At 38.4% G+C, this 576,716-nt stretch overlaps 1 protein-coding gene across 2 annotated transcripts; it reads right to left on the reverse strand.

The window, feature by feature from the left end:
• Positions 1-21,692: 21,692 nt before the first annotated feature.
• ARID1B (AT-rich interaction domain 1B) lies at positions 21,693-444,562 on the reverse strand. 2 transcript variants are annotated; one of them, XM_063308100.1, is made up of 23 exons: positions 442,374-444,562; positions 406,281-406,475; positions 342,077-342,214; positions 317,580-317,690; positions 220,232-220,273; positions 156,880-157,123; positions 122,374-122,463; positions 100,672-100,851; positions 92,474-92,801; positions 90,646-90,774; positions 71,989-72,134; positions 56,896-57,002; positions 56,010-56,168; positions 48,024-48,233; positions 46,292-46,496; positions 39,624-39,762; positions 37,992-38,164; positions 35,555-35,705; positions 33,118-33,234; positions 30,696-30,792; positions 27,734-28,526; positions 26,037-26,167; positions 21,693-24,842 (listed from the first exon to the last, which is right to left on the reverse strand). In XM_063308100.1, exons 1-23 carry the CDS (start codon positions 444,105-444,107, stop codon positions 23,112-23,114), a joined length of 7,350 nt encoding a protein of 2,449 aa, XP_063164170.1. In that variant the 5' UTR covers positions 444,108-444,562; the 3' UTR covers positions 21,693-23,111. The 2 variants fall into 2 exon arrangements, with proteins under 2 accessions (XP_063164170.1, XP_063164180.1); XM_063308110.1 differs by lacking the exon at positions 90,646-90,774 and having other exon boundaries at positions 442,374-444,561.
• Positions 444,563-576,716: the final 132,154 nt, after the last annotated feature.

Consider the following 576,716-nt stretch of genomic DNA (forward strand, 5'->3'; position numbering starts at 1 on the left):
CAGAGCCATTAATTTAAGTATCAGCCTTGTCGGAATGGCCTGTTCTTCTCCAGTGCCAAGGATGTCCAGGCAGCCATTGATTTAGGAGACAATATCACTGGCTTCCAGGTTTATGAGGCAATAAACAGCTCCCGCATATTGATGACTGTGAAGGTGTTTGCTCAGCACATTTGTAGAAGCCGTTTATTACCAAGGGCTGTACTTTAAAAGCAAATGAAATCACAACTATTCTCCCTTTGGTTTCATGGGGTGGGGGGGAGAGAGAGATAGAGGAGGAAGGAAAATAAAACCTGTTGTTTTTAATTCATTCTTCCGCTTATCTTCCTCCTGCAAGTAATTAATATGATTGACGTTATCCCTCTGGTTTCTTGCCAGCAGAAGGATTGCAGAGAAGGCTTGGCTTTCTTCTGCTATTTGGGAAGAAAACACTTTAGCTGGAGAAATGGAACAGGTTTCGGTGCCCGCTACCTCTGGACTAACAAGAAGCTGCTGGCTTTGGCTCTGGACCCAAGCGACAAACATTTCAAATACCATTTTTAAAAAATAAGATGTTGTTTAGGATAGAATAATCTGACTGTTGTTACTATTTTTCCTACCATCCCTTCTCCAGCAGATGAAATAATAGCAACAACAACAACAACAACAACACATTTTTCAATTTTTATTTCTGCTTCCTCCTGGCTACTCTGTCAGGCAATGTTTACAGCAGAGGGTTGTTAGTGCTATGATGCCCCACTGAATAGCTTTGCAGCCAGAGAGATGAGAGGACTGGTAAACTGCAGGGGAGCTGATGGGAGGCCATCAAAACATTGGGGGGAATTCTGGTTTGGTTTGCATATGTACATTGCTAGGAAGAGGGGAGGTTGGACTAGAAAGAGATGGCATGGGGGAGATTAATTTCAGAGCAGTGTGCCAACAGTGCAGTTATGAGCATGCTAGCCAGGAAAACAACACTTGAAAAATGCATTATATTACCAAAGAACTGAAGAAAACCACCAAATTGATTTATGGTAATAGTAATCTTCTTCTCTCCTATGTTCCTTATTTCCATAATGGTGAGAGATCTGGACTTGCTTTTCCTCTGAGATAGTTGCTCTGATCCAGCTAAAATAACCTATTTCCAAAAAGAAGCCTCTGGGCTTGAGTGGCCATTCTGGAGCAGGAACAGTATATCTAAATCCCTGCGATCAGACTATGGAAAATTGCACTTCTGCTCCAGAATGAAGGCATTTGTTTACTGTTGCAAGGGAGGCTTTAGAGGCATGAATAGAAGGAGGAATCTGTGGACCTTCTGATATTTGCTGAACTACAACTCCCAGGAGCTCTAGACAGCTTGGACAATGATATGGAATGTGAAAGTTGTAGTTCAGCAACATCTGAAGGCCTATAGAATCCCCCTTCCTCTCCAGAAATCTCCCTTGCAACCTTAAATAATTAATTCATTCTGTATTCTGATCTAAAGCATATAGAATTGTTGCTATAGCTTAGCTTGTAGATAATGGTTTCCATCTTTCCTCTGTTTACTGTTTTCTCTATTTATTTGACAAGGAGTGCCTAACCACACACCCAATTTAACAGCACTCATACAGCAGTGGCCACCAGCCTGTTGCAGAATGCTGGGAAAGCCTTTAGCCCAGGAGAGATCAGAAAAGTCACACACCAGGCATTTCTATAAAAATAATTTATTTACAAAAAGCAAAACAAAAGCAAAACATATTTAAAGGACTTAGCTCTCATTGAGAGCTACATATCGGCAGAGAGAAAAAGAGGAAGTAAGAAACAAGTCCGGGCAGGATCCTCCCCCCAGGCGATTTGCATCAAGCATGTGAAAGGAGTCAATCAAATACAACCTCTTCACCCGGCCAAAATGATGAGGTACAATAGCAGTCTTAATTGTTAGTAGGAAAACCTCAACACAGCCAAGCCTTTATGCTGTTCCACAAATAAAGATGTTGCAAGATTTCTCAGACTCCTTTCCCTGAACTAGATTAGCACTCCTCCCTTTAGCGAGGTGAGAACTACTGTATCACCTGGGCATCCTGCACCGCCCCTCTCAGCCCAGTCTTTCTGAATCCCATTCTAAATCACAACTTGAAACTCAATGGCTGGATTGGCACTGGGCCCCAGAGAAAGAGGCACATGCCAACATTTCTTCCACTGCTGAAGCTGGGCCCTCACTTAGGGAGGAAGCAAGGTAGCATCTCTTGCCCTCTTCTGGCCCCCGATTCCATGTATATGGCTACTGAGGGCCATCGCTACATTAATCGAGTTACACTGGTGCTTGCACAGTCCTGGCCGCTGTCATATTCTTGCACAGTGTTGTGCTCTTCTCCAGCCCTAACTCCTTCCTCTTCCTTTCTGCTACAATGTCTCTTGGGATTTTCAGTACTACACCACGTATGGCATCCAGCTGTCACGGTCGCCCTGATAAATATTGCTCCACATTCTTTGACAAATGCTGAACCTTCATTAGGAAATGTGAGAATGAGATGGCAAAAGACCTTTCATAGTTCTTGCGTAGCCCTAGCTGCTGTTGCATGTCTGTACATTTGGGCAGTCATCCTGGTAAAGGTTATTAAATGGGCCAGGACTTACTTCTGAGTAGGGATATGCAGTGCGTTAGATTCAACTGGGAAGAGAAGATTTGAAAAGTATGGTGGCAAGAACGCAGCATCTGTCTGTGACTCATTCAAGCGACCGTATCTGTTTCTAGGATTGAGAAGCAGCAGTAGAAAATGGCCTTTTTGTGTGGCCAAAGATGATAGCATTGTCTGTTACTTTTTGAGGGAGTTTATTATTTATTTATAGGATATATCTCTACCTCAGTCCATTAATAGACTTTAGGTATCTGAGTTTTTTCAGCAACTAACACAGCAACCACACAATGCGACATGTGGATGGGGAGACAGGCATTGTCTTAATATGGATGAAGTTCTAACTGGTGCCTCAAACCTTCCATTCGTCCTCCATGAAAATCCCCCTCTTGATCACATGTGATCTTCCAATGCCAGCTGACAGATCTAAAGAAGGAGTGAGGAACTGTGGCCCTCTAAATGACACTGAACTACAACTCCCAGCAGCCCAAGCCAGCATGGGGATGGGTGCTGGGAATTATCGTTTAAAAGATATGATGGACCACAGCACACCCACACCCACACTGCCACAATTAAAGATGTTCTGTCTGCAATCTTTCTACTTCAGCCTTTCATCTACTGTGCTTTACACATAAAGTAGGAATTAATTAGCTTTCCTGCACTCTCTTCAGAGCTGGAAATGAACATTTCTGTTTTCCCCCTCACATAAATGGAAACAAGTTAATTATTTTCCAGTTAGTCCAAGATGTTTGAGAAGAGAAACCGTCTTTCCCACCAGTCTCCCAGCTTCTAAAGCACCATCACTGCCATACTGTTTCTTTTCCTTCATGCAAAACAAAGTAAGAGTGGCCAGCTGAGAGGAGTCAAAGGTGTCTTCCATGCCTCCCTTTCCCTCATCCCACCTTGTTCTTTCTTCTCTGGTGTTCTTTTGGTCATTCACGAAATTGTTCTTCAAGCTAGATATGGGTGAACTCTGATGACATTTCAGTCCAAAGAATCCGATGGCTAGAGGCTACTCCTCAGGTGTAAGTGCCAGGGAACAGTCTTCCAAAAACGTTACTCAAGGTAGATTGAACAGTTTGCAATGGAAACACACACACACACACAACCCTGTCAAATACTGTGTTCTAATTACTTCCCAATTTTAGCAAACTGTTTCATCAAGAAAATTTCACATCAGGATTAGACATTATTTCATGGCTTTTGTTATTTTAATCAAAAATTTGGGGAAGATATTACTGTATGCGGTGTGCGTCTTTGCAAAGGTAGGTGGTCCTCAAGTAACTGATTAAGCATTTAAAAATCTGCACAACCTACTCAATTTTTAATTAGTTTCATAAATTATCATGAGGTACCATAAATCCAGGGCTGTCTTTATTCTTTATTAGAATAATACATTGCTATTGAGCTTTTTTTTTTCATTTGTAAAGTATTTTAAGAGGCTCACTAAATAATCCTGTGGGGTAAGTAATTATCTCTATTTTGTAGAAGTAGAAACAAAGATCAAGACAAAATTACTTGTTCTTGTTCAAAACAGAGAGATTCAGAATGCACGAATTATTCCCTCCTGGTCAGGTTTTCTTATTGTTAAATCACTCTTCCTCCTCAAAATGTGTGACATGTGGTGGTCCCAAGATTCATTCCCTTTTTGCCAGACTGCCAAAGTCACAACATAATTCTGTTGCTCATATAGTATATTCATGATCCAGTTTGTGCCCATGGAATGGATTCACATGATTTTCCGTGGCGTTGTTAGCTACTCAGGGCTTAAGCACTGGTGAAGGGTGTAGTTACCGGAACCTAGAAATCAGGTGATGGTGGTGGAGAACTGCTTCTCCAATTCATGATCATGACTTACTGACATTCTCATAATACTGTTTTTTACACGATCTCCTGAAGGAGAAAAATTCCCCATGATCCAGTTTATGAGTGCAGACCACACAATCTGCTTGAGCCAAGTTTATCTGAACAGGGCTGAGGACAGACCAAAGCTTTTGCCCACTTAAGGAGGGTGCGAACAACCTTTATATAGCTGTATAACAAATGCTGACCGGTAAGGATGTCAAGTGCCAATCATAACATGGATTAGATTTTCTGCTTCTACTGAAATAAACAAAATAATAAAGTGGAGGTTGGCACGAGTCAGTTTTTGTGGTTAGTTACTTCCTACTTCCCATTTAAAAATACAAGTGCTGATTTGAGATAACCTAAGTCGGTGTTTCTCAACCTTGACAACTTTAAGATGTGTAGACTTCAGCTCCCAGAATTCCCCAGCCAGCTTGCTTTCACATCAGGATTAGACATTATTTCATGGCTTTTGTTATTTTAATCATAAATTTGGGGAAGATATTACTGTATGTGGTGTGTGTCTTTGCAAAGGTAGGTGGTCCTCAAGTAACTGATTAAGCATTTAAAAATCTGCACAACCTATTCAATTTTAATTAGTTTCATAAATTATCACAAGGAATTCTGGGAGTTGAAGTCCACACATCTTAAAGTTGCCACGGTTGAGAAACACTGACCTAAGCAAACTATTAAGGAGGCTTACTCAGGGGCCTTGGCTGTTTGGAGCTCTTGATTCAGATATTTGTTTACTCCTTCACTCCTCATCTCCTACCATTTACCTTAGCCATACATGGGAAGGGGACAAATTCCCACCTTTAGTGTTCTTCCTGGGACTCACAATACATGTTAGCATTAAGCAATGCTTTGTGAGTTATGCAGAAATATAACTTGAAATGCATTATTCTGGATTTTCATATGATGACTCCTCTCTCACAGCCATCATGCTGCCCTGTGAATACACAGACGCTTCCTGCATGTACACTGGGGAGTCACACAGGTAAAATAGGGAAATTTGTTTGCAAATGGCATTCAGCAGCAGCAGGATAAGATTGTGCTTAGTTTTGTGTCAGCTGTTTTTATTTTCTGATGCCATAAAAAATATAGTCCAGGGAGAGCTGTAAGAAAATCACATTTACAAATTTCTGTATGTGCACGCATGTGTATTTCTCTGATACATTTTCATAAATGCTGTTTTAAACAATCTCTGTAAAACATTGACTCAGTTTTTCATATATAAGATTATATTTCAAAGCCATTCCAGTGCTGTTTCATGATGACTACAATTTTAAAAGGCTCAAGAGCCTTAGGCTGTAAACTTTGGCCCATTTATTTCGGCATAAGCCCCACTGAACCCAGTGGGATTTATTCTGAGGGGATCTATATAGTATTGTGCTGGAAATCTCCTTGACTTCCAATGAGATCCCAACATTTTGGACTTTTTTTTTCAAGATACCACATCCTATGTTAGCCAGTGAAGCTGCTTTTTGTCCATAATTGGTCAAACAATTGTCCACCTGGCACCACAGGGACAGAACCTGTGACTTCTGCATGCAAAGCATGTGCTCTGTCATTGAGCTATAGCTTCTTCCATGGATAAGCAGATGTCTTAGTATAGGTCTGGTGCTTGTTCAGCTTCAACAATGATCTGCCATAATTTCATTTCATCCTATACTCATCTGCTTTTCAGCTCATATTCTTGGGGCAGTGTCAACCTTTGTGCTGTATTTAATACATAACAATCCACAAATACCTGATTTGCACATTGTATTAAGCCATGGTATGCTTAAACATTTTTGATGGGAGTCCATTTTGAATATTGTGTTCTGACCATCACACTTTAAGATGGATTCAGAGAAAGTAGAATAGCTTCATAGAAGGGCAACAAAGTCCAGTGAAGGGAGACTGAAGCTACTGGAAATATTTAGCCTTGAAAAGGCTGATGTGGGTTATGTTGGCTCTCTTCAAATATTTGAAAAATTAAGATCTGCTTTCTATCATTTCAGATGGCAGGGCATGAAATAGCGATTCAAGCTATAGGAGGGTATATTCTGATTGAATTATGGGAAAATACTCTTCCTTGGGTTTGCCTGGATCTCACTGATTTTGATGGGATCATGCCCATAATTGTCGGTTTTTCAGAATTATAAAGAGAAGAATGACACTAAAGTTTAATTATGCAAAAGTATTGTATTCCATTATAGTGTATTGTATTTATCTACTTGTATGCTACCTCTTCAGAAATTCTAGAAAATGTAAATCCATAACTCAATAAAGCCATACAATAAAATAACTTCTGTAAACAGTATCACCAGCCATGTTAATTTACCACTACCCCAATCCTATTGCTATTTGCTAGGCAGCTCCTTCTGTTCTGAAAACTCTGTGACAAAGCACAGTCTTTACAACTTTCCTGAATGGTAACAAGGAAGAGGCCATTCTGACCTCAAGGAGCAAGCTATTCCAGAGTGACCAAGAAAGCCAACCTCTGAACTCCCACTCCCTGGACATCCTAAGGGGGGGCTAACCTGCAGCATGCCTGCTTGGTCATCACCTGTCAGAGTGGCAAATTGTACCTGGAACAGATGGTCCCAGAGGTCCTCGGGCCCACTCCATAAAAAGCTTTATAGGTAACAACCAGCACCTTGACCTGGGCCTGGAAATCAAGCAGCAATCAGTGCAGCCTCTGCAATATAAATGTCACTGTACTGCACTGGCTTTCACTGGTCAAGAAGCATGTGGTTGACTTTTGTACCAGATGTAACTTCCAAGGGTATGGAATGACCTTCAAGGGTAGCCACATGTGGAATGAATTGCAAGTCTCAACAGAAAATGAAAATGAGTGTTAGTGACTATAATTAGTGACATTAGTGACTATAATCATCTTTTCCTGGTCCAAGAAAAGCTGCAGCTGGCAAGCCAGTGGTGCTGGCCAAAGGCTTTCCTGGCCACAGCAGGAGCCACGTGTCCACAAGACCTGCCAGATTATGCACCTGCTCCTTCAGGGATTCTGCCATACCATCTAGAGTTAAAGATGGAGCTGAACCAGAGGTTCCTGAAAGAACAGGAGCCACCTTGCTGGATTCATTCCAAGCCTTTTTTTAAAAATCCCATCTAGTCACTTAGAGCTTCCACTTGGTTAAGACATCCCCCATATTTCCTATTTGGCTTGGAGTGAAGATATACACTGATGATACCTCACTACGAACTGACTGATGACCTCTCCCAGTGGTTTCATGTAGAAGGTAGAAAGAATGGGAGAGAGGGCTGAGCCCCAAGGCACTCCACACCAGAGTACTCAGAGCGTGATCTCTCCTCTCCCACCAAGGTCAACTGGAACTGCCGATCCATTGCCCGATTTTAAGGAACTGTGCAGCATCTTATGATAAGTAGTTATTCTGTCTGAGGGTTTCTTTTATGATTTTGAACCATCTCAAGTTATAATATACTAATACTAAAGAGATACAGTATGTTTTGCAAAGAAAAGATATGAGAGCTATAATTCTATGCAGCAAGAAAGCAAATGCAGCCATGTTGACCACAAAGGAAAAAAATGAAATCCAGAATCATTAAGTCAATATCTTATTAGGCCAGCTCATGGTTTATAATATGAAGTATAGATTTTCAAGTGTTCAGGGACTCTTCATGAGGCAAGATAAGGGGTGTTATCTACAGTAGGTTCAGTTCAAGGTGTGTGGATCATTTGTTATTTTCTTACTCGTCTTCCATGGAAGAGAGATGCCCATTGGTTCAGGCTGAGCTGAGGGCTCACAACTTCCCACTCTTGTTGGCTGCACCAGCACTGTACAGCCATGCTCACCATTAGTACATGCATTGTTGCAGCTTGGGAATGAGGTTACTCTGAATCTCTGCTGGGCAGGATCCAGGATGACAGCCAGCCAAGCTGAAGGAGGAGGAAGAGGAACCATGGGAGGCAAAGGCTAATTGCCTTGAGACAAATCAGAAAGCACGGAAGTAGGACAGAGTGGGCGTGGGCGCAGGAGGCATGGGGAGGGCATAAGAAAAAAGCCAGCCTAAACCATCCAAACTTATTTAGGGGGAATTAGCACAACTGGATTTGGGGTTTACACAAATAGCTTTGTGCATTCTGTGAAGCCAGCCAAATGTGGTTTATTCAGTAAACAAGGGAAGGAAGGAAATGTGGCCAGCATTTAAATCACACACACACACTAGAATATAGTGTTAGATGAAATGTGAGAGTAGTCTACAGTCAAGTACACCCAGGTTAGAGAGGGTTAAGTTGCATTAAGGATTGTCCTGAAGTTTGCTGGAAGGACACCCCCCACCCAGGAATAATTGCCTTCATTTACAGAAATATAAATGCCAGTTTAGAGTGAGACACTCTGATTTAGAACATGGAATTCATAGGTAAAATCTGCTAACCAACCTTTATATTATGAAAGTTGGAAATAATTTAAGAAGATATAATAGATAAAAGAAACAATGAAAGCTAAATCGCATAGGATTATCTGGTGGAGGAATGTACCTTCAGAAAAATGAACTCCATCATATAGAGTATAAAATCCTCCATATCCTAAGTAGCATCTTACTACTGAGTAGCTACATCTGATGCTTCTAAGGGCTGAGCTAAGGTTTTGTTCTTGGATGGACTCCATGTCTCAGCCATGGAATACCCAACTCTGCATAGGAAAAAATTGGTACCACTAAATAACCTCTCAGCATAGAAAACACCTTTTCTCAAGAGCTGAGGGCAAACACTTAATACATAATACTTCAAAGTTTGTTAATTACGAAGGGAGAAATGTAATTAGTCATCATAATTTTAGAGTTCAGTTTATAGCCAGTCTTTTTCAATTAAAATTGCAATCTATAATTTTCCTGGAGGAGTAACATGGCTCAGATCTCAGCAGATTAAATTCAGTGTGTATTAAGAAAAGTTTCATAAAGGTTGCCATAGAGAAATGAGTTGGCACAGTTGGATATAAATGTTAGTTAGCTTACAATTGTTCTCTTCGAAAGCTAACTTTTGATATTTGTGTGGTTTGCAAAGCACAAGCCCCACTCAGCCTCACTGAAGTTTTAGAATAGTAACCAATATTGATTTTTGCCAACTTTATTTTTGGAAGATCTTTGGCTTACTCTTCCTGAATCTAGTCCACTTAAGCTTCTACGGAATCATGTTTGGGGACCAGGATTCCATAGAGAAGATCCCAAGTGGAAATGTTCCATCAACATCAGTTTCTGCAATCCATTCCATCTATCCATCCACCTATCCTTTTACAGAAGCTAGTTGGGACTTTTCAATAAAAGTAAACATGGGAGGGGAAAGACATCAGACCGCCACTGCTGCTATTATTAGAGTTGGGAGTGGTCACAAACCGAGCATACCTTCTTCTTTCTTGCTAAACATTTTTTTAAAGATAGATTGTCCTGACTGAGCCCCAATGTTCATCCCCACCCATACTTTACTATCAAGCAGGGAAAGAAAAAAGATGAAAAAAGAGATCCATTCCTACTTTTCTATTGTGCCATAAATGGTGGCAAGGCAGGCAGAGAAGTGCTATTGGACATGTTTCATGGAGATGAAAGAACTGCAGTGGCTACTGGATACTTCCCAGAGCCAATTCAAGGTGTTCATTCTGGTATAAAAAACCTAAATTGCATGGATGCCTACATGTACAGAGTCCACCCTGTAAGCTTTGCTCTTAACCAAGGTAGTTTTTTCAGGTCCTGCCTCAGATATGTCTAAATCAACATTTATTCTGCTTTTTTTGGGTGGGAAGATTATGCTATGGAACAAATCGATATTACAGTTTGGGAATAGCCTGAAACCATTACCTAACTTTTCATTTTAGAATTTTTTATGCTGCTGGCTTTAATTATTTTAGTTGTGACTTTGATTTTTAAATAGCTTGTTAGATGTTGTAAGCTGCCTAGACGCAGAGAATGGGGATGGGGCCATCTCTGTCTCTCACCCCTTGGAGTTCATGGTCTAAGAGAGGTCCTAATGCTTTAGGTTAGCTTATCGTCAACTAAGTTTTCAAACCATTTGAAGTACCACAAAAAGAATGTGTATTGGATATGAAACAGTGGAATAGTAATATATTCAATTAAAATATTTTTTGATTTCACACTTTGATCCAGATGCATTAGTAGCATCTAAAACTCGTGAATTTGTGTGGCTCCCACTCTGATAGCATTCCAGAAGGCCTTGAAAACCTGGCATGGGGTAGGGTGCATGTGGTCCCCCTTTTAGATGTGTGTTCCTGTATACAGTATCTTGCATGTTGTTTGGACTGATGCTGATCTTGTATACTTTATATTGTATTTTGTATTTTCTGTGTTGTTGCTTTATTTTGTCCCTGAGTTACCTTGTAATTGCGCAGCACCTAAATCTAATACAATGCAATTCAGTACAATTATTATTACTAGTATAGATGTGTTTTGGATGATTTCAAACCTATTTTTTCCTAGACAACTGAACTCATTAAGGTAGACATTGGTTATTTGCAAGAACTTTGGGATAAAGATTTGTAATATCTTATTAAATTATTAAAGAATGTCAGGTATGATATTTTCACATTTATTAGAGATTTTAGAACATGGTAGCTGATAATTTCATGATGCTGGAAATGTAAGACTGCAGAGAGGTCCATTTTTCACATGACATGGGCTTGTTCTGGCCCAGGATGTATAAGTCTGTTAATATGATTTTGAGAAGAGTAATAGCATTTAAAGATGTTAATCTCAGGTTGAATTGTGTGGTATATCGAACATTTGGAACTTATCAACAGATGAAGTGGATTTATTGAACCTGGGGAGAAGCGAGGAAGGTTATTTTCTTACAAAAGTGTTTGGGCTGGGGCTAGGGCTAGGGCTGGGGCTGGGGCTGGGGCTGGGGCTGGGGCTGGGGCTGGGGCTGGGGCTGGGGCTGGGGCTGGGTTAGGGTTGGGGCTAGGGTTAAGACAACGCTACTCCAGATTCAGAATCTTGGATTGCTGAGATGTGTTCACTCTCTGCTTATGAACTGTTTCTCTACTAATGTAATGGAAAGAGTTATCAATACTATTGCACATGGGCAAGGTTTAAAAGCAGAAGGTTTTTTTATTATTACGCTTCATAATATGTTTTGTTTTGTATTCTCTTTGTTTCTGGTTTTATCTTTTTCTTTTCCTTTTCTTGTTATATCTCAAAACAGTAAAAATAAAACAAATTCAAACAGTTCAAAAAGACCACATAACAACATGTATCTCTGTCCGCAAAGGGAAGTAAGTTCTGATCTTTCCATGAAACGGTATTTTGGATACCACCTACAAGCTACATGACATCCTGAAAAGTGGATCTGTGGAACGGCCAATGGGATGATGGCTCTGCACATATTTGGCCAAAGTCAACCTTGTATATAATATGTCACAACTGATTATCTGACCCAGCTGCATATTTACAGAGATTAACCAGTGTCTGGTTGTAGAGAGATAACTCCTGCTTATTTTGCAATTGCTGACATGAAGATAGTAGCCAATCTTTTAAAATACAATGTTATAGCTATTAACATATACATAAACTTGTAAAACACGTGGCCAATGTTTGATGACATCTCTGCATTCAAAAGGTGAGGTGACTGAACAATATTCTCTTTTAATACAGAAGGCTACTAAGCCTTATCCTTGTAAATATCAGAAAAAGAATATACTGTGCAAGTCATGCAAACAGATGCAGACTTGGGTGATGGTTGTTTCACAAGTCCCTTTACACAAATAGGCACTTCTTGGCAGAGACCTCAGTTCAGATGACAGAGCTGGAGATCTATTGGTAATGGTTATAAAGGTGTGCCCATATGATGGCCATGTATATTTATTTTGTAATTTAATTGTTTTTAATTGAAATTGTTTTAATTGTTTTATAGTTCTTATTGTTGTAAGCCACTGTGAGTCACCTGCTGAGAAGGGCAGCTATAGAAATCGAACAAACAAACAAACAAACAAACAAATAAATAATGTTACTGAAATACATATTTCTACTTGCAAACCAGCTATAGCAATGGTACTTCTGTTCTTATGGGTTCATTACTGGAGGCACCAATGGCTGTAATTAGCTGAGGCAACTGAGTCTGCAGGAAGCAATTTGTCTTAGATCATGGAGTGCAGGCGAGGGTGAATTAGCTGCGAGCTAGAAATTTGGAATCAAAAGGAAGTAGTCCTTTGGGAAGAAAGGCAGATCTAAATATAGAAAATTCTCCTAATACAGACCATGCTACCAAGGGAAGATAATATTTGTAGCTCAGGGTTGAACTGTGGAGGCCTTGGTGCTCTCTGAGCCTTGTTGTTTTCTTGCAGACGTTTCATTGCCAGACTAGGCAACATCTTCAGTGCAAAAAAAAAAAATTCACACTGAAAATGTTGCCTGGCAATCATCTGCAAGAAAACAGCCAGGTTCAGAGAGCACCAAGGACTCCACAGACCATGTTAATAAAGAATGTTGGGATGTCTGCTAGTTCACCTGTGCAGGAGGGAATCTGCCTTGCTCTCTCTAGAATGGGTCTGTGTTGTCTCTCAGTAGAAGTAGACTCTGGTGCATGGTTTTCCGAAGAAGTCTTTGCTGACCAAAAATACTACAATATACTGGCATTTTGTCTGGTAGTTTGAGAAAAGAATGGAGAGTTAAAGTAGCACATCCAAATTGCCCTTCAGATTGTATGTATGGCAAACCACCAGTATGCAAGGAGGAATTTTCTTAAGAGCTCTTTCAAGAAAACCCATCAGATTGGATGAGCTTGTATACTAAACCGTTGCTTCTGAAGATGAATTTGCAGCAGGGATGTAAGATAACATCATAGGGACTTTAGCTGGGAATGGCTTGGTTTTCTTTTGTTTCTTCCTGTCTTAAGTGGATCTGTAGCTAGCAGAAATGAAGTCCAGAGAGCTTTCAATTCTCCCTGAAAGAAACTTGTTCATTTCTGAAAATTAAGAGATTGTTGAAGCTCTTGGTCGTTTCTTTAGTTTCCCAGCAAAAGCATTCACCTAACTCTCTACTGCTTTTTCCAATTGCACATCCTATGGTTTGCTTTCCTGTTTCAAAAGTTAATACAATGATAAAAAGCAGAATATCATTCATGATGTTTGTGACAATGTTGTCCTGGAGAAGTCCATTTGTGTGCAGAAATTGCTTTCAGCAAATAGATAAGAGCTACAATTGGTTGTTCTGCTGGTGGAAATACTGCATCCAACACATGACAATCACCGGCAGAATGAGCCTACACAATGGTGTCATCTGTCGGTGTGTTATCAAAATGGTCAGTGCTGCCAGCCTCAGCTTGCTCTATTTTAGAGAACAAGGGAGAAATAGAATTACTTCAGTCCAGTCCTTCCATTTGTGCATCCTATTACTTTAAAGGTGATCAGTAATCCAACTTCAAATAATGTTAGCAATCTTTGAGATAGGGAGGATAATGTGAGGCTATGCATAGATACACCATTTTGAACTTTATTTATGATTTACTATATCTAAGTTTTTCAATACATATTAACCTTTATTCTGTCTAAGCTTATGCTTGGCTGATGCTTGAAGTGAAAGCGCCCATCCTAAAAAAATAGAGCAGCAGATTTATATCTGTCGATCGATGTCAGGATGAAGAATAGGGAAGTATTTATTCTATTTTCCCCACCCTCTGGGATACAGCCTGTCTTTCAGAAAGCACTGATCCACTAGAACAAGACATTACTAAAGAGGGATAAAGCAGTGTTTGTCACAGTGAGAGAAACCTTTCCCATGCCCAAACCAAGAAATAGATCCAAATAATGAGTGAGCAAACTGCTTTCCAATGTAATACAATTGTCATTCACCGCTGAGTAGAAAACCCAGAGAAAATTACTCTGTATTCACTACTCTGTCACTGGGTTGTTTAGATAGGACCAAGGCCCAGAGGAAGATATCAGTCTGCAGACTGAAAGAAAAGCAGCTACAACAAATGGATTGACAAGGTTCTTTGAAATGCTAGGATTTATAGAATAGCAGCTGATAGCAATTGCTAACAGCAAGTTGAATGTGCCTAGTGCCAGAAGGGAGAAAATGGAGACATGGAAAAACTAATTGCTTAAAGGAGAGATATGGAACTTTTTCTGGTTGAAAGATACTTTGGGCTACTGAGTGGTCTGTTAGTGTACCATGCTCTTAAAAGTGAAAGGGGCCAGGATGAAAATAAAAATGAAAATATAATTTAAATTTCATTTAATAAGCGACATTAATTAAATACTGTTAATATTCCCCATGTGCTCAATAATATTCTTCTTCCATCACATTAAAAATTGTAATTTGGCACTACTTTTGGAGAGCTCTGGGAGGCCCAGCCAAGTATTTAAGCAGACAGATGCATCCCTGGCATCTCATAAGCATTTTGGAGGAAATGAGGATGGAACAAATATGTGACTTAAAGTTGAAAAACTATCCTCTGTGCAGGTTTTGGGAAGGAAAGGAAGCAAAAGGTTACCTCTGCCCCTTTTCCTCTTTGTAGAACCCCCCTTGAAATACAGCAATAAATAGCTAAACCCTGAAGAGGCACATGGCACACTCTTCTTCAGATTCCCATTCTTATAAATCTAGGTCGGTGTTTCTCAACCTTGGCAATATTAAGATGTGTGGACTTCAACACCCAGAATTCTCCAGCTGGCTGGGGAGTTGAAGTCTACATATCTTAAAGTTGCCAAGGTTGAGAAAGACTGATCTAGATACTGTATGTCCACACACATCTATTGATAGACAGGTGTGCTGTCCAACCAGGTCATGCTTCTGAAGACCTTATCATTGGCCTTCCTGTTCATTCTTTCTCACAGGCATCTCTCTTATCCAGCAACTAGCATGAAGAAGGTTCTCATCAAGGACAGTGGAGGTGTTTCTCCTGCCATACGGTGGGGTTGGAATCTCGCTGAGATTCTGGCACAAGGAGAGGTGTAACCCTTCTTTTCTCAGCTCTTGTTTTGATGCAACTCAACAATCAAGTTGAAAAAAAGCCTCCCAATCAAGAGCCAATCTGAAGAAAAGTCCAGTTGCCCTACAGGGGGGGAAGAGGATGAGAATCTGTTGAAATCACAGATATTTACACCTTTCACAGGATTTATTTCCCCAGCTGACATCTTCATGAAGATTGTCCAGCTCCAGGGTAGCAGTAGGCTGAAAAAAGCCACACCTGGGGGGCTTAATTCTGACATCATGACCCCAAGGGGCAGGAGGGCTGGAGAAGACTGGGGGCTTCCGGGGACAATTCCAGTGGGCAGCTTCTTGCCCATGCAGTGCAGCAGAGCAGGGAAAAGGTTCAGCAGCACCTGCCTTGCTTAAGTAGAAATCTGTAGGTTGCTGTGCTAAGGGAGTTAACTGGATGGCTTTGGTCCAGCCTCTTTCTCTACTAGCCTACCTAACAGGGTTGGTGTTGTGGGCAAGACCTAGAAGGAGTGTTATAAAATCTAATAAATAACTGTATCCATCATAGGACTTAAATTCCCCCCTTTCCCTGGACTAAGTTGGCATATGACTCTTGGGCAATTTTCTTCAAGCTTTAATGGAAATTTTAACTTTTTTAGAGAGGCATGAAGGGTAAAGGAATTGTTATCCCCTTTCTTTATAGCAGTTGCTCATTTTTTCCCACCCCCCCGTGATTTTTTTCCCCAAGGTTTCTGGCAGGAATTTAGGTGGAGTGGCTGTGTGTGTGTGTGTGTGTGTTTTCAAAATAATGTAGCTGTAGCTGAAGTTTGGTGGGGAGGGTGGTTAAGGGGCATAGTAGCACCTGTTCCTCTTGTTCTTTCCTTCCAGAGCAATATTTCTCAACCTTGGCAACTTTAAGATGTGTGGACTTCAATTCCCAGAAATCCCCAGCCAGTCCACACTTCTTAAAGTTACCACAGTTGAGAAACACCGTTCCAGAGAATGGAAAGTGAGCTTGACTAAAAACTCACCTAGCAGGTCCACTGAACATGGTGCTCAGCGCTTCCTTTTTATCTTGAACATGCTGCAAGATGAAACGAATCTGGGTATCCGGCTGCATGGGAGGGACCTTCTAAGATGAGAATGAAGAGCCAAGAAACCTTGGCTGTGACCATGCTGGCCAGAAAGTATGGGGGTTCTAATCTAAGATTAGATCAGAGTACAGTCAACAGAGAAAGCTGATACACTCCTGTTGCCCCTTTTATTCTGCATTGCTACCACCTTTCTAGTTTAGAAGAGTTTTAGTCAAAAGGTACAACTATACAACTAAAGTGAAAACCGAGACCCAACATCCTAAAGTGTTAGCTTGGCTTGGAGAGAAATACAGTAGGTCAGAGTAGTTCCTTCCCCATGGAAGCTAAGTGACATTTCTCTCTAAGGAAATGCTGCCTCACAAGATTGTTGCTTGAAGGACAAATTGGAGGAGAGAGTATTTACCTTGAGCTTCTGAAGGTAAGTTCAGAATATTGACTGACTGAATAAGTAATTATTCACAATAATCTACATTACAATTGCATTATCTCCAATTCTGAGTGTAAATTGTAATTACCCTACAGCTCCAGATGGGTCTACAGCCTTCCCACAATTTGGTGTGATCCTATTGCTGCTGTGAGTGGAACAGGAGCAAGCGATGTGCCCATGTACTAAAAGCAGCTGTGTTTGGCCAAAGACAGCCAGGGAAGTGCTAAATTAAAAGATGGCACAGTCAATAATTATCCCTGGATCAAAAGCTGAACATATTTAGGTACTGCATGGGAGATGTCAGGATCCTGTGTTTTGCTGCAAAATGATTCAGAGGGAGCCAAAGCTTTCTGGAACAGGCGCGAGGAAAACAAAGCAAGCAGCAAATCATCCCTTTCATCTCTGCATTAAATAGTGTGCTAATATCAAGCCAGTGTCAGCTTTATTATTATTATTATTATTATTGTTGTTGTTGTTGTTGTTGTTGTTGTTGTTGTTGATTTAAATTTATTGGCCACCCAAGTCCAGTGGACTCCAGCATACAAAGCTAGACAGAACATAAAAACAACTAAAAACATTAAATCAAACAGACAGCCCAGACTAAAATAACCTAATAGTCATATCATAACCTTAATATTATATCAAGTGGAGATGGAACAGGAGAGGTGGCCAACCATTAAAAAGGTGAAATAGCCTGGCTTTTATTTCATAAGATTATATTCAAAATAGTTGCTGAGCATTTCAGAATTCTGCTGAAAAAAACTTAACCAAACTGTACGGAACTATGGAACAAAAAACAATTTAATGGCAAAATGACTTAAAGCAAATTGTTAGAGAATCATAAAGTTGGAGAAAGCCATTTATGGCTTAAGTCCAGCTCTCTGCTCAGGGCAGATATCCCTCAGAGATTGCTGCCAAGAATCTGACCATATCCAATGATTGGTTCCACTCTTAAATTGGTCTTACGGTTAGGATGTTTCTTCCTAGTATTTAGTCAGAATCCGCTTTCCTGTAACTTAAATCCATTATTTATGCTCTGCGTCCTGAAACTATAAAGATGCAGTATAAAATTTGCTACTGGGATACTTGTCAAAGCAACAAAAATAAACTTTGGGTCAAAGCTTATTTGGGTCAAAGCAACAAAAATAAGTTTCTACAGCTGAAGGCAACTCAAGCTGTTGTTTGTTGTGATTGTACTACTCCAGAGGCTTTTCGTTCTGCTACTTCTTTTATCTTCCCCTCCTTTCTTTCTGAAAGGGAAAGAAAAGGATACAAAGAGAAATTGATCCCTTTGTTCTTAATACATGAAAGCCACTGCAGGTACAAGCTAGTTAGTTTCAGTGCATGAGAAGTCCTTTGGCCTCCTTACTTTTTGCTGGTCTATGATGCCCGGGTTTGCAAATATTTTTTCTTTTCTATGAGTAAGTAGGAAATCAGAGATAGCTCAAATAACACAGCAATTTTATTCTACAAGAACAACACTCAGTTCAACTATAGAGTTGGCAGTGACCCTCTAGTCCTGTGTTCCTCAAGCCCAGCAACTTTTAGGGGTGTGGACTTCAACTCCCAGAATTCCCCAGCCAGCATGCTGGCTGGGGAATTCTGGGAGTTGAAGTCCACACCCCTTAAAGTTGCTGGGCTTGAGGAGCACTGTTCTAGTCCACCACCCACCTCTGTGCATGGTTCTCTAAAGCATCTCTGACAGGTGACCATCCAGCCTCTGGTTACAGATCTCACCATTTCATGTAGCAGCCTATTGCATGGCTAACAGCAGATAGGTTCCCGTTGACTGAATCTTCTTTGTTGTATCTTTAACCCATTGGTTCTGGTCCTGCCCCCTGGAGCAATGGAGAAGAACTTCACCCCTTCTTCTATGTATCAGCCTTTTAGTACCCTTTGGACATGATCATATCGTCCTTCAGTTCCCTCTTCTGTAGGCTAAGCATATCCAGAACCTCTAAGCATTCCCAAAAGAGCTTGGTTCCAGATCCTTCAGCCCCTTGATTGCTCTCCTCTGAAGTTACTCTTGTCACTAGCCTTTTTGAACTGTGAGGTCTAATCAGGGCAGAGTGGAGTGGAACAATTATTTCCCATGCCTTGAACTCTGTGCTTGTGAATGCAGCCAAATATAGCATTTGCCTTTTCTGTAGCTGCATCACACTGCTGGCTCATATTTACCCAGATCTCTCTCATACATGCCACTGCCAAGCCAGGTGTCCTCCATCCAACACTCATGCCTTTCCTTTTTCTTACCCAAATGCAGAACTTTACATTTCTGTTAAATTATATCCTATTTGTTTCAGCCCACTGCTGAAGCGTCTCTAGGTCTTTTTGAAACTTTCAAGTTGTTTGGGTCTTTTATCACCTCTTTTTCCCTTAAATATGGAGGATATCTGATTTTTTTCTCACTGGATTTAATTCTTGATACTATGTAAGAGAAACTCACCTTGATCTCATTTTACTGACCTCTCTGTACAATGTAGGCCATATGTATAGACAGTATACCTGCTTAAATCAGCAGAAAAAGTAATAACCAGAAACACCTTCTCGCCATTATTTCCAAGACATAGCTGGTAAAATTTCAACCAAGGAGCATGTTTAGTTGATAACATTCCAAAATATATCCTCCTTTATTTAGAGCATACTTTGCACAGCATTCTTTATACTAAATGATATCACAGTAAACTTTATTAGCTCAATAAAAACTTGAATGAATAAATCCTGAGAGGTCTGCTAGCAGAAGATCACCTGTGTCAAACTGCAGCCAGACATTGTGCTGATCCCAATGTATTATTGCTGTTAAACTTTGTTTTACTGTTTTTTAAAATAATTATTCTCATAACAGATCTACACAAGTTCAGTGTTAAATTATCTAGTCAGTGAACTTGCTCCATGTTTATTCTACTGAGGAACTGAAGTTGCTTCCTTCTTCATCCACATGAGCACTCGGCTTTTTTTAGCCAGGCTGGAGCTGAACTGAAAAAAATGGTCAGGTTAGGATTCTGAACGTAATTTTGGCAGCACCCTTCCCCAGTGTGATGCCTCTAGAGAAACTCAAGTTTTACAGTTCCCAGCCAGCATAGCCAAGACATCTGTAAGTTGTTGTATAACATAGTTAAGAATGAAAAGGACCCCAGAATGATATTATAGCTTCCTAAATCTGCATTTCATGAAGTGCAGTTACAAGTGGGCTATAATTTAACATAAATTTCTGAATACATTGTTAGGTGCAAGACAAAAAGATGAATGAGAATGCTACCAGTGTGATATGAGTGCACAGATTGTTAACAGGAAAGAGAGAGAAAGAAAACTGCAGAGGCAGGGGAACACAAGGGAGTCACATGATGAACTTAGATGAAAACAGTACATATTTTGCCTATGAAACTATCTTACATATTACGGTGCCAAACAATCAAGTTGTCTATTGGGGTGACATAAAAACCCAAAATGAGTAAAAAGCAAGAAAACTGTAATATACAGATAGCTCCTATTAGCAAGTAAGACAGAACAGCAACGTTTTGTTCTTGTACAATATTCAAATGAAATGGAGCAACAGCAAGAAGGAATTCTTACTAGTCAATTCTGCGGGCCTTGTCCAGTTAGATCCTAGGCCATTTCGGAGAGCTGCCTGGGCCAATACATACTCTTCCACAACATGAAAGCCTCTTGCATCTTCCTCTAGCAACAGATGGATAGCAGAACTACATCACGTTTCCTTTCTAGGGCGATTATACCAGCATAGAAAGGAACCCTATCTTTGGCCATGTCCCACAGATTCTTTGAAGTTTTTGTTTTTGGGTCAATGTGAAAAAAAATGCATTGAAAAGCACAGCTGCTGTAATGTTTGACTCGAACCCCATGATTATCAAGATTGGAGGTATAACACAGTTCAGCTAGAAGTACCCCACTCAAGAGATCTGCCTGCACATTTTGTGAGCAGGAGTTGTCCCATTCATTTGCACGAGGAGAATCAAAGTTGAACACACAGAAGTAAAAGTGTATGAGCCTATTTCCACCCATAAAAATGGATGCAATAGCCATTATGGTATTATCAGCAATGACCTTTTGTGACTAAAACATTCTGGATGCTTACAGTATTGTTACTAATTTCTCTAAACTTCCTAGCACTGCTTGGGAGTACAATACCTGAAGGAATGCCTCTTCTGCATAGTCCCATTCAAACTGAGGTTCCTCTCAAGTACTTTTGCATGTTGAGGTATGAGGAGTGGCTATACACTAGCCTTGCTAGGTAATTCCATTCCCAGACAGGTCCATCAGGAATCTTTTCTGTTATCTTTTCAGCACTGGCGAAAGAATCTTTAATTCTCCCAGCCCTTCTTGAAAAATAGCCCTTCTGTTGCTATGTGGTAACTTTAGCAGTTTTATTTCTTGTAGTTTTTAAATCTCTGCCACTTGTAGCCACTGTTTTGATTATTATTACATTTAATATTGTTTTTGTGTTTTACCCACATCCCCCTGACAGCTATTATTATTAATTTTATAAGTAAGTAAAAATAAATATACTGAATGTAACTCAGGCAAGCTGAAATATAAGCTAACCCAATCAAATTATGATTACCATTTTTTTACAGTTTTATTCAAACATATACCTTGAGTGCAGCAACTTTTGTAGACACAGTGAAAATTAGCAATCTCATCTTCTTCTATGGTCTTCTTTATTATAAATAATGATAGGAAAATGTAATGTTTTTGTTTGTTGCATTATCTGAACATTAGATGAACTCCAGGATCAGTAAGCAGAAGAATGTAACCTTCACCATCACTGACTGACATGGTTCAATTTCATGGTGAAATGAGAACATTATTCAAAAACACCCATCACAGTGCTTAACAAGATTTAATGTACATTTATTCTTAACATGTGGAACATATAAAGATTTTATACTGAATAAATGATATTCATTAAGCCAGAGGAAAAGGAGGAATTTACAACAAGTTTTTTTGTATTTTTTTAAACTACATTATTTTGAAATACAAATGTGTAGTCTTTGCACTGAAAAATCTTTGAAGTTGTGTTTTCTTTTTTTTCCCCCATATACGTATTTTTTTTTCTGTAGACTGGTAACCATTTTCTTAAATCAATCCATATGCAACCATTTCCACATCTTGATTTATAAAGTAAGTTGTGAGCAACTGCTCTCCCGAAATAGAGCATGACTTTATACATACAGAAACTTGTACATTACCCTCGTGGTGTTTTTTTCTTAGTTTTTGGAGTTATGGCCCAAAGAAAATAATAATAATAATAATAATAATAATAATAATAACAATAATAATAATAATAATAAAATTAAGTCTACTATCACTTTGTAGTTACCACATCATGAAAAAAATAAATCCTTGTACTTGTTTTTTTTTTTAAAAAAAGATGAGGGTATGTTCAATGTACAACTTCTATATACATCACTGCCTTTAGGCAATAAAAAATATTAAAAAATGATTAAAAGGAATTGTGATGAACTGTCATCGTGGAAGGTCAAACAATAGATACTGATGTGACAGTTCTGGTGAGGAAGCAATTTGTCTTGATCGTCTTCAGAGTTGTGTTTTTACTTTCCTAAAGAATTGGTTTTGCTCCTAGCTTAGTGTAACCATTCTCCTGCAGAGAAACCAAGAAAATGTTGTGGGCAGATGATGGACCGACCCCCTTCCTTGATCCGCTACACCTACATCACTATCATTCTATTGCACACAGCGCTTTGGGCAACGGCATTAAGAATGGTTGGACTTCCTTTTGTTCTTAAAAAATAAAAAGCACATTGACTCAGTGTATTTTTTCCACTTTTGCATTTAGAGTGGCAAGCCCTCTCCTCCCAACATCAAATCGTATTTTGCTATATTCTGACACCCCCAAACTCTAGGTTGCTTCCCCGCCCCGAAAAATATGATTCAAACATGGGAAAAACAAACAAAGAAACACTGACAAGGAGAGCGATGAAAAAGAAATGTGATCTTTGAATGTACTAGACAGAGACTTTGGTTAAAAAAATAAAATAAAAAGATGTACTTATACACATAGACAGCAAATATTAATTCCATAACTGTTCAAATGAATGTTTTGAAATTCCCAATTGGTAAATAGTGAATGGGGCAGAGGAGCAAAGATTCTTCTTCTTTTTCTTCTTCTTCTTCTTCTTATTTTCCCATTCTTCCTACACTGGATAAACAGGTACAGAAACCAGCCAGTTATATGTGACCCTCTAATCTCCACTCACACATGCTTGCTTCTCACTTGTGTCATAACTGCCCTATCTGAAAGAGTACATCACAGATGACAGATGCAACCAGAGAGTTCAGGACAGCTGATATTGAGATATCCAGCAAACGGCCCTCATGTAAAAGGAATTCAGAGCGATTCTCCTCCACCCGAGCCATGGCCAACAAGGCCTTGGCTGCCCTGCACATCATGTCCACGCTAGGGGGCTCCAGAGGTGGAGGCTGCATATGCATAAGGTTATGCTGGCTCTGCTGGTACTGGGCCATTGTGACCCCGTCCTCAAGGAAGCTGATCAAGTTTCCAATGCTCCCCTTCTGCATGGCTATTGCCCTTGCCGCTAACGTGTCCCCTCGGGCGAGATTGGATAAGAGCGCCATTGACATTTCTCGGCAGACAGGATTTTTGCGGTCCCCAACGTACCTAACTAAAGTAGCATAGAGTTTCTCCTGACGACTGAATGGGGGAGTGGCCAATATAAGGTCCACATTATTGTCTTGGATACTGAGTTTACACAGGGTTTCCAGTACAAGTCTCTGAGGCGATAGGACTGAGTTGGGCCCCACAGTTGGAAAAGGATCTTGTGCCTCTGCAGATGGGCACACCATCCAGTGCAGTAAGCCATCCAAAATTGGCAAACAGATGCTTTCTGTATAAGCAGATAAGTCTAGCTGCCCAGAAATGTTGGCTAATGTGACCAATGTATTATCCCTCAAGACCTCCAGGCAATCCCACCACCACTCATTCTTGCTGCAGGCCACCCCTTTGTCCACTTCTTCCTCTTTTTCATATGTCTGTGGTGCACGCTTTCTTTCTGGGTGCTCATGATGGAGAAGAATCAACTTTCCCAAGATTAGCACCAAACCTGGATGTTTTGACATTTCAACATCATTGCCAGGCACAAAAGATAAGCTGCGAACAATATTTGACACACAGATGCAACGCTTGGCCAAAGAATCTTGCCAGTGAGTAATGGTGCATAGAGGAGTCTCATCTCGACTCCGTGGCTCATCTTCCAGCAGCTTGATATTCCGATGACTTTTGACTTGATGGATCCCAAATGGAAATTTACTACTATCTGTCTGAGAATTAGAGTCTGAGTCTTCAGACAATGCTCCTGGACGAGCTGACAAGACATCATCAATAGTGGCTGATATGCTTTTGTCTTGCTGTTCCTCAGGTTCTCCTTTCCCCTCCACATTCTTCTTTTTACCTGAGGAGACTGACAGTGATGGCCGTCTGCGAGGAGGAATCTCCATCTTGCTCTCAAAGTGGGTCTGAATGTGTTCAGTTGTATCACCCCCACCAAGTTGCCAGTGAAGAAGCCCACTGTTGAATTCCTGAAGATGCCCCAGCCTGTCAGATCGGTCAACAACAAATAAGTTGTTTTTCTTTACAATTTTTATTGGCAACTTGTCAAACTTACTGGCTTGTTTTGGCCTCTCACTTGGATCAGCAATGGCACCAGGTGGAGCAACAACAGTGCTCTTCCCTTCTTCAGTGTTCTCATTTTCATCTTCTTCCTCTTCTTCCTCCTCATCTTCAAGGTCATCATAGTAATCGATACATTCATCATTGTTTTCTTCATCTTTTCTGACATCCTCTGTTGCAGACTGTCCATCGTCATTTCGACATAAATTATGATCTTGCAGTTTTGGTCCTGGATGTCCCACTTCATATTCCATAAGGATCCCAAAAATGTCAATCAGGCATTTTCTAAAATATTCCACCAACAGCTCAAGAAAACCAGATAACTGAGGAAACAAAGGAGGGAAAAACAGAAAAAATGGTAAAAGGAACATTTTAGTCTATTATAGAATTGCATTAGTAAGAAAGGATTAAAAAAAAAAGATTTTCAGTTCCCCTTTTCCAGGATCCAAAATGTTCAGCTAGTCCTTTCTTCCTGTCCACACATAAAACAAAATACTATTAATAAGATATTTTAAATACTTTTAATACAGATGTTCAGCAGTCTATAGATTAGGTTAGAATTAGGATTTAGTGGGTGCCCTAATTAAAAAAAAGTTAAGTATGAATTCCTTAACATTTTACTTTTTAGTAGCATTTTAGTCCATGCAATTGTAAAAGTGAATTGAGTTTTCTTTTCAAGGAAAACTCCCTACCTCCTCAAAGCATGGGAACCTTTACATGTGATGCTGCAGTTACAGTTACTCATGTAAACTGATTTCCTTGTTTTGAGATCTTTTCACCTTCTTGCAACTTCACAACCCCCTTTTCAGGCAACTGCAGAAATTCCCTGCATCTCGGAGTACTTGAGTGATGTTAGAGGAACAAGGAAGCCAGAAATGCAATGCCTTTTCGTTAAGTCAGACGGCATTAGGAGGCTTTAGAATGGCAGATTCGATTTACTGCTGAAGGTCCTAGTTCTATAGCAGAGACAGTGGGCAACTCCAGCAGCAAGTCTGGAAGATTCTGATGGTGCTTCTGGTGAGAGGAGATAGCTCCATCTCCAGTTCTGACCTTGCCTTGCCCTGGAGAGAATACACACCCACCAACCCCGCTATCCTCCACACAACCTGGAATCCCTCAACAGCCAGACCTGCCTTTCCTCCCTTTTCCATTTATTTTAGTTCTTTGCCATACCTTATTCTCCTTTAGCAGTTAGAACAAGAAGACCCATGGCCTTTACATTCACAGATTGCTGCAACAGCTGGGTACGAGCAAGAAAACCAGTCCCCAGTGGCTGTGCTCAATATGCAACCTTGCTTCCCCACTGCACTCCTCACAGGAGAACATTCCAGTTGTTGAGCCACCATCTATGAGCAGTACACCTTTTGTGGCCTCTGGAGGACTTGCCCTACTCCTAAGGGGAGTTTGATGGCTTAGACACTGGAAAGGATAATAGCAAGGAATGTGGACTCCCATTCCCCACCCACGCACCATAGAAGGAATGGTGGCACTGGGATGAAAAGTAACAACCGGCCTACCTGAGAGAGATTGAAAGTAGCAACTGTACTGTCATCATACAGAAGAATATTAATAGTGTCTAATGCCCAAGTACTTTCAGCAAGAAGGCCCGATTTAAGAGACATCATCACTCGCCAGGCCTCAGGAGTCACTGGAAACAAACAAACAAACAAATGAATAAAGCAAGGAAGCATGCATCAAGAAATCTGCAGGACAGATTTCAAATGATAAACAGATCCACTGTAAGTCTGAAAAAACAATTCCACTGTTTTAATGAGCATCCTCATTAAACCAACTCTTAAAGCAGCAGCACCTGAAGCCTGAAAAGAGGGTGTACTTATACAAGTTGCAAAGTACTTCCAAGTCATTTCTGATGCTTGTACAGCCCTACTATATATTCATATGAAAAGAGCTAGACTGTTATTTTGAAACTATTGTGAAACTTAAGATATGGCCCTCTCTAAAACCTGGGAAATTGAAAGAGATAGAAAGGGTGGTAGTTGTCTTTATCTCAGCTAATTCAGGAATATATATGTATATGTATATGTATATGTGTGTGTGTCATACATGCTTTGTGGTGCACAGTGAAAACTATTTGTATATATTCAGATGAAATGTTCAGCTTTAATTTTGTAAAACTTAGTTGATCTTCCTGTCCTTTAGAATAAGGGGATGTCGAGAAAAAGCAGTTTTATAACACCAGTGAAGGGGGTTGACAGGGGATACATCACCACTGCTGTATCATTAGTTTCTTCCTGTTCAGAAAAATAAAAATTATGTTTGCTTCTGCACTCTTACAATACCCACTTAAAGCATTCATTTATAAAGAACCAAAGTAGAATAGAATTTTAAAAAACCTGCTAGTATCTTTTCCTCCATAGGAAACTAATTCTCCTAGAATGTCTTGGGTTTCCTCTTAGGGAAGTAGTGGTGCCCATAGAAGAATACTATTTACAGCTTGAGTGATGTTCAAACATATCTGTGTATCTCTGCAACATGCAGCTAGATACTATGCATCAGCAACTCCAGTAAAGGGGGGCATGTATCAGTTCAATAAGACTATCTTTGCTATCTTTCAACAAGTAAGATGACTAATCAGCATGTCCAGAATCTCTCAATATCATTTAACTGATTCCTTTTGTTAACAGTTACTATTCCATTAACAACTTTCCTCCTATAGTATAGAGAGAGTTTTCAAGTTAAAATTTCAACAGTGTTTATTGTTTAGGAGTTACTAGATATAGGATGCATTGTACGGGAATTCAGACTTTTGGTCTGAGACCATGAGCAGAAAAGCAACCATTAATTATAAACAATGCAAAGTACTATGAAAGTATACAATAAGAACAATGTCATCTTAAAATAATACAGTCTATTGTGCCTTTTGCAGCACCAACATTAATCTCTCCATCTAGCTTGCTTGCTTATTTCGGGGAGGAACAAAACAGTAAAAGATTTGGAAGACTGCGCCTAACATAAGAGCTCTTATTTTGGTAACATAAAAGAAACAGTTATAAGAACTACTTCCCTAAATATTCAGTATTTATTTCTATTTTATTAACTGATGATACATAAATCATTATTCCTGCCATGAAACAACTCTGAGCTCAGCTTCAATTTAATAAAACTAATTTCTCAAATAAATTAATATAAATGCAAGCGCTACAAAATTATTGTTAAAAGTCTCTTCCTTTATAAGGACAATAGTAAGACTTACCAATATCTTTTGAGGTAATCTTTCGTCTTGGTTTTAAGACTGGTTGGGATGCTTCTACTGAACCTGGAGGAAAAGTGACTTCCCGCCTGATAGGTGGTGGTGGCTGTGTTGGAGGACCTGTGACCTGTGAGACTGGAAGAGTGGGCATAACTTTTGGCATCTTCATAGAGGATAGGAAAGGAGATTTACTGGGAGACATACGATTTTCATGAGAGCGTGGGAAAGATGCAGGGCTAGGAGCTCGAGATATGTGGTTTGGCATTGATGGTGGTGTCTGATAGGATGACTGAGGAGGTCGAGTGATAGGCTGCATGGAAGCAGAGGATGACATGTAAGAAGGCTGTCGCTGGTTGACATGAGAAGGCCACTGGCTTTCATGGTTTATTCTCTGGTCAGGTACCATCATATCTTCAGTACGGTTCATCCCTGGATAAGGCGGGGCCTGTGCAGGGCCCCCAGGGCCTTGCCTGTTCTGATATGGGTAAGACATATCATTTCTTGTGGGCCACATATTCTGCTGGGGGCTTTCATTGGAAGCTGATGACTGCATAGGGCCACCAATCATCTGAGGAGGTATTCCATGTTGTTGCATTTGTCCAGGACCCTGCATCCTCTCTCTATTATAAGGATATGGATACTGTCCCTGCATGGGTCTCCTGTCTGGTCCAGAGTAAGCACTGCTGTATTGGTTAAACATATCCTGCTGTTGGTTGCCATACTGCATGTTAAACATATCTCCATCATGACGTTTTGCTGGAGGCCCATACATGCCATCCATATGGCGTTTGTAGTTCTGAAAAAAAAAAGACACCCAAGGTTTAAAATAATATAAAATGTTTTTTTTAATATTCTTATGCATTGGTATGGTAGAATAATTATAATATACTTACTATAGAGATTTTAAATAGAAATGATCATCTTTACTGTACTTTCATTAGTGTTTTGATAGATGTACAATGACTTTTTAATTATTTGAATAAATATGCATAAAGTGATTGAAATTTTGTTCGTCTGTAGTATACAACGTTTAGAAAGAATAATGATTTTAGTCTCAGGCTATACGATTATGACTGTAGGTATAAAATGAGACACTTCCATTTTAGGAATTGTTTTGATGTAATTATTACACTATAATTAAATGTCTTAGTATTTCTTTTCCAGGTATTAATTTTGGAAGTGGGATCAGGAATTTTGATAAAAATGTATTTATTAGTTAAGATGTTTTTAGACTTCTGTTCAACATTCTGAATGCTGATTTTTTTTCTCTGTAACTATAAACTCATTATTCTGAGAACAGTAAATAAAAGTATATGTTCTTTCTTACATTTAAAAACACTTAGGTATTGGAAATAATATCCATATAAATGTATAACATAAATAAACATTTCATTGTTTGGGGATGAAAGGTTTATTTAAGAGACCCTAAAGTAAATCTAGAATCTTCTCTTTGATGATGTTAGGTCTTGATCAGTATCATTATCATTTTGCAATTTAAGAATAAAAGTACTAAGGATACTTCTGTGTGGCATTGATTATGATATGTGATTGCTGTTTTACATGGAGATGTGTTAGTGGATTGATTTAAATGTTTTGAAAGTGATATTAAAAAATAAACATTTTCATGTAATGATCCTTATGTGGCCAAATGTTGCCAATAACATTCTTTATTAATTTTGAAAACTACACAAAAATACAAACTCCCAACTTACTACAGGAAAATACCAAAACAAATAGAAAAAAGAGGAACATAATTACTAACATGCAGTAACAAGCAAAATGGAAAAAATGGAGAAATATGAACAATCTAGGCAAATCATTTGTATATCAAACATTAAACATGAACATTTGAGATTAGAAAGAAAAAAAACCCTCTATCATAAAATATTATGAAATCTGGTATGTTTCCCTTTGGCACACAGTTCATGAAATGTTGCCAATCACATACCAGAGGGCGCTATCAGCAGGTCCATGGAATCCTTCAGATAGCAGAAATACTTTTTTTTTTTTTAATAGAAAAGAAATCCTAAAGGGATGGCAAAACTCTGAAAAAGAGAGCATACTGTGTAGGTACGGAATGCCAACAGTCTGTTAGGATTGGAAATGATAAACCAGGAGGAGGAGGAATGAAGTGGAGAACTCTAGAGGAAGTATGGCTTGCCAGCTCAACGAAACCCGGAAGAAGAGAAATCCTCATTACAAAATTTTGTTGTAGGTTCCACTTATTTTTAATTACCAATAAGCTACTTTGGAATGTTATTAGATGAATCAAACAAACAAATAAGTAAACTCTGAATGCTGTGAAGCAAAAGCTACCTGAACAGTAATTGCTCTGTCCTATTATGGAGGAGAGGTGATGGCAACTCCTGCAGATTCACTTAGCTGCATTCCCTTCTCCCTAGTTAAAATACTGTTAAAAGTTTAAATAAGAAGGCAGATTTATCTTCCTTTCTGCTTTTATACATAGTGACACAGTCTCCCTATGAAGGCTGTGGGTCCTCCATGTCTGGAGATTTTTAAGAGGCTGATCAGTCATTTCTTATGGATGGTTTAATTGGCTTTCCTGGACACTGCAGAGAATTCAACTAGCTAATCCTTGTAGTCCCTTCCAACTCTACAATTTTATGGTCCTACAATCTTTTCCCTCTAAATTTAGTGCTAGCACAAATTTGGTCACTACATATAGATCTATTCAGGATACGTCTTATTAATTATCCATGCTTTCTCATTAACTTCTCAGTCAATAAAACAGCATTGTTTTATTGAATGTTCTGTATCATTCATAACATTAGCTAATTGCAGTTAAGAAACAGTCCATATAAAAGGATACAAATACATATTTCTAGTTAGTAGCAAACACTGTTGTCCACTGTTTACTCTTTTTGCCAGTGCCAAATTTCTAGAATGAATTTTGGATTTCTAGAATGAATTTTGCAAAAGGAATGCTATAACACTTGATGTTTACCTGCTGCTGTGGAAACATTCCTGGTTGGTGTCCTCCATAGGGTGGCTGTCCAGAAGGAGGAGCTTGCATTGGATACTGCTGTCCATATGGTTCATGCCTGCAGTGAAGTATAAGAGACATACGTTAGTGCTTATGATTTCCCAAATTCATCAAAATATTGAAACTTCATTGTCCCATTTAAAAAGTTTCTTTCTTTCATGAACCCTGGAAATCTCCAAACAGAATCCTCTTTTCATATCAAATGTCTAGGGCAAATGTAGTATGTTTTAAATGAAGCGGTTTTAATTTTGGATTACATTTAGAGTTCCACTCAGTTTTATTCAGCACAAATGTAGCAGAGTAAATCTGTGATCACTCTGTCTTAGAATCTTTTTCTACTCTCTTATGGGATAATAACATTCCAATATTGTTTAAAAAAACCAGTGACGTCTCTATTCTCAGGATTGAACGTGCCTACCATTTCAGATAAAAAATAACATGTGGCCTGGATACAGGCAGGTTTCTCATTTCTTCAGATGAATGAATCAGTAGTAGCAGTCTATGATCCCATGTCCTTGAATCTCACGTGGCAATGTCTGAATGAGCTTTAATACAAAAGCATCTGACCAACCTACAGTAACTGAAAAGAAATACAACTGACTGGTTGAAGCAGATTCTGTGCTTGATATTCAGAACGTTGGCAACAAGATATGATTACCTCATTTTGCCAGAGTGTTACAGTTTTAAAATGCTTTATGTATAAAGGAGTAATACATGACTGACTTAATAGCCATTCTAACATCAGATTTAAAAAAAGGTTAAAAATCTGAAGTGGATATATAATTGAACCAGAATACAAAGCAATAATGAAATATAAAGCAACAGTAACAATAATTGGATCGCAAACCTAACTAATAAAACCAGGTAAGAATCACTCTTCTAAACTGTTTACATAAGCTTATGATGTATTGGGCTCCAAACTCAGGATCTTTAGGTGCCGCTTCAAACTTACCTGGGACTGGAGTAAAGCACCATCTTAATATATTTTATCCAAATGGATAAAACTTTTACATTTGTTCTCACAATGTGGCATTTAAATAATCAAGTTCTCCCACACCGAAATGCATGATTTTAAGCAAATAAGCATTTAGCATTGGGTATAAGCACCATGAGCTCATCCAGGGCATCATATTTGTGCAATTGGCTAACTAATACTATGGTAACAGTGCAAATGCCATAATCAGAAATGTCACAACAGTACAGCCGAAAAATACATGGAACTGGGGCAAGGGAGAGTGAAGGGCTTTGGTTACACATGCCACTCTGTGTGTTACTCCTGAGACATATGCCTTTATATTTAAAAGATAAATTACCATGGTTGAAAAGGGAGAAAATTTCCCAATTTCATTTTCAGCATTTCTAATTAATCCAATGTTGAGTATAACAGACTTCTGTTGCCAATTACAGGTGACAGGTCTTCTCCTCTCCTTTCACCTCTTCACTTGTTTTGCATGGTGTACAGCTTATACCTAAGTACTTTAAATGAAGTACTTGGCACATGCTATGACATAACCTTTTCTTGCCCCCTCCCCATCTTTTCTTTTTCTCTCTGCTATTGTTATTATCTTCCATGCCTTCCTTGTGAGCTTTAGCAAGAAGCTCCTAGAAGGTCTGCTGGTTCTGATTCTGTAACTACGAGATACCATGAAACTAAGTGTTTGTATGTCTGAATACAGGCAATATTATCACAGAAACTGCATTGCTTAGATATAGTACATATATGGTTGTTTGATAATACCTCTATAAAAATCTATATTGCCCCAGTGGTCTATACTGGTGAAATCTGCTAAAAGTGAAAGAACTGAAATTCAAGAACTTCAGTGATCTACTTTGTCACTAAAAATATACATGGTTTAAATTAGGTTAGTTAAATTAGGCCAGGGAAACTGTGATGTTATAACTGCAGAGCAATATGTGAAACAAATTTGCTTTAGGGTTCTAGAAGAAACAGAAACCTGTATTTCAAGCACATGTTCAATTAATTTATCTATGAAGAGACATCAACAAAGAAACATCTGAGAACCTCACTGTTTTACAAGTGAATTTAAGGTAAAAGACTGAGAAAAGGATTCTATACCGAATGGTTTTATAATCTGTAAAAATGCTGTAATCTGAACTTCTCTACATGTCTGAAACGAACCCATTGCTAGAATCCAAAAATTAATTAAGCCAAAGTAAAGCATAAAACCATCTATCAAACACTACAGCCATGCAACCATCATTATTCTCAAGGAGCTTATGCCAGTGTCTTGCAGAAGATCCAAGAGCATGAAAAGTACAGTATAGCAATCCAGTATAGCAAATTGCACCTCCTATCCAGTAGCCCTTAAGATTTAAAATTATCTGGTTAACACAGGTATTTTAAACAGATTAAATTATTCACCTTTGTTGCCCAGGATAACAGTTAGGAGAGTACATGCTTGGGTCACTGTTTGAAGGCACCATGTTGCTTTGACCAGGTGCTCCCATACTGCCTTCAGGACCCAGCCCATGATCCGACCTAAAAATGACAAAGGAAACCTCACACTGTAAAAAGCACTTATTCTCCAATCTGGTGAATTAAAATAAAAGACTTCTGGAATAGCCAATTTCAATTCCAACACTTTCTCTGAGACTGAAATTTATAGGCCATTGCAGTCTGTCTTCTTGAGGAATAAAATTTTAGAGGTTATTTCATGCAACTTTTGTTTGTAAATTTAGCCTGATGGATAAAGAACTACGCAATTGCAAGTTTCATAACTATTTGTGAAACTTACTTATGATTCTATGTAATTAATAAGTAGTAAGTAATTGTAGAGAGTAAAGAAGATGACCTTGATGGAGATATGCAAGTCCCATTGCCAAGGTGACAAGGGGTCAAACGTATTTTAAGTCCAGAATGTCCAGATAATGTTCGTGAGTGGCTTGGACAGACACCTCTAATTCATTAAACTATAAGAAGGCGAGGAATAAAACACAATCAAACTTGCAAGATTCTGTTATTATAGCCAATCTCAGTAAAAGTGGTTTTAATCTTCCTGTGGAGTTGACTTCTTGGTCTAGTCTACCTAATGGGGTTGACCTCAATCTTGCAAGTCCCATTTTGTTACCTTCTCCCTTTCTTACAGTTCAGTGAATTAAGGAGGTGTCTGTTTGAGCTACTTCTGAATGTTATGAACTTAAAACATGTTTTACCCCTGGTTGCCTTGGCAATGGACCTTGTGTATCTCCCTCAACATCATCTTCCTTATTCTCTACAGTAATTCTCTTTCTTAAAATATTGTTTATTGTTTTTCCCAAAATCAAAACAGTCATATTAATGCATTATGGTCCCTAGAGGCTACATTTACATGACAAATTAAACTGTTTTGAAACTGACTTAATTTTAGGAACTTTTGCCTTAAAAACCCACTGGAATTTCTAATATTTCAAAAGAATTCAGTAACTTCTGGCCCTTCAAGACTTTTTTTGTGGGATCAGTTGTGGAAACTGAATTAAATTCACTATTTATATTTTTAGTAAAGTAATGTGACATAAAGCCTCCTCTATTGTTTTAGCTAATTTTATTGTTTATTGTGTATCTGCAATGGTCTTTTTTGCTGTCAATTTTCTTAGTAGCATTTTTCAAAAGTTTTGTTATCAGTAAGGAAGGAGGCATTTCAGCTACTGAGCCAAAATGACAACATATTGTCACTTTTCTAGCACATAGATACTGCTAAACCAGAAAGCTCACACTGCCAGGCTACAGAGAAAAGCAAATTCTACATGCCTTGTTTTTCTCAGAATACTGAAAAATAGCAGGGGGGTTACATTTACTGGTATAGCACTAATTTTTATGCAGTTGAACTTTACTATAAATGGTACATTTTGAAGAGAATAAAAAAGGTTTTGCTACTTTGTGCATTTTATCATGCTTCTGCAACCATTGTTCTCCAACCTCTTCCCCTTTAAGGGGGGAGCAATTTGCTTTTCCAAAAAACGATTTCCTCTCTACTGAATTCCAGCCTATCAGGTCTTCCCCTCCCTCCCTCCCTCCCTCCCTCCCTCCCTCCCTCCCTCTATCTGTCTGGATATGGCTTTGTGATGCTAGCACAGAACAAAGCTCTCCCATTGCCTTATCTTTGAATTGGGTGTGGAGTGGTATGGGGAGGAATATATCCCTGTTATATCTACCAGATGTACCCAGTTTTGCCCTTCTACATTGGTAAACACAAGATGTTTACTCCAATCACATGTAGTTATGTGTGTTGGGTCATAATGTGAATAAGGATACAGTATGTATCCAATGAAAGTCATGTTACAAGGGTGGATGATATCTATATTGGGATGGACACTGAACTATCTGAATGGGATATACAGTTGAATATATATCTACACATATATCCCCACCCTGCCCCAATTACTCAACAATGTGTGACTTTATTGAGGCTGGGGTGTATTAGATGACTATCCTGGAAATGAGGATTTGTTTGTTCACACAGATTTTTTTTTTACATACTCCTCTGCAAAGGACAGCACAAAACCATCAGAGAAAGGTGCAATTTCCCAGAGGCTGGTCCATTAAACATATATGCACACACACTCCATAGTAACGCTGAACTCTGATTAAGCAAAAGAGATATCAAATATAGCCCTCTATAGACAAGGTGACTCCTTATTCATCACACCCTCACTTATTAGTTCTTGCATAAAATAGACTCAGTCTCTATTAGTGGTTTTGATCTCACTGATTTTCTGAAAAGCATTAAATGGCTCAGCTAAATGGTCTGTTAAAAGAACAGCGACAATGCAGAATCTTATCACCATCAGTCTCTGCCTTTTGAAGCTGATGAAGGTCTCACCTCCGATCATAGCCACTTCCATAGGAAAACTGTTGGCGTTGGCCTATGCCCATGTTGGACATGGTTCCAGCGGGACTCTGGCTGTACATATCCTGCATGCCACTGTTGGGCATTTGTCCAGGGGCCATGAAAGGTTCACTAGTTCCAGGCACTACAGAAGGAAGGAAGGGAGGGAGGGAGGGAGGGAGGGAGGGAGACACACAGCTTAAATATGTTATTTGAGAGATGTATTATTAAGAAATATTAAATGCCATCTTATAACTGATGTTCAGAGAACTGAAGCAGAATGATCCAACAATGAGTATGAGAGCTGAGGAGATGCTTACTTCAGCAGCAGCACCATCAGAATGCCCCTGTGTGTATTTTACTGTGGTTTACAATAACTGGGACCACATCTATACTCTAAGCCAGACTTTTTCAAACTTTTGACCCTGAAGGAACCCTTGAAATATTCTTCAGGCCTTGGGGAACCTCTGCACATTCAGGCTCACACATAGGCCACAAGTTACAAAATTATTATGTTTGTTTCATGTGTAGGCCTGTAGATACAGTATATGCATTATCAGTGTTCTTAAACTAAAAATAAACTGAATTTGAAATAATATTTAAAATAAATTGTGATCTCCCAGGGAACCCCTAGTAACCTCTCACAGAACCTTAGGGTTCCATGGAACCATGGTTGAGAAACCCTGCTCTAAGCAGTGTATTTTATAATTTTAAACCTGAATAAAAATCTCAAGCAATTTTTGAGTTTTCTGCATCAGCTTTTTTTCTCAAGAAAGGAGTCTACTACTAATCTACAAATCCCTACAAATCCCCATTGGATTAAAACAGCAGCATTATGATCTCAGCTATCTTGGTTCTCTAAGATCAGCTTATACAAATGAAATATATATCTCCATACTTATCTGTGTAATGAATTTGAAAAGGAAGAGGTCTCAAGTGCTGGGTACCAGGTATTGGGTACTTTCTAAAATATCAATCTACCCATAAATAAGCTTTCCCCTCCCTCCCTCCCTCCCCCTTGGAGGTGAGATAAAACACAGATCTCTTCAGTTTTGGGATGTTGGCTTTGGAATGCTACATCCAGAAAAACTGTAAGTGACCAGGGTTGGTAAATGTGGGCACTAAATGAAAATGTTTTGCCCAAGTTCTTTACACCTTTTGATTTGTTCATTTTAAATTTCTGCTTTAATGCTGAAAATGTTGCTGTTCTTATTTTATTGATTTACTTGTTTTATTGCTCTATTATTTATTCCTGCTTTCAAATTTCTAACTGGAAGTCACTTTGGAAGTCTCCTTGGGACTTAAGAGTAATAAAGTAAATGATTTCAGAGTTACAGGATATTATCTAGTATAAATCATGACTCAGTCATTATCTCTCATCTTGAACTACCATTATCAGGTTCTTGTGAAAGTAAAATAGTTGTTGTAGCTGTCTACATAGATACCCACGTACATACATACATTGAATCTAGCCATGAAAGATACTCTAGAGAGGCTTTTTTTTTGGTTCAAGTTTTCTGAAATAATTGAATCCTGTTGGATTTTTTTAAAGTACAACATTGTTCCACAAATACTGCTAAAGCTTCAGTATGACTTTTATGTATTTTTAATGTATGTATTTTATATATGACTTTCACAGGGACTTGAATTTCATTAGCAGAAGTCATGATATAATTGATCTATTTAATTCAAATCTCTACACATTTTAGACATTGCTGAGACATTTGTCCAGAACTGAAAATCTAGAAAATGGAACAGGTCCCCATAATCTGGAACTGTTGCAAGAGATGCTAACTTCCTTGAGACAAAAGTTTTTCCCAAGAATGTTACAGGGCAAGGACACTTTTGAACCAATATGTAAACTCCTTTATAGCATGCTGGTTTATTCCAGTAACTACCTGTAGCAGTCCTATCTCGTATTAATGAAATAAGGCAATGGAAATTGGTGATTCCATTAAGATTTAGATTAAAAATACATGTCATAACACTGTATAGCTTATTAAACTGGCTTCTATATTGCGTAATCTGAGTTTACCAAATCCTGTTGCTTACAGAAAAGTAATTGGCCTAAGTTGAGAATATTGGTATGATTATAACAGTATAATTATAAAAACTGTTCCATATAATTTTTCTATCTTAAAAGCAAGTTCTTAAACTTATTGGCAAAAATTCTCTGCACTAATCTCTTAACTTCCAAAACAATAGCACAGTTACTTATGAAAGACAGAAAAAAGCAAAGTATCAAAAATATTTTTTACAACTCTGGAATACAAAGATGGAGAATCACATATATGAACTGATACACACATACACAGACACACATACTTATATAGAACATATATATGAACTGATAAACATAAAAATGCAGACATACTGGTAGAGGGTATATCAGTCTATGTCCCCCCCTCCCCCCAATAATGCCAGCAGATACCTTTTCTCATCCCACCAAAAGGGTCCTTGTTTGGCTCATAGGGCATCCTTCCCATCATATCTGGCATATTCATTGTTTGCTGATAGGGTGCATTTGGAGTCATGGAGTTCCGCTTTGGGTATGTGGAATCACTTACATCCAAAAAGGGATCATGTACGCTGACTGAACTATTTCTGAAGAGATAGAACAGAAGAAGGTATTCGAGTTATAGAGACACAGTTGTAGATGTGCAATACCTGATCAGATGGTGATCCATAGAGCTCAGAAAGTTAAGCTGTTCTGAAAATCACCATTGTTGCCTTAACAGTAAAGGCTACATAAGATATTCAAAATATACAGAACAAGTGTTCAGGTACCTCATTCTCTATCTGAGCCCAAAAGTGCAGAATGGCATATGAGAACACCTATTTGTCCAAGGCCAATGAAGTAAACTTCATGGCAGAGCTGGGATTGGAACTAAGGTTGCTTAATTTCAATCCAGCATTGTAACCATCCCAACATACTGCCCCTTCCCATCATTTATATGCATCACAGGCCAATTCTTGGTTTCAGAGCTTCTTAACAATTTATATCAAGGAGTATTATGCCTGATGAAAAGGCACTGTATGGATATTTTAATTGGTACCAATATTGGATCTATTGATATAAATAAATAACTTCTCAAATTTAGTTGGCAGATCACTGATCAAATCCATTTTCAATATTCCCCAAATATTATCTCCAAAGAAATACCCATATGTACGTATGGATATTGAAATAACACGCATGCACAACAATGGACACCTTTCCATCAATGTATGGGGTTGCACATGGATGTGCCTGTGTGTTGACAAATAGATAAGACAATTCAAGCTGTGCACAAATGATTATTTCTGAGAGTAGCTGAAGTTTAATCACTTCTGCTTTTTGAAGTCAGATGCTGCAGGAAATAATGGAGAAGAGGGGGGCACCATCCTTTTATAGAAAAATAGAAGTTTGTTCTATTTGCCAATTGGTTCCATACAACAGGATTAAGCCATGATAATGGCTTGCTTGGAATTGCTTGCTAATTTTCTCCCTTTTTCCCCTGGCTGTTTCTGCATGCACCTGGACACAGTTGCACATATGCGTGTAGATGCATACACACACACAAAGAGTTCTAGGATGAAAAAGTAGAAGTCTCATCCTGCAAACTCATATGAAATTAGTCTTAAGGCAAAGCCTTTTTTATAGTTTTATTTCGGTAATAAATGCAACTCTCTAAACAAAGACTGAAGAGTCTGTGTCTGTGTGTGTACAGAAGAAATTAATATTAAAAGCAACTTTCTCACACATCAGATTGAATCTCTGCAATTTCAGATCCCATACCTCTCCTTTCCTCATTGCTGGTCAGGGGGGTGAGATTGACAATATGGTGGCAAAGAAAGATGGGGGTAACTGCCACTCACCATCAATGATGTCATGGGCAGCATCCAAGAAATGCCCGTGACACTCATTTTCCAGATACCAATAATATTTCCCACAACATGTTGCATTTTGAGTCACAGGAAAATGCAACATCCCTGAAAGAGAGAGAAGGTGTCTGGATTTGGGGCAGTGACTGCACTTGCTAAAGCACAGATCCAATATCCCTAAAGGCTCTAAGGAAAGTACCTGCTGCCCTGTGTTGGTGTCATCTGTCCATGAGGTGTAGATGCTGGTGTTGGAGGCTTGAGGTCACTTGGCACTTCTGTCATAGAATTGCTCCCAGTAGACTGAGGGGTCTGTGGGCCCTGAAGAGAACCCGAGTTAGCTGGAAAATTTAAAAAAAAGGGGGCAGGGAGAGGAAAAAATATTAGGTGTGTACTCTCATATGTGTAGAAAGAAAACCAAGGCAAAGAAGCAGGAAACAGAGAGGTATTTGTGAAGATGTCTTATTTTATCTGAACTACACCTTGTAGATGAGATATGCTTTATCTTGTTAAATTCTGCTGTGGCTAAGAATTCATCATTAAATGCTACTTAAGCAAAGGCTGTCCAGGTCTGTTCAAGCTGATGACCAACAGGGTAGCTATAATGGAATTGGACAGGTTCCCTGCATCTGAAACTTCCAGTTTACTAAATTCCTTTCAAAAAATATTCAACCTGTAAGAGGAATAGTCTTGCCGCAAGACTCCCGGACCACAACAGAAAAGTCAGGAAACACCAAGTTTACGTTCTTGGATCATTTCCTCAGAAGGTGCTTCCAGAGTCTCAGCAGAACAAACAACCAGGCCTTATATTTACAGGGTCTTGTCAAGGAGAAACTTTGGCAAAGTTAGTGATTCCAATGCCTTGATGTGAGGAGATCCCAATACAGTTGATGTGGATTCATAAATATTTAGGATGTAAGATGATAGAGCAATCATCTGCCAGGCAATCTAATGTCTGAATTAACCCTTAAAATATGGGCTTTTCCCCCTCTGATGAGAGTGGCTTGTCCTGTTCATTAACTGCTTCCTAAAATATGGTGAAAACGGTAATTTTTGCTTCAACAGTTTAGAACAAAAAAGCTGTGAATCATATGCTGTCTGCCACAAAAGATCCATTATGTTACACACTTTCTATATGACAAGTTATTAAGCAAAGTTATTTATTTACTTTATGGTATTTATAACCTGTCCCAATTCTAAAGGTCTAAAGAAACAATACAAACGATAACAATTACAATAAATCATTCCAAACCTAAACATGATAGGCACCCATAGAACTAAACCAATCATCCCAGTGCTAGATGTCTGCTGAAATACAGTAGAACTGCTTTAGTTTGTTTATGAAATACTAGGAGGATTGCGGCTGTGGGTATCCTTGGGAGGAGGATGTGCCATAAAATGGGTCCCCTACTGAGAAGGGCTGCCATCTGGTCCATGCCCCAGGCCCTTCACCTCTCTCTGTGGGTGACCTGGCTAGATAGCAGAGTCAATTCTGGCAAGGGGTAGTCTGAGTTGTCCCCTGGGGTTGTGCTGTAAAGGCCTATAAAGGTAATGACCACAACTGTGAATTTGACTGGGAAGACTACTGATGAGGCTTGTGGCAGTTCCCTTTTGTTAAAGGACAGAGCAGCATATGCTGCAGAACCTGTCCTGGGCCCAAGGTTCACCTGTAGCCTCCAGTATAATGAAGAATACATAGTTTGCCAAGATTAACAGTTAGGGATAGATAGAATGAGATGAGGTTTTCTCAATAGACGAATATTAATTCTACGATATCTCAGAAGCATCAAAGTGGGCTTGTCTGGCTATGCCACTGTGCAGTTGTATGCTGCACCCTGAGGCTTGCACAGGATCCCCTGAAATTTACAAAGCATGGTTGTGCTAGAATGCATATCCTTTTTAAAACACTGTCTCAAATATCCAGTTGATAATACCAGAGAAGGAACAGCGGGGTAGGAGGAGTGAATGAAAGCTTTTCCACTGCCCAGCAATTCCCCCCTCCCCCCATGCCAGACTGGAAGAAACAAATAAATACATGAATGTAGCCTCTTGAAACTCTATTAATAGGAGGCCTAACATGCTCTCTAGGATATCCCTACCTTTTGCCAGAAGCTACAAATGTATAAGCTAAAGTAAACAATGGAAAGGTTACTGAAGGTTAAGTACATTCACATACTTCAGTCTTAACAGCCAGACACCATGCTGGGAAGATAATTTACACAGCATGAACTCAGTGCCCTAATTCTGACAAGGGGGGAGGGAGGGAAAAGCAGGGGGAGGTTTACTAGGAAACATCACATGTCCACAGTGAATGGAGGTCAATCAAAGGGCACCTTTGTTTATAACCCAACCCCTTTCCTCATTTATCTTCCACTGGGGATTCCCTAGTTGGCTGCCTGCCAGATTTTGTGACATCACCTGTCAGCTAATAATAGAAATTCAGTCAGCCACCTGCCAGTAAAGATAGATGAGTTTTTGGTTACAGACTTACTAATTAAAAGACTGCCTTGGCCCTCTGTGCTCTCCCCCCCCCCCAACCAGTTGTTTCTCTGCTGCCAAGGAAACCCTGTGCTCTCTGTAAACTAAGGCTCAAAGTTTCCAAGTTTCTTAAAATAAGCCTGCTGAGAACATTGGAATTACAGAAACTTAGGAAAAATTTGGCTCTTTTTATCCAGTCTGTTGAAATGCAAAAACAATCTGCCTGAGTTAAGAAGTGGGTTCAAGAGTGCTGGAACATCAAAGCATGGGAACATGTTTGCAAATATATTTGCGAGAAACCTGAACAACACTTTGGCCCAAAGAACACACATTCCTCCCACACTCTGAACGGTCTCCCTAATTGTTACCTTGTTTACCCAATGCTATGACCCTCCTTTATGGTTAAATCTCTCAGACCCTCTCCTTAAAAATAGCTGAAGTAGGACAGAGTCGGCCTGAGATGTTTCCCTTCCCTTCCTGCAGCTCAGTTTCAAACAAAAACATACACCTGACAGGAAAACACTGTGCAATATGGGAACACGTGTTTCAGGTGTTCATATTCTCCCTTCTTTATTTGCGTTCTGCTTGTTTCTTACAGGACCAAGAGATGACCAGGTGTGGGAAACAGACCTACTTTTCTCTTCCTCTTTTTTTTTAATCGTATGGCATAGCAGTTCGGTGTTCATGCTGCTTTTTTTTCTTGCTGGGAAATCCTTGTGAGGTCCAGCAGCCAGATGTGTAGACTATTTAGCTGTGACAAGTCACGTTGCCTGGGGTGACTAGGCAACGTGGAGGCTAGTCTACATCGCACTGAGTTGGGCTGAGAGAGAGGGACTGGCCCAAAGTCACCCAACTGGCTTTTATGCCTAAGGCAGGACTAGAACTCACAGACTCCTGGTTTCTAGCCCAGCACCTTAACCTCTAGACCAAACTGGCTCTCCTTCTCTTCCTCTGAAATAGTAGAGCAAAGTGTCTCCTTTGGCTTAAGTTGGTTTCCCACCTTGTCATGTTTGACATGGGCTGTAAAAATCCAAGCAATAAGCATGTATATGTTTAATATACTGTATAGTTATCTTTTTGAAACTGGAACTCCTGTTTGATTCCCAGTACTCTTTTGTGGGAGTGGGGTGTGGGGTGAAGAAATAAAAATGTAAAATACAGGGAAATATTATCTAAAGCAAAAGCTGTCAAGGGATACCCTTTGCTGGTCTGGTCCTTGTAGTGTGGCTATAGGAACTTCCCTTGATCCCAAGCTCTATGTCCATGTTCATTTTTTTTTTCAATCTGTCCCTAACTTTTTAAAAGGTTGCCAGAGTTATTCATAGAAAGTAAAATGATGGGTGGATGGGTGGAAGTCCAACACTTTTTCTGAAAAGTGGAGAGGAGATGCTGGGATGCTCTCAGCCCAACTCACCTCACAGGATGGATGTTGTGGGAAAAATAGGAGGAGGAAGGAGTATTAGGTATGTTCACCACCTTGAGTTATTTACAAAAATAATAAAGGCAGGATAAAAATAAAAATTAAAAAAAAAAAAAGGGAAGTGGTTTGCTTGGGCTCTGGGTGTATATTTATGTACACTTTTTGCTCAAGTTTTATTTGCATGTGGGATGTTTGTATGTTGGTGGGTGGTTTATGTTGCACTTGGAATTTTTTGGCAGTTGTGTTTGTTACCTAGGGCTTTTGTGAGGTGATATGTGCACTTTGCCTCAGTGTTTGTGATATTTGGGTGCTTTGTCTTTTATGCATGTTTCTCTAAAGATTCCCAGTTTGCCTTTGGTGAAATAGATATGGAGCAAAAAGGGAGTGTCAAAAGAGCGTGAAGCTTGTTCTCTACCACTGCCTTGTTATCTTGTTCATGAGAAAGTTTGTTTTCTTTGAGCAGGTATTTTGTGATTGGCCATGCCCACAATGGCAGGTATTTTATGAATGGGAAAGTCGTTCTCTACTCTCACTATGGCAGCTGTGTTGTGCTTTGATGCTTTTTTGGCATTCCAAATTAGCATGTAGGAAGGTGAAATTCAATTATAGATCCAGCAGTGAGTTTCCTAGGAAGAATATGGAGAGCATAATTTGGTAAACACACCCCTTTCTCCCATTCAGTATATACTGATGAGAATTCTGTTTGGTAATTGACTTTTTATGAATAAATTGTGATTCAAAGGACTGAAAGCAGCAACACTGGCAGCCTTCTATTTCCTGTCTTCAAGCACCATTATGCATTGTTAATTCTCTTCATATATTTTGCACAGTCAGTGTGTCCATAAATTGCTTGTAAAGAACAAATGTTGAAAATTAGGAGACTAATCCTTACATATTTTGTAAAGTCCATAACTCAGCAGTAAAATCTATGAATAACAACTCTTATTTCTGGTGAAATCCTTCCCAGATGTAATAACGTTTTTTATTTTGAAAAAGGAGTTTCCATTTGGCCCAAATATATCTTTCTGAACTAAATATAATGATACTGATAAGACCTTTAAATGTGGGTTAAATGTTTACAACCATGAACTCTGACATTTCTCTGCTTCACCAGTTATTCAAAAATAAAGCTAGATTTTCCATTTGAAATCTGTCTGTTTCATGCTGTTAAGAGGGTATCGAGGTGTAAACAGTTGTGATGAAAAGTAAATATTGGCACATTGGTTCAACTATATGGAAAAACATTCCTAACACCGATTCTTTTTATTTATGGAATATCCATCCAAACTAAACAGTTCCAGCACCATCACTGACACTATAGGGCTTTTAGAGATATTATGGCAATGGAGTTGCTATAATTCAATTTATCCCAGTATTTCAAGTTTGCCATTTCACTCCTCAGCATATTTCCTGTTGTTAGTTCCACTGCAACAAAAGGCAAGTAAACTACAACAAATGTTTTCCTAGTATTTCTGCTGGAAAAATAGCTCTCATCTCTGGAAAGTAATATTTTAAAGACTGATACCTTTATTATGACATAAACTTTCTTGGACTGAAGCCCACTTCATTATAGGAAATAAATATTGCCCTCAGTTGGCAAATATGTTTATAGGTGGGGGCATATGTACATGTAGAACATACTTAAATATTTTCTTAAGGCAAAACATCCACATTAATATTAACTCCAGGATGAATATAATCCTATTTTATGAATAACATTTTAGTCTGGGAATTTTCCACTACTGCCTCTAAGTGAAATATTTTTGTTAAAGTATGTTGACCTTGCCAGACAAAAGACCTAGGAGATCTAAACACTCTTCAGTTGGTTTCCCTGTGTTGAGATGTTTGCTGTGAGATATTTTCCCATTCTTTTAAAGGAAACTGACCTGTCTGCTCCTATGTAAAAGCAAGTGCTAGTATATATCATACTGGAGGAATAAATGAATGAGCCCTTGATGGCCACTGTGATTAATGTTATAATAGGACTAGCTATGGACAGACCCACCATTTAAATTTGTTCCATTAAACTTCTAGCATATGTTCTTTACAATATCCTACATCTTTGTGGCCTACCTGAAAATCTGATTTCTGTTGTTGCCTTGGTATGCTTCCTTCCCTTCCTCCTGTTCCTCACAGTCTTCTTGCAGCTATTAGCAACTTTCATTTCTTTCTCTCTTTCTTTCAATACATGCCTCTCAGTAGGTTACCCTGTCTGGAACATTCAGTGTTGCTATTTTGTAATATTCCACTTTTCCTCAGCTGTTTGTTCTTCCTATTTTGCTTCCTCTGCAATCTGCTGCCTCTGTTCTCTTGCCTTCATTTCTTTCTAATGCTACCTAACAGTTCTATCCCCAGGTTTCAATCACACCCAAAACAAAAACCTTGAGTGCTTTCCCAGCCTTCTGTGATATCAGAGCAGCTCAACAAATCACTGCCCCAAACTTCACCACTGACAGTACAAAATCCATTTGTCAACATCAAATACAGTATCAATGAAAATAAAATGTTATGAATAAGAAATGTAAAAACAGTAGAAGTCCACAGAAAGAATTCACTGTATGCTGTAAAGCATTTGTTCGGTGAAGCACAACTGGAACAATGCCATTAGAATTTTGCAGCTCTAAAAAATGGAAATACAGCCTGATTCTGCTTCAATAATGTGGAATTCATTTTACTTTCAACAGAAATTAGTAGTAAACATGTTTAATGGTTATTAATGGAGCTAAATTTAACATGCAGAATGTCAGTACAGATTTGACAGATATTTGCAAATGACAATATGAATATATGCAAATCCTTTAAAAGATCTGTTGATATAGGTAATCAAGAACCACTAATATGTCCCTCATTTATGAGCTTCAGAAATTAATTAGGAATATCTACATGTAGCAGATGTTTTCATGAGAGTTGTTTAGTAACTCCATCTCCTGTGCAGTTTTTAAAAGGATTGTTTCTGTAGTCCTTCCACTTACCAGGAGATGGCGGCTGAATCTTAGCTTGTTTCTTGGTATCTCCAGTGCTGAAGACTTCTGGAGGGGGATCCTCCCCTCGTTCAATCTTGCATTCAAAGGCAAAAAGGTATTGAATATATTGTTTTTTCAAGGAACTGGCTGCGCTGCTTGAAGTGCCAACATTTAGGTTGGTCGCTAGCTCACGCCACTTCTTATTTTTATTAACCTAGGAAATGAAGGAACAAAGAAACAAATAAATAAAATAGGAGGATGAGTGAATTGCACCAAATGGATTGATAAAAAACCTTAAGACAGAAAAGGGAAAAACCCACATGTAATGTGGTTAAAAAAAAAACCCCACTGCCCATTATTCCCACACTTAATAATGCATAAACAGCATCTGCACTTATCAAACCATTAAAGAACTTGCTTTAGCTATATAAAATGCTTTGCTAGTAGAACGTCCTTTACATCTCTGTTTTTTTATGCTTTCAGTGAGCTTGCGATGTGTAGTGTGAGCAAATTTATCTTCTTCCTAATGTGTACTTGGTTCCTCTGACACCTAAACATACATTCTGAGTCTATTTTTTTTCAATCAGCTTCTAAAAACAAACCTTAAATGGCAATAATAAGGATACCACGTTCATACTGAAGTGCTTTAACATTGACACAAAGAATGATTTTCTTCTTCAAAATAGCTGCTCCAAAAGCATTTCTGGTTCAGGTGCTAGAACTCCAGGCCCTTATAAGGGAGACAGCACTCAGTATGTAGAACAAAGGATGCACTATGAATTGCAACAAATTTTACACAAACAAGAGAAAATACTAATGAATGAAATGAATTCTGTCTGTAATGTATGGTGTCAAAATTCTGATTCTTAAGAGTTCCTTAGATACTAATTTGATTATGTATTATTGTAATATGCATTCCTTTATGGATGACCAGTGTAGCACATTATCTTTCAAATCTACAAAATATGTACCTATATATTTTTACCATTATAGTATATACAGCTATATGCTTTTCCTTCTGCATCTATATTTGAAATTGCATTTGTATGAATCAGTCATTATTTACAAGATGTTCCATGTTGGTGTATAAAATTATACTAAGCGATATTCATATAAGCTAGTCTCACTTCATTGAGTATGCATGAAGATGAAATTCATTCCCATCTTTATTTGCAGCAAAATTTCAATATGGAGAGCCAATTTGACATAGTGGTTTAAGGCACTGGCTAGAAACCAGGGGACCATGAGTTCTAGTCTCATCTTAGGCACAGAGCCAGCTTGGTGCCCTTGGGCCATTCTCTCTCAGCCCTAGGAAGGAGGCAAGGGCAAACCACTTCCAAAAAACCTTGCCACGAAAACTGCAGGGACTTGTCATCTTTTTTAGTATGAAAAAGAATTCAGTACCATCAGAACTCTTTCAGTGTTTTTTTTTGGGGGGGGGGTGGAGAGTTGGATTGGAAGAGTAAGAAACCCAATAAGGTAATCATACCCTTTTAACACCTTTCCTGAGATTCCACACTTTGGATTCTGAATGGACATTCTTGACATTCTGGATTCTGAGAGTCCCTGCGCTATGTTTAAATGTATATTCTTGTAACCAAAGGCACTCTGTCTTGAATCTCTTTGAAAACATCCAAGTCAGAATAATGTTAAGTGGCATTTCAAGGATATTTTCTACTTTTGCCTGCAAAGGTAAGATTTGACAATTTGACAAATTGTCCATTTGACAATCATTGCTCACCTGGGCTAAGCCTCCAATCTCCTTAACACAAACATAGAGCCTAAAAAGATCCAGCGGCTTCTTGCCAACAGCAGGGAGACCGGCCACAGGTGTTCCCCTCTCCTCCATGAAGTTGAGATACCGATCTACCCAAACTTTCCTTTCTGGTTCAGTTCCCAGCTCATACATTTTGGTGATCTTTTCTCCGGTTGTGTTGGAGGAACTTGATTTCTAAAGCAAATACATTTCAAAAAGAAAGTGGGGGAAGGGAGGGAGAAGGGAAACGGTAGTAAGAAACTAACACAACATAGATAAAGGAGGATGTTAAACTAAAGCTATCACACAACAGACAGGAATGAAGGCTACTAGTTCAGGCACAAACAATACAATCTGTCCACATGCTGCATATTATTTCATGTATAAAACAAAGGGCCCAAACTCCCCATTTTATTGTTCTCATATCAATTCAGATGAACTTTGGATCTCAGAAGGCAAGTTTCTGATGGTGCCTGAAGTTAGTGATAATTTAGCTCTATTAAACATGAAGCCTTGAAACATTCACATTCAAATCAGTCCTACTGGAACTAGACTTAGAATAGAAACCTAGACCTTCACACCAGTAGTGAAACAAACCAAGAAGCTACAATTAACAGTAGCTTCCTAATATTATTAACCATCATTCCTAATTCATATGTAAAAGAAATTGTATAGTTAAATACGCTTTCCTGATTTATTAACCCTGAATTTCATACCTGAACTAAACTTCATTGCACAATTTATTTTCCATATGCCTCTTTGCTCTACTTCCCTGTTATATCTATATGGTTAAAAACTTTTAAGAAATGTGGGCAACAGAATAGCTGTTTGCTATCTGAAAGCAATTGCCAAAGTTTCACAGTCATTGTATTTCCTCTTTATTGTATGATTTCTTTTTCTATCATCATCATCATCATCATCATCATCATCATCATCATGTAGGAGAATCTCTAAAATATATCCAGGTAACTTCATCTCAAAATGATTTTCTGTTTCTACTAATTTTAACTCCTTGGAAGAAGGAGTGCATCTGGCCTTGGAAACTAAACATATGGTATTCTTTTTCAGGAAGAATTAGCTTTTTAATGACTATTTTTAGACAACTATTTAAAGACTTGCAGACTAATAATCTAAAACTGTCCTGAGTGTGACAGTATAAAGAGTGACTTCTGTGCTACAGGTGGAGGCAAGGAGAAAAAGGGGACACTTATTAAATACATGAGGAATAATATAATCTATCTGTAATTAAAGCAACTGGATAATTGAATTTAAATCAAATTAGATCAACGTTAGTTTTTGCCTTCATCTTGCCTGCTTTTTTATCCTATCCTTGCTCACTTTTTGGAAGATAGTCACTCCACTCAAGACCTGTGCTGCTTTTGGCCTGAAAAGTACTGTACACCCCTACATTGATGGTGCATCAATGCTAGATTTGGGTTCACTATGAAGTCAGTAGTGGCAGAGTTCTTGATTCCTCAGTGTTCCATGGTGTAAGTGCTAAAAACAGGACTGAAGCATTGCATGATGATAAATGTAGGCTGCCATCCATATTAGGGACTAAAGCTTATTCTTACATCATTTGTTAAATATGTAATATCAGAAATAGGATTAGCTCTAGTCTTGTGCTCTATGGAATTTTGTTGGTATTTGAGGAAGAAGATGGAGTGGCTTGGAGTGGCTATCTTCTCCAACTCACCTATCTTCCAGGCTGTTCCAGTAAGAGAAAAAATCACCCTATTCTATTTCCTCCAATCCAAAATTTCTGTCCTAACAGTCAGAAATCACGCTGAGACGAGGAGTAGGTCTCTAGTGTTTATTACTGCTACATAAAACAGAATCCTAACAAACTGAAGAAGCGTGGGAAAAACCCAGACAGATAAACCCCGAAAGTTAAGGCGGGTCTGATCTGTGTCTCTTTGAATGGCTGCTTAATTCCTCAGTACTACGCATGCGTTTCCCCCCCTGGATAGGGGCCCCCTCCTGCTCGCCATCAGTACTCATGACAATTTCTCTTGGATCCAGTTCCTCCATGAATAGAAATTCTAAGTTTCCATTTCTATGCCTGGTATACTTATAATTGCAATCTGCTGATTGGCAGAAAATGAGTAATTACATGCCTCAAGCACATTTGTCTGTACATTCTAGCTTGTTGCAAAACTGGATTATCAATTTCATAAAGCTCCCAAATTTAGAATATCATCTGGCTGAAACATGAACACTTACTAGATAAGATCCAGAATTTTTATTTCAAATGATCACAGTATTTGGTAGGGCCAGCCAGAAGGCATTTCACATGAATAGCTTAAACTTCTAGCATCACCTAGCCATTATTTAAGTGATATAAAGCTTGTCCCCATTATTGTTATTTTGGCAGAATGATGGTTGGATGATTTAGAAGACACTATAAGCTGCTGGCAGGAAAATGAGCAGAGTCAAACATTTCTAGGTCACATTGATTTCACAGGAGATTTAAAATAAACTTAGAATTCTTCCACTGTAGTATAATGTCTTATTTTATGTAGACTGGGTCCATGGCATTTAATTAACTAAATCAGCCTGCCTCTAAAGCTTTTTACCTTACACACAAAATTCTAATTTATTCACTGTAATACTTCCTGGCTGTAACAGTGTCTATCACATTGTGAAATAAAGGACAATGTCAGATCTCCTTTTAGCATATTTAACCATGGGACAATTATTAATTAACACAACTGAGTTTGCTTTACTAGATGCAAATAAAGAACTGCAGTAGAAGAATGTCCTGACACAAAGCATGGCGTCATACAGTGTGGTTGCATTTCTTAATTCAGAACGATGCTATTCCTTCATATATGTCATTCAAAGCACTATGTAGCAAGCTGTTTTTTAGAAAACTTTCCTTCAAAAAGGAAACAAAAAGAGCTCTAGCTATGTCACAGATATTAAATGTTCTTTTGGAAAGGTCACTTTCGAGTTGGGATCTAGTTTTCACTTTGCTGCTTTGAACAATAATTCAGAAGGGAGCTGACAAAAATGTATAGCCTCCCGAACAACAAATTATTGCAGCTAATACCAGTGCTGTTAATTAGTTTTTGTATTTCCTCACTTGTGATATCACATGTTTAAAATGGCACAAATGTTATCAAAGTTTAATACAATCCTTAATAATTTTTCACTCTGCTCCTATATCAATTGCCTATTACAAGGAACATTCAGACTTAATGGCCAAATAGAGGTTTTCAATTTTACACAGTGAAATACTTCTTGTTACAACACTAAATCATCAAAGAATGGAAAGTAGTTTAAAATCTTTTCTTTGCTGGACATTTGTACTGTCTACCTATATAAAGAAAAGTCACTTTTCAATGAGATGGTGCAGGCCACAAAGTGACAACTTAATCTGAAAACATCACAATTTACAGAAGGTAAGAAGGACTTCTCACTGCAGGAGCTTTCAGGCTGTCAAGCACAGTGAAGTGGTGCAATTTTCTTTTAAAATGAAATATTAACTTTGAGAAGAAAAAGGGGGAAATCTTCCCATAAAAACTTGATTTTCTACTGCTTACGCCCTACAGCTAAAGACATTAAAATTTCACATTTTGCACATGCTACTGTTCAGTCAAGCACAAATTACAGTAGCTTAGTGTGGCCAGATTGAACTGAAAGTACATGTTCCCTAAAAGGGAAGTCTTATATCTTATAGGGTTTATTATACCCTAAAACTATTAAACTATAAACTAAATTCAGTTTAACAATCAGTGCAGAATTGAATATTTATTTTTATTTTATTTATTATTCACATTTCTATTACAGCCCATCTCCCCCTAAAATATTTATTTATTTATTCAATTTCCATAGCTGCCCATAAATAACAGGTGGGTTTATTTGATATATAGTGAATACTTTTAAGAGGAAAAAAAATATCCTGGTGCCTGATGCAAAATTATTAAGAGATTTTGACAGAAAATCAACACATCATATAGGGCTACATTCAATGCTGCACAATCAGATTTCCCTGCATGCCTCCTACATTTGCTCTGGAGGGCCGCCAGCTCCCCACAATGGATTTTGGCCTGCTTGGGCAAACACAGAGAAAGAGGGGATTCAGTTGTTACCACATGCCATTTCTTCAATGGATGAATACTATGGGACGTAATTTATAACTTCTGTATCTGATATATTTTAAATAGTATTTCTTAGAGCACTCAACACTACAAAACTATATTAATGGAGATGATAACATTTCTGTATCTGTTTATGTAACATAGTTTATATACTTGGGGGTTGCATTTACAGGTAGTTCTCATTTAGCAACTACCTTGTTTAGTGACCATTCAAGTTATGACGGTGATGAAAAAGTAACTTTGCAACCAATCCTCACATTTACCACCTTTGCAAGTCTATAAAGCAAAGGAAAGCTGAAGTAAGATCATACGCACAGTCGTGGTTTCACTTAGCAACTGTTTTGCTTAACAATCAAGTTGCTGGTCCCAATTGTGGTTGCTAAACAAGGACTACCTGTACTAGCCCAGGTTTGTCTATTCTCTCCATATAAGATGTTGCAAAGACATTGCAGTATGGTGCTTTTCATATGTAGATGCATTTCTGCTAAAGTATGTATTAACTTACATAAAGTATGTAAGTATGACATTTCTGCTAAAGTATGTATATTGCAACAACATGACATGTTGTCTCAGAAAAAATACAAGCAGTTATTAGAAAATGCACTTTTATGATCTTATTTTTATGTGTGAACATCCTGTTGTGAATACTGCATCTCCCTCGCTGTAAGAGCCATGATATTTTCCCATCATTCTGGAATTTGTATCTTTTATTGGGATTGCCCAAAGTGCAAACCTGATTGAATGCCAAACACAGCTGCTGATTATTCTGCACATCTCTTGTTACCCTAATGAGTATTTATAATTACTATTACATAACTGCAGACATTTACTATTCTCTCTATATATATTTTAGGTGTTCATAAGATAGGTGTGGGACTATAAACATTCATTGGTAATTGTAATTATTAACCTGCTAAGGATTTTATGTATTTACTTGTTGTATTAATCATGGGTCCTCATTGTGACCTACATATTTCATATTGTGAAAAAAATTATATGTGGTAATTGCCCCTGAGAGGAAACAGAAAGGCTCTTGGCATGAGAGTAAAGTAGGGTGTTTGGATATATTAATTATATATGCATCGTTGTATGTATTCTGTCAAATGTACAATTTATTATTAACCTATTCCCATAGATCCAGTTGAAATATAAGTAATGGCAAGACTGCAGATATCTAGTTGGAAACTCTCTGAAGAAAGAACTATGTCCTTTCTGGGACAGCTACCCTAAACCCCATATCCAATTGGTAATGGTAGAGTATGTGCATGAAGATGGAGTGGAGGTGACTTCCTGCCAGCATGTTATGGCAAATTTACTTAGAGGTGCCACTAATGCCTCATAAGCTCTATGGGAGCTACACCCTTCAAGCTACACCCTTCAAGCTACTCTGAAACTGTTAATGACTTTTTACAGTTACCAATGAAGGAAATTTTTAAAAAGATTTCGGAGAGACAAAAAGCATCCTCAAGACTTTCAGAACTCTCAAATCATTCATATTTTGTACCTCTACTTCCACCCTTATCCCTGGCCAGGATATCCTTTTGTAATTAAATCAGATAGTAAATACGATTTTTGGCATCCGTTTTCAGCCACTTGGTAGAAAAAGTATTAGGCTGCTACTCATAGGTGAGATCAGTGAAAGGTGACAATTAGTTTATTTAATAATACAAATATATCCAGTTATGTTCACATGACCACTCTGGCCTGAAACTCTGTTCAAATAATTTCCACTGAAATCAAAGGACAATTGTGGAAGATGGAGACCTGAGGGGTTTTTTTTCTACTTTCCTAAGTCCTTTCACAATGTTGTTTTCTGTTAAAAGTTTTGAATTAATTTCTAAACATTCTATCTGAATGTAAGAGTGTTTACTCCAATTGAAAATAGAAAGGTAATTCCTTCCATTTCCTCTTTTACAAAATCTGAAGTGGTTCTCTTTAATTATTGTAGAAACAGAATATGCATTTCTAATATTCTCCCTGGGGATATATAATAGCTAAAAAAGCTCATGGATGCATATTTTCTTCCCAAAGATCTTTTACATTTCCAGAAATGTTTTAAAGGATTGACATTCTATGCACTTAATGTATCCCCATCTAATATAACAACCCACAGTTTGTAGAGCCTGTATTTAGGCTTCTAGTCAGGAATAGCTACTTTTGAGCATAGAGGGAACATACACCAGCAGATGCCTTCTGAGACTCAAAGCCATTGTTCTGAGGGATTCAAAAGTTGCTAAGTGATTTCTATTCTTCTGTCTCTCCTCAGTTCCTTTCTATTACTGCTCATGTTTTCACACTAGATACAAAGGATTCTGAACATAGATGTAAAAAAATAATCTGATGGTCTTTTGCACTCGCCATTTTTATAGTATTTATATTATCCTTTGGAAAAAGCTTAGCAAGAGAAAGAGAGAGAGAGAGAGAGAGAGAGAGAGAGAGAGAGAGAGAGAGGGAGAGAGAAGATGACTGGGAGTACTGTTTCTAAGACACCAAGTTCCCCTAAGCTTCACCTGAAAAACTAGAAATTACAATAAACCTAGGGCTGTCAAGGAAACAGGTCTGGAAGAGAGAGTAGACCTCTCTGCCTCCATAACATTTAAGTAGCCTTTCCATAAACTAGTATGCTGAGACTGCAATTGCCAGAATTCCCAGTGAGAACGGTCATGGTGGAGAACTCCAGGAGTTGTAGCCTCAATACATCTGAGAACATTACAGTGGGAAGGCTAATCTAGTGTGCATGTCACCATGTCAGAATATTCCATGATTTTCTGCCAATGGTGAGCAATTATACGGAGTGGGTCACAGCATTTTTTTAGGATAAGGGTAAATCAGTTTTTAAAGATGGCAATGAGGCATGAGCTAGATACAGAATGCTGATTATTGATGCCTCAAAATACTTTTTTACTCACGCAACTATGAGGTGAAAGCATGTAGTTTTTTTAAAAAAGAAAATCCTGCAGATAAATATTTTTTTCTTTTATACTTTGGCTTTCATTCTTGTCTTTTCACACATTTTCATTAAATGTCATATAAAAATCAAGACATCACTGAAGGCACTCTACTGAACTTTGTAACAAATTAGTGATACCTTTCAGTATTCATGTTATCACACCGCAAAAATTTCTTAAAAGCAGAACTATTTTTCTTAATGTAACAATATAAATTGTAGTTGAGGAAAATTAGTTAAGCTTTGGTATCCGAAATATTTGTAGCAAATAATTTTCTTGTTAAAATGCTGTCTAAAGACCATATTTACATTTTTCAAGACTTCGCCCATTCCAAAAAATAACTTTCTATATAGATCTCCTGCCCAGTGTGGCAAGTATGTTTGACTGCTCAGAAATGATTATTTGCATTGATCTGTAATGCACACGGTAAGAACAATTTTTTTAAGCCAGAAGAAATGGATTTTTAGACTGCTATGCTAATAAACGCCCAAGTGAAAACCCCTTTAGTTTGCAGAGTTTGGACCCAGTAATTGAGACAGAACGTCCTGATCAACACAGAGAGCATGCTTTGTCAGCTGATGCATTATGAGAGAAAGATTTTCTTTGCAACATTGGCTATATTACAAAGTAAGGCAAACTTCTGTAATACATAGAAATGTCATCTTTTTTCTTCTTGTTGTTGCTCTTTTTTAATTGGGCTGGGCCAAATTTTGCCCTCAGTCAAGTAAGCTCAACTCCGAGCTAAATCTGAGCAAAGAAAGATGAGCTGCATGTAGAGAACTAAGAGCAGAATTTAGCCTCTGCTTACATTAAACAAACCCGGATAAATAATGAACAAAAGAATCTATAAAACAAACAAGCAAGCATTAAAATATAATAAATACCAAAAAACCCAAAAAACAAAAGCCAGAGCCACTTACAGGGCTTGATGGAGTCTTTGGCCAGCCTGGGCTGCCAATGCTATCACTTTCATCTCCATGAAATGAGGAGATGCTAGCAGAACTTGGGGACATTGGGGAAGGGACTGGCAGGTTGCCTGGGGTTGGGGGCTGAGAAATACCCTGAGAGCTGTAGCTATCCTGTGGTAGAGGAATAAAAAAAGGACAAAGGCAGGGCAAACTTCATTAAAAATGAAAAAAATACATCCAATTTAACAGACTGACCATTTTTTTAACTATATGAAATATAAACAGAGACACACAGAGAAAAACATACACATATAATATACATATGCCTTAAAACAACATTCATCATTTAATCTTGCAATTTTGCTGGATGCTTAGCTTAAGCTGCTATGCCACCATGCTTTCTTCAAGCTAAATGGAGCATCAAGCAGGGGTTTCCCCTCATGAGAGAAAGAGAGCAAGAAAGAGAAAGAAAGGGGGAGAAAAAAAAAGAAAGTACGCCGGTCACCTTATTTTTATCAAATAAGGAAAGAAAGCAAAGGATTAAAGTATGCTGCGGTTGTTGAAGCAGCCAGAACAGGAAGCTATAACTGAAGACAAAGGAAAGATGGCTGCCAAGTACCAAGGCTAAAGTAAGGTCCACTTTTTCCCATTCAGTGGATTAACTGAATCCCCATACTGAGCTTTATCTCCCCACCTCCCCGAGGTAATGCCATAAGAACTAGTAACTTTCAGATCCAGGTAAGGAAAGGAAAAGAATAAAGCTAATATAATTGATTGCACATGGATGGAAAAAAAGCATGCAGGAAAGAACTGAAAGGGACAAGCTCAAATCAGAGAATGAAGGACAACATAACAGACTTCTGCTGTGCCAAACCAAGAACACATGCAAGGGAAGTACCTTTTTGCTCTCAGGCTGGGGAGGTCCTTCTTCTTTTCCATCTGGTTTGAGAGGAACAGGCAATTTGGACTCGCCTTGAGTCATCAAATCTGCAAGACCCATAGGTGCTAATTGAAAACAGGAGACATGATTAAAGTAACTTCCTTCTGTCCCCAACTGATGGCAATAAGACAGGCAGAAGAGGTGCATGTTCTTTCTTTTATGGAAGCTCAGAAGAGTTTTTGTATCTCTGCAACTAGATTTTGAAAATGAGTCAAACACATTTTTAAGATCAGATTTGTGGGGAAGCTATTACACAACTCTTTACAGCAACACGTGCCATATTCATTCTGGAAAACGATGACCAACTTTATTAGGCCCATCTTTGATTGGTGAGCTGGCAAACACTGTTGAAGCTTTAGATGAGATCTCAAATATAAGTACGTTCAACATTCTGCGAGTTTTTGTCAGTTATGCTACTTTCACATGCAGAATTCAGTCACACATGATGGAACGTCACCACTACTGAAAAGCTCCTGTGATTAGATGCATTTACAGTAAATGTCACAATAGTGGATATTCTTTGAACAGAACAAAATGGTACACTAAAGAACCAGAGTCCAAGAAAGCTGGGACCATAATAAAGGAGAAATGGGTGATTTGTTTGAGGATTTAAGTGATTCTGATAATCCAACGATTTACTCCTTCCTAACCTTAAGACCTTTCTTGCAGGAAATCTGGGTATCTGTATCAAACTCCTGCATCCGTGGATCTCTCTACAGAAGAGACACTTCGGATACGACTTTACAAGGAGACACAGATACAAATCACTGTCACATCAGCTATTACAATTCATATATTAAGACACTGAATGGGAATTTGCAATGCATTACACTATCGGAAGTACAATGAAAGCCCTACAATTACATTAGTAAGTACTTTGTAATATTCTACCACCTTCTAGTTAACAAACGCATGGCCTGCAGCATACTTAACTGTGCTACATTCTTGAGCAGGTAAATTATTTCACAGAGCTCTCTGTGGCTGACATGAACATTCAGCTCTAAGGACGCCAGTTGGGAATATAGTGTGATATTGATAATTCTTGTTCAAGTAACACCTATGCAGCCACATCACAGAGGTATGCCACAGAAATGTTCATTTTCTTCCTAGTGTCGGAAGGATGTGAGAAGTTATAAGGTCATTGCTGCTCATCTCCTAAATTTCCTGTTTCAAACTTCAAGAGGAAAAGAAATATTTGAGTCAAAATTACATCTTGTGTTTCCTCTGATAGTACTGTATATTCACATATCTAAACAGCAGAATTGTTCTTAAATTATTCTACTGCTGAATATCCCTAGTCTAAAACTGCATTCCTGAATCAAACTTGTAATCCCATTTCCATTCTCTGTTCATGGCTCTTTTATCTTCACCTCTTTCTCCCATGGTTTTCCTACATTCTATTTTGGATTAGGGACAGGGACCAGTATGGCTGGCTGGCTGGCTGACACCCACCCACCCACAGACACAGAACTCTGTAAAATGCAAGATACATGGTGGTGACTATACGTACATCACCCTAAAGGCAAATATGACATAGCAGCTTCTCTTACATTTACATTTTCTAGAAATAGCTGTGACAAAATCATAGTGTATACGTGTAATTTATCTGGTGTATCTTATAATATGAAAGCCTCACAGCAAATGCTATTTAATTTTTTTCATTCCTTCTTGGACCTACAGTAGGAAGAGTCTCAAACAGGTCGTTTTGGTGACTATTTAAAATTCATATAAAAATCCTGAGTGGCAAAAGAAGGAAGAACTAGTGAAATATGATGACGATTTCAGACTTGTAAGCTCCAGCCTATGGTTGCTCGGCTGCTTTGCTTTTCTGCAACAGGGTAATGCAGCGTTCCAAGCAGCAGCCAACATGTGGGAGAACAAGCCAAAGGGGAAGGGGGAGCTTTAAAAACACTTCACAGATTGCCCACTACAAAATGATTATTGCACATATTCATGTATTACTATGTTTTAGAAAATAATTAGTTTTAATTACAGCAGTGAGAGAAGGAGCAAGACTCTGGCGGATAAGCTGGCAAGCTTCACGGTGCTAATTTGCTAATATTTTTAGCATCACTTCACTGCAGGTTGGGAGAATGGCTCTGCCAAAAAACCTATCCAGCATGGGCCACAGGAGTATACAGCTAACAATATATTGAATATGGATCTCTGAACTGCCAGCACCAGTGGGCCAAATAAGAGCAAACTAAAAGGGAGCAAAATTCAGAAATTATAGTACAGCTTTCCTACAGCTTTACAAATAGAACAAACTGTTCTTCCCAAATAATGGGATAGCAGAGATGGATCAGGTCAATGTCCCAGTGCATTTTTAAATGAAATGGATGGCAAAATGCCCTCCCAAAATTGAATGTGCTGACTCCAGATCAGAAGACCACCCTGAGTATGGCTGGCATCCCACCCACCCCCCACCCCCAATCAGACTGCCCTGGCAGTCTGAGTAGTTTGCCAATTCACCAGGTATTAGATGTGCATAAAGATGCTGCAAGCCTTCCAAAAGAGGCTTGGATGGTGAGTGACACAAGAGTGATAATTTCTGCTACTTCTAAATTACTTAGGTGGCCATTGGAATGACTGCAGAGGAGCAGAACAATCTGGATGGAAAAGAGTAATCTAAATCTTGGGGAAGAAGGAAGGTTATGGGAGAAGAATCACAAGCAATCTATATCCTCTGAAATAGGTTTATTTCTTGCCTCAGTCAGCAAGAGGGCTTATAAGACATCTGCCACTGTGAATTATGATGCACATCTGGATACATGAAAATTGCCATCTGTACTGTGATCCATTGTCCACAGCTACAACTACAGCAAAGCCACTGTCATCTTGAGAAAGAACGATTAGTGTGGTTTCTAAACAGATAATAAATTCTAGCTTTCTTGTGGCATCCATGAGCCTTTCTCCATCTTTTGCTGAAATGTTCTTTGTAAGGTCTCCTGAGTCCCTTTGCTTTCTAGTCCAATGACAAACTGAGGGCATCATTTTGACCCTGTTTCAAACAGTGAAAGAATGCAATTGTCACAGTTCTGGCAAACTCCAGTGCATATACATTAACAATCCAGCCCACAAAGTGCCAAAAGATGTAAAACATAAAAACTGAAGATAACTGTGACATCTATTACTGAAAAAGTATTGCTGTAGAGAGTGAATAGGCTCCAAGAAATAGCCTTGGGCTTTATTCTAAGCTGGGATAGTTTACAAAAGAAAATATGGGTCAAGGTCCTGAATGACCTACATCACACCAAACTTAGCACACTTAAAGGCAAATACAACATAATTTAAGCTGTCTGTTTCTTCCCTACCCTGATAAAGATATAGCTGTATCAGAAAATGTTCTCAATGCTAGTGGCAACTCAAACAACTTTGCTAGAAGCAATAAAAATTCCTAATTCATAAAAAATTGAATTGTGTGCATTAGATTTATATCCCACTTTTCCTTCTGGAATTCATGGTGGCTTACATGGGGACTTCCCTTCATTTTATCTTCACAGCTACAACTTCATAATGTGGGTTGGGCTGAGAAAGAAGAGCTCATAATCACCAGTGAGTTTTCATGGCTAAAGATGGACTTGAACTTGAGTCCCCCTGGTTAAAGAATAACACTTTAACTACTATGCCACACTTGTATATCCTTCTTTCTCCATATGTAACTATCTTATACTGAGTCAGGACACAAGTACATCCAGCCCATACTGACTGTTGAGACTGAGGAAGCACTTCTTTCTCCAGCCCAGCCTATAAAGAGCCTATTAATCCCTATTGTTTGAGATTAAACCTAACAAAAATGTCTGCATGTGTTACCTGCCCAAAATGGCTGGGTTTAAATATAGTTTTACTATTTGTAAACTTGTCAACTGAAGATGCTAGGGGCAAATCCTGAGAATTTTTACAAAACTGGTAGTCCTCAGAATATCAGTTGCATCTTATGTTCCATATTTTAGCTCTGAAATTAATATGAAAAAATATTCCTTATCCATTTAAAAAAAGATGGATTCCAAGGGTATCTGCCTTTTTGTTGTATTAAACTTTTGGGGGAAAAGAAGTAATAGTCTTCCCATTCCAGTTTTCATCCTTGGAACTGGAAAAGTGTTAATGTCAATTTTCTTGGATATACTGTGTAAATAGATACAGCGTGTGAAAAAAAAAGTCTGCACACTAGTGGTGTAAAACAGAGTGCAGAACAAATTAAAAAGCATGCACGTGCTATTTATGTGCCTCTGTGCACATTGTTTATGCATTGCAACTGTTCATTTATTTGTGTTGATTCTTCTTATTTATACAATGTTTGAAAATGGCTGAAGTAATGTGTGATAGCAGAGGAAAAGGAGGAGGACATAATCAAAGACTGATATGAGCAACAGGAGATACAGTAGCATGATATTGGATTGTATGTGACCTTGCCAGCTTGTCCTTTCTTGATCTTGAAAATGGGGGAATGGGCTATTCTGGATGGCGCTGCACTCCCTCTGAAGGAGCTAGAGCCTGGGCTAATGGCACTCCTAGAATCAATACTCCCAACATAGTACTCAGGGTTATCCATTGCATTTGATGTCTCTCTTTGTACCACAATGGCTCATAGTGCAGCTCAGGATGTTGTGACTGCACTGTAGTATCAGACCACAAATCCTTTACGCGGGCATTTTGCAAAGTGAAAAGGATGGTTGTAGGAAAAGATTGGTTCTGAGATCTAAATCCATGGTCTGTAGCTTGTATCACATTACATTACCACCCCATAGTTTTCGCTGCATTGGGGATTCACAAACTGCCTGTAGTCTCATAGCTAGAGTTCCTATATTCTCTGAAATGCCTGCACGCGTTTTGTGGATAGACAGATTCCTGGATCAAGGCAAATGACTACAGAAGTGACAGATGAGCTTTGCTTGGAACAGAACTGCTGAAGTGAGCAGCAGTAAAACTGTAAAGCCAAATATAATATTTTGTACCAATGTATTTAAGCAGAATAGAAGAAATACTGTTTGTGGCCAAGACAAAAATTAACTTAAAAATATAATTACATTAATGGCAAATTTATACAGACTCAGCAATATTATTACACAATACCATTTTTACTAAAACAAGCACAATGAAAATTTATCTCCAATAGTGAACCACAAGACCAAAAGATGGGAAAAGTAAAAGAAAAAAAGATATGGTCATAAAATAAAATCTTAATATATGCTTCCTCTTTTTCAAATAAATATTTCTAGTGCTTATGATGTTTTTCCCTTGGCATTACAACTGAAAAGATACTTATATACTTAGCCCATTTTGTTCCTATTTCAATAATTATTTAATTACTAAAGCCTATAACAATTCATCTCTGCTCAAGAGGTTACTTGAGATGCTTCCTATCTTCCAAAATCATCTAAGGGGCATTTTTTTTTTAAACCTTCCATGTTGCCTTAATGGAACAGAAAGATAGTTAAGAGTGCCAGTTATCTGAATTAATGTCTTTGGATAGTTCTGTTAAACTATCACTCACAGAACTACAATGCCCTTTTTTGAGGCAATATATATATGTTTCTGAAAATTCTTGCATGTGCTCAGAATCAGAGAGAAATAATGAAGCATACCTGGTATGTCTGGCTAAGGATTTCTGGCCAGTGCAAGTTCTTGAGCTACGATCATTTTCTGCTGCTGCTGTGGAGCAACAGCAATACAATAATCCTGTTTTGTTCACACAAGTTAAACTTGTTAAATTACTCAATTAGAGTAAATCAGAATCTAAAACTTTGCTTATATCAACTAAATCAATTCAAGGTATCATATACCGGTTATCACAGAACTGTTCTCACATCTCTTGCCAAAAGATACCATGATATAAGCCAGCCTGCTCCAACCTGATGCCCTCCAAATATGTGGACTTCAACTTTCAGAATGTCCAAGCGATCATGGCCATTGCTGGGAATTCTGGAGCTTGAATTCAGAATCAGATTTGCGGCACACAGATCTAGAGTGTACCAAAGCTGGGGAAGATTCATCTAAGTCAGTGTTTCTTAAACTTTTTTTCTCTTAGCACCTCTTCCTACTTTTAAAAATTATGGAGGACCCCAAAAGAGCTTTTGTTTGTATGGGTTCTATTTATTGATTATTTACCGTATTAAAAATTAAAATCGATGCATTCATTGCTGTGACCACTTCTCAAGACTGTTTGATGGGATTTTAATACTGTATTATTTTTCAACATAGGCTGGCAAATAATTTTGATTTTGTGGACCCCTGAGAGAGCCTTTGGGAACCACTGTGGGTCCTAGGACCACACTTTAAAAAACACTGATCTAAGTGGGAAAAAAGCCCACTCACACAACTATTTTCTACAAATTATCTGTTGTAGCTTCTAAAACACAATTTAAATAACATTTATGTACACTTCTGTGCAAAGTAATATTTTTCAATTGCTAATACTCAATCAACAGAGTATCTTGATCAATTTCCATCATGGTCAAGGAAAAAGAAATAACAGATCAACTTAAACTGAATTTTAGGAAAATTTTACTAAAGTTGCAAGTGACCTCCACAGTTCTGGATAAGTTAAACTACAATGTACTTTTTTGCTTGCGCCACTGGAGAGTGACTTCCCTTGGCACATGTTTCACAGATGACTAGTTCAGAGCATTGATATTCCTTTATGTGGATGAACCTTGATGAGTCTGAGTGAAATTTTCAGGTTGTACACTTCTCCTTTCTCTTCCTTCTTTGTGCAGGGAAAAAAATTGGCAGACTTTACTTTCCCTTTTGATTAAATAAATCAGATAAATATTCCCTGGTCATTCCAGTTCTTGTATAACATACTCAAAACATGGTTTTATAGTAGTGATCTGCAGCTGGAGGCTGCATGGAACCCAAAACTTTCTGAGGCCCTCAGAGCCCTTTCCAACCATAATTGATTTGCTTCATCATTTTGAAAGCGTTAATATACAAAACTCCTTTAGTGCAAACCCTAAAGTAGATTTAACATAGGTTACTCACTCTCTCACCCCCAAATGCAGGGAAAACCGGAAAATCCAGACCCTTTGCATTTGCAGAACAGTGCCCTGCCCACCATCTGCAACCCAGAAGAGAGCCCTGCCCACCAACAGCAAAATGCAAAACTGCATTTTATCTCCCAACAAAATGGATACCCACACAACTTTATCAAATAGCCTGACCACTCAACCCACTACAGCACAACCAACACAAGCTATGAAAAAGATAAGACTACCATACATCAAAATCATTTCAGGAACAACCAACAGATTATTACAACCACACGGTATCACCGTGGCACACAAACCAACTAAAGCCCTCCAAAATACCTGAAGTAAACCAAAATACCCAGTAGCCCAAGAAGAAAAAACAGGAGTCATCTAAAACATATAATATAAGGACTGGAACAGCCACTATGTAGGACAGACAGGCAGAAGGCTAGCAGAGCACATCCATGAACACAACTAGCAGTCAGAAGACATAATGAAAACTCCTTAATCTCATAACACATGGACAGACTCAACCATAGTTTCAACTGGGAAACTGTCAGCATCCTAGACCAAGCCAAATCCAAAAACGCTAGGGAATTCCTGGAAGCTTGGCATTCAGACAAATTGGCCATCAATAGACACATAGAGATAAACCACATTTACACACTATTCAAAATAGACAATAAAAAGCTAAAAAGGAAGCAAAAAGACCAGAACACATCCTCTCCAGCAGCCTACACCAAGATAAGCAGGGATTAACACCAGACAAACAATCAAGCAAACAGAAAACAATACCCTAATCAAGGAACTACGAAGGAGAAAACCACACACACCCCGACACTGGCAGGGCAGGCTACTGTATATAAACAGGGAGCAAAACTGCCCCCCCCCCCAGCACTGATGATGCTACCTAGTCGGGTAATGAAACAGCCAAGCTCAGAGAGCACCACGGACTCCAGTCCTGAGCTACATACATTCTCTTCTATGGTTAAATTACTTTAAAAACCCAATTTTTCAGGATGCATAATACAATAATAATACAATGACTACTGCATACAGAAGACTTATATGGTAAGTGGTTTTGTACTGAATAGATTTACACTGTATGAAATAATAGATGGCTGAATTATCTGAACAAAAAATCGCCTCTGTGTATCTTTCTTAAAACTGGTTATTCTTTTGCAATACATAAATCTTCTTAGGTAGGGCATTTTGCCATCTGTTTGCTTGTTGGTGATGTTTGCAGATCTAGGGGCCAGAGGAGTTTGGGCAAAAAATTACTGCTGCTAAGCAGAAAGCCAGAATTTATAGTGTAGTTTCAATGCTCAAAAGTAATTTTATTTCAGGCAGCCAGACAAAATAGGTAACTACATAACCCAAACACAGTAATACCTCGGACAGCTTTGGTGAGGAGAAAAGCAAATGATTATCTAATGGTTTGCTCAACAGACTTTTCCCTTTTCAACTGAAAATAAAAGTATGTTGCTTGTGCCTAATGCTAAAAGAAGCAATTTTATTTTACATTAAAAAAAAACCCTCCATGTCTGATTAACAGTTTTCATTCCTTTCCTAATCCTTGCTAAAAATACAGCATAAAACCATTATAAATAAGACCAGTGGGAATACCTCTGTTAAATAGTTGTCTAGAGGGTAAAAAAAAGCAGCCATAATGAGGCTGTAGGCCAATAATGTGTATTTTCAGCTCCCAGAAAAACACAGTAGATGACCAAAAGTATGCAAACAAAAACTTTAAAAGGTTATAGGAAGAGTAAAGAAGGAGGGGGACGTACAAATGTTTATGTCTGCCTGCGTGTTGGAAACTGCTCCACACAGTTCTGATTTTTGCTTGGATGTGGTCAGTGTTAATCTGCACATACTTGGTTTAAGCAACAGGTAAATCATCTGAAGTACAAGGGAAAGATGGAGGAGGAAGAATATCTAACAGCCTGTAAAATGTGGAATTAAAAGGAATCACTATAAAGAGCAAGACAAAACCAATCGGACCCATTATATTTTTAATATGGGGATACTTGTATTCACTTGATCCTCTACCTTTTAGGAACCTAGGAAAAGGCAAGAGATTCTCCCCCTTCCATACAATCAGAGGTGGAGTTACCTGTGAAAGTTTGTAGGAATGGCTTAACTGCTCACCTTGTCCTGTGCTCTAATGAGCACAAAGGTCCAAACCCATCACTATTTACCAATCTGTCATGCAAAGTGGCAAAGAAACCAGCATTTAAAAAATAACAGTATTTCTTTCACCCTTTGTCATGTTCACTGTTTCAATGTGCACTGTACATCGTAACATTTCACATGCCATGGTGCTGACGCGCGTTTCTGTTGGGAGGGAGCTGCTGTGAAACCTTGTGCCAAGCTCTGTATCTATGTTTGTTTCAATGGAATGTGTTTGGCTTATGTGCTCTGCTCAAGGACTTTTCCCGTGGACCAGCAGAGGCTGTTAGGAGCACCTGGGATTGTGAGCCTGGGAAGATTCTACGGGGGGGAGGGATCTCGTTTGTACCGAGGGTTTTTTAGTTTGCATTTGGCGCGCTTTTCCCATTCTCAGCTTTCCTGGTGAACCTGCATACTATTCTTTGATAAATCAGATATCTTTGTGATCCTGCTTATGAGTCTGATGGTGTTTAGAATAGGCAATCATTACATAAAGCTGAGAATCACCAAAGTTGTACCGTTAGCTCCTACCAAGATTAGTTTCTTGTGAGAGAAAACAGTTAACGATGGCCAAATCCAAATCCACGACTGGGAGACTTGAGGAGCCGACTGGCTTGATGCCCGAGTCAACGGTCAGGAGCAGAGAACTGAGCCTACCCCAGAACCTTCAGGTTTACGGCCGGATTCGAATTCCAGCCCTGAGGGAGAGGAATCCGAAGATGGGAGAGCACGAGAGCAACCAGCACCCAGCGAATCGCCCTCAGAGTTGATCACCTGGGATGAAATGGGAGAACCCCAGCCAGGGACGTCCCGGGCGTCCTGGAAGTATCAGGTCCCACTGACCCCTAATGTCACGGTATTAGAAGGGAGACAGCCTAATGCACGAGGGGGGCAGGAATCTCAAACCCCTGAAAGGCTAAGAGTGGTAGAGGCCAAATTAGAACTGATGGAATACATGCTAAAAGCCCTGTCTCTGTCATGTGGGGGGGCAGCCGAGGCGTGAAGGAGAGTCCAGCTCCACGCAATCATCCTCCATCCCCTCACCCGAACCACCGGCGGAGCGGGGCCGGAGACGAAGTCGGGATGACTCTCCACCCTGCAGAGCTAGTCCATCAGTGTCCTCACCCCGAGACAGGAGAAGTACTGTAACCTGGGGCCCAACCACTCAAGCAGCCGCTAATTCAGCTCCAACAGGAGTGGGGGTGAAAGACTTTTCTGTCAAGTTTGATGGGGATCCAACTAAGTTGTCTTTCTTTCTCACTAATGCAAAAAGTTATATGAAAGTTTGGACCATGCTTCCCTTCCGAAGAGGCTAAAATAACTGCCATTGCCACCAAGCTGAAGGGACGAGCGGCTGACTGGTATGTTCAATTAAGTGAGGCTAGCTCCCCTGAGCTTGAGGATTTCGAGGAATTCATGTGGGCGTTAAAGCTGCATTTTGAGGATCCTCTAGCCAAGGCAAGGGCTAAAAAGGCACTTAAGGATCTTACCCAGGGCCAACTGTCTGTAGCTGATTATGCCCTGGAGTTTAAGGCTTTAGCTGGGAAAATCCCTGACTGGTCTCAGTCAACCTTAACAGAATGATTTAAAGAGGGACTCAACAGGGACATCCTGCAGTGGGCGTTGTGTAGAGATGACCCAGAGACATTGTACGAATGGATCCGTCTGGCCGGCAAGGCTGAGCATGCCCAGCATACCTACATGCAAGCCAAATGACCTGAAAAGCAACCAGCCACCCTGAGGGGACCCCGAAGTGCTGCAACTGCTACCCGGCCAGGCTATAGAGCCTGGGAAGAGGAGAGAGATCGGTGCTATGCGAAGGGTCAGTGTCTCCGATGTGGAAAGGAAGGGCACCGAGCAGTTGATTGCCCAAAAGCCAAGGCTGGAGAACAAGCGGGCAAACTGCCGGCCAAATGGCCACCCTCATCGCGGTGGATGACGGCAGCCAAGGGGGCGGCCGACGCTGAAGAAGTACCCTACTTCTCGGGAGAGGCTGAAGACGACTCTAATGAGCCGGCGGGAAACGCCAGCCACCTGCCATGAAAAGCGCCTGCAGGCAGGTGAAGGAGGATGGGCGTGAAGATGCTATGGTGAGTGCTGACTGTCCCACTCTAGCCGTGAAAGTGAAATTGGGCTCCTGCACAAAGACTACAGAGGTCTGGGCTTTAGTTGACTCTGGGTGTTCCAGGTGTCTGATCCACCCTGATCTGGTTGCTGCTTTGGACCTGCCTAGCTTTCCCCTCCAGCAGCCTTTGATCTTCACACAGTTGGATGGTTCAACGGTGGGGGGGGGCAGCAACCCATTTCACTGGAACTGTCGCAATGCAAATGGGCAGCCACTGTGAGACTTTAAAATTTATAGTAGCACCCGTTGGCAACCCCTTAGTAATTCTGGGAATTCCCTGGTTGACTTATCGAAGCCCTCATATAAATTGGGAACACAGAACTCTGACTTTTAAGGATGGGTTTTACCAAGCCCCTACCGTGGAGAGGGCTTCAAGCGCGGGGGTTGGAAGGGCTGAAATTGCCACACCGCGCCCTAGCTTGGCATGTTTAGAGGGCTTGCCCGATCGATACCAAGATTTTGCAGACGTTTTTGGAGAAATGGAAGCAGATCAGCTACCCCCCCATCGGAAAACTGATTGTGCCATAGAGTTGGTTCCTAACGCTCAATTGCCCAAGCCATAAATTTATCCAATAACTCAGAAGGAGTTTGGGGCATTACGGAACTTTATCGACAAAAATCTGTCAAGAGGGTTTATTGAACCTGCAAATTCCCCAGTTGGGGCCCCTGTGCTATTCTGGGAAAAAAAAGATGGCACGCTTAGACTCTGTACGGACTATTGGGGGTTAAATTCTGTCTCGATCTGCAACAAATATCCTCTACCACTAATGAAAGACACGTTAGCCCATTTGTCAAAGGGCAAGATTTTCTTCAAGCTTGACCTTCGTGAAGCCTATTTTCGCATCCGCATACGAGCTGGAGACGAATGGAAAACTGCTTTTAATTGCCCATTGGGTTCATTTCAGTACAAAGTCCTCCCTTTTGGGTTAGCAGGGGTGCCCGGAGTCTTCATGCAATTGATTAATGAAGTATTACATGATCATTTGTTTAAAGGGGTCCTGGTTTATTTGGACGATGTGCTCATTTACACTGAATCCGAGGAGGAACACGAACGCCTCCTCAAACAGGTGTTAAGTAAGCTCACAGATGCCAAGCTTTATGCCAAGCCTTCCAAATGTGAATTTCACAAACCCCAACGTGATTATCTAGGCTATAGGGTATCTGACAAAGGCATTGAGATAGACCTTGAAAAAATTCAGGCGATTTTAAGTTGGGAACGTCCCCGTACCCAGAGGCAATTACAAAGTTTCCTAGGGTTCAGTAATTATTATCGGCAGTTTATCCAGGGATTTGCTGAGATTGCTTTGCCCCTTACTGACTTGCTATATACCAAGGGTTTGGGAGAGAGACCTCCCATTTGGCCACCGACTGCGGGACACAGTTCACTTCCCAGTTTTGGAAATCATTTTTAAAATTGATTGACACCAAACAGGTGTTGTCCACATCGTCGCATCCTGAGACTGACGGATTTACGGAGGTTTTGAACTCTGCCCTTGAACAATTCCTTAGAGCATACATAAATTACCATCGGGACAATTGGGTGGACTTGATGCCCTTTGCTGAGGTGGCTTACAACAATGCTGCCCATCAGAGCACCGGGCAAACCCCTTTTCATGTGGTTTCTGGTCACGACTTTGTTCCCATCCCTGAGCTGCCACAAACCCCTCCCCAGTCCTGTTCTGCCTCTGACTGGGCTGTTAAGCTGGCTGATTCCTGGCCGGTGATTCAACAGGCTTTGGCTGATGCTCAGGCTGCTTACAAGTTTCAAGCCGATAAACGTTCTTTGCAACACGATTTCAAAATTGGGGATCAGGTTTATCTTTCTACCAAGTTCATCAAGTCCCCACAGCCCTCGAAGAAGCTTGCTCCCAAGTTCATTGGTCCTTTCCCTATTGTTGGTCTTATCAATCCAGTTACTGTTAAGTTGGACCTGCCTCACAATTTGAAACGCTTGCACCCTGTTTCCCATTGCAGCCTGCTCAAGCCTGTCCACCACTCATCCCGTTGGCATCCCCAACCTCCTCCTCCTGCTCCAATCATGATTGACAGGCAACAGCACTTTGAAGTCAAGGAGGTCGTTGATTCTCGCAAGCTTTGAGGCACCCTCCAGTACCTGATCCGCTGGAAACACTTTCCTCATCCTGAATGGGTGCCTGCTCGCCACGTTAATGCTCCTGATTTAGTTAACCGTTTCCACTTAGCTTACCCTTTGAAGCCTGCCGCTTAGTGTTTTCTTTCTTTTGGGGGGGCAGTATGTCATGTTCACTGTTTCAATGTGCACTGTACATCGTAACGTTTCACATGCCATGGTCCTGACACGCGTTTCTGTTGGGAGGGAGCTGCTGTGAAACCTTGTGCCAAGCTCTGTATCTATGTTCATTTCAGTGGAATGTGTTTGGGTTATGTGCTCTGCTCAAGGACTTTTCCCGTGGACCATCAGAAGCCGTTAGGAGCACCTGGGATTGTGAGCCTGGGAAGATTCTACTGGGGGGAGGGATCTTGTTTGTACCGAGGGTTTTTTAGTTTGCATTTGGCGCGCTTTTCCCATTCTCAGCTTTCTTTGTGAACCTGCATACTATTCTTTGATAAATCAGATATCTTTGTGATCCTGCTTATGAGTCTGATGGTGTTTAGAATAGGCAATCATTACACCCTTGCAATGGGCTTCTCTCCTGAGTAGGCAGTAAAATGAAAAATGGTATTCTCTTAACCAAAGTAAAGCAACAAATCCTGCTGAAAATAACAGGTCCGTTTTTTTGTCCACTGTGGTTCCTTTATCACTTTCAAGAGCTTCGGGTAATGGGGTGGGGGAAGATGGATGGACAAGAATTTCTGCCAGCCTCTCTAGAAGTTTGCTGTCTTCTTCTATATTCTAAAATAGAATGAGCGGTATCAGAAGGCTGAATATACATATTTTTTGCAGTAAAATCATAGCATGTAAATGGATTGATAGACACAAAGTTACTTGTCCCTCCCCAACAATTTGAAGTTGGTCTCCAAACAAAGCAACATCCCACCATCCAAACTCTCCAGTAATTAGGGCATGTCTTCACCAGGTGCCCTTCTGTTCAACAGAAACAGACAGGTATACAGGCAATAAGAAATACATAGACAATACGTGACTAAATAGTCCTTTTTTACCTATAACTCAAGACAATATGGCTACCAAGTAGCTGCATTATGACAATGACTGTGTGAGGAAAGAAGATGAAATGAAATAGACAGTGTAAGCCTGAATATTACAGCAAATGAACATGAGTAACTGCACAATCTCACAGGGAACAAGATGCCTTGTAATGGTATCCCTGCAAACAAAAATAAATGCAAAATAATATTTCAGTTAATGTTATTGGACATATCCATTTTCTTTCTATTTAGCAGGCAAACAAACTACCTGGTTACACTTGATACAGGTAAGAGAATTCCAGGATCTTGATACCTAGGTATTTATTATGAGAGACTTTCAATTATTTTGATCAAAAATATTGTTTAACCATAGGAACACTAGTCTCAAGGTCCCTGCTACACTTTTAGCAAAAGTCTCCTTTTAGACCTGCCAACTTTCAAATGAACCATCTTCCTGTTTTCTAGAAACAACAGAAGAGAAAGCAGAGATGTGGCAGAAATATATCTTCTAGGAGTTGACAAAATGATTGGGAATTCTCAAATTCTTACAGCAGGATTTTGAGGCATGAAAATTCAATTGTACCGATGTCAGAGAGAAACATTTTAAGGGCTTCTACCTTTGAAAAAGCAGCCCGCTGCTCCTTGAAATTTTACCATTACCTGTGGAACTGTTCACCATGTTAGGTGCCATGTTGTAAGGAGGTGCTTGAGGGTTCATCAGGTTTGAATTGCTGTTCATTGGTTGGGTGTAGGGAGAGCTGGATCCCAAAATGCCACTCTGATTGATGACAGGAAAGCTGCCTTGCCTGAAGAAAGAGAAAGGACACACACACGTGCAAGCTTTTATTATGTTCCTTATTGTACCGGACACCTTGGTTAGTCACAGAATTCACATTTAAGTATTCACAGACACCTACAGAAGATGCAGCCAGTTAGTTTTTGCCTGCATAGGGAGCTTACTATTGGATTAGTAATTAATTCATTTTCAGGCCCATTCTAAAGTCATGTATCATGCAGATCCCTAAACAAAATAGATGTAATATAGGTTAATTTAAAATGGATAAAGCCTAACAGTACATAAAGAAGTTGAGATTGGACATGGCCAACACGGAGATAGTGATGAAAGCACCTAAGAGAGAATAGAGTGCTTACCATTGAAGTAAAAGAAGAACCCAGGGTAAATTAACTAAGTGTTTTTGATTCTACTTAGCTTATTATACTAACAAAAGGAGCTAAACAGAGTAAAACAAATACAAATAAAAAATAAAGCAACTCTCCCAAAGCAAAACAAAAATACATAAAAAGATTGAAACTATACGACTTAGATATGCAATTAAGAAATGGGCATTCATCATGTTTGTTTTAAAGCATTCATGATAATTGAGATTATTGTAATCACTAGATATAGCTATACTAATGGATTCCTGATAGCTCTGTGGTAGGCTAGTTTATAAAGGATTAAAAGAACTTTTGAGCAAAATTGAAGAAATATCTTTCTTTGTTTTTGCCTGGTGTAGTACATCTTAACAGAGCTAACTTGTATGGGGGAGTAAATACAGGTTTATGCTCTGTATGTGTTCATGGAAGAAGTCTCAAGTATGAAGGAAACTATAGTTGGTATCCAAGTGCTGGACAGAAATATTCGCTAGACACAGGATCAATTACAGAAATACCAGTCTTCTGATTCTTCATACCATATAATTATCCAGTTTATATGAGTCCTCAACCTTTTCCAAGTGATTTTAGTTAATTTTGTATATAAGAAAGCTTAAATTGATCATTTAAAAATATAAATGCTTAAGACAAATGTCATTCTTTCACTGGGATTGAATGTACAGAACGAACAAAGCCACAGTGTAGTTTGCTGCTTGTAGTTTAGAGTGATTTTTAAAACAAACCATTGGGGTTAATAAGTATGACTTATGACTTAGCCAACTGTGGTTTATTAAAAAAAATACTGGTGTAATGCAATGTGTGAATTTAGCCTGTATGTTTTCTAAATCAAGGAAAGTTTCTCTCAGGTGAATTAGATGTGTTAGGCAGTTCACAGCTGATAACTTAGTATTATTGAAGGGTGTTGTGTTTAACCTTCAGAAGCTTTCACCAACTCAGGAACTTGTATTTGGATTTTTGTTGCAGCTGAAGGATCAAAGAAAATAAGGATCAAGAAAACTGAAGGAACAAGGAAAATAGGAAAATAATATTTTTATTTTATTAGTTCAATCATTTTAATTTAAAGTATGGAAAAGGGACTAGTCAATACTAAATTTTTAAATCATTTTATTGAAACAAGTACAGAACATTTGGTATAATCAATGTTTTTTCCAAGTTGGTTTTGTCCTCTATTTCTGTAAAGAAGCAAAGGATTTCTTTTGATATGAAGGAGACAACTGACATACAATGTTATTCCCCTGATGCAAGTTCTGATGTTGTAGGGAAAAATACTTAAAACGTACAGCCATACAATTCTCCCCCCTCCACCCAAAAAGAGAAAAAAATGGAGCAGGAGCATTTGCAAAAACTTTGGAAGATATTACTGAAATAAATATTCTTTATGTACACATTGTCAATACCCTTTAAAAGTATTCTGAAAATACTGAAATTCTGAAAATGATTGAAGCCATTACACAGCACCTTAAATGGTACAATCTCTATCCTTCCTTGTAATAATATTCTTTATCAATTAGAAAGTGTAGAACAAGAAAATCTAAAAATGCAAAAATGTATATGGAAAATACATTCATATTCTGAAATATGAGCATCTCATTAACACTTACTGCCAGTTTCTCCTTTACATTCAGATCATTGTTATCATAGCTGGATCAGAGCAAGCCATTGTTCCATCAATTAAACAAACTAGCAAACTATGGTTTATTGAAAACCAGGACTGGTAATTACTAATAGCTACATTTGAATGTTTCCTTTGTGCTTGGGGCTACTTTGAACAGTCCCTTCGTAAATATTTTTTCTGAGATCACAGTGCTTTACAGGACTAATATGAATATAAGCATCTAAAAGAAAGATCTAGTGAAACTTTAGTTTGGATCATTTAAATAAATGCAAGAGGATCATATATATTAATGCAATTGTACTAATTCTATTTGACATCTTTTTAGAGTTTCTCTAGGGCTTTCCATGTACGCACACAAGTTGACACACTTGTATTTTAATTAATTAATTAGTTAATATTACTATTACTAATAATAATTAATATTAACTAAAAGGATGAAATGATAAAATGGAGATATTTCTAGAATATGAATAAAAATGTTAAAAAGAAGTGACAAGTGAAAGTATTACACAATGTTTAAATAAAATTTGAAACTACTTTTAGGCCATTAAGGCAATTCCATTTTGAGTCCTGTATCAGGTCTGAACAATCAACTCAAAACTATACCAAATTACCTTGTTAAATATATATTTATTTAAGTACACGATTTGAAAAATACAGTTTAAATTATAGTATGTCTCCTTAAAGTCAAAACCTGAGAGATGCTACTGAAATGCTGGCAAAAATAAATGCTTTGCCACTAGTTATTTTTTGGTTTGAATGAAACTAACCTCCAAGCATAACTATTTTAAGTAAAAATAACTTGCCAATCGAAAATTTTAGTCTTGACTCTTCTGGAGAATCAGCACATCACCAACATACCCCTTGCACTACAGTATCTGAGGACAAACTAAAAAAGAAAAGAAAAGAAAAAGAAAAGCACCCGCCTCAAAAAAAGTAGACAACCTGAACATTAGACACTTCGGTAGGTACAAAAACAACCCAAGGAACCACAAACAGCAACGGATGTCTGTTTTAATGCATCATCAAAACTTCAGTGTAATCAGTATGCCAACCACACAATATGATTTTTTGATTATAGCTTATTATCCTGAAACAAACCATGGTTTATTCACTGATACAATCAAATCAAGGAAATAATGCCTCTGAACATCTATAAATCAACACAGATCTGTTTTACATTTCTTAAGTAGGGTTACTATGGCAAACCTGTGTGCAAAATTATCGGGAGAAAATACTAAGATGTGCTTATAAAGCTCTGACTGTCTTGAAATCCAGGTTTGGGAAGCAACACTACTTATAACAATTAAGATGGTAACAATTAGAAAGAGGACTTTTTGGATGGATGCCCCTGGAAACTGTGTGCTTTTCAGGAAAGTTTGCTCATTGGAGCTCACTGGGTAACTTCAAGTTAGTCATTCTCTCCCAGTGCATCCTACCCCACTGAGAGAAAAAACAGGAGAAGAGAGCATTATGTAAACCACCTTGAATTCTGGGAGGCAGGGGTGGGGTGGGGTGGGGTGTCACAATATAAATCTAACAAATAGATTCTATTTTCATTATTGCCCTGATGCATGATCTCCTGGTATTTGTAAAGATAGAGGCAAAGGAGAAACAGAAGCCTGAATCATTACCACAAAGGAAAGGAAAGGTGATGAACCTAACATGGGATTGTAGCAACTCAGTGATAATATAACTTTTTAGAGCACTAATAAGTGAATGGAGTAATTCACTATTTCAATCCACTGCACCTGTAATCTTAACATATCTAGTTGAATTGGCACTATGACATTTCCACCTGACAAAAGAGAAGACACAGAAGAAATAAGTTAGTGGTCTACAAATGCCTAAGTTATAATGTGCAAAATGTGTCAGACATCTGTTGAAACCAAGAACAGGGCTAGGACCAACAGGTTGATATGAAAAAGCTATACATTAGGAATAATTTTTTGACTTAAAAATTGTGGGACAGTCTGTCTATAACAGTGGTGGACCCTCCTGGACTGGAAGGTTTCAAAATGTGTCTTTATCACCATTAAGCAGTAGTGGTTTGCACTGGGCAGTGGTTGGACTAGATGACCTATACATCCCTTCCAACTAATTTTTTGATTCTATGATTTCCAATTATTCAGGTATGTTTAATATGATTTATGTATTTTTGTGCACCTCTTATAAAAAATTATGCCCATCTTTATCATATAGTCAATGTATCTTTATATGTAAAATCATGTTTTTAAAATTGATGTGAACATTTGGTAGAAGATAAAGCTCTAGAAGACAGCTTCCAGAACTAATAGCTTAGAGAAATTTTATCTTTTCATTCTGATTCCACGGCATTCAGTCTTTAAGTTGAATGATAATTGAATGTGACAAACAGTGCTACATTCATTGTGCACTATGAAGTAGACTTGGTTAAGAACTACAGTAAGCTGAGATCATAAGGTTTATTCTGATTAACCTCTAGGCACTAACCAATAATAAATACCTTGCACAGCATCTGCTAAATATATTTATATATACTTGAAGTCATAGAATCATTTGTGGTTACAGAAGGAAGGAAGGAAGGAAGGAAGGAAGGAAGGAAGGAAGGAAGGAAGGAAGGAAGGAAGGAAGGAAGGAAGGAAGGAAGGAAGGAAATATGCTTCTGTCAGTACTGTTTTCACTGAAGAGCTATTTGATCTGCTGTAACGCATTTTCAGCTTTTCCCCTGCAACCTAAACTCCATTAAGGTGTGAGGCAAACTTAAAATTAGTTGTTGAAGTGTTTAAAACCAGTTTCCAAAACTGTTGTGGCATCTGCAGATGAAAACGTCAACTGTGGAACAAATTCAATGAGCTACAGGCAATACTTGGAAAGGTGTAAAATAATACCCTGGTTACATTTAAGCCAGTGGGAGTATTTTTAGTAGCTAAATCAAAATTTTGACTTTAGATTAGATAGTGCCAAAGCTTAGACTTAACATAAACACATGCAAAAAGTACTAGCTCTTTGAATAAATCATGGAATTCTTTCTATTTCAAATGCTGAGGGTATTTGAAATAATTGTGTCAGGGACACCACTGGAATTCTGCAATAATACCTGAACTGTACTGTTTTAATTAGTGTTTATTTAAACCAACCCCTGTGAACTGAAAAGTATTTTCTAAACTAGACATAATAAGATATCACTGTCACATTATTATTATGAAATCTCTTACTATACAGAATTTTCCCAAATTAGTAAAACTAAAGCGAGGGGAAAAGAGCTGTTTTAATATTATAAATTTTTATATCCGATCATTAATATTTATTTCCATTTCATGTCCTCTTTCATATCCTAGTAAGTGAATATCATTCCTGCAAAACAAAGGTTCATTTTGACTTGGGAAAACATCTACGTGCTGAAAATCCCTCTGGAGACATCTAATAGTAAAGGCAGCCCAAAAAGCTGGTTGCTCCCAGTCTTACCTGCTGAGGTGAAGAAATTGCATTTTAATATGCTTATGCTTGTACATGCGGTCTTGTCCTACATGGTCTTTTTAATTACTGTTTTCTCAAACATAAGCAATTTAAAAAAAAAAAATTATATGCATTTACACATAGTATATAATGAGTGTACGAACTCTGAAGTGATTGTTAATCTACATATTAAAACAAGAGAAGATGGACAGAGATTTAGCCATTCTTAAGAAATGTGATGCAGAAAATCTAAGGAAATCTCAGAAGGCCAAAATTAAAATGCAAGTGATCAACATTCAAAGTCTTACTCATTTAGTATGACCAATGTTGATATAACTGATCTTCAAACTTCTTGGAGGCTACCAAGTTGACTCCCACGACTGCAGCATTTTAAAATGACAATTTGAGTTAAAGATTTTAAGCAGGGGTATTTTGTAAAATACTGACAAACAACAAGCCTAGCTACTTGATTACCAACCATAAAAATGCCTGCTGGAGACGCACACAAATCAGCACGCTGACCAAATTGCCCTATGCTTTATCTATGCCATATCTGCCACATGACAATATTTCTCTTTCCTTTTAAATGTCAAAGTATGATTTGAAGGTTGTTATTTAAACACAGTGACCTGTACAATAACCAGATGCACTTTATTTAAATCTGTGTCGAGCAAGGTCTAGCAATAAAAAGCTTCTAATCTGTCATACCCTGACATCAAATGGGTTCTTATAATGAGAGTAATTCAGAGGTGAGATCTGAAAACATATTTTCCTGCTGGGGTTTTCTTACAGTCTCTCATACATATAATTTTGTTACAGCTTTTCTTCCCTGATACAATATGAATTTCCTAGGATCAGATTGCTACCAAGTAGTAGAGCACAACAGGTTGCAACTCTGTGTGTGTGTGTGTGTGTGTGTGTGTGTGTGTGTGTGTGAGAGAGAGAGAGAGAGAGAGAGAGAGAGAGACTGACAGAAAAAAGGGGTGGGGAGATGGAAAGAATATGCTTAATTTTGTTACCTCATTTTGTTATCTCATCAGAAAGTAATCTTTTTTAATGAAATCTCTGCAGTTAAAATACCAGTTAGATAAATGATGATGATGCTATCCATTCAATTGTGTCCAATTCTCGATGAGTTAGATAAATAGTAGAGTACACATACATGCAAAAACTGAAATTCTGAGCCAGAGCTTCCTATGAAATTTAATACAGAAAAAGCTATCTTAATATTGAGTCAAAGTGTAGGGTTACCAGATCTGGATTGCAAAAATCTGAATTGCCACTAGATGGCCACAAAGATATATCTCTGCTGTCATCTAGTGGGTGTCCAGATTTTAGAAGCCAGTTAGCTAGCTCAGTCAGAACCTGGAACTACCTTTTTCAATGATATTCTGTTGTTTGGCATCAGCTCTTGAGGCATGAGCCAAGGTTGTTTTTTTCTCCTATTAATGCCTTTAATTGGAGAAAGTGTGTGAGTAAATGAACACTTAGAACCTTATGAACATGAAATCAGTAGTCCTCCACATTTCTCTGTATAGTCTATTGTATATATAGAGTTCCCCAATGTACATATCCTGACAACAGAAAACTGTTTATGCACTTTGGATCCTGCTAGACTTTCAAGTGATCATGGCTACATTACTGCAAACATCCCTTGTTTGCCTGACAGAGGGTGTGAAGTATAGATAACACTATTGCGTTATGAAATACTAATGACTGCCACATTTAAGTCTTGATAGCACTGTAAACAGAATTAACCTGAAGCAGGTTGCTTAGTGACTGTGCATGAAGGACTCTGTAAAATGTGCACTAATTTGCTTTTATTATAATAAGAAACTAGTGCACAGCAGCTTCTCTTGACCTACTGCTGAGTAGTTAAAATATACTAGCTGTTAGCTTCTACGGCAAGAAGTGAGCAGTGGGGTATGTTTGTGTGTGTGTGTGTGTGTGTGTGTGTGCGCGTGTGCATGCGCATGTAAGGGAAGAGGGAATATGCTATCCAGAATCGATAGTAATATACCCTGAAAATACACTTGCTATTCAGAAAATGACACTGCATTCATATAGGATAGTTGACTTGACTCTAAATCATCTGGATTTTAAGAGGGAATAACAATGTTAATTTTTTGAATCAGTGGCATTAATTGTAATACAACAGATACTGGTCAAGAATGTTTGCTGTAAACGTTTCACCATTTTTCCCCCACAGAACTTTAAAAAAAGGAATTTCAATTTGGGTAACATTATGACTGAAACTTATGGGATATGTTCTATTGATATTAATGATCTATGCAATGCGAATCAATACATGCTTATTTCAAGCTTGTCCCATTGTGTTCACTGAGGCTTATTCTCTAGTAAATTATACTGAGAATTACAGCCCATTCTGGAGGAATACATTCACAGTTCATAATCAGACAGCACTTACAGAGTTGTTTTGTTTAAAAGGTTCCAGTTTAGCATAAAGACAGATGCTTCTCAGTCAAGGCTGACTTTAGCTTCCAGTTATTAATAGTTCTGATTAAAACTCAAATAATTTTTCCAAGTTCTTTTTTTGTCCTAATCAAGACACAGCTATATTTCTTTTCAGTTTTGGATCTAACACTAGATTGCATCCATTTATGTTCATCTGCCAATGGACTGAATTTTTCTTCTCTACCTGCAAGCCTCAATATGACCTCCATGTCAGCTCCTAAGGGATGAAAGGACAGGAGTAGAAGGGGAACTTTTTGTATGTGTGAGATTAAATTTGTTTAGAAAACATTGTATGTAGTCCTACTGTTATATCAACAATTTTGTCAGTTGGTTAACCTGTTTGTAACTGGACTCAGTATCAGGGCCAAGCTCTGCAGACACCATGATTTGTCCATGCTGGCATTTCAAGTACTGAAATTTTTAGAATAAACTCAGGTTGGCTGCTGGCTGTCAAGGTAGTAAAAACACAATAGAACCAATGCATCAATATTGGGGAGGGGGAATCTCTTAAAAGATGAAGCAATTATCAAAACAAGGCTTTAACTGTGTATTTTCTAAATTTAATCCTATTTACATCTTGGACTTCATTTTAAAAAATCCCACAGCAGATAACAAGTAAATTACAGTCAGCCAACTCAGAGGATATTAAACATAATAAAATACACTGCAGAGAGAAAAGAGTCTCAATGATAGATTCAAACTCTTTTACTACTATGGCCATTAAAAAAATACAGAATCTGGCAAGTCAAGCTTGATGCCTGCCAATTGCTTTCTTGGCAGTGTTACAGAAGTGGTTTGCCTTCCTATGGGATTCCCCCCCCCTTTTTAGTCTAGCCAATAGCCCTTCATAATTGCCCAACTAAGTCTTGCTAACTAAAACTAGGGTCCCTTCATAGAGACAATTGTCTAATGTCAGGCCTTTCATGAACGTCTCCTAAATGTTGGACAAGAGAAGCTCTTCACCACCCCACACTGGCACTTTTAGGTTACTCGATGTTACACTATGCTACTGTACCCTGTTCTGCTTGGCTCTATTTTATTTTTCACCTTTTTATCCCCCAATCCAAAAACTCTTGGTGGGTTACACAAAATAACAAACCAAACATCCATGGTACAACATTCATATGAACAGTAAAACAAACCACCCAAATATGATACTATGGTCAATAAAAACGGGAAGTAATCATGGTATGATAAATTCAAGGGAAGATTCTCTGAAATAATTCCATCTTTTAAGATTTCTGAAAATTAACAAAGAGGGGGTCAGCCTACTTTCTACCAGGAGCTTGTTTCTCACAATTAAGGACATTTTAGTCATAACTGTATAATAATTATACAACAGTAATCAAAAGTTTCAGTGGCATACAACACAACAAAAAAATATAAAACACGTGTGACATAGAAAAATAATAATAATCAGAAACAGAGAACATGTATTAAATTAACTGGAGCAACGTACAGGTTCAGTCAAGCAATGGTGTCAACTCCTGAAATAAAAGCTAAAAAGTGCTCTAATGGAGCTCTGTCTTAACCAGCTTTTGCAAAGCAATCAACATTGAAGCTAGTCTCCTCTCTAAGGAGAGGCTGTTCCTTAATATAGGGCCATGATAGAAAAACACTTCAGGGAAATGGGGGAAGACCAGCAATTTTTTGCAGAATGCATGTACCAGAAAAGTTGATTCCGACTGGAGAAGGTGGTTCTACAAGTATCTCAGCACTAAGCCATATAGGTCAAAACCAACACCAATGTACTGGCAGCCAATGCAGGTGTAATTTGCGTTGGGTGCCTAGTGTCATTAATACATGGGCTCTTACATTTTGCACCAACTGCAGTTTCTGAGTGGTCTTTAAAGGCAGTTCCATGCAGAGTGCATCACAGTTGTCCTACTAGGTAGTAATGAGAGCATGAATTATTAGTGAGAGATTCTCCTGCTCCAAGTACTGGTGCATCAGCTGGACAAAAGTACTCTTTGTCATGGCTTCCATCTGGCCGAGTAGTATCTATCCTGTTGTAGAAGGAGTTACGTAGCCCCTAGGGAAGAGGCACATAATCTGGGGTAGTTTGGGATCCAATATGGTCACTGAAGCCCCAAGTGGCCTTGGAATCTTATGTGCCTTTATCAGTTTAGACTACACTTAACAATTATAACTCTACACAGATAAAGATAACTTTTCAAGTTATTCACATTGAGCTAAACTCCCGTTTTGGATGTTAAACGAGGGGCTGCCTTTTAAATCAGAAACTTCAACAGGTCAGAAATATAGCAACTAGATTGCTAACTAGGATTGTCTGGTGTGGTCACATTATGTGAGAACTCTACCAACTGCTCTGGCTGCCAGTCTATTTCTGAGCCTAATTCAATGAGATGGTATTAACTTACAAAGCCCAAAAGGTTTGGGACAGGCTCTCTGATGGAGCATCTTCTTAAGATGTCCCCACACAATCAGACCAAGCAGGAGGTCACCAGGGAAAGGGAATTTTGACTAGACATGTTCTATCTGTAGAATGCTAGAATACAGCCCAATCAAAGAACTCCCAAGGAGAGAACAGCACCACCACCAACACAAGAAGTGCAAGCCACTGTATATAAACAGAGAGCAAACCCCACTCCTTTTTTGCACTGAAGATGTTGCCTAGTCTGGCAATGAAACATCTGCAAGAAAACAGCAAGGCTCAGAGAGCACCAAGGACTCCACAGAATGCTCTCCTCAGAAAGCTTGTCTAGTGCTTACATTACAGTATTTTCTGCACCAGATGGAGACTTTTTAATATTTTTCCCATACACATTAAGAACCTTTTTCATATTTTAAACCATTAGTATTTTACTGCTATATTGCTGTGATACTGTTTGTACTGGTGCCCTTCTTTTTGGTCTTATTTACTGTACAGTAATATTCTCTGTGCAGGTTTTATGTTGTTTGCTATGGTTTATGTTTCTATTTTTAAAAAATATGTTTCAATGATTGAACACTACTCTGGGAAATTGTTACTGGTTGGTATAAAAGTACACTGACTTGTCAATTGGCCCTATGAATTAAGAATAATAGCTTTATGGATAAATGGAGATGTTTCCCCCCCATTGGGTTTCCTAAAGCCAAACTAATATTCTAACCTGCTGTCACATGGCTATTATTACACATTACATAAATAATATATGTCCTTTTCTTAATACATTTAGTGTGTGTGTATGTGTATGTGTAGTGAAAAGTTCCCCCAGACATTACACAAAACAGAGCTAAAGCTGACATGTCAAAATAAGAAGCATCTTAGCATTTTCTGTGAAAACACCATCAGAATCAGATATATACATTTCTGGAAGCAAACTATAAGCAAAATGCCTTAGGTTGGCAGATTTGCTAATTTGTGAAATTATACTGTGATTCGAAGAAGGCAATCTAAACCAAAACTTAACTGTGATATATATTATATCTATCTATCTATCTATCTATCTATCTATCTATCTATCTATCTATGTATCTGCCGAAAAGGTGGCCCCAATTTTATCTAAACCCACAATTCTCACTTTATGAGGGCCTCAGGGAGTTGCAGGCCAGAGTAAGATGTTGAGATAGAAAGCAAAGACATGCGTTGCCCATTCCTTGTACAATCTTTCTTTAATCACCCATGCTGCTTCTTTAGCTCCATTAGTGCCTTGTTTTCAGTTTCCAACCACTTTTGTGAAATTAGTTCACTTTTGATACAGTACAATAGTTACACAGAGAACAAGAACCAGTATCGTTGGAATAAGTTCCTTTCTTACTGTATCTGTGGGCAAAGAATGTCTTTATACTTGCTTTATACCTGTTTTTTTTTTTTTTTTACAAAGCTATCATTTAATTGGTTATGGCACCTGCCTTCTGGAATGACATCCTCCCAGAGATCCATATTGCACCCACCTTAATGACTTTCTGAAACTATTAAAAACATGGTTCTCCCAGACCTTGGGACAGGAAGGTTGTGGAGCCCCTATGGCTTTGGTGGGTTTTTTTTTGGTGATACTGAGTTAGCCTTCTGGCTGGGTGTGGGTTTTGCTATATGCTGCTTTGTTTTTCTTTTTAATTGTAAGCTGCCCAGAGTTGTTCAGAAGCTGGATGGCCTCAACACTGAATGAATAATAAATAAAATTAGGACAATATGTAGAAGTCATTTATTTGATCTGCACAGTTAAAATGTGTCTAGGAGACTTCACCACTTCCTAAAACACCTGAATAAAAGATAACACCTGTGACTCTGAGAAGGCAGAGCCATATGTGTTTGTGTGTGTAATTTATAATACATACAGTATATGTAATATACTGTATTATGTAAAACACTACAGATACTCCTATTAAAAATGAAAGGAAAAGGTGAAAGGAAATGCTGGACCTCCCTCCCTCCCTTTTGGTTAAAAAATCCACTTGTATATCTGCTAAAAAACCAAATAGGAACAAGCATGTACATATTTTAATTTGAGAACCACTCTACAGCAGGAATCAATTCATCCATTAATGAACTGAAGCCAGTATTGAGGCAGAAAGCAGCAGCTGTTTAACAGCTCATACTAACACCATACAGTGATTTAGGCCAAGAAGCAAACTCTAAGTCATCCAACTGAGTCTTCAAGGGGATTTATTTTTGGAAGCCAAAATACAGCTGCTTTTATTGGAAGTTACTGCTTAGACAGCCAAGTAATACCAATGAGAAGAATTATAATTTTATTTACTAAGGTCCATTAGAATCTCAAATGTGGGAACTGCAGGATCAGGTTTCTGTGCATAGAAAGAGTTAATTTAGTATTACAGAAATTAGGATGCCACAATCATAGACTGACATAGTTGAAAAGAGCCATTTAGCCTATTGAGTCCAGCCACTTTCTCTATGCAAGAATCCCAATTAAAGCATCTATGATGGACTGCTGTCTAGCCTCTACCTGAGCACAATGCAAGGGAGTCCCATCTCTCTGAGACATTATTTCCTTTAGTAAATAAATAAATAAATTTAGAAATTTAAAATTTTATATTTAGGAAATCCATACTAATATTTAGTCAAACTCTGCCTCCAAATAACTTAAATTCATTATTGTATAATCTGCCCTGGAGATAATAAGGAAGAGTTCCTGGTTTTCTTTTATGTGACATATTTTCAGGTACCTGTAAAGTGCTATTGTATGTCATTCCAGTCTTCTCTAAGTTAAACATTCCCAATTCCTTTTCAAGGAACTTGGTTTCTAGAACCCTGATTTTCTTTCCTGTCCTTCTTTGAATCTGTTCTAGTTTGTCTCAATCCTTCTTAAAATGAGATCCATAGAACTGGACACAAAATGGAAGGCAAGCTCTGACCAATAACATCAGAATAATGTAAAACAGTTGTTTCCTATAATTTGGAAAATATATTTTTGCTAAGGCAGCAAAACAAATACATATGCCTTTTCTGCTGCTTCATATTTAGTTTGGAAGCAGCTCTTATTCCAAAATCTGTCTCACAAGTACTATTGCCAAACTAGATATCTCTTATTCTATACCCATGCATTTGATTTCTGTCCTTAAATAAACTGTGTCTTTGTTAAATTTCACTATTTTCAGCCAATTTTCTAACCTACCAGTATTGTTTTGAAATTTATTTGTGTCTTCTCTGACATTATTCTACCCAATTCTGTGTCTTGTCCAATTTAATAAGCCTTCCCTCCACCTAGTCATCAGTCATTAATCAAAATCAAAATTAATATAATGACTATGACTTGCTACACTACTAGAAATTCTTCCTCATCAGAAAATTCACTAAATTATTTATATAAATCAGGATGTTGGTTTAATGTGGGAATTCATTGTCCAGTTTTGCACCTACAAATAATTTTCTTGCTATATCACATAGGCATAAATATGCTAGGAATATTAAACTTCTTCTTATGGAGAATATTGGAAAATAAACTGTATTTTAACTAGTGCAGAAACTATAGCAACTGCAGACTTCACGTTGCAATGCTTCAGCCTCCTTTGCTGTATTAAAAGTGCATGCTATGAGTTGCTTTTAAAATTGTAATCTCAAATCAAGCGTCAAGATGAAATGGATCGCATATGCACATAGGTTTGTGTAAACCTATACATTCAGTAGGAAAAAAAAACAGCTTTATCAAATTTAATACAAGCATATTGCCTTCTAAAAGTTTTTGCTCTATTTCTTCTCTTTAACACTTAAATGTATTACGTCTGTTAACAATATTGTCCTGCCAATGGCTGTTGGTCCATCAGCAGTCTTACATGCTCAAGATTCTGGAGAAAATGTGGAAAAAGTGCTTTGCTAGCACCAGCAATATGAAATATGAATTACAAATAAAGACACAACACCAGATAATGCTGATAGAGGACTCAGCTGTGTATAAAATAATGTATGTGAATATTTGTATATGTATACAGTATATATACAAACACAGGGAGAGACTGAGACCCTGTTATATAAGTTTATAATGCAAAGAGAATTTATATTCTGAATTCATCTATACTAAGAGCCATCAGTTAGTTTGCATTTGTTGTTGTTGTTTATTCGTTTAGTCGCTTCCGACTCTTCGTGACTTCGTGGACCAGCCCACACCAGAGCTTCCTGTCGGTCGTCAACACCCCCAGCAACCCAGGGACGAGTTTGCATTTACAGTAGTTAAATCAGAATGAAAGAGCTATACAATTTTTAATTACCTGATTTGAATTTTAGCACCACATTGCAAATCACAGCTTTGCTATATTGCCTCCTCACTACCAATGAGGTCAACAGGCTGAGCAAAAGTGATTACATCCCTGGTTCTCCTGGTGTCTAGCACTGGCTATTGGTATGATAAAATAAATAATTATTTCCTCAAAATTCTTCAAATGCTTTAGCTGCCTGATGTAACAGTCATATTAAATCTCAGTCTCAAGTAGGCTTGGGTAGAACTGAAGTCTGAGAATGCAGGAGGCATTTATGTGACAGGGATAAGTTATGTACAGGAAAGGATCATGGGCCATGAGCATGATAAGTGTTCAGGCTACAATGAAATTCTAATGCTCAGGCAGCAGAGAAGTGCCAAGTTCCCTTGCTTGAGCACAGATTTTCATGTTTTCCTTTCCAGTGGCAGCCCCATCAATTTCTAGAAATTAGGAACCCTCCCAAGCAGCACTCTTCATGGGACCAGGAGCTGCAGCCAGCAGCAAAACCAGCCCAACTCCCACAAGGTCTCCAGAAACTTCTTGCAAGAAGAGGAGCCTGTGTAATCCTAACTTCCTAAAGTCTACAGTGCTCCTTTGTTTAACAGCATACAAGGGGCTTCACAGCCACATAAACAACCGTGACTTCTCACCATTTGTTGACATGATTTCAGGAAACACCTAAATCAGAATTTAATGGCAACCAAGATGAAGCAAGAATGGCATCACAAAAAGACTCTGTCCCTATCAGTGAAACTGCTTAGTAGCCATTGCAAAGCAGCTGAGAGGTTTATTTAAAAATAAAATTGCCACTTTTAATAGAATATTATAAGAATTCTGCTAGTGCTGTCTCAAGGCCTATGTACTCCCACATCCTTTTTTCCCATCATGGATGGATACTATCTGGATGCCAAATGTGAAATTCACAAGAAAGCTCTTGTTCATATTTACTGGTAACTGGAATACAGCAGCCTGGTTCAAACAACCTGTTAATAGACATAATGGTTTGTTGATCTGTGGCTGGTATTATACATGAACCCACCCACAATTCTTTCATCAATGAATTCTTACATCACAGGAAAAAAAAAAGTTTACTGTGGTATATGAGCCAAGTGCCTCTTGGATACTGCAAATAATATCCTACCATAATGTTTACTAGTCATTCATAGCCTTAACTTTTCGGAAGCTTCCAAATTGGTTGACATCACTGTATTTTACTTTGACTATGGGCTGTGTGAAGAAGTATTTCCTTTTATTTGTCTTGAATTTTCCATTGAACTTCATCAGAATCTACAATTTATTATTACAAGAAAGAAAACATTATCCATGTTCTCCACTATGCATAATTTGATACATCTTCATCACACATTTCCTTTCTAAGCTAGTGATCATTTATTTGCCATAGATAAGAACTATGACAATCTATACTAACAGATGCTATTCATGCTTTCTATTCAGCAAACAGTCCTGTGGTGGGAGGGAGGGGGAAAACAAGGGTATGTCTTTCATTGTTAAAGGACTTTATTAAATTCACAAAACCTAAGATGCTTCCTTTAGAAATGCTAAAAGCTACAATGTGTGTACTCAACATTGTCTATCTGAGACAGTGTGTCTCAACTTGGTTACTCATCAAGAGACATTCAAAATTGGAAAACCCTTAAAAATTTAATTCCAGGTTTATTTGTTGCCTTTATTACTTCTTCATATCCAAACAGTTGAGAAAGTCTAAGGCTCACTTCTTGTTGCCATCCTTCATTTTTATAGCGCACTCACTGTATCCTTCCAGGGTAATTGCAGAGATTTGTCACATGTGAGCATACTCTCCTTATCCATTATATACAGCTTCTGAATGTCTTTGTAGGGTGCGGGGGGGGGGGGAAGGAAAAAGGAAAGCAACTTAACTCTTTATGACACCTTGCTTTTTCAAGGTTATTTGCTGCTCCCCAAGAACAGACTTATTATTTGGAATAATGTTCCAAACACTGTAAAGAGAAGAAAATCTTTTAACTGAGCTGGTCTGTATTGTAGTTAAAGCAGTGCTTTGATTACATAACACCCATATTATTAAAACCAAATCCAAACAAAAAATTTAAATGACTGCATGGAACAAAATAAACTGCAAACAGCAATTCTGAATGGATTACTTTGAGTTTATTTATAAATGAAGCTGGAAGACTACATTTAGCATTTGCAAATTACAGTTCTTAAATCTTGTGACTCAAGGTGTTAAAAATAATCTATTTTTGGAGGGAAGGGGGAAAAATTGTCCAAACATGAAGTTTATGGTTGGGAGTTACACAACAGTGTCCAAAATGACACCCTGTATGTACAAAATAGCACCCAATAAACTAGGAGCCTACATATTTCAGGAACAAAAAATCATATTATCCCAGAAATAATACAGTAAGGTACAATGCTGAATAAATTGCTAATGCATCATATGTAGAAATGTCTGAACTGTCTTTGAAAAAAAATAGGTACAATCCTGTAGTCACTTGGTTGGGAATAAACTTCACTGAATACAGTGAGACTGATGACTATATGTATGAAATGCTATATGTTAAATCTTTGATTTTAATTAGAAGAGAAGCATTCTACATCAGGATAAAGGATATAACCATCTGAATCTCAGATCTTGATCATCCAAGTTCTGGTTAGCTAGCACTGATTTTCTGCCTCAGTAGAAGTGAGTTTGCTCTGATGCATACCATTTCAATTAATTTAACAAGGTTATTTAATGTGACTTGCCAAGAAAAAAAGGCAAAATTGCTTTCTGAGACTAAATGGGTCTCCTAACTTTGTGAGAGCCTGGATATTCCATCTTCTTTTAATCCCATAGCCAAATAAGAATGCTCACAGTTTTACTGCAAGTATCTCCACTAAATCTGAGCAAGTATCTTTAGTGCAAGTGTCATTTGAACATTATAGTTCTCTGCAGCACTAATGATTTACAAGTGGTTCATCCCTTATAGAACTTACCTCTTTTATTTATAAAATGATTTCATACCTTGTGGTATATGTAAACACATACCCACACTCACACTCCATTTTGAGTAAACTTCAAAAGCTCTCCGATATTATCCTAATAAAGAGGACTCTTGCCTGTTTGTCTGTGTATACACAGACACAGAAATACATTTCTACAGATGAAAAAGTTGTAAAGTTTGCCTTAATTTTGGGAGGTGTTGTTAGGAAAATCAGGATTAAAAAAATTGAGTTTTCCAGTGGCCAGTCCTTTAATCATGAAGTAAAACTCTGTGTTTTGAAACTAAGTTATAGGACCATTATGTTAGTGATGTGTTACAAAAGCAAAACCCACAAAAATCCTACAGTGAGAAACTTACGGGACAAAAAGGTAATAATTAAAAATAATGTCTTTACCTCGGTTAGATTCATGCTAGCAAATTCAAGTTACACTGTTTGGTGGAGGAATTAGTAAGCTGTCCCCACCCGCTTGACATAAACTGCCTAAATGTTGATATCATGGCACTCTGTGTAAGCCTTTTATTAACTTAGCTTCTGCAATATTCTTTTCCTGTCAAAAAGTAGAATGTTTTACTCCAGGGGAGAAGTGAAATGTGATGATTATCAACAATACAGTCATGGAAATATCAGTGTTTCATGGTATTGCTCCTAGACATCGATGAAAAAAAAAATGGAGGACAGGTAATGGTGCAGAAAAACGCAGAATTTAATTCCTTTTCAGCCGATGGAAATCTTCCCTTCCCTTTCAGGCATGAAGGGAAAAAGCCATGCCACAAGCCATGCAGTACAGGTGACATGCAGATTTTTAAAATCATATTTGACACAGTTAGTAAAAACAAAAACAAAACTGCTTTTCTGGTGCAAGTACTATATTTGCTCTTGGGTGCCTTCTGTAGCCAAATGGCAGCTAAATGGCGGTACAGAAAAAAACCTGTCAAGATTCCACAGCAAGTCCAGTTTATATGGCTACCTACCCGTACTGGTCAGGCTGATGCATCATGGGAGCCTGAGCGTTGCCATAGTTGGGATGCTGTGAAGAAAACATGGGGCGTCCGCCAGCCCCAGACTGGCTGGGATAAGCAGGCGACCGAATGTATGGTGGCCTAAAGTAGAACAAAAGAACAACTTCTTTGGATTTGTATTGGACCACAAGCATGAACCAGATGGTAGGGTTCTTCTTGTTTGGCAAACAGCTGTACTGCTTTCTATCACTCCCTGGAACTAAAAAGAAATATGCAGCACTTCCCAACTGTAAAATGGTAGGCTCATGTCACACTCCCTACAGATGTTTCCTTTTTCAATAAAGGTCCAATAATGACTCTGTCATTCTATAGATAAAAAGTATAACAGCGGTCGCTGAGAGATGGAAAAAGTATGAAGCACTGTACTTTGATCATAGAAAGTAGAAGTTGAAAAGCAAATTCTAAAAAATGGAGTTGCGAGATGCCTCGATTATGAAACTAAAATGTTACATATTCCTTATATTAATTATACTAATTTATATCACAACTGATGTTGTGAAATGCAACACTTGATTTTACTGAAAATGGCCCTCTTTTAAAATTAAGAGTTATTTTTGTTTTTACAACCAATTTTACTTCTGTAAAACATGGATTGTTCAAAGCAAAAAAAGAAAAAGTAGACCCACTGGCCTGCTAAATTGCACAGGCTTTAGGTTATTCTTTATGAAACTGTTGGTTTTACATATTAAGAGGACACATTAACAAAAACTAAATTGCTGTTTTATAAATTATGTTCCTCACAGTTCAAACAAGATATACATTCTGAAAGTAATAAAATAAAGGTCAAGCGATCTAATAAAATATTCTTACCCTTTCTGGTAGTAATGGGATTATCTGCATTTTGAGCACTGGTAATGTATATGTAATGCAACGAATGCTTTTTAAAAAAAATGAATATCCAATGTTTATACTTTCTGAAGTATTATAAATACGCATGTTGTTTTATATGCATACATTTAATATACAGATGCATATAAGAGTAACACTGTTTTGCAATGTAATCATGAAATTCCTTTTTCTCTTAATGAACTATCTACTCATTGTAACACACTGAAACCAAAGATACACGTGTCAAAAGAGCATGAGTACGTGTGTTTCCAAGAGGTGCCTATGGGGAAAGCATGGGCAGCACATGGAAAAAAACAGTCTTTGCATATTTTGTAGATCTTAACAAACTGCAATCCAGTCCAACCCATAGTTCAAAGGGTCTGGAGATATTATTCCAGAGGAAGGAGGCTGCGGTTATTGGGCCTGGCAGACAAACTCATGACCTGTCTGAGGAAGAGCTTTCTCATTCTAAAATGACTACAGAACCTGAGTATAGTAATCTAGACACAGGACCCACCTTGTTGTTCGGGATGGCAGATACAACTCAGATATTCTGGTTAATTTACAAAGGTTGGTTGCTACCCACAAGGCCTTAGGTTCCTTTGCCAATGGATTCAGATAAGTGTTCTGAAAGCCTTAGATGTCCAGCGATTAAGATTCCAGTAATGCTGCGTTTTCCTACAATTTATCTTATCACCTTATCACTTGCGTAGACTTAAATGTACCCTTTCAGAGTGGCACAGGTTAACTACAGATAGTTTATATTTTAAACTGTGGGATTTCCTTCTCTAAATATTGTTTCATGAGAGAAAAAGTGCTGTAAAACAGTCAACACGCACCCCTGTCATTTTGGATTGCTTCAACCCATTCTACTTTTCTCTTCTTTTTGCACACAAATCCTTTTTACTTAGCAATTGTCAATGCTTTCAGATTCTTCCCCTTGGAAGCATACCTGCTCTGTGCAGAGTTGGCAGCAGCTTGCATCACTGCTGCAGCTGCCTCCTGGGCCTTACGGTTCACAGTTGGCATGGGCGGTCCCATCCCAGGGCCTCCTTGCTGAGCCAAGCCTGGAGAACTGGGAGTCATACTGCTCATATTTCCAGGAAACGGTCTGCTCTGCATCCCAGTTGATGGCATTCGTCCCAAGGGAATGGTACCGCAAGGCTGGCCTGGACCCTGTCCATGCATCTGGTTGCTGGCATTTATACCCATACCAGGTCCTGGGCCACTGTAACTTGCGTTAGTCACTCCAGAGTATGTTGGCTGTCTGGAGTAGTTCCCTAAAGAAAACAATATAGAAGAGGAAAATAAAGTTACCAGTTTTGAATCTGTGGAAAGAGCTTGCTGGAAAAAGCTGTGCATTGAAATAATTTAGGCAGTGCAAAGTATGCCTATGGAATCCCTAGCTAGTATCCAATATCCGTTAGGCATTGGCATTGCTAGATCTATATCTCTGAAAATTATGTGTTTGCATCAATAGGGATGTATGGCAAACATATGGAAAGCCTGGTGGAGGAGTGTGAACAAAGACAGGCCATGGAGGAAATCATATTAATCATCTTGCAGCACCAGAGCCACAGAGTGGAAAATGCAGAAGTAGCAGCAGAATGACAAGAGGGAAGATATCACAATGATCTAGCTGGACTGGTAAAAAATGGCTACTCTTCCTTTTTGTTCTTTTCCTTTTAAAAAGGAAGCCTTTTTAAAGCCACAAAGATTATATCTCTTCACCCACATCCTATATAAGCTAAGGAACAGAAAGCAGAACAAATGTAGAATCCCATCTTACTATACAATTTTGTTTTGCTTTTTAATAAGAGATCTGGTCTGTTGGGTTGTCTGCTACACTGAATGTTATACAAGTGCTGTGATAATGGGACCAGAATGCCTCTTTCTTAACATTACTGCTCCCTTCTGCCCTTTAAAAATAAATCAAACAACACTATACATTGGTTTTAGAAGGCAAGGATATCTGGGTGATTAGCACATTGGGTTTTCACAACGGAAACACTTGTTTATGTATTTAAACTATAGACCACCTCATCCCAGATGAGTCTGGGCAGCTTTACAAAATTAAAACAGTAAACACAAAACAAGTCCCAGTGTCCATCTGGGGATCTCCAGATTATCTGTTTTTGAAATGTAAGATAAAGTTCTCTTGAGTGCTTGATTCCTGGTGACTACATGGGTTTGTCCATGATGTTCTTGGCAAGAGGCTTTCCACTCTGTTCTTCCAGGCATGTGATTTCCCAGTGTAGTCCTCAGCTTTAGGATTTTCTGGTGGTCTCCCAACCAAGCCTTAATTGGATTCAACCATCTTCTTCATCCAAACTTCCCACCAACTGATGCTCCTGCAAAGCCCTAGGTTGTCATTCAGATACAATGGATACACCATTCCTAGAAGACTTAGGTACTGATATTTTGCTCCCATCTAGCACTGTTTGATACCAATACAATCATGATTAACAGGATTAGTCTGCAGTTTACTATTTGCACCATATTTACAAGTGTCTATTAAGAATCAGGTTTTATTTTCTGCAACTGTATTTGCTGAAAGCAACGAAGAGCATTTCTATTCATATCAGAGGTAGAACAGAAAGCCATCACTGACATTTTTCTCGGTTGTTCCTGATTTGGCATTCACCTTAAGAATTTCCCACAAAACTGCAAAGTCACCCTATGACAGCAAGGAGGAAACTTGGGGAGTAGAGGGAAGAACACTGCAGACCAAACAGTTCTCATAAGCCTTTCATTACCTACTCCTGCTTTACATAAATTTTAACCAAATACTGCATTCAGAATGACATACTAATTAAAACAGAACTTCATCTGATATGATGGCAAATTTTGAGGCTGCAAGTATGCTTTTTAAACACAAAGGTTTTGTTAAATTGAAGCCAAGATGGCAATAATGAAATAATCTTTCAGAAGAAAAAGATGTATACTTCTCTCAACACCTAAATAAATACCAACAATAAATGAGATAGAAAGCCAAGAAAGAAAAGTACAAACTTATTTCCATGTTTCTCTAATAGATTCATAATTTGCTGGCAGTGGCTTTGACAGCAAGCAGATGGATGCACCATTAGATTCAATGAATGGAGCAGATGCTGAGCTAGTCCCCATCAGCTGGGATATCAGGCAGCCAAGTGCAAGAGCCCACACTTTTTAAGTGAGTACTCTTTGGCGCAGCTGCCTTGGACCATTAATAAACAGCCCATTCTTTCTTCAGCCAATGGAGTTCAAATTCCAGCTCATTTCAGCAAATTAGAATGAAATCCAGAAGCATCAGGGCCTCATATGGAGGAAGAAGCTAAGTTGCCAGTAATTTTTTGCTGTAAGACAGCAAAAAATATATGGAAGATAAGAAAAACATTAACATTCAAACTTTGTTTTTGGTAGCTGCTTGATATATTTATTCCTAGGTGGCTCAGTTTAATTGGCCTTGCAGAATTTTGTGCCAAAATTAAGAAAGTACCAAATTAAGAAACATATTGTAGCTCAAGTTTGATTTCAAGCAGGTTCAGCACCACAACCTCTTAAAAACCTTTCATTGCCTTTTACATGATTATATCTGACAAATAATTAGATATATTTAACATAATATGGGTTACCTAAATCTCTTTGCAAAATCTTTTTTCTTATCTCTGCAGTACCTACTTAATTTTGGGCACTAAAGAAATAATAAATATTCCCAGTATCAAACAAAGAAACAAATTAGAAAACTGACTTTAATTCTATAAAAGTTCTTCTATGCAGATTCTAGGTAACTTTCTTGTTATGAGCTGTATTATGTAACAGCTAATTACATACTTCATTTGCCAATGAACTTTCACCTTAGAAGTTAAAATTAAAAAAGCACCAACAGCTACCAGTTTTTTTGGTTAAAATGGATCTGTGCTATGCGTTACGCTGCATGTGCCACTTTAATAATATCTGGGCTTCAGGCAAGAATGGGAAATGTGAAAACATTAATTTCCGTGGTTTCAATTCATAACTTAAAGCATTGTTAACTTTAAAGGGTGGGTAAGAAGTGAACTACCACTTACATTAACATTGTTAATGTCACGTGGCAAACACAGTGTTTGTATAGTAGCCCCGTCATCAGTTAACATACAGTGTTCTGGATGTCAGGCTTTGGAAGTCCTGAGCAGATGGCAGACAAGAAATTCTCTGCAATTTTTACTAGGCGGGATTTTATTTTAAAAACAGTATACCTCACTTCTAAGTTCATATGTATATGAAAGTACTATTCAGTAAGGTTGAGCAAAGCCATCAGAAGGAGCACATCTTAAAATGAGTTAGCATGAGTGAAATATTAAAGCAAACACATCCTTTGGAGAGCTCACACAGCTCTCTCTAGCAGTCTGTGCAACCATGTGTTTGCACAACCACTTCTATTTGCTGGCAGTTCCAGCCAACGTGTGGTTTGAGCTGCACACACACGTAACAGGGGAATGCCTTCGAAGTCGCAAGCTTTCCAAAGGATGTGGCTGCCTTCACACTTTTGAGGAGGAAGGTGCTCTCCTTGTGCACGTATGCTTTGCAAAGTGCTCCTTTCAATTTTTTTTTGCACAGGCCTAGTGTTAGAATTACAGTTTTCTATTCATGAAAGATAAAATCATTTTTGGTTGATTCCAAATCAACCATGGGAACTAAATAACATGGATTTATATTGTGGAAAATTTTAAACACAAAGAAAAAGTAAACTGCACTATAAATCCATGTTATTTAGTTCCCATGGTTCCCTAAATGATTAGTTTCTAATTAAAATCCTGCCATGGAATATCTGTGGTGTGGTATTTCAGAATTTAAAACGACAACGGTATTACTTTAATATATCCAAAAAGACTTTTTAATCAATAAATTTAATTTATCCTGATTCGAATCTATACTTATGCAATTGAATCATACAACAGAATTTCCATAATTGCAATATTTTTGAAAGGCATACACTATTACAACATCATTCTGGGAAAAAGAACTTGGAAATGCAAACTAGCACAGTGAAAAAAATATTTTGACTGACAACGAACTTATAATTATGTTACATTCATAAGTACATATAAAATTTCATCTTATAACCAAATAAATGAAATGTTTATTTATTTATTTAAAAGATTTATATGGCCGCCCATCTTAAACAACTCTGGGTGGCTCAAAACAACTAGAAATAACTAAAACAATAAAACAAAATCCCTGTACCTTTACCGTCCCCTTGGGATGTCCCACAGCAAGCTCCAGTTGCCCTCGTTCCATACTTGCTATCTATTCCATCCTATCCCAGTGCCTCAGTAAAAAGCCAGGTCTTGATGGCCTTCTGAAAAGCTAAAAGGGTGGGGGCCTGCCAAATCGCCAGGGGGAGGATGTTCCAGAAGATAGGGGCAGCCACGGAAAAGGCACTTTTCTGAGGTCCCACTAGGTAGCAGGATTTCAAGGAAGGAACCTGCAGTGTGCCTACCTTATCTGATTTGTGGGATGGGCAGATATTCTTAGGGAGAGGTGGTCCGACAAATAACCAGGTCCCATGCCATGCAGGGCTTTAAAGGTGATAACCATCACCTTGAATTGCACCTGGAAGGAAACTGGAAGCCAGTGCAGCTCACACAATAAAGGTGTAACATGGACGAACCTATGAGCACCCAATACTGTGCGTGCTGCTGCACTTTGGACCAGTTATAACTTCCGAGTGGTCTTCGAGGGCAGCCCCATGTAGAGCACATGTTATCACAATGGAGGTGTTATTCATGTTATCATTCAAATGGGGGACAGAAAACAAAATGTTTAAAAGGATATCTGGATATGAAATTAAAATTAATTCAGACTCAGGAAATGGATAGTAAGTAATTACTATATAGCAATCACTTTGCAAAATTTATTGTCCATCAAGGTGAGATTTGGTTAATGTTATACACTTTATTGTAAATGGTTTCATTCAGATTTAACATTTTGGACACGCTTGAGAGGAACAAAAATCCATAGAGGGTGAGCCAATAAAAATCCAATTTGAAACACCACAAAAATGAAGGCTTCGTATCATCAAATATAGTTCTTCATTGTTCCTCTAAGGGCCAATTTATATATTGCAATCTTCATTCAGAGGCTGCAAAAAAGACTTCCTTTTGGATCATTCAGTCTTTCAGACTTAATATTTATTCATTTATATTCCATTATGTAAATTATATAATCCATTATATTCATTTATATTTTAGCAAACTTATAGTGGTCCATAATGCAACATCCTAAAAGTCTCTTTCTCCATACACTGGCTTAAGCCAGTGCACATTATCTCCTTGCCCCAGTACACAAGATGTTGGAACTTTCCAAGATCCTTTGCCTTAAACAATAAAAAGAGCTTTGGCCAACATATCATGCAAGGGATCTTGAAAAGTTCTGACAACTTGTGTAACTCTATCATTGAAGTGTTTTTGGTATTTATTTTGTTATAAACATTCTCACAAGAGGCTACAAATTGGCTCTGACTGCTATAAGATAGTGTGTGTTTCCATCAACAATTTGGAGCATGTCCACCCTTCCTTAATATTCAGCCATGAGCTATAAAACAACATAACCCAAAGACAGCTCCAGTTCCTTTTAAAGTGAATATTGCAATGTTCTTGTGACTCTTGTAAATAGCTGCAATGGTTGACTGTAACTTGCAAACAGTACTGTAGACTGTTGTGACTGAAGCTTTCGTGCTATTAATTTTATCCATATCTATATTCTTCCCATCAAGGGGAATGAAGATTACGAAATTCATCAGTATCATGTTTGGCTAATCTTACTTCTATAGAAAAGTACTAAAGCTTTCAGAAGGAATCCAATGATCTTTTTGTATTATTTTAAGATAAATGCTTCAGTAATTAGATAATGTATTATTGATTTTATTGTAGTTTCTTTCTTTGATTGTTGTGAGCTGCCCAGTGTTGTTGAGAGTTGGGTGGCATACAAGTTTAATAAATAACAATAACTGACTTTCTAATCTATTTGTTTAGATAATGCTCCTGATGTATGTAAGAGCTGCCTCCATCACAAACATGCATAAAATCATCACACCATTTCACTGAAATATGTCAGTCAATCTCTTTTGTATTACATATGCTAACAACAGAGAGCTGCTTATTCTAGTAAAGTTGATATGAAAATGTGGATACAGAAAACATATTTAAAGTTTGGCAGACAGCAACACAAAGTTGCAGGATGTAACATTCAACAATGGAACAGAAAAATGGTCAGCTGAGCACATGGCTGCTTCATCATATAACAGATTACTTACAATTTCAGGCAGCCCATACTCTTAGCTTTATGAGATTATGTTACAGTAATTGTTCAGAATATTCCATCATCTGCTAAGGTAAAAAGAAGCTGGTACAATGATCTAATTTATGATGGCGAGGTAAATGAAAGCTGCAGAATCACTGCAAGCCTCCTTCAAACTGAGCTTGATTCATGGTGACTTCATGGATATAGTCATCTATTTTCCCTTAACAATAATATAGAAGGGTTTGTCACTACCTTCTGGGATGCTTTTTCAGCTTCCTAGTCTAGCCTATAGCCTTGATATTCCCAAGAGATCTCTCTTCCAAATACTAATCGAGTCTGATCCTGATTGGTTTCCAAGCCCAAGTCAGCCAGGAGCTGCTTCTTGCTGAGAAGCCACAGCAATTTTTTTTTCCAATTGCCAATGAACTGAGTAAACTGAACCATCTGTGCTAGAAGTAAAAAAGAAAACTTCTTTCAAAAGGAAGGTCCTCATTCAGTTTGCTGTTTTTTACTGTGACATGGATCTATGCCAGGCCCATTTCTTAACTGCATTGGTGGCTGTTGCTCTTTAAGAAAAATCAGGCACATTTTGGAAGGTTTAGTTGTATCACTGCCAATTTTAGTACTCACACATTAAGAACTAAACTAACACTGATCATCCAATAACTTTCAAATATATGCATGATACAATCTATCTAAAAACATTAACACCCTTAACTTGATGAGTTCAAAGTAGTATCTTACAAACATAGCTGCAAAATGTGCAGTAATATAATGCAAACATTTTCCCCTAATTTCTTAGCTACTGAGGACAGGTCCATCGCAAGATATATACATGTTTTCTCCAGAAAAAAAATCTGATGCTATGTGAAAGCTACTTCTGATTGTGAAAAATTATTAAGAATTTATCAAAAAAGTATTCTGCATCTTCTATGTATATAGCAAACAAAAAGTTTTTCCAACAGGAATGATTTTACAAAAATCCTTCTGAAGAAAAATGGTATTAAGATTGAACAAACAGTTTTCGTTCTACTTGGTTTCATTTCTATGTCTGTCAAAGAAGCATTTTCTTTTCTGGACTAGGACCCGCTCTTGGGCTACACTCCTGTCACATTGGTGGAGCTACTGGTTGGAGCAACTGCAAGCTACCTGCACTGCAATTATCTATAATAACCTCAGTGGAACTCCAGGGCAGTGTCAAACAGCATGAAGTTGCAGCTACTCAGGGTAGAGTATAAAGGGAGTCAGGATCAAACTGGAGGTGCTGAGATCTTGAAAATGTCTGTGGTTGATGCCAAACCTGCCTGGAGCTATTCCTATATCTTACATTAGTCCATAAACATTAAAGTTAAGAATTACGGAAGAAGAAAGACTTATGAACTTGTTCTTTCCCTATCTCCTGGGGTTCTCATGTGAAAGACACTTAGGTTAGGTGACTCCATTAAGATAGGCAATTTTAGCTCTTACCACTTTTCCAAAAAAAGGAGAAGAAAATATTATACCCCAACCCAGAATATGCAATGTGGTATTTCCAATCAGCTTTTAACAAACAAAAGCTGGGATAGGAAGTATGTATTTCTATTCCTTTGTGCTAGCATTTTTAATTATGATATTGCAGGAAAAAATGGAAGGAAGGATATTTCTTAAAAATTACGCTTTATTGCATTTAGATGGGATTTTAAAGGGAAAAAAATGGAAAAGCTAAGCATGTTTTAAACAACTATTTTCCAACATGGTCAAAAATAAAAAGTTAGAATATATATATAAAAAGAAAATATGACCACCATCTTTTGCATATAACTCATTTTTCTGCAGAATAAGCAATCATGTACAAAACTGATCAAACATTGATTAAAGCCAGGTCATTTCCTATGTTAATTATTTTACCTTGTGGTCCATATTGGCTCATCTGAGTTCCATAGGTACCACTTGAATTACTCTGGGGAAAGCTCCCAATTCCAGAATGCATTTGACCTCCAGGTGAAGGATGTGGTGACATAGAAGGCCCAGTCTGCTGAGGTGCATATTGTGACAACTGAGGGTTTCTTTGAATGCCTGTCAGAAAACCTAAAGTTAAATAGACACGACAGAGGGAAAAATTAGAGACCTCCATATTAATAACTCGAGTTAAGGTTAATATTGAATGTTGTCAGTACTTTCTTTTGTATCACATGTCATTATCTACAAAAAGCTGCAGCATGAGTTATAGAAGTATTCAAACCCTGGAGTCCCAAGTAACTAACCAACCATGGCATTCTATCCAAAGTAATAATTATGTGGTTTGGACTTTATCACATCCACACAAATAAGGCAACACTATATGAAGATGATTAATAAATATTAGAATAAAAATAGATGAGAAGACAGGAAATTCCAATTATTCTTAATAGCAATTGCCCAAGCGTACTTTTTGCAAATCCCTTCTAACCTATATGAAGAACATAACAACCTTTCAGAACATAACACTATACACATGCCTATAATTCCTCCAGCATCTGTTGTTCATTTTCTGCCTCTGTAACACAAAAGACTGCCGTTATTGTCCTATTCTCTGTTTGAGGAGTTGTGTCTACTGCTATTACCAGAAAACACTTATCTGTTTCAGGAATGCTTTGGGGGTGATTAAAGGGGGAATCTAAACTGTGCATTAACAATTCATATTGAGAAGATCATGGGTTTACTACCTCTAATGGGTCAGTTAATCTGTGCATCATGTCACCACTACTAGCTCTGCCCACTTCTGGCCCCCACCATAACACAAAACCAGTGCAGACCCCGGGTCAAAAAAGATGCTCACCGCTGCTTTAAATGTAGTGCAGTTAGAAACAAAAAACATCCAAAGATCTTTGTTAAGAAATATGGACATTAATTTTACGTTTTAGTCAAATACTATAATTCACCACAGACAAAAATATACACACAGAGTTTACCTCATCTCTGAAGATACTTTTGGCCATGAGAGTTCATTCTCTCACCCACCAAATGCAGTGCACACAAACATCCTGGCCTGGCAGAGTCAAAACTTTAAAATATCACAGCACTTAAATAAGATACATTCTGGCTGCTATTTCTAATATCCCTTATGACTGGGGTGATATATTGTCAATAGCACCAAAATTTTGCATTTGGTCTTCTGCCTCTATCACAGTATTGATTTTATTTACTTTAGTACTGAATTTATACTCCACTTTTCTGTCTATCTGTACCCTCAAGGTGGCTTCCACAAATTTTAAAAAATATCACACATAAAACATAACTGTAAAAGCAATGTAATTGAAATCAAAAACAAAATTTAAAACCAACATCAATACAATAGCATTGAAATAAATAGCAATTAAAAGCTTCATGAAAGAGAGGTGCTGTTGCTACTTTCTTAAATACAGGGAAAGAAGGGGCCAAACAAACCTCCTGTGGGGAGTGTATTCAACAGCCTGAAGCCTTACAGGAGAAGCCATCTTCCATGTACCTGACAGATGAACTCTTGGCAGTGAAGTGTTCACCAAAAAGGTTCTGCTGCTCAAAGTAACCAATCATGTTCACGCTGGGAGAGACAGACCCTCAGGTAGTTGGATTCTAAGCCATTTAGGGCTTTAAAGATCAATACTAACACCTTAAATAATGCCTACAAGGTACCTGGCAGCCAGTGCAGATCTTTCAGTACAGGCATTGCACGAGGTACAGTATATGCATTGATTATCTGCCTCGCCTCCACACTTTGCAATAACTGTTTTTTTCAGAGAATTTTCAAGTACAGCCTCATTCATTCATTCATTCATTCATTCATTCATTCATTCATTTGTTTTCTATCCGGTCTTTATTATTTTTATAAATATCTCAAGGCGGTGAACACGCCTAATACTCCTTCCTCCTCCTATTTTCCCTAAACAACAACTCTGTGAGGTGAGTTGGGCCGAGAGAGAGGGACTGGCCCAAGGTCACCTAGCCGGCTTTCATGCCTAAGGCAGGACTAGAACTCTCAGTCTCCTGGTTTCTAGCCCGTTGCCTTAACCACTAGACCAAACTGGCTCTCCTATTATGCATGTTGCATTAGTCAAAACAGATTGTAAGCAAGGCATGGATAAATGTCACTAAACCTGAGTGACTCAAAAAGCATTTCAGTTCACCAGCCATAGTTTTGCAAACATGTTTATTTTATTTAATCAAACAATTTATCCAGCCACCCATCTCATGAATGTGACTCTGGCAGGCTAACAACTATAACAATACAAGAAAACAATACAAGAAAAAAAGTAGAAGAGGGTAAAAACCTACAATGGTCACAGAGGATAAACCTAGACAAAACAATTGACAAACACCTCCTAATCCCCAGGATCTGGAGCACATCCAGGTCCAACTCTTTATGAAAAGCCAGCAAGGTCGAGACCAATGTAATCTTGCACGGCATGGTGTTCCAGAGGGCAGGTTGTTCCTTGCCTGTAAATCCAGTAACAGATGGGGTCAAAAAGTGCTTCCAAACTGTGAACCTGGTCTTTCTGGAAAGTGTAATCCCATCCAAAACAGGTTTTAGTTCAAGTCTTACCAATATTATCTTTGCCTTGTCTATATTTAATTTCAGCTTCTTCTCCTTGATCCAGCCCACTGTAAGATTAGGCAACATTCAAGAATACTGATTACTTCCTTGGGGCTGGATGAAATAGACCTGTACAGTTGGGTGCCATCAGGATATTAATGCAATCCCATCCCAAAGCTCCAAATGAGCACCCTTAGCCATTTCATTAGATATTAAACATCATAGAAGAGAGAATCCTGTGGGATACCACACTTCAATGATATAAGTGTAAAACTATAGAGCACTAGAACCACTTTTTAGGTACATCTTGTAAGGAAGGACTAGAACCACTGGAAGAAGTGACTTCGGGCCCATCCCCACCAGATGGCTCAGAAAGGTATCATACTTGATGGTATTAAAAGCTACTGAGAGATCCTGGAGAGCTAGCAGAGCCATACTACCAAAATCTACATCAGGGTGTGACCAAAGCTGTCTCAGTACTAGGCACCACTTCACCATATCGAAGAATAGAATTATTTAAGACTGGTCAAGCAGGACTTTTTTTTTCTCTAAAGCAGAAATCTTTAACTTCCTTCTTTAAAGCAGGCAAGAACATATCCCACACTCAAGGAGACACTGAATACTTCCCTCAATGATGATGGGGTCAGTCTAAAACCTGGCCAGTTTAATCAATCTGGAAAGGCAAAGGCTGAGCAACCAGAAGGTGACCTTTTAGCTCACCACATATTCTGTCCATGTCCTCAAGAAATACAAGCTGAAAAGAATTCCATATGAACAGGATAAGCAGTTGTCAAGGTTATCACCTCATGATCTGCCTCAACACTAGAAACCAAATTGATGCAAATCTAATCAACTTTGTTTGCAAAGAATGATGAAAATTGCTCACAATGTATCTTCAACATTTCTGGATTCTGTTCTCCAATAATCTGATGGAGATGCCATACAGTATGAAAAAGCATCACTGTCCTGTTCACTGCAGACACAACAGAGATCAAGAAATTTGCCCTGTTTAACTGCTGTCACTGGTATTGAGTAGGATTTCAGATAAGCCATTTAAAATACCCCACTCCATGTTTGATTTAATCCCTCCTGAGAATTCCTCCACTTGCACTCCAGCCCTTTCCCTACCAATTTCATTGCTCTCAGCTTCCTGGTACATCAAGATGCCGCTTGAGTTCTGCTATAACTAGTTGTGCTTAGCTGCAATAGTGCCAACTGCTAGGGCCATCTCTGGTTCCACAGATTGGTTTGTTGTTCAACAGAACTGCTAACAGATGGGGGGGGGGAATTCCCCAAGCATATTCAGGAAACCATTTAAACAAACCATTTTCACTCTTCCTCCACCTATACAGAGGTTTATGCTAGTCTAAAACTGATCAGAAAGTTATCTATGACAATAAGGTTACAGAAAGCTCTTCCACTGTCAGATCATTAGTATAGAAGTTTCAATACTACCATCCTAATCCTGCTAGAACCATTGTGTCCAAAAGCAGGATTAACTTAATTAATGCTTCAGTAATATTGTGTTTTACCTAAATTGTGTTTCATCAGTTTTGTCACTATATATATTTAAGTCAGTTATGCATATATAACTTCTCTCAAAGTTCTAATAAGTGCTGAATTTATAAAACAATGGGAAAGAAGCATACGAGAAAGAAATGGAAAATGGGAGTAAAAATAAATCTGAATAATCAAGAGTTCTAATATTTCACATATACACATACACATTCCTTGCTAAGCAACATATTTGCAAGGAAGTATTTAAACATAAAAAGCTATTTTGATCTGCCAGCTACAGTCACAGCCTCTTACAAATATGACAATATTTAACATGTTTCAGTGACAACTTTTGTTTTCCTATTGAACCTGTTAGCACATGATGACAGTCCTTCTTGGACTAGCAAAATCAAACATGAGGTTGATAAATATATTCTAGCATGCACACTATTATTAAATGTACAGCCATTTGAATTAACAGTAACCAAATCTGAACAATCTGGTGAATGAGAAGATACTGATAATAGACACAGCATGCTTCAACAGCAATGAGCTTTCATGCAAAGGATCCATTAGGCTCAAATGCTGAAGGCCACTCTGATTATTTAACTAGCTGTCACAGGACAAAAGGCAATTCTAAATGCAAGTTCGGATTGATTGGCCACTTGTGAAATAGGCTCAAACTTTCAAAGGAGTTTATCTCCTCAGAATATAAGAAACATTAAATGATATTTATAGATGACAGAATAGATCATTAACAAAACACTATCTTTAAACATTTGCATTAGCAGAGCACTTGCCTCACTGGACAGGTAGAAGGTATTATAAAATCAATTGGAACAGAATCAAAGAAGCAGTGGAAAATGAAGTCAGGGTGCTCCTAATAACACACCATCAACAACTTCACAAAATGTCAAATTCTGAATTTTAAAACCAGGGAAGATGAGGCTTTAAATGTCTATGGGAAGAAAAACCATGTCAATGCAAACCCTAACTCATCCCTTTTAACTTTACAGACACCTCCCCCTGCTCCCCCCCACCTTTGCTTCCCAGTTATTTCATTTTTGCTGGTACAGCAGCCACAGAAATTAAGGATTTTTGGCAAGCAATTTTATTAGCTAACATAAACTTCAAGCTGTTCTAGTGGGCATTTTTGGGCAGTAGTAAACCAATAAAGATTCACTGGGCTACAATAACAAACTTTTTGTTTGGCACCCCAAACATTTAAATAATAATGGTTAACATTTGCATCTTGCTGACACAGCCTTTTGCATAAATTCAACTAAAGATGCTTTAAAGATGCTACTTTGGTGAAATAACTCTCATGCAGCTTGTCATCTTTGCACATTTGTCTTCTACTGAAAAGGCTGCTAAGGATGCCAAATTTCTTGAGAGTGGAGAGGTTTGTTTCACTGCTTATATATTTTAAAATCCTCTATTTTAATTCTGTATCCGGTCTTTGGTCTTTATTTGTTTATCCATTCCTCTTCACAAACTGAATTGCTTTGGTAAAGGCAGAAAATAATGACCCAACTAAAGCTTTAACCAAGACCCCCTGGTGTTCCACCAGCTGTGCTATTAAGTTAAGTGGCTGAATCTCTCAACCAATTCTCTTTCTGATAGGACAAAAACCTCATCTACATACGGCAGCAATGATGTTTAAATATATCCCCTCCTCTTCTTTATTCTCTTCCTGTCTAAGCCTCAAAATTAATATCATCTATCATTGATAAATTGGAATCGGGGGAAGGATTAGACAGATCACCCAGATGGTAGCCTGGGAAGAAAAATCCAACTTTCCTTTATACAAATCTTGCTTAATGCTGTCAAGTAAACTGTAAAGTGATGCATAAAAGAGTCCATATTCAAAAACATGAGTAGCATATAGTTAAACTGTGAACCCTTAATCTAGTATTTCATGATTGCTAAATTGATCCAAGGGTAAACTGTTTTTGGTAACAAAACTGCTAACTTCTGTTTCCCAACGATTTACTGGGTAAATTGATTACTTGTGCATTGCAGGTATTTAGAAAACATAGTTCAAAACACCTTCCCATTGAATATATTTCTTCAGCCTCTTCTGGTCTCTAGCAGAGTCCTAGCAAATGTCCAAGAAAACCATAATTGCTCTGAATGAGATATGATTATAGAAAACCATAAAGATCAGCAGTACCTTTGTATCGCTGAAGAGTTTCTGAAATCAGACCTAGAAAGAGCTCACCTTAACAATTGCAAGGGCCACTGGTTTTGTAGGACTTCTTGTTGCTGCTTTTCTAGGATTTCTTCTTTCTGTTCCCAATTACTGTTGCTTTTCTAATTATTTGTAATTAGAGATAGAGGAGGATACATCTTTCCAAACTGGCAACTCTCCATTCAGAGCCTACTCCAAGGATGTATGGCATTTCATTATACACATGACCACGTGATAATGCCTAACTGAAGTATCTGCTCTGTGATGTCAACGCCCATATTTCAGGGTTTCAGCTTGTATCAGCTTTATCATTAGTACTGTCTACCTGGTCTAGGTACACTGTCATGATCTACAAGGCAAACTGGTATATTATTTATAGCGAACCAGAGGGACAAGTACTCAGTTTGAGTTATCTTCCAACTTCCTAGCAACCATGCTAGAGAAGGATGAATGGATGGTTCCTTGTTAGGATCTCTCTAACTTACAAAGAATAGTGGTACTACAGATGTGGGTGACTGAAGGCAGTCAATTAAGAATAAAATGCATGGTAAACTGCCCATTAAATTTACCAAAGAGCCAGTCTGGTGTAGTGATTAAGGCATCAGGCTAGAAACTGGGAGACCAGAGTTCTAGTACTGTCTTTGTGCCTTAGGCACAAGGCCAGCTGGATGACACTGGGCCAGTCACTTTCTCTCAGCCCCAGGAAGGAGGCAAGGGCAAACCACTTCTGAAAAACCTTGCCAAGAAAACTGCAGGGACTTGTCCAGGCAGTCTCTGAGAATCAGACATGATTGAATGGATAAAAAAAAAATCACCAAAGAGTTGCGTAGAGTTGTTTGGAAAACTGAAGTGCCCTATAAACTGAACAAACAAACAAACAATGCCTATAGAATGGAAAGGAGAGACTTTAGTTCCCTCCTGAACCAAAACTCATTCAGAGCAAAGAAACTTTTGCTGACTTTTTGGCAGTCAGGAAGTTGAAGATACGTCTCTGTTTTCCGAGTACTTGCTAGCTAAGATGGCAGGGAGATTCTTGGCTCTTCCAAATAATCATCAACTTTGCTACATTTATTTCTGTCTATCCATAAAGACAGTAAGTTGAGAGAGAAACAGATTTATTCTGAATTCCAAATGAAGACAGATTAATTGACAAGACTGGTTCAAAGCAATTGAAATAGCAGGCTGCTGGCAGTAATTTGAATGCACAACTAATCCTGGGAACCAGAGAGTAAAAGCAAAATGCAAGGATTCATCATGAAGACAGTACGAGTGCAAGGGAGGGAGGGAGGAAGGAAGGAAGAGTAAGGAAGGAAGAAGAAAAGAAAGGAATTTAAATGTTTCTGGAGATGGGAAAGGATAAGTTAAAAGGCAATATCCAGATAATACGTCACAGACAGATTTAATAATAAATACCAGCTCTGTGTATACTTTGAATATACTGAGAAACCTGGGGAGAAAAATCACGTGAAAAACGAGGGCTTTCACTTGCATTGCCAATGAACTCAGTTGGGAGTGTGTGATAAGAGTTCTGAATAGTAATTCTGAAAGTGGCTGACAAGGAAATGGAATAATAGTATTTTGTGTTCTGTGAATAATTATTAAATCTACCTAGGCAGCACTGGAATGTATACAAGATGAGCTCATTTCCTACAGTAACTGCTTGGAATTTTTTTTTTAAAGGCTCATTTTGCCCTGAGAAAACCATAGGATATATTAGGCTCTGGAATGTGGTTGTTGTCCTTGGAACATGACTTGGAATGCAAGTATGGGGTATTGTCTGAAAATCTTCAGACATGTCCAGTATTAATAGGGACATTGAAGATGAAGCCATCAAATTTAAGGAAACAGGCAAAACATAGAAATAAGCCATGTTTTTTGGAACAGAAGCATCTGCCTTATGCCAACTCAGACCACCTTAGAATTATTTACATTAACTGGCAACAGCGCTTCAGAATTTTTACTGGAGGTTTTCTTCAAACCTTACTTTAGAAAAGATCAGAGATTGGATTGGGAGAACTTTGGAAACAAATCACGTGCTGTAATATTAAGTTACCATCTTACTGATGATTATTGTGTTCAAGACTAGTATTGTAACAAGGGGTAAAGGGGGTATGACTGATTCTTTTAAGTCTGCTGGTTGCCCTTTGGTCAAAAGGAATCTTCTTTATGTTCCAGTTCAAATGACTGTCAGGGACTGGCACTGCCTTTGTCATTGTGGCACTTTTTAAAAGAATTGTCCTAGGTACAAAAGGTTCAACAAGATCAACAGTCTGGTAAGAAAACAAAACACAAAAAGAATCCAAAACTGGGGAGAGAGAAATCTTAATCACCAAGTTAAATGAAGCAAATGTAATCTGAACATAATTGAATTGTTCCACAAAGTTGAAGAAGGGGAAGGTTACCAGTGATATTGCTCAGGATGCCCTGAGCCACACAGATATACAAGGGCACCCCTCTGGAGAATTAGGATTGCATACCAGTTTTTACTTTTTCTAACCTCTAGAAGTTTCTAATATATTATTCTGTACAGGAAAAGAACTGGGATAGCACAGGAATTACAGAAAATAATGGACATGATTTTGCATCAGTCTGAACTATTTCACAGCACTTTGCAAGTAGAGTTCCCTTCCTCATTGCCCTTAATATATAGTGTTGTTCATGCAGTTGTGCCCAGCCTTCCACAGAAGTGGCTGAAACCCACACAATTAAAGGATATGTATTATCCTTTAATGCTCTTTTAAAGTACAGATTAGTTTAAATTGATATTTTGTATATGGACATAAAGATAAATCAACGATTCTACACCTTAAATAAGCACTTCAATAGTTTTAAGTTTATGTAAGGATTTACCACTTTAAGTTAACAAGTTTACTAACCTAGAGAAACCCAGATTTCAAAACTAACAAGAAGGAAACTCACTAGGACAGAGATGAAATTCAACAGAAACTTTATTGCAAGCTTAACAAAAGTTTCACCTCATGTAAAATCTTTCAGCAAAGAATGGTTCTGATTTGTTTCTTATTAAAGTCTGGAGCTGAGGATTTAGCTATCAGTAGAAATGTTTCTACTGAGGTGACTTATTGTCAGCAATTGTACTAAAGCAGAATATAATCCAGTTGCTCCCCCTGCTCAACAACAATAACAAAAATATTGTTTCAGATGAAGTAAATGGAAATTCATCTGCAGGAAAATGGAACGGTTTACCAAAGGAAAGAGCCCAGTAACTAGCTGCTACATTTGTCTAGAGATTTGATTTTAGGTTTTTATTCTGTTGATATGATTATTTAGTTCAAGCTTGTCTTCTTCCTCCAAGCAGTTGATGAAGATGCTGCCTTTTATCTTTGCATACACCCTGCCTGTTCATTTTTCTATGAAAAAGCTTTTTTGCTGCACATTTAACAAATGCCAAAATTAATCAGCTGAGTCTCAAGATGCAGTTGGCTGGGAATGCGTATGGTGGTCAGATTCGCTTGAAGCTGACATCTATCAGGTGCTGAACTGGCACTGAGATTCTCCCAGAGTTGAGCTAGTTTGGTACTCTGATATTCCTTTTAAAATTGGTAGCAGCAGCAGCAGCAGCAGCAGCAGCAAACTAATCTTTTGTCCTTGACAAGCATTGGGTGTCACCAGATCAAAAATTATCATGGCAACCTTCTAAACCAGTGAACTAATTCCCAATACCGTATGTCCCTGAATCCTTGACAGGTTAAGAATCAAAAATTAAAAGACACTACCAGACTACAGCTGCTTTACGATGTTAGTCATGATGACTGCTCTCATCTCCCTTGGTTTTGTGAATGAAGCACTTGTTCGACTCTTCTTCACTACATTCTAATATACTACATGTGGTCTTGCTCTTGACAGCCCCTTAAGCTATATAGCATATTTCAAATTCTCCCTAACCCCACAAAACCTCATTAGTGGAAGTGCTGTTCTTCTCAGAGAGGAACTTCTGGCGAGCGAACAGGGCCTTTTTCACAGTTGGCCAAAAGCTGCTGAATTAACGATCTCTAGAAACGTCCATCGATTATCCCTGCAGGCTACATGATCACTGCACAAATGATTACATACCACTGGAGCACTTGGGTAACATCTATATAGTGGAAATTGCTTCTATCTCATACCAGTGTTAGTGGTAAGCAAATATACATTGCATGCATTTGCATACCATTACTTTGCTCCTTTCCCTGTGCAAATAAACCAGAAAAAGAAGCCAGAAGGTGCAATTGTGCATAGTGTCAGCAAATTGGGAACCCTGCTGGAGAGCTTTCAAACAAACCAGATTTAAAAGCAAAGTTTAAAATGATTTTCATGTTACTGTAGTTCTGCTTTGGATTAACCCCCCCCCCCCAAAGAATATAAAAATATGAAGTAACTGTATAAAAAATACAGAATAACAGTGTGAATAGGTTTATTATGCTCAGGATCAGTTGTAAATCCTCCTCAGAAGAAAAATGGAATAGAATATCCTCTTAAGATCAAAAACAGACCTACTCGAAAGTGCTTTTAGAGTTGCAATTTGATTAGGAGTTTTCTTCCTTTGCATCTCACTTAGAGATGGCAAATAGATGTCAGGAAAAAGAGACTTTTTATCAATGTCAGTACTAAATGATGATGGAATCTGAGTTGGGAATGTGAGGGAAAAATTCCCTAAGTTGTACATATGACTTCCATAAAGATAAATGTGTTTGTTTCATTAAATGAAAATAAATGCATGATGAAGTGACAGGACATAGATAATAGAAGTAAAGAATTTTAAAAGGAATAAGTAAATCAAGAGCTTGAAGCAACAAAAATTCAGTTTGCCACTGTGCATCCAAAAAGGCATAAAGAGAACATCAAAATGCCAGAGCACATCCTTTCTGTTTCTGCTTCTTCCTGGATAACAATCTCCACCCCACTGACATTTACTACATTGCAACTCTTGATAAATATCACGTCTGTGAAGATCTAAATAAGAACTTGATTTTGAGATAATGCTTACATGCAGGTGTGTCAAATAGATCAAGGTTTTCTTTGGCAACACCTGGATTCTATAAGGCTCCAATTTGTTACCCACTGTGATTCTTTGCAATCCACTTTTTTTCAAACACACTTATGGACCCCTTTCCTTCCTGTCCTTCCCCCATTTAAAAACCAATGGAAAAAAGCAAGATAAAACACTAACACTAGATGCAGCACATAAATGATAGGAAGGAAAAAAAAGAAAAGAAAAGGAAGAGCCCAGAGGAAGAAGAATGTAAAGCTGAATATTGGCAAAGGATGGCAAACACAAGGGTGTTTTTTTCCAGAAACTGTCATGATGGGTACCTTCCGTGCAGATCTGTCAGGCACAGAATGGTGCCATGAAACTGCCTCCAGCAATGGAATACATTTTCTAGCATATCACAGCATTTGAAATAACATCAGATCTACTTGCAGTCCATGTCCAAACAAGGGAAAAAAAAGTTCTCAGTAGTCCTATTTTAGTGCATCTCAAGGACTAATTAAATCCTCATTACTTTCTTCTAATTATTCCAGAGCTTTGGGATTTTCTGAGGAAATCTCTGATGGTGCATCAGATGAAAAGGGTTAAATAACCTGTGTTGATTTTGAAACTCCAGACCTTTAGCATATCATCAACATTATCATGAATATTTAACTATGTACCGCTGTGAAAATTATAAAGAGAAAACAATTAAAAGTTTTTTTAATTAATCCTGACCCATATATATTTTCCTTAATAAATAAAGGCTTATAAAGCATCCTCTTCATGAAAATGTATGCCAGAGTAACAGCATGAGACCATTTAATGTTTCCATTAGATTCTGTATTTTTAGCTGTTCCCTATGTACTATTTTAATCTAAGCATGATGAAACAGGGCATACTTATTTCAAACCAAGAAGAGCACCAAGGGTGCCAAACAAATGGTTTTTGCAGGAGTTCTCTAAGAATATAGGAATATAGTTAATCACTTTTCATTAATCCTTTAATAAAATGTCAGTTTTATATTTCATTCTTACTGAGAAATTACCTGTGTTAACCTGTACAAAAAATTGAAATAATATTTAACTATATTATATTCTAGTAATGATCTAGGATCCAGAACACAGATTTCATAATTTAAGCCCTATTTTGTGTCCATTTATTTTGCATATATCTGGCACATATATAGCTTTCCTTTATTTATTTTATTGTTCACATTTATAATAGCTGCCCAACTCCAATGGGCTCTGGGTGGTGTACAAAATGAGAAAAATCCATACAAACACATAAAACATACCACCACACAGACAGCCCAGACTAAAATGATCTAAAAACAACACAAATCAGACAAAACAGCCCCTCCCCCCAAAAACAAACAAGCAAAAATACATTAACCCCAGGTCTTGGACTGAAGCCAGGTTTTAAGAGCTTTACGGAATCCTAGGAGAGAGGGCACTGTCCTTATTTCTGGGTGAAGCTGTTCCAGAGGGTGGGGGCTGTGACAAATAAGGCATGCTTCCTTGGTCTGATGAGGTAACAGCTATTTAATAGAGGGGACTTGAAGCACACCCACTCTGCCAGAACGTACTGGGTGGGCAGAAACAATTGGAAACAAGCGGTCCCTCAGATATCTAGGCCCTTTGCAATACAGGGCTTTATAGGTAATAACCAGCACCTTAAGTTGCACTTAGAAGCTGACTGGCAACCAATGCAGCTCGTGTAGTAGTGGTGACACATGGGCATGCAGTCAGGCACCCATTACTACTTGCTCCACTGCAAATTGAACCAGCTGTAGCTTCTGGGTGGTCTTCAAGGGCAGCCCCATGTAAAGTGCATTGCAGTAATCCAGTTGTCAGGTGACCAGGGCACTGGTAACTGTCTGAAGGGCCTCCAGATTGAGGAAACTGCACAACTGGCACACCAGGTAAACATCCTGTACAAAGACCCTCCTGGCCATAGCTGCCACCTGCTGTTTGGGCAGTAGCTGCAAATCCAGAAGGACCCCTGCCCCAAGTTGCGCACCAGTCTTGAATGGGGAAGCGCAGCCCCATCCAAGACCAATGATGGTAACATCCCTGACCCGGTAGGCCAAGGCCAAACAGCCACAGCCACTTAGTCTTGTTAGGATTGAGCTGAAGTCTCTTCCACCCCATCCAGACCCAAACAGCCTAAAGGCACTGGGTCAATACATTGACAGCTTCACCTGTGCTGCTTGGGGTTGAGATGTAAAGCTGGGTATCATCGACATACTGATAATACAGAACGCCAAAATGGTTGACCTCACCCAATGGTTTCATATTGATGTTAAACAGGGAAAAATTCCCTAAGTATCAAGCCCTGAGGCACCCCACATGTGAGGGGCCGTGGACATGATCTCTCCCCCCGTTGTCAACACTGACTGGAACTGACCACTGAGGAAGGATGTGAACCACTGCAGCACCATGCCTCCCACTCCTAACGCCCACAACTGGTCCGGAAGGATACAGTGGTCAACAGTACTGAAAGCTGCTGAGACATCAAGGAGCACTAGAATGGATGCACCACCCCAATCCCAATGGAGCTGGCTTAAGAGAATTACCCAGAGGATTGTACCCTTATATTTTACTACATTTGTCTTGTCTTAGAATCAGTACTAAATAAGGCATAATTGCTCCCTCCTACCAGTAAAGATTTTGTTTTTTTGTGAACAAAGAATTTGTTCGAATGAAAGATACCTTACAAACGTAATGTGCTCTATAATTCTACTAATATTGTATGGCTGAATTTACCCTTACGCTTCTCCAGACTGGGCAACGTATAATCAAAGATAAAAGATCATTAATTAGATACAAAATATACGTAAAAGACCTGTGTGAGATGACCACTTAAATAGTTTAGTGACTATTAAAACTAAGAGAGAAAGCTAAATCCAATCCAGGTGGAAAATCAGGAACTGTCTACTGGAGCAATGGGCCAACTTAGTCTGCTAAACCATCTCCATGGAGTACACAATAAATATGTAGTTCAAGTGAAGCAAGAAATGTGTATTGTTAGAAACATCATCAATAAGCAAATTAGACAGGGAAGTCATTAAAAGGCACTAGCATTTATGGTCATTCATAATACTCAGTGATACGTAGAATTACTTAAGCTGAGAATTTACAAGAAATGTCTTTAGTCGGGGACTTCATATGATGCACTTTATTGCTGCTGATGCGTCTTGTGTGTCTACAGTTACTGTTTTACTTTTTTTAAACTATTGTTATTTTAAACATGTATTTCATTACACTGTCATTACGTCTTTTAAACTAACTTGCTAACTTGAATATAGACATGAGAAAAATATGATTTGTGCCAATTTGGGGGCGTGATTTGTGACTTGAACTATTGCTTTCTCCACAAATATCTTGAACTATCATTTAAACTCTCTAACCTATCAATGGGGCAATTAAACTAAAGTCAGAACTGGCTCAGAAAGAATGGTGACAGACTCAGAGAGGAAGTGACATGATTTTTATGAAGAGTCTTTTTATCATCAAAATGTTACAAAATAACAGTTTTACAATTAAATCCAAGGTTAAGTACCCTCCTTAACATTTTAACTTAAGATTTTATTCTAATTTATACACTTTGATTCTCATTATTGTTTTTATTATTGTTAGCTGCCCAGAGTTACTGGTTTGAGATGGGCGGCTATATAAATTGAATAAATAATCAGACTACTGTATTTCCCATTATCCATCTTATTCTGACGTACGACCCACTTTATTTTAATCTATCCTAGCTCTTAGTTCTATCTTTCCTATGATATTTTGGATGCATGCTACTCCTATATTTACAGTACCTCTACCACCATGGCCCCCAGTCATTCGTGCACCCAGCTTGTGTGGTGTTTCAGCACTTAAGACTTGTGGTTGGGCTGGTGTGTAGGCTTGTGGCTGAACAGAAGCATCGAGGAGCTGACAAATTCCTTTTTCCTGGGCTGCTGCTTCACCCATGGGCCTTATTTGGAAGCCTGTGGCCTTCAGCCACCCTTGCCAGAGCCCTAGACTTCTTTGGGATATCTACTAGCACTTTGGCCTCCAATGTAGCATAATCAGATTTCGGCTCTGGCGCAGCTTTCCTGGATGTCAGTCCACTGGGTCCTGCCCAACAGGTTTAACTGACATCTTCTCAGCTGTCTTTGATGCTCCTCGCTGTTGCTGCCCTTGTCTGGCCATCTTCACCAAATCCTGCCTTGCTCCTCTAGCTGTCCTGTCTCAGCTGCTCCACTGCTGCTGCTGTTGTGACCCACCTCTGATGGTATTCTGGGCTGCTACTGCTGGGCTTTTTGTTGCATTCTGCCGCTGTCAACAACCTCTGTGCTCCCTGGTGCAGATGTTTAAGATTGCCCAACTTCAGGCTCAGTATTTATCTTGCTTTCCTTTCTTGCTTTCCCCTCCCATTTTCTTTAAGGCTGACACCCTCTACATCAGTTGAGGTCTAATGATGACTCCCTTTTGGGGCAACCAAACTCATTCTTAAAGGACCACAGCTCCTCGTTTTCAGCAGGGTGAGGCCCTGAAAAGGTATAAATGGTAGAAAGGGCATATGTGTTTTTGCTGCACTGTTATCTGACTTCCTATAAATTGAATTCCATCAGGGATAGGGAGTAGTACCTACATGCCCAGTGGGGCCTTCAGCCTTAAAAAACAAAGAAACCTGGTTGTGGTCTGCTGGAGGACTGGCCTGAGCTCAAAGAGTAAGCTAGGCATTGCCTAGGGTGCAGAATGAGTGGACCCAGGCCAGCAGGCAGAAGCAGGATGCAGGTGAGCATGACAGAAAACCCCAGTGTACTAATTAGGATGAATATCCATGTCAGCAAAGAGCTACAGAAAAGTCTAAGTCTTTGGAAAAATCTTATGGCTGACCAGATTTTTGCAGCCCTGACTTGGTAGCCCTAGTACTGATGTACATTATCAATGCTGCTCTATCTTTGCTTCCCAGAGATTAATTCCTATAAATACTGCAGTACTGATTTCTCTGATGGCCAGCAAAGGAAATTCTGAAGGAACCAGTCTGACCAAATTTCCTGCTGATTAAGCTCAGGCAACATTTATATTACATACATATGCAAACAATGCAATTCAAAATATTTGTGGGGAAGTAATCTATTAGAATGTGGTACACAGTTATTTTTAGGCTTAGGATCATGAACTACCCAACTGAAAATTATAAGATAAAATGAGATTCCTTTGGATAAATAGAATTGTAATTTAATAGTTTGCTAATGTTTCTGATATTTATTTCTATTCATTTTATTTATTTTCAAGATTTACAAGACTGCCCAACTCAAACGATGTGACTCTGAGCAGTGTGCAGCATAAAAACAATAAATCAAAAAGGAGAAAAAAATCTCATATAACAATAAACATATACAATGTATAAATACAAAATATAAAATGGCTACCAGCACATAACAGAACAACCAAAAGGGGATGCTCACTCAATTGAGCCCTAATGCCTGGGGGAAGAGTCCAGTCTTAATGGCCTTCCTAAAGGTGAGAAGAGTTGGGGCCTGTCGTAGGGCTGCATATGTAAGAATGGTGAAAAATCTTATAGCATCAAAGCAAATTCCATAAAGAGTTTGATTTACATTGTACCACAGAGTACTGAGATGCTTTAAATGATTAGTGGTCTTTTGCTTGTGCACGCATTCTTTCAACATGGAGGAAAACGTTGCACATTTGCTAGAAGGAACACAAACACTGCCAGAAATTGGAGGGTCACTAAGTGTTTTCAGTTGGAAATGTTTAGATCAGTAAGTCAAGTGTTTAAATTACTGTAACAAATGCTTGCAGATTATGTGTCTTCAACAGGAATGATTTTCTGCTAGGGTTTTATCAATGATCGACAAGCCCCTTTCCTTTGAATCCTGGCATTTTCCCTCCCTTTTCTAAGTTTAGTGGAAAATGGTTCAAGCAAGTAAATGTAACAACTAACGTAAACGTCTTTTTAAAAAGGCAAAGTTTTCCATTTCAAAGAAGTCTCTAATCAATGGTACGGCACAAAAGGGAACTCAGGCTTGTTTATGTGCACGCTGCTCAGAACTTACTAAAGCTTTGGAGAAATGTGTTGGCAAAATCAATGTAACTTCACTGGTTACAAATTTTGTATTTGCTGCATGAAACAAATGGGCATTTTAAACAAGCTGGGTCACAAAAGATCAGCCATAGCATGGAAGGGGATTCAATAATATTCTGAATAAAAAGCCAGCTCTCTTGAAGATAAACATCAGGATAATGCTTTGGAAACAAAATGGCAGTAAAGCTTATGCCAGAAAAGCAATTTGAAGATTAAGGTCTGAATTTTCAAAGTGCAGGTTATGATAAATTATTCATAAAAAAAGCATTTCTATTTGGCCCTGCAATTCAGAGTTGGATGCTTCTCTCTACTGCGGTTCATCAGGTTGTCAGTCAGTGAAGATGCTGATGTTGGTCTCCAATCAATAACCTCAGCTGGAAGCATTCCCAAAGGTAGAGAAAAGTAGAGCACAGGGGATCATGGAAAACAGGATCTACCACTCTGTGCAAAAAGAACCAATCCCCCAATCCTCCCTCCTTCTTGCATTAAGACCTACATAGATCTCTGCCATGATTTAAGTGGCCACAAATGTCCCAGCAGAATTCAAAACAATAGTTAACAGGCAGTGGCCTTGGAGCTTCTTGCACCGGTAAGTGGATCTTTCAGGATATGATAGGCAACTTTTGCTGACTGATGAATCAATTCTGGGTATAATTTTCAAACTAAAAGTTTTCTTGAGCCCAGAACCAGACTCTGTTCGGTTCTCTGCCAATGAATCATAAGAGGATGGGAAAGAGATTGTTTACATTCAATAAAGCAATACAACATAATGGAAACACTACACCACTAAGTTTTCCAGTTAAAGAGAAGCCTTTGTGTGTTTGCAAGACATATAACCAAACAGGTCTGGAATCAGACACTTTGTAGTCAACAATGTTGTGAAGTAGAATATAATAACTGAGAACATGCTATATCAAATACATTGAATATATCCCCTAAATGCATTTTGGTAGTAATTACCACAGATGATGATGATGATGATATGTCCTTTAACATTATCCATGACCAAGCTTTTATTATATTTTATAGACTTTAATATATTTTGTGTGAAAGGTCCCCTGTGCAAGCACTGAGTCATGTTTGACCCTTTGGGGGGATGCCGCTTTTGTGACATTTTCTGGGAAGACTATAGCAGGGTGGTTTGCCATTGCCTTCCCCAGTAGTCACCTTCCCCAGAAAGCTGGGTACTCATTTTACCGACCTCAGAAGGATGGAAGGCTGAGTCGACCTGAGCCGGCTACCCGAGAATCCAGCTTCCGCTGGGATTGAACTCGGGTTGTGGGGAGAGTTTTTGGCTGCAATATTGCCACCTACCACTCTGCGCCACACGAGGCTCTTTATTGTTGATAGTCAGTCCTAAAAGGTAGAAGCTTTCTACCACTTCAGTGTCTTCACTGTCAATTCTACTTTGGTCTTTATATTTAATCTTAGTTCTATTTTTTCCTATGCTTCCTGACTTTCATTACTAGAGTTTGCAGATCAATTGCATTTTCAACTATCAGAGTAATGTCATCAATGGTTATTGATTTTTTCCTGCCAACCTTAAAACCATGCTTAACTTCTTCCAATTCAGCTTCCCTCGATATATATTCCACATATTTGTTGAATAAATAAAAGGAGAGTAAGCAGCTTTGTCTCACTCCTTTGCCAACCTGAAGCTGTTCTGGTTCACCATGTTCTACTGGACTGTGGCTTTCTGACCTGTGTATATTTTTGCATGAGGGCAATAAGATGTTCTGGAATTCCCATTTTTCTAAGCACAGCTTGACATGACTGACACAATCAAAGGCCTCTCTACAATCAATGAAGCACATATTGATTTCTTTTTTGTATTCTTTGGCTTTCTCAATTATCCTGCGTGCATCAGAAATAATGTCTCATGTTACTTGGCCTTTTCTAAAGACAGCTTGAACATCTGGCATCTCCTTTTCTATGTGGGGCTCTAATCTGTGTTGGATGATCCTAAACATTATTTTGATAGCATGTGAAATTAAGGATAAATATTGTACAATAGTTAAGTCTGTTAAGTCTCCTTTCTTTGGTATTGGTACAGTATGTATAGTGACTTCTTCCATCTGTTGGTCACTGTCTGGTTCTCCACATTTGCTGGAAGAGTTTGTTTAAAAACTTTATAGATTCTTCTTTGGTTGCTTTCTGCAGATATTCCATCAATTCCTGTAGCCTTCTGACTTGGTAATGATTGGAGTGCTGACCTAACTTCATCTTGTAATACTAGAGGTTCTTGTAAGGAATTATCTTCTAAATTATCTTGGATACTGACATATATAAAATTTTAGTATACTCCTTCAATCTTTGCTCTTCTTAGAATCAGTGACTATCTGTCCATTGGCATCCTTTAGCTTACCAATTCAAGGTTGGAACTTCCTTCTGAATTTGGAAGATTTTTCTTGTTTTCCCTTGTGTGTTTCCATCTTCAGTGTCTTCACTGACATTGTTGTAATACTACTTCTCATCGCAACTCTCTGAAATTCTCTAAGTTCCTTCCTGAGATCTTTGTCATTCTGGCTTTGGCTTCTCTTCTCTTCCATGGTTTGTTCTGACATCCAATTTGCTACCTTCTGTTTCTTGATCTTTGGCAGTTTCTTTTCACATTCATCCATAACAATATCTTTAAATTCATTCCACAGTTCTGCTGGCTCTCCATCAATAAAGTTCAGGACTTCAAAGCAATACCTGACGTTTTCTTTGGAAATGGGGAATGCATGCTCAAGATCGCATCATGGAAACTGGTTGGCTTTCTTCTTCTTTGGCTTAACTTGGAACTTGCACTTAAGAGATCATAATTCATTATCTCTTCTACACTCAGCCCCTGGCCACGTCTTTACTCTTATAAATGAGCTCTTCCACCTCTTCCTGTCAATAATATAGCCAATTTGATTTCTGTGTACTCCTTCTGGTGTTATCCATAAATATCGTAGTCATTTTGATTGTTTGAAAACTGTGTTAGCAATGAAAAAATCATTAGATTGGCAGAAATTGTTAAGTTGTTCTGCTTCATTTCTATTTCCTAGATAATACAGTCAAACTACATTTTCTTCCTTAATGTTTCCAACTTTGGCATTCCAATCTCCAACCACAAGCATCACATCTTGCTTGCATTTTCTGCTGATTTCAAATTGAACTTGAGCATAAAACTCATTAACCTCCTTTTCTTCTGCATCAGCAGTTGAAGCATAAACTTGTCCATGAAGTCTAATCAGTATTATTTGATCATTGATTGCAATGTAGCCAAGTACTGTTCTTGCTATACTCTTTTTAACTATGAAAGCAACACCGTTCCTTCTTTGTTTTTTAAGTCTTAAGTAGTAAACAGTATGATCTTCTGACTGAAAGTAACGAATCCTTAGTACTCCAAAAGATCCTCAGCTCTTCCTCAGTAGCATGTTGAGTGTTATCTGACATGTGGAGTCCATCATCCAGCACTATATTGTCAGTCATTTGATATTTCCTATCCATGTGATTTTCTTGGTAAAATAAAGGAGCGGTTTACCACTGCCTTCTCCCATGCAATCTGAAATGACACCTTTGCTGCTGTCACTAAAGTGATCCTCTGCCTCCAGCATCTTCCTAAATTGCTGCTGCCCAATATAGATGCCTGCTTGCTCTGCCTGGGCATCTTGGATGACCCTGCTGAGATTCTATATTTTTATCATACGTTCCCAGGATTTGCCACTCATCCTTCCCAGGGACACACATTCTACACCACAATGAGACAGCACAGCAGGACTATGATAATTTAGTGTGGTATTAAAAACCCTTATTCAGAAAAGATTATTCCTAGTGTATTTGAAATCTGATGAAATACAACATTGGCACCTTCTGAGAAGAGAAAAGCAAGAATGTTCATTTACAGCCTGTTAGCTCCATTCCTATTTCTTTTAGAAAAGATATTTAATGACCTATGCTCAAAAGCATAACGATACATCAATACTTTGAAAACTGTGGGAACCCTTGTTTGAAAATAAGCTAACATTTTTATCCCACAGAGACTAAATTCTAAGTCAGATATTTATAAATAATGTTTCCTAGATCCAGATTTTAAAATACCATAAACAGTCTACCAAGATCTTCTGATACAGTATGTTTTCAGAACATTAGGGTCTTTTTTAAAAACTGAGTTCTTGGAGATAACCTTTTTTAATTTACTCTTCCCTCAGGAAATTGTTCTTGCTGAGAAAAGATTACACAGAATTTCCTGGCTCTAATAGGCAGATCAACAAATTCTGCTCTTCAATTCTTAATGTTTTTAATGCTCCACAGTTATTATTTTTCAGCACAAACCTCGGTCCTGTGGCATTGGGGACTGGCTCAAGGCAGGATGGGAGCTAGATTCTGACTGGGTGCCAGGCGTCTGGGATGGCATCTGGCTACCTGCAACATACACAGAGACAGAAAATAAATCACTTGTTCCGAATAATGCAAAAGAGGTAATGACAATCATAGAAGTATTCTAAAAAGTGGTACACATAACTGTGCTAGATATAGTGAAAAATGTGGCATCTATTTCAAAAAGACATATTTTTCTTTTTTATAATCCATGGAGACAACATGCATAAACATACTTATCAAAAGCATCCTGAAATGCTTTATTTTGTACTGTTTTCCAACTTATTGACCTAATTCAATTTATAGCTCTTATTTTAGGAAGTAATTTACAAAATCCAAGGCGGCTGAACAATGGGATTCATCCTGTTGAGCTTGCACTGGCCTCCAGCCAGGAAAACATGGACAGCTGCCCACCTTAGAACCAAAGATAAATTCTATCTAGGCTGTTTGAAAAAAAAAAAATCTACTGAATCAATGGATTTAATGTTGGTGCCAAGGTATAACACAGCAATAAAACCAAGACATATCTAAAGCCTGTGGTGTGCACTCTGTTATCCAAATAAGAACTTAATTCATAATTTACATCTGGTAAAAAAACAAAACTAGCATGCAAATTGGAATAGGACAGAATCCAAGTCAGTGTTTAACTAAAGGGAACATGACTTCATAAATAGCAACACAAGCAGATTTACATCTTGACCTGAATATCTGCATAGCTGTGGGCAAAGTGCAGACAGAAAGCTTGGTTCAGCATCGTTGTATCTATGAGGCGATTTGGGTTTGCCTTCTTTTCTCCTCTTTTGTTTCCCTCTCTTACAATAGCCACCTAGGGAGGGATGGAGAATCCAGATCAGGGTTTTGTTTTTTATACTTTTGCTGTACTGTTTTCCTACTGAAAATCACTCCTGAACTGATTGGCCCCTGTAAGTTGGCTCCTTCCACCAAGGTAATGGGCCCTACCGGAATGAAGGCTGCCTCTACCTACAGCTCCTTGCTTGACTTCCAGATCTGTTCTGGAAGACCGAGAGACCTCTTAAAGCAGATTTAGGGGGCATGTGGAGGAGGGGGGATTGGAAGGAACAATCCTGCCAGTTAGAAGACTGCCCTATCACTGAATTTGGTCCTGAAGTTCTTAGAGCAGCAAAGAACTGCTTAACACAAATAGGAAAAGAACTCACCCAACTACACTGCCCCCCCACCAGCTGTGCTCAAAATATGACTCGGTGCATAATCGTTGCAAGGCCTGGTTAACAAGGCCAGCTGTGTGGAGCTTCTGCTGCAGCCACAAAATCCTGGCAATAGAAGCAACTGCTTTAGTAAGTCAGAGTCAGGTACTACATTCCAAAGCAGCTCTTCCATACTGCACTGTGCTGCCCCACTGTACATATTGTTAATGAGTCTTTGAATTAATATGCAGGTTTCAAAAATGCAAATGCCATTTAATTGGAATGGCTGATACTGATCAGGTCAAAGCAGGCATGGAGAGGAAATTTAACCACTTCCTCCACCACTAGGGCCCAGAGGAAAATCCCTCTTCCGAAGACCCTATTTCTATTGAAAGGCAGTCATCTGCCAGTCCCAACCACATTTTCTTCATGGCTCACAGCAGAGGAGGAAATTTATTTATTTATTTTTGATTTTATATCCTGCATCTCTATTTATACAACAAGGTGATTTATAGCAACTAAAAATGCAAATGATAAAATATAAAAGTAAAAAAATACAATCACAATCAAGGCAAAATAAAAACCAGCATCATTAAAATCAAAATAAATTCAACCAACAAAAGCTTGGTGAAAAAAAAAAGGGTTTTCCTTATTTCCCTAAATTGTGGGGAGGGGGGCACAGAGGAGAAGGCCCCCTCCCATACAGGGAGCAGGGGGATTCTTCAAAAGATCCTTTCCTGTTGATCTGAATAGTTGGGCAAGTTTGCAGTTAGAATTTAGTGGCACTTGTTTGCAGTGCTCCTAACAGTCCATTCTATTTGGTTGTACCCAGAAGGTGGTACTAAAAGACAAATGCTATATTGGGATATATTAACAGAAGTGTTGAATTCAGGTCATGGGAAGTAATTCTTTCATTTTACCCTCCCTGATCAGACACCATATGGAGTACTGAGTCTTTGGATTATACCTGGAAACATATTGGTGGCCAAGGCAATGCTCACAGTATGGATGTAACATGGCTAAAATGCCTCTCACCAACCAGCATGTGGACAGCTATATTTTGTACCAACTGAAGTTTCCAGGTGTTCTTCAAAACGTGTAGCACACTGCATTATCTATTCTGGTAGAGTTAATGGCATCAACCACTCCTTAATCCTCACCAGTAGAAGAGTGACACTGGTAGTATAAGTGCCTCAAAATGGAGTGAGATTTTCTATCTAGCACTGACTTTCAAAATTCAGATCCTAAGGACCCTTCAACCAGAAATGTATTTTAATGTGGCAATAAAGCCAGGGTTAAATATAATATCTTTCTTACATTTCAGCATTTATTTAATCTCTCACATTAATACATCATATGTCATTTGAAATATGAACAGAATGTTGTATTAGCAGCAGCCCTATAAGCAGGATAAATATTTTAATGGCCTAAAAAAGAACTCATGGTAACTTCTCAGAACATGGGAAACAGAGTGGTAGTTTACAAAATATTACAGGTTACATTTGCACATCTCTTTTATCAGGAAAATGAGTAGCCAACTTTCCACTGCATCAACAGGCTGTTGGTAAGAAGACTGAGGATTCTGAACTCTAACAAACTTAGAGATAAATGAGCTACTAAAATAAATGTACCCAGTTGCGAAGATTTCTACAACCTAACTTTTCCCTTTCAATAAATCTGGTTGATAAGACCCTGAGAATTTGCTTCCCAGGTTGTGAACAGCAGCTAAGAGCTTAACAGCAGGCCATCTTTATTAATGTGACAACACATTTAAATGATTCAATAAACAGGTAGTGTAATCTGGACAGTTCATGTTAGGTAGCAACACAGATGCAAATTTATTGTGTCACAATTCACCATGGAAAGTATTCCTTTAAAATGAAAGTATTGATTTGAAAGCTGAGGTTCTTAGGAATGTAATAAATATTTCAATACACCATGTCCTGATGGTGACCAAACAGCTAGGTTTTTGCAGGCTTATTTTAATATGAGAATATACTCATCTGAAGAGTGAAAGCCTGCTGGCTCTGAAAAATGCTGAGGGAGACTTAAATCTAAATACCATTAGAAGCATAAAAGTTTGCTCTTAAAATTCTGAATTCTGTATTTCCTCTTGAATTCTCCTTAGTGTTTCTTATTTGGGCTGGATTATTGACCACTAGAAGCCAAATGAAACAGGGGTATGGGCTATAATTTCATTTATTTAAGGCTAAGAAAATTCTGTATTTATTGAGAATTCTCTTATATAAATAAAGGTAGTCCTTGTTTAGTGACCACAACTGGGACTGGCAACTTGGTCATTAAGCGAAGCAGTTGCTAAGTGAAACCATGACTATGCTTATGATCTTACTTGAGCTTCCTTTGCTTTACAGACCTGCGAAGGTCATAAATGTAAAGATTGGTTGTAAAGTTACTTTTTTGATTACTGTCATAACTGCGAATGGTAGCTAAAAGAGGGAGTTACTAAACAGGGACTTCCTATATTATATACTTTGTTCAGTTCAGTCAAATGGAGGTTTAGGGAGACAAATCTTTCCTGAATTCAAGGAATAAATAATCTACTGAACATCTCATTCCAAACATCTTTAGTCTAAGCAGCTATTAAAACAGAACTGTAGTAGCATGGGAAAGTATTCTCAGTTATCTCATCAGGGGCTACTTTAGTTAGGCAAATATAAATACAGTAAAAATACAGTTTAACAGATCTCTGTAAAGTGGACCTCAGATACAATTTTTGATTCAGACTTATCTGTTAAATGATATTTACATCATTTATGTAAGTTACATAAATGCCATAAATTGATGCAAATGACATAATTTGAATTTAATAGATACTCCCTCTCCCTGGGTACTCCATTAAATCAAGTTTTGGTTGTCTTTGGAAATGTGCATCAAGCTCTTGCCAGCCCACAACAGAAAGTAGTATTCTCCCTGGCTTTCTTTGAACAAGAAGAGACTCAAGTTACAGAAATCTCAGCAACTGGATAACTTTCACTTTCACCAGTGAAAGTGCTGCAAGATTATTATATGCACAAAAATGGAAAGACTCTGAAATACCCACAATGGAGGAATGGCTGGTGAAAACTGATTTGCTTGATTAGACAAAGGATAATAACTACATTTATTAGTGACTGGAACCCCTTTATGGACTTTTTCGTGAAACAAGAAAAAATGAATTTGTGATTTAAGGGTTTGATGATTAGAAACTGTAGACTACGGAAAGAAGGAAATTATGTTGTAACCTCAGACAGAGGATAAAATATAAATGTACTTATAACTGCTATTAAGAAGATCGGAAGCTGCTTCTTTATAACCTTTCCTTTCCTTTTTCTCCTCTCTATTGCTTTATTTGCACTTTTTTCCACTTACTTACTACTTTTATTTTCCTTACCTTTTCTTCAAAATGTGTATTGTTTTTATTCTTTTAAAAATGTCTTTAATAAAAATTATATATAATACTAAAAAATACCAGCATACAGTCCTCTTGCACCAAATAGGCCTTGTTCCTGAGTAGGACTGCCATTTAAGCAACTAACTCCATTACTCAACTGCAGTCAGGTAGATATTTCCTTCTACATTAATCAAATTACCACCCCTCTGGAATTTTCAGTTTCCTATTAGGATATTTTTGTACAGATATTGTAATGTTACAAGAAGTTGCAATAAAATGCCTCAACTCTACATTCTGCAAGCTCTTGAGGTGAGGCAGAGATCATCATCAGACAGTAAGTACTGCTGTAAAATCTTTAATGCCCACTAACTTTTCTCATTTTTGATGAGATGAAGCAAGATGTTATTTTCTACATTACAATGAATGCAAGATGAATCCAGTGATTCTCAGCTGTAAGCGAACAGTAATTTCTGGTAAGAGATAATATGAAGATTCATCCTGAATATGCCTAAAATGTTGTTATCAGATCAGTATTTCAAGGAAATCTGAAAAAAGCTTCCACAAATAATCGTACCATACAGTACTAAGATGGGAAACTGTAAATATCTGCATTGGAGTATCTTAATTTATGATATTTAGTACCTCCAGCTTTCAGGAAATTTATGTTGGCTTAAACCTAAGTGCATAGGGACGCGGTGGCGCTGCGGGTTAAACCGCTGAGCTGTCGATCGGAAGGTCGGCGGTTCGAAACCGCGCGGCGGGGTGAGCTCCCGTTGTTAATCCCAGCTCCTGCACACCAAGCAGTTCGAAAACATGCAAATGTGAGTAGATTAATTGGTACCGCTTCGGCGGGAAGGTAACGGCGTTCCGTGAATCATGCTGGCCACATGACCCGGAAGTGTCCTATGGACAACGCCGGCTCCAAGGCTTAGAAACGGAGAAGAGCACCGCCCCCTAGAGTCGGACTCGACTGGACTTTACGTCAAGGGAAACCTTTACCTTTACTAAACCTAAGTGCACCAGCTTGCCTGAGACTCAGGTTGTAAAAATGGTAGACAGAAGACTATGAACTGAAATTCCCTAAGATTCAATACAACTGTTCCTCAGCACTGAATAGACTTAAGCAAATGTATAGTATTTTACTCCCTTAATCCTGTATGGAATTGGGGAGATTATAATGTGTGCAGACCTGTGTTGCACAGAAGTAGGTAACAAAATATCTCTAAATTTATATAATTACAAATCGCTAGCAAAATCTTATTAAGGGGTCAAAGAAGGGAGCGGAGGGTTAGTCAAATCTCCAGAATTGTTCACATGGGTTCATGTGATTTCTCCCCAATGCAAAAAAAAAAAGTAGTTTACAGCACTATGTAAAAACACTTATAACCATGAAGTGTTATGCTTATTTATAAAGGATTGGGAAAAAAATGTTTTACCTTTTTTATAAAAAATGTAGCCACATAGCCATTCTCAAGCATAAATGTGTGAATAAGTGCCTAAGTTACTAAGCTCAACAAAGAACTATGGAGGACGATTGCAACAAGCAAATATAATTATTACTATCATTATTTACAAGGGAAAAAAATCTACAAACAATCTGTAGATGCGATGAATATAATTTTTTACAGCACTAATTTTGCTCTTTCATTTTTGGAGGAAAAATCCATTTCAGCATTTAGTTCAACATTCATTTACTATTAATCACACAAACTGATGTTTCATTTAAATCCCATTACTATTTATCTGAACAAGCCAGAATCATAAACTATAATATTAAGCTCTTTTATAGAAACTATAGTTTTCCTGTTTGTAATTATATTTCTGATTATTTTAGATCTTATAGTTTTATTTTTATTATTGTTAGCCAGAATAAGCACAAAAGATAGGGTATAAGTTCAATAAAACAACACAGATTGCCTGACCATGTTGGAAGAAGAGGCAGGAAGTTTGTTAAGTAGTTTTAAAGCAGGTTTAATATTACAGTATAACCAAGTGTAACCATAATGATGAGACCGTACAAAATCAGACTTATTATCTCAACAATGGCTTTATGTTTTCTGAAGCAATATCAAAAACAGTACTTGATCAATTTCTGTAGGAATACCAGGTCTGGACTACAAATGCCCAGTTTACCATTAGATGTCAGCAAAAATGAAGCACTTTCTTTGCTGCTATCCATTTTTGCTGGTTTGTTTGCTTTGTGGCCCAGAGCTGGTAGCCCTAACTTGCAGAACTTACTGTAGTTAAAAGGTGCCTTCTGAGTTGCACTCAGTCGTGGTGACTCCATGGACATGTCCATGTAGGGTTTTTTGGCAAGAGCAAAAGCATGGCAGTTCACCATGCCTTCTTCAGGGTCTACTTCCCCATTTACTTTCTACAGCCCTGGCATTTCATGAAGGTCTTGTGCCCAGCAGTAACCATAATGGTTAGACCCTGTTTTAACTTATTTTAGGTCATCATCAAATGATGCAATGATGCTCATATACCTTTGAAATACCAGCATTTGTTTTTATTTCCACTAAATCAAGTATTGCAATTTTACCTTACAGAAGAAAACACCTTTGATCTAGAAGCTGAAAAACCCACTACAGCTGAATTAATGTTGGCAGCCAGCAAATTACTTTGGTTTATTTGTTAGCCTTTGTCTTAATTCAGCAGCACTCTTCTTATGTTCTTATCTATTGGTGGTTCTAGGCAAGGATTGCAGTCTATTGGCAATTATATTTATTGGCACTATTGCCACAGATCATAACAGAACCAGAAAACCTCAAAAGAACATAGTGCAAATTACATGGGCTGTTATATAAGTGAACAAATAGCTGTTAATTATAGGCAAGTTATATATACTTTTTATTGAATATACTTTAAAGGTTTCATTTTACTTTATTAGTTTATGCACTAACAGCTGATCAAATAAATTAAAAACATCAAATACAGTATTTAATACATACCATTTTAAAAAGATTTATTTTTTAAAGTAACTGGGACATTCATCACCCATTCTTAATTTTAGATGAAGACCAGTTCTTATTATAAATATTATAACTTAAAAGATGAATATAAGCAAAAAAAAGACAATTATCTGAAACTCAGAACTAGAGAAAAACGAGTATAAATGCACATTTGTTTTTAAAAAATCAGATTGTGTTTTGATTAAAACCTTCCATTTCACTGCAACTGTTGTTGGTCCCTGCCTTCTTCAGTTCTGTCAACAGCAAGCCATCCTATATAAGCCAGAGGGACAATCAGATCAGTAACTTCCTTAGACCGATTTCCCCTCACTTGGATATTCCTTCTAAACGTATCATGTTTTCACTTCTGACTGTAAGCTAAAGATCAGAATCCATTATTTCTAATTTTTGCATAGTGTCAGGCAATTTGAAGCACTCTTAAGATTCTGGAAAGTAGCTCAACAGCAGCAGTATTAACATGAAAAATATTATTTCCTTCATTACAATGATTTTCCCATGATCCTCAGTGTAAAAGGTTAACAGAATGTTCTTTAAAATATGTATTCAGATACATATCTCTTTATGTCAGGGAACTCTGTTGTTCTTTTTTTTAAGGACAGTTACTTCTGATTACTGGAAAATACCCAAAGGTAGTGCAAATATAAATGGAATAGATGCAGCTTCGTAAGAATTAGTGAGCCAAACATTTCCAACAAAATGTTATTGTGATAAACAGGAACATGAGAAACTAAAAAATCTAAAGGAAACTGTTATTTACCTTTATTATAATGTGAAACATAACACTGCTTGGTGTCTACCGGTGCTGATACAATCAGGTGTATCTGACAAGAGGGCAACTGCCTGAAGCGTTTACATTTTTCAGTCAGACATGTTCAAAACTTGCATTACAATAGGCAGATTCACAAGTAAGTGGAACCAAAGATGGAAATCATTTTCATCACTTTTGTGGAAATGCTATGGTACTTCTCAGTATCCACAATAGTCAAGAAATTAGTGCTGGATTGCCTTGATTTCAACTGAGTATCGCTTTATAGTCTGAGAATATATACTTTCATAATGACACAAGCAAGGTTAATAGCATACCAGTTTGTTCAGAAATGTCACTAACGTATTTCCATGAAAGATTTCAAATAAATATTATGTAAAGTTCTAGCTGTACAAAAACACTGAATCTGTCATTGCATTCTTGGCTAAGCCAAGTGAGAACATTCTATTTGTCAATGTCCAGGAGTCCAGCAACACTTTTATTTTCTGCCAGGTTTTGGAGTGCTAAAGGAAAATACTGCATTTTCTTTTTCAACAACTGCTGTACCAAAAAGCTAAGTTTTGATCTGAAAGTTTTCAATGCTCTATTCATGTTGGCAATCATCTTCCTTTTTACTTGCAATTCACAAGCAGGGTGTCCAATTTCACTGTCACATCTGTTAGAAATGCCAAATCAAGCAGACATACTGTTTGATAATTGGATAGTATCTCTGTTCCTTGACTCCATGAAAGCTTTGATTTCTGGCAAAAGTGAAAGAAATCAATGCATTATTTTTGCTGTATTAACCCACTGGATTTCAGTGTGCAGCAACAGATTGTTAGCATCAGGTGATAATTCATTGAGAACTGACTTAAAGCTTGGCTTTGCATAAACTGAATTTAAAATAATATTTCTAGCAAAAGACATAACAAAATAAAATGGCATTTTTTCTAACAAATTATCTATCGATGGATGATGCAACAGTAGTTCAAACAAGTAGAGAAATTTGGTATATGTTTTAGAGTGAAGTCACAATGATACTAAATAATTGCTGGTGTACTGTATCTAATGGTGCATTTTTGAGTACATGACATAATTCTTAACAAAAATTCTTCCTGAACAGAGAAGTCTTTAAAGTCCATTTGAAGTGGACATCATGGCTTGTATTAATACATTCATTAAGTAGCACTTACATAAAGTTAAATCCCTATCTAGCTGTTCAAGGATGTTGGCCAGTATGCAGACATCCTTTTTGCCATAGTGTTCACTTTCAACTGCATCTGAAACAGCAGAAATAGTTTCAAGACTGTTTCTGAAATCCTTGAATAAGAATTTAGATATCAGCATCACTGTACCCTTCTGAGTCTGTCTACTTTGCCTTGTTCTTGGTCAAAGAACGAGCAACCCTGAAAGATGTCATTATTCTCTCACCTGGTTGTGGGGAGAGAGAGAGAGAGAGAGAGAGAGAGAGAGAGAGAGAGAGGGAAGTGCTTTAGTTTGCCTTACTTTTCGTGAACACAATCTACAGGTGACTCGACTGTTAAGTGAAGCGGTCGCTAAGTGAAACTGTAAATATGCTCATGATCTTACTATAAAGCTTTCCTTTGCTTTGCAGACCTGCGAAGGTCATGGTCGCAAAGGTACTTTTTCATCACTGTCGTAACTTCAAACAGTCACTAAAAGAGGCAGTCACTAAATAAGGACTACCTGTACTTCCTTTTGGAAAATCCTTCCCACAATGAATGTGTAGTGTTGCACATTTTTCAGTGACACTGGTTCCCCTCCACCCCCCAGGCTGCAGTTTAAACGAACACTTCAGTTTGATGTTTGTAATTTAAAAAAATAAACTACATTCTTGATGGAAGTAGAATGACTTCTGCTTTTTTTTCCTTTGTACCAGCCTCTGCATCCATGATATCAATAAGATTCTTCCTCTTGCTATATATTAGCTATTGGAATTTTAACTTGACAGAGTCCCCTTTTTGGAAGAGATGGACGGTGAAAGAAATTTGGAAAATAAATAAATAAATAGTTATAAACAAGTCCTGAATATAATCTTCTCCAAATCCTTGCATCCTCCAAATGGTCTCAGTTTCACCAAGTTCCAAAAAGTCATCAGGGCAGATGTTAATCTGGCCTCAAGGGGGAAGATATTCCATAAAATAGGAGCTGCAATTGAGAAGCAGTCTTTAAAAGCCCCTGACCCCTTAATCTTCCCCCAAAGGGAGACCACTAACAATTTGTCAGGAAGCAAGCCCCAAATTATTGAATTCCACTTGGAGAAGTGGTACTGAAGATACCTAAGACCCCAACTATATAGCGCTTTATAGGTTATGAGCAGCATTCTGAATTGATATAAAGGTTGTCAGTGCAGAGCCCACAGCACAAGGGTCAGATGGCTATGGCAATTTTCATTCACCAGTAAGCTGACTACTGCATTCTTAACCAGCTGAAATGTTTGGGTGGTCTTCATCTGACTTAGCAACTGATGCTGATTCTATGTTACACTAGGTCTGAATCCAGACTTAAACAATCTGCTTCCCCAAGGGCACTGTGTAACTGACTTCCCACCACCTCATCAACTTTCCCCAAAAGGTTGAAGATTGGAGATAGGATAATTGTTGTTCAAAATAGCTGGGTTGAAGTGAAGCCTCTTGAGTAGGGGTGCCTCTCTCCAACATACTACTCAGTTGGATCTTGAGATACCAAGAGTGGAAGTCCACTCACAGGTTGTTCAGCTGCCGATTTTTCATACAATCCAAGACTTATTTTTTTCTTCTGGTAACTGATTTTAGTAAGCTATAAATTAGCTATTTCTTGATTAAGTCACAAATGTTCATAACTTTTGCTTTGACTTTTGCCTTCCTAGCTGATAGTATTAATATTATGTGCCCTATGTTCTTATTGGGCACAACTATGAAAACTGGGCATTATTTTAAGAATTTAAGTCTTGGAGTATGTATATCCAGAAAACACTGAAAAAAAATAGAAGAAAATTAGTGAGGAACAAGAGGAGGAGGAATGAATGCTGGCTTGAATGCACAGATTTGCATTTTGAACTGTGTTGCAGACATTACTGCATGAAAGCTCTGTCTTTTACCCTTCCTTTAATTCCTCTGCAGAGCTAAATGGATAGATTTTCCCTTGACAGTATTTTGCTGCTCACCTGGAACTAAGCCTGGGACCCTGATAATTGCAATGCATTACACACAGACTAAACAGCCTTCTAAAGGCCAGATTACACCTTGGCTGATTGGTGTCATAGCGACAATACAATGCTGTCATAAACTCTGTGAAATTGGCCATTTAAGCTGTGTTTATGGTTGCTTTGTGTGCTGATAAATCTAGAATAGAAGTGCCACATTTTCTGTGTAAAAACAATTGCTATATATAAAAAGATGCCTCAGGCAAGTTTCTTCCCATTGTTTGTACAGCATCTAGCACAATGTGACCTGATTCTGATTTTAAATTCTTGGTATTAACAAAATACACCAAGTTAAGTGATATTCCAAGGAATGTAAATTATTAATCCATTTCATATCCAAGCTACAGTTTCTCTCACAGTAGGAACGAGAAGTAGGCGCCTGAATTTTCTTACAGTATGCACTGTCTTCTAGAGCAGCTTTATACCTGTATCCCTGTTTTCGTTATAGGAAAGAATAAATTTTATTTATTTATTTATCAAATTTCTCTGCCACCCATCTCATACACAATGACTCTGGGCAGCTTACAGATAATAAAATACCAATCAGTAAAAACAGGACAATATAAAATCAATGCAATATAAATATACATAAATACAATAAAAATATAAAAATAACAGATATAAAATATAAAATTCCAGATGGCAATAGTTTTGTACTTGGCACGATCACAGTACCAGCCATCTCCAAGACTGGCTATCCCCCTTCTTGGGTAGGGCCAAAACTGTGCTAAATGTAACCATTTGCAGAAAACTGAGGTAGGTAAAGATAAGAAAATAGCACAGTAATGCACTGACAAAAAAGACTTTGATCTAGGAGCCTGGAAAATATCCTCAGATTTTTTCCATCCTGATGTATTCTTATATGCCACATTCTATGCTTCTCCAGAGGGAAGGTTCTATACAAGCAGGCTGAAGCAAGAAAGCTCCACTGTCTGGACATAGTTCATACAATATATTTGTTTTCCTAAAGCCATTGTTAAAGTGGTGCATCTAATTTTTACAACGGTGTGTCCTGCATTTATGCTGTCCGCACAATAACGTCAGAGTCAGATTCTAGCACTGCATGAATTCCTAGTGACCAACACTGGGTTGTCCCAGCACTTATTCACTGCCACAGCCAGTGAGGCCTACAGCAGATTTAGAGCCCTGTACAGAACTGGAAGCATATTTGTGCAGCTTTTTCTGTGCATGCATCTACTTAGAAGCAAGTTCCACATTCTTTAATAAGTCTCAACCCTGGGTATTCCAACTGCTGTAAGTATTTGAGCACCTTTTTGAATATGCTTCAATAAAAACACCAACTTTAAGCCACAATCTTATCCATGTTTACTCAAACCTGATTTGATTTCAGGGGAGTCAACTCCATTTAAGTATGCATAGGACTTTGAAACTGAACAAAATTAAAAACACATGTATGGCTTCCTATCACTCTAAATCTACCAACATAGTAACAGTAAAATTAAATGGGGAACTTCAGAGTAATTAACCATCAAGCAGTATTAAATAAAGTAATAGAATTCAAAGATAGTGCGAGAAAAAGCAATAAAAAATACAGGAAACTACTTTGTAGAAGGAAGGAAAATGAACAGGAGAGGAAGATAAGAAGACCTGAGACAGCTCTGGCATTTTCAAAAGGAGGAACAATCTCCTAACCCATCTCCTCTTTGTGACCCCTTTTTTCTTGTTCTGCTTTCAAACATACCCTCTGCTTCTCAGGTGCTTTCTGCAAAACCTTTGGCCTTCTCTTTGGAGCATGACAACATACGGCTGCAGAAGGAAGGACCAGAACACCTGTGCTTCAGCAAAGATGGTCCACAACCAAATGGGACCATATGGGACCAAAGCAAAGATGATCCCAAACCATAAAACAGTCCTCAGTAAAATGTCTGCAGAAATTTTATTAAATTTATAAATTTCACCCTCTGCTTATCGGTCACCCACATCAAGGTATCAAATACAGTGGTGTGATAATCAGATGTCTCCTTATTCTTCTCCTCAGGCTGCCATGTATGCTAGCAATGTCCTCTGCTGATATAGATCTGGAGGTCAGAATGCTGTCACACTAAGGGATACGTTGGAAAGTGTGGCACTTAACCATCTTGAATTTTATATTTTATATTTTGTATTTGTATTTATATTTATGGTTATATTGAATTGTTTTTAGCAATTGTCAATTTTATTATCTGTAAGCTGCCCAGAGTCGTTATATGTGAGATGGGTGGTAGAGAAATTTAATAATAAATAAATAAATAAATAAATAAATAAAAATAAAAATAAAAATAAAAATAAAAATAAAAATAAAAATAAAAATAAAAATAAAAATAAAAATAAAAATAAAAAGCAGAAAAAGAACCGGTCTTGTAAGATGTTAAAGCATGTGCATACTGCCAAACATTGCTCGTTTCAGAATTCTAACAAGATGCCAATTATTAGTGTCAATGTAGTTTCCCAGACAACTGACTAACAAAAAGAATTAGAGGAACATGTTGAAGTTTCCACATTTGAAAATTAAAGATAGTCGGAAAAAAGAGGTTGGTATTCCCTAACTTGCTACTCTCTAGACTGTTGGAATGATAACTGGAATTATTTTCCAAGCCAACATGGCCAGTTTCTGGCAAGCATCAGGTAGAGAAGACTGGCTTTAAACTAAGGGGTCACTAACAGAGCATACAACTGGAGAGTTTGTGGAATTGCCTCCCAATAGGGAAGTCTGGTCAGGAACACTTTTGTTACAGACAGTCTTTGAGCAGAACTTTGTGCTGTAAAATTTTATGATTCTGTATTTCTTTATCCAGGGAGTATTAATAAAAACAACATTGGCTTTCTCTTAACTGCTTGTCTATTATTCTTCCTCCCCACTATTTATTCCTTTAGCATTTTTTTTTGCCTGAAAAGCTTAATATTTGGCTGCCCTCTGAAGGAAACAGGCATAGTGACAGATAAAAGACTTTATTCATCATATAATTCAGAATATGGGGTGGGGCGGGGGAATGAATAGACTGCTGTGCATTTAAGATTCTAACAACCCTGCAATTTTGTGTAGCCATTTCCCCCCATCCCACCCCACCCCGTTCTTTCGAAGAAACTGCTTTTATTCTGCTAATAACTAACCACAGTTAGAGCAGCATGGATCCGATTAGTAGTTCTTATGGTACAAAGGGGGGGGGGGAGCTGCGAACACGGTTGCCAATTTGTCCACCTGGGTCTCTAGAAGAAAGATTAGATGAAAGCCTGCTCTTTTATTACCCACTTCATCTCTCCTCTATACTTAGGCATTTTCAGAGCTGAGGTACTGCTTTTTTAAAGGTCTAATTTGACCACCTCAAAAAGCTTTCCTTCGATTTACCTCCATGTCCCTGAGAAGCATACGGCATTTCAAATGAGGGGGAAAACCCCCCCAATGTCCAACACTTTTCATCACATTTCTACAGTAATTTTAAAGTGCCATCTTTTATTACTCAGTGGTGGTAACTGAGAGATTCAAATATGTGCCTTCTGTTTGTTTTCTTTCTGATCCAAAGAGACTGTCTTGCTTCTTACCTCAAGTTCCAATTTTTAAAACTGCTCAAGGTGGATGGACTCAAATACAGTGGCAATCGGTGCAATGGTGGAAGACCTGAAAGATCAGGTTAGGGCCAGATTTTCATGGAGAACATTTATCTACATGGTTACTAGGAGCTGAAAACAACTTGATGGCACGTAATCAATCAATCAATCCAAAAATAGCGGGTGGTCTACTGAGGAACCACTCGGTCAGAAAGTCAGCAACCCGGTATGTCCTTTTCTTAAGTGCTTTGTTGAACCCTGCCTGGTATGTTCAGAGATAGCCATGAAGATATAGTACATAGCATCAAAATTTGATAACTGGAAGACATCTGAAAATGAGAAAAATGAAAATGAGAAAACGAAATCTTGACATGTTTACTCGTATACTTTTCACAGAAACACAGAAGAATGTGATGCTATAGGTAATGGAGATGTATGAAAGAAGAGGGGAAATTATCTCTTCCATTTACACACACACACACACACACACACACACACACACAAGTGTTTGCCGGGTTCAGATCTTACTTAAGGTACATTAGCTAGAGGTTTGGGTAAATTCCTAAGGGAAGGTCAATTCCAGCTCTGAATTAAACTTTTAAAAAGTTATTTGCAATGCCTTTTAGGTAACAGTCATGATGGCTACATGCTCCCTTCAGGATCAGAAGCATGTTTCTGAATACTGCTGACTAGAGCACAGTATCAGAAGACTGTTGTTGCTTGTGGATTTTTGAGCAGGCAATTGGTTGGCTATATTCTGAAACAGGATGGTGGATTAGAGGCCTTTGTTCCAATTGACAGATTCTTCTTTTATTCTTATGTTTACCTGTATAAACTTCTAAATTAGCCTGATATGAAAACAGTATGTGCTACCGATCTAACCAATTTGAGTATTTCTTTTCATGTTTCACAGCTTCATGGCATTGTCATCTTTATTGCTATTGTTTCCAGCCTATATTGTAGTAAGAATGAGAGACAAATGGAGGAATTATGAGCAGTATGCATGTTATAGAATAAAGGCTACCTATAGTCCTTGCAGCACTCCACTGTATTTTTATAGATCTGACATTACTTTAAACCTTATACGTACAAGCAGATGTGATTTGACCATGGTATAAAGTATGAAATGGCCATGAGAAAATACAGCAGCTAGGCCCAAAATACAGCAGCTAGGCGCTTAAATGGCTCTAAAGGATCAGAACACAACAGATCACTTCACTTCCAGATCCAATTCAAAGTGCTCGTTATAACCTAAATGGGATTGGGACCAAAGTACTTAAAATCCAACCCCTCTTCTGAATCTGCTTGGGATGTAGGAACAGCTAGAGAGGCTTCCTTCTGAGTTTACCTCTTTCTGAAATCAGGCTCCTATATATATATGGAAGTGTTCCTCCCTGCCACCTCAGTGATTAATATAAGGGGTTATACCCAATGAATTCATCCAGTTTCTAAATGTTCTCCCTTACTTTCACCTACAGCAGAAAGATACATAACTTAATTATACTCTGATTTTTTTCCTGGCCTGTTATTGATTGCTCAAGTTCATAATCTCTTCTTCTCCCTTCTATTTCATGCTCCTGGTACAAGCCAAACCACTGTCTGTTGTAAACCATAAAATGGGAAGTTCTAGATGGCAAGCAGTACAGAGTGGATCAGTTGTATTGGCATACTGAGCTTGGACTCAGATCACAACACAAGCATGAGAGAGAGAAGGAGGGAGGGGGAAAAACATGAATCCTGGGCTCTCTTAAAACTTTAATTATGTCCCTTTGGAACATCTTGCCCCCAGAGGTGAGGCAGGCCCCTTCATTTCCAACCTTCAGGAGGGCCCTGAAAACTTGGTTCTGCCGTCTCGCATAGGGCGGGAAGGTGGGCAACCATTCATGGGGTTGGCTCACGCCTTAGAGCCCCTCCCACCTGATTAGAAGTTTTTAGCCTCTTAGATTTTACACTTATCTATATTGTATTTTAAATTTGTAAATTGCTTTATTTTTATAGGATTTTAATTGTTTACTGTTATAGTTTTAATTTTGTTGTAAATCGCCCAGAGTCCCTCTTTTGGGGGAGATGGGCGGTAGCAAAAAATTTGAATAATAAAATAATAATAACTTAGCATTATGGTACAGCAACATGATGTCTTACTGAAAAGTAAGGACATTCTTCTGATCCAAAATAGAGTCTTCAGGATGGACATGGGCCAGAAAACAGCATTTTCTCTCGTGGTCTCGACATAGGAATATATTGCTCTGGGAGATGTACTTGGCCCTCTTGCTCCTGCCTTTTAGGAAATTTTTCAAAACTTTATTTTTTAAAAGGCTTCCTTGATTACTATTGTCCTTCCATAAATTATTAAAGACACAGATTTTTGGAGGGCTCATGGGGAGTGAATGGTCCCCACTGAGCCTATTGTATTACAGTAGGTTTGTGCTTTGTTTTTGTTTTTAGGGTCTTTAAGATGTAAACTGCTGGGTTCAGCGGTATACAAACATAACAAACAACAAACAAACGTTTGATGCCAGGTGAAGAACTACCTTGTCTATTACTTATCCACCAGTGATTGCATGTGTATATTAGAAGACAGCTTTTATGTTAAAATTCATATGTGCAGTGTCCAGAGTCATTAGATTGGGGCATTAGAGAGAATTTTTGTTAATAAATGAATAAATGGAAGGGGAACCTCAGAAAGGTATGTAAAAGAACAGCACATGATATCCTAAAACTAGAGTATTATAGCTACATTCATAAAGAACAATTCTTTATGAAGTTTGGATCATCAGTTTAGACTTCTCTTCAAGGTCACATAAATATTTATCTATATTTCTGTAGTGTGGTTTGGAACTTCTCAACTGTTACGTCAGTTTCTGTTTGCAAGGGGGAGTAACAGCATTAACAACTCCTGGTTATATCATTTATAAACATGCAGATGTGGATTATTAAAGATTAATGCATTTCTGGATTGGTGTCGGCATTCCGTTTGTCTCATGCTGAAACTAATTCTATTTTTCATTAGTCAATGACAACCCACATTGCTCTGTTCTAGAAGAGAAATCAAAGGTACATGTGTGAATTTAGAATAAGCAGGGAAACTGATTACTAAGAAAGTTAACAGCTGTAATAAATCAACTCATCACAATAATTTGAATCCAGCACTATCTAGGGATAAGAAAGGAACAAATCCACTAGAAATTTTTCTTTTATTATTAGAGCATACACTTTTAAATGAGGTTACTAGTGACCACTAAGGGATTTTTAAAAAATTATTCTTAGTTATATATAAATATAACTAAAAAGGAAAAATTATTATGGTTTAGCATTCATTTCCAAAAAAGTTGCTTGTTCATATAAAATTATGGAGTGGGAAGGAAAATGGATGAGAATTAAATATTCATACAGATATTTACAATGACTGTCTAAACTGATGATTTATATGATATTTATCTAGAATAGATACCAATATTTACTAAACAACTTTCCTAAACTTTCATTGAAAGAGTAGTTCTTAAACTTTAATTGAAAAGGTTATAATAATATAGCAAGTGAAATTCAGTCCAGCACCCACAGTTGAGAAGCCTATACAGTTCAACAGGACTTGTTTCTCTCACATTTTATTAATATAAATATACATATGCATATGCATTCACAGTAGCAGCAGGAATTAGGACTATGGGCCTGTCCTTGCTCCCTTGACCTCTTGGTGGCCTTTGATACCATCGACCATGGTATTGTTCTGGACTGGCTCTGTAGATTGGGAGTGGGCAGCACAGTATTGGTTGGTTCTGTTCCCTCCTACAGGGCTGGTACCAGTCGGTGTGATTGGGAGTGAGAGGTCCTGCCTGTGGTCCCTACTATGTGGAGTGCTGCAGGGTTCGGTACTCTCTCGACTCCTATGTAACACCTACATGAAGCCACTGAGTTGATCATTCATTGCCATGGGGTGGTGTCATCAGTATACTGATGATACCCAAGTATACATGTCTGCCCCCAGTGAACGAAGTGATGCTGTTGATGTCTTGTCTTGGTGCCTGGGGGCTGCGGGGGTCTGGACGGAGAAAAATAGGCTTTAACTGAACCCTGGCAAGACTGAGCGGCTTTGGATTTTTGGGCCTTCTGGATCTGGGACTTTATCATCTTTGGTACTGGATGGGGTGGCACTACCCCAGACAGACCCGGTGTGCAATCTTGGGGTCCTTCTAGACTTATGACTCCTGCTCAAGAAGCAGGTGGCAGTTGTGGCTAGGAGGGCTTTTGCAGAGCTTTGTGTTGTGTGCCAGTTGTACCCTTTCCTGGATTATGAGGCTCTACTCACAGTCACTCATGCCCTGGTCACCTTCAGAGTGGATTACTGTAATGTGTTGTACATGGGGCTGCCCTTGGAGAGTATAAGAAAGCTTCAACTGGTGCAGAATGCGGCTGCATGGACAGTTATGTGTGCCCCTAGGATGGGACACGTTACACCTTGATTCTGGGAGCTGCAATGGCTGCTGGTCTGCTTCTGGGTGCAATTCAAGGTGCTGGTTTTGACCTTTAAAGCCCTACATGGCATGTGGCCAGGCTGTCTGAGGGACCACTTCTTCCTGATCACATCTACCCATACCATCAGATCCCGCAGAAGTAGTATATTGCAGGTCCCATCTGCTAAAGAGTTCCATCTGATGGGACCCAGATGGCATGCCCTTTCTGCTGTGGCTCCCACCCTCTGGAACATCATCCCCGCTGAGCTGAGGTTAATCCCATCCCTGTTAGCTTTTCGGAAGGCTCTGAAAACATGGTTTTTCCAGCCACCTTGGGGATCCCATGGGGAACTTGCATAATAGTTATACTGTGTTTAGATGAATATTCTTTTCCAGCAATCTTCTTTTACTTATTAAGTTTTTAATAGCTGTGGCACTGTTTTAATTATTAGTTATATGCCGCCCAGAGTCATGTTCAGTGAGATGGGCAGCCATATAACATTGTTAAATAAGATAAAACAAAACAATAAATATTGTACACAGCCTTTCTGTATACATCTGTCTCATGTATGCCTATGATAGAAAGGAACAGATATGATATGTTACAATAGCTCTACAGATCAAAACATCCTAGTTCAGCACTTTGTTTCTCACAAAGACCAATCAGTTATCACTGGGGTCCTTGCAAGCAGGTGACACATCCCTCTCCCATCATTGTTCCCTTGCAACTAGTGTCTGGAGGCATGCTGTCCCCAACTCAAAAGTAACAGTGAGTCCTGCAGACTGCAGCTGTTGGTAGATTTGTTCTTCATGAATGTATCCAACCCCCTTTTAAGACTATCCAAGGTAATGGCCATCACTACAACTTGTAATATTGAATTCCACAGGTTAATTATGCACTATATGAAGAATGCATTTGTCTGTTTCAAATGTTTTTCCCATCAGCTTCCCTGGATGATCCGCAGTCCCAGTGTTTTTAGAGAAGGAGAAAAAAAAATTCCCTGTTTAGTTTCTATATGCCATACAAGATTTTATACACCTTGATCATGTCCCCATTCAGTCTCCATTTTTTTAAGGTAAGGAGTCTGAAACTTTCTAGGCTTTTCTGATGAGGAAGATTTGAGACTTTTTGTTATTTTCATTGTCCTCTTCTGCATTTTTTCTAGTTCTGCTATATCCTTTTTCAATGTGGCAACCAAAACTGTATGTAGTATTCCAGAGGGAGATGTACTATAGGTTCATATGAGAACATTACAATGTTGGCAATTTTATTTCAATCTCTTTCCTAATGATACCTAGCATGAAATTTACCCTTTACATAATTACTCTACTCTGAGTTGATATCTTCATTGAACTATACACTAAGAATCCAGGATCCAGGATTCCTGGTTAGCTACAGTAGGTTAGATCCCATCAATGTTTGTATATGAATGTATGTATACAGTAAGAGTGTGTGTGTGTGTGTACACACACACATACACACTTACTTAAACTGAACCATGGGCGCTATTTGGTTGACCACTCAACCAGCTTAAACAAAACCTAGATTTCTTTTGGTTTCACCATACAGAATGGTTTGGTACTACCTACAAATCTGGCCAACTCACTGCTTACTCCTAAGTCAAGATCACCTATCAAAAAGTCAAGAAGCACTGATGCTATCACAAATCCTTGGGGACTCCATTCTTTCTTAACTGCACATTTATTCTTATTCTTTGCTTTATGTTTTCAACCACTTAGAAATTCATGAAATGGCAGATTTTCTTATCCCATGACTGCTAAATTTATTTAAGACCCTTACATCTCACAGAATATCTTATCTTGTTATTTCCATTTATTTTAGTTGTTCTGATTCTGTCCTTTTATCTTCTGTAGTAAATCAGATGCAAAGGATTCATTCAGTTTCACAACAATTCCTGTATCTTTCTTGAGCACTCTGTCACTTTTTTGTTGTGCAATGGCCTGATTCCCTGGCTGATTTTCTGCTTCAAATTTATTTTAATTCTTTATAATTTCTCTCGAAGTTTTTGCCATGTAATCTTGAAATTCACCTTTTTGCACCCCCCTATTAGAATTCTTCTGCCAAAGCATGCTTTTTTCTCTCTCTCTATTTCCTGAACAGCCTTTTTGGATCTTTGGTTCCTACTGGAATTAAAAGGCTCTTTCACCAATTTAATCACTAATCTATGTTAGAGTTATTGTACTTTTGTACAGAATTGGGTTTATAAGGTATCTTTATAAAAAATAAAGACCTACCAAATCAACAAAAAATAGCTAACACAGTGGGAGCAGACTAATTTAACTGTCATGTAAATACATCCATCATTTCTTAACATTACAATATTTTCCTATTTATGATGCAGTCACACAATTTTTTAAAATGAAAACACATAAAATGGAAAGAGGAGACTTTAAATTGTTTCCTCCAGAAGACCATAAGCTAGAGGTATATAAAACTCTTATTTTCATAATGCAATACTAAAAAAAATGCAATGATTTTTAAGTTATGGATGAGTGGATAAAAATACTACAAGAGAAAAGAAACATGTTTTAAATATTTAGTAGTTATGTAAACCATTGATAACGGATGTTTCAAAAAGCAGATTGGTTCAAGAGAAGCACCTTCCTCAGGGCATTAAAGTACTCCTCCCAATGGGAGGAGATGGGCGGGGACAAATTAAATAAATAAATAAAATAAACTTGTGTCCTCTGCAAGGCCTGGCACACTGGCTTTGAATATTCCCCTGGTTTATCTGTGCATGTGTGTCCCAATAGTTAGGAATCATGCTGAGATGAGGAATAAGTCTCCAGTGTTTTATTACTGCTACATTAGACAGAAAATCCTAACAAACTGAAGAAGCATGAGAAAACCTATACAGATAAACCCCAAAAGTCAAGGCGGGTCTGTTCTGTGTCTCTTTGAATGACTGCTCAACTCCTCACTACTACACATGTGTTTTCCCCCCTGGATAGGGGCCCCCTCCTGCTCACCCTCAGTGCTCATGACATCACCCTCCCTCCAGATTTACATTCCATTTCAGCCCGCTCCTCTCTAGAGTTCCTTCCTCCCTCCAAAGTCTCATGAGAGTCCATCTCCCCCTCCAAGCTCCCATGGGAACTGGGCAACAATGGAAATTCTTCAAAGGAAAACTCCTCCAAGGATGAATCACTGCTGCTCTCTAGGTCTGATAACGCTTCTGGCCCAGGTGGCTGCTTCTGGAAAATAGCTAGGTAATTAGAAGATTCTTCCCCCCTCCCCCTTGGGAAATGCAAGCCGGAGGTGGAGGGCTGCAGCTCCCCCTCCTCCTCTCTCTCTGGCCTCAGAGCTTCTGGCGGGGTGGAGGTTGCCAACTTACAAATTCCTCTGCTTGGGATTCCTCTGCTTGCTCAGTCAAGTGAGGAATCTCTGGTAGAGTGCGAGGCTTGGGTTTGTGAGGGAAAAGCTGATGGAATCGTTGAACCAGTGCTGGTGCATGCACATCTCTGGCATTTTCCCATGTGCGCTCTTCCTCAGGGTACCCTTTCCAGTGTATTAAATATTGGATGCCCCTTTCCCTCCTCCTAGAGTCCAAAATTTCCTCAACTTCGTATTTCTCCTCCCCATCCACAATTACTGGAGGTGGGGGGGGGGCAGTTGTGATCGTAAGGCACTTGAGGGAGGGTCTTTGGCTAGCAAGGCTCTGTGAAACACCGGATGGACTTTCATGGATGCTGGCAGCTGTAAACAATAAGTCACTGGATTTATCTGCTGCACCACAGTGAAAGGGCCCACAAACTTAGAGTCCAACTTCTTGGAAGGCCTGGTAGAGGTCAAAAACTTGGTAGAGAGCCACACTTTGTCTCCTACCGCAATTGCTGGCCCTCTTGTCTGTGAGCATCTGCAGCTCTCTTGTAAGCACTCTTTGCCCTGTTCAGCTGCTCCTTTAACAACTCTTGTGCGGCTTGTTGCTCTTTAAGATAATCAGCCGCCGCTGGAACAGTTCCCTGCTGGGAGGAGGTGGGCAACACCCGAGGGTTAACCCTGTAGAGTGCTTGGAAAGGAGTCATCTTGATAGAGGATTGCACAGAGTTGTTATAAGTAAATTCTGCCATGGGGAGCAGGGCCGGCCAATTGTCTTGCTGATAAGTGATGTAACACCTGAGATACTGCTGTAACCATTGGTTAATTTTCTCAGCTTGCCCATTACTAGCAGGATGATGCGATGATGATAGGTGGATCTGGACCCCTAATGACTGGAAAAGGGCCCTCCAGAACCTGGAAGTGAACTGAGGGCCTCTGTCACTCACCAAGTGATTTATCATGCCTCTATACCTAAAAACATGGTCCATAAACAACTGTGCTGTGGCTTGTGCAGATGGGAGGCCCTTGCAAGGAATAAAATGTGCCATTTTACTGAAAAGGCCCACCACCACTAGTACGGTAGTCAGCTTCTGGACCGGGGGTAAATCAGTGATGAAATCCATGGAAATTGTATCCCAAGGCCTATTGGGGGTGGGTAGTGGTTGCAAGAGTCCTGTGGGTTTCCCTGTGAGAGGCTTGGCTCGTCTACAGGTATGACAAGAAGCAATGTAACCCTTTATGTCTGCAGTCATCTTAGGCCACCAGTAGTCTCTCAGAGCTCTATGGAGAGTTTTGAAAACACCTCCGTGGCCTGCCGTTTCATGGTCATGGCAAAGTCTCAGTACTTCTTCCCTCAATGAGGGGGGAATGTATAATCACCCACTATGCCAGAGGATTCCTGCTTCCACATTAAATGGGGAGGCAGTGTCTTGCGGGCCCCTCTGGAGGTCATCCATTCTGGCCCTGGCATACGGGTTCTGTTGTTGCTGAGCTCTGACTCCTGCGAATAGGTCCTCTGCTTGTCTGCCTGCTGCTAAAATCTCTGTCTGGTTCCCCCTCATAGACTGATCAAAGTTGTGAGGTTGTAATATAGTAGCCTGGACTTCCTGGTGAGTAGCGGGGGCTGCCTGAATGGATCCAGACAAGGCATCTGCCAAACAGTTCTGCGCCCCAGGAACACAAGAAATAACAAAATTGAAACAGGAGAAAAACTGGCTCCATCTGATTTGGCATGGGGTGAGGGATCTGGTGTTTTGTAGAAGCTGTAAATTCTTGTGATCAGTGCAAACTTTCACAGGAAAGGTTGCACCTTCTAGCCAGTGCTTCCACTCTTGAAATGCTGCTTTAATTGCCAGCAACTCGTTAAAAACATCATAGTTTTTCTCTGCTGCCGAGAGCATGCGAGAGAAAAAGGCACAAGGAAGCAATGTCTTCCCTGCTTTGTCAGTATATTGCAATAAAACAGCAGCGATAGCAAAATTTGAAGCATCTGAATGCATTATGAATTGCTTCGTGGGATCAGGATGCTTTAAAAGCGGCTGGGATGCAAAGAGTTGGTTAAATTCTTGGAAGGCTGCTTGCTCCCTCTCTCCCCAAAGGAATTTTGATCCTTTCTTCAAAAGCTGTGTGAGGGGCTTGGCCCTGTCACTAAATTTATATATGAATTTTCTATAAAAATTGGCGAATCCTAGGAATTTTTGTACATCTTTCACATTTCGGGGGGGTTGCCAAGAGAGAATTGCCTGGACCTTTGAAGGATCCATGGATATGCCTTCTGTTGATATTCTATAGCCCAGGAAATGTAATTCAGTTAAATCGAAGGCACACTTCTCTAGCTTGGCAAACAGCTTGTTCTCTCTCAGTCTTTGTAAGACATTACGTACATGGGCTACATGAGTTGTAGCATCAGAGAATATTAATATGTCATCTAGATAAATGACCAGATACTTATCTAGTAAATCAGAGAAAATTTGATTCATAAATCGGGAAAATATGGCTCCTGCATTTGTCAAGCCAAACGGAAGAACAAGGTACTCAAATTTCCCATACCTGGTATTGAAGGCAGTCAGATATTCGTGCCCCTCTTTCATCTGGATCAGATTGTACGCATTCCTGAGGTCCAACCTAGTAAAAATGTGTGCTTTCTGTAAGCGATCCAGCAGGTCAGCTATTAAGGGGAGTGGGTGATTTTCTTTGACCATGACCTTATTGAGGGAGCTGAAATCATGAACAACTCTCATGGGTGCCTCCTGAGCTGCTGGTGCCAACGGGTCAGGCTTCTTTGGTACAAAGAATGTAGGAGCAGATGCTGGGGAAGTAGATGGTCGGATGAAACCCTTTTGGAGATTAGAATCCAAGTAATCCTTTAAGGTGGCTAGTTCCTTGGGGGACATGGGATATTGTTTCCTTGCTGGAATCTTGGCTCCTGGTATCAACTCAATAGTGCAATCAGAGTCCCTATGGGGGGGTAGTGCTGTGGCCTCTTGTTCGCTGAAAACGTCTGTAAAATCTGCATACTTGGCTGGCAACTGGACCCCCCCTGCTTCGGTGACTGCGTTGGTTGCTGGAGAGAGAAGAGCAACTTGAATCTTGTGGTGCTGGCATTCCTTAGCTGGGAAGGAGACTGCTCCCGTAGTCCAGTCCAACAATGGGTTGTGGATCTTCAGCCAAGGTGTGCCCAGGACTATAGGCACATTAAGTGATGCAGTAATGTAAAGTTGGATCCACTCAGTGTGGTCTCCTGTTGTTAGTTGCAAAGGTTCTGTGAAACTTCGAATCGGTCCTGCCTTGAGTGGCTGACCGTCAATGGTCTCAACTTCTATGGGATGTGGCAATTCCATGGTCGGGATGTTCAGGTCTTGTACAGTCTGTACATCAATAAAATTGGTGGAAGCTCCGGAATCCATGAGAGCCTCTAGCTTGACCTGGTGCTCTGGGTTGACGTGCATTATTACTGGTAAGTAGTAAAAGGATTGCCTGGAATCCTCGGAATAAGCCCTTCTTAATTGATTGTCTCCCTGCTGAGCTCTGTGGAGGGAGACCGACGGAGTTTCCCTGGTTGGAAGTAGAGGCAGAAGTGGCTCTTGGTTCTGCTGCTTGCCCTGGGGCTCTTACAGAACTTGCTTGGTTTCTCGCTGGGCAAGCTCTCACCATATGCCGCGGGGCTCCGCAGTAGAAACAGAGGGCTGTCTCTTTCCTTCTCTGTCTCTCAGCCTTGGAAGTAAGCCTCCTGCTCACCCCGATCTGCATTGGCTCCTCTGGTCCTGAGTAGAGAGATGCTGCAGAGAGAGCTGGAAATCCTGGAAGTGCTCTGAAGCCCCTGCCTCTCCCCAGCTGCATCTCTCTGAGCTCTTCTAGCCTGGCGTCTATGACCACAGACAGCTGATATAAACCTTCTAAAGTACCTGGTGTTCCCTGGCGCACTAATTCATTTTTTATTTCCTCATCCAGCCCCTGTTTGAATTGGTCTTTCAAAGCACTTTCATTCCAGTCCAGATCTCTTGCTAACAGCTTGAAATCAGCAATGTAAATCCCCACCCTCTTGTTGTCTTGCTTGAGTTTCCGAATTTCCTGGCTGGCAGTGACCTCTCTGATCGGGTTGTCAAAGTGTGCTCGGAACCCTGCCAGAAAATTCTGGTAGTCATTGAGAATTGGGTTGTTGTTCTCCACCATGAGAATAGCCCATTTGGCTGCTGGGCCCTTTAGCAGACTTAAAATAAAAGTGACTCTGGTTCAAAAACTGTTGATCTGTTGGGAACTCTGCCGGTCTGCTGTCGAAAAACATTGTGCACTGTGTAAGAAAGGTTCTCGACTGTCCTGCTTCTCCTCCAAACTTCTCTGGTAAACTGCCCTGGGATCTCAAGACTACTGGCAGAGCTGCTGCTGCTGCAGGCACCGGTTGTGGATTAATCGGAGCTGGTTGTTGTAACTGCTGTAGCATAGCTGCTTGTAATGTGCTGATCTGGAGATCTACTTGTTGCTGGTGTTGTTGCAAGGCAGCTGCCAGTTGTTGAATGGCTTGCCGAATTTCCTGGTTTTCCGAAGACATTTCCCCCCAGCCCCAATTTTTTTTTCTTTGCTCCCTCTTTCGATGGGAGTAGGAGTTCGTTAGGATTGATGTCCTAACAGTCAGGAACAACACTGAGACGAGGAACAGTCAGGAACAACGCTGAGACGAGGTCTCTAGTGTTTTATTACTGCTACATTAGACAGAAAATCCTAACAAACTGAAGAAGCGTGAGAAAACCTATACAGATAAACCCAAAGTCAAGATGGGTCTGTTCTGTGTCTCTTTGAATGACTGCTCAACTCCTCACTACTACGCATGCGTTTTCCCCCCTGGATAGGGGCCCCCTCCTGCTCACCATCAGTGCTCATGACAATGTGTATCAGTTGCAGAGCAAATTTGCTTTCTTGACAATTTCCAAAGCCCATGTGTTTTGTGAAGTACCTCTTTCAAATGCTTTGCATAACACTGATTTTTTAAAATAAAAATCTAACTGTTGATCTGAATTTAGTAGTTGCAGATAAATAAAATTTTAGTTGCAACTCATACTTATTCACCTGTAAATATGCCCCACTGAATACAATTAAGTCTGAACAGACATGCACAAAACTGCATTTTTCAGAGTCATTTGCGAAATAAAGAAATATTCACAAATCTTTAATTTTGGGCATCATTGTTTAACTATAGCTTCCGTTATAGAATTACTCTTTGGATATGAGTATTAGGAACTTTAAATGGGTTTGACATATTTGTGACAAATTATTTAACTAACCTATTATATTAATAGTAGGTTAAGAAACTAAAATTGAAACCATTTCAAAGCAGTAAATAGAAACCATGTCTGCCAGGTTCTTCCAGATGGCCACATTAAAGTGCTATCCACCAACCCATGGCCTGTCAGAAAAGTATACTGGCATAAATTGTGCTTCCCCCATTGCTGATCCTTTTTTTACAATAATGAGTCCAGCAAATCATGATGTCCTTACTGATTTAATACAGGCAATGTTAAGGAAAGAGATTGATGCAAATAAACTTTGGCTTCACTTCCCCTTCCACGAGACATCATTTGCCAATGGGAAAAACAGCCACCAATCATATCATGGAGCTGCCTGGCTATCTTCTTCATAAGGCAAAGTAAGCTGCACATCCACAGAGATGAACTTCCTAATCCTTGGGAAAGACATTTGAACATAATTTCACCAAGGCCAAATTAAAACATAGGTAAGTAATATAATCCCTAAAAGATTACCACAGATTTTCATAATGGAACAGCTATGTTAATAACTATTTATTTATTTTGCTTGTATGGTGTTCATTCCCAGATGCAATGTCAACATAAAATAAAGTAATACTCCAAACCCAAAGTAGACTTTTAAAATAGATTTAAAAACCTAGAAAAAGAAACTTCATGTCCCTGTGAACCCTACCTTTAATTATGACACATCACCCTCCTGTGCAAGACAGGCAGAAGACTGGGTTTTCTCACTATTTCATGTGTGTCATTCAACTTACAATGGCACAAATGCCATACCAGAAACCCCTTCCCCCCAATGTCCCCAAAACAATCAAATCTAAGCAACAATCCAACATTTCCTGCCTTTGCCTTTCTCACTACCATGTCCCTTCAGACAAGAGGGCTAAGAAATGCATATGACTGAGACCTTGGAGTTCTACTATCCTGTCTTTAGTTTCTTTTGATTCTTTCAAAAAGAAAAAAAAAGAATCTACTTGTGAGAAGAGATTCATAATTCATGTTCTTCATCTGTTGAAATATCTAGCACCAAAGGAATTTTATAAAGCTAGGTTTCTGTGCTCTGCAAAACATTTGCCTTAAATTGTATGGTTAATACAAATTAATACAGCTATATGTTGTTTATTCGTTTAGTCGCTTCCGACTCTTTGTGACATTATGGACCAGCCCACGCCAGAGCTTCCTGCCGGTCGTCAACACCCCCAGCTCCCCAGGGACGAGTCCGTCACCTCTAGAATATCATCTATCCATCTTGCCCTTGGTTGGCCCCTCTTCCTTTTGCCTTCCACTCTCCCTAGCATCAGCGTCTTCTCCAGGGTGTCCTGTCTTCTCATTATGTGGCCAAAGGATTTCAGTTTTGCCTTTAATATCATTCCCTCATGTGAGCAGTCTGGCTTTATTTCCTGGAGGATGGACTGGTTTGATCTTCTTGCAGTCCAAGGCACTCTCAGAATTTTCCTCCAACACCACAGTTCCAAAGCATTGATCTTCCTTTTCTCAGTCTTCCTTATGGTCCAGCTCTCGCAGCCATATGTTACTACTGGGAATACCACTGCTTTAGCTATGCGGACCTTTGTTGTCAATGTGACGTCTCTGCTCTTAACTATTTATCGAGATTTGTCATTGCTCTTCTCCCAAGGATTAAACGTCTTCTGATTTCCTGACTGCAGTCAGCATCTGCAGTAATCTTTGCACCTAGAAATACAAAGTCTTTCACTGCTTCTACATTTTCTCCCTCTATTTGCCAGTTATCAATCAAGCTGGTTGCCATAATCTTGGTTTTTTTGAGGTTTAGCTGCAAGCCAGCTTTTGCACTTTCTTCTTTCACCTTCATCATAAGGCTCCTCAGTTCCTCTTTGCTTTCAGCCATCAAAGTGGTTTCATCTGCATATCTGAGATTGTTAATGTTTCTTCCAGCGATTTTAACCCCAGCCTTGGATTCCTCAAGCCCAGCACGTCGCATGATGTGTTCTGTGTACAAGTTGAATAGGTAGGGTGAGAGTATACAATCCTGCCGTACTCCTTTCCCAATCTTAAACCAGTCCGTTGTTCCGTGGTCTGTTCTTACTGTTGCTACTTGGTCATTATACAGATTCCTCAGGAGGCAGACAAGATGACTTGGTATCCCCATACCACTAAGAACTTGCCACAATTATTTATTATTGTCCACACAGTCAAAGGCTTTAGAATAGTCAATAACACAGAAATAGATGTTTTTCTGAAACTCCCTGGCTTTTTCCATTATCCATTGGATATTGGCAATTTGGTCTCTAGTTCCTCTGCCTTTTCTAAACCCAGCTTGTACATCTGGCAATTCTTGCTCCATGAATTGAAGTCTACCTTGCAGGATCTTGAGCATTACCTTACTGGCATGTGAAATGAGTGCCACTGTTCGATAGTTTGTACATTCTTTAGTGTTTCCCTTTTTTGGTATGGGGATATAAGTTGACTTTTTCCAATCTGATGGCCATTCTTGTGTTTTCCAAATTTGCTGGCATATAGCATGCATTACCTTGACAGCACCATCTCGCAAGATTTTGAACAATTCAGCTGGGATACCGTCGTCTCCTGTTGCCTTGTTATTAGCAATGCTTCTTAAGGCCCATTCAACCTCACTCTTCAGGATGTCTGGCTCTAGCTCACTGACCACACTGTCAAAGCTATCCCCGATATTATTATCCTTCCTAGACAGATCTTCTGTATATTCTTGCCACCTTCTCTTGATCTCTTCTTCTTCTGTTAGGTCCTTGCCATCTTTGTTTTTGATCATGCCCATTTTTGCCTGGAATTTACCTCCGATGTTTCTAATTTTCTGGAAGAGGTCTCTTGTCCTTCCTATTCTATTGTCTTCTTCCACTTCCGCACATTGCTTGTTTAAAAATAATTCCTTATCTCTTCTGGCTAGCCTCTAGAATTTTGCATTTAATTGGGCATATCTTTTCAAGGCAAGAATACTGGTGTGGGTTGCTATTACCTTCCCCAGGGATTGCATTTAGTCTGACCTCTCTGTCATGACCTTCCCATCTTGGGTGGCCCTTCACGGTTTAGCTCATGGCATCATTGAGGTGCTCAAGCTCCAGCACCACGACAAGGTAACAATCCTTTGCTGAAGATACAACTTTATACTAACAGACAAATCACATAATACTAATAGAGACACCTCTAATACTGTAATAATACATTGATTACCCAAGTAATAATAAATTTAAAAATCAAAAACTAAAAACTATCATATAGATTTGTGATTTGTCTGTTAGTATACAGCTGTATTAATTTGTTTTACTGTTACTGTTTTTTTTTTAAAATTTGCTGGTCATTGACTGAATAAATACATACTACTGAGTCCCCTTGTTTTTTAGCTGTTGATTAAGCTTAAAATGCATATAGTTTTCACCTTTCAGACTCATCAGTGTTGACATTAGTTTTACTGCCTAGAAAGTGGTAGTTAAATAATTTCAATTTCTAGTCTTGCTCTGATAAGTCTATCTATGAAGTACAGTTTACCTATTTCTGTCCTTCATACTGCTCTTACAGTTGCTTTTAAATTTCTAATATGTGAAAGCAAACAAATGCATGCCTAATCCTGATTAAAACAAGGTAAGGAAAGCATGCAGAGCTTTCCAACCTCTTTACCAGCGGGAGGTATGTTTGTGGTGCGTGTGCACAGGGAATCATGAGATGGGTTGCATAAATTTGGGCTCATTTTGTTAAGTTTTCAGAGATTTATCACCCTCATGAATAGACAAATGGAGTCTTGGCTCTGTTTACATAATTTACCTCAAACATGCCAACAAACCATACCCCTAAGACTGAAGAGTTTTCCATTTTAAATTCAAATTATAACACCTTCATGATATAAGAATAAAATGTGCTGTTTTTTGCTGCCTTCATGCTAGAACACTCTTAACTGGAAATAATCACACTGCCGCTTCTCCTCCACCCTAAAGAGAGTATATATTTAAAGCATTTTTTAAAAGTAAGTTTCTCTTTTTAACTATACAGCACCTAATTCAGTGATACTTAAACTGTTTGTCTCAACAACCCCTTTTCCCAGTGTCAAATAATGTTCTTACCCCCACAAAAACAAACAAACCCAGACTGTGTTGTTTTATACAAGTGTCTTGACAGAGGCGGTCCCTAACTGGAACCTCGAATCACAAGCAAGCAATTACAAATTGCTCCATCACCCCAGGATATGCCCCAAAAGCCTCTAGCCTAAGACTCCCATCTCCTACCTACTGTAAACTCAGAAAAGACTGCTTCATCTATTTTCTGCTGTCCCGTTCCTTGCTACTTTCTAGGCATTCATTTGAGAGCAACTTGTATTGTAGGGCTCCAGATGTTGGCCCTGTCTCTATTATCAAAGGCTCCTTAAAGTTACATATTTGCATAATAGATTATTGCCCACAGTAAGCATATAGGATGTACTCTTATTTATTTATCTATCACTCACATTTCTTCACCGCCCATCTCGGCAAGCGACTCTGGGTGGTTTACAATCATACAAAAATCTTTTTTTTCATAATCATAGGGCTTCTGTGTAAAAGAACATGAATATGTCTCATGCAAGGGACAATGATCTGACACCTACACAATTGCTAAGTAATTACTGAATACAATATCAGTGATGAAAATCACACTATGTAAATGACATTTTTGCACACTTCCCTTCAAGACTGGAGACTCCAGAAAGAACCTCAGAGAGTAATGTTTAAAACAAGGGAGGAAGACTCAGAAGAGCAAATCCCCTCCATTTTATCAATACACATATTCTTTGTTATGTAAGAAAAAAATAAAAAAGAACATATACAATTTCTTTTTGTTTTTAAGGAAAAGAGAGCAATGTATAAATGATAGGTACGATTGAAATATATTCTTTAATACAGACTGCTTAGCTGCCTTACACTGCACATGAAGACTCATGAAACAGGGTGGGGGTTATTTTAGGCGATTTGTCCATATCATAATTAAACCTTGGAACAGAACATTTCTGTAGCTATTGGAGCATCTGGTAAAAACGTAATACTAGCCCATTAGAAACTGAGAGCTGGCCACAGAATGTTGCGATCCCAGCCTCCTGCTTTTTAACATTTTTGCTTTGTTAGTAAACTGAGACTCTGGGCCCAGGAAGCAAGCCAAACTAGCACTCACTAAATGTTCTGGCATCAGCAATGCATTTTGATGTAATACCATGTCAGCTTTCACTCCTCAGTTATCATTTTATTAAAGAGAGAGAGAGAGAGAGAGAGAGAGAGATCAGCTTTCTAAATGACAAGCATTTCCTTTTGCTAATATTGATTAACAATATACCGGTAAAAATGGAGTGATAAATGAGGAAGAAACTGTATAACACCTGTGATGTATAAAGTTCTGAAAGTATTTTAAATAATTTCCACACTTTATAATATGAATACATTTTACTTCCATGATAGAGAGGCTACAGTTCAGGGTGGTGAGAGAATTACACAGTATGGGAACCCACTCTCAGCTGTATGTGCCCAGGGTTTTTTTCGAAGGGGAAAGAAAGAAATAAGTTATGATAATGTATGTATTATGAACTTTCATTCTCACAAACATGATCAAGATGAATAAATAATAATAATAATAATGAGAAGGAGAGTGCTTAAACAATACATAGGATCAAATCAAGCATTTAGAAATTCAGTTGGGGTTATTCTTTATGTTCTTTTGATACTTCTTTAGGTGCCAATTTCTTCTTGGTTGACAAAGGTATGAGATAAAGGATGTTTTTACACCAGGAAGCCATGGGAACAGAACACCTTAATTTTAACAACCTCTTCAGGAAAAAACAACCGCCTGCTAAATTTTTGCATTGCTGACATAGTATCAGCAATACAACTGCTCCTTGTTTTGCCTTGCCAGAGGAAAAAAATGATTGGGGAAGCCAATCTATGACATATAGAGAAGTTTGAGGCAAGATTGAACAGGAGATCAGAAGTTGACTAAGATCCAGAAAGACAAACTAGGAGGGAGGCAGAAAGTGACAATCAAGATACAGCACAATCCTATACGCATGTTTATTCAGAAGCAGGACCCATTCTGAATTAAATGAAACTTACTTCTTGAGGTAACTATGCATAATATTGCAGTCTTATTTTTGTTCATTTTCAAAACAAACATCAGTGACCAATGTTTTTGAAAAGGGGGAAGATGTGAATTTAGGTTGTGTAACAATTTACAAAGTATGCTTCCTGAACAAGTTTAATTATTTCATTTTGTCCTTTAATCTGACTCCTTTAATTCAAATGATTGAGACATGCCTGGGATGAAAAAGTGAGAAGCACAAACACATACTGGTAAGAAACAAAGCAGACCACCACAGATTGCTGAATATATATAAATATATATTGAAAGCCCACCATTTACCTGGAATACTTGCAGGAGAAATGGGACCCGACCGTGACTGGTTGCTTCCAGCCGGAGAGCCCACGGGGGAAGGGGAAGGGCCCCCAGGGACGCTGGAGAGGTGTGGAGAGGCATGAGGGGAGAAAGGTGACTGTGCTGGGTTGCTCTGTTCCCCTTGACTGCTGGTAGAACCTGAAGCACTCACTGCTGAACTCAATGCTGCTTCAGTTCCAGTGGGCAGGTCATCGATGGAGCCTGATAAATCCTGAGAAGAAAGAGCAGGGGAAATCGATAAAAGAGTAGTTGCAACCAATATCCAAAATAAGGTACACAGAATATTGGAAGATGGTAGAACAAATCCCAGTTTGGGACAAATGTCATGAATACATTGCCCTGAATTAATAACAAGCAATTAAAATTGAAATGAAGGATTGGTATTTCCTCTTTCTTATATAAAAATGCACAAAATGCATAATAAACTTTCACTTGTATCAAAATTTTCCTGGATGTTCCTGGAATTAAAGGGACAATATACAGATTTTAATTCAGTTCTAATATAGTTATTAGAATATAATTATTGAAGTTGGACTAGTGAGGAATCTCTTCCATAGCTCATTCATGTTTCACTCGACATATTTTCCCAGATATGTTGACATTCTACAGGACTTCATTCATGCGTATTATTTATGCTCTCACTATTTAATTCTGTGGCTTTATTAGATGAATATCATGTAATGTTATTTATCCTATTAAGCATAACATGAGAGTTTTAAGATATACTACTGAACTACAGTATCTGCACTCACTTTGAAATCAGATAGAAGAAGCAATACCCTAATTCCACAGTTTCCAAACTATGCACTATTACGTCCTGGGGCACCAAAGCGAACTCACAGGGGTGCCATGGGGTATTTTACTACTTAATAAACAGTACTGTTAGTGAGTTTGCTGTGGTGACCTGGAATACCTTGGTGCATAGTTTGGGAACCCCTAGGGGCACCATAAACTGAGAAAGTTTGGGATGCTCTGCCCTAATGCTTTATCCTACTGGAGGTAGAAATATATTAATGCAGAGTTTGTTCTGGTGCACTGCTTATGCACACTGCAGAAAATACTGAACCCACTTAAAGTGCCCCTTGGGCTTCAAGGGTTATATTTTTATTTAATTATTTTCCCAAATGGCAAGTTAGGCTATTCAAGCAGATTGCTAAACCAAAACTGTTACAAGTAATGCAATATAATTAAATTTGATTTAGGCTCTTATAGATAGTATACAGTTGCACCAGGTATGTGCAACCACAATGCCAATAAGCCACTACTAACACAAAGGATACAAATGGATAGACTCAGAGACATGATGATGCTACAGCAGAAACTAGTAAGAATCTTAAGCAGGCTTAGAAGTTGGTCTTAACTTCAGCAAATAGATGGCATAAGAAAAATGCTCCAATAAGATGGAGAGCCAGAATTCTGATTAATTCAGAACCCATAAAGGATCCTCTTATAGACCTATTGTGCTTTCCTAGTGGTGCTTCTACAATGTAGTTGCTGTGACGATGTAGACAGAAAAAGTTTAAGTGTGAAGAAGTGAATGTGTTAGAAACACCTCTCTTTTTATGTACTGAAATGCAGTCACTTTTCCATAAAGAATTTTGCTTTTACTGTTGTCCTTGACAGAAAATCATAGCCTGTCTTTCTTTCTTTCTTTCTTTCTTTCTTTCTTTCTGATACATATGAATGCACGATAAAGCAATCCTACTTCTGGCTCTTCACAATGACATATGAGTCTCTTAATTAATTGCTTCCTGAATTTGTTAACTCCAAGAACATATTCTCCTCAGCATTTCTAAAAAGCAAATGAGCTATATAGCAAGAGAATTCAACGATTTCTTTTGATTTTTCTCTTTATAGTAGTTATATGAACACAATTCTGATGAAATGTGTAATTACTTTTTTTAAAAAAAATTGAGCTGCCAGCAATGAATGTTGTGAATCCCTGTGTATGGGAGCTGTATTGACAGTGATGCCAAGGTCTTCCAACAGCAAACATACTGCTGCTTCCAACAGCAAACAAATGCTCCCTGGCTAAAAAGCAACCACAGCAGGAAAACTTCTCTAAAAATGAACCCAACATCACCCACCTCTCAAGATCCATAAGATTCCAGAATCCACAAGATTCTGGAGAAGTGAATGGAAGAGAAATTCTCAATTCTGGAATAAGTGCAGTACAAATCTCCCAACATTTTGCAATAATACATAACTTATTGTTCAGAACTACTACATATACAACCTTATCCTGCAACAGAACGATGCGAAGTATAGTGAAAAAGGGAGTTAGGGAAGTATAAAAAGTGCTCTGCTTTATCATTAAAAAAAAAATGATCAAGAAATAACAGTAACATTAGGAAGGAGAGGAGAACATAGCAGAACGCATATCCAAAAAATAAAAATAGAGCAGTATCTGATATTGTATGGGAAATATGAAGAAACAAGTAACATAATGAAAATCTTCAATTAGATACAGGTCAGAATTCCAAATAAGATGATTATGCCCTTTGTTTAGTAACTTTTCCCCATTTGTTAAATTCAAAATAATAATTTGGTGGCAACTTTCAGAGGAGTTTTTGTAGGCTAATGTAGTATAGGGAATTGTCTGGAAAACACTAACACTTGAAAATTAGCTAGAGATTATATATGTGTCATTTAGGATTAAAAATTCACCCTTACAGTCAACATAAATCCCATTATTGGGAGGGGGAAAAGGCTGATTCTGGCATGACTGAAATCAAAGTACTGCAGGTATATCTCCAGCACAAAAATGCATGGGCATCACAAAATCTGCATGCGTTAGACAGATCATCATTTTTGTAAATAATGAATCTAAGCAAGAAACATGGGTTGTGGTTACATACACCTGCATAATTAACCTATATAAAATCCTACTTGAATTTATGGAACACAGGGTTCATCCAAGAGCTCCACAATGGATGTGCCTTGCCTGGGAGCAGCCCACATTGCAAGACAACATCAATGGGTAAGATAACATCCAATGACGACTACTTTTTCTCTCATATAAGGGTTACTGTAATCTCGGAATCTCTTGAACTGGGGGATCTATTTGTACAATACTTTTACTCTGTTAAATAAGTAGCAGACAGCAGAAGAGCTATTCAGGGCACATTTTGTGCAAATGACACCTTTAGTCCACTGCATGCTACAATGTCTAGAGGGTTTCCTTTCCCTGCATAATTCAGCTACTTTTATCAAATCTCCCTCTCCTTACAAGTTATGCACAACAGTAATTATGGCTCCCAACTCAGTTATCCAAGCTACATTCTCATCATTCATTGGGAAGCAATAATCATTACTAAAGAAAACTGAGCAACTCATTCCCTTTACAATGATACTGTTGAAATAATTCTTCCTTCAAAGCTAAAACACATTTGTTTATTAATTATTGTTTCTATGAAGAAATATTTTTCGTCACAGAACCCCAAGTTAGTCAAAATTAAACAAAATTTCTTACTGTTAGAACACAGTAAAACCAATGGCTAACAGAATTGATCATCTCATCAGAAAGCCTAATTAAAAACGTAGTTGTACAAATGGATTCCTTGCCATTGGTGACACCTGGAAATCCAGAAATAGGTGAAAATCAAGGATCACCTCCAAAGTAACTCTTTCGGATGGAGTGCAATCCCATACACAATAGACTGACCATGGCAGCATGCACAGCAAACCACAACACCACAATAACATCTGTGCAGTGATATCACCCAAATGCTGCCTCTAGTACTTGTGTCCCAATAACCAAGGCAACTATGTAAGTTGCAGTATTTATGTCAAGACATCAACACATATTCTTCATCCTTTGGCCCTCTATGCTTCCCTCCCCCACTATACAGACACCCATGATAAAACTGTACTATAACATCTTCCTCTTATCTAAATTTAATTTCATGCGCATTTAGCCTATTATTAAATGTAGGTAATTATTAAGGGGATTAACTGCTTCCTGGACTTAGTTGATAAGAAGAGCTAGATGACACCAGCACTCACTTTAATGTTCTGCATGACTTTTCACTGGTTTCATGTAGACATTAAATAGCATAGGGGACAAGAAGTAGCCAAGTACCATTAGTCTCCCAGCACTACTTTCTTGACGTGGTTGGATGTACAGGACCCAATCCACAGCAAAATTGTGCTCCCAAGGACTAACCTCAAGGTCCAAGAAGAATACCATAGCCAATGGTACTGAAAACACCAAGAGGCCTAAAAAAATTAGTAGGGCCATATGCCTGTATCCAGTTTCTATTGCAGGTAATTCACTAAAACAACTAAATTAGTCTCAGTTGCAATATATTGCTTAAAAGCCAGATTGAAATGGGTCCAGACAAACACTATTTTCCAGATGTGTCTGGATTTGCTAGGCCATCACATTTTAATCACCTTAGTCAGAAAAGGCACATTTGAGACTAGTTAATAATTTCCCAACTCCTCTAGGTCAAGTAACAGTTTTTTTAAAAAATAATAGCCTCCTTTAATTCTGAATGGCCGTACCACTAGCTATTCTAATGTTGACCAGGGAGTTCTCTGCTTTGAAAACAGAATTACACAGAGCTGCTTCATCACGACTGACTTAAGTTCCACTGATTTCCATCTGTCTGGCCTAAATATGATTAATTCTGGATCCATTCTGTTATTAATATGCCTCACTAGCAATGAAGTTCAAAAGAAAATAAAAGAAATGCTTTGCCATGTTTATGAAACGTATATAAATATTATCTGTCATGTATCCAGATGGAGTTCTGCTTAACAATAATACACTCTGCACAATTTACATTACAAAATTTATAAAAACAAGCAGCTTCATTTATAATGAGGAATATACATTTCCACCTTGCACATTTTTCTACTGAGTGTCTTTTTTAATCAAATTGTGTCCTGCTTTAAAACAAGAATAATTCTTGTTTTAATCCACAATATATTAAGACTTTTCAATGCTTGTACAATATATTATAAAAAGTAAGATATGTCAGGACCACTTCTATTTAGTTAAAAAAATGAGACTGTGAATTATTTTCATTAGAAAAACAACAAGTACAGCATCTAGTAAACGATGACATAACAAAGTTAATCTATTGGGGATATACAGACAGACATACCTGTTTTGTCTCTATTTTAAGAAATAAGCATTATTTTCTATCCATAAAATCAAGTTGGAAGAACTTAATCAGAGTAAATTCATTATACAGATATTTTTATACAACAAACTATGACACTCAGATAATAAAGCGGAGCCATGAATGAAGTCAAATGTCTATTAAATGCAGCAGAATAGCTGATAAAACAAACACTGGTGGCACAGAATACAATGAAATATGAAAACAACCTCCATCAAGATAGGTTCAGTTGTTTAAAATGAATACAATAAAAACAAAAGATGAAAGAACAAATAGAAATCATGTGCCCCCAAGGGAAACCTGTTACAATAATGTGCCCTGCTGCATTCAGGGCAGCCATGCCTTCCAGACAACAGCCAAGACACTGATAACATTTTTTGAACTGCAGGTAACCCGTTTTATAAGGCCAAGTAATACTTCAAAATGTTATTAAGTATGCAACATAGCGAAGGATAAAATGATTTGCAGTTCGGGGATCAAGAAAATACCCAAGAGTCCGCGGTAATGCAACAATTTATCTTTGGCTCACTCCGTGAACTATGAGAATGAAAGAGGAGTGGAGGGTGAAAGTATCTAGAGGGGTTTACTTACCCCTCCCTGCAAATCAGATCAAATTACGACTTTTCATTTTACTAATCCCCTCGGAAGTGAAGTGTGTGACAAATCTCAGGCATTCCCTCAAGTGTGTGCCTTCAAGGGATTTCCTCACAAATCTGACAAAGATCATTCATAAAATCAAAAGGGCTCCACGTGATGTAATTCTGTTTAAAGAATTGCATTTTATCCAAAAAAAAAAACCAAGTGGGAGGAGGAGGGGAAGAAAGAAGAAATGTAAGTAGAGCTTTCAAATGCTTTGTGTGTATTTTTTGCATTACCCCTACTGCATCTTTCCCTTGCCCCCAATTCACCTTTCTCGATTTCCTTAATAAAACAAAACTCAGCAGTATTTCTTTCTCATACTGCATAAAGCTACAAGGATATCTTGAAATGTATTTAGCTTCTCTATTCCGAAATTCTATATACGCAAACCTACTGAATTCAGTGAGAACTATTTCTAAATAGGCATGTACAGGACTGTATCATCAGTCACAAATATTTTTTACACAAAAATATGTTTTGCTAAATTACCAGCAAGGTACCAAAACTAAACCTGCTAGTTATTCCAATCAAATATGCAGTGGTCATACAAATGTGGTTTGCTACCTCACACAGATACAGAAGACATTTCTGTGTGAATTGTATATGCCTGTTAATATGATATATAGACTCATCTTTCTGCATACATACATGGCAAGAAATCACTAAAAATATGCAGGAGCAGAAGTTAATTACTAGGCACACCTGCATCATGCATAACCTATATAGAGGGTTTCCACAATAACCAACCTAGAAAGATAATTCTTCGTTGGAAATCTCATCTTGGGTAAAAATGTACTAACAAGTCAAATGCAGAAACAGTGACACTCTGGAAACAACAGAAAAATGTAACAATCAGCACTTTTAAAATGCTTTTTTAACCTTACCTTAGCAATCCCTTCATGTCCTTATTTAATTATTCAATTTGTATAGCTGCCCATATGTGACCCACAACAATGAAAACAACAAGAACAATTTTGCTTAAAGCTGTGCGCCATTTGAACTTAAGAAATATGGAAGCATAGAATACATAATTTACGCATGTACAAGTATATATATCTTCATCTTTATCAGCACAATTTTCTAAATCAATAGTATGGTTATTTGCCATAAACATATTTGAATATATCCAGTTGTAAAGTTACTGTTCAGAAAGATGCTAATAAAATAAGAGTTCCACAGTAGGTTAAACAGAGATCTTGTTTAAAAAAAGATGCTCTGTAACTGATACTTCTCCGGAGAATAATTTAGTCAGCAGGGCACCAACTTTGTCCTTTCAGAATGACAATCGGATCTACAATCCTTGTAAAGAACAAAGAGATCTTGTTGCATTTTATTCAAACTAAGAGAACTTTTCATCTTACAGAGTTTCCATTTATCTTTTTAACTGTTTATTTTTGGAAGGCTGGGAAGTTTGTAGGGATCCTTGTATGGAAAGGAAGTCCCCACGCAGATTCCAAAGGCCTGCTGGGGCAGGCATTTCATTAGTCTCAAAAGCTGGGGTTGTCATTTCCCTGGAAGTAAAAATAGGTAACATTAATGTTTCTCCCCATTAGATTTGTTTCATACACACAACACAGAATAATGTAACTTAAAAAAAGAGTCCAAAAATCATTGAAAATCAATATAATAGAACAGGGAGAGCTGTGAAAATGTGTTAGTGGGCTGGTGTCTCAGGCTCCTTCTACACACAACACATTATTTTGTTATTATTATAGTATCTAATTGAGAGCTAAGAATTTGGGTTACAAAAGAGGAAAAAGAATCCAGCTGTAATACTTTGCAGTTAATAGATTTATTCCAATATTAAGTCAACCAATGGATTATACTAGCTATTATATCTTGGTCAGTTCTTAAACTGTTTACAGATTAAAGCTTGACTGTAAGCAAGCCATCTTTGCTCAGGATTTAAACTTCTTAGAGTGATGTAATTTATGGTTATCTCCTCTCCACTGCTTCCATCCTTGCACAACTTTTCTTGTATCCATGTGACAGATACAACGGTAAAAAGAAGAGGATCATGTTGAGCTTAAGTTTATAATGGTATGCTTTCTTGGTGGCACAGGATCTTATCAGACTTCCAACAGGGAATCACTCTTGAAATAATTCAGAGATTTGCAATTTTAGCACAGTCAGCAAAGGAAGTTGTTGGCAGGAGTCTATGTACAAAGAAGCAGGAGCCAGTTTGGTCTAGTGGTTAAGGCAACGGGGCTAGAAACCAGGAGACTGAGAGTTCTAGTCCCACCTTAGGCATGAAAGCCAGCTGGGTGACCTTGGGCCAGTCCCTCTCTCTCAGCCCAACTCACCTCACAGGGTTGTTGTTGTGGGGAAAAGAGGAGGAGAAAAAAAATATTAGGTATGTTTTCTGCCTTGAGTTATTTATAAAAATAATAAAGGGATAGAAAATAAATAAAAATAAATAAAATAACAAAAATAAATCCAAGGCAACTCACCAATAAATTGGAGAAGGGATGGGATAAAGATACACTTTGATAGATAAATCAACACGCTCAAAGAACATTCCTAAAAATGCTCCTTGATTATATTTCACTGGTGATAACTTATTTCTAATGAAGCTAGGTAAATACAGCACCATTCTCTTTGCTGCAATATTTTAAGAAAACACACACACACACTGACACAATGAATCAGTTCATATTAAGCATAGAGGAAACACTTCAACGCTAAATGTTGGAGTTCTGTTTAAGAAAACATTCCACTGTACAACATTAAAAAGAAAACACAACATCCACCAGACATGAAAGATAAGACTGTAACTATAATTAGTTGGATAGCATTTGGTCACTTGTTGCTGAATATCAGTTTGTCTTCAGGCATTCATAATAGTTATCAGCTTCAATGTATAAAAATACCACAGCTAGGCAATAAATCAGGGTGGGTTTTTTATTTAAAAATCTCATGCTATGTGCCAAAGCTATTACTAAAGTCATTCTGAACTCATACTTTAACGTGAAGTATAAGTTCTGTCTGTTCTCTCTCTCTCCCTTTCTCTCTCTGCTGTCAATTCAAAAAATACACAAATTCTGGTGACTGGAAAATTTCAGGAAGCTTTCCATAGGAAACGTTCCTCAGTAAGTGGTCAAATGCTCTCTTATCTATCTATCTATCTATCTATCTATCTATCTATCTATCTATCTATCTATCTATCTATTTTCTATCCCACCTTTATTATTTTTATAAATAACTCAAGGCAGTGAACATACCTAATACTCTTTCCTCCTCCTATTTTCCCTACAACAACAACCCTGTGAGGTAGGTTGGGCTGAGAGAGAGGGACTGACTCAAGGTCACCCAGTTGGCTTTCATGCCTAAAGTGGGACTAGAACTCTCAGTCTCCTGGTTTCTAGCCCAGCACCTTAACCTCTAGACCAAACTGGCTTATTGGAAATACAGGAGAACATGGACAAAGTGACAATATCACAGAACATTTTATTTATTTCCTGCTTTGGAATCATGAACAGAATCATTGAAACTTTGCCTATCCTCTATACAATCCTGACACAGAAATTGTGCATATTAACCAAATAATGAAAGTTCTGTGATAAATTCATAGTCTCCAACATCTGGTGGCAATTATCCATATTGTGGACCTTCAATTTGTGTATTCTCTACATGTAAATATACAAAACAGCTAGTATTTATGCACATTCATCAGTCAATTCTTTTTTACTTTTGTACTGGGTCACTTAGACAGTAAGTAATTATTTCAAATTATTAGTTGAATGGTTTGGAAGAAAATGAAAAACACAGTAATTAAATAAACTTAATTATTTTTTCCAGTTGACAGGGTTGGCACTCTTACCAAGCCCTAGTCCCTCTGTGGAACAGTGAAATGGCTCCCAAATGTCCTTTCCAGCACTGTAAGCTCATCAGGGAATAAGGGAAACAAAAGAAAGATGATGATGGAAATGCATAAGGCACCAATCACATGGTCACACAACACACATAACCTGGGCATGGGGGGAGAGTAAGTGGGTTGTGTAAGTGCTAAAACTGAGTTAATTGAACTGGCTACTTATCCCAGAAAGGGTTAAATTTAGCCCCAAATAGACCTAGTCATTTCCGAGGGTAAATTTACATATATTATGTGGACTAGTTAATGTCTGTGATCCAGTTGTAATCCTAGAGAGGCCCCATGAAAACAGAGCTTTTTAAGGCATTCTTTGTAGAGTTCCCCTACTTCTGCAGTGACACAGGGGTCATAAATAGACACCTATAGAACCTATCCAGAGGGTAGGTTACCTTACCCAATCACACTACCACATTTTGTTTGCATTTTTTAAAATCCAGAATGGGGAGGAAACAAAGTACAGGAAATGGGGTAGGAAATGACAAGCTCCTAGCTTCCACTGCAGTACATGGAAAAACTGAAACCATGGTTGCAGGCAAACAAAGTCATCCAAGATGAAGTGTAGCCAGTGCCCAACATCAACTGACTAGTTCACAGAATATGACTAAACATACACAGGAGCATACACTGTAGCAGTGAGAGCAAAATGGAGAGCAAAATGTTTCTTCACCTCATTACATCTTTAGAACAGCAGGGGGTTTTGAGTGGTTAAGGAAATATTTGATTTGATTCTATTTATATTCTGCCCCAATTATAAGACTTTGGGGTGGGGCAAGCTGTTCCCTAAGAGTAGTGTAGCCACTGAACAGGCAAGCTTGCTGGTTCTTGCCTCTTAGCCACACTGGGTGTGACAATCCGCAGCATGCTTTCTACAACTTGAACATTGGACTGGCAGATTCTACTTGGAGAAGATGTTCCTGAAGATAATCAGGATCCAAGCCATAAAGAGTTTTGTAGGTAATAATGATCATTTTGAATTGTAGCTAGAAAAGTATAGCTAGTCAGCTCAGGGACCAAAGAAGAGGTGTTACTTTACCGAATCTTTTACCTACCAGCAAATGGCTTGCTACCAACTGCAGTTTCTGAATTGCTTTCAAATGAAGCTCCATGTAGAATGCACCACAGTAATCAGGCACAAGATGATAAGAGCATCAGTGACTGTCCTCAGGGCATTATGCTCCAAGAATGGCCACATCTGTAGAGCAAAGGATCTCTTGGACATAGCCTCCTTCTGTTCTTCCAGCAGGAGCTTCAAGTCCAAGAAAATCCCCAAATCATGGCCTTTTGATTGGGATATCTGGGCCCTTTGAAAATGATTTTAGTTTCCTAAACCTGATGTTACAATTTTATTAGATGCTTGGAAGATAAACCGGTTTATACCTACTCCGATAGGCATAATTACTGATATAGTTCCTGCACTTGATGTATACCTTAAATCAGTTTTTTTTTAATGGACAATAACATTGAGGAAGTTTATTCAACTGCTTTTGTTCTTGACCCTTATCCCTTTCTCATGATACTAAAGGATTCAGAAGATTTAATGTCTTAATGTCTTTGGTTTTAAAAATTGTTTTTATTGTAAATTGCAGAGCGACCTCAGTGGTCAGTGGCCTACTGAGTCAGATGGACGGATGGACATACAGACAGATTTATTAATAGTTCACTGAGAGTGGGAATATCACCTGATTAAAGGAAAACATAAAACTATACAAGTAAATAAAAAAAGATTACCCATATCCATACAGTTTATACGTCCATGTAAGTACATGGATGGCATATTCATGTAGAAACATCTATTCCAATAATCTTGGGAAAAGGTTAAAGAGACCACAAACATTCAGTTTAGTAAGTGACGTTTATTTAATTGTGGCAGTTTAGCCTGATAAGCAGTTATTCATATAGTGGGAAAAGCTACAAGGGATCAATTTAGATTCCTCAATGTTTCTAAGTTTTTCCTGAAAACCCACTTTTTCCTGCAAACCAGCAACTAACAGTGTATGTCAAGTACTCTTCAGAAATTTTGCTGGTCTCAGTGTCTACACAATAAGTGAACTAAAGTTTTAATCTCCTACATAACTGGGAAAAAATACAAAGGCACAGGAATCACAGAGGCCAATTCTAATGAAGAGCTATTTTCTTTCCAAATTTAGAGATATCTAAATCATGATCCTTGATCTATAATCTGAATAGGCACATGAGGAAAGCTGTATTAGCTGTACCTAGCTAATGTTTTTTTAAAAAAAAAACTTCACTGCTAATTTTCTAAAATATGAATCTACAGAGAGAGAACTTCAATCATAGATTCTAAAAGAGGCAAGATTTTAGAAAGGAAAATATGCCACAGTATACTTTGCAATTATAACATGATGGATTACCAATAATATGCACTGAAAATGACTTTTTTTTGGCCAATGACAAAGCCAAGAAGGTGGCATCATATTGCCAGCTTAAGGTTTGATCTGGATACGAAAGAAGAATAATGATGGATTTGAACCAAAATTATATAAATATAGAAAGGTACCACAGAATCTTTTTTTGTGTCAGAAGCATTCTTTATAAATGGTTCTTTTGGAGTCTATTTGAAGTATATAACAGAATTTGTAAGGATATGCTAAAAAGATTCATGCATACATGCATGCACAGACAAGTGCACACAAACATACACAGAAACACCCCAGTATTAGCATGCCATATATAACCACAACTTTGAATAATTTCCCAGATGCTCTCTTCCCCTAGGAAATAGATTCTAAAATTGATTTAGAACAATACTAAGATGACAACCAGTTCAAATTAACCTGTTACTTAATAGCTCATTGGTGTTATTCAGCCAGCTATTATATTCTGCCAAATTCTGCTACTTAAAAAGAATAAAACTTTGGAGAATTTGGATATATTAAAAAACAAAAACAAAACCCTGCCTTCCTCATACACAAATCAATCTTTACGGCCCAGAGATTTTTTATAAAGCGTAACAAGAAGTATAAATAGACCAGACAAAAGATTTCCTCAATACAATTATTTTTAAAAAATTAAAAGCATACAGAATATACTGCAAAACAAAGCAACAACTCAGTAACAAAGCAACAACTCAGTAGGGCACCAATTCTTAAAAATAGGAGCTCTTCATGTTTATGTGGAAATAGAGTATTTAAACATGTGCAGTTTCACAAATTAAAAAAAAAGTGAATAATTTTTTTTCGTCAGCATTGTAGTAATGAGAACTTCCATAAACACGTAGTTTATTAAAACTACATCAGCAGACTTTTAAAAAAATGTAATCCCTCCTTCCCAATTTCTATTTTGAGAAAAACTGTTTAAAAACATTTATTTTCCCTAATTTTCTAAGTATTATTCTCAGACTGACTCAGTTCAACAGGGCTAGGAGCTATAACAACTGGAAGAGAACCTCCATGTTGAAAAGCAGCACTTAGGTCTCTGGACATATAATGGAGGTTCTAACAAACAGGAACAGATGGTATCACAGTCCTGGCTTGCTTACTTACTTACTTGTTGCAGTTATACCCCACCTTTCCTCGGGGAGCACAAGACAGCATCCACAGCACTCTCTCATCCCATTTTTCCCCATAGCAACAACCCTATGAGGTAGGTTGAGTAGAGAGTGACTGGCCTAAGGCAGTAAGCCTCCGTGGCTGAGGGTACAACGAGTTTCCCCAGGCTGAGTCCAATGGCTTACCCACTACAATACCTTGGCTCACTTATGCGTTTCCTTGGACATTTAGCTTGTAACTGCCTACCTGCTTTTGTTTGAATTCACAGTGACATTACTCATTTATTCTAGGGTTCTCCAGTTCAACAATTCTCTACTAGTAGTACAAAATGAGGCAGAAGGAATCCAAATGAGACAGGCATACCTATACATTGTTCTGGTAATCCTGGTTTTCAGTAGCAGAAAGCCTTTTGCCTTTGTAAGAGGATAGCTCAAATGGGGAAGAGAACAGGGCCATGCACACAGCTCACCTCTCTGCTATCCAGCTTTCATGCATTCCTCCCTGTGTAAAGGCAGAGGGAGAGCCATTTTGGTGTAATGATTAAAGGGCCTGGTCTGGAAACTGGGAAGAGTTCTAGTCCTGCCTTTGCAATGTAGTGACTTTGGGCCAGTCACTCTCTCTCAGCCCTAGCAAGGCCAAGGCAACCCATATGCACTCAAAGGCACTTGGGAGAGTCCCCAGCCAGAACTCGGAGTGGGAGCCGGGGCAAAGGATTGTGGAGGGGGTTGGTTTTGGTGTTCTGTTGCTAGTCTGTCTCCCAAGAGACTTCTTATTTTCAGTTCCTTTAGGGCAGTGTTTCTCAAACTTGGCAACTTTAAGACATGCTGACTTCAACTCCAGCATGCTGCCTGGGGAATTGTGGGAGTTGAGGTCCACACATCTTAAAGGTGCCAAGCTTGAAAAACACTGCTTTATGGCTTGAGAGACAGCATGGGTACCAGGATGGGGGTTAGGCAAGAAGAGCATAAATATGTAAAGTGTTAGGTACTACCCTGTGCATAGCACATTCAATAGTGCGTTTAAACATAGAAATGTCCTTCTTGGAAAAAAATCAGCTATTGTTTCTATCAAGACTTTAGTAATACTGACTGGTTTTATTTCTATTTTAATTGAAGTTATTTTTATAATTGGCATTGTTTTCTTGTTTTTATGATCTGAGTGCTTATGTAAATACAATCAGTTTAGTAAGGAAAGTAAAATGATGGGACCCAGATTATTTGATACACTGATGGATTGGATATAAGATACAAAAGAAGAGAATGTTCTCTCAAAAAAAGCCGCTGTACTCTTTCCAGTCTTTAAATATTTTTCTCCTCTGGATCTTCTGGTAACCTCAGCATTACTGATTATTATGGACCTTCAGTTAAAGATTTAGAGAAGACTTAGTGACATAAACAGCAGCTAACATAGTCTGATTTAAATTATCCATCCAACTCTTTTGTTAAATCATCTTTTTAATAGACAATATTGGCCTTGAACAAACATGAAAGCTTCAGGTTCTGAAAAAGCAATAAACCAAAGGTTTACAAAAAGGTGCCTGAAGTCTCTTCCCACTTAAACTAAATTTCACTTTTTAAGTATGAAAAAAATGGCTAGCCATATATAATCAACAAATCTTGAGAGATTTCACACATTTTGCCCATGTTGTCATCATTTTTTATGTAAAATCTCAAGATGAGTTCACAAAACCTTGTGTGACTCATTTGGCAAGTGTGTTGTGGTAGTGGTGAGGGTACCTGCGTCATTATGTGACATGATACCCAAGGCCTGAAAAGATTACTGACCTGTGAAACAAATCATGTGATTTATGATTGACCAGCTATAGCTCCACCATAGCTGTAAATATGCTACAGAATGTAGGAAAATAAACTTATCAAAAATAGGTTCTTATTTTGTTTGTTTCATCTTGACAAATATTATATTCTGCGACAACAGTTCTTTCAATTTTTTTAAAAAAACTTGTCCACATGCTTTCTGGCAGTATGTTGGGAACAATGCCATACTTAAAGCACACTGTTACTTACAGGTGCCATAAATTGGATCTGTTATGCCATCTGGTAATGTAAATTTACAAACTTTTTCCTGTGTTGTATTGCTTGGTGTTCTTTAAAAGAATACATGGTGAAAGGGGAGAAAATACTCTGCTACTGCAGAAGATAGGGCTAGTGAATAAATTGCAACTAACAGTAACAGACTAATTGTAAGAGTTCAACAACTGTTGAAAACTTGACTATAAATCAAGTAATAGTTTGTGGAAGATTGAATTTTGGTGACTTTATATTGTTTATATTTCTTACCTGTTTTATTTATAAGTTGCTTAAATTTACTTGAAGGAAATGTTGTAAGAGTACAAACGAGCAAACAAAAACTGCTTTTAAGGATGATATGGTTTTCTTGCTTTAAGCTGACACAGAGGGCCAAAACTGCAGAGGGCCAAGGACTTGATTCTCAGTTATTTGTATATGTTTTAAGCGAGACTAGATTCAACCCAACACATTGATGCACATGTAAGATAACCTAACTATGCAGAATCTACTATGGTATCTATAGGTGCCACATTATATTGCCATATTCATGGAAATGGAATCTCAAGATTCAATGTATATACAGTATTTTGAATAAAATGTTCCACAACATCCACACTCTTCTGTTCAGAAGGCCCTCCAAGCATAGCAATACTGTATTATTATTAAAATCTCACAAATTAGGAGGTGGAAGTTTTCAAGAAAGAAGAAATGAAAGTATCATTTTTATGTTTCTTTATGGATCTCAAATCACACACTTTCTTTAGTTTGTGTAATTCCTAATCAGTGACTGGAATCAATGTTATGTCTTTGTGGCAATTTTCTCATCTTGCCTGACATAATCATTTTTACATGAAAAGGAATGATCAGAAGCCGCTCTCTGGGGAGGTTCCTTAATCTCTTGAGAGGTTAAGGTAGATTTTCTTTTTCAACCTAAGAAAAAAGTCTTGCTATAATTATTAAAAAGGCCATAGTAGGCCTTAATGTAGATTACAATTCCTTCTAGTTCCAACTATTAGGTTGCAATTGCTTATACATTAAAACAATACCATGCATGCACAAAAGGGAGGTTTTAGAAAGACTGGGAGAATGCAAAATGCTGACAAAGGCCTAACAATTCCCACAGTATATTCATCCTACCATCTGTGACCCCCAAATCTGTGACAGAGGGCCTGCCAATCGTCCAGAGTAGATATGGAAGGCAACCAATGGGTGAAAGGGAAAAGATGTAAACATCATTTTCTCAGCAAATGAACCCTCCTTGAATGCAACCCAAACAGCTCAGTGACATATGAAAAACTCATTGCCCAGAGGATGTTAATAAATAGAAAATGTCTCTCTTTCCCTCTCTTTGGGAACGTAGTGGCTTGAACAGGAATCAATCCACAGCACAAGGAAGGACAGCAACACAGTACAAGAAATGCAAATCAAAGCAGCATTAAGTCTATCACCAATTCATTTCAACCCATAATAAAGAATCCAAATATACAGTTTATTTTTATAACACTAATGCTTTTTCAGGAGAGATGGACGGTGATAGAAATTTGAAAAATAAATAAATAAATAACATTACAGACAGAATCATACACCAAAACTAATACACTATCTGCTATTACTTTAACCAAAAATACAAATAAAATTATATTATGTATCAATAAAGATTAAAAATGGAGGCACTTAAAAGGTATTAACAAGTATCAGCATAAAAGGGGAAAAATCCAGATTTTTACCTGTCTCCTGTTTCTGATATGCATTCATTTTTGTGGCAACAGTAACAAAGCAGTTTGCCTACTGTTCTCTTTCAAAGTATTTTTAACTTCCCAATTAACCCTACTACTCTAGTCTTTTCTGTAGGTCTCTTATCCAAGCATTAACCAAGCCTGACCCAACTTATCTTTTTGAGATCAGCCAAGGTCAGCTAGGTGCTGCCACCTACTGGGCATTTGAAGAGCTGACGTACACACATTCATTTGCTTAGGAAGTGTTGCCTCATATACTGTAGAACCATTACCACATTTTTCTTGACCCCTTGATGGCTCTTGCTAGCACTCACAATAAAGGAAGGTGTTATTGCTACTGTAGTCTTCCCCTTTTTTGATATAACATGCCCTGTGGCTTTATAAATTCTGGCTAAGGAAACCACAGATAGATATAAACACACACACTGCAGATAGCAAAATAAACACTATTTAATACAAAGTGGATTTAATAAATTCCTGATCATCTAACTATCCTGAGTAGTGTTTTTAAACTTAGGAAGTATTTTGAAATAACAAGCAATTAAACAATGAACAAAATAAACACAGAACAAAATTATAATGAAAAGCTATGTAAAATTGAAAGCAATCACACGTGTCTGCTAGGAGCTGAACCACTGCCAGTTAGTGGGCCTCAGGGCTCCATAGGATTTCTCAGCATTGTGCCAAACTGCAGCAATATTGTTACGGTTAGAGAAGAACCTCTCACAAGAACTAACAGAGGCAGAAGTCATAAATAAACACAGCAGGATTGCCTTGTCAGTTCTCATTATTAGCACTGCAGGCACTTGCTTTTCGATGCTTGCAGGTTCATTTAAGTGTAAGAGCTCCACCTCAGAATCTCACATGCTTATAAATAAAGAAAGCATTCCGTCAGCTGGGAAATGAAAGTGTGTGCCATGTGTGAAAGAGGGTGTGAACTCACCTTTGCAAACAAACACAAATATATGTATTCCAGACTAAACTGAATTTTAGGCAACGACTAAGAACAAATGTTAATGTTTGGTCCCTGTAGCCTTCTGTATAACTCGCCAGCCTCTGACAGACCTCAGCCCTAATTAACAAAAAGTTGTACTTTCGTACTATAATAATGGCCATCAGAATTGGCATCTGAGCAGAAAATGAAGCCGAGCTCCTAAACTGATCCTGACATCCCTTATATTACCAGGAAAGCACAGCTGTGTGACCATTACTTCAATTATAAAATGACATTTAATGTTAACTTACTGTTGTTGCAGAGAAAGAACTAAAAGATAATATATCGAAGGAGGAGATTATTTTATGGTGTTTGAAACAGTGCAAAATTCCAAAAGGGTCCCTCTGAACTGGGGGAGTTGGATTTAAAATAGTACTGCAGGTCAGCCCGTGCAGTGGTTCAAATCCTGCTTGCTGGAGAAACAACCTAAACTTCTCATATACAGCGAGGGAGTTCTAGATGACAATCCATGATCAATAAGAAGGACTTGGAGATGGTGTGACTGTGTGTGTGGGTTCTTAAGAAAAAGTTACCAAAGGGAAAGGAAAGGAATTCCACATTGGGGAACTCTTAAGAAATTATGAAACTCTCTGCATTATACAGTACTTTTATACAAATCTAAATTCAGTTGAAATGGTTCTGGTTATCACAGCTAATACTGTAGAATGGGCAAGGGGCACCCCAAAATGATCAAAAGTTAAACCAATTCAGTTACAAGGAATTGGTTAGGGCGTTTAGATTTTAGAAATTAAAAGTAATTAGCATAACTAGGTAAATATTTCCCCATCTGCAAAATCAGCAAATGTTCTGAGACTTGGCCTTGCACTGATGGCAAAGGAAAGTATAGGTTCCATGGTGGTGGCAGGGCTTATGTATTTGTGTATGATGCTGAGACATAATATTTCAGCCAAATCTAAACCTTACATAAAATAAGTACTGCAATTAGGGCAGAGTATTTCTCTGTAACACTGAAACACTGGTAGTGTGACTGTTATATAGCTTTTAAAAGAAAGCTTGTATTTTAAATAATTAGGAAAGGCAATGCATATGAGGAATCAGATCAAGTGCACTTTATAAAAATACTGTTTTTAAGTCTTTCCTTTTAAAAATATTAATTTTTAATTAATGTATTAGCTTAAAATGCACGTGCTGCTTGGAAACTGTTTAACTACTCCAGCTGCTGCTTTTATTATTTTAATGTCTCTTTTTAATTTTTGTGTTTAATTTTTTATTTTAATTCTGTAGGGTTTTGTCTGGTAATTTTAGTGTGTTCTAAGGATCGTTACCTTGTCGTGGCGCTGGAGCTTGAGCACCTCAATGATGCCATGAGCTAAACCGTGAAGGGCCACCCAAGATGGGAAGGTCGTGACAGAGAGGTCAGACGAAATGCGATCCCTGGGGAAGGTAATGGCAACCCACCCCAGTATTCTTGCCGTGAAAACTAGATGGATCAATACAACCAGAGATATGTCGGTATACCTTCGGAAGATGAGACCCCCAGGTCGGAAGATGGTCAAAATGCTACTGGGGAGGAACAGAGGATGAGCTCAACTAGCCCCAGACGTGATGACGCAGCTAGCTCAAAGCCGAGAGGACGGCTAGTGGCCGACGGTGCTGGTGGTGAACGGCGAATCCGATGTTCTAAGGATCAACACACCATTGGAACCTGGAATGTAAGATCTATGAGCCAGGGCAAATGGGATGTGGTTATTGGTGAGATGTTAAGATTAAAGATAGACATTTTGGGCGTCAGTGAACTGAAATGGACTGGAATGGGCCACTTCACATCAAATGACCACCAGATCTACTACTGTGGACAAGAGGACCACAGAAGAAATGGAGTAGCCTTCATAATTAATAGTAAAGTGGCTAAAACAGTGCTTGGATACAATCCAAAAAATGACAGAATGATCTCAATTTGAATTCAGGGCAAGCCATCTAACATCACAGTGATCCAAATATACGCCCCAACCACAGATGCTGAAGAAGCTGAAGTAGAGCAGTTCTATGAGGATCTGCAGCACCTACTGGACAACATGCCTAAAAGAGATGTTATTTTCATCACGGGAGACTGGAATGCTAAGGTGGGCAGTCAAATGACACCTGGAATTACAGGTAAGCATGGACTGGGAGAACAAAACGAAGCAGGACGTAGGCTGATAGAATTTTGCCAAGACAACTCAATGTGCATAACAAACATTCTCTTCCAGCAACCTAAGAGACGGCTTTATACATGGACTTCACCAGATGGACAACACCAAAATCAGATTGACTACATCCTTTGCAGCCAAAGGTGGCGGACATCGATACAGTCGGTAAAAACAAGACCTGGAGCTGACTGTAGTTCAGATCACAAACTTCTTCTTGCACAATTTAGGATCAGACTAAAGAGATTAGGGAAGTTCCACAGATCAGCTAGATATGAGCTCACTAATATCCCTAAGGAATATGCAGTGGAGGTGAAGAATCGATTTAAGGGACTGGACTTAGTAGATAGGGTCCTGGAAGAACTCTGGACAGAAGTTCGCAACATTCTTCATGAGGTGGCAACAAAATACATCCCAAAGAAAGAGAAAACCAAGAAGGCAAAATGGCTGTCTGCTGAGACACTAGAAGTAGCCCAAGAAAGAAGGAAAGCAAAAGGCAACAGTGATAGGGGGAGATCTGCCCAATTAAATGCAAAATTCCAGAGGTTAGCCAGAAGAGATAAGGAATTATTTTTAAACAAGCAATGCGTGGAAGTGGAAGAAGACAATAGAATAGGAAGGACAAGAGACCTCTTCCAGAAAATTAGAAACATCGGAGGTAAATTCCAGGCAAAAATGGGCATGATCAAAAACAAAGATGGCAAGGACCTAACAGAAGAAGAGATCAAGAGAAGCTGGCAAGAATATATAGAAGACCTGTATAGGAAGGATAACAATATCAGGGATAGCTTTGATGGTGTGGTCAGTGAGCTAGAGCCAGACATCCTGAAGAGTGAGGCTGAATGAATGGACCTTAAGAAGCACTGCTAATAACAAGGCAGCAGGAGACGATGGCATCCCAGCTGAACTGTTCAAAATCTTGCAAGATGATGCTGTCAAGGTAATGCATGCTATATGCAAGCAAATCTGGAAAACACAAGAATGGCCATCAGATTGGAAAAAATCAACTTATACCCTCATACCAAAAAAGGGAAACACTACAGAATGTTCAAACTATCGAACAGTGGCACTCATTTCACATGCCAGTAAGGGATTGCTCAAGATCCTGCAAAATAGACTTCAGCAATTCACGGAGCGAGAATTGCCAGATATACAAGCTGGGTTTAGAAAAGGCAGAGGAACAAGGGACCAAATTGCCAATATCTGCTGGATAATGGAAAAAGCCAGGGAGTTTCAGAAAAACATCTATTTCTGTTTTATTGACTATTCTAAAGCCTTTGACTGCGTGGACCATGACAAATTGTGGCAAGTTCTTAGTGGTATGGGGATACCAAGTCATCTTGTCTGCCTCCTGAGGAATCTGTATAATGACCAAGTAGCAACAGTAAGAACAGACCACGGAACAACAGACTGGTTTAAGATTGGGAAAGGAGTATGGCAGGGTTGTATCCTCTCACCCTACCTATTCAACTTGTACGCAGAACACATCATGCGACATGCTGGGCTTGAGGAATCCAAGGCTGGAGTTAAAATTGCTGGAAGAAACATTAACAATGTCAGATATGCAGATGATACCACTTTGATGGCTGAAAGCGAAGAGGAACTGAGGAGCCTTATGATGAAGGTAAAAGAAGAAAGTGCAAAAGCTGGCTTGCAGCTAAACCTGAAAAAAACCAAGATTATGGCAACCAGCTTGATTAATAACTGGCAAATAGAGGGAGAAAATGTAGAAGGTGTGAAAGACTGTATTTCTAGGTGCGAAGATTACTGCAGATGCTGACTGCAGTCAGGAAATCAGAAGACGCTTAATCCTTGGGAGAAGAGCAATGACAAATCTCGATAAAATAGTTAAGAGCAGAGACATCACGCTGACAACAAAGGTCCACATAGTTAAAGCAATGGTGTTCCCCGTAGTAACATATGGCTGCGAGAGCTGGACCATAAGGAAGGCTGAGAGAAGGAAGATCGATGCTTTGGAACTGTGGTGTTGGAGGAAAATTCTGAGAGTGACTTGGATTGAAAGAAGATCAAATCAGTCCATCCTCCAGGAAATAAAGCCAGACTGCTCACTTGAGGGAATGATATTCAAGGCAAAACTGAAATCCTTTGGCCACATAATGAGAAGACAGGACACCCTGGAGAAGATGCTGATGCTAGGGAGAGTGGAGGGCAAAAGGAAGAGGGGCCGACCAAGGGCAAGGTGGATGGATGATATTCTAGAGGTGACAGACTTGTCCCTGGGGAAGCTGGGGGTGTTGACGACCGACAGGAAGCTCTGGTGTGGGCTGGTCCATGAAGTCACAAAGAGTCAGAAGCGACTCAATGAATAAACAACAACAAAGCTATCCTAGGAAAATCTGGTTTTGAGGGATGACACACAAATCTAAATAAATATATACTTTTACTTTTTAAACTCTGTCTATAATAAAATTACCATGTAGGAAAAAAACCTTGAGAAATACCTTGAGGAAAGACAAATAATTTGAAGAAGGAACAAGTTCAGTGAGCAGTTCAAAAAATGAAACAGAAATTTACCACAATAGGTGTTCTAATCTTAAATGATTTGTCCTTTTTTGAAAATAAGTTTTACTTTTTCTGTATTAATTGTAATGGGAGCATATTCAATGATTGTATGCATGTGTGGTCTTTTACTTAGCATCATTATCATAAAAGAAAAAGTCTGGGAATTGAATGTAGATGAACTAGTACAAAGGTGGCACATTTCACTGATCTCTGAATGAAAAAAAAATCACACTGATTTCAGAAGTCCTTTAGCTTTAATCACATCCTAAGTGGGTGTCAGAACCCTGCATATACCCCTTAGTTGGTTGGGGGGCAGCAGACAACAGTAGTTTGGCTTGCAAGGTAGTCTCTAGGTTAGAGACTCTAGCTGGCATAGAATAGCATGGCCATACTTAAGATAAAACTGGGCTTATGGTATACTGGCCAAAGTCACTGATACTGTTGCATGAGCAATTTGTCCGGGAAAAGCTTAGAAATTAGTCTACACCTCCTCTATCTTATTAAAAATTATTATTATCTATCTTTTAAAAAGCATTATGTTTTTAAAAAGCATTATGTTTTATCATAACCAAAGCCATGATAAGCAGTGGAGGTCAATACATATGGGACCCTCTGATGATCACCATGGATATGGAAGATTGCTATTCGGAATGTAAGAGGAAGAAATGGGGAGGGAGGGAGGGAGGTTAGGTGTCTGTAAAACTAAGAGAAAGGGGAAGGACCCCTTGGAGTATAATTAATAACTACATGCAGGGAAATAAATGTGTAGGTTAAATTAAAAGTGTCAGAAATTATGAACTGATGTCATCTAGGTTACTGTGGTTGTTATGAAAGCAAGAACCCATAATGTGGTGATAACTCTATGCTACACTCTAGTGAATAGTGATAATGGAAGAATCAAAGTTGAGTTTTGGGGAAAATTGTGCAACATTCTGAATGAATGAGATCTAGAGAAAAAAATCACTTTGCTACAGTTGCATGCAAAAGTTTAGACATCCCTGTCCAAATTGTATGTTACAGTGAATCCATAATTGAACAGAAGTTGACACAAATTCTACGTGATACGTTAAACACAGAAACTTTCTGTAAAGTTGAATGCTTACTTACTCCACGCTATTTATGCACCATTGTTTACAAATTCAAAATAAGAAAATGGTGAATATGGCAGATGTAAATGTTTGGATACACTTTCAGTCAGTACTTTGTAGTATCTCCTTTACCAGAAATAACAGACAGTTAAGGGTCTATTCTTGCTTTTGGGTTTTTTTCCCCACTCTTAGATCTTTAGCTCAGAAATATTCTTATGTCTTCTTTTCTGTACTGCATATTTGAGAACCCCAAAGATTTTCAATAATATCCAAGTCTAGGGCCTGCAAAGGTCATTTTGAACTTTCCCTTTCTTTACTGTAAGCATTTTGTGACTGAACTGAAGGTATGTTTTGGACTGTTGTCTTGCTGAAACATTCAGACTTTTTTTCAATTTCATTGCTGAACAGTTCAATATTGGCCATGGTATAAACGAAAGATGTTAGGTTGCACCGTTAGTGGTTTCATGTATTTCTGGAGAAATTCATTTACTTTTTTGTCAGCTTATAATAGTTCTGGAAGAATATGGTTAAAATACAATAGGTTTAAAAATACAGAATAAAGAGCTGGAAACACTAACAATAGAACTGCTCTCACAACTTGCCACCCATAATCCCACAGCAAGAAAGTAATTTTACCATTTCTAATGATCCTAAATGTTCTCTGGAAAAGCCAGATCTTCAAGGTTCTTTGAAAACTTAATAAAGGACAATTCTTCTATTGCAAAGGAAGGCAGCTATCATCAAGATGCCTCAAGAGCAGGGACCCTGAGGAGAGCCATTCCTTCAGCAGTGGGATTCCAACACTAACCCTGATTTCAACAGGTGGACATTTTCCATTCAGAACAGGTGGTCTCAGAGATACCCAGACCCTGAGCCATGTAGAGCTTCAAATGAAAATTAGCACCTTGTACCCCAACTATCTGTCAGCCTCTCATTGTACAGCCATTACATGGCAAGCCTAGGTATGCCCATAATTACCCAAGCTACCATATGCTGAACCAACTGTAGCGTCTATGTGGTCATCAAGGGGTAGCCCTGTGTAAAGTAAATTGCAACAATGCAGTTATGAGGTGATGAGGCACGAGTGACTGTTAACAAACCTTTCAGTTCCAAGAATGGCCACAACTGACTCACAAGATGAAGCTGTGTCATGGCCATGGCCTTCATCTGCTGATCAAGCAGGAGCTGTGATTCAAAGAGATCTCCCAGTTTTGACTCTATTTTGTCCAGAGGGATGCAACACTATCTAGAACTAAAGACAGACTTTCTCTGGAATAAGTCAACTTCATTAGCTTCCAAAACCACAACCAGTTCATCTTGATGGGATTAAGCATTAAGATATAAGGAATACTTGTGGTGAGGTTATATTGGTTGATGATGCAGATGTACATGTATTTCTGAAGGCAGATAATGAACTTAGGGCAGATTGTATGATGCAGTTAAGAGTATGGATCTGAAAGTTAATATACTATATGAAAGATGAGGGTACTTCTGTTTGACAGGGAAATTGGTATGAACAACCACAACATTCACAGAAATGGTAAAAAACTAAAGCAAGTATATAAATTTGTGTATCTTGGCTTACTAACCAAGATGTTTACTAACACTGGGAAAATGGGTGAAAAATGTTTAAGTGCAAATATTGGTAGAAAGCTAATGGGTAGTATGAAGTCTGCTGTTAGGGATTAATGTTTGCTAAAAGAGGCAACAATGGCTGCATATAAGTGTGCTTCTGCACACTTTGTTATACAGAAGGGAGAGTTGAGTATCACAGGAGAAACTGAAATTGAATGCGCAAGAGGTGCTGTGCGGGTCAGGGAGGGTTGGGGAGGGTGCACGAGAGGTGCCGCATTGGTCAAGGAGGGTGCACAAGAATGTACAGGAGTGCGTGAGGAGCCATGCAGATTGGAGAGTGTGTGTGTGAGAGGTGCTGCATGGGTCGGGGAGGGTGGGGATGGTGTGCAAGTGGTACTGTGCAGGTTGGGGAGGGTGCGCAAGGGGGTGCGCAGGAGGTGTGGCGAGTCAGTGAGGGTGTGTGAGTGGCTGGTACGAGCACAGGGAGGATGGGGGAGGGTGCACAGGTGGGGGAGACTTACCCCAGCAACTTGCAAACTTCCCTGCCGGCTTCCGCACTGACTTTCTGGGGAAGCCAGCAGGAAAGGTTGCAAATGGTGATCATGTGATCGTGAGGCGCTTGGCAACTGGTCATAAGTGCAAACAGATTGCCAAGTTCCCAGATTGTGATCATGTGACTGTGGGGGTACTGGGATGGCCAGAACTCTTGAGGACAAGTCATACCCACCATTCATTCAGCGCCTGTTGTAACCTTGTACTCTCGCTGAACGAATGGTCGTAGGTCAAGGACTACCTGCATACAGAATGGCGTTGTTGTAAAGTAAATTTAGCAATATTTCCTTTTCTTATCTCATGGGTTTCTTTGTCCAACTATTTCTTTCTCCTTTTCTGCACTCTGTGTAATGTCACTTACACCAAAACGAAACAGCTTGATGTGTACCTATGAATATGTATGTATGCATGTATTTAAAAAGTGTTTTAAAATGTTAGCCATTTTAATAATTCTTATATATTTTTTCCAAATAAGAGTATGTTTAATTAAATGATCAAATGGAAAAAAACATGGCCAGCATAAAATCAGAACTGCATACTGTATTACACCTAAATTAAAAATTTTGCCACATGAACAAATTATTTGAAATTTGAACTTCATTTTAGAACATTTTTTAAATTAAAAATATATACAAAGAATTATGGTAAAGCTTAAAAACAATTAGGCAGTGCTTGAAGCAACATGCTTTGAAAGCTGTAATCCTAAATATACTTCCTAAGAAGTAAGCTTCAGTGAACACAAAACTAAATACAGCACAGCTTATGCTGGTTGAAGGTAACTGATGAGGTGTTAATTGATACTGTTATCCTACAGCACCATTTTTTTAAAAAAAAATTGCTTGCTTCCATGATACATAAATCATACATTTACTATCTTTAATTAAGATTGCAATATAATGTTTGATTGCAAAGTATTATTTTGTTCTTTCTGAATAAAGTTTTTGGATTTTCTGAATAAACTTCAATTTTTCTGAACATCGAATGAAAACATGAATGAACTAGGAATGGGGACAGGCTGTAGTGTGTGGACAGTGTAAAGGCACAATGGATGCATACTGGAAATTTAACAACTATTAGCTCTACCTCTCTGTCCTCAGACAGAATCAATAGTTATATGAACATGTTTTAGAATCCTATACACAGGCCAGTCAAACAACTTTTATTCAGTAAGAAGGTTTGCAAATATTTTATGTTGATGTTTCATGAACTGAAACATTTTTTCCATCTCAGCTCATTACAGTAACAAATGTGATTATTTTTATGATTTCATCACATGAAAAAAATTCAATTTTATAGTATCATAACATCAAAAAAATTGTATGATTTATTTTGTTGCTATTATTGATACTGTGATTGTTATCCTCCTTCACACTCAAGGTTAATCCTTTTCAGTAGTTAGGTTTTCAAAACATTGACAGACAAGGAAAAGAAATAGTAAATATTGCTATATTTTGAATATAGAGACTAGCTAAAATCAATTCACCTTCCTGGAATCTTATGTTGTTTATCTTTCAGTCAAGAAAATTATGCTACTAGTATATTTGTGTAACTGAGGACAGCATTCAAATAATTGTTTCTTCAGGCTCTGCAACTTCTATTACCCAATGCTCATTATTTTCTGTATCAGAAGATGAAGCACCATTTTCCAAGTGAAGATTCTCTATTTATTTGAAAGAGTGCAAAACGGGTCTACATAATCTCAAGAATTCAGAACAAGATTGTCCATTAGTAGTAACACTTCCAGAGGAAGAAAAAATTGCATTCTGAGTTGTAGATGTCCTGAAACAAGTGTTGTATATCAGTTACTGCCAAGGCAACATATACTTGGGAGGCTATACAATTCACAAACAGAAATAAAAGGAAGAAGGACAAAGTTGGCTTATTTGATTAAGGTTAAAATAGATACAGTATGTTGTTATCTCTGGTAACCCATAATGGACATTTGCTGACGTTCAGGACTGAAATGATGAGGCTTTATGGATTTGTTTATGGGTAAGAGATGAGATATCGGGAGAAGAAATGGTTTGTTGTATTTTAAGAGAAGATGATACATTACTAAAATTGTTTATACGCGTTGTGATGAAGGGAGAAGTCACTGCGTTATAGATTTCTTTTTCTTTATTCTTTTTTTTTTTCTTTTCTATTTCTATTTCTCTTTTTTCTTTTTTCCCTTTTCTGCACCTTTTATTTTTTTAGTTTGTATTAGTTTTTACGGCTGTAATTGTAATCTTTAACAAAATTACTATAAAAACAAGCAGATTAAGTTTTCGTAACAACAGTTTTCTTTACGTAGTGGCTGTAAAAGCTGTATACTTCTCAGTAAACTGCTGAAGAATAAATAAACCGTTGGTTTTAGTTGGCTTCTTTTGCTGTCCAGCTTTTGCAAAATCCGTGTGCAGACCAGTAAATCTGTAAATATTAAACCTTTGTTTTTATAAATAGAAATTAGTTTTTCAATTGTACTAGTTCATATTATTTAGTCTTTCTCCCACATTTATTTATCCCAGCTGCAAAACTTTACTGAGTGTTAGTTTCTATTTTTTTAAAGCTGGATAAAGTAATTGCAAATAATGTAGTCACCTCTGTCAGATTTCTAATTGTCTTCTGCTCTTTTAAGCAGGATTCCATCCTTCCTCACTAATCCTATAGATGTATGTGTTATTGTATCAGGAAAAGTGCATTGGGTCTTCAGCCAGATTGCATTGCCAAATAATTGGGAATGTTGCAAAAAGGATCGGAACAAGCAAATTATACTATTAGTAAAACTATGTATTTTGAAAATCGCTGTACTCATTTTTTTTTAAATGGCATGTTCCATCCCCTCAAAATATTCTAGTTTCCCATACACTGCATTACATCCCGATTTAAACAAACAAACAAACAAACAAACAGCACTGTAGGCACATTAGGCATTTTTGTTTTTGCATGCTAGAATATGATGATGAAGCTTCTGTTTTATTTTTTCTTTTTATGTATGTCACCCATTCCTGAAGACTTTGAGCAGTAAACAATCTCAGCATAAAATAAAAAGGAACATTCACAAAGAAAAATAATCCCCATATACATAGAATAACAAAATGTATTCAACGCCAAAATACAAAAGTCATAAACTTGTAAACCCCATCTTCTGTCATAACATATCATCCTTCTGGGCTAGACCAAACAGGTAGGTCTTGACTCTTAAAGCCTAGAAGGAACAGAGCTGACTGAATCTCCACAGGGAGGGAGTTCCAAAGTGTGGGGGCAGCTATTGAAAAAAGCTGTCAGATGAGATGGGATCTGAAAGGAGTTGATCTAATCAGACAGGCAGATGAATATGGGAGAAAATGGTTCCTTAAATAACCCTGTCCACAGACATGTGGGGCTTTAAATGAGATAATCAGTAACTTGAAATGCACCTAGAACCCAACCGATAACCAACACAGTTCCTGAAGTAGCAGGTTGACCCCAGTATATTGTGGTACAGCCATCATTGCCCAGGCCAACACATTCTGTATTAGCTATAGCTTCTAAATGTTCTCCAATGGCAGCCCCACATGGAATGTGTTGTAATAATCCAAATGGGAGGTGACTAAGGTGACTAGATGACCCAAATAATGCTCCAAAATTGAGAATTAGTTGGAATTTATCTACCCTCCTAAACCAATATAAGGAAATTTTGAAATTTTCCAAGTAAGGGTCTAGCTGATAATTGCTTGATATCTGTACTTGATATTCTTGTATATCTTCTGTAATAACATATCATCCAGGAGATATTCAGGAGAGCAAGGAGAAACAATGACCTCATAAATGCAGTAGGAGCCCACAGACTGCATGAAAAGAGATAAGAATAGTAACAGACCTGCATTTGTTATTCAAGATATTCAGTCCTGGCTTTTAAATACAGAGGTTGGGCTACAATTTTACAAATGATCTCACCACAATTATTAGAGACAGCCACACCTTCCTGATCTCTTGGACTAATTTGTGCATTGCCAATTGTGTTGTCCACCATTCTTCTGACTCAGGGATAACATCAACTGAGTTTAGACAGAAAGACAACTGCCACTGCAACCAACTAGCTAACCAACTGGTATTTACTTCTTCATTTTTTGCATTTACATCCTGATTTTTTTCTGAGACCACTTGTACATGGCACTATTTCCACTCCACTACAGTAACTAAAATTCCTGCAACCCTTACTCAGCACAAAAGGGAAAAAAGGTAATTAAAAAAGGTTCCTGCACTTCCCATGCCTGCTCATTTCCTGTGGAAGAGAAAGGGGAAACAGAGTTATTTTTAAACAAATTATATGATACCAATTAAGAGAAGAAAAAGTATATATGGAACTCAATTAAGAGTTCCATTTTTCCTTTTTACTATGGTGATTGTTCATTTTGATGTTCCAACAGACAGCTCTTACAATTTCTTTCCAGCTAAGTCAGGCAAAGGGTACACTTAAAAGATCTCTTGATGCAGTTAAAGTTCAGGAGCAAGAAGGGGGGATGAGGTAAGAGTTCCCTCCAATGTGAAAATGAACTGCCCACATTTTTACTACTGAGAAATAAAAGTTGCTTTAGCTGAGCCAGAAATAAATCAGCCATCATCATAGGAACAGAGATCTGGAGCTGCTCTTTAGCTGGCGAGGAATCCTCAGGTGGAAGTCAAAGTGCTGAAGGTGTAGATGGGGCCTCTCTTAATTTCATCACCCAAACAATAATCTTGTGAGATGAAGTGTGACTGGCCCAACTTCACTCTGTAGCCTCCAGAAGTGAGTAGAGAACTGAATTCACTTTCCCCAGTCCAAGCATGACACTGTAACCATTATATTATACTATATTATTAAGAATTCAAAATTCTGTAAGACCCTAACTATAAAAGTGGAAACTAAGCAAAAGGGTCAGCTGTTAGGTTCCTGAACTCTATAAGCTTTATTTTTACAGTTTATTTGCTGCTTACGTATAGGGAGTGGAAAGAGTGAAATAGAAGAGAACCATATAGTGCACAGGTGAAGTTATCTCGGTGACAATAAGTTTGGCAGACTGGAATGCTGGCTCTTCTTGAAAGTTTTAAAAGGTATGTGTGAAAGGTCCCCTGTGCAAGCACTGAGTCATGTCTGACCCTTTGGGGGGACGCTGCTTTTGCGACGTTTTCTTGGCAGACTACAGAGCGGGGTGGTTTGCCATTGCCTTCCCCAGTCGTCACCTTCCCCAGCAAGCTGGGTACTCATTTTATCAACCTCAGAAGGATGGAAGGCTGAGTCAACCTGAACTGGCTACCCAAGAATCCAGCTTCTGCTGGGATCAAACTCGGGTTGTGGGGAGTGTTTTTGGTTGCAATACTGCCACCTACCACTTTGCGCCACACGAGGCTTCTTTTAAAAGGTATCGAAATGAATTATCCATTCAGTCGTACCCGACCCTTGGCGATTCCATAAGCCAGCTCTCTCCATGATTTGTACAGCTTCTTTCAGTTGCTTTATATTTTGGCCTGTGTCTGCTTTGATTATATCCAACCGGTGCGTTCTTTGGCATCCTCATTGTCTTTTGCCACTGACTGTTCCAAGCATAACGTCTTTCTCCAACGATGCTGATCTCATGACATGACTGAAGTAACTAAGTCTAAGTTTTGTTATTTTTCCTTCTAGTGACATGACCAGTTTTCTGGGCTTCAACACTTCTTTATTTATCTTTGCAGTCCAAGGGATGCGCAAGAGCCTCCTCCAACACCATAGTTCAAACGAATCAATTTTCCTTCTATCCAACTTTTTCATTGTCCAACTTTCACAGCCATATGTAGTTATGGGGAACACGATAGTGCGGACTAGTCTACACTTAGTCGTCAAGGTAAAAAAGGGTATACTTATATATAAATAGCACCTTTTTTTCTTAGGCTGAGGTAGCCAACCTCCATATCCTCAGAGGCCATTTGAGTCTCAGACAGTAAATCAAGAGATTCCAGAATGAAGTTGACAGTAAATCAGTAAGGACTTCTCCATTACAGAGCACATGTATTCAATCACAGCAATACATACAGATACGTATATACAGATATATACAAATTAAATACCTAAAGTATTAAAGTATTAAGACCTAAAGTATTAAAATGTGAGCTTGTTTTTGACAATGAAAAAACCTCCCAACTTTTCTAATCCTGAATGAAGCACTTAATAAAACCATACTTATATGTGACAGGATTTGTATCAGTAGATAAAACTGCTAGTGGAAGTTAGTCTATCTTACAATTCACTACTTAGCTACCATGATTTGAACATTATAGTATATAAAACATCTTTTCTTGTATCCTGAAAGTGTATGTGTGCGTGCGCGCCTTCAAGTCACTGTTGACTCCTGGTGACTGCCTGGACAAGTCCCTGCAGTTTTCTTAGCATGATTTCAGAAGTGCTTTGCCATTGCCTCCTTCCTAAGCCTGAGAGAGAGGGACTGGCCCAAGGTCACCCAGCTGGTCTCATCTCTAAGATGAGACTAGAACTCACAGTCTCCCGGTTTCTAGCCTAATGCCTTAACCACCTCACCAAATTGGCTCTCATCAATCATAAACTGATATTAAATTCTAGCATAAGGCTTTAAGGTTCTTATTTTCACATTAAAAATCTATTAATAGCATTTTGTTTCTTAATATTTTCAAATGGAAGAAGGATAAGAGAGCAGAGATTTGCAAAAAAAAATGAATAGATGAAAATGTGAAAGACTAAAGTTATTGATCTTATGTAGCTACCTATAGCCTCTGTACAGAACACACTTATCTGGAGGTTCAGTCATAAAGGAAATGGAAATTATTTCCCTATAAGTGTGCTTAGGTTCAAGGCCTAAGTGTCAAAAGCATTTATGCTTGTAGGTTTCAAACTACTGCTTATTTTTCTAGGATAAACTAGGCAAAGCTAAGCTGGTTTTCAATATTTTTATAGACAAAAAGGAATGCATTTGATAGCTATCTAGAGATTTCTACTATCCCACATCAATTCTCCCTTATACTTTATCCACCATTAGAGAATCACTAAACTCATTTTAAGGGTGAAATCTCATGTAATGACCCTTCAGTCTCCCACCACAAGCATTCCAGTTTTCTTATTCTTTCCTGTAAAGTTAACTTACTCACTATGGATTAAGAAAACAGGCAGAAATGAAAGCAGTACACAATGAAGACTAAAGTCATATTGCATTGAGGCAACAGTGTAAGTCCTAAAGGGTATAAACTTATTAATCTGAAGATTCTTTCTTTTGATTACAGGCATATACAGTAATCCTAAGAAAAACTGATGTTTTACCAGGCTTCTTTTCAATAGAAACTGAGGAAAAAAACAGTATGGTGTAATGAATTAGTGCTGGAGGAAGAACTTGGGAAACACACGTTTAGGTCATTATCAATCATAGGACTTCTCTTCTTAACTTTTAACTAGCAGCCCTGGGGGTGGTTGGTGGCTTGAGGATGCTCTGTCTTTTTAACTTTTTAACTATCTATATTTTTTGTATGGATTTTTAATGCTCTTTTTATTTGTAAGCCACTCAGACTCACTTGACACAGTGAGATGGGCAGTGTATAAATTTGATCAATCAATAATAATAAATAAAAAGGAGCACTATATAAGTTCAGTTGAGCTTCTGATGGATCTAAGATAAATCTAATAACTGAATGAATAAATACTAGATGCCAAGTATCTGCAGGTACAACTTCAAAGCTTACAGAAAAGCATTAAATTGGTTTCATGTTTGGAGCACTTTCCTGAAAGGAAAAAAAAATTAAAAGCATAACAATCCCATAAACACAGACAAGTGGATTATCAATTGGAATAATATGCCTTTCCATCCTCTCCAGTTTAAAAGTGAAGTCTCCTTAGACTTGAAATTCAATTTGTGGTGACTTCACAAACCCGACCATGAAGTTTTGTTGGCAAGAGTACAAAAGTGGCTTGTAATAGTTTTCTTTTGGGATGTTTTTAATTTTCCAGTATAGTCTTTCCTAGAAATTTCCCATCCAAGTAGTAATCAGGTCCAACCTTTTTTAGCTTCCAATTCCAGACAAGGCCAGCTAGGTGCTGTCACCTATTGGGACTTTTTTTTTTCTTTTTCTATACCCAAAAAGACCTATTTAAAGTAAGTGAAATAGATAAATCCCAAATACTTCTGAAATTTAATACAACTTTTATCTGTAAATATTAAAGTGATATCCTTTGATGTTTTTTATTTGTCAGTTTTTTTCCAACTCTAATCCTTGTCATTATAGACAAACTACTTCACTAAATTCAGCAGTAAATAATCTTACCACTGATTTTTTTTTACAGCAAATAAGGTAGGTGATGCCAGAAGTTGCCCATCCCCAGCCTTGAGGGTGGTCCCCAGAGCTCTCCTGAGACATGAAGCTGAATTGCCATTTTCTATTTGACAGAAGAAGAAATTATTAAATATGAGTGAACTGACTGTACCAACAGTATTTAATTAATATATTTAATTTTAACTGCACTAAATTAAATTAAATCATTTTTATTTTATCAAATTCTTGCCAATTTGTTTTTCCCAGCTCGGACATTTTTGGGAGTGCAATCTCTGGAGTACCAAGTATGGCCCAAAACCAGATTATGAATCCCTGAACCAAAGGATTAGAAACTTAACTGCTTTCCTACATTTTTCTGAAGTAACTTTTGATATCAACCTCGGTCCCATAGGTTTATGTTGTTTCCAAATCTTTCCTTCCGATTTCCACAACACCAAACAACATTTTAAGGGCATAATGTTCATTATAGAGAATGATAATTTTTATGTCATTATTGCCATACTTTAAACTCATTATAAAGACTTCAGATTAATACATGTAAGACTGTATGATCCCAAACCTACCTTTAAAAAAAAACAAAAAACGTTTTAGACTATTTTCTCCAAAAATGGAGATCATACAACTGTCAGAGAACATGAGGAGAGAGAGCTGATGTAGTTATTTGACATCTGCAATAAGAATATAGTGTTGACATGCTACTCAGAGTCAGGGAATTCTGATGAATGAAGAAAGTTGCAATCATGGGTGTCCAAGGGAAGGGGGGATGAGTAATGACACATGTGCCATGTCATTATACAAATGATGTGAATGATGTAATTTGTATTATTTGTACAATATCATGATACACATGATATGATTGCGGATAGTTCTGGACACCTATGGTTGTAATGTAGTGGGGCTGACAGAGATTCCCCAAAGTCATTTTGATGAATTCTCATCAATAAAAATCTAAAGATCAACATTTTCAGTAGCTAAATCTCACACAATGAAGCAGATCTAATGAGCAACTTTGAACACAAAATCAATGCTATCTGAGCCAATACCAAACTGATACGAGTCTTAGTTATGTGGAAGTATTTTAGGAATTCAGAGTGAGTCAGAAAACCTGTGCACGTCTGTGTGCTTGATAAGGAATGTGTTATGATTAAAATACCATACTGGTTAATGCTTGGAAGCCAGCATAATTTAATTCAAAAACTAGAGACTTTTAGTTATAGTTGCATTTTGCTATATCAGCTTTGTTTTTTGATTCTTACTTCGCACTATTTACAAGCAGAGGGAACAATTTATTACAATGCCCTTCACATCACAACACTTCCATTTTGCCATTACGTGTACTTGGGGAGCCTATCACTTGGGCACTTTGTTTGAAGTGCTCTTAACTGGATTTTCAAAGAACAAAGCAGTTTTATACATTTGTCTATAAAATAGAAAGCACTTTTATCTGATAGCTTTTCTTATTTTCAGCCCATCAGTAAGAGGCACAAATATTCTAGTTTACTGTCACTACGATCAGAAAAGGAGCAATCGACCAAGCGCAACTGCTGCAGAGCTGCCATTCTTGTTAACAGCTCACACAATTAAATGAAAAGAAGTGGTTCTAGTGCAGGGTCTGATGGATTATGTACAAATCCATCTTACAATATTCTCCCAGAAAGGTGTAAGGACTGAAAATTCTGTATTTTGATCATTTATATAAATTCTTTAAATCTCTAATCTATGCACTAACAAACAGACAAAAGTATGAGCTGTACATTTTAGCTGTACATACACAAAGAGCCAATACTGATTTTTTTTTTTTTTTTTTTGGCTTTCCTGGATGAATATCAGTAGCAGGTTGATCATTTCATTTAAACTAGTCCAGGGAAAGAAATGAGCTACTCATGAGTATTAACGTCTGTGCAGACATTTTCCTTGGCACTTGCCAGGCTCCTTTTCCCACCTGAATTTAAATATTTTTAAGGACATGTTGCAAATAAATGAATGGCCTGCTTTAAAGCAAAGTACCATCTTTTAGCATTATTTTTATTTCTGTGAGTGTTTCTGGACCCTATAGCCATTCTTGAAAAATGAAAGTGGTGGGTGGCTGCAGCCCAGTACTTTGTTTGGAAATGTATTCGCCATCATGCCTCGTGCTCATGATAAGCTAGGAGAGAGAGCATAGAGGGAGGGCAGAATGCTTAGTGGAGTGCAGCCTTGCCCACTTACCTTCAGGTAAGCAAATATTTTGTGACTGATCATGTCTGTAACAGCAGCCATTTTGTGAGCAGGATAAGTCCCTCTAATGGTAGCCATTTTATAAGCAGACAAGTCCTTTTATGAGAATGCTCATAATGTCTTCTTGAAATGCTGAATGTACCTCTCCTGATCCTGTGTAAATGCATTCTGTCTAGTTTGAAATGTTCATGCTACAGTGATTTCAAGCCTAGTTAATATATGCCCCTCCATTTGAAAGGCTTAGAACTTTAGTTTCCAGTGATGATACTCTCTACTGACTGCTTGTCTGAACAAAATGAATTCCCCATTTTCCTTTAAAGAAAAAGAGAGAGAAAGAGGAGTTTCTCACAGTCTAGGTCATGGTTTCTCAACCAGAGTTCCATGGAACCCCAGAGGCCACTAGGGGTTCCCTGGGAGATCATGATTTATTTAGAAAAATTATTTCAAATTCAAGCAACTTCACATTAAAGAGTTAAGTTTCATTCTTTATGCTTAGTTTAAGGACACTGTTAATGCATATATACAGGCCTACCCATGAAATGAATATAATAATTTTGTAACTTCTGGCCTATATTTGAGCCTGAATGAGAAGGGGATTCCTGAGGCCTGAAAAGTATTTCAAGGGTTCCTCCAGAGTCAAAAAGTTGAGAAAGGCTGGTCGTCTAGGTAGTACCAGAAAGAAAAGGATAACGTTCTTAGTTTTTTATACTGTAAAAGTTCATGAAAGTTAAATATACCTGGCTAAGGCTACATATCTGGGTTGAAAAATATGGATAGCTACTATGTGGCAGCAACTACATGGCATCAAAGAGATTTTAAAACATTTTAACTCTAGAGTTTTGCAGTCCGGTATAATATGACCACAAGAACGTCTATTTCACTCTGGTTATATACACTGGAAAGATAAAATAGATAATAACCCTCTGATTGGTGCCTTCAGTGAAAAAGTGTGGCTATTTTTACATTATGTTTTACATACTTTCTCCAGTTTCAGTACTGGGACAAAACTGAGCTTTTCTCAGGTGAAATAAAGGAGACTAGATTAGTCTCCTTTAGACTAGATTTCTGGCATCTGTTTTTTAGAATGCTATGGAGCTTGTAAGATCTAAGGAACATTATTTTCTGTCACAATAAAAAAAAAAAACACCTCAAAATGCAGCCTGAGGGAAAAGGAAGCAGTGGGAGAACCTCCTTATCTGTGCAAGTGCAAGAGTAATGTGTTTACATAACAGCACACACAAACGTTTGGCATGTTTTGTACAGACTGAAGGACTTACCTTCTGAGATCTGAACTTATCATTGGTCTACTTACTACAAGTATTCAGACAAGCAATTGGCAGCAACGTTTCTTTTGCACTAATTACATTCTTTTCCAAAAGTTCACCCTGCTTGGGTGTCCAGGTAATTGCAATTAAGGCAGGAATCTGGTAATTAGAAATTCAAGTGCCCTGCCAAGAACAATACACTTCCTCTTGACATGCTGCCCAAAGAACTAATTTACTTGGAAAGGACAGAAGCTGATGTGAAGTGGCAGAGTAGATGTTTATTAGGCAACGACCGCAGAAATAGATTTCCTCTTTCACCACTCCCCAAACAGCACTAGAAACTGGATTTTCCCCCCCAGTAAGGCCATTATTATTCCTTTTTTATTTTTACTTTCAAAATTCAAAATTTCACATCAATGATTTATCATGCACTACTGGTAGATGGTACTAAGTAAATCCCAAATCCCTTAAAATCTATTTCAATACATCTTTGATTCAAGACAATTGCCAATAAAGTATACTACGAAGGTCATAGCTAACACAGGGTACAATTATTATAGTATTCAAGATCTAAGGCATTGCTAAGTTACCTTATTTTTAAATGAAATTCATAGTTTTAAATATTATCTATGTTCGCTTATTAAATGGTGAATATATTCATCTTTATGTTATCTCTTAGTATAGTTTTTTTGTATAAAAAGATGTAACCTCAGGGTTGATACACAGCAATTTACAGTATCATTCTTTACATCTGTTTAGGAGTAAATCCCATTTAGTTCAACTGGGCTTATATTTAAATTAGATTAAGTTTGAAGTTATAGTTGCACTTAATTTCCATTAAAAGACAATTATCAATTAAATTAGTCCCAATCAACCGTCACTGTCATAAAGTCACACAACAGGTGCTCATCCCAAGATTGGAAGCACACCATATTATGTGCACTGGAGACTTATGTTAAACTACGTACATGAAATCAACTATTAATTTATAAAATATTTCTGCATTGTTTTGTATTTCAGATGAAATGTTCAAAATCATCTTATGTTGCAAATAGGGAAGAATATAATATTAAAGATACTTTGATATGAATTAATTATGAATTAATTATCAGCCATTGGGTGTTTGGTCATTAACTTTGCTGACTTCAAAAGAGGATTCAATAACTTCATGGATAGTCAAACTATACAATGGTAATCGGAAAATATTTTGCTTTTAGAAGACCTTCTGAAAAAGCAAATTTTACAATTGTCATGTAAAAAGTGTATGAAGTAGCATTCAACCCAAAGCACAATTTTTTTCTCCTTGTTAAATACATTGTATGAAATAAAGAGAGAGATCATAGAGCATCTTATACACCAAAGCATGTTCTGTTAAAACTAGGCCTGAAAATATCCCAGGCATTTTTTTTCTCCAGTACAAACTCCATATGATACCAAATTGGATCGTTCTGACATATAATCCAGGTTCAAATCCCCACTCAACCATAAAGTTCACTGGGTGATTTTTGCTAGCCTATCTCTCAACCAAGCCTATTTTACAGGATTGTTGTGAGGATAAGATGAAGGTAGATAGTGTCACACTACCTCAAGCTCCTTGGAGAAAAGAGCTTTTGAGTCAGTCTTCACAAGGTGACTACAGTACATGGACAAGTCCATGCAGCAGAAGTAGTTTGCCACGTGGTTTTTCTAGGGCTGAGAGGGAGTGACTGGCCCAAGTCACCCACTTGTTTCCATACCTAAGGCAGAACTAGAATTCAGAGTTTCCTGATTTTTAGCCTTTAACCACTACATCAAGCTGGCTCTCTTATATACATGCATAGTAAAGGTAAAGGTAAAGGTTTCCCTTGACGTAAAGTCCAGTCGTGTCCGACTCTAGGGGGCGGTGCTCATCTCCGTTTCAAAGCCTTGGAGCCGGCGTTGTCCATAGGACACTTCCGGGTCATGTGGCCAGCATGACTCACGGAACGCCGTTACCTTCCCGCCGAAGCGGTACCAATTAATCTACTCACATTTGCATGTTTTCGAACTGCTTGGTGTGCAGGAGCTGGGACGAGCAACGGGAGCTCACCCCGCCGCGCGGTTTCGAACCGCCGACCTTCCGATCGACAGCTCAGCGGTTTAACCCGCAGCGCCACCGCGTCCCTGATATACATGCATACAAGACTGGAAAAAAAATATTAACAGTGTTAAGATTGTTGATATATATTTCGCTACACTAACTTGAATAAATCTGTGCATACAAATGGAAAATTACTTCTTCCCCCAAACCCAAATACCCTGGACACAAAGTACTCACACAATAGGGTCTGGTCCCTTCAAGAACCTGAAGCCTTGAAAGGAAAAGCAGTCCTTTTCCATTGTTCCTGCAGTACAGACAATGTCCAGAGGTATGACAGCAGTGGTGAATGCTGTAGATGTGGTAGGAATGTTGTGATAGGTCCATGGTCCACGAAATTCAAGTATGTCTTGATGCTGTCTTAGGGGCATATCTGTCAGTCATGAAGACCCAATTGGAAATACATCTAAATTTCCAGAATTAATTTAAATCAAGTGTGGAGATTAAATTTGCCCATAATATTAAGTTTAATAAATGAGGAAACAGAATAAATGTTTCTGAAACTAATTTATATCCTTATTAAAATTTTGCACAAATATATTCCTCATATATAAACAACTAATCTTCACACTTGGTATATGGATTTGATTTGACTTTAATGAATAGTGCTGATGAAGTTGACTGGCTAAACAAACAAATGTGATGACAGAAGTTTGGCCATTTTTTAAAATCAGGAAGGAGTTAAATTCCTTGTAAGCAGAACATATTTAATGTATAGAACACTATTACAATCAATGCGGCTTACTAGCTTGCTATAAATAGTACAGGTAGTCCTCTGGTTATGACCCTAATTGGGACCAGAATTTCCATAATTAACAGAAGTGGTCATTAAGCAAAACATCACATGGCTGGGCTGCTTAGTGATGGCATTTCCAGCAGTCCCGGTTGCAGTCGTTAGGCCAGGACTGTGCAGCATTTAGGCGAGGACCTCATGCTTCTCCTGCCCTGTGCAAACTGCCTCTACTTCAACTCCCCCCCATCTAGGCCCTTTTGGCAGCCCTGCACTCCCTCACCTACCCTTGCCAACCCCTGCTGCTGCTGCCCCCAGCTGACCTTTGCCGTCTTCTTCCTCCCCCTGCTGGCCTGGGATCCAGTGCTGGGCAAGGGCACTGCCCTGGGATGTGCGTGGGAAACATGGCAGGGCAGCGGAGCATTGTCTGCAGAAGGGAGATCGTTTGCCCGGCCAGGGAGGAGGCAACGGGACGGAGCCAATGGAGGAGCCCTGTCTTCCACCACGACAAGCAATAGCCCACAGACTGTGTTGGCGGTGTGGGATAGGCTGGCGAGGCACAGTGTACTCTGTTGCTGGGCGAGGCAGGAGAAGTGGCAGTGGCTCCCTGGGCACAGATGGCAGCTGTGTGGGAGGTGCTGTTTGGGGTGTCAGTGGAACTGGAGGAACGAGGGCTTCCCAGAGGCACAGTGTGCACTCTGCAGCTCGTGTTGGAAGCAGTCCTGGAGAACTGGCCTGTAGGCTTCAGCGCATTGGAAGCTGCTGGCCCTTCACCTCCTCCAGTTCCGCTGCCACACCGAACAGCGCCTATTACAGTTAATAGTGCACTCTCAAACTTGCTCTAGAGATTTGAGGGATCCTTCAGAAAAGGGTTGTGTGGTAGATTGCAGAGCAAACGCAGAAATTCCTAGCTTCCCATTCTGTTGATAGTATCTTCTATTAGCAGAGAAACGCTACTGGAAACAAGCCAAAGTGTCTAATAATGTGAGATTATAGTCCCTCTTTCTGATATTCATGAATTAATTACTACATAACCTTTTGCAAATTTGTCTAGACTAATTCAGAGATTGCAGAGATACAGACTAATACACAGATTTCAGAAATAAATTAATAAAATTATCTCACCTTTTGTACATATATATATATATTGCAAGTCTGATTCTATCAAAAAATGTAATGCTTTCAGACTATCATGTTTAGTGGTTATATGAAATGCAGTATGTGTGAGACAGACACACACACACGCACACACACACATATGCTTTTCAAGCTTAGAAAATTTACTCGATCTACCACAGAGCCTCTTTCTTATTACCCCAGCGGGCTACAAGGATTCCTCAGATCATAGCCAGACATAACTAGTGAAGGAACAAGCTGAGATCATCAAAACCTTATGACTGAATCACCGAAAACAAAAATAAAATGTACAGTTTTCATGGCTTACCCCAGAAGTACATCAAGAGCACAGTACGAAAAGTCTACAATACAAAATTACATCTCACAAGCTCCAGCAAAACCTCAGGAGTTAATAATACAAGAAACAAAGCCACTGTTATGATTGATAGATCTGTTAACAATTCTTATCACTTATTTCCAACACTGTCAGTCAAATATGTTTCATTTATTCCAAGGGAAGGGGAAAGTATCTTATATTTCTTTTAGTTTAAGAACCAATTCTTCACATTCTCTGTTACTCTTCTTTAAACAAGAAAGTGCTGTAAGATGAACTTACAGAACTCTAACTGATCTTGGTTCAAAATATGAGATTTGATGAACAGAGAAAGGTAGTGCAGAAAACATATTAAAATATTTTTGATTTGTAGATAAAATTTACTGGGTTTGCATACTATGGACTGCAGTCTTTGTGCACAATCACAGGCTACTAATTACAAGAAATGGGAGACGTACATTCACCTCTTGTATCCTCTTCCAGAGCCCCTTACTATGTTCCACTAAGGAAGAGAAGGTCTTATTCATTCAAGACACTGATGCAGGCTCCCTACTTCCCATTACAGCCTTCTCATGAGAGTGGGATAAAAGTGGACAATTTTACAATTCACTTCATTTATATGACATTTTTCTACAGTAAAAATTGTACTCATTGCTGTGCTCATCTTTCTGTAACACCATCAGACCTAATCGGATTTCCAGAGTTGCTGAGGCACAGCAAAGCTCTAAAGGCAACCTTGGGCCACAGACAAGGTTGATGGTCAAAAGCAGTCTTGAGGCAACTTGCTATTAAGTGCTGAAAACTTCAGAGATTAACATCAGCATTGTAAACTGAGCCTTAAAAATGTATCTAACATAGTCAACATAATTTTTATATTACGATCTGTGAAATGCAGCTTAATTGCTTAGTTCCAGGCAAAAATCCAGGAGCTGCATTTTGTACTAATGGCAGTTGCAGAACTGTGCCCATGGTGAAATGGAATAAGCCCAAGATTGGGGCAGAATTGGGGGGAGGGGATCATTCCCTGTTATGCTGAGGAATGCAATCAGAGAGTGGATATGATCAAGGAAAATAGGAACAGACAGAGGAGAAGTGGTGGGGAGGAGGTAGAGGATCAGTCCAGAAAAATGGATTAGCTTTACTAGGTAGGATAGCACATGTTCATATCCATTTGCTCCACTACTTCATCTCCATTTCTTAGAATTGAAGATGGACTATAGCACCTATAGATTAAATATTCAACACATTCAAGTAAGGCATTAAAAACATCAAAACAACGCATTCTATAAGCTAAATAGATCAACTGCAAACATTTTTTGAAATTTAAAATGAATGCCTAAATCCTAAAAACATACTGTCCCATCATGGATGTTTCATGGGTCAGCTTCTTTTTTCTAATACAAACCATGATATAAGGCAGTTTCCAAGCAGCTTGCCACTGAAATTTATTTTTCAGTAGCAAATGGGAGTGGACTGATTTCATTGAAAGATATCATCACTGGCTTTGGAAGATAAATATGCCTGCCTATGTTCTGATCTGAAAACAGTTCCCTATCATGAAAATATTTTCCCCCATTATGTAGATATGAACCACTGCACATTTTCTTCCTCCCTGGCACCTGCCATGCTGGGAAACACAGTTTCCCCAGTCAGTCTGTCAGGCACCCTGGAAACATACCCCAAGGCTTCTCAGATACAAGCTGCTATTGCTGCTGCCACTGCCAGCAAATGTAAATGGTGAGTGAAGGCAAGGCAAGATATAGAAAATTTTCCTGGAGGCTTGAGGCAGTGAAGTTAGAAGCAATGAATCCTTCTCTTTTTTGTTTTTGTTTGTGGCTTTAACATTTTGTTTGTCCAAAGGTCCTTCTGAAATTGAGAGGAATTGCCTCACCATTAATTGAAGTGCTGACTTGTTGGAGTGGACTCCAGATGGAGTGGACTTGGCTTAATGGCATAAATAGAACCAGCTTGACAAAAAATGACCTTTCTCCTTATCTTTTGCTACCCCCTGTTGCTACAGCACTAATGACTGCCTTTTAACCCAAATGTTATTCCGTTTAACATATCCACAATGGTAAACGGTTGAGCACCTTCTCAGTGAAATGTTTCACGTATAGCACTATTATTTTATAACTCTCAAAATCTTATAAGACTGGTATATGTACTTCCTTACTTAAAATGATTATAAATTATGTAAAAGTACAAACAGAATTTCATTATACTTCTTTTAGAAATTGTCAGGCATCTCTATGTACCCTTGGCATATTAATCTGTATCAAGTCAAAGCATGGAAATATGCCAAAGTAGAAGTACTGACATTTTACAAATATCAGATTAACCAATACACAGCAATATAAACCACATAGTACAAGAAAAAAAAAAAGCTGTACAAATTGCTTTTTGAAAAGCAACCACTTCAAAGTTAGCAAGTTCACAAAAGAACTTAGTGTTTTAAAAGAGCTATGATCACTGCATTTGGGGATGAAAGGCCAAATATAAATACATTTCATTTCATTTCTAAAACAAGATGTCAATTACATAAGGGCCACATAACTGACCTTAAAGGACCTATTCCAGTGAGTACTTTTTTCACTGAAACTTGGTGTCCATTTCAACCACTGATTTTCCCAACAGACGTACCCATTAAATAGTAAAAAAAAAGTGTTTCAGAGTGGTTGGTTAATAAACAAAACTACTTATAATTTCATAGTCATTGGAACCACTCAGGACTGACGGAGAGACATTTGTCTCATTGAAAAGATTTTAAGAATACCTTATCAAAATACCTTATCTGAGACAATATTCTTTTTTTTTTCCTGGTAAAGATTGCAAATGTATTGAACTTGTATGTTAGTATTTACTGAACAATAAATGGGTTTTTCTTATATATTTAGATTGATAGAGTAAACTGCCTTAAAAGGTTTATCCTTGTTCTGCTTGAGTCGGGTGCTTTGGTTTCAAAGAACATTTTCCTTTATTTCACTTTTCCACAATCCATAAAAAAACTCATTTCTAATTCATCCGTTCGTTCAGCTTAACCTCTCTTCTCAGCAATTAAAGCACTCTGCGCATCCCTCATCTATCACACAGCCGGCTAAATAATGCATTGCGTCCTCTGCTCATCTTTTATCATCCCAAATGACAGGTATTAGCATATCTCCCCAGTCAATTACAGTGCAGTAGAATAATCACAGCATAATTGGGCGAAAGCCACTCTAATCACCAACCCTGCAAACTCACAGAATAAAAACTGAGTGGCAGTTCAGACAGGCCTTGCTCTTGTCCATGACTCTAGCCAACAAGCTTGGCAAGTCCTCATTTCCCTTCTGCCTTCCACAACTTTCACTTTGAGGTAAACTTCTAAAAAAAAAAATTAGAGTAGGTTAAAAAAGAAAACACATGATATTTGATGTCAAGCATAATACCCTACAACTTCTGCAAAGACTGAAAAAATATCACATTGTAATAATTATTTTTTAAATGTTTTTAATATTTTATTACTGAATAATAAAATTTGAAAAATATATAATTACTTTGGTTTTTATTATTAAATTAAGTGCTGCAAAACGAAAGTCCTACCCCATACTATTCTTCCAGATAGGAAATTCACATAAGCAAAATTATTTTTCTAGTAGGAAAAAATCCCTACCTTCTGAAGATATCCAATATTACCCTAGTATTTCATTTGAATAATGATGACGATTATGATGATAAATTATTTCCTACCTGGAAAATATTCAGTTTCTCACGAAAGACAAGAAAAGAGATTCTATATTAATGAATACCCATCTCATCTGAGCCTAGAAGTAAATGGTCAGTCACCTGGAGCTGACAGCAGATTAGATTTTTATGTACAAATCTATGGACAATAGACAAAAGTAAGGCTTATGGTCCACTTTCCAAAGACCACCCAGAAAGGGAACTGTAGTAGAGCAGATGGAAAGTCTAAAAAGTATGGATAATTAAAGCAAAATCTATCTTCTTTGTAAAAGTCTGCAACTGAACCCTAATGAATAAAACAAACTTGGCTAACACTACAGAACATACAGTAAAGTTCTGGAACCTGAAGAACTCAAAGCTCTGAAGCTGAAATGCAGCCAAAGCAAGGACAATTCAAATCAAATCTTCTTAATTGTGAATTTTCATGACAGCAGTACTTCTGCCTTGTCTGAATTAATTCTGGGCTTGCAAAACAGTCTTGTACTTGATCTAGATAAGGAGTCTCAAACTTGGGGTCATGATAAGCAGATCTGGAATTTTGAGAACAAATTTTGCAAGTACAAAATGGCTATATGGAAAATATATTTTCTGAAGATATCCAATTACGGAGGAGGAGGAGGAAGAGGACTCGATAGGTGGACAAAAATGCCAAATTCAGTCGAAACATCTGGCTGTGTGATCAACCACATTAAAAGCTTGGGAAGGTGACGACTGGGGAAGGCAATGGCAAACCACCCCGCTATAGTCTGTCAAGAAAACATTGCAAAAGCGGCATCCCCCCAAAGGGTCAGACATGACTTGGTGCTTGCACAGGGGACCTTTCACCTTTTCAAATAACTGTTTACAAGACTGTTATCCTACCATCCGCTATTGTGCAGGATACTCCCTACTACATTGCTAGCTATTAGGTTATCTGGGTAGAAAGGCACATTTCCAACCTAATACTGAGCTGCAATTACCCATCATTTTTATTTTCTAAGAAAGATTATGGGGCCTGTTTGCAACTCACTGGCATTCTTGAAAATAAGGATGTTGCTGGTTGCTGCTTTTCTTTTGTAGTATGTCAGCTTCTCATTTTAAACAAATATTATCACTGTGTTAAGTATAAAAAAATCAGAGGGGGTATAGAAACTGGTAGACATATCCACTGATACACTGGTATCCCCAGATATGTTGGGGAGTCAACTTCTGGGTATGGATGATCTTTTCCAATGACTTTCTTGGACTGGGTTATGGTAACATGATCTGTAATAGTATGACATATCAGCACAATGATAATACCTCAGCTCAAATCTGTAAGTGACTTCTGCCAGCAGTTTCATGAAGATGTTAAGAAAATGAGAGACATATATTGAACACTGGCCATGAGATTGATCAGGGAACACCAGCATTACATTCTAAGACAGATACTGTTCCAGTTACTAATGGAACAACTGAAAAGTTATCATGGATAGCTACCCCAGAAGCTAGGCATGGTCAGTGAGATGGAAAACTGCTCAAACACCCAGAAGAATCTAGGAATAACCTTCATGCATTTATGCAGTTAATTCTTGCTCTTCAGTTCTCTTGCTCTCTTTACATGGTTCCTTTATCTTAAGTTTGAGATCATATAATTATGTCCATTTAAAAAAAATAGAGAGAAAAAAGCCAGAAGTCCAAAGCAACATAATAGTTATATTCACACAATTTTCCTCCAAAGTTAGCTCAAGAAATAGAAAGAAGAGGAGCACAGCTGGTTCCACATTATGAATTAGATTCTTACTGATGTCAGAATACTAAATGCTTGACCTTCTTTTTATAGCCAAATTATTTTATGGATACTATAGGAAATTTAGTTTTGCTTGGCACTTAATATATACAGTTAACATTTATCTTACAGTAAGACTTTATGGTCTCTCACTGGTTACTTAGTGACTCTAAGAGCAAATGAAATGCGCATGCTAACACCCAATTAAACAGCTGCATTTCAGGTTGCACCACCAATCAGCTAATGGCTGGCTAGAAGAAAAGCTAGAGTTCTGAGGAGGTAGCACAGGAAACCTCTATAAAACACTTGTACTGTTTTATAGTCCACAATATTTACAAAACCCAACTTTGCAAAGTTGTCAAAGAACCAAATTCTTACAGACAAAAGTTGAAGACCTGCCTTCCAATCCAGAAATTGCAAGTAGAGAAAGCAAGCAACTCCTGTTCTTCAAACTAACAGGTTCCGCAACCAATGCTCAGGAGTGGTATAAAAGGTCAATCCAAGAATCAAAATCAGAGTTCATAATAATACAAAGCTGAGCAATTCAGCTTTGTATTATCATCAAAAGCTTGTGGTATTTTCCTTACTTACATAGCTTTTAATAATTTGTGAGGCTGAAGGTAAGTCAAAGGTCCTGTAAAGCCTTTCTTTCAAGCAGGCATGCCTACTTTCAAATGGATTCTCTCTTTAATACTAAGGAAGAGATACTCTAGAAATTACTTCATTAGCCACTGCATTCTCTGCAGTACTCCTCAGCTCAGTTTGCTCTTTTTCTTGAAGTTATGAGCCTGTAGATTCCTCTGGACTTAATCCTTTACTTCCTCCTTTTCTTCAGATAAGGAATCTTTGAGAAGCATGATATGTATGCTCTCAAGTCCAGTACAGACAGAATTAGTTGAACCATGTTTTACTCAACCAATGTTTTGGATTTGCACAATGCACGGATCTATAAACATTCACATATCGTACTAGGCAAAAATATAGTTGCTATTTTATGGTTCAGTGTGTTCCATGAGCACATCCCTAGAGCAGCATTTGTATGAGATATGGAAGAAACCTCGGTATGTCTGTGAGAAAGCCCAACGACTTTATGTGAATTCAGTGACCATTTGTTAACATAATTCTATCATGTAACATCATAACTAACCAGAACAACATTTGCCACTGATATTCTCTGCCCAGTTGTGAAAGAAAGAAAGAAAGAAAGAAAGAAAGAAAGAAAGAAAGAAAGAAAGAAAGAATCAAAGTATGACAATTGACTTGTGAGATAGTAAAGAATGGCTTCAATTTATTTTCTTTGATAAGACATCAGCAATATGCATGCCTTTGCACTAGCCCAGGCTTTTCCAGTCAACGCCATTCTGAAATCTTCTCTTGAGGAAACCTCATTGATCAAAATTCTGTTAGAGTAAGGGGAAAGACTGTGCTGAACTGAGGCAAGCTATAGACTTCATTAAGCATGCAGAACATAAACTGCTGACACAAAGCAACAGCAAATGTATGGAACAGCCGAGGAGGAAAAAAGAGCAAAGAAATAACGAGTGAAGGAGATGAGGCAGGGAGAAAACTCTGTTCTGTGCTCCTCTATTATAATATCTTTTTATCTTTCCTGATATATACTGCAGAGCAATACTTATTTTTAAATATCCATGGACTGTAACAAATAAATTTAGCTATTTTAGTTTTAAAAAACACATTACTAGTCAAATGAACAGCCTACAGTGAAAATACATGGAAGTCTAGCACAGATTCTACAGAAAACTGAATCTCCTTTCTAATACTGAATATCTATGTGCCATTACCGCCACACATAAAACAAATCCACAGCTGCCCAAATAGCTAGTGTTCTTGTATTCATTTTCCTAAATAGCCAAAAGGTATTGGTGTGTTATTTCAGGTGTGGAGGTTAACTTTTCCTTAACCTCCAGTTCTTTGCTCAGGGGAAAGGCTGATACTGATATAGAAGACTAGGTAAACTTAAGAACTAGTTAATTCTGAGAACTGTTCAGCTGCATGCATTTCTTTTCTACAGAAGGTGCTCAAGAGAGTGATGGCTCTACAGTTTCTGATGGTCTGGGAAGAAAGGGATGATTTGGATTCATTTCAGTCCAGGTTCATGCCTAGTTGTAGGACTGAAACAGCTATGATTCTCCAGAAGGGTATCTTAATGGAGACAGAAACAGGGAAAGTGTGCTGTTGTTGATTTTCCATGATCTCCTAGCAATTTTTGATACCATTGACCATGTTAACCTGGACTGGTTCTGTGGTTTGGAAATTGGGTTGTGGTACCATAGTGGCTCTGCAGTTATTTACAGACCATGTTCAGAATATGGCATTCAGCACTATGCCTTGGTCTCATGGTAATCAACCTGTTGGATCCATGCAGTTTCAGACTCTTCCTTATTATGTTCAAAAGCTATTAGAAATAACTGGAGGTGATAATTAGGAGATTTGGAATGAAGTTATGACCTAGTTATCTAACTCCTCCCATGCTCATTAGCTTGTCCAAACAGAGTTAGGACAGAGTGGACAGACTTGTCCAAACAGTGCTCTGCCAAACAGAGTTAACTTCTTCCAGGTCATGTCTTTACAAGACTGGCATCTGATGGGGCCTTGGCAAGTTTTTTTCCCCCCAATAGCTTTCCCCACTCCTTGGAACTCCTTCCTTGTTGAGATTCAGTCAGTTCCATCTCTCCTAGGTGTTAGGAAACCTGTCAAGACGTATCTGTTCCATCTAGCACAGGAGAGTATGCTATGATTGAAGATGGGTTTTGGAAGTGCGTGGCTTATATTTTCCAGTTTTTAATTTTTTAATTTTGATTTTTAAAATATATTTAGGATTGTTTCTTCTTTGTGGGCATTGCTTTATGACAAGATTTTAGCTACTCAGAAAGAGAACCAATATGGTGTAGTGATTAAGGTGCTGGACCCAGAATATAGTCCTCCCTTAGGCATGGAAGCCAGCTGTGTAACTTTGGGTCAGTTACTCCCTCTCAACCCAAATCAACATCAGGCTCTGCAATAAACTGAAAAATAAAACAACTTGTTGCATTATGCAGCAATAGCTTTACTATGTGAACTGAAGCAAGGGCAGCGCAAAACAGGTACACCCTGGCAATCAAGTTGGACAAATATGAGGAAGAACAATTCCCTAGTTTAGGAATTAAGGAGGTTAACTGATTTTGGTTGTCTTGTGCTCCCCCAAAGGAGCAGGTGCATAATTTAGAAGTACTCCAAAATTGAGGCTATTAATTGAGGCACAGGTGACCTTGAGAGAAGGACTGCCTTTTTCCAGCTTTAGCTGGCTCCTGGATAGGTACAGTAACCTGATCCAGGCACTGGTAACTTCAGAATTAGATTATTCCAGTTCACTATATACAAGACTACCCTGAGATTGCCTTGGAATCTGCAGTTAGTGAAAAACATTGCTGAAGGGGGCTACCTGTACCAACCATTATCACCTATGGTAAAACTGCTTCTCAATTTCCTAGTGAGTGAAACTGAAATTAGAGAAGTAACATGCAAACCTCTATAACCTTAGGACTGAACCTGATGTAGCACCTTCTCTCATACCTGGTTCTCAGGTAAGATCTAATCAGAGTGGCCAACTGAGGAGTCATTACGTGTGTAATTTTGGGGGTGACGTGCTGTGCCTTTCTGATATGACTTATTATAGTTGTCTTGTTACAGAGATTGTAGGTTGTTTACAGATTTTAACATTAGTTTTTTACTGTTTTTAATTTATTTTAATTAAAAAAAACCCATTATTGTGTTCTCATTTTGGGATTGCTTTTAATGATTAAAAAAGAAAAGAATGCCTGTCAGTCTACCTTTGTAAGAAAGTGTTTGCTTTCACTGACAAGCTACGAGCAACTGTAAGAAGTGAGCAAGAAGTTGGGAGGAAGGGGGAATTTACTTATGCTTAGGCACCAAGTCAGGGAGCCAGAGATGAATGCATAGAAATACACATCAAAACTAGGAAAAATTATTGCTTAGGCAATGTCCCTAGCCAGAACAAAGGCTTTCTACGGCTTTGTAGGGGCTCAGTGGCCAAATGTGGTAGCCAGGGTCACTTCTGAAAATATCTCAGTGCTAAAAGATACTCTAAATTCCCATTCTGAGAGTCTGCAGCATATGAGCAGAAGGCTTCTGGCAATTTCTGACACTGAACAGTACTGCTGCAGATTCCCTGTTTCAGCAATTATCTTGCACACTGCTGAATATCAGGCTGTTGTTGCCACTAGAGAAGAGCGCTTAAAAAAATTAAAATGCACACAAACAATGCATCTGAGTAAGAATTACAACATACTGATGAACACATTTTAATTCATCCTCACTGAATATGTCCTGTAAATTACTGCATGTTAAACATAACCCAAGAATATTATTGCTGAATTGGAAGCAGACTGCCAAATTCAAAGACCACAGAAGCTACCGCTGAATTCAGATTACACAGAATACATTGAGACAGCAAGAAAGGAAGTAAAACAAGTATGCTCACTTATTCTTTCTGTGGAGCTCCTAGCCTTAGATTTATTTATATACTGCCCATATCACAAAACTTCAGGTGGTTTACAACATCAAATTCAGTGTCATAAAATCTGATAAAATATCCAAGAAACTAACCCATATAACAACTATCATAATTAAATCACTACTACTCACTACATTGGGATGACAAAAACGATTTGCCTTTGAGTCTGTGCCCTTCTCACTTCTTGGAGTCAGGACTCTAAGCATTCCTTCCCTAGATGACCACACAGGACAGGCACAGGCCACATAGCGTTTTATAGACTGCACATGGCACTGGGAATTGCATCCACAAATCTATTGCCCTTTGCCAATTGTAACTTCTATGAGGGCCAAGGTACACATACTCAATTTTCAAATTTTGTTACCTAATTCTTTTCTCATTGCAATAAACCTGCCTTCTCTGAACCTGTGAGAATCATACTTATCTTGTTGTGAGCTGCTGTGAGAGGCATGACACATGAACCCAGAAGAACCTCAAAGTCACAGACCCACTCCTTCAGGGGGAAGTATGTCCCCACCTAGAGCAATAACCAGAACAGAACTGGAGCTAATATGTTTCTGGACATCTTGCTAGGATTTAATTTGAGTTTCTTTTGCCCCATCTGGTTTCTAATACCCTACCACATCTGTGAGAAAATCCGCAAGCATCCTCAGTAACCCCTCGGGATCCATCAGATCCCTGAGGCATATAGTCATAACTGATTCCCTGCACTTACAAAAATGGAGGCTGCCCAAGATCGACAGGGCTGATACATGGCTGTTGACACTGTTACCTTGATATCAGTACATGCATGCAGATGCCATATAAGAACAGTACAAACAAAGGAATATACTAAAAAGTACTATGACAATAAAATACTTAGATCAAATATCTGCACACATCTTCAGAAGCAAACAAAAATAAATATTTGGCTTAAGATGCTTATTTGAAAAATGTATCATCAAAAGAACCCTCAAAGCAAAGTCTATAAAACAGAATTTTAAAACATATCTGCAATTTACTGGTTGCAGCACCTTTTGTAAAGTGTCATCATCTGGAGTCCTATTAGGAAAAAACCTGCAAAGGTCCAAAGAGGGTAATCTTTGCTGTAGGAATTTAAAATTTATCAACTGACTGCATTTATATCCCACCACAATCTAATGACTCTTGGCAGGATATCATGTGCAAGGTGAACTTAGAACAAGTGGTATGTAGGAACTAAAATATATTTTTAAATTTACTATGGATCTACAGGGGAGCCAAAGGCCTTTTTATATTTGCAGTCACCTTCTGAGCTTAAATCGCTTTTTAATTCGAAGACAGCTGTACAAAACTGCCTACAGTACAAGCTTGAATAGGCACAAATGAATCTGAAGGTGTGTAGCATTTTCCCTGATCACAAGGAATAAGCACTTATCTAGGAAAGAGATCCACAATGAATCACTGCAGGGTAGAATCGAACACATCCTGAGAACATACAAGCCTTTTTTATTATTACTGCAGCAGCTGAAAAACACTTTATAGCTAAAACCCTAGAAAGTGTATTTTCAACCAACCAGTCCCTTCACACTTAGCAAACAATCCACAGTATCATACATAATAGTGAATTCACACTGTATGGGTCAAGGTTAGAAGGGGAAAGAGGGGGAAAAGATTCAGCATTTCTTATAAACCTCTGAAATGTTTATAAACAGTGAAGAAATACCCTTTTGAAGCAGAAACTGGGCATTGGTGACTGAAAAAGAAATCAATCTGAAATAAAATAGTGCTGAGTATTTGGCTGAATTATATTTATTATTATACAGCAATGGATATTGTAATAATCTCTCCCTTGGTACAGCAAGTCCAAAATTAAAATGTATTTATCTAACCAAGCCTTTTAATGTTCTAATTTTAATATTTTATCTGTTATGATTTTTAGTGTTTTTATGGATTTTTTTTTATATCCTTGTATAAGGATATAACCATATGACCATTAAGAGAATGGGTGCCATGTACATTTTCTAAATAAACTATTTCAACCTCTTCTGGAACCTAGATGAATAAAACTGGGGAACCATTTACAGGTACTTCCTCAAGCATACAGAATACAACCCTCAAACTGAAAGATGTTATATTGCATTGCATGGAATCTCAGAGGCCCTGTAATCCAGCTGAATGTGATTTGTGAGTCCAGAAGATTCTGCACTAAATTAAATATGGTTTCTCTTACTTTGGACAATACTTTCTAATATCCTAAACTCTGGAAATGAGATTATTAAAAACTGAGCTATCTAATGAAAACAAACAAAAATTTTGCTCTTATTCTGCGTTCAACCAAGGCAGGGTAAGAATTCTGTACTATCTTATTTAGAAGTGAAGCCCATTAAATTCAGTGGATTTGCTTGTAAGCAAGCAGATACAGCACTGAAGTGTATCTAAACAAATGCACTTAAAGTTTTCTTTAGGAAGAATTTAAAGTAATCAAAGCCTTGCAAAATATTGTTTTATTGAGATCTCAAAAATAACAGTTTTCAGATAGTCGTAGTTTGCAGCAAAAGCAACAAGAAGTCTTGCAGCACCTGAAAGACCAGTTTACTACTACTTCATGGATCACAAATTATAATCCTGAGAACTCATCATAAGGGTTGGGGCACAAGGTTTATACTGCAGATTATAATGATCCTAAACTTTATTCAGAGAAGTGCCATCCTCCCCTGACAACAATCTGATTCTTTCTATTAAGGCAGATGTTGTGCTTCACTTGGAGAACATCCATTCCTAAAACGTATCTTCAAATAACAGTTTTTCTCCAGAAGTATGTCACATAAACATTTTCTCTACAAGTGCTGTGATCCTGGATAACCTCAGATCTGTATAACTTTGCATAATGTAATTTGTCAGTAATCTTTAAAATTATTTTTAGCCCATAAGGCTAAGTATCAATCTATTCTTTTGCAATTATTGCCAAACCTATAGTTGAATAGGACATTCATGTATTATGTTTTAATGATCATCTTTGACATTTAGTAACATTTTCAGTTTCTATCATTCAGAAACCCTTACTTTCCTGATGTATTATACCTACTTTCTTGGTGTATTATACCTTTTTTTTTTTTGCCATGCTGGTCCCTGCAGTTTTCTCGGCAAGATTTCAGAAGTGGTTTGCCATTGCCTCCTTCCTAGGGCTGAGAGAGAGTGACTGGCCGAAAGTCACCCAGCCGGCTTTCATGCCTAAGGCGGGACAAGAACTCACAGTCCCCCAGTTTCTAACCTATTGCCTTAACCACTAGACCAAACTGGCTCTTGTATAATACCTACCTACCCTTCTAAAGGTAGTCTAAACTTGTGAATAAAGAAGGTGACAGTTTAATCATTGCATAATGCTTTAGGAAATATTAGTATCATTATTATGTAGAACTGAACAAGATTCCTCATTTTTTGTATTGTTTTCCTATTTCTAAAGCCATTTTATATTATTTTTTATAATTAAAACTTTCTTTTGATATTTTCTTTATTATGCATCTGTATTTCAGAATGCATTTCTTTTACATTATAGTCCACCCTCTGACTCTGGCTAGTTTACAAGGAATAACAAATTAATAAAAATTTTAAATTAGAATTTATCTAAAACTCAAAAACAAATACAATGGCATTAAAAGACCTGTAAAAATAGGGTTTGAGCCCTTTCCTAAATTCTAATATGGAAGGTACTTGTATTACTTCTGGTTGCAATTTATTCCATAATAGTAACACTACCACAGAGAAAACCAAATTAGTAGAATCTGTAGAAAGCACTCTATGGATAATATAAGAGTGCAGGATGGACTATACACATGATCACAAAGAAAAACAGCTTTGGGATATTAGTACAGATTGCCAAACTGTATACATGTTCATATACTGTAGTATATATAAAAAAAGTTATTCTATTCTTTCTTAGTAATTACCTCCAGGAAGTTAGAGATAGTCCTTGTTTAATGACGCTAATCAGGACCGGAAACTCTATTGTTAAGCAATGCAGTTGTAAATCAAAAAACCATGTGACCACACTGCTTAGCGATGGCAGTTCTGGCAGCTGTTGTTAAACAAGGGCCTCATGGATTGTTAAGTGAGGACTTCATGCGACCACAACTTCTGACTTCTTGCCAGCTTCCCCACTGACTTTGCTTGAGGAAAGCCAGCAGGGAAGGTTGCAAATTGTGATCACGTGATCACGTGACCACAGGACACTGCGACATAATTGCGATCTGCTGTGACGGCTGTAAGTACAAGGTCCGGTTGTAACTACCACTCAATCAGTGCCATCCTAAGTTCAAATGGTCACTGAATGAGTGGTCATTAAATGAGGACCACCTGTAAATACACATATCATATAACATTTGCTTTAATTTTTTAAGCTGGAGAGGAACTGTCTGCTGTTGCTAATGAAGAAAAGTACCAATGATATAACTGTAGCTAAATAAACATTAACTGTCTGGTGAGAATTCTCAGTGAGAAAAGCAATTGAGGTACATTCAACATTTGGTAAAAGTGAAGTTATCAACACATGAAAGTGCTGCACAAAGCAGACGCCTAATGGTGGTTATTATGAAAAATAATGAATCCAGACAAAGACAGAACCAGTGCTAGTGGAAAATATGCTTGCTTAGAATTAATGGAGTGGTTTTCAGATCATGGAGTAAGGAGTACAACCTACTGCTCTCGCAATAGTGTTCTCTGTCATCTTCACTTTTTCATTTCCCTCATTTTCACTTATTGTAGTGATTTAGTTTCCTTCTGAAAATGTTAAACTTTTCCATAGTGATTCACATTCTCACATAATCTAAATTCCCTAACATATGCTCTCTTCTGAGTTATTCTTGAAGACAACTCAGCATTTTAACTGGTGCTAAGTGAAGGTGTGTATCTGATTTTGGTAGGCATAACCATATAAAACTTAATCTTGGCCATTTATGTATTTGGTTCTGGGCTCAAGACATTGTTTTTAGACTTTACAGCCTTACTTACTTGCCCAGTAAAGGCCCGCTTGATAAATGGCAGTTATGCTTGGTTGGCTATTTCAGGCTTATCTGGTTCAGATAACAATGGCAAGATGGCAAGATTTATTACTAATAGCTCCAAAACTGTGGAACAACTTCCAGGGAGAGGTTACCATATTGTAAGACCTCATTCATCCAAGAGGCCATTGACTGAAAAACTGCTTTATTAATATTTTTTATAACTATGCTGACTTTTTGATGTGGCTTTGATTCTATTTTTATTCTTGATGGGTGCATGCATGTTTAAGAGAGATAGATAAATTAATTTGCACTGAAAACAGCTTGGAATTATTTTTATATAGCTGATGTCCACATTTCTCTGCTATTTAAAGATCCTTCTTCCCAGATTCTGCTATTGCAATTTCTTTATCCACTCAAATAGAATACACTCCCACCCCGCCACCCCCAACTTTTTAAAAAACTCATCCTTTAATTCACTATGGCTAAGAAAAAAATATTGTTAAGCACTGGTAGAAGATTACAGAAAATTACAGAACTACAGAGAAAAAAAGTCAACTTCCTGTTCATTTGCTTCTTTAAAATAACAGTATTTAATGGAATCAAAATAAAATATACAAAAAAAATCTACACATTTTTATTTTGCTACAGACAGAGCATATTCTAAAGTAATTTCATACTCAGAGAACATAGATAAACTTTGCTCAAAGACAGTATAAACATAGTATTTGTGCCAAATTATCACTAAATGTAGGATTCTCATTATCATTGAAATGACCAGCACAAAAGGTCAGAAATCAGACACCTTTCCATCTAAATACTCTAACCATCAGTATAATTATATACTTCCTAAAATACACACAATGTAAATTATTAAAAATTCTTTGATGCAGGGTATAAGATTGATTTACACATTTTAATGACTTTTTACTTTTAATATTTATAAAACAATCTTTGCTCCAAACCCAAACTATGGAATACATATGCCTTCATCTTATTAAATTATAAAGGAACAATATCTTAAGAAACTGTGTTTCCAAATCTTGCCTTTTTCGGATAAAACTGATTACTCATCAGCAATCTGTTTTCACACCTGTGTAATATTATTGAAGTCAGACAGGTTGCATGCCAGGTTACTACAAAGGCATAATTTAAGAACGAGTATACATTAAACATGGTCATCAACAAATCAACGAAGGTAATACTTAAAACATCAATATGATAAAGGTTAATTAGTTTTAATAAAATGGCAGTCCTTTCAAGATGTACATTATGTTAGTAGCCAGCAGATGGCAGAAGCAGAGATGCTTAAATGCTCCTTGCAGAAAATAATGCTAACTTGTTTGAAATATTGTATAGTAACAGATATTTCTCTTTTACCCTAAAATAAACACTCAGACATAATTACTTTTTTGAAACAAGGAAAACAGACCTGGCCACTCCCAATCTATTAAATCTCAGTTCTGAAATTAAATTTGTTATTGAATGTGTTTGTGTGTGCCTTCAAGTCAGTGTTGACTCCTGGCAACTGCCTGAACTAGTCCCTGCAGTTTTCTTGGCAAGATTTCAGAAGTGGTTTGCCCTTGCCTCCTTCCTAGGGCTGAGAAAGAGTGACTGGCCCAAGGTCACCCAGCTGGCTTTGTGCCTAAGGCGGGACTAGAACTGACTGTCTTCTTATTTCTAGCTCGGTGTCTGAACTGCTACACCAAACTGGCTCTCTTGTTCTTGAATGCCACCTCAAAAATACATGCTAGACTCTCACTTTGAAACTCTGAATGGCCTGGAATACTGGCTTGCCTCACCCCAGGATATTGTTAATGTTAACACTTTTTAATATGATTTGTATCAATAACAATGGCAATCATAGCAACAACAAAATCATTAGAATGACAACATTCCCATCCTGCTTTTCCTTCTGAGCTGCCTGGAAAAAAGGTGGGAAATATGTGTAATTAATGGTAGTATTATTATTATTATTATTATTCTCCAAACCTGAGAAGCAGATAAGATGATCCTCCTCCAAAGTCACCATGAAATCCTCTATGCTGAGAATCCTGACAATGAACATGCACCTCTGCAATCACAGCCCAACACCCTTTCTGGTCTCTCCCTTCTGCTATTTAGGGTAGCATCTCTCTCAGCATATGATGATACATTTTAAGTTAGATGTTATGAAGGTGAGAGAGGTCATCATTGCTGATGCAGTTTGGCCCCGTCATAGTCCTGTATTATCCAAACAGATAAAGGGTAGGATGAGTAATAACTTGTTGTCGGGGTTTCATGAAGGAATGATTTGCTGGGGTTTATATCTGAGACTAATGGCCCTCTGTTAATGGTTAAGTAGCTGTTTCAGGTATAGGACACTGGGCTTTTGAAAAGAAGAGTAATTTTCTAATAAGCTGCAGTTCTTGCTTATGTTAAAAATTGATAGAGGGAGGCACAAATATCATTCCATTACTTTTTCTGTTGAATTTTTCCTATAGTAGGTGACTTTTTTAACTCTCTGACCTTGATACCTGATTTTCCTTACTCAGGTTAGCACTGTAGATTTAAGAATGCCCAATGTAAAATCTTGCAAGCATTTATTTATGTTCCAAGGACTGGAGAAAATATAGCTATATGACAAGGCTTAGTTGTAGATCACAGAAGGCAGCTGGCAGCAGGCATGCATATATAAGGTTGAGTAAGTTTCTAGGGTATGGTAGTATTTATCTAGTAAAACTGTCCTTCCCCGAAAGAAAACTTGCTGCACTGTGTGTACGTGTGAATTTTAGGTTAGTGACTTATGGAGATGAATTCCTAGAAAATTCTGAAGGGCCTCTTCCTTTTGAAGAAATATGTCACATAAACATCTTAAGTAGAGAAGAGACACTTGGAGGTAGATGCTGAAGAAATGTTGATTCTTGTCAGCCATAAAAAATATAGCTGTTGAACCTATATGGGGAATACTATGATATTTACATGGAACACAAACATAAAGAACTTCTGCAACGACTGTCATTTTAAGCCATACATGATCTAGTTTATTTTTTTTTTCTCTTTAGTATGTGTTTGGTGTGAGCCCCTATTATCTGTACTAGAAAGGAAAGTTATGCTGTATAGCTGATCTTCTATATTGTTTGAATTTTGTATTATGACTTCAAGGAAAAGGAAAACTAGCCAAAGTCCCCTCAAATAATTATATAATACCAATGGAAGTTTTGTATAAATATAAAATATATGATGTAACTCTGATGCAGAAACTACCTATTTACCCTATGGGTTTTAAAGTCATACTAGGATATCAGGTATAGCCTGATTCTATGGACTATGGAATTGGATTAGATAGAAGTAACATTAAATACCATATGAAACAATCAAATTACATATATTAAAATAAAGAGTTTATACAAACTGAGTCATAGTAGGTGACACCACCAGCCAGCCTCAGTTGAACTGGTAGAGCCTGATTCTATGGACTTCTATTCAGCTTTCTTAGTAACAGTATGAACATGTTTGCCAACTGCAAAATCCAGAAAACATCATGGAAGAAAGCAATCGTTCAGAAAATAATAATAGCTCTGTTATTTCCTAGTGATGACCCTTTAAAATACTAAAAGGTCTAGCCCTGCATAGTGAAGACCAACTCATTAAAAATGGAGACAACCGCCAATTGTTTTTACAGAAATTGAAGAAACATACATCAAGGAAATGGAGTGGTGACAAAAAATGGAAAATATATAGGATTTGCATTGTTGCTTGGCTCTCTTAATATGAACTTTTAACAAATACAGAGTTACCCCTTAAAATATATAAAAATAAAGCAACTCAACTCTGTTTCATAAATGATGAAGATTATGCCGAGATGGGCGGCTAAATAAATAAACAATATATAGATAACAAAGTCCACATTATACAATACATCATGTGTTCATATCTATCACTCTGTCACTTACACTGCCTCAGAATAAAGGATAGAATTTCCAATTAGAACTAAAGGAAGAATAGTCTAGAATAGCATTAATTGAAATATAAAAGAGCCAGTCCCCATCTTAATTACAAAGAATGTATCCATGAATATAATTTGCCATCTATTAAAAACAGTATTTCAAGAAAATCTGGGTGGAACTAGTTGCAGTTCCAAAGACTGCTTCATTAGTTCTCCAAAGGTGTTTAAAGGCAGATGAGACAGTTCATATGAAAATATTGGAAATTCAGTTAATGTAATAGTTCTTTCGGACTGAAAGTTTTTAACATGGTGATTTATGACTATTTGTGTAAAATTTAATTTTCAGAGTTTAGAAACAGTTGTGTTTTTACATGATACACAGTGCATATTCAGTAAGTTAAAGTACAGTATATTTGTTCCCCACAACTAGGCCCCATTTTGTTAAGAGTTTCTTGGCTTATTCTGGAGGAATCTTTTGCCTGAAGGGAGGAGGGCCAGTCCCACCAAGCAGTAAAATGCAGCAAACTGCTTAAGGAAACAGCACATAAGAGGACAGATGAAGGCAGCTCTGAATGGTGCAGAAAGGCTTTTGAAAAGACTGGGCGTTAGCCATGGGAATATGATGATCTGGTGTTCAATTTGCAGTAGCAAAGTATCTTGAACCACCATCAGTAGAAGATTAAGAACTGGGCAGTATTGTTAAAATGTGTGTGAATGTTGGGGGAGGGAAACCGAGAGCATAGGATACAAATAATCTAGAAAGTATGTGCAATTATCCAATGAAGTTCTAAGTCAAGAAACAAGTGACTTGGCACAACCGGCTACTGCTATACAGTCTGAAATTCTTCCTCTTCCCCAGTGCCAGCCCAGGAAACTAAACTATAGAATCAGTGTTTTGTTTTGTTTTTAAATCACTAACAAACACTTCATGTTTGTTTGGTAGCTATTGATGCAACAAGTTCATGGTCTCAGAGTTGAAGCTCAATTACACCAATGATTGTGGAAGATGAATTACATTAAATTATGCAATTTTTCTAACATAGGGAAGCAACAGTTAGAAGCAGGGATGTCACCATCTCATGAAGCATAAATAAGTAGGTTCCAGAAACATTATATAGGGCTAAGTCAGATTTACATTATTGTCATTAAAACCCTCTGATAAAGCATATGCATTCAGAACATCAAAATCAAAATCAAGGACAGGTGAATTGCTTATCCATGCGAACAATCTACATGTACTTCCTTTTAGAAAGTATTTACTATATGCTCTGGCTTATTCATATATAGTAGTAGTCAACCCAGAATGTGACTTTGGGGCCACTGATTTGTTAATGCTAAACATATAGTGCTTGATGCACATGCTAAGTGCATTCAAATGAAAGTGAAAAATTCACATGGCAAACACCTGGCCTATACCATATATAAAATGGTCCTAATACCTTTCCTAATGTGCAACTTTCACCGTAAAACAATAACACAGTCTTTTCCAAAATGGGTCAGACAATGAGAGCTATTGAATACAATAATCTTCAGTAATACTTCTGTTTACTCAGCTAGCATGAAGGATTATGGAGATGAGTTTGCAAAAGCTGACCCTCCAGGTTTATTAAATATTCAGTGAATGTTCTGTATGTGTCCTGCGTATTAAATACAAACTAGAAAATGCTACAGAATTCCATATGTTAAATACTTCAAACTATTTTGGAGCAGCATTATTTATTTTTAATAATTTATTTTAAATCATTTTATAAGGTATCACAACACAGTAAAACAGTAGCAAATAATAGTGTCATAAATATTTACTAACTTATAAAGTGGTAATTTTGATCCCCCAAGTTAATTGTGTGCATAGTTTTTCATCATGAATGTTGAGATTTATTCTTTTCCTACTGATTGTTCTACTTTGGTGATTATTCAGTTGCTATACTTTTCTGAGGTATTATATCATACAGATATTCAACAACAGAAAACTGATGATTTAAGATCAAGTTTTCAGATTTCTACTCCTTTATCACTACTGAGTCTCTTTTCTCCCTGGTCTATTATACAGCCCATATAAAATGTACCATTATGGACCACCATTTAAAAGAAAAAGATCAGTACCCTAATTTCAATAACAACAGATTCACAAATAAAGTTAATCAATATTTATGAAAGTATGCCTAGAACCTTAATAAGATTATTTGTCAAGAATTTAGTACCAGGCAAATGAGAACTACAAAACTGCTCAAAGATCAACTCTTTGCAAACTAGAAATGCTATCAGTACAGAGGGACACGACCCATATTACTAGACTACAAAACAAAAGCCATCCTCTATGAAACATTATATTTAGAAGGTGCTAGACTTTACTTTCTAGTATTTTCTCATTTTCCAGCTTGACCTCCCGTACAAAGAAAGCTTATTTGGAAAATAAGTGAAACGAACACAATCTGAAATGCAATCTTGATTGAATTAATCTAAAAATATTATTTTGTGGTAGGAATTAAAGATATAGTTTCCAGGAAAAAGTAAATGTTCTTATATCAAATGAAACCAGCTGTTCGTTCTAAACTGATAGTACCCAAGAAAAGAAATTTCATCATCTACAGACCTTGAGTCCAAATGAAGCATCCTCCGAGGCTAAGACTTCAACCTGAAATTATAAGGAGAAATATAATTTCAAAAGTAGCCACTTAAAAGTGAACATAACCACAGAGTTTGTGAATAAAATACATGCTAGAACAGAGGCACTGTGTCAGTTGAGTCCATCTACAAAATCAGCAGTGCTGATCTAAGCAGAAATTATACTCTCAGCAAAAGAATAAAAACACTTTTTAAGGATGGAGGGAGGGAGGAAGACTTAGCAAATTGAGTTTTCATACCCTAATAAAAAGAAGCTGAATAAAATGTTGCACAGTATCTAAAATTTATGCAATACTTTGTCCCCAGAAGGCAAGCTGTACCCTTGTCTTGGATGGAGATAAGCATTAACATCAGAAATCAGTCACATTTATTAGGAAGGGATTATATTAAACTGGGAGGCGGGGGGGGGGGGGCAAAACTCTACTTTTTTGTTAAACTATTTTAAATTGAATAAGAGAATGAACTGTAAATAATGTCTCTAAAATATACCAAATCTGAAATTAATATTATGAATTCAAGTTACTAAATAAGTAGCAGAACCAGGTTCCTTTATCTTCATTTGTACCGGCTCCCAATCAATTCATTTTACCCAGGAATGTTAAGATTCTAGCTCCACAGGGCAAAACTAGATACACTTGAAAGTTTACTACCAAAACCATTCTACTAGCACAGATCAAGACAGTAGCTACCACTGATATTTAGAAAGCAAGGGACTCGAGAATCCAATCTTGTTCCAGTTCTTATTTATATTCAATCTGATGTTGCTCAAATGCAAGTAACTCTGGGTGGTTCACTATACACTAAATAACAGAAAAACTATTTAATAAGAACCTAAAACCAATGTTTGCAAATACATTTATATGTAAAATAAAAATGTATATATAGTAAGAATTGATGTATAACAAAAACCAAACTAGGAAAAGAAAAAGATGGTGAACCTGGCAGACAGTCCAAAACATCCCACCAAAATGTAACATCCAGCAAAGGAGGCTCCGGCCACCCTAGCCCTAGGCCTGGGAGAACAGCCAGGGGCACTCGGACTGCCAGCAGGGTGTCTCACTGAACTGGCCATAAGCTATAAGTAAATAAGTAGAAAGGAGCATTTTACAAAAGATACCATGCAGCAATAGAATTGGCAGTGTCAATATTACTTGTTTGTTATGCAAGCATAAAATAAATATGCATGTTTCTAGGAATTGCCAGCCTAGGAGCACACTATTCATTTGGAAGACTGTGAACATTTAAGTCTGTAACTTTTCCCAAGTGAGTTTTCCCACATTCTCCTTTATTCTAAACCAAAAACTACAGCACTCACATCAGTGACTTCATACACCCTTCCCGTAGAGGTAGGAGCCGTTTAATTGTAGTATTCAATGGAGATAGAAGAATTCATGAATGCTGCTAAATCTAACCGTGCCATTATAGAAGTGTTGATGACTCACTAGATTTAAGAGAGGAATATGTGGGTGCACGTATGCATCGTATGCATGTGCACATTCACAAACATGTATATGGAGTTTTTCAATTCAAAATTGTGAACTTTTATCGTAGTTACCTGGTTAACAAGCCTGTCCTAATCCTTTTGGGAGGATCTGGCACTAAATAAGATATTTTTGGGAACAAATGCATTTTTGTTCAAGGCTATACACTGACAGAATTTACTGCTACTAAGAAATCTAAGAAAATACCTGAAAATATACCACCTTAATTCTGAGGTTTCATAAAAGAAAACTTTAAAATGTAATGCTTTAAAGGAATTCATTGAAAGATTACATAGCAATAAGCGGCTCACAAGCTAAACTATCCACTCAGATTAATAACTACACTGGCAAGCAGTGTGCAACTGATGTTCAAAACAATTGCAAAAAAAACAACAACACCCACATTCCATTATCCTGGACATATATAAAAAATGAACTTTGCTAAATTATAAAAAAAGGATCATCCAAATAAGAAACATCAGTTTCCAAAGCAAGGCCTAACTACTGGGATTTCTCAATGTAATTTCACCTGAAAGTAAAAAAAAAACAAAAAAACTCACACAGAGAGTCCTCGTTTAGTGACCACAATTGGGACTGGCAGCTCTGTCGCTAAGCGCCATGCTTGCTAAGTGGAAAATCACGAGACTACAACAGGCTTACAACATCACTTCCCATTTGGTTGTTAAGCAAATCACCATGGCCACTAAGTGAGACATCACATGACCGCAACATGCGATTTTACTTCTGCGTTCTCTATTAACTCTGCTTATCAGAAGCCAGTTGTGAAGCACACAAATGGTGATCACGTGACACTGCAATGGTTGTAAATGCAAGGATTGGTTGCAAAGCTGTTTTTTTTTTTACACTGTTATAACTTTGAACAGTCATTAAAGGAGGCAGTCAGTAAGCAAGGACTTTCTGTAAAGGGATTTCTTATTTTGTCCAGGGAGAAGAAACATTCAGATGAACCTCTCCCAGAATTATTTGTTTATTTTCCAGTCAAACCCACAGGTTTGGACTTCCCAGATGGTTCTTCATCCTAGTATTAGTCACTAGTAGCCCTGCTGAGTTTCCCAGCTTTAGTTGAGGTTGGCTAGTGCTGTCACCTACTATAACTCAGATTGTATAAACTCTTACTTTACATATGATAGGAAACAATTAAATTACATATATTAATTTTATTTCTATCTAGTCCGATTCCAGAAACTGTCACCTCACCAAAAAGGGAAAAATAGATAAGTAATTATAAAAGTTTTACTCACTGAACTACCTATCCCTTGGGTTAGGTTGACAAACTAAACTCAAGAAACAAAGTGCAGAGTTATCAGTATATAGAGATTCTAATTACAAAAAAAAAAGTATATTTTTCCTGAAGAAATCAAAGAAGAACTGTTAAGTACCTACAGGTAGCCCTTAGGTTACAATCATTGTTTCAGTGACTGTCCAAAGTTACAATAGTGCTGAATGAATGGTAGTTACAACTGGTCTTCAAATTTCTGGCCGTTGAAGCACCCCCAAAGTCTCATGATCAAAATTCGGGCATTTGGTGTGCGGCCTACACAGCTTGCCCACAATCACATTTTCCGGCCTTCACAAACCGCCTCTGCTTCAACTACGCCCACCCACTTACCTCACCCCATCTCTGCACTTTTGGCCGCCCTGCACTGCCGCCTACCCCTGCTGCCGCTCCCAGCTGACCTTTGCCTTTGTCTTCCTCCTGCTGCTGGCCTGGGATCTAGGCACTGGGCAAGGGTGCAGCCCTGGGATGCACGCGGCAAGCGCCGCAGGGCAGCAGAGCCTTATCTGCTGAAGGGAGGTTGCCAGGCCTGTGGGCTTTAGCACATTGGAAGCTGCTGGCCCTTCACAAGGCTTTGCAGGAGGAAGGCTGGGCCGAGCAAGCAGAGGGCTTGCGGGCAGGCTCTGTTGGTGCTGGGCTCATCTCCAACCCTTGCTGAAGCCCGCAGGCTGGTTCTCCAGGACTGCTTCCAATGTGAACTCCAGAGCATGTGCTGCACCTTCGCGAAGCCCTCATCCCTACCCTTCCTCCAGTTCTGCTGCCACCCCAAACAGCAGCTCCCGCACAGCTGCCACCTTCACCTGGGGAGCTGCCACCTCTCCTGCTTCACCTGGTGGTGGAGGGTGCCACTACGCTCTCCACAATCTGTGGGCTCTCTCTCCTTGTGCCAGCAGCAGGGCTCTTCCACCTACACTGCTGCCCTGCCTCCTCCGCTGGCTCTGTCCTGCTGCCTCCTCCCTGGCCAGGCTTGGCAAGCTCCCTTCAGCAGACAAGGCTCTGCCGCCCTGCTGCATGCATCCCAGGGTTGAGCCCTTGCCCAGCGCTTGGATTCCAGGCCAGCAGTGGAAGAAACTGGTGAAGGACTGCTGGGACCAGTGGGGGCGGGGCAGCGGGAAGGGGAGGTAGTGGAGTGCAGGCAGCCAGAAGGGCAGAGTGGGGGGAGATAGGCAGGTGGGGAGAGCTGAAGAAGGGGCAGTTTGCACAGGGCAGGAGAAGCATGAGGTTCTTGCCTAATGACCGCATGGTCCTGGCCTAATGACTGCAAGTTTGGTCTAATGGTTAAGGTGCTGGGCTAGAAACCAGGAGACTGAGAGTTCTAGTCCCGCCTTAGGTGTGAAAGCCGGCTGGGTGACCTTGGGCCAGTCCCTCTCTCTCAGCCCAATTCACCTCACAGGTTGCTGTTCTGGGGAAAACAGGAGGAGGAAGGAGTATTAGGTATGTTTGCCACCTTGAGTTATTTATAAAAATAATAAAGGTGGGATAGAAAACAAACAAACAAACAAATAAATGAACTGGGCTAAAGTCACTAAATAGTGTGGTCTCTGATATTTTTGTTTAATGACCACTTTGTTTAGCGACGGAAATTCTGGTACAAATTAGGGTTGTAATTAGGGCTACCTGTACTCAATTCTCTGATACAATATTTCATTTCATGTCAAGAACAGTCTGGTAAAATATCAACACGTTATCTTTGTTAATAGGAAAGGATTTTGCTCTCCATAATACATACCATATCCCTTTTAGTTTAATGCCACCACCCTCACAGAAGGATGCATTTGTGAAAGTACACAGCCATAAAATTAGCCCTTCCGGGCACTCATGCAAGACGTAAGGACTGCAGGAATTGCTTTTCTTAATAGATTACAACCTTGTCTGGAAGGAATCCCCCTCTAGTGGAAGCAGAAGAGTACTTCAAACAGTTTGTGAAAGAATATTATCATACACCTGAGAAACAAGCTCAAGAACATATCTTGGCGTTACTCATCTGCTTGTCACTGATCAAAGTAAATAATAAGTTTAGCTATGAATTCAAGTAACGTGCCCTTAAACAAAGGCCATTTGTAGCTATGTGGATGCTATAGTATTGAAAACTTCTCCAGCCATCCATAACACAGTAGAAAATGGAAGCCTTTAAACCATTTTTTTTCTTAAGTTCTTAGAGTGTTCACAGGGAAAAAAGTCCTCCCTGCTTGCACGTGCTATTATTATGTATCCTGATGGTTGATTATGCTGGATTTCTCATTTGTGCTACAGAATGAAGAAAGCAGAAGATAACGGTGGCTTGTAAAACATATAGCACTTTTTAATTTGCAACATATTGCTCATGTAGATTTTGAATAGCAGCTAACATTTTAATTGATACAAATTTTGTACGGAAGAGCACGATAACCTCTACTTACAAAAGGTCTATAAATTCATTTTTAGACATATAGTTTAGCAAGAGTTTACACCATTCAGTCAAAATGTGCTTTTCATTGCCTAAAAAGCAAAAGCAACAATGCAAATGAAATATCAAATTAAGAAGTTATTCAGGCAAAGCTACAAAAAACAATTCTGGCCATTAGGTTTACATGTTTTTTGCCCTACAGCAGTGTTTCTCATCCTTGGCAACTTTAAAATGTGTGGACTCCAACTCCCAGAAGTCCCCAGTCAGCATGGCTGGCTGGGGAATTCTGGAAATTTAAGTCCACACTTCCTAAAGTTGCCAAGGTTGAGAAACCCTGCCCTACAGAATTTTGGCCTATCCCATGTGTGCATGCATGTGCACGTGCACGCACACACACACACAGAGGGAGCCCTAGGAAGAACACTATATCCATGAATGGAAAGTAAGCCTTTGAACTATGCTTGACAAAGTCTAACTATTCATAATTTTCTCATTTAATACATGCAAATAAATGGTCTACTGCTCAATATTTATAATCCTAGAAACTGTAATTTTTGCTTCATTTGCTCTTTTACATACCAAAGTAGGTTTGAGGCCAATGGTATATAACAGAAAATGGCTACTGCTAGTAAACACGAACATATAGTGTGTTATTGGTGGTCATCTTACATTTCCCTCCAAAACTGCTTCACCCACAGTTGTATTGAAAATGCAGAAATAACTCATACCAGGAAAACAAAATTGGCTGGGGAGCAGTATTCAAAGTGTAATTTACAAGTCATAATATTTTCAAAGCATACTTTCGCAAGAAAACACCAACATGATGCCAGGACATTACATTGTGTATGAGTATTTTGCATAGTGATAAATTCTTAAATCTCAGCTTGGTTTTCTCATTTACATTTACTCAGGCCAGCTCCTCCAGATTTCAGTGGGAGTCGGTTAGTGAGAAATCTGCCTGTAAACTAACCTCAAAATATGACCCAGTGTTAACAATGAACAATAATCACTATAATTTACAATAGCTGGTGTGACAAATTAGTATAAATATTTTCAACAAAATCTTTAAACAAACCATCAAAATGATTCACATCAAAATGGCCCCTTCTTTGAGTCAACTGTACCAAGGTCCCTCCTTCTATTCTTGCATGGGGGTTCAAGCTAACTAGGGTAGAGATCTGGGCTGCAAAAATCCAGATGAATGTTACCTGGCAGCAAGGAGATGCAGAAGACTAACTTTGCTGCCATCTAGTGGTCGTCCCAATGTTTGCAGACCATATCCAACAGCCCTATTTTAGCTGGTGTAGATAGTCTAATAAATACAAAAGGACCACTAACATATCCCTACTTTTTATTTTCCTTTCTCAAAGTGATTTATCAACAACTTAAGTATCCTCCCTTGCTCCTCACAATTGATTTGCATTTGAGCAGAAGTTCTATACTGGCCTGAAATGCCGTTCATTGTGTTGGACAAGAGCTGAGGAGACGCAGGTTCACGTCACAAAGTGATTTAGGATTTCTCAAAATCTCTTAACTCAGCCTACCTAACAAGAGTTCTCGTTGGCTACATATAATAGGAGCCCCCCCCCCCCATGTGAGCACCTAAAGCTTCAACAGGAGAGGTGAAGCATCACTGTAATAAGTGAATATTAAGGAAGTAGAATGATCGATGTGCACAAGTGTGCTAGCACAACATAAATGCAGAATGGGATTTGGGGGCCATATCAGCATATGAGCATGTGTATACATGTACTTTTCCATTCAATTTAATTAATACATGAATTCAGGAAACAATCTCTTTGACATTGAAATAAAGAACAAAACATAAATACCCCAACATTTTTATCATGACACTAGAATGATCTAAAAAGGTGAAACATATAGAAAAAATATGTTTACAAATGAAAATGTGTAAAAACAAAAAGCATATTTAAATGTTTGAGACTGATACAGTTTTAACATTCAAAATGTTTTAACCTTCACAATTTTAACTTTAACATTAATATATAGTTTTAAAATACACCTAAGCTCCTGACTAACCATACTCAATATGCAACCATTCCTAAGAAATACATTCTATGAAGATGCAGTTAATAAATTCAGGCTGACCTGATTGGTCTGTTGTGGTCATCTCACCAGATTTATTCTGTAACCATTCACTGCTTAGATACTGGTCTTTTTTTTCAAGGTATTGCATTACTGATAACAATATATGCATTATTATAGAATTTAAACCACATGTATGAAAACATTTTAATTAAATAACACTGGGGATACATTATTTTTGTTTTAAAAATGAGACAGTTTTGTACTGGAAATTATCTTCAGAGACAATTTAAAGTAAGTATCATCAATCTGTCCATCTAATTACAATAGACCCATCAACCCAGTCAAAGCTTTTGCTTATTGTGTTGCATACTATATATGCATACTAAATTACTGTAACTATATCTTTTATTAGGAATTTTTTGTTAATGAACCAAATTTAGAATTAAAACGTTCTATAATCTGAAACAACTTTGCCACAGCTTGAACAACTTTTCCCAGGTTATAGATTTAGAAGCTAACATCAGCAAAGAGTCTTTCCTGCCCCTCCCCCTTCCCTCATCTACAATAGTTTTGGGGCTTTGCTTCCAACTTACATTCAGACAAACTTTTTCGCTGTATTCAAACCTTTAATTCTGACTTAGTGTTAATAGACAAATCAGGCTAATGAGCCAAAATCTCATCTACTTGATAAAATTAGGCTTTAAACTCAGTTCAGATGGAATACAAAAATTGTATTTTGTAAAGCTTAATTGTAGTTTATAAAGGATAATTGATCTAATTATGACAAACTAGGGTATATTTCAGTTTCAGAAGAAATGGCCTCAACTAAACTTGCAAACCATTACGTATATTTGTGGATTTCCATGAGCCATTATGATGCTTTCTGTGCCCCCCAACTGGCTGTGTTTTTAATTTTGTTTACAAAATTTGTAAACCACCCCAATCATTGCAGTGGAGGCTGATCTATACTCCTCACCTAGATTTAGCAGGGATATTCTTGCATTTCATTCTTTTTTTAAAAAAAAATTCCATAGTAGAAAAGAGGGAAATAAGTGAGGGAAATACATTTGCTATGACGCTGGGTTTTTTGTATTACAAAATGTGAAGCAAATGCAACCTAGCAAAATATAAACAGTATTTTGTGGCAGCATAATGTATTATGTCATAAGCTTCTACACACTGTATCTAAAACAAATGTAAGTGTTAATTCTGAGATAGCAGTATAGAAACATCCCTAGTTCAAGGAGTACTAATAGGAAAAGAGCAGAAAGGAGAAATTGCAAACTGAGGTTCAAATGATGGTAATTAGCATGGTGACAGTGACCATCGGTGAACCAATTAACACCTTTACTGTGACAAAAGCTTCTATATTTGTTCCAACCAAAGGATATAGAGCAGAAATAAATTCATTTGTTTCATATTGGTATTTGCTTTTAAATTTCCTTTCTCAGGAATGGCCACTTTAAGATAGTTTTCCACTGGTTTATGAACAGTACTATTCTGACATCTGATTTGTGCCCATTTATTCTTTTGTATAATGTCTGGCCTACTTGGTTTTTATACATGCAATGCATCTGGATAGAATGCAGGATAGATGCAGGGACAAGGGAGACATCTGGGTCTGCAGCAGAGTTTGATTCCTGACTTTATTTCTGACCATTTGTCTGCTGTTGCTGGTGAGTAGTGTTATAGGTTGGCTGCCTATAAACATACAATTCTACTACCCCAGGCCTTTGACAGAGAAAGTCCACGATCAATTGTACATTGATAAGTTTGAGTACTTTCAGCTGGGAACTGTAGGTCTTCATGGTCTGTCCGTAGCAGATTATTCCTGGAGACTACTCTGACTTGCTGATTTTGTTTTGTTTTTATTTCATGGCAGTATACAGTAGCTTGAAAAAATATATAATTACGTTACGATTTCTGGCTAACAAGCCATCGTGTATTATGAACAAGAAGAATTTAGTTCACCATCTCAAGACTTAAGTATATTTACTTTGAAATAAGTTATGTAAGTTAAGCTCAGTGGGGCTTAACAAATAAAAATGTTTCACGTGAATCAGAGATGAACTTAATGCAGGAAGATTAAAGTACACACACAAACACACTTCTAAAGATTTTACACTATATGAATGCTACTGGTTGCAATCTGTCAAGTTTTCTTTGCAACATTTAAAGAACTGAATAGAGGCTTGCCTAAGGATTTAATATCACTGTGGAAAGGTCATTCATCTGATTTGGGTCTATGGAGCAGAAATCACCAGGACTGTACCACTTTGGTTAAATATTATCTTGAAAGTCATTTGCCTTTGCTTGGTTGCTTTGAATTTTAGCACTGGAATGCACAACCTTAAAATGTCTGTCTATTTATTTATCATAAGGAACTTTTTAAATCACTCCCTAGTAATTAAAGCTTTGTAAGTTAAGTTTCCCTTGACTTGAACCCAACTTCTTGTGACCCTATGTCCATAGCCATGTTGTTTTCTTGAAAACAATATGGAAGTTGTTTGACACGGCTTGCTTCCAAGGCATTTTTCAATGGCATAAACGATTGTAGAGCCCTGAGATGTTCTGGTTGTCTCCTACTATCCAAATCCTACTGTGCTTAGTTTGACATCACCAAGATCACCAAAGCGCTTTCATGTAATCAGTGCAGCAATTTCAATTTGGGGCAAAAATGTTGAGTGTATAATTGGGAGCTTTAGATTCAAAACTTTCCTTGGCCATGGAATATGCAGAATTCATAATGGCAAATGTAATGCATTTTTTCCTACTGTAGACTGCTACAGTAATGGTAAGCAATCATAGTCTTGTCATAGTAATATTTTGTATGTATTTATGATGATGTGAAATTAACAATACATGATCACTTTTCAGTTTGTCTTCACTGAATATGGGGTTGGAGGACACTGCCTTTATTTCTTATTTATTGATTTATAAATGTAGTGACTTTTTCTCATTAAGAATCATCCCAAAACAAAGTACAGTAAGAACAAAAGAAGCATGTATCAATCTAAAAAAAAAAGAAAAAGAAAACATACGCAAAAGCAATAGTGACAAAACACAGTTGCACAAATGCAGCCAAGTGCCTGGGTAAGCAAACATGCTTTTTATCTTGTGCTGAAAACTTACATTTGGAGACAGTCATAACTGGGAAAAGATGGAATTTCACAATGAGTGCCATAAGTGAGTTGTTTCTGACATCACTGAACTATGAATAGCCCTGCAGTTTAGTTTAATGCAAACACAAAAAGCTGCCCTTTTTTGGCATAGTAATGGGGCCCATATTTAGAACAGGCCCATTCAAAGAATGATGTAGTATTTGATAGGATCATACAGATCAATAATTTTAAATCAAGGCAATAAAACTAATTAACTGAAATAAAATCAGTTGGGAGGTATCTCCATGCACTCCCTTTTGCTGCACTTTGAAAAAGCAACAATAACAACATGGATTACAACTGATCTGTGGAATGAATGATAACAAAGGGCTTTGTTTTCAAATAGTAGTTATTGCTTTTTTATTTTAAATTATTTATACAGATTGCAAGCAACTTTGGGAGATTATTCTGACAGGTGGGATATAAATGCTGTAATCAATAAATTGTATTAAAGATAAATACATATTTTTAAACTTTTAATATTTGTTAGTGATATATGGATGTGAGCAAAATGAAGGAACATTGAAATTTCTATTGTAATAACACTGTATAAGCGAAGTGTCCTTGAGCTTCTATGTTGTCTGAATATGCTAATAGGGAGAATGAGGAGAATTTACAAGGAGGTGTGGGATGCAGGGACAGCAGGGCAGGACAAATTGATTTAAATCAAAATGATTTAAATGATTTATTTAAAATGATTTAAATCACCTAAGAAAAGACCTGATTTAAATAATTGATTAAAATCAATTTTCTAATTAATGTATTTTCTTAATAAGCATGCATACTAATTACTTGCTTGGTAATTAAAACATTGGTGTTTTGTTACCCACTTCTGGTCAAAGAAGCATGTACCTTCAAAACTACAAAGTTTATATAGAGTTAGTGGGCAAATGGATACCTGGTTCTCTTTTTATAATGTGGTAACATTAACCAAATCACTTATATAATAATCTATAGCATATCACATGCATGTTTATTCAAAAGTAAGATTCATGGACTTCAATGGGATTTTTCTGGATTAGAATGGCAATCTTACTGACGTTAATTAAAAGGCAGAATAGAGTTTACAAAATAATACATACTGTTTGGATCCCATATTAAACATTAATACTTTACAGAAATTGTAATAAAGTGTTATGGTTGGGAATGCACTATACTTCTAACGGCTGAGGTCTAGAGCTATTATTTTTACTACCAATTGACTGTTTAAATTGAAAACAAGTTTAATGGATTTATTTAGATAGTCTGGTCTACCTAGTGGGGCTGACATCAATGTTTCTGCCTCTTTTGCCTTTTTTTTTTGCATATTTCCCTAAAGGTCAACTTCCTTACTCTCTATGCCAGGCTTTCTCAACCAGAGTTCCATGGAACCCTAGGGTTCTGCGAGAGGTCACTAGGGGTTTCCTGGGAGATCATGAATTATTTTAAAATTATTTCCAATTTGAGCAACTTCACATTAAAGAGATAAGTTTCATTCTTTATTTTCAGTTTAAGAACACTGTTAATGCATATATACACAGGGGTTCCCATGAAACAAATACAATAATTTTGTAACTTCTGGCCTATATTTGAGCCTGAATGTGCAGGGGTTCTCCAAGGCCTGAAAAATATTTCAAGGGTTCCTCCAGGGTCAAAAAGTTGAGAAAGGCTGTTCTCTACACTCTGAGAGGTCGTTCAAATGTTTGGAATTTGGTACTTGCCAATGTTCAAGGAGGAATCACATTATAGGTAGTCCTCACTGAACAACCACAGTAGGGACCGGAAAACTGGTTAAGTGGTGCAGTTGTTAAATGAGCCACCATGTAACTGGACCCAATTTTATGGCCATTTTCACAATGGCTGTTAAGTGAATCATGGGTCGTTAAGTGAATATAGCTTCCCCAATGTATGTTTTTTGCCAGAAACTGGCAAAAAAGGTTGCAAGTCATGATCACGTGACTGCAGGATGCTCCAACTGGTCGTAAATGCCAGCTGGATGCCAAGTGCCCCAATTGTGATCACGTGACTGTGGCGATGGTGCATCATTCTGTGACAGTTGTGTGAGTACAGGTTGTAAAGCACTTTTTCTGAAGCTGTTGTAACTTCAGACCGTAGTTACACAGTCATTAAGAGAGGACTACCTGCATACTAATACTGCAGGCCCTACGCTGGTTATATTAAGCTTCTACATACAATTTAAAGCACTGGTGTTAACTTGGCTTGGCATCTTTTCACCTATCAAAGCGAATATTTGTAGCTCAGGGTTGAACTGTGGAGTCCTTGGTGCTCTCTGAGCCTTGTTGTTTTCTTGCAGACGTTTCATTGCCAGACTAGGCAACATCTTCAGTGCGAAGAGGGAGTGGGCCTCGCTCTCAGGTTATATACTGTGGCTTGCCCTGCATGTGTTGGTGGGGGTGTTGTTCTCTCCTTGGGAGTTCTTTGATTGGGCTGTTGTTTGCTGCTTGGTTGATTGCCTGAGTTAATAGTTCCTTGATTAGGGTGTATTGTGCTGTTTGATGGTTCCTCTGGTGTTAATCCTAGTGTTTTCTTTTCACCTTTCATCTTTTCACCTGCAAGACATTCACCCACTGGAATAGTTCAATCTATCCAGGAGAAACTGCTAGTAGTGTTGTACTTTAAGGAAGTGAGGGGGGATGAGACTTGGTGACACTGCTTTTCAGTGGCAGTACTGGTCCTTTGGAACAGTCTTCCAGTGAATGCCTAGTTGGATCTCATACTACCTTCTGGAAGCTGCTCAAAACAGAGCTGTTCCAAAAGGCATTTGCAACTTGATTCCATCTTGTTGTGGTTATAATTTGGTTTTCTTAATATAATTGTATTCTGTTCTCATTAGTTTGTGGACATTTTATTTATGTACTTTTACTGCATATCGTTCTTGTGTTTCTTGGAGATTCAGTGGTCTATACATGTAATAAATAAACACTCATAGTTTACTCATGGGGCCCATTCAGATGTTACATTGCCATAACCTAACTTAGCAGCAAACAAGCAGCATGTTAATACATACATAGTGTATAAATTAGGCAGCTGGGTGAGCTCAGCCATTGTCATGGGATGAGGTATCATCAATACATTGATACCCAATTATATCTCTCTGTCCCTGGCGAATTAAGCCATGCTGTGGATGCCTTATCCTGTTGTCTGGAGGCTGTGAGGGTCTGGATGAGGAACAACAGGCTTCAGCTGAACCCTGGCAAGACTGAGTGGCTTGGGGTTTTGGGGCCTACCAGTTCTAGGACTGTGCCATCTTTGGTGCTGGATGAGGTGGCATTGCCCCATACAGACCCAGTGTGCAATCTAGGGGTTCTCCTGGGCTCATGACTCCTGCTCAAGGAGCAGTGGTGGTTGTGGCTAGGAAGCCCTTTGCACAGCTTAGCATTGTGTACCAGTTGCACCTGTTTCTGGATTGGGGGGCTCTGCTTACAGTCACTCATGCCCTAGTCTCCTCCTGGCTGAATTACTGTAACGCACTCTACATGGGGCTGCCCTTGAAGAGTATCCGGAAGCTTTAGCTGGTGCAAAATGAAGCAGCACGGGCAGTTATATGTGCTTCTAGAACAGCATGTTACACCTCTGCTCCACCAGCTGCACTGGTTGCCAGCGTGCTTCCAGGTCCACTTCAAGGTGCTGGTTTTGACCTTTAAAGCCCTTCATGGCATGGGACCATCTTTCCCCAATTATATCTGCCCGTCCCATCAGATTTGGCAAGACAGGCATGCAGCGGGTCCTGTCTGTCAGGGAACTACACTTGGTGGGCCTGAGGAGGCCGGCCGCTCTGCCGCGGTGCCTGCCTTATGGAACATTCTGCCCCCCGAAGTGAGGTTATCTCCATCCCTACTTATTTTCTGGAAGTCTCTCAAGACCTGGCTATGTCATCAGCCTGGGGGTCCCAGGGGACCAGTGAGATCTTGAGGTGGCTCCCTTGCTGATCTAATCTGTGTGCTTTATGCTTTTTAAAACTTTTTAATATGAGTGTTTTTGACATGTTTATTGTTTTATATTTTTTGCTGTACGCAACCAAGAGTCACTTGTGAGATGGGTGGCCACATAAATTTGATAATTAAATAAATCACACTAGCAGTTGCATTTAGTTTTTACTTTGTTCTCCAAACACATCCTGCTTTATCACGGTCCTTCCTATCCTAGGGCCAGCCAGAAATCATGTTGCCCTCAAACGTGCTGCTACCACAACGCACCTTTACTGGCCACCCAGAATAAGTCTGTGCAGTCCTGCTGTTGCTATGGCCTTAATGTATAACATTCTAAGGGCTGTTATTGGTGATTCCCTTGGCTGAAGTTCTAGCCCTGCCTAACACAATTCACCACGTGAAAAGGCCCAGTTGTTATTCTATGCACTTCATTTTTATTCTTCCCCATCATATTGTCAACCAATTTAGCTTTAATTCCTTGAAACTAAAGGTTCACCAGTCAACTTTTGACCTTTTATCCACTAGACAGAGCAAAGGATTAGAGGGTCTTGCATCTCTTGGCTGCTATCTAGTGGCTGCCTGGATTTGTGCACCTGCTGGATAAGTGCTTTCAAGAGCTAGAGTCTGTTAAAGGGATTAATTGTTGTGATTAGTGTGGGAGTTGTAAACTACCCTAAGAACATGTCAGGAGACACGTGACATGTTATTTCCAGCTGCCTCTTTCATGTGCATTAGTGCATCCTACATTGCCCACATGCAATGTCTCAAGTGGGATAAGAGGGAAAATGCCGTTCTGGAAATGGAGAGCCTAAAGCCATCCTTGGGTTGTCCTAGCTGCATGTAGACAATGAGATACAGATCCTGACTTACAGACATGTCCCCTGGAAACAGCTAGCCGGTTGTCCTTGCACTGGGTCAAGGACACTATGCAGATTTGCCTTGTGGCTTATTCCTGGGTGATGGAAAAACTACAACAATCAGAAATGGTGTTGTGAAGGGTTTGAAAGAACTAAGGAAAGGCAGCAAGGGAGGTGTTCGTATGTAAAATGTCAGTGAGAATTAATAGTGAAGTAAACAATATTCATAAACCAATATATGTTACATAATCGAGAGGAACACAATCCCACTATGCCTTTAAATTCTATCTCAGACAGACACGATAGCTTTATTAGGTCAAATGATATTTTGCTACAATTGTCAGCTTTCAACTGAGTTTTAGAACTATTTGTCAGGCAGGATGGTTAAAAGTCATGAAAAGAGGGGAAGAGAAGGGTTTTTGAATCAAATTTGTAGCAGAACATTTCATTAAATAGAGAGGGGGAGTATCCAAATATACAAATATGAGTCAAATGAGGTATAGATTGTAGTTTCACTAGGGGCTTTCACAGTGCTTGCAGGAAAGAACAAGGAAATGATTGTAAATTCCCTGTCCCCATCACTTTTGTGAAAATATATAATTCCACAACTATTTCTATCCTATGCAAACCATACTCCCTTAGCTAGTGATATCGGGGTGCTCATGCAGCAACTGTCCTTAAAGCAGCTGCATCTTTTCTTGGGAATCATGGGGCTGCCTGCAGCACTGATCCCAGGAAATGTTGCATTTGGCTTAAAGACATGCCCATGCGCACTCCTTTCTGCTTTTGATCTGAAGCAAATTTGATTAATAAATAAATAAAATTGCACAGCCCTTATAGACTAAAACGCCTATGATGGGTGGGTTTAATAGCATAAGAGCTACTGGTTTGTCAAAGACTTGCATCTTTTCAGAAGAAAAAAAATATGGATCAACTAATAGATTAAGAAAAGGAGAGGGAAAAAAAAAACAAAGCAGAGAATATCATAAATATTTTGTTTCCAAGCATTTTAATTCTGAGGGTCTGATTCTGAAGTTCTAATGATACCAGCCTCAAAGGATAGAAAATGCTTTAATTTAATATAGCTTTACATCATTTTTAATTTGTAGGGAACATTTGTATGTGATGTTAGATCTTCTAGTAGCTGGAGAAAAATACATAATTCAGAATGAGTGACCATTCCAGCAGATACAAGCATGATAGGCAATTCCTAAAATGAAGCAAGATGATTACAAAATATATGCAATATAAGGCTATGCAAGCTGTCAGGATTTACCTCCATGAGGCATTTTATGTTGCATGGGTAACATGTTCTTTCTCACTGACATGCAGGGGCAACATGCTTCTTTTTGTTGAACTGCTTCACATTAAAAGAATGCAATGCTCCACTTTTAGAAGTGGGTGAATCACATCACCTTATGCAGCTGCTTTGAAGGGGTGCTCTGCATAAAACTTCCTTGAAGCGAAACACCTGTTCACAGATTTGTGCAGGGCTAAAGTAAATCTTCTATGTGAGAAGCAGAAAATTGGTTTTTCTTTAGTGAGGAATAGGGTTTTGTGAGGATATTAGAAAAAAAAATTGAAAAAGCAAGGGGAGGAGGAGGGAACTGGGCTGGGAAGAGCTGGAATATGTGGTGATCTGGCATCATTCCCATGATGGCAAGGCCAGGGGCCCTAGGCAGCTGTAGTTTCCTTTGACATCCTTATGCCTTTACACCAGTTGACAAAGACATTGAGTGAAGAGTGGCAGACACTGGGCGGGCGGGCAGGCACCAGTGCCATAGAGGTAATTGTGAGAGCACAGGGGAAGTGTGGGGTGTTCTGGTGTCTCTGATGAGATGGCAGTGGAAGAGGAATGAGAGAAGCTCAGTCTGGAAATACCAAAGGGAGAAGGCAAGCAACTGATTTCCTTCTACCTGACATGCCTGGGGTGGCTTGCCCAGGGAGGCTATCATAGTTTGGGGCAGCTGCACCTTTTCTTTACTATGGCTTGCCCTCAGGAATGGAGTGGCATTTCACTTTCTTGCCAGCCTAAGGACTGTCAAGCTGCTGTTGTACTTCCCTTTTGCTCTGTGTGAGGGTATGGTTTACACAGAATGAGGGTGTGAGCCACACAAAATGCCCTGGAGGGCTTCAAAAAGGCCGTGGATTTGGGATTCCTGCTTTAAATCCTTTTCAAATTTCCAAAACCTATTCTATATTCCCTATATATTAAGTGAGAAATTATTTCTGCATTCAAAAATGGTAAGGCATGACCATGTGCAATATAGCTATTACACTTCAGCAACAAACAATTTTCAACAAATAAACCAATTTATGTGGAAAATTTCTGAAAATGTGAACCCAAAAAGACGAAACTCTAGTAGTAAATTCCTTTCTAATTTTAAACATGATTGGCTAACTATGCAAACAAAAAAAATCTATGAAATAAAGATTGATATTGCTATATTAATAAAGCAACGGCAGATCTACAGAGACAGGGTATCTTTTAAACATGTACTTCACCACCACCCAAAACTAATTCAAGTTAGCAGCTAATATGTGCAAGCATACACACAGCATTAGACTACAGACTCAGACATGCACATATTATTATCCAATGTGAAAGCAGCAATTCTGATTATCTCTGTAGAGAGAGATTTTCATTACTTTGTTTCCCTACATACATAAAAATCCATAAACATAATAGCAGTGCAAACACTTTACAATATTTTCCAAACTCTATAACTGAATTTATATTCTCCAATAATGGTCTGTACTAGTTCTGTACTCTGGGGTTGTAAGTATTGAAGACTGAGCTTAGACCAAGCAGCTCATTTTACACAGCCTTTGAGGAAAGACTCAAAGTGCACCCTCAAAGGTGAAAGGCTAGAGCTTTAATCTCTAAACTATCTAGCCTTGGCAAATCTTTTCAACACTTTCATGTTTTTTAGAGTTCATTTCATGCATACAAATGCACTGCACACAACAAAAAAGTAGTTCTTTCAAATGAAGAACTTGTGCTTCAAATCAAACAAAAACTAGTCACTGATAACCTTCATTATAATTGCCTTTTCAAGGAGTTTACTAATATCTGCAGTTTAAGAGACTGCATACTGAACAATTACAGTCTAAGCAAGGAAGCATGTACAGACAACTTTTTGCTTCAGCTACAGGATTAGGCTTAATATAATAAATGTGGAATACTTATTCTTGCTGAGAGCAAGAGAAATGAATGAAGGAAGTGAGCAAGTCAACAAACAACCTGAATAACTTGTTTTCCATACTGTATGTATCTTGAAATCCAGGTTTTTAATATTTAGGTAAAACAAATTATATTACCTCAAATATAAAATAATGCACAAAAAGTTCACTTTTAATGCAAGTCACTGTTCAAAAAATGTTACTATAGTAATTCAACAATTAGTCCTACATCTCCTTCTATATAACATTTACAATTTACATGATGAAATATATTACCGATAAAACATGGCTTGTAAAATATTTTTCAAATAGAGCTAATATAAACTGTGTTCTCAATACAACAATGTTTCTGGAGTTATTTCATCTTTTTTTTAATTTATGCAACTGAACAATTATTTCTTGCTTAAGAGGTATACCCTGCAACATTGATTTCAGACTAAATGTTACCAGTGATTATCTACCAGGCTGCAGTACTATGGGGGAGGGGATAGGCAAATTGGAAAGTGTTCTTAAAATCTCCACACTGTGCAGTTGATGAAAGGCAAATGTATTTATTTATTCTACACTATTATCACTGTACTCTCGGAGACATTTAATTCTACCCCCATACATATACCCAGAGAAACGTAATATATTTTTAAAAAGGGAGTGTGAGCTGGCCTCTTTAATCAAAAATTCCCAGTTACGAAGCACTGTAGACTCCAACTTACTGACTTGTGCTCATGTATCTAACACCACTGAAGATAAAGATCATACTGCACACAGTATATCTGTATGAAAAAAGCAGGCACCCATTTAAACAGATTACTATACCCATTCAGTCCCTCCTGTGCCCTATAGATTACAGGAAAAAATTAGAGCTCTATGAGCACCATCTTCTCATTTGTTTCTATACTAGTCTATTCTAGCAGTAATGAGCTCATTTGGAAATGAAATCTATAAACTCAACAGTTGGAAATAGCTTGTGAAAACAAAAAATAAACAAGCATCTATAAAAGTCTGCTGTCAAAATGTAAAATCCACTTTTCTCTTTTTAGTTATGATAAAAGATAAAGCAAACAGCATATACCCTAATTTCTGCTTCAAAAATAGATGCATAATAGAAGTTTTTGAAGTTTTGTGTCTGTTTACTTTTTCTGAATTTTACTTCACGGTATTTTTAAAGCCAGTCTAATATATTCTCACAAGCTCTTCATAAGCAAGTAACAAAAATCAAGCCATAGTTTTCTTTCTGCAAATTCTTCAATCCTGCATTGTAAACCATAGCATATACAGTACTGACGTATACTATTATATATGTAGGTGAAATATATTATTTATTTATACATTTGATTTACAGTGTTTTTGTCTTATTTCTTCTTATACCTGCCTTTTCAGGTTGACCTTTATTAATCTCATTTTTACAGACACAGAAGAGAGCTGAAATTTGAATGAAGGTCTGCAAAACCCAAATCAATACTCAGCTGACATGTACCTCAAAGATGCTCATCCTCATTATTCACAATTTGAGTTTAATATGAAAGGGTAATGAAAAAGAGGGTGATTCAAGTAAATTGAAAAGGAGGGAAGAGTGACTAACAACAGCTTCATACAGAAGTAGTAGTATTAATATAACATAATTTGTGAAGTCAGGAGAGAGAGAATTCAAGGGATATTGTTACAGAGATTAGAAGAAAGGAAATATATTAACAGGCTATGCAAAATCCCTATAAAATTGGAGAAGAGAAAAGAAAAGAATCTGCAGGCTAGAGAGAGCTCTGCTTTACAGGGTCCACAAATGCCCTGAGTCGGTTTTCCCGCCAGTCAAGGTTGATGAGGCTGCATTTGGCTCCGACGAGCAGCTATGAGACTAATGGAGCCAGCGAAGTGCCTGGGCAGTAACTGCCCTCCTGCGCTCGGCTCGCCCAGCTGCTCCGGAGCCTCGGCAAGAGCCAATGACAGGGAACCGTCCCAACCCCCACCCGGACCAGCCCGACCTGTTTTTGTCTGCTTCAGCAGTAGCGCTCGAGCGCTCGCCTAGCTCTTCCTCTCGCAGCCCGCCAGCCTCCCTTCCTCCCCCCTCTTATTTTCCATCCTCTTCCAACCATCATCCACTCATTTTAATTACGCAGAACGAGTTGCAACTCATCCGCCTGGAAGTTATATTAAAAGGGGGAGGGGAAGGCGAAGAGAAAGAAAGACTCCAAGAGGGATAGCAAGAGGAGGGGGAAGCAGAAGAGGGTGGATTTGTGTCTTTAAAGATGGCACGATAAACAGCCCTCCTTGCCGTAAGTTATCCCAGCAACATTTTATTTTAAGCATCCTCCTATGGCAGCAGAAACTTTCGACCCAAATTCCTCCCTGCCACTCTCAGCGCCTCGCTTTGTGCGCGCCCTCAGCGAACAGCAGAATTCATCCTGAAATGTGGCGCGCGCGCACACACTTTTTGAAAATATGTAACACAACTTTAGAGGGCAAAAATAGAGAAGCCTGCAATTCACTGATGGCTGTGAGATAAGAACAAAGCAAGGGAGACGTGGGAGCAAATTAGCTGCCAGAGCTTTTATGGGCGTGCGACTCCTAGATTTATGGAGGTTTAAACTTTAAAAGCTAGCTCTAACCCTAATGCAGCAAACAACAATTAAAGAGAAAACGGGGGGAGCTCAGAGGGAGGGATGCCTTTAAGAAAAGAGAAACGGCCTGCCATTTGCATTGGCCCCGTCCTCGGAGGGGAGGATATCTGCCCTCAGCACGCAAGCCTGCTCAGCATTTATACAGATTTACAAAGGCACATCTGTGCCTGTTGGAGGGCCAGCCTGACGTGTTTTTTTTGCTAGCAGCAGCTGCGGTTTCTGAGGAAACAAGGCTGATTTTCTAGTCATGCTGGAGGATCTTTTTTCGTAGAGCCAACGCATGGGGGTGGAGGATAAGGCAGGAAAGCGACGCGGGCGGGAGAGAGCACAGCCATAAAATCTCCAGGGCTCAGCCGGGGGAGGGACAGGGCAGGAGAGACTGCTGGGAATTTTCTTCTGCTGGCTTTCTTCACGGAGCTCTTTAGTGTTGCAATCCCTAGCATTTAGCAGAAGCTTAAAAGCCCAACTTCTGGGATAAACCATCTTTTTATTAGTATATATTTGCCTATTAAGTGGGGGCCTTACATTTCACACAACAGCAGCAATAATAGATCTTACCATTATTTCATAAAAGTTAAATGCTTCTTTCCTTCCTTCCAATGGGCTTCCTACAACCTTTGTGATACATTGCTCTGATTTGGGTCAGCCACTTGAACATATTTTTCATCTATAATTCACAAGATAGTCAAGCCTCTTACATAAAAATAGTTGTACCCAGGGAAAAATGCTTGAAAGTAGAAAGATGTTTTCTTTACATTTCAAAAACTCTTTCTCCCCTTTCAAAAGCAGTTCCTAGCCATCAATAAAAACAGATAAATTATCATGCTAATGAATGATTAACTCTGCTGATATGTGGGCCAACATGGAGAGGGAAGGGGGAAAAGAGCCTGGGCAAGCAACAGAGCAAAGGAACACAGCAACACACAGAGACATACACATTAACTGAATGAGACAAGGGGGCCTCTTAGGGAGGCTCTGGTGGAACAACAGCTATTACAGTTTTCAGCTGCCACTCAGCATCGTTATTTAGAGTTGTAAGGAGAAATTGGAAACTCTATTCATTTAACTATACAATGGTTGCCCAAATACGGTTTGTTTATTTATTTATTTATCAAATTTGTCACTGCCCATCTCCTCCGACCGGAGGGACTCTGGGCGGTTTACAATATAGAATAAATATACAATAAAAATTCCAATAAATATATGATAAAATCCTAATAAAATCCCATTAAAACTAAAACAATTTCTTTAGTTCAACTAATGAGCTAAAAAGTGTGACATCTGGCTGGAAGAAATTGAAATGTAGCCTAAGCAGGTAACCATAAAATTATGTTTTCTTCATCCAGCAGTATTTCCTATTCTTGGTTTCCGAAACCCTGCATTACAGTCCCCATCACTGCCAGCCGGTAGGGTAAGGGTCAGTGGAAATGGGAGATTTAGTTCAACAGCACCTAAGAACTCAAGACTGGGAATCACTGATCCAGAGGTAGCTATTTTATGCACTTACAAGTCTCCTGCCTCTAAGCTAGATCATTGCAGGGACACAGGACTGAAAGATCAACATTCAAACTACAACTATTAAAGGAGAACTATACTAGAATATATAATCCAATAAAGAGATCTCAGAATATGGCATCAACTCCAAAAATCTTAATACAGGAAGATAATATCACTTACTAGGTAAAACTGAGACATTGTGAGATAACCTCTATGACTGGAATATAAAAACTGAAACTTAGTTTATTCAAATAATATAAAAGGAATTGCCCTATATCTTAAAAGATAACCACTCCTGCTCAGGAATTCAAAAGAATGAACCTGACAGGCCACTCAGGCACCTGGATTAAAATAAGTAGAGTAAAAAAACTGAAATAATGCTGCAGTTGGTATCTTCTACTGAGTGCACAACCAAAATAAAATGTGAACAATGCTTTTTAAAAGCAATTGGCAGCTCTTTCAAGGAGACATGAAGAAGAGTGTTGCAGGATTTTAATTGCTCCATCTGTTGGGAAACAACTCTGCCAAGCATGGTTCCTCCTGTTAATTTTTGACTATCATTCTCTCATTCAGAAAGAAGGAAGACACAAGTGGATTGGCTATACTTCAGCAGACACTAACCCACAGAGGACACTTAATCAATGAAGTCGAGGTAGCATCAAAGACAGGAAATGACTACAAGTTTTCAGTTAAAAAACAGTAAAATGGAATATAATAAAAATTTGTACTTTGGTCTTCAAGAAAGTAGATTTTACTAAATTCAGAGCAATGCTTTACAGGATTAAATAGCAGGAGATGCTAAAGAAAAATGAGACTCAAGATGGATGTAAATTCCTAAATAGGAGGTACTAAAAGCACAACTGCAAACAATTCCAATGAAGCTTAAAAAAAGACAGCAGATATTGTTGCCTAAAAAAGTACTGAGAATAAAATAGAAAAAAAGTTAAATGGCACATATAGGAGGTAAAAAAGAGAATAGGTTGCCAAGGAACATTATATACAGATAACAAAAATTGGAGAATCAGTGTCAGTGTCACCAAGGATGTTAAGAACAAAAAAAGGACTTACTCAGATATGTTCAAAATAAAGAAACAGAAAAACATCAGCTGCTTAAATAAAATGGCAAAATGCAAACAGAGTTAGGTAACTGAAGAGCACTTTGAAAATACAGGATTGCAGCATCAGGCTGATAGAGAAGTAATCTTTGAAAAATCTTGTAGAATTAGTAAAATGCCAGATTACTGAACGAGGGCAAACACTATCCCTATATTTAAAAAAAAGAGAGAGATAAAAAGAGGACCCCAGAAACTACGGTCGTTCTGAGATTTTGACCAAATTAAGAAGCAATCGATGTGTAAACTAGTAGTTATTAGAGATCAGTGTGGATTTATTAAAAACAATTACTTTTTTCCTTTTTTAATTCTTTAACTGAGTAACTTTATTAGACTGCAGGAATGATGGATATATTTCAGCAAAGCATCTGATAAAGCATCCCAATTCTAGTTGCCAAGCTATTTAAGAATGGGTTGAATGGCATGATAATTAGGTGAATTCATAGCTACCTCAAAATAATCTGTTTAGTTGTACCAACACTTGAACATAAGAACATTAAGATCTGCCGTCTATTGTCCAATAGAAGAATGGACCTAAGTTACAGGAAGGCAGATTGTGGGAGGATGTTAGGAAAATATTTATAATAGCAAGAGCAGACTGACAGTGAAACCAGTTAAACCAGTGATGGGCTTCCCACTGACAAGCAGAGGGTGGACAGCTCTCTACCTACGGTGCTTTAATTTTTACACCAATAGCCTAAACGGCTCTTCTAGTTCTTGAGTTCCAAAGATAAAGAGTTACAAAGATAAAGAGTTACATATGTGAGATGGGCTGCTATATAAATGTAATAACTAATAAAATTATATGTGTATGAAAAAACATTTCCTTTTATCTGTCCTTAATCTCCCATCAATGTGTTTCATTGGATGACCCTGGCTATCCATATTCTCCATGCTATAAATAATTTAATATGTTTCTCTCATATCACCCTGCCCTCCTATTTTAGGCTAAAAAACTCCAAACACCACCACTTTTCCTCCAGCTCCTTGATAATTTTTGTGGCCTTTTCCCATACCTACTCTATATAGCTTTTTTTGAAGTGCAGTGACTGAATTGTACCCACTTTTACAAAAGATGTTTCACTCTATATTTGTATACACAGTGAATATTAAATTTTCATTCCCTTTCTAATGAATTGAAAGAGGGAATTTGCCTTTTTGTATCATAGAGGCAGTACATTAGATTTTCATGGAGCAATCCACTACAACTCCAAGATTTCTTTCCTGATTTTTTTCTGATACAAAGCAATGAAAGAAAAAAGCATTACTTCACATCTCCATCATTTTATACTTGTTTACACTTAACTACATTTGTCAATTACTGAACACTCATCCAATATGAAGATATTCTTTTGTAGATTTTTACAATTCCATTTTGTTTTAACCATGTTAACTAATGTAATGTTAATAGTAAACTTGGCCGTGTCATTGCTCTTTCTAATTCCAGATCATTTAAGAACAAATTGAAAACGACTAGTCAGTGTATTGAAGGAACTGTCCCCTTATTCTTTGTTTCTGCTCTCAGTTCTTAACTTTTTATCCACTCCTTTTACCCCATGGCAGTTAGCTAAGTGAGGTTTCTTCAAAAAAAAGTTTAAAAGCTTTCCAGCATTTTAAATAAGTAGTGTCTATCCACATGTGCACTGACACACTTGGAAAACATGAAACAGTGAATGTGACAATTCCTAATAAATCTAAACCCTAGCTTCCTATACCACATCAACATTGAACTGAATCTCTCTACTTTCTCTAACTGTTCCTCTACACAGAATATATAGCACAATCTAAGTTTGGAGTCCACAGATTTGCAACTTCTCTTCACACCACCAGTATTTCTCAAGTTACCTGTATGGCACATGAGATCTATAACCATTATACTAGCAAGAGATTCACCAAACAGATTACGTTCAGATTAAAACAACAACAACAACAAACAGATTCTAAATGTTTAATGATTCAGTTGTCAACTTCAAGAAGCATAAGAAAGTGTCAGTCCTATCCTTAAACCCTCATTTTCTGGGAAAATACAAGAAAATTGATTATGGCTTATATAATAATATAATATGACTTATATAATAATCAAGTAATGATACTTATTTTTTATTATTCTATTCTGCTACTTAATCAAAGTATACTGTATGTATGGTATACATATGCTTGGCACGCCTTAAAGAAGCCATGTATTTTTCTAATTGTGCACAATTGCCATGTGGTTGCAGAAAAAAAATGCATTTGCATTCATGAAGTACAAATCCTTTTTTTCCTGGCACTGTGCAGTTACTGGATGAGACCAGGCAGTCTTCAAGGTGCCACTGATGGATATAGCAAGCTCACTTATGCTGGATCCAAAGCAACTTTCTTGTTTTGAATCCAAATACTTGCATATCCCTATATAAAACAACATTTTAAAAAATGGTTAAAGCAGTATATCTCTCTAAGGTTGCAAAATTAAAATAAACTATCCAATTTACTGCCTTAGAAAAATTAAAAGCAGCATAATACAATAACATTAGAGATCGTGATAAATAGGCAATGGTGAATCCAGTGTCATACTGATGGAACACAAGCTCTGCTCCTTTTGTACATCCACTGTAATGTCATATGGATATATGAAAGGGCAGAACTTGTGTTACAATGGCCCAATACAGTTTTCAGAAATTTCGACTAGATCCTCTGGATGACTTGAGTGATAAACTAATTTCTCCATGGACGCAACCATCACTGAAAAGGAGCTTTCCTCTTTATTTATATCATATTTCAATCTCACAAACCCAGGAGCTGTTTTTCAGTAGAGAGGGAAGAGGAAAGGAAATGGCAAAAGAAAAAAAAAGTGAAACATTTAATATTTCCTTTGAAAGAACTACTCATAATTAGATGGTGTGAATCACAACTGCAAAAGTAATCACTGTGTCATATGTGATTTTTTTTTACTTTTTTACTTTACTATGTATACCATATTTCTTTTCTCTTGTTTTACTTTTTAAAAAATTATGAAAATAATGGTCCAATATAATCATAAACATGAGCCAAACAAGTTTTGTAAAAAAAAAAAAAAAAAACAGTATGTGTGTCTATCATTAAAGAAAACAAACACTTATATTCTGTGTTATAATTTCAACATTTCTAATTCCACTATAAAGTTCCAGGATTCTCCATGCTTAGCTGTGCGGTTTAAATGAAGTATTCCATATTTCATAACTGTGATGTTTCAATATTGTTTTGTGTCCAACCAATTGTATGTTCATCACATTTAACCCCTTAATGCATGCCAGTGCTAGAATTATCAACTGCTCAGTCTCCAACCTACAGAGTTTATGTGATTTCAAATTAAACACAAATGCAGAAACCAAATGCATGTGGCTTTCTGTTTAAAATGTTGCAAGTAGTGAGTTACTGTTTTATAATTGTATATAAAATTGTATATATTAAGATTGCAGCATATGCTAAAATGGGAAATAAAAGCATAAAAAAAGAGCAGAAGAGTTATGTTTCACTCAGAATAAAAATGTAAGAAATACAAAAGCCTATATATTAACAGAAAATACATAAAAATCTGTTTCACAACAGTGTAAAAACAAAGAGACATTGAAATTTTATAACTGGTAAGTATACAAATCCTTCTCCATACTTTTAAAATGAAAATGTGAGTACAAAAGTAAAACTATCTGTGGCAGCCACATCTTATGATTTTAGTCATTGTTCAACCTGATAGTGTGAAAAAAATTCAATTTAAAAAGAAAAATACAAAAAATGCTATGCATAAATTATAAATTACACAAAATAACCAGCCATACTATCCTCCTCAGTTAGATGCAATTGTCAAACATATATACCCTGTACTATTTAAATATAAAATGTTTTATATGACTGATTTAGAAAATGATTTACTTTTAACAGTTTGTTTAAAAATAATCTTAAAGTAGAATATAACAAAAACTAATGTGAAAGACCAAATTTGCGCAGTTGTCCAATCTCTTGAAATATTACATAAATTTATCCTTCAGAGATTACACAGAGTTTAATCTTGCTCCTAAATAATAATAGTGAATGATTACAGTTTTCATATTTTTCAATTTAGAGTGCACACTGTAAGTTATTTTATATATAAGATAGAATTGGCTGCTTCCGTATAAAGTGGGGAGAAAAAAATGGGGAGAAGGCATTGGTAATGTAGAAAAAAAGGATAATTTTATATGTATGTGCTGATATTTTAGGAACTGAAGAATGATATTTAAACACTGCCTTATAAGTTTTACACTGTTATCATACCTTCACCATGTGTTGCCGCCAAGCACACATACTACAACTTCCATTTCCCAACTAGAAGAGTTAATGGCCTCCAACTGATCAGTTTTGAAGTAAAATACATTGAGAAACAAATATGTTTTTTGCATATAACGGGGGGGGGGAGCAGATATAACAAAAAAAACGAAACAAAAAAAAATGGTTTTACAGTGATACCCAAAAATGAAGAAAATTCTGCCTTTTCCAAATTGATAGATGTATGCTGTGCATTTTGCCATGAAGTCTTCACTAGGCTTCATTATTGTCTGCATTCCTTCTGCTTTAGTCTTCAGAAAAAGTTCTTCACAAATGTTTACTGTATCAGTTTTGTGTCCTGCTAGCAACTAAAATTTACCCATTTGGCAAATGGTAGGAAAGGGCAGGAAATATCTCTCAATAATACTCTGTGGACGGGCTAACTGTATTGAAAGGTTGTCAGAGACATATTTCCAGAAAAATTATTAACTTGCTCAAAGAAAGACAGGCAAACGTTTCCTACTTTTGTCCACCTATGGAGATCCATAGACAGACAGACAGACACATTTTGCAGGTCAAATATATTTGTTTATATTGTAAAACTGTATTATAAAGGTTTCACAAAGTTCAGTACATAGTAGCTGGGGATTTGAAACACCAGCATGGACAATATGGAATAGTACTGGCAGATACTATTTTACTTCATAACCGATATACTTTGTTTTACAGTATTTTCATGCCGTAATAAACTTTCAATGGTCAGTTATGCAATATGTAGTATAGCATGTGTATGATTAAATACTGAAAATGCATGGTACTCAGAATAAAAATATATACTGAGAAATTATTTCATTTTAAATTAGAATACATACAGAGTAATATTACACCAAAGTCTTCTAAAGTTCTTGATAAATGTTCTTTTGATACAATTTTATATCCATATGTTAAGAACTAGGAAATTTTATTTATTTATGTCCATTATCTGCCACCTCAATTCTCATGGACTGTAGATATTAAAATAACAACAATAATACATTTTAAAACTTCAATAACAAAAATATAGTAATATCAAATAATAAGAAAAATAAATCATTGGCACCTGTAGAAGAATTAGGGTAGATTTAGCCTCCTAGAAAAACACTCAACTTGATTAGATGAGCAGTGCCTAACAATTTTGTTCTCTCATCACTGAACAAAATTATCATCAGCAGAGTGACTGCAGTAATAGTATCACTTCTCTAATACACCGCTTAAATTGGAAATTAATCTAGCTAATGAAGTCATATTCCATGTTAGAAGGGTATGCTATGATAAACTCGATGGTTGCAGAATTCTTTCTAGTAGAACAAGGAAAAATAACTGGGCAATGGTAAGTGTATTATTTACACATAACAGTGTACTGTACTTAATTAGATGTTCAATGAAATTATTGTTAGATTCACTGTTGTTACTAATCTGCCAATAATTTCCAGCATTACTTGTGAATGATGTTAGGAAATGCCTACATAACAATAATTATACATATATTGATTTATATCATATGCAAGTTAGTAACAATGTTATGCATTTGCTCTCTCTTCTCTTTCTGTGATACTTCAAGAGATTCTGGATCAGATAATTGCATCTCTGCAGTATCTTTGGGATTCATACAAGAATGTTTTAGAACTTGAAGGCTTCCTTCTTTAATATATTTAAAATACCCTGAGACCTCTGTTCTGTGAAACTCCAATAAAATTATCTTCCCATAGAGATGAAAAAAAGAGAAGCAGGTGCAGACAGATCCCAGCAGGGCAAGCATACAGCAAACCAAATTCCTGATGTAAAATAATACTCTCATGGAATTATGAAATCCACAGGACTATGATTAAGATGAATGAATCAATTGAAACCTCCCACTGCTACTATTTGAATATCACTCCAATCAAAGATATGCCTCAACGCATTGGTTATGCACAGTTCCCCACCCCTCGCCCCACAAAAGGCCAGAGGCTCTAATTTCAGAACCATGAAGTAATGTGTCCAGTGCAGATCATAATAACCAAAATAAATACCTTTCTCAAGCACAGAGTCTATATTTTATAATCAATAGTTCCTTATGCTTGGCTTTTACAAGATTTGGTCCTTCCTCCAACCCTGATTTTAAAGTAAAAACAGAATCTCCATGTTCCCTTCATTCCACCTGAAGCATGGCCTTGTGCCCTATATTGTTGATAGTTTGATGCAAAGATGTCCCATTTTCTTTTGGTAAGCATTTAATCTTGGTCAACATATGTATCAAGGTTTCTAGCAAGTCTGGAATGTGTTTTAATCATTTTGAAATATGTTTTTTCCAGTAAATTCCCTATTTTTGTATTTCCCCCCTTTTTTAAGGTTTAGGATTATTATAAGTAGCTTATAAATAAAGAAACAACAATACTCCGTTTTCCTTCACTACAGCTCTGAAATATTATTGTTTGTGTTAAATATATTTTGAATGTTTGATTACATGCCATCAAGTCAGTACCAACCCTTAGATACCACACAAACAGACCTTCTTCAGGACAATCTTTTGGCAATCTGACCCTTCAGGACTTTCAACAGTGTACCTATTGCCACTGCAATTGAATCCATTCACCTAGTAATTGGTTGACCTTTTTTTCTCTTTCCTTCCACTTTTTCTGGCATTCTAGACTTTGCAAGGTTTTCACATAATACATCCAAAATATGGTAAATTAAGCCTGGTCATTTACTGTATTTCTAAAATGATAACTCTGGGCTGATTTGTTATCTGATCCATTTGCTTGTTTTCTTGGTTAACAATGGTATTCTTGGGAGAGTTTTTCAACACCCAAAGTTCAAAAGCATCAATACCCTCTCTAACTTGCTTCTTTGAAGTCAACTTTCACTTCCGTAGAACTCCGCAGGGAAAAGTATTGTCTGTGTGATTCTAATCTTTGTGGGTATACACATCTCATGGCATTTGAATATCTTTTCCAAGTCCTTCATTGCTACCCCAGCAAGTACAAGTCTGCAGTATATTTCTTGAAAGCCAATGTACAGAAAAACAATTTTTTATAAACCTAAGGAAGCATATATTACTGTGCTGCGGTTACATTACTGTAGGGTAATATTGGGATGTTTTCAAGGATCTCATTAAAGTAATCAATTTGTTTCAAGCATCTATTTACAATAATACATGTCACGCATCAATACAAACAATCTTCAGCCACGTAAGTTATATAAATACCAGCACATACATAGCCACTATGTATAGCAGGTTCTTTACTGTTTTATGCAAAGAAAGAAAATCATTAACATTTACTAAAGTGATGCAATTCATTTCCTTGATATGGGAGAAATGTTGTGGTTAAACATGAACAAACAAACATGCTGTGGGTTGTAATTTACTTTATTTGAAACCTGACTACAAGATGTCTAGAGGATTATTTGCAACATGCATAAATCTTCTCTTAAGGTAATACCATCACCAACATTCTGAAAGCCTGCCAGATTTTATGCCCTTCAGAAAAAAAAGTATTATTTGTAAATTTAAGATTTTTACATGTACAATTAATATCGCAGCATAATAATCCAAAATATTGGGGGAGGGAGGTAATAATGCTAAACTTTGTTATAACATTTAATTAATTAACCTCATTATCAATCCCTCATTGAACCCAAACCAGCACAGAAAATTGTTTTCATTTTGTATAAAATATTTATATTAATCATGGGTGAAAATTAAGCAAGCAAGTTACCAAGGAATAAAATATAAGAAAAATGAAAAAAAAATTCCATATACATATTGCTACTGACACTTGTTCAAGGAACTTTAATCCCCTTTAAAAAGTATAATTTACCTTTTCTATACTTCCAAATATTCTATACTTGTGTTTCTTTCATTAAAAAAGTAGATTTTTTTTTTGCTGTATATTGATATTCTAAAAATGAATATTGTGCCAAATTTTAGTCTAATTTTAATTAGAATCTCATACTAATTTAATCAGAATTAACTTCTACGATGTTCAATAAAACATATTACTTGGTAAGTATATATAGGATTTCAGCCCTAATGTTTTAAAAATGTCTTTAAATCATCTTTCAGCAGATTCAAATATATCATAGCAGGCTTTTCTGTCCTGGTCCAATTTTAATTTGTTATTCAATGTAACCAATTGCCACAGAATGTGCATGAGAATGTACAGCCGTCTGATAGTAATATTGTATGGATAGATAACATCCACATTTAAATGCACATAAAAATTTAAGTTAGATTTATGCCAATAATTCCTGCTCTAGGAAGTAATGTATAGTGATTGCCTTCACATAATGTTTAACTTGTTTACCAAATTAACACATTTTCAGAGCCTGCACTGTACATTCAGCCATGCTGTTCAGTTCTTCCCCACCATGCCCCATACATCCACTGAGCACAATGGAAAGAAAAATGCCTATGGCAGCTCCAAACTGCCACAGTTAAGAGATTCAATGGGGTTCTGTCAGGTAACTGAAGAGGCTTTGGATCCAGTGAATCCACAGCCCCCTGAAATATTCATGACCCTCCGTTCAGAATGCTCTATTATCACAGAATGGCCAGAATATTCTGAGTACCTAAGGCCTCTTGTGTAGATGCGCTGCCCTACCAGCAGCAGGACATTTCTGTGAGAATCAGACCTGCCCAATTTAATTTAATTTGTCACATTTCTAGGCTGCCCAACTCTCAGATGACTCTGGGCAGCTTCACAAACTAAAAACAACATACAGAGGGGAAAAGGTATGGTATAAAGTAAAACTCAAGGAACGCTGTATGGTATGAAGTAAAACACAATTGGCATTGGAGGAAAACCATAAAAGACATCACATACCTCCATTTTACCCACTACTAAAAGGGGAGTTGCTCAAACACCTACCTTAAACCACCTAGCCCCAGAATGGGCAGACACTACAGGTGACAGGCAGTCACTCAAATAATTAGGCCCCATGCCATGTAGGGCTTTATAGGCAATAACCTGTAAGCCAACTGGCAACCAGCGCAGCTGACATAGCAGGTGTGTTATATAGGCATAGTGAGCTTGCCCATCCCTGCTGATGCCGCTGCATTCTGCACTAGTTGAAATTTCTGGGTGGTCTTCAAGGACAGCCCCATTAGATTGTGTTATATACAGCAGGTCCCCAGTTTAGGAACGAGTTCTGTTCCTAAGTCTGTCCTTAAGTCGAATTTGTATGTAAGTCGGAACAGTTATTTAGCAACAGTTATTCAAATGTTTTTCTTAGTATATAGTGTACATTATTTATTTATTTATTTATCAAATTTCTCTGCCACCCATCTTGTACACAACAACTCTGGGCGGCTTACAAATAAAGTAACAGTCAGTAAAAAAACAATCCAATATAAAAGCAATACCATGTAAACATACTTAAATAGCAATAAAACTATAAAAATATCAGATATAAAATGTGAAATTCAAGATGGGAATCAGATTTTGTACTTGGCATGATCACTGTACCAGCCACCCCCAAGAATGGCTGTCCCCACTCCCATCCCAAGCGAGGTGGCATAGCCATGTTTTCACCCCCTTCCAGAAGGCCAGGAGAGTGGGGGCCTGTCTTATCTCCGGGGGTAAGCTGTTCCACAGGGTGGGTGCCACGGCAGAGAAGGTCCTCCTCCTGGACACGGGAGAGAAGGCCCTCCTCCTGGACCCTGCCAACTGGCAATCCCTCAGGGACAGGGTCTGTAAGCAATTTTACCTTCCTATGCATATAACGGCATTCCATGTAGTCATGCCGGCCACATGACCACGGAACTGTCTACAGACAAACACCGACTCTTCGGCTTTGAAACGGAGATGAGCACCACCCCCTAGAGTCAGACACGACTGGACTTAATGTCAAGGGAAACCTTTACCTTTACCTATGCATATAAAACACTTAAAAACACTTCCAAATACACTAAAACATCTTAAACATAATAATACACAAAGTAGTATTGTGTATTTAACTCAAAACATTGTACTTAACTCAATTTTTTAATATAATAGACTTTATGGCATTCCGTTCTTAACTAGGAGTTGTCTGTAAACCGGGATGTTCTTAAACCAGGGAGCTGCTGTATTTCAACTGCAAGGTAACCAAATCATTAATGATGTCAGCTCCACTAGTAGACTATGCCAGGAATCAACTCCACAAGAGGGCAAAAATACCTTTATTGAAATGGGCTATAATAACTTATAATAATGATTGTGCTTTATCTCCCCCCCCCACCTTTCTTATACCCCAGTGAAACAGGGAGGCATTTGCCTGAACTGCTTCCGAATATTACCTTGTTTCTCACAGCTTAAAAAATGTTTCAGCCTTTGCTAGGTAACAGTTCTTGCACATTTCTGTCAAAATCATCTTCCTTACTCTCTACAGGGATCATGAGGAGAAGCTCTAGGAATGGGCACAACTGGCCCATCAGCTAAACCTATGCAAATGCTTACAGGCAACAGCTGCCACCTGCTTCTCAAGCAGAAACTGAGAGTCCAAAAAAAAACATACACACACCCATTGCTCACAAGTCCTGAGCAGTGCAGTGTAGTGCATTTCAGCTAAGGACAGTTACTATACCAGAACTATGAGGACCAAAGAGCCAAAGCCTCTCAGTCTTGCTAGAGATGAGCCTAAGCCTGTTCCTATCCATCCAAATCCCAACAACCTCCAAGCACTGGGACAAGTCCTTGACAGCATTGCTCGGTCGTCTGGGGATTGACATGTACAGTTGGATACCATGGTTGATAGTACCAAAAGCCGTTGAAAGATCCAAAAGGGCCAGAATGGTTGCACAAGCCCCATCCCAGCTCCACTAGAGGTCACTGAGAAGTGCAATCAATGCTGTCACCATCACATGGACCTAACTCTCCTCCTGAGTGGCCTTCACAACCCAGGAGGGACAAGGATCTAATAGGTGACTAGGCTAAGTCCCAAGGAACTTGTCCACTTCCTCAGGCGTCACAGGATCAAACTCCTCCCAGAAAATGAAGCCAGACCATGTCTCCGCCAGCTCTTCTGTACTTGCCCGGTCACAGTGCAACTCTGAGTGAATCCAAGTGACTTTATCTGCTAGATGTCTAAAGTATTCTTCACAGAGACCCAAATAGATGACCCCGAGGTTTATTCCTGCCCAATAAAGAGCAGAATAACTGAAAGGCCCACTGGCTATCAGCAGACATAATAAGGACAAAGAAATAACTATGTTTCATTGCCCTTATCACCACCTTGTAATCCCTAATGAGGGCTCTTACATATGCTTGGTTAGATTCACTCTTTGCTTTCCTCCAGTGGTGCTCTACACATCTCTTCTGATACTTCATCTCTCAGACTTCCTCTGAAAACCAAGGAGCCACCCCAGTCTAAATGCTACTGCATTTAGCCACAGCTTAAAATCCCCAAGAATGATTAGTTTTAAGGATTAAACTATAGTATAACCCGGCAATGGAATCCAGTAGCTTAGATAGGGATGTTGACGCACAGCAATGAAGCTGGTACAGCACCAGCAATTCAATTGGCCTCTGGAGCCAAACTTTAGCTATAAGATGTCACATCCAGTTATCTGCAAAACAGAACCTCTGAAAACCATTAAAGACTCCCTAAATGACAGTTGCACCTCTCCCCCACCCCCTGGCCTTGTGGTTGGTACCAAATTCAAAACCCAGGGGGGGCACATTTCTGAGAGGGGAACACACACCTCCCCTGGTCCACTCAGGTCTTGGTTATACAGAGTAGGTCAGCTGATTTCTCCATGATCAAATAATGGCTGAGGATGGATTTACTGCACACTGACCTGGTAATTTAACAACAGCAGCTACAGACTAGGGATCACCAAGGATCTGATGACCTAGCCTTCAAGTGAACACTAAGGGCTGGTTGGAATGATCATAACCATTGAACCCACAGACCCCAAGAGTGACCCATCCTCATGTTCCCACCATATTTCCTACCTATCACAACCCTGCTGCTAGAACCTGCCCTTATCTCCCCCCATCTCCTCACCCTCTGCCCTCCCTCATCCTAGGCCATGGGACCTATCAAGGGCCACAACTAGGGGGGGAAGTGGGGCATGTGCCCCAGGCGCCGTGCTGGGGGGGGTGCCGAAATGGGCATGGAATCCATGTTTGCTCCAGGTAACACAGACCCTAGTTGTGGCCTTGGACCTATCCACTCCATTTCCATATCCACTTTCATATTTCTACACAAACTACTCTCAGTTGCTTCTGGACTCAGCAGTCAGAAGGCTGGCCAAAAGGACCCTCAAGCATACACCACCAAACTTACCACAATCACACCCATTACAATTTCCCAGTTTCAAGGCCAAGCTGGAATAAGCCAGATCAAAATCCAGGCCAGACAGCCAGCAGATGTTCAACAGACCAGATGGACAAAAACACAGAGGTGAAAACCAATAAGCAAAAACTGCTTGAAGGATCACATCTGGCCCAGGACTAGGCCAGATGCTGAAGAGCCCAACAGCTACAGGGTTCAAGCCAGTACAGGAGTATCCCTGGCCTGACCCAGTCTCATACCTGCTGACCCCCTCAGCACACCACAGTTCCAGCCATGGTTCTCCAACTGAGAAATCCAATTCCTCCAATTGGTTGTCATAGCTACTACTGCTTATTGCCTCTACTCTGCTTGGTGTAGAAGAGCTCCACTGGTGGAAAAAATGCTGTACTCTTCTACAACCTCCAACTGATGTCTTAATGCTCTGCACCAAAGCCCCATGGAGTACCCATCTGAGGTATTACCAAACCCTCAGATGAGCCTTCTAGCCCATGACAATGCTGCTGCTGCTGCTACTAAGGCAAATATCAAAGTGTTACATAGAACAATGGCTTAGAAGTAAATAGCTCAATACATTTTGATTGATGAGATCCAGGTGAGTAGTGGGGCATTTGCAGGCTCCAGTGATAACAGCTTTACCATTATCTTTTGCTGGGAGCAATGTCTATTACTTATGACTCTGTGTATCTGCCTATCCCTAGACCCTGACTGCTGACAAATTTCTCAGATACTAGGCAACTCATGACCCATTGGATCATCGTTTCAGAGATATTTCCTTACCAGATTTCTCAATGCCTTCAACAATGGCAGAGCTTCTAATGCACTGCCTTCACTAGAAAACTCCTTAAAAAGCCAGGGAGAGATGTATCTTCCTTGAAAGTAGTCAATGTTGAACTGTGTAGCACAGTCGAACATCAGGAGTTGACCAAAGGAAATGTTTTATGATATTTTGTATTGTTGGCACTCTCAACCCTCATCAAAAAGTGACTCACCACCCTAAAACCCAAAGGGCCAAAATCATAATAAATGAGGAATTAACAGAATATTGTGAAATAGAAAAAGGAACAAGACAAGGATGTCCCTTATCACTTCTATTATTTATTTTAGTTTTAGAAGTTCTTAATAGGGATATAAGAGAAGATAAGCAAATAAAGGGATTAAAAATTAAACAAGAAGTTTTTAAGTTAAGAGCATTTGCAGACAATTTAGTTTTAATTCTACAAAACCCTTTAGATTCAGTGGATTATTTAATGAAGAAACTGAAAGATTTTGGAATATTGGCAGGTTTCAAAGGAAATAAACAAAAAACAAAAAGTGCCTCAGCACCCAACCCACTACAACCCAACCAACGGAAGCTATGAAAAGGATTAACACTGCCATACATCAGAAACATCTCAGAAACTACCAACAGACTGTTACAACCACATGGCATCACCGTAGCACATAAAGCAACTAAAACTCTTCAAAACGTATTAAGCAACCCAAAAGACCCAATAGCCCAAGAAGAAAAAACAGGAGTTATTTACAACATACAGTGCAAAGACTGTAACAGCCACTATGTAAGACAGACAGGCAGAAGACTAGCAGAGCACATCCACGAACACCAACACAATGAGAACTCCTTAATCTCACAACACATGGACAGACTCAACCATAGTTTCAACTGGGAAATTGTCAGCATCCTAGACCAAGCCAAATCCAAAAACGCCAAAGAATTCCTGGAAGCCTAGCACTCAGACAAAGCAGCCATCAACAGATACATAGAGGTGAACAACATTTACATACCATTCAAAAGAGACAATAGAAAAGCCAAAAGACCAGTATACCTCCTCACCAGCAATCAACACCCAGATATACAAAGATCAACACTAGGATTAACACCAGATGAACCATCAAACAGCACAGTACACCCTAATCAAGGAATTATTAACTCAGCCAATCAACCAAGCAGCAAACAACAGCCCAATCAAAGAACTCCCAAGGAGAGAACAACACCCCCACCAACACAAGCTGGGCAAACCACTATATATAAACAGAGAGCAAGGCCCTTTCCCTGTTCGCACTGAAGATGTTGCCTAGTCTGGCAATGAAATGTCTGCAAGAAAACAACAAGGCTCAGAGAGCACCAAGGACTCCACAGTTCAACCCTGAGCTACAAATATTTGCTTCGATTTTGTATTATATCATCAAATCTTTTATGATAATTTTATATCATAAAATATTCTATAAAGTTTGCCAAATTTCAATTCCACAGGAGACATGGATCCCGGATTTTGGACACATTCTGTAAATTAGCTCATTTGAGGTACTTTCGTTCAAAGGTTGTTGCCCTATGATGCACCGTTTCGCTCAGTTAAAGGTTATAAAGTATCAACAGACACAAGAGTTTTAGTAGTGTATAGATAGATACTAATGCTGCTGTCTGGATCCCACCATTCAATATCTTGTTTTTGCCCTCTGGAACCTCAGCTAAGACACTACTTGGGATTGGTTTGGCTTGATTTCTGGATGAGTATTACTCTTTTGTGTATCACTTTGGTCATGATATTATATTAAATTTAACTGAATTTGGAATTGGGTCTTGACTATGCAACTACTCTTTTCTTCTCCAAATCATGACAGTACAATAGATGTTCCCAGATTCTAGTATTATCAGATAGGGGGCAGGGGCGGGGGAGAACGAGAATATCCCTATCCACTTTTTCTAAAACATGCATGCTTTTACAGATACCTATTATAAAGTATTGTGATATTAATCTGTGTTCTAATACATTTTCATACAGGCTAACATATTGCATGTATCCTACCAACTAGGAGGTACATGAACTGTCCTGTAATTTCATGTAATTAAAATTAGCAATCTGATTACAAGCAACAAAGAACATGACATAGAAAATTTCCACATTTGTTAAGTTCAGATTATGAAATAATACTTAAAAGTACAAAAATAATTTATTTTCATACTGCTGTAGCTTATGTTTCAGTTTTACTTTTAGCTGATGAAAATAACTTCTATGAATTGGGCTAAAACTGTCCACTAATCCACCAACTATTCTATTTGGGATTCTGGAATTTGCTTGTAAAAATGCTGTTGTACGCAAGGCCCACAGAAGAAACATTTTGTGATGTTAAATCCAAGGCCATAAGAGACATTAACCTTATCTCGGCACACATAATCAAATAGGTTCACTTGCATGAAAAACTGTCAGCATCTAATTGTGAGTTTGCAAACTAAATAACATACTATTAAATATGCTATTTAGCCATGATCATCAATGCTGAACTAATGATTCCCTCCTGGTCAAGCACATATAACATAAAGAGAAGTGACCCAGACATTTCATAAATAAGTTTTTAGATAAGTTTCATACATTCCTTAGACTAGGAATGAATGTGTGTGTGTGTGTGTGTGTGGATGTTTATATGTATTTATGTATATGGATGTTGTATAAATTTGCAGGTGAGTTAATTATATGGAGTCTTTATGTCTGTACATTTCATAAATGCTTTACACATCTGAACAACTTTTCAGCTATATAATAGAAGAAAAACTCTAGTTTTATATATGTGTGTGTGTGTGTATATATATAATTTTTATCCCACCTTTATTATTTTTATAAATAACTCAAGGCAGCAAACATACCTAATACTCCTTCCTCCTCCTATTTTCCCCACAACAACAGCCCTGTGAGGTGGGTTAGGCTGAGAGAGAGAGACTGGCCCAAGGTCACCCAGCCAGCTTTCACGCCTAAGGCGGGACTAGAACTCAGTCTCCTGGTTTCTAGCCCAGCACCTTAACCACTAGACCAAACTGGCTCTCCAGTTCTCTCTCTCTCTAATTTTCACCATTTTAAAATTATTGAAGTTTGTATTTTATTACATCTACTTGAGAATTTGTATTTTGAAAATGCGTATGGGGACATTACTGTATCAGTATAAATATACCTGGCAATTCCAGAACATGTCCTCATGAGAAATTCATACAGAGGTCAGGAAGCCCCAGTCCAGATGGAACATGGCAAAACAGACTGGCTCCAGCATGGCTGTATACTCTCCCCAGCCTATTTGCTGAATATATATTGAGGGAAGTTGAACTGGAAGAAAATGAGTGTAGTTTTATATTGGAGGAAGAAACACGATGCTGATGACACTACTCTGACAGCTGAAAATGCCAATGATCTGAAGCTCTAGTAACAAAATTCAAGGAACACAGTGAAATTATGGGGACAAAGATTAAATATAAAGAAGACCAGACTAATGACAAGAAGTTAAGAAGCCACACTTAGAAATTGATAATGAAGTGGTGGATAACTTTTGCCTGTTAGGATCAACTATCAACAGTAAAGGAACAGGCAATCAAGTATGTTCAAACTAGCACGTGTTAAGAGCAGCATTGAAGGCCATGGAAAAGATATTCAGATTCCAGGATGTGTCTACACCTACAAAGACAAAAATCATGCAGGCAATGGATTTCCAGTGGGGACATGGCGAACTGAACAGCTGTGCCCGCAGGCTCAGCGGGCAGAACTGACAATGCAGCAGTTCTTTCGGGCTCAGGCAGGTTTTTCCTGAAGCCCAGGAGAGTTTTTCCAGAAAAAGGAAAACACCTGGAATCACCCCACCTGTACTCTGGGCGGCCAAAAGATTGCAAACAGCGTTCGCATTCGATTGGTAAGAGCTAGCCGGGAGGCTGGGATGTCACCATTTCCAAGCTGCGCTGTAGCCTTAAAGGGACACTAAGACTGGCCACCCCATTTCTAAACCACCCTTCTAAATCACCCAATTTGTATTTCTTTTAAGTACACATACCCTAAGAGAGGCTTTCTGCAGTAAGGAGGAGCAGGTTCTCTTGGTGCTTAATGTTATTTTTTGAATCAATTTTTTAAAAAATTAAGTTTTGGACTTTGTTTTCCCTCCAAATATTCAGGAGGATTGAGAGTAAATAATTGTCTCCCTGTTATTATTTTTGTACTAAATTTGAAGATATTAGCATTCTCCTACATGTTGAATTGGTTGTTTTGAACTTTCAGTTTTCTGCTTCTACTTTCCCTGGGGAATTGTTTGCATATCTCACTTTCGCTTATTTAAACACACTTTGGAATTCTTTCATATCTTTGACTTTCACTGGTTAAGCTCCTAGGGGGCGCCATAATCTACTGTGTGAGACATGGAGGATTTTAAACAGACTTTCTCTGACTTCCAAAAAGATTTTAAATGGATTCTTTCTGTTTCCTACCAAGTTTTTATGAAAGGCATTCAGGAACTTGTGGAAAATATGAGGTCTAAAATGTGTCATCTGGTTAGGGATGTCGTGGGTAAAAACGAGGAATTTAACAGTGACAGAAATGTTTCTTCTAAGAGTGAGATCAGGACTTCTGTTGAAATGCTGGATGAAGATCGGATAGACGAGTTGAAGAAATTAGAGGGAGAGATCGAGTTGCAAGTCGTAAGTGAAATTGATTTTCTAATGGAACATCATGGAAGAGAAAGGATTATTATGTATGGGAAGTCTCTTGAAGAGAAGTTGGAGTTTTTGAGGGGGGCAATTGGGCTGTTCAATTTTTTTAAGAAAAAAGCTGTGCGCATTGTGGGGATATGTGAATGCTCTAGTTTATTTTGAAGTGGGATAAAGGTTTAAGAATATCTGGATTGCTTTTAGGGTTTGGCTGATTTCATTTATCTTTAAACAATTTGGATTAAGATTATTAAGATACAATAAAAAAATGTCTATCTGGATGGTTTTGGGTTTAATATGATTAAGATGATTAAAATTGTTGTATTATCAAGTACAGTGGCAAACAATTATATGTTTTTTAGTTTGATCTTTATTATAGTAGACAGGAATATATAGAATGATAGCAGGAAGAAAATAATTAAATGAATGTTAACTTTGGGAGAGAAGTTGATTAGTAGGTTTCTGTAAAAAAAAATTCTTTTAATATAAGAGGAGGGAGTAACTGTATTTAGTGATTTTTAGTGACTGTATTTTAGTGATCAATGTGCCAATTGAATGATTTATAGAAATAATGTAATTTTGGTTTAATATAGAGCAAGGGATTGCTTATGGAAAATTGCTGTATATCCTTGCTGTTAAAAGTTGGAAATCACCTCTTTTTGTAATTTTGAAAAAATTTCTCTTGTGTTTCTACACTTTTTTAGTTTTTTCTTTTCTTTTTTTCTTTTTCTGTAGCTTTTATCTTTGCTTGAAACTTACTAAAATTCTTATAAAAAAATCTTGCAGGCAATGGTTTTCCTGTTACACTCTATGAGAATAAAAGCCAGACTTTAAAGAAGCAGGAGAGAAAGAATATTAACATTTTTGAACTTTGGTGGGAATACCATCAATAGCCAAGAAAACAAACAAATAGATCACTGAACAAACCAGCATAGAATTGCATTCAAGGCACAAATGATCAGCCTCAAATTATTATACTTCGAACACATTATGCAAAGATCTAGCTCTCTGGAAAAGTCTATAATGTTTGGAAAAGTGGAAGGAAAGAAAAGAAAAGGACAAACAGCTGCAAAATGTCAGCCCTTCAAGGTAGACTAGATTAGGAAACTAATGCCATGTAGGCTGCTACTTTTATTGTAAAGCTATAGTACCAGAACCTTGCAAATCTGAATACACTTCCCCTCCCTCCCTTTATCTTCGTGTGAATTAGGAAGCAGCCTGTCTGAGACCTTTACTTATTTTCTTCCCTTTTATTTGATGTTGCCTTGGTAGCAGCTCTTCCTCCTGTACTTCAAGGCTACTCCCTCTGCCCTCTACATAAGGGAGATGGACTCAATTACAGCAGTGATGATTGTACCACTGGAAGATATGAAGGATCAGATTGGAGACAGATTGTCCTGGTTTCTAAGAGTTGAAACCGACTTGCTGACACATAGTTAATCAATACATGTAATTAGGCAGAATTTATTGAGTATTGTTTATTTTAATTAAATGGAATTCTTATTAACTGGTAAGAAATTTGCAGAAGCATAATTACAGCTTTATTAGTTAATACTAATTTTCCTGTGGCCATGAAATATGCATTATCACAGGAAACTTCTGAGGACTTTGCATGGACTTTGTATTGTTCCCTCCCCTTCACTGGCCAAGGAACCCAAGGAGCCTGCAATTATATCCCAACAAACCTCTTGGTGTATTGAATTTTTTATACATTTTTTCTTTCTTTCCTTCCTTCCTGTTTGTATTGTCCTTTATTGTTCCATTCAAAACTTTTAATATTTTTTTTAAAGAAGCATGCACTGGACCAGTTTGATTTCTTTTTCATACAATCAACATATGATGAGGAGTTGCTGCAGACTGTAAAATACAAATGCTTCTAGTTGAAGAAGGTACAACAAAGTGATTCCATTTTTACTTGATATTGCTTAATAACTACAAATTTCAGTATAATTTTCTTCGTATTTAAGCCACATTTCTTCTAAATAACTTTTTATGTATAACTACAAAGATACATCTGAAACAATGCAGTTCAATCATAGTGCAGATATCCAATATACCTTTACTCTCCCTAGGGTTTCAATTAATTGTTATCTAGCCTCTATCAGTGTAATTAACGTACTTCTACTTCTGTTTTAAAAATGACCAAGTTTATTTAAAGACTTGCACCTGGATCCTACCAAACAAGGCAGCAAAGCAACAACAATTTTGTTAGAAAAAACAAAAAAATAAAACAATAAGCATATCTAACTTTCTGAACAGCGTACCTGATATCTGACTGTGATACACTTGATCTCACATTTCTAAATAAAATGTCAATAACTTTTCGTTAAGATTTTGCAATACTAATTATTCAGTTTCCATAATTTAGTGTAATATTACATGTTCCTACATATACGTGATACAGTATGCATGTGAAAATATAATACATTTTCAGTACTTCTATCTTGAGCCCACAGTTTATCCCCAAAGCAAAATGACACCATGGGACTTAAACATATCGTATTTATTCATCAGGCATATAATTTACTATGAAATAAAGGAAGCATTCAGAGTTCTAACATACTTCTAGAACATGTTTACTACACTAAGCATGTTACATTCAGTGCAAAATGAGATTCCTGGAAAGTAGACTACTACTAATCAATAGATCTGACTCAGTGAAGAGTCTTGAACTGATAAAAGGAGGCATCAAACATGAGGACAGATCATTATCTCATCTAGCAGCTGTCTATCATTTATAAAGAGGTGAAAACGGTTTCTTTAAAATATTGCCAACTCAGTTCAAACTGAAACATGATTTCAGAAACGATCTCTGTATCACTATTTCACTAAAATTGGTCAGGTACCCAATCGCAATTGCCAGAAACCAATGTTATTAGCACTGGTAAAGGTACTATTACAAAGAGTGTTTGAAGTTCCAACTTGGAGACATTCAGATAATTCTTTATGTCAGAGATGCTTCGATGATAAAATGGATTGGCAAAAAGAAAAGACTGCTTCTGTATGTGAAAGACTGCAGTAAAAATTGATTGCAGTTCCCCCACTGGTACATTTAATACAGATATTAATAAAAGGGGTGTTTAAAGTTTAAAAATAAATTCAGCTCCTATTCATGTTATAAATAACATGATATTCAATATTAATTTGTTTAGCAGAGTAAAACAGAAATAATTAAATGAAAATTATTTAATACAAAGTATTTTTGTAGTTTTATAATGGTTTTTATAACTTTTATTTGTAAACTGCCCAGAATCACTTTTATAGTGAGATGGGTGGTATATAAATTTAATAAATAAATAAATGAAATGAAAATGAAAATATTAGCACATATTCAGTAAATCTGAGTTGTAGGTAAGATGTTTCCTTTAAAACAAAATCCACTACCTTGCTCTTTGACTCCTAATTTACTCTGGGTTGCTGACCTGTAAAAAAGAATTTAAATTGACTTCTAAATGAATTCCCCAAATACTAAGTTGATCTCTCCCCAAACCTGTTGCCTATCCAATGTGTTAATCAACTTGAATCCCTTGTATCCACTATGACACCAGATCAAGGAAAGCTATCTAAGGTAATATTAAAATATTAAGGGAAACTTTGGAAAAGCACCATAAATGTCATGAGCACTGATGGTGAGCAGGAGGGGGCCCCTATCCAGGGGGGAAAACACATGCGTAGTAGTGAGGAGTTGAGCAGTCATTCAAAGACACACAGAACAGACCCGCCTTGACTTTTGGGGTTTATCTGTATGGGTTTTCTCACGCTTCTTCAGTTTGTTAGGATTTTCTGTCTAATGTAGCAATAATAAAACACTAGAGACTTATTCCTCGTCTCAGCGTGGTTCCTGACTGTTAGGACAATAAATAACTTTATTCAACAGTTTTGCCAACTACAAGGAGTGCAAGTTTACCCAAGAATAAGTACCACTGAATTCTACAGGTTTACCTGGAAGTACGTTTATTTAGCACTGCAACTTAGATCTTCTGGAGATTATTCATTTAATAAGCATCTCCATGCAGAGAAATGTATCTACTATGATTACTAAATTATACAATGTGGGTTTGTATTTTCTCCTTAAATACAGCTGATACACCCCATTTTTGTCATGGGAAAATAATAATTCAGTAAACAGTGAAGTATACCATTGATAGCATGAAGTAAAGGAATGATGTTTACTTGATGTTGTGATAAACTTCTTATTTCATACAAAATTTGTCCAATAGAACTGGGCAATTCTTTGCTCTCCATACTCTGTTCCAAAACAGTGTTTGATTCTCCAATAATAATGTGCCACTTATAACTTTGTTGTTGTTGTTTATTCATTTAGTTGCTTCCAACTCTTCGTGACTTCATGGACCAGCCCATGACAAAGCTTCCTGTCAGTCGTCGCCACCCCCAGTTCCCCCAGGGACAAATCCATCACCTCTAGAATATCATCTATCCATCTTGCCCTTGGTCGGCCCCTTTTCCTTTTGCCTTCCACTCTCCCTAGCATCAGTATCTTCTCCAGGGTGTCCTGTCTTCTCATTATGTGGCCACTTATAACTAGCTTTTCTTTATGAATAAGAATAGAAAACAGACTCATGGCAACTTAAAATTTAACATATTTAATACAGTATGAGCTTTTATGGACTACAGACCAATTCAGTAGATGTACAGAAAATTATTCTGAAATATTTGTTTTTATTCTCTCTCTCTCTCTCTAATATACACCCCTACATATCCTTTGATGGACTATAAAGGAATGCAGACAGAAATGAAAAGAATGGGGTACATATAATGAAAGTTGCCGATAAAACTAGTCATTAATAAAACAGTTCTTTGGTATGATGTAGATATTCTTGAATTTATGATTTGATTACAGAAATAAATATGATAGAAAATTTCCTATTTTATTCATGAGAAGTTAAGTTTCTAATGAATTTTAGCTGAATTCTTTTACATGTAAATTAGTATTTATGCCAAATTTCTACAGGACATCTGAACAGGAGGGCTGAAATAGAACTGCATAACCTTTTTGAAGGAAGCTGAGAGTTAAGAGTTTTCCTTTGGTGGGGAAGGGAAGGATCAGGTGCTACATAAGTGTGGTGGGCGGGACTTCGCAGTGTTTGGTTATCTCTGCCCACCCCTTCTCTCTTCCTATTTTTGCATATGCTCATCAATTCATTTTTCTCTCACACAAATCTCATACCTTATTTACAAATCTGAAAAAGAAGAGCAAATATTTAGCTATACTCTCAGTTCCCTACTGTATTTCCTTTTCTGAATCCTCCTTGACTCTATCAAATATTTTTGAGGAATATTTTCTTTTTACACAAATTGTTTTGCTCTGCAGTATCCCCTCATCTCACTTCTTTTCTTCAGGGCTACCTAGCTGAATTCTCTCTTACACATTTCTCTCATAATGAGGAAGAAAACAGAAAGCTTAATAGGCAAATTCACAGTCTCACTTGGAAGTACTGGGTACACAACACAAACACTGGAGCATCATTCTCAAAGACATATTTCTGTTCTAACCATCACACTCTGTAACTAGAGTCTCAAACCTACCTCTCAGTCTGCTGATCTTTTGTCTTGAGATGATAACTTAATTGTATAGTCTTCAAAAGCAGGATCAATGAAATTTAAGGCTATATTAAGAGTTAAGAGTTAAGAGAATGTAGTGTATAGGTTACTTTGTTGTGTAAGACTGGGCAACCCAAACTCCACTTGAGCTCATTGGATGACTTTAGTCATTTACTACCTTTCTATTCAACAAACAACATAGAGCTTTTGTTCTGAAACATATGGAACTTCATAGGCTTTTAGAAAATTGAATCTATGATATAGCATTTAATCATGTTGTAGTTGTACAAATATTTTTTCAAAGGCTCCTGAAGGAAAAGTAAGATATGTATCTAATAAACAAACCAAAAATATGATAGTCTTTGCCCAAAAGCTTATAACCTAATAATTCCACTACAAAGGAGAAAAAGAGATGGAAAGGGTCAGTAAATCAGAAAATTCAGGCATCAATGATCAAATGTTTTGTCTATCTAAGACAGAAGTTGAATAGTAATGACTCAAGGAATGGCCTATGCACAATCTTTAGCTTCTTGAATATGAATGAAATGTTATTTAACACATGGCTTGTTTGTTTATTTTAGAATTTCTGATTTGTTTCATACATTGAATTCAGGGCAACTGAAGCCATTTTCTAATACTAATGACATACATTAAACTATTCATGAAGCTGCTACTTATAATGTAGATTGTCTGGAAAAAATAGTAGGCTGGTATAATTTCTCTCAATCTTCTGCTCTCCAAATATGCCTTGGGACTGCTACTCTAGCCAAAATAGATGAAGGCCATGACAGCTGATAACTGCAATTGGTAAACACTGGAGGGCAAAAGCTTGGGGAGGGCTATTCTAGAATGTGGAATAATGTAGAATAATAACCACAGTGGCCAGCTTTCAAAATCTCTACATTGGAGTTAAAGATGATGTCCTCCCTTGTAACTAATCTTCATCCACCCACCTTGTTTAAGGAGACCTAAGTTGGAAAAATATCATTAATGAAATATGAAGTGTAAAATCCCAGAACATTTTTAAAAGGACACTATGTTTTTTGTTTACTTTCCAAATATAAATGTGCTCTCTAGTTGTTCCTTTAGCTCACTCAGAATTGATCCATTCATTCTCCACATCTGTTTGATGAACAACTCAACATTCTTGCTGCAGCAGTGTGCTTTCCTTTCAATCCTGTATCATATAATTTCTTATTCACTCCACATGCCAGAAAAGAGAACTTTGTTACTTTGAACTTTTCCCTCCAACTTTCAAAGGACAGAAAGGGAAGGGGTGGGAGAGAGAACAGGGATGTAAGAAGACAGAAAGGACGCATCAAGGTGAATTAGATTTCCACATCATTTATCCTACAGAAAAGCATATACTTTAATCTATCCTTAAGCAGGCAGAGGCATCATTAGGGCTGCATTTTGTCTACAAAGCTAAAGGAACAGCAAATCTTATACTTCTGTGTCAATCTAGTTTGACCAGTTCTACAAGTTCAATTGAAAAGGAAGCATGACATTTTCATCTGTGGTGCTTTGAACAAAGCCTGAAATTAAAGTTACTTTTAAGCAAACAGGGCAGGAAATGGTTGGGGTACGAATATGGGATTTTATAAATAATTAACATTTCTAATGAAAGATTAACTTAAATCAGTATAAAATTAAAGTTAGTTATGTACCAGTCTAATCCAACAATACAAAGTGTGTTAAAAGAACCACAGGAAATAATGGATATGATTCTTTTGACAACTCAATTTTAAACAACAGTTACATTAGTATTGGGGACTTGAATCTAATATTGGTGGTCCTGCTGCATATCTTTTACAACTGCATGACAAATAAAGGATTATTAACACAATATAATGTTAACATTTCATATATATTAAATAATTGAACTTGCACATGAATTACAGGAAATTTCACTTATAGCAACCTTAATTTTTGGTCCCCTACCAAATCAGAAGCTGATTATAGATATTGGTCTCCCATCTTCTCAACAAGGTAGGCTTTAAGCTATTTTTCTTTTTTTATTAGATGATAACACAGAATTGTTTGGTTTGTCCCTCACTCCTACCAATTTAACCAATCAGGAAGAAACAGTGTGATCAAACTGTGGTGAAAGGAAGCTTGCAGGAATTACATAGTGAAAGAGACTGTGGATGAGAAAAAAATGCATATAAGAGAATGACTGCTGCAAAAAAATGAGAATGAGAGAAAGATAATATGTAGTGTGTACAGAGAGAAATATACCAGGAAATGAAGTAAGGAGAGCACGGAATTATTAAGTTTTTAAAGGGAAGAGAAAATGAAGGATGATTTTGATGGAAATAAAAGCATATTTTGGAAGTGGATAAAGAAAGCTGCACATTTTGCTGGTAGTTCAGTTAATGGGATTAAAAATAAGTGATGAAATTATTTGTGATGAAATCAAAGTGAGGAAATGCTGGAAGGAGTATTTTAGAGATCTTGATGGGAATGATACTGATCTCTTAAAGAATGGAATTCAAATAAAAGTTATGTATGTTATTGTCCCAGAAAATCTGATGAAAAAGAAGTCATAAATGCTGTGACAATGTTGAAAAATTGTAAGGCTATAGATATAGACAATGTAACTGGAGAACTGTTAAAATATCTATGTGGCTTATTATGGTAAGGCTGTGTGACTTGGTTGACATATGTGTAACAATTTGTCATGTTCGCCGTTTCAATGTCTGTGATACATCGTAACGTTTCGCATGTCATTAGCTGGATGCGTGTTTCATCTTTATCGGGAGGATGGGAGTAGTTATCTTTTGGCTTTGCTCTGGAATGTATTCGCATTATCTACTGCGCTCAAGGTTACTTTCCCAGGCTAGCAACTCTGACGATTGCTAGCACCTGTGCCGGGCGGGGCGGTTACGAGGGAGGCGGGATACGTTTGCACCAAGGGTTTAAGTTTGTATTTGGCGCGCTTTTGCTCATTCTCAGCTTTCTCTGTATTTGCCTTTAGTTCCTTAATAAATCAGATTTCATATAGCAGCCTCTTGTGAGTCTGAGTATTTGGGCTAGGGCAATCATTACATAAAGCTGAGAATCTAAGATCCCAATCCCGCTGGCCCCTGTCCAGGAAAAGACAAGTGTCTAAACCTGTGAGGGAGAGCGCCAGCGATGACCGAACCCGACATCGTGATGATGGAAGAAGGGGAACCGGACTCGACCGTGAGGCAACCCGACCGACCGTCCCAGGGGGGGGGAGCTGTCAGCCATCCTAGAAGAGGCGAGCTCCGAGTCGGAGGGTGAAGCCGGGGGCCTGAAAACCGCCCCGGAGACTACCGTAAATTCTCCGGGCGAGCTGGTCACCTGGGATGAGACCCAAGGGGATGTCACGGTGGCGGGGGGTCCATCCTGGAGGCAGAGATACCCATTATCCCCCACCGTGGTTCAGGTGCAGCCGACGGAGGGCTCCCCCACCCCGGATCGTATCCGAGTGCTGGAGTCAAAAATGGACTCGTTAGAAACTATACTGAAGCAGCTGAGCCTAGATGTGACCTCGTTGAGAGAAACCCGGGAAGGATCAAGCCAGCGGCATTCAACCCCTTCGTCCCATGGGCAGTCCCTGGAGCAGCGACGGCCGGCGCGGAGGCGCGAGGGGGACCAGTCGGCCCAGATGGAAATAGCAGCATCGCCAGTGCGGCCGCCCCAGGGCCCCGCGCCGCCGCGAGCCCGGGAAGCACAAACCCCTGTAGCCCCGATGGGATGAGAGACTTCCCTGTCAAGTTTGATGGGGACCCAACCAAACTCTCATTTTTCCTGACGAATGCTAAAGCCTACATGGAAGAATGGGGGTCGCTTTTTCAATCGGAAAAGGCAAAGATCATCACCATTGCCACCAAACTGAAAGGGAGGGCGGCAGACTGGTATGTCCAGATGTGCCAGTCGGAAGCGCCTGAACTGGAGAAATTCGATGAGTTCCTCTGGGCATTGAGACAACACTTCGAGGATCCCTTGGCGAAAGAGAGGGCAAAGCGAGCTCTGAAGGAACTTAAGCAGGGGTCAAGATCCGTGGCTGATTATGCACTAGAGTTTAAAGCGCTTGCTGGGAAGGTGGATGACTGGTCCCAAGCCACCATTATCGAGTTATTCAAGGATGGCCTGAATACAGAGGTGCTGCGCTGGTCCTTGGGGAGGGACGACCCATATACGCTGTACGAATGGATCCAGCTGGCAGGGAGGGCTGAGCATGCCCATGAGATCTTCGCCCATCGAAAGACCGCCAAATCGGGGCGGGAGGTGAAGCCCAGCCGCCCATCGAGCACTGGGGGGAGACCAGGACAACGACCCTGGGATGAGGAGCGAGAGAAGCGGTATGCAAAAGGCCTGTGTCTGAGATGTGGTAAGGAGGGGCATCGAGTGGCGGCGTGCCCGAAGGCAAAGGGAGAGGAACGGCTTGGCAAGCCGCCGACGAAGTCCCCTTCCCTGCCGAGGAAGCAGAAAGCCGCGGTGGCTGAAACCGAGGGAGACGATGTGATGTTCTACGAGGATTAGGGTGAGCCCGAAATCCTGCAGCCGGCGGGAAACGCCAGCCACCTGCTTTAAAGGGCGCCGCAGGGCAGGTGGTGGAAGAAGGGTGCGAGCCGTCATCGGTGAGTGGCAGTTACCGCATTCTCACGGTGAAGTTGAAGTTGGGCTCCCAATCCAAGACTGTAGAAGTATGGGCCATGATTGATTCGGGGTGTTCCCGGTGTCTAATGCACCCCGATGTGGTAGCGGCTCTGGAGCTACCTACTTTCCCTTTACAGCGACCCATCGCCTTTACACAGCTGGATGGGTCCATGGCAGGGGGCAAACCGGTCACCCATTTCACAGGGCGGGTAGCTTTGCAGCTGGGCAGCCATCGGGAAGGTTTGTCTTTTGTCGTGGCTCCAGTAGGGGGTCCCTTGGTGGTGTTGGGGGTGCCCTGGTTGGTTCAGCAAAATCCCCAAATAAACTGGGTTTACCGGACTATCACGTTTAGGGATGGGTTCTACCAAGCGACTGAGGGGAAGGGTGCCTCAGAGGAGATGGTGGGGGTTGCGGCAGCTGCGACTCCGCATTTCCCGGCCCTTCCTCTGGAAGGCTTGCCGGCAGAGTACCGGATGTTTGCTGATGTGTTTGGCGAAAAGGAAGCCGACCAATTGCCCCCCCCCATCGAAAGACGGACTGTGCCATTGAACTGGTGCCCAACACCCAATTGCCCAAGCCAAAGATTTATTCCATGACACAAAAGGAACTGACTCTGTTGAGAGACTTTGTGGACAAAAATTTGGCGCGCGGATTCATTGAGCCGGCGAATTCACCGGTGGGGGCGCCGGTTCTCTTTCGCCCAAAAAAGGATGGGACATTGAGACTTTGTACCGATTTCCGCGGATTAAATGCCGTCTCAATTTCCAATAAATATCCCTTGCCATTGATCAAGGACATGTTGTCACATCTGGCTAAGGGAAAGATCTTCTCTAAACTTGATTTAAGAGAAGCCTACTATCGTGTACGAATCAAGGAAGGCGATGAGTGGAAAACTGCCTTCAATTGCCCGTTGGGAGCCTTCCAGTATAAGGTGTTACCTTTTGGTTTGGCCGGGGCCCCTGGGGTATTTATGCAATTGATCAATGAAGTACTGCATGAGCATCTGTTTAAAGGGGTATTGGTGTATTTGGATGATGTATTGATTTATACTGAAACCATGGAAGAGCATGTGTCTCTGGTAAAAAGAGTGCTGAGTAAACTCAGATCAGCAGAATTGTATGCCAAACTGTCTAAATGTGCATTTCACCAAACACAAATTGACTATTTGGGGTATAGAATTTCAGATAAAGGCATAGGAATGGACCCTGCCAAGGTGCAGGCTATCATGGACTGGGAAAGCCCCCGCACCCGCAGGCAACTTCGAAGTTTCCTGGGGTTCAGTAACTACTACAGATTATTCATAAGGGGATTCGCTGAAATTGCCTTGCCACTAACCGATTTGCTCCGAACCAAGGGTTTGGGAGATACTCGGAGAGTAAAGAATCCAGGGGCGCTGTTGCGCTGGACGCCTGCTTGTCAAACGGCGTTTGAGCGGCTTAAAGCAGCTTTTATCAAAGAGCCCATTTTGCAACATCCTGATCCCTCAAAACCTTTTGTGGTGCAGGCGGATGCCTCCGATTATTCCATTGGGGCTTTGTTGATGCAACAAGATGGGACAGGATGCCTCAAGCCATGTGCCTACTTGTCCCGCAAGTTCTCCGAGACTGAGCGACGTTGGCATGTATGGGAAAAGGAGGCATTCGCAGTAAAAGCTGCGTTAGAAGCCTGGCGGCATCTGTTAGAGGGGGCGAATCATCCCTTTGAAGTGTGGACCGACCATAAAAACTTGGAGGCTCTTAGCACCCCTCGAAAACTGAGCCCGAAACAAGTCCGTTGGGCTCAATTTTTTAATCGGTTCAATTTTCAATTGAAGTTTATTCCGGGGAAAAGGAATTTCCTGGCTGATGCGTTGTCAAGGCAACCTCAGGACTCTGGGGCAGCGCCAGAAGTGGTTAGCACCCTGTGGACAGCGCCCCAATTGGGTATGCAGGCTGTGACGCGTAGCCAAACGCGCGCGCAGCAGCCACCCGCTGCAGACGCTGTCCAGCCGAGCGCTTTGTCAATTCCTTCCCAGTTGCAACAAAAGTTTCTAAAAGAGCTGAAAACTGATACTTGGTTGCTTGCAAATAAAGACAATGTTACTTTTGACCAAGGATTCGCTTGGAAATCTAACCGCCTCTACGTCCCTGAAAGCCTCAGAAAAGAGGTGTTACTACGTTCACACGATGATAAACTGGCGGGTCACTTCGGGTTTGTTAAAACCTTGCACCTTGTTCGGAGGCAGTTCTGGTGGCCCACATTACGCAAAGATGTCAAAGACTATATTGCCTCCTGCACTGTTTGTGCGATGTCTAAGCGCAAGGTGGGGAAGCCTCAGGGACTGCTGCAGCCGGTGGCTACCCCTTCTTGCCCCTGGGATGAAATTTCCATGGACTTTATTGTTGAATTACCACCCAGTCAACGCAAAACTGTCATTTGGGTGGTCAAAGACTATTTCTCAAAACAAGCCCACTTCATCCCTTGCGTGTCCATTCCGTCGGCACGTCAATTGGCCCGCTTATTTCTGGTACACGTGTACAGGCTACACGGATGTCCCTCCCGCTTGATTTCGGACAGGGGCACACAATTTACCTCACAATTTTGGCGGGCGTTCCTCAAATTGTTAGGAACGAAGCAAGCCCTGTCCACGGCTTGGCATCCCCAGACGGACGGGGCCACAGAGGCTTTAAATTCTACTCTGGAGCAGTACCTTCGAGCTTTTGTGAATTATCAGCAGGACAATTGGGTAGACCTCCTCTCTTTTGCCGAAGTGGCTTACAACAATGCGGTGCATCAAAGCACCGGCCAAACCCCATTTTGTGTGGCCCAAGGCAAAGACTTTGTACCTATCCCTGATCTACCGCAGCCTCCAGGCGGATCAGCCACTCCGGGTGATTGGGCAACGCAACTGGCAGACTCATGGCCAATGATTCAAAAGGCACTAGCTGATGCACAATTGGATTATAAACAGTATGCTGATCGGAAGCGTGCCCCTCAGCCGGCATTTCAAGTAGGGGACTCGGTTTACCTTTCCACCAAGTTCATAAAGTCCTCACAACCTTCCAAGAAACTGGCTCCTAAATTTGTGGGTCCTTTCCCAATTACCGCTCAAATTAACCCTGTGACTTTTAAACTTGACTTGCCTCATAACCTCAAACGCTTACACCCTGTTTTTCATTGCAGTTTGCTCAAACCGACTATTCCTTCTGACCGCTGGCATCGCCAACCTCCACCTCCAACCCCCATCATGATTGACGGTCAGCAACACTTTGAAGTCAAAGAAATTTTGGACTCTAGACGCCTTCGCAATACTCTGCAATATTTAGTTCGTTGGAAACATTTCCCTCATCCAGAGTGGGTCGCTGCATCAGATGTGGCTTCCCCTATCCTGGTTGCCCGTTTCCACTCTGCTTATCCCACTAAGCCGGGTCCCTAGGGATATTTTTAGGGGGGCGGTATGTCATGTTCGCCGTTTCAATGTCTGTGATACATCGTAATGTTTCGCATGTCATTAGCTGGATGCGTGTTTCATCTTTATCGGGAGGATGGGAGTAGTTATCTTTTGGCTTTGCTCTGGAATGTATTCGCATTATCTACTGCGCTCAAGGTTACTTTCCCAGGCTAGCAACTCTGATGATTGCTAGCACCTGTGCCGGGCGGGGCGGTTACGAGGGAGGCGGGATACATTTGCACCAAGGGTTTAAGTTTGTATTTGGCGCGCTTTTGCTCATTCTCAGCTTTCTCTGTATTTGCCTTTAGTTCCTTAATAAATCAGATTTCATATAGCAGCCTCTTGTGAGTCTGAGTATTTGGGCTAGGGCAATCATTACACAATTGCATTGATGCTGAAGTTTTGCAGAATGTCATTATTTTTCCTCTAAAGAGAGGGGAAGATAGCAAGAGTGAATGCAAAAACTAGAGAGAGGTTAATTTGTTAAGTGTACCTCTGAAGGGTTAAAGTGGAATTCTGATTAATTGGATACAAGATGTGGCAATGAATAAAATTTGGGAAGTTCAGTTTATGCTGGGCACAGGGTTTTTAGATTTTTGCCCTTCAACAGTTCACTGAGAAATCTATGAATATGAAAAAGAAAGTTCAAGTTTGTTGATTTAGAGAAAGAATATGATAAAGTGAGTATGGTTGAATTTTTGCACAAAGATGGAATTGAAGGTTGGTTGCTAAATGCGATTAAGAGCAGTATATGTGAGAATAAATAGAATATTTATCAAAATGTTCTAAACCAAGCAGGTAATAAGACAAGGAGTGTAATAGCCCCTTGGCTGTTTAATATACTGTAATTTAATATTTTGTTTTAATGTATTGTTAATGTACTCTAATATCCCCTTGGTTGTTTAATGTATCCTATTTTGTTCATTAAAATGAAATTCATTTTAGTTATTTATATAAGAAAACTAGTGAAAATAATAATTTTTTAAACAACTCCATTAAATCTGACCTGGCCTCCATATAAACATCCATTTATTTGCAGAGACAATCTGGATTTTAAAAAAAAGTCAAGTTGGATGTAAAATAAAATTACAAGTGGGGAAAATGAGAGAAAAGGTTTAAGAAATGTAATGTTCCAAATTAAAATATTCTGGAATCACAGGTCTCACGGTGTGCTGTACTATACTGAGTGCATGAAATAGAAAAATGTCAGCATAGAAGCCTCCCAAAATTACTCCCCCCACAACACCCCTCAGAATGGGCAGAGAGAGAATGGCAATTTGTATGAGTGTTAACATGCTGTGTGTATACAAGGTTCATGAAATCGATTGTTTATATATTAAAACATTATAAATACTTAATTGTGCAGTTCCTATGCACATTAATTACAAAAACTATGGCAAATAAAATATTTTTAATAAGGGGGCCTGGATGGCATATGGCCTGGATGTCTGAGGGACTTCCTACTTCTAACTGTTTCTGTCCTCTTGATACATTCTGGCAAAATTTAACTTTTTTATTGCCCTTGGATTTTGTAAGGTACCCCAAGTCTACTGGGGTGGGCAGCTATAACAGATTTAAATAAATAATAAATGACTTTTTTTCCCTTTAGAATTATAATTTTTCCTTTGCCCATATATTGTGTTGAAAAGCTGCTCCCAGGAATGTTGTACAGAAACTGAAAACTATATTGTACCAATGTATACTATACACAGTTCAGTCCAGCCTTCACTTATCTATTACAGTGTTTCTCAACCATGGAAACTTTAAGATACATGGACTTCAATTCTGGGAGTAGTAGTCCACGCAACTTAAAGTTGCCAAGATTGAGAAACACTGATCTAGTGCCTTCTGGATGAGTTTGTGTAGAACTCCCACAATTCCTAGAGGGAATTGTGCTGGGTATAGGATAACGGAAGTTCTGATGCAACACAACGTTAAGGTGCCTAGTGGGGGAGGCTAATCTAAATCACATATACAGTAGTGTATGCAATGATTCATAGTAGCTGTTACAAACTTCAGATTCTAATAGTTTGTAGCTATCAGTGGTAGCAACAGTAATATAGGACATGTATACAGCAATGATTGGTAAGCAGCTAATCAAGATCCAATTTCATACCTACATTAGTGCCTCTTTGGTATCAATTTGTTCAATTTTGAACATGTGAGAACTTTTACAAGTATTCATTTTCCTATAAATTAGATTTCCTATAAATATTTCAGAAGTTTCCTGAACTCAGATGTCTGACAAAGCTTGCTCATATGTCAGATAGTTGGTCATCTCTCCTAAAAGAACTAAATCTCAAGGTCTTTTGTGAGACTGCATAGCAAATTAATGTATTTTCTTTGAAAAATTATAGTTTAATAATATTTATTTTTATTTATTATTCAAATTTCTATTACCACCCATCTCCCCCCAAAGAAGGGCACTCTGGACAGTTGTAAATAATAAGTTTATTTACGTATTATTTTTTTTAAACTCTCCAATAGCCAAAGCCCTCTGGGCAGTTTACAACAAAGCAAAATTAAAAAAAAAACAATTTGAATAAAAACATATACAATAAAATTCAAAATAAAAACACCATATAAACTAGGCAACTAAAACAATATGAATTAAAATACAATTAAAAGCCAGTTTAAAAGCCTGAGAAAACAAAAAGATCTTTACCTGGCACCAAAATAATGCTGGTGTGGGTGCCAGCTGAGCCTCTCTGCAGAGGGAATTCCAATTTAAAACAGTTTGAATTGGATCCAGAAATGGACCTGCAGCCAGTGAAGATGATGAAGAATTGTCATAATATGTATGTATTGGCCAGTTGCAGCAGTCTGAATGGGTGCTAAATGGGCAAGTGTTCTTAGATGATGATGATTTATGCTTCTGACTCACTTGTGCATTTTTCATAACCCTAAATGTGGTTACTTAAGCTGGAACAATTAGGTATTTATAAGGTATTTAGAAAACTTTTAATCATTTATTAAATAGAAAAATAAAATTCAACCATAGCTAAAGATTTGTTTCCATAGAATAAATTTCAGCAAATGCTTAACTTTCCATTAAAATCAGTCTAAGCTTTAAAAAAATAACTGATGTGATCAGGTCTTAGCTATGGTATTGTCTCTCCAGATTTATTTTCTTGCTCATTTATATCTTATTGCATGCAAAAGATGTGGATTGTATGTTTGTTACTTACATTGTAAGGATTAGCTGAGTGGGATAAATACAAGCCTCCCTTCTGACTTACAAAAGAATATCCTCCCAAAACATTTTCCTAACACATTTGCCAGGCTAATTTAGAACTGATTTCCCTTAGGACATCCATATTGAAAATTGTATCATTCATTGAGAAAACAGATTTGTTTATTTGCTTATTTGTTTCTTGGTTTAGTAACTAGCCTTTTAATAGGAAGAAGTAAATTTAAACTGGTATAAAAAACATATTATGGTATGTATTTTAAATGCTACACTTACCTTATGCTTTTAAAAAAATAATCTGGATGAGTACCTTCAACCAAATTGCTTTCATAATGAGTATAGTAGCTTTTTTTAAAAAAAAAAAAATCTTCTGGGAGCTTTACTGTATAAAGTCTTCGAATAATGAAGCCATATGAGATTATTGTTCATACTTCTTAGTGTATCACAAGGGAGACATGAATTCTTCCCTTTTACTGAATGTCCTTTTTTAAAGAATACATGAAGTTAAGGTTATCATATAATATTTTTATAAGTGGTCTACATAAGATGCTACTGGAATGTGGGAGTGGCTACAACTATGAAAAAAACAGAGAAAAGATAAAATAAAATCCTTTTAAAAATCAAATCACATATTCCTTTGAAGAATTGTTTTTGTAGAACTTCAATGTCAAAGAAAGAAACCCTGAAATGGCATTTTGAGAGGTTTACTCTTTTGTAACCTAATAATTATTTTGAATGAAAAGACTACATTAATTCTACACCTGGCTAGCATCACATGGGAGTGCACAGGCTGATGTTTCAAAGTGAGAAAAAAGTACTTTGCAGACAACTGACATTGAAAGGACGTATGGACTGTTTCAATATCCAAAGTTAAGTTTTTACTGAATATTCATTTTTTACTTTAGCCAGATCATTCAGTGTCTGTTTGATGAAAAACTAATAGAAAATGGTGATAGGCAGTACCATGAAACATAGTTAACATTTCTGCCTCATCTTTCCTTAACAAATTATTTCCCTATAATAAGACATTAAAAAATGTCCATTCTAAATAGCTTGCAAATGTATTATTGTTGGCATATAATTCTGATTTTTATTACTGTATTTATCTAGAATGTCCACATTTTTTTTTTTTTTTGCTGATTTAATTTTATTCCACAGAAATGTTTTGGGATATAAACTTTCCTAGATATAAGCTTTACTGAACTCATTGGGACTTACTTCTGTTGATATTTATATGCTAATACAGTTATTTATCATCCTAACAGTGCATTTAGAACAGCTGACTTCTGTATCAGTTGGAATAAGGACTAATATAATAGGAATAAAGCTGGAACTCTTTTCTGTTGTTGTTATGTTTGAATGTTCATCTCAGGCAGAACCACTCATGCAGTTTCCAGAAAAGATACAGAGTTTTAATTATCACATTTGGAACAAAATTAATTATTAAGAATCAAAGCGCTGGTCCTTTTGTTGTTGTTTATTCGTTTAGTCGCTTCCGACTCTTCGTGATTTCATGGACCAGCCCACACCAGAGCTTCCTGTCGGTCATCAACTCCCCCAGGGACGAGTCCGTCACCTCTAGAATATCATCCATCCATCTTGCCCTTGGTCGGCCCCTCTTCCTTTTGCCTTCCACTCTCCCTAGCATCAGCATCTTCTCCAGGGTGTCCTGTCTTCTCATTATGTGGCCAAAGGATTTCGGTTTTGCCTTGAATATCATTCCCTCAAGTGAGCAGTCTGACTTTATTTCCTGGAGTATGGACTGGTCTGATCTTCTTGCAGTCCAAGGCACTCTCAGAATTTTCCTCCAACACCACAGTTCCAAAGCATCGATCTTCCTTCTCTCAGCCTTACTTATGGTCCAGCTCTCGCAGCCATATGTTACTACGGGGAACACCATTGCTTTAACTATGCGGACCTTTGTTGTCAGTGTGATGTCTCTGCTCTTAACTATTTTATCAAGATTTCTCATTGCTCTTCTCCCAACGATTAAGCGTCTTCTGATTTCCTGACTGCTGTCAGCATCTGCAGTAATCTTCGCACCTAGAAATACAAAGTCTTTCACTGCTTCTACATTTTCTCCCTCTATTTGCCAGTTATCAATCAAGCTGGTTGCCATAATCTTGGTTTTTTTGAGGTTTAGCTGCAAGCCAGCTTTTGCACTTTCTTCTTTCACCTTCATCATAAGGCTCCTCAGTTCCTCTTCGCTTTCAGCCATCAAAGTGGTATCATCTGCATATCTGAGATTGTTAATGTTTCTTCCAGCGATTTTAACCCCAGCCTTGGATTCCTCAAGCCCAGCACGTCACATGATGTGTTCTGCATACAAGTTGAATAGGTAGGGTGAGAGTATACAGCCCTGCCGTACTCCTTTCCCAATCTTAAACCAGTCCGTTGTTCCGTGGTCTGTTCTTACTGTTGCTACTTGGTCGTTATACAGATTCTTCAGGAGGCAGACAAGATGACTTGGTATCCCCATACCGCTAAGAACTTGCCACAATTTGTTATGGTCCACACAGTCAAAGGCTTTAGAATAGTCAATAACACAGAAATAGATGTTTTTCTGAAACTCCCTGGCTTTTTCCATTATCCAGCAGATATTGGCAATTTGGTCCCTAGTTCCTCTGCCTTTTCTAAACCCAGCTTGTACATCTGGCAATTCTTGCTCCATGAATTGCTGAAGTCTACCTTGCAGGATCTTGAGCATTACCTTACTGGCATGTGAAATGAGTGCCACTGTTCGATAGTTTGAACATTCTTTAGTGTTTCCCTTTTTTGGTATGGGGATATAAGTTGATTTTTTCCAATCTGATGGCCATCCTTGTGTTTTCCAAATTTGCCGGCATATAGCATGCATTACCTTGACAGCACCACCTTGCAAGATTTTGAACAGTTCAGCTGGGATGCCGTTGTCTCCTGCTGCCTTGTTATTGGCAATGCTTCTTAAGGCCCATTCAACCTCATTCTTCAGGATGTCTGGCTCTAGCTCCCTGACCATACCGTCAAAGCTATCCCCGATATTGTTATCCTTCCTATACAGGTCTTCTGTATATTCTTGCCACCTTTTCTTGATCTCTTCTTCTGTTAGGTCCTTGCCATCTTTGTTTTTGATCATGCCCATTTTTGCCTGGAATTTACCTCCGATGTTTCTAATTTTCTGGAAGAGGTCTCTTGTCCTTCCTATTCTATTGTCTTCTTCCACTTCTGCACATTGCTTGTTTAAAAATAATTCCTTATCTCTTCTGGCTAACCTCTTGAATTTTGCATTTAATTGGGCATATCTCCCCCTATCACTGTTGCCTTTTGCTTTCCTTCTTTCTTGGGCTACTTCTAGTGTCTTAGCAGACAGCCATTTTGCCTTCTTGGTTTTCTCTTTCTTTGGGATGTATTTTGTTGCCGCCTCCTGAACAATGTTGCAAACTTCTGTCCAGAGTTCTTCCAGAACCATATCTACTAAGTCCAGTCCCTTAAATCGATTCTTCACCTCCACTGCATATTCATTAGGAATATTAGTGAGCTCATATCTAGCTGATCTGTGGAACTTCCCTAATCTCTTAGTCTGATCCTAAATTGTGCAAGAAGAAGTTCATGATCTGAACTGCAGTCAGCTCCAGGTCTTGTTTTTACCGACTGTATAGATGTCCGCCACCTTTGGCTGCAAAGGATGTAGTCACTCTGATTTCGGTGTTGTCCATCTGGTGAAGTCCATGTATAAAGCCGTCTCTTAGGTTGTTGGAAGAGAGTGTTTGTTATGCAGAGTGAGTTGTCTTGGCAAAATTCTATCAGCCTATGTCCTGCTTCATTTTGTTCTCCCAGGCCATGCTTACCTGTAATTCCAGGTGTCATTTGACTGCCCACCTTAGCATTCCAGTCTCCCGTGATGAAAATAACATCTCTTTTAGGTGTGTTGTCCAGTAGGTGCTGCAGATCCTCGCAGAACTGCTCTACTTCAGCTTCTTCAGCATCTGTGGTTGGGGCATATATTTGGATCACTGTGATGTTAGATGGCTTGCCCTGAATTTGAATTGAGATCATTCTATCGTTTTTTGGATTGTATCCAAGCACTGCTTTAGCCACTTTACTATTAATTATGAAGGCTACTCCATTTCTTCTGTGGTCCTCCTGTCCACAGTAGTAGATCTGGAGGTCATCTGATGTGAAGTGGCCCATTCCAGTCCATTTCAGTTCACTGACGCCCAAAATGTCTATCTTTAATCTTGACATCTCACCAATAACCACATCCAATTTGCCCTGGCTCATAGATCTTACATTCCAGGTTCCAGTGGTGTGTTGATCCTCAGAACATCAGATTCGCCATTCACCACCAGCACCGTCGGCCATTAGCCGTCCTTTCGGCTTTGAGCTAGCTGCATCATCACGTCTGGGGCTAGTTGAACTCATCCTCTGTTCCTCCCCAGTAGCATTTTGACCATCTTCTGACCTGGAAGTCTCATCTTCCGATGGTATACTGATATATCTCTGGTTGTACTGATCCATTTAGTTTTCACGGCAAGAATACTGGGGTGGGTTGCCATTACCTTCCCCAGGGATTGCATTTAGTCTGACCTCTCTATCATGACCTTCCCGTCTTGGGTGGCCCTTCATGGTTTAGCTTATGGCACCATTGAGGTGCTCAAGGTCCAGCACCACGACAAGGTAACGATCCTTTGCTGAAGGTTGGTCCTTTTAGTCTACTATTATTTATTTTAATTGCTAGCAGTATATTTATTTTAATTACTAGCTATATCTATCCACACTCCTTTACCTGAGATCCCTTAATCAAAAGCAGTGTCCTAAAGATCTGGAAGCCCAATTAGACCAATATGCTCTACCCAGAAACATGTTCCTGAGTAGTCAAGACCATTTTACTTAAACCAAATAACTGCCCCTAAACTCCAAAGACCACTAACATTAGCACATTTCAATGTGTCATGTTCGCCGTTCCAATGTTGCTGGTACATCGTAACGTTTCACATGTCATTTCGCTGATACGTGTTTCATCTGGGAAGGAGGAGGATTCCATCTCATGGGGTTGTTATCTGTTGGCTGCTGGTTTGGAATGTGTTTGGGTTATCTCATGTGTTCAAGGTTACTTTCCCAGGACATCAGTAGAAACGGTTACCAGCACCTGGGGGGGGGGGGAGTTTGCAACGGCAGGGCGAGGGGAGGGATTACGTTTGAGCCGAGGGTTTTTAGTTTGTATTTGGCATGCTTTTACTCATTCTCAGCTTTCTCTGTATTTGCATACTATTCTTCTAATAAATCAGATATCATTTAGTACCTGCTTGTGAGTCTGAGTCTATTGGGATAAGCAATCATTACAAATGTCCTCCCAATACTTGTTCTTGACGGTGTCTCTCTCTCTCTCTCTCTGTGTGTGTTTGTGTGTGTGTGAATGAATGAATAAATATAATTACAAGCTAAGATTCTGCCTTGTGGAGAAGGATCCACTGAAGCCATAGCTCATGTCCTGTACACTGCACCTTCTATAAAGATGCAAGTACCCTATTTGGTGAAGTACCCAGACAATTCTGGTTTATTTTATGTACAGTTACTTTTATCAGACCAGTACAATTTTGTTTCCCTGAATGTGGCTAAATTTTGTGACACTGAGTGTATAACTAGACAGGCCCTAATTGTCTCAATGACCTTGCCATAATTTTATGTTGTTTATTTTATTTGAAATGGAAACACTTTATTTTAATTATTTTGTTAATTTGCAGAATTCTGGTTGGTGACCATAATAAAGACTACTGCACCTCAGGGAGAACTACTCATATAATTTCCAGAAAGAGTACTGAGTTTTATTTATCACATCTGGCACAAAATTATTTTGGACAAAGTTATTAAGAATCAAGGTATTGGTCCCTCTAGTCACCTATTGTATATTTGAACTGCTAGTGGCTTTCCAAGATCATAGACCTGTATCATTCTTTTACTTGAGATCCCTTAAATCAGAAGGAACTTTGTACTGTAATATACAAGGATTGATACCTCCAATGTTATAAGTCACCAACAGATGGCAGTGCTGATGAGCTAAAAGCTCTGATGTGTTCTTTAGCATCTGTTCTTTCACTTCAGTTGGCGGGAAATTGCTGTCAGTTGTGTTGCTACTGTTTGTGAAATGGAAGCCTGCACTGACTATTCATCACTACACTTTAAACAAAGTACTGTGACTGAATTTTTGACTGCCAAATGAGTCCCACCAATTGAATTTCACTGCCAAATGCACTTTTTTTTATGGAGATGACTCTGATGACATGAGTACTGTGTGTAGCTGGTCAAAAAACAACATGTAAGAATGGTGAACTGGGAAGAGCTGATTTGTGTGATCAAGAATAAAGTCTACAACCTGTGACTGCAACTGACGAGTTTCACATGAGAAAGGTAGACGAACTGATTAAGGATAACTGGAAGCACAAGAAGGAAATTTTGCTGCAACAAGAGAACGTTAGCCTTCCTACCTCACAAGTCACCCAAGAGGCAATTGTGAAGTTGGATCTCACCATCTTACCCCATCTGCCATACAGTCCAGATTTGGTGCCATGCGACTTCCACCTTTTCCCAAAATTGAAGTAATACTTTTGTGGGCATCTGTTTGACTCAAATGAAGAGGTGGAAAGGACTGTCAGGACCTGGTTGAAGAGACAAAGTGTGGAGTTCTTTTGTGATGGCTTTAAGAAGCTTGTCCATCATTGAGAGAAGTGTGTACCAAATGGTGGTGATTATATGGTGAAGTAAATACAGATAATAAAGAGCTCATTTAAAGGATTGTTTCCCTGTTTATTTATATATCCCTATTTAAACTAAAGTTATGGAGGTGGAGACATTTTCATTCAAACAACATAAAATAAGTATTCTTCCTCTGAGCACACTATCTTTCAATGTGTGACATTATTGGTCCTACATTTTTCACTTGCTTTTAACATGTCTTGGAGTTATTTGTTCAGCTGATTCTAACCTTCTGTATGCTTAAACCATGTATGAGAAATTGCCAGCTTATGCACCAGGTTCCAGTCCAAGCCCTCATTTTACCTCTTTCCTACCTTCACTGCAATTACAATGGGAAAAATGCATTTATTTTTCTGTTTCCTTTCATATATTTCATTTTATATCTACTGATTTCTTTGCTTTTCATTTCCATTGCTTGTTTGCACCCCTCATGGGAAAGGACATTCAGTAGCAATAAAAGTTGGTACATGGTCTCTATCCAACAGCACATGAATTAAATAGAAGTGGAAAACAAGGAATAATTAAAACAAAGCAAGTTTAAGTAAGCTCAGAAAAGGAGTAATGTTTGGCTTTCATACTAAATTCATTTATTCATTTCTTAGACAACAAAGAGGCACATTAGCGTTCAGTTTGAAAGGTGAATCACTGTGGAGGAAATTAATTCCTAGTTACATTAATGTATAACATTTTTTATGGAACTCAAAGTGAATATATAGACAACCTCTTATCCAAGTCACTATGCATCAAACTGGCTGCATTATGTGTGTTCTAAAACTATGAACTCAGATTCCTATTTTGTTTTGGCACATCTTTTCATTCAATCCCCTTTTTAACCTTAAGAAAGGACTTATCACTATCTCTCACAACAGGTTCAAAAAACATATTGACTGTTTTATGTATTGAGCCTGAGCTGTTTTACAATTTCTCAGCCAGGATTTAGAAATTTCATTTTTATACAGTACACTTTTTATTTCATAAAATCAGCCACATATCATTAAAAGGTATCCCAGATGTTCAAAATGGTGAACTGAATGGAGAAAATTAAAACAACCAACAGGGGACTCCAATCACCTAGACCCAAGTGCCTGGGGAAAGAACTAGGTCTTAACCCTCTTTCTAAAGACCAGCAGGGTTCAGAACGGGTGGATGTCAGGGAGCACTCTAGACAGCAGGAGCAGCTACTAAAAGGCACACTTCCTAGAATCCATAAAATAGCAATACTTAAATGAAGGGGCCTGGTTAATGCCCTCCCTATGGGAAAACATGGGGCGGGCAGTTGTTATTGGGAGCAGGCAGTCCTGCAAGTAGCCTGATCCTTTGCCATATTGTGCTTTAAAGGTGAATTTGAATTGTACCAAGAAGCCTATTTTGAGCCCGTGTAGCTCACAAAATGGCTATGTCACAGAAGCGTAACTGATTACTCCCGTAACTCTTGTGCCACCACATTCTGGACCAAGTAAAGCTCCCTGATGGCCTTTCAAGGGCAGCCTCAGGTAGAGCATATTGCCATAATCCAATCAGGAGGTGACTAAGGTGAGACTGACCATGAGCAAGGCCTATTGGTCCAGGAAAGGGCACAATTGGCACACAAGATGGTGTGCAAAGGCCCCCTGGTCACAACTGCCACCTGCTCTTCAAGTAGGAGCTGTAAGTCCAGAATAACTCCAGACAGCACACTGACTCTGAACACGGCAATGCAATCCCATCCAGAGACAAAGGCGGAAACTCTCCCAGTTTCCGGAACTGGAACACCTAAAACCCACAGCCACTCAGCCTTAGCAGGATTGTACCAAAGCTTGTTCTTTCCCATCCAGAGTCTCACAACCTCCAGACACTGGGAGAGAACCTCAGTAACTTCACTTGGATGACCAGGGGCAGAGATAAAACATGCCATCAGCTCAACAGGCAACTGATGGTAAAGGAGGAGCAGGTTTGGACTTCAGCAAACCAGCAGCAGACAAGATGAAATGAGAAGCAAAGCCCAGCAGGTTTACTCCAGCAGAATGCTAAGAAGCTACAACACCTTCCTTTTCTCATCCCAGCACAGACTGAGAAACTCCCAAGCCAATGCTTCAGCAGCAGTTTAGAACAGCAACAGAAGCCAACTTGAAGGTGGCTAAATAGTGGCTAGAGACTTTGGTGTAAGCTCAGGCAACAAAAGTGAACAGAATTGTTATAGATTGTTTAGGAATAAGATATACAGATATACACAAAGGCATAGATACAGATGTTAGTATAACATAATATAGCATAGGCATAGTAATAAGTAATAAGGTAGAAGTCAGGAAAATACGTTTTTAAAATTTTATATAATAAAAACTTCCCTGGAAACACAGGGAAGAAAAAAACAGTCTGTCTGTTGCTGGTCTGTACCATTTCCCAAAAGAATCCCCTCACGTACTTCAGCCTCTGGAGATTCAGATGGTAATGTCCCCAACTCCAGAGCATGTAATTGCCACCCTGAGACAAAAGCCAGGTCTTACATGTGATCCCCTCCTCCCCCTGACCCCCAGTTGCTCAGACCCTCAATAAGCTGGATCAGGTCCCCCCACCCCTACAGTTCTCAGTAATACATGCCAGGTCAGACCTCTCATTTTGGGTCAAACCCTAGATGAGGTGAGCTTTATCAGAGGCCAAACTGACATTCAAAAGCATGAGCCAGATTCCAGAGCCACCTAGGGCTCAATAACCAGTAACTGGGGATGTAGGCAGGGGGCTGGGGCATAAGATTGATGTAAGAGGTATATGGCCCACCTCCTGCCATATCTCCCACTAATCATTATCACCACATTATTCCTCCCTGCCCCTAATCCTCCTGGCAAGGTTCTCATCCCCCCAATACCTTCCGCCAACCATCAAGGATAATGCACTCAGTGTCTCTGAGTCAACTCACCCTCCAAGAAGCAACCTCCCCCAACCCTATCTTCTTACTAGAGGTGGAAGCAAGAACCATACAATTCTCACCAGGCTAAGGTAGACCCCTATTCCCCCTCTGCTCCTACCCAGGGGGAAGGAATAGATGACTCAAGCCCCAGCCACTCCTCAACCTCTCTATGCCCCAATCAAAATCATACTTTCCACCACCAGTCCAGACTCCAACTGATCTTCTAACACAACCTCTGAAAGGCTGCAAAATCTCTGCAGCCAAGTTTGATCTAGAGGCTCTGATAGCTCTGGCAGCATCAGTTCCTTTCGGGGCTTGGAGCAGATGCAATGGCTGTTCTTCCCTTTAGGATATAAAATAATTGATGAGGCAAGATGAGTACTGTGCTCTAGACATCTCACTAGTCCACTGACTGGATTTCATCTAAAACTACCAGCTAGCTCCCATTCCCACTGCAGTCCAATGCCACTAATCTCTATAATTAGCCCTCCATAAACCTAAAGATCAGTCAAGACTGTCGATCTTGCTCACTCACCAGACATTGTGGGAGCAGATCACATCACGCCAGGCATTGGTGCTATGATATGAAGGCAAGTCTTTTTTGGGGACCTCCTAACAGATGTGCCAGCCAGCAGCTAAGCAGAGATCCCTGTCCACAGCAAGCTGGCAGTCTCAGACACAGTGTAGCTTCCTCCTCTTTGTGGTCAGCCCCAGTGATGCTGCCATTTTTCTCAGCTGCTCCAATCTCTACTTCTAGCTCCTACTGCAAGCCGTCTAGAAGTAGCTTCTTCTGCGAAGGTGTTATAGCAAGTGCTCTGCCAAGCAGCTGAACAATGGCATGTACCCCATTTGATTGGTAGCTCTGGCTACACTAATGCCACTAATGTCATTTCCTCTATAGCTGCCTCTCCAAAACAACTGATGACTGGCTTTTCTCTGATTTCTCAGTAGGTTGGGACAGTCATGAATGGCTCTGGAGGCAGTCATGACTGTCCCAACTTACTGAGAAATCAACCCAGGGCCCCAATATTCCAGCACCATCAAGGAACAGAAATGGCCAAAGTCAAAACCACAAGAGTCAAAGTCCATGGACGATGATCAAGAGGCCATCCATAAACATCTAAACAAGCTCCAAAGCACTCCCTAAGCTCCACTACATCCTGAACTCACTACAAAACATCCCCAGCTAAAGGAACCCTATCCATCCATTACATTTTTAAATAAAAATATATTCATCATCACTTCTGAAATGGCAAGTTGAATGCTTTGGATGACATATTTATTCATACGTAAACCCCAGCTCAACGTTTATGTTTTAATTGCATTTGTAAATTCTGATGCATCTGTTACAGATAATTTCTGTAATTGATATTTTTGGACTTCAATATAGTCTATAGGAAGTGTATTTCTATTAAAATAATGTTGCATATAAATTTTCCCTACTGTCCCTTCCCTTTGTATTACCATCTCACCTCACCACTAGTTGCAGGCCTATATGCAAGATACACTCAGATATGTCAAAGCAAATTACTTTTTCCATGAAAAAAAAACCAAGCAGCTCAGAACCATTTTATTCTTACTACTATGTAACTTCAGCATACATGCAACTGACTTCACAGAAAGAGTATAAGATCTCAATTTCAGAGTGGTTTCTATGCACTCCTGCACAGTCAGTATAACCCCTTCATACATAAGTACAAACAGAAGAATAAAGGAATGGGTACTGTTGGAAGCATCCACATCCTTATATTCTTTCTCTATTTGAAAAATTGAATTATGGCCCAAGTTGCCTGAAATGTACTTATCTCTATGTTATGCAAACAATACAATGAAGGGACATTGAGAATTTTCTTCTCCATTATATAAAAAGCCAAGAGCAAAAGATGGAAGCTCTATTTCAAAAGATTAATTCTCTATTCCCAGTATAGCAGGTCACTCAGTTTCATACCTGCATTAACACAAAAACTCAGCTGGATTTAAAAAAGTAATATTGTTACACCTGTTAATGTAAGCAACATTACAGTACAAGCTTTCTGATAATGTATAGATATTATATATGGGGAACAAACATTTCAGGCCAAAAAATTAAAAATTGAGATAAGCTGATACCATATTCATTATTTTAAGGCTATTCACATGATTTAAAAGTAATTTGCAACATAGATTTCCTGTGGAATTTTGCTTAAAGCTCAACGTTGTATAACAATGGGTGCAAATGTTAAAAGAAATGAGGAAAGCATCTGATTTTGGTACATAGCTCCAAAGACTATAAAAAATAGAGAACAATAAAAAGAAAGCATGCAAGAAAAGGCTGTTAAATAAAAGCATGATGAATGACATATACATTCTTGTGATAATTCCTATCCTGCTTTATTGCTCAGTAATGATCATACATTGCTATACTTCAATGATCACTGCTTGAATCTAAGCTTCATTTCCTCCACATATGTTAAACACCTTTGACTTGAATTCACTTCATGTAACTTTCAGTACTTTCTTTTTAGTGTGAAAGGAAATAGAATATAAATACTGAATGAAGAGAAATCAATCAATATTATTGTTCTTCAAGTTTTATAGTGTTAGGAAATTCCTTGACTTGAAAATCTATTGTAGCAAAGCATGGCATTAAAACAAGATTCTCACTGTACTAAGGGCATGCCTTGGGCTAAAATCTATCTTGCCCAATAGCCTCAAAGGCTTAATAAAGAATTTTTCATACAAAGAAATCTTTGAATAGCAGGACAACAGACTGTACTTCCTTAGGACATAGACACCTGCTGAATCAAATTACTCTATGCACACTGACAACCTGAACCTAAACATTTTTATTTAGAAATAAATCCTTAATGTTACCGTCTAACACCCTGAACATGTGAAATGTCTGTATTAATTTTTGGTTTTCTTCTAGTAAACATGCTAATGATAAATATATTACAGAAATATGCTCATAATAGGAATATATTAGTTTTATAGTTATATTAAGTTAGCAGATAAGCACATGTCATGCCATTACAGTACATCAAATGTTCCTATAACATTACCAAGCACTGGCATGAAAGGTCCTTTCAGAGGACCAGTATCATTCAAGAAAAAGACAAGGACAAGAAATAGTAACTGATGAAAAGAGAAGAAAAAGATAAGAAACAGGCAAATTTAAATGTGTCTATGAAGACCAGTCTATGCTGAGGATTTATATAGTTTATACCTATTCCTACTTTGCTACATTCCAACAGGGAAGATATTTATTCTTAACTTAAAGAACTTTAACAATATACAAGGTATGTTAAATTATTCAAAAAGATAAAACATTCCAGCAATAATATTTTTTAAAAAAATCAGACAGAAAAATGCCAAGATAGTTGTATCTAAAAATATACAGCAAATTAACATTAACCTCTACTGTCCAGTTAATATATCCTAGCTAGCAACTTGTTCCAGAGATGTGGGACCATGGCCAAAAAATCTCTTTCCTATGCACTCCTTAACCTCAGCCTAATTGTGCTCAATGCCAAATAAATGAGAAAAGCCTACACTTAAAATTATAGCACAGAAAAAGAGAATCTGTTAAGTAACTTGAACCCGAAATAAAATATTGAAATCAACACCATAAACTTGATCTTGAAGTACAACAGTACCTAGGGCAGATGGTTCAAGAAATTGATGTCACGATCCCCTTTACTACTCAGTTGGTCATCTTCACCATTAAATCAAATTTTCAAGTTGTCTTTTGATATGCAGTCTGACTACAGTGCACTTTAATCATTTAATGTGGATGTCACCTCTGCACAGATAATAAACACCATCACTCCCCAGCCCCAGTTTTAATTGGTGTACCAATCTAAGCAATCATTGCTGTTTGAGCAAATTCAGGAAAATTCTGAATTGTGCACTTGGTCCTTGAGAGAATATAACCAGTTCTGAAGTCAAATGTAATCTTCTATTCAATTCAATTATTTATTCTTCACAGTAGTCCTGTGTTTCGATTATACTAAATAATTTACAACTGAGGTTAAAGTAGTCTGTGTCATAACAGAACAATGGGGAACATGAAAAATAAATAATATTTGAGTGTATACAATTGCCTTAACCAGGACAAACCAGTATAGTAATCCCAAATTTTAAAAAAATCTATGTTACTTAACTAGTTACTAGAGATCTAAAGCCTTATTTTAGCTAATCATAACAGTGTGTGCAATCTGCAGCTCCACCATTACAATCCCTATCACGTCTCACGACTGGTTATTCTTCTAGGGCTCAAGAAAGTTGGGGATTCAATAATACCTGGAGGTCTGTACATAGCTTGTACCTTATCTATCAACTATAGCTGTGAAGGAGGATAGGAAACTTCATCTTCATCTTGCTCCTCTCTGTTATAATAATCAGTATACCTTTCCAAAAGCAAAATTGGCACTGCAAATGAGATGAAGCAAAGCTCATCATCGCTCCCTTATTGGTTGTGCTTTACATCTTCTCTTTAATCAACTGCAAAGAATACTTGCATTCATGAAATTTAGCTTTCACTTTTCAACCTCTACTCCAACCATGCTTTTTAGGCTACATACCATAATAGAATGGGTAAATGCAATCTATGAGAAAGATCCCTATACTGTATCTCTAACAAGAAATTTTCAATGCATATTGCATGGTGAAGATGGAAGCCACACTACTCAAAAAATACAAAAAAGTTTTAATAGATGTTATTGGTAATAAATCATCTCATATATAAAATGTTCTCATATCAAATAAAACATTTAAAACTTGGGTGAGGCAGGTTAATGAGTGTCCAGTTTTGTCAATCATGAATTTGACCACATGAACTCTTCTGGAAACAGTATAGTTGATGCTTAATTTGATGTTCCAAATTTTTTGAAGTATGGAATTCCTCTTTCTACTGTATCAGCTACTAAAGAGATGTGATATGACACAGAATGCCAATTTCAGTTTAATCCTTATGATCATGCTAATTTACCTTTAAGAGAGAATCCAAACATGAAAATAGTAAAGCAATTCTTTTCTTATGGAAATTAGGTAAGGTAGAGTGTTTATATTACGTCAATTAATACAATCAGATGATAAACGCTGGTTATCTCCAGAATAGGTATGTAAATATCAGCTGTGAGGAAGTACAGAATATCAGTATCCTCAGTTAAAATGTTCTATTGTCTAGATATAGACTGGCAGTCTTGACTGCCTCATAATCATGTGCCTTATTTTACATGCAGTTGCATTGAAATTAGCTATGTTATGTATGTCAGGGATGGGACAAGATAGCAGGAATTGTGCATATTATTGGGTAATAAAATCTGTAATACTATTTGGAAGTAGAGCAAGGCACTGTGGGGTTCCCTCTAAAATGGATAGTGGAGGAGGATGTGCTCAATAAATTTTACCTGTCCTCATTTGCAAGGGCATATTTATCATACTAACTACATAGTACCATAGTTTTCTATAGTACCATTTAAAAAAAGAAATTAAACACACTTTTAAACAAAATTCTAAAGAAAGCAAACTAAGTACACTTATACTATAGAGAATTGCTGATGCATTCTTTATTATATTGATATACTACCATAATCAAGGGTGTGTCACCTAAAGAGGATATCAAAATAACATTGTAAAGATCCATTTAAGACACTGTAGTGAAAAGCTTGACAATAAGAACTTTGAATATTAATTATCTTGTAGAAGGATGGGCCTGTATAATATGGAGGAGTGCCCTGCAGCCCCTTCCTCCCCCATTCCTTTTAAATGGTCCCTCCTGCCTGTCAAGATAAAAGCAAGAATGTATAGCCCAGCAGAGAGAAAGGGAGAGTTTTTTTTTTAAATTCTAACTGGAGCTGGCTGAACTGAGAGAGACACTGTTTCTCCATGAAAAGTGCCAAACATTTTCCTTCTGAGCTAGAAAGTAGAATATAGCTGGAAAATGAGAAGCTAAAAAGCCAGAGGAAAGTAGCAGCCCAGGTAAGCTTGCCTGAAGCTGAAGCTACAGACTGAGGCAGTATGGAGCCAGGAAAAGAGAGAGGGAATCAGCCCTAGGGCAGCTCAGTGGCACCAGGCCTTTGAAGAGGTCTGTCATCGGAACTGCCAGGAAGGGCCAGAAGAGGCTCAGGTGAAGAGCCCTGCAGCTGCATGTTATGCAGCAGCTGAGGCCGAATGAAGAGACCTTCTGAATAGGCCAGAGCAGCAGAGTGTGGCTACCAGCTGCAAGACAAGGCTGGCCAGGATACTTTTTGGAAGAGAATGGCTGTGAGGTGATACATCAAAGAGAAAGGAACTCCTGTAAGCCCACCTGATTTCAGTCATACCTTACAGGAATCACAGGTAACTGAGGTAGAAGGACAGGCAGCATAGGCCTGAATCTCTGAAGGCAGCTTAGGGAAAAATCGTACTACCAACCTGTAACCAATCTGCCAATAAATGGCCTGATTTATGAGAATGTTAACTCTACCTGTCTGTGTTTGATACCATCCTGCAACAGCTCTTTGTTAAAAGAAAATATTACAGGTAGTCCTTACTTACCAACAGCAATTGGGACTGGCAACTCCATCGCTAAGCGATGCAGTCATAAAGTGAAAAGTCAGGTGACTGCGCCCAATTTATGACATCAGTTCATCAGTTCCGGCTGTGGTCATTAAGCAAATCACTGTGGGTCATTAAGTGCAATGTCATGTGACTGCGACTTGCAACTTCCTGCTGACTTCCCCATTGACTTTGCTTATTGGAAGCCGGCTGTGAAGGTCGCAAATGGCAATCACATGACCACAGTACACTGTGACCATTGTAAATGTGCACCAGTTGCCAAGTTCCTGAACTGCGACTGCATGACCATGGGGATGCTGCAACAGCCACATCTTCAAGGACCAGTTGTAAGTCTCTTTGTTCAGAGCCATTGTAACTTTGAACAGTTGCTGAATGAGTGGTTTGTAAGTGAGAACCACCTGTATTAAGATTCCATGTAAGCAAAAGTGGGATGGCTGAAAAACTACTTTAAGATATTGAAGAATTATTTACACATAACCAGGACATGGTCACAACATTAATATACTTTGAAAAGGCCTTCTAGATTGAAAAGATATAAATTGTTTGCCACAATAAATGAGCATCCCCAGTTTTGCACATTTGACATTATATAAATATTAACTTGCAGAGCTGCAGTACATTTAAGTTAACTTGGATGCTCCCCCAGAGCCAAAATTTCACCATTTATTGTTAAAGTGGTGCTTCAGATAGTTTTCAATCAATTGTGCAAGATTACTACCTATGAAGCTTGGTGCAAAAATGCCCTGAACATGGCTTTAAAAAGCCACATCTCTCTTCTTTATTATAAACCACCTATCAAGAAATATTCATAATATTTTCTAATCCTTCCAAGCCAGAACAACTGGTGAGAATGACACACACAAAACAAAACAAAACAAAACTGTGGAAAATGAATGTCCACCTCACATGAAATAAAATAAGTATGCTGTTGTATATTCAGTGAAAAAATAATTGTTATGAAATATTCATTTGAAAAGTAATTAAGGCTTGCAATTGAAAAGCTAACCTTTCACAACACAAAATAATCACACAGCTTGAAGATTAACACATTCTGTGTCCTCTAGTATTCATTACAATTTATTTAAGATTTCAGCTACATTAGTGCTTGGATTGTTTTTCTGTCTTTCTCAATGTTTAAATAAAATCTAATGAAAATCAGAGTTTTACTAAAATCACCTCTTAATGGTGCTACAATCTTAACTCCCAAATGCATCTTCGTACTATCTGATAGGATTGAAAATTACTGACATAAAGAAGAATTGACAATCCATCTTTCTAAACCATGAGTGATTATCCTATCAAGAAGAGACATTTTAAAATTCTTTTAATTTTATGCAATCAATGGCACCAAGTATGCTTATTTCCACAAATTTGTAAGCCATAAGGTACACACATTATTAACTAATTTAAAGTTTCTCTGTTCAAATTTTCAGCTCTATTTTTTTTCTTTTGGGCTATGTATCATAATTAGATCTTTTGCAGTCTGCATATGAAAAGAAACGGCCTTATTCACTGTGGAAAGGAAAAGCAAGATTTTAGGCTTCAGTGACCTGATAGTGTTATTAGTCTGCTTTCTGCTATTTGATGGGAAAGTGAAACAGTCTAAAAGCACCATCAACATATAACAATACATTTGCAAAATAAAACACCTGCTGTTGAAAAGAAAAGGCTGATTCAGCAGTTCTATGTCATTCATTAAAGTTACACACCCACTTCTGATGTCACACAGTATTGCAGGCAAAGCACAAGGCTGGAAAGGAAACAGACACATGAATTAAGAAACCACTCAGCTGAGTCTAGGGCAACACAGGAGTGTGCATTAAACAACATTCAGCATATCTACAAGTGACATTCAGAATTTGGATACTTTAGCAGAAGAATTTTTTAAAATGAATCAGAAAGATGAGGACCAGAATGCTGTAATCAGCCCACCAGCATTTACAGCCTGACTTTAAAAAGATCAAAGAGACAGTGAAAGTCTAATATATACGTAAACATGCAACATATCTTTTGAATGTCATTACAAGAGATTCTTCTGTCTCTCTCAATCTCCTATAGCCCACAGAATATTTTCCTTCCCATCGCTTCAATTAATGATCAAGCAAATTACTGGAAAGAAAATCTTTGCTTCTATTTATTTCAGGTATATTTATAAATGGAAGAGTAGCTTTGTTTCTGCAAAGGAACCGGTTTACAAGTAAAAAAAAAAAAAGTTAAAATACCCAAGAGTAAGTCAGTAGTGCATTCCAAAGATAAAACCAATACCAATCAGGTTTGAATCCTGATACCTGCATTAATGGAAGAGTGGGGAAGGATTTTTATTATTATTTTTAAATGCAATCTCCATGTCCTGCCAGACATTTGCTAGAGCAGGTGATACTCCCAGTCCACTCCCCCCAAAACAGAAAGCAATTAGTGTGGAAGCTGTAAAGCAAAGAGGGAATCAGGTAAAATTGTTTTCCCACTCTTCTCATCAACAGACCCATTTTGCCTGTGATCCAAGTCATTAGAAAGGGAAGAACTTAAAATAATACCAAATGTACATGATTGAGTTATATATAAAAATAATAAAGGTGGAATAAAAATTAAACAAAATAAATAAATAAATAAATAAAATTTGTTTAAAGCAACACTAAACCCTAGGGGGATGCAGTGGCGCTGCGGGTTAAACCGCTGAGCTGCTGAGCTTGCCGATCGGAAGGTTGGCAGTTCGGATCCGCGTGACGGGGTGAGCTCCCGTTGCTAGTCCCAGCTCCTGCCAACCTAGCAGTTCGAAAACATGCAAATGTGAGTAGATGAATAGGTACCGCTTCGGCGGGCAGGTAACGGCGTTCCGTGTAGTCATGCCGGCCACATGACCACAGAGGAAGTGTCTATGGACAAACGCTGGCTCTTCGGCTTTGAAACGGAGATGAGCACCACCCCCTAGAGTCGGACACGACTGGACTTAATGTCAAGGGAAACCTTTACCTTTACCTAAACTCTAGTTACAAGAAATCATACCTTCATGTAGTTATTGAACAAAAGTTCAAATGAGATGCTGGAATTCACCCATTAGTCATGTCTAATAAACATAAGATGTACACTCTAACCAATCATTAATGCCTTTTTAGCAAGCATCTAGTGAACATCAAGAATCAATCTTTGCCAAACCCTTTGTTTAAAATTTACCACTCAGGAACAAAATAAGCCAACTAGGATTTTTAAAAATTGATCTTATAAGAAAAAAACAGTTGCTAAAGTTTTGGCTGAAGTTCAGATCACAAAAAGAAACAGGAAAATTAATACCAAATTTTAATTTACCTGGATTAGATTAGACAGATTTAAACTACCTCCACTAAAATTGTGGACATCTGACAAAGCTCCTTTGTCAGTCATTTTGTTCAAAGTTATAGTATGCTATAAAGGATAGTGCTGCAGCAGTTCTACGAAAGAAGCACAAACACACACACACGCATGGAGATAAAAATACGCATTTAGATAAAATATCATGGTGAGGATAGTAAAGCATTGGATTCAGTGATCAACACATCTTCCCCCAAATTTGAGTGACCCTTGTGATCAGACCACTGTTTAGTTTTACCATTCATTCTTCCTCATGGTTATCCAATCAATCAATCCTGAATGACTGCATGATGACGTTTTGTGAGTTGCTGACATAGCCCAGCAACTGATTTGTTTTTATGGGGAAAAAACCCAAAAGAGTACATTAACTCCTCATATGTCATTATAGCCCCTCAGAATTCCAGTTTTATCATTTTCCAAAAGGAGCACTGTCATTCCTCACAACAAATTCTTCTCATTCCATGAAAGCCTATCAACCTATCTAAGATTTGTCATGATGTTGCAAACCGAATGTGCTATTATCATCACAGATTTAATCGTATTCTAACAACTAAAGGCTTTATTTAAAAGGAACAAAAATTAAGTATAAAAACCTTGCATCAACTTCTGTGAAGTTTAGTAAGCTTCATTAGTTCATAATAATCTAGTTTGTTGATAAATAAGTAAGTTTCAGCTGTCTATGATTTTCCCATTTTAGATGAACGGTGAAAGGTCCCCTGTGCAAGCACCGAGTCATGTCTGACCCTTTGGGGGGATGCCGCTTTTGTGACGTTTTCTTGGCAGACTATAGTGGGGTGGTGTCATGAGTACTGATGGCGAGCAGGAAGGGGCCTCTATCCAGGAGGGAAAACGCATGCGTAGTACTGAGGAATTAAGCAGCCATTCAAAGAGACACAGATCAGACCCGCCTTAACTTTTGGGGTTTATCTGTCTGGGTTTTCCCACACTTCTTCAGTTTGTTAGGATTTTCTGTCTTATGTAGCAGTAATAAACATTAGAGACCTACTCTCAGCGTGATTCCTGTTAGGACAGGTGGTTTGCCATTGCCTTCCCCAGTCGTCACCTTCCCCAGCAAACTGGGTACTCATTTTACCGACCTCAGAAGGATGGAAGGCTGAGTCAACCTGAGCCGGCTACCTGAGAATCCAGTTTCTGCTGGGATCGAACTCGGGTTGTGGGGAGTGTTTTCGGTTGCAATACTGCCACCTACCACTCTGTACCACACAGGGCTCTTATCCCATTCTAGATAGGAGAATGGAATTCTTTTTTTCTAGTGTCATTCTCAGAAAAATGAATCAAACACTGAATCAGAGTGAGCTAATTCTGGAACAACCTGGATAGGATAGCTACATATTTCAATACAATTCTTGGATTTATTCAAGAGAGTTTCTGGCTTCATGCATTTTTAAAAAATATTTGTGGGAATAGCAAATACTGAAGATCAGATAAAACCCAAAACTGATGGTTGGCATACAAAAATACTATTGCCTCCTTAAAATTAAATACAGAGGACACTAGACATGCCATTGTTATAAAGTTATGTTCTATCATTCTAACTACATTATCTTTGATGCAACTTCCACTCATTTTCATGGCTTTTACTTATAAGTAAGTATGCAAAGCCTTGAAACCTCAGTGTTACTTCTATGCCTTCCAAGAAACTCTTTAAGGATCTTGAGTTCACTCAGAAATTAATAGTAATCGGTTATCAATTATCCATTAATATCTGAATGCATCAAATACAACACTTCACTATATTTACCTGGAAAATCCCCTTCTAAGTTTTAAGCAGTTTAAACTTTTATGAGGTTTGAAAATGAATGTGCCAAAACAATGTTGTTTCCTGGTTAGCATTAACATTTTGTTCTCTTACATAAAGCTTATACATTGGAACAAACGCTTAGAGAGGGAAACAACTACTTGATCAGTACCACAAGCCACATCAGTAATGCATCATAACCAGGACAGCCACAGTCAATCTACATATTTTAACTGCATGTAATTAACCTTCTCCATATCATAGTAATAAACCTGGGAACTAAGCCTACAGCTTCAATTTTGTGCAACTATTCAGTTTTGTTAATTACTTCTAAAAAATGCTCACAGATCTGGATGTATTCTCTTGTACATATCGAAACGACATATGCTATATTGCCATTTAGACTAAAACTTGAGGTCAATCCTTTAAAGGATAAGAATTCTAAGGCAAGAACTGATCACAGAAAATAGTATTTTATGTTATTAATGGGTGGTAACAGCCATACTTGAGCAATGAGGCCAAAAAAGTCACATAATTCTGCTGGATGAATTTACTTTAGGATGCAAAGATACTGCCAATATTTGAGTGGCAGGGAGAGGTGAATGGAAAGTTTCACTATGGTTATGCAGAACAAGTAAGGCATTCCACAACTTGTTATATGAGGGTTTGGGGTTTTTTTTTTTTTTTTTGGTGCCTTCAAGTCAGTGTTGACTCCTGGTGACTGCCTGGACAAGTCCCTGTAATCTTCATGGCAAGTTTTTCAGAAGTGGCTTGCCTCCTTCTTAGGGCTGAGAGAGAGAGGGGCTCAAGGTCACCCAGATGGCTTTGTACCTAACGTGGGACCAGAACCCACGGTCTTCAGGTTTCTAGTCTGGTTCTCTGAATGGCAAAGGGAGGGAAGAGATGCAAACACTTTCCACTGAACATCCAACTGTCACATATGTTATCAGCAATCTATTAAAATATACATTCAACTAGCTATTTGAAAGAAGCTTAACAATAGGATTTAGGGGAAAAATAATTTTAGTATTTCTTCTGTTAACTACAGTGCAATCTCACACACCTATTTCTCTTCCAAATATTTTTGAAAGACTTGTCCTTTTCAATAGTATTGAAGAGCAAATGCATTTTAATAATGAAATCATTTAGTGAATCCAGTCATAACTCCTACTTTAAAATTCTTATGCACCAGGTTCTTTGCATCAAGTTGAATTCTGAATGTCTTGCCCAATTCATCCTAATTTTAAAACATAAAGCTATTTCAAACATAAAAGGAAGAAAAGTCAATATTCTAATTCACTTTATTCTATTAAATAAAGTCTACATAATTTCATTGGATCTGTTAAAATCAGCACTAAAATAAAGAACAAAACAAGATAAAAACATTTTTATCAATTACATTACTGATTGTTAAAACCAAACTTTCATTATATACAAGCATACTCATTCTGGTGGTTTGTTTTACATCACTTAATTAAATCTATTTCCAACTACATTTTAAAAAAAGAAAGGCCTATTTGATATCTTTAGTAACCTCAAAATCTTTACATAAAACAACTAAACATGTTGCATAATGTAAGGAACAAGGTCTTACTTCTCTTATTTTCCACATGTTCAACCTCTCTATAGTGGCATCATTTACAATGGAGAGATAGCTGAGTAATAGCTATGCAGCCTATCATAAAAACAACAACTTAAAAATCTTAAAATTGGAATTTTGAGAGCTCACAAGTCTTTTTTTACCCAAGTGCTTAAGCCTAAGGCCAAAAGATATGAAAAATATTAACAACTGGGTCAATGGCACTAATGAATCAGATCTAAAATTTATCCAGTCCAGCATACCTTTCCTGTTTGTTTTCAAGAAGAAAAATAGCCATAACACCACTTCCTGTTTTTGTCTGTAACTGCTATTCACAGTTATCTGCTTCATACATTCTTGCCTGTTTCACACTTCATATCAGGTTTGGCTTAGCATGCTGTGTGAATCCACAATACCTTGTTAACATGATTTATCTATGCATCTAACTGTGGTTCATTCAGTAAACTATATTTAAGGAAAGCGTTATGTGTTATGAGTTCTGACTTCTAGTAATATCTTGAAACCACCATAGTATATGTTACAATAAATAGCTTGGAATACAATGATGTAAGTTGTTAAAAAACATTAGGAGTTTGAGATATAGGAATCCCATAGCATTTTTTAGTGTGAGGGAATAAAGAGTGAAAAGAAGACACAATCAAGGTTATCCTGAGAGTGAACTCTTGTTCAAAAACTGTTATTTTCTCATCTTGAAAAAGGGAGAACCACGTACTCTCCATAATAACATAAATGACCCAGATCTCTATAAATATACTCTCCATAAAATGATGAAGAGTTATCTTAAGCAAATAGGGGAAATATTGAACTTACCACTTTTCTCACCGTGCCTAGTGAAAGAAGGGCAGTTTGCCCTCTGTGTGAACACTTCCTCCAGCTAATGCTAGAATAATACCGAGCCGTTGCTCTGAAAGCTTTTACTGGTATGGACAATCTGAAAATACTGTTTTAACTAAAATAGTAACATAAATTTTGTAAGTTTAAATTGTTATTAAAGAAACTGAAAAGAGTACAAAAGACAGTCCGGAAAGAAATAAGGATACCATTGTAGTATTCTTTCCCTACGTGTAGGCATTCTGGCAGTGATTAACAGCAGGGATCAGATTGTCCTACTTCCATTAGGAAGGGCAGGAATATACGTGTAAATTTAAGTTTTATTTCAATATCATTGTAGTATCATGTCTGACAAAACAGCAAACAGTATCTAAGAGGGAATGCAACACTGTATAGCATAAGAACATACTTCAGGAGCATTTGTATCAAATTTATAGTCATCTGAGTACCAACTTTCAGTTCCCACAGTACCTGTAAAGATATGAATTGAATGATGTTTCTAGCTCCTTGGAAACATTCCTCAAACACAAACTCTAACCCTCCCTCCCTCCCTTTTCAGACAAACCATACTGGAATTGTCCCAATGACCTGATTTGGGGATGGTAAAGCTTCTTTGAAAATCATTAAATCATAAGATCAGTGTAAAAATAGCCTCATTTTTGGCTATTCCAGTGCAGTGTGAAGGCTGGAGGATTATATCATCTTAGAAATCCTTTCATCATAAACTAATTTACTGTAACGTACCTCGCAGGAATATTGCAGAGCTATAGCAAAAACATAAAGCCAAGATGTTCAACTAAACTCGCTAGCAGAAGACTGATTCAGAAATTAAATAAATTCTCATTTACACTGATCCTGATGTTTTAACCATTTAACCCTTTTTAAATAAATAAGACTGTTTCGGTTATATAAAAATAAGCGAACAGAAGAATTGTGTGGAAATAGCATCTTTCAGCAACAAAAGGAAAAAAAAACATGTTGAGGAAAAATGAATGTATGTAAAGCCAATAGGAAACGGGACTGTCAGGAAGCCATTGGAGCAACCCATCTCTCAGAGGCCTTGCAAGGTTGATTAAATTTGCTACCAGAAAACTTCTCATTTATTGGTTCACTCTTAACAAAGCAGATCATTTGCAGAGAAAAGTCCTAAAGTCAGTCCATCGACAGCTAAAAGTATCTCAGATTGGAAAAATGGTTGTTTGAGAACCTGAATAACTACAGTTAATCAGAATGCATATTACTATTGTTTCTTATGACACTGTATATTAAAACATTAGCTGCAATACCTATATTCCATGAGCAACAATTGCTGCAAATTTACACACATTACAAAAAGCAAAAAATTACAATAAAACTCAAATTCTCAAAGGCAAAATACACCTTTTCTTCACTAAGATTTTGCAACAGGCTGTGGCAACAGATACTGCTGGTATCAGTGCTCACAATTAGGACTAATCCTCAATTCAGAGAAGATTTTAATGCTGCCTGGTTATGGATTATCCATGGAAACACCATCTGGGCTTCCAACCTGTTAATAGTTTGTCTTTCCACTAGTAACCCTTCCATTTTGTTCCTAGAAAATACAGTAGTTATGAAAAGGTAAAAGAAAAAGAAAAGGAAATATAGATATTTTTAATGATTGTGAAGTGTCTTACTTTTTTTTAAGATAAAGGTAGTATTTTTAAATACATAAAAAAGTGAAAAACCTTGCCTAGGATAGAAAAAGCCAAGCAACATTTTTTTTAAAAAAGTTTCATTTTCTTCTCATATTTCTTTTGCAATGACAGACTGAAAAGAAAAAAAAGAACATACAAGAACTCATTAAACATACACTTCTAATCTAACCTGATTCATCCTATCTTTTAATTCAGCACAATAATCTCTCTAAATATGTGGAATATGTGGCAAAAGATGTTAGATGTTAGATAATTGCTAATTGAGATATAAGGAGAAGTAGGGAACAGAAAAAATAACATGATAAGACAAGACCAATATAGAATGAGAAAAGAAAATGGAAAACAATGTTCATTTAGAGATCCATGAAAGTGGCCTTAATAAAATTTACTAGTGATCCAAGTTGATCTTCTCTATTCACAAAAAACGACAGTCTGAGAAGAATTCATGTATATCTATATTTAACTGAATTTTATAAACCCTTAAATAGTTTGCTTTTGGAAAGGAAATTTAAAAAATTTAAGATATCCATTGCAATATGAAGATATTCATATTGGGGAGAGGGAAAGACAACTAGGAAAAGTTATTTAGCAGCTCTTGACTATACCTATTGCTACTCTCTGTTGTGAAGACTTTACTTCCAACCTTTTTTTTTTAATCCCCATGGTCATCTGCCGTCTGTGTTTTTTTCTGTACTGCTCCAAACGCACAAAGCCAAGGAATGCAGGAGGAAGGTAGTGGCCGTGATAGAGAAGGCAGCGCTGGTAGGGAGTCTTGAATTATTGTCAGAGCTGCTAGCTGCTCTATTCAAAGGCACAGTTAAAACAGTGCTATGAAAGGTAGCTGAGATCCTTGGAAGTACAATGTATTTATTATGTAAATAAAGTCACCCATCACAAGAAAATAGAAAGCACATATTACTCTCCGATTAGAAGTTTAGTTTTATATGCAACGAACTATGCTAGAATTCCATTTACTACAATGCTATTATCTTGAGGGTTGAAGTCTACCAATCATGGGACTCTGCATGCATAGAATAATAAAGCATATATACTATGGCGTATTGTAATTAATCCTAGAATGTGCATTATTTGTAACACTAAACACAAAGTCAGCATGTGTGTAATTGCAGGGCCAGAGACATGTAAACCAACTTATCTGAAATACCTTTTACTTTACCTATAAGCCATGTTAAGCAATATACAAACCATTATGAGAATGTTTACAATACTTTTAGCTATCCATATTTAGTAAGATTTGGCTTTCAAAAGATAAAATCATTGGTACGGTCACTACAAATATTTTCCTTTTCCTGCTGTCCAATATTTTGCCTTGAGACCAGGGGAAAAAGATTGTTTAACATATACAGCTGCTTTATAAATTAAATATATAAAAACAGTACTACAATATTCAAAACATTATACATGACTCCAAAAAACAAAAAAACTAAGTGACAAAATTCAGACTGATTTCAATCCCAAGAATAAATCAGAGCTAGAGGTGGTCCAGTTAATAACAATAAGAATAATAATGTTATAAGCACACCAATTTGATTAGCTCTTTAAAACTAGCCAGATAAATTTCAAAAATATCCTGACATTCTTTTTCAGAGCTGGCCTCTTGCACTGCTACAGGAAAGACTGCTCACAAAAAAAAAGGGGTTAAACTCTGAAAATAAAAGAGCAGCAGAGCAAATCAGACTGCATGTTTGAAAAAGCCTATAAAATGTTACAAGCAAAACAAGAAAGCTTGGGTTAATAATGCATAAACCAGGAGAAGGGGGGGAAACCACCACATTTAATGGAATAATGCTTTTATCCTTGCAGTTAAAATGAAATAAACCATGACTATTAATCTGGTAAGCCCATGTAAAACTGTAATTTTTAAACATTTACTAAAAGGGGATAGTTCAGTAACCACTCTAAAAATCAAGGCCTTGTGTAACAGCAGCATTCAAACACTAAATACCAACCTCCTCTCTGCGGAGGCCATTACCCGCCTTGTCTCTATAGCAACGCTAACAGTGTGTCTGACTTCAAAGACAAAGATGTAATTTCAGACTTCCAGCAGCCAGAGGGAGTGGTAAGAATATTCTGTTCAGGCTGTGTCAGCTGATGACAAATTATAAAAATATCCAGGAAGGTTATGAGGTGGACTCTACCACAATCTTAAGAAACTCACTTTCTTTTTCCTCAAACAGACCCAAAGAGCTGACCACCTTGACTTGGAAAGGATCTTGGAGGAATGGGAGAATTACAGCACAAGCAGCTGTGCCCCCAAAGTGAGTATAGTTTGGCTTGCCCCTCATCTCAATCAAAAGAGGGCAGCCACCAGATCTGCTGCCTTTTCCAAGAGGCCTATGAAATGCTTTTAATTAATAGTGCTTATTGTTCTGGAGCCCCAAGAGTCACTGCCAACTATTTCTTGGTACCATCTGTGTAAAAGACCAGTAATCAGAGAGGAAGATCCATATACATACATACATGGGTCTAAAGCTGAAGCCACTTAGTGTTTTTAAAAAGCAAACAAGCAGTTAGTGACTGAAAACCCTTCATGGACTTTTTGCTGAAAAAAGAAAAAAAAATGAACTGATAGTTTATGGATTTGATGAAGTGGATTTGATTTGAAAGGGTAGATTATGGAAAGAAGAAAACTAATCTTACAGAGAAAGGGTAAAACATAAATGTACATGTAACTGCTGTTAAGAAGATTAGAAGCCACTTCTTTATTATTCTTTTTTTCTTTTTTCTTTTTCCTTCTTTTCTATTTCTATATCTTTTTCCTTATTTCCTTTTCAGTTTCTCATCTTTAACTTAAAATTTGTATTGTTTTTACTCCGTGGAAAAATTTCTTCAATAAAGTTTATATATTAAAAACAGACTGCTTTCCTCTCACCTCTCATATGTCCATCTTGTTCTCTAAAGGAGACAAGATCATAACAGACTATCATACTATGCTGGCTCCAACAATGGTGGTACCAGTTTGGTCTGCTTCTTTGACGAGGCTTCTTCAAAATGAAAGAAGATCCTGAGTACTGATGCTGCATCATAATTCTGCCACAAAATCTTTTTCTACCTGAGATGTTTTACGTCAGGGACAAGGGGGATATGTAGACCCTGACAAATGGAAGCCAGGTGACAAGCCCTGCAATTCCTTCATTAGCTGACAGATGCAATAGTCACCGTATCAGGTGTGGATAACATGAACTCTTTAAACAAATATTGGAGTTTAGCAAAATGAATCTTGACTTTTTGACATTGGTCATCACTACAATTCATTTAAGCTATTCACTTAAGCTATAGGTGCTGATAAATAAAGCACCAATCATGAGTGATCTAGAAAAGCAGTGCTAGGTCAGACCTGGTTACTACAAGAATGGGAAACTACTACAAAACCCTGGATACAGCTATACTGGGAAATTAAAATAACAGTTCCAAAAAAAAAAAAGGCAATGACAAAATACTTCCATAGCTTATATAACTATATCTGTGAAGTCACCAGAGCTCTACCTTTTACTTTAATTCAATATATATCATCCAAAGTTTATGGTACATATGAGTGGAACAACCTTGTAGAAGGAGGGGATTCTATTTATCTAATTCTTTGTTCTTCTCCAGCCTCATGTTCCACTTAAAACACAAGAGTGGCATGGGGGACCCCCTCAACCCTTTGAAAATCAGTCTCTACTTTCTCTACTTATCACTTCCACAAATGAAAAGAGAATTATGTTTACAAATGCAGGTCCAACCTGAGGAAGTGCCATGTCAACAATTATGCCTTTCTCTTATGTAGTTCTTTTATGTTGTTATACATACAAGAGGAAAAATGGCAAATCTTCTCTAAATATTTGAAATTTTGTCTTCTAAACTTTTGAAGGAAGGGTATTATATAATGCATTCTAATTAGAAGTCATCATTCTATTTAATTAGCTGATAATGCACTGGTACCAAAATCAGTAGTTAAAACTGAGTCTGACTGTAATAAAAAAAATCAATATAGGAAGACTCATTCCCATATGTAATCTAGTAAAATGGAAGCCACAATTCCTATCAAATCTACTGAATTAATACTTGATTTTCTGTATTAAAGAAAAAAGTTGGGGGGGGAGAGGAAAGTGACTTTCCAGATCAAGCATTATAAATGAATCTTAATACCTCACTTTTGTATTTTACATCTGTAAATTACAGATGCTTAGAATGCCTATCAAACAGCATGGAAATTTATTTTCCTTATTTCCATTCATAGAGAAACTATGTTTGCCCAGTAAGTACCAAAACTGCCCCCCCAAAAAAAATCTGTAAAAAGCAAAAATTCTTTTTGCAAAAACAGCGCTATATGTTCTTTAACACGGCTTATTCTTCTGTAAAAAGAATATATATACAAGATATAGAAGTGTGTGTGTGTGTCTGGTATTTTATTTTAGTTTTCAATAACTACCAAGTACCTCCAAAATAGCTGATCCACAGGAACAGCAGTTTATCAATCTGACAACAAAGACATAAAACTGAAAATCATTTAAATTATTTGTTACAGATATATTTAAATTATCTTGACTGCACACAATCCACTGAAAGATTCTCTTAAAAAATTATTATAATTATACACAGTTCTATAATAAGGATTATTTCTGGGTATTATGAAATAACAGGTGGAAAAATTAAAATTCATCTATATGGGAAACCAAAAGTAAAAGTTAGAATTTTCAACTTTATTCTTAAACCATTGTACAGTAAGAGAGAGAATTGCTTAGGAAACCTTAGTCACTTTCTTTGGACCTTAAAGCTTTTCCCTTCTTTTTCTAGGCTTAAACAAAGTTCAGTGGGGCATCAAAGTGCCTCAGTCTTAAATTACAGTCTGTACTTTAAAATAGAATGGATGCACAATATGTTCCTGAAGCTAGGGGGTGGGAGTGTTATTCACTGAAAATTGAAGGCTTGTTGAGTCAATAATCTTCTTTCACAGAGTAACCATTTTCAGCTAAAATTTCTTGACCCAAACAAAGAAAACCAGTTCATTCAGTTATTTTACAATATTGCTGAAGGAAGCAAAATAAAAGGAGGAAAAACACTATTCATCCCATACTGGGTAAAAACAATGGGAAATTTCAGGCACAAAAATTACACAATAAAAATTTCCCTTTTTTAATTTATCATATTTCCAAATAGTTATTTGCAGCACAAGTACTGAACAAAAGTAAATAATGAGGGGTAATGATTGGTACCAAAATCAGTTCATGTATCAGTTGCAGGCTACATTTAACTTGCATTATCAAGAACTAGCTTGCTGATCTTTCTGCAAATCAGCAATAAATAGTATCTGAATTTTTACTGGTTATTTTTTTGTTTTCTTTGTTCATTCACTGCAAACTATTCATTTGGCTTACAAAATAGATGAGAATCAGGTCCACTAGTTTTTGAGCTCTAGAGGCTCTGTAGTGGCTTTCCCTAGATTATTTTTATTCCTTTTTGTGTTCAAAGTAGAGGCTACATAGCAGAAATTGTCACAAAAACTATTATAATATGTCCTTGGAAAGTGACTAATATAACAGTTGGTTTGTATACATTTTCGGCCTTTAAACTGGATGTTTATCAACACAATGGAAAGAGAGGACAATAGGATTCTGTGTAGTCAAGATTTTATTTGTTGTTTAAAAATTTAGCTTAATGTTCCTTAAAATTTATTGAGCTGCAAGTGAATGGTAATTTCTCTTTGCTTTTCTTAATGTTGCTTAGTTAGTGTTTTTTGTTATTTTTTTTCCCTTGCATTTTGTATTTTATAAGTTTCTTGTGTCATTTGTTGTGTTTTAAAGCAATAAAAAATTTAAAAGAGGGACAGAATTAATGTTACTGTCCCATAAACCTCAATTACAGTAAAAGCCAACATGCTGATGCTCTTGTGGGAGCAAATGATTAATACTCACAGGCACTACAACAGCAGTGGGGAAGTCACTTGTACCTTTATGGCTTTCAACAACATGAACAATCCCCAGCTGGATGAGACAGGGATTGAAGAACAAAGAGTATGAAAAAGTCTGAAGCATCTAACCGTGCGGTCATTTTAGTAGAGGTTTTATGCCTCTGTGCAGTTCTATTCTGTTATCTATGCCAGCCTTTCTAGTCCCTTCCCATATTTTGTCCTAGCACTTAAGAGTTCAAAGCCAGAGTATTGAATTTTGGATTTGCAAAAGTAAAATAGTTGCTTGGGTTGTTTGTAAAACAAACTGATCAATCTATCAAGCTGAACAACTATGAAATTGCACCAGTGCCTTCCCCAATTATTCACTTGCTATTTTCCATTAAAATGAAGGTTTATAAATCTGCTGTACATGTGTGCGTGTGCTTGTAAAGCAAAAGGTAAAATCCATGATATTTCTATGTAGAAATTAATGCTAGTACCCAGCATAATAAAACTGACCATTCAAAATAACAGTAACCAAAGATGATGATAAAATCTAACTTTGCCATAACTTAACACCAGCAGAATTACTAGGATGGAGTCATCAAATGATGAACACATCTGTGTTTATTAGATTTAAAACTCTGCCAAGTCTCCAAACATCAGTGAAGTAGCAAACATTAAAACCATTTTCATATACTATTAACACTTAGCTACTTGGAATACTTTTGTAAGACAATTCATGAAATCCCTTTGGTATGTGTTGATTTGAAAGCATGTAGCTCATCATAGGAAACATTTTGATAATGATTTATTTTATAATATTTTATTTTTAGAATAAAATAGTTGACTATTTTTTTAAATTTTGTTAGCAAAGCTTGAAAATCAAATCTTTATGTGCAATATTCCCAGAACCTCAATAAATTTAAATCTAAATTATAAATAAATTGGACACTCCTTTCTGAAAGATTAAAATATTTATACTTTGGGTAAGCAATCTTGTACTTTAAATGGCTACCTAACATCATTTACTCCTTGGACCTATTTTTTATGTAAAACAGAAAGTGACATCTAATAAATGTTGATCTGTCCTCCTTATTTAAGAAAAATATACATTTGTGGAGATTTCAAAAGTGTAAACCATTGGTGTGCTTCAGAAAGTTGTTTACTCCCACCCTTCGGAGACATTTTCCAAACATTTTGTGGTGCATGCAAGCCCAGCTAAACAGTTCACTAGTTCTTCTATTTCCTTTACACATTATATATACAAATCCTGGCACAAATTCTGTTCCTGTTAAATTCAAGGCAGATGAATTTGTAATGTGGGTTGGAAACAAATGGCTACAAACAAACCATATTTTCATTAGCTAATCCTAATGACTTGTCAAACAGTATAATAAATTATCTTTCCTTTTGCTCCTCAATTATCTAAACAGTTTGACCTAGATGGATTTGAATGTGTGTCAAGTCTTTAAGAATCAATTAAAAATTGCATATTCTAATGCTTCTAGCACTTTTATTTAGTTCACATTATGAGGCAGTATCTCACTTTTATATACTTGAGTTGATCAGAAAAAAGAAATGGATCAAGGTGAAATTTTCAGGGAAGCAGCTGATTCCAAATGGCTGGTTCACACTATGGGTGAAATCCCACCATATGTTTCTGTTGCTGCCATGTATCCTTACTATTATCTTCATAATTTGGTCTAGAGCGTCTCGCAATTCACCTAAAGATTTTATTAACATGCAAAGCCTATAGGGGGAAGGACAATATTCTGCAGTGCTAGTAAACTCTTCAGTCTCTAAACTTTTCACCCACACGCTCCTGGTCAGCCACACATATTATATGGCAGAATAAAATGGGCATAGCTAACCTACTTTGAAACTTCTAGTTATGTCCATATTGTTGTTTTACAGACAATCATTCAACAAACAGATCATTTTCTATTTTGAAACATTACTTACTTGCTCACCTGAATCTATGTATTCTGCTCTCACCTAGAAATTTCATTTTTATATACACAACCCAAATTCATGGTACTTGAATTATACTCCATCTAAGTGGAGTGTAATTATCCTTTGTTTTTCATACATCCTTGGATTTGGTGATGCAGAATAAAAAAAGTGCATACATATATTAAGATACATACAGGCAGTTTTTTTTTATTTTATATGTATCTAAAAATGTATCTGTATAAGATGGGCCTTCAGCAAAGGATCGTTACCTTGTCGTGGTGCTGGAGCTTGAGCACCTCAATGATGCCATGAGCTAAACCGTGAAGGGCCACCCAAGACGGGAAGGTCATGACAGAGAGGTCAGACTAAATGCGATCCCTGGGGAAGGTAATGGCAACCCACCTCAGTATTCTTGCCGTGAAAACTAAATGGATCAGTACAACCAGAGATATGTCGGTATACCATCGGAAGATGAGACCCCCAGGTCGGAAGATGGTCAAAATGCTACTGGGGAGGAACAGAGGATGAGCTCAACTAGCCCCAGACGTGATGACGCAGCTAGCTCAAAGCCGAAAGGACGGCTAGCGGCCGACGGTGCTGGTGGTGAACGGCGAATCCGATGTTCTAAGGATCAACACACCATCGGAACCTGGAATGTAAGATCTATGAGCCAGGGCAAATTGGATGTGGTTATTGGTGAGATGTCAAGATTAAAGATAGACATTCTGGGCGTCAGTGAACTGAAATGGACTGGAATGGGCCACTTCACATCAAATGACCACCAGATCTACTACTGCGGACAAGAGGACCACAGAAGAAATGGAGTAGCCTTCATAATTAATAGTAAAGTGGCTAAAGCAGTGCTTGGATACAACCCAAAAAATGATAGAATGATCTCAATTCGAATTCAGGGCAAGCCATCTAACATCACAGTGATCCAAATATACGCCCCAACCACAAATGCTGAAGAAGCTGAAGTAGAGCAGTTCTATGAGGATCTGCAGCACCTACTGGACAACACGCCTAAAAGAGATGTTATTTTCATCACAGGAGACTGGAATGCTAAGGTGGGCAGTCAAATGACACCTGGAATTACAGGTAAGTATGGCCTGGGAGAACAAAACGAAGCAGGACACAGGCTGATAGAATTTTGCCAAGACAATTCACTCTGCATAACAAACACTCTCTTCCAACAACCTAAGAGACGGCTTTATACATGGACTTCACCAGATGGACAACACCGAAATCAGATTGATTACATCCTTTGCAGCCAAAGGTGGCGAACATCTGTACAGTCGGTAAAAACAAGGCCTGGAGCTGACTGTAGTTCAGATCACGAACTTCTTCTTGCACAATTTAGGATCAGACTAAAGAGATTAGGGAAGACCCACAGATCAGCTAGATATGAGCTCACTAATATTCCTAAGGAATATGCAGTGGAGGTGAAGAATAGATTTAAGGGACTGGACTTAGTAGATAGGGTCCCGGAAGAACTCTGGACAGAAGTTGGCAGCATTGTTCAGGAGGCGGCAACAAAATACATCCCAAAGAAAGAGAAAACCAAGAAGGCAAAATGGCTGTCTGCTGAGACACTAGAAGTAGCCCAAGAAAGAAGGAAAGCAAAAGGCAACAGTGATAGGGGGAGATATGCCCAATTAAATGCAAAATTCCAGAGGTTAGCCAGAAGAGATAAGGAATTATTTTTAAACAAGCAATGCGCGGAAGTGGAAGAAGACAATAGAATAGGAAGGACAAGAGACCTCTTCCAGAAAATTAGAAACATTGGAGGTAAATTCCAGGCAAAAATGGGTATGATCAAAAACAAAGATGGCAAGGACCTAACAGAAGAAGAAGAGATCAAGAAAAGGTGGCAAGAATATACAGAAAACCTGTATAGGAAGGATAACAATATCGGGGATAGCTTTGACAGTGTGGTCGATGAGCTAGAGCCAGACATCCTGAAGAGTGAGGTTGAGTGGGCCTTAAGAAGCATTGCTAATAACAAGGCAACAGGAGATGACGGCATCCCAGCTGAACTGTTCAAAATCTTGCAAGATGATGCTGTCAAGGTAATGCATGCTATATGCCAGCAAATTTGGAAAACACAAGAATGGCCATCAGACTGGAAAAAATCAACTTATATCCCCATACCAAAAAAAAGGGAAACACTAAAGAATGTTCAAACTATCGAACAGTGGCACTCATTTCACATGCCAGTAAGGTAATGCTCAAGATCCTGCAAGGTAGACTTCAGCAGTTCATGGAGCGAGAATTGCCAGACGTACAAGCTGGGTTTAGAAAAGGCAGAGGAACTAGAGACCAAATTGCCAATATCCGCTGGATAATGGAAAAAGCCAGGGAGTTTCAGAAAAACATCTATTTCTGTTTTATTGACTATTCTAAAGCCTTTGACTGTGTGGACCATAACAAATTGTGGCAAGTTCTTAGTGGTATGGGGATACCAAGTCATCTTGTATGCCTCCTGAACAATCTGTATAACGACCAAGTAGCAACAGTAAGAACAGACCACGGAACAACAGACTGGTTTAAGATTGGGAAAGGAGTACGGCAGGGCTGTATACTCTCACCCTACCTATTCAACTTGTATGCAGAACACATCATGCGACAAGCTGGCCTTGAGGAATCCAAGGCTGGAGTTAAAATCTCTGGAAGAAACATTAACAATCTCAGATATGCAGATGATACCACTTTGATGGCTGAAAGTGAAGAGGAACTGAGGAGCCTTATGATGAAGGTGACAGAAGAAAGTGCAAAAGCTGGTTTGCAGCTAAACCTCAAAAAAACCAAGATTATGGCAACCAGCTTGATTGATAACTGGCAAATAGAGGGAGAAAATGTAGAAGCAGTGAAAGACTTTGTATTCCTAGGTGCAAAGATTACTGCAGATGCTGACTGCAGTCAGGAAATCAGAAGACGCTTAATCCTTGGAAGAAGAGCAATGACAAATCTCGATAAAATAGTTAAGAGCAGAGACATCACACTGACAACAAAGGCCCGCATAGTTAAAGCAATGGTGTTCCCCGTAGTAACATATGGCTGCGAGAGCTGGACCATAAGGAAGGCTGAGCGAAGGAAGATCGATGCTTTTGAACTGTGGTGTTGGAGGAAAATTCTGAGAGTGCCTTGGACTGCAAGAAGATCCAACCAGTCCATCCTCCAGGAAATCAAGCCAGACTGCTCACTTGAGGGAATGATATTAAAGGCAAAACTGAAATACTTTGGCCACATAATGAGAAGACAGGACACCCTGGAGAAGATGCTGATGCTAGGGAGAGTGGAAGGCAAAAGGAAGAGGGGCCGACCAAGGGCAAGATGGATGGATGATATTCTAGAGGTGACGGACTCGTCCCTGGGGGAGCTGGGGGTGTTGACGACCGACAGGAAGCTCTGGCGTGGGCTGGTCCATGAAGTCACGAAGAGTCGGAAGCGACTAAACGAATAAACAACAACATAAGATGGGCAGGTCAAGAAGAACTTCAAATAGCAATCTGACTCCTTCAAAAGATGTGCATCATCATCTAAAAGTGTTTTAAATCCTGAATCAAAACCAGCATTTCTACTACATATGACTTTTATCTTCTTCTCCTTTATCTTAAATTTCTTAGCCCATATTCCATTTTGGCCCAATTTTTTGTTACTGGTTCCGAAATTCCAATGTCTCTCTAAAAACTGGTAGAAAGAAAAAAATAGCTCTGTAACCAGCACCATGATGACTTCAAAGACTGAAAACATGTTAATGTTTCACAATTATTCTAGTAACTAGATAACCGATGGAATCTTGTTGTAGGAAGGGCTGAAACCAGTGCAAAGTGATGCCAACAAATTGAGTCAATATAAAGGCATACCATGGTCAACATCTGACAGATATTCAGAAGTCCAACAATACTAGCATAGATGGACTCCAACACAGTATAGCTCCCAACACACATTATTCACTAGATGGTTTCCTATTCGTCTTAAAACTAGCTTGAAAATCATAGTCCAATTTCTTTCTGAAAACCCTGGGTGGAGTCACTAATGCTTGAGTATACAGCTGATTAGTAATTGTCCTACCTGAGGGATTTAAAAACTTCTTTAGTGTTGATATCAAAACAATAGTTACTATGAATATAACCTTCATATAGCTTTAAGTTACCTTAAATGCAATTATTTTTAGATTTAATCAAATCATACATTCATCTGCAAGCCATCATATGTGAAGAAATCAAATAAGCCATCATGTGCAGCTTTTACTGTATGGAATAATAGTAGTTTCTTATGTCTGAAGAGCAGGGTTGAATGTCAAATATACAGTGAAACTTTTAAAGCAATATGAGTAATGACAAGTCTCAAAGAAGGATAAAATCAAAATGTTATTGATAAAGGTAGTAATTCCACACTTAAATTCCCTTATATAGTTTCAATGTGAAAAGACTCTTTATAAAATCTGAAAGATCAAAATCTAATTTCTGACAGGAGGATATAACCAACAGAAGATTCTGGAGAGTGAATGTGCAAATTTGCTCTCAAGACTTTGATATTAATAAAATACAGAAAACCCACAAAAGCAAGTATCTACAGAAATCCTGGATTTTGATAAGTAGGATGTTTAGTGGCTTCTCCAAAGCATTACTAATATTTTACTATTTTTAAAATAGTGCTACTCCTAAAAGAACTATAGCTATTACCCACATGAACACTCTCACTGGGTTGCTCTTGTAGACATGAATTGAATTTTAAACATTTTGACATCCATGTAAATCCCAACATTTAATGAGTCTTACTTTCTAGTCAGTGCTATTAGTTCTAATATGTGCTCCTATAATGGCAACCATAAGCAAACCCTTTGGATTACAGTGTCAGTTTATCATTATTAGTACATTATATTTTCAAGATTTCATCGTCCTTGTCATCGTAACCATTGCACTTTTCTGAATAACTCAAACAACATGGATTATTGAAGTATATTGTCAGTTACATGCAAATTCATTCAGCAAAATTAATATTGTAATTAAACGATGACAAGAATGGCAATAGAGGTTTTTATCCAACCTTTTTCCATGTATTCAATATTACTTGAATGTGATATGCTGACATATTACACTATACAATAATTAGGTCATCCTGTCATACTTGAAATACTACCATGGAAAACATGGTTTGTACATATCCACAATAATGATCTGTATCTGAGATTTATACACTGAAAATCTTTTAGTGAAGCACTAATCCCAACCAATGTCAGTTTGAGATATAAAATGTACTGCGGAACCTTTTATAAAATTATGTGCAGTTTTAAAGTATAAAGTTTTAAGACTAATATGGCTTTATACTTCACTAGATTATAAAGGGTGTAGCACGGGTTAGGCTTTATACCTCACTGGATTATAACATGCAGCTCAGTATCCTTTCTGCACATGCAGAAAGGATTATTATTCTGACATAATTAAACAAACTTAAGCATTTATAATTATTTAAATATTATAATATAGAAAAGAAATATAGCATAGAAAATATTTAGTTATCTTTGATAAGGAATTTCACAATTAATAAATGCATGTGAATACTGACATATTTTAAGCTTTTAAATCCAAAGGTAATTTTGATAGTACAGTTCTTGAAACAGAAAGAATTGTTAATCTAAGTTTTACTACAGAATATTATTTTTAACATAAAGTATGAAATTATTCTATCAAATGACAACTAATTTCTTACTGGTAAACTGGAAGGCCTCTCTTGTTGGATTAGGGTCAGTTCTTCATGGTTAGGTTTGTTCTGGGTGACAGAGGGTTGAGACCTGGTTCCATAGCCTTCCTGAGACATTTCCTAGATGAAATATATATTTACACGTTAGTAATAAGAAACACTAGCAATGATAAATTTGATTAATAAATATATAAATAAAATAAAAGGAGAGCAATTAATTATGGGACTGATCTAGTTTTATGCTGAGAGCTTCTTCTCTCCCCCTGTCCACAATTTCAATAAGGCCTCAGTACACTCCCTACTACCTTGCACACATATACTGTACCTACTATATATACCTGCTGAAGCTCTAGAGAAAGCATCTTTTAGATACCAGAACTGGAGTTCATCCTATTTTACTGAAGAAACAAGTTGCAGTGATGAGAATTTAGTGGCATGCCATTTGTTAATATTGTATACAGAATTAGTTAATGGCCATTCAATTTAACACAAGAGCACAGTCAAGTTATACTGCTTGGGGACGGCAAAATTTAAGGTGCACATTGAATGGTAACAATGGTTACTTGATATTGTACCTCTGCCTTTTCAGAAGGATTTAGGATCTTTTAGGAAACTGAATACACACACAGGGAAACATTGGCTGGAGATGGAACTGCTGCTCCAAGCTTGATTTTGTCTTCCCTAGCCATTTTGTTAAAAATTTTGTATAAGGATACTCTGAAGCTGGGGGAAGAGACTGTTTTATCTTTCAGTATCTATGTATAACACCTCCTTCAGAATATAATTTCCAGAAAACTCTTGAATTAGCGTTAAAGGAATAATCAAAGCAACATTTCTAAAACATACTAATAAATTAAGCATCCAATAAGATTAAGCAGAACCTATTTGTCCACAGCACATGAAGTAGGTCAAAGAGCTATTAGAGTAGGTAAATATTCCTTTTACTTCTGTCCCAACCCAACCCCTCTATGTGCTTAAATGATCTTGCCCTAGAGTGCAGATTGGGGTTTTAGGACAGTTCAGTTCTAGTCTCTGTGCACAGATGTTTCTTCCATAGTGGTCTAAATCAAGCTATAAAGGTTAATCTATATCAATGGAATTTATCTGAGCTACAATATAACTTTCAAGTGGAGGTCAGTGAGATGAAAGAAGGGCCAGGCTGTTCCAAAAGATGGAAATTTAAACATCTTTTAATTTAATAATAAATATAACAAGGCTTATGAAACATATGCAGAAGTCAGTTTCCTTTATTCTTACATATACAAGCAAAGTATATGCCACAAAATAAAATACCTATTTTAGCATCTGTGACTAGCACAGAAAAAATGAAGAATGGAGTTTCCAAGTATAGAGGATAAATTAACACACCTTTAATTTCAAAAGGAAATTGTATTTTGTTATTTTTGTCTTCCCTTTCCCTATTGGTTAACAGATTATTTTCTTAATTTGATTTTTTTTTTTTTTTTTTAGTTTGTAATTTTGATAAACAACTGAAGGGGAACAATTATTTTTACATGCGACATTTTTAGTCTTGAAGAAGATGGAAATAATTTTTTATACACCACCCCCATAAGTGCATTCACACAGTTATGGCACTGCTCTTACTGGCAAAAGGATCTGATCCAACTGATTGGCCTTCTGCCAATCCCACAAGGCAAGTTGGTTAAAGCTTTGTTGTGTGTATTAAACAGGCTATTGCCAAAGGGGTTCTCCAAGTCCATAAGATAGAATTGTAATATTAAAAGTTTGGAGTCTTAATCATCACTGTCTTCTCATTTCAGCAGATTAAGAGAAATAAAGAATTTTTGTTCTAATTTAGATGGAAGTTCAACACAGTGAAGTCCGCTAGTAATCGTAGTTTGGCTTAATCATTTCATTTACTCTGATTTCTATAGCAAAGATGTCTATTACAATTTCGGCAACATAAAAAAAAGTGTTGGATTAAAAAAATTCTAATGGAGCTAATCAGTCAGCTTCTTTTTGATACACATTCTTCTTTTAACTATGTGCCAACAAAAATCTCAGAAATCCAGCTCTTCCATTTGTTACCAGCAATTAGGCTTAAGGATGAGAGAGGCCGATGGGTGAATGATTATTGTTTGTGATCCCCTCCTCCCTCCTCCCCCTAGAATTCTACTTGTGACACAGCCCTCCTGCTGGGTAGGCCAGCATGTTCCCCTAGATTAACAGCATGATTTAAATCAACAAATGGCACTCAGCCCTTCCTCAGTTAAAAAGCAATACACAAATGCAGGACAGCTTCCTAATAGGCAAACAAATGAGCAACCCTTTTTTCTTTGAAATTTAAATCCCTCCTCAGAGCTTGTTATCATTATAGAGGTGTCTCCAATAAATCCTCTGCAGCAGCAACAACAACAACAAAAACTAACACTTATAACACTTATATTGTTTATTCAATCAACTGTCTTCTTCCTCACTGACTATTCCACAAATAAGCAAGGACTGAAATAGAATTGACTTTAAAGTTTGAAAACAGGCTGTCAAAGTGGAGAGGAGAGAGATGGTGACAAACAAAGGGACTGAACAGGAAAGGGCACAGAAGAGGAGGTAAAGAACAAAAACTGTACTTTGCATTTCTCTTAATGTGGAGGGGAAAATAGTTTACAGTTAAAACCTTCCTAGTAGTTCAAGAATGAACTAGCTCTAACTGATCTAAAAGAATTTACAAATAAATTTAAAAATAAAACAGCATGAATTTCTGTGCAATAAGATTAAGTGCAGAGTCTTTGTTCCTACTTATTCACAGTGTAACCATTTCCTAATGCAGCTCAGACAGAATAACAGACTGTTATGTAAAATATGATCATGAATTACATTGTTACCCTTTCCAACTCACACATAAACATTCCTGCATTCCCACTGAAGACCCATTCATTTAAACTGCATGTCGAATTGGATCCCTCCATTAAAACAGAAAAACATGTTAATTTCTTATATAATCATGTTGTTTTATTTGTTAAAAAGTCGCGTCACCAAATATTTTAGAAATAACCCCTACACAGATTTGCTGAATTGCCTAACTCCTGCTTGAGTTTGTTGCTTGTTTGTTGTTACTTTAGAGGGTGAAGTATGTTAGAAAGTGAAAAGCCATTATATCATACAGCAACACCATAATGAAAACAACTACTTCAGTTTTCCACAAAAGTTTTAACAGAAGAAAAACATTCTCAGTAAATTCAATCCAGCAAGTCTATCAATGTTAACTGGAAAGGGCATTTAAAAGCATAAATTACACTACTGAAGAGGTCCTGTTCTTTGTAAATGGCAGATTTATTATGAATACTGGTAGCTCCTGAGCAAACATGTTATTTATACACTATTTCTTTCCCCCTTCCAATTTTGCCTTGTTTAATCTGTCTTTCTATCATTAAATATCGGTATGTGATTTTAAGCATGTTCAGCCAAGGGCTCTTTTTCTCAAGTAGCAAGCTTTAAGCTGATGTGTTAATAATTAAAAGGGACATACAAATAACAAAGCAGAAGAGTTATTTGGATAACTTTCCTATATTGTTGTAAGTTATTAAAAAAATATATAATTGTGACAAAGGAAGAAGTTACTTATTTATATATTTTTCTTTTTCTTTACTATACTATTTTTTCTTCTTTTTCTATTTTTCTTTCTATTCTTTCTTTTTTCTTTTTTGTACTTTCTATTTTTTCTATTTACTCTTTTTTAATTTGTACTAGCTTTTATCTCTTTAATTGTAACATTTAATAAAATTATTGCCAAAAAAAAAAGAAATGAGAAGTCAAAATATGATTTGTTAAACTTCTTTGTATGGCTTGTTCCAGATGAAATAAACAATTGTTCAGATGACATGGCAACCAGGAAACAAATAATGACTGGGCCACTTGTAGCCACACAGGTTACAGAGAAGGCTTCATATGTTTTGGAGCCCAACATAAACTATGGTTTCCACGTCATCTGAAGGCAGTTTGCACGTCTTGGGATAAAGAATTATAAATTATATCTTGGGAGGGTTGGGGTGAAAGAATTGTGTCTTTATATTGCAATTATTAAAAATGGGGAAAACAATCCAATCTTCAATTCCAGAGGCTCCGGTCTTGGAGACAACAGAGCCTGAAATGCACACAGGGAAGAGTAGTGACATGTCTCTTCCTGCCAGTGATGGGAAAAAATACAGTGTATTTTTAAAGCTTCGAGAGGTAAAGCAGACAGTTGGGAAAGATTCAGAAACTCATATATGTAGCTCTGCACAAAACAATTTCTGTCCTGTCTCTTTCTTTCACTCTACAACTTCATTAAAGCTACCCCTAAAAGCAAAGAGGTAGCATGGGTATCTGACATCGTATTTCCTGGGCCAGCAGTATAAACACAAAAGGCAGACTCAGAATTTCAGCCTTATTGACATTTGAAAAGTATCACCTTAGATTTAATTCTTGATTGGGGAGGACACAGAAAAGGGAAGGACACATCAGCAAATATATTACATAACTATAAACAAAGGTATATAGAAACTTTCTGTTCTCATGTGCATCAAACTTGCAGAGAGGCAGAGAATTTTGGATGGTTAGTACAGGCTTTAAAGTACTTGGCTGAAAATTTGCATTTAGATTTTCCCTACTGTATTTTGGCAGACACCCAGAGACTGCATCATCAATTATCAATTCTAAAATAGCTGAAAATGCAATTTCAGAATGCATTATGAATTCCTGTCCAACCAGGGCACAGGACAGTAAGCAACATTCTGTAAAGCCACTTAGAGCCTACAAGAATTAGTGGCACAGAATCCCAAGTAAAGAAATAAGCAAATAAGTAAATAATGTTTGAAAGACATAGCTCTATGTTCCTCAAATTCCTATATTCCAATCAGACAGGATTTTGAGGAGAAGAACCAGCAACAGGCAGGAAGATGGGATTAGAAATGTGATTCAGTCTATGAAATAATACGGTGCTTGTGTTTTACATCTATAAAAACCTTTAGGATAAAAACTGAAAATATGAAATGGGAAATAAATTAGTTCAAAATGCAAGAACACTGTTTTCCTAGGAAGTAACTTGGCATGTACTTCTAAATAAGATCATACCATAAGTATGCTATACCTTACAAAATGATTGTCCACATAATTAGGTAAGTGTGCTTATGCAGTTCTTCAATATAGCAATTACAAAATCCTGCTTTAATAAATGATTTATAGCTGCCTCTATAACAGCAGCAATTCATATTGCTTCAGAATGATACACAGAACATACCATACACATATGAAGGCTCTCTTCAGAATTTAGAACTGAACCTGCATAATTGAAAGATTTAGCAAGGATTTTATTTTATAATTATTATCTTTATCATCTATAATATATAATTTAACTTCTAATATTTGTATCATTTCCTATAAGTTGTATTTAAATTGTTCTCATAGCTGCATACAACAATAAATTAAACCACAGTTTGACATTTATGAACTTATGAACTTGCCACAACATTCTCCTATTTGGAAAGACACCCAAACAGGCAAGCCATGGTCTCTTCAGAACTGGAAAACAGTATCAAATACATTTCTAAACATAGTTCAGATAGTTGTAAACCACCAAGTCCGTGAGGATTGAGGCGTTAGATAAACTAAGACATAACAGAACTGTGAAAATACCATTAAAAGTCACCGTCTTCTCTGAATGAAGTCAGCATTGCCAAAATCTGTATTTCTAGCAATAGCACCATAACTTTTAGACGAAAGTCCTAGGCAAAGTTATATAAACAATAAATTTCTTATGACAAGAAGAAAAAAGTTATATGACTAAGTAATGTACAAATGTGATAAATAAATGAATAAAGTAACTAGTTGCCTTATTTTTCCAACCTCGCTATGAAGATATACAGATTAGCAAGTGAAATGGGAAGTGATACAAATTACTTTTCCGTAACAATATTTAAACCTCACTGTAAGTTATTTTAGTTATTTGTGCAATGCAGTGGCTTGTAAAAATAATACAAAGTTCTTAATATATTCTAAAGAACAATGACGTGAAATTTTTGTGCATCACTGGGACATCTTTCATTCAAAGTACTATTCATACCCTTTTTTCATACAATTATTCACCTGAATCAGAATTGGTTAATTCAGAATTCTTTAAGAAAATTCTAAAGCTAAGTAGATTGATACTTGGTTACCATCTGAATGGAAAACCACTAGGAAACCTCAGGAGTATAAGATCAACCAGAAAGTTAAAAAAAAAAAAAAATCCCAGGAAAAGGCAAATTATGAACTATGGTCCACATCCACATGTTATATTTATTTATTTAAAAATAACTTTAGAAGATAACATCCATGTCTAAAATTATCATTATATTAAGGGGCACATACTGTATACTACACATTATATTAAAGAGTCTTTTGGAGTAGGCAGCCTTAACAAATCTAATAAATACATCATCATCATCATCAAAACATGAACTGTGGAAAAATGAAAAGTGTCCTTCAAAAACTGCATTTCAGAATGTTTAAAATACACCATGCCATGAAGGGAAAAGTCCCAGTGGGATAGCGACCAAAAGGGACAAAAGAATGAACAGGGAGTCAATATGCCTTCAGTTGCTCCTCTACTCATAACTTCAGGTTCCTAAAGTTGTATTGCATTAAAACATGGATCTCTGATGCAAGAAGTCAGAAGAATATTTTAACAGTTGCAGTCACTTTAATGCATCAGTGTTTTAAAGCATTATTGTAGAAAAATTTGCAAGTAACGGCAGGGCTGACCTTATAAGAGTCCCCCAATGGGAGGAGATGAGTGGGGACAAATTAGATAGATAGATAGATAGATAGATAGATAGATAGATAGATAGATAGATAGATAGATAAGGGTTTGAAAAAGAAATACCTGAAAAGCAACCCAGAATTTCAGTCATAAAAAATATGTGTAAATAAATTAATAATTTTGTTTAGTCCCTTCTGTGTCTACTTTCTAATAGAGTCTGAAGTGGTCAAATTGTAAGGAAAATTGTAATACTTTTGTTCTTTTCAAATCTGTTCATCCTTGCTCCTTTTTTAACAGTCCAATTTGTTTATTTCCAGGATCAGAAACACAGTTTAAATTATTTTCTATTTTTAAATCCTGTGGCTCAAATTTTATCAGTGTAGTGCATAACAACCATGTCTTCTCTTTTATCTGTTTGTTTTATTATTTGTTTTATTTGTTTTAATTTTTATCCCACCTTTATTATTTTTACAAATAACTCAAGGTGGCGAACATACCTATTTTCTTCTTCCTCCTATTTTCCCCACAATATCAACCCTGTGAGATGAGTTGGACTGAGAAAGTGTGACTGGCCCAAGGTCACCCAGCTGGCTTTCATGCCTAAGGTGGGACTAGAACTCCCAGTCTCCTGATTTCTTGGCCATCACCTTAACCACTAGACCAAATTGGCTCTCTTGTTTGTTTATTTATGTGTAAAACTTACCATGACAAGAATGGAATGTTCAAGAGAATTCTAGAATGTTCAGTTTTTCCTCTGGCTCATGCAAATCAGCCATTCTGGGGGTAGTCCGGCAGATTTCTGGAAGTTTATGATGTTTCCCAACATTGGGGAAAAAAGGCAAAATGCACGGTACTGAATTACACAGATGAGCGGGGCCGATATTTTCCTGGTTGGAATTTTCATTTGTTTTTGTTTTAATTTGGGGAGTTAGTCTTCAGTTTTCATACGTTTCTATATCAAAAAGTTGGGAAACTACACTGTTGATTTCTGGCAGTTATGCCACCAAAAGTCAAAGAATGATCAGAAGAAACTATGGGCGGTTGCACAAGGGAATCCAAGGTCATAGATCATCTGGAAGTGTTGATTTTCCATCATTGTTTCAAAAAGGCCAAATGTTATAAAAAGGAAGATCATGAAAAATGTATAATAATTAACATAAATTACATTTTAGGGTATAACATGGAAAATAAGAAATTACCCTAGATAGGAGAAGACTCTGAAAAATCATGTCATCACCAAGTATTCAGTGTGGAAAAAGAGCAGGAATTTTTATAATTTATTTTTACAAGTTTTAAATTGCCTTACTAGATACACTAAAAGCAATTAATTTAAAAATACATATTAGCCAAACACAGTACATCCCCTACTTTAAAAAAAAATACAGAACCACTTGTTCTTGGGTAATATCTGCTGAAATGCCCAATGCTTGATCCCTGCTCTTCATATCAGTTTAACTGTTTGATTTTATTGTAATGTATATAAGTTATTACAGGAATAGTATAAGAATACTTCTGCATTATACTTCATTCATTCAAGCAATCATTCATTCATATATAGTAATGAAAAATATGTACCATATGCCAATTTTAAAAAAAGGTTAGAGGTGAAAAGGAAAGGATTTGATCCTATGTGCTTTCATGAGAAACTGTAATGAATTCTACATATATGTTCTCTTCACTATACACGTCTTTTTCTGTCTTTTGCTTTTCGTGCTAATATTTAGAAGACACTCCTAATCGCTGAGCATACACTTATACATAAACCAGGTGTGTGCACGCATGCATACACATACACACACCGGCACACACAGACACATACATGGAATATTGTATGCATATAAATTGAGATATTTAAAAGCCTGAAGTGAAATTACAAGCTATAAATAACAAAGTATTGCTTTAATTTCAAGTTGACATTGTAGCTCTGTTTAAATATTACAAAATTTTAAAAAAAACAACCATGGGGTTGTCATAATAGAAAGTGTGATTCTCAGATGTTCTCTCACTCATACACAGACTGTAAGACACATTCTTCCCCCCAAGTGCCACAGTTGCTGGGAGTCCTTGAGGAAACACTTTTGTCTGATCTATATGAGACAGAGCTAGGAATTGAAGATTCAAAAGTCAGCGCTATCAATCAGTTCAGAAGCTAAACAAAATTACAATCTCTAGAGGGTGACAGCTTTAAGCTATCTTGCTGTGCAAGCAGGAATTTGGGTCTCAGCGCTCCATACAGCAGAAGACTCCAATCCGCAAGCCTCCACCAGTGTATATGAACCACAGGGCTCGCTCACATAAATGAGGTCATAGCACTGCCCCAAGCTTACAGCAGTCAAACCACTGTCGACGCTTTTCTGAATAAAGAAAAAAGCAGTTCCACAAACAGATGGTTCCTTTGGATAATAATAAAGCTAGTCACTCAACAATGTTAAATAAGAAAGAAACGAGTTTAGTTCCTTCTCAGGAATTTATTCAAATAAATAAATAAATAGGCATAGAGAAACATAATAAATTGTCATGTTCACTGATTCAATGTAGTTTATACATCATAACGTTTCACATGCCATGGCGCTGACACGCATTGCTGTTTGGGAGAGAGCTGCTGTGAGATCTTGTACCAAGCTCTGTATGTGAAATCAGTACAATGGAATGTGTTTGGGTTATGTTATCTGTTCAAGGCCTTTTCCCGCAGACCATCAGAAACCGTTAGGAGCACCTGGGATTGTGAACTTGAGAAGATGCTACGGGGGGAGGGATTTCATTTGCACCGAGGGTTTTTAGTTTGAATTTGGCGCGCTTTCATCATTCTCAGCTTTCTCTGTGATCCTGCATACTATTCTTTAATAAATCAGATATCTTTGAATTCCTGCTCATGAGTCTGATGGTGTTTTAGAATAGGCAACCATTACATAAAGCTGAGAATCCCAAAGTTGTACCGTTAGCTCCTACCAAGATCAGTCTCTTGTGAGGGAAAATAGTTAACGATGGCTGAGTCAAAATCCACGACCGGGGGACTCAAGGAGACGGCTAGCTTGGTGCCCAAGTCGACGGTCAAGAGCGGAGAGCTGGATCTCACCCCAGAACCTTCAGAATCCCGAGACCTGTCAAGGGAGGAATCGAGTTCCAATTCTGATGCAGAGGAATCTGACAATGGGGAAGAGCCAAAGCAACCGGCACCCAGCAAATTGCTCACAGTTGATCACCTTGGATGAAGTGGGGGAACCCCAACCAGGGACGTCGGGGACATCCTGGAAGTATCGGTTTCGCTAACCCCAGACAATCTACTACGGTGTCAACTGAGAGGAAACCGGGCACGCAAAGGAGAGGGGACTCTCAAACCCCTGAGAGACTAAGAGTGGTGGAAGCCAAAATAGAATCGATGGAGTACATGTTGAGAAACCTGTCTTTGTCACTGGAGGGGCAAGGGAGGAGCGGAGGATATCCCAGCTTCCCGCAACCATCCCCCATCCGCCCATCCAGACCGCCAGCGGAGCGGGGCTGGAGACGGCTCCAGGATGAATCTCCACCCTGCAGAGCCCGGCCATCAGTATCCCCACCCCGAAAAGGAAAAGCTACTGTAACCTGGGGCCCAACCACTCAAGTGACTGCTGGTTCCACTCCAACCGTAGGCAGAGTGAGAGACTTTTCTGTCAAATTTGATGGGGATCCAACAAAGTTTCTTTTTAATTAATGCTAAGAGTTATATGAGGCAGTTTGGGGGCATGCTTCCCTTCCAAAGAGGCTAAAATAACTGCCATTGCCACCAAATTGAAGGGTCGGGCGGCTGACTGGTATGTTCAATTAAGTGATGCTGACTCCCCTGCACTTGATTATTTCGATGATTTCATGTGGGTGTTAAAGCTGCATTTCGAAGATCCTCTGGCCAAGGCAAGAGCAAAGAAGGCACTGAAGGATTGCACCCAGGGCCAAATGTCAGTAGCTGATTACGACCTAGAGTTTAAAGCTCTGGCTGGGAAAATCACTGACTGGTCTGAGTCCACACTAATAGAGAGTTTTAAAGAGGGACTCAACCGGGAGGTCCTGCGTTGGGCGTTGTGTAGAGACGACCTCGAGTCATTGTACGACTGGATCTGTCTGGCAGGCAAGGCTGAGCATGCTCAGCATACCTTCACGCAAACTAGAAAATCTGAAAAACCACCTGCCACCACGAGGGGATGCCGAAGTGCTGTGACTGCTGCCCGGCCAAGCTATAGAGCCTGGGATGAGGAGGGAGATCAACGCTACGCGAGGGGTCAGTGTCTCCAATGCGGAAAGGAGGGCCATCGAGCAGCTGATTACCCAAAAGCCAAGGCTGGAGATTGAGCGGGGAAGCCGCCGGCCAAATCCCCCCCCTCGAGGCGAATGACAGCAGCCAAAGGGACAGCCAACGCTGAAGAAGTAATCTACTCCTTGGGAGAGGCTGAAGACGACTCTAAGGAGCCGGCGGGAAACGCCAGCCACCTGCCATGAAGGGCGCCAGCGGGCAGGTGGAAGAGGATGGGCGCGAAGATGCTATGGTGAGTGCTGATTGTCCCACTTTAGCAGTAAAAGTGAAATTGGGTTCCCGCACAAAAACTACAGAGGCATGGGCTTTAGTTGACTCTGGGTGTTCCAGGTGTTTAATTCACCCCGATCTGGTTGCTGCTTTGGACCTGCCTAGTTTCCCCCTCCAGCAGCCTTTGATCTTCACACAGTTGGATGGTTCAACGGCAGGGGGGGGGGGGCAGCAACCCATTTCACTGGAACTGTGGCAATGCAAATGGGCAGCCACCATGAAACTTTGAAATTCGTTGTAGCACCTGTTGGCAATCCCTTGGCAATCCTGGGGATCCCATGGTTGACCTATCAAAGCCCCTATATAAACTGGGAGCATAGAACTGTGACTTTTACAGATGGATTTTACCAAGCTCCTACAGCAGAGATAGTTGCACGTGGGGGGGTTGGAAGGGCAGTGATCGCCACGCCACGCCCTGACTTGCCACATTTAGAAGGCTTGCCTGCTCAATACCAAGAATTTGCAGACGTATTTGGGGAGATGGAGGCAGATCAGTTATCCCACCACTGAAAAACTGACTGCGCAATAGAGTTGGTCCCCAATGCTCAATTGCCCAAGCCAAAAATTTACCCGATGACTCAGAAGGAACTCGAGGCATTACGGGACTTCATTGTCAAAAATCTGTCAAGGGGGTTTATTGAACCTGCTAATTCCCCAGTTGGAGCCCCTGTGTTATTCTGGGAAAAGAAAGATGGCACGCTTCGACTCTGTACGGACTATCGTGGGTTAAATTCTGTCTCTATTGTCAACAAGTACCCTCTACCCCTCATGAAGGACATGTTAGCTCATTTGTCAAAGTGCAAGATTTTCTCAAAGCTCGATCTTCGCAAAGCCTACTTCTGCATTCACATAAAAGCTGAGGATGAGTGGAAAACTGCTTTTAATTGCCCACTGGGATCATTTCAATACAAAGTCCTCCCTTTTGGGTTGGCAGGGGCGCCTGGGGTCTTCATGCAATTGATTAATGAAGTATTACATGATTATTTGTTTAAAGGGGTTCTGGTTTATTTAGATGATGTTCTCATTTATACTGAAACCGAGGAGGAACACGAACGTCTCCTCAGACAAGTGTTACGCAAACTTAGAGATGCCAGACTCTATGCCAAACTTTCCAAATGTGAGTTTCACAAAACCCAACTGGACTATCTGGGCTATCAAGTGTCTGCCCAGGGGATAGAAATGTACCCTGCAAAAATTCAGGTGATTCTAAGTTGGGAACGTCCCCGCACCCGGAGGCAATTACAAAGTTTTCTAGGTTTTAGTAATTTCTATCAGCAATTTATCCAGGGGTTTGCTGAGATTGCTGTGCCCCTCACTGATTTACTCCGTACCAAGGGCTTGGGGGAGACACGCAAACTAAAAAACCCTGGGGCGGTGCTGAATTGGACGTCTGAATGCCAGGCAGCATTTGAGAAATTAAAAACCCTTTTTGCTGCTGAGCCTATTCTACAGCACCCTGATCCTGAGCGCCCCTTTGTGGTCCAAGTTGATGCTTCTGACTCCTCTATTGGGGCTATTAAGTTACAAAGGGATTCAGAAAATTGCTCAAAACCCTGTGCTTATTTATCCAGGAATTTTTCTGAAACAGAACGCCATTGGCATGTTTGGGAAAAGGAGGCGTTTGCTGTAAAAGCAGCTTTAGAAACTTGGCGCCATCTCCTTGAAAGCGCTAAGTGCCCTTTCGAGGTTTGGACCGATCACAGGAATTTGGAAGCCCTCCGCACCCCACGACGTCTTAGCCCTAAACAGATTCTCTGGGCTCAGTTTTTTAGTCGCTTTAACTTCCAGTTAAAATTTATCCCAGGAAAGAAAAACTTTCTGGCCGATGCCTTGTCACGTTTACCTCAGGACCTTGACCAGGTGACAGATGTGGTTGGGACTGTTCTCACTGAACCTCAACTGGGCTTGGTTGCTGTCACTTGGAGCCAGACCCATGCGCAGGCAACCCCGCCCCCAGCCTAGTCTGGGAAGCGGAAAGTGCAAGTTCCTTGTCAGTTACAGAAGGACTTTCTCCAGGCGCTGAAATCTGACATTTGGTTGCTAGCTAATAGAGACAATGTTTCTTTTGAAAATGGTCTGGCGTGGGTGGAACACTGCCTTTATGTGCCTGAAACTTTGCAGGCTGCTGTTTTGCAGCGTTCCCATGATGACAAACTTGCTGGACACTTTGGTTTTGTCAAAACCTTGCATTTGGTTCGCTGCCAATTTTGGTGGCCAACCTTAAGAAGTGATGTAAAAGACTATGTTGCTTCCTGTCCTGTTTGTGCCATGTCAAAACGAAAAGGGGGGAAACCACAGGGGCTCCTACAGCCAGTGGCCAGCCCATCCCGCCCCTGGGACAAGATTTCTATGGATTTCATTGTGGACCTACCTCCCAGTCAGAAGAAAACGGTCATTTGGGTTGTAAAAGATTTTTTCTCTAAACAAGCTCATTTCATTCCATGTGCATCCATCCCGTCAGCCCCACAATTGGCACGCCTATTTCTCCTCCGCATCTACCGCCTCCACGGTAGCCCCTCCCGTTTGATCTCTGACCGCGGCACACAGTTTACTTCCCAATTTTGGAAATCATTTCTAAAATTGATTTGCACCAAACAAGCACTGTCCACATCGTCCCATCCTCAGACTGACAGTTCTACTGAGATTTTAAACTCCACACTTGAACAGTTTCTCAGAGCATACATTAACTACCATCAGGACGATTGGGTGGAGTTGTTACCTTTTGCTGAAGTTGCTTACAACAATGCTGTGCATCAAAGTACCGGACAAACCCCTTTTCGCGTGGTTTCTGGTCACGACTTTGTTCCCATCCCTGAACTGCCACAGCCCCCTTCCCAAACATGTTCTGCGTCTGATTGGGCTGTTAAACTGTCTGATTCCTGTCCAGTAATTCAACAGGCTTTAGCTGATGCCCAGGCTGCTTACAAATCTCAAGCTGATAAGCATCGCTCTTTCAAACACGACTTCAAAGTTGGGGATCAGCTGTATCTCTCTACTAAATTTATCAAATTGCCACAACCCTCTAAAAAACTTGCTCCCAAATTCATTGGTCCTTTTCCTATTGTTGGTCTTGTCAATCCAGTTACTGTTAAATTGGAACTGCCTCACAATTTGAAATGCTTGCACCCTGTTTTCCATTGCAGCTTGCTTAAGCCTGTGCACCACTCTCCGCGTTGGCACCCTCAACCTCCTCCTCCTGCTCCAATTATGATTGACGGCCAACAACACTTTGAAGTCAAGGACATTGTTGATTCTCGCAAGCTTCAAGGCACCCTGCAGTATCTAGTCCCATGGAAACACTTTCCTCATCCTGAATGGGTGTCTGCCCACCACATTAACACTCCTGATTTAGTTCACTGTTTCCACCTTGCTTACCCTTTGAAGCCTGCTGCTTAATGTATTCTTTGTTTGGGGGGGGCAGTATGTCATGTTCACTGATTCAATGTAGTTTATACATCGTAACGTTTCACATGCCATGGCGCTGACGCACATTGCTGTTTGGGAGGGAGCTGCTGTGAGACCTTGTACCAAGCTCTGTATGTGAAATCAGTACAATGGAATGTGTTTGGGTTATGTTATCTGTTCAAGGCCTTTTCCCGCAGACCATCAGAAACCGTTAGGAGCACCTGGGATTGTGAACTTGAGAGGATGCTATGGGGGGAGGGATTTCATTTGCACTGAGGGTTTTTAGTTTGAATTTGGCGCACTTTCATTATTCTCAGCTTTCTCTGTGATCCTGCATACTATTCTTTAATAAATCAGATATCTTTGAATTCCTGCTCATGAGTCTGATGGTGTTTTAGAATAGGCAACCATTACAAATAGTAAGATATTTCTAGTTAAAATAAGCACATATTTTACACTAAAACGATTAGAAAGCTCTTCATATATACAAAACCCAATAGCATCTAGGCATGTTGCTACTAAATAACATGGTTATTTTTAACATTAAACTAGAATAGGTTTTCTCAGTTGCCAAGGATTAAAAATATGGCTGAAGCCACAAATGTATAACATGTAGTATAACACTATATGCATCAATGAAGACAGAGTTGCTTTTGTGCCAACTGTTTCTTCTCCATGTCATTTGATCCACTATGACTGAGACTTGAGAGATGAAGACTTGCTAGTGTGGTGTAGTAATTATGATGTTATAGAGGAATAAAGAAGAGATGGGCTCAAGTCCTCACTCAGTGAGAGAGCAAACTGGGTGTCTCTGAGCTTATAACTACCTCATAATACTGGTATATGAAGATAAAAGAGAGGGAATAAAAGAGAGAGGAAAAATAGTATATAATGCAATAATAAATTTTAAAAACAATTGGATAAACGGCTGTGAAAGAATTCTAATATTAGCACTGCACCTTTGCACCATTATTTATGGGATGAACTAAGATTACTGGGATAGAAATTAACATTCTACAAACTTCATAAAGCATAGATGTAATTATGCAAGAAACTGCCCAATAAAATTATGGTAATAACTTTGTTACAGAGGGTGTGTCCATATATTGTCTATATATTGAAAAAATAAACAGAATTTACCCAAAGTTTGCAATATTTTGAAAAAGATATAGATACTAGGAATCTAAAATGATTTTCCTCATTTTCATCCCATGTGCTTCTGTGCTTGAACATCATAACAATATGTGGGAGTTCCAACTTGTGTCCTTCCTTCTGGTAGAATACCAGTCACGATCCATATAAATAACTTCAATTTCTCACTGAAAAAATGCAGCTATGATACAAGGCAGTCACTGAATGTGTAAGACATGGAGTCCATGTCTATTCTGTCTCAGAATTTTTATGCAAGATGTTTGGAAGCAGTTTCCAAGTAACACACAAAGAGTTTTGAGGATGAAATCTGTCTCTCTTTCTGATAAATGCAATGCAGCAGGTTACAAAAGTCACATTTGTCATAAATTATAAGGAATTGGCTTGGAAAGGTAAACAACAATAACATTATTAGAAGAGAATGTATGTAACTCAAGGTTAAACACACCCTCTCCAGCAGCCTACACTCAGAGAAGCAGGGATTAACACCAGACAAACAATCAAGCAAGCAGAAACCAATACAGCGACCAAGGAACTGTCGAGGAGACAAACAATCAAGCCGCCAAACAATCAAGCGGAAAACAATACCCTAATCAAGGAACTACCAAGGAGAAAAACACTTGCAGAGCAAGCTACTGTATTTAAACAGGGAGCAAGCCCCACACTCACTAGCACTGATGATGTTACCTAGCCAGGTAATAAAACATCTGCAAGCAAACAACCAAGCTCAGAGAACACCAAGGACTCCACGATAATATCATTCCAACACTAATAAAGCAGATTTGATAATAAGCAAGTATACATGCCATCTCACTTTAGTCAGCAGCATGGCATCTCAATAGGTGCAACTGTACAGTACTTGCTACTCTTAGCTAGACTTGCCCTTCTACTCCAGCATGAAAGGCCTGTGATGTTGCTATTATTCAAAGGAGAAGAGAAAAGGCCAAGACAGAAGGAAAAGGACAAAGCAATCTGAGAGCACAAATCTTTAAATTACAAAATAGAATCTAGGTCACAAACTATTCATTAATAAAGAATAACATTTCTAGATCCAAATCACATGCAGGCATATTTAATCTATCTATCTATCTATCTATCTATCTATCTATCTATCTATCTATCTATCTATCTATCTATCTATCATCTATCATTTAAGTCTTCTTGTGCTATATCAGGTTTACTGAGACAATCACTGAATAACGATGTATGGAATAGAAAAATGGTAATGTACTTAATGTATTATCCCTGTCTTAAAATATATGAAACACAAGAAATAATTAGAGAAGTGGAAAAAATAAAAGCTCTAAAAAATGACAAAAGAAAAATGAACATCAAAATAATCTTTTGTAAAATTTTTGTACACAGACTCTAAGAAGACGATCATAATCATTCTCATGTAAAAAAATCAGTATGAAAAATTTAATAACACACCAGTTGTTTCTGCAAGATGATTGTTTCTTTTTTATTCATCTGTTGGAAAATCTGAAGAGGTATTAGAAATAATACTGCATTTCTTTTATATTAAGTATATTTTAAGAAATTATTTCTGTTAACACAATAGATCTATTATTAAAGAGCATAAGGAACTTTTCAGAGGACAATCCATGAATATTGCTGAATAGGGCTGATATATTCAGGAACTTAATAAAAACCTGGTTGTTCTCCCAGGCCTTGAGATACGGTGGTTGTGGAGCCCCCTTTAGTTGTATTTGGTTTATAGCTGGGTATATTGTTCCTCTGGTCAGCCATGGTTTCTTTATATATATTGTTTCTCTCCAGGGACTGGGTGGCTCAAAATTGTATGTATGTATAAACACACACACACACACACACACACACACTATTGCCTATATCTCCAACTACATAGTGACACAGTATATTATCTAGTGTCCCACAATGCCTGTTTAACATGTCATCCATGGGTTTGAGGTTTGGCATCTTCAGTATGTTGACAATACCCAGTTATATCTGTTGACACCAGGCCAGCAAAGTAAGGCTGTCAACATTTTGTTCCAGTGCTTGGGGGCTGTGCAGGCCTGGATGGGAGGAACAGATTCCGATTCAATCCTACCAAGATCCTACCCCCAGCTGTCTTAGAACCACCTGGATCTAGGAATACTCCATCTTTAACCTTGGATGGGACTGTACATCCTCATTCAAGAGTAGTGCACAATTTGGGGGTCTTCTTGGACTCACAGTTCCTGCTCAATGAGAAAGTGGCAGCTGTGGCCAGGAAGGCTTTCATACAACTCTATTTGGTGTGCCAGTTGCCCTCTTTCCTGGACTGGGAGGCACTTCAGACAGTCACCCATGCCTTAGTCACTTCACAGCTTCTACATGGGGCTGCCAGACCACTCAGAAGCTTCAAATAGTCCACTGCAGCGGCAGTGCAGGCAGTAATGGGCATACCTCTGTATACTCATGTGGTACCCCTGCTTTATGAGCTGCACTGGTTACCAGTATGCTTCCAGGTGTGATTCAAGAGCTGGTTATGTCCTATAAATCCCTATATTGAATAGAGACTGGTTAGCTGAGGGACTGCCTATGTCCCATGATGTCTGCCTGGCCAGTATGAGCTGACAGGGTTGGCATGCTCTGGGTCTCTTCAACTGAACAGTGTCATCTTTCAGTACCCAGGAAATGTGCCATTTGCCCTTTGGAAGGAGGTTCCCCCTGAAATCTGTGTGGCTCCTATTCTGATGGCATTCTGGAAAGCCTTAAAGACCTGATTGTTCTCCCAGGTCTTGGGTTAGAGTGGCTGGGGCTCCTGTCTGATTTGTTTGGAGGTGAGAGTGATTCTTGATTCTTCTTCACTTTTATACTTTTGTTATATTCCATTTTCTATTTTGTTTGGTTTTGTTGTATACCACCCAGAGTCAACTGGGAGTCAGGAGGTGCCTAAATGGAATAAATTACGTAAATTAAATGCTTTTTAACTGCTTCAGCTGCTTCACTAGTGGTATCTGCTTGTGGACAGGGACAGCTTGTACCCAGTAATCAATGTGCTACTAACCTCTGCTTGGATTACTGTAATTTTAAATAAAATGTGACAAATTATGTACCACTAATAACTCCTTCTGTTGAGAATACCTTTGCCAAATTTCATACAGATATTAAGGGTGTGTAGAAAAGAAAAACTTGTTCTCAATGAATTATAATTCTCCTCTCTGTGAATGCAAGGGAGGTGATTGCCAGTTGTTGCTGTAGAAGGAGAAGATAATTTTGCTGCTTTTTTCTATAGAATATATCAGCTGTTTCTAGGTCACGTCAGTGAATAATACAATTTAGGATCACCCACTTCCCCAAATAATCTGACCTATTTCTATATTCTGTGATATGTTTCAGGCATAAGCTGAATGTGACACATGCTTCTATTTACAACTGATTAACAATTCAGGTACGTTTCTTTGTCTAATGAACAAACGTGTGTGCCCAAAGAGACTTGCAATAAGCAATTATTTCTGTTCAAGGTATCTTGAAACGTTACTTATCCTCATTACTTACTAGAGGCCTCCATGTTCCATAAGTCAGAGAGCTCGCCACCAAATTTTATAAAAGTTCTTACTGTTTGTACAAAAGTATTGTATGAATATAAATCATTTTCATTCAGTTAAGCAGTAGTTATTACATCTTATTCCTAATCGTAAAGAATATTATAACCTACCTGCAACATAGTTTTAAACACTCGTTTTCTGAGGGAAACATGATTAATTATGGCAGGATAAGAACAGCTATGAAGAGGCCATTAATTCTTAAAGAATTGTCTCAAAATTATTTATGTCTTGTCTCAACTTCCTTTTAGAGGACAGTAGTCAACTCATGTTAGTTGACAGAAAACAAACAAGTATTTAAATAAACATTAGATTTTGTTGTACAGGATATTGCATTTTTTATTCTTTTCATTGACAATGATAGCGGTGTTCTTTCTACACCACTTAGAACTGTACCAACTTATAAATTTAGTAAATAAATAAAAAAACCCTAAGTATGTCTTGTTACTAAATACTTTTATTTTTGAGTTATAATTTCCACATAGGCTTCACTGACAATATTCTTAGAACAAAATGACCTTAATGCAATACTTTATCAAACTAATTAACGGGTTCTTGAGCCAATAACTAAATGTTAAGCTATTAATGGTTCTGAACTACTTCATCTATTTCACATCTCACGCATAGTACCATGTGATCCATGAGGAGATATGCAACTAATGCTTTGGAAAATTAAACCAAAAGTAGTGAATACCACAGAACATGTTCTGAAGCTCCACTTATGCATAGCTATGGTAAACCTACTGGCCTCAAACCACCTCCAGTTCTGTGCAAATGTAAATGGACATGCCCATGTAAATGCATATTTCATTCAACTCAATACTGAAAAACCAGAATCCATGTTAACTGAAATTCTGAAAGCACCACTAACTTACATGGGTAGTTACCATATAATAAGTTACATGTGCAATTAAAATGTTAACATCTCCTAAAATAATCCAGGTATTTTAGGATGGATGGATGGATTCTGCTCTGCCATCTATCATCCAGAAAAAATAAGACTTGGCAAGGTTGTATTACATTTATCTGAAGTTAGCTTCTCCCTGATAGCACAAGCACTGATATCCTCTCTTAAGCAGCTGGCAGATAAAACAAATTCTGGTTAGAACACTATTTGCCTTCTTAGAATTGGTTGTAGACTGTAGGCTTTAATTTTAATTGAGATTAAAGCATACTGAATTCTTTGGATTTCTTGATCTTGTACCAAAATTGAGGAACCTGTGACAGAACCTCTGTCAATATGTTAGAAACAAAAACAATTCACATTAGTTAATTTAATTATATTGCTAGGTCATGTTCAATTGTGCCTATCCAATGAGAGAAAAGCATCAGCCAATAGTATAGCTTTCACTCTTATTTTCTCCCTGCTTTTCCCCCAAATCTGCTTCCCCACATCTGCTCTGGAGAAGAGCTTGGGAAGCACATGGGCATGAGGGCAAAAACAACATAATTAGATCATTTTCATGCAATATCGCACATGATCTACTGAAACCAGGGGGAAATATTTAACTGGGAATCCAATAAATGTCCTCAAATAAATTATTGAACTCAGCAGAGCTAACCAAGGCCAGCACTTTTCGAAATATTTATTAAGAATCCATTAAAGATTCCTTTGTTGCACAGTAACAAAGCAGTTCATACTGCCCTCATGAAGCTGGCACTTAGAAGTACCCAGTTGTAACAACACAGAAATATCCATGAAAATAATATGAAAGACTGAACATATCTTAATTTCAATGTACAGTATATTAACAGTTCAAATTACAGAAATAGCCAAAATAAAACTTGGGAGTGCATCACTCTGCTCCCCTCGCCTGTTCCATTATTCACACTACAAATGCACATCCTTCTAACAGGACCATCTTTGTCAAATAATTTAAAATCAAGACTGGAAAATCAAACATCTTCCCCAAACTCTATAATTTCCTGAAGTCAGAAACACTTCTCTTTGTTAGTTCTGTAGAGTTGACTCTTTATTCCCCTTTTACTATGACTATATGTTCAAAATTGATTAAACACTGAGAAGAACAAAAGCAGAAAGGGATTTAACAAGGTGAAAATTGTCTTTAATAATTTTAGGAATGCCAAATCATGTTTCAAGACCTTAAAAAAAAAATCCAGACTTCTTAAAAGAAAGAGGAGGAAGAGGGAGAAAGAAGGAAGGAAGGAAAAAGGGTCAGGTTGTCCTAACATTTATTTTCATATATAGCATTATCTTTTTCTGTTTGCTTTTGAAAATGTAGCAAGTATTCAGCAACATAGACTTTCACTTTTTTAGTTGTAAGATGATACCTGTTCAACTAAAAGAGGAATTTTATAAAAGTCTGAGCAAACCAGCTTTCATACAGATCCTACTTGAAATTTGGAACCTACAATTTGGATCCAAATTTGTATTCAGTGACACTCTTCTCTAAAAAGAGCATTTGTCCCCAATCTGATGCCTTGCAGATATGTTGGACCAGTATGCCAAGCTTGGGATTTGATCCAATCAGCTGAAGAACATCAGATATTAGCACAAGGTGTAGGTGGAAACTAGTTTATTTTCACCAATTCCTCATTTATCTTTCAGCCATCTGAAAATATGGCCTAGAGAGCTGAAGTTCTCTTGAGAAAGCATGGGAAGTACTTCTGGCAAAAAGGATTTTAAAAAAAAAGGAATTATAGAAAATTACCTCCAAAAAAGGTAAGTAGAACCCTTAAACTTTATCATTTCATAGATCTGCAATAGACTAAATAGAAGTATTTATTTTGCATGGGATCTGAACTAATTAATGAGAAAACTTTAGCCACAATCGGTATATGCATTTCATGAGCAGTTACAAGTCCTAAATACTAGGTACATTACAGCAGAGCACACAATATAAACCACAAACATTTTTTTACAGCTTACAGTTTAACACTTGTAAAAAAACAGAAAATGACAGAGCACAGTCAGTTAGCAGTCTTAGAAATGGCTTCAAATTGTAGGCCATCGTGTATATTGCATACGATGCCCAATGCACTCTGCTCATTGTGACTTAATTTAAGTCTTGGCAGCCGACTGAACATTTTGTTGCTGTTTCAAAAAAACCCCAAAAACTATTAATGTTCTCAAATGTACTAAACATGAGGATACTACATCATGAACATTTAATGAATTCCCTGCAAATAACTGAACTTAGCATGACCATCAATCTACTATTTCTCCAAATATAATCTTGCTGTTCTAGTTTAGACCTGAAAACATTTGTCAAGTTTTATGTTTTTCATTATGAACCCATAGTCCAGCATGGGTCTTCCCTTTAGGTAAGCACAAATATATTCATGAACACAGGTGAACCAGATATAGAACTGCAAAGAGAAGGCTGCTAAAAATATTAAGTCACTTTGCGTGAAATCTCAGTAGAACATACTTCAGCTCAAACCTGCAAGCATTTCATTCTTTGCCTTTCAGAATAAAGAAAAGCAGTTAAAAAGAAGATATATTTATTGTTTTACAGTTACTTGGAGAAGCGCATGATCAAGTTTTAAGCTTCAACTGTAAGTAACTAAAGACAAAACAGTGTTGCTTTTTACTGTATGCTAGAAAGGAAGCTATGTTGGCATGAATTCCAAAGTCACACCTCCTTCTGGCTCTAGTCTTCCTTCATTACACATTAGGATCCACTTCTAAAAAGTCCTCTGGAGTGCAGAGGTAGAAGCATAGTACCCATCTGCAACGCTTAAAGCAGTTGTGTGTTTTCTTGGGATTGCATAGCTACTCTGCAGTCTGGGAAGATACAGAATTACTTTAAGGAGTTGCAGAAAGATGCTACATTCTTATTCAGACCTGCTTCAAAACATCTGATGCACCATACAGCCCTACTATATATCTCTATAAACTTAATAAACATCAGTATTTTATAGCAAATAGCTTCCATTCACTCACTCACGCACTCACTCACTCACTCATTCAATTTGTATAGCCACCCATCTCACCAAGTGACTCTGGGAGGGGAACAAATTTTTAAAAATAAAAACAATTACAATAATACAAAAATTAAAATACATAGCAGCTGATCACTAAATTAACCAGGGAACAGGTCCCTGCCCATTTTCCTTTATATATATGAGTATTAAGTTGCACTATACTTCCATGAAAACATGATTTATCTAAATGATTTTATTCACTTTAAACGTATCTCACATTGCTTTCTCAAGCACAGTCTCGCACTCTGCCACTAATTTTCAATGCAGTGGGCACTCTCCCTTTCTTATATATTAGAAAGCTTGTAATGAGCATGTATATAATTCTTACCTTCTGTAAGACAAACAACTAGCATATAATAACACTGCTCAATATGATGGAACAGAAAGTTCTGATGATTTCTGATAGCAGGAATTGCAGACAAATTTCTACACTAGAAATCTGCTGCCAGTCAGAGTAGATAATTTGACAGTATAGTCTGTACTCAGATGTATATATGATTGAGTACTATATAAATCTATAAAGAAATAAAACAAATAAACATAGCTGCACAGTTGTAGAAATCATTGCCTATACCTGGTCTTTAGCAGCTGACTACTGTTAGACTGCAAAAATATACTGACTAAATGCATGTTAGGTTCACTCTATTTCATTCATTTTTCCTGTAGGTCCTGGGGCTTTGATTATTTCTAGAACTGTATTGGAACTTGGTTTACCAACAAATTTAACTCCACTAGGAATAGCAAAATATCTCCAATATTGTGAGTCACACTTTATAAGACGTCAGTGAAGCCCAGATATACGCTTTGTTTCTAAAAGATTTTTTTGAAAAAAAAACAAAGTCCCTGAACACTTTTTAATGTTTTTTGTGGTGTCCAATGATATAAATTTTATACTAGATATACATCCAAAAGACATGTATCAGGAAGGCAGGCAGGCAGGCAGGGATTAGTGACAATTCTTGATAAATATAGGGAAGCCCAGAAGTATTACTTTGATCTAAAAACCAGGGCAAATTATGTGATATAACTTAAAATGAAAATAGCTGTTTAGCAAAATGGGAAAACGGGGGCTTGGTTAACACTTATTTCATCAATTCTCTTCTCCTTTTAGAGGATTCATCAGCACTGTTCTGTTCTTAAAGAAGCAATGAACTGGGCTTACCTGCTGCGTCTGGTACCTCTGCTGGGCCTGGGAGAGATACTGGGCCTGAGGAGGCAGATGCTGAGGTTGTGGTTGCTGGTTGTAATATGGCTGTTGGCAGTAACCAGTTACACCTTGTGGACCATACTGAGATGGCATCTGTTCGGGGAAAAAAGCCAACACAGTTATGAATTGAGGACAAAAATCTATGTGTTCAACTCCTAAAGATAATAAACACAATACCAAATGCTGTGGTAAGAAGTTTCTCCCAATGGAAAGGAGTTAATTCTAAACTCAAAGAAATAATGCAATTCGTTAAAACCGTAACTCTGTTTTGGAGATATTCTATCAAGGGAAGCATACAGCAGTTCTTTTCTACAACACTGGTTTTACTGAATAATTTCTTTCCACATTCTCTGAAACATCGAAAGAAACCATTATCAATTATGTTTGTTCGTTGAACGTATGCTCAAAAACAGCAAAAGGGTTTCTATAGAATACCCACAGCTTGCTAGTCAGTAATACTAGAGAAGTGATCAGAATGATTCTATTTACACCTTTCAGTTTTTCACCTAAACTTTCTGCTCCGTGAATCATCCCATGTTTCAAGATATTACAGAAAGGAAAATTGGAACATAGGCGTATGTGCATACTAGATTTCAGAAAACCAATTCCAACAAGTTTTAGAGAAGAACATAGGAGAGTTAAGAACTTTTGAAAAATAAGTGACCTGATGTATACTTGCAAACCATTCCATTTGCAGGGGGGGAAGAGGCAAGGGGGAAGGAACATAGGAAATATTTGTTGATACGTATTTTCACTAGTTTTTGACTTGTTAAGAGTTAAAAGGGACATGTATAAAAACGGAAGATGGGAGTAATCACCAAAAAAGTATGCAGGCAGTAGCTAATAACTATGGAAAAAGACTCAGAAAGGCTACAGCACAAAAGCAACCTAGGCTTGCAAGGAAAACTACAAGCCACAAAAAGAAAAACTGTTGAAATGAACCTAAGCAGAAGTTTAGTAAAGGGAGACTTAGGGAGCATCTTGCTCACATAAACAAGCTGAAGTTGCTGGGACCAGGTAATTATGCCTGAATGCCACGTAGGAGGTCATCTCAGAGAATCCTTCTACCATCTTTGAGAAATCATGGGGAACACTTATAGTTTCAGAGAACTGGAGAAGGTCAAATATTGTTCTTAACTTCAAAAGGGAGTGAAGATGATCCAGGTAACTCCAGACTGCTTGATGTGAACAGCAGGTTAAACTCTGAAACAGATTATTAAACTGCCATCTTAAATGCACTAAGAAAAGAATGCATCACTTGGTAGGAGTCAGGATGGGTTAACTGATAATAAATTAAGCCAAATTAACCTGACCACCCTTTTTGATAGTGTACTAGTTTAGTCAGTCATAGGAATGTGGTAGATATAATGTACCTTGAGTTCTTCAAATCACGCAAAAAGGTTTCGCTTGATATTCTAGTAGAAAACTATCAAATGTGGGATGATCTGTGCTATCATTAGATGAATACCAAACTGGTTGAACAATCATTTGATGACTGTACACCAAAAGCTCCAAATCAAGTTAGAAGAAAGTGTTAAGTAGTATAACATAGAATTTCATGCTATTCAACATATCTATCTATAAAGTACTTGAAGGCTAGAAAATATTGTCATCATCTGCAGATAACCCAAAGATAAAGGTGATAGCACATACCTTAGAAGACAGTATCAAGATTCAGGAGGATTCTGACAATGGGCAGAAACCAGCAAGATGAATTTTAGCAGGGAGAAATACTGCATTCAGTTCTGGGCACTACATTTTAGGAGTGACTTCGACAAACTGGAGCATATCCAGAGGAGAGAACCAAAATTATAAGGAGCTTGGGGGAAAAAAAAACTTATGAGGAATAAGTTGAAGGCAACAGGTATATTTAGCTTGAAGAAGGGGGGAGCAGGGGGAGAGAAACATGAAAGCTATCTTCAAAAAATGGAATGGCTGTCATGTAGAAAATAGAGTAGATTTTTCATGCTGTTATTAAAGATAAGCCAAGAAACAAAGAAACAGAAGCAGATTTAAACTGGAGATCAGGAAGAATTCCCTAAAAATCAGAGCCGTTCAACAATGCCTCTGGAAGTGGTGGACTCTCCTTCGCTGGAAGAATTTAAACGGTAAATTAGAGGCAAGCTATCTATCGGGGATTGGGTAGTAATGGATTTCTTCACTGGGCAGGATATTGTAAGGTCTGTAAGGTCCCTTTCCAAAGTTTACACTTCACAATTCTATAATCAGGTGATTATACAGTATAATAAGAAAGTAAGTTTGTAATATTTAATCAATGAAATTAACAAACTGCCACTCCTTCAACTGAATAAAAGGAGCTAATTCTTAAAAACAGTCATTGACAACAGCTTCATTGTATTAGCAGACTTCTAAGATTGCTTCCCAACCACAAAATCAGCTTTATTTAATATACTGAGCCCAGATTTCCTCCACAGCACTGAAGCAATTGCAGAGACCTTATTTAAAGCTACAGTAGTGACAAAAAAGGACTAACTAGCCTTTCCCTAAATACAGTAGCCTAGCGAGCTTCTGCCTGGGGATGTGGAATTTGCTGCTGCACTGAATGCACTTGCAAAAAATATTTTCAAGCTCAAAAGGTGCCCTCAAGACAGAACATGCTGATAGTGCTGGATCTGCCAATAGTCCAAACTGTCATGATGATGGTAATAATTGAGATAAAAGAAATGGAGAAGAAAAGAAAAATGAAATCCAGCAGTTTGAGGATAATTTTTCTCCATGAGAAACATTCTCCTGCTGGTATAGCTGCGACAATTGAAAAAGAATTGATGTAAATGGCAAAAATGCCTTGGACATGCATGCTGAATTGGAAATGGGACTTTTTCCTGTGGAAGCTCAGCAACAGGATACTATGAATGATGCTCTGTGCAGGCACAGAACCTCATGTCTGTGGTGCAGAGACCACAAAGAAAAAATAATAGTATTAATGACATATGAAATCTTGAAAGAAGCTTTTCTCCACCTCTTTTATATAGAAAGGGGTGTGTCTGCTTGTAAAATGGAGTAATTTTTGTGAAAAGTAACATGCAAAACTGTATCAGGTCCAGGGTACCCACAAATCTGTTCTCTTTTTTTCTGAATACTTAGCAACAAATTACTTCAATGAGTTTATCACATATCTTGCCCAAAGCCTCCCTCCAATTCTTAGGTAGGTAGTTTTTGGCAGTGGATATATGAATATTCATATTCCCTGTTCTGTTACCTTGACATCAAAGGTACCAGTATGAATTACCTGCAGTGACACATTGTGAATTACATATGGCACACTGACCAATTTGAAAGACCTGCTGGGAGTTCATGAATCTGTGTATTTAATCCGAATACCAGGCCAGGAGCTACTGTCCCTCCTGTATACTAGAATAGAACTGAAGTCTTTTCTACCTATCTCAGATTCCTTGAATGATTCCCACCCAAATACATTTGGAATCAGATCACTTAAAAGTTTTTTTTAAAAGGCACTTAAAATACTTCTTTTCCTTGGCCCCTGTGAAGCTTTATTATTATTTTTAATTATTAATGTATGGGTGTTGGTATTATATGTTATGGGCCTTTTAGTCTAAAGGCTCCTTATTTTATACTGCAAATCTATAGATGTAATTGGTATTATTGTTGTTGATGATTTTATTCTACACTTGTATTGTGCTTAATAACAGAACCATACTAAAAACAATTGATAGTTACAGTTGTAATCGAAATTATTCAACCCCCATTGCAAATCAGGTTGATTGTCAAAATGTACAGACTTTCAGCTGTTTGCAATGAACAAATCAAGCAAACAGCAATTGAAATACCTCAACACAACAAATGCTTCAAGTGGTGTCCCCAAAGTCAACTGAAAAGGCAACTTATAATGACTTCTCCAGTCTCAAAATTATTCAACCCCCTGAATAGAATCCATCACAACAGCACATATACGGTATGCAAATAGGTGTTGTCTCAAGCACACCTGATGCAACTAATCAAGGGCTTCATTAGTTGTGCCAGGTGTGCTTGAGCTGGAACACATGAAATACCTGAAGTGGCTAGGGGTTTGCTGAGTGTCACGTTTGACTGCATGCTACAAATGCAGTATGGCTAAGTCAAAAGAATGGTCCAAAAAGGTAAGAGAAGAGATCATCGCCCTTCACAAACAAGGAACAGGATACAAAAAGATAGTGAAGGCACTGGATGTTCCTAGAGATGCCACTGGAAGCATAGTTCGCAAGTTCAACATTAAAGGAACAGTGGTTACACTACCTGGAGGGGCAGAAAAAGGAAGCTGTCAATGGCTGCAACCAGATTTCTGAGAAGGCGGGCGCAGAGAAACCCTCGAGTGACTGCAAAAGACCTGCAGCAAGACTTGGTGGCAACAGGCACTGAGGTTTCAGTGAGCACAGTAAGGCGCGTACTAAACACAGAAGGTTTCCACGCCAGAACTCCAAGACATACACCACTACTGACCCAAAAGCTCAAGAAAAGTCAGCTCCAATATGCTCAAAATCATATCAATAAGCCACAGAAGTTTTGGGGTCCTATTCTGTGGAGCGATGAAACAAAACTGGAACTTTTTGGCCCGATGGATCAGCAGTATGTCTGGAGGAAGAAGAATGAAGCATACACTGAAAAGCACATTCTGCCTGCAGTTAAGCATGGTGGTGGCTAAGTGATGCTCTGGGGCTGCTTTGCATCCTCTGGCACTGGAAGCCTGCAGCGTGCGGACAAGATGGATTCATTGAAGTATCAGGAAATCCTACGAGAAAACGTCATGCCGTCTGTAACGAAGCTGAAGCTTGGGTGTCATTGGACCTTCCAACAGGACGATGATCCCAAGCATACCTCAAATTCCACTAAGGCTTGGATGCAGAAGAAGTCCTGGAAGATTCTACAGTGGCCATCACAGTCACCTGACTTGGACCCCGTAGAAAATCTCTGGTGGGATTTGAAGGAGGTTGCAACATGCAAACCCAAGAATATTACTGAACTGGAGGCCATTGCTCATGAGGAATGGGCTAACATTCCTCAGGAACGCTGCCAGAAGCTGGTGTCTGGCTATGCATCTCATTTGCAGCAGGTGGGCTGGGGGGGATGCTACAGAACATGGGCAGACAGGAAAGTGATACGGAGTACAGAGGAGTCTCATACTCTGTAGCAGGGCTCCTTGGGAGAAAAAGCAGTAGAAGCAACTTACAGGAGTGACTTGCAACCTTCCCTGCCAATATCCCCATTGACTTTGCTTGTGGGAAGCCAGCAAGGAACGTTGCAAATGCCGGCCACATGACCATGGCTCACTGCAATGTTGTAATTGCAAGCTGGGCACCCAAGCACCTGGATCACGATCACGTGACCACAGGGATGTTGCCACAGCCACAACTTCGCAGACTGGTCATAAGTCCCCCTTGTTTTTGTTGTTGTTTATTCGCTTAGTCACTTCCGACTCTTCATGACTTCATGGACCAGTCCATGCCAGAGCTTCCTGTCGGTCGTCAACACCCCCAGCTCCTCCAGGGACAAGTCCGTCACCTCTAGAATATCATCCATCCATCTTGCCCTTGGTCAGCCCCTCTTCCTTTTGCCTTCCACTCTCCCTAGCATCAACATCTTCTCCAGGCTGTCCTGTCTTCTCATTATGTGGCCAAAGGATTTCAGTTTTGCCTTGAATATCATTCCCTCAAGTGAGCACTCTGGCTTTATTTCCTGGAGGATGGACTGGTTTGATCTTCTGGCAGTCCAAGGCACTCTCAGAATTTTCTTCCAACACCACAGTTCAAAAGCATCTATCTTCCTTCTCTCAGCCTTCCTTATGGTCCAGCTCTCGCAGCCATATGTTACTACGGGGAACACCATTGCTTTAACTATGCGGGGCTTTCTTGTCAGTGTGATGTCTCTGCTCTTAACTATTTTATCGAGATTGGTCATTGCTCTTCTCCCAAGGATTAAGCGTCTTCTTATTTCCTGACTGCAGTCAGCATCTGCAGTAATCTTTGCACCAAGGAATACAAAGTCTTTCACTGTTTCTACATTTTCTCCCTCTATTTGCCAGTTATCAATCAAGCTGGTTGCCATAATCTTGTTTTTTTTGAGGTTTAGCTGCAAGCCAGCTTCTGCACTTTCTTCTTTCACCTTCATCATAAGGCTCCTCAGTTCCTCTTCACTTTCAGCCATCAAAGTGGTATCATCTGCATATCTGAGATTGTTAATGTTTCTTCCAGCAATTTTAACTCCAGGCTTGGATTCCTCAAGCCCAGCTTGTCGCATGATGTGTTCTGCGTACAAGTTGAATAGGTAAGGTGAGAGTATACAGCCCTGCCGTACTCCTTTCCCAATCTTAAACCAGTCCGTTGTTCCGTGGTCTGTTCTTACTGTTGCTACTTGGTCGTTATACAGATTCTTCAGAAGGCAAACAAGATGACTTGGTATCCCCATACCACTAGGAACTTGCCACAATTTGTTATGGTCCACACAGTCAAAGGCTTTAGAATAGTCAATAAAACAGAAATAGATGTTTTTCTGAAACTCCCTGGCTTTTTCCATTATCCAGCAGATATTGGCAATTTGGTCTCTAGTTCCTCTGCCTTTTCTAAAGCCAGCTTGTACATCTGGCAATTCTCGCTCCATGAACTGCTGAAGTCTACCTTGCAGGATCTTGAGCATTACCTTACTGGCATGTGAAATGAGTGCCACTGTTCGATAGTTTGTACATTCTTTAGTGTTTCCCTTTTTTGGTATGGGGATATAAGTTGATTTTTTCCAATCTGATGGCCATTCTTGTGTTTTCCAAATTTGCTGGCATATAGCATGCATTAACTTGACAGCATCATCTTGCAAGAAACTTGACATCTCACCAATAACCACATCCAATTTGCCCTGGCTCATAGATCTTACATTCCAGGTTCCAATGGTGTGTTGATCCTTAGAACATCGGATTCGCCGTTCACCACCAGCACCGTCGGCTGCTGGCCGTCCTTTCGGCTTTGAGCTAGCTGCGTCATCACGTCTGGGGCTAGTTGAACTCATCCTCTGTTCCTCCCCAGTAGCATTTTGACCATCTTCCAACCTGGGGGTCTCATCTTCCGATGGTATACCAACATATCTCTGGTTGTACTGATCCATTTAGTTTTCACGGCAAGAATACTGGGGTGGGTTGCCATTACCTTCCCCAGGGATCGCATTTAGTCTGACCTCTCTGTCATGACCTTCCCGTCTTGGGTGGCCCTTCACGGTTTAGCTCATGGCATCATTGAGGTGCTCAAGCTCCAGCACCACGACAAGGTAACGATCCTTTGCTGAAGCCCCCTTGTTTAGTGCCACTGTAATTTTGAATGGTTGCTGAACGAGTGGTTGTAACTCGAGGACTACATGTACTGCCACTGTTATATCACACCCATTATATTGCAAGTGAAAAAGTAATCTCTTCCACAAATAATCTTCCCAGTGTCCATTTATTAATAAGGATATTTAAGAAGCCTACCTGAAGCAAACTGATTTCTTCCCATTAATCTCCCTTCAGCAATTCACTTTAGATTACTCACACTTTTATATCAGTTCTACCACATCTTTCTGTGGTATTGCAACCTCCTTTCAACTTCTTTACAAGGAACATACTGATGGTACCAGACCATATGTTTGTAGCTAGCATAGCTTTGACTAGGGGAAAATGTAGCTTTTCTAACTCATTATAATGTGGATGAATGAAATATCAATTTTACTACAGCAACAAGTATTATAATAAGTGCTGCCTGCTTCATGTTAACAGCCATTTAATAGTCTGTGTCATCACTGAGGTACAGCACATGGTTCTCCCTTATATAACTAATGCTTCAACAAATTAAATTACCTCCCTATCCCATTAATCTCACTTGTTTTTTCTTCCAAGATTGCATTATTTGGAAGTGCAGAAATGCATGGCTCCTGAAGTATACTAAAATAAATAAATTCTAAACACTCGCTCACTGAAAATCCACCCTCCTATACTATTACCCTGTCCTCTACCATCAAGAAGGAATGATTATACTGGCAATGGATGAGGCTCACATTAAAAACACAAACAGCTATTCCCACCAAAACAAAAAAACTATTTGGAATAGCTGTGTCTGTATTTCTGTACTATAAACTCTTATTTCAACTGATGCTCTCACCCCACCCTCCACAAAAAAAGAAGGCAAAAATAAAAGTATTTTGGAAACCATTAATTACACTTGTCATTCATATATTATGTTTATTAATTGTGATACTGAATTATGTTTTATACGTTCTTTTGTACATTCTGTTCTCTGGGTTGCAAGAACTTTGTTATTGAGTTAGAAAATCTAATGTATCGTGCTTGCTATTTAAATAAAGTACATGTATATTAATTATCATCCATCAGATGGTGCTTACTGTCATGTTAAAGAATGCATAATAAATGATTCTATGTAAAATAAAACAAATTTGAACTACTAGTTCTTTTGAGAGTCTAACTTCTCCATCCCCATTCTTTCAAGATCTCTTCTTATTGCAACCACCATCTTTCATTAACTTTGAGTTGGGGGGGAATTTTATTTTTTCAGTTTCCACGATATGAGAAAAACTAGTTCTTTACCTTTCACTCTGTAAATCTTGCCCTTTGAGTAATCATCTGTAAATTCACATGTGTGGGCATTCCTGCCCTCTTCCACAGCACACAATGTGTTAAAGCAAAGCTCCTACCATTACAGTACCTCTGCTCTGAAGAATGAGCTGAACTACTTCTCAAACCAGGGGGAAGTGTGATGCATGATTAGCAGCTGGTGGGAAACAACTGTGAGAGCACAGCACAACACAGCACAGCAATAGTACAGCTCTGCTAAAAGTCCATTGAGACCAAAAGTTTTTTTTTTTTTTTAAAGGTTCAATAAACAGGGAAGCTGGGAAAAAACACAATGAAAGGCAAGATCATAGGCAAATATATAGGCAAATCTCAATCAAAGAATACTCCTCAAAAAGGCTGACAGATAAGCAGTGACCTGATGATAGAGTATTTTGGTGCGGTCATAACATTGTCTAACAGTTCTATCATCCATCTGGTGAAAAATCTTTGTTTTATCCAACACAGGAAATAAACAAGTTTGGATCCTTGCAAAAGGAAAGTGAATGATTAACAAAAACGCAATAGCCCCCTAGTGTTAAGCATGTGGAAAGACCATTCTAAGGGAGTGGCCAGCCTTAATATGGAACTTGATTCTTAGACAGGATCCATGCACTGCACCCACTGATGTCCATGCAACAGTAAAATTCACCATCATCTTGAAAGCCCAATCATCAGACTTCATTGCAATATTTTTAAAATTATATTTTATTAAACATTTTTGAGAAAAGGAAAAAGAAAAAAGATAAACAAGGAAAAACGAGGCAAATGCCCCCCCCCCACAAAATGAATAAACAGGGTATTTTCAAGCATCATAGAATTAAGTTTAAAAAATCAGTATTTCATTGAGTAATTTTAAATAAATGAATATATCATTTTAAAAACTACAAATCATTGTTAAACTGTAAGTAACATATAAGTATCAATCATAAAATGATATCATATGTTAAGAGAAACCCACCTTTTAGATGTGGTACAAGGCCATATATAGAATTACATCCAAAAATGTAATTGAGTTAAATTCTGTGTCAAAATTCATACTTTGAACTGAAGTTACTTCGGACATCAAAGCATATTCCCACAATTTAATTTGCCATTGTTCTACAGAAGGATTCCTCCTCACAACATGAATCTGTTGTTTCACAATCCAAACCACCTCATTACTGAATGCTATGACAACTGCCCTCTGGACATCCAGGCAGCAGATAAAGAAAGGACAATCTCTACAGAAAGTGTTGGTATTTAGCCAAGCAAGTCTGGTAGAGATTGGTTTTACTGCACAGAAACTGAGGGTATATGAGAAATACCCTTTAGGTACCTTTCTGTATTTCATATGCAGCAATGCACAATGCAGTGATTCCTTGGCCACCATAACCCTTATTGACCATTTTTCCTTGTCCTGGAAAAATAGAATCTGATCTGCACCACTGCATATTCTCATGTCAAGCTCTGTTAGCCATGGGCCTGTTAAAAGCTAGATTTTTAATTTGCAGCAGTGTTAAATATAGCTCTCCAGGGAGATCTAAGTAACCTATATTGGCAGGATATAAACAGGAAACCCTTCATGCCAGCAAATTACCTATTTAGTATTATCTGTCCAACATACTATAGGCCCATTTTAATGTCTTCCTCTCGGTGATACTGGAAGGAAGGTATTGTTATGTTCTTTCACACAGCAAACCCTCGTGATTTGGAGGAACCTGCAACTCTAGCCCATGTGTTCCTTGGATCTCCTTTCTATAGCAGCTTGCATCACACTCATAACTCTGCTTGTTTGCATAAGTTCCACCTCTTAAAAGCATGATTTTAATTGCTTTATATTATCAAATCATAACCTTAACATTTCCAAAGGAGTTGCAAAATATGTTATAGCCACCACTGCTTAAAGTAGGAAACTATTGTCTTAATGTTAGGGTTTTAGAACTAAATAAAAGTCACCATGTGTGAGTTGGGCAGCTATATAAATTTGTTTATAAATAAAAAATAATGCTTTTGTTGTTGTTGTTTCATGTCTGTGACTAGTCACTGGCCACAAAAAAGTTATACCTACAAATTAGATTGAGAGTGTTGAAAATGGAAGGAGTAACTCTCCTCTTGCATCTAATAAAGATTACTGAGGCATTTCAAAGTGGAAAACCAGAAGATAGTTTTATCCAGGAGTCCACAGCCACTTGGAGCAAAGTCAGGAACACAGGACAAAACATTTCAAATAAATAACATTCAAATAAAATAACATTCAAATAAAAATGTACTGTATTTTAAACAGATTGCTCCTTTCTCACTGGAAATGTTCTAATGCTCTCTGAACATTTTGAGTTTTGAGTTTGAAACAGCTTTGTTTCAAACTGAGACAATTTCCAGAATTATTGGAACAATTTTTAAAAAAATTAATTAAATTTAATTTATAACAAGTTTGAAAGAGTCCACACATACACAAAATTTAAAAAATACAAAAAACCTACTAAAAATAACAACAGAAAAAAGGGAAAGGAAAATTATAAACAGTCTATGTCACATGCACATCAAATCATAAACATTGCATAAAAATATCTTTAAAAAAAGAGTCTATTGTTATTAAATATCATGAAATCTATGCTGAAGGGAAACATATTGCATCATTTTTTAATTGGTAGAAAAGACTGCCTTTTCAAAAATGGATAAATTACCCATCTCATAAATCCAATTCTTAATATCTGTAGTAAATCCGTAGTTTTCCATTTTTTCAAAGTAATTACTCTGGCAATTCCGCATGCTCAATACAACCAAAATTCCTTAAAAACAGTCAGATTTCACATTTTCTGAAATTTCATGAGCTCCCTAAAGCTTATATTTTTAAATAAAATTTGTTAGTCAGAAAATGTGTTAGCACATTCCTCCTAACTTTTTGCTGCTGTAGACTAACAAGGTTCTCATTCTATTAATGGCTATAGTTTGGGAACATAATCCAACATAACATCAATATCTTTAATGTTAAGTAACTTTACCATAAATCTACTTATATCTTAAAATACTGTTCCAAACAGATGCCAATAAATCACAAGACCAAATCATGGAGTCAGTGACCCCTCAAATTTTTTATATCACCAACAAATACAATCTGACATCCATCCTTTCAAATACATCCTTGAGTTCAATAAACTCAAACAGAATCTTTTGATGAATCTTCTTTTCTTCTTCTTTCAGCTGACTAGCTTTCCATGACATCTGAATATCTGGAGTGTTTCTTGACTATGCTACCCATGTGCTCAATTTGCCTGGATTAAACTCAATGGAGCAAGACTGTGTTCTCCTGTAAGCTTTGCTGGTATTATTTGTGTGTTTGCACTGTGGTGCCCTGCCCACATTTGCTTGTAACTGCTTACTCAAATAAACTACTTGTAACTCAACTCTGTGTGCATGCTTAGCCTGAAATAGGACATTACATACATATTGAGGATTGGTCATTTTATGGAGATGTAAAAGTCTGAAAAAAAGGCAGGCTCTTTTAATAGGTCATATATGATATCTAAACTTCATGACCTTATTTGGGGTGAGAGGATCTGACTACAGTGGCTCATGCCCTCATTGCTACTTGATTAATGTGTAATGAGCTCTACATGGGACTGTCTTTAAAGACTACCTGAAAGCTTCAGCTGATCCAACATGCAGTGGCCTGCATCCTGGATCCTCATGGGTATGGAATCGTTGAACACACATTACACCTGTTTTATGGGCCCTGCATTGGCTTCCTATTAGCTTTTGGGTGCAATTTAAAGTACTAGTTTTAACCTCTAAAGCCTTTTATGGCTTGCTGATTGGTTACCTGCAGGACTTTATCTCCCCACTAGAGTCAGCCTGACCACTTCAATCATGGTGGGGGAAGTAGCTGGTTGTATCCCATTTTCAGAAGTTAGGCAGGCTGAAGCCCAGAAGTGTTTTTTGGTAACGGAGCTGGCCTTCTAGAATGATCTCCTGCTGGAAATTCATCTGTCTCCAACATTGTCTCCTTGCTGGAAAAAAACCAAAGACAGAGCTTTTCCAGAGGGCTTTTGGGGCCTGATGCCATGCTCTATGTTTGGGGTTTTATGTGTTATTGTATATTCATACCATATTTGAAGCATGCATGTCCCTAATATGGATAACCATACCTAAAATAAGTTTTAGCAGAAAGGAACCGGAACATGAAAATCAACTAGTAATAAGATACTAAATGTTAAGTCTATTGGAGAAATTAGAAAGTTAAAGTCATTGTATACTAGATGGGCGGCAGAGAAATTTGATAGATAGATAGATAGATAGATAGATAGATAGATAGATAGATAGATAGATAGATAGATAGAATGATATCCATCCAAGGAGTCTCAAACAACCAACATGTGAACTTTTTTTAAACAAAACTATGCAATTTATCACCAAAACCTTACCAGAGAATTGGAAGTTATTCATTGTCATGATCACCATTGCGATGCTTGTGACATCGCAACGGCTCACATAACAATACAGGGAAATGGGTACCGGGCGGATTAAGGGAAAAGGCAACTAGCTAACAAAAGAGAGCAACAGGTGCTGGCAACAAAGTATCGACTCTAGCCGGAGGCGCAGAAGAGAGAGATACAATGTTGCAAAGAAGGTAATTGACAAGACCAGACCACGAGGCGCGCCCGAGCTGTCAAAAGATTACGAACCTGATCGCCCGGCAATGAACCATCACCGGCCGGGGAAACAGTCAAGGAAAGGCCCGAGGCACAGGAGGGGCTCCACGGCCCCTCACCTACCGGCAACGGAACCAACGGGGAGAAGGGGTGGAGTGCTGACCGGCGCGGGCTATTTAAATCCCGTTCCGGCGTGCTCCACTCACTCTCAGCTTTTCTAAGGGCATGCATCCTATACTCAAATAAAACCAGAACCTAAGCCTACACTAGCGTCTGCGTTTTTACTGGGTAGCAGGCAGAGCCTGACATTCATCAACAATGGGGGGGGGGGCTCCCAGGACAGTTGTCTATAACACATTGATTATAAATATTATTACCTAAAAGACAATATTGGCAAACATATACAAGAACATTATCTTGCAATGGGGTTTCTAAAAGCAGAATTTCCTATCTTTAATTAGGGAAGATTGTTTACAAATACATACATCAAGTATAGATACTCTGAAGTCCAAGAACTGCACATGGTCTCCAAACTACCTTCTGTAGCCCCTGAAGTCCTCTCTGACCACCATTGTGGATATAGTGTCTCCCCATCTTAGGCAAGAAAATTGGATCTTAAGATATAAAACACAGTAAGAGTTCCCGCATTCACTACTGTCCTTACTCTCCCCCAAGCTGCTAAATGTAGCACCCTGACTGCAAAGCCTACATTCTCTGCTATGGAGAGTGAATCTAGCAGGTACCACAGATAGAAACCAAATGATCTTTTACATGTGTGAAAGGAACCTATTCACATATAAAGTTGCCTCCCAATTTCCACTACTTTTCAACAAGAGTTCACAACACAGTCTATATTATTGTTGGGGAAGGGGGCAGACTGGGCTCAGGACTCTGGAGACCAAAGGAAAGGACAGAGGTGGAAAAGCCCCGCAGTATGAATATCCACAATGTGGCATATAAGTTTCAATATTAATCAATCTAAAGTGATGCTGTTGGGGCAAAATATCCCCATTTCAGATATAGATCAATGAGCTCTGAATTGTCTGATTTTCCATTGGAGAAGATTTTGGATTGTGATGGGTAATTTAGAGAAAACGCCAACTCAAACTCTACATGGAGTGAAAAGGCAAATTCCATCTTGGATATAAAGACAACAAACAACTCCTCATGCATGTTTGTTTCTTTGAAATATTATAGCTAACCTTCCATACATTTTAACTTTCCCCAGGCCAAATTAGCAACTAATGATTTTATATGTGAAAGACTGCTATATTACCTTCTCTTCAAATAACAAGGCCTAAAAGCAGATATTCCTGAAAGAATTGCATGTATAGCATAACTTCACCATTTCAATTCACAATTAGTTAACCTTTATAAAATTTATTTTTCATATTCCTCAATTATATAATGTAATCATTAAATGTACATATATTTTCAGGGGGAGATGGGCGGTGATAGAAATTCGAATAATAAATAAATAAATAAACATATGTACACATACACAAACACAAATTACTATTAAAATTCAATAGTGCAGATGACTCAGCTGTGAAGCTCATACAGTATACCCCAGTATAATTGTTCGAAGTAGCTGTAGTATGAAAAAGTATTTCTATTTCTCATAACATATTTTTGATGTACTGAGATTGCGAACAAACTTGCTAGTCTTCATGGTGAGAAGCAAATAAATAATTCTACTACAACAAAACCATCAATCATTTCTATGAAAATGTAATCTCTCTTTCCATGAAAACACAACACAACTACATTGTCATGAACTGATAAAAACTATCTGTGACAAATACTGAATGTCATTACAAACTATTTCTTTTTCTGACTGAATGAACAATAATACTTGTTCTGCTATGCATATATAATGAAGGATATCCGACCATACTCTTTGTCTTGTGAGTGGAACTTTATTCAAAAGCAAGGAGATAATACAGCTCAAGGCTGGCCATGTAGTGTCTGTGGTCTCATGTTGCCCACCACATTCCCAGATGTCTGTGGGACAAATCTCTCATGAAATCAAGCACTGAAATCTTTAGCCGGGGGCACTTTCACCATTCTGAAAAACTATGAGATGGCACCTGACATCTGAAACAACTATCAACTCCTGATGAAATTAGTTTAGGATTACCTGAACTGTGCAAAAAAAAAAGAGCATTTAAAGCTTGATGCTCTAAATGTAAAAAAGTGCGTGTCTGTGTGTGTGCCTGTGCGCACACATGTATCTTAGCAATATGTTAAAGTAATCAGGATTGACTTTCTCCATGTATCTATGAGTATCTGGTATCTTCTCCATCCCACACATAAAATGTTATCCATCTTTTTAATGGGTGTACTTTTAATTCACAAATTGGTTAAGCATTTGGTATATGCAGTTACACTCACAATAAAAGGGTTCATTCTCAATTACAGATAGTGTTGAACTCACTTACAAGCATGCAAAAAATTAACACACAAGTGTATAATTGTAGTTTTATGCTCAAGTACCCCAATTATGCACTTTAAAGCACATTCAAAGGAGTCATTGAGGGCATTCAATACCTCAGATCTATGAAGTCTACACAGCACTTTCTAACAAGACAGCTGCATAAAAGGAAATACTCTGAGTTATAAAACAAACTTTAAAACTGCATTCAAACAAAGATGGAACTCAGAAAACAAGACTGCATGGTACTTGCAAGTAAGGTTCCAGATCAACAGGTCATCACACAACACAGATGCATGGGAAGAAATCAATTTCTCCCCAAAACAAATAATGCTTAAGTCACAATATGGAATTTCCAAGAATATACTGCTCCATTTGTGTTTGTTGAATTTATTGCAGTGGCTCACCACACTCTTTTCAATCATCACTTAGAAACACAATTACTTCTTCAACATTTTCAGTGTACCAAAACTTTCAGATACACTCTCTCTCCCTGTGAATTTTCTGTGAAAATGTATCATTTAAAGAATCTTCCCTAAAAGCATTTTCCTGGAAGCTGCTGTATCTCTAATCAATGATCCAGAACATTCAAAGGAGGATGTTCTTACTTCCCTAGATTGGATAGTCACTCAAACCACAGATGCTGTGGGGTCAAGTAGATCTGAAGCCTTGCCTGAATAGTAAAGAGTTTAGCACTCTATGAAAACAAAACACCCAAGACTGGCAGCCAAGGCTACCAAGTCATCATCTTGAGCCTTGCCCACTGTTAAAATCTCTATTAATCATTCATATTTTATTTGAGGGAAAATTATTTTTAGCGAAGAGCAGTTATAGTTCAAACACACCCAAAATGTTTATAAATGGCATCCCTTTATATGTGCAGCCTTCAGTCATTAAGTCTAGCTACTGGCAGCATATGGCTGATTCTGGTTGATCTTGGAAGCTAAGCTGAGTTGGACTTGATTAGTACTGGATGGGATATTACCAAGAAATACAACTTGAAAAAAACATCTGGAAAAAGGAAATGTAAAACTACTTCTACTCTATTGTGAAGAAAACTTCATGAACGTTTCTATAAAGTCAACAGGAGCTGGCTTGACTTGAAGACGACTTGGCATTTTATAGATATTAAAAGCAATTAAGTGATGAAGGATCAAGTGAGCCATTTTCAAACATTTTAAATATCCTCCCTATAATGAAAAGAATTGCAACAAGAGAAAATAATTTTTTCTAAACTTTTCAGAAAAACCAAATATTATTGCTTCTTTTAAAAAATCAAACAGTTACAGAGACAGGAAGATGGAGACTTAAGTTTTCAGGCTGTTTCTTCCCTTTGATGAGCAGTATGAATTTAATAAAGTAGTTCTTCCCTAGTACTTCTTGACATCTTATCTGGGATAAGAACATGCAGGAAAAAAGAAAAGAAATGCTGTCCTATGCTTGCTTAAGTTATCTGCCTTGTCCAAAACTCCTTTCCATCATTTGCCACTTGGGAAGCATCTGCTAGGGAAGGAACTTACAATCTTCAGTATGCAAAACATGTTTTACTACTAAGGTGTAATTATTCCTTAAAGACTGCTTCTCTATAAAGCAATCACAAAAAGGAGTTTTTATAACTGGCAATGTTTTGCTACATTTCACATAATAACTTTCTGTCTCACTAATTGCATATATATGGGAGCCAGTGTAGTGGTTAAGGCACTGGGCTAGAAACCAGGAGATTGTGAGTTCTAGTCCTGCTTAGGCACAAAGCCAACTGAGTGTCTTGGGCCAGTCACTCTCTCTCAGCCCTAGGAAGAAGGCAAGGGCAAACCACTTCCAAAAAACCTTGCCAAGAAAACTGCAGGGACTTATCCAGGCAGTTGCCAGACATAAAAAACTGACACAAAGGATCAAAAAAAAAAAAAAAAAAAGGAGGGAAAGCTGAAAATGAATATTTGTCATTTGAAAAATATGAGCTGAATTTGTACCTAATATGCAGCATGATTACTGCATATTGCATTTTCAGTGCAACACAGTCACAGGAAAGAAAGCATAGAACTGTACTTTTGTTCATAAAACAACAACTACCACAACAGCTACAACTACAACAACAGAGATAAATCTGCAGGGAGAAAAATAATGCCTTTTTTATTTATGACTGCCCCAAATTTATACAGTCTCCGAATTCACTTGAAGTATATTATAGTATAGCAGTTTCTTTAAAGGCTGTTTCATACCATATATATTTGTATATTATTTTATATACTGCATTCTTCTCTTTTCAAATAAACCAAATTCTCTTTCTCATATTTCTCAAGAGGCTTTGAAATTGTGGTTCATACATAGTTTTCAACAGTCAATAAAGTTTTAAGAAGTAATGCATACTGTAGGGTTTTTTTCCTATACCTGCAGCTCAATATAGCATTTTAACATATTTATATTATTATTATTGTTTTTATAATTACCTTTTTAATGATTTTTTAAAAAAAATTAAGGGAATCTTGTCAGTCAAAAAAAATCAATGTAAACTTAGATAATACCCTTTTTTATGCTTAAGCATTTTTATTTTGTAGCAATTAGTGAAGCTGAAAAAATGTAAAATGACAGAGAAAATGGTCTTTGGGATGTGAACACCTGCAAAAAGTCAAAGCCAAAGAGGGGAACATTTTTGCTTTTTTTTTTTCTTTTAGGGACCTCTCCCCCATTTTCCCAAAGAAAAAATAGAGGTGGTAGGGTAACTACAAACTACAAATATTTCTATGCTATCAGAAAACACTGTATTTTCTAATGTAGATGTATTTCTCTTTCTAGATAGTGCAACCATTTTTATGAGAGCACTTAATTGCTTATGAATTGTAATTAGCCATATTCTGGTAACATCTGGAGATTCTAGCAGCAGAATAAATGCTGCATATCTGGTGTCCTCTTGATCTGGTCCCTCCCTTATGGTTAACTTTTTTATCCCTCCCCTCAGAGGGAGGAGTATGAAGCAATCCTACAAATTGGGAAATAAGCAGCTTATTTCCCTGCCCTACTAGAGGATAAAAAAGTCAGGGAGAGATAAAGACTTGATATGCGTTCCAAATTCTTAGAGGGAAAAAAGAAAAGGCACCTGAGGTCTGTGCAAGTTTACCTGGCAAGCCAAGTGCTACATGTGGCACTTCAGGGGCTTGTTGGGGACACATTCCTCCCTTGGGAATTACATTTACTTTTAACTGAAATTACGTATAGATAATGTGTCATTTATTTACTAATTCTCCCCTTCTGGGTCATCTGGATACAACTTTGGATATACTTGTGGGAGGCCGCAATTATAACTTTCTGAGGCTACTTGTGGCCCTGGGGCTTCAGGTTATGGACCTGGTATAGTAAATGTATATGACTGCTCTGTACATTCCACAAACATGCTAATTTGTATAATGGCATATTTTAATGTAATTAAAGGAAAACTTAAGCTTGAGTTTGATAAAGAAATAACGTTTGCTTGATAAACAAGTAAAGCTTTAGTTTTTTTCCGAATTTCAATTCCCTCTCTCATTTTGTCATTGCTGACCAAGCCCTGGTGCCCAGCTTCTGAACTCACAGGGAATAAAAAAGCACATGAAAAATTTGGATAGTCACTCTCCATTTTTACCACGGCAAATTCCTGGAGAGAATAAAAAGATTAGTCTTTCTTGGGAACACTGAACACTGAATATGATAGCATCTCCATAGTTTTGCCTCAAGCACCTGCGAACTGCAACAGGTCAGGCACAGCCTTGGTCTTTTCCTTGAACTTTGGGGTAGTTATTGGGAATCTTCTGTTGCACACATCCTTAACAGAAGATTGTCAGCAAAATATGCCCCCAATGTCTGAGGAAAAGCAAAGCAATACTAGTTGATTCTGCCAGTTCCCCAGCCACAAATTACATTATTCTTAAACTGTGTTTTTAAAGCTCCATCTTCTTTGCAAACAATAGCAGGATTTAACCAGGTAAGAAATCAGCAATGAAGCCATTTTTCCTCAGATGGGCCTCCCGTATTTGCTTTTAAGTTGCTTTTACCAATGTAGGGTACCATTCCCGTATTTGCAAAATAACTCACAGTGAAAAAGGAGTAGGATGGCTGGCACAACATGGGTTAAGCATTCAGTACCTGATAGCTGATTCCCCCTTTCCGTTCCTTGAAGGCAATAGCAAGAAAAAAATTTGGAAATTCAGTACAAACAGCTATAGTGTTAATTGCAGTCTGCACCTCATGTTTCAGATGTATTATTTCATATACTCTTAATGCACATTTCATACAACAAATGAAAACTAAAACTGGGTAAAGCCAATGTAGAATGCGGTGACAAATACTTGTCAACAAGAGAAGCAAACTCTTTCCTGGGCTTTGATGGGACACATGTATGTATGGCTTTTGTTTTTGTTTTCTATTTGTGCGAGAACAAGTGTCAGAAGAAATGGAAAACCTCCACAGTATTTATTATGCTCTTAGCAACCTAATTTATTACAAAAGCTGTCACTCAGTCCTATGTTATCAAGTGGAAAAGTAGAACATGTAGTTATGATTAGAAGGCATCAAGGTATCAGCTGTGCTAACAGTTCCTTCCTGATTTATGCTGATTTTTCTTATGTAACTATACTGACACTCTGAGGGAAACATTTTATCTGTATGGTTCTGTCAAATGAACAAGTGAGAAAAGCATAAATTCTCCAACAAGTTTCATTCTGCCAATTTACCACAGCTTACTGGTAAAGTAACAAAAGCTTTTATCTGTTGTGGAAACAGATTTATCATTCACATGTGGGAAAATAACAGATCCCATCATAGAGAACTACAGATCAGATTTTACTTATTTACAATAAAAACAAGGAGTTGTCAGCAGTAGTGCACGATGTACAGGAAAAAATGTAGTCATGTTAATTTTCCTATACTCAGTTCATCTATTTTGACAGTTATAGCTTAGGAAAGACTTGTAGTAATGCTTCAAATATTAATTTTCTGTATTCTCCTAAGAATCATGTATAATTTGCTGGGGAAGACATGCAGGAAGATAGTTTAGTATAAACTTTTGAAACTGAAAATCTGGATGATAAGATAGCTTTTTTTATTATCGGGCTGAGAAGAATATGCTTGTTTTTAAGCTATTTGTCACTCACACACACAGAAAATATCTGCCTTTCCAAAAATTAACAATTCAATATTGAGGGGGCAATACTCATACATTGAGTCCATGAGCAGAACTGATATTTAATTTAATGGCAACTCCTAAAGCAGCATAGAAGATAATGCTGCCAACATGTTTTGCCAGCAGATCTTTTCTAATGATGGAATAGCAAAAATAGAAAAACAGGCACACTCCAGAAAACTGAAAAACATACTTACGGTTTCTATTATTCTCCAAAACCACATTTTGGTTCAGACTTTATGCTGGTCCAAAACTTGAGACAAGAAATCTCCCTCAATAGTTATCTTAGATGGGTGTCTACTCATGTGCTGCTGACTACTCCACTCAAGTTAGCAGGAAAGAGAATATGATATGGTTAAGCCAATACTTAGACAGAGCACACATCACCATTATGTAAACACTACATAGGAGACTATAACTCAGAAGAGAGAGCATGTGGCTATATATCTCTGATCTTGTAGAATTCTCAACAGCACATTTTAAAATGTTTTAGTGAACATCTCTTCTTGTAAATATTCCTCCCTGGGATTCCAAACTCTAACCCAACAGCCAGAGATGTCAGACTAGAGGATATTACACTACTATAATAAAGGAAATGAGAACACCAGCTACTAAGGTCTTCACTGTCCACCCCGCTTCCTTTGCAATACAGAGCTGAAGGTCTGTGAACCCTTTAGAACTCTCTGTAACCCTGCAGTACTGTGACCTACAATGTGATCAGAACTTCATATAACTCCTATTAAGGGATAGGGAGATTCTGGCTAACAAACAACACACAAAGCAGTGTAATGTGTCATGTTTTTATTGAACATGTTGAGGGCCTCAGCTAAGATATACAAGCAGAACAAACTGATACCATGAGGAAAATTCCACCACAACCACCAAAATACATTACTACTAACCAGAAGAGACCTGAATGCTCCTGGCAGGTTCTACTTTTCTTTAGGTAGTCTTCTCTATTCTGGCATATTCAAGGCCAAGCTACACCACTATCAGCTGAAGCGCCTTCTTAGGATGAGTGGTAGGCAATCCATGCATATACTCCCCTTTCAGAATGTGTTCTGTCCCAGATGCTACTCAATAAATGCTTTATCTTTGTGTTGTGGTTGCCCTGGTAGCAGTAGACAGGAATCCTTCTACTCACCCCACAATATGAGCTGGCTACAGAAATCTCAGGAATTCACTTTGGAGAGATTAAGCAGGAAAGTTGATAGGCTCAAAAGCAGTACCTCTCTTCTGCCTGGTTGTTCAAGGTCCCTAGACTATAAACTCTTACAGGACACCCAAGCAGTGCAATTAGTGAGGGGAGCAAACAGGTTGAAATGGGAAGGACCATCTGGGGAAGGTGGAATGATCCTGCTGTAAACAACTGGGAAAAACAGAAAAAATTATATAGTTCTCAAAGGGTGCAGGCCAAAATCACTAGCTAGCCCATGAGAGGCTGTTTGCTTAAATGTGTCCTCCTTACATTCTTAGTGTACAATATGGTTGGCCACTAAGAAACAAAGTGGTGCCCAATTTAGCTTAGGGTATTCGTATGTTCTCATGAGTAATTCCCTGCTTTTGAACCTTGGACTTTTCTGCACTGCTGATGCTCCTGACGTCTTGGGTTACGAAGCTCGTGGAAGTCAAATGTTCCAGGATTGTTTTTGGTCTGTTGCTGCTATGGCTAAAGCATGGCTAAAGCATTGGGTTTGCACTGTTGGTTCAAGTCCCAGGAAGTGAGAGATCTTACCTCCTTGGGAACTATTTGCCTTCTTTGGGATTTTATGATATGATTCAGCATATCACTGAATGTGACCAAAGTCTGATATCAAAAGGGAGTGAAAATTGTACATTATGTGAATCACCAAATGCCACAGGGATCTTCTTTCTCACTATATGTTTTTTTTTATTATTATTATTATAGTCACATTACCATTTGGGCTTGGTTTTTTGAAGAGGCAGTGATCATTTTTAATATAATTTTTGTAAACATTATGGACAAAGTTGTATCTTACACAATCCCAGTAAATCTTATTAATTAACAATGTAAATAGCCTGGACATTATAAACAATAGCCAAGTTGTAACTATCAAATTGTTAAGTTACAATGTTTTTATCTTTTTCTATGTGTGCTATACTTAATTTATGGTACGTGTGATACTGCAAGCCTATTTCTAGGATATTAAGGTAATTAAAAACTATTGTATTCAACTCTTTATGCCTATGAAAAAAAATCAATAATGTATTGAGTGCACAAAAATTAATATTTGAATACCATTAGCAGCAACTGTATTTTTTATTTTCAATACTTGCATTCATACCCCTAACAATTTTCACCTAATATAATACCAGAAAATATAAAATATATTGTTCATGCTGGAATATAGGATGCAGTACATCTCAATGTCACTTTTATTTTTGACAGGTAGGTAATAGAAGACACACAATTATATTTTTATACTAATAAAATGAGTCAAGACAACTGAGATTCATGTTTTATATGCAGAAAGCAACAGCAACCAAAAAAAAAAAGGAGGTTTATGCAAGGGAAAGTGAGTTGTTTTATTTTGACAAGTCTTAAATCCCAGAAAGTCAGTGTCTGTGAGCCAAGACACAGCAATATAATATTTAGGAGCATCTCGGAAAAAAAAAATGCTTGTGAATTCTACTGGTCCAATGAACAGAGACACAGTTTTCATAATTTTATCATTGTATTCCATGGCTGACTGATTGTCAGACCAATGCCAAAGTACAAGTTCCCATTTGAGTGACATATGGATTCAACCAACCAAAGGTATGTTAGAACATTAAATATCACGAACAGACAGGACAAGAATACAAAATGCCAAATTAGCACTCACATAACTGTATACTCTAGTAAAGTCTAAGGGTTATTCACTAAATCCTCAAGCCTTTTGCAACATAATAAATGATACTTCCTCTAGATAAACAGTCTCAAAATTAACATATTCTGAGAAACAAAATCTTGGAAGGAATACTAGGAAAAAAGTACTAGGAATATGGCAATCATTGAGAATGAAATATTTATTACAGCATATAACCATTATGGATAGCTAAATTTAAAATATATATTCCATTTTTATCTGTAATTGCAATACAGTTGATGAAAGGAAAGAAAATAATTAATAATTTAATACTAGTAGTTACCCAAAAATAATTCTGTAAATATTTGTGTGTGTTCTCCATCTGGGCAGAGGACATCTAAAAATTAATGTTCCAACTTTTAAAATTATTTTAAAAGCATTATTTTATATCAGAAAAAATATATGGAAATCATGAAGTTTAAAAAAAATACACACATCTCTCAATAGTTGTTGAAATTCACAATGAAGTTTTATAAAATGTTTAGCAATGTATAGAGAACATCTTAGTTTCCCATGTGAAACCTATGAGTATCAGTCCACCTGATTATATTTTAACTTTTTAAGAAATTTTAACGTGTTTGTATGTGTATGTATGCACGTTTGTATAAAGTTATGTTGCTGAGGAAAATGTTCTACCTTTATTTTTCAAAAAAGGCTCCGTATCTCACATAAATCCTAGTCTTATAATTAAAACAGTTAGTGATGCACAGCCTAATTTTTTGTTTCCTTTTCCCCCCAAGAAAATGGTCAAAGGTAAGCTGAGATGGCAAATGTAACTAAGGGAGATATAGTATAACTAGAGGGAACTGTGAAAGTAACCCTACCAGTTTGCCTTAGGTAAACCAGTGTTTTGTGATTGGCTACTATCTTCATGGCAGCAATTTGCAAGAGTGCCCATGACATGTTCTCAGAATTCGAGATGTGCCCAACAGCCCCAAAAGATTGGGTATTTCTGCATCCAGCTGCTTGAATGCTCACTGTCTGAATTTGTATGATCCAGGATGAATATGAGCTTTGTGGACCCATATGCAGGTTCTTTGCAATGGCAGGCTCTAATTTAAATCCTGACTATTTGCAAATAATTAAAATCTATAGTTCACTTGATTACATGATACAAAAGGGCTAAATGGAAGATCTGATAGCCTGCAGTAGGGTAACAATCGAAGCATTACAATTTTTGTTTCTGCACAAAGGCTTTTCACTTGAACATGTTCACACAGGCAATCTAGTACGGGCTGGCTTAGTTAGTGAATCCTGTATAAAAGAATCTAATAGAAGAAAATATTTCTAGACCACTGAGGTTATGCCTTCAACACATTTTCAATGTATTCCTGAAGGAACGTTTTAACAGTTTTTTTCTGCTGAAAACAGCAAATCATTTTAACAATATGAAGTACATAAGGGATAGTTTATTCAGTAGACTTTTAACAATTATATATTTCAAGATTTTCAAGTTCAGATTTTTCCTGTTCTTACAAGCCATTTGTCAACTCTTCTATTTTATCCTTTTTTCCTTTTTCCAGATATTCATTCCACAAATCAAATATACAGAACTCAAAACAATACATGGTTTTGTGCAGAAGAATTATACTGAAATCAGTAATTAAAAATGCCTAACTTTTAATACAGGAATAATTCCTCATTTGAAAAACTACTAATAATACTTGGATATCATCTCATTTTCATTCATAAAAATCACTGCCAAAAGCAGACAGCATTGGTTACGATGGACAAGAGTCCAACTTACTATAAGGCAATACTATACCCAACAGAATTCCTCAAAATCAATTCTACTTGTTTAACTTTTTACAAGGCCTTGTTAATTATCTGATGTATCAGAAATGGAAGAAAAAAAATAAAAACTGAGATAAATTGACCTTCCTTCAAAAGCTGTGCGACTGGAGGCCCTTGATTCAGGTTGTTGCTGGTAAATGCTGGATCACTATGTACTCTGACAATATTTGTCCATCACATAGATGTGGATAAGCAATAGCACCTGTTATGTATTACCAAAATCTAGTTGAGTGGGGGCAGCAGTGTTACCCTCCCTGAGATCTGCCATCCCAGTTTGGGGTCATTACACTAGCCTCAAACCCCTGGGTAGAGGGGAGGGGTGGCAAAGAAAACCTGGTGGCAACTAAGGTGATTTATTTATTTTATTTATTTTTATTTATTTATCAAATTTGTCACCGCCCATTTCCTCCCACCAGAGGGACTCTGGGTGGTTTACAATAATAATCAATAAAACAGTAACATTACAATAACATTACAATATTTAAAAACACAATATCTAAAAATACATTTATAGGTAAACAATAATTATAGATAAAAATAGAATCCAGATGGCAGATGATAACTCAGTCCTTGTATGCGACGAGCACTCTAGGGTATTAGCCATCCCCAAACAAGATGACTCCCCTCCCCGCCCCAAGCAAGGTGGCAGAGCCAGGTCTTCAGGCTCCTCCAGAAGGCCAGGAGTGATGGGACTAACTCACCTCCGGGGGAAGGATGTCCCAGAGGGTGGGAGCTACTGCAGAGAAGGCCCGCCTCCTGGACCCTGCCAGACGCCAACTCATTGCTCATGAGTTGGTGGGCTATGCCTTTATGTGACTTTGACAGTAGGTACAAAGTCTATGTTATGTACTGTTAACTTTGCTACATGACACAGTCCCTTCCTGTCCTCCTGGAATCCATTACTGGGCTAACATCAGAGTTCCAGTGGCTTACAGTTCTGGCGGCCTTTAACTTCTAGATCCTGGAATGGAGTTCTGGGAAAGTCCAGCACTTCATGGTCTGTGTGGTCTGGTCTGTCTGTCTGTCTATCTATCTGGATATCAAACTTGGTACACTCAAATTGCTTTCTGTGGGTGAGCAGGAACAGTTGATTTTTGAAGGAGTTGACAAGGTATAAAACAAAGAGCTAAATGGCCAAAACTTAGGAAAATTATTCACTGCAAAGTACGTAACTGTCCTGTCTGTCAGCAGAAGAAATGAGAATACAGTACCACGGTCCCTGGCTACCCTTAGAGGAACAAAAGTTGGAGGGTCCTTGGAGCTCTGTGTACATAGATTGCACTGACCAGTTACCTAAAATTCCGGAAGGTTATTGTTACTTGTTAGTTGAATGGAAGTTTTTCCCACAAGCTACAAAAGTATATCAAAAACTCTTCTGTAGGTCAGAGTACCCAGATCCTGAGGTGGATCAAGGCAGCACATTTGTCTCTGATATGATTATGCACCTTCCTTAACATTGCATACCTCTTGCCAGTTGCATACCTCTTGCCAGTTCTAGAGTTCAGGGAAAGTAGAATGCATAGAAGAGACACTAAAGAACTTCTGCTTTGTATTACCTCACTCTCTTGGCCCCTTTACTTGCCAACAATTTTAGGAGCCACCTGCTCTTCTCCAAGGAATAAGAAGTATTATCCTTATGAAATTTATTTTGGAGATCAAATATCTTTGGGTCTCACCTGGTCACCTATGGTTTTACACCCTATCATCATAGAAGAAATAATTGAAGAAAAGCAACAAATTAACTGATAGTATAAAATAGGAATGTTCTTACATGTTAAAGCACACTGGGAAGGAGGTGCAAAAAACGTTTATAGTAAAATATATTATTAAACCTCACATGTGCTTATTAGATATACAGCCAAAATCAGAATGAGTGCATTGTTGTCAAATCAAGCCTTTTGTCATTTGGTTGATTTTGTATTTTTTCTGAATCTTTAACTATGTAAGCTGCCCAGAGTCACAGAAGTGAGATAGGCAGCTATATAAATTTAATAAATGGATGGACGGATGGGAGGGAGGGATAATTCCACACAAACTCAAATTGGAGGAAAGACCTATATTAATATATACTTGTAACTATTCCATATTTTTCCATGATTACATGTATAAAACCTCAAGCAGAACCAACAATCTCAGACAGCAATTGTAAAATTGAATTCTGTTTCACCAGCTCAGTCACTTCATCAATAGTATGATACACCAAAAATTATAGAACAAAAGTAGGCTAAGGATGTTTAATATGAATGCCAACCTTGAATCATTTCAGTCCCAATGCATGTGAATTTAATCTTTACTACCTAGCAGTTGCTATGTGATCTGAAGGTGGAGGTTGTTATGGTGAATTTACTACCATGGGCAGATCAATTCCTGATCTGGCAGAGACTACACTCTGCTCAGAACCCCTATGGAGAGCTGAATCCACACAATTGGTCCAACCCAGGCACCTCATGGATCCATAACTACTCTGACAGGTGGTTGGGGAGTTTCCCAGTAATATGGAAGGCAGTTCTTTTGAGTGCCTAGTTCAACTCTGGAAACTGGAAGTGACAAGGTCACTTGATGAGACTGCTCCCAAGTTGCTTCTCTCCATCTGCAGATCTTAAAGGTACCCTTTGAGCAAAAGAAGATGAAGCAGATGAAGAGACACTTAGTGCACTGATGGAGGAAGACTAGAAGTGAACTTGACTAAACACAGGTATCAGTGCATGTCTGAGCTTTCACCATGTCATTAACAAAGTGTTTTCACCACCTCTATTTCATTGGCAGACTGTCCTGGCAGCCCTGTTTAGGATGACTGGAAGTTGTATGATCTGGAGGCTGTACAAATCAGACACCTCCTGTATGGATCTGGATGGGAAGGAAAAAGTTGACTTGAGAACTGAATTAGTTTGTCCAGATAACACTTGGCACCCTAATAGTTCCAGTGATCATTCTGGATGGGGTAGCACTCCTCAAGAAGCAGGGATTCTCCTAGATTCACAATTACTGCTGGATAGGCAGCTAGAGGCTGTGCCTGGGGGAGCCTTTGCTGAGGTTCAACTGATGCCCAAGTTGTTACAGTAATGTATCCCTTTGCTAGATTATTGCAATATGCTCTATATGGGACAACCTTTGTAGACTACTTGAATGATACAATTGCTACAAAATGCAGCAACCTGCAGGAGCTGATTTGGGATAACTCCTGTGTTGCTTGATTTTCTTTTTTGCTATTGGATATATATATAATTTCATCAGTTTGGCTTCTATTTCTATCTATTGTTCATGGTTATTGTGTTTATGATTTTAATTGAAAATTACCCTGAATTTTTGTGAACAATGGCTGTATAGAACTATAATAAATAAATAGACAGTAAACAGATTGTTCAAAATCAATGTCTGGGCAGGGAAATGGACCAGATAAAAGCAACTGAAATGAGTCTCAGTTCAGTCAAGAGAGAGAGATACTACTTGGTAGTAGTTTCTCTGTCTGGCTAGGTAAAACCTGTCCTGTTCCAGAAGGAGATTCATTCTTTTTGAAGAATCAGGTGCATCTGACACTATTTCTGGAGGCCCAAGTGGCCTTGATGGCTTTTTATCTGCTAAAGCTCATGAATCAGCTATGACTTTACTCATGTGAAGATAGCCTTACGATAATTATTCACACAGAGAATATTCACACAGAGCTAGCATCCTGTTTGTACTATTGCAATATGTTACATGTAGGGTTCCCCTTATCCAGAAACTTCAATTAGTTCAAGGGGCTCTGCCTGCTAGCTGCAACTGGCTGATGTGGAACTAGGTCAGTGTTTTGCCACTTGCACCAGCTGCTAGTCTCTTTCCAACTGCCTGAGGAATGTCTCTCCTATCTTTAACCACTAGAACTCTTTAGCATCTTAATCTGACAACCTTCTTCAGATACCCTACAAAATGAAGCCAAAAGAATGGCTATTGGAGAAAGGGCTTTTCCGAGATATTATTTATTTATTTATTGGATATATTTGTATGCCACCACAATCAAATGACTCTCAGCAGTTCACACAGAAAAAAATATGATATAAAATCCAAACATAAAAACACAACAGTGCTACAATAATACAAAAGGAGAAAAAAATGATAACATCAAATCAAATCAAATCAGGGGAAGGCTCTCAGAAAGAGCTCAGTTTTCAAAAGCTTTCAGAAAATCAGCAAAGAGGGAGATAGACTGATCTCCACAGGGAGGTCATTCCACAATGTCAGCAGCACAACAGAAAAGCAGCCCCAAGAAGAGCATTTTACAGTAGTCTAGGTGGTCATAAGGACATTAGTTACTTTTGCCAAATCGTCCTGCCCCAGATAAGGCTACCACTTGCTGATTCAGCAGGAACTGTGAGTCCAGAATGATCCCCAAGTTACAAACCTGCTTCCTGACTGGTAGTGCCTGCCCACCAAGGAATAAGTCCAGCGATGACAGAGGATCCTATGTATCAGTAGCAACACAAATTTGGCAGGTTCAGCTTCACTCTATTATCTCATATCCAGACCCTGACAGCCTCCAGGCACCAGGAAGCAGAGTTGAGAGCATTGCCCTCATAGCCTGGGGTGGCGATGTACAATTGGGTATCATCAACATATTGATAATACTGCACCCCAAACTCCTTAATGACCTTCCCAGTAGCTTTATATAGATGTTAAAAAGCAGGGAAGAAAAAACAGTCTACAAGTCAGAGGGCACTTCTCTTCCCCCACCAGGATAGAGTGGAAATGCTTGCTAAGGAAGGATCAGACCCATTGCAAGGCAATACCTCCAACCCTGAACCCTCACAGGGGGCCCAAAAGGACGCCATGGTTGATGGTATCAAAGCTGCCAAGAATCTAACCAGACCAGGAGGGACACTTCTCCAGTCCAGACCCTGACACTGGCCATCCAGGTGAGCAGCTAATGCTATCCATCCCTAAGCCAGGCCTGAACACTGACTGAAAAGGTTCCAGAAAATCCACTTCCTCCAGGGTGCTATGAAGTTGTTCCACCACTACCAAAAAAACAGCCTTTCCCAAAAGAGAAGATTGGAAATTGGTTGGTAGTTGGTTAACATCAGTGGGTCCAGGGATGGCCTCCTCAGGAAGAGGCACACCACAACCTTTTTCCGGACTGCTGGCAACTCTCCCTCCCACAGCGAGGCATTGATGATTTCCCAGACTCATGTGGTCATCCCTCTTCCACTTCCCATACAAGCCAGGAGGGGCAGGGATCCAACTGTCATCCCTTTGAGGTAGTCCAGACCAGGACACCAAAGTTATGAATCCTAATACTACTTTTATTATATGGTTACAGTAACAGAATCTTGCAACTCTGAATGTGCCTCTCCTCTCCCTGCCGTCACACTCAAGACAAGTAGGGAGGGTTAAGTCTGAGATGCTTTCTCAAATTACATTCCTGCTTTGGATTCAGATTTCTCTTATCTCACCACTGTCTTGATTGTAGCTCTTTTTCCTGTTCCTCAAAGCTATTCTCACAGCCCATTACATCAACTGACAATTCTTTGGAGGTTACAGACAAAAAGGAATCCCAAATAACAGGGCAAAACAAAGTTCCAGGCACCACAAAAGATTGTCCGTGTGGACTCAAGGCTATAGTGAATCTGAGTGGCTTTATCAGCAAAATGCCATGCAAATTGGTCACAGTGGCTGAGTGGGTGATCACAAAACTGTTTCCTCCCCAACAGGGGGTTCACCACCCTATACAGGGCTGCTGGATGGCAGCCATCTGACACAATAAGGGGGGAGGTATAAACTTGCTCTGCCTCTCTTATCATGGTGTAGGCCTGATCATGTGCTTCGTCAGATTTGCTTCTAGACTTCCTCCACCAGTGCTCCAGGTGTTATTTCTGGTGCTTAATCTCCTGAAGGTCAGTAAGCCAAGGTGTCATCTGGGATCAGCCCTCAAAAAGAGGCCACACAGGGACAATAACATCCCTGTCCTGGCTTGCTTCCTGATACCAGATGCTTACTAGGCTTTGGACAGCACTGCCCATCAGAGAGACGAGAAAATCTCCCTCTCAAAACCAATTGCAACAATTAGGTACTGGGGAGGGTCATCCAAATTTCATATAACCAAAGGTATGTGCTGCCAGATGAGTACATTGCAGCTACAAGACAGAAAAGTACAAATCCACAGTTATGACAACAACTTTTGGCATGACTTTGCAATCACCCATTCTTTTCCTGCTCACCATCAACCTGGAACTCTGAAATAAGAAGGTTAATCTATCTTTTATTTCAGTTTTAATAAACAAATGGTCAGGTGTCCAGTTAATTCAGTAACAATTGCATGGTGGGACATAAAGAATCTCAGGAATTTTAATAACTATGTAAGATATACTAATAAGGTGCCATAAGGGGAAAAAATGCTTTTCCCTCTATTTTTTTTCCCATTTCTCCTTTCTCACTATAAAGCTGAACTGCATTTCATAAAATCTGTAAAAGGACTGTCTAGGAAGAGTGGCTAGTATGAAGCATTTATTCAAAAGAAAAGAAATCTAAGTTTTCAGAGAGAAGAATATCCACTGAAAGTTCAGGATATAGAGAATGATAATGAATGATAATACCTAAGTAATATTTGATTGTATAGCAATCACTGTTTATTACAAAAAAACTGCAATTTTTTTAGGCAAACATTTTACGTAAGTGCCTATTCCACTGGGTTCTAATTATTATAATGAATGGCTGGATATACCTTCAGCTTGAGCTTTTAAAAGACAATTATCAAATTCCACTAACTTCCTTGTACTACAAATTACCATATGCTGTCATTAGTACAATCCAGATCTTTAACAGTTTCAGATATAAAATACTGAATTTTAAGTTAGAAGTTTATGACTATGTATAAAACCTCTCTCCACAACTTTGTTGAGTACCTGACAAAAATTTAAACATTTTTCAGTTCCATGTAGCACTATTTCCAACATGCAGAACAAGAGTACCTACTTAAAAACAGCTGACAAACTTTTTCTTGATAAAAACTTTTATTATTTTCCAAGTAGATTTGAAATACAAAATAGAAAATGTAGTAAAGATAGAAAATAAAACTAAATAAAAAATAAAGAACTATAAAAGTGCAAGCAGACAGAAAGCAGAAATGGAGTAACTTCTGACCTCTTCCAATATAGATATCTATATCTATAACTATATCTATATCTATCTATTTATATAAAAATTCACAAATATAATCTCTTACCATTAATTAAACCATAGTAACATTATTTCTATTAAAACAAACCATTTAATCTCTAAAACCCAAGATCAAAACCTCATTTTTTTCTACCACAAGTAAGTACTCTAAATGTGGTTGCCAAATAGACAGAAATCCAGAAACAGAATTTTCTCTTATTAGTGCTGTTAATTTAGCCATTTGAGCCAAATCCATTAATTTAACAATCCAATCTTAAACCCTAGGTATTTGTGGATCTTTCCCACAGTTGACAAACTTGAGAGATTCCCATTTCACTATCTGACACCAGTGTCTGAAATTAGATTAAAAATTTAGGTAACAGGAAAGTAAATTATGCTCTTAATGGTACTTAGCATTACTGTTGATATAATACTCAACATTAGGGTTATGAATTCATGATCCAGAACTCTCAGCCCTGCAACCCATTCCCAAATGCTTGATCATGGTTAACAATAACAACAACCACAAGGATTTATTCAATTTAGGTCAGAGAACTACTCTGGGCAGCTCACAACAGATAAAATATAGCATGAATAAGAAAAGAAACAAGAAAAAGTGAAAATAAAAACAAGATGGTGAAACTGGCCAACAACACACAAAACATATACTAACATACCCCACAAGGGGCCAGTCATCCTAGAGCCTGGAAGAACAACCAGGTTTTTAAGCAACTTGAAGTTGAAAAGAACATCTGGGTTTTTTTCCTGACATATTAACATGCATAATTTTAGGGTGGTACAGAGATCTGGATTCAGAGCATGTGTGAGTATGCACATTGCACCTACCGGAAATTTCCTGAGGAAATTGTCTTTTCCTGGGCTCAAAAAGACATATTGGAATTAAAGAGGTGCTGACAGTTTGATATGTGTGCCCATGCATGCATCAAATCACCTGTTCTTCTTTGATTCTGGATTGCTTGACAGTCATATATAATATAGCTATAAAATACAATTTGATGGCTAAATTAAGATGATGTATAAATGCAGTAGACCTGCACACACCCTTCTTTCTTTTGCATTTTCTGATTCTTCCTCCAGCTGAGTTACTGTGATAGCTAAAATTTCCTGTGAAGTCATACAGTAAGCAAAAGTGGTTATGGTTAAACATAATTTGCTGCTAACCAGAATTAGAAACCTGAAGGATCAGCTTTCAGAATATTTTAGCATTTCAACTTAGTTGGGCATATTTCGGGAAATTATTTGAAAATCTATTCAATAATAATCTGAGAGAGAGAGAGAGAGAGAGAGAGAGAGAGAGAGAGAGAGAGAGAGAGAGAGAAATTTATTTTTTCCAATATTTTCCTGACAAAGAGCTATATCAACTTAAAATGTTTGGAGTTTCACTGAATGCTCTTGCAATGAACCCCTCCCCCCCACTTTCCTTTAACAGCCTTCTATTCATTTGTACTGTAGTATTTTTCTTCAGTTGTGATTAAAGTTAGAAATAATTCATTCAAATTCAAACCAAAATTATTCCATATTGCATAAACTGATATACCATGTCATAATAATTATAGGATTTTGCATTGCCAAAACCGAAATGCACCATTAAATGCTCAGTAATTGTAACTATGGTCAATCAACATCATGTGCTTTTCCTCCAAGCCACAGCAAATAGTAGAAATAAATTCAAAAACAAAAAGATTAATACAAATACACCACTTTTTAACAGTACATTTTAAAACATTTGCTGTCTCCATTTGTCTTCACCAAAAAGCAGAGCTTGCTTATCTATGACTCATAATTTCATCACTACTTCACGTGATATACTAAAAAGAAAAAAAAATCATGGAATAAAGTCTGCACAATACTTTTTAAATGGTGCAGAAACAATAACAATAATGTACTCACAGCAAGAAATTATTCCAAAAGATGAGAATCCAAAACAACTCCCATTTTAATGCACAATCCCAGATACTTCAGTATTGTCTTACTTTAATCTCATAATAAACTGGTGATGTAATCTAATCATCTTTTTTTAAGAAGACAATTCTTAAAGAATTATTTCATGAAGAAGAATATGCTGTTTAATAGTCTAAACACAGATAGCACAGACAACTATAACATAATGCAAACTGAAAACTGTATATATATTGGTGCATATTAAATGTCAACAATCTCACTCGTTACTTGTGCAGGACTTCCCATACCAATTGTGCCCAAACCTGAAATCTGAGAATGTATGTATGTATGTATGTATGTATGTATGTGTATATATATATATATATATATATATATATATATATGTGTGTGTGTGTGTGTGTGTGTGTGTATATGGTATGATAAAGGTTAATGTACATTTTAAAAATCGCCATATTAGAAGTGCCATATTGAGAATATGGAATAGATATAAACCCAGATTGTGCCCAAAATTGCCTTTATGGGTGTCAGCACAAGAAGCATTTTATAGAAATGAAACAGCAGGCAAAGAGAGATGGTTAACATGTAGAGAGAATATAAGATGAAATCAATTGACTGCAGAGGGATTTAGCTTTCAATGGTTTTCATATGCAGTTAAAAGGAAGTTTTAAGGTAGACTACACAACATTTGGAACTTAACACAAGACAGAATTTAAAATTGATCTACCTACAAATGATGAACATGTAATTGCTAAAATGTATAAACTTTTGTTGAAATTTGAAATGGAAGAACAACAAGTGAAACAGTGTATGATAAAATGGGCTAAGAACTTTGGACATAAGATACTGAGGGAACAATGGGAAAATAGAAAGTACTGAAAGTTACATTATGTTATAATTTAAAAAAGAACTTTTATAAAATGATGTACTGTTGGTACATGACTCCAGAAAAATTATCTTGAATGTACAAGGTACTTCAAATTTATGTTGAAAATATGGGGGGGAAGGGTCATTTTATTATTAGGCTGACCATATGTCCTGTTTTGAATGGGACAGTCCCATTTTTTTAACATTTCCAGACCGTCCCGTTGTTTTAATATAAATGTCCATTTTGTCCCGTTTTCTTAAAAACCTTACTTAAAAATTTGAAAGTTCCTGCAAATGCAGTCTGACTTTGAGTAGAAGGAGGGGGAGCTCAGCAGAAACAGCGGGAAAAAAGCCGCCGAGCTCAACCCAGCGGGAAACCTAAAAAGAAAAAAACAGTATCAGCTGATAGGCGGTGATCAAAGGGTGAGCCGATTGGCTCCTGCCTTGAAATGGCGGGAAGAAAAGAATGTAAAAGCACGGCCAGAGGAGGGACGGCTTGTTGGGGACAACCGTTCACTAGACTCTAGCCCAGCCTTGCCTCTCGCAAACGAAGAAATCTGAAGATTCCCAGCCGGAGAAAACCGGAGAAGTTCCTGCCTGCTGATCCAGCCCGTTGCCCAGCCCTGCCCCATTTTGCCATCCCAATGTCCTGTTTTTAACCCCATCCCATTTTGCCATCCCAATGTCCCGTTTTTGTCTCAGGGAAATATGGTCAGCCTATTTATTATGCCTGGTGGACTTGCAAAACAGCCTGAAAATTTTGGGTTCAAATACACACAGTGAAACAAAGAATTTTAAAGATTAATATCCATTTGAAACTAGAACTTTTCTTGTTGGGACTAATGGATATCCTAGAAAAGAGTTATGTAAGATTGTTTTTATACACTGTATAGCTGCTGCAAGATTATTATATGAACAAAAATGGAAAGACTCTGAAATACCCACAATGGAAGAATGGTTGGTGAAGATGACAGAATTAGCAGAGATGGCAAAATTGACTTGCTTGATTAGAGAAAGGACAATAGTTACATTTATTAGTGACTGGAAATCCCGTATGCACTTTTTGCTGGAAAAAAAATGAATGTGATTTATGGGTTTGATGATTAGAAAGGGTAGACTATAGAAGGAAGAAAATTATGTTGTAACCTTAGGCAGGGTAAAATATAAATGTACTTGTAACTGTTGTTAAGAAGATTGGAAGATGCTTCTTCATAACTTTTTCTTTTCTATTTCTTTCTTTGCACTTTTTTCACTTATTACTTTACTTTCTTTTTTCTTTCAAAATTTATATTGCTTTTATTCTCTTAAAATTATTTAATAAAAATTATATATTAATTTTTTTTTAAAAAAAGAGTATGTATGCATGTATGTATCTGGGGATACTGAACTACGAATCACTGCTACTGGTGAAATACCCACCAGAGGAATTGTACCAGTAAATCCAACCCATTATCATGACTGCACTTGAAAAGAAAAACTCTAATTTTAAAACCAAGCAGAAATGAATGATATTCATAAAAATATTACCAAATATGATAAAATACTGCAGTCCTGTTAAAAAGTAATCTCAATATAATATCCTATACATACAACATCAAAAGCAGATTCTCTGTCCAGATCAAGATCTTCAGTGATCTCCTGAACTACTACACATTATCCATGATTTGTCTTTACTTCCTCGCTTTTAGAGAAAACAAACAAAAAGCATTAAGAAATACAACACAATCAGGTTTCATATAATTTATTCAGTATGACAACCTCTGTTTGATTTATTAACTTAAAAGCTAGTACATCCATCCAGACAGGAGCTCATTGATTCTCTCTGGATTGGTTTGGCTGTAAAAGCTTCCAGGTCAGGAAGATTCTAGTTTTACGTATATGATTTCATCATTGCTGTCTAGACAGCTGTATCTAGCAAACCTCTAGTCTGGGGGAAAAAAAGATTCTTAGACTTCTATGGATGGATGTTGTAGGCAGTCACAGAGGGACAGATATTCAAGCAACGTTATTCAGTAAGTAGAAGGTGACTGAATGACCAACAGAACTCCATGTGGACATGAAAAGAACATGTTTCTCTGCATGTCTGCTTGAGTCCCCTTTGGACAAACCCATCAGCATAGAGACCTATCTGCTGTAAGGTTGATCTCATATTTCTTCTGTGTGTGAATCATCTTCCTAGGCTCTTTAATATAGAATGGCATCCCAGCCCATTCTCGTATATCTTTTTCTCCTTAGCCTTGTATTCCAAGAATCCATTCTAAACTAGCGTTCTCTATAATGCTGCATTTTATATGTGCATAAGAATTCTCTGCTGGACCAAACATATCTATTTCAGCATGTTCTCTTTAGCGTGGACTAGAAAAATACCCCTGGGAAAACGGAGAACTGGGGTGCAGTAGACCAAACCATCTCCAGATAGTCATCCTCACATCTAGAAATCAGAGGCAATTCTATTACTACCTATTACTAGCAAAATCTAATAGTTATTACAGTTATTAAGCTTTGATAAATTTATCCTAGATACATTTTCGAAGTTCTTTTAAAACGCCCTGTAAACTGTGGGTCATCAAAGCATCTGGTAATAGTAAAATACCATGTGTGAATTATACTATTTGTGTCTATCTTGGGTTTCTAATTTTTGGTATTACTTGGAACAGACAAGAATCTCCCCACTTTATCCATATTTCTGCTAATTTTATAAATTCAAATACTGAATCATATTGAACTTCATAAATATTAAATTATGCTGAATACCTACAAAACTTCCAGCTGATACAGACAATCTTCTCCCTAACCAGTCCTATAATTTTTAGCCTGTTCACATTCACTCCAATCACCTAATGATTTTATTTCACTTTTCCATGCCACCATAAGGACAACACAGATTATACTAAATGTGGAGATACTACAATTTTTTTTCTTTTTAAAAATGGCATAACAATCCTTGCTATGTATTGAAATCCCCAGTTTTTAGTCACTGAGCTAATGCAGTTCTGTGTGTCCTAACAGCCAGGAACCACGCTGAGACAAGGAATAGGTCTCTAGTGTTTTATTACTGCTACATAACAGAAAATCCTAACAAACTGAAGAAGCGTGGGAAAAACCCAGACATATAAACCCCAAAGGCTAAGGCGGGCCCGATCTGTGTCTCTTTGAATGGCTACCTAATTCCTCAGTACTACGCATGCGCTTTACAGCCTGGATGGGAGCCCCCTGCTCGCCATCCTTACTCATGACATCACCCTCCCCTCCAGATTCACATTCCATTTCAGCCCCCTCCCCTCCAGAGGCTTGATAAATTCGACGTCTCCTTCTAAGGTCCCATGGGAACTGGGCAACGATGGAAAGTCTTCAAAGGAAAACTCCTCCAAGGACGAATCAGTGCTGCTCTCCAGGTCTGATAACGCTTCTGGCCCAGGTGGCCGCTGCTGAAAAATAGCTAGATAATTAGAAGAGTCGTCCCCCCTCCCCCCTGGGAAATGCACACCTGAGGTGGAGGGCTGCGCCCCCCCCCTCTGTAACTCGAGTCAAGGCTTCAGGCGGGGGTGGAAGGTGCAAACTTACAAATTCCTCTGCCTGCTCATCCAAGTGAGGAATCTCTGGTAGAGTGCGAGGCTTGGGTTTGTGAGGGAAAAGCTGATGGAATCGATGAACCAGTGCTGGAGCATGTACATCTCTGGCATTCTCCCACATGCGCTCTTCCTCAGGGTACCCTTTCCAGTGTATGAAATATTGGATGCCCCTTCCCCTCCTCCTAGAGTCCAGAATTTCCTCAACTTCGTATTCCTCCTCCCCCTCCACAATTACTGGAGGTGGGGGGGGGCAGTTGCGATCGTAAGGCACTTGGGGGAGGGTCTTTGGCTAGCAATGATCTGTGAAACACTGGATGGACTTTCATGGATGCTGGTAGCTGTAAATGATAAGCCACTGGATTTATCTGCTGTACCACAGTGAAAGGGCCCACAAACTTAGAGTCCAATTTCTTGGAGGGTCTGGTAGAGTTCAAAAACTTGGTAGAGAGCCACACTCTGTCTCCTACTGCAATTGCTGGCCCTCTTGTCTGTGAGTATCTGCAGCTCTCTTGTAAGCACTCTTTGCCCTGTTCAGCTGCTCCTTTAACAACTCCTGTGCGGCTTGTTGCTCTTTAAGAAAATCAGCCACGGCTGGAACAGTTCCCTGCTGGGAGGAGGTGGGCAACACCCGAGGGTTAACCCCGTAGAGTGCCTGGAAAGGAGTCATCTTGGTAGAGGATTGCACAGAGTTGTTATAAGTAAATTCTGCCATGGGGAGCAGGGCTGGCCAATTGTCTTGCTGATAAGTGGCGTAACACCTGAGATACTGCTGTAACCATTGGTTAATTTTCTCGGCTTGCCCGTTACTAGCAGGATGATGCGCTGATGAGAGGTGGATCTGGACCCCTAATGACTGGAAAAGGGCCCTCCAGAACCTGGAAGTGAACTGTGGGCCTCTGTCACTCACCAAGTGATTCACCATGCCTCTATACCTAAAAACATGGTCCATGAACAACTGCGCTGTGGCTTGTGCAGATGGGAGGCCCTTGCAAGGAATAAAATGCGCCATTTTTGTGAAAAGGTCCACCACCACTAGTATGGACGTCAGCCCCTGGACCGGGGGTAAATCAGTGATGAAATCCATGGAGATTGTATCCCAAGGCCTACTGGGGGTGGGTAGGGGTTGCAAGAGTCCTGTGTGCTTCCCCGGGAGAGGTTTGGCTCGTCTGCAGGTGTGACAAGAAGCAACGTAACCCTTTATGTCTGCAGTCATCTTAGGCCACCAGTAGTCTCTCAGAGCTCTATGGAGAGTTTTGAAAACACTTCCGTGGCCTGCCGTTTGGTGGTCATGGCAAAGTCTCAGTACTTCTTCCCTCAATGAAGGGGGAATATATAATCGCCCACTATGCCAGAGGATTCTTGCCTCCACATTGAATGGGGGGGGCAGTGTCTTGCGGGTCCCTCTGGAGGTCATCCATCCTGGCCCTGGCATACGGGTCCTGTTGCTGCTGAGCTCTGACTCTTGTAAATAGGTCCTCTGCTTGTCTGCCTGCTGCTAAAATCTCTGTTTGGTCCCCCCTCATAGATTGATCAAAGTTGTGAGGTTGTAATATAGTAGCCTGTACCTCCTGGTGAGTGGCAGGGGTTGCCTGAAAGGATTGAGACAGGGCGTCTGCCAAGCAGTTTTGTGCCCCGGGCACATAAGAAATAACAAAATTGAAACGGGAGAAAAACTGGCTCCATCTGATTTGGCGTGGGGTGAGGGATCTGGTGTTTTGTAGAAGCTGTAAATTCTTGTGATCGGTGCAAACTTTCACAGGAAAGGTTGCACCTTCTAGCCAGTGCCTCCATTCTTGGAATGCTGCTTTAATTGCCAGCAACTCCTTGTTAAAAACATCATAGTTTCTCTCTGCTGGTGAGAGCATGCGTGAAAAAAAGGCACACGGAAGCAATGTATTCTCGGTTTTGTTTGTATATTGCAATAACACCGCCCCAATGGCAATATCGGAAGCATCGGAATGCATTATGAATTGCTTCGTGGGATCAGGGTGTCTTAACAGCAGCTGGGATGCAAAGCGTTGCTTAAATTCTTGGAAGGCTGCTTGCTCTCTCTCCCCCCAAATGAATTTTGATCCTTTCTTCAAAAGCTGTGTGAGGGGTCTAGCCCTGTCACTAAAATTCTTTATGAACCGCCTATAGAAATTGGAGAATCCTAGAAATCTTTGTACTTCTTTAACATTTCGGGGAGGTGGCCAAGAGAGAATTGCCTGGACCTTAGAAGGATCCATGGATATGCCTTCTGTTGATACCTTATAGCCCAGGAAATGTAATTCAGTTAAATCAAAGGCACACTTCTCTAGCTTGGCGAATAGCTTGTTCTCTCTCAGTCTTTGTAAGACATTATGTACATGGGTTACATGAGTTGTAGCATCCTCAGAGAAAATTAATATGTCATCTAGATAAATGACCAGATACTTATCTAGTAAATCAGAGAAAATTTGATTCATAAATCTGGAAAATATGGCTCCTGCATTAGACAAGCCAAAGGGCAAAACAAGGTACTCAAATCTACCAAACCTGGTGTCGAAGGCAGTTAGATATTCATGCCCCTCTTTCATCTGGATCAGATTGTACGCATTCGTGAGATCCAACCTGGTAAAAATGCGTGCTTTCTGTAAGCGATCCAGTAGATCAGAGATTAGAGGCAGCGGGTAAGTTTCTTTTTTTGTGAGTTTATTTAAAAAACTGAAATCGTGGACCACTCTCATGGGTGTCTCCTGGTTTGCAGGTGCCAACAGGTCAGGCTTCTTTGGTACGAAGAAGGTAGGAGCAGTCGCTGGGGAAGTAGATGGTCGGATGAATCCCTTTTGGAGATTAGAGTCCAAGTAATCTTTTAAGGTGGCTAGTTCCTTGGGAGACATGGGATATTGTTTCCTTGCTGGAATCCTGGCTCCTGGTATCAACTCAATGGTGCAATCACAGTCCCTATGGGGGGGTAGTGCTGTGGCCTCTTGTTCGCTGAAAACGTCTGCGAAATCTGCATACTTGGCTGGCAACTGGACCCCCCCTGCTTCCGTGACTGCGTTGGTTGCTGGAGAGCGGCTTGAATCTTGTGGTGCTGGCATTCCTTAGCTGGGAAGGAGATTGCTCCCGTAGTCCAGTTCAGCAATGGGTTGTGGATCCTCAGCCAAGGCGTGCCTAGGATTACAGGCACATTAAGCAATGCAGTAACATAAATCTGGATCCACTCAGTTGCACCGGTTCTGTGAACCTTCTAATCGGCCCTGCCTTGAGGGGCTGGCTGTCAATGGTCTCCACTTCTATGGGACATGGCAATTCTATGGTCGGGATGTTGAAGTCTTGTACGGTCTGCACATCAATAAAATTGGTTGAAGCTCCGGAATCCACGAGGGCCTCTAGCTTGACCTGGTGCTCTGGGTTGACGTGCATTATTACTGGTAAGTAGTAAAAGGATTGCCTGGAATCCTCAGAATGAGCCCTCCTTAATTGATTGATGGTCTCCCTGCTGAGCTCTGTGGAGGGAGACCGATGGAGTTTCCCTGGTTGGAAGCAGAGGCGGAGATGGCTCTTGTTTCAGCTGTTTGCCCTGGGGGTCTTACTGAAGTTGCTTGGCTTCTCGCTGGGCAAGCTCTCACCATGTGCCCCTGGACTCCGCAGTAAAAACATAGGGCTCCCTCTCTCCTTCTCTGCCTCTCAGCCTCGGAAATAAGCCTCCTGCTCGCCCCGATCTGCATCGGCTCCTCTGGTCCTGAGTGAGTAGATGCTACGGAGAGAGCTGGGAATCCTGGAAGTGCTCTGAGGGCCCTGTTTCTCCCTGGCTGCATCTGTCTGAGCTCTTCTAGCGTGGCATCTATGACCACAGACAACTGATATAAGGCTTCTAGGTTAGCTGGTGTTCCCTGGAGCACTAATTCATTCTTAATTTCTTCATCCAGCCCCTGTTTGAATTGGTCTTTTAATGCACTCTCATTCCAGTCCAGATCTCCTGCTAACAACTTGAAATCAGCAATGTAGATTCCCACCCTCTTGTTACCTTGCTTGAGCTTCCGAATTTCCCGGCTGGCAGTGACCTCTCTGATCGGGTCGTCAAAGTGTGCTCGGAACCCTGCCAAAAAGTTCTGGTAGTCGTTGAGAATCGGGTCGTTGTTCTCCACCATGGGAATAGCCCATTTGGCTGCTGGTCCTCTTAGCAGACTTAGGATGAAGGTGACTCTGGTTCTGTCTGTGGGAAACTCTGCCGGTCTGCTGTCGAAAAACATTGTGCACTGTGTGAGAAAGGTTCTCAACTGTCCTGCTTCTCCTCCAAACTTCTCTGGTAGACTGCCCTGGGATCTCAAGACTACTGGCGGAGCTGCTGCTGCTGCTGCTGGCACAGGTTGTGGGTTAATCGGAGCTGGTTGTTGTAGCTGCTGTAGCATGGCAGCTTGTAATGTGTTGACCTGTAGATCTACCTGTTGTTGGTGTTGTTGCAGGGCTGCTGCCAATTGTTGGATGGCAAGCCGAATTTCTTGGTTTTCTGAAGACATTTCCAAAAGTCTCCCCTGTAAATTCTTTGTTCCTCCCTCTTTCGATGGGAGTAGGAGTTTGTTAGGATTGATGTCCTAACAGCCAGGAACCACGCTGAGACAAGGAATAGGTCTCTAGTGTTTTATTACTGCTACATAACAGAAAATCCTAACAAACTGAAGAAGCGTGGGAAAAACCCAGATATATAGACCCCAAAGGCTAAGGTGGGCCTGATCTGTGTCTCTTTGAATGGCTATCTAATTCCTCAGTACTACACATGCGCTTTACAGCCTGGATGGGAGCCCCCTGCTCGCCATCCTTACTCATGACACTATGAGTCACCAAGAATGACTAATATCTATTTAAGAATCATGAACATGGCTTGAAATCCATATCTGATAGATCTTATAGGGTTTGAAATGAGGTAGGTATACCAAAAGTCTGCTCCCTGTGGTGCGAGAACCATGAAGCAATGGAGAAACCTACAGGCATTTCAGGTCAGCAACAGATACAGTTAAATAGGATTCTTCTGCACTTTGCAATCAAGTGAGTAAGGAACCAATTCTACTCAATATAGGAGAAAGGTCTTTCAAAAAAAGAGTTTAATCTGCAGAGGAATATTACTTATTATTTGCCTGTTACTAATGTATGTTTTGGGAAGGAAGGAAAGAAGGAAGGAGCGGGCACTAGGTAGAAAGGCTCATTTTTACAACTCAGATCCACAGTGAGACTATCAATTTATCTTACTAACTTTTTATTGGCATAACTCCCACTATCTAATGGTTCCTTTTTTTCTCCTTGTGAAGAATTATTGGACAGTTTACCCTAACTGCCTTCCACCATGTTTCATTTCAAAATACCATCTTTTGTCAGTTTATTCCAATCAAATCCAAAATAGATTATTAATGTGAATAAAAACGAAGTGTCTTCCAATATCATTAATAGTATGTTTCAAAGAATATTTTCAATACCTCCTATATGCCCTGTCTTAAACCCATCCTGGAACAGATTCCTGAAATTCTGTATTTAGTTACGCTCACGCACACATTTATATACATACATATAACTGTATTTTGTTTTTTAGATAATTAATTAATGCCAGCAGCCCAAGATATTATCTGAGGGACTGCTTTCTCCAATCTTTATCTGTCCATCTGATCAGACTGAATAGAGACAACTCCCTTCTGGCCTCATTTATACAAGACTGTCATCTGACAGGACCTTGGAAGCAGGCAATTTTGATCACTGTCCCCAGTACCTTGGAATTTCCTCCCTATTGAAATACCCAAAGTTCAAATATTGATAGTTCAGTTCTCGTGCTTCTCTTTGAGAAAATTGTGTGATTTTTATTATTTGGCAGAGGGGTGACTCAAAACCTGCCCCATATTTTTTGGTTAATAAAAACATCCGAAATATTTTATTTACCATTCTGAAGAAAAGCAGAAACACTGAAATTACAAGGGAAAAGATTGTTCTGTAACCTGTTATTACTACTTGGTACAATTCTGAAGAAGACAGGTTAGATATAGCTTATGTTTTAACCTTCTCTTTATCCTTAAAAAAAAGAAAATGAAAAATCATCTTGTGAAGAAGAATTGTCCACGGTTAAATTACTCAACACTCAGAAATATTTAGCAGTTTCTGCAATGTCTTCTTATAATAAATGAAACTGAATGCTAGAATATCACCATTAAATATACCATTTGGGAAATGTTTGTAAATAAAATCTGACTGCTAAACTTCCCCCCCCCTTTTTATTGTGTTGTTATAAATCTTGATACATTGGACTGCTAACCTTGATAACCACTAACATTTCAACAACAATAACAATAATTACCCTCAGTGTAGAGGATACAAATCAACATCAGTTAAAGCCTACTTCCCCTATGTGTCGATAAAAGATACGCATGTACCTACTTCATGACTATACAAATTTAGGATTATTTCAAAAGAAGTATCCACTATGATCAAGAAGCTTACTTGACATAATTATTAGAAGAAACAGCATGTAAACAATACTCCCTAGCCAGTCATCTCAACTCACTTGAATGAACTCCAGCTACGCTGGGTTATTTCTAGGTCACTCTAAGGTAACACAGTTGCTGTGTCAATGTTATCAGTGCCAGGCCCAGAAATAAGTAAGAATTCTTACATAGGCTTTATGTTCTATTTATACAGCTGTAAGGAGATTAATTGGTCTTTGGATTGAAGGGTTCTGTATCATGGGAGCAGAAAGTGAAAGCACACTGTAATTAAATCCAGCAGATTGGGGATACTGGACATAGTAGTACTTTAATTCACATAATCCCTAGCCAACACTAGCCTGGGAAGGCTGGATTGGATGACCTAACAGTCTAATTCAATATAAAGCAAGTTTACCAGTCAGATATGAAGTTCTGCCACATCATACAATAGGACATCAATTATAACCCACAGAACTGCTTACTCTAACCAGAATCAGCCTGACCTAATGGGTGATCTCAGAAGCAGCTACCCCTAGTTCCCCACTTTTGAGAAGTAAAGGGACCTGGGGCCAGCTTTTTCGTAGCAGCTCCAGTTCTGTGGTACAATTTCCCAGTAAAGATTAGACTGGCTCTCTTCTCTGATGGCATTTAGGAGGGTGCTGAAAACCAAATTACTGCAAAAGTCATTCTAGACATTTGGCCGTCTTTTCATTTCTTTCCCTTTTATTTTGGTCTATTTGGATCTCTATAGTTATGATCTGTTTTGTTTTTACTTGTTTTTTTTATTTGTAGTATTTAATGTGCAGTGAATTGAGATGATGATGATAATAAATAGAAGTAGTAATAAATAGTAGTAATTAAAGTAGTAGTATTAGTAAACCTCCAAGAAGCACTTGAATTGTGGTGGGATATTAAAAAAAACCCTAATCATTGGGTAATCATTGCATCAAGAGAAATTTAATGCCTTTGATGGACAGGCCAATAGAACTAGGCTGCAAAAATCTGGATATCTACTAGATTGCAGCAACTGTTTCTCTTTGCTGCCTTCAATGGCCATCTGCAACCAGATCTGGTAGCTCCAATGATATGTCTTTACTTTTGTTTTATAAGTACATCACTGACTGAATTTTTCCCCAGAACATTCTCAGACAGCAGTTTGTTTTTGAAATGCGTTTAAAATTGTTCAAACACGTAAAGTTAAAACAACTGAAATCCAATAATATAATGCCATATGTAATTCCTGTTTTACACACTTTCCTTGAGATTCTTCAGGGCCATTACTGAACACTCTATACTAACACAATAACAAACAAATTAGCTTCACAATAATGTTGCAACTGATTGTGAGCAAAGAGTTGTACAGTCAGATCAAAAAACCACAAGGGTTCTTTGCTGAATTGTATTATAAATACTCTCTATGTCTTTAATAGGCAGTCTTGCATAATTGTAATAATACCCATTTCCCCAAAGACTGCCCACTCCTGCCTTTCCCTTCAAAATTTTGACAGTATTTCATTTATCATTTTGGCCAAGTTACCTATATTGTAAATACTCTTACAGTTTGGATGATGACAAGGGAGCTGTTACTTTTGACTAGGAGCATGCAAGGGTTTTGAGTATTTTTGTTTATCTTTTTTTTTTTAAAAAAATCAGACAGTCATGTAATAAACTGCCAAGGAATTTTAAAGGAACTCATTTAATCAGTTCTATTTATAGAAACATTGTTTTATGCTTTCCCTATATATTTACAGTGCCAGACAAACCTCACCCAGCCATGAAAGTAATTAGCATACAAGTCTTTTTAACAGTATAAATATCCACAAGTTTTCATAAACAACTAGCATCCTCTTTCTCACTGCAATACAAATTCTGTTAAGCCTCCTTTTCTGATCACATAACGTGACTTTTACTCACACCAAAGCTGATCATTTACAAACCTGTCTCTACTATATAATGATTCTTATCACTATCTTTATCTTATTTATAATGATTAATTAATCTCTGTACATATATGTCATAATTAAATGTAACAGTAGAGGGTGCCTTTCGTATTTGCCCACAATCCTTATAAGGAAGTTTAAATTATGCATTTTTAAGACTACAATAGATAGGCTTGTTTGTTTGTGTGTTTTATTTTTTGCTAATGTTGCACTTTTTTTTAAAGGGCATTGATTTTTCATACACAAACTGCCATTTCAGTAAGGTAAGAGTTTACAGATAATCAAATCTGGGCTGTGCTGGGAATGCAACAGTAAACACTCAAAATTGGCAGACTATCAGATAGAGTGAGTCAGAGTTCCTATACACATCCTATTTTCACATGAGATATGATTAAAATGGGGTAGGAAGGGAAAGATGAAGGCCATTAAGATTATCTAGAACAGGGTTCCTCAACCTTGGCAACTGTAAGCTGTGCAGACTTCAATTCCCAGAATTCCCCAGCCAGCAAAGCTGAGCTGTGCAATTCTGGGAGTTGAAGTCTGCACTTAGAGTTGCCAAGGTTAAGGAACCCTGATCTAGAACCATCCTAGCCCTCCTTCAATTCAACATTAATTTCTATCTCCCTGGCAACTTTATATACGTATATAAACACACCAGAACTTAATTGACCTGCACAGATTTTTCAGTGATGACCAAAGGACCTCTCTGGATCAGCAGCACGAAGTCCATCCTGGCTAGTTTGGTGGAAGGATCCTATGTGCATGGACAAGAAGACCATAAAGCAGCCATGTCATTTTGTTAGCATACCTGCCATAGGCTTTCATTATGCCAAATGTGCTACCAGTTATTGCCTATCCCTGACACAAAATTAACAATGAAGTTACACATTGTTCACAGTTGTATTGAAAGAAGTATTAAGGTAATGTCAATTAAATTAACATTACTTAAATTTATTAATATAAAAACACAAATCTGAACAGTTTTTGCTAAAATGCCAGTAAAGTATTGTCCATGAAGGTAAATGAATGGGCAAGGACCCTTGAATAAAGATCACGGGCCAATGGGCTGGTAATTAGAGATTGCCATAAAATTTGGGCTGCATATAAGGGTTATCTGGATTGAGTTTGAACCTGTGACTCCCAAAGAAATGGGCAAAGTTCCCCAGATTGTGAGCTTGGCCATGAGCTTATTAGACCCTAATCTTCCTGGATTGTTAAGGGTCCCTGTTATGGTGTCAGCTTTTTGAGAGAGGAGGTGATCCCTCCTGCTCTGAAGGAAGCAGTGGTGTTTACCCTTCTGAAGAAGCCCTTTGTGGACCCAACAATTCTGGATGACTATTATCCAGTCTCCAACCTTCCCTTTTTAGGGAAGGTTGTTGAGAAGGTATTCAGACAACAGTTGCAAAGGATCTTGGAGAAAACAGATTATCTAGATCCATTTCACTCAGGTTTCAGGCCAGAGTATGGTGCAGAGACAACATTGATCATGCTTGTTGTTGACCTTTGATGGAGCTGGGACATTTCAGCAGCTTTCGATTCTATTAATCGTGGTGTCTTTCTAGACTAGCTACAGGGTTGGGAGGGGGGTCACTATGTTATGGTGGTTCTCCTTTTTTTTCAAATAATTTTATTAAGAATTATAATTAGAAAGAATAAAAACTAATACAAACTACAAAAAATATAGGAAAAAAATACAGAAAAAAGTGTAAAAAAGGAAAAAGGAAGAGAAGAAGTAACTTCCCCCTTCATCCCAGCAAGTAAAAACAATTTTAGTAGTTTATCAGCTCTCTTAATACAACATATACTCTCTTCACCGCATAACTCATCTCTTAACTAAAAAACAAAATCCAAAAGCCTCGTCATTCATTCTTTATCAGCAAAAGTCCAGTTAAGGGAAACCAGATATAAATAATTTTCTATTTTAACCTTGATTGAGTAAGCCAACCATGTATTCCTTCCGTGTACTTTTAACAATCCTAATTTTTAACCCCTTCAAATATAATCCCCAAACTTGATTTATGTTCATTTTTTTTGTCCCAAGAATCTTTCAAAACTTTAACAGTATATCCAGTAAGTAAAATGTGTTCTTTTTTTTAAAATCACTTCTCATAAAGTCCTTCAAGACTTTAACAGACCTCTTTTGTACATCCAGTAAAATAAAGTTATCCAAATTGGTTTTCTGGTTTAGTAATTGTATATTTCCTTTACGCAATGAAACATCCACTGGTTTCGTTTATATATCCAGTATATCTTTCTCCATATCCTTTTCATTGCTAGAGACATTTAAATCCACATTCAAATAAATTCAAATTTATCCTTGTTCTTCTTCTGTAACTTCATTGACACATGATCTATCTATCAATCATATCAAGTAATTCTGAAGACCAATATTCAAACCTTCAAGGTCCCATTATCATATTTTCTCTTTAAAAAAACCCAAACAATCACCATTTCCCACAGGAAGAATTCTTCTAATTAATTCAAAACTATAATTCCAAGTCCATTTGGACCCTTAATCCATTGTTAACTTTCCAAAGTCAATACTCTAAGCATCTTTTTTCTCTTTAATACAAAAAATAATATTTTTCCAGAACTTTTAAAATCTTATTTAAAAATCCTTTTTCCAAGGAGAAGGCAACTAACCCAGTGAATACAGTAGACACTTGCTGATCTGAAGGGTCTTAATCTTTCCAGAACAATAAAAAAAATCCAAAAAGTGATTAAGAAATGAGGCTCAGTTGAGCTTTTTGTCTTTAAAAGGCTGCATTATGAGTATGTGCTTAGATAGTATCCCTTGATCCCAGCCACTCAACTCATAAGCCAACCGCAAAACATTGATTCCTTCGATCTACTCATGAGGAACGGCTGTCCAGAGAGCCTGTGGGTTATCTCAATGATCCCTCCTTCCTCCAGAGAGATTTCAACAGTCCAGATCCAGCCGCGATTTTCCTCATAAATTCTGACCCGCTGTCGGCAGGATGTCAGCTCACCATGGTGCTCACTGGAAGTTGGTTGGTGGTTCTTCTTTCTCTGTGGTTGGTTCCAGTTGAAATTGACAAGGGGAAGAAGTCATATTGATGGCTCCTCATCGATGGGGTGCCTCAGGGCTTGAAATTCTTGCCCCTATTTAACATCAACATGAGACCACTGGGTGAAGTCACTGATCAGTTTGGAGTCTGCTATATCAGTATGCAGATTAAAGCCAATTGTACACCTCAACCCCTGGCTGCCTAGGTAATGCTGTCAGTGTCCTGACCCAGTGTCTAGAGGCTGTTTGGATCTGGATGGAGATGAACAACTACACTTAATCTTGACAAAACTGAGTAGCTGTGATTATTTGGGGCCCCTGGAACTGAGGTTTGTTCATCTTTGCTCCTAGATGGGCTGACACTTCCCCATTCAACGCTGGTGCATGATCTGGCGATAATCTTGGACTAACAGTTCCTACTCAAAGTGCAGGTGGCAGCTGTGATGAAGAAGGCCTTTGCACTGGTCCATCTGTACCATCTGCAGCGGGGTGAATAGTGTCTGGCATACCATGTTACACTCATGTAAAACTACTGTTTTGCAAGCTGACTGACTGCTGGTTATTTAAAGAACCACCTATCTCCAACAGTTTCTACCTGCCCAGTAGACCTACGTAGCATACCTTCTCTATCGCATTGCCTGCCGTCTGGAACAGCATCCCCTCAGAAATATGTATGGCTCCCACCCCACACCTACTTTATTCCCAGGCCTAAGGGCAGGGTGGCTGTTGAGACTCCATTAGTTTTCTTGCGATGTACTGGGTTGTTGTTTTTTCCTTTCCTTTTATTGTTTCCTACTTTTGAGATATAAGCCACCCAGAGTTCTTCTGAGTTGGGTGGCCTCTAAATCCAATAAAATAAATAAAAATAAATCACTGCAAGATGAAAAACCTCATGAGGAAATCTAAGGACAAAATAAATGAATAAGTAGAATCCAAGGAGTCTTGTTAAGGATCTATCTTATTAGTTGTTCTTCACAAACCTCTCCAAGAGGCTTTTGTTTATCCATTATGTAAAAGTAAATAGAAAAAAGGAAAAAAAGAAGCAATACTGGAGGGGTTCAAGTGATTTATATCTCATGGTTCTATCTGTGAAAATACGAACATAATACACTGAGGCAAATACATTGCACATTTCTTCTCCTCTGATTTTTATATTATGATGGTCTAATGGAAAATTAGATGCGGTGGCGCTGCGGGTTAAACCGCTGAGCTGTCGATCGGAAGGTTGGCGGTTCGAAACCGTGCGGCGGGGTGAGCTCCCGTTGCTCGTCCCAGCTCCTGCACACCAAGCAGTTCGAAAACATGCAAATGTGAGTAGATTAATTGGTACCACTTCGGCGGGAAGGTAACGGCGTTCCGTGAGTCATGCTGGCCACATGACCCGGAAGTGTCCTATGGACAACGCCGGCTCCAAGGCTTTGAAACGGAGATGAGCACCGCCCCCTAGAGTCGGACACGACTGGACTTTACGTCAAGGGAAACCTTTACCTTTACCTAATGGAAAATTGCAATTCTCAGAAATGACCACTATGTTCATGCAGAATTGCACATTATCAACAACCAGGTGGCCCATGGCACCATCAGTATAGATTTTGATATATGGTATAAGGCTAAAAGAATGAGCAATTTCTTACTGAAAAGTAAAAATGTACATGCATGCTACAGGTATTGCTTGGATATTTATTCTAACAAGGGCAAATGAGCATATTTTCATCCACTGTAGTAAAATTATACAATATTTCAACCCAACTCTTAGGGATCAAAAGATCAGCCTATTCTCTCAGTTTCCTATAAAACCAGTATCCTTAAACATGACTACAGTAAATGAATACTGAAATAAGGAGTTTGTATATTCAAATAAGACTCATTTGAAGTGAAACAAATTTTCTGAATGTCTCTAAATATGGTTCCTCTGTAAGGTTTGTAGGAAATTTGGAGAGATACAGAAACACAAAGAGTACGTCTCCAATCTGTCTACATAAAGAAAATGCCAAGGGCTACGGAAGAGGGAAAGAGAGTACAATGTGGTAAATACTCACTGAATTTTCTAGTCATGGATTAACTTTACCAGGTTTACCAGGACTTGCTGTATACTACAGTTATTTGTAGTAGAAATGTAGTAGATGGCTTCAGTATTTACCCTGCATTTTGTGACTGTTTTATGATTTCTAAAAATCCTGCCTGACAGCAGCTTGTAAGAAGTCCACACACTACCTCAAGGAGAGGGCAGGGAGAACTACAGTTTTCTCTTCTCCTGCTGGATATAAACAAAGATCAAACTAGACATGCCCTCTCTGCCTAAAAAAAGGAGGGGAAAGGGGTACTTTGTGGATTTTATAAACAAATACGGTTTATAAAATATAATATAATAGTTGCACCAACACTCCTCTTCCATTTCTGTGTGATATATTTTTAAGTAGCCCTCACACCCCTTCCAGACCTACTAGATCAGGGTTTCTCAACCAGGGTTCCGTGGAGCCCTAGGGTTCCGCAAGATGTCACTAGGGGTTCCCTGGGAGATCATGATTTATTTAAAAAATTATTTCAAATTCAGGCAACTTCACATTAAAGAGGTAAGCTTCATTCTTTATTTTTAGTTTAAGAACACTGTTAATGCATATATACATTAACCTACACATGAAATGAATATAATAATTTTGTAACTTCTGGCCTATATTTGAGCCTGAATGTGCAGGGGTTCTCAAGGCCTGAAAAATATTTCAAGGGTTCCTCCAGGGTCAAAAGGTTGAAAAAGGCGGTACTAGAAACTAGTAAAATTACTATACCCACACTCAGGAAGGCCCTAACCCCGGCACAGCATAATGTGTTCCCATCCACTGTTTGAGACAGGAGATGTAACGGCATTCCATTCTTTGCTCATGCAAAGAAGGAGCCACTGAAATCTTGAGACATGTCTTATTATGCTGCTTATTTTATGCTGACATGCCTTGAGCTGGTAACTCCACACCTAACCAAATTAACCAGTCATTTTGACCAGTTTTATTTCTAACTGTTGCTTTCAGGCTCATGACTTTATCTCTTTAAATGTGGCCAAATTTTGTCATATAATATGTAAGGTGCACAGCAGTTTGATTGACATGCTTAATTAATTTCATAATTAACATTAGTTTCATGTATGTCATGTGTTCTACCTCCTAAATGCTTTACCTGTCATTTTGCAATTTTTCAGGTTTTGTCAAACTGATGTCATCTATTATTTTTATAGCAATTGCCCACAAATCTGGCAGCTAAGGGATTTTTTTTTAAATTCCTGACTGAAAATAATTTTTTTACACACTCCCTGTACTTACACATTTTGGCAGGCTTTAACCATTTAATCATATGAGGGGGCAGCTATGCCTATAAATATTACCCAACTTTTCTAAGAGGTGATAAAAAGACTGTTCTTATATAAAATCTAAAGGCACCTAGCACTAAATGCTCTGCACTTTTATCCAAAAGTAAGTGTTTACGGCCACTGATTTCCAGGAACAATTGTGCAAAGCACCAACGTTTTAATTCCATAGCAAGATTTGTGTTTGTTCCCAAGTTAAGCATTGAGCCAAATTGGGTTCTGAGCATCAGGATTCAAAGACAAACTTGCTATTGGGCATATCCTTTGTCCATGGGAAACATTAACAAGATCCAGATTCAATTCCCCACATAACAGCTAGAGCTAGAAAACATCTTGCCTGAAATGCTGGAGAGCCACCACTGATCAATATTAGTAATTCTGGGCTAGATGGATCAGTCATCTGACTTGGTATAAGGCAGTTTCTTAAGACTTGGTGTGAAGACATAAGAAAGTGAATAATCTATAAAGCTAACCAGTTATGTTAAAATATTAATATAGAAATAGGAGGGTAATCAAGTTTTCATGTACTTCTTAGAGCTCTACCATTTACACATCTATTAAATACTTAGTAACTTTATGGTTTTCATCTTGTGCATTACCAGATAAAAAGAGGATGCAGAACATGCTGCAGTCCAAAACAAAAATGAGTACGCTGTACTAACAAAGATTGGAAAGATTGATGTCTCCCAGCTAACTATAATTTGCTTTAGCATGCTCAATATTTCCCACTGCTACCTTCTTGCTTTGTTCAAAGAACATATGTAATGATTCAAAATGGAAGCTCAGTAATTATTTACAGCCCACTATTTAAACTGCAAAATGACTGGCAAACTTCACAGCAGATCAGCTTAGATAATGCGAGCATTCTTTCCTAGTGGTAGGCGGTCACATGTCAAGCAACTATGTGCTAGAACTTGTCCTGTACTATCTGCTCAAAGAGAACTGCGCAAGAGTATTTCAAGCTCTAACACGTACTACGTTGTCCAAAAACATACAGAGGAGTATTACAAAAAAGACAGCAGTGATGTTTCAGCAAACCCTGTGTCAAAGGAAAGTGTTCTCCTGCATTCTCATCAGTAGGCATGAAGTGAATTATCATGTCTTACATAATCAGTTTCAGTAGCATTAACACTGATTTCTAGCTCTGGCATTCAGCATTCTGCCTAGCTCTTGTAGATCAAGACTGAAAGCTTCACTGTTCCATGGGTTCTTCTCCAAAATGTCCAACAAAGTCAGTATCTTTATTCCTCTTCTCTGACTTTCCCCTCAATCCCCAGATATTTCAGTATTCCATGCAAGCTCCTGCAGGTTTAATACTACCACTCTAGATCAAATTAACCCTAGTAGGAAGTCCCCTTAACTCCAAAATCTGGAACCTCCTTCAAACAGTTCTCTTGGTTATGAATATTAATAATATTTCTCTCCTGTTCTTCCCTTAAAACCAGAAGAACATCCAAAGAAACATGGTGTAACAGTAAAGCTGGTGAAGTGGGAATCAACAATTCTCAGGACAGGCAAAACTGTTATGTCATGGAACAGGTATCTCTGGTGCTTAAGGCTAGGCAAACAACAGCCAAGTCTATTGCCTTGAAATGCTGGGAGGAAAAGGGTTATGATGTATGTACTTACTTACTCACTTACTTAGGCCTATATGCTATTCCAATCAATCTGACTTTGGGCATCATATGCATTCCCCAACATAGTAATCAAATTAAAAACAGAATAATATAAATAAAAGACAGAACTTCCACCACCGTGATGGCACTTAATCAGGGGAACATTCTATTCACCACCCCCAACCTCATAGGCTCCCCAGAACATTCAGGTCTCAACAAATGTCCACAACACTAGTAGAGATGGGCCCTTCCTTATTTGGGGAGCCACTGGCTTGCCCCCAGATTCCCTGAAGATGACACTCCATTGGAGTTGTCACTTACAGCAAGCCCTCTCTTCTCTCCACTGTCATGCAGTGGGCAGATATTCTGTCTATACGTAGCTTTTTTCCTCATTTTAAGTAAAGCAACTTATAAAACCATGCCAAATTTGTGGAGCTCCAGCTGTTACTGTATGCAGGGGTGAGTTTATGGAGAGTCAGAATTTATTGCCATGCCATGTGAAAGCTGACACTTGCTGGATACTACTGAAGGTTCACAATGATCAGATTCCAGGACTATACACCAATCATTCTGAAAATGATTCAGAAGTACTTCAAACATCACATGAGCATGAACACAGCAGCTCTCTGCTCTTCATTAAAGCTGAACACATTTTTTCAGATTTCTGAGCAAGCCTGAACAACAACAAAAAAGGAGCTTTTATAAGGAGTCAACTGTTTAAAGTTAAAGCAGAACTTAAAGCAGCCACCATTTTTCAAAACTGAAGCATGAAAAAAGATGGGCTGCTTTAAAGAACAGCACAGAGAAGCTGTGCTCATGGAAGGTCCAAAGTGCTTCTTCCAAATATTTTCAAACTGTGCATAGTCCTATCAGATTTCTCTAGGAAAGCTTTTTCTCCCACTGTTCATCCCAGCAGATGGTATTCAGTGGCATGTTGCCTATAAACATAGGAGGCTCAATAAAGTATTCATGACTAACAGCAATCTATGGATTTTGTCCAATTCCCTATTAAAGCTATCAAAGCTAGTGGGCTTTTACCATATGGCAGTGAATTATGCAAAATGTGAACGAGTTTCTTTTTGCCTGTGCTCCATTCTACTGAATTGGATGATCTTGAGTTCAGGTATTGAGAGCGATACTTCTCTCAGAACATTTTCTTCACTCTACACACACTACTGTAAACTTTTATCTTCTTAACCTTAAGCCCTATATTTTTCCAAATGCGAAAGATCCAAGCTTCTTAATCTTGTAAGGGAAGGGACCCCTTATCATTTTGCCTGCCGCTTTTCAAGGGGATGTTAAAAGGAGACATAATTATGGAGAAGAGGGGATGGAAGATAACGTTCTCCCTCCTTAGTCAAATAGAAAGTAATAGGAGAACCACAGACAACCTTATAAGCTTTAGCAATTTTGCAGTGGGACTAGATACTTGTGACTAGTTCTCTTTAAAAACCAATATACAGAAAGAAACCCCTAAATGCAAAATGAATGCATGCATTTTAAGGTGTGTGTGTGTTTGTGTAAAAGAGAGAGAGAGATTTCCTACTTCTGCTTTTGATACTTATTATGCCACCAGCTTCAAATACCTGAAGCCAAGACAGTTTTGTTTTTCCTTTTATTTTGAAAACGTCTATTGCGAAGGACTGCATATGCCAAAACAACAGTTTGGAACTTCTCTATTAAATGGAAGATAAGTAGATAATGCCATTAGTAATTTATGTAATCTTAATTTTCAAGTTTATGTGCTTTCCTAAATGTGAGCCACAAGTCTATTTCATACCCAAAACAAAAGTGAAGGTAAATGTAAAAGAGCCCTGAAAGTGAGAACAGAGAACATTAAATCATTAAAACAAACTAACAGTGAATCTACTGCTACATTATTATTCTCAGCAAGCACAATCAAGGCCTCTAAGCTAGGGAAAACTGCTGGGTCTATGTGTACGTGTTGCATGTGGGCATTTTCCAAATATCAGGTCATGTGAGTCTCTATTATATGAATTCTCATCAAGATGATTCTGTTCCTAATGTCTACAGGGACTCAGTCCAATCTTGAGAAAGTAAAGTTCAGTTCATGCAATAAGATGCCTACCTCCTCCTTCTCTTGGACCATCTTACCCCATCTCATATGCAGGAACTCCCCAATTTCTTTCCAAAAATTTTGGCATTCTGCACAGCAGTACAAGGGGAAGGAGAAATCCATTTTCTCAGCCCATGCTTGGTGAACTGACTTTACTGTTGTTGTTTTGCTTCCTATCCCATTTTTCTTTCCATTGGGTACATTATTTGACCCAAGCCAAATAAAACAAGTTTTATATCAATTAAAGGAACTCAAAGCAAAATAAACAACATACAAACTACAACTCTTAACACATTATGTGTCTAGAGATATAATTTTGGATTTAATCTCCAAACTGATGTTGACAGCAATGCTAAGATTTAAACATGATATGTTCAATATTTTGATTTGGTTTACTGTATTTTTGATACATTAGCAAGCCTGATCTGAGAATTACAGGGAAAAGAGATACTACTTGTTGCCTTGTCATAAATATCACAAGCAGAACTCACTTATTTTTCTCTAGAGAGCATCACTTCATACTGAAAACTGAAACTTCTTTTCTAGTATAGAGTATGATATTCTTCAACTTCTAGTATATTTAAGAGAACATCTAATACTTATTTATGATGTAACCCTTATAAGTGGACTAATATTGCAAAAAAGAAAAAAAAAAGAAAAACCCCAAAAACAGGGAACTAGAGCCAATGTCAAAACTTATGGAAAATTATAAACAGACTAGCATTTTGCGGCAATTAAATAGAAATAATAGCTTAAGCAAACCAAAGTCCCTCCAGTTTGAATGTGGTGACAAACTCTGATTAATTTTAAATCAAAAACTCATACTTCTGCTGCCCTTATATCCACTCTGCAGAAGATGAAAAATGAAGGAAAACGTGAACCCAAATATGTTTTGCTCCTTGAACATGCTTCACTGAATCATGACTGAGCGTTACAATTGAACTGGTTTAGGAAGAACATTTTGCATAGTTGGAAAAACCCAAAAACATTTCCACTGAAGTTGTTCTTTCCTGCTCAAACAGATGTAAAAATCAGTGACAAAAATGCATCTGTCATGAGAGTTTTGCAAGATATATGCTAACTCATTTTGACTTATTGCTACCTAATAATCTATATAGTTGATTACCAGACTGAGTTGCACAGAATATTAGCGTATTAATTCTGCCCCTCCTTTTTTCATCTTATGCAGCCACAGTTTCTCTGACAAACAAGAGGAAGAACAGAAGGAATTCAGATTAGAAATTGCAGGTCCTGATGGTATCCATTATGGTACCATATGTAATTCCTCTGTTGTCAATATATACTGTTTGGCTTTTTGTTTGCAACTGACCACAGTTCTTTAATAAACAGAATGACTTAGTCTTTGGAACAGAGATATTTAATGCAATAATTTCAACAACCAATTTACTGAATGTATATATTGAAAGATACAAGTGTAAGCTTTAGCCCTAATGCTATTTCCTGATCCCATTGTGTCATCTAATTCAAACAATATTACTCTCTCAAGACAGCAGGCATTTTCTGTTTAACCGACAATTCCCTACATCAGTTTACAGGAGGAAATCATTGTACTGTTTCTATTTTCCATAATAATTCAATTGTATTGCTTTTGGGATCTTATTCAGTAAATATTGTCAATGACCACAGTTAAAATGTAGAGCTAAGCTACCATAAAGTTTCTTTCTTGTGTCAAATTTGATTCTGTGATTATCCGTAATCTATGCTCACCTCCCTCCATAGAGCGAATTATACTTAATGGAAAGGATAATTCCAAAGGAGACAATACAACATAAAACCTTATCCTGCTATGAGCAGCCTTTTTCAATTTAGTCAATGAGGCTTAACATCAGACAGAAAGGGGGAAACACTAAACATTTCCCAGCAGTACAGACAGCATTACTAACATACCCCTACTTAGAGAATCTTATACATAAAAATTTATAAGGCTGTGTAAATTCTGGCTTCTGCATAAGCCATGGAACAAATGAGGTAATTCCATGATTATGTGTAATCTATGATTGCCCAATCCTTAAGGTGGTCTTTTAAAAGTCTTGTCCAATAATCACATTATTTTTATTGTATAGCCTCATTTTTCACTACGATGAACCTCTGATATGTTAAAGCAGATATCCTTAGGTAGGCAACCTGCATGGTTGCAGCAAATGCTCCTCTCCATTTGAGGATGTAGTGTTTGGGCTCTACATTACAGCACAAAAAGCATCTCTCTGTCTTCTGCTAAAGCAGAAGCAGCATAAACTAGGTCCTAGCAAACTGAATACATTTATGATTTTTAAAAAATGGATTAAAATATTAAATTTTTCTCATTAAAAAAAGACACTTTAAAATGAAATGCTATCTCAACATTGTGAAAATGATACAATCTCAGAAGAATAAATAAAAGGCTGCTTTATGTGCTACCTGTGCTACCTACCAGTTAAGCATGGACTCCTATTTCAGTACCGCAACTTGTGAAAATGGCTCTTTCCAACCTATCATCGTTCGCTTTTTGAAATCCCCAGTTATTATTTTTATTGAAGTAAGTTGATAAATACACAGGCTGGCTATGATAGTGGTATTTCTAAAGATTATATAAATATGTTGCGTTGAGTTCTAAATGAAATGTGTTTTAGTGCTCAGATCAGATCGCTGTTTAAATCATATTTGACGAACTATCAATGAAAAACATGATTTAAATCAAATCAATCAGTTAAATCAGCATTTTTGCTTGGTGATTTACACTGTACGTTCTTCCTCTCTGCTCCTCCTGCTAGAGTTTTCACCCTTAAACTACCTTATCCATATTTTTCTTTCTTTGGATTGGGTTTAACTCTTATTTTCAGAATATGGTCAACAAGGAAGTACTTTGACAATATAGTAGGATCAAGGACTTTTCAATCTGGGTTCCCTTCTCACCAGCTTTACAGATATTCAGAACTTTATTCCCCAACAGACAGTTGTATCTGGACTGTATCTCATTCAAGCCCAAGTTACAAAATTAGGAGGTGTATCTCTGCAAACTGTACATACAGTACTCATTCATTTCTGTGCAACTACAAAAGATTCAGCCACCTGCTATTATTTATAGTTTGTCAACCTACAACAAATCAGAAATTATTTCGTCAATTTTCAGGAATGTGTTGGGTCTCCAGAGGTAGAAAATGAAAAAACAGTATGCATGTTTTTAAACAACTAATTAATTTTTAATATGTTAATAAGATCTGCTTTAATTACATCTTTATTTTGGATTATATTTTGAACAGTAAACCAATGTTTTTGGTTTAAAAGTAAGCATTCTCATTTCATGGGAAACATTCAAAACTGAAAAGCAACATTTCTTTCTTTAGCAGATGGCTAGTATTGGGCAATATGTCAAATTCTATTAAGTAGACTCACAAATGTTTGGTATCCTTACAAAATGCTGACATCACTTTCCAAGTGTGCTTCCATATCACAAATAAAGACTTGTGGGTTTCTTCTACAAATATACTAAATACATACAAAGAACCAACATTTAATTTGAAAAGCACTTACACATACATGTACGTATGGCTACAGAATATACTATGAAACATCAACTAATTTCTGACACTTCAAGATACACTACATGTGTGAAATGAAAGACTTTGTCACGGCCAGCTCAGACCCAGAAGATGAAGAGGAGTTACAGGAGGACCATCAGCCTGAGGGGATTCAGCTGGAAGAGTCGCAGGCCGGGAAAGCAGTGTTGCCTAGCAACCAGGAGAGGCAGTTATTGCTGGCTTCAGAAGACCAAGAGGCGGAGCTAACACCTCCCCCTAATGCAAGGGCTCACCACAAAGAGAGGAGGGCTGAACAAAGACGCTCAGCAAGTCTATTGGCCAGAAAGAACCCTGCCCCGCCAAAGGAACAAATCCAGATCATGCCATCCCTACCTAAGGGGAGCCACGTGCCTCACAGAATTGTTGACAACTCTCCATTTATCTCACAAGTGTGTTCTTCAACTCCTTAGCCTGCCTTCTCAAGTACTGGCCCTGGACCCTCATAGCATGTTTGTTTGACCCTCTAGTACCTTGTTTACCATTTGAACTCTGTCTTGCCTCTAATTTAAGCTGGCTGAGTTTTTGTGGGCTCGATATTTTGGGCATGAGGGACAACTGTTTGTTCAAACCCTTTTGCCATTAGAGTTCTGTTTGAAAACCTTTTTAGTAAAGATATAATATTTACCTGTGTATCTGTGATTTCTATGGGTTGGGACAGGAACCCATAGAAATGGGTTCCTGTCCCAACCCTTCAAATTCCACTCAGTTTTGTCTTAATACTTCCCTTTGTTCCATATACTGTATATTTGCCACATCTTTTGAATGTTATATGATAGATTTATATCTTCCATGACTACAGGAGCTCAAGGGTCAATATCTCCCTTCAGTTTATTCCCACAACAACAATATGTTGTGGGTTGGGCAGCCATTACAGGGGAAGGGAGAGAGGAAATTTTATTCCTATCCTCACTTCCAACCCCCCAATCTCAACCCAAATTTCTGGGAGTCAGATTGCTGAAGGCCCTGGATTTAGGCTAGTTCCTTTGAATGCCAAAGAGAATATAATACAAGCACACCTATTCTGCAGGAGCTATATTGGCTGCCAACAATCTTCCAGGCCAAATTCAAGGTGATTACCTATACAATCCTATACTGTATAGGGCCCCCTTGCCTTCAGGAACCACATACTCCAGATAAAATCTGCCTACCCAGTGAGGTTTAGCTGGGAGGGGATCCTAAGTATACGTACCTCTTGAGAATATGAAGTCCATAGGATGCCCTTCCCATTAATCCCCATCTTTTATCCTTTTAGAAAAGAAATGAAAACTGCCCTGTTCTATGATTTGGAATGGAGGGTTTTCAGTAGAGGATAACAGTAAATACAAATGCGATCTGTTTGTTTTATCTTGATTTTATTTGGTGTATTGTGTTTACATATAGTTTTATTACCACAAGCTGCCTAGAATCTGTTGAGCATGCGGCATATACATTTTCATAAATAAATAAACACTACTTTTCTAAAAAAAAAAAAGTTGAATTGATTTATAAATCCCATGTAACAGTCTCTGCACAGAACAAAACCCATCCAAGAATCAATGCATGGTATTCTTAAGCAACTTGCACTCAGGTTTACTTACAGACATTGTCTCCACTGGAGATATCATTGGCAGGCCTGTATTCTGAAATTTTAATACTCTTTTATTTTTCATTTTGAAAGATAATATATAAGCACTAAAGCCAAGAATTGGATTCAAATTGTTAGACTCACAAGCTAAACATATGAAGCTCTGGAGGCTGTCCAAACAAAATTATTCCTAGGTGTTGATGTCCATTTAATAAAAATTCAGTGTTGTAATTATCTTCCTACTACTTCCCCAAAGAGTATTAATACTCATAATCATAGTATTTCTCATCCAATTATTTTAATGCTGCACAAAGACAGATGGGGACAGTAGCCAATCGCTGCACCAGATCATTGCCTTCTGATAGATTTTTTAAAATTAGCCTTTATTTCACAAGTAAAAAAAATGCAACACTACTCTTAAGATAAAAAATAGTAATACTCCTTTTCAAAATAAAGAGCTTTGTTGATTAAACCAGTAGTAACTTTAATTAAATTAGGAAGTAAATGCTCTCTTCTTCTTTGTTTCCAAATAACAGTCAAGTTACAGTCTTTTAAAACCTGTCATTGATAATTGCTCTATTAAGAAACAACAAAATAAATTTCTTGCCACTAGTTAAGCTGTCCATCTTCCAAAGTAGTCACCTTTACAGCTATACCCCAAACAACTTTGTATGGTAAGAGACTTCGAATCACATGTAGTCCATGTTTTCAAAAAATGGAATGTGTAACTCAACAAAACTGTGAATCTATTCCTAATCTTCGAATATTCTGTGTCAATTCAATAAATATATCTGCCTGGCTGATCGTTATTTTCCACCTTTGTCATACTTAACATCAAGAAATAAAAGTAATTCTACTTAGCCATACACAGACAGGGCTATTTTCTCAAAAAAGCCTTGCATTTGTAGAAAGCAGTTTTCAATAAAGAGCTTGATCAGAGATTTACCAACATAATCTTTTGATAGCTTTCATCTATTCTGCCCTTTCAAAAACACAATGGCTTTATCCATACTATTATGCTGAAAATGTAAGTAATTGACCCTCTTGAGATAATGGGAGAGAAAAAATGGACATCGACTGCAAAATTCTAACCCTAGATTAAAATGAAACTGTACAATCTACATCTCCTTTTACATAAGAAAATCCCTCTTTTGAGATGTAGGGAGAAAGAAGGAAGCTGTAATGCACACATGTGTAAAGCATATACTACTTTTTATGTGAACCAACAACTTTACTGTAAAATATAACAGTTTTCATGCTGACCAATATTATTTTCATTTCAATGAATCTGCCCTCTTCAGTATTATTTCAGATAAAGAAACTATTAGCAGTGGAAAGCTTATGACAGCTGAGCAAATGAAAAAGATCACAAATCTGGAGAACGTATTTGATAAATGGTATATCCTCTCTTAAAATGTGTATGTTCATCACTGACAAAAGAAAATAAAATCTAAAAAGAAAACTGATAACACAAATAAATTACAAATTAGCCTTCTCCTTTCTTTCCCAACTCCTCACTGAAGGTTGTACTGAGAGAGATCTTGTGGCCTAAGTATCATTTAACAGAATAAAAGCAGACAATCAGAAAGGAACATTAACAAACCTGTTGCTGTGGATACTGCATTCCTCCCATGGAACCAGGAGTCCGGCTCTGCATTCCCATTGGAAAACGCTGTGGTCCTGGTGGCCCATATGACTGCCCTGGATATGGACTGCCTGCCTGTGATTGGGCATGGGGGCTGTTGCCAACTGCAAACAACTGAGGTCTTTTCATTACCATTGGATCCATTGGGTTGCCCTATTGATTAGAGGAAGAAAATGATAAAAGCAATGTTTTAATCCACTGCATGAATAATTTTGAAAATCACTTGGTTGATATACTTTCAAAGTCTTCATTCTAAAATGAGATCTACTAACTTTTTTTTTTTAAACCCTACAGTTTAATTTCAGGCATAATATAATTCAGTTCCAGAGAAGCATGTTCATATAGTTCCACAGTCAACTACATAAGGATGAAACTCCTCAAGGAAGCATGGTTGGCAATTGGAAGATCTTACCAGACAATAGTCTACATAGTCTAATTGCTCTATCTTTACCACTGTTCACAGATTTTTTTTCATTTTTTTATTCAAGTCAGTAAGCAAGTCATACATTACAGTTCACATCAGAAGTTTCTTTTGATTTTTGTTTTGTTTGACTTCAGAAAATAACAACAAAATCCTGATTTTATTTGGCAGCACATATAATACATTTACAACAGATCACTGCTCCCTTATTTATTTATTTATTTATTTATTTGATTTATTTATATAGACACCCATCTCACTCAGCAACTCTGGGCGGTTCACAGCAGGTAAAAGCAATGCAAAACATGGTGCAAAACGCAGCAACACACACATCAGCTAGTATTATTCAATATATAATAAATGGCACAAATATTCTTAAAGCTTTCACACCTCACAGAAAGTGAATGACAGTATCTATTCCTTTCTATGGATAATTTACTTAAGTTATCCACAGTGTTTCTTAAATCTAGGAATGAGCTGTTTCTCTTCACTTTTTATATGGAAGTTAGTAATTCAACAAAAGTCAATATGTCTAGAGGAGAATAACAAAAAAGGTGTGCATATTCACATACTCATGTAGATTCATATTCCAAAACTCTATCATTACTGAAGCTGTTTTTAGTAGCAATGGATTTAGAATTTAATGTGGCATTTTAAGTGGATCACAATTTTCCTTTATATGCTCTCTTGTAAATAAAAATGAAGTGCATAGCTGTTGCTGCAGAGGTCTCTCAATGTAAACAAATATTCACAAACTGATTTTCCTGTTTCTAATCGCTGTAGCTACCTGAAACCTATTCGCTACATTTCAATATTGAATTCTTTCAGGATTTAAGTTCCCAATACAATTATGATGTGCTATTTTTCCTTGGACCATTGATTTCTACCTACGCCTGAATGCAACCCATAATTTGCCTAATATTTTTTCTTGTACCATTTAATAGACTCTATTAAAAGTCTGTTTTAATAATCCTGGATAGGTACAAGCTCCAGGTACCTTCATGCAGCCCATTGGCTGCCCCTTTGTTCTGCCCTTCACATGAGGTATCATTAACTACCATTATTATTATTATTACTATTCAAATTTATATAGCCACCCATCTCATGGGAAGTGACTCTGGGCAGCATTATATCTTATTTGGAATCTATGGTAGTGGCTTTCCAAAGCAGCCAGGATTTAAAAACTAAAATTGACAGAGTTTCATATCCCAACTTGATTGGAAGGTCTCAACTGTAGTTTCTTGATTCTCATGAAACAGAAAATTAAATTAACCAAATATTATTACTTTGTTAGGAGTTGGACTCAGATATATGGAGCTCACACATACTCCGAATACTAAACTAAATTTGATCATCCAAACATAGTCCTATGTTTTCTTCTCCTCCTCAGTCTCATCTTTGTTTTCAATATTAGTTTGATTCAAAGTGTCTATTTGGGCTATTTAAATTAATTCATGCTGCAGTGAAATAAGCATAGACAGATACCCAGTAGGAAGTTGGCTACTAGCATCTTAAAAATTGATTAAGTTCAACTATTCTACTGCAACTAATCTTAAAATTACAAAATAGGATTCTACAAAATTAAAATCAACCAAAATTATAATAGATAGTAATTATTGCAACATTTTTCAAAGACTATTACAAATAAATTATAAAAACTGCAACAGCTAAGCATGCAGGAACATCAACATATACTGTATGTGCTAGGAAAATATACTCCTCAGAGGAGATGTGCATTTATATATGAAAATTCCTTCCATAGAAAGCCAATTTACTGCAGTGGTTAAGGCATAAGACTAGAAACTGGGAGACTGTGGTTCTAGCCCCACCGTAGGCACATAGCCAGCTGGGTGACCTTGGGCTAGACTCTCTCAGCTAGGATGAAGGCAATGCCAAGCCACTTCTGAAATCTTGCAGAGAAAACTGCAGGGACGTGTCCAGGCAGTCACCAGGAGTCAATACTGACTTGAAGGCACAGAAAAAACAAAATTCCCACCATAAACTATACTCACTGTGTATACAGGCTTAGACTCATGAGTTAAAGCTAGAAACATGCAAATGGATTCCTATTTACATAATGGACTTTGCTCCCTGCAAAATCCCAGTGCAAATTCTCTGCAAATCTCTAGAGATGCAATTATGGGACTTCATGGGGTAGGGAGGATGTGATCAGTGGTATCTGTTCTGATTGTGGATGAACAACATTGCTCTAGTTCTTGGCACTGCATTTTAAAGAGTATTCAAACTGGAGCAGATTCAGAGAAGGGAAACAAAAATAAAGGAACAGAAATTGAAGTCCTATGAAAAGAGACTGAAGGAAATGGGAACATTTAGCTTTGACAACAGAAGACTAATGGGAGCTATGACACCACTCTTCAAATACATGAAAAAATGTCACACAGAAGAAGGTAAAGATCTGTTATGCACTGTTCAAGAGTGCAGAACATGAAATAATGGATTCAAGTTAGAAGAAGGCAGATCTTATTTGAATGTAAAAAAAAAACCACCTTCCTAACAGTAAGAATAGTTTGACAGTGGAACCAATTACCAAGAGAAGAGGTGGGCTTCCCTTCACCGGATGAGTTCAAACAAATGAAAACTCAGAGAAATTTTAAATTGATTTGCTGAACTAAGCAGGGGATTGGATTTGATGACCTAAATGGCATCCAATTCCAATGATTTTACTGCACTACATGGCTATAGTATCAATGAGGAGGCCATGCCATATTTCTCCTGGGAGTCTGTGGAGGGGTGGAGAGAGGTGCATCTTAAAATATTAAATAGAAATCTGTATCTTTCCTCAATCTAAACTGATGGCCTTTACAAAATAAAGCAATGAAATTAAATGTCACTTCCTCAAGTTGTATGCATTTATTCTAATCTTACTTTTAAAATATTGAGGTTAGAGTATCAACCATTCACTGGTAATTTATTATACTTTGGATAAACCTATTATGCCTATGAAGCAAACAAATCACAACCAACACCTCCCCACCCCCCAACCCCTGTTTTTAATGAACTACACACAAGTTGACTTTTCACAGTGCCACTGCAAGGGCACATAGAGGTTAAAATAACAGTTAAACCCAATTACATACATTTATCATACCTGATGGCTGAAAGAATTCTACAACTGAGAAAAACTAACTACAGTACTTGGCTTCCTACCACTGGCCTCAATTTTACTGTATTACTTAAGAGTAACTGATATTATACTATAGCATTTTTAAATTTGTTCCTTTATCTGCTTCCCTATTCAGTTCTCCCTTCTAGTTTATTTTTAATCCTGACTCTCAATTACCTTAGATCCATCACATCAAAGTCTTCTTGAGATCCACAGACCATATAGAGGGCCTTCATCCATAAGAGAACAACTACTATATTCTAATTTTTTATGATTATATCTGGAGGTTGTATTGTGGGTTTCTTTTGTTTCAGGAGTTTTGAACATTTGACTGGGTTTTTTTCAGTTGCTTACAAAAGCAGATGACAAATGCTTTGATTACCTATCAGGGCTATGCCAGCTGCATTCCCATATCTCCCCCAAAGGCTGTTCCTGAGGATCAAGGGAATCTCTGGGATGCTATACAATGGAACATATGGTTCAAGCACACAAGAAAACTGTGAGGAATTCATAGATCTATGTTGCATTAGTAGAAGTGCCCAATGTTTTTATTCTGCTATAGGATACATTTTATTATTTTGATACATTATATACTATTTTGTACACTTCTGTGCAACATGATTGAGAGGTTTTAAAAATGCATTTTTAAATAAAAATGAAAGGCAATACAGAAAGCCACTGCAATAGAAAAATCCAACATATTGTTTAAATATGATAATACTTCAAGAGGCTGGTATCTCTGTTCATAGTATTTTTTTTTTAAAAAACTTTACCTAAGAAATACATTTTCTCATAATCTGTTTTGCTGTAAACCAATATAATTCACCTATTTCTAACAGCCATAGCTGCATGAAGATATATTGCCTAAAAGCAGCACATTTTTAAGTAATTCATGAGCTCTGCCCTAGTTGCAAGCAAGTTCCTCTAGGGAATCTGCACTGATTCATAATATACATTCAGCATTTTGATTTCCAGATTTAAAGTCAAAGTGCTAGATGAATGTTCAGAACATTTTGAATAAGAGCCTAAGCTGAGGGCTTGCAAGAGCTGAAAGATAGAGAATAAATCAAATAAATAAATAAGTTAGGAAACTGTTAGTTTCCAAGTATAAACTCTCTGATATGTTCTTCCAGAATGTTTCCCTATGATTCTACCTGGATTTGTTGTTGTTGTTTATTCGTTTAATCGCTTCCGACTCTTCGTGACATTATGGACCAGCCCACGCCAGAGCTTCCTGTCGGTCGTCAACACCCCCAGCTCCCCCAGGGACGAGTCCGTCACCTCTAGAATATCATCCATCCACCTTGCCCTTGGTCGGCCCCTCTTCCTTTTGCCCTCCACTCTCCCTAGCATCAGCATCTTCTCCAGGGTGTCCTGTCTTCTCATTATGTGGCCAAAGGATTTCAGTTTTGCCTTGAATATCATTCCCTCAAGTGAGCAGTCTGGCTTTATTTCCTGGAGGATGGACTGGTTTGATCTTCTTGCAGTCCAAGGCACTCTCAGAATTTTCCTCCAACACCACAGTTCAAAAGCATCAATCTTCCTTCTCTCAGCCTTCTTTATGGTCCAGCTCTCACAGCCATATGTTACTACGGGGAACACCATTGCTTTAACTATGCGGGCCTTTGTTGTCAGTGTGATGTCTCTGCTCTTAACTATTTTATCGAGATTTCTCATTGCTCTTCTCCCAAGGATTAAGCGTCTTCTGATTTCCTGACTGCAGTCAGCATCTGCAGTAATCTTCGCACCTAGAAATACGTCTCTCACTGCTTCTACATTTTCTCCCTCTATCTGCCAGTTATCAATCAAGCTGGTTGCCATAATCTTGGTTTTTTTGAGGTTTAGCTGCAAGCCAGCTTTTGCACTTTCTTCTTTCACCTTCATCATAAGGCTCCTCAGTTCCTCTTCGCTTTCAGCCATCACCTGGATTTACAACATATAAAATTGACTTTGTTCTCATGTAACAAGAAGCACAATAGCAATCTAGCCTATACTTCCAGAGTTACCAATATATGATGGATGTGCATAAAATAATGCATCAAAACTCAGTGAGGCTGATGATGGCTATCCTGCATCAAGATACAGCTTTGAATTCTTTGAATGTTCTCTAGCTCAGGATCTGCAAGACTGGTGCCTGTAATTGTAGAGGTATGGCTTTGCTATTGAGTAAGAGAAGAAAAGAACATTCCCAGCATTCAACTATTTTCAGTAATGCTGGTTACCGGTAACAGTTCCAATATTGCAGATTATGTCCTTGTTTCTGCATCTAACACATTTTGTGATATACTCAGTGAAGAAATGGGCAACGTGTGGCCCTAAGATGTTGTTTGGTTTCCACCAGTTCTTGCTAGCACAGCCAACAGCAAGGGATTACAGAAACTCCAATCAAACATCATCTCAATGACCATATGCTGCACATTTCTACCTTAGCACAATGTTGGCTTTTAGACCAAATATTCCCAGCTTGGGTACAATCAGTGGTATCTCCACAGAGAGGGGGGGTAAAAATGCAGCCATGTGATTGAGGCTGCAATCTTGACTTTGACTCCCCTGCAGATAACCTTAGGGGCACAGCCTCCCTGCCTTTAATAGAAGTCACATTCACACTGAGACAGTGTTTGCTGCCAAACTGAACCGTGCTAGGCAACAAATTCCATCTACTGCAGCCTTTAAGTATTACAGAAAAAAAGTTGCTCCGTTAATAAGTTTTGTAGTAAAAGGTGGGGAGAACTTTGGAGACTAAGTTACACTGGCTTTCACACCGTGGAAGGGTAGGCACAAAAATACATCTACTCTATTTTCTACAGTTATATATTAACATAGAAAAAATGTATGCTGGCCATATATTCTCTGCATTTATGGCAAATTATTAATCAAGTCCCACCTGAAACAATTTGTTAAATTGATTTTAATCACTCGGCCTCTCATGTGAAGCTTTGTATAATCAGCATTTCATTTACAAAATTAATTGCCTGATTGATTCTCAAGAGGCAGTAGCTGTCATTACACTGCTGTCATAACTTTTGAAAAGGGGTGTCACAGCATGTAATTCTGGCAGTATGAAAAGCAGTGCTATTTAAAACTGAGGGTGGGGGTGAAAATAAATGCAGTGGCTTTACCAAGTACTGTAGCTTTCCAGGCTGAAAGGAAGTTTTCTTTATATATTATTTATTTATCTCCCTCCTTCCCTCTCTTTCTTTCTCTCTTCTGACAGCTTTAGTCAGCCTTGTGACTCCTATTCTCCACTCAGTGAATTAATTTACGAAACTACTATTCAGCATTTCTTACTGTGAATCACTGTCAATTTAAGTCAATTATGCCATGCCTTTTCTGGATGTGTATAATGAGGTTGTTGGTGGGGGGGGGGGTCAGCTGATCAAAGGTCAATGTTAAGGCTGCTGATTTTGCATTTTTTTAAAAAAAGCTTTGTATAACTTTACAATTTTTTCTATTGAATTTAACTGCCCAACTATTTCCTTGTATTAAAAGGATTTGGCCTGGTGTGCACTGTATTCATATGGAACTAGACTAAGTTTTTGGAGGTTGACTGAATCTAATGTAGGTTCCTTGAACCACAACTGTGGGGTATTAGTTCAGTATGCAATCCCAGACAACATCACCCATAGGCAATGAAGACAAGAATTATTCTATGACTACACTACTGCCCTGCTATATGGAAAAAACAGGAAGGAATTTTGTCTCCCTTTCGGCTGCATTGCTTCTACGCATATATATGCAACTTTTAAATATATTTATGGGAACTCATTAAAAAAAATAAGGGGGATCTGGGCTTTGTTAGAGACAAAGTAACTTTCACAATAATATGGAAAACAACAAGAAAGATCCTCCTCATTACTTACACTTACCAATATTTACTAAGTGTCCCAGGTTCATTTTTACATTTCTAGGAGGCAGTCTAGCTGCTCTGTTAAATAGAAGAAACATAAACTCCTTCAATATGTATTATTTGACTGCTAATTAATAACTTCCCATAAAGCATCTAAAGGCTTTCTAAACTCAATGACCACAAAGTAATGTTTGCCAAAGGGAATTTTCACATTGTGTCAGACTGCTTGTGGTTTTCAATCTCCAGCTGAACATAGGACCTTTGGGATCAAGTTTTGGTAGCAAATGTTGTTCTGTATGTGCATTTTTCATCTTTATCTTTATTATCCATAAGAGATACTTTCTGAAAATGGTTATTCAAATTATCCTTTCTTTAAAAAGAGAATAAATTATCTTGGCCTGGATTACTTTTTCGGAGATTGGTTTGAGTTAAACAGCAATGAAATTAAACTATAGGCTATTTAAGTATCTCATATTAAATAGTTTATAAGAGAAAGCACCTCACAAAGTATCTTTTGCTATTATTCCAGTGATATTATTTCCAAAAACATGTGGGGAAAAAATCTGATTCTTGGGGAAAAGTTTTTAACAAAATGAGTAACTAAACAAACAATCAGATTCCACACCAGAACCCTAGGATTATTGCATACATTTGATGGAGAGTATATGGGGTTAAATAGCAAGAAACTTACTACATTTTTACTTTGGGAAGCTAAATTATTAATCACTCAGCATTGGAAATATTTGGATAATTTATCAATTGAAAAATAGCATAGGAAAACGTGGTCAGCTCTATTCAAAAAGTATTAGATAAGGTTTGTATCATGGAATCCAACATTATATCATCACAGTGTTGGAAGGGACCTAAGAGGTCATCAAGTCCAACTTCCGGCACACTGCAGGATTCACTACATTATTTGTGATAGATGACTCTGTTTGAAAACCTCCAGTGAAGGGGAAGAAACCATGCAGTAACTTATTTCACTGACAGACAGCTGTTATTGTCAAGACATTCTACCTAATGTCTAATCTGTATCTACATCCTTGAAGTTTCTTCCCAATAGTTCCAGTCTAACCCTCTGGAGCAAGTGAGAATAAGTCCAAACCATCTACAATGTGACTGCCTTCAGGTATTTGAAGACAGCTATCATGTCCCTCTCAACTTTTTCTGCAAGCTAATCATACCTAGGTCTTTTAACCCTTCTTCATAGAACTTGATTTCCAGTCTTTTCACTATCTTGGTAGCCCTTCTCTGGACAAGCTCCAGTTTATCAACGTCCTTTTTAAACTTGGGAGTGCAGACCAGAACACAATTCTCCAAGTAAGGCCTGACCAAGGCGGACTAGAGCAGGATAATTACTTCCTGCAATCTGGACTCTCTGCTCCTCTTGATGTTTGTCAAATTGTTGCTGGCCTCCTCTGCAGCTGCATTACACTGCTGGGACATGTTGAGACTGTAATCCACTAGTGCCCACAAATCCTTCTCACGTGTGTGAGCCAGATTTCCCCCATGTTTCTTTTGTTTTCCTTATCATTTAGATGCATGACTTTACATTTCCCCTGTTAGATTTCATTCTATTTGTTTCTGTCTACTGTTCTAGCTACATTTTTTGAATGTTTTCCCTCTCCTCCCAAGTATTAACCACTCCTCCTAGCTTTGTATCATCTGAAAATTTGGTAAATATTCCCTTAACTCCCTTGTCCGTGTCATTTATAAAAACACTGAACAGCACTAGGCCCAGGACAGTGGCACCCAACTCAAGATGTCTCTCCAGGGAGATTTGACGCCATTTATAACTACCTTTGAGATTGATCCTTGAGCCAATCGTAGATCCATCTAAAAGTTGAGTTGTCACCCCAGATTTGATCATTTTGTTAATATGGATGCTATGAGACACTGTCAAAAGCCTTGCTAAAGTCAAGACATGCTATATCCATGGCCTTGCCCCAATCAACCAGTCTAGTAACTCTATCATAAAAGGAAATCAAGTTAGTCTGGCATCACTGGTGTGGCATAAATCCATGTTGGCTCCTGTTAATTAATCAATTCCTATCTAAGTGCTCACAGACATGCTGCTTGATAATAGGCTCAAGGACCTTGCCCAGGACAGATGTCAAGCTCATAGGCCTGTAGTTTCCTGGGTCCTGCTTCATCACCTTTTTGAAAATAGGAATAACATTAGCCCTCCTCCACTCTTCTGGGACCTCACCTGTTCTCCAGGACTTGTCAAAGATTACAGAGATGATTCTGCAATTACCTTTGCTAGTTCCTTAGGATGTAATGTATCTGGCTCTGGAGACTAACTCATTTAAATTAGCTAGGAATTTCCTCACTTGCTCTTTGCTTATCTTGAGCTTCAATTCACTCCTCCCGCCCCCAGTGGCACAGTGAGGGACAACTAAGGGTTTATTCACCTTCCGAAAGTAAACAGATGCAAAATAGGAGTTGGCCTTCTCATAATCCACCTTAATAATTTCACCATTTCTTGTACATTTCCTTTTTTCCTTTTAAGCAATTTATAAAATTTGGTGTGGATCCAGTTTGGTCTCTTTAGATGACTTCCATTCTTCCTTCTCGTAGGAATTGTTTGAGTTTGAGCCTCCAGTATCTTTTTTTGCAGAAGCTCTCAGCCTAATTGGACATTTTGCTCCTTTAGGATATCAAGCCATTGGATCCTTCCTACTATTCTTCTGAGTCCATCAATGTCTGCTCTTCTGAACTCTAATACTGAAGTCTGATTGCTTGAGTTTCTCCTTCCGGGGCTATCTGAAATTCCAGGATAGCATGGTCACTGCCTCCCAGGGTCAAGTTAAGTTTACTCCCTCAACCATTTCCTCCCTGTTGGTAAGGATTAGGTCCAGGGTAGCAGATCTCTTTGTTTCCTCTTCTACCTTCTGACAAATGAAGTTATCTGCGAGAGAGGACCAGAATTTCTCAGACCTATAACTATCAGCATAAGATTTCCCACAAATGTCTGGACATAGTTAAAATCCCGCATAGTCACTATCTCATGCTTCCTTGATAGTTGGGTCCTCTGGTGCAGAAAGGTTTCATCCTCCTCTTCAGCTTGCCCTTGAGGCCTTTAATAAACTCCCACAACTGTGTCCCTTTTTTCCCCCCTTTTATTCTTACAGGGACACTCTCAACAGGACTCCCGTGCTCCCAAACCTGAATTTTTGTAGATTCATGTTTTCCTCACATATAAGCCAACATCCCTTACCTTTTGTTGAGCCTAGTTGTTTTTAAGTTGTAGCACCTTCCAGCACTGTGTTCCACTGATGTGTATAATCCTGCCATGTTTCAGTAATACCTATGACGTCATATTTATGTTCCTGTACTAGGATTCCCAGCTCTTGTTTGTTTCCTATACTTTGTGTGTTGGTATAAAGATACTTTAGACTGTAGTTGGCACTCCTTACTGATCTGACTCTTGTATTTTCTTGCTTTTTATTTTGCCTACATCCTACCCTTCTGTTTCTGGCTGTATGACACCTTCCCTGTCCTCACTTGTCAGCTGTATAGTCAGCTCTGGTGTTTTACTACCCTCCCCATTTTGAGCTTAAAGCTCTCGATGAGTGTGGCAAGGTGCCTGCCAAATTTGTCCTTCCCTGTCTTTGTAAGATGTAACCCATTTCTTGCCAGCAGTCCTTCTTGTAGATAAATCAATCCATGGTCAAGGAAGCCAAATCCTTCTCAGTGACACCATCTGAACAGCCAGTTGTTCACCTCTAGGATCTTATTTTCTCTTCTTGCATGTCTGTTCATTGGAACTGTAGATAAAAAACAATCGGTGCTTCCAGATCTTTCACCTTCACCATATGTTGAAGACACAGGATGATGAACTAACATTCTACACAATCTAGAAGGAACAGATTTCTTTTATAAACAATATTAAGTCTTCTGTTACTTCACAGGAGATGTGGAAATTATAGTCTCTTTACTAAATTAGTAAAGTGCCACTCAAAATGTATTGTGTGTGTATGTTTGTGTGTGTGTGTATGTTTGTGTGTGTGTGTATGTATGTATGTACATGTGTGTGTGTATGTATTAAAATGATGTGCCAGTTTTACTTGTTGTTCTGTACGCATAAGGCTATAATTTGTAAAATGATATTCAAAATGTTAACTTTAAAGGGAACTTTTAAGTCACTCTGGGAAACAAAAAAAGAAAAAAAATATTATTCCATTACAGACTAAATCAAAAGTATAAAAATATAGCTATGACTCAACTTGAAAAATACTTTCTACACATTAATTTATAGTCTGAAGACTTGCCCTTAACTAAATAAAGAATGGGAAAGACTAGGTTATTAACAATTGTTTAAAATGTTTAGCACTTAGATAATTAGTTTTTTTTAAAAATCCCTGGGTTTGTCAATATACTATTAAATGGAAAATAAAAGATTTAGAAAATATGAATCACTAGTTAAATGTTTTCAAAGCACTTGAGGAAACAACATTGGGAAACTGATTTATGCTTACAGAAAACTTCATTTACAACAGATCTTCTTTGTAATGTAATGTTTCCCAGGTATTATTTTACAATTCTGATTATCACTTACAGAATTTATTTATTAAACTGCTTTTCTTAGACACGCAAAGCTGCTAATTTGTTCCAACTATATCATGCATCATCTGAAAAGATTACACTGCAATCATGAAATAACACTCTGGATAACACATTTCATATGGATTTTAAAACTTTTAAGTCTAATACTATTCAATTCAACATACCTACATATATAGCCATAATATTGTTCATTCTTGGGGTAAGCAATGTTATGCATTATGCATGTGTACATGCACACACATATACATACAATGTTGTATTCTTGCACATAATCCATGCATCAACCACATCTGTGCACCAATTCATATTTTGCCTTTTGTTTCTCACCTCTCTCTTTTTGAAGATTTCATCAGCTCAATAAAACCACAACTTTCTCAGTCGTCTTCTTCATCTCAATCCATTCATTCTTGCTTCATATAATTTGTTTTGCAATTCTTTCATGCTGATCATTCAGTTTTATATTCAATTCATATTTATGCAGCATCCATTCATTCTTGAACCTTTTTGTTTTATCACATACATTCCTTAAGTAACCCATTTCCACTGCATTCAAGTTAATGTTTCCCCTGACATACCCAATTTTCATTTCCATATAACTAAGCAAGCAGAAGCATCTCACCATTTTTGCTTCTTTTGACAAACATTCATTCCTCACAACAGACATATTCTACCCACTACTTTTCTACTAGCATTTGTATATCTTCACATTTTCCCATCTTCAGTAAACTTTCTAAGAGTACATAAATTCATTCACTTGCTCTATTTCTTTTCTCTTAATGTATAACAAGTCTACTTGGAGTTGCCTTTGAAAATCACCCAGACACTGTATTTGATCCAAAATGCACTGGCCCATGTGTTGGTAAATCAGAGGCATCATGTCCTTGTAACACATATATTATCAGTCACTGAAACAGTTACCAGTATGTTTCTGGGTGCCATTCAAGCTGCTGGTTTTAACCTATAAAGCTGTATATGGCTTGGCACACAGATGCCTGTAAGATCACCTCCTCTACACAGAAGATACTCACCTAAATCATCAGATAAGCACACCCTATCAAAACATCTCTGGCTGACCTCCAGTTTCTTTGAGGAAAAGCGGGCATGGGCTACAAACAATATTTTTGGTGGCAGCCTCTCCACTGTGGAACACCTCCCTTCCTAAAGTCACACCACCACCTTCATTATAGGCCTTCCAGAAATTGGTAAAAACTGAGTTGTTTCAGAGATAATTTGGTGATCGAGGGATGTTGTCCCTGTGTGAATTGTATTTATGGCATTTTTGTTATGCTGCATTATCGTTTTCTTGTTTTTATTACTGATATTGTTTTTAAGATACGTGGAATTTTTTTCCTGATGTAAACTGCAGGGAGTTAGTTCCATTACAGCATACTGAAATACAATAAATAAATAAAGTTGCAATTATTTACTCTGTTTTCCCTGTTAAACACAATTAACTTGTTTTTTTTAATCATTTCTCAGCTATATACACCTTACTGTATCACTCTATCTAGAATTCATTGCAAATTCACATTCTCAGCCCATAACATGACATTTTATGGATACAAATATATACCACATTTATATCTACAAGCAACACCCCTCCACATTACGTAAAGATTCTTTATGCTAGAGGTTCCCAAACTTTCCCAGTTTACAGCACCCTTAAAGTTGCAAAGATATAACATCACAAAAATTTAAAATATCCTGTAATGCCTCTGTGAGTTCACTGCAGGATCCCAAGGCACCACAGCACACAGCTTGGGAACTACGGCCTAATACACTTATATATAAATAACTGAATGAGCAATTGCATCTCACACATATTTGGCTTTCTCTCTGCTCAGTGGTGACGATTCACTGAGAATTCTCAGACGTGCTTTACTTCTATCATCACATACAGGTAGTACTCACTTAACGATGGGAATTGGGACCAGCAACTCTGTCGCTAAGCAATGTAGTCATAAAGTGTGACATCGTGTGACCACGCTGACTGATCACAGCAGTTGTAGCAGTTTCAGCTGCCATCATTAGGTGAATCCCATGCAGTCGTGTTCATTGATCTCCATTTGCGACCTCCTACCAGCTTCCCTATTCACTTTGTTGGAAGCCGGCAGTGAAAGTCACAAATGACAATCACATGAACACGGGATGCTGTGACTGTCATAATTGTGAGCTGGTTGCCAAGTGCCCAGATCACGATCGTGTGACTGCGGGGATGCTGTAATGGCCACAACTACAAGGAACAACCATAGTCTCCTCATTCAGCACCATCGTCACTTCAAACAGTCGCTGAATGAGCAGTCACTGAACAAGGACCACCTGTACTCATCTTACTGTATTCAACTACATATTATACAAAATATTGCACAGTTCAACCTTATTCATTTATCATAAGCTTTCCCTGAATCACCAAATGTTCAGTGAAATTTCTCATACTCACACGTTTTTTTGTAATCAGGTCAAAAGCAAAAACCTAGTCTGCACAACCACTGCCTAGTAAAAAGCTGAACTGTACTTCCCAAAGTTTGTCCACTGTCATTTCTCGTATCGTTTCAATCAGAATTCTACCAGGCAAATTAATCATCTCTGTAGTTTTTTCATTCACTCTTGTATCCTTCCCTTTGAACAGAAACAATAGCATTCTTCCTATCATCAGGCATGGATGATTCAAACTATATATGTTATAAAAGTACACAGCCCTTCCATAAGCAAGCCACATATATTTTAACATGCCTCCAGTTATACTGTCTACACCTGCAGCCTTACCATTCAATATTCTTACAACATTTTTACCTCCTTTTCATCATTTTTATAGGACACTAATATTTGTAACATAACTTTCAGTTCTACTGTTCAACACAGCATTATTCCCATACAAATATCTAAATTTACTTCCTTGCATTCTCTCAGTTCAATTTAACCCCAGATCATTTCATCACTTTTATTCTTAATTCCACACATGCTTCTGGATACCTTGATTGGTCATTTTCACCAATTTCTAGATTTTTTTTCCCAACAATTTCTGGTTTTTGTTTTATGAAGGAAGAGGATAAAGAGGAATTTTCTAGTAGTGGAATTCCAATGAAAAACAAGTGTATTTTTCAGTGTTTTCCAGGATGGGTGCTGAAGAATGTATTAATCACTCTAAATAATTCTGGATAGCCTGTGTGATGTTCTGGCTAAGGTGCTGATCTAGGATTCAGGAAACTCAGGTTCAAATATACCATCAGTATTGAAACTTGCTGGGTGACCTTGGGCCAGTCACTCTGTCTGCCCAACTTACCTCCCAGGATTTCATTTATTGAGATAAAAATGTAGCTAGATTCACCCTCTAAGCTGTCATGAACTGCTGGGGGGAAGGCAACATATAAATTTAATAATTAAATAATATGGAAAAAGCAGTATATGTATCTGTTTCTGTTCAATAATGTATACAAGTAATAAATTAATATGCATACTATTTCATAACCATTATATTTATGCATATTTTACAAACAAAATGACATAGTAAATAAAGCATGAAAAACAAGATTTTGTCTCTTAAATGGATTTGTGAATTCAATTATACATCATACTCAAAAAACATAATACATTAAAAAGTTCAAAATATCTTCAAAGGTCTTTCAAGTCTATAACAGCTATAGCTTTGATCTAAAGGATAAACATTCTGATTTATAACATATTATACTTGTGGCAGTCAGCATGCTGAAGGGACTGCCTGAGTTATATTCACAATCCAGCTGAGATGGCAAGAGTTTTCACATGAAGGACAGTTCCAGCTGAATCTGATCCCAGGCAGCACAAATAGCAGGCTGGAGAACACCAGTATCAGCACAGGTGGCTCCTAAAAAGAGTCAACTTTTATATACACAACAGACCCAAAACCATGGTTTGACTGATGGGGAGCAGAACACAGAGTTGAATATATTACCAAATGTTTATTTTAAATTTAATCAAACTATATCTTTATTTGTTTTTTTTTTTGCTTGTTTATTTAATCAACTTATATAGTCGCCCTACTCAGCACATGATTCCGGATGGCATACGTTACCAATAAAGAGCAGCAAATCAATAAAAAACACATAATAAATCCAAGTATAAAAACAGTCCAAAACAACAGCATACAAGTGCCAGTATATAAGTGCCAAGAAAAAAAAGCTCATCCAGGGGTCATACCACTCCCAGTCCCAATGCTTGAGAAAAAAGCAGATCTTTAATGTCTTTCAAAAGGTAGGGGCAAATCAAATCTCAAGGAAAATGTTCCAAAGGTTGGGATTAGCAACAGAGAAGGCATGTTTCCTGATTCCCACCAGATGACATTGCCTGAGATGGAATGTGAAGCATACCAACCTGGTCAGATCCTACAGGGCAGGCAGACATAATCAGACATAGATGGTCTCACAATATAACTGGCCCCAGCGGAAGAGAATATATAAACTCAGGGCTGAACTGTTGGGTTCTTGGTGCTGAGTTTGTTTTCTTGCAGACTTTTCATTACCAGGCTAGGTGACATCATCAGTGCAAAGGAGAGTGGGATTTGCTGGCTGTTTATATATACTAGCTTGCCTTGCCAGTCTTGGTGGCCTATGGCTTCCTCCTTGATGGTTCCTTAATTAGGGTATTGTTTTTTTTCCTTGATTGTTTATCTGGTGCTATTTCCTGCTTATCTGGGTGCTGGCTACTAGAGAGGATATGTTCTAGGGCCCTGTACCACAAAGTGCTTTATAGATAAGAACCAGTAGTTTGAATTGCACCTGGAAGCCTACTGGTAACTAGTGCAGCTCACAGAGTAGAGGTGTTACAAAGGTCTACCAAGGTCTATCCTTAACTACCCACACTACTGTATTCTGGACCAGGCAAACCCATGTAGAACTTGTGTTATATTCAAGTCAGCAAACAATGGCTGAGCACTTATGCTGATTAGGACTGCACCTTAGGAACAAATTATGATTTACATGCTTGACTTGATGAGATTGTTCAAATCATATTTCAGCTATAATATCAAGCAGCAATTTGAGAATCACCCCAAGAAGGAGCTACGATCCTGGAAAGGGCTGGGCTTTTTTGCCTACTTTTCTCAACTCTGGAAGGTTTTGGGGGGAGGGGGAGGGCAACGTCTGTCTTGTACTGTAAGGCAGCAAGGACCCTTTAATGGATCCTTTTCAGGGATTCCTTTGGACCATGATGAGGGAAAGAATCTACCCTCAGAGATTGAGATACAGCACCCAGAAAAAAATGGGTCAGAAACAGACTAGATGTTTGAATTGATTTTTCATCTTTTTGAAGTCCAGTTTGGGCTTGAAGAAGAGTGTAGAAGGACAGGACATCATGGAGGTACTCTTGACCTAAGGGACTTAGTACATTTATGTCCCACTTCACCTTTCAACCCATCCCCAACCTGCATAACAGTGATTTTCTTTTTTTTTCTTTTCTTTTCTTTTGCAATTCCTGAAGTCTTAAAATACCAAGTCAATCAGAAGTAAAACATTATTTTTACACAACTGCCCCGCTCCATGATATTCCCAATCATGGGGCATAGTAACAATGACAGATTATTTTGATAGTACATTACTAAATTGCTGGGATGTTTCTAATTAGCATAAAAAGAATTAAGGCCTCAGTTCTGCAGACACTTATATGGAAGAAGTGGAATTTATTGCATAATAAAAAGGTGTAACAGCATGCAAAGGAATGAAACACAAACGCCTAATATAATCAAGAGATACCAAACCATTTTTTATAAAGCTATTCCATGCAGAATGGCAGATGCTATTCCATAAAATGTTTTTTGCTTGGAACTTATTTGCAATTTTGAAGGAAAAATTACTAAAATTAAATTCACTTACATCAATGTGTATCTGATAGAGCCATCATATACTTACAGTTTGAGAGTACCTGTGACATCTCCCATACAAATTTAGGTCCTTGTAGTATAAAGAAAAAGTAGTGAGAAACCATATATAATGAAGCAGAAAGGTGCTGTTTACACTTTTATCTGTTAGGCTCACACCTTTCCTAGTGTGCTGCTAGCTACGTTAAACAGCAAGTGCTGAAATAACTTGGCAACTATCCATCTGACGATTTGATTCACATCTCATTTACTACTGAAGTTAAAATATTTCAGACAACTTTGAGCAAGCTGATCCTTCTTTAAAAAATGAATTATTAAGATATCACAAAATCTATAAACAAACAACTATAAGAAATTGGCTCTTTCAAATGCTATCTGAAGTGGCAACAGTCACACACACATACACTCTGCTTTCAGGTTTTGGCACCATTTTGAGGCTCTTGCTATAAAAAGAAGGAGATTTTGAAAAAGTATACATAATCCTGATATCAGTTAAATATGGAAATGTCTGTTACTTTTATCAATTTGGAGCTAGAAATGTGAAACGATTTTTATACCATCAGGATTTTAAGGCTGTAATCCTATGCATATTTCATTGGGTAAAGTAGCCAAACTAGCCTGCACGTATAAATTTGCTAACATACATTTGGTGAAAAATACCCCACATTAATTTCTATGTAATATACTCTAAACCTAATTCAGTGTCAGGGTACTACTTTTAAGTACTGTACATCTTATGCCTTTGAAGATAAGTTTTATCTGCATCATACAGATCAGTATGCAATGGGGTAATATGTCAATAATAATATAAAATTTAAACACTGAAATATGGCATCAGTGAGATGTCATGCATTCAGACACGCACTGTTACATATGGAGCATGGAGATGTTACATGTGGAAATCTATGGCTAAAATACGTTTACAATAAGTCTTAATAGTTCAAAAAGCAACAATTGTTATATTGCTGACAAGTACATATTTACAGATTAATTCCAGAAACGTGAATCAAAACAAAACAGAGACCACCATTTTTCACAGATCCAATGGGAAAACTGGAGGCATTTGATCTGCAAATAGCATGGGATGCTTCTATAGAATGTATGCAAACATGCTGAAAAAATACTTTTTCCTAACACACATCAAAACTTTGAAGTGTGATTTGAATGCTTTATAAGTGGCAGGCCTATATTGGAGAGTGTACAATACTGAAATACAAAATTAAAGAAAACAAGTATTTCCCCGTTCACTAAATTAGCTTTGTTAACCTGTAGCCAAAATGCAATTCCATCAACCATGGATGAAAAAACTCTAGCCTAACCCAACACCATTATAATTTATCAGCCTTACTACCTTCATTACCTTGCAATTCATCCAAGGCCTTCTTTGGTAGCTCCACTCACCTCTGCCTTTCATTACTACTTTTCCTTTCCTGGTTCTTCCACAGAAAAATCAACATGTGAGGATTCAGAAGACACGGGGAGAAGACAGTACAGAGCAGGGGAGAAGATCCCAAATACATGAAGAGTTGGAACAGTTTTGTATTTGTTTTTCTGTTTCCAAAAATCATTTTCTCAATGTCTACTTTGGGTTTCTCTTTCTCTTTTCTTGCTTAATCCCCTTTCCTCCAAAGTGTATGGATGAGAGGGAATATGCATTTATTGGCCCTATCTATTTTGGGATTGACCCCATTCATCACCTCCATCTAGTCCCCAGAATTTTATCATGAAGATATGCAAACCCAATAGAGTTACCTATCAGGAAATGCAAGAGGTTTATCATCCCTGCTATATGCTATCAGTATTTTGAGGTGACTTGTTTATAGTTACCAAGTAATATTTTGAAAGTTAATTACTGAACAGTTAATTATATTCAAAGAGAGTTCTATTTTTTTTTAAAAAAAAGAACATTCTATTTGTGAAATTCCATTTGTTCATATTAAATCCACATCTGGCCTGGTTGAAATGTAAGGAGAAACAAGAAGCTTTAGAGTCATAACAATTCAGCGAGTAAAAGCTGCCTAAATAATTAAAAAAAACTAATTTAGTTTTTTAAAACTTGAATATCCATCTTTTCCAATGATACTTACATTTTTTTCCTAATGCTTAAAAGTTTTGAGCAGTTCACAAGAGGTGTTTTTGTTTTACACTGATGATGCAGGATGACATTCATAACACAGAATCTGCTCTTCCTGCTGGAAACTTTCAACAGTCCCCAAATCTTAGATGCACACTGCCCTTTGAAGAAAAGGTATCTGCCTTTTACGCAGAAAATTCAAATACGGAACTGAAAACAACTTCAAATATATTTGAGAATCTTCATATTCCTAAATGCAGAGTCTCATTGTGACTATAGACACATGGTACTAGACTTCTCTGCAGGAGGTGGCAGTTTGAGACATCAAAATATTTTTAAAAGAGGGGAGGACAGACCGTGGCAGCAGTAGGGGTGGATGAATATCAAAATCTCTGTAAATGAAAATGTCTTAATATTTGTTGCCTTATTTGGGGAGTTGCAGCACTCTCCATAAATGAGTTCACCACGAACTGCTACATCTTTACAGGAAATAATTTAAAAACACCAAATGACATATTTTAACTAAGTGCTACAAAAATAATAGCAAGCTTTGTTTTGATGCTAAGTGCACTTGCCTTTCCTTCCTCTCTACAAGAATTCAAGTAAATCTGGACCTATACAAATTAACGAAGGTGGTGTATGTTTAATTAATTCAAGCTATCCCACTGAGTTTAAGGCAAGGCAACTCTTCACTGTAGACAGCAAACACTGAGATGAAAAACCCACCTTGAACAACTGATTCTAAAAATAAGTGGGGATGTCCAAATGCATTTGAAGATAGAAGTGAATTTATAATAGAGTCTGCAGAGACATGTAATATCAAGACTAGCAAACAGGAATTTCTTTGCAGCAAACAAGCAGATGGTGCAAATAAGGAGTCCCAGTTGGAAGCTTGAGGGAGAGCCAAGAAATTAGGACCAGCCATAAAGGAGCTGAACCTTATGGAGGAGGAGGAGGAGGAGGAGTCAACAGACAGGTGAGTTTAGCAACAGGTCAAGGAACCCAGGCACTTAACTTTTTCCTCATTCTGTAGTAAATAAATTAACTTTCTGATAAGTAAAGCAAAATCTCCTTCTTTCATGGACATGTCCAAATAGTTTTCTTGGCAAAAATACATCAATAGTTTGACACTGTCTTCTCCCAAGCTGTTTTTCAACTTTCCAGTCTAGCCTACAATCCTGGGATATCCTGGTTGTTTACCATCCAAGCACAAACCAAGTACAAGTCCAACTGTAACTTCTTGACATCAATAAATTTAATTAAGAAGACCAGATATGAAGACAGAGAGCCAGCAAAGCTGTCATGGACTACCAAGAATACTGTACAGCACTGTCAGTGTTCAAATATCTACCAAATATTTTCACCGTCTTCTTCCCACTGTTGATGAGGCCTTCCAAAGCATCACAAGAACAGCCTGTACTGTTTGGAGAATGGAGGGCGCAGCCTTCTTGTGAGGTTTCAGAAGGCCTCAGAAGCCTTTTGAAGCATTATGAGACCGGCCTGCGCTATCTGGAGAACAGTGCAAGTGGCCTCAGGAAGAAGACCTGGTGTGGCCAGCAGCTGCCTCGCATAGGGCCAGACTGGGCACACCTCATCAGCAGCAGGAGGAAGACAGCGAAGGTCAGCTGGGGGCAGAAAGGCCGGCAGGGCCAGCAAGCGTAGGACAGCAAGGCTGGCAGGGCCATCAGGGTGAGAGGAGCACAGGGTGGCAAGGCCAGCAGAGGCAGCAAGGCGCCAAAAGGGCAGAGATGGGGAAGAGATAGGAGGCTGGGGGTGGGGGGAAGAGGAGGCAGTCCCTTACCTTACTGAGGCTCGGGGCTGGGAGGGACCAAGCTGGGAGTGGCCTGGACTGTGTTGGGTCCTTGCCTAATGCCCAGTGGGATTTGGTTAATGATGGCAACGAGGAGTGCCAGGATTGCCATCGATAAGCGATGCAGTCACATGGCATCACAATTTATGAGTGCATTGCTTAGCGATGGAAATTCCGATCCCAATTACTGTTGTAACTCAAGGACTACCTGTATTATCTCTGAAGTATTAAACAGCTCTGACTTTGCTTAGGTTACAAGCCCAGACAAGATCATTCAGGGAGCGCTAGGAACATCTGGACAAGATGGACTTGAGCCAAAGGGACAGTCCCCATTTTAATCAAAATGGAATCAGACTGAACATGCTTTGCATCAAAAAAGTGGGAGTGCAACATGAGAAGAATAGTTGGGTGAAAAGTTTGAGAATAATTGTATTTAGGTGTGGAAGATGACAAATCAATCATGAGTGCATAGAACTGAGAGGAGGGGAGCCAGAACTCACAGAGATACAACTGGTTTAATTTCATGGAGAAAGTATATGTTTTACCAAATAAAATATAGCCGCCTAGTTATGGGGAGTACTGCAGGCCCACTGCATATGATCAGCTGTCATTGGCAAATCGTGGCTCAAGAAGATAGCACTCCAAGGGACTGTATTCAAGGGCCATGCCATTTGGAAGTGGAGTTTGAGGGATAGCAGAAAATCAACACTGTTCTTCTCTGAGGATAAAGTGAAACTGCTGAATAGATGTTTTCATCTGTGTGTTCCTCCCAGGAGATCCTTGAGAAAGGAAGGGGGCATAACCAGGCTGGATAGATATGAGAAACATGAATATACACTCATAGATTTTAATTGTGTGATGCATCTCTTGATGCATGTGGCTAAGGCTGTTGAAGAGAAACTCTCAACTGCATGGCAAGTGTAATGAATATGGGATTGTCTTAATAAGTCATTGCTCCAACACATAAACAAAGGCACATTTTAGAAATGGGTTTCCCTGTTAGACAGGAGGATGGAGATCTGAAGGTGGGGAATCTAAAATGTATCCCTCCATCAGGGTCAGCCTTATTATTCATTTTTAATTATTAGATTTCTCTCTCACCTTTTATTCAGGATTTCAAGGCAGAGATCTCAAAAAGCTAAGCAAAGTTGGACCTGCCTAGTACATCAGTGGGAGACCACAACATAATGCCAGGGCCGTTAGCAAGAGTGGGAAGTTGAAAACCATCCCTGAAGAATGCAATGGCAGGTTATTTGTTGCTAAGAAAGCTGCATAGATATATGCATGAAGTGAACAAGGGTTGATTTTATTTGAAGACATTATAGCAGAAGACTTTGCATGGCCAGATAATTTTTTCTTGAAGTTTCAGAAACTGTTCCTCCCAAGGGGCAGGGGAAGGGTATTATTCTAATAGACTGTCTCCAGGGATGCTAGGATTCTGGAAGCCTATTTCCTACTGCTGCCCTGATCATTCTGCTGGAGATAGAAATGTCCCAGGTAATTGTCACATTTGTTCCTAAGCAGCCTTCCCTCCTTTTCAGAACCCTTGTAGCTCCTTGGTGACAGCAGAGCAGAAGGAAATGAAATAAGTAGGATGACAGATAGAGTACAGTAGTAAAAAAACACTGAATCTGACATAATGTTACTGAGCCTACTTTGTGGCAACAAGATAGGCAAAGATATTTTTTTCCACTTCTGCTGCAACTTCATAGTGTTCTCTTGTATAATTTTTCCAGGTACTGAGAGGCCTATTGCAGTCTGGCTTAAAAGGACTGAAGACTGTATTGTCACAGAACTGCTAGACCCTTTGAAAGTAAAGTGGCTCAGATCCATCACAATTTAGACTTAATCATCAGTGTAATTCAGTGATGTCCAGAAAAGACACTCTAAGCTTGATCTTAAGTGGCCCATCTTATGCAAGATGTGAATATTGTTGAACAAATTGATTATAGTAACTACAGTGCAATAATATTTACCTTTCAATGGATAGTTAATCCACCTCACAGGGTAGTTGTTGTGGGGAAAATAGGAGGCAGCTGTATTAGGTATGTTCACCGCCTTGAGTTATACATATTAAAAAGGGAGGCTAAAAATATAACAACAACAACAACAACCAAAGAAGTCCAAAGTAGCTTGATTTCAGGAGGAGAAACTATAAAAAAATGGAAGTACTGGTAAAAACTGGTTAAAAGGTTAAAACAAGAAGGTAAAATTTCTATGATACCTGGATGTTATGCAGTTGTTATAACTGTACACCCAAGCCAGGCACAGGCTTCAAAGCAGTTACACAAGCCTTCCAAAGGACATGGCCACTTTAACATTTTGGTCCTTTGTTTGCACACCATCTATTTCAGGCTGCTTGCACAGCCCTATTACTCCAACATGTAACAACAGATACTTAGCTAGAAAATATATGGCAGATCAGGACAAAATGCTGGATTAGATGGACTTCTTGATCTGGTCCAGCATTGCTTTTATTAAATTCTCCATGGATGCATTGTAAAAATTGAATATTCTACAAAAGAACATTACTGAGAGAGAAAAGGGTATTGAAAAAAGAATTATATTTGATCACTGCCATTTGCTGATCAGAACCAGTAGTAGCTCACTCCTAACAAATAAAATTCTCAAATATTAGTCAAAATAATTCTCTGTGCCAGCAATCCATCCGTCCAATGCTTCCTTTTAATGCAAATGGAGAAGAAATGTTTTAAAAAGAGAGAAAGAGGGATGACCAAGACCCCAAATCACCTCTTCCAAGTTTCACAGAAAGATCAAATCACCCTTAAGAAAGATGTTCAAGTGTCTCAAAGTATTTGGCTAGTCTTCAAAATCTTCTGCCAATAAATTCTTTCCTGACCAGTTCTTGCCCTTTCTTTCTTTCTTTCTTTCTTTCTTTCTTTCTTTCTTTCTTTTTCTTTCTTTCTTACTCACTCACTCACTCACTCACTCACTCATTCAATGTGTATGGCCACCCATCTCAACAAGTGACTCTGGAGCAGTGAACGATATTAAAGTAAAATTATAAACAATTATAACTAAAAATACAAAAATTAAAATACATAGCAGCCAAGGAAAGTATGTATGTATGTATTTAATATATTTATATGGCTGCCTATCTTATATACATGACTCTGGATGGCTAACAATTAAAAACAAAATAAAAAACAGTAAAAGCAACCAAAATTTTAAAAAAAACAGCATCAGTAGCATAAAATAGCAGCTGAGAACATTCATCACGTACCACATTCGAATCAATCATGAAAGGGGCTGTTCCTCCAAATTTATTCTGCTCACTTACTTTTGTCTTTCTTCCAACTGTAAGCCTTGTACAGAGAGTCCACTGGAGTTGGGCAGTCAATAAATTTAAATATATTATTACTATTACTATTTCTATTTATTACTATTACTATTATATCACCTGCTTCTTCACAACAATGAGCACTCTGTTCGTGCTGAAATAACTTATAATACTTTCTCCCTACACAAAAGAAACTAGTGAACTGCAAGACTGTCACTGAAACACAAGAGGATAAATAGGAAAAAATGATACTGTGAATTATATAAAACTATAGCTATTATTGTACCTGTGACTACTGTAATACAACCCAAAGATTCTTGAAAAGGTGTTCCAAAAAGCCAAGTATCATGAAAAACAGAAATTTGTCTATTTGGATCTTTCACAGTGAGAACTAACACAATAAATAAATCAATTCTTTCTGTGCTTTTCTTACAGGATAGGATTACCAGCCCCGGTCCAATATTAGATATGCTGGGAACAACTGCATCTCTCTTGGATATTGTCCATCACAATTTCTTGGTGAGGCCCCCACCACTCATGAATCACAAGCGTAACATTTTCATATATACAGGAGATTGCACCAATTTTGTTTGTCCACCAGCAGCAGAGTGCTCCACCTTTGTGCACTCTCATGCCTGCCTAAATCTGTTCTAGAGGGTTGAGGGATCTTTCAGAACAGATCTGAAAAGAGTTTTGGGGAGGAAAGGGAAGCTCCATCACCTGAGCAGAAATTCACCAGTCTTAATCTGGCAACTGGGTATACGACTGCAATCTAAATCTCAATTATCTGAAAACGATAGTAACATTTTAACTTTATTGGCAATTTAAAATGTGTGGGTGATAATATAAAACATTAAAGTTTACTCCAAAATATTTCTATATATTTGCATACTATATTAATGTTTTGTGTAGTCAGCCAAAAACTAAAAAACCCTCCTGTTTTTTAGCAACAGCTACAGCTGATTAACAGGGAATTTCATTTGCACCCAATCACACTGAACAAATTTATTTTTCTTTTTGAAAAGAGTCTACTGACTATATATAGTGCTGCTTGTTTGCCTTCATTATCGTTTCAAAATACATAAGTAAATGTTAAATAATTTTACAAATTAATGCTTTGATATTGTCATTCTAATTATATATATTTTAATGAATCTACCCAATTTTAAAGGTTTTTAATAGATTCAGTCAGTACTCAGTTGAAAAGAAGAAAAGCTAGTATAGGACCAAGAAGCAGAAAAACACAGACCACTGTAATTGTACAGCCAAATAACCAACAGCCAGAAACTATTACTCCAGATCAGCAAAACATCCCCTCAAACTTCTCTCTTTTCACAGCATCCAAATCAGCAGCTTATCTTTTTGGTGAATTAGTCCTTCCTCTGCCAGGCAGGAGAGCGACTAGTCTCTGAATCCTGCCTGTGTGTTATCTATAGACACATTCCATTTGAATCCAATTTCCTTGCATTACCTCTTCCCAGGTCAGGGATGAATGGCTGTCAAATTCCCCCAGGAATAAAAAGAAAACCTTTTCTTCCTGAGGCAGCAAGTTTCAATTCACAGAGCACATGGCTAATCTACATATGTGAAGGTCACGGCACTTCAGTCAAGGAGGTTAAGAATGGAACAGCTCACATAAGGGGCTGTCTTAAACATCCTGGCAAGGCGCCCAACAACGAAGATTGTTGAAAAGCAATAGATAGCTTCTGGCAGCACCAAGGGTAAAAATATTTTGATCATGTGATGCCAAGCAAGCAAACCAACACACTCCAAGTGAGAAACTTTTGCAGTCACTAATTCATGCTATATTTTGAATTCTCCACCAACAAGCCCTTCCCCCAGCCAACCCCTTCTCACGCTGGGTAACTGAGCCCAGAGAAAAATGGAAACACTGAAATGTTAGGGGAAGCTGATTATTTTCTAAGTTAAACAAAAACAACAATAAAACCTTGCACTAAATCCAGGAATATAAATAATAGTACTATAAACATCATAGCAAATATCACCTAATAAAACAAAGGGATTATAATTTCTGCCAGGAAATCAAATACCTACCTTCACTTATTAGAGGAACTGCAAAATAAAATTAATTCTGTCCACTATAATAATTTTTCATTAGGTGAACTCCCCTACAGTTCTCAGTTCTAATGCCAGACACATTTTATATTCATATAAATGACAATTTCACATACAAATTAGTTTGTATAACTTGCTGCATCAATAAAATATGAATGGTCACACGAAGGGCTTCTGCTCTAGACCTGAGCTGAAAAATACCACTATGCTTGGTTGTCCAGGTACCTATAAATTTGATCCTGGTATGTAGAAATTTAAAACATTTTTTTTACACTGCTCCCATCTCTTAACAGGTTTTCATGCTGCTGAGTACGACAGAATGAAAATGGCAACCCAGCACAAAGCGAACACAAAATATATTTCCAAATAAAACTTTTAACACAAATATTACAAATAAAGTGGTCTAACTATTTCTTTTGCTAAAGCCAACAATTTTAACTAACAAAAGTAGCAAGTCACTTGTAAGCAATGTAGTTGGTACCTTACCATTAACAAAACATAACGGAGTTTACTGCAAGTTTATAGTCCTTAATGAACAGTAAAACTATCCCAATTTCTAATCTATCACAACATGCAATTCTTATGCATGGATAATTTTTTTTTATTTATACAACATTGTATATTTCATTGCTCTTAAACCAATGCATTATCTTAATATTAACAACAAGAGGGGGGAAAATCTTGAAAGAACCTTGAAAGAACAATAGTGTTCATCTGACATGATTCAGACAATCATTTTAACCCCATCAATTTAGTAGTATGTATTGACGGCTGCAGAATCTGACCCACAAGGCCAGATGCAACCCGTACTATATTTATTGTGGCCTGCTGAGTGCTTGACAACCTTCTTGTTCTTTTCACTAGTGACAGTGGGGGAAGCAAAACAGAACATTTATTCAGCCCTGATTGACTGCTATAAATGGTTAGCTGATTGCATTTGCCTTGTTGGCTCACCAATTGTACAGCTGAAGTATAAATTGCAACAGTCATTCAACTAGAAACCTCTTTTGGGGAGGAGAAAAACACAAGACCACTGAGAGACCATCTTACTGTTTGGACTACAACAGTAGTCTCTTTTTAAGCATAAAAGAAATTTGGTAAACAGCTTTTTACAGGCAATCCTACGACATATTTTCTCAGAAGTGAATACTACTGCGGGAGGCATTTCCAAGTAAACGTGCATAGGATTAGACACCCATCCCCCCGCCCCAGTTTTAAGATATCCAAATGTGTATTACAATTTTGTCCTGCAAATTTTCCTGTGCAGACCTATGGAGGATGGCACTATATTTTTCAAAACTGATACAGCTCTGGGATTCTGAAGTTTCATCACAAAAATGAGCAAATCTTATTTAATTCTGAACAATCAAAAGTGACAAAAGCTGGGTTTCAGTTAAGAATTCTCTATAGAATCCCTACAAGGGCTTATGCTCATATTCTGAAATGCTGCTTTTTGCCAGGAAGTTTATTCTTATTACTTGTTTTACTTCAAGAAACAGATATACTTCGAAAGTCTTTTCTCAATACATGAAATGTGACTGCAACCTTCCTCCCGTTTTTTATAAGATTATTTCAAGATTCTCTAGAAAAGATATTGTCATATTCAATATAAAGACAGCCAAAGAAGGTGCTTCTTACAAAATCTTTTAACTTCTGTGTGAAAATACAAAAGTGAATCATGTTTTGACATGCAAAAATGTAGCTGTTTTACTTGTGCAAGCGAGCAATGGATGGAACATTAAGAGGGAAATTCTGTGCATAACAATCAGAAAAACTATGATAGGACAATCTACTTTGCATTTCCTTTTTATAAGACAAATATTTTATCTTTCTTAAGTTCAAAGAAGATGACCCATAGAAACACCAATTTAAAATGTTTTTATTTTTTTCTTTGTTAGCATGTATGACCTGTGTTGTTTTGGAGAGACAATCAACTTAAATTCTTTCTTTACCAATACTGAGATAGTCAGATGTTGTTACAATGAGATTTAAGTTTATTTGACCGTTAGAATGTAACAATATATAAGAAGATATTAATTTCTTCTATAAGCAATTAAATTATTTGAAGACTATTAGTTTTAAACAATTATCTGAGTATCTTACCACACCAGCACTGAAATCAAACAAAAGATATTGAGTAAAAAAGCAGCATCTATAAAGCACCAAAGAAAACAGAATACTCAAATGAGGAAAAGTAGCAGTTGATAAGGTAGCTGAACAATCCTTAGCTGCTCTGTCTTTACTTATTATTAATTGGAAAATATAAGCCAAACTAAATAAGTTCTAGTACTGGATTCAAGGTTTTTTTTTCACAATGTATTTACCAGGTCTGCAAAAGCTGAATAGCCAGCCTCAATATTTCTATGATCAGCATCTAAATGATGTAATGGTAAACTTCTAATAACAAATGATATAGAGAAATAGATACATATATATCAATTTGTTTTAATGGGATGAGATACAGAGCATTAAAGCAGGAGAAATGCTGGACTTTTAAAAAAGTACTAAGTGTTTAGAAGAGACCCAGTTTGGTGCAGCAGTTAAGGCATCAGTCTGGAAACCAGGAGACCATGAGTTCTAGTCCCACCTTAGGCACCTAGGTGACCTTGGGCCAGTCCCTCTCTCTAAGCCTTAGGAAGGAAGCAATGGCAAACCACTTCTGAAAAACCTTGCGAAGAAAACTGAAGGGAGTTGTCCAGGCATTCTCCGAGAATCAGACATGACTGAATGGATTAAAAAAAAAAGTGTTTAGAATTTGAAGGAAATGAGGGGAGGGTAAATGGATTATGTCCCTAAAATAAAAAAATAATACAAAGAGTCATGAAGAGACTAAAAGTTGCTTTTTTATTTCTTTAATAGGTGAAATGCTACTGAGTTTCTCATAATTTAGATATTTATCACCATTATAAAAAGTACTGGTTATAAACAATACTTTATTTTTTTACTGATTACAATGTGAAGGTAACTGCTATACAAACTGTTAAAATACCAATAAGCACGTCATCATGTTTACAATAAGCATGTTTACCAAACAAACCAACAAAAAAAATGTGATTATCTGTTTCCCACAAACTTTTCTATGTATAAATGAAATTGACAAATATGTATTCCAAATTGCAATTCAGTGGAGTCCAATTCAAATACACTGAATGAGGTGTTTAGAAAAATAAAAACCTGCCAAGCCCAGTAAATGTGAAATCACTGGAAAAACCCAATCCTCTTATTGTCCTTTCTTTGTTATTGTTATTGACAATTAAGAAAAATCCAATTGTTTGTTTGGCAATTCATCTACAATTTTTGCCAAAATAATGTTTTAATATGGTCTCTACCTAGAAGAGTATCATGGGCACCACTATCATAATCTTCTACATCTTTTTCCAACATAATCCAAAACAGACCATTCTGTAAGTGAATCTGGAATAATTCTGTGAAATATATTAAGCTTTCAGATATTTCTGTGGGATCATGTTTTAAAAATAGTTTGCAATTGCTAACACCCTCAACAGAGGTGATCCTGCAAGTGTAATACAAAAAAGCATAACATAACTTTATTATTTCATATTTGAAACTATTCCGACATAAAAAATAAACGTCTAGCTACACTGTTTATTTAGTTGGCCTGTCAAATGAGTGCTCACAGGAAATCATAGCATGCCAATAAAGACAACAAAAGGACCTGCACTTAGCTGTCCCTGTCAATTACCTTAATAGGAACATTTGGGGAAAAAAAAAGATGCAACTGATGATGCAGGCTCTAATCCATGAAAGCTTGTGGCTAATAGATTTTTTAGTCTTTAAAATGCCAAAGTCTCTCTATTAGTTTTACATTTGAACAGAACTTCACTGACTTTGAAGTCTATTGAAACAGCCCATGTTAAGCTCCAAATTATCTGACTTGAGATGTTAATGCAGTGTCATGCTTTATGATGCTGTGCATGATACAATTCATGGAATATGCCATTCTAAGCCCTTTTGTCCTGGCAAATGAATGCTTCAGGAAAGTAGAAACTTTAGCACATTCATGCTTTTCCTGCACCAAGCATACATATAATCCCAAAGGAATGGCTTGTGACAGCACTTCTAACTTAAAATCTTAATAAGGGAAGCAGAGCTTTGGATCAGGTTTGAATGTGCAAACTAACCTTTGACTGTTAAAATGTAAGGAGAAATCAATTCATAAGTTCATAAAAACATCACATTGTTTCCCCTCATATCTGTGTTAATAAATGAAACATAGATCACCTGGACTGAAAGTAAGCATTTGTTCATGAGAAGTATATTAGGCATCATAGGACAGGAGATGACACATTTTAATGCTGTATTGAAATGTAAGGCTCTACTGGAGCCTTAACAAGCTTGAGGGCAATTATGTGAATGAAAACACACATAACATTGCTTCATGACATGCAGTTTGTGAACATTTCAGGTCAAACAGACTGGACTTAATATGCTGAGTAAGCATAATTAACCTAACTAATAATCTGTTTACCAAGGGACCTAAAACATGATGATGCCCATCTTATAAGTTGCCTTTCCACCCAAACACACACACAAATATATGCTTTTTCATGTCCAGCAGTATGGAATTTCCACCATTCAAATAGTGATTTGGATTTACGTTTGTTCTTTATAAGGTAATAGATTTATTGTTCAGCATTCAGTGGATTGAAAGAAATGTTTTTGCTGGAACTCCCTTTCTAAATCTGATCTTCTACCTGCCCACTGGAATAAAAAAAAAATGCATTTGGAAAAAGGGGATACAGATATGCAGCCTGCTCAAACACCATGCTTACAAGGACTAAATACAAGTCACTCATTTTAAAGGTGTAAGTTAAGATTCCACTCCCCTGGATGAGAAAATCATGGTAAGCAGTGAACTGCAAACATCCTCCTATCTTGTACAAGGATGCCAGGGCAGAGGCCTATCCTTTTAATGAAGAATTTATATATATTATGGGCAGTTTGATCTACTGATTGACCTACTGAAACTACATCTATATTTTATATGTTAGGAAAGCATAAGCTTGCTTCGAAGGAAGTAGATAGTAGAAAAGTCTATGAAACTGACTATTTAGCTCTATAGTTACCTCAAGCAAACTTGAATGTAAATTTCTATTGAGAACTCAGTATTCCAGCATCCTTAATATTTCAAAAACCAATAATATACACTGATGTCCTCACTGTTAATAGTTAAAATTATAACAAAGAAGCTATTGATTATATTGTTCCATTACCACAGAATTCTTAATAGAGAATTTTAATCAGAAACTCGTACTAAACGAACATATAAAAGGCATTACTTTCTCATATCAGTACTAATAATCTATGGATGCAGAGCTGATATTCATCAGGGTCCAGGTTCTGATCCTGCAGTTTCACATTACATTCAGAACAATGAATTGCAGCTGGTTTAGAAAAAAAGGAGGGGGGAATCATTTATAGAGAATTTATTCCCATAACAGGGGCTGTGCATTTTTTTAAAAAATCAACTACCAGACAGATTTTTTTCTAATTATTATCATCTAGTGAAGACAAGTATTCAAAAAGAAAAAGATAAGTATGAACTATTATGCTTTATATAATCTAACTATTAATCTATAATATACATAATAATCTAATGTATGACATCCTGAAATGTGAAGCATAGTTTAAAGTAATCTCTGTCACTGACTCTTAACCTTTAGCCTGTATAATCACAAAACTAGTAAATAATCAAATAAAGGCTGAGATTCTTATGTACCTCTGTCCTAATTGTACTATTACTGATCTTATTTGTAACTACATGAATGCTGCAAAGATGTAGCTTGAATAGTTTCTCTAGGCTTCTTGAGATTTTCATTTTATTTTTACATTTGGTAATCTTTATACAGTTGGGAAGTGCTATGAATAAAACACAATTCAACTCCTACATATTGAAAACAAACATATACCAATAAGCAATAATGCCATTAAGGTAGTCCTCTGATTTCTATTTTCTTTATTTTACAGAGAAGATTAAAGTTGTTACGTCTATAATTAGCATTACATTGTGTGCATGTGTGCAAGTATATCTATACATCCATATATACACACATGAGCATTTAGAAATAGATACATCTCACATACATTGGACTGAGTATCATATCCAAGATACTCACATGTTCCGGTAAACATTTCATTCCATATATTTCAAATGTACAGGACTTTTGCCCACAGCAATACAATAGCAGAAATATATAGCTGTAATTTTAAGAATCTGATCCAAAGAGAAATAATACCTTTATAAAATAAAAATATTTTTCTACTTTGATAACTATCAGCTTTTTAAAAAAAGAAATGCCATTTTGAAGTCCATTACTAAATCATTTGGTCAGCTGCTGAATCGTAATAGAAAAGGAACAAAAAGATTACTAATGAACAATATTCATTATGAACATTAGTACCAAACGATCATATATCAAAGAAAAGAAACTTGTCAGATTACATTTTATAAATTGCATCTAAGATATAATGGTCATGAACAAGTATTTGCCACCACAAGCAGGATATGCATCAGTTAAGTGTAAACTCTATTTTCAAGGGTCATGATAAGGTCATTAGGATTTTGATTTCCTTATAACTAAAACTGAATACTTACAACAATTTTTACCATGAAGAAATCACACAAAATCCAATTTACAACATCAACTTATTAAAACTACATGCTTGAATAATCTATTGTTTAAAGCACAGAAAACAAAGCAAATCTTTTAAATTGAACTGAGATTATATATACACATATCTGGCTTATAATATAATGGTTTCTATTAACCCTTTTATCTCAGAAAATTAAAAAGAAAAAAAGAGTAACTCATTGAATTCTTACTTCCCCATAAAGGAAGGGAAAAAGAGGAAACTAAAATATTAAAGCAACAGCCTAGAGACAATAAGACAAATATATTTTCAGTCTGCCCAAGGTTCAAATTATTTTTCTGATTAGCCCATCACTCACTACTGCGGTCACTGTCTATTCCAGGACACAATCATTTAAATTTTATTTTGAAAATGAGCCATTTGGAATTTCTAAATAGTAGATATGAAAATCTATTTTTCTTATTCCTATCCCTCAAAACAGATTCAAAGATTTAGCATTCATAATAACATTCTCTTAGTAAGGAAAGAAAGTCCCTAGTAATACTAAAATATATCACTCTTAAAAAATTGTTTATTTCATTGCAAATTAAAACACAGGTTTGCATTTTATCTTTTAAATCAAAAAGAATGAAATGAAGCACAGTAATTTCTGTTTTTAGTCAATAAAATACAAACACAAAACAGATTTCAAAGAAATATATACAGTTTTCTAGATTTTGAAAGTAATTGAAAAGCAAGCAAAACCAACAGACATTAAGCAACGTTAATGAAACTTATCTAATAGCAACACATCTAAAGGTGTGAGCAATACAATAGTAACTAGTATACAAGGTTTTTTTTTTAATTTTAACGTCACCAAAATATCTAACACTAAAGTAAGTAATACAAAATTCTATAAAATATGAATATTCAGCTAGGATTCAGTCACACAAATGCAGATCTAATAAAACGCAGCACAGATTTTCACAAGATAATCTGCCACAATTGTTTGTTATCAGTCCCAGTGATTTAAAACTTAAAATATTTATCCATGCAATCAGAACAAAGAAAATCTTCCAAACTCAAGCCGTAAATGTAAAACTAAGTGAGGACAGCAATTAATCCCCCTTCTAAAAAGACAGAATGTTTACTATCATCGTAAATGTTTAACATAATAGCTAGTGGTGTGGTGCTAAATCCCACTTAACCTCAGCTATCTATCGATGACTGCCAATTATTTCAGCTTCTTCTAAGAACATGTAACCTTGCATCTGCGAGCAAAAGTGCTCAGTTATTATTTGTGGCAAGAATTTTTGTGACTGTACTGCTCAGCAATTCTATTTACATCAGCAATGCTAAATGCCCAATGGAGAAAGGGGAGCCAATCAGATGGCAGATTAGATGTCAACTCAGAGGCAGCTGTCTGGAGACTATTACAGCCAGTTTACCTCCACAATTCAAATTCCAAACCTCGCAAAGGAGATCAAGTCACTCTTTAGGCTCAGACTGCAGAATAGGAAACATCAATAGCGCTGAGTTATTTTCTATGGTTTTAAAGGTGCTAAAAAGGAAACTTAAGCAAGCATTGTTCAATCAGCATCTGATATCTATTGATTTGGCAATCTACAAGATACAAATAATCGGAAATTGTGTATAATCTCCAGAACCCCTGACTGTTGATCTCTTGCAGTACTCAGGCCTTTTTAGTTAAGAAACAGAGCACTTTTCGCTTAATAAATTACAGACACAATGGATTTCTAATTATTTTCCTCCATATGCTTTCAAATTGAGTGTCTACAGACTGGGAGGACAGGAGAAACATGCAAAACGAAAAGGTCATCCCAAGAACTACAATGTAAGCCTTGAAAATTATCAGTGCTAGGGCACATATACAAGCTACTTAACCTGTTTCTGCTGGGTTTCAGAACACAACTGCATCCAAGCAAAGCAATATATTAATAACTTTAAAGGTCTTTTTCCTCATTAATCAGGCCAGGATAAGAAAGACAGCATGATAACTGGCAGAGCCTACAAAATGACACTGGTCCCTCCCTTTCCCATTCCAAAGTGGTTTTCCTCCGGGCCTTGTGTGTTCAGATTTCTAATAAGTCTAGAGTAGGAGCACTGGGTGGGGTAGAGTGGGTCTCTCGTATTGTTCAGCCGTCTCATAAAAACGGTCTTATTTTTCGTAGGAAAGTCATTCCCCCTGTGATGCCTCTCTAACCTAATCAGAGTCAGACATTGTGCATTATCCAATCCTGTTAGGGAGGCAGCAAACAGTGGGGATGGAGTCGGGGAAAAGTAAAGCAGAAAGTAAGGGTTGCATCGGCACATAATACATGAAGTTAAACCGCGCACGGCTCGCTCTTTGGGGTTCTTATGGTTACCTGGTTTCTGCTGAGGGTCTGTCCAGTGCTTCCAGGGCTCATAGCAGGGTGATTTCTTTGTTGTGCAGCTGCCCAGGCTGGGTTTGCAGCTCCATACTGGGAGCCCATGTCCTTGCCCATGACTGCCTGCTGACTTCCTGGGGCGGCTGCGGCGGCTGCTCCCTGAGCCGGCTGCTGCGATGGGGCACCACCGGGGCTGCTATAATCAGGGTAGCCGGTGCCAAAGCTCCTCATCATGGGGCTGGGGGAAGTCAGCAGCTGGTTCAAGGTTGGGGTGGCTCCAGACGGGTGTTGGTTTTGCCCGGAGAATCTTTGGAAGCCTGCAGCCCCAGATGCCTTCCCCAGGCTCCCGCCGCCGGCGGGGCCCAGCATCATGCCCTGCTGGTGCTGCCTGGGGGAGCTCAGCACCCCGAACGCAGAGGACGAGCCCACATAGCCGCCGCCTCCTGCTGCTGCTGCAGCCGCCGCCGCTGCTGCCACGGCTCCTGCTCCTGTGTTAGTGCCGCCGCCAGGCCGGCCGTAAGCGCTCGAGTAGTGGTTGTACTGGCTGTTGGCGTAGCCTTCGTGCGAGTTGGGCAGGGGGTCCATGATGTTGGGGGCCGCCGCGGGGTGCATTAGCCCCATCCCGGGGCTTTGTTGTCCGCCATGTTGATCAAAGCAAGGCCCGGCCCGGCTCGTTGAGGAGGCGCCTCCGCCGCTGCTGCTGCTGCCGCTGCCAGCGTTGCCGTAATAGCTATTAAACTCCGAGACACCCACCGCTGCGGGGCCGCCGCCGCCTCCTCCTCCAGTGCCGCCGCCGCCGCTGCTGCCGCCCGCTCCCTGAGGTGGTGGCGGCGGTGGTAGCGGTGGAGGCGGCGGCGGCGGCTGCCCGCCCAAAGGTCCCAAACTAGGGTGGTCGTAGCGGCTGTTAAGGTGCTGCTCGCCCATTTTGTCCGGCGGCGGCGTCGCCTCTTCCTCGTCCCCGCCTTGATTCAGCAGGGGCTGAGGCTGCGGCTGGCTCTGGGGCTCGGCCTGTCCCCCCAAGCCACGGTCTTTTCCTCCATGTTGCTGCTGCTGCTGCTGCTGCTGCTCCATGTCTGCACCGCTGAGCTGAGCAGCGCCGCCGCCGTTGTTGTTGCTGCCGCCGCCGCCGCCGTTGTTGTTATTCTGCATCGGATGGTGCTGAGGCGGCGGCTGTGGCTGGAATTGATTTAGCTGTTGGTGTTGAACTGCATGGTGGTGGTGGTGGCGGTGGCGGTGGTGCTGGTGAACGTGGGGGTGCTGGGCACGGAGATGAGCTGGGTGCTGGTGCTGGGCACGGGGGTGGTGGGAAGGTGCGGCGGCAGGGGGATCGTTTCCAACGCTTTGCAACTTGTGGTTGGGAAGCAGCCCTGTCTCCATAGGAAAAGAAGAGGAAGATAAGCCCGAAGCGCTTCCAGGGTCTTTCAGAACCAGTTCCGAGGAAGAGCTGCGGCCGCTGCTGGTAGCGTTGTTAGGAGCGGCGGCGGCGGCAGAAGTTGCATTACTGGCCATGTTCACTTCATTATGTTGGTGGAGAAGATGGTGATCTATATTATTCAATCTGCTGGTCGTCCCATCTACGACCCCCAGGAGAGAGTCAGATCCAGCAGCTCCGACGGTGCCAGCCACGGGAATCCCAGAGTTAAGATCCTGACTTAAGTTACCCGTCAAACTCGGGGTTTTGCCCTTGCTTTTGCTTGCACCCACCGGAGCCGCTGCTACTTGCGCGGCCATGATCGAGGAGGTTCAATTATCTCCCTCCCCCCATAGAAAAACGGGCAAAATAAATAGGGGTGGGGAATTGGCAGGAGCAACAAAACCCAATTGACCCTAAAGTGAAGGAAACCAGATTTATTTGATGAAAGAAAAAGCCCAGACGATTATTGCAGGCGCGCGCGCGCAGACACACGCAGAACGGGCTTTTTTTTTTTTTGGAAAAATGACCGAAAAGTCCCCTCCCAAAGTCCTTGATGGAGATTAGAAATTGAAGAATGGCTTACGGTCTGTGCCTGTTCCTGCTGTGTGATTTCATGGTGAAAGTTTTTTTTTTTCAGGTCTAAATGAAAGTTTTTTCTTTTCCTCTCTAGCCCGGATATGGGTAAATACACGTCTGGCTGAGCCTATCTGGCCCAGCAGGGCAGGAGAGGGAGAGTGGAGGAGAGCGAGTTCTAACAATTATTATCCACTTCTCTCCGATTACTCCGGTACATGTGGAAAACGCGGACTGGATTTCCCTTCCGCCTTCTGCTGCAACTCTTATGGCAAGAGGACCCTCTGGAAAAGAGAGGCGTGCAATTCGCAGCTTCTTTTCGGCAGCCTCAATCCAGGACAAGACTGCTGGCACGGAGCATTGTAAAACCAGGGACGGAAGCTGCCTCTCCCTGTTTTCCCTTATTCATAGCCATGTGAAAAGAGAGGAAAAATTGCCAGCGAATAATAAAACACAGCCCCTTGGAGTAAGGGGTTGGGTCTTCTAAAACATACAAACGTCCATACCATCTTGCTATTCTTGTCTGGGATAAGCAACTTTATATAAAGTAGAGGAGTAAGAAAGAGGAAGCCAAAGAAATTGTGGCTTGAATAAGAAAAAGAACCAAATATTTTTTCATTAAAACTAGCGATCCTGAATTTATTTATTTATTTGCTTATTTTATTCAATTTGATGCCACCCAACCCCCAACTACCCCAGTAGTTTTTGACAACTATTCCACAACAGCCAGACAACCATAAATCATTCCATGTCTAATGTAATTCAGCCTGCAAGCTGCAAAAACTGAGTAAAAAATTATCAAACTCACAGAACACCAGGCTCAACAGACAGGTACAGGTAAGCCCAAGCACCATATGAGATAAGACATGCATGTAAGTCTACCCAGATCAAGATAAGCTCTTAATGTATGCATGGAAAGGATCTTCATTCAAAGGTCTGATCCAACCTACTTTTGTATAATGGGTTTCTTTGCTGGATTAGAGAGAAATATCTGGGTCAGTAAGACAAATGTCTGCACTCCCCTGTTATATGGAAAGATAAAAATATGATGTAAAATGTCACCTTTTTTTTCTTTCTACATTTAAAATCAGAATTTGTTCAGATGCTATCACATTTTCAGGGCTGATGTCATTATAAACTATCAGTGTACATCTTTTACATGGTAAATGTATTTCATGGCTCCTGTACTAGTTCATAAGTGGAATTTTCAGTATAGCGTATTATTTCCATCCAGTAAATTCATAATTGTTTTCTAAGGATGATAGTCTATTACCATTGACCTGGGAATGAGCTGCAATAAAAGGATAGGGACTTATTTCTAAGTATGGAACTGCACTGCTGGCTACAGTCCTCATATAATAATTTTGGAATAAATTATTCTAAAGTCATTAGGACTTACTTTTGAGGAATGCATTCCATAATATTTCTCTAACAAGTATTAGGTTATCCGCCAAGTAATGGGGTGGGGGCATTTGGGCAGCGACCAACCTACCAGTCAACCCATCCATGCTTCCTGGTGGCCTTATCCTTTGACATGACTGGAAATGGTATACTGTAAAAGCAATAACTAGTGAGTTGCACAATTTGTAAAGCAAAGCTATCAAGTATCATCTGTATTGACCTGCTTAAAATGAACTTTAATCCATTAATTAATTGACAGATTGATTTAAAAGCAGCTCAGGCAGCTGCTCAACTAAAATTGGCTGGCATCCCTTGAAAATATGTTAATCTAGATCTTTCTCCCTTTCAAGTACAAAAGGATGCTAGACTGGCCACTTAAATTATCAACATGGTCTAATTATTCTAAATTGGATGCAAAGATTGCTGCTGCAGATGATGCTATGTTTCCAGATACAAATAGTTGCATGTGAAGTGTGTATTTATAGTACTTTTAGTTTGTTACATGCTACCCATAACAGTTATTTTAAGACACTGGTAACATAAAAATACTTCTTTTACCACAATATAATTCCTTTTTTCTCAATTCCCAATATTAGTTTGTTCTGTCAATAACACTCTTGCCAAGTAATAATACATTGTATATCTTTTTGCTGATTATATCATTTTCAGCAGCATGTGTGGCCAGCAGCCTGTGGCAGAAACATTTCTGCAATTGCTACTGTGTCCAGCTGTCTCAAAATCCTAATAATCATTTGCATTAATGATGCTCTTAATACAATTATTATATACAGAGCTGTTTTCAACATGTTGTATTAATCTGTATGCACAGCAAGGATTTCCTGAAGAGAGTAAAATATTTTCAGCACTATCGTTATGTCCCTAAACAATGAAATTACATTTTATGTATGTAAAACATCTTTGATGATCGAAAGAATGATTACTTCTCATTTTGTTAAATTATTAGGTATAGAAATGACTTGCATTTATATAATAGTATGCTGCCATTATTAACATTAACAAATTACCAGCTATTTTAATGCAATCAATATGCACTGTACAGAGATATCCCTAAGACTCCATTTCTGATCCACCAATTAAGCCAATGAGAGGTACAATAGCATCTCAAAAACAAACAACACATCTTTGTTTTAATTTAAAAGATTAAATTATATAATTTTCTATTAAGAACATGGAACCATTGAACTGGAAGGGACAATTTAGATTACAAAATCCAAACCTTTTTCAGTGGAGAAATACAAATTAATTTCTGGCTTTTCCTCTATTTGAATACATCTAGTGAAGAGGAGCCCACCACCTCTCTGGAGGTGTTTCACAGTTGTATTGCTGTATTTAGGAAGATTTTTCTGACATTTAGTTGGAATTGCCTTTCTATAACTTAATCCCCCCCACCCCCCATATTTTGCCCTCTGGAGTGAGTGAGAACAGATCTTGACCTTTTTCTAAATGACATCCTTTCAAATATGTGAAGAGTGCTAAAATATTCTCCCTCAGTCATCTCAAGGTGAAACAAACCCATTTCCTTTAATCTCTCCTCACAGGACTTAGTTTCTAGATCCCTATTAATTTTTATTGCTCTTTTCTAAACCTGTTCCAATTGCTCTAGATCCTTTTTATGAAGTGTGGTGCTCAGAACTGGACATAGTACTTGAGGTAGGGTGTGACCAAAGCAAATGAAGTGGAATTATTAATATTCCTGTGACTTGAAAATTGTAATTCCATTGATGCAACCTAAAGTTGAATTTGCTTCCTTTGTAGCAACATCCCACTACTAGCTGATCCTCCGTTTTGCAATTGACCACTATTCCAAGATCTTTTCCCCAAGCATTATTATCAAACCTAGTATCCCCATTCTTGCATTTGATTTTTTTTCTCTAGCGAAGAATTGTGTACTTGTTTCCATTAAATTTCATACTTTTACTTTCAGCCCATTTCTCCAAATCTTTTGAATTTAATTTCAGTCTTCTAGGCTATTAGCCATTCCATCTAATTTTGTGTCATCTAGAGATTTGATAAGCATTCCCAATGCCTCTTCACCCAAATCAATAAAAATATTAAACAGTAGAGTACGTCCCAAGATCGATCCATGTGGCAGTTCTCTCCAGTTAAAGAATCATTGTTAACATTCTTTGACTACAATTTTTGAGTCAATTTTAGATGTACATAATTGCCATGCCATTCAGCCCATTTACCTAGATTTATTTATTTATTTATTATTCAAATTTAGTTACCGCCCATCTCCCCCAAAAGAGATTGCTAATTCACATGTAATGGAGTACTGTGTGAGATGCTTTACTGAAATCAAGATATGTTTATAACATTTGCACAACTATTAAGGAAGTTTGTTGTTTATTCGTTTAGTCGCTTCCGACTCTTCGTGACTTCATGGACCAGCCCACGCCAGAGCTTCCTGTTGGTTGTCAACACCCCCAGCTCCCCCAGGGACAAGTCCATCACCTCTAGAATATCATCTATCCATCTTGCCCTTGGTCGGCCCCTCTTCCTTTTGCCCTCCACTCTCCCTAGCATCATCATCTTCTCCAGGGTGTCCTGTCTTCTCATTATGTGGCCAAAATATTTCAGTTTTGCCTTTAATACCATTCCCTCAAGTGAGCAGTCTGGCTTTATTTCCTGGAGGATGGACTGGTTTGATCTTCTTGCAGTCCAAGGCACTCTCAGAATTTTCCTCCAACACTTAAGGAAGTTACCCAATCAAAAACATATAGTGTTAAAAGTAATTGCATTATAATCAAGTAATAACAAAATCATTGTATATTTGATATTTATTATATGTTGAATGTACCACAGGTACAACAGATAGGCTGATTATATTCATGACACCTCCCACCCCCATCAAATCCATAGAATATGAACATTGGTTATAACCTATGAAATATTAATTACAATTATGAAAGCAATTATTTGCTATTATGTGCAAGATTGTCCCACTGAAATCAGTAGGACTTCAGAATGGACAGGGATATAAATAAGATTGCAGTATAAGAATAACTTAAATAAATTTAATTGGAAGTATGACAAAATTCTATTTGATTGTTTTAGTGAGATTTTACTGGTGACTCAATTATGCTAGAGTATGCCTTTTCTTTTCAGATGTCTCTGAATTCTTCAAGTAGATTCTTACATTTCAGTTACATTTTTTATACCACAAAAGTCAGAACTGTTACATGGTTAGAAGCTGATAGAGTGGGAAAAATTGGTAAGTAATTCTAGTAGAAAAATCAGGTGAATACCCATGGGTCATTATATTCTGTAACAACAACAAATTGGAATTCTATGCAAACTCTTAGAAAGCGTATATATATCATCTTTGTAGAAGAGAGAATAACATAACTGTAACCTGAATTCATGCCAAGCAATCCATCAGCTTTTGCCAAGAAAATACTACATCTTAGTTATTGAACCTTTTGACATTTTCTTCTAGATTTTCTTCTTTTCTATATTCAAATACTAATTATACATGTTAAACCTCATGTGTCTATTATTTAATGCTTTCATATACAAGTAGATGTATGTATATGTATATGCATATTCTAAAATACAGTGGAAACTCACTTATACATTTATTCTTTCATATATTTACACTTAAACTGATGTGCATGTGTAATTTAAGAATCCTGGTAAGAAACATTGGGTCTAAGTCACTGGGGCATTACAGTGTTTTCTCACTTATTTTGCAGATAATTCTAGACAGGATTATAAAATACTTAGGACACTTAGGACATGTATGATTTTAAAAGGCTGGTTTTTGAGACATTTGCAATGAAAAGTATTACTGTGTTTTGTTCCAAATATCTCCAGCTCAGGTTAGAGATGGAAGACTGTACAATATCAGTCCCTGGCACAATTAGATTAACCTACCAGAAAAGATACCACATGCCAATTTTTTTCCCCCAGTGGCAGGTACCACACCCTAAAATCATAAAACAGCATTGCAGTCTCTGAGTAACATACCAAACAAACAAATATCCTAGCATTTTTTCAAACTGAAATTCATTAAAAAAATCCCCATAACATAAAATTATACCAGCATAAATTTAAATTTTGCTATTCATGTTCTTATAAATAGGATTATGCCATAATTGGCAATTGCCACATGTATTCAATTTCTATCTGCCAATTAGTCCTTCAATGCTTCATCCTTTTTGTTCTGATTAGTTCTGTTATATTATTTGGTAAACATCCTTGCATTAATCTGACCTTTAATGTTCGCTTTACTGCTATTTTTCGGAACAATTTTTAACATGTTTTACACTGAACCAGTTTTAATCAGTTAGCCAATGCAATTAATATATTCTTAATTGTGAGTTTTTAAAGGGATAATAGTTTTGTAGGAGAGTAGCTAGTTCTGTGGAACCAAATCTTTTTGTAGTCCAGAAAAATAAGCCATGTTTGTACAAAAGAAACTGAATCCATCCTCTTTGCAGACTGTTTTTGCAAGGGTGACTTTTCATCATATTCCAGGCAAATAATGCCTGAATGGCAGTGGCTCTCTCACTCATGTATATCTTTTAAAAATATGACACATCTTTTGGACAAAGAAAGACACGTACTTTCAAACTATCCTTGGGTCTTCTTAAAAAAAATCTTAGGCAAGTTTTTCAGCCAGTAATATGAAAAAGCTCATGTATTTAAGCATGACTGAAGAACAACAGTTGATTAAGCAAATAAACTAGTTCTACCAGTTTCTGTTGTTATACAGTCATGATAAGCTGAATAGTGTTTCTACCTTGCCTGATTCAAAACAGTGATAATAGCTCAGAGGGATGTCTTTTCCCCCAAACACTGAATGGCAGTTTTTTTTTTTAAAGTCAGAAGTTTCTATATATAATGAACAATCATCTTCATTCATGATTTTTTCAAACAGCAGAAACAGTATGTGTAAATATGTGTATATTTAATTGGTTAAAAGATGAGTTTAACTGGCTGTAAAGAAGATGCAATAATTGCTTCATTTTAGAAATGACTTATTCTTTAGTTTGATTTCAGGCCAAATCAGCTTTACAAAAGCAGTTCAGCTGTTCAGTTTTGGTACTGTACACATTCTCTGCTCATGACTAAATGGAAATGCACAAAACAAACATATTTTGAGCCCAAACAGAACACAACAGGGTTGACCAGGCAGAATGGTATTTTAGTTTTGTTACTATTTTCCTTGTTAAATTGAATGAGAATCTGTTTTCAGTGTCTCACCAGGTGGCAGCATCTGGCTAACCTTGTCTAGGCTCAAAGAAGCTAAGCAAGGTTGGGCCTTGTTAATAGTTGGATAGGAGACCACCAAAGAATTCCAGGACTGTAGGTTACTTGAAAACTATCATGAAAGATGGCACTGGTGAATCATTGCCGATATAACTGCATAGATCTATCCATGAAGTCACTAGAAATTAGATTTGTATCTGAAAGTACTTCTCTCCCCATCCCTTTTACAGCCCAAGAAACTAGAGAAGGTCTCCTTTGAGCCTCTGCCGTGCCCACATTCCTGCTGCAGGCTAAGCTGCCTTTTATCTGACATTTCATTGCCCTGTCTCCCAAGGTCATTCCCACATACCATTACAGCTACACTGCTGTTTTGTTGAAAATGAGTCCTCAAACAAAGGAAGTTAGTTGCTTTCTCTAGCCATCCTTCATTTTTAATTTTGGGGAGCAATTTGTATGTGATAGAAGTATGTTTGGCAAGGAACCCTACCAAAATTCAAAGCCCAAGTGCAGAATCTTCTTAGTTATGTTTAATAACAAATATTCTCTTCAATTGGTAATGACAAAGAGTTGAAAATGCAGTAGAATGGGGGAGATGTCTAATGAGAAGCATTAGAAGAAATATATGAACATCCAGGATTTTCCAAAAAACCACCCAGTGTCCCAGTCTCTTACTTTTCATAGACAACCAAACTTCTGATGTTTCTGCTCCTAAGAGAGAGGGGGAGTTAAAAAAACAAAACAAAACACAGCACTAAATACTAGAAAACCTTGCAATATATTACTTTAGCACCCCTCAGAGCACTATGTTGGGGTTCCTGCTAAACCTATTTGCAATGAGCTGTCAGTTACAACCCTCCATTTTCCCTTTCTTCACTCTGGTACCTTCCTCACATTAGTTCCTTGAGCAGTAATACATCACAATTAGGAGACACACTGTCTTTGTCTCTGAATAATTTCAAATGCTAATGAAGCTTTGGGTGAGTTCAGATTCAAATGTGGATTGCATGGGAGAAGCTCTGCTTTGATTTGACCATCTCCCAAACCTTTTGAAATCAGCTTAATTCTCCTCTGGATTTGTAATCCTATGCACATGTCTACTTTGCATCCAAAAGTCAATTAAGAGTTTCAGATAAGCATCAATGTTTATAACTTGTAAAGTTTATATTTAAATGTATATATTTTACAACCCCACCAAGTGGCTGTGGCTTTTTGAGATCTGGGGATATTCCATCTTTGACCTTGGGTGCAGTAGCACGTCCCCCTTCAAGTTGATACACAGTCTAAGGGCCTGGTTTCTTGAGGGATTGCTTGTTTCCCATAGTATCTGCCTGGCTGATTTGATACTGCAGGGTTGGCTCGCTGCAGGTTCCTTCAATTGAACTATGTCATCTATTGGGAACCTGGAAGGGCAACTTCTGTGTAGCAGTGCCTGCCCTCTGGAACAAGGTTCCCCCTGAGATTCGTATGGCCCCCACTCTGCTGTTGTTTAGAAGTGCCGTGAAGACCTGGCTCTTCACCCAGATCTTTGGCAAGAGAGAGTAAGAAAATATGCACTTGCCATGTTTTATCTTTATCTTTTATGCTTTATTTATTTTATTGTAATTTCTTTGTTTGATGGTTATGAGCTGCCCGGAGTTGTTGAGAGTCGGACAGCATACAAACGTTGTTGTTGCTGCTGCTATTAGCTAATCTACATATTTGACTATGCACCTTCCTAACTAATGGTCACTCCTTGCACTATGCAGATCCCCCCCCCCTTTTCAGGGGAACTTCGGGAGACTAAGAGGTACTACTTATGTTATCCAGGACCTTTCACAGCTTTCACATTTTAGTACCAAGGATGGCATGGCCACGTCCCACTAACCAGGCATACTAACTCTGAGGGATCCATAAGACTTCAAGTGAAATTAGTGCCCCTTCTCTCTATCATGCAGCCTTCCAAGTGAAGCTGAAAGGGATTTTTCTCTCACCTGAAGAACTATCTGAAAGCACTTACCAAATGTAGATGTTCAATGTCACATGCTACACCTGATAGCTAGCTTCTAAATCCTGCCATTAAATAGCCTCACCCTCAAATTAGTGTGAGGTAGCATATTGAAAGGACTGAAAATTCCTATATGGTTTCATTAATTAGCAATCAGTTTCCCCAAATTGTATCCTGAGAACAAGAATGGATGCTGAGGCCAGTTTGGGAGCAGAGCAGAACTCTGAAGTCCTACCTTCTTCCTCTCTGCTGCTCCCTCCCCTCCCCCCCAGGTCTTCTCCCTGCAGATACTCCATTACTATTGCCCCTCCAGTCCAACACAAATATACTACATCACTCATCAGCAAGCTGAGGGCAGGGAAGATCCAAGTATTCCCAAACCACTGGATAGCAACTATCTCATATGTCATATTAGGGAAGAGAGCTGACTATTTTTATATTCCATTTTAAGAACTACTAATAGAAGAAACTCCATATTAAAGAAGGAGTAAAGGAGTACAATAATTTTGGTACAATAGACTGGTAGTTCTTAGAAACTATGTAATTGCTTTGGATAATTCACCTATTAATGTTCATCACTTGACTATAAATAAGACTTTATGAATGCTTGCCATGTGTGAAACTGCTGTCAAAGATCAAGCATCACAGAAAAGCACTTCCTAATAAGTTAACTTTATTTCAAAAGCATTTGAAGCGGTTTCTGTCACGATCAGTCTGATCATGTCTGATCAGTTTGGGGTACAGTTTTGTACACAGTGCTATTATTTTTAGAGGATGGATGTAGTAGTAAAAATAAGCTTGACTAAGCTCATCAAAGGTTTTTGAGAAAATTTGTAGTCATGGGATAAAATATTCTGGTTGGAGTGGGCCTCATGCACTCCTCAGCACCTCAGCTATGGCCTTCAAAACCCTCAGAATGAGCAAGTCTGACATTTTGGGGCCTTTTTCATTTGGCCTTGGCCTAGGAGGGTTTAATGGGCAAAATTGAGTATTTTTTCGGGGGCAAAATATGCCAAGAAAAGTTGGGAATCACTTGCAGGAATAGCTATTTTGTGTCCTGCCTTAAATTTACTTGCAAATTCTGGCATATGGAAGAGTGTTAAGACCTGGCTCTGTCAACCAGCATGGGGATCCAATAGTGGTATGCAGGCCTGGGGGTGGTTGGTGGCTTGAGGATGCTCTCTCTGTCTTTTTAATTTTTTAACTATGTTTATTTTTGTATGGATTTTTATGGCCTTTTTTACAGGTAAACAGTTCAGAATCACTGGCACAGTGAGATGGCCGGCATTTAAATTTGATCAATCAATCAGCAATAAATGTTCATCCCGGGTAGAGCTTGATATAAGCCAATTGGCTTTTTTAAATGCATGCATTCTTCATGCTGTTCAGAATTAAACATTACACAACCTGATTGTAGACCTCATAAAACTGTGCTGTATAATATAAAGGTGGGAACTCAGGCAGCACTCAGAAAAGACACACAAGATTGCACACTTTGGTTGTGGAAGTGCTGAAATAGCACCCATCATCTAAATAAAAGCAGTTCCTCCCTGAAAGTACCACCGTGCCAAAATATCCAAGTTTGTTGGCCTTTTGACAGCAAGACGGCAGAGCAGCACTTGTCTCCTCAATGCGTGAGGATAAGACAGAGAAAGAACATGAGATACTTTATGTGCTTTGCTGAAGTCTGTCTGAGGACAGTACAGTTGCTGCAATGCTAGAATTGCTCTAAGGCCAGGGCTTGCTGATGTAACAAACAGCGCCTGCCCTTTGGACTGTGGTTGAGGCTCGCAGGACCGAATGTTCCTCCCTACATACCATGGGAGACCAATCTTTCTGCAAGTGCAACTGCGTTTTTGTTAAGGCATTTTTCCACCTCCAGTGTCACTGAACGAGGAGGGACTGGGATTTTCAGGGGGTGGGATTTTTGCATTTATTAGGATGCATCCTCCCGATAAAATAAATAGGCATAATGCCCCCTACTTTATGCTTGCTTGTAAACCCAAAAAGTATATAAAAAATTGCACTGCTCTAATTTGGCAATATGCCGCTGAATATCAGTGGTGCAATCTTGGGTGGCTCTGCAAGGTATAAAAGCGTCTGTGGGAGGCATGGGTGACTTACAGACCACAGGCTGTCCATCTGTGGTATAAATGCTCAAGATAACACAGCCTTTCCTGACATATGTCATCTAGGTTTTGTTTTGTATGTCAAAATATTGAATTTCATGACTCCATATCACATGCATTTTGAATGTCTCCATCCCAAACCATCTCAGGGAGAACTTGCTAAAGGCCTTTCCTATTCTACACTGCTGTTTTAGTCCAAAGAGGAAATACATTTTATTTCTCATAAAAAAAATATGATAGCATTTTCCTTATTTCTTTTCTTACAAGTTCAGGACGCTTTCTTACTAAATCTAATGTTAAGCCTACTCGTACCCAAAAACCCTTTTTATCTGAGAAAATCTTATTTCTTAATGAATGTCAGACATTGCAGGGATGAATAAAGCCATTGCTTTTTCTTTATTGCCCACTAAAGAAACATTTGTGATTAACCTGAAAAGAGAACTAGATCATTTTCTTCAGCTGGAGGCGCTGGCCTCGGTAATGTTCTCCCTTCAGATCTGGCCTGTTTCAACTTAACTGTTCGAATTGCCATATAAAGATTCGATAATATGGCACTAACCACTTAAGAAGATGAGCAAGATTACTAGTCTTTGCTTAGGTGGGTTTTAGAGAAACTCTTATCAGCAAATGTGTTTTTCACAGGTACTGCAGGGCAGGTTATAAAATTATCCTTCAAAAGGTCATTTATGTAGGAGACTGAGAAAATTATTAATTTTCTAGGATCATGTGTTGGAATATTTTTCTTAATAGTGACACCTAGATTTAGAGATATGTCTGGATAACTGGAAATAGGTTAGAATAATTCACCAAATAAATATAGCAAGGAAAGAAGAAAGGAAGGATGGAAGGAAGGAAGGACACATGCCAAGAGCCACATTTTGACTAAGCTGCATGCAGGGCTACATCACAACTATGACTGATGTCATACAGGCAAGATTCACACAACATGCTCACATGATACCATACTATGGTTCAATGTACAATTTGAAAGCAAGTTAGAGATCTTGGAATGCTGGAAGCTGCTTTTAGCTCAAGCTGCTAGTCCATCTAACTCAACATTACCTGCATTGCCTGAATTTCTAAGAGAAGTCGTTCATAGCCCTTGCTGCAGATGACTGAGCCACCTCCATAATCTGCTTCATCAACAGTTTGGCTATGAGATAGATGTCAATGAAAAAATACATCCTAATTAATAATACGCACTTTCCAGATCACAAATGCATGGTAGTAATTTTACAATAGAGTAATGTATCTAGATAACTCAGAAATTAAATGTCTGGGCATCAAACACATGAAATAGGACACTGTGCACATTTATGTGCCATAGGATCCTTGTAAGCCTGGAATATTTTACAAGAATATTAAAGAAATCACCAATCAAACAAGTATCAAAGCAAGTATCAATCAATACTGTGTAATAATGATGGATAAAGATAGTACCCTTGAGTTTGTGAAGCACCATCTAGCGGCTAATGCATTCAACTGCACATTAGTGCAGGTAATTAGTGACGGGCATGTTTGGAGAAGTTACCATGGCTTGAAGCAGGCAGGCACAAGTAAGAAAAAGAAAACAGCCTGAATACAAATTGTTCCCTCGTACATTTCTGTCTTGGCATAATTAACATATTGGCTTTGTTTCCTTGCTGTAGCATCTCTTCTTTTTTGGGCTTCCTTCTTTATTGCCTTATGTCTTTAATATGCTTTTTATAATTAACAAGTTCTGCTAAACCATCCCATAAATAGTTTCTCTTAGCAGCAGAAAAATAAGCCTAGTTTCTTATAGTGAAGATTCCTTCAAATATGAGTCATCACATTTACACCGGTGAATTGCTAGACATTATATGTAACTCATTTATCTGATTAAAAATAAGACTGTTTAAAAGAATTGACAGCAGAGGAACACTTTACTTAAGGAGACTGATGAGTGAAAACCAAGCAAGTCACGGGGCTCCTTCCTCTGTTATTCCCATAATATAATTGCCCAAGACAACAGCGCTCCTTTCCACATTACTCTGCTAGCACAGGAATGAACTCCGGTAAGAAAACCAAAGAATTGACTAACAGTAGATGGACAACCACCTCTCATGGATGGTTTCCTTGGTCTGCCTTCCCACGGCAGAAGGAGGTTGGACTAGATTTTCCTTGTGGTCCTTCCAGCTCCATAGTTTTGGGATTCTATGCCCAGCTACAGGAAGGCATAAAACTTATCTGAGGAGATCTAACCATATCAGTAGTCCCTTCTGTATCTTCTTGTGATCCTTATGTTTTGGGGGCAACATGGGAAGGTAGTATGTAGCAATGGCTTTCTTAGCTATAAAAGGCAATTAGGAAGAAGGCCAGGGATGAGCTCTAGTTCAGTAATTCATTTGGCACTTTATGATACAAAATTGTAATGCTTAAAACACAGGTCTTCCAGTCTCAGATTTCATTCATCTAGGAAAGCAGATTCCTTACATTAGATTAAATCCCACCTTCACTTGGGGCTGCTTCACATGATGATCTCCGCCATTTCAAATCCAGGCACCCATTTGCTGCCCCAAATCAGTTTTGACTATATTGTACAGGTGTTTGAAAGAGGGATGCATCCAACTCCTATTTTTTTCCTTTGAGTTAGCACATAGGTGTTGTAGAAAAGCACTTACATTATCAACTGTTTAGCAAGTAGGCTTCCTTCCTCCTGATAGGAAATACTTCTAGGGCCAAGCTTTTGATATTTTAATACAACAAACACTTAAGACAGTGTTTCTCAACCATGGCAACTTAAAGATATGTGGACTTCAGCTCCCAGAATTCCCCAGCCAGGTTGCTGGCAGGGGAATTCTGGGAGTTGAAGTCCACACATCTTCAAGTTGCCAAGGTTGAGAAACACTGACTTAAGAGGTAGAACTGAGAATCAGAAACAAGAAACAATTAGAACAAAATAGAACAGCTGTACAATCCCCTGGATTCGAAGGCTCTGGTTAGTACTAGAATGGGAGACCTCCAGAGATCTCCCCCCAGGACTGTAGGCTAGACTGGGAAGTTGAAAAACCAGCCCAGAAGAAGACAGTGGCAAACCACTGGCATATTGGTGCCAAGCAAACTTCACAGATGTAAATCTATATCCTGCCTTTCCACCAAAGTCAGCTACAGATTTACTCTCAGATGTGATGGAATAAAATCCAGAGTCATGAAATATAAAGTAAATAATAATGTATTAAAAACAGGAGAAGTGGATTAAAATCAATTAAAGTAAATTAAAATCACTAAAATTAAGTTGCCATATTTAAAACTGAACATTAAGAGCCAAAGGCTTGTGTAAATCCTAGAGATTTCATTGTACCTGTATTGACATTGTCTGTAATAGAAGGCATGGATTCATGTTTTCCAAAGAATGAGCATTAGTAAAACAGCAATCCAGAATGGTTTCACTCAAACCCTGATACAAGGAAGGTGGTTGTGATTTCAAGATCAGAATTGGGGTAGAATAAATGCAACAAAGTGACACTGGACCAGACTGGCCTGGTATTTTCCAGGTTTGTTAGGGTTAAAACTCCCAGAATTCTCAACACAATGGAATCCAGTCCCCTTTTTTGGCTTGAATATTTACATTACTTTATTTAAGTGGAAAAACATGATTTACCTTCAGCTTTTCCACAACTGTTACCTGCTTAGAGGTTTGCTTGCTATTTTTTCTCCATTTATCTTACCTAAAACATTGATTTGCCACCATTTAATATCATTCATTATGTATTTGGTTTAGTGATTTTTTTTCAAACGCCACTCTAGTTCACATTCCAATCTACAGTATAAGCTTCAAGACAAGGCATTCTGTTCTCCCAAGAAAGGAGGACTTTACCTTTGAAAAAGTTTTACTTCATTTTTAGAGAAAGAAACAGAATGAATATGAAGGCTGAAATTCAGAAAACTATGCAGCTATTTCCCATATGCATCTACTTATGTTGCTACATGCCACACAGCAAATCCCTTGATGCTCAGGGGAATTTCAAATGCGGTTTGTGATATGGCGTGATATGGTTTTTCAAAAGACCCTGGAGGCTGATGGAAGCCCTTGAGCATGCCTAAAGTAGCTATCTCGACTGTGGCCAAAGTTTGCAAAAAATTCAAATTTTTTTAAAAAAGTAAATAACTACTACATATTATGATGTAATTTTTTTCTGCTTCTTTGCCTTTAAAATACGGTGCGATTTTCTTGTTTACAGCAAAAGGGAGTTAGATCCAAAGAGGCTGTTGCTATGGAATGCTACAGGCCTCTCTTTCTTTCTTTGCAGTAGGAATAACATTTAGAAAGGAAGCAAATCCAGCATCCCTGACCTTGGGGAAGCTGATATATGGAGAAGAACATGACCTTTCCCCTCTTTGTCTTCCTGTTGTCTCTCAGTGTCTTCCTTGCAGGGTGACCCAGAGAGAATCCATGGAGGGTGAAGTAGGAAAGAGGACAGAAGGAAAATGTCTACCCCGTGGTCTTCCTTTTCTGTTTCTTCTTTCATGTCTGTCTATGATCCTCCTCCCAACTGATTAACAACCATCTACATGGCCAAACAGGTAAGGCTTCTTGGTGGCGGCAGCAGTGATGGCATCTTACAGAGAAATTCAAGATATGCAGTGGACAGATATATATTTGTTGAACAGATACACATTTAGTGACATACACAGAACTGTACTGTTAATCCTGTTTAGCTGCTGAACAATTTTCTTACAACCCAATTTTAACTCTTTAAAGAATAAATCTTTAAAACTGTATATTAGCCTTTTCTTCTTACCATAGTTCCCCTGACAATGAATATGGTTAACTTGCTTGACAGTTGTATTCATTCCGTAAGTCCCGTAGACTCTTACTGTCCATAAAAGTTACTTCTTTCCTACAGGAATTTAAAATGGATTCATAAAAAAACCAATGAACTGTGGCCTGCATTTTGGAATTTTGCAAAGCCGCTGATCTGTTGCAAGACGTATATATGTAAGGTATTTCTCATTATTGTAAGAGAAATACTGCCAGATTAATTCTCCCTACATAGGCAGAGACTAGAACGACAAAAGCATTATTCCATGTCTGCAAAACCTTGTATGAAGATAGAGTGCAGCAAAGCATAAATTCTAAATGACACCCAAGTCAGATTTGCCTCTGACAATATACTGGTCAGGAATCTGCAGCTGATCTTGACTCCATGGAAATGTAGCTTTATGATGTACAGTGAGTATGTATCACATGTTGCTTGTTCTCAAGCATTTCATTTTTAGCCACACCCTGATACAGGGGTGTCTGCAGGGAGGGGTCAAAAAAATCAAGATGGCAGCTACAACCATGTGATTGAAATTCCACCCATTTGTTTAATATGTGTTGAACTATCTTGAGTTTTTTTACTCCCTCCTTGTGGGCATCCCTGTATTGATATCATGATAATTGCCCACCTAAAAAAATTCAAAGCAAACCATGTGTGAAATGACCTCTGAAAAGTGGCACAACCATCAACCCCTACTTTTCCTCTTTCTCAAAACAAGTTTCTCTTCCAGCTCCTGTTTCAAAAGTCACACAAAGTGAGTAGCAGCCTAGCCATCATGGTGTCTCTTCCTACCTTGTGTTTTTCTACATGCTCCTTCCCTATCTCATTGCTGGTTTTCTTGAGATTTTTCTTTTTTCTAGCACACCTTACTTCCCTGCTGTCTACTTTCAGAGGACTTCTTCAGTGGAATGCTAAGCCACAAAAGCAGTGCTAAGGTGAATGGCTTATTACTGATACCTCTGGCCTTTCTTTTCTTTGAGCTTCCTGTTTTGGATATTTTGCCAACATAAGATCTCAATGTACTGTATATCCTGATGAGTCACTTCTCTGAGTATCTCACAGTAGAAGAACCTCAGGTAGATATACTTGACTCAAAGGTCTGCTAGGCTATTCCAAGTTTTCCCAAATCCTTAGTGGTTCACAGCTCAATCCTTTCCTTCCATTCTGAAAGGATCTGGAAAGGTCAAGCCAGAACCTGTCAACATGTACGTGATAAGACTTGGACATCATTTCAGAAAGTGCCCCTAATTGTACATGCCGGAATTCCCAAGATAATTTAGATCAACTTCTCCTAGAAGCCAGGAATACTGGAAGTTGCTGTCCAAGTTGCAGACGTTCAGATACTCAGTATCTTCAGTCACCCAAGTCTCTGAATGCTTGTCATGAATGATAAGCTTCCTCTGTCTCCAAATAAAATGATCTTGTGCTTGTTTACAAGCTTTGCTCCTGTCCCTGTCTCTCTCTGTGATCACTAAGCTGAAGGATACATTGCAAAAATCACATGGAAGCTGCTTGAGATAACTTTTCTGTGGTGGCTAGTCCATAGACTGTCTGTTTCATGTGGAGCAACCTACCCAGCAATATCATTCCTATTTGTTGGGTTAGCTCTCTCAAGCAGCTTAAGAACAGGAGGGCACTGGATTGGGAATGGCCAGGACAGTGTTTCACCCCACATAAAACCATAATCACATGGACAGTTTCTTCCTTGATGGGCACAAACATTTTATTAGAAATGGATCAATTTCTACAAGGCCCAAAATGAAAACCCTGAATTGTCTTGGGGTAGCCAGAATTTTTTATTATATAGACAAATACAAAATAGAAAGAATTTGGGTTTCTGAGTGAACTGTTAAAATTTATACACATGTGAATGACTGCTCTGAAAACAGACATGGAAGAGCTTGTACAAGAGTAGACCCTAATAACTGCTAATCAATTTTCCTTAATGTTAACAAATACTGCCTGGCATGAGCAATCTTGCCTCTAACACTAATTTCATTGTTTGCTAATAAATCCCTTTGGGTGCCAATATATTCATCTCAATAATACTAAGCCGAGTCACTGTAGGAATAAACTGTCCTTAGCAGAACATTTCCAGTGCAAACCACATAGCAATTAGGAACAAATCCCTTTCTGGTAACACAGCAAACACGAAAAAGGCAATAAATGAATGGCTAAGTGAGGAAGGATATATTACACTGTCCCCTTGTTTTGAAGACATTCCTTCTATGTGATTTTTTTCCTGAGGTATAACCAATTTTATACTCTTGTTGTCTTTTATATACTACAATTGTCAGAAGAGATAAAATTCATAACATCTCTTAGTTCAAACGTATTGTATTTATTATAGGGATACGTGAGTGCCTGATAGATTTTAAAAATTGTGACGGAGGGGATATCTGTTCCATGCTCAGTTGTCATAGTCAATAGAGATCTATCTCCCAGCTATGAAAGTTTAGTTTGAATTAAGAAAGAAAGAGAGAGAGAGAGAGAGAGAGAGAAAGGAAGGAGATTCCAATAATAAGTAAGGGATTGCTATTGTCTTCTTCTGGGATGTTTTTTCAGTTACCTGGTCTAGCTTAAAAGTTGGGATTTTGGGTGGTCTCCCTTGAAGCACTCACTAGGTTTTCTACTGCTTAGCTTTCCAAAATCAGCCAAGGTCAGCTAGATGCTGTCATCTACAGCTCTTTAACTAGCGGATGCCACATGTCTAGATTTCTTCCCTTTGCCTCTTCTAGGCCCTCTGAATGCCTCTCTGCACACATACAAAGACCTAGTTAGTGCTTAGCGTATTTCTGTTTTAAGAAAAAGTGGAGATCCCTGAATGCAAATTTGTTCCTCCCATTGATGAATTAGGATGCTGCTCAAGCCCTAAGAAACTGGTATACATGTTTGGACTGGAGATCCTTTACCTATAATGCATCACCGGAATTCTTGTGTTTCTTTGTTATTTTCTATGTAAATCAAGAGGGTGCAACTACCATTGGGCAGTATCTGACTTTGTGCAGCATACCAGGGGCTGTGCTCCAAAGGTGGATGGAGCTAGGAATTGGTTTGGGGGGTGGGGGCTCAAGGAATGAAATGGCTGACTTAAACAAGGCTTAAGGCACTTAGTCTGCCCCTCAACCCCCCAAAAAGATCTTAATCATCTTTAAAAGACCTTACTGGGGGATTTGGAGGGGGGGTCTGCCAAATGATGCTTTGTACCTTTGGCATAGACACTGCTGGTAGTTACAGTGATGTTTTACAATGCCATAATGGTATGACAGAACAAGCCATTTGCTTAAAGTTATCGAAAAACAAAGATATTTGTTTAGTATGGAGTATGCTATTTAAGGATATAATAAAAAAAAAGATCTACTTCCAATGGCATGCTAACATCACATACGCCCATGATAAGTACATGTGATGACTGTGAGACATTTACATGACTTCACTGTGGCCAGCATCCATTTCAAACTGGAAGAACAGCTTAATTTGATAGGACCTTGGATTGCAAGTACAGTTTGAATTCATATATTTATGGGCAGGTGACTGTTAATTTTTTTTTATTATTTTCAACAGCATTTTGTTTTTCAAAAAAATTAGTGTACATTTGCTGAAGAGGGAAGGAGGATAATTATATTTTTCAACAGATAAAGTGATTTTGTTAGCTGCTTGTACTTTTGTTAACAAACTCTTTTTCAAGACTCAGAAGCTTTGACATGTCTAATGAATGCAGTTTATTAATAACAATACATGTCAATAATACACATTTATAAAGCTCTACATATTGTAAATGTAGGGAAGGAAGGAAAGGAAGGAAGGAAGGAAGGGAGGAAGGGAGGAAGGGAGGAAGGAAGGAAGGAAGGAGCTCCAAAGAAAACTGAGTAAATTAGGAACATGGAGCATATTCTATTGCTGCGAAAAACAGCACAGGCACTGAAGAACCTCTTTCTTAGGGTTAGTAATCCTTCTCCACAGTTTTTTGGCTACTGAAATTTAATCAGGCATTACCTATAAACCTTAATGTGAATCTTGATACTCATAAGGGTTAGAATTTTTAATGGAAGCCAACAATAAAGAAGATAGAATTCATGTTAGCATCAAAGCTTTCCACATCCTTTTTGCAATGTGTCAAGAACATTACATGTAGCTCTATATCTAGAGAATATCCCTCTGCATAACTTAGAAGGGAGGCTTGCAACTGTCTAGAAAAAAGTAGCAATTATCTATTAGCACAGCAATAAGGGGTAAGGTATAACTTGTATACCAATCCTCCACCAGGGACTAAAAACTTCATGTCAGCAATGAAGGACAAAAGGAAGCCATGAAGTGACATTTGCTGAGTCTATTAATCCAGTTTTCTTTGAGTCTCTGAAACTGTAATTTTTCAGTTATCAAAACATGGTATTTTACTGTTTACGAGCTGAGTGTAACTAGCTAAGAAAAAGCTAAGCTAGCTTATTTTACTGCAAAAGCAGTAAACAAGTTTTCTACAGGTCCTTTGTGCACACTTTAGGCAATGATTTTCTTAAAAAAAACAGATACCCCCTTTTTTTAAAACTAAAACAAAATCTATATATTGTAGTAGTACCCATGGGTCCCAATCTGTGAAATCCTTATTGTTTCAGACATTTTTGGCAGGTAAATAAGTACACTAAACCTTTCTGCCAACACATTTGCTATCTAAATATACAAAGACGATACATGAACAGTACAAATTGATGGGAAAGTTGAAGGTGGTCATAATATGGCTATTAGAACTGGGCTGCAAACATCCAGATAATTAATCCAATTAATTCTAGATGGCAAGGAAGAGATACAAGAAGCCTATCTCTCTGCTGGATTTTTCCAGTTCAGGATCTGGTAGTTTAGAGTGTATCATACCTCTTGGTGAACATCAGCTTTTGGGGTTCTTGTTTATATGCCAAAATGTGTGGAGAAAAATTGGCTATGCAGATATGTCCTGGAGAGATGGAGATAACTGAAATTACTTATTTGCATTATGTCAGGTTGCTTAGTTTTGTATTCTTATTGCAATTGACAGATACTATTTAATGCACAGTGACAACATATTTCTATGAGAGAACAGTATTTATATGCTACCAACAACACATTCTGGAATATTTTATTTACAATTTTTGAGGAGACGACACATTTCCATGGTTTCCAGCACCAGTCCTTCAAAAGCAGCTTTACTGCCACTGATCTTAAGACACCAAAACACTATCAGCCAATCATTTCTTACAAGCTGTCCAATAAAAGCGCACAAAGAATGCCACTTGGTCCACTCCATGCCCACTTCACCCATGTCTTCAGTTCATGTTCGGTGCATTTTCCCCATGTGTGCTTGCTATTTATAAAGCGAGAAATGCAAACTGGCCAACCCAGGGTGGGACCTGAACCACTGTGGAGAGGGGAAAGAGATTGGCCTGACAGCCAGGCTGAAGAAATTTCTGCCAATAGAAAAACAGCTGACCACAAGCCCTGCAAGGCTCCAGTAAGATCTGCAAGGTTCAGGGTGCGGGAGAAACATTAAGATTTTGATTACATCACAGCTGAATCAAAAATAAATCAGTTCAACCACCAAATACTGGAGATGGCGTGGGATCACAAAGGTGTTGAACTGGTTTTGGAGTGATGGAAAGAGGAAGGGCACAGAGAACATATGCAGATATACCCACTTGCAACAGAGAGGAACAAATAGGGAATAATCAAATAATTCTAAGAATCTCAAGGAGAGCCTGGCATAAGTCTGAAAACATTGATCGTCTTCCCCAATATTATTATCCTCACATGCTTGGGTTCTGTAATTCCCAGAATTCTCAGTCACTGGGTTTATCGACCACACTTGTAGTCCCAATACAGCTGAAGGATGCGAGATTGAAGAAAGCTTATTGAGGCTAAAATGCTGTTTCAAGCCTGAAAATGATTCTCCACTGAATTACAGTAAGTGGCATGCTGTTTAATTTTACAATACTCCTGGACAAATCATTGAGTATTCTAATGGATGTACACACAGTACTTTTAAATACAAGATAGCCCCCCAGTTACAGAATTATTGTTATTATTCTGGATTGATAAAGTACTAAATGGTGACACTTCCTTTAGAAAAGAGCAAGGAGGGAGATGCTGATGTGCTATTGCAAAGTTGGGAGCTGTTCAATGAAATACACCTTTTGATGAAAATAGTTCAAGGAAAAGAACAACTGCAGCAAAAATTAGCTGTCTGATGCCAGAACTGAATAGTGTTTAAGGAAATTTGGGGATGGGTGGATCCTTCCTGGCATTCAAGTAAACTTGTGTATGCTTTGCTTATTTGACTATGATGTGGTCTCCACATATAGAGATGCTACTATTGATGGTGAGTGAGGTCAACCATTGTTTATTATTATTACTATTATTGGTTTGTTTTGTTTGTTTGTTTTAACCTTGTTAGCTACCCAGAGTCACTTGTGTGAGATGGGCAGGTATATAAATCATGTAAGTAAATAGATAAAATGCCTAATATAGATAACACTGTCACTGTCAACCATTCAAAGTTCTGCTCCTGATTCTGGCATTGATGACATGACAGATAGAATCATACACATGTATACACAAACTTGCCTCACATCTCAACTAATTTGTATATGGGATTAAAAACTATACTACAAGGGAGGAGAAAAGATTAGGTTAGATTAAATTTATTACAGTTATAGACCATCCATTGCGATTCCATGTAGAATATAATACAAAAAATGTGAGACACTGAAATACAAAACCCCAAAAAGGAACATCCAACCCCCGCCCAACAGAATCCAATAAATCAATTATCCCACATGAGGTCCACCACTCTAGCCCAAGGCCTGGGGGAAGAACCAGGTTTCAAGGGCTTGTTTAAATAAGGTCAAAGTGACCAAGATACTCAAGAAAAATGCTAAGCTCCTTCTTGAATGGACCACAGGGTCCATTAGTCACCTGCCAGCCCTACAATGTAGACCAGATCAGGAAACTGACACCATAAGAAGACTATAACTATACCAGTCTTTATTGAGATAGGTTATCTAGTATAAGTTTGCCTGTGTTTTCCCTCCCCTCCTACTTATACCCAAGTGAGTCTGAAGGGAACCAGTCTGAGTCTTTTTCTAATACTTTTTCTACCTCCCTGGGCTTAATGAATGTTTCTGTTGTCTTAACAGATTCTGGATGGCTTCTCCAAGGTCATCTCCATGACTCCCTACATCATCTGGGAAGACTGATCTAATAGATCTTACCTCCCTTCTGGGGGGCGGGGGAAATACCAGCAAACCTAAAAGTGATCAGAGAGTCATCTGACCATGGCAAAGGATTGATAGCAATATCTTTCACTCCCAATCATGTTGCAAGACAAAAACCAGATCTAGCATGCTATCCTTGGTATTTGTCAGGTCCATGATGCCATAGTGGCCACAGACTTCCAGGTTGTTCTAGATTCCACACCATCTGGGGCAGGCTGAAATCAACAAGATTGTAAGAGACTTCACTGCCAACCTGGTGACAGAATCTAGCAGCTCAGGCAGGGATGCTGCTGCATAGCAGGGAGGCTGGTACATAGCAACAAACCCACTTGCTCCCCACAATACAACTTCAACCAAAGGGTCTCACATTCAGCTTGTGAAAACTATTATGGTCTGCCACCCCACCCTCCCTGGCCCAAGCCTTTGGCTAATACCAAATCTGAAGCCCAGGTAGACATATCTACAAGAGGGGAACTCCCCTCTCTGGGCCCACATTTGCCTCAGCTACACACATTGACTGCCAATGAAAGCAGCCTGAGCCCAGAATCCAATAGCCTGCCCTCACTTCTCCCACAATCCACGCCACCTTCATGTTGCTCCCAGGCCGTAGAGCATATCCTCACACTCAATCCTACAACAACCACAGTAGCCTCCCAGCTGCTCCTGCACATAGACACCTGGCAACTTGGGGATCACGATGTAATGACTGTCTATTCAAAATGACAATCAGACTCACACAGGTATTCTATGGATATCTAATTTAATAATGAATAGTATGCAGAAACACAGGCAAAGCTGAGAATACCAAAAGCGCGGGATTTCTCCCAATTAATTCCCAAGCAATCCCTCCCACCAGAGTCAGTACAATTCCATCCCCCTGCAGGTGTTCCTAACGGTTGCTGGCAGTCTTCAGGTAACGTCCTTGGCCAAACAAATTAAGATAGCCCAAACATGCATCCCTCTAGACTCACATCATCCAGCTCACTGCCTGGCACCAAGAAGCAGTAGCAGCCCCCTCCTGTACAACAACACATGTCAGCACCAGCATGGCATGGGAACTTGTTGAGATGTTCAGGAACATTGGAACAGGAACCATGACACATGAGTCACTGGCACCTAACCAAACCCACTCACTATCATCAATTCCCAACTACTTCTTCACTCCCTCCATTCCCTGGCTGCCACACAAGCACACTTCTGGGTAGATTGATTGATTGATTGATTGATTGATTGACTGATTTCTCAAATTTATACTACTGCTCATCTCCCCCCACAGAGGGACTCTGAGCGGTTATCCCAATGGGGCCAATCTAGATACTTCCAATCTGTCGACAGCAAGAGATGAAGGTGAGATCAAAAGTTGGAAGAGGCGTGGCAGAGCAGACATAACAGCAGTAGCGTGACTCAAGCATAAAGGTCAAAAAGCCACAGTGACTGTAGGGCTCAGGTCAATAACAACCTGTCCCTCAACCCGACTCTGCTCCTTTGCTCCAGATTCCTCCACACAAATCTCACAGAGGTCCAATCTGATGCATCCTCCTATTAACTACTTTTAAGCAACACAGCTCTTCTCCTTACCACCAATTTGGTTGATTTGCAGTAGGACTCGGAGTGTTTCTCACTCACTCTTCTATCTCCATTCTCTTTCTCCTTCTCTGTGTTGATATCTTTTCTGTGTAACAGGGCACACATAGTGGGGCACTCCCAATATTTGTCACTAATCACTCCCCTCATGTAGCCATTTTATGTCTATGTCCAAGTACTCAATTTCCAAATGTATCCCCAGGCCTGAAAGTTTTGGCCTTCTGATATTTTCTTCACTGGTATGTAAAAAACGAAATACTAACTGTATGAATAATGGCATTCTATTACTTAGCATGAACCTTCCTTTCATTCTTCAACTGATTGGCACAATTTTCATTTCTTGGGCAGCCCTCTTGGGCTGCTGCTAAACATACTGTATGTTGTCCTGCAGAGTTGGTCTCATTTTTCTGGTAGATAAAGCAATTCCTGTAAATAGCTTGCAAAATGATTCAGGATCCTCTGGGATGAGAGGCGTGATAAAAATGTGTAAAATTATTATTACCATAAAAAATGGTGTGGTAGGAAGCAGGGAAGGAGGTAGGTGACTGTCTTATGCTAATGAAACGCCTGTTTTATCCTTATTACATTGGAAACCGTGGAAGAATAGTTTACTATGTGAAAATACAACACTAGAGTTCTTACAGAAATAAGAACCAGAGGTCAAGGAGATATGCAATGATCTGAGGATTAAGTGTTGATGTTCAGTTGAAACACTTGAAGGGATGGGGTGGTGATGATGTTTCTATATCCTTTTTTTTACCATGGGAACTTGATTTCTCCAAGTTTTCTAAAGCACTAGAACAAAACAATGTTATTGTTTGATGCACCATATTTTAAAAAGAGAAAAACTTGACCAGGAGGGAACAATATTTTTTAGTGAACAGCTACACTTAGCCTTTGAATGACATGCCAGAGGCCACATTCCAGGTCTCTGGAAGATGTATCCAAAGATGTTGGAGATATATATGACCCCTGGTTTTGTGCAGTGCCGATGTAGAAAATGCAGAAGTGTTTATCCACTAGATAGTGCAGGAACAAAGAATCAAGTCACCTAGTTTTCACTGAGGTGGGAGGCAACACTTCAAATACTAGCCACGCTCTATTAATATGAAATGCTCTTGATCAGGAGAACCCCCCCATCTGCAATGGAAAATGGTACAGTCCAGGGCCAGAACTAAAGCAGGAATCTAAAAATATTCTGCGAAGTAAAGTAAAAAGTAAAACCAATTCTTACCTTTGTTCTCTTGTATTAAGTTTGGCTGTTGAGATCAGAGCTAAGACCTTGCATCACAAAGCTCCCATTATTCTTCGTACTATAGAAATGAAAAGATTTGCACTTATGCAAATACTTAGAATAATACTTTGAAAGAGCATTCTGCTAGATAAATGTGTTTTTTCAATGTACTGTTTAATTATGGGTACGCTTGATTTAACACTTAGTACCAAAATGAAAAAAAAATCTGCAAAAGTACTAAAATCTACAGGAGGTACAATATTGCTATATTGTATGCAAAAGCATTTTAAGATTCTGACTCTGGAGAAACTTTATTGAAAACGGTTCTTTTTTATCTCCAGGGCTTACTATTACCTGTGGAGGATACAGGTGCCGTAATAAAGAGAGAGAGCGCACTCCCAATGCACTTCCAGAAGACACTTCAGCAAATAATAATGTACCTCTCATTCATGGCAATCACAGATAAGCCCAACCTGGTGTGTATACAGTAACCCATTAAACACGGGTTAATGACCAGGAACACCTTAGTTTCTCCTAGCTGAGCCCTTATGGATTCCTGGTGCTGCAGTAAAAGAGAGCAGAGGGTTGGAGAAGGAAGTAATAACTTTATTTTATAAAAATTGTTTTCTTTGTCTGGCTTCCTGTCCATTCAAATGCCAATGGTTTCACCCTATGCTGGGTACTTGGGATAGAGTATTGATTCAGATGGTGTTCCACTCACCTACTGCCCTTACTGGGTCTTACTGAGCAGATGGAGATGGTCTTGTTTCTTGCCGAGGAATCTCATAATGATGGTTTGGAAGAGTTCAATAACCAGGCCAGGACTGCCATGTTTGGAATAGCTCAGGTTATCTATGAACCATGATCATCTCCCAGATGGTTACTTCCAGCACATGATAAGACACAGTCCAGATTTTATTTTACACTACTCAACAAGAATATGGTAGTCTGAAGGAGGGGGATTTTACATATGTTCCTAGGAAATGGTCAGATTAGTTTCTATTGGGATTTAGACTTGGAGCAACTATTCCTCTCTGCAAGAATGGGGGCCCTATTAGAATGGCTAGTCCCTGGAGACTAATGATTTCCTATGGATACCAGATGGCTCTGGAGAATGTTCTAACTTGTATGGAGGGAATCCATTTAAGTCTTGGTCACTCTGTGGAATAAAGGAAATTACCTGGGCAGTTACTACAATAACTTCCAAACATTCTCTGCCACTTTGGAATGAAACAGATTTTGTAGCTCCATTTGCATCAGAATGTGGGTCTCAGTTTGGTACTGAACTGCCTTAGTCATCTGTGAAATGATCTTTGCTGGGAAAGAAACATGAGGAGAGTGAATCTATTGATTCTCCTGGACTGCTCACCAGCTTTCAGTACTATCAGTAGTATTTAACCTGTTCTGGAAGGGATTGTTCCCTGTATAAAGGATTCAATCTGTAGGTTGGTGGTGCTTCTACAGCCATCTCTGGCACTAAATACACAAACGTTATTTGTGGTACAAAGCTTCTTTCCTTGTTTAGGAGGGTACGACAGCTACAATCCTACCTGGATAAATCTAACCAGTGCATGTGAAAATGATATAGGAGTACTAGTGAACCACCAGCTGAACATGAGCAAAGAGCGATACAGCATCTATAATGGCCAATGCAATATTGGGCTGCATTAACAGAGCATTGCCTCCAGTTCAAAGGTTGTAATCATTTCATTATACTTTGCATTAGTCAGACTGCACACTTCTATAAAAGGAATATGGAGAAGCTTCTGTGGGTTCAGAGGTAAGCTACCAAGATGATAGGTCATCAGAAATCCAAGCCCTATGGGGAAGCATTAAAGAGCTAGGCAAGTTTAACTTGCAAAACTGAACACTGAGATGAGATATGATAGCCTTCTGCAGATATCTGAAAGGCTGTCACACACAAGAGGGCAGACCTGTACTCTTAAAATGAGAGCAAGACAAGGATCAATATGTTGAAATTAAAAGAAATTCATGCTAAATACAAGAATGAATTCCTGATGAAAAGAGCCATTAAGCAGTGGAACAGTCTCCCCAGAACAGTGGTGGACTTCCCCTCACAAGAGGTTTTCAATCCAGCTGAAGGGCCACCTGTCAGGGATGGCTTAGTAGATTCTTACACTGAGAAGAGAGCTGGACTAGGTGACCTGGAAACCTTCCAACTCTTCCCTGACTCTAAGTTCAGTTCTGGTCCTACTTCAGGATGTTAGTTTTAATCATGTACTTCATGGTCTGGAACTGCAGTATGTGATTGGAATGCCTCTTCCCTTATGTATCCATCTGTACACTAAAGTCATCTTTGGAGCTCTAGATATCTTCCCATGCTGAGGTACAAAGAATAGTTACCCAGGGGTGGGCATCCTCAGTAAAAGCCCCCCCATTGTTTGTACTCTCTAGTGTAAATAATGTCATCTAATGATTACTTGAGTTTGTGCAACACAAATCTGGTAGCCCAACAGGAATTAATGTGGGATATTTGCTAGTTGTTTGGGTATGATGCTAATTGTGTAAATTGCACATATACACATATGCCCTAAGCCATAATGTAATATGTTTTGGTTTGGTTTCATATGTTATTGTTGCTTGTAAACTATGGTTTATGGCTTAGCATCCTATGAAAACTCAGCTAATTGTGGTTTATTCATTAAGCCACCATTAAATAAACCAGGGGTCAGAATAATATATGAAACAAGGCACCAAGTAGAAAATGCTCATTCTCAATTTGAAAAAGTAGCTTCATTTCATTCTGAGAACTGCACATCTTTTATTCCTAGCTGTTGGATGACAAAACCAAAACAATGTGGATAGAAATGAAAGGATTTTAACAACTGTGAAATACCGTGTGACATGAGAGCCATCATTCTCAGTGTTTACATGGGTATTGACTCTTAACAGTATGAGGTTGACTCAGTATAAACCTATGCTTTAAAAAAAAGTTTAACGATCAGTCATGTTTTGGGAGTACAAAGAATGACACTACCAATCTAAAAGGACATATACATTAAAACTGGGTGACCTTGGGCCAGTCCCTCTCTTAGCCCAACTCACCTCACAGGGTTGCTGTTGTGGGGAAAATAAGAGGAGGAAGGAGTATTAGGTATGTTCGCCACCTTGAGTTATTTATAAAAATAATAAAGGCGGGATATAAAATAAATAATAAATAAATAAATAAATAAAAATAAAACTTTGGATGTACATTTGGATCCAAAGCAAGGTATTTACTCATCCTCAGAATGACAGCCTGCAACAGCCTCATGTACAGAAATCATCCTAGGGATCAATGAACATTATTGTCTCAGAGTTCTGAATATATCTAATTGTTTTGCAGTTAACCTAATATGACATCTGAAAAAGAAATTTAAATAAGGATATCTCACAGTATAAATCAATATGATGAAAAGGCAAATATTGAAAACCCTTCACAATTTGATTGCTAGTACAACAGCCTGTTTCTTTGAAGGTATTTATGTCTCGGTAGAGTTAGGCAAAGGCTGAGTTGGGCAAAGCCATGGCCCTTGCGCCAGGACCAACAAGCTGCCAACCTATTAGGAAAACAGCTATGTGGTGGCTTGATGTCCAAGGTAGCCCTGGAGAGTCATGGAACTGAGTTTGACTTCTAGGGATGCTTTTCTTATGGTTGCCTCACACCCACTCATGTTCTGGGACTATATGGAATTCCACTACGGCTTCTAAACATTCAAAGCCCAGCATTTCTGCTGAACAAACAACATATGCAATGCCTTAGAATAGGCATCCTCCTCTCCATCCCTGCCCAGAGTTACAGTGGTTTTCAAAGCTTTCTGAGTTTTTCCCATGCTGCTTCATTTCCTGTGATCTATTAAACTCAGAGTTCAGCAACCGGCAAGCGCAGGTTTTTGCACCTCCACCCCAAGAACGGGCAGGGTCAAACTGTCTGGTGCTTTTGGAGAGAAGGTTTAAGGGAAAGTTTGGCACTGTATGCCTTGCAGAAGTTTATGGTCACCTGTTCAATCTCTTTAAACCAGAGGTGTCCATGGGTGTGTGTCAAAAAAGTAAGAATGGCAGCCACAACCATGCATTTGGAGCCCCAGTCTTTTTACGTGCATGGCAGCCCATGTAAAAAAGGGTGGGGTTTTGATTGCATGATTGTAGCTACTATCTTGCCTTTTTATAAGTACACACACACACCATGGACACCCTGTTTAAAGCCCACAAAATCAAGCTATTTTCTCTGGGCTCGGTAAGAAGGAACAGGGAAAGAGTGTGTATTTTATCTATCAAAATCTGAAAAACAGTGGGTCAGAAATACCCAGTGAAAACATGAGATCACTGGCTTTCTCTGTCCTTTGGTCCCAAAAAATGTACTCACATGTTTTAATTAGAGATGCCTGGTTGAGTCAGGTATCTTCCATATGCAAAACATGTATATGTGTTCTCTCTCTTCAAAGTGTGCCTTTAACCTTGTTTATTCCTTACCAAGACAGTTTCTCATTCACATGAGTGGGAATAAGACTTCCGTTTTTCCACTTGTCTTTTTTTCTCCTCCATGGTAATTAAGTCTGAAGGTTCAGTGAAAAAAGGGTTCCCTAAATGTATGAAATATTTGAATAGTTAGGACAATATTCTCAGTAATCTCAGCCCAATGGTAATTTCACAGATTCTCATGCTCTGACATTTCTAATGTTTCTCAAGACCAAGAGAAGGTCATCTGAAATCTTTCTCAAATGGAGATTAAAACTCTTGGGGTAGAGGCTATGGAACATCTGTTACAGACAGGATAGGTAAGTATCAACAAGACAGTTTTAACTCTGAATTAGAACAGAAATTAATATTTAAGTGACACATGACATTGGAAATTTCATTCCATGCCACTAGTTTTAGATGCTGGAATATAATTCCGATAGGTTTCGTCTTGACCTTGGATCCAGAATTACTGGCACAATGCAATATACAAAATCTTTCTGATGCATAATGTAAACTAAATATGGGTGTTTTAACAATTATTTCAAATGTGCTGCTGTTTGTACTGTATAGGATAATGAAGATGTTCATTCATAATCTTTCTGTGGCAGCAAAGACTGAAAATGAAAATCCATGCCACCTGCAGTGAAGGCAGGAATGGCTTTTGAAATTTCTTGAAACTGCATGCATAGATACATAAACCAACTTGGCTCATCAAAGAGATGGAGGCCATGTGACATTTTAAGAAATAATAACCATTCATGTTTTTTATGGAACCAACGTTATACTTCTGAGAGGCAGAATGTTTCATTTTTCTCAGTGTAATTAAAAAAACAGCAGCACTTCAGTTCTTTCTGCAGTCACATAGCTGGATTGACTGTGCAGAATGGAAAGGAAGTGATAATTGGCTGTGAATTAACATACATGTATAGCTGCTTCAGAAGGGGAAGGCTGGCTTACTAAGATACCTCTAGTACTGCGGGCTGTCTGTCATTATAAAAAGTGACAAAATGCTAAGGTTATCCCAGGAGGTCTTACTGCGGGTGCCACAAATTGTGGCTTGTCATCTTGCAGATGGGTCTTCTCTGTGATGGTGCCTGCACTCCAGAATTCCACCTCCCCTAACATTCAGTGCAGTGTTTCTCAACCTCAGCAACTTTAAGATGTGTGAACTTCAACTTTCAGAATTCCCAAACCAGCATGAAGTCCACACATCTTAAAGTTGCTGAGGTTGAGAAGCCGATTCAGTGAATACCTACTTAACGCCTGTATTTTAAAGTCTTCCTCTTTTCCCCCTTGTTTTACTACTTTAGTGTACAGAAAGAGAAAATAGATATAAAAAAATAAAACCAGAGAAAAGGAAAAAAGAGACAAAAGAGAGAAATACGTAACTATCTTTCCATTTTAACAAAAGCTGTTATTTTTGTTTTGCTACACATCATGCCTGGTAAAACCATAGTTCTTTGTGTACTGATAAAGTCCAATTTTTTGGTATATAACGCAAATCATATTCATATTATTAAACCACATTACTCTTCCCAAAAGCTTATTAGCAAACTTATGGATATTAAACCAAAACAGAATCCTTTTAAAACATTCTCTGAGATGTCCAATAAATATATATAGAGAGAGAAATATTTTATTGAACTAGTCTCTTTTTTAAGATCATAAGAAACCATGATGAAGGCAGCTTGTATTCACAGTCCTCCAGATGGCCAGAACCTCATGCCAGACATAGGATGCAGTCACTCATCTCAGACACTGAAACTACATCTTCATGAAAGTGAGATGCACACTCTGAATTACATAGGCACCATTCACTCCCTTTCTCCTGGATATAGAAAAATTCTGATCCTTTTAGAAAAAAGGCAGAAGCTGGGTACCAAAAATAGGAAAAGAAAAGAAGAGAACTAACATTGTTCTCCTGTGCCTCTGATTAAAGGTTGCAAACTACAAGGAGCTGGAAAAACCAGAAAAGCAAGCAAGGTATTTTTCTTTCAGAAATCGGCTTATCTCTAAGGGACTGGTAAATGGGTCCAGCCAGGAAACTGCATTAGAAGCTTGATCTTTATTTTTCTGTTTAATGCTACTTAAGCTTTACTGTCTCTAGTTTTTATTCCTCTGTATAAGGTCAGTATCTAAGTGTCAGCCCTTTATTCAGTGATTGCATGTCAGCCTTGCGAGATAGACCAGACAGGAAACAAGGCCAGATGAGCTAATTTTACTTTATTGTAAGGTTACATTAACAGAATCTTGCAAGTCTGAAAGTACTTCTCTCCCCAACCCTCGTCCCCTTTACAGCCCAAGAAATTAGGGTCCTTTCTGAGCCACTTGCCTGGCCAACATTCCTGCTGCAGGCTAAGTTACCTGTTATCTGACCATTCCCTTGGCTGTGTCTCTTTGCCCTGTCTCCCAAGGTCATTCCCACATACCATTACAGCCTTTTATTTATATTTCAGAATATGTAGGAAGATCTAAATTTTTTGTTAGGATTTTCTTAGTATCTATGTATTAATTTGGAATTCCCTATCCTGTCTTTTGATGGAAGATAGCCCAGTGGCATCTTCTGGTCTACTTGGAGCATTACATTGTCTGCTGCATTCCCTTCCCTTCCCTTCCCTTCCCTATGCTGTTCATTTTAAATTAAAGCTTGATTGTATTTATCTCCTTGGTTACTGATCTCAAAGGAGGTGAAAAATTTATTTTATTTTTATTTTATTTATCAAATTGCACCACGGCCCATCTCCCCCAAAAGAGGGACTCTGGGCGGTTTACAATAAATCTAAAAAGATTAAAATACAGTAAAACCAGATATATTACACACCGTATAAATATAAAATATAAAATAGTATCCAAGATGGCAATTAAAAGTTCTGATTCAGATTAATAAATACATGGGGACCACTTTAAGGTGCTAGCCACCCCCAGGATTGACTACCCCCCTTCCTGCCCCAAGTGAGAGGGCAGAGCCAGGTCTTTAACTTTTTCCAGAAGGCCAGGAGAGAGGGGGCTAGCTTCACCTCTGGTGGCAAGATGTTCCAAAGGGTGGGGGCCACGGCAGAGAAGGTCCTCTTCCTGGACCCCACCAACTGACATTCTCTCACGGACAGGGTCCGTAAGATACCCTCTCTGCATGACCAGATGGGACGAGTCGATGTAATGGGGATGAGATAGTCCCTCAGGTAACCTGGACCCATGCCAGAATGACTGAATCCCAAAGCTACATGCCTCTGCACTACATGGCCAGGAGGTTGCATTATAGAAATTATTTCCCATTTTTACTTTTTAAACTCTAGAAAGTCATCACAGATGATGAGAGCCCTCTCTCTCACACACAGACACCAGTTTTAAGGGGAGGGTGGGGTACTACCTGAAAGTGAGCTGATGTCAGCAGCAACTACCAAGCGGCTACCCCAAAGCAGGAGATGGGACTGAGTGTGTAGCTTCTGGGAGAGCAGTTCAAGATCTCAGATCTTTCACCCTATTGGCTCAGCTAGTTTCCACTACAGAAACATCCTTTATATTCTTTAAGATCTCTAACCATTGCTTTGTTAATGTGGTATATTCCAAATCTTTATTCCAACGTTCTTGCAAATAATTTATATTAATTTTAACAACATTCTTGAACGGTCTATAAAAATATTACAGCATACATTTCAATAGGGATAGTACTTAAGATGTGTTAGACGCTGCTAGTGCATCTGGACCAAATTGTGAAATCAAAATATCCTATTTTGCAGTTTTGGGTAATCTAGATTCCTCTTGTAATAGCTCAAATGGTTTAAAAATGTATTGATTAAACTGATCTAAATAAGATTCATCTTTTTACGAATGCACTCATGTCTGGTAGAGACAGAAGTTTAATCTTGATACATATTCTTATATTAACTATTTTAAATTACTGTTTAATTATGTTTTATCGTTGAAAAATTTGATTCTAAAACATGTTGACATATTTTATGGGAAACAGTGCGCACAAGTTTAATGAATAAATAAGTAACGGAAAGTGATCTCCCCTAAGTGGATGTAGACAGCCATGGAGATGACCTTCAGGGAAACAGGCAAGAACTGTTACATAAGCAAAGAGGGCCGAAACGTTCCTTAAGTCCAGGGAAGCAAGATAGTATTCAGAAGTAACTCAGTCAGGCTCCTTCCTGATTCACTGGGAAACAAGAGGGAGGGGAGGTGAAGCACAAACAAGCTTGCAAGGGTTTTATTACTATTACTATAGCTCATCTCATAAAGTATAGCTGTAATCTTCCTGTGGTTTCCTAATCTCCTCTATCTTGTAGAACTGACAGTGGATCTCCAAATACTTTTTTTTTATTATTATTAAATACAACTGAAGCCTCTCCCACAATTTGAATTGGGACTAAAGCTGTAATGCAGGAGGGCTGAAAATCCATAAATCCTGCAGCAGATTACTTTCCATTCACTGTAATTACCTATAAAGGAGAAACAGAGTGGTCGAACCTTTATGCTTTATCTTGTGTGGATAGCAGCTCTAAATTGAATGCAATTTGTAGCTGGGATTCGTGCACTGCAGACCTGATCCAACCAATCTTCCACCAATTTTGTAACTGCTTGTTAGATGTAGTTTGGCCTCTTAACTCTTGAGGATAATGCTAATATCAGAGTGGCCAAAATTTCAGTCCATTTGAGCCAGATAATTTCCTTACAACTTAATATAATAGCATAAAGTAACATTTCCATGAACCAGCTTCAGTGATTTGTGGTAGCTTCTCCAGTGAATGTCAAGAGTAGTGGTTGCTGACTACTTACATTTCCTAAATTTTGATCCAAGAAACATTAATTAAACTTACGAAACGTTTTCACTTTACAATTAGTTACTCCATAGTGTTTCAGGTTACCTGCATCTCAGTAAGTGAGAAATGCATTGCAAATAGTGCCCTGTTGTGCATGTTTCCTTTAGTAGTGAATGCAACCTTTTTTCTCTGAACTTGTGTATCTTACCACCTCTTCCATAAACAGAATGCAGTGTAAAATAGGGGATTTGATGCCGCTACGGAGTCCACTATCGCATCAGAAAGAATGTACTGCTAGTTGGCAAGATGTCCATTTTGTTATGTGAACAAATTTATCATGCAATAACATTTCTAACAGCTACAAGCAAGCAAAGCCAGTCGATCTCTGACATGGAGGGGCAGATTATTCCCCTTGTCAGCTCAGGCAAACTGAGATTCTCAGCATTCCATCAGTCCAATTCACTATTTACTAGTCCTGATTGTTAGCCCAAATGGTTTTGTTGGGATTTTATACTCTTCACATCTCTGAGGAATTTTTTTAAAGGAATGATGGTGATTACGCTTGTTTCTTTCTCTCCCCCCTCCCCACCTGCCAAGGTTAATTCCAATATAATCTTTTGCATCTCTGAGTTGTTTGATAATTAATCCTAACAGAATGCGTGTATGAGAACATACTTCCAAGGAGCAGAGCAAACCCACAGCTTGCACAATGGTGATTCTGAGTGATTTTTTTTAATGCCGATGCAAAATTGACCCTTCTTTCTAGAATTGGTCCCATCCCTCTCCCACCCCTACCCTCTTAACAGACCTGTAACGATTTTTGAACAAGTGCCTTGCTTTTCAGCCTATTTGTATGACTTCCATTCTGGTTGCAATAGATTTTATCCAGCAAGAAAACAGCCTCCGAAGCTGTCTTTTCTGGAAACTCCCCCCCACCTCATCAGAGTCACTGCACACAGGCACAGAAGCCTTACCAACCAGCAGCCATTGTAAGAGCGCTTGCAGCCACAATTGTAGCAAGGTTGGGGCCTTTCTGCCTTCCCATATGATAGATACTGTGTGTACTCAGGAGAGCAGCCACCGCAGCCAGCAACAAGGGAGAGGGGCTGTGTTCACACCACACAATTACCCAGGTCAGGTAAAGATGTAGTGATTGCCTTCCTATGACCATGAGAAGCCTGGTTAGTGTTAGCTGTTGTTTTCTTTATGCTTAATTTGATGTGCAGACCCAGCCCTTTTGATGAGAACCCAGCAAATGGGCTAACTTAGCAACTGTGAGTTAAATGTGTTGTGTGAACAAAGCTGAAGCAATCAGCAGTATTTATCCTGTCTGGAGACCTGTTGGTTCCCAATCTTTTTCCTAGAAGATATCAGTGTTTGTATTGCACCAATTACCTGTCTGGGGTGGTGGATTCAAGAAACCCAACCTCTGCTCCTAATAATCTGCAAAGACCACAGGTAGTAGATAAACACCCTTATTTTCTTTACTTATACTTTCGATTAAAATAGGAAAGAGCAAGCTCTGACCGATTTAATTGCACTGATTAACACATCTAGGTTACTTGCATTACCCACCTCCTCAATATGCCTTAGTTTAGAGGCGACAAGCATAAATAACAATATAAAAAGCAAACGGACAGCCTCTTTGGGGGCTCCCACAGGTACTTTTGCAGAGCAAAAAAATATCTACGTGCACATAAAATTATGCCAGCTTTAAATAACATGACAACATTTGATTTGTAGATACTATCTTAAACCTTAAGAATCCTTGGCAAGTACAGGATCTTTATTGAAATATATCGATCTTCGAAGAAATGAATAAACCAACACGTGTTTGAATACGTAAATATAACTGGTTAATTAACTCATCAGAAAAGGTAAACGTCAGAGTATTCATCCTCTGAACATTTCCCAGAACTTGGCAATTCTTCTGCCTGCTCTGGTACAGAAAAATCGCTGAGCACCCACACATCCTGCCGTCTAACAACTTTTTGCAAAGCTGCAATTATCTGCGAAGACGGAAAGGCATTAGATCATAGTCTTCGGCCAGGCTGAACGCACCTCAGCCAAAACCTGGAGAAGGAGGGAACTGTTTGGGAATGGTGGGACGCGTTCGTCTTCTGTACACGTTGTAAAAACGTCTACAGCTTCCACGAGTTTTAACCGGGTTGCAGTTTTCTCTCAAAAGCAGGCTTCTTCTAGCTCATTCTCGACTGTTCTGTCTTTACCCAGGAAGGCGAGGCAGCCCATTCCCGCCAACATCTTCCCTGTCAGAGAAATCCAGTCCAGATTTTACATGCAGCCGGACTCTTTCGCTAGTTTCATCTATTTTCCTACTGCAGCCTGGAGAGTCACATGCAGTCATAGGACTGGTGGATTATTGCACCATTCGCTTACATGCCCCCGAGTGTAGGCGAGCTGCGGGGTTGGGCTGGCAGCTGCGTGACTTCTCCAACCGAGCCTCTCGGGAGCTCTCCCCTTCGCATGCGAGGAGAGCGAAAGAGGCCCGGTTTGCGGGCCTGGGAAGTAGGGACTATTTTCTCTCCCTACGTCCTCTTCGGAGCGGCTGCAGGGAATGGAATGCCGAGGTTGAAGCCTTTTCCGTCGCTGCCGTGGTTCCCCCCCCCTCATAAAGTTCATTCCGGAAGAAAAATCATTTCAGACCCCTTGCAAAGTGCCGAGTTGGAAGTTAAGTCCTCAGCCCCCACGGTTTGTGCAAGGACAATTGTTTTGGGCTGTAAACATAATTGTTTCTCCCGCAAAGGCCTGTAGAGGTGGGGGAGGGTCTTTGCAATTGCTTCTCATCTGTATCAATAGTCCGTAAAACGAAGGTGACGTGACATCAATCCCGGATAAAATAGCTGATTCTTGTTCTTCTTTCCACCCTGTTTTTACCCCCCTCCATTGCCACTTTAATTGCGATGCAGAGAGTCCTTCTACCCCAGTTGGGTGAGGCTGGCCTACATTTTAATGAAGGCAAGCCAGCCTTTCGATCTTCCTCAGCCGGTTGAGCGCAGTTGGGCCGGAAGGTTCCGTATCCTTGTTGATCTGAAGTGCGATCAGCAGAGGCGGCTAAGGAAGGGCGGGAAGCACCTTAATGGGGATCAGTAAAGGATTATAGGCTCCTGGAAGGAAATAACGCGATGATAAAAAAATGCGTTTTCTTTAACGACCCCACTTAAACCCAAAACAAATAGCTACAAGCAGTCGAATGTTAAGTTGCCAAAAGATAAGTAGGCGAAATGTGAGAAAAGCGCTTCGTTGTCCCTCGTCGAGGTATCTTCCCAGTCTTTCGCGCAACCCCGCCAGCCAGAGGATCCGCATTTAAAGCTGAAGGCCTCTGAAACAGATTGTAGCGGCAAGCAATCTGCCCGCAACAACAGTTAAAAAAATGTGTATCGCGCAGAAAAAATCGTTCGCCTCTCCGCTCCCGGTACAGTTGAGTTTGCTGCAAGAAATGAGTACGAATTGGCCCTCTCCTGTTAAGTTTTGGCTCTCCCAGATTTTTCGAGTGAGCGGGGTGTGGTGGGGATGGTATGGTGAATGGAAATCCATTTACTCTGAAAAGAAGAAAAAAAGGTGTGTGTGGGGGAACTTGAATAACACATTTTAAAATTCAGTTTTTTGTAATCAAAAGCATCACTTGATAAGACTACTTTCCTTTAAAGATCAGGTTAAACGCCAGCTGTCCTGCATGCCTGTTTAAGTGTTTGTGCACTTGTGTAGTGTTGGATTAAGGCAAGACATAGATTTAGATTCCTCATTCAACCATGATTGTGGATCAATCTCTATATCTCAGGCTAGTCTACCTCACAGGGTTGTAGAGATGGTACAAGTGTATTGATGTTTCCTGAGCATCTGTTTCTAAAGGATAAGGGCAGTGACAAATTTGATAAATAAAATAAATAAGGATATAAAGGCAAGATTCAAACAAAATCAAGTGACCAGAAATAGCACCTTCATCTGGAGTCCTAGAGAAATTAGGCACTGTTGTATGATAGCCTGTCTTAATTCAAGAGATAATTTCACTGATATATCACTTTAAGAGGTATCCAGATTAAAGCTGTCAAAATAAGAGGCTGTAACAAGCAAAAATAAAATGTGCAGGGTCAATAAAATAATACCTTTATTATGTGATTACTGCAAGTATTACAATATTTTATTTATTTTCTATCCCACCTTTATTATTTTTATAAATAACTTGAGGCGGCAAACATACCTAATACTCTTTCTTCCTCCTATTTTTCCCCACAACAACAGCCCTGTGAGGTGAGTTGGGCTGAGAGAGAGTGACTGGCCCAAGGTCACCCAGCTGGCTTTCAGCCCTAAGGCGGGACTAGAATTCTCAGTCTCCTGGTTTCTAGCCCATTGCCTTAACCACTAGATCAAACTGGCTCTCTGGGCCTCCAGTCCAAGTGAGGAAGGGGGCCTTGCGCTGTCTGGGCCAAGCAAGGACGAGAGGCCTCGGCTTCATCCCCACATCAGCCCCCAATTCAGAAGCCCCTAAAGCAGAATAGTCACTGAATTGGAGATTTGGAAGGGGCATCAGAGGTCATCTGGTCGAAACCTCCACCCCACTCTGGGCAGAATCTGCTGGAGCATCCCTGAGAGAGGACCATCCAGCTGCTGCTTGAAGGTTTGCAGCAAGGGAGACTGTACCATGTCAGGGGCAGCACCCCCCCCCCCAAGGTCCTCCTTGTTTCAGCCTCTGGTCTCAGGCAAAAGAGAAGCGCTTCTCTAGGAGATGACCTCTGGGAAGATGCCCGTCCCATTTCCCTCCCTCCCTCTGTCAGGGGTCTCCCAGGAGATGCTCCAGCTGCTCACTTTGCTCACAACCATCAGGGTCGCTGCAGCCCTAAAGCAAGTAGTATTTGACTTGATTTGTTCTTCACTTGTTAAGAAAATAACATTACATGGTTTTATTTCTGAAAAGTAAAGAAATATTTGTTGAAGATTTGCTTTTTTACTTGGGATTAAATCTCACTGAGATTAGTGACATACTCAGATGCACAGAAATTGCAGTATTAATAGAATTAGAATTTTTTCTCTAAGTTACACAGAGGGAGGTAGGAATTTTAAAAAATCATTGGATTTTGCACTGAAATGATCGTTGCTGCAAACCATATTTACCCAGAACAAGTCCATTTACTCTCAAGAAATTCATTGCATCTTCAAGTCATAACTGGAGTGTGCAGATCTGGATCTCTCAAAAGGCAGTAACAGAATTGTGGTGGAAATGTTTTAAATAGACTAAGTGCAAAATCAAAAGTTAAACTGGTTGGTATTCCTTACTGGTTAGAAAGTATGTTGTCATAATTCTTGGCCACAATCCTTGCTCTTAAGTAGTAAAATATTTGGATGATTTATAAAATACTTAGTTCCAGTTCAAAACAAGGAAACAACACGTTATTTGAGAGCTTGCATTGTGCCTTGTGAAAATCAACTGGTTCAGTTCTTGGTAAAGAAGAAAGGGAGTGGATTGGGAAACACACACACACCCACAATAATCTTTCATTGTGTCTGGATTTCATACACATGCACCCAAATAATTTACAATTTTAAAAAAGCAGAAGCAGTGTTAAAATGACGCTAATATAACATGTTTAAACAAAATGTATTTTTTCTATTGCTGAAAATATTGCAGTGTGCACGTGCCAGGTGACAGAATAAGATACTGTACCTCTGACAAAGAGACCGTCTGGTGAAGATTTTCAGCAAGTCTGAAAAATCTCTATTGCCTCTATTCTGTTTTAAGTCATTCCAGTTACTTGACTAGAAATACCTTTGGGTAGTGTCAAAATAACAGGAGAAAAGTGTTACTCAGTCGGACTTCTGGTGGGGATAATGGCGGCTTGAGCTGGTTTTTTCCGCTGTCTGCAGACTGACCTGTCAGAGTGGCTTTTTTTCTTGGGCTCAGGCAGGCTTCCTTGGAGCCCAGAAGTGTTCTCCGGATTAAGGAGAACCCCAGGAATCACCCCGTGTGTTCTCCAGATGGCTGGTCATAGCCAGAAAACCCCAAAATGGCATTTTGCGATTGACTAGTAAGCAATCAGCTGGGAGGTGGGGCCATCATCTTCTTCCCAACCCACCCTGAAGCCAAAACAGACTTTAAAGCTGCCCACCCCGTTTCTACAGCACTAAGGTTTTTTTGTTTGGATTTTCCCAAAGAGAGGCTTTCTACAACAAAGAAATGCAGAATCTCTTGGTGACTCATTATTTTTGAAAATTATTAACTTGGTAATTTGGCTTTTTATATATAATTTGTTAAATTGAGATTTAAAGAATTTTGGTTTTTTTATTGCTTTTTTTATTAAAGTGATTTTGAGGAATATAAAACTCTCTTCTTTGTTGAATCCACAGATTGGAGTTCTGATCTATTTTGCTTTCACTTTCCAGTAGGATTGCTGTTTGATATTACTTTTTATTTTCCTGATTGGCCACACCGGAGATAAAAAGGCTGGAGAGTGTTCAGTTAGAGCGTTAATGACTTTACCTTCCTGAGGCACTAGAGGGCGCCATAATCTATCTTCCTGTTGAGAAATATGGAGGAAATTAATTTGATATTTAAAGATCAAATTATGTTGTTATTATGTTGTTGAATGTTGTTATTCAAGTCTTGGAGCATTTCTCATTATTTATGGAATCCAAATTGTCACAAAATGAGAGAAACTGATAAGGCTGAAAAGTACCTTGAGAATAACGTGGTTTCTCCAAAGAAAATGATGAGAATTGGTGACTTGCATTTAAATAGTCAGAGGAAAATTGAGTTGTCAAAAGTTGAAGAAGGCAGTGTTGCCAGCACACCATGATCAAGAAAGAATGGAATTCTAGAGGCTGGATGATTTTGGACGAATACTTGGGCTTTTTAAAGCAGGTTGCAGAATTTGAAACTGAAATAATTTGAAATAAAGTCGGAAGTCACTTTGTAGTAGTTTTGTGTTTTTTCACAACTGTTTTTCTTTTTCTTTGTAGGCTTCTTTGTTTCAGTCTTAGTTTTTATGTGTATTTTGAAAATGCTTTAATAACGTTTTCAAAAAAAAAAGTGGGGGGGGAGAAGAGTGTTACTTTAATGCTGGTACAATTAAGGATGACCTAAACTGGATGACTCATGGGCTGGAGAATAGCGGAAGGCAAAGTCTTAGGACACAATAGCAAAAAAATAAAAATAAAAAAATTGCCAGGGCCTATTTGTGCCATGGTTACGTGCATCTGGGAAGCCCACAGTGACGACAAGGAGAGAAAACCAATAAACAAAGGGTAGAAAGAAAAAGATGAAGCATGGGCCAGCCCACAGGAGGAATAGATGCAGTACAAGCCTGAACACAATGAGATGAAAAATAGGAATTTTCCTATCCACGAGGTAATCAAATCAACGAGCATCATCATATTAGGTATGTTTGCTGCCTTGAGTTATTTATAAAAATAATAAAGGCAGGATAGAAAATAAATAAATAAAATTACTATGCTATTCTTCAAAACTGGGAGGTTTACAAAACATTAACATCACAATATAAACATTTTGAGTAATAATAATAAATAGTCAATTGATATAATAATGAAATCATAACCAAAGCAGATAAACTATCACTATGCAGCATATAAGTGTAAATTTAATGTATCTTAAAAGACTTAAGAGCAGTGTTTCTCAACCTTGGCAACCTTAATATGTGTGGACTTCAATTCCCAGAACTCCCCAGCCAGCATGGGAGTTCTGGGAGTTGAAGTCCACACATATTAAAGTTGAAATCATATTTGTATCTTAAAGTTGAAATCATATTTGCATCTTAAAATTGCCACTGTTGAGAAACACTGCCTAAGAGAATAAGAATTTTGTTCAGTGCTGGAAAAACTGTAGCAGGGAAGGCCTTAGAATTGGGTCTCAAGTAGTCACTTGCCACAGTTCAGCATGGGAAGGTCCCCAGAGTAAGTCCTTTGAAGATAATATTAGTGTATGGGGAGACATACATAATACATTGAAACAGTACAGGGTTGAGCAAATTCTCAAGCATGAATTTCTGGAGATGGCCCTTTAAGTATGAGCAGAACCATTGCAAAACCTTTCCTACCATGCCTAACTTAGATAGCATTACAGAAGTATACCATGGTTGAACATACTGAATGCTGCTGAGAAGTCCATGACACTCAATAGAGTCACATTCCTCAGGTTCCTTTCCTGACAAAGATCACAGCTCACTTGGGTGACCAAGGCAGTTGGATGGCAGCAAAAAAGCGGAGAAGCTTCCTGCTAAACAAGTCACCCAGATTTTTGCATCTCAGCTGTGGTAGCCCTCTTGTTCAGTCCCCAAAGGTGAAAACTCCATAGTCTTTGTTCAACAGGGAGCAGTTCACCATTTGCTTCAGTGTGGTAGAACATTCCCTATGCCTCATAGGAGCCCTTTAGGGATTTGTGAAGACCCAGGACCGGGACGGAAAGTGCAGGAGTCTCACCCAGCTTTCTTGTTGACTTGGTCATGCTCAGTTTGTTTTGCCTGGGGCCACAACTAGCGTTGTACTTGCTGCTGTTGTTCTAAAACCTGCTTAATCTTAGAAAATAATCCCCACCTATCTCTGAAATCATATATGGACCTAAATCATGGAAAGTTGGACTGATCTGAAGCAAGATATTCTCATGAATTATAAAAGTAATAGTCATAGCTGCTGATGTTATTGCAGAAATCAAGAAGCTTATCATTTATTGGTGTTAAAGGCCTTTGTGTAGCTACTTCATTGGCTGTTATGGCACAATCATGGCCTTGACTTGAGCAGTGGGGAGATTTCTGAATTGCAGCCCTGGTGCCTGCCCCAAAGCCTCTGGGTGGCAGTGCTGGCCAATTCTGGCCTTGAGATAAATCAGTGCCTCTGAGCAGGGCCAAGCTGCAGTTGAGTAAGCTTATAGTAAACTGACAGATTCAAGCAAATTAAGTATTTTGAGAGACTTGTGAGACAAGGGCAAACCTTTTAAACCAGATTCTTCCCCTCCCAGATATGCATAGGAAAGAAGAGGGTCATAAAAGTAAAGTCAAACTAATTGAAGTAAATGCTAATATGGTAAAGGCCCAAAGGTATATTTTTGGTTTTCAGGTAGTGGGCAGTATAAAAAGATCATCATGAAATGTATCATCATGGACAGCATTACATTTCATCAGTGATAAAATGGTTGTGATTCTTTCTACCAGCCCAAGTTCCATTTCTCAATCCTTAGCACTAGTGAGACATGCAGATATTGGAAGAGTTTGGAAGATATTAGGGCATCTGCTGTTTGAATCTGGGTATATAAGCAGCCTGTGGCAATTAGATATGACCTTGTGAAAACTGCCTTTCCATGCTTGCTGAGTGGAGATTCCTGGTGGAATGTGCCCATTTTTTGTGCCATTATTTTCAAGGATGGATTGTCAGAATAAATAAGTGCACACAGTATCTGAATGTCTTGTCTAGACATTGCAATACACTGGTGTAGCCAGACAGCCTAGTAGTCTATAAGATTAGGTGGCTTAATATGCCAAACACACATGGGTAAAAAAAGAGCCTTATAGCAAGCTTTAACAGAAGCATGTTTTTACTTTTATTGATTTATGTTTCAACTTCCATTAATCCTTCGTAGCCCAAGGAACTGTATACATTCATTCAGCTGACAGTTTTGAAAATGCCAGCCTTCTAAAGGTTAATTATATTTTTACATATTTGTTTGGTGTATCATTTATTTTACAGAATGGAACTATTCTAATAGTTGCATATATTCCGTGTCAAAAAAATTCAGTGGGCTCTGCATCTGAGAAAAGGGGGAAAGACTTGGTGCTATGCATGTTAGAGGCAAAGAAGCAAGCTCCACTGTAATCAATGGATGAAAGAGCATGGACATGGTGTTCGTAGGGCATCTCACTGTTCCAAAATAAAGCTTTTGATTAGATCTGCTGTTTTGCCTATGGCAGTCTCTGCTGAGCACCATTTCTCTATACATCATTTTAGCATTAGATGGAATAGAACTGCCATCCTTTATTATATCATATAAAACAGGAATTCTCTTCTAAATAACCTTTTCTTCTGGCTCTCTTCTGTTCTTGTCCTACAGAAGAGGTGAAAGGGAAAGAATGCATATGGGTGTATGGGGAACTGAAGGAACATTTTTCCAACTGGAAAGGCCAAAACAAACATTTGGATTATTGCATCTCATCTCATCATGACAAAACAATGCAATCTTTTCTTCTCCAATATGAATGTGAAAATGGTCTTGGTCCCAGATAATAGTTTAGAAGTGCTCTGGTACAGAGGTGCATAGATGTACATCCTTGTAGGTGCATAACCAGAGTGTAGTGGAAGGAGGCAAATGAGTCTTTTTATTGGAATGATTGAACTATTTTAATTCCAGCAGCCAAAACTCCAAGACTTGATTATCTATAGGGCTGCAGTGGGAGGGGGTGGGGGACTTCCCTGAGGAGCCATAATTTCCAGATTCCCATCATTCACTAAAAAGAGCTACTTTATAGCCTTTCTAGAAGCTAAGGTAAGAGGTAAAAGAGGTAGTCACTATTGTGCCATTTGTCTTGTCAGAATGGCCAATTTGTGCTTGTTAATGTTCTTAGCCAATGAATCCTAAGTCCCAGTACTAATTGAATAACTGTCAGGAAAAAGAAACCCACTCCTTTTTCCTTCTCCTTCTTCTCCTGAAAAGTGATTGTTGCCCATAAAAAGCAGTTCAGAAATCCAGGATTTTGGTACCACTCAAATTGAACACAACGTGCCTATCCAGAAAGAAAAGGAACAAAGAGAGGAGTATGTAACATTACTTTCAATATTGCTAAATTTTATCAGCCCCCCTTGAGTACTCACTGGAATAGAAAGGTGGGCTGTAAATTGAATAAATAAATAATAAAAAGAAACAAAAAAAAATCCATCTCGGCACACCAATCAGTTTAAATTTCAATGAATGTCTTCAATAAATATGTCTTTGCTTGCTTACAGAAGGCAATAGGGAGGGGAGCAGCAAGTGAGAAGGATCTTTTTGGGGTTTCTGTTGAACATTCTTCTGAGGGTAGCAAGACTAAGAAGAAATCTTAAGGCCTACATAGGTTGTCATGGCAAAATTTGAATTTTGTCTGAAATACAGTAGTAGCCAGGGGTTGTTTTAATGAAGTATCACATGGTTTATTCTGTACTGTATGAGTTATATAGTCCACATGGGGCGTAACTAAGTCATACTCCTTCATAGCCAGGTATCTTCAGGAATGAGCACTGTGAGAAAAGAGACTAATATTTATTAATAAATCAGAAGGTCAGGCAGCTTGACCTTGATCAATTTGAATACCAAACTCTACCCTGAAGTTATGGACATTGCTGATGAAGGAGAGGGGGGCCCTCTCCAGGGGGAAAAACGAATGTGCAGTACTGATTCTCTTTGCATCCCTATCAAAAGATCCAGAAAGGAACCGCCTTAGCTATCTCAGCTTTTCTGGTAGGAATTGCTGGTGCTTTCAGTTTAGCAGGATTTTGTATTGTAGAACAGAACAATGAACACTAGAGCTAAAGCTTCTGATCTCAGCGTGGTTCTTCGCTCTATATCCTGACACCTGTTTCTTGTGCTGGGCAGACCTAGGTTCCAGCACATTTTGAGTTCTTGCCTTTCATCTGTCTTTTGCCTGATGAACAACATCTCTGGGTTAAGCATCAATTTGTTTTCCTACAATTTATTCATTAGTTCTATTAGGTACTATTATAGAACTTGAACAAGTCTTGGGGGACTCAATTTTAACTTGAGGATTTTAGCCGCAGATTGAAAGGTAGTATCTGGAACCCAGGCTTATTTTCTGAAAAATACGAAACGTAACTGGTACATCAATTTCTCCTCAAAATAAGGCCTAAGTCTTAGTAGACTGGATATCTATTGCCATAAATGATAAACTTGTTCTCTAACACAATTAAAGAACAATATTATTAAATACGAAGTAGACACAACATCCACAGCTTCAGGAATGAACATCCAGCTCAAGTTTGTGCAGTTTAACATTCAGGTGATATCGTTAATCAATGAAAAAGTCACTGATCATTATTGTTACAATGTTTTTATTTAATTACACTTCATTGTTTTTGTATTCATCTCTGGGCTCCTCTGGGAAGAAGAATATATATAAATAAAATAAAGAATAAGAAATAATAAGTATGCTCCAATAATGGCCCACAATGTCATAATTATTGTTCCTTTATTGATAACTAGGGCGAGGATTTCCATGACCTAAAAATGTTAGAAATACACAAGCACTTATGACCTTAAAACTGTTTAAATATGACTAATTAAACCAAAAATATGACTTTTAAAGCAAAAATATGACTTTACAATTTTTCTGAAATTAGCACCCAGTTTTTAAAAATCTGTGCTTTTATACACACACACATATACACAGAGATAAAAATTAAAAGGTTTATTCTTCAATTCCAGTGCAGAAGTGCTAGTATTGAAAGGAATCAATTGAACATTTTGGGAGTAAAATGGTCATCCCTGGATTAGTTTTCATTAACAGCCGAATTGCATTGGATGATCATGTGCATCTTGAGGCTATCAAACTCAAAACTCCTTCTGTTGTCTACCAGTATGTTCTTGTATCTGGAGAAACTCCGTTCAACATCACAAGATGTTATAGAAACAAATTTGAGAAAAGCAAACATCTGCTCGAAGTCTTCAAATTTTGCTTTGAGTCCATTTAGAATGTTACTTATTTTGCAAAGTGTTGAATAATCCAGATTAGATTGCAGCACCCTTTGCAGTTTATCACTAATTTTTTCAGCCACTTTCCCCTTTGCTTGCTTTAAATCACTCTCAGTTTGTTTTACAATGTTCAGTGCATCACTAAGTTCCATTCCTACAGTTCCAAGGCAGGTGATTGCTCTTGTTAATCCACTGAAGTTAGATTCTATATATGCTAAGTTTCCAGCCAAGGTTTCAGAAAAGGAATTTTGCACAATCTTGATGGAGGAAGATTCACAACAGTCAAATTCTTTAACTATCCGCTGCAAGGAAGCATAATTTGTGAAATAATACATATCCGCATCCAGCCAAGTCCCCCAACATGTCATGACAGGTTGGGGAGGGAAAGCCAAAGTAGGAGCAATTTCTTTGAACTTTGTACTCGAAGTGGAGCTTTAATGAACATTTTTTTCCCATTTGAAATGATCTTATCTACATCAGTTTAGTTGCTTAGAATCTCTTTGGCCACTCTGTGTAAACCATGTGAAAGGCATGTGATATGGATCATTTTTGGATAAAGAAGTTTAAGTCCCTTGGCTGCTTTAGTCATGTATGGAGCGGCATCTGTTACAAAGAGAAGGATATTTCCCCTTTTCACACCATCCTACCAGAGTATTTTTATAGAGTCGTCAAAGAGCATAGCAATAGTGGAATTGTGTACTTTTTGTAGAGTTTCACATGTTAGAAGCAATACTTCACCAGGCTTGTCACATTTCAGAGTGTCAATAATAACATTGGCTACATATCTTCTGTTTATATCACTTGTTTCATCCATTGAAACCCATATCTTATTGTTGTCAACAGCAGATCTTATCTTTTCTAACACATCTTCATAGCAGGCAGAGATGTAATTTTTCCTTACAGTTGATTCATTTGGAATTGGGTGACTGGTGTACTTCTCCAAAAAATGCCTGAGGCTATCACTGCCTAATTTCCTTAAGGGAATATCTGAAGTAACCATCATTGTACAGAGATCCTTACAAAATTCTGACTATTTGATGAACCTGCAGTTGAAGAAGAAGCTCTCTCAAAAAGGAGATGTTCCCTGTTCTCAGTGAAGGTAAATCTTGTTAAACAACTCTTGTGTTTCGTGGTGTCACAATGTTGTTGAATATTACAATGCTTTTGGGCCGATACATTAACTTCACACAATTTACAAAACAAAATATCACCATCGCTACTGAAAATCTGCTCCCCAAATTCTTGAACAAGACGCCGTAATTTCACATTCACTGAACATCTACTTTTAGGCATGTTGAAATCAGATTGCAGCTCTCACATGACTCCACTACCTCGAACACACATGCATCTGAGTTGGGGAGCAAATGAGAAAAAGAAAAAAGAAAAAGGCAAAGTCTCACTCTTTTTTTCAGGCCTGGTCAGAGGAGAAGCCTCTGCCTGCTGAAGTCATTTTAAAAAAGGTTGCTCTCCCTCTCTTATACACATGCACATACACACACACAGAGCCCTGAGTTGGGAGCAAATAAGAAAAAGAAAAAACAGGCAAATTCTCATCTTTTTTTCAGGCCTGGTCAGGGGAGAAGCCTTTTCCCTTTCCTTCCTTCCCTCCCTCACACACACACAAAAATAGGCAAATTCTCAGTTTCTTTGCTGGCTTGAACTTGCTGGCTTATCAGGAGGGTTGCCTCTTGCTGAGTCTAGGAGCAAATAAAAAAAAGAAAACAAAACAGGCAAATTCTCACCTTTTTTATAGGCCTGGGCAGGGGAGAAGCCTTTGTTCCCACCCACCCCCTCTCTCTCTCCCTCTCACACACACACACTCTCTCTCACACAGATACACACCTCTCCCTGAGTTAGGGAGCAAATAAGAAGAAGAAAAAAAAACAGGCAAATTCTCACTTTCTTTGCTGGCTTGACACGCTGTCTTATCAGGAGGGTTGCCAATGACCAAAATAGGACCAAAATAGGACATTTGTTACAAAATTAATCAGAAATATGACATAACACCTTTAAAAAGTCAAAATATGACTTTTCAGGCAAAATAAAAAGCATCTAATTCTCACCAGAGTACTCTAAAACATGTTTTAACTTACTTATAAATTCAAATAAAGGTTCCAGAAAAAATATGACATGTCATAGAAATCCTTGCCCTATTAATAACCATGTATTATATTTTTTTTGCTTCATATACATTTTTTATATCATCATCTCAAAGTGGTGACAAGATAGCTCTGTGAGAAATTAGTTATTTTTATTCGTTAGTTTTACATACAGCTTTTCCACCAGGAGCTCAAGGTGATACATAAGATTCCATTTTCCAGTTAGTCCCCACCAAAACCCTATAAGGTATGTCCAGGCTGAAAGATCATGATCAGGTAGGACAGCCATTATGCCACTGCAGTGCAGTATTGCCTTGTGTTGCAATAAAATAGATTTGGTAGTTCATTTACTTTATTTCAGTTTCATCAGGCCTTGCCCTACCCCAAAGAGTTTTTCCAGCAATTTTTCCATCTGGGGCACTAGTCCATTGTTGTTTATTCGTTTAGTCGCTTCCGACTCTTCGTGACTTCATGGACCAGCCCACGCCAGAGCTTCCTGTCGGTCGTCAACACCCCCAGCTCCCCCAGGGACGAGTCCGTCACCTCTAGAATATCATCCATCCATCTTGCCCTTGGTCGGCCCCTCTTCCTTTTGCCTTCCACTCTCCCCAGCATCAGCATCTTCTCCAGGGTGTCCTGTCTTCTCATTATGTGGCCAAAGTATTTCAGTTTTGCCTTTAATATCATTCCCTCAAGTGAGCAGTCTGGCTTTATTTCCTGGAGGATGGACTGGTTGGTTCTTCTTGCAGTCCAAGGCACTCTCAGAATTTTCCTCCAACTAGTCCATTGGCTCATGTGAAAGCTGGGCCATTTTTGGCTCCTCTCATGTATGTATTTTTAAATCACACAATATTTATATATTGTCCTAATTAAACCAGGTGTAATGGTTGCCTATTCTAAAACACCATCAGACTCATGAGCAGGAATTCAAAGATATCTGATTTATTAAAGAATAGTATGCAGGATCACAGAGAAAGCTGAGAATGATGAAAGCGCACCAAATTCAAACTAAAAACCCTCAGTGCAAATGAAATCCCTCCCCCCGTAGCATCTTCTCAAGTTCACAATCCCAGGCACTCCTAATGGTCTCTGATGGTCTGTGGGAAAAGGCCTTGAACAGATAACATAACCCAAACACATTCCATTGTACTGATTTCACATGCAGAGCTTGGTACAAGGTCTCACAGCAGCTCCTTCCCAAACAGAAACGCGCGTCAGCGCCATGGCATGTGAAACGTTATGATGTATAAACTACATTGAATCAGTGAACATGACACCGGGCTCCTTGAACAATTCCAGTACAGCTGGCCCTGAGAAAGAGGCCATCAGTATCTGATTACAGGATGACATCTGACCATTGTAAGGTTATAATATTAAGAATTGGTCCTGGGACATTCTTGCTTTCTTCCTCTCTCCTCATCTCTTGTCCCTGGGTGTGCCATGTTTGAATTAGTTTGTTATTGTCCCTTTCAGTTGATCTGTCAACCACCTCTTCCAGCCCAAAAAAGGTAAAAATGCTGTCAATTAATAAAAAAATAATCCAGGTTGCCCTCAAACCTGGAAGTAATGGACCATTTCAGCTCTCCGGCCTTCCTTAAAGGGCCTCTTCCCACCCAATACCTTATCTGGCTGTTGCCTTCATTCTGCTTTCATCCCACCATGACTCTTCGGCCATCTCCAGAGTCGGGCTGTATAGCTTCTTACAGCATCATTCAGCCCTTGCAATGGCGATCCATCACTAGGGAAGACAGGCTTTCTATTGCCACAGTAATGACTGGGTGACACTATAAATCCCTGGTGTGGAAACAGCCATTAGAAAATATGGTGCCCTATCGACTTTCCCCCTCCTGAATTCAGTGTCCTTTAATTACTCTTTTTGCAGGCTCTCAATTATACATCTGAGTTCTGTAAAATGTGTGACTGATATAAACTCGGTACATATCTATTCTTTTAAGTATGTTTGCATGAGTGATGAGTGTTCTGTTTGTGGATGAGCTATAGGATAAGATGAGTGGCCTTGGAGAGAGGAAACGGTCATCCCTGTTATCAAAGGCTACATCTCAGCTAATCTGAAAAGCAAGACACAAAAGAGAAATTTCCTTTTATTTCTTTACCAACTGAGCCCCATTGTATTTCCTTCCTTGGCTGTGTCAGCAGCGATAGCCTTTTTTTTTCTTTTCCAGCATTGATTGTTGACTTCCCCGACACCGTATCACAACCCATTAGTGCTGAATACTGACAAGCCCAGCTGTAGCAGCGAAATGGCAACTTTAAAGGAAAATGTATGAGGGACAGACTTAGGAGAGCATTAGGATGAAAAGTTCCTGTTGTTTTTTAAAGCTTAACTCTTAATGGTGAAAGCAAGACAATGCTCTGCTTTTCAAAACTTATTATGAAGTGGGGTTGTTTTTAAATATATATATATATTTGTCTTTCTAGCTACAATCCCTCTGTCTCACACCCCCTCCCCGCCCCCTGCTCTTCTGTTGTGTAGAATGTATGTTGTGGCCAAGGGGTTGTACTGAAATGGTGTATTAAGAGCTCTTGTAAGATGGCTTCAGGATATACTTTGCTGAGGTTGCTACGCTGCCAGTTCCCACCCCCTTCTTCATATACTTCAGATAAATTAGTAGCTTTGAGATGTCTCAGAAGGGCTCTCTTTTCTTTGTTGTTTCCTAACTGAATTAATTTTGTTTTGCTTTGTTTCTATTTCTTCTTTCTAATATCCATGGAGTTACACAGTGACCGTCATTATTATGGCAATTCCATAATAATGGAAAGAGCAAGCGTTCCTAGCAATTGTACAGATGACTGCTCAGGGGGAGTTAGTGACAGCCACTGAAGTTCCAACCGGCCTTGTGCATTCTGAGATAGAGGGCTTGATCAAGAGCAGGTAGCTTGTCAAAACCTTAGAGTCAAGGTCCTGTGCCCAATGTTACTCTAATGGCTGCATGCATGCTTTGCTGTAGAAAAGCCCAAGGGAAGTTGCAAGCAAACAAATGGAGCCTCTCGGGAAGCCCCCAACTGTTTTTAGCTACAAATGATTATGGGGCAGAAACAGCAACAATAGGAAACAGACAAAGGATAGAAAAATCTGAAATAAAGATGCCTTATCTTCCTGGCTAAACCAGGTGGGTTTGTCTGCCAGAATCATCCTCATCATGGGCATTCTTTCCTTCTGTTTCCATGTATACAAACTCTGACCGGCTTCATCCAGACAGAAACAGTTGGCCCCTGCTTAATGGTACATCCTTCTTATATACTGTTTCATGTGTTCAAACCGATCCCAAGCTCTGATACCAAAATAAACTGGTTGAGATAAAAGGCTTCATCTACTCTGGATACAAAATGAATCATAAAATTAATGTAGTATAGATACTCAAAGAGTTTTTCTTTATAGTTTATTTCTTGGGAGGAGGGAAGGGGGAGTAAGACATGTTTTCCAGGGGTGGGGGGGGGGAGATGAAAAATCAGGCATCACCTTGCTTAAAAGCTGAATAAGAGCAGGATCCATAGAATTCCACTTTAATTATCTTTCTCAGCTTGATAATGCAACTGTCATTTTTTAAAACCTCCAACTAGTCCAGAATGCAGCAGCCTACATGCTGGTGGGTGAGAGCTACTGGTGCTGGGGACTCAAATTGCCAATACTGTAGACCTCTGGGTACAAATGCAAAGTGCCATTTTTGACCTATAAGGACCTCTGTGGCTTGGTACCCATCACCTGCAGGACCATCTGCTTGAAGTGGGTCCTATCTGTGCATTGCACCCATCCTGGGTAGGGATATTGAGGATTCCTCCCTCTCAAGCAATCTGGGAGACAGCAAGGAATTTATATTTTAGTGGAGAAATCTAAAGGCACATCCATTTTGCCTTTTAGAAAAGTGGTTAAAAACAGAAGGTCCTTTAATTAAGGTGTTATCATCAGGAAGCCTAACATCTTAATAAGGTAGAGTGAGTTAGCAATAGATTTCATGGCTTTAATATATTCATTACGTTCTGTAGCACTGTTTTGATGTTATAGTTTTTGAAAATTGTTGTGTCTACTATACATTGCCATGAGTCCTTGTTGAATGGGGTGGTATTAAAATCAGCAAATAAATACTCAATCCATCCAGCTGGCAAAGCAGTCAGTGGCTTAGATTCTGTGGAGCACTTGTGTGGGTAGAAGATACTTCTTGCTCATACAAATAGAAATTTATTTATTTATTTATCAAATGTGTCACTGCCCATCTCCTCCAACCGGAGGGACTCGGGGCAGTTTACAATATAAAACAATAAATATATAATAAAATTCCAATAAAATCCCTCTAAAACAATTTCTCAACTACCCCATCTGATAAAATCCAGATGGCTGTGATCTCCTTCAGTCATTATGTAGGAGGGGCACTTCAAGGCACTAGCCAACCCCCAGTATGGCAATTCTCCTCCCTGCCCCAGGCCCGATGGCAGAGCCAGGTCTTCAACGTCCTCCGGAAGGCTAGGAGCGATGGGGCTAATCTCACCTCCAGGGGCAAGATGTTCCAAAGGACAGGCACTACTGCAGAGAAGGCCCCCCTCCTGGACCCTGCCAGATGGAATTCTCTTATCAGCGGGGTCCGTAGCATGCCCTCTCTGCATGATCAGGTGGGACGGGCTGATGATGCAGGGAAGAGGCGGTCCCTCAGGTAACCCGGTCCCATGCCATGTAGGGCTTTAAAGGTGATAACCAACACCTTGAATTGGACCCAGAAGCAAACTGGTATCCAATGCAGCTCGCGTAGCAAAGGTGTTATGTACGCCCTTCTAGGGGCGCCAAAACTAGCCCATGCGGCCACATTCTGGACCAGCTGAAGCTTCCGGATACTCTTCAAGGGTAGCCCCATGTAGAGCGCATTGCAGTAGTCTATATGGGAGATAACAAGGGCATGAATGATGGTCAGAAATATCTGATTTCTGCCAGTTTGGTATTATCATGTTTGAGATAGTTCCCCCTGATTTTTCAGGGGTGGAGGAGATTGCACTGGGAGGGAAGAAATGAGAAGACCTAGTCTGTGAGCAGATCATCATTTATGGTTCTTCTTAGCATTCAAACCCAGAGATAACTCCGTTACCTAAGAAACAGGAGATTCCTGGCTGTCCCTGCTTTAGTAACTGACTTACTGTTTTCTATCTTCCATAAATGTCCTAAGTATTCCAGAATTAACAGAAGCATTCTAAGTGGCTGAAAATACTTTCTTTTAAAATCCCTTGTTCCTGAATTATAATGTTTTATTTTAATTTCCATAGTCTACCTAAAATTGCCCAACTGGTTTTTCATCACCCTTGCCTCTTTCCTGGTTGGGATTGGCTTGTACTACTAAGGGTGATGTAATTCCTTCTTCTCCACCACTGAAGGTTTTAAGATGGGACTGCAGTTGTCCAAGAGATTCTTCTGACAAAATAGTTTGGCGATTTGGTCATTTTTCTCTGACCATGTGGAGGGCAAGAGAAACCTCAGCTCTTTAAACTACTTGGCTCTTGAATTAATTTAAGAAATAGATTTAAGATAATGCAAGCAATGATCCCTGGAAGGCCACAAGCTTTTCAGTAGAACCTGGTCACATGTTGCATTCCCCAAATAAAAAGAAGCAGATGTAGCAACATTCTTTGTCATCTGAGAATTCTGAATTCCAGAGAGGCAAAGAAAAATGGAGGAGGGTATAAATAGTAGCCCACTCAGTTAAGTCTCTAGTCACCTTCTCTTTGTCCTCCTTACCAGTTCCCTCTCTTCAACACAACTGTCCTCCAAGCCCCCTTGGGAAGCAAAGAATAGGAATATTTGTCACTGCATAAGAAATCAAGAAATGGAGTCCCCACAGTGTTACAGCTGTCCAGAAGTGGGGAGGCCAATGTGATCCAGATTATCAAAACCTCAAGAAATGCAATGCAAGCCCCATCTTTCTTTTCTATCTCCCAGCCAACCAGAGGGCTTGAGGGGAGGAGCAGTTTTCTTCCTTTAGTCAGAGTCTCCACAAAGTAGAAGAAAACCCATCTCTCTTCTAAGCCTTCTGCATCTGCTAAAGGCTCATAGAGAGACTGAATCAGAGCCAGACGTACCGTGAGACAAAATGAAGCGGTTGTCTCAAGCAGTGGATATGAAGTGCTAAGGAAGGGCAGAAATGCCAGGATATTTTTTATCTTGGCCAGATGAGCCAAAAGAGTTTGAATGGTTTGAGGTCCTGTGCATCCTGACTTGGTAGATGGTGGTGCCACTTGCTGGGCTGAGTCTTCCTGATTCTTCCTTTCTCCTGCTGCTTTTCCTTCCCTCAATAGACTGTGCAAGAATAGAAGTCTCTGCCTCTCCACAAGTCCCCTACAAAGCATTCGCATTGATTTGACAGCTTTGAGAAGGAAAAAAACAGCCGGCTGCCTTCCCCTGCTGTTTCTTTTCCATACACTGCAAAACAAAGGGAGTCTCTGGAGGCTGCCTGGAGCCCTTGTTGCCAAGGGGGCAGGGACACATGCATGTGGTGGCAAGTTGGCAACTGGAACTGTTGATGCCTGGGTCTTGGAAAAAGGAACAAGGAACCCCTGGCTGCTTTCCCAGTTTATCGTTTAAACCAGTGTTTCTCAACCTTGGCAATTTGAAGATGTGTGGACTTCCATGCTGGCTGGGGAATTCTGGGAGTTGAAGTCCACACATCTTCAAGCTGCCAAGTTTGAGAAACGCTGGTTTAAGCTGATTCTGGAGGGCAGCTGATGTCTCCTCAGCACTGGGAGGAAGGATAGCAAGACAATCCTTTTGTGTTTTCAGTAATTGTGGCCCTGGGCATTGGAAATGGGTTCAGAATTAAGCCTAGTGGGCTTTGGCTCCATATATGTGCAGTGTGTGACACAAACAGTTGTGTCTTCATCCTCCTACTTGGTTCTGCTGCCACAGTAACATTCTTAAGGAAAAAAGGAGTTGTGTGTTGTTTTTGTTTTTTTCTATTGCATTTTTATCCTGCCTTTTCTCCCAACAGCTCATTTACCAGCAAGGTGACACTAAAGATACCTTTTTAATAAGCAGAACATTAATCAAGCACAAGCAGCCTGCTAGATTTTTGAATTCAGAGTGCATTTGTCAGGATTTCAAGCTGTTGTTGTTGTTGTTTTCTTAAAAGCCAATATGAAGTTAGAGCTACAGGGATCTAACCTACATCACAATTTTTAGGAGTGGATTTTAGACAGCTAAACTCCATGAGGAACAGCTGTAGAGATCCCATTAAACACCAATTTTCATAAGAAAAGCCCATTAGTCTGTCCATAAGTCCTTTATAGAAAATTACTTTATTCTCGTTTGGGGCATAAATTCCCAATATCAGAGTCTTAACCCCATGCAAATTAACTTCCACCCCAGCTACCTACCATGCTCATCAACCAATATAAGATCTGGTTGTAGTTAGGGGGCTGTATACAAAACAACTCCATTTCTTTTCTTTCTTTCCTTTTTTGTTCCTGCTGAGATAAAGTCTTCACCCAAATTTCTGTATTTTCTACTATGTGTTTCTTGTAAGCAAATTATATCTTGTTTTAATTTTTTCAAATAATGATTTTTTTCTGTTCATTTGCTCCATTTATATTCCACATTAAGCATTTGTAATCCATAATCAGGCTAAAAATTTAGAAAAGTCAATACCTGTAGCAGCTAATTCAGTATCATCCCTGTCACTTTCCTGTTGCACCTATAAAGGCTTTTGTGTAGTCTCATCTGCCACATCCATTTGTATTGTCTCCAGTTCTTCTTTGAATTTTTCTAGAAATTATCTCACTTTCTGCACAGAATTCAGTCAAAACCTCTGCTGTTTGAAAGTAAAAATTACTTCTTCTGGTTTGTCCCATTGAATTGGGATCTTTTTCTGTTTATATCAGTCAGAAAGAAGTACTCTTTTCTCTTATGCAATACTCTAATCAGAATTTCTTTAAGCACAATTACATCTGTATTATCCATCTTCAATCTTGCATTAAAATGCTGCTGCACAACTTGGTCTCTTGTCTTCTTTCTGACAAAGTGCAGCAGGACGTCCCTTGGAACTAATTCCACAAATCTTGTTTTTATTCTATAAACTTTGTCAATTTCTGCCTCTATATCCTCTTCATCCCATTCCAAAAGAATGATAAAGCTTTAATTGCCTTTTCTCTAATGTCTTCACCAGAATCCTCTGAGATCGCTCTGAATCTCAAGCAAAATCCTGTCTCTCTCAACTCCGATAATGCCAGATTATCTAAATCTCTTTCCATCTCTCTATTTATAACTTCTTACTTTCCAAAATGTCCACTTCGTCATTAATTTGTATTCCATCTCAAGTCACTTATTTTACAGAGTTTTCCATCTTCTTAACTTCTTCTTTCATCTCCTATTTCATCTTTACAAGTCTTTCAGCCATTCTGTCTTCAGAAGCTGTCAATTTAGTATCTAGTGATTCAGACAACTTTTTGCCTAATTCCTCAAATATTTTTTGAAGCAATTCTGGCATATTTCCTCTTTCTGCAGGTTGCTCTAATGATCCCCTCCTCCCTTCTCCTGTTTTTGCCACTTTTCTGGTAGTTGCCATTCTACTACTGTAATCCAAAAGTGAAAGTGTCTCAATTACAAGAGGGAAAGTAAAAGGCAGGTTTCCTTTTTTTTTTCTGTTTTGCCTTTCTGTGTTCTTAATACTTTTGTCTCAAATGGCACTCCATAGTTACAGTCATCGTCACAATCTAGCTCATATTACCTTTAACTTTATTTTGTAAAATCCACCAATTGTCTACGCTCTTTATGCTAAACAAATAACATTCCCACAAAGGTCAGGTCCATTTGACTATTTAATTCCAATATTTTCAAAAGCATTTTCACCAAAATTTAATCTTTCAAAATTACCAATCGAAGCGAATATTTGTAGCTCGGGGTTGAACTGTGGAGTCCTTGGTGCTCTCTGAGCCTTGCTGTTTTCTGGCAGAAGTTTCATTGCCAGACTAGGCAACATCTTCAGTGCGAAGAGGGAGTGGGCCTTGCTCTCAGTTTATATACTGAGGCTTGCCCTGCTTGTGTTGGTGGGGGTGTTGTTCTCTCCTTGGGAGTTCTTTGATGGGGCTGTTGTTTGCTGCTTGGTTGATTGGCTGAGTTAATAGTTCCTTGATTAAGGTGTATTGTGCTGTTTGATGGTTCCTCTGGTGTTAATCCTAGTGTTGATTTTTGTATATCTGGGTGTTGATTGTTGGCAAGGATGTGTTCTGGTCTTTTGGCTTTTCTATTGTCTCTTTTGAATGGTATGTAAATGTTGTTTACCTCTATGAATCTGTTGATGGCTGCTTTGTCTGAGTGCCAGGCTTCCAGGAATTCTCTGGCATTTTTGGATTTGGCCTGGTTTAGGATGCTCACAGTTTCCCGGTTGAAACTATGGTTGAGTCTGTCCATGTGTTGTGAGATTAAGGAGTTCTCATCATGTCTTCTGACTGCTAGTTGGTGTTCATGGATGCGCTCTGCTAGTCTTCTGCCTGTCTGTCCTACATAGTGGCTGTTACAGTCTTTGCACTGTATGTTGTAAATAACTCCTTTTTTAAATTCTTGGGCTACTGGGTCTTTTGGGTTATTTAATACGTTTTGAAGAGTTTTAGTTGGTTTATGTGCTACAGTGATGCCATGCGGTTGTAACAATCTGTTGGTTTCTGAGATGTTTCTGATGTATGGCAGTGTTAATCCTTTTGATAGCTTCTGTTGGTTGGGTTGTCGTTGGTTGGGTGGTGAGGCACTTTTTGATAAAGTTGAGTGGGTATCCATTTTGCTGGAAGATGCTGTACAGATGATCTGTTTCCTTTTTCTGGTGTTCTGGGTTGCTGCAGTGTAAGTGCTCATCTGAATAATGTTCTTACACAGCTTCTCTTGTAGGAGGTTGGATTGTTACTTTGGTAGTGGAGCACTTGGTTGGTGTGGGTAGCTTTCCTGTAGACTTGTGTTTCTAACTAGTCTTGTGTTTCTTGCCAGTTAGAAACACAAGTCTACAGGAAAGCTACCCACACCAACCAAGTGCTCCAGGCAATGAAACATCTGCAAGAAAACAACAAGGCTCTTTCAGAATTGCTGTCCCCTTTCTCCATTTTAAACTTTCTTACATCCAATTTGTCATGGGGGGCTCAGGCTCAGAGTCAGAGTCAGACAATGAGGTCGGGCGACCAGCCTCTGATGTAGAGTTGGACGGTGAGCAGACAGCTCTAGATAAATGGCCGCCTGAGCAGTCAGAGGAGGTGGGGCTGGTCAGCGAGAAGCAGGCACAGGCACTGCTGGTGATTGAGGATGAAGACTCTGAGCTGCCGCCCCCTCCCAGTGCTCGAGAAAGGAGAGCAGAAAGGAGGGAGGAACGGTGCAGGTCAGCAAGGCTATGCATGAGAAAGTAGCCCCACCCTCCTAAATAAGCCCCACCCGGGTCTGCCTCTATAAAAAGGGAGCCACAAGCCCAGATCAATCATTGGAGACAACCACCTGCTTACCAGACTCCATGTGCCTTGACTCCTGATTGGAAACCTTGTGACATGACTCTTGACTCTTGGACTCACTTGACTAATCTTGTTTTGAATGTTAAACTCCCTTAAGGCAAGCTTGCGGGACTTTGGGGGCTTGTTTCTGTAGAGTGTGTGGATTTGTGCTCACTTATTTGCCACCTGTTCGTTACCTCACCAGTTTACCTCACCAGTTTCTCAGTAAAGTTTTACGACTGCCTCCCTGGTGTATTGTGTGTGATTGGGCTGGGACAGGACACAATTCTTGTTAAGCCTTTTGCTCAAAATTTAAATCCTTTTTTTTCCTCCTTCTTTAGTCCAGAAAGAATGTTGACTCACCAAGTTGATTTCTTTTATCCTGCCGCTCAGAAAGTCTCTATTTAACTGTAAATAGATTACATCTGATAGTGATTAAGAAAGCAACACTTCTGCAAACCTTGTGTCCATATAGACTTCATTATAACTGTGAGCTTGATTGAAATTCCTTGTCCCCAGCTGCTTGGCTCACAAATCAAATGCAAAAACCTCAGTTCCTGTGGTCTCACAAGGAGCAGCTGTCCAGAGTGGAAATGGGCAATCTCACAATCTCTCCTTGTTTGGAGAGACTATGCCAGCCAGAATTCACTGTCTGGCTGTTGATCTCCACCACAATGTCATTCCCACTCCTTCAGGGACATCTAGTCCTCCATAGAACCTGACCCACTCCTGTGATGTGCATAGGAGATTCCATGACCTGATGATCCTGCCTCAGCTCCTCCTAGCTCAGACATTGAATCAGGCAGTCAATCTGGAATTTAATGTATCTCTGCCCACCTGTCACCATGATGCCTTGCCACCTTCCTGTCAGAACAATGACCTTTTACAAACTTGTTTGCAGCTTTACCTGTTGCTTTTAGACAAAATATTTCATTGCTATTGACTGCTTTAAAAAGCACATGCTTTCTCTTCTTTCTTTCTTTTGATAAGGAAATGTTGCTTGCTGATTGATATATCATCACCATGTCTAATCAGAAAACAATTATTGATGATTATGTGCATCAGGTTATTGTTGAGTCTTAGTGCCCACATAGATAGACCTTCTCTAGGATGGTCTGTCCCCAACTGCTTCAGGTCTTCCAATGGTGCATTCACTGCTGCAATAATTGAGTCCATCCACCTTTATGCTGATTGTCATCTTCTTCTCTTTCCTTTCATTCCATTTTTTCCAGCACATAGACTTCCCCAGAGAGCTAGGTCTTCACATAATGTGTCTACAGTATGAAAAGTGAGCCTGGTCATTTGTGCCATAAGTGAGAACTCTGGATTGATTTGTTCTATGAACACTTTGTTTGTCTTCTTGGCTATTTATGATTTTCTCAGGAGTCTTCTGCAACACCAAAGTTTCAAAGTGTCAATACTCTTTCTAGTCTGCTTCTTCAAAGTCCAGCTTTTGCCTGCACAATTCTGATCTTCATAGCTATAGATACAATATATCTATAATAATAAGATATTCTGAATATCTTTTCCAAGACCTCGATTGCTACTTTATCAAGTATTAGCCTTTGATATATTCCTTGACTGCTGGTTCCATTACTGTTGAAAGTTCTAAACGGCAGAAGCTATCTACCTTTTCACTAGCTTAATTGCTAATTCTAAGGCTAGTTGCTGGACTGCTGTCATTAGCTTACTTTATATTCATATTTTCATTGTACTTCTTGACTTTTATTATTACAGCTTGCAGATTATTGGCATTTTCAGCTTTTGGAGTAGTTATCATCAGCATAGTGTAGATTATTGATGTTTCTTCCTCTAATCTTAAAGCCACACCCATCTTCTAATCCAGGTTCCCTCAATATATATTCTGCATATAGGCTGAATAATAAGGGGAGAGGATAGAGTAGTGCTTCCCAAACCTGGGTAAATTACCCCAAATTGGGTAAAAGTGGTTTTTCTTTGGGTAACAACACACAAACCCATTAAATTGACTTGAAGTGTTTTACCTTCATTGGGTAAAAAGGACTTTCTGATAAGTGGTTTTGGGTAATGAAGGACAAAGTTTGGGAAACACTGGGACAGAGCCTTGTCTTGTTCCTTTGCTTATCTAGAGCCAGTCTGTTTCACCATGTTCCATTCAGACTGAGGCTTCGTGACCTGTGTCGCTTTGCATGAGGACAATTTTCTAAGCACATTCCACAGCTTGATATGGTTGACACAGTCAAAGACCTTTATATAATAAATGAAGCCTATATTGAATTCTTTTTGGTATTTTTTGGCTTTCTCTATTATCTAGCATGCATTAGCAATAATATCTCTTGTTCTTCTATCTTTTCTAAAGTCAACTTGTACATCTGGCATCTCCTTTTCCATGTAGGGTTTTGATCTGCACTGGATGAACTGAACCATTATTTTGTTAGCATGTGAAATTAAGGGTATTGTACAAAGTACTGCACACTTTGTTCAGTCTCTTTTCTTTGGTATTGGTATGTAGACCTCTTCCAATCTGTCAGCCTCTGTGTTCTCCAGATTTGCTGGCATAATTTGGTTAGAACCTTTACTGATTTTTCTTCTGTTGCTTGCTGTATTTCTGTTCCATCAATTCCTGTAGGCTCCTGTCTTAGTAATGGCTGAAGTGCTGATCTAACTTTGTATTCTAGTACTAAAGTTTCTTGTAAGTATGGAATATTTTATAAGATATGTTGGATATTGACATCTGCTGATCTAACTTTGTATTCTAGTACTAAAGTTTCTTGTAAGTATGGAATATTTTATAAGATATGTTGGATATTGACATATGTTGGATATTGACAGTATTTAAGTACACTCCTTCTGTCTTTGTTTGATCTTCTTTGAATTGGTTACTATCTGTCCATTGGTGTCTCTTACTATATCAATTTGAGGTCTGAACCTCCTGATTTCAGAGATCTTTTGGAAGACTTTCCTTATTTTTACATGTCTGTTTCCATCTTTAATGTTTTTACATATATTGTTATAATACTTCTTCTTGTCTCAACTCTTTGAAACTCTTTGTTAAGTTCCTTCCTGAAATTTTTGTCTTTCTTGGCTTTGACTTCTTTTCTTGGCAATTTCTACCATTTGTTCAGACATCTAGTTTGCTTTTTTTCTGTTTTTGATCTTTAGCCATCTTTTCACATTTATCCTTAACTTTCTTTCATTCCATAGTTCCTTTGGTTCCTTATTAGTGAAGTTCAGGACTTCAAAATGATTCCTGATGTTCTCCTTGAAAATGGTGGGTTTTCAATACCGTATTATGGAAATGGTGGCTTTCTTGTTCTGCTTTAGCTTGACTTGGAACTTGTACATGAGCAATTTGTGATCAGTTTCACAGCCAGCCACAGGCCACATCTTTGCTGTTATAACTGTGCTCTTCTACCTCTTTGTACAACAGTATAGTCAATTTTACTTTTGTGTATTCCATCTAGTTATGTCCATGAATATGGGAGTAATTTTGGTTGTTGGAAGATTGCATAAGCAGTGGAAAAAAATCACTGGATTGGCAGAAATTAATAAATAGTTCACCTGCTCCATTTCAATTTCCTAGGCTATACAGTCCAACTGTGTTTTCCTCCTTAATATTTTCAGCTTTGGCATTTCAGTCTCCAACCACAAGCAGCACATCTTGCTTGCATGTTCTGTTGATTTTAGATTGAGCTTGACCATGGCACTCATCCTCCTCCTCTTCTTCTGCGGTTCAGTGGTTGGAATATAAACTTGGATAATCATCATATTAAAGGGTTGTCCATGAAGTCTAATTGATATTATTCAGTCATTGATTGTGTTATACCCAAATACTATCCTTGCTATATCATTCCTGACTATGAAAACAATGCTGTTCTTTCTTTTTTTGTGTGGCCTGAGTAGTAAACAGTATGAACTTCTAACTTAAGGTGCCCAATTCCATTCCATTTTAATTCTTTGATGTGTAAGATAACAATAGGTAGTCAGTTCTTTTACATCTTTCACTGTGCTAAGCTTTCCCATGTTCATGCTTGTTACATCCCATTTTCCCACTGTATTTCTATGTTTGCAGTTTCAGATTCTCTTTTCTTGCATGGTATCAACAGTAACTAGATGTTGTGAAGGCTTTAATCTAGCCACATCATAAACGCCATTAGTATTCTGAAAGATTCTCAGCTCTTCCTCGGTAGCATGTTGAGTGTCATCCCACCTGAGGGTTCCATCATGTAGCACTATAGTGTGTCATCATCAATTTATATTGTCTATCCATTTGGAGTTTTTGATAAAATACACAAGTGGTTTATCAATTGCCTCCTCCTGTGCAGTATGAAATGTTGCTTTTGCCTTTGCCATTGTCACTAAACTGATCGTCCACTTCCTATATCGCTGCTGCCCAATAGAAGTGCCTGCTTGCTATATTGGGGTGAACTTGCTGAGATTATATATTCTTGCCATACACTCCCAACCTTCTTTGGTCATCTCTCCCAGGAACACATCACACAATGAGGCAGCACAGCAGGACTTGAGCGGGGAATCAGAAGAAACATATATACATACACAGATAAACAATCACCATCATACTCACTTATTTGAAATGCATAGGGTTATATAGGGTTTTTCTCTATGCAAAGGACATTTTGCTTTCCTTCTCCAAACAAATTATGCCTTCTTCAAGGAGTCTTATGAGGTTCCTCTCAGTCTTCAACACCATACATACCATTTGGAGAGCCAATTTGATGTAGAGGTTAAGGCACCAGGCTAGAAACCAGGAGACCATGAGTTCTAGTCCTGCCTTGGGCAGAAAGCCAGCTGGGTGATCTTGGGCCAGTCACTTTCCTTCATGTCTAGGAAGAAGGCAATGACAAACCACTTCCGAAATCTTGCCAAGAAAACTGCAAGGACCAGTCTAGGCAGTCGCCAGGAGTCAACACTGACTTGAAGGCACCTCCCCCAACAAAAACCACTCAGTTTTCTATTGCATAGTTAAGTGGTGAGCTGAAGCAGTTATTCCTTAAATGCCAGTTTAATACTAGGCACCTGTGCCAAAGAAAACATTGATGCCTAGTGGCAAGAAAGAATCCTCATTGTTTGCCAGGATGGAAAGGTCTCTGCATGTGTCCCTAGAGCTTGTGATGCTTAAAGCCAATTTTACCCCCACAGTATAGTGCTAATCAACACACACATCTCAGCAGAAAAAAGTCCCTACCAAGGTCAATAGGATTTATTCCTTAGTAAATGTAGAATAACAGCACAAATAAAGTTTGCTTTGCTTTGCTTTAATCTTAATCTTGCTCTTCTGCTCTGTCACAATCGTGGCTATCTTTTGTGTAGCAAGTCCCAAAACTACAGTTCATCTAACTGGATGTTCTGCTAGCTGTGGTTAAAGAAAGATAAGGAGCAGGGTTTGCCAAGTCAAACCAAGGAAGGGTGGTAGAACTCAATGAGATACATATGCAGGTCTTCCATATTCCAGCAGAGGTCAGATACCTACATGAAAGCTAATTTATCACAGCATGATAGATTATAACAGTTCATTTGGAGTTCCATTATATAAATCACTTAAATATGTATTTACATAACATTCCTATTAATTACCACAAAATCTGTAATGATTCTTTCTGAGCTGTTCCAGTTTATCTTGCAAATTTTTATTTAAGCAATTCAGTAGTAGGTAATATTTAATTGATGTATTATAACTGCCCATTTATCACACCAAAGCTATGTGTAAACAGCAACATTTGGACTGGATAGAACTTAATGGATCTGCCAAATGTACTACATCAATAATGCAGGTGTACCTGCACGTGTGTGTGTGTATGCACTATTTATAAATAGATGCTATTTCACATCTTCAGTGGGATGTGATGAGAAAGATTAGATCTTTGCAGTTCTGATGAAGTCCTCAATTTCTTGGCCAAGTTCTGATCCCCAGTTTCAAAAGGCCAGTTTAAAAGAACTCTGTGTTCTATGCATGATGAACCCTCCCCCTTTCTCTCTGTATTAGGAAACATAAATTGCATGTTCCATTGGGCTATTTTATTGTGCATCTGTTCAGATGGCTAAGACTAACTGGAGTCTGAAGCAAGGAGAAGAAAATATACAACCAGAAATTAAGTCAGTCAAGGCACAGGAAAGTGCATATAGTAGGGAGGAAGTAGGAAAACATGTCACCTTGTTCTACAGTTTAATGCATTTTGAATGGTTTAGTTCTATCTTGAACATTTTGGGGATTAACAAATATTCCTCTAAGTCAAGATGTTAGTTTTCTGAAAGCACAGAAAAACACAGGAAACATCCAGAGGAAAGTGAAAAATAAGTGTGTCTACTCTGTTTCAAGGTCTTATTATGATCCTGGTCTTGGATCATAAGAAGAGAAAATGACTGCAGGTTAAAATGATGTAACGTATTGGGAGCAGAACATTTTGTGATAGTCCTCAATTTTGCTTGAAACTAAAACATATAATTTGCTGGGTTAAAGTGAATATTTCTAGTTTTGTCTTTTGTAAGTATCCAGTGTGAAAAATCAGTGACTCCACAAGATCTTGCTTTTTTTTTTTAATAGAGGCTTTAAATATTCATCTAGGCACTTCTAACTCCTAAATATAATCAGTAATCACTTAAACAATAATGTATAGCTTAATAACAATTTATTTAGGATTGAGGAACCACCAAAAACACCACCACAGAAAAAAATTAAACCCCCTTAAGAGAGAGAGAAAGAGTGAGAGGGCAAGAGCCAGTTTGGTGTAGTGGTTAAGGCACTAGGCTAGAAACCGAGAGACCAGGAGTTCTAGTCCCACCTTAGGCACAAAGCCAGCTGGGTGACCTTGGGCCAGTCCCTCTCTCTCAGCCCTAGGAAGCAGGCAGGGGCAAACTACTTCTGAGAAAACCTAGCCAAGAAAACTGTAGGGGCTAATCCAAGTGGTTGCCAGAGGTCAACACAGACTTGAAGCTGGCCCCTCCCTGAAAAAAAGCATTGTAAAAGCCCTAACTATTGCAAGCCACTTTCTAAAGTGTATAGAGGCTGTTTGATTTGGTGCTGCAGTTATTTATTTGGAGTGAATACTGTTAATCATTGCTGTAGCTGCTTTCTAATTGCTTTAATCCAATTCCATTTTTGTTTGTAAGATTTTTTTTTATCATTCTGGTTTTATTAATTGTTGTGATTGTCATTTTTCCCTGTTTGTAGAAATACAAGGATTTGGTTCAGGGAGACAACCTAAATACATTTAAATATATAAACCAAGGGCAGCAGTAGCAGCAGAAAGAACAAATCCACATAACATTTGGGACTACAACCCAACAAAATTAAGTGCCCTTAGACCCATTAATTCTAATGACACTAACAGCCCAGAACTGTAACAATACTAACAGCACTTGCAACTCAAATAGAAGTGGCATAGAGTGCAATTATAGTCACTTTCATGTAAGTGCACAAAGGGTTGCAGTCTTTCCTTCACTCTGTACTGTATAAGATAATGAACTCTGTCATACTACTATTTGCTCAGTTTGCAAATTTTGCAATTCATTTTAAATTCAATTTCTTTCCTCCCTCATTGCCCTTATCAGCTGCGGATACAAAACCTATCCAGGGCAGTGTAAACCATACGCTTGTGATTCTGGAGCTCCCAAAGGGAACTTGCGGTCAAACATGCTTCAATCAAGGCACCCAACAGCTGAATGCAGAGAATGATAGTCAACCTGCCCTAATTCTCTTAGCTCAGATGTTTCCATCTCTTAATATGCAGCCTTTCCCACCCAGCTCCAGAATGCCATGATTCATGAACAGTCCCCTTTCTTCCTTCAAAGAAGCAGAAGCGTTTCTGATGTCCTCTTGCCCCCACCCCCCAGCCCATGAATTTGTCCAGATGCATCAATTTACATGTATTTCGCATGAGGGGTGGTTGCAAGAGAAGATGGATTTTTGACGCTATTAACAAATGTGGAAAAACCTGAAAAGTCTTTTCACCATGATGGCATATCAGGAAGCCCAATAAAGTTTATTATCCCAGCATGAGTTGCAAACTCTGGGAAGGTTCCATGGCACCACCACTACCTCTGAGTGCTTTTCCTAAACTAAATGGAAACATGAAACATGAGCTAGGAGGCTGAGTGAAACGTGATCTGTGAGTCAGAATACAGGGCAGCAGTCTCTCTAATTGAAAAAACGGTGTAATGACTTCGTTACTCAGCTTGCCATTAAATTTGATTCATAATTGCTTAGGTTAGAAATCTCTTTAATGGAGTGTAGTACACAGTACAGTGAAAAAGTTGCGAATAAAGGTTCCCGTGTTTTCCCCAAGTTAAACAGTCCAATGAGCTCAACCCCCTCCCCCTCTTCGGCATACAGCCCCTCTTTCATGCCAGTCAGTTCAGTTCCCTGAAGATGTCTCCAACGGCTCGGTAGCACGACCTTGGATGCCAGAGGTAGTCCAAACAAGATGCTTTCACACTCCTGGGTTGTCCCCCTCCCACTTCTGCTGACCCGCAAGTCCCAACACGTGCTAACTCCAATCATGCATGCGAATCCAATCAGATGTTCTGGGAACGTTTGATCGGGGAGCATGACAAACGGACGTCCACAAGCAGTATAAACATGACTTCTGAAGTTGGAACATGGGAGAAAAATACAAAGCTGGTTTTTCAGCAAAGATGAGAAATCAGAGTTTCATAGGTTAGCAGTATGTCAGTAATGATTTGCAATTAGTGTTGTGTGATGGAATGCTATGAAGCAGCAGAAGCACTGACAGAGTAGGGCTTTGTGATTAAGAGTTGAAGCCTAAGGAAGCTTATTCAGAAGTAAGCTCTGAATAAGTATGTGTTGACTTGCCCTTATGCCCTAGTTTGTTTTGCATTGGAATCCAACAAACAATCCAATTTGTCTGTATTCAGAAAAATATCCTTAGCATTCAGTGGTATTTACTCTCAAGGAGTTATATAAACAGTAGACTTGCATTCTTAATTTTTAATTGATAGATTTGTATCTGTAAAAAAAAGTATTGGAACTTTTTTTTTTTTGCATATGGGTCAAATATTATTAGACAGTGCCATGTTTATATGCAAATTATAAGCCTGTCAAGAACATAGGACAGTTACTCACTATGCCTACTGTTGCACTGGGGTAGTTAGTTGCTTTATGGTAAAAATTTTCTTTCATGTATGATTCTTTTCCCTAAGAGCATAAGGGAAATTAATCACATCTAAACCACCCCAGAAAACATATAAAACCACTGATCTCAATGCCGCCTCCTTTAAAAAAATTCCAACACCTACTGCTGTCACTTGATAATCTTGTGTTACCTATGCACCTTAAGGCTTGTAAAAGAAAAATGAAGGAAGAAATTGCCCCTTTGAGAGCTGTTCATAAATGATCTTTGGCTGTCTTTCAGAACATTAGTCTCACTCTTTGTGAACTGCACTTGACACGTTGTAAGGTCTAGAGAATTTCTCCATCTCAGTCTATTCTACATGGTTATTTGCCAGTAATTTGTATTTAGGAGATAGATTTGAAAAAAGAATAGTCAATTTTACTCTGGGAGAACTGCATAGAGAGATCTAATCTTCTAACCTTTTCCCATCTGCCGAAGAGTTCTTATTCAGAAAAATGATTCTACTAATATCAGCAGAACTACTTAACTTTGAGTAAAGGTCTCAGGATGGGATTGTTCTCATCGAGTAAAATGTTCATCAGTTCCATTTGCCAAACATCAAATGAATACATTTGTCAATGAGTTTTGGGAATATAACAGTGTCATTTTTAGCCTGGTGGAATGCAGATTAGTAGGTAGTGGATCACAGACAAGTGAAGTGACAAATTATCAAAAGGCTCTTTATCAGTATTCTTGAAAATAGAAAAGTTTTCTTTAAAACAAACCCAGCAGTGTTTTGTTTTGTCATGGAAAGAGATAGTGTGTTAGATCTAGCAAAACCTTCCTCCAAAGACCTAGGGATGCTTGTTGGCTGACCGAATAGGTTAAGAAGTTATTTTGCAGTCTCCTCCCAAAATGTGATCCAGGGAATGCAGGTGCAGGGAGCCTCCTGCAATAAGAAACTAAAGCATTCTGAGTGGACCTGTATTCAGCCATGCTTCTGTTAGCAGAATAAAAATTCTAATAAAAACCCATACTCATTTATTGTTCACATTTCATGGTCTACAAGTTCAGGCTACAAGTTTCTGAAAACACAAACTCTGGGTAGAGATCCCACATAAGGATAGTAGAGGCAAGAATTGGCTGCTCATTGGCTGAAAAATGGGTAAGGGTTCAGTCCTGATCTCCTCTCCCAGAAGTCCTCTGGGAGTGAACCCATCCTTAGGCCACTGCTTCTCTGCCATGGCACAGAGTTTTTGTAGTATTTGCACTGCCATCATCCATCTTCCTGGGTAAAGGAATGCCCTGACCTGAGATCTCCCCTTAGCACCAGGCTGGGAGGCAGAGGCGGGTATCACATCCTGAACAGTTACTGGCCAGTAAATTATTACAATGGGAGGAGCAGCAGCAGCAGCAGCAGCAACAGCAGCACTTCCTAGCCCTTGTAACTTTAAGGCTTCTGTTCAGAGAAAAACATTCCCTTCCTTTTAAAAGGGAGTTGAAACAAAAGCACAGCTCTACACTTAAAAAATCCAGTGTATTAAAAATAAGAAACAAAGAAAAAGAAAAACTTTTTAACTTCCTTATATTATCTGTGCTACACCTGACTGTAATGTTAAAGTTCCCTTTTTATTAACCATCTCTTGCAAAGAGTGACTTTATTTCACTGATACACAATACTTTCGTCCCTGAATTGTTAACAGTGAAGCTCTGAACATTTCCTACATTTCTTCTTTGGTTGAGGCACGACATACCAAGACATTCAAGAATAATAAGGGGGAAGTTAGAAACCAAATAGCTTTTAAAAAATCTTTTTATTGTTGTTTATTTTTTATTTTTTAATATGTACAAACAATAATAAGTAGCAATACAGTAGATATCTTAGTATTAAGTATTAAGCTTAAACAGAAATCTTTATTATATAATAAATAATTAAATGCATTTTACAGTTGTTTACTAATACCACATTTAGCCTTAGATGTAAAATTTAAACATCTGTATCAACATTAACATTTTATAAATCATAGTTAATATTGATATAAGCTTATATTGATATAAGGTTCTTTTTTTCTTTATCATTAAAGGTTTCAGTTATCTACACATTCGAGTCTTATTTGGATATCTGTCTTTGTAGGCCACAGGTTTTTAATGTTAAGCATATTTGCTTTCATAACATGTCTGGTTTATTATAATAATTTAAAAATTAGAGTTTATCTCCATTATACAGATAGAGATTTGAGGTTTGGAGACCATAACCATGAGATGTTACATTTTGAACTCAGCTAAACCCAAATTCCTAAGTATGAATAGTTTTATATTTCTCTTATTTATGTTTTACTGTGAACTGCCCAGAGTCCCTTTTGGGAGAAGGGCGGTGATAAATTTGATTAATAAATAAATAAAATGAATTTTCTTTGATCTCACCTGCTTGTGAGTGAATGATTTCCTACCATATATTGACAAGTTAGAGTTGTTTGCTAGTATCAATAATCAAATGCTGATAAGGACACATGCTCAATTACAGTGAGTGAGAGATGGTGATTCATCAAGTAATTACCATAAAGAGGATACTTGAATTTAAGTTCAGGAGTACATGAGCAATGCTTACATTATTTTTTTGTACACAACTTTATATTGTAGTGAATTGAAGGAATATTGGCGTAGGTTTCTTCATCCTTCATTTTATTCCAGATCTGCTCATTCCAAGCTTAGCATATATTTATTTCAGAAAAGAAGCATGCATGTATGTTTGTGTGTGTGTGTACACACACACCCACACACACACACCCATTCCACTGCTTAGAATAATGACTCATGGGACTGGAGCCTTTTCTTCAAATTCTCATTTGAAAAACTCATTACCTCTAGATATACCCATTATTTATATCGTATCTGATTTAAAAGGAATTTTGCTTTGGGTTGTGCAAGCATATAAGAAAGCATTATTCTAGCAATAAATAACGTAAAGCATGTAAAGCAGCTTATATCATTTTCTTGTCAAAGAAAAGTATTTTCCTTTTGATAGAAGGTTTTCAACATTTTCATTTCTAGGATTTAATCTTTCTAGTAAAGGCAAAATTCAGTAAGCTGTCTCTTTTGGATAGAGCAGCATATGTCCTGGAATCTTGAGAATTAGTTTTCATATTTCAGAAAAGTGGAGGGTTTATTCTCCTTTTGTGATTCGCTGACATACCTGCTTTTTTCCTGTAATAAAAGTGAAGTTGTGCTTCTTGCTAGCTGAAGAATTCATGAGAATTAATGTACTTTGTCTCTCTTTTACATACCTTTCTTTTTATAATATATTAATTGATTTTTGATTGATTATGTACCATCAAGTCATTTTTTACTCCTAGTGACCACATAGATAGACTTTCTCCATGACGATCTATCCCTAACTTGGTCCTTCAGGTCTTCCAATGGTGTACTCATTGCCACTGTAACTGAATCCATCCACCTTGCTGTTGGTCTTCCTCGTCTATTTCCTTCCACTTTTCCAGCATTACAGCCTTCTCCAGAGAGGTGGGTCTTCGTATGATGTGTCCATAGTAGGATAATTTGAGCCCGGTCATTTGTGCCAAGTGAAAACTCTGGCTTGATTTGTTCAATTATCCATTTGTTTTCTTGACTGTCCGTGGTATTCTCAGGAGTCTTCTCCAACACCGAAGTTCAAAGGTGTCAATACTTTTCCTATCCTGCTTCTTCAAAGTTAATATTAACTAGCATCTAATCATTTAACACCTGAAACTGTTCTATGTGTATCACAAAATCATGTAGTAATGCCTTTCTGGACTAAACCTTTTTCTGCAGTGTGTATTATATGTGCATTTTTTTAATGTTCCACAGTGTGAACATTTCCCTATATATTACAAAGTTCTAGCCTTGCCTTATCTACTCTGTGTTAGTTTTCTACATACAGGGATTAGAGGTGGTGGAAATGTGCAAACAGAAGCAACTCAAAACTGGCTTGTGGTGGAGATAACAGAAATGTGGCAAGACTGTGTCTTCTAAGTTACTGTTTCAACTCAGTTTAATTATCTACCTTATCCACCCTGGAAATACTTGATTAATTTTTTCCTGTATTGTACAGGTATGATTTGGATTTCCAGAAAGTACTTACTGTGACTTTTTGCCTCAACTGAGTTAAACATTTGAAATTGATATTTCTCTATGGAGATAGGTCTATAGTTGGTATACCAGTCTAACCTGGTAAATGGCACATCTGCCAGGGAGGATATATAGCTGCCCATAATGAAAGAGTTTGGTGCTGACAGAAACCTATTTTTTAAGGGCTAAAAATGTGCAATTTTATTAAATTTCACAGGAAAACAATCTAGCTTCTCAAATCTATCTTTTCAAGGCCTCTTCATGAGATCCCAAAAGCACAGAACTGATCCTGGAGCAACACAAACATTAGGTATGGAGATACCCATTGAAACCATCCACTAACAGAACCTCTTTTGCCTGCTGGCACTTGTTTTATTGGCTCCCAACCAGTTCATTATTGCAGCCAGTCACTTATTAAACACTTCTGCTAAGCCTGTTCAGATGTTATTAAGACTAGTAAAAACACCCATGCAAGTAACAGCAAGCATCTCACACCCTCTGTGACATTGCTCTTCTGACTTCAATTAAGGGCAGGTGTCCTTATGTACAGCACAAAGATCTGCACTTTGGAAACCCACATTCATACAGTGATGTGCCTGTCAGTTTCCACAAGAACCTGAATGTCCATGTTCCAGTTTTATACAGGAGGTAGCTTCTGTACAGTCACAGGCACATATGCTGTCACAATGCAGGATCTATGCTACATATCCAGGTGCTTATCTTTAACTGATGTCAGAGGTGCCACTTATGGGGTGGGTGAAGCTTCTGTCTACTATTTCTATGCTGAGTTTTGCTAGTTTGAATAATGTCGGATGCCATCCCTGGTTCTGATGAAAGCAGAATGTAATCCAGAGACATTTGGAGATACAGATGGAGGAAGGGCTCTTGGTGAATATTCTTCTTCCTAAAAGCTTTTAGTGGTATCACATTCAACCTAAAGATTATTGGTTGCACTGCACCTACAGTATTGCCTTGAATTTATTTATTTAATTATTTTCTATCCTGCCTTTATTATTTTTATAAATAACTCAAGGTGGCGAATGTACCTAATACTCCTTCCTCCTCTTATTTTTCCCCCAACAACAACCCTGTGAGGTGAGTTGGGCTGAGAGAGAGTGACTGGCCCAAGGTCACCCAGCCGGCTTTCATGCCTAAGGCAGGACTAGAACTCTCAGTCCCCTGGTTTCTTGCCTGGTGGCTTAATCACTAGACCAAACTGGCTCTTTGAATATTGAATTGAATCCTGCAATATTGACTTAAACAATCAAATGAACATATAGAGAGTGGTGAACATCTATTTGTTTTACAAGGGGGAAAGAAATCTGGCATGGGAAGTGGAATCAGATCCTCCAAAGCCCCCAGTTAGAGAATGGTCCCTGAGCTATCAAAAAACCCTGGAAAAAGCACAAAATAAAGCAAAACAGAAAAACAACAAAATATTCCTAAATGAAATTCTGGGGTTCATCAGAACCCCAAGATGCAATATAACTGTCCTATAATTGTTCAGAAAGACATGGATTATGAAGTGGTTCAGATTTGCTAAAAAGTGTTATGTAGACAGTTGCTGGGATCCATAGAAAATTCATTTGTGTACCAGGGTGGGATCCATTTTAGGTGAGTCTTAGAACAGATCTGTGGAACAATTAAATTATAGCTAATGTAAGTTCTGCTGATTCAAGTGGGTCTGCCATAGGAGCATAATTAAATCTAGATGGAAACCAAATCTTACCTGAAGATGTTCCTTGAGAAGGTTGTTAAAGTCTGTTCTCCATTAGAAACAACCTGTATACATTGGCCACATGAGCTATCATCACACAAACAGGTGCATAGTACACACAAACAGGTGCATAGTAAGGATGAGGGAAAGGAGAAAACTCAGTTACAGGCTTCTGCCCATATCCATGCTAATGAACAAATAGATTTGGGGAAGGGGTGAGGTTGGCATTCTGATAGTAAGGCAGAATGTGGGTCTGGCAGATCTTAGGCCTGCCTTATCCTATGAATGTTCATCATACAAAGCATTCGAGTTTTAGAGTACAGCTTAAAATTATTCATTCATTCATTCATTTTATTTATTTATTTATTAAATTTCTCTGCCACCCATCTCATGTACGACGACTCTGGGCAGCTTACAATAGTAAAAATGACAAATCCCTCACAATTCAATATAAATACATAAAAAATACAAATACAAATACAAAGTATAAAATATAAAATATAGAATGTAAAATGTAAAATATAAAATTCAAGATGGGAAGGTCTTAACCTTGGCACACTCACGAGGCCAACCACTCCCATGAATAGCTGTCCACTCTCCCATCCCTGGCCAGGTGGCATAGCCATGTTTTTACTTCCTTCCGGAAGGCTGGAAGAATGGGGACCTGCCTACCTCTGGGGGCAGCTTGTTCCAAAGGGCAGGTGCTATGGCAGAGAAGGCCCTACTTCTGGACCCTGCCAATTGACAATCTCTCATGGGCAGGGACCGCAACATGCCCTTTCTGCCTGACTGGGTGGGACAGGTTGATGTAATGGGGGTGAGGCGGTCCCTCAGGTAACCTGGCCCATGCCATGTAGGGCTTTAAAGGTGATAACCAACACCTTGAATTGGACCTGGAAGCAAACCGGCATCCAATGCAGCTTGCACAGCAACGGTGTTATATGTCCCTTCCTAGGGGCTCCTAAAACTGCTCATGCAGCCACATTTTGCACCAGCTGTAGCTTCTGGATAATCTTCAGGGGTAGCCCCATGTAGAGCGCATTGCAGTAGTCTATGCAGGAGATGACCAGGGCATGAGTGACCGTTTGAAGGGTCTCCCAATCCAGGAAGGGGTGGAGCTGGTGCACCACACGAAGTTGTGCAAAGGCTCCCCTGGCCACGACTGCCACCTGCTCTTCGAGCAGGAGTCATGAGTCCAGGAGACCCCCCAGGTTCCACACTGGGTCTGTCTGGGGCAGTGCAACCCCATCCAGAACCAAAGATGATAAATTCCTGGATACAGAGGAGCCCCCAACTCACAGCCGTTCCGTCTTGCCAGGGTTCAGCTGAAGCCTGTTGTTCCCCATCCAAACCCTTACAGCCTCCAGGCACCGCGAAAGGATGGCAACAGCATCACTTATGTCACCCGGGATGTATAATTGAGTATCATCAGCATATTGATGATACCTCATCCCGTGGCAGTGGATAATCTCACCCAGCAGTTTCATGTAGATGCTAAAAGGAGCAGAGAGAGCACTGAGCCCTGTGGCACTCCACAAAGGAGGGGCCGTGGGTCGGATCTCTCACTCCCTATCAACACTGGTTGGGACTGGCCCTGGAGGAAGGAGGTGAACCAGCACAAAACCACGCCACCCACCCCCAACTCCTCGAGCCAATCCAAAAGGATACCATGGTCGAAAGCTGCTGAGAGGTCAAGAAGAGTCAGGATGGATGCACTGCCACCATCCCGCTCCCGCCAGAGATCATCCATAAGTGCGACCAAGGCTGTTTCCATCCCATATCCGCCCCTGAAACCTGACTGAAAAGGGTCCAGATAATCCGTTTCATCCAGGATCCTCTGGAGCTGTAGATATTGTAGATATCCTAATATTTGCTGGACAATAAAGGTTTTGGGTATATCACTTAGTAAACAGAAAGGGTTATCTTCATTAAATTTGCTAAGCTATAGCTTGAATGCTCTACTACTAGCTATATTATTTGTTTACTGAATATACAGTATATTAAAAAACAGTTGCTGAAAAATTGTATTGATTAATAAATTTAGAATGTTCAGGTTGCTTCAGCCTTGAATCAGTCCTGCTATATATTCGGAAACGAATGTATACCCTTTCCTATTAATAGAAGTGCGTTCTGCATTTTCTATGCAGATGTTCCAAACCAATTAAAGAATCACTGTTGGTGAAAGACTACAAAGTGCCTGCCCTTTAAAACAGTGTTGGGAAGTTGCTAATTGCTCTAAAGCAGCTTCCACTGGAGTGTGGAGCCAAAGAACAGATAACAATGAAACATATTAGTTGCTTTTGTCACAACATAAAAGGCTTGGTGAGGGATTGGATTCTTTTTCCAAGCAAAAGAACTCTCTTGCTTTTCCCCTCCCCTTCTAACTTCTTTTCTATAGTTCAAGAATCTCAAGATACGCAAAACAATTTGGCAGCTTGAGCAGTCGCACAGTTTGACAACATGTCACATGGCATAGTGTTGCCCTGACGAATAGTGTGCTAGTGGCCTTTTAAAGATTGCCATTTAGGAGTTGCACCATTCTGTATGCTGAGAACATTTTAATGGGAACATGGAGAAAACAAACACAGACGGTGGCAATTAAATTATTTTTTTTTCTCCTTAGAGAATAATCAGCGCTTGTAAATAACAGAGTGAGGTAACAATAGGACTACCATGCCTTAAGGTCTATTTTCAGAGGATTTACTTAAGAAACTAGAAAAATCCAAATAAAATGAAGAATAAATAAAAAGTGAATGTAACAATTCCTTAGTAATTGTAATTTGAATAAACATCTTTTCAGTTGTTCTGAAGAATAAAGAAAATTCTTCATTTATCGTTAGAGGAGGATGGGTCACAAGCCTTCAGTTGCAGGTTATATTGGCACCAGAATGCCTTGTCAACCCTAAGACTGCCCACTGATCACACAGTGATGGCCCATGTCCAACTGCTCCTTCAAATTCTTCAAAATAACTCATATTTCCTGTTCAATCAGTCAAAGAGCCAAAGTATGCAAAAATTCCCTGGCTATAGGTTACATTGGGAGGTTTAAAAAAGGTAATAGCAAGCCACTTAGATGTTGTTACCAGTCCCTATCTGTCTGCTGTCCTTCTGTTTATCTACCTACCTACAGTACCTAGAGTCAAGCTGCTTGAGCCAAAGGATGATCTGAAAGGACAATTCTTCTCTGCTTAACTTGTATGAATGCCATTCTTTATGGCTGAGCAAGGGATGGGTGCATAATATTTGCTTCCCTGTTAACTTGCATACTAACCTTTAATGCAGCTATTTTTCTCATATCTGTACTAAGCGCAACTGAAAAATTCAACATCAAGAGATTTGGGTAAATGTGCTGTAACTCTAGAAAGTATGATTAAAGATTTTGGATAGAAGTAGTTTGTAGGTGTCTTCAAGACAGAATTTTAAGAAGTGTTTCTTTGGGACAGTTTTTAGACAATAAGCCGAATTTCAAAATCACAGTGAAGGAATTCTAGGAAAGTCAATGCAGGATGGTGATTTAGATGATTGTTCTGGGTAATCAAAAGGCCATAGTTGAATTACAACACACATACGTTATATGCAGAAGATCCTATGTCAGTCCAGAACATCTTCAGTTTGAAAGATTGCAGAAGAAATTAATATAAAAGACTGTCCCATCCTCAAGCAATTTAGTAAGAGAAAGATGTCTTCTGAATGCAAATGTTTATTCAGAAAAGAACTACAGGAAGCCTTCCATTTTCTGAGTTAGGTAAGGACAGATAATATACTGCAAGCAAAGCAAGTCAACATCTTCTTTTGCTCATGGTGGCATGTTATACATTGTTGACCATATTCAACCACCCCTCCCCCCAAATGTAAACCAGGAGTTGAAGCTGGAAGCAGCAGAGTAGCAAATATGTTTGTGAAGCTGACCCCTCCAGAAAGTGTATTAAGAAGGGTAGCAACCGAAGGTACAGTTGCTTGGCATGTTTTAATGCACAACTGCAGATTTTGGTTAATGGATTGCCCTTCTACTTTAGTTAAAAAACGAATGAAAAGTTGTACTGTGCTCGTACAACAACTGAGGGTCTATTGCTAATATATTTGCATGTTTTGCCATGGAAGATCTAAGAAGCAATATGGGCACCATGGCCATATCTTGTCGGTTAATGCTTCCAAAAGGAAGATGTTAAGTTGATACTCATAGTAATGTATTACTATAAGTATTCTGTGAGAATGAAGGAAAAAGAAAAGGAATGTTTCTCTGTGTTAAGCAAAACTTCTACCATCCTGCATGAAGAAATAAGTAAGGCCTTTGGTAAGTACAACTTATAAGAAAAAAGGATTGAATTGTGTGCAGAGAACACAAATGCTAATTTTGGAGGTAAAATAAGAGCAGGAAAGAACAGCACATTCTGCAAACTGAAAGGAGCATTCCTTGAAAACTCTTGAATTGAACTGGGCCTTACAGTCCAGAGTGCAAACTGCTGCTGACAGTCTACCCACTGATGCAGAATCCTTTGAACCACACATTTGAAAGAATGGTGTGAATTTGTTGATTTAAATCTCAACAGCTTCTCAACACAAACAAAACATGTTGGAGTTCTCTGATGCCTGCAGTGGACAAGGTGCTGAAGCCTTTTCCCATCCTCAAATCGTACTTCTCTTCACAAGAATAGGTCCTAACCGCAGTTTTTGTGTCTTGATTGCCCTTCCAGTGAAAATCAGCTCTGGTTTCCTCACTGTCAGTTCTCTTTGTTCAGCAACACAATAAAATGGTACAAAAACAAAACACCCATGAAACAGAGAGACTCAAAAGAAAAGTTGGTTGACAGAAGAGATGCATTTGCTCAAGGCCCTTGTTAAAGGGCAAGAATATCACAGGCAATTCAGCTTCAAAAAGATGTCCAGTCTGTCTGTATTGCTTTCCTAGGGGAATGATAGGGGAGGAGTCACATTTCAATGAATGCTATCATTCTCATGAACCCTGCTAGATAAAACCCTTGTTTGGGTAGAGACAAAGTACTCTCTACAGTTCGTAAAATATGTAAAAGTTTCAAATTGGCCAAATCAATGAAAACAACAGTCATTTGGTAAGCTGACGTATGTCAAGAAATATTATACAGAGAAAAAACATAATGGAACTGGGGCAAAAAGCCAGATGACCCATTCTGGAAATATGGACATTACTTGAACATCTGCTGGCTTTCTAGTACAATGTTCTATGTGTCTGTTTGGCACAATTGCATTGATGGAATGGATTTTCTCCTTAAAGAATAATACCTGGACAGATGAAAGAATCAAATGGAATTGGTGACTTTAAAATCATGGCTTATTTTGGTGGACAACTATAATCACAATTACAGTAAAATCTATAATAAGGTCTTAAAAACAAAAGAATTCTTTAAAAATTTGTTCTAAATAAAAGTATTTGCCAGGGATATGGTTTAGAGCAGTCCCTACTACATTCTTGAGGAACTGTGAAATCTGATCATGTCATGTTGGGTTGAAATATTTTTTTCAGGGGGATATGATCTTTGCCTACTACACTTGGGAAATTGATGTATAGAACAACATGAATAAGTATGTATACATATTAATGTGTCATATTTTTATTCTTGAAAATCTGAACAACTGCTTCAAGCTGCTTTGGAAGGACTAGGGAATAGAAATGGTGCTGTGTGGAACTGCCCTTCAGAACAACATTAACAATTCGATACAGATATGTTTGGAAAGCAGGAAGAGAGTTGGATGGTGCGATCTAGCAATTAAGCTATGCACAAACCAAATAATGCAAACTAATTTTGTGGGTTGTTATAAGGGACTCCATTGCTGAACTTATTTCTATATTGAATTTATCATTATTGTAGTAGTTTTAATTACTATACTGTGGATGAATCAAGTATATTGCCTTGTTGTGCAGCACCAAGAGACTGATAAATTGCAGCAGGATAAAGATTAGATGAATAAATACATGAGTTTATGCTTTTCAAAGGCAATGTAAAGACAGAGCCATATTAAATGGCCTAGTTATCACAGCTTTCCTTCAAAGAACTCTGAAAGGGCACAGCTTTAGTTCCCAGGATGTTTCAGGTGAAACTGATAGATTTAGCTTAATCAGTGGTAGGAAGTGTGAGGCCTGTAAGCACCAGTGCATCTGTGGATACTTCCTTGGCTGTCCAGCAGAGTCCTTACCCCAGTTTTAATTATTTTAATTAAAAACACTGAGAAGGTAGTTTGCTGCAAAACAAAAAGCCAAACCCTAGCATTTTCTTTATTTACAAAAATCCTATTGGTATTCTTAGATAATAAAATGTTAGATTACTTTAACTAGCATTTTACTTGGATGTTTGACCAAAGAAATGAGAAAGGTGAGCTGGGGTTCTAAAGGGGGTTGCAGGGAATTTGCCTTAGCACTATTTGCCTTTAGATAATTAGATATTTTTGTCTCATCATATGTACCACTACAGATACCATTTTGTGAGAGAGTGCATCCTTCAATTTCCATAATAAGAACTAAAGTTACAGGACTTTGGATATCACTGGTACACCCAGTTACTGAAGATTAAAGCTGTGCTTCTCTTGAAAGAACTTCTGATTCTGTTTCTTTAGTCACACTAGAGCTTCTGCAGGTGAGCTGGTTCAGAATGAGACACTCTGAAATTTATGTACATTTAATGTATATCATTTATATCCTGCTTTCTATCTATTGAGCACTCAGATCAAACTAATATGAATGCAGTTTAACATGAGCTGAATTATTTCATTCAGGCTGATTCTTGTTCCTGTCATACTTATTCAGGACGTTAGGTGATACAGTAAAGACCAAAATAAATTGACCTGCCTCTAAAGGTAAATGTTTTCTTGAATTTGACTTTTTCCCTTCTCAGTGAGCTGACTGAAACATAGAATAACAAAGTCTCCTGGGTATATGATAACAATGGTTCCCATGTACCTTCTGTTCTGCATTACAGCATATGGTGCCCATGGGTATGTGCAGCAGATGTGGGCAACAAAACATGAGAGGAGGCAGCTCAATTCTAGAGTTGAGTCCAATTGGAAACAGAATGGGTGCCACCCCAAAGACTGTGCTGTGGCAAGTGGAGACTTAGCCAATGAGATCTTTAAGGCTACTGGTCAGACAACACAGTCCTTGGATGTCCTGGTACCCTAGTACTATCTGAGCTTCGTTTTAAGCAATTTGCTAGAAGATACTAGTAGACATCTGTTAAACCTGCTGAGAATTGTCTTGGGGAATCCCACAAATTTCTGTCTTGCCTCCCATGTTACTTAACAACCACAGTGAAACCGCAATTTAGTGGATCTCAATACAAGAACCTTGATGCAAGGGCTATCTGAGGAAATCCATGCACAAAGATGTCCTTACTCAAACTTTCTCTTTTTGCCTTTCCCCCTCTTTTTGCCCTCTTAAGTTTCTTTTTAATTTCTGCATTGTTGCAAACCATGGAATTCCTCTGAGCATTTCAAAATCGTCATCTTGTTTCTCAGAGCATCTGTTTGGTCTCCTTTTATGTTATTGCTCGTGATTTCATTATTAAAAGGACTTTTACACACACTCACATACACATACACACATTCTGTTGAGCCCCTTAGTTTGATACTGGCCATAAATTTGCCTAAGAGGAAAGTTCTTTGCTTAAAAATTTGTCTAAATTCATTGCCCACATTAGTTTGCTGTTTCAAATTGCCCTTCATTGTCCCAACAACAATAAGCAATCAGGAGAAAAATATTCTTTGGTGTTCCCTTTCCTTATGCTGACAATTCCAGCATCTGAGCAAATGCATTTTATACCAGCTGTAAATGCAACACATGAAAATGAAAAGCTGCACTCTGGAACATTGACTTTGAGCCATCTTCATAGTTAGGCATGAATGAAAAGAAATTACTCATAAGTGAACCCATTTAGGGGTTCCTCATGCAAGTGTGTTGTACCAGCAGACATATTAATAGAGAATACTTCCCTGAAACCAATAGGCAATACAAATTTCAGTTCTCTCCTTAAAAATAGAGAAATATGAAGTACTGTTGCAGTCCCACCCATAAAATGCTGACTGAGTCTTATCATGTTCTGTGTTTCTAATAATTTTAATACATGATGAATGAAGTAATAAATTTGGCTTCTTTTCCATTTTCATTTTTATAAGCATGTTGCCTTTTTAAATTTGTACCCATCTCCAAGTTTGAATATTTATTATTAGAGAAGGACATCTTTTGTTGCCGTGCTGCATGAAAAGAATAATAAGTGCTATGGCTACCTTAATTTTCTGCTCCCCGTTTTTATACTTTGTCATAAACTTTATCCTAAATAACAAGTATGAACTTAGATTTGAGTATGTCAGTGTGTCATTTTTCCCCCAAGATAAGTTCTGATTGCTCTTTTCCATACCTGTTATGTGTGTTTATGTTTTTTTATATGTATAGTAAGAGGATATTAAAAATGAATTTGACTGAGAATGTATTATAGTTAAATATTTTTATAAAAACCCATTTTCAATGTATATAGTAGAGTGCTTTTACCTGGGTACATTGAAATCTGATTGTTGACTTCTTCAAAGTTCTATGAGCTTTTATGTGAAAATCCACTCCCTGTCTGTGGAATTATGATGATGCTACTGCAGCTCCTGTTTGTGAATACGTAAATATGAGTTGTTGTTATTATTATTATTAATTTGATTTGTATGGCCACCCATCTCATATAAGCATCTCTGGGCAGCTTACAGCAGGTAAGAACAATCTAATAAAAACAAGTTAAAAGCCAATAAACAAACATATAAAAACCATCCATAATCAATGTAAAACAGGAAATCATGATCAGCAGCAGAATTCATCCTACATCAGCTTAATACTAAGACTCTTCTCTCAAAATGTGAAATGGCCAGCACCAAGCCTGTAATGAGTATCGGTGGGAAACTCCCTCCACCACCACCCTCCATATGAGAGCTGTTTTCCTATCCTGACAACTCAGATCAGTATTGCCACTGAAGTTTTGTTTCTTTGTGCCAAATTCCAGACTGTTGAGGAAATGGACCAAAATGAACTAACAGTTGGGGAAATGAGCATTTCCTCCCCATGCAGACGTGCACAGCATCCTAGTGCTGGAAAAAACCCTTGACCACATCACTTGAATGGCCCAGGTCAGAGATGTATCATCAGCATACTGATGATACTTATCCCCATGTCGACAGATAACCTTACTTAGCAGTTTTATGTAGATGTTTGGTAAGAGCAGGGAGTGAGTCAAGCTCTGTGGCCCCACACCAAGCAGTGGCCTAGCACTGGACCTCTCCCCACCTACCAACCTAGACTGGAACTGGCCTCAGAGGAAGGAGGAGGACCACATTGCCTCACACTTGGAGTCCCCTCAGCCAGTCCAGAAGGATACCATAAACAATGGTACTGAAAGCTGCTGAGAGATCAAGGAGGGCCAGGATGGATACAATATCTCCCCCCTCCCCCCTCCCCCCTCCCCCCTCCCCCCCAGGTCATCTACAAGTGCAATCAATGCCATCTTGGTGCTGTATCCCAGCCTGAATCCCAACTGCAGCAGGTCCAGATAATCATCCAGAGTCTGGGTGATAGATAGCCTCCTGACTTTTATACTCATTTTATAGACCTGGAATTTAGCTACTTTGGTGCTGCTTTGCTCTTTTAGCAACAGCTCATGCTTGCTCTGCCTATCATATTCATAAACACTTAAGCTTCTCTGGCTTTACTCGGCTATATGTTAGGATGTGTCGAACGAGGGGGAGCTTGGAAAAAAAAGGATAGTCTGATTTAATTTGCTTTGATTTATGAACTGATAGCAAAAGACTCTCTCTATAACTACAGCTTGAAGTGAAATTATTGCAGCTTGTTCCTGCTGCTTGCAAATCTACTTCTATTCCCTCTTGGATCATGAGGGATTTCCTTGACGCGTTTACGCTCCTTAATAGTATAGTGAAGCTCAAGACTTTTCTTACACTCTGTGGTTTTGCTCTCAGTGGGTATGTCTATACTTACTGTGGAGCATAATCAAATGCTTCTAAGTGCACATATTTACTGATGTTTTGTTCTTAATATCATACTATGGACTCTAGTCTTTAGCCAAGATGCCTCACATTATAGAGTGAATAGGAGGTCTCATGATGGAATAATCCTTCATACAACAGAAATAAAAAACCTTCACATAGAAGCCATCACATAGGAAGGAAAATGCTAGACTGTAAGGTTTCTTCTTATAAGCATCTACCTTTGTATGTGGGGGTGGATTTTTTCTTTCTTTTTGGAAACAATGCCTTTATTTATGTTAAGTATTTTTAGAAGCTTTTAAGCCAGACACAGCCAGGAGCAAGAGAAGATTCAAGGATATAATTGCCACATTAGGATGAATATAGGCTGCTTTGTTACAGACATACTGCTCTGTAACATGCACAGCGATTACATGGAAAGGCAGCACTAAAAGGGGAAGGTCCCCAGAGATTGTACATCTATGCCTGTACGGACCTTCCGCATGTCAGCCCGTTAGATATTAGTGAGAGGCATTCAGAAGGGACATATGAAGCAGGTTATCATTTATATTTACAAAGGTGTTGATAACACCTTTTGAAGTAATGAGAGCAAGTTTGGTACTATCACAATATGAATGCCATTTTAATTTGTTTAAGAACACCTGCAGGGGTCTGTGTGGGGCTCAGAAGCATTCTTGTAATTCAAGATGAGCCTGATGACTTGCTTTCCAGGATGCTTGCTTCTTGTTTAATTTTGTTAAATTAAACGAGTCTTAATAATATGTTAGGTGAAGGCCAGTGGCTTGGTGAATATATATGGGCAGGCATGTGGTAACCCCTAAGTGCCACATTGCCTACTTATAGTGGTCAGCACTTTTATAGGGTTGAAGCATCTAATATGGAAGAGAATTTACTTATATGAGTTCTGTCTGCTCTCAATGAGCAATTAGCTCTGTAGACCAGAGTCATCAAATAAAACTGAAATCAATTTAGCCATTTTGTAAAAGAGAGATTACTACCTCTCAGTGTTCCCACCAAAACCAGGAATAAACAGAAGAACAGAAAGCCTAAGGCTGAGCAGGTTTTCTCTTGCCATGCATATGGTCCTTCTGCAGCTGACTGATGGCAGTCACTGTCCAGCTACCCTGAAGTCTTCGGGTAGGGCTGTGCAGCACTTTTGAGTCAATCTCCAAAAAGTGCTTTGGGAGCACACAGGAGCAGAGGGCAGCCTGCAGAAGACAGTTTAAAAAGATGCAGCTGCTTTAAGTTGTTGTAGACAGGTGCTATGTTCATCATCTGGCATGATCTAAGTCACCTTTTGCTGGTCAAACGTGAAGCACTGCATAGCCCTAGTATAAAAGCAGGATGGAAGTACCTGCATTGTGGATGGAGACAGGCCATTTTAAGTTGATCTAACTCTGCCTCAAGAAGAAGGAAACACTGACACCCTTCATTAACATTATTTTCAGCTGCTATCCTGTACATGCTTTTAGCATTAAACTCCATGGGACTTCTGGGCAGACACACATAGGATTGTACAGCCAGATATTCCTTTTTTTTTTTCCAGGTAAAGCAAGAAGAGACACAGCAATGCAGAGATGGGGAAAGCAGATACGGGTGCTTTCATATTGTCCCAAGGGAAAGTCACACGCACTTTCTTTTTATCACAGTGGGAGGAGGTGGAGATAAAGGCAGGGAAAAAAAATGAAGGTGACAAAAATATCCCCTTTACTTTGCATATTTTAAAAGATGTACCATGCAGGAAAAACAGAGTGATCCAAAGAAGATTAAGGGCTCTCATTTTACCCCCTCAGGGTGCCCGCTTACCAGTGGTAAGCTCCTGATGTGCTGATGTCATCTTCTCAAAGCAAACTACTTCTGAAGACCCAGGATTCCTCAGATTTTTCCCTGTCGGAGGAAAAGAGAGAGGAAGGCAGGGGGTGGGGGAAGCGTTTGAAATGGAAAAGAAATGTTAAGGTGTCTCTGTTTTACCAAAAGCCTTTGCAGAAGGTTATTAACTTCAAATGAAACTACGTTTATTGTAAGTTCTCCTTCCCTGTTTTTTTTTTTTTTTCCCCTGAAGAGAATACTTGCTGGGATTGTGTCAGCCATCAAGGGCTTCTAGAAGGGTGTCAAAATTTTGGGATTCTCTGCATACCATTTTCTAAAACTCTCTCCAAAGAAGGTGAAATGTACCCTTTGGTTGCTGATGAGATTCAAAAGCATAAGTATAATTATACATCTATACATAGGAAGCAGAGAGTGAATTGTACTTTTAATAAGCACATTAAATAAGCTTTTGGTAGCGAAGACTCTTCTGCCTCTCCAGTAGGAATTCTCCCCAGTATAATGAAAGTCAAACTGTTCCAGTATGGCAGAAGACAAGCTGATGCAGGGTGTTAAGAGACCCATGTCCTAGGACATGGACGGTGCCAGTCCTCCCATTAGCTACAATGAGGAATTTTCTTTTTTTATTTTAATAAGAACCTTATTAAAGTTTCAGAGTACAGTTAAAATATGAAGTACAGAAAAGCTTGATTAAAGAACTAAAAGAAGAAAGAAAAGCTAAAAAGTGCAAGACTAGCAAGAAAAAATAAGGAGAAAATGACTTCTGACCTTCTCCAGCACAGATATAAATGCTATAATAACATGAGCTCTTACTCTTAATTAAACCTTAAGTAGCATTATTTCTATAGAAAAATACCAATTTAATTGTCAAAACCCAAAAGCAAAACTTCATTGTTTTCAGTTACAAGCAAATAGTCCAAAAGCAGTTTCCAAGGAGAAACAAATCCAGTCACAGTATTTTCTCTTATCAGTGCTGTCACTTTTGCCATCTGTGCCAAGTCCATTAATTTCACCATCCAAAGGAGGAGTTTTCTCAGGTGGCAGATACTTGGAGGTGGCACCAAGGGGTCAAAGAAGAAAACTGTGTGGTATGCAGCATCCCTGGAATAAAAATGCTGCCATCAATGTAATCACTTTTTCTACATGGAATGGGAGAGGACATCATCTTGCTTTTTGATCAGGCCACAAATTCCTGTGAGTGAAAAATATGAAAAACAAAATGGCACCATTGTGTATTAATGGCCTTTTTAATGCATGGAAATCCATTTGTGCTTATGAAACAGGAAGTGATTCAAAGGGAATTAAAACATCCATCCATCCAATTTATAGGATGCCCAATTCCAAAGTTACTCTGAGCAGCTTCAACAATTAAAAAAAAGTAAAAACAACATAATATTTTTAAAAAGCACCATCACCCTAAGGGAACAAATGAAAATGCAATCTCCCACCTCACCCCCAACCTAAGGAGACCCACCAGACACCCTAACTCAAGGCCTGAGAAAAGAGCCATGTTTCAGGGCTTGCTTGAAGGTGGGTAGGGTAGGGACTGAACAAATCTCTAGAAGATGCTGTTCCAGAGGGCAGATGCTGCAACAGAGAAGGGCCACTTTCTGGGTCCTGCTAGATGATATTGCTTAATTGATAGGACCCAAAGAATCTGTCTGATCATGCAGGACAGGCAAATACTATGGTAGACAGATGGTCCCTCAGATAGCTAGGCATGTGCCATATAAGGCTTTACTGATAATGACCAGCAACTTGAATTGCACTTGGAAGCTTACTTATACCAGGATGGATGCACTACACCCATCTTGGCTCCACCCCAGGTCACTGACAGGTGCGACCAGTATTTTCTCAGTACAATGAGTCCTGAAGCCCAACTAAAAAAGATCCAGACAATCCATTTCCTCCAGGACTCTCTGTAGCCACAGCATGACTGGAGACTCAGTGAAAATTGTCCAGGATGGCTGGATTCAGCAACCAGAGTGCCCTCCCGCCCACCCCTGCCGCTGATTGATGCACAGGGAGAAGCTACATAAAAGCAATCAAACCCAAAGCCCATTCCAGTTTTGCCCATTTCAGGCAGAAGTGAAAGCTTCAAAAGAATGGTCTACCAGATCCCCTGGAAAATACCCAAGAATTCTCTGAAACCAGTCCAAGTCCATCAAGTACCTGGGTGGACTGATCTAATGACTCCTAACCCTCTGCTGGGTGGGGGAGCACTGCTAAATCAAAAAGCAATGAGAGTGATCTGACCATGCCAAAGGACTAATAGTAATGTCCTCCACCAAGACAAAATCAGATATGGTGTGCAACCTCCAGCATGTGTTGGGCCCTCAATAATTTGCAACAGGTCCTGAGCTGCCCCAGACACAAAATACCCAAGGACCATCAGCCTCAGGGAGTCAATTGCCAACCCAGCAATGGAATTCAGCAGTTCAGGCAGGGATGGTGCTGCACAGCAGGGAGATCAGTAGAGCAGCAACAAACAGAGGTGGCTAGAAGATTGCCCAACTTCAACCAACCACAAGGTGTCACATCTGGTTATCTGTGGTGCAAAGTTTTCTTCCTGCCCCTGGATCATGGATGATGCCAAATACAAAACCCAAGTTTCATATCTGGCATCAGATCTCCAAGAGGGGAACTCCCCCTCTGGGCCTATCCAGGTCTCAGTTACACAGCCCAGGTCAACTGACTCCCTCATGATCAAGTCATGGATGAGAATGAATTTATTACCCATCATGATGGCATTTAGTAACAGCAGCCAGAGACCAGGAGCATTGAGGATCTGATGACCCACCATTCAGGGTGAACACAGGGGCCTGGTAGGCCAGAGCAAATAATTTTACATATCCAAGAGTGGTCTGTTAGTTTCTGTTTGTGGGGACATATGCCTGTGCCTCTATAACATATGAACATGTATTACTTAACAATGATAGCAATCATTTATTTATTATTACATTTATATCCATCCTTACTTCTGGGAGTTTAATGCCGCATTCATGGGGTTTTCCTCTTATTTTATCCTCACAATTCTGTGTGGTAAGTTGGTCCTCAGAAACAAAAAGAGATTGGCCCAAGGTCACTCGGTGAGCTCCGTAGCTGAGAAGCAACTCTGAACCTGCTTCTCTGTCATTCTAATCTAGCCCTTCAACCACTACACCTCACTAGCTGATGTAGGAACTTTGTTGTAGGAACTTTGACTACCATCCTCAATTTTATGCCTGAAATTAAGTCCCATTAAACTTTGTGGAGCTGACTTCTGAGTAGACCTGTATATGATTCCACTGCATGTTTGCCTGGAGAAGAGGGATACGCAAAACAAAAATGTTGACATCAAGCCAGAGTAGTTTGCACAACATACAATACATTTAGCTGATATTAGCTTAAGGGGAAGCATATTTGGCCCCTTCTATACAAGTCATGTGTGCTTCTAAGGCACATCTGCATACAATACTGACTTTTTTTGTTCCAGGTGGGAAAAATAAGTCAAGTTAATTAGTATACACTAGATATTTATTGTTAAGCAAGAGTGCTTGTTCCCTCCTGCCGGGACTGGAGTTAAACAGGGTGATTGATAAATTGTTATATTCACACAGTGTCATCCAGTGATATAATCATGTCTTTTGTAAATATTTAGTCAAGAGAGCCATCCAGCTGTTCTCAGCTAGGTTTAATCTTTTGTCAGCCAGTGCTGATTTATTTCTTGTGCTCCTTAAGCCTTGAATCAGATCTCATTTTTATGAACCTCTAAATAGCTATAATAATAGCAAGAGAGATAGTTACAATAGCTACTGTGGAAGAAATTGTTTTGGTGGATATCCAAAATAAGAGGTGAGAGTTAATACTGACACCCCTTTGCAACTGTAGTTGGATATGTCACCTGGAACAGATTTATTTATTTATTTATTATCACAGACCGGGTCAAAGTGCATACAAAACAAGTAGAATAAATTTCAAAACACATATAATCAAATAAGGTATGTGCATAAATCCACACTGTAAAATAACAAAATAGTGATAAACAATAAAGAATTAACTGAAATTAGAAAGTTACCCTTTTAGTACCTAAATGCTGGCTGGCCAGTACTAACCGAGGTGAGTTTTAACCATTTGATTTCTAACGGCAGTTGCAATGGAGCAGACCCTAACAATTTTCTTAGAAGTTTCTATGGAAATATCAGCTAAATGCTATCTGGTGGGCTCTTATTTTAGCACCCTTATTTACACAACTAAACCAATCGATGCAATGAGCTTACTAAACCTAGTTAGTAAACGATAGGATAGGCACCAATATAGCAAATGCTTTGATTGGATGCTTCAATAGAAGATCTTAGCAGCAGAACAAGACAAGTTTGGACCTGGTCATTCAGGCTTTTATTATCTTATTGCCAAAAAATCTCCAATCAACCATAAGATTCTCTTGATGTTGCCTTTGTTGACCTCAAGGGTATCTGTTATAATCTTGAGAGAAAAACTGTGGAGTAAACTAGTCTCAACCTCAGTTGATCACTGCTTGCTCTGATTGATCATGCTACTTCATAAAAATATTTATTTCTAGAAGAGGTTGCGACCTATGTTAATGGAGGTAGCATAGATATACGTTTTGTTCAGCTTATTTTGTGTAGACTTACTGAATAATCCATAACAAGCCACAAAGTGTAGATTTGCACATCGCCCGTCATCCCAAATTAATACAGTAATGTACTCCAGTGTAGTTTATGTTCTTGACCAATAATCCAGAAGATTTATTTGCCACAATTGTAACAAAACTCAATCTGAGAAAAAAAGGTGCTGAACATGGACACAAGCTTATACAAATTGACTCTGAGACAGAAACTATAGTTCAGGAAGCTGAAATGAGAAATGTGTCCTTAGAATGACCTGTTTTCAGGATGGCTCTTCCAGTGATGTTGGAGTTCAGCAAACATAAGGTTTCAGAGAGCGCATTGTTTGACTATGCTAGCTAAAGTTATGGGCGATGAAGTTGAAGGCAATTTTAGGATGCCAGGCTCAGAGAGTTTGCTCTACTCAATTTACCTCCACCAGAAAGTTTCATTTCTTAGGAATATCTTTTGACATGACCAGTGGAAGACCTTAAGAAAGAATAAAGTCTTGATTTACATTCTGTATTTCAGAGAGATAATGATGACTCATTGTAAGCAAGAAATGACTGTAGTGGATTGAAGCCCAGAGCTCTTACTCAGTGCAGAAACAAGTCTATCATTTCTGGTACAATTTACTTTCCAGGCTTCCTTTGCTCTTTTCACGAGTTCTTACTTTTCTTGACTGTCTAGTGAGTGGCAGCATTATTGGATATTACCAGATTTCCAGGCCTATCCATATTTCACCAAATAAATTAGACACATTGGAATAGCATTAGAAAAAAAAGTTGACCAATATCTTAGTCTAACTCACAGTGACAATGGGTACAGTCTCACTGCTACATTTACCTCCATTCTGCCCTTATTTAAATCAGCAGAAACGTATGTTCGTTGAAGTTGCGTTGCCTCCATGGCTGAGCTTTCATTACCGTATTATTTAATATGGTAACAAAGCATAACTTTATACCTGGCAAAGGTAGGAAGAACTATGATTAGGAAGAGGACTGAAGCAAGTTTCAAAATGCTTCTGGATGAGTCTGTGGTATGCTGCAGTACTAAATTCTACTTCAAAAAAAGATATCATTAAGCTGGAAAAACATAAAGAAAATGGACAACTAAGTGAAGAAAGATTGATAAATTGTAAACTGGACTATGAAGAGACATTTTTTGGGAGCCATCTTTTGATCAAGCTTGTGCCATTAAGACCTGAATCTTTTAAAATGTTATGTACCTATTTGTCGGGGGGAAAGGCAGTGGCTAATGACTTTTGTCTTGTTTCCAAATAAAGAAGAGTTCTCCCTCAGCAGTTGAACTCCCTCAAAGAAGACTTTGTCCATGGTTTTTACATTTCTCTTTTTCTTCCTCTTGATTTTTTCCCCATGTTCTTCTCTCCCTTTCCTTTCATCTTCCAATTTGTCGTTTTTCCTCTTTTTACAAAAAGATGCCCCTGAGAAGAAATAATTTACCTCAGGCCAAGGCATGATTATTTGGGGAGCCTAATGGAGCAATTGAAAATCAGAGATGGGATGGGGGTGCTGAAGAGATCCTCATTATGTGTTCTTGTGAAAGCGAGGGCAAAGTTGAGAAGGAGTTGCTCCCACCCCTCTTCCCTCTTGCATACTATCCCTTTCTTTCAATCACCTCCTCACATTAAGTGAGAAAAAGTATTTGCAAAAAGTAAGTCACGAAGAGTCGGAAGCAACTGAACGAATAAACAACATTGTTGGGCATTTGTTTGAATGTAAGTACAGGAAGCTGCATAATAACTGGGGAGGAGGGGTCTGAAAAGGACCTTGCTTTATATAGTTCAACTTATTAAACAGATAAATACAAGAACCTTTCTCAGATGTTGGTTTCAAGTAAGGTCAAGCAGAAATGTCAGGAGCCCTTTTCCTACTTTTATTCCCTCTATGTTCTGAGATGTACTTGCTTCTGAATGTTAAGTTTCCATATGGCCATAGTGATGAATAGTTATTGGGAAATCTGTCCTCCTTCACAATGGGCCTGTTTTCCATGGCCAGTTACTAAAAAGCATTCTGACCTCATTTGAGGCCAGGTGGCTTAGCAGACGTTCTCCCAGCACCTCCAGCTGATGCTCAGTGAATTTATCACCTTCCCCCTAGCATCTCTATAACTTAAGTTCATGAGAGGTATCAGCAAAGATCATATGAATTGCAAGTTACTCCATTTGTGTATAGTGACAGAGCCAATGTAGCATGTGAATTCTACTTGTTGCCTAGCTGCCCACAGATTCTATTCACATAAAACAGGACTGTGCCATCCACTTCAGGCCTAGGGCCAAACTTGGCCTTTAAACTGCATGTCAGACTTCCAAAGTGGGTGAGGCCAAAACAAAAGCAAAATTATATTTAAATTCAATTTAAAATGAATTGTTTTATATGATTACTCTCCACTGCCTGGGGCACTGAGCAAGTATCCAAAGGCTTGAGAGTTCATTTCTAAAGCAATTTCCTATTCTATTGCCTGGTTTTTGTTGCTTGTTTCTATGAGCTGATGGCCCATAACTGACCATTTCTTCATCTGTTGTTGCTGTTGGGCAGGGACTGCTTGGCTTAAGACCTATCACTTGTTCTTCCATTCCTCAGGCCAGGCCAGCCCCAGGAAGTCTCATTACTCCTTGGTTCAGTCATTTCTGCTTCTCCCCACAGAGTTAGTTACTGAGTATGTGGAATTTGCATTCATATTTTTAGTTTAAAAAATCAGAAATGCAGGAATGTACTGGCTTTCCACAAAGTTTGTTATGTTTGTATGAGCACAGATCAAATATCTCCCTAGTGTTCTATGGTGTGATTAGTGGTCTGTCTTAGAGATCTTAGGCAAACTGAGGTTGAACCTGAAACTTACAAAATTAACACATGTGCTTCTTCATGAGCTTTGGTTCCACTGATCTTGAGATCAGTACTAGACACCTGATAGTTGGCAACTCTACCCATCCCTGCTGTACTCAGCCAGGGCTTATGCATCTTTTATGGACATCTCATACATCTTTGCCCTTCTCTTCTTTTATTCTCTCCTTACCCAAATCACTTCTATGCCAGATACTCTGATTTAGATCAGTTATTAGAAAAAGATAACATTGAAGGGTAACAGGTTTGAATCCCTCTTCAAATTGGAGACTATGTGGTAAGAATCACCACAGCCAAAGCTGATTCAGGAGGTAGGTTTTTTTTTTTTTTACTAAAGAATGTCCCCAAATGGTATTTTCAGCTGATGGTGGTTATTAAAATTCATATGATATCCCCTTAGTCTTCATTAAAGGTCCCCAAGAACTATTGGCAAGAAGGTAAAAGTGGCTTATAACCCAGTATTCTGGCAACATTTCAACCTAGTTTCCTGTACTCTGCAAATTAAGCATTCCCTTGTTTCTGATTTTGGATAAGAGATTCATTTCTTAATTCAGTGGTGTGGCCCTGGCTGATCAGCTTCAGTAGCTGCTATGTTCCACTCTCAAAATAGCTGCATTTTGGCAGTAAGAGATCCTCAGATGCACCTCATATTTATTCTTTGGAAAGATTAAGGGTGTTTTATTAAAAACAACCAAGGAAATCAGATTTCATTTCCTATTTTTAATGTGTTTATGAATCTTGTTTTTATATCCTATAATAAATAACAAATGTTTTATGCATCCTCCTGCAACATCAACATGTTGCAATGTGACGGCTCCTATTCAGCATTCAAGCTAGCAGTCTTCTCTTCCAGGGTGGAGCTCCAATCCATTTCCATCATTTTCCATTTGTGTTCACAGCACATAGTTGCGGCTACCAGATCTGGTCTACAAAATTCCAGGTGACAGTAGGTGGTAGGAAAGAGATGCAGAACACTCTTAACTCTGCTGTCCTCTTGTAGGCATCTGCATTTTTGCAGCCTTGATTTGGTAGCCCTTTATGTACTGTAGAATTTTGTGACCTTTGAACCTGCTGGGTTCATACTGGGCTTTTAAAATGGCTGCTTATGTTTGTTTTTCCTTAAAGATTTTTCATGTCCTTGAAAACCTTGAGATCTTCTTCATATATTCATCTCTTCTAACAGGTGGTGACATGCCGGTTCTGATCAGCACTTGAGCTTCTGAACATCAGTGACAGAGGGACAAAGGTTAATGTTATGGGAACTTATTCACTAAGTTAGTCAATCAGTCAATCAATTAGATTTTGATCCTGTTTTTTCTTCAAGTAGCTCTACGGTGGCATTTGGATCCTTTTCAAGAGAAACTACATGGCAAAAAACGTCACGAAAGCAGCATTCCCCCAAAGGGTCAGACATGACTCGGTGCTTGCACAGAGGACCTTTCACCTTTCACACACATGGCAATTACGTGGTGCTTCGGAGGTTGAAAAAGACTGATTAGCTCAGATTAATAGGGTAATCTATATTGAAAATAGATGTGTGTGTATGTGTGTGTGTGTTTCAAATGAATGTTATGCCTTAATACCCAGAAATTTCTGGGTATTAAACTATTCATTGCAGCATGCAGAACCATTGTAAACTGCAAACATGGGAAAGAACCCAGCACATATTTACACTGGACTCATATATTGTGCTAAGCTGTAAAGCATGGTTTACAAATTACAGTGTCTTATTTCATGTAGTTTGCTAAACCAAAACCAAACAGCAAACCATTGTGGTTTAGCAGCAACATTTTGTGAGGGAGGGGAGCAAGGGGGAAGTCATACTGATAAAAACACTGTTGTGGCATCGCAACAGAAGTCATGGCTCTTCTTTATGCACACATGCCCAAAAGGGCCGGAATTTATGGCACAGGTTCACAATACTGCTTTTATCATTCTGATGAAAGCAGCAAGATCCTGTGGATGTTGCTGTGTAACGCAATGTGTAAGTCCACATATTGCCTTTAAGGTATGGTTTATTGAGTTACAATTTACTGATTACATCGCAATGGCTGAATTCACATAATATGCTAAGTCAGAAATAAGAAGTGGAACTGTAGGTTAGTGTAATCTGTGAACCCAGTTCCTGAATGGATTAGTATCATATGCTTTGCTAAAATATGGTTGACTAATTTGTGTTCTCTGTGTTACGTGAATATAAGCAAGTGTACTGATTCATTATACATGTTTTAGTCAAGATTTGCAAGTGTCAGTGTGTGCAAGTTCAGTGGGAATAAATTCCTTTGACTGCGTTGAGACTTATCTTCTAATAAAGTGTTAGAACTTTATGACCTTAATAACTATGAACAATTAGTAAACTAATCAATGAAGAGTACAATCCTAAAAGCACTTTTTAAAAAAGAAAGCTGCTTTTGCATGGTATTTTCATCTGTACCTACAGGGGGATGGGGGACAAATACATCATGAGATACTTATGCAAATGAAACAAGTTACACAATTCCAACCATTTCCACAATGATGTCATTACACAGGTGGCGTCATTGTGGCTTGTTCTGGAAGTCCTTGTGTTTATCCATGATTAATTTAACAAGATTTGTTTTGGAGATTTGCACAACCCACTGAATCACAAATTAAGTAGCTCCATTCATACAATATACTGGGATCACTATATATCTGTTTTGTGGCTTTAGGCAACAAATCAGTAAAATGGAGTTAAGACTTAAGGACACACTATTTCTGCAGCTGTTTTGGTGTTTGTATTACTGTAATAGAGAATAATAAATAATAAGACTGCTTGCTCATAAGGGAAAACAGAACTTATTTCTGAGTATGGGGATCATATGTAGGATTGCATTTTAATAGAGCAACTGTCTATACATCTAGGCAGAAGATGTGCTTTCAAGAGGGCTTTCTCCAGGTAAACGTATGCAGGACTTCTTTTAAGGGTATAACCCTATATACATTTGTTAGAGAATACTGAACATAATAGGCTTACTTTTGAGGATACATATATAGATTGTGCTGTAAATATTCTTTTTCCTTCTATTAATGATTAGTAGTGTTTTGCCCATCACACTATACAATATAACCACCCAGAGTTCCTCTTTTGAGGGATATGGGCGGTGAAATTTGAAAAACAAACAAACAAACAAATAAACAAATAAATCACAGTGTCTCAAAAGACATGGGTTGAAGATGTGCTAATATGTGCACATATTCAAATTTAATCAATTAATTGGTTAAAAGACAGAGAGCTAATCAACTAAAATTGTTGAATTGATTGGCAGCACTAGTTCTTATAGCTGCAATGAGCAACTAAGAGACAATAAAACTGTCTTCTTTTTTAACATTTGCATCTTACCTTTCTAAGAAAACTGTCCATTCAGGGCTGCATACAATAACACAAAATACAAGCTTATAACACAGTACTGCCCAACTAAATCAAGAATAAGAAACAAAAGAAAATCAGAACAGACAAAAGAAAAAGAAACTGAAAAGAAGCAAATTAAATGTGTCTCCCGGCATAACAGTTTTCAGTGTTTCTTAAAACGAGGCATAAAGATTCCAATTTAACCTTTCTAGGAAGAATAACCTGGAGAGAATTAGAATATGACTGGCTCAAATGTAGTCAAGATTCTCAAGGAATGGATGCAGTTGGAGAATGAGCTACAGTTGCTAAAAGGGATCTGGGAGGGATCCCAAGGGAAACAAAGCTGGAACTGTTTACTTTGTGGGGCAAAAGGGAGCGGATTTTTAAAATTTTGTGTTAAGAAAGATAAAATAGTTCTGTTAATCCCCTTTTAAAGCTCTCAATTTAAATGGAGAGAAAAAAATGTGCTACCAGAAATTGGCAATAACTGCTTCTATTTATCAAAGATCCATTGTTATGCTGTTCCTAATAAGGCTATTGTCAACAGTAGATTTTGAACATTTTCACATGGCCTGGATTGCTTTATTTTGAGATCTACACTGCTTTATTATTCTGTCTTTAAGCTTGATCTTCTGTTTTTATCTTTTTTGTGGGTTCCATAGTTTGGTTTTTTGGTTTTTCTACAGCACTGTTTCTCAACCTTGGCAACTTTAAGATGGATGGACTTCAACTCCCAGAATTCCTCAGCCAGCCATGCTGGCTGGGGAATTCTGGGAGTTGAAGTCCATCCATATTAAAGTTGTCAAGGTTGAGAAACACTGTTCTGCAGTATATTACCTTGAAATCTCATGCAATGAAGTGTAGTAATAATAATGTCTCAAATAGGTACATGAGGAAATGGACACCATCTCTTCCAATTGTCCATGCCAATCATATGATAACCTTTTCACAAAACACAGCTCTCTATTCATTGTTGACTCAACAGTGGGGCCAGAGGGCAGAATTACTTAATTATATTATTAAGAATTAGGGGGTCTGGAGCTTGAAAGGATGCTTTACTGTATGACAAGCGTCAGTCAAAAAGCTTCAGCATAGTGAAGCAAATGTGTACCTGTGCAGTTCATGCATAGAAGCCCCATTCATCAAGGGGGATCAACCTCACCTCAGTGCTTCAGGAAGGCTGAAAACCTTCAGGAGAACATTCTGTGCTGAGGTGGCCTGCCTTGTTGCAAAGAGGCAAAGCTGAAGAGGAGCAACACCGCTCTGCACGTGCCTATTAAAGGTATTAATATCCAAAGGAATCTTGGAAAGAAATAACCACTCCAGACCTAAAATCCTGAACTTTCTTCCTTTCTTTCCCTCAATTTTCTATGACCTTATACAAAATTATGACTTGACTTCACTAGCATTTCTAGAACTCCATGCACTTTTAATAACAACTCACTGTTATTTTAATTTTGCATACTTCTGTAGAGATAAATACACTGAAAAATTAAACAGTGACAGTTTACCCCAATCTCTAAATTCGACAGGAAAACCATCTCCCTTCGTTTGCTAAATATATAACTTCTCCCAGCCTGAGACATAAGAACATTGCCTAAGTAGGTCAGATTTGAGCTTGGGCTTTTCAAATGACATGAAAGCACACGCCATGAATATGCACTTCAAAGCCAAGAGCCCATTTTGTGTGCACATTTTGTTCCCAAGAAGTTTTCCATCTGTTTTAATGTCATGGCTGTGTGTAGTGGCATGTCCTCAGACTCTGGATCTCTGACAACTCTGGAGGCTTTTTTTTTTTTTCATCTGGCAGGTAAAGGAGATAATTGGGAGACCTTTCATACCGAGTACAAAGAGGGGCAAATCTTGAGAACTAAACGAAAATGAAGAATATACTTCCTTACTTCTTTGTTGCTGGGACTAATTTGATTGGATGCTGAGGGTTGAAAGACAGTGGTCTGCTTCTGAAAGGCCCTTTCAACAGCCCGCCTGAAATCCAAGGACTGAGAGTGCCCTGCTCACTCTATCATCCCTGGCAGCACAGTTCAGAATCAGGGGTTTGACATCTTCTGTTTCCTTTCATCAGAAATAGTGCAACATGATTTGTCTGTCATTTTTTCAAGTGATGCATTACTGACTTCTTCATGTCTCTCTAAAAGAGAAGGAAGGTTTCCCACTTAATGTGTCACTCAAGCCACCCACCTACCCTCCTACAGCTTGAATCTGGGTAACTTAATAAAAGAAAAGAGGAAAGGAAAAGAAAAGAAAGGGAAGGAAAGGAAAGGAAAGGAAAAAGAAGATTTAGTAGAAAGTCCAGAACTGTGGTCATTGTCATGTTTTTATAACTGATATTTTGGCTCAGACAAAAGGAATAAATAATATCTATTAATGAGCAGCAATAGTACATTGAATAAGTTACAGTATATTTTAAAGTATTGTGTACCTGGTTCCTGCAAAGATTTTGATCTTGTTCAGATCAGGTACAGTGCATAACCAAGGAAAATCTACCAGTAAGGGACCCCTGTTTCTTCTGTTGATGAATGAGGGGATTACACAGTCCTCCCATATCCCATCTATCCTAAGCCCTCTGTTCTGTGAGGGACATGATCCTAGAGCTCCTATTACTTGACTAACTAGAGCAGTGTTTCTTAACATGTGGTCCTAGGACCCCTGGGGGTCCTCAACACCTTCTCAGGGGGCCGTGAAATCAGAATTATTTGCCAGCCTATGTTGAAAAATAATACAATATTAAAATCCCATGAAACAATCATGAGAAGTGGTAGCGGCAGCAAATGTGTCAATTTTAATTTTTAATATGGTAAATATCAATATAACCCATACAAACAAAAGCTCTTGTGGGGTCCTCCATAATTTTTAAAAGTGGGAAGGGGTGCTGAGAGAAAAACGTTTAAGAAACACTGAACTAGAGAAACCTTCCTTGAAACAGGTTCCAGAATTCTTACTGAACATAAGAAGGAGTTTAAGTCCAACACATTTGAAAGGCAGTAACCTGAAGAAGACTGTAGAGGAAGGTCGGAAGGAGATAGGACAGGTATACATTAATAGTCCTTCCTAGCGAAGTATTTTGTTCAAATGGACTGGGACAAATTCTATATGCTGAGTGTGATATATTGATGCTTTGCACTGCTAGGGTAAAATCTCATGTGAACCTATTTGTATCTTATGTTCTGGGCCTTATGTTTATATGCTATTGCCAACCTATGGCTCCTTAGGAATTTTTCAGCTGTGGCCATTAATTTTTGGAATACCATCCTGAGGGAGGTCTACCTGGCATTTTCCCCCTTCTGCTTCAGAAAAAAGATCAACCTGTTTCCATTCCAGAAACCATTAGATCTAGGAAAATATTTGTACTATAAGATAAGCATCAAGATATTGCTGTCTTGTGTGTGTGATTTGCATGTTTAGCTTTAAAACCTCATCTGAATTATGATTTTGTTCATTGTCTACTTGATGGTGTTTAATTTACAGTAGCTGAAATGTTATAATGTTATGTTTGAAATGTTACAGTTTTGTAATTTTAATAAAATGCCATGTTGTGGGATCATGCAGCCATAACTTCTCGGCAGCTGGAATACCATCCCCCAATTTATTTATTTGAACAATTCATATAACTTATAATTATATTATCTCATGATGGTGGCTCTAAGCAGCATACAGAGGTTTAAAAACAACAAAACATAATACAAAAATAGAACCTAAATTAATAATGCATAAACATAACATAACCTGGGTCTAAAACATTCCATTTTCAATCCATGCAGACCAAAACAAACTAACCCATTGACAAAGCTGGTTCAAAGTGCCAGGCCTTCAATGCCTTGTGGAAGGCAAGAAGGGTGGGGGCCAGCCTGATCTCTTGGGGGACATTGTTCCATAGGGTAGGTGCTGCGATAGAGAAGGAATGACTTCTAGATCCCACAAGATGACATTTCCTAGTGAAGGGACCTGGAGCATGCCAACTCTGCCAGTTCTGGTGGGGTGAGCAGAAATGACTGAAGTTGGATGGATCCACAAGCATCTTGGCCCCATGTTTGGAGGGCTTTGTAGGTCTAAACCAGCACCTTGAATTGCCCCCAGAAGACCACTGGGAGCCAGCTGCAGCTTCTGAATGCCCTTTAAGGGCAGCCCCACATAATGTGTGTGTGTTTGGCCCTGATCTTCAGAAAAGTTCTAGAACACTGGCTTTTTAAATGGGCCAGAGGTGATTCCTAATCCTGACCAGTGGACAATGGATAGCTGGTATTTAATTGTATTTTTCCTAGAGTCCTTAGATTTAACAGCCTATAAATCTAAACCAGCAAATAATCCATGTAAACATTGATTACCAAGCATGATTCACAGTGTACCCTTATTGTTTCTCTGTACAGCATTGGAACTGCTATGTAGGCTAACCCTGAGCTATCAATGCAACTTTGCTTTTTTGAAAAAAGAAGCAATGAAGCTTCCGATGTAGTTCTGATCTTCTATTACTGCTGTGTATTGTGACGTCCCACCCGTTTTGGAAGCACAGCACCATTGCCAACCTTCCGCTAAAAGGTACGTTTCAGGCAGAAGGTTTGACTCTCCCCTTCCCTCTTCAGCTCACCCTCATATACTGAGCACATCCACTCTGTATTGCTGGAAATGAAGCCAGGGGCCTGTTATAGAGCTTGACAATCCATGCAGAAGCAGAAATTTGGTCTGAGTGTCTGCTTTCGCTTTGAATGTCACCTGAAAGAATGAAGATTGAGAGAAAAGTGTTGCCCATCTGGCAATGCTTCCCTTTCTCCCCAGGAAGAACAGCTTTTTATACAAGAATGGAATGGAGACTGACTTGTATTTAAATAAATGTAGTTTCCTTGCTTTCTCCTATTGTACAGTGAAGAACGCTGCCATGTTTTAATTGAGGAATGCCTCAAGAATTATCCATAAGAAGAGCATAACCCACAAGAGTATGTACTTGAGGGTTGAGAACTCCCCCTTGACTCTCCTAAAGTAATTGTCTGAAAAGTAAGGTATCTGAATGCCAAGCTCTTGCTTCAGGTATCCACATTCTCTTCTTCTTTGCTTTCTGTTCCCTATCTGCTTTAGTAATTGGAATGGAAAAGAAACAAGCTTCTGGTGTTCAAACAATACATCAAATAGCATTGCCACAACTTTCAAAGAGCTTCCATTTGGGAGAGAAAAAGACTGCTGAGCGTGCACCCTTTCCATTCATTTCCACGGGAACAGAGCAGAATCTCTCAGGATCAAATCAGGCATCTTCTAACCTGATTTATCTACATCAAAGACAGGCGGGGGGAAACACACACAGACACACACACCCTTGCACACTGCTGTCATTATTAAGTGTTTGCAAGTTCTCCAAAATGGCTAGGCTCTCTAAATCAAAAAGACAAATGCTTGGCCCATCCAACTTAAAATTAGGAATAACACCACAAAGCAAGGTCATAAATAAGTGCAATGCAAGGAAATGATGATTTAAGATGCTGAGATCATGTGCTTACTCATGTTGTACGATTTCACCTTGACAGTTTCAGTAACTGTATTTTATGGCTGTGCAAACATGCTCCATTTAATAATTTTAGTTTAGGGATGTAATCACAAATGATACAGCAGTTGAGCAAACTTGAGAACAATCTGTGTATTAGGGTTGAGAGTAGACTTTCAGCCCAGTCTTTCACATATTTGCAGAAATTTCATTGAACAAAATGAAAATTTCTCTCTAATACATTTACGTTAAGATTGCAGTCTTTAGGTATAATCTTAGACCCACTTACCATGGAATAATATTCACTAAGATTTACCCCTGAATTCAGTGTAGAAGGACAGCCATGTTAGTCTATTGTAGCCAAAACCCAGAAGAGGTCTTCTGATCCCTAACTCCAAAGGATCACTTGACTGGGTAGTTCTTACTGATTAATTAGGAGAACACATTTTCACCAGTAGAGCTACAAATTAAAAGCAAATGTTTATTTGTGGTGGTTCTTTCTGTTGCAGGAGGTTACCGTAATTGTGTACAGGAAAATATTTAAGAGGGAGTGATAGATTTTGTTTATTAAAATTTAAATTTGTTCATTCTTTTACTGTCAGATCTTATGTTTGGCAAATGCTGAGCAGTGGAGGTGGAATAAAGCTCTCTGAGAGCCCTCACCTGTTTTCCCAGTGAGGAAGGAAGTTGACTCCAGTCCCACCTGATGCACTGCCTGGAGCCAAATTGTTCCAGCCCACTAACAGCTGTTTGGTAGCGCTGAGCAGCTAAGGTTGGAACAATGCCCATCCACTGAGTGTTTAGTTATTCAGTGCAGGTCTGAAGTTAAGGTCATTAATTTAGTGGTGGCTCATTTATTCAGCCCTTCTGTCTTCAGCTTTTTCTTTGATAGTATGTATGTGCTTATACTATGTGCTTATACTTGATTTGAGAAAATTTTATTTATTTATTTATTTATTATTCAAATTTATATCACCGCCCATCTCCCCCCAAAAGGGGGACTCTGGGTGGTTCACAATAAAATCAGCAATTAAAACCATATACATATAATTACAATATCAACAACCAGTATAAATAAAGAATAAAATAGATACAGAATCCAAGGAGCGAAGATGTCATTCCTGGGGAGGGCTCTGTGATACCAGTCAACCCCAGGAGGAACTATTGCCCCTCACACCCCAAGCGAGGCAGCGGAACCAGGTCTTCAAGTTCTTCCAGAAGGCTGGGAGCGAAGGAGCCTGCCTCACCTCTGGGGACAGAATGTTCCAGAGGGCGGGGGCCACTACAGAAAAGGCCCGCCTCCTGGACCCCGCCAAGTGGAATTCCCTTACTGGCGGGGTCCGTAGCATGCCCTCTCTGCATGACCAGGTGGGACGGGTCGATGTTATGGGGATGAGATGGCCCCTCAGGGGATAAAAATAATAACAATTAACTACATACAACTGAGTAATTAATATGTCTGTTAGAAGCTAGGTGATTTACTCAATTCAAAATCTCCAATTAGATTATATCATTAAAACATATTGAAACATGATAAGAAGCAGATAGGATACTTGCCTTCCAGCTTTCTTTTCCCCTAATATATATCCTGAAGTGGATAAGATAAATGCAAGTACAGTTGCTCACAAATCTTAGCTTCCTAGTGGGTGGCTTCAAAAGATGATAACTGAGGGGAAAAATATAATTTAGAAATTCAGATCAGTTTTTAAGATCCGGACAAATAAGCTATTTCAGTGCATTTCCTTACTCACCCACCCACAAAAATTATACGTATATTCCTCTTGAGCAATAACTCTGCCAAGAATTTTTTTTCCTGGCAGAAGGGATGTTTTGTTCAGTTCACTGCTTTGGGAAGCAGATGTTGCACCTGGGAGAAACTAGACCAACCTGGAAAAAGTTTAGAAGGGTATGAAGTCCTGACCAAGACAAAAGTAAGATGAGATTTACTTGTACACACTGATTTGACTCCAACTGTTTAATCAGAAAGTTGAGGAGAGAAGTTGCCGAATGTAAAGGCTGGGATTTTGCTTTGTGGATTTTAAACTATTTGGCAAACATCCAGACTATCCCAAGACAACTTCATCTTCTGAATGCCATGCTATATTTATAAGATCTCATGGTCTTGGGAATTGGAGTTGAGGTTGATAGTTTCCAAGGACACAGTTTTAGCAATAATTTTTATTTATTTATTTTTTTGCTGCCTAGACTCCAGCCTCAGGACAGAGCCAAACTTCCCATTTTGAGGACATCTTCTTCCCTATTTGCTTATGACTGGGAGAAGAGGACATTAGAGGTCCCCTCCACATATATAATATTTTTTATTTCTATTTAGAGCAGAAGTGGGGTTCTGCTTCCTGGGATTTCTCCTTTTCATGGGGGGTATATGCCAAGGCAGAGAGCTCTCCCAAGCACTCAATTCTGCTGACTCTTTTTTTGGAATCAGTACGCTGCTGTTCCTGGCCTTGACTGGCAGCTGCATCACCTTGTTTGTTTCTTTGCTTTAAAATAAGCCTTGTGTTTTTCCTGGCACCCAGAGATACTGTCAGATAGCTATCAGATTTGGCTATGTGACAAGGTCAGGGAGGAGGGAGGAAGAATTCTGAGTGTAACATGGTTCGCAAGGACAAGTTATAGGAGTTATAGGACTTAGTAGGATGGGACAAGAGCTGGCCTGAAGGCCTTTGAGGTAACATTGCCTTATCTTAAAACTAATACATGAATTCATTGTTTTTCCTTTTAAATGACCCAGCACTATAAAGAGAAGTTTTAGGGGAGATGACATCTGTTTATCTTTCTTATCCCTAATGTCTCTATGCCTTCCTTGTAAAGAACAGCGGGGAAACTCAAATTATCATGAGTGTCACAAAGGCTGTGACAATGAAGCCTTTTTGATATAAAATTCTGTAGTGAGTCAAAAATGAAGAAAATGAATGGTAACCATGGAACACAAATTTATTGTTAAAAAAAATTCTACAAAACAGCCATTTCATTTGATTCCTTGGCTAGCAGCATTTTTCATTAAACCAAAACCGATGGATAGGGATATAATCCAAATTGATTTCAGCAAAGCTTTTGACAAGGTTCCACCTGACATTCTTGTTGACAAGTAGTTAAAGCATGGTTTGGATGGCATTTCAGTAAGGTGGGCAGGTAACTAACCACAATGAAAGAATCAGCATTGATGGCTCTCTTACATGTACAGTGAGGACAGGCTAAAGTAATGTGGGATGTTCAGTGTGGCAGAAAGAAGACTGAAGGGAACATGACATAAGTGTCCAGGACGTAAAAGGTACCATAGGGTAGATGGACAGGAACTATTTTCCATTGCCACAGAACCTACAAAATAATGGTCATAAGTTGCAGCTACTTAGATTTCACCTGAATATAAAAAAAAATATTTCTGATACCAAGATCTGTACAACAGTAGAATAGTCTACCTACAGATGTTGTGGGTAGATCAAGGTTTTTAAGCCACTTCTCAAGGATGCTTTAACTGGTTTCCCTGTACATTGCAGAGGGTTGGACTATATCATCCTTGTAATCCCTTCTAACTCCACAGTTCTTTGATTCTATGTCTTCCAAGTTCAATACAGCAAATAATCAGCAGAGAAAGGGTATTTCTGGTGGTGATGTTTACGCTATGGAATGCCTGCCCAGAAAAGGTCACCTGGTGTCTCCTTAGGCATTAGATAAAGACTTTTTATTCTCCCAGCCTTTTTGTTTATACTTTGAGCCCACTGTACTTTAGATTCACTTTTAGTGATACTGAGGATTTTTAAAAAATCATGCTGGATTTTTTGCTACTGCTATAATATCTAAAATGTTTTTTATTGATTGATGGCGCTGCGGGTTAAACCACTGAGCTGCTGAGCTTGCTGATCGGAAGGTCGGCGGTTTGAATCCACGTGACAGGGTGAGCTCCCGTTGCTAGTCCCAGCTCCTGCCAACCTAGCAGTTCGAAAACATGCCAATGTGAGTAGATTAATAGGTACCGCTTTGGCGGGCAGGTAACGGCGTTCCATGTAGTCATGCCGGCCACATGACCACAGAGGAAGTGTCTACGGACAAACACCGGTTCTTCGGCTTTGAAACGGAGATGAACACCGCCCCCTAGAGTCAGACACGACTGGACTTAATGTCAAGGGAAACCTTTACCTTTACTATAGTTATTATAGTGTTTTATTTCAGTAAGATATTACTGGCCTGCAAAATGCTATCATTGTCGTTGTCATCATCATCATCATCATCATCAAATATGCCCCCGCTTGTTCTTTCATTGCCCTTCATCTGGTTTCTTTCATGAGGTTCATTGCGGCAGCCCTTTGAAAGGGAAATAACTGAACGGTTGTTACATAAAACAGAGAGTGGACTTATTCTGTTACCCCAGAGGCCAGACCAGAACCAATGGGTTAAAACTATGAGTAGGTTCAGCTAGATGTTAGGAGGACCTTCCTGACTGTAGAAGCTATTAGTGAGTAGAACAGAGTGCCACACGAAGGGCTGAATCCTGCACTAAATAGGGGATTGGATGAGATACTCTGTAATATTCTTTTCTGTCCTATGATCCTATGAATGACATTTCCCAAACAACTTGAAAGGAAGAATTGTGTTGGACAAATACAAAGCAGAAACTGCTGGCAAATGCTAACACGCTTTTAACTCCCCTTGAACTTCACACCAAACTTTCTTTTGAGGTAGGCATAAACATCTGCTAGTAGTTTGACATTTTAAGGTGAAATTTATTGGCAGGACTATTTACTCCTGAATAATATTGGAACACTATTTTCTGATTATTTCAATTTGCAAACCTTCCTTGAAATTAAAGTTAAGTTCCATCCCTCCAGTGAGAAATACTGATTATTTTACCCTAAATCTCCAGAGCTTTTTATCTTCACCTTCTACTGAACTGAAGTCACTATAATGACTGTTTGAATCAGGCAAGGAATAACTTGTTCTGCTTTTCATATTGTAGAATTTTGAAGCCCTTTAACTTCGTTATTGAACAGGCTTGTCACATTTGCTTTTAACTAATTTTGAACATTCCACATGCTGAGCATAGCTTATATATTGAGGAGTTGTAAATAAAACAGCAGTTTAGAAACATGTTTGTAATTTTCTAGTCATGGAAGCACTGCATTAAAGTGAACCCTGACAATATAGCACTGACTAGCAGAGGTCATAAAGTCTTCATTGAATAATAGTATGAAAACCTTGATTGCTATTAATTGCTGGCATTCACTGTTTCTCAGATAACAAGTCATATATGAAGTCATGTACACACAAGCTCTATAATAACTGATATCAACAAAACAGAATGAAAGATAAAAATTATAATCTTATAATATAGTATAAAAATATACATGCAAAATGTATAGTAAATAACTTTTAGGCCAGCGCTTAAATTTGACTTTTCTGTTTCTAACAGGGCTGTGCAAAACATCCAAAAGGACACTTTTCAAAGCCCACTGGCACAAACATCTCCTTTAAATGTCTGGCCTCATCCTCTGGAAGTTTCAAAATAGCTGCTTCACAGGTTTCTCAGGTCCTCTCTGTATGCATGTGTGTACGTACACAGCTGCTTCCTTCACTACTACATCCCACCAACTGGGAAAGCCTTCTCAGCAGAGGGCTTTGGATGATGATGATGATGATGATGATGATGATCAAGAAAATGCTAATATCTTATCACAGTGAGTTCCATTTTCTGAAACAATACAGAAGGCAGCCAGATTTTTGCCATGCACTAGGGTCCTAGGTTCCTGTGGTCAAATGAATTAGTCTCTTTGTTATAGTAGCATCACAAACAAAAGAAATCTATTTGAACAGTATTTCATTTCCCGTCTAAGAGTTTTGTAATCGATATCTGTATACATATATCTACTGCCATATGCTTTCTTCACTGCTGTATCTCACAACCTGGGAAAACCTTCAGAGCAGCTGCTTTCCATGGCATGTAGCTGCAACTGTGCTTGGCACGGTGCTAGCTTCTGACTGGATGGATAATAGAATCCTAATAAAGAGGCAATTCACATAAAGTATACCAGAGAAGAATGAGATTTTGAACAAGTGAGCCCTGCAGGCTAAAAAGCTTTCCTTCTAAGAGAGCTATGGAAAGATGTTTCAACAGAGAGTTAAACCCAACTGAAGGTTTATGTAGGTTGAGAACATCTATAGCCTTAGGCTTGATCTGCGGACCACACTTAACTAGGTTACTGAAATAACCCTTTGGGTTTTTGCAGAATATATTGAATCACAAAATAACATGAATGGGCCGGGACTATATTTATACAGCCTGCTAAGTCACAGAAAGACCAACTGAGTCTAAGATTAACTAGACTAAGCATGCTAGAATTTATCTGACCTGGTCAAATGTGTTGTGTCGATACAGACATAATGTGGTTAGATCTATCTGCCAAAGAGTTGTGACTTGATTTCCCCTGAGTCTGCAGTGTTTTTGATTTTTTGCAAGACTGAAGCCATACAACAACAGTCATAGTAAGAAATCACATTGACAGGCTCACCCAACCTTCAGGCCCCATGACTGAGGGAACATCTAGGTCTTCAAGGATTTATGAAATGCCAGCAGGGTCAGGGCCAAGCAAAACTTGGGGATATAGTGGTGACAGAGAAGGCACACTTCCTGGGTCCTACCAGATGGCACTGCTTAATAGATGGGATCCAAAGTATGCTCATCCTGCCACATTTAGTAGGGCAAACAGAGACAGAGAAAAGCAATTCTGCAAGTAACCTGTCCCATGCCAAGAAGCATCTTGAATTGTACCTGGAAGCCTATTGGGAGCCAGTGGAGCTCATGGAGCAGTGCTGTAATATGGGCATACTGAAGTGCACCCATAACTATCGATGCTGCCTGATCCTGAATCAGTTGAAGCTTCTGAGTGGTCTTCAGGGTAGCTCTACATTCAGCACATCACAGTAATCCATTCAGGAGGTGACCAAGACGTGAATGACTATGAGGAGTGCCTCCCAAATCAGGAGAGGGCATAATTGGGCCACAAGATGGATCTCTGCAAAGGATCTCCTGGTCATGGCTGCCACCTATTCCTCAAAGAGGAGCTGTGAATCCAGGAGGACCTCCAAACTGTGCAACTGTTCTGTCCAGGCTGGGCAGCTCCATTGAAAATCAAGGATGGAAAATCCCTGGATCTGGGGGGTGGGGGTGGGGCTAAAACCCAAAGTCACTCAGTCCTGCTAGGGTTAAGCCAAAGCTTGTTCTGGTTCCAAGAAGTAACCTCAACAACATTAGTTGGTCAGCCAGGGTAGAGATGTATAACTGAATATCATCAGCATACTGGTGATACTTAACTCTGTGCTGGTGGATGACCTCACCCAGCAGCTTCATGTAGATGTAGGAGTGGGAAGAAAACAGAGCCCTGAGGGACCTCAAAAAAAATGGTCTTGCACCAGATCTTCCCCCTCCTGTCAACACGGACTGGAACTGGCCCTGGAGGAAGGAGGAGAACCACTGCAGTAATGTGCCTCCCACTCCTAACTTCTTGAGCCAGTCCAGTAGGATACCACAATCAATGATATCAAATGCTGCTAAGGGATCAAGGAAAACAAGGATAAACGCATCATCCCCATCCCACTCTTACCAGAGGTCATCTACAACACAAGATCAGCCATAGTAGGTCTGTGTGTCTGTGTCTGTGTCTGTGTACACACATACATACTGCTAGGGATTTATGATGTTCTTAATCTGAGGATTAAGTAGCAGGGTTGACCCAAGTAAGGCACTGAGGGTTCCTCCTTTAAGGAAATGGTCTTCTTCTTAGTCTCCAATGGCCATTTCTTCAATACTGGAACCCTTTCTTCTATTGAAGGCCACATTTCCTTTTGTGTAGAGGGCTGCATGCCAATGGTAGCTGGGGCTTAAATAAAAAAATGGTTGGGTCTATCCATCATTTCCTTCCTGACATTCTTCACTGCAGTGCAGCAGGTATAGCAGGCTCATTCAGCTGAAGCAGATTGTCCTTGCTAAATTAATTGCTTTTGAAATTACATCAAAGCCCATAAGGGACTCAAGAGCCACAGGCATGGGCATCCTCAGGAGCTTGCTGCTTTCATCAGAGTGATTCATGACACGTGTAGAAAAGGATTGGAATTTGCATTGTGAAGCCACGATACTGCCACGATTTCATCCGTCAGTCCCCCCAACCCCTCCTGCTGTCAGTGCTGGCCACAGGTTGACTACGCCAATATAAGTTTGAACCTGCCAGTAATTGGATACATATTTGTACAAGAACGGATTACCAGAAGCGTTCAGACTTTTAAATATAGGTTGTTTCTTGCTACAGTTTAGATGGTCTAAACCAGTAGTACAGACTCAAATAGAAATGGGGGCCACTAAACTGTATGTAAGGATCCCTGCGTGCCACATATTGACTTAGAAAACCACACGTTTATATATTTCTTTTTTATTACTGCATCAACATGTTAAAATCAGATAGGAACTAGATATAACTAATGCATAAAAAAGAACCATATTATGAATTTGACTATTTGTTCTTAATAGTTGTGTGTATTTATATATATTTGTGTGTATACAGTATGTGTGTGTGCATACATATACATATATATGTGTGTGTGTGTGTGTATGAATGAACACACACACACACACACACATTTCCCCACCACCCCATCCTGAGCTTCCTCCTGGTCTATTGCCAAATTATTGCGCAAACCACCTCCTCACCTCCTATTCCCACTTATCACCTCCTTGCAATGTTCCCTCTAATTTCTGATCTCCTTTATGTGGGGAAAAAATTTTGTGCAGCTTTTCCCAAATCAAGTATATATTTGTGTGCCACGATACAAGAATATGAGTAAATTGCAAAGACATGTAATAGTGACATGTTAAAATATTTTTCTTGGCAGTATTTTTCAGAAGTAACTTGCCAATTCTTTCTTCCTAGGGGTGAGAGTAGTGACTGCCTCAAAGTCACCCAGCTGGCTTTGTGCCCAAGGCAGGACTAGAACTCTCAGTCTCCTGATTTCTAGGTTGATACCTTAACCACTGACTCCACACATCAAGATTATACAGGTAGTCCTTGCTTAATGACACTAATTGGGACTGGAAACTCCATTGTTAAGCAACATGGTTGCAAGTAAAAAAACCATGTGACAGAGCCACTTAGCGATGGCAGTTCTGGCAGTCTCAGTTACCATCATTAAACGAGGACCACACTGGTTGTTAAGCGAGGACCTCACATGACTGCGACTTCCAACTGCCTGCCAGCTTCACCATTGCCTTTGCTTGTTGGAAGCCAGCAAGGAAGGTTGCAAGTCATAATCATGTGACCACAGGGATGCTGCAATGGCCATAAATACAAGGACTGGTTGTAACTACCACTCGTTTAGCACCATCGTAAGTTCGAGCAGTTGCTGAACGAGTGGTCGTTAAACTAGCACCACCAGTACTTTGTAAGCATTTAATGTTTTTTTCTTTCTTTCGATTTTGATATTATAATGAAAGAAAAATTTGGGAAAAAAAAGAAAAAAGGAAGAAAAACATTATTTGAAAAGCATTTAGATTGTCCCCTTCTCTTTCTTTTTGCTCCCCATTCTTTCTTCTCTGGATGTATTCTGAACTTATTTAACCTTTATTATTAATTTAAAAAATTAAACTTTTTTAAAGCTAACAACAATCATGGACCTTATGCAGCCTGAAACTCAACATATATGAATTAAAAAAAGATTTTGGAGGAAGGAGGGAAATGAATTCAAACTCTTTTGGAGAGAGGTGCTCCTTCATGCTCTGGAGACTCAGGCCTGGAGCAGGTGGGCCACCAGTGCGAGGCTGCCTGCCTGCCTGGTGTCCTGGGGAAAAAGCACAGCCCTGCTGCCTTGCCTTAATTGCAGCAGCCTGGGGCAGACTGAGAGGGAACTCATGTTACGAGGTGCTCCTGCTCGGTCTGCGCAGCAGCAGCACTAGGCAACCATCGCTACTGCAGCTAAGCCAAGATGGCAAACTTGTGCAGGACTCCTCACAAGTTACAAGCCCAGAGTTTTATGGTGGTTGGTGAATATTATTATTTAGCTTTAAAATGTAATATCTATGTTTTATTGCATTTTTACTTTATTTTGCTAAATATTTCCCAACTGCGTTTTAATCTGGTTTGGGCCACACTCAGGAGTGTTGTGGGCCACACGTGGCTCATGGGCTGCATGTTTGATGTCTTTGGCCTAAACTGTGTCAGATAATGAAAGACTACAGATGCTGTTTGCCACGTTTCCAAATATGTAGAGTGCTCTCTCTGTAACTTATTGGCAACGGTTGAAGAGATTTTTGGTAGGCATACCATAGCAGGGCTGGAAAAACCTGGACAATCACTGGGTGGTAACAAAGAGATACCAAAAAAACCTCTTATCTGTCATCTAATTGTTGTCTAGATTTTTGTGCCCCAAACACATCTCACACAAGTGACTCTGGGTGGCTTACAGGATTAAAACACACCCACCGCCCTAGACATAACCCCCTGGTACCCAAGGATAAACAATTATTCCACTCACCCTCAATAGTAGCATTGCTCATCTACTCCCTGGCCCAAAGGCCTTGCGAAAGTCTGACACGGTTGGGGCCATCCAAATCACACCAAATATAGTGTGTCTACTTTGGGAAGATGAACAGATGGATGAATTTTCCATCTTTTTTTTTTCACCACCCTTTCCAAATTACCTTCTTTGGCTGAAAAGGGAAGAGATCCTCTGCTAAGGATTCAGGCAGATTCTTGTCATTTAAAAAATTCTAAACACGCTAATTTGGGTTGAGTGGAACTTACTTCTGAAGAAATATGCATGGGATTGAGCTGTTAATTAAGCAGTTGAGAAATGTTCTTTCCATGTGCAAGAAGAAGAGGCATTCATAGCATTAAAAATGGGAAATATTGGGTAAGTTATTTAGAGCAGCTTTGGCTGCTTGTTGCTGGAGTAGGATGGGGTGGGAAGGTGTTTATGGGTTATTAGGTTACTGCCAGCTGTGACTTATTCAAAAATAAATAAAAGTAAAGCAATAAATTACTTAAAAGTAGGTGAATAATGGCAGCCCTTTGGTTTTATAATGTGCTGTTACTTGATTTGGATATATAAGTGAATCAGACAAAATATGTATTTATGCATTATTTTTTAAAAACAAATCTGGTACAGTTTTTAATAAGATGCAGGAAAAAAAATACACCATAACTTCAATCTTTTATTTCCAGACTGTTTGTGACAGACATTCAGCATATTCTGCATTGAAATGATTCACGTTAAGCATAGGCAGTGCATAGAAAGGAGCTTAATCAACAGTTTCAGAAATAAGTGGTGCCTTAACTCAAAAAGGCTGATGCATCAATGAGTATAATTTGCTATGAGCACAGTTACTGTTTAGGGTATATTCACAATATGGCAAGATGTGTTGTGATATCCCAATGTAAATTTATTTTAGACTGCTGGAAGTCCTTGCTTATAAATTCCTCTTGGGTGCTTGGAACCAAACCAATCTTTAGTAAGGCCTAATGGTTCATTGATAGGCAACATGGTCAGCAATGAACTGAGATACATGGACCGGTGAGAATTCACTGCTGGTTGGAGTTGGTGGGAAAAAGACTGTTCTTCAGCTTCCAGTCTGGAAATGGAAATTGCCCCAAGGTCCTATGGTAATACAGGAGTTTTTACAGTGTCCTCAAATACAATAACTTCTAGGAAATCATACGTTGACTTTTTAATTAGGTTTTCTTGCAAGACCTCCCTACTAATTGGTTAGATGTGCTCATGGAAGCTACAGATTTGAACCAAGAGGGCTCAACATTTACTCAACTTTTACAAGCTCTAATCATTGCTTTGTGTCATATTTTGGAAAGAGTACTTCATGAACTAGTTTAGATTTTTTGGCAGAAACTTCATCAAGATTGATGATGATCAAGAAAATCCTCACATCACTTCTCTCAGACGGTGAGTTCCATGATCTGAATCAGTGTAGAAGGTGGGCAGGTTTTTTTGCCATGCACTAGCCTCCTATGTTCCTGTTGTCAAATGAATTAATCTCTTTGCAACAGTAGTATCACAAACAAAAGAACTCTATTTGTACAGTATCTCATTTCATGTCTAAGAGTTTGCTATCTGTATCTATATTATCACTATAGCAATATGCACCCTGTCTCCCTTCTGTTATACTCCAGGGCATCGAGCATAATAAAACTCAATTCAGTCAAGAGAAACCCAATATGTAGCATGTACAAAGAGAGTGTAAGGACAGAAAAAAGGAGCAAGCAAATAAATAAGCAGGCTCTTGTGTTTTCAAATAGCACATTAGCTGTTTAGTTTCTAGGTTTCTTTTGGTGCCTGTTAGGTTTTTTGGTTTTTTACATTTTTGCTCTGTGAGTTGTTTCCATCTGTCGCATAGCCCTGGAGGGTAGCTGCCTCCAAAGGGTGTTTCTGGGACAATGCATGCACACGCACTCTCTCTCTCTCTCTCTCTTAATTTTCAAGGCCATTATTTCTGTCTAGTGTTATTTCTCTTAGAGATGAAATTGAACTGTTTAGCCTGTCTTGATCCCTATGTATATATCAAGACCCATATGTTTTTGAATGAGTGTATTGTAAATGTGCTGGGTTTTCTCTTCCCCATCTCTCATGCTGTGGCATTTGGCACCAGACATTGGCAGCTTCCACTGAATTGCCTTGCTGCTTATATGAAAGAGCTGTATACATTTGTGTCTAAATTATGTCAATTGAATTTTGCGAGTTCCTGGTATATATGATAGACCCTGATGAGCAAGGTATCATACAACAATTTGCACATCCAAAAAGTGTTAGAAGTATTAGCTTGCAGAATGGAAGATTAAAGGGAGGCATAACAAAAGGCAGAATTTGGTGCTGACATGTTCCTTATCTCTCCAGAAGGAAGAACAGATAAAAAATTCAACAAAACAAAGTATGGCTAATATTAGTAAAAAACACATTAAAAGCTGTTCCCTCTCCCCATTTATGGGTGGATGGGCTCTCATTCATTGAAAGTACTTAAGCAAAGTTTGACAGCCATCTATTTGGCTAAAGATACTGCAGGAAGGCCATATGTCTCTCTAGATCTTGTTGACCCATAGCTCCAGAAGTCCCAGCTGCATTGCCAAAGGTGTTTGATGCTGGGAGGTGAAACTGGCAAGATCTGGAAGATGATCACAGCCCCACTTCTACCATTGCGACCTCTTGATATGCAGACCATGCACTGAGCAGGGAGCTGAATTACACACTCTCCAGCTCCATGATTTGGTGATAATAACAGTAATTATGATATTTTCAATTATCTCAATGATCTAACAGTGGACTGAGTACATACACCATGATATCCACTTTGGAGTTCCGATCTATTTACATTTGCAGAATATTCCAACATTATTTCTATTTATGAAACCAAGGTCTAAGCTGTAAAGTGTCACAGAGCCCCACAAAGAAAATCTGCCCAAAGAAATTCTTTTTGTTTCTCGAGGACAACCTAAAACAACTTTTCTGATTACCTGACAGTCCATTTATCTCCAGGAATCACTCTTTTGTTACTGCTTCAAGGAGAATTACTTGAAATAATCCTTTATACAGTGCTTTCAGCTCTATTATAGTTTCAAATCATATCCCATTTCTCTCAGATTTTTTTTTAAAGGAAACATCTAATCAATGCCTATGTGGAAATGCTGAGGCCAAGTTTATTTCTCTGGAAGGGGTTACCATTTGTGTGTTCACATTTGATAAAATTTGTTAGAATTTTTAAAGCTGTTATATTAAACAAACTGTATTGGTTTAATCATATGTCTTGGATATTTGAGGAAGACAACTTTTCATACCTACAGTAGTTCATTCAAAAGGAGTCTGGTTGCATCTTTCCTGACTAACAAATTGTATTAAAAGGCATAAGCTTTTGTGAGCTACAGGTCACTTCATCAGATACATCAGATAAATTAGCTTATGAAAGCATATGCCTTTTAATTAAAATGTGTTAGTCACAAAAGGTGCTTCTGGCTTTTGGCTACCATAGACTAACACGGCTCTTATGCTACAGTGGCTAGCTCATTGTAACCAATATGCATCCAGAAGAGTTTTTAGAAGAAAAAGAAAAGAAGATGGATAGTTTCCATCTGCATGCCATTTCAGACACATCTGGATAATACTGATCATTTAGACCCATTTTAGTTCTGGCTTTTAGTTTGGATATGGATCTGAGACTACAGAGGTCACCTTGACAGATGATATACAATGGGCACTGAATGGGAAGATTATAGCTCTAGTAATTCTCTTGCAAATCTGAGTACCTTTTGATACCATTGCCAATGGTTCCCTTTTGGATTACCTAGCGGGTTTGGACCTTGAATTCCTAGATCTTCCTATCATGTTCTGTCTAGAAGGCTATTGGTGCACCCATAGAAAATCAAAGGTTTAACAAGGAAATGTTCATTCTAATGCTCTGCAGTTAAGACCTTCACTATCAGGCTGTCCTGTGTTACTTTAATTTTTCTATTCATTTCTCTTTGTTCTCAAGTAAACAATGATTTGACTTATTGAATATATTCTGCCATCTTTAAAAGATGTGCCACAGTGTTCTACTTTGTTCCCTATATTATTTTATATACACAGGAAATGACCTGATGGTTGCTATTTGTCATATATCTTTAAGGTCACCCTTGATAGTATTGGATGTTGTCCAAGTCTAATCATGACCTTGATAGGGAGGAACAAGCTAGGATTGAATTCCCACAAGGCAGAAAAACTGCTACCAAACACAAAACCTGACTTGGGGACTGAGGTTCAACCTGCTTTGAAACATCAGATTTGTGGCTGAGAGTATTCCTTCAAACTTCCCCAGCTTTAAGCACTTAGAACCTCAAGAATGGTTTATTGCATTGCCCTGTATGAGGAGTTACCCTTGACATGGATCTAGAAGCTGCAGCTAGGGTAGAATGCTATGGTTAAGTTGCAGAAGGAGCAATTTACATGTATTACATCTATTCTGAGGGATTTGCATTGGCTCCCAGTTTGTCATCAAGCAATATCTAAGATAACTGTATTTGTTATGACATGACAAAGCTGTATATGATAAATGTTTCACTTTTGCACTTTCCCATCAAATAAGATTTAGTGGGGATGCCCTTTTGCGGGCATCACATCTGCCAGTGATTGGTTATGAGGCAACCTGTGTGAGGGCAGTTGTGGTCCACGTGCTCCAGTTATGGAATTCTCTCTCTGATCAGCTATGGTTAGCAACAAGCCTTACATCTTCAGCATCAGCTTACAAACTTTATGGTCAGCTAGTACTGTTGTGTGTTTTTGGCTAGATGCATACAGAGAGTTTTAAGGAATTTATGGTTTAAAATATGTGTTTTTATAGACTTTTATTGAATTATTTTTTTGTAGTTATACCTGGTTTTAAATTAAGGGTTTTAATTAACTGGTTTTTAGTTTTAAACTGAATTGTGTCCCTGCTTTGAGATTCTTAAAAAACAGTGAAAATGAAGGATATAAAATTTATGAACTTTAAAAATATATATTATTTTCTCCCACAATTCCTCAATTTATTTTCACAACACCAGTATTTATCCTACAAAAAGCACAAGGATACCATTTCAAATTCAGAAGGGCAAAACAAAAGCAAGATTTAAAGACCTGCTCAAGATTAAATTGTAGAACAACTGTGCATTCTAGATGTTAATGCCATGATTCCTTTTTTATAATGATTCTTTAACAAATGTGGGAGATATGCATTTTTGTACACACACACACACACACACACACCCATCACAATAGTCCCTTTTGGATTAAGCAACATTACGCAAAGCATAGAAAAGGAGTAAGAAATAGTAAACCAAAGTAGTTGAAGGCATGAGATCAGAAAAATTTACTCTTTTTATATTACAAGTCACAATCCAGCTGGTATTTGGCCCTTAGGGCCATATAATTGAATGAACCATATGATGTCTTAAATTTTTATTGATGATTTTCACTATCTGTATATGATTGATTATGACTGGTTCATATTCTGATTTTGGGGCTGGTTATAAATACTATAAAAATAACTATATAAATACATACATCTTCCATATCCATGTTTGTCTGCAGATGGACCTACAGATATTGACTTCCACCTTTGGTCAATCAAAACTTTCATATTATGCTTTTAGTAGGACAGGGGAAGTTATCAGCCTTAGTTGCACGTATGCAACTAAGTATGTTGCTTTTCTTGCTATCATGGACAGTACTGATCAGAACACTATTGCCCATATTTCACCAACTAGGAGATATATGCAGTGTACTAATGCATACTTAGGATGTTGTGATGTATGTGAAAACACATCAGCATCACTTTTTAAAGAATAAAAATATGAATGTGGAGCTTCTGGATCCAGATTGGGGCCAGAATGCAGAGGGAAAGGTTTAGCTGTGGCATGTTCTTATCTCCAAAAATATCCTGGAAAAAAGAATACAGCCGTCCTCCACCTCTGGTCTGAAAATATCAAGAGTGAGGTATAGAGATTCCCTCTACCTCTCCCCTATATTGCACCTTTCCTGCTGGAGTCATAGTTTCAACGTTGCCAATTGTCCCTTCAAGGGACACAATTCATATGGCATGTAGTTAGAACCAAAAAGTCATAAATGGTAAAAGAAGTCAAATCTGTTCTCAATAAAGAAATGTTCGTTTTTTTTTTCATTATTTGTCCCATATTTTATGTTCCCTGTCACACTCATATCCCATGCTAAATAACTCAGGTGTGGGGAGGTGATGGTGTCATTCTACAATCTTCTAAGCACATGCAATAGATCAAATGGGGAGGGGAGAGGAAATGGTCAATATTACTTTGTGCATGGCTGAATGGGAATTTCAGTCCAGCTTTTCTTGGTCCACTTTAGTTTTGTAATTTATGCTGATGGTACTAGATAGGAAGCACATTTGACAGTCTAATGCTAATTTCTTAGGAATGAATATGTAGCATTCACTGAATACTCTTGTTCACCTCTTAGTCACACTACCTATTTTTTTTCTCTCTCTCTGTCGCCTCCTCCTCCTCCCCATGTTAAAATGTATTACTTTTTTTGCCTTTAGCAAAAGAAATTCCTTTTGATCTTTAAATAGCTGCACAAGGTGAAATGACAGGGTAATGCTAAAAATATATTATGGAGACATGAATAGTGACTCTATGGCTAAGGTCATGTTAAGAGTTGAACTCTGAGTGGGGCTTAAATCTCTCTGTTTCACACAATGCTGATTGAATTTAGCCTCCAAATTTAGCAAAGGGGCGTTCAGAGAACAGTTGCCTTTGCCATGCAATTATATTCTTGAGCTGCTCGCTTTGTGGAAGGAGCATCTTTCCAATGGCTCCTTTTAAAATTCCCAGTTTGCTCCATTTCACTCCACTAGAAGCAGATGCTCCTTTCTGGAGGTATTCCTGAGGATAAAGCTGTGATTGGGGAACAGCACACACAGGCCACAAGCCCTGTGTGCACTTTGAGCAATTAAGTATATCCGAACCTACATTTATTTATTTAGAACAGGGGTCCCCAAACTTTTCAGCTCATGAAATTTCATATTGTTCATCAACCACCAAATATTTATTATATGAAAATAATTTAATAAATACTACTTTAAGTAATAGTGCTACAAATAATAGTAACAACAACAATAGCAACAACATTGATCCCTTGGATAGTCCCATCGACCCTTGGGGGTCAATATTGACCACTTTGGAGAACATTTATGTGGTTACCTAACTCAGGCAACATGACTCCAGGCAGTGTATAAGAAATAATTAAACAAAAATACAAAGACAACAACACATACCATTAAAAATAAAGCAATTATTTATGGGAATAAATGCAAGATTAGGTGGAGCAGGGAACCAGTCACTCCCTTATTCTCCTCTCTGTTGACCCACTTCCTGACAGCAGCAGCAATGGTGTGGTTCACTCACCGTTATCCATTCCTGTGAAGGATTCTCAGTGCATTGTGCCCTGCCATGTCATCATATGTCATTCTGAAGTCCCCTTCAGTCAGACACACAGAAGTCAGCCAGGCGAGGCAGCTGGCCATTCTGGAGAGTCACGTGCCTGAAGTGAAGTGAAGTAGTGGTGGATTGGAAGAACTGCAGGCAGAGCTTGACTCCAATTTGCTGCCTCTTCTGATTTGCAACTGAAATAGTTCCTTCATGGTGTCTAATGATAGGACCAGTCCAAATAGAAATGATAATATATTAATGATGGCAATAGCAAACCACATTTTTATTTATTTATTTATTTATTTATATTTATTTATATTTCAAATTTCTGTCACCACTCATCTCCCCCAAGGGGGGACTCTATTTTATAGAAAGATGAGATATAAATAATAATAATACATAATTAACATAGAGGGTAAGATAACATGCTGCAGTATTATCTATCATCTATCTATCTATCTATCATCTATCTACAGGTAATCCTTGCTTAATGACCACAATTGAGACCGGAATTTTGTTTGCTAAATGAAGCAGTCATTAAGCAAATCTGACCTGATTTAACGACCTTTTTTGTGGCACTCATTAAGCAAATCACTGATGCCTTTAAGTGAACCATGTGGTCATTAAGCGAATCACGCTGTTGCCCATTGATTTTGCTTGCCAGAAGCCAGCTGGGAAGGTCAAAAATGGCAATCATGTGACCACAGGATGCTGTGATGGTCAGAAATGTGAACCGGTTGCCAAGCACCCAAATCATTATCATGTGACCATGGGGACACTGCAACGGTCATAAGTGTGAGCACCGGTTTTAAGTTGGTTTTTTCAGCACCGTCTGAACCATCACTAAATGAATGGTCATTAAGTGAGGACTACCTGTATCTATCTATCATCTATTATTGCTATTGCAAACCATGGGTAAAGCAGATTTCTGTCTTAGACTCAGTCTTAGACCCATCAGCATGCATTTTTTGGCCTGCAGAACCATCAGAGTAGGAGGGGGAAAGTTTGCTTCTTTCTTGAATTTTTGTGGTTTGGGGAGAGTTGTAAAGACCAAAATGGACCCATAGGCATCCATTGTTCCCCTTAAAACTCTCCCCTCCAAATAGTGCTGATAAAAGGGGCGTGTGGCCTTTAGCATGCCACACAAAGCTGAGTGTGGCTTTAAGCTGTAAGAATATGAACATACCTGTATGAATCATCTTGAATTAGATTGTCCAACAGTCTGACTCCAGTGCTTCTTCTAACTAGGATGCAGAGTGAGAAACAGTATACATAGCAAGAAAACACAGAGTTGAACTCCAATCCAGCTGTACACTAAAGGAGGGGAAAATAAGAAGATAACAGTGAAAGTCTTAACAGAAAGCCTAATGGAATGAGCACAAACAAGGTTGGGGATTTTCCTACAAGTTATCAGGAGGTCTTTATAGGTGGATCAAATTATTTCCTTAGTTTCAGACAAATCCACCTGTAAACCTGTTTTCTCATGTTCTCACATTAATCTGTCTGGATATATTTTCTCACAAAAATACTCCAAATATATTTCTCCCTCATACATTCCTAAAGATATTTAATAAGCTAATAGTCATTTCTAGATACTATATTTTAATCTGAGCTGAGGTGACGTTTGGTGCAAGGTGAAATGAGGACATTTGCATCCTAGTCCTCATTTCTTCAGGAGAAGAGAAATTATGTCAGTCTGTGAAGAATGAATTCCACCAGCATTCCTAGTTCTTAGACTCAAGACAAAGCAACAGAAAGCTAAACAGATATGACAGAGCCTTTTAAAGAGTAATCCCAGTGAATTTTATTTTATTTTTTTCAGATAAAGTATCTGTTTAAAGTGAACACCCTGCCTGGTTCAAACAGAGCAGGGAAATTATAATAAGAGGCATTTAATGTGCAGAGCACTAAATATTTGTGTGAAGTGGCTAGCCCATTATTCTTGTATCTTTAACCAAGGGAGGACTTCTCCCTCTGAAATTGCTCTTAACCAAGTAAAGTGGCCCTATATATTGTTTGGGGAATTGCCCCTATTTATGTGCTGCTTCTTCCAGTAATGGAACTCATGAGCACGGAAGATAATTGCAGCTGCCTCATCTGTCAACAGCTGTAATCTCAGCCACTAGCTTTATACAGCATTCCTCTGTATTCGCCGCTCAAATTATCAGTTGTTACACAGAAGTATGCCCATTAACTGCAGCTGATAAACATAAGAAAGATTTAAGTAAATCAGTGAGCAGGGCAGCAAGAGTGTCTTGGGCAATGGCTCTTAGTATCACAGAGCAGTAAATCATATGACAATTTCAGACTGGGCTTGAAAAATGACAGGCTGAATGGAGAGTTACTTGGGGCTATTTTTGGAAAAGCAGCATAAAGCATCATGGCCAGGTGAAGCAAAGTCACTGCTTTTTTATTCTGTGTTACTTTAGCTTGAACTTTGGAGACTTTGCTTGACTGAAACAAAATGCTCCAGCTAAGCCAATCTGGTCTGGATTCTACAGTACTTAAAGCTGTCCACAAAGACTGACTTCCTATTTTTGGGCTTTCTGCATTGGGGAATCATGCAGTAAATGGAGATCTTGCTTAAAATAGGGCAAAGTGTCACATGATTTAGGAAAAGGCCATATTTATCTGTGATTCCCAGCTTTATAGTCAAAAATATACAAATATGCATGGACCTTAGGGAGACAGAGAGCAATTTGTGAGCAGGCTCATGATGGCAATGAGCTATCTCAGTGGAGATAGTTGGGTGCATGTCTTTTAGGATGAACTCTGGTACTCTACTCAGCATCCTGTATAAACTGAGTGTATGCCCCAGGACACATCTCATAATCCTCTGCAGCATATTTTTGCAGAGGTCCCTGGAAAGACCTGGTGTCAGCACCTGGATCCTTGGATAACTGCCAAGGAACCTCTGAACAGGCTGAGTCTAACCATGTATTTCCCCCTCTCCTTGCTTGAAGAGTGTATGGCTCTGAAGCATTTAATTTAACCAATTAAATTGTTCCTCCAAGCCCTGGGATGATACTTTGGGTTTGATAGTTTTAGGCTTTTATTTTTGAACTGTAAAATTGACAAGAGATCGTGATAGTCAGCAGTATATAAAGTCTAATTTATTTTTAACAGTGTGTTTATTTTTAACTAAAATGGTGAATTACTCATAGCTGCCTGCTCTGCATCACGGAATTGCTGCCGCCTGTCACTGCCATTAAACCAGCTGATGTCAAGAGTTTTCTACATTTGGGGAAACTCAGCAGGGTTAGATGGCATTTTGTGGGCTACATGGCAATGTGGAAAGGTTCCCTGAATCAAGAAAGGTCAAAGCCACTAGCTAAGTATTTCCATTGTACTGTTTTGACTGCTGTGATCAGTGTGACCCAGGCACAGTGTCAGAGGAATCGGTGGTGTTAGATGAGGAAGCACTGGAACTATAATTCATACAACCATAAACCTGAGCTATCTGAAACCTTTAAATATCCTGAACTGCCGTTCTCAAACCCAGCTTATTCTGGAGCCTTCAGCAAGAAATACTGCATTCTATTAACATGTAGCATATAGGCTCCAGGTTAGAAGACTGCCCCAGTCAGGCTCTGCACCAGAGGAGCAGAAGATAAGACAAATATATGGGATCAGTTGTGACTGTGATGACCATGCAGTCTATGTACTGGGCTGTGGAATCCTGAAGGAACTACTGGCACAACCACATGGCTGTTCATGTAATTTTTCCAGTCCTCTGATGACCAGAAAAGTGTGCTAACATAAGCTGTGTTGCTCCAGTGGCCAAGTTTTAATCTGCTTTAGAGTTTTGATGCAGGATAAACGTAAGGAAAGAGGTTAGTGGATTCCCTAGCTTCATTTCCCCTCCCCTTGAAAGTCACCAAGTTCCCACCTGCTGGTAGAAAAAACATTCACCAATTATTGTCCTTCAAGTAATCACCTGCTTACTCTTACCCAGCCTTGCCCACCATATATGAAGAAAAGCAATTGGTTGTTTGGCCAGCCAGCAGGTTCAGAAACGGCCCATTCTTTCTTTGGACATACCATGCTAAGGAGAAGCTGGGTAGCTGATTTTCTTAGTTTAGTATTAATTAGAGTAAATGTACAGTCCCAAGCCAGAGAGAGACAAGTGCAAAAAGGACTTTTTTGTGGGGGAAGGGGGCACCTTTCCTCCTCAACTCTAATATTGCTGGAGCCTCTTGTTTGTTTTAAATGGAAAAAAAAATGTAATAATAAATATTGTCATATTCCCTATCTTATCTAATCCTTCCCATCTTTTTGCTTTTGTTAACATATTCTCAGCAAATCTAAGATGACCTTCCCATTCTGAAAACAGCTTCTTTTGGGGAGTAAATATATATGAGGAAAAATAATTATTGTGTGTATGAAGGAATAACGTAAAGCAAGGTTTAATTGTCAGTTTGCATGAATTCTGCTTGTCTGTTTCTTGCTTGCCGTCTTCACTTGCTGCAGACTGCTTGCGGAAGTACAAGCTCCTGACTGGCCTGTGAAAGCTACTTTACTTGGGACACCACAGGCAGTCTGGCGCATTTAGCTTTCCTTCTTTATGTGCAGATAGTGCCAGTGATGATCTGTGACTCAGACATCCATCTTCTTCAGTGTCTCTGTAATACTTCATTGATTGGTTGGCTATTGGGTAGTAACTACCTAAACTGAAATGTGTGTATTTGTGGGTGTATCATTTCTCATGATTGTCATCATGAGTGACAATGCAGAAGTTTGAATGATGCCATTTGTTCCAGTTTAATGTTCTCGATAATGAACTATACTTCATGATAATAATAGTTGGAAACATTGATTTTGTTTTCTGTTACTTATCACGGGCTCAAACACATTGCTTTGCATTATTGACTTTCTCACCTTGTTTCAGGCATCATCTCTTTAGAAGATGTGCAAAATCAATGCTGGTGTGAAAAGGATGTGCTCTGTTAGATATCTATATGGGTTTATACCACCATGAAAACCACCGAAAGTGTCATGTCATAGAATTGCTGAGTGGATCTGCTAACAGAGAGCAATGCTAGTGGTTGTCAGCAGTAGGATGGAGAAGCTTACTTAATTGTTTCTCTGGGTCAAACTTTCTGAATGGTTGTATGAATTTTTAAAATGGTAATTAGCTTTTCAGATTGTTAAACTGCTGTATCCCCTCAGTGATTGCAATGGGACACTGATCAGATTGGAGACACAGCTAGGCATCCAGGAATACAAGCCCAAATTCCTTATCTCTACTAATGAAGTCCAGTTATGTCAAGTCTGGGTTATGTTAAAATTGCTTTTGTTTAATTCTCTGTGCCATAAAGGCACCATTCTCTGGTTGTGCTCAAGATCATAATCTGGTTTTTTGCAGGCAGTAACTCTTTGTCAGCTCTTCAAGGTAGGCCAGGTCAAGAAACACACATGGCAAGGATTCCAAGAATGTGTTAATTGTTGTAGGGTAGAAGGACAGAATCTTGAAAGCCTGACAGTTCATTTCTGTCTCCTTCTTAAACCAAACAAAACGAAGGTGGGGTTATTCTGAATTTCTTTGTCAGTCTTTCTACTTTCTCAGTATTAAATAATATTTTCTGAAACTCCCCCTTTAATGGTTCATTCATTTCTTCTCCATTCCCAAGGCCCGGTCTACAGTCTTTCACATTATTAGATATAGGTTTAATGCATAAACATATAAGTAAATAAATTTATATCCATGTATCATTCCTCCTATTTGTATGGGAATCAATGAAAACCCTAACCCTGTCCAAAATACATCCCATTCAATTCAATGTTTCATTCACTCAGAAATGAGTAGTGGAATTTTTGTTTCATACGTACTAGATTTGAATTCTTCCTATGGCTTCCACTAAGGTAGTTCTACTTAGGCTCCAGTGAAATTACCTTAACAGCTTAATGTTGGTTAACTGAATTTCAATTAAGTGGAAATTAAACACAACTAAGTTTGGCACAAACTTCATGTAAATCCTTCTACCAGGGCCGGAACTAGGGTCTGTGTCACCCAGGGCAAACATGGATTCTGCACCCATTTTGGCGCGCCCCCCAGTGCTCATTTTGGCACCCCACCAGTGCAGCGCCTGGGCCACATGCCCCGGTTGCCCCCCCCGCCCCCCAGTTGTGGCCCTACCTTCTACCCTAAACTGAAAATAAACGTATCAAAAAGAAAGCTTCTACTTTGGCCCTTGCTAACTCTGCTGATTTTTGTATGAGCAGGTGATTTTTACTTAGGGATTGCTTTAAAAAATAAGGTACCCAGACTTGGTGTCCTTTCTACTATTTTATTCTGCTTCCAATATAGAACAAGTTTCAGTGCAGCAATGGGATACATTCTTGGCTATATCTTAGTTAAATCAAGCATAGGAAATAATAATTATTTGTGATAAAAGAAGCTGACATTTTAAAATTATGTCCATATTTGATTGTTTCACATGGACAATTCAGATGAAAAAGCATTTATCCTGTAAAGACCTGAAATAGATAAATATCTCCCAGACCTTTATATAACATTTTGAATTAGTATGAATACACATGACAGGATTTAAACAAAAGGAATGAGAGACTTTTTTTTAAATATGGCAAAATATTAGCTACAGAGTTTATTGACAAAAGGCAAAGTTCCTAATATAACAAAGCATAACTGAATGTGTTAAGTATTTAATAAAGATTCTGGGTAAATAAAAGAAACTCATTCAGAGAAACAAGCAATTTGATTTCCACATAACTAAAAAAAATCATTTTTATGTGCTTTTTGGGTTATTTTTCTGTAGGGGATGGACAGAAATGTCTACAAAAGTTAAATAAGTGGTTACATGGGAAAAAGTATGTATACTTATTATGGTGACTTTTATATTCCTTCAGTCTGGCTGACTCTAAGTGGATTACAAAATCAAAGTGTATAATCACCAATAAAATAATAACAAACACAATAATAGTCAATGCAACACCCACGGTGCCGCTTTTCACCTAGAACAACATCAAGTAGTAATTCCATCTACAGCTCCTAAAAGCACTTTGAGAGCCAGATCTTCATAAATTTTTAACATGAGTGAAGGGGGCATTCTCACCTCTGGAGGAAAGCTGTTCCAAAGGAACCCCTCTTCAAAGAATGCTTCCTTCTGAGCATTCTTCTACCAGACCTCCTGATTTTGGAGGTGGCAGACACCATCAGCAGGCACCCTCTGTTTGCATGTGTCGGATGAGCAGATTCTAACCAGTCTAGTTTGTCTTGAAGATAACCAGTCTCCAAGTCATATAGAGCTTCATAATAATGACTACCACCTTGCATTGCACATGGAAACAAACCAGTACCAAGGGAGCTCATATAACAACAGTGTAACATGGTGGTAAAGGGTCTGACTCATTAAATGGGCAGCTGCATTCTGCACCAGCTGAAGTTTCCAGATGGACCTCCAGGGCAGCCACCTATAGAGCAAAGTACGGTAGTGCAATCAAGGGGAAACAAAGGCCTGAGTGGCTGTAGTCAGTGCCTCTTGTTCAGGAAGGGCTGCAGCTGGTGCACCAACCAAAGCTTGGCAAAGGCCTTCCAGATCAGGTCTTCACCTACCCTTCAGAAAGAGCTGTGAGTTCATGAAACCTCTCAGTCTGCACTCCTGCTCTTTTAGGGGAGTGGCACTTCATCTAGATTCAAAGTTGGTAGAGCTCCGGGATTATTGGGCTTCTGAATTAACAGCTCCTCCATCTTTCCTGGGATGAGCCTGAGCCTGTTTCTCCCCACCAAGACCTCAGTAGCCTCCAAGCACCAGGACAAGACTTCTACCACAACTCCTGTTTGGCTGGGGTAGAGATATATACTGTAGCTGGTTATCATCTGCATATTGATGACAGTTCATCCCATGTAAATGATTTTCCCAACAACTTCATGTAGATATTAAGCAAAAGTCTCAGGCTTTGTACTCAAGTGCCTGGGGAGTTGATCAGTCCTTCTCCACAACTACCACAGTATGTAAATGTATTGCTCATTGTGGTATCAAAAGACCATGGTAACTGGGGGATTATTGGTTCAAGACATTCAGGGAGCAAGACTTCTACAGGCCATTAGAAAGAGAGCATCCCTTGCCTGATACTTTGGGTTGGGACGGGGAAAGTCATCTAGTTAGTCTTGACTGCTGGCAACTATAGTCCATGCAGTTTTAGGACTCTCTAGATAAGCAAAAAATCTACTCAGATGCTGAGAAGCCAATCAGCAGATATGTTTCCTATATGGGTGTTAAAGAACTTTATCAGCACTATTGGAAATAAATCTCCAATTTTGAGCATCATTACTTCCAATGTTTCACTTACAATGAGCTCTTTTGAAAATTTAGCCCACTTAATTCAAATGTCTTAAACATGAATCAGTGGCCCCTTAAAATAGTTCCATCATTCATCGATAGTCTCACCATACTGTCCAGATTCCCCCCACCCCCAGCTTATTTCTCTTCAGTTGAATAAACTGAAAACAATAATAACAACAACATGGTGTGTTCTATTTGCTATTCAGTTTAGGTTGTTTAAATTTCCATGTCACTGTCATATTTGTGATATACCCTAGAAGCTGACCTGAACTGAATCCTGAAATCCTCACTGAGCTAAAACCAATTTGTATAGAAATTTCTGTATAAAGCTAAAAGAGAGTTTACAATCTGTGGAAGCTGCAGGAAGGATTATGTAGCTATTTTGCTCAAAAGTGATTGAATGTGAGAAATAACACATGAGAAATATCCATAATTTATGTGGAAATAGCTAGCATTTTGTTATTTGTCATTTATTCATGATCATGTATTTCCAATCATATTCTCAAAGTTGTTAACAAAGTCACAATGCACAAAGAAATTACTATAAATCTGTGAAAAATATATGTAACACAAATCCAAGAACTGTACAATGGGAAACCTTCATAATCATTCAAAGGACTATGATGAATGGTTGGAATTGGGGTTTTTCCTCCCTTGGTGATTGATATACTTTTGATATAGTTTTGCCCCATGTCAGTTGTTAAAATATTTAAATGGTTTTTTAAAAAGGTTTTCCCAGATCTTTCAATAACTGGTATGAAACCCACAGAGTTTTAGTCAGTAATATGAAAACATGAAAAGCACACATCTAACAAAAGTAGATGTCTTCTTAGGAATTGTTAGTATAAATACACATTAGGATACCATTTCTAAAAATTGAAGATTGAGAGAAAAGAAATGGTGAAAAGAAGACAGTGTTTGAGGAAAGAACCATAGGTGTCTGCAGCAAACTAAGATTACATCAAATTGTTGACATACACATGGTGACATTTATGACCCATATCCTGCCGTTATAGACTTGCTCCTGAGATCTGTTGCAACTACACAACTCATGCTTTTGTGTCATGACATGTGTTTTGTTATTTACCCCACTTCCCTCTGCAGGTGCCTATGAGATCATAGCTCAGTACAACACCTATTTTCACCAGAAGATCACAGATTGAGCCTCTGGCATCACTTCAGGAAGGATCAGGAAGCAGATAAAAGAGGAAAACAGATCCTCAAGGGTTTCAGACAATCAGATCAGGTCAATGTTTCTCAACCTCAGCAACTTTAAGATGTACAGACTACAACTCCCAGAATTCTGGCTGGGGAATGCAGGCTGGGGAATTCTGGGAGTTGAAGTCCACACATCTTAAAGTTGCTGAGATTGAGCAGCACTGGATCAGATAAAAATTGATTAATGATCTGATTTGGTGTGAAGTTATGTTGCTAATTCTCCATGGATTTACTCTCCTCTTCTAAAGATAAGTATATTGACTCTGGTAGTAAATTATTGCCCAAGTCTGCTGCTTGCCTTTTCATGGTAATACAGGTACTGCAGCAGGTTACCACAAGTACATAAACTGGTTTTGAAAATGCTTGAACACATACCTAGATCATACTTAATAAAAATATTCTGAAACTGCAAAACACAGTTTGGGCCCCACATCGAAAGATGCATGTAGGAGATTCTGGAATATATTACCTGCACTGAATTTTTAATTAATGCTGTTCTAAAATCAGCTTTGCAATGTTGGGAAAGTCTTCCTTTGTGAAAGAGGTTTCTTTTTTTCTGCCCTATTCCCTGGATGTTTGAAAATTTCTTTCAAATTTCTCCAGTGGTGTTTTTGATCTTACTTTATTGTTTGAAATAGCAAAGAATGCTACTGTCCATTTGCACTTTTCAGTTGGACATTTCTCTATCACTCTGAAATCTTCTTGGCTGCCCATCCTTTTCAATCTGAAAACATCCATTTGGAAAAGTTCGCTTGGCATTTTGCTTCTGAAATTCTACCCAGTGTAACTACTGCACAAAGAAGGAAATGCATTATGCAACATAGCCGCAATTTGTTGTTGTCCATGTCAGACAATGGCATAATTGATTGAATGCTTCTTTGGGTGAGCCAGTGCTATCATCTTTCTTTAGGCTGTGGGGATGCCTGATAGACTATCAGAAGCTGCACCATCAATCCCAATTTTTTTCATTGTTTCCATCCTTATGGATACAGTTGATTTTTGTTTTCTTGCATTTCTGTATAGAAATGCTACTGCTTAGGAAAACTTTTTCAGATTGCCTGATGGAAGGACTGGCTTTCTGTATGTGAAATCTTGAGGCATGAACATCAGTAAGTGATTATCCTATATTACTGTAAGGAAAATGTTTGATTCTATGTTCGTGATTAAGCTCGGATTTGAAATGTGGTCTTTTTGATCCCTCACACCTCTGTAGTATCTGAAAAGGAATTATACAATGTATATCTCTCCACCATGTATTTATTATTCTCTTGTTACTTTTTCAGTCCATGCCAGCTGACTTATGACCATTAATTTATGAGTTTGAAGACTTGTCAGGAGAAGTGATGGAGACTCAATTTTGCTGAGCGATATTCTAAAATCTCCCTTCGTCCACATGTAAATTCTTATCTCTAATGAAATACAGAAAGGCTTTACCCAGCGCAGACGATAGCATTTTATTGCATTTGTTGTACTGCATTTTTAAAGAAGCGTAACCCTTACAAATAAGAGATTTATATAAGGACATGACAATAGAAGAAAAGCTGATTTAGAAAATTCTGGGGAGGAACAGAGCTCAGCATTCCCCCACTTACATCCTGCTGGTCTCTTCTAAATTATTCTCAGTTTTATATGTTAAAAAAAATCTACAGCATATGCCTAGGTATTTTTATACTGATGTTTATATTCTTGTATCTTTTGTCAAAACAGACAATAGTTCTCTGGCTAGTTTGTGAATATTCTAAA

This window comes from Candoia aspera, chromosome 1 (assembly GCF_035149785.1).
Source record: "Candoia aspera isolate rCanAsp1 chromosome 1, rCanAsp1.hap2, whole genome shotgun sequence".
In the NCBI taxonomy this organism is placed as follows: domain Eukaryota; kingdom Metazoa; phylum Chordata; class Lepidosauria; order Squamata; family Boidae; genus Candoia; species Candoia aspera.

Bases quoted from the DNA above. Each gene is read 5' to 3' on its own strand.
- ARID1B (XM_063308100.1), bottom strand. From the start codon at position 444,107: ATGGCCGCGCAAGTAGCAGCGGCTCCGGTGGGTGCAAGCAAAAGCAAG. The intron at 406,476-442,373 runs GTAACCATAAGA...TCTAATCAATAG, and splicing joins AGACCCTCAGCAGAAACCAG to GGCAACCCAATGGATCCAAT. The intron at 39,763-46,291 runs GTAAGTGGAAGG...TAAATTTTCCAG, and splicing joins GATTCAGCCGCCATCTCCTG to CTAACTCGGGTTCTCTTCAG.